Source organism: Nomascus leucogenys, chromosome 9, assembly GCF_006542625.1.
Source record: "Nomascus leucogenys isolate Asia chromosome 9, Asia_NLE_v1, whole genome shotgun sequence".
In the NCBI taxonomy this organism is placed as follows: Eukaryota; Metazoa; Chordata; class Mammalia; order Primates; family Hylobatidae; genus Nomascus; species Nomascus leucogenys.
In genome coordinates this window covers 19,281,111-19,857,826 of record NC_044389.1, presented here as the reverse complement: position 1 = coordinate 19,857,826, position 576,716 = coordinate 19,281,111, and the positions used below count along the sequence as shown (strand labels likewise).

General features: G+C 34.6%; 1 protein-coding gene, 1 long non-coding RNA gene and 1 pseudogene across 4 annotated transcripts; all 3 read right to left on the bottom strand.

Annotated features, from left to right (window-relative positions):
* Positions 1 to 1,002: 1,002 nt before the first annotated feature.
* Positions 1,003 to 1,482, bottom strand: LOC100598794 (annotated as a pseudogene). The gene has a single exon (XR_001114611.2). The product of XR_001114611.2 is annotated as a 60S ribosomal protein L23-like (transcript).
* Positions 1,483 to 28,229: 26,747 nt separating this feature from the next.
* Positions 28,230 to 65,994, bottom strand: LOC115836675. Its single transcript, XR_004031661.1, has 4 exons — positions 65,782 to 65,994; positions 45,271 to 45,390; positions 43,111 to 43,293; positions 28,230 to 28,917 (listed from the first exon to the last, which is right to left on the bottom strand). It is a non-coding gene; the product is annotated as an uncharacterized LOC115836675 (long non-coding RNA).
* Positions 65,995 to 166,483: 100,489 nt separating this feature from the next.
* Positions 166,484 to 560,650, bottom strand: KCNT2 (potassium sodium-activated channel subfamily T member 2). 2 transcript variants are annotated; one of them, XM_030818707.1, is made up of 28 exons: positions 560,305 to 560,650; positions 440,819 to 440,898; positions 438,413 to 438,512; positions 429,242 to 429,290; positions 426,086 to 426,145; positions 415,857 to 415,931; positions 414,547 to 414,630; positions 411,454 to 411,548; positions 375,563 to 375,743; positions 374,081 to 374,245; positions 371,825 to 371,961; positions 369,034 to 369,097; positions 343,672 to 343,780; positions 316,315 to 316,423; positions 289,415 to 289,564; positions 287,678 to 287,907; positions 281,255 to 281,468; positions 279,272 to 279,377; positions 272,953 to 273,125; positions 265,804 to 265,875; positions 262,224 to 262,358; positions 251,601 to 251,712; positions 232,157 to 232,258; positions 228,456 to 228,539; positions 227,040 to 227,168; positions 204,375 to 204,675; positions 175,539 to 175,623; positions 166,484 to 167,938 (listed from the first exon to the last, which is right to left on the bottom strand). In XM_030818707.1, exons 1-28 carry the CDS (start codon positions 560,397 to 560,399, stop codon positions 167,827 to 167,829), a joined length of 3,408 nt encoding a protein of 1,135 aa, XP_030674567.1. In that variant the 5' UTR covers positions 560,400 to 560,650; the 3' UTR covers positions 166,484 to 167,826. The 2 variants fall into 2 exon arrangements, with proteins under 2 accessions (XP_030674567.1, XP_030674568.1); XM_030818708.1 differs by lacking the exons at positions 166,484 to 167,938; positions 175,539 to 175,623; positions 265,804 to 265,875 and having other exon boundaries at positions 204,322 to 204,675.
* Between the last annotated feature and the right edge of the window lie 16,066 nt (positions 560,651 to 576,716).

The window sequence follows — 576,716 nt, the reverse complement described above, 5'->3', positions numbered from 1 at the left end:
TAAACCAGATATTCAAGTGCCAAAGTATCATTTCACAGACTACTTACCAATTGCAGAAGGGAAAATAAAAGCCCCTTTACAACGGATAAATCTGGGGCATACTACCTTAAAAACTGTTAATCAAAGTTAGTACTACTATGCCTGTAATCCCAGTACTTTGGGAGGCCAAGGTAGGTGGATCACTTGAGGTCAGGAGTTTGAGACTGGCCTGGCCAACATGGTGAAACCCTGTCTACTAAAAATACAAAAATTAGGCAAATGTGGTGGTGCACACCTATAGTCCCAGCTACTTGGGAGGCTGAGGCAGGAGCCAAGACAGCGCCACTGCATTCCAGCCTGGGTGACAGAGCAAGACTCTGTGTCAAAAAAAAAAAAAAATTAGTACTACTAATAATGAAACAAATTGATGTTGCATTGAGGATATATCACCTGCATAGTATTCTTGACGAAAAAGTAATTCTAATTGTGAGGAAACATTCAGACACTTTCAAATTAATAATCACTCCAGAAAACAGCTATCAAGGACTCTAAATAATAATAAAAAAAGACTCCTTCCCCAGAAAAGCTGTAGAGCATCTAAGGGAGGCTAAAGAAATTTGATCATTAAATGTGTGACTTTTGGCTCTGGAATTAAAAAGTGTAAAAAAAGATTTGTCCAATGAGACAAATGTTGAAAATATGGACTCTAGGTTAGATTATATAATAATGGCAAAATTATATTTCTTGAATCTGATAAGGGTATATTAGTAATGCAGAAGAAAATGCCCATATGCTTAGGAGATGTATGATGAAGTAACTAGGTTGAAATTACTTCCAAATGGTTATAAAAAGAAAAAAAGGTGCCTGTGTATAAAGAAAAAACAGAGAGAGAGTAAGGAGGAGGAGGAGAACTTAAAGATATAAAACAAATATAGCAAAATATTAACAGTTTGTAAATCTAGTTAAAAAAACTATATGAGTATATCTTTTTTTGTTTGTTTATTTTTTTTTGCAAACAAATACTTTTTAATGGGTTCAGTTTTTTTTTTTTTTTATTTTTTTACAAATATACTGGAGAATCATGCAATGCTGCCAGCATTGGACGCAATCCGGGGCCACAAGTTTGCACACTCCTTTGCTACTGGTCCTGTAATGGTAGAACCTTTCATCTCGCCTTTATGGTTCACTATGACCCCTGCATTATCTTCAAAATAAAGAAACACGCCATCTTTTCTACAGTATGACTTTCGTTGTCGAATGACCACTGCTGGATGTACCTTTTTTTCTGAGCTCTGGTTTGCCTTTCTTGACTGTGGCCATCACCATGTCACCCACACCAGTAGCGGGAAGTCTGTTCAGCCGTCCCTTGATCCCCTTCTCGGAGATGATATACAGGTTTTTGGCTCCTGTGTTGTCAGCACAACTGATCACAGCTCCTACTGGAAGACCCAAGGAAATCCGGAATTTCGCACCAGAGGACCCACCACGTCCTCACTTCGACATCTTGAACGCCGGAAAGAAGAAAAAAGGAAGTTGATTCAAAGGACACTGGGATATCATGAGTATATCTTATACTATTCTTTTAAGCAGAGAAAACATGTTTCAATATGAGTATAATTGTAAACATTTAATGTTTATTTGTGGTTTGCTGAAAGGATTTTTGTAACAAACACAGTTAGGAAACATGAGCTGTAATGATGCTGCTAATTACTAGGGTAACTTTGATGCCTAAACTTTTTCTCGGTTTCTACATTGGTAAATGAATCTCCACAGTCTCTTTATCTCTAAAATTCTATGAACACGAAATATCTAATTCGAACTGATTTATACAAGTACTTGGGGGAAGAGTCAACTAAGGGAAACAAAATGTTTACTGTGATGTAGATACGAACTTAAAATTAACTGAACACAGTATAGAAAAGAGCATAGAAAAAAACCGTTGGAATAGGATCTGTCACGTCAACCATACTTCTGCCTTTGCCCAGCGTTTCCCTATTGTATTTCAGTTTACTCCCCTTTTATCAATAATTCTAATTCAAAAATATTCTAAACAATGAGTGGCAATTTTTATAAAATATTTTTTAATGTAAAATTGCTCTCTTAACACAAAAATGAAATACCAATCATCAGTGTATTATTTATTTACAAGAGCAAACAGACAATTTGATAAATCTGTGTAAAGCATTCAGGTAATCAACAAAGAATTTTGACGTTCATAAAAAAACGCTAAGCTCAACAGACCTTCATGACACTATATAATAGATTGATTTTTAATGTAGTGTAGAGATTAGTCTCAGTGAATAGAGATTACTGACTATAATTAGTTTTGGTGACTTAGAAAAGTATTATCTATGATGATTGATGATACTCCAGCCATGTATGTGAGAGCCAATAATTAAATTAAATTACACTCATGGCATGAAGGAATTTTATGCCATTTTATTTGTGCATTGTAAGATTGTCCTTATCTAAGAATTATTTAGTAATGTTTTGGGCAATCCGATTTTATTTTAATAGATTTATATAGAAGTTTTATTAGTTACTAATTAGTTGGAAAATTTTAAATCTGCTGTGTTATGCTGCTTTATGTGTACATTTTCAATAGACTATTTTAAAACAATGTTCTTATCCAGGGACATTTTAGAAAATAAATTCTATTGCAAACAATCTTGTGGGTTTTTTTGTTTTTTTGTTTGTTTGTTTGTTTTGTTTTCTGACACTGGGATTATGTTATGGCTGTGTTAATTGAATACTAACTGGATCCGTTCAATTAACTTCTTTAGTTATGCTATAGAAACCTTTGCCTAATATAGAAAATCATATAATTTATTATCACAATCTAATATACATTCAAGTTTCTGAAATAATGAGCCCTGCATGCTACTTTTCTAATTTACGTGCAATCAAGTTGCATAACCTCCCTTCATATACTCTATAAAGAATCTATGCACAGGATAGAATGATTGAATGGTGAGAAATATTCTAAAATATAGACATTATCCTGTCTTTTGTTTTCCATATATCTTTTCCTATGCTTTCCTTTCAACCTTAAAAAATGGTATCACACAAATTTGGCATGGCACAAATAGCTCATACCAACCTGACCCCAACAAAAGTTTCCATCTAATCCCAGCATATATGTGACATTCATGTCATACCAGACCATCAGTCTCAATTATTGTATTCATTTTCATGTTCTAATGTCTTTCTTTGTGCTGTTTATTAGTCCTATCAGAGTCATAAGGGTTCTTGTTCACTATGTTTTCAAAGAAAATGGTAAGAATGTACCTTTCTGCTCCTTTTGAAAAGTGATGTGTATATATGTCTTACTTCCATGAGTCAACCATGAGCATAAGTATGTCACTTCTAAGAGGAAGTCATAAGAGCTGATACATGATTTACTGTATTCTCTTCTCCTGCCATGATGATCACAGAAGCATGTATTGAGATGAGTCTTCATGAGCCAAAGATTCTGAGTGTCACAATGTGCAGAGCTCCTGTGTCAGGCTATTGACATGAAATAGAATTCAACTCACTTTGCTCAAATAAATATAATTTAATGAAGGTTCTACTTAGAGAGGTGGGACCCAGACTAAGGGAAGTTACAATAAATATTGAGGCCTCTAGAGACAAGGCCTGTATTAGTTCATTTGTGCTGCTATAACAAAATACCACAGGCTGGGTAATTTCTAAACAATAAAAATTTAGTTCTTACGGTTACAGAGGCTGGGAAGTCTAAGATCAAGGTGCTTGTAGGATTAGTGTCTGGTGGGGGCTGCTTTTTGCTTTCAAATTGACACCATGTTGCTGTGTCCTTTGTAAAGGAAGAACACTCTGCCCTCACATGGCAAAAGCCAAGAGGCTGCTCCTTAGCTCCCTTCAACCTAGAACTCTTTTATAAAGGTGCTAATTTTATTCATGAGGGGAGAGCCCTCATGACTTAATTACCTCCTAAAGGCCACACCTCTTAATACTGTTGCATTGGAGCCTAAGTTTCAGCATTAATTTTGGAGAGGGCACCATCATTAAAACTGTAGCAAGTGCTGAGTAGATAAAAGAAGGAAATAGCATGATAGTAGCTCAGTGATTGCTAAAATTATGGAAAAGGATCCATCCAGCCTAGGTTCGGGGGACATAGCCACTGGCAGAGACAAGACACCAAAGCAGGAAAGATGTTTTGAGAAAATATCTAAGACTCCTTCATCCCACAATCTGTTCTCCTTTATATGCTTTCTATTTTCTACATCCAACCAGAAGCCATCCAGCAAGGAATCTCAGAAGATGCTATTTTTTGTGTTGAGTTTCCTGAAGCCTTAAGCCTCTAACATTTGTGGGTTATATCACATTACAATATAATTTTTTATGATTGATAATAAAATTACTACATGGAATGGGATGCTACTGTAACCAAAACCCAAGATACGTAGCAATGGCTTAATAATTGGCAGGAGATGAGGAAACGCCACCAGAGACTAGAGAGATAACAATCTGCATAACACAGTGTCAAAATATTTGGTAAAATTTTACATCTGGTAACTTTAAAAACAAATTATATACCTAATAAATTTGTAGCTTTAGGGAAAATTGGTGGGAAAAACAATATTGGTTGTGCCTTGTTTTCTATTAGCTGTTAGTTGCGTCCTATAAGGTGACACAAAAGAGGTGTTTAGAAATGAATAACCCAATGTGCAAGCAGGAATGACAAGGAAGAGAGAAAGTTCACCAATTCAGTCTTGTAGCACTGAAAGAAGAAACTTTAAATTCCTATTACTGTAAAAGTACATTGAGAAAAAGCTTTGTGTGGCAAAGGATGATTGAACATCAGCCTTGCATCAAATAACAAATCAAGAATATGACTATCACCGCCATGGTTAAAACCTTTGAGGGGAGTGTCAAAATCGACATATATCTAAAATTAAGTCCTTTGTTTAGACAAAATTGTTCAAGGAGGGAATATGAATGCAACTGTCCCAACTAAGCTACTGATTATTATTTCAGCTTGGTTACTGTAAAATCACCTAGCCTATCCTCAGTTGTGAACCTGAAATATTCTTTCTGCTTTGTTCTGTTATTTGCTTAGGAATCTCATAAACACCTGGGGTAAATGTGGTAACATGTGCCCTTCAGCATTTGCTCCAATCTCCATTTAGTGTACTTTTCTTTTCTGCGGAGACTAGAAAGAAAAAGTCTGCATTTCCAAGATCCCCTTATAGCTAGGGTTCTAAATCCGATTTAGGTTCTGCCAATCAAATACAACCCTGTGAGACTTGTATTTATAACTGAGATAAGCGGAGACAAAAGAAACAGCACAAATACATCAATTTTGCTGAGATGGATCTATCACATAAAATTCTTCTGGAAGCAGTCAGGTTTTTGTTTTGTTTTGAGATATATATTTGATATATATGATATATATATTTGATACATATATATGATATATATATAATATATATATTATATATATTTGATACATATATGTGATATATATATGATATATATATATATCATATATAGATATATATTTGGGTTGCAGCCAAGTGGAGTGATCATGAAACCAGTATTTGGGACAGTGGCTTACTGACTTTCCACCTTCCTGAATAGTGTTCCCTTTGCAGGCCCTTTGAACACATTCGTTCAGGAATTGTTTTTGGAGATCCAGCCTACACATTTCCAGTGACTCTATAAGCATGCAATTACCTTTACTAAAAGCCATTCAACTTCAAATAGATATAATGATTTATGTTCAGCAACTAAGCTTTCACAGATAAATTATCTCTCAAGACCCTCAGTAGGTATCAGAATTACATTCTTCTTTGTAACTTTATAGAATTAGTTTTAAAATTCTTATTTCCTTACTTTTAAACAGATTTTTCCCACTTTCCAACTTTACTTGATTGTGAAATATTTGAGTAAAGGAACTGCTATACTAATCTATTTTTTTAATAACTTGTTCTTATCAAAGTAATAAATTTATATATTTTTAAATGACACGGTATATGAAGTCTCATTAAGTAGTATATACCCAGGAGTTGTTTCTGAGCCTAGTTCTAAAAGATAACTAACATTCTATGCTCTTAGCAATTTTCAGTTTTTATTCAATATTATCTAATGTATATCCATCTATTATACATAACCTACTATTTTTAAATCATTCTTAAATATTATTTCCCTATGTATTCAGTTAAAAACTCCTTTTTAATGCCACACACTGTTTTCGTAAATAAAGCTCATGACCTATTGAAGCAGTGTCATTGTCTGGGGTAAATACCCGAGGTTCCTTGTCTCACACCAAGGAAATCGAGGACACAGACACACAAGAAGTGAGTTTAAGACCAGAGGTTTAATAGGCAAGAGGAAGAAGGAAAACGATAAGTCCTCTCTCCTACAGAGAGAGAGGGGGGCTCTCGAGTGGGTCTTCTGGTTTTGTGGTGAAACGCACAGAATTTCATAGACAAGCTTGAGGAGGTAGTGAGTGATTTACAGATGGCCCCAGAGATTGGTCAGACCAGGTGTGTCATTTGCATAGCATGCAAAGAAGCTGGCCATCACACCCTAATCTTTTATTATGCAGATAGGGTCTCTGCCTGGCTGGTGCCATGTTGCTTACTTTTTTACTGCACAAGTGGCAACAAAGAAAAGGGAAGAAGGAACCTTTACGTTGAATATACCTGGATTCCAGGTATCCCTTTTCAACTGGCACAGCTCCCAGCATTTACCTATGCAAGCTTTTAGTTTGCTTTTCTATGCTTGCAGCTTGATTTTTCAGACTGCTCTTTGTTAGAAAAGAAATAATTTTATTTATTTATTTGTTTATTTATTTATTTATTTATTTATTTTTGTGATGGAGTCTGCTCTGTCACCCAGGCTGGAGTGCAATGGCGCAATCTCAGCTCACTGCAATCTCCGCCTCTGGGGTTCGAGTGATTCTCCTGCCTTCCGCTCCCGAGTAGCTGGGATTACAGGTGCATGCCACCATGCCCGGCTAATTTTTGTGTATTTTTAGTAGAGACGGGGTTTCACCATGTTTGCCAGGCTGATCTCGAACTCTTGACCTCAGGTGATCTGCTCAGCTCGACCTCCCAAAGTGCTAGGATTACAGGCATGAGCCACCGCACCCAGCCAAGAAATGACTCTGGGGGCTGCTTTTTATTAAAAGGAACCTTATTGAGGCCTCTTTTACCCTCACTATCTGCCTAAATAATTTATTTCTATCTCCTGTATCACTATTACATATAAACTGATAAAATGTAGAATATTATCAGGTAGTAATATATCAAGGTAAGGAGATAGCCAAATCCTTTTTAATTTTCTGTCATTCCTATCAATATTAACAAATGTATCAGATAACCCCTCAGTTCTTTAATTTGCTTTTTCTTGGAGCCCCTCTTTTTGAGTACTCTATCCTCCTTTCCATGTGGCCAGGTAGCTCCTGAGGCTTGCACCTAGCTGTTGCCTGGGAACTTTCTATTATTATTATTCTAAATTGGATTCCTTGATTCCACTCACAAGCCTGCATTTTCCTTTTGTCACTCTTCTTTGTTTTGGTGATGCAGTCATTGTACAACATCTTCTTAAGAAACAATGTCTGAGGGTAAATACTTGAGTCCTTGCTCTACCCTTTTGTGACATCATGTGTCAGATCACCATAAGTTGTTCTTTGATAAATATTGTAAAACAATTGAGTAGCTTTTTTTCTCACACATCCTCCAAGTGTCATTATAAGTTTTTATTAAACCTCAGGGCCGCTCAATTTCTCCAAAGAGGAATCTACTCATTTTCTATCGTAAGAAGTTTATAGGCTTACATGCTTGACTCTAATATTTCAGAAGTAGGAAAATGGAAGGGAAGTTGAATTCAGTACGCCAATTTCTCCAACTCTACTCATTTCTGCCCCCACTTCATTTTTTGCTTTTCATTGTACTTGATTGCCTTATTTCTTTTTTATGTTCTGTTTGAAGGTTAGCTAGATTGCAACCTTCTCTGTTCTGCTCAATTAGTTCAGTTTTACCACTTGTTTTTCATCTTCTGAAAATTTATTGAGGTCACTGTATATATTATTATTTCCTTTCTTGTTTTTTCTTCCTTGTGTGTTTATGATTATTTTATTCCTTCACTGAGATTTACTAAGAAGTTTACTGAGATTTATTTGGTAGAAGAGTATGAAACATACAGCTATGTTTAACTAGAAGCCCTAATCTTATTTACCTTTATGTTCTCAATGATCCAAGTTAACGCATAATAATAATTAAATCTTGCGTTAATTTAAAAGTAAGTTTAGGGCCGGGAGCGGTGGCTCACGCTTGTAATCCCAGCACTTTGGGAGGCCGAGGCGGGCGGATCACAAGGTCAGGAGATCGAGACCACGGTGAAACCCCGTCTCTACTAAAAATACAAAAAAAAAAAAAAAATTAGCCGGGCGTGGTGGCGGGCGCCTGTAGTCCCAGCTACTCAGAGAGGCTGAGGCAGGAGAATGGCGTGAACCCGGGGGGTGGAGCTTGCAGTGAGCCTAGATTGCGCCACTGCACTCCAGCCTGGGTGACAGAGCGAGACTCCGTCTCAAAAAAAAAAAAAAAAAGTAAGTTTAGACACTTATAAGCAATAAATACTCAACTTGTATGGCAACAGACATTAAATCATAAATATTTTAAAAGTCACAGTTTATATTATTGGTCAAAGCCCTCAGTTTCTTTGGATCCCAATCGCATATATTAACAATAATAAATTTGGAATAATTGGTTTCTAAGTTAATTTCTGACACCAAGAACAACTAATTTATTTTTTCAATTGCTTGACCTCTAAGCACATTTCAACATCATAGCCTCTTATTGTTTTCAAACAATCTCTTCCTTGATTTCTCTGACACCTCTCCATTTTCATTCTATGTATCTGGCTATTTTCATCTATGTATTCTCCTTTGTACAATTTAGAGGCTTTTTTTCTTAGTATTCTTTACAGACGATTTAGCTTTTCTTTGCTGAGAATGTAATTCTTCCTCCTAGCTGGTTCTGGATTCCATATATTTTGCTTTGCATTCTCTTTCCTGGCAATATGATCCATGTCTATTGCTTTAAATACCATCTCTAGAAAATAACCTCTGAATGTATAGCTCCAGTGAGGCCCAGATATTACCACCAACTTCTTAATTCGTATCTGCATATGGATAAATGAAAGTCACCTGAAGTTGAACAGTCCTAAACAAAGCTCATCATCCATCTTTCACTATGTTTCTCCTTCACTATTCCCATTTTAATGAATGATTTATGGTGAATACAGTTATATAAGATGGTAACTTGTGAATTGTCCCTAATGCTTCCATTCTCTCCCCTAATATACAATTCAACATTGAGATTTTTTTTAATTTGCTTCTAAACTGTCTCTCAAATTTATTAATATTATCTACATTAATACCATTATAACTCTAAGCCAAGCATCACCATATCTTGCCTTGGATGAATATAGAACCCTTCTAATTGTTCTCACTAACACTTTGTTTCTGCTTTCCAGTTAATTTTCCACACGGTAAAAAGAATAACCATTTTAGAAATCACATCTGTTCAGGTTGCCCTTTAAAACCCTTCCATGGATTCCTATTTCTCTTAGGAGAAATAAAAAATATTCTTCATTTGGCATATGAGTCCTGCATGATCCTTCCCCAGCTGTTTGAGCATATTTAGCATAATCATTATAAACAGGAGTTGTCGAACCGGACTGCCTGGGATTAAATCTGAAATAGTTCAGTCATTAGCTATGTGAACTATACAAGATATTTTCTTCTCTGAGCCTCTGTTTTCAGATGGGTTATTAATATTGAGTACCTGCTTCATACAATTGTTTTAAAAATTGAATTAAACACAACATGCAAACTACTTTGATTTATATGCCTTTCACACAAATTAAACATCAATTTATAATATTATTATTATTACCTTTTCATTCTCTTCTCATGATCATCTCCCTCTCCATCTCTGTATTTTAGCCATAATATTGTTTGTTTGTTTTCGTTGTTCAAGTACACGTGCTCAGCCCCACCCCAGTATTTACACATACAGCAGTACTTCCTCTCCATGGAATGTGCTCCACTTTCCCACCCATACCTCCACCACAGCTGATTTAATTCCTTTTAACTCATCCTTTAGGTTTCAGCTTTCCTGAAAAGTGTCCTCTAACATTAAATCAGTTTCCACCATTCTAAGATTACATAGCACCCTGTACTTTCATTCACGGCATATACCAGTTTATAATTAAATATTCCTAATTTAAAAAATATCTTTCTCATCAACTGTACTATATGTTCTGAAAATATAAAACATATATTTATCGTATCATGTTACACTTAGTATCCATTATCATTTTCTCATTTATTTATCAAAAGTGGTTGAAATGTTTCATAATTGTATCAGGAAAAGTATGTTGTCACTAGTTGGAGAAATTTATGCAAAACTTGAAAATGGGCAAAGGGATGTAACATATCCTTTCAATGTCAGTCAAGAGCATTGTTTAACAGGGTAACCCAAAGATTATTACATTCTCTAGGAAAATATAGTTGTGTTAGATTTTTACCCTTTTCTATATAATTATTGTCCAGAACCTGTAAAGTGACAGCTTGCAGATTTCTTACCAGTAAAAAAGAATAAAAGAAGAAACCTGAAGTTTACGATTGTAGTTGTGCTCTAAAATATTAGCCAGCATCACGTTCAACTAAACATTTACAAATATTTCTTATTTTAACATTTTTAAATATCTACAGATAAAAGTTACTCAAATGCTCTTTTAATTAGCTTCACTATCCCTCTGCTCTCTTCAAAAATAAAATAATATTTATTAATTTTATACATTCATTTTATCTTTTATGAATAATATTTTTTAAATTTATATTTGGCATAATCAATGGGTCTACTAGATTAAATCACTGTTGTACTATAATAATTGGTTCAGTGGTTGCCTGAAAACTATTGGTTCTAATGGATTATGTAATAGATTATAAATAAATAGCTTGGCTGGCACATTTTTTTCTGGCAGTTATATTATATTTATTACATATACTGTGATATAAAAACGGATGCATTTTCATCTCAATTTAGGCTAAAGCCCCAACATAATAGAAACCAACTGTTCCCATATTTCAAATTGAGTTATGATTACACTATTCTAAGTAGAGAGGAAAGAAAACTCTCTTTTTTAAAAAAAAAATTAGCGTCTCAAGCAACACAAAGACAATAAAAGTATTGTTATGTAAAGATGAAGAGAAGACTTTTGGTGACAGATCTTAATATACTGAGTTCTATCCACATCCCAAAGGGAAGAGAGCAGGAGGCACTTCCCTCTTCATGTAATGTGAAACCATAGGGGCTTTTCAAAGCCTACTCAGATAACTTCATATGGTTCCCCTGCAGCTTGAGAAAGTACAATATATTGTTGTCTGACTCATATTTTCTTAAAAAAATAAGACTGGATTATTAGTTGTTATCAGGGCAAATCAAGGATAAAGGTGTTTGAGTTGAATCGGCCTTTTGATAAGAACTGACATGAGTCAGTATCTTCACTCTGTTGCTTGTGAGACAAAACGCCTCAAATGATTAGAGATACATGAATTGCAATAGGCATTCTTTCTTATAGTTTCACAGCTAGGTGATATGTTAGAATGAAAGTGAGGCTTAGACTGAATTCTACCACTCACAGAAAATTCATTTGTAAACAGGTCCCAAACAGTCATGGGACCTGTTGTGGTGGCAGTATTAAATTAACCTTTTCATCTAGTAAGACGACAGATCCCTCGAAAACACTGTGGCACAGGAGACTGAATAAAGTCCTGGACAAAGGCCCTCACTCAGGAAGATGTTAGTCTGAGAGCTCTCCAGAGTTTGTTCAAGGGCCAAATCTATGTAAGATTATTAGCTAATAAACACCTCTTGACCATTACTCATTTCAGCAAATACATATATTTCTAAATTCTCTTATACTGGTCATCAAGTCTTCCATTGTTTATTGAGAAAATGATAGTTCAAGAGTTTTTAGTTGAAATCAGCCTATGACTTTAAAATTCTTTCATGAATTTCTTTTTATCTCGGTAAAAATGGGAAAAGTTACTAATTTCAAATGCTAATTCACCACCCCTGTAGTGATCGTTCCTAAGTATTTCAAGTGTTAACCAAGTATTTATAAAATAAAATATTAGTGCATATTCCAAAAGTTTTACTTATGATGCTAATTTTTTTCAATAAATTACTGACAGTATGAGACCTAAAGTTTCATAGGTTGTTCTGGCAAAAGATTGGGTAATCTGTTCGCATAGGACAAGATACAGACCATTGCCAAATGTAACTAGTCAGAATAGAGTTGTTCTTTGTCTCCCTTGCAGAAATCATGAATGAGAGGTTCCCAGTGGTGGGGCAGCGGGCACGGAAGAACCCACACACTCTGAGAGACAGTGTCAGCTTTAAATGTCTGCCCCACAGGAGAGTCCGATGTTCCCTCACAACATCATTAATCAAGTAGGAAGGTTCATGTCACAACCCAACACCCACTGTGTATGGAAAGCTTCTCCTTTGATTGGGAAGATTATTGTGTTTCAACTTTGGATGAAGTTTATAATTTTTAAATTAATATAATGGGTTGAACAAAATAATTACTGAAATGAGACTGTGTATGAAAACTGGAAGTTACTTGAGAATTTTTTATCTTAAAATGACAATGACAGCCATGGGACCTGCCCTAGTTTTCATCCAAGGGAAGAAAATGGCAAAATGAGTCCTACAGCATGGAGTGAATGGACAATGGAGGTTAAAAATAAGATTCTTTCATATTTGTCCTTATTGAGTGACATTGTTTCAGTATGATTATTTCTGTTCCAAATTTTCTCACAGATAAATAACATGGGTGGATCAGGAATCATAGCATTCAGGCTCCACATGCTAGTATTATAAAACAGTCTTTTCTCCTTTTCCTTTCAACATCTAAAAGCTTTTACCTGAAATGTCTGGAATTTCCTAATGCCACAATTCAGAAAAGGTATGTGTCAAATACGTTGTAATTCCATCTTTATTACACTAATGGCTAAAGGAGTAGAGATCGCCTTAAATTACAAGCTGTCAGGCATAGAGTTTCTGGTGACAGTACACTGCCACTGAAGCATCAGCTATCTCACCCAGGGCAAAGGGCAGTGATGGTGTGATAAGTTACCAGCGGGAAATGTAAGCTGTGGTGAGACAGTGTTACCTGAAGCTATGAGTGGTCTTAGAGGTCACATCTAGAGAACACTAGTTGTATTTATGTCCCCTGTTCCAGCTGCTACCGTAAATTCTGAAGGTAGTTTTCTTTCAGGCATAGTTTCTGAGCAAAGCTACTGCTTAGTGTTTTACTCAGTTGAAAGGATGCTGTATTATATCAGACCAAGGTCATATGAATAACTTCTTTGATTTGCACCTCAGTTCATAAAGTGTCAATCTCACATAAGTGTCTGGGGCTCAGGTTTTTTCTTTAGCTGTCTTTACACTTCTCACTCCTGCCATGTCACCATCAGTGTTTTTACCCCCCATGCCCTCATGAAGCCCTGACTTCATTCCAGAGGCATTCCAACAAATGCTGATTTAATCTCTAGCTCCATTCTGGAAGGAAGATAGTAGAAAATATTTTATAAATCTCTAGGTAAATAACTGTTTCTTTCAGATTATTCAGAGTGAAGCACCTTTCAAACAAACTTTTTTTAATCATTTGCATTCTTTCATAGCATAACTGAATTACTATGATAAGGGAGATTCTCTTCCACAAGAGTAAAAAGGGAAAGATAAAGGAAGTGAGAGAAGCTGAAGACACAACTCTACCTCCTTCTACCTCATATGTTTTAGGACACTTCATCTACAATTTTCCAAATTTCAGATTTTAAATAATGTATCAACTGATTGGCTAAATCATTCCACCCTTCAATATGCCTGCCACCAGCTACCTGTTACATACAGGTTTTCTATGGGCTACCATTCTTCTCTAATTATTTTTAAAATGACCATTCACAGTGCTTTTGAATTAGAAGGGTGTATTCCAGAAAAACTCTAATTGGAGAAAGGATTGTAAATTGGGCAGGAATTTGAATAATGTTATAATTTTATACATTATTAATTACCATCTCTACTTGCAGCAGCTTCAAAGTTATGTTATTTACCATCATTATGCTCAATTATCATGTATATTTCTATAGGAAATAACCAAATCTGCCAATAGATTTACAGAAAAATATTTTCAAGAATAAATGATTGACAAATATTAACCTCGTGTGGTCCTTTATAAATTCATATTAGTTTGTATCATCTTCATGATACGTTTGTCTGTATATGTAGAACTACCTACAGTGACCAAATTTCACCATAGGAGTTGCCACTAGACTTTAAAATAGGAATGCACAGTGGTGAGGAGGAACAGTTGATTGGCTATGCTGCCTAAGTATACACACTGCTTCTCGAAAGGAAAATAATTGCATGCTAAGCTTCATGTCAGAACTAAACAATGTCATCACTGATCAAATTCCCTCTGTAAGTACACAACCCCTACTATATAAACTAATTAAATATCATTGTACTCTCTTATTTTGTTATGTGTTATGAATCCAAAACCTTATAATCAGTGAGAGAAGTGCATTTTTGGTTAGGTGAAACAACTTGTAATTAGAGCTAAATAGATGGCATACTGTTATACTCAGAATAAATGTCACTGATAAATGAACTATAAATGCACATGTTTCTTTCGAGATCAATTCAAGAAAGCAGTGGAAAATGTAATTAGACAAAATTCAGTATAGTACCCAAACATTACATCACAAATTAAAATTAATATAGAGCATTGCTTTACTTCAGACCAAAGTGTTGAACAACTTGTCCTGGAGGATACTGCATGTCAGTGAAATCAAAAACAAAAAACTGAATACAAATGGAATGAGCTTTTCTATGATTTGTGTATGCAAGTATACGTGTGGTGAGAAATTATTGAAAAGAAGGATCCGTTACCTCCCTACTTTTCTTTCTAAAAATAATATCTTCATGAAATTCTAAAGATTTTGCACTTAGGAAATACATTGACAAAATGCAACAATAAAATGCTCCATTATAGGAACTGTAATTTTTAGAAAATTGTCTGGCAGGAAAATAATGAACAGGCAAATACTTGCAAAAAATATATAGAGACAATCTTGAGGATTAGTAATCATGTGATTTTTCCATGAAGACTCTGAGTTTCTGAAATGAAAAAGTCTGTATTTGTCATGGAATAAAACAAGTAAGTACTTATATTAAAACTTGAGGGAAAATCACTTTTTCTTATAACAGAGTAAATTGCAATCAATACTCTGCTTGCCTAGTAGTAGAGATATTTTTATCAATTTATCTGCAATTACCAAAGAAATACCATGCTGAGGTAATTACATGCTGTTCCTGCTTTTTGAAAAGTAGCATTCTGTCAAATAGTGCCTGGATATAGCTATTGGTCTTACACAAATTCAAAGGGAACCTGGAGAAACTTACTGAGAGAAACGTATTATGCTTTACAATTTCATTTCAAAGTTATATAGAGTTAAGGACCTAACTGCTAGTTATAAAACAGTTATGTGCATCTATTGCTCTGACTTTTACTGTTTTTGCAATATCCCTGTGCAGAGGGCTATATTTAAAAGATACATTTTTTTTACTTTTATTGTCTAAGATCTTTACACTTTTCTTTGTTAATTATAAGCCTTGTCCTTTAGGTCCATATGTTTTCATAGTTTGTCAGCAAGCACAGAAGAAGATATTATTACGGGTAACATTTATTGGGCATTTACCATATGCCAGGCACTATTTGAAGGGTTTTACATGAATTAGATCATTTGATCTGCACAACAAATCATGAAGATAGATACTTTGTTATCACTACAGTTTTACAAATGAGAAGGAATAAGATACAGAGATGTTTAAATTCATCCTGTTGGTTGCAGAACAGGTGAGAAGCAGAGCCAGGCTTTAAAGCCAGCAATTAGGTCCAATGTTTGATTGTAACACCGTATTTCCTGTGTTATAAAATACCCAGCTAAATAAAAGAAGAATGTTTCTCTGAAGCAGTCATCCCTTCAGGCAAATTCACTAGAAGCTTACAAATGTTAATAATATCTAACATATATAAGTAAAAATTATGACAAAGCAAGAAGGTTTTAAGCAGCTTAGGAGGACAAATAAAAGGGCAGGTGTAAATAAGTAGTTTCTGTACATTTACAATGTACTAAGACAATGCCAAAACCTCATTAATTGAGTGCATATAAGATATTGCTTTAAAACATAATACATCAAGAAATTAACATGTTAGGGATTATTATTCCTTTGATATGCTGACTAAAGGGTGACTAAATAAGGATGACATTATCACAGGCAAACCATTGTTTGTGTAACAACAAAATTTTCTGTTTTCATACTATGGCAGATAACCATTTTTAAGCAGAAATGTCCTATGTTTAATATCATGTTTGAAAAATATTTGCACAAGCTTTAATATGATAGTATTTGGAAATATTGTAGCTCCAGGTGTGAGAGCACCTCTCAATGGTGGGAAGTTGTTGCTATTTTAAAGACAGAAAACTGGCATGTTCTAGTAACAACTGAATTTTTAGTGAGCTAACAATATATTTGTGAATTTTCTGAGCCGTTTGTTTTCTACTGACTCCTCAGTTTTCTCTTTTTTCTTCTATTAGTTATTGCTAGCAAGAAAAGATTAGCAATATTCAGAGTTTTATGCTACTCTTGACTTTCAAAAAAGAAAGCATAATTTAATTCTGGGTCTTTAGGAAAATTAAAGTTAAATTAGTAACATCATATTTATTTCTTCTATATGTTTAAGAATTAATGTATTACTATTCCCTTCCAGGACACAATGGAAATAGTTTATTATGAGTTCAACCAAAGAAGCAGAACCAGTGATAATTTATATCTATCTATCCATCTTCCCTCCCCAGCTATCTGTCTTGTGTACTTCACAAGCCCATCATAGGACACAAAGCAGCAGTCTTACCTAAACAAGTGCATAAGGCCAACTCCCTAGGGGTTTGTGTTTGATGCTGGAGCTTGGAGTTCACAAGATAGGCAGCTGGGGAGGGAAGATAGATATAAAGTAGAGCAAGAGCAATCAGGAACCCATAAAGGCAAGCTAGAGGCTCCAAGAGCAGACTGTTACCTATGTCAATTCTTGTTGCCTCTGACCTTGTTTGTATGGTTATGTTGCAGACGTTAAGGCCCATTGTCACGGAGTTAAGCATCCACGCAAATCCAAGAGTTAAGGAAGCTGAAAGAGGATCCAGTGGAAGGTGGAACAAATGCAGACTGCCACTGCCTCACATCAATGAGGTGAGCCAGCAGTGACAACATTTGTGAGCTGCAAAGTGGTGGCTGCTCACCTTCTCCCTCCAGATCTCCCATAAGGTATTCTGTCATGCTCCACCCTAAGTAGAAAAGCACAGAAAATAAAATTCTGAAAAACTTAAAAAGTAGTTAAGCCCAGCCAAGTTCACCCATTGCCAACTTGGCACCCATATACATCTTCTTAAACCATATTAATCTACAGATACTGAAAACAGCAAAGTCATGCTTCCATGTAACATGTTACAGCTATTTCAGATACAGCTGAAAATACATTAATCTTTTAAAAGAAAGAATATAAAGTCCCTTTTTTGTCTTTGGGTGATATTCATTCTTCTATTCATGCTCCATTATTGATACGGTGTACCTTAAATACTGAGATATAAAGTTAAGCACTATTAACACATCTTATTTTACATGATTAGGGAATGAGGGAAGAAAGAAAATAAAATAAACATTGTGTATGTGATATCACACACACAAAAGAGTCATATTTATATAGAGATAAGAAATACTCATAATTAAATTAGTCCATATATCCGCAACTGGTCTCATCGTTATAGCTGGTATGTTTAAATAGCTTCTTCCACTACCATTTTTAGATCTTTTGCCCCCAGCAAGAACTTCAGTTTGTTGTAGTTTCTTGCCTGACGAAGTTACCTAAATCATTATTCCTGAAGGATCTGCGTGATTATCAGTCCATCCTGAATTGAGCTGTGCTAGTTTTCCACTGATTTCAATCACAAGAAATGAGAATACTAAAAAGCACTCTGGAAGATCTCCTCCATTTCAGGTATATATATCTTTTTATTTTTTAGTAGAAACCCAATTTTACCTGATAGCTGGAAGAATCGCTCCAACTAGCACAGAAACCCCATTTGTTGCCTGTTAATTGAAGACCCTAATTTGGCTTGGTCAAGTCTCAATGTCTAGTTCAATGCAATCATTATTGCATTATCACTTGATAGAAGCATTACTTTCTTTGAAATTAAGATCTCTAAACTCACAGGGCCTAAAATAATGGCAATGAGCGGCAAAAGTTTGCTAGTATATCACCTGAAGAAATAGTGATAGTACATTCTGATATTTTTTTCCCTCCTTTTGATTCCTTGACCCATACATCTGGACTCTAAGCGATATGGCACCACACATGTATGCTGACCATGTGGAATATCCTGGGGATATTACTTCAGCCCTGAAAAGTGTTGCCATATGGCTGACATCATAAATGAGTCTTCAAAAAGCCATTCCACCGTACTGTTATCCATGCTATGAAGGAAACCATGGCAAGATTAGTTAATTTCATGAGCAAGGGCCCTTTGCCACATTTTATTTGCTGTAAAATAAACTCCTTGGTCAACAATGATGGTGTGAGGAATAATGTGATCCTGAATAAGGTATTCTGTAGCACACAGATGGTATTGTTGGCAGATTTGGAACTCAGCAGTTTCTGTGACCAGTAAATATTGGTGAGTAGAAGTCCACACTGCAGATCTGATGTAAATCTTCATCCCTGTCATCATGGCCACATTCTTCAAAAGTCTATGGGTCAATGAAAGGAGTGGCTAGGGAAAGAGGCTAACATCTATAGTACAGGTAATCCTACACATCTGATTATTAAAACCCTCTTCTGTGGAGGTTATCCTTTGACAATCTTTCACGTGAGGTACTAACATTTCCACATCATGTATGGTGAGGTATCTCCACATGCTTCCTGTAATCACAAATTTAATCTCATTCAAAGTTCTTAACCATCTTACCAAACAACTGGCCCCATCCTTTGACTCAATATAAACCTATACCTCTAACTATTTCTTCTTCCAGGCAAAAAATGAATGGTCAGGTGCACTTTTCAAGTTATGCCCACTGGGAAGATTTACCTTCACCACCATCTTTCAGGGATATTTCAAAGACAGGCTGTAGTGCAGCAGTTGTCCTCTTTTGAGAAATACTTGAATATTTTGCAGCATCACTAATAAATCACAGACCCAAATTTTGTCTTCCTCATTCAATTAGTTATAGGGAATTTTCCACGAGATTATAGTTGTGTGCTGGGAGAGATAAGTTAACAAAGTGGAAGTAAGGACCATGGGTACTTGGGCCATTCCTCGGTCAACTCAACTTTCTTGTGCCTTTGGGGTCTATTCAAGCCCCATCTTATCTGTACTACTTCCATTGGATAATGGCCTGCTGTTGTGCATGACTAGTTTTATGACTTGGTAGGTCAGAAAACACCCACTTCATGATGGGTAGTTTAGATCACATAATAACTTGGTGGTCCATGGTCAAGCTTTCAATCTCAACTAAAGCCCCAAGGCAAGCCAAAAAAGCTGTTTCTCAAAAGGAAAATATGTATCCACATGGTTTTGCTCCAAAAGCCTAATGGTATGCATAATAATTCTCCTACAGTGGCCTGCTCAAGGCGCCAATCAGCACACCTATCTGCCACCAACACTTTAAGCACCATCAGATGTGGTGGGTTATAATGTCTCACAGTCACAGCAGATTGGCCTGGACCTGTTACAGAACCTTCTCTTGTTCTGAGCCCATCCATAACTATAGATTTTAGGGGGTAATTTGGTAAATAGGTTGAAGTAGCACACTAAAGTATGAATTTCTATTGATGTCTATAGTCTTCTGTGGCTGTTGAAATAAGTGCCTGGAAACATAACTAATTGAATATTATATAGGTATAATCTGATTCCTAAATAAAATTAATCATATTTGGAGATACTTATAAAGATACTTGGTCAGGGAATTTCAAAATTGTCTATCTACCACTCTTTAAAGATTTGATTATTTTCAAATTAAAAACAAAATGTATTTCAATCAATGCTTCCATTCGTGGTCCACGTGTTGATGTGTACCTGTGAGTCTATTTATGTGGTAATTTCTTCAGTAAAAAATTCTGAAAAAATATTGATGCATTAAGTTTGTAAATTTCAGTAAATTCAGTTCATACTGATCTCTAGAGAAGGAATATTAAGATAGAACACCAAAAAGCTGTATATGAGAATCCACAAAACGTGTTATTTTATTGATAAATACAAATAATTGGGAAAACTGAATGAAATGTTCATTATTTAATTTATAGAAGGAAAGGCCAAAAGAAACTGACTAGTTTGTTGAAGAGGATGCAGAAATTTTGTCTTCTGTGAATCAAAAAGAGAGACAAAAAAAACAAAAAAAAGAAGAAAAAAAGAAAAAAATGAGAGAGACAGAGACGTAGATTCTCAGCACTGAAAATATAATACATAGAATCAAAAAACCCAGAAGACAGGTATGTATTTAGATTTCCTTCAGTTTCATTTTTGTATTCATGTTTATAATCCATAAATAATAAATATTTATAGTAATATTTAAGAGTAGGATGAAACTTGAGTTTGTAGTAAACAGATGATTTCTAATAGAGAAAAATAAAATACGCTCTGCTCTATTTCTTGCTTGTCTTTATCTGTTTCTAACTTGGATAATTCATTCAGCTTCCCTCTATGCTAAATGTACACAAATTAAACTGAAGGTTTATTCAACATGCTGATTACTCAAGTTAACACCTTGTTAAGATACAGTAAATTGACTAATTTATTTGCTATATTTAAGACTAATACCTTATTTTACAGCAGGTTTTATTCTGTGTTTTCCAAAGAGGTGCTGATACAAACCTCTGAGCTACTAATGAAACTGTTAAGAACTCCTCCTCCTTTTGTTAAAGTGCCAATTCCCATTTCTCCCTGCTGTGGCTTTTACTGCTCTTTACATGGAAACTACATAGTGTCTTATCCTTCAGGAAACTATCCACAGTAATTCACGTTGGTGAGCGGGGCTCCTGGTAGGAGTACAGATGATTAACTGCAAGCTCTCCTGCTGTTCTCAGTCAGCAACCAGCTCTATAACTGGCTCAACAGATGTTTCCCTTTTAGAGATTTAAGAACTATAATTGGGTGGAAAAATAGCATGTTTCACTTAACTCAATTTGCTGCTTGCATTCATTTGTTAGAAAACTCATAATTTAAAATCCACATTAATATATTGGCTTGACTAAACGGACTATGAGGTATATAATTCTTCCCATGTGTCAACAAAATATATTGCACAATGGTTGGTACCCATGAAAGGCAGTTTATCTGAAATTCAAGAAATTCTATTTTTGAACTTATATCAAAATAACTTGATAACAAAGGTCTTTATCTAGCCCAAAGTTCTCTCACATCAGGTGACTTGCATATCTAGATTACTGCTATATCGCTATCTTCTAGCCTAGAATATTAAACATACAATAAAGTTTTACATAAAATATTCCACTAAACTTTTAACATTTACTTGGCTATATGATGTGGTATATAAGATAATAATTTCATAAAAAGTATAAAAAATCGAATTGCATAGTTGTTTTATGTATATAATACCTTTATTACATGCTAATATGAATAAGTTCTTTTAATTTGCATTTTTCAGGAGGGTATAAATTGTATTGAAATGAAGCAAACCTAGAGAAAAGTTAATGTTATACATCATAAAAGGAAAAATAATAAATTTTAAGTTTACACACCTGTATAATTAGCACTCACATCAAAAAACAGAATGTTAGCAGCTTCCCAGATGCTCCTACTATTTTCTTCTAGTACTTCCTAAATCAAGGGTAACCACTATCCCATCTTCTAACAGCGTTGGTTAGTTTTACCTGTTTTGAACATAAATATTTTCCATAAACAGAAATACAAATATGCACTTACTTGTGTTGGGGTTTATTCTTTGACCAATGTGTTTGAGATTCACCTATGTTGTTGCATGTGTCATGTAGTTTCTCATTCTCGATATTGTAAAGTAAATGTATTTTTCATTTCTGCTATTGCTGGGTATTTGGATTATTTCCAGGTTGAGGCTATTTTTGTTAGTGCTCTTATGTACATTTGTGTGTGTGTGTATTTGTGTTGGTATATACACAGAAGTGAAATGAATGGATCATAATGTATGTGATTAAGTTTTAGAAGTTGCTGATAGTTCCAAAATGGTTGCATCAATTTCCACTCCCAGGAAAGTATGAGTTAGTTATTCCATAGCCTCTCATATGCATGAAAAAGATACTTGTTTTTGATTTGTTTACTTCAGCTAGATTGGTAGGTATGTAGTGCTGTCACATTGTGAGTTTAAGTTCCACTTCCCCATTGATTAGTTGAGCTAAGCACATTTTCTTTGGTTTAATAGTGGATATCCTCCTTTGTGAAATGTCTGTTAGCCTTTTATCCATTTTCCTTTTCAGTCCTTTTTTTGTTCCTTTTATTTTTAGTTGACACACACTAATCATACATATTTATGAAATTTAAAGCAATATTTCTATACGTGTATACAATGTGTAATAATCAAATCAGAGTAATGGGCATATTCATCAACACATATATTACTTTGTTGTGTGTTGGAAGCATACAAATTCCTCTCTTCCAGCTTTTTGAAAATACACGATAAATTATTGTGAGCTATATTCGCGCTATAAAGCTATAGAGGTCTAGAACTTATTCCTCCTATCTAGCTATAATTTTGTATCAATTAAACAATTTCTCTCTAGCCTCCCCTCTCTACTACCCTCTCATGCCCCCAATAACCACAGTTCTACTCTCTACTTCTATGAGTACAACCTTTTTAGTTTTCACATATGAATTAGCAGATAAAGTGTTTTACTTTCTATGCCTGACTTATCTCATTTAACATCATGTCCTCTAGGCTGATTCATGTGCCACAAAGGACAAAATTTACTTCTTTCTTATGGCTGAATAGCATTCCATTGTGTATATACAACACATTTTCCTTATCCATTCATCTGTGGATGGAAATGTAGGTTGATTCTATATCTTGGCTATTGTGAATAGTATTGCCATAAATATAAGAATGTACATATATCTTCCATGTACTTATTTCCTTACCTTTGGATAAATATCCAGTAGGGGGATTGCTGGATTGCTATTTCTACCTTTAGTTTTTGAGAAACCTACATACTGTTTTTCATAATGGCTGTACTAATTTACATTCCCACCAATGGTGTGTAAGAGTTTCTTTTTCTCTGTATCCTCACTAGCATTTGGGGGATTTCTTGTTGTTGGTTTTTTTGTTTTGTTTTGTCTTTTTGGTGATAGCTAAGGTAAGGTGATATTTTATTTGCATTTCTCTGATGATTAGTGATGTTGAAATTTTAAAATTTACTTGGTCATTTGTATGACTTTTTTGAGAAATGTCTACTCACAGCATTTGCGCATTTTTAAATCAGATTTTTTGCTTCTGGCTGTTGAGTTGTTCCTTGTCTCTCTAGACTATTAGTATTTTGTCCAATGTATAGTTTGCAAATATTTTCTCCCATTCAACAGATTGTCTCTTCACTCTATTGATTGTTTTCTTTATTGTGAAAAAGTTTGTTTAGCTTGGCATAGTCTCATATATCTGTTTTTGCTTTTGTTATCTATGCATTTGAAGTCTTACCCATAAAATCTTTGCCTAGACCAATGTCTTGAAGCATTTTTTTGATGTTTTCTTTTAGTAGTCTGACAGTTTTGTTTCTTTTTTTTTTTTTTTTTTTTTTTTTTTTGAGACGGAGTCTCGCTCTGTCGCCCAGGCTGGAGTGCAGTGGCGCGATCTCGGCTCACTGCAAGCTCCGCCTCGCGGGTTCACGCCATTCTCCTGCCTCAGCCTCTCCGAGTAGATGGGACTACAGGCGCCCGCCACCACGCCTGGCTAATTTTTTGTATTTTTAGTAGAGACGGGGTTTCACCGTGGTCTCGATCTCCTGACCTCGTGATCCACCCGCCTCGGCCTCCCAAAGTGCTGGGATTAAAAGCGTGAGCCACCACGCCCGGCCGTCAGTTTTGTTTCTTACATTTAAGTTTTTAATCAATTTTAAGCTGTTTTTTTTTTTATATAGTGAGAGATGGGGGTCTAGATTCATTCTTCTGCATATGGATATCCAGTTTTTCCAGCAACATTTATTGAAGTCAGTGTCTTTCTTCAATGCATGTTTTTGGTGCCTCTGCAAAAATCAGCTGGTTATAAATATGGGAATTTATTTCTGAGTTCTCTACTCTGTTCCATTGGTCGATGTGTCTGTTTCAATATAATGCCAAAATTTTTTGGTCACTTTAGATTTGTATTATAATTTGAAATCATGTAGTATGACGCCTCTGGTTGTTTTTTTGTTTGTTTGTTTCATTCAGTATTGCTTTAGATATTCAAAGTCTTTTAAAATTCCACACAAATTTTAGAATTCTTTTTCTATTTGTGAATAATGTTATTGGTATTTTGATAAGGATTCCATTGAAGATCACTTTGGGTTTTATGATCATTTTAACATCATTACTTCTTCTAATTCATAAGCATGAGATGACTTTCCATTTTTTGTGTGTCCTCTTCAATTTTTTCATAAGTTTTGTAGAGCAGCAGTCCCCTTTTCGGCACCAGAGAACAGTTTTTTTGTTTTTGTTTTTGTTTTTTTGAGTTGGAGTCTCGCTCTCTTGCCCAGGCTGGAATGGAACCTCCGCCTCTCTCGTTCAAGCGATTCTCCTGCTTCTGCCTCCTGAGCAACTGGGATTATAGGCGCCCACCACCACGCTCAGCTAACTTTTTTCTTTTTTGTATTTTTAGTAGAGGCGGGGTTTCACAATGTTGGCTAGGCTGCTTTTGAGCTGCTGACCTCAAGTGATCTGCCTGCCTCAGCCTCCCAAGAGACTAGTTTTGTTAAAGGCAATTTTTCCGTGGATGGGTGGAGGATGATTTGGGGATGATTCAAGTGCATTACATTTATTGTGCACTTTATTTCTATTATTATTGTATTTTGATACATAACGAAATAATTATACAACAATATTGAAGAATCAATGGGAGCCTCAAGCTTGTTTTCCTGCAAGTAGATGGTCTCATCTGGGGGTTATGGAAGATGGTGACAGGTCATAAAGCATTAGATTCTCATGAGGAGCATGCAACCTAGATCCCTTGCATGCACAGTTCACAATTGGTTTTGCACTCCAATGAGTATCTTTTTTTTTTATTATTATTATACTTTAAGTTCTAGGGTACATGTGCACAACATGCAGGTTTGTTACATATGTATACATGTGCCATGTTGGTGTGCTGCACCCATTAACTCATCATTTACATTAGGTATATCTCCTAATGCTATCCCTCCTCCCTCCCCCAACCCCACAACAGGCCCCAGTGTGTGATGTTTCCTTTCCTGTGTCCATGGGTTCTCATTGTGCAATTCCCACCTGTGAGTGAGAACATGTGGTGTTTGGTTTTTTCGTCCTTGCGACAGTTTGCTGAGAATGATAGTTTCCAGCTTCATCCACGTCCCTACAAAGGACATGAACTCATCATTTTTTATGGCTGCATAGTATTCCATGGTGTATATGTGCAGAATCTAATGCCACTTCTGATCTGATGGGAGGTGGAGCTTAGGCCTCTTTTCCAGTTTGAATGGTTTTGTTTCTTTCACTTGCCTGATTGCTCTGGCTAGGGCTTCCAGTACTGTGTTAAATAAAAGTGGGCATCATAGAATGAATTAGGAAGAAGCACCTTCTCTTCAATTGTTTGGAATAGTTTGAAAAAAATTGATGCTCTTTAAAAGTTTGTAGAATTCAAGTAGTAAATCCTTTCTGTCCTGGGCTTTTCATTTTGAGAGACTTTTTATTACTGATCCAATCTTATTATTTGTTATTTCTCTGTTAGAGTTTTCTACTTCTTCCTAGTTCAATCTTGGTAGGTTACATGTGTTCAGAAATTTATTCATTTCTTACTGGTTTTTCAATTTGATGGTGCATCATTGTTTATAATAGTCTCTAATGACATTTTGTATGTCTGTGATATCAGTTGTCTTCTTTCTCATTTCTAGTTTTATGTTTTGGAGGGTCATCTCTCTTTTTCCTTAGTAAGTCTGGCTATGGTTTCTCAACTTTGTCTTTTCAAAAAACAACTTTTAATTTCATTTTTAAAATATTTTGTTGTCTCTATTTCATTTAGTTCTGCTGTGATAGTTATTATTTTCCCTGCAACTATGTTTGGGTTTGGTTTGTTCTTGCTTTTGTAGTGCCTTGAGGTGCATTCTTAGGCTGTTTATTTGAAATATTTCTACTTTTTTGATCTAGGCATTTATTCCTGTAAATTTCCCTCTTAGTGCTGCTTTTGCTGTATCCCATAGGATTTGGTATAGTTTTAAAATTGATTTTTATTTGTTTCAAAATATTTTATAATTTTAAAAATTTCTCCATAGACACATTGGTAGTTCAAGACCATGATGTTTTATTTCCACATATTTTTACAGTTTTCAAAGTTTTTCTTGCTATTGGTTTTCAGGTTTATTCTGTTGTAGTCTGAGAAAATATTTTATATAATTTCAGGTTTTAAAAATTTGTCAAGGCTTGTTTTGTAGCCCAACATATAGTCTATCCTGGAGAATGTTCCATGTTCTGATGAGAAAAATGTGTATTCTGAAGCTTTTGGATGAAATGTTCTCTAAAAGTCAGTTGGGTCCATTTGGTCTACAGTACAGCCTATGTCTAATTTTTAAAAATTTTCTGTCTGGATGATATATCCATTGCTGAAAGTGAGGTGTTGAAGTCCCCAGCTATTATTGTTTTGGGGTCTCTTTCCCTTTAGCTCTAATATTTGCTATATATATTTAGGTGCTCCAGTATTGAGTGTGCATATATTTACAATTGTTATATCCCCTTGCTGAATGTATTCCTTCATCATTATATAATGACTACCTTTGTTTATTTTTAAGCCTTTTGACTTAAAGCCTATTTTACCTGATATAAAGATAGCTACTTCTGCATCCTTTTTGTTTCCACATGCAAGGAATATAACTTTCCATTCCTTCACTTTCAGTCTATGTGTGTCTCTACAGGTAAATGAGTCATTTGTAGCTAGCATATAGTTGAGTCAAGTTGTCTTATCCATTCACCACTCTGTATCTTTTAAGTGGGTATTTGAACTATTTCCAGGTGTAGGACGTCCTTACACATATCTCACAGGGCTGGTCCAGTGGTGATGAATTCCCTGTTTTTGCTTGTCTGGGAGATATTTTACTTTGTCTTTATTTTGGAAGAATAGCTTTGCTCAAAATAGTATTCTTGACTGAAAGATTTTTTCCGTCTTTCAACACTTCAACTATATTATCCATTTCCTGGACTATAAGATTTATGTTCAGAAATCTGCTGTTTCGTTTATTTGTGATTTGACACTTTTGCTATTTTTAGGCTGAAGTGTAGTGGCACAATCTCTCATCACTGCAACCTCCACCTCCGGGCTCAAGTGATTCTCCTGCCTCAGCCTTCTGAGTAGCTGAGATTACAGGCATGCACCACCACGCCTGGCTAATTCTTGTATTTTTAGTAGAGACAGGGTTTCACCATGTTGGCCAGTCTGATCTTGAACTCCTGACCTCAAGTGATCCGCCCTCCTTGGCCTCTCAAAGTGCTGGGATTACAGGCTTGAGCCACCGTGCCCGGCCAGAAAACACATTCTTACAATGGTTTCAAATGCATGAGAGCAAACAAATAATTTACTTCTTTTTCCCAGGTTATGAGTGTCATTCTTATACTATTTGTTAATTGAAAGTATTTCCAGTGATTCTGCAAGAAATGTGAAAAATAGGGACAGGAGTTTCTGAAAATAATAAATGGAGATTCTTTATATTGCCTCTGTCTTTGAATAAATGATGTATTTAAGGATTAGGAAAGTAGAAAAATTAGCATTCAGGTATCATAGTAAAAGCAGAGAAAAGCTTGACTAAATGAATAATAAACATATGGAACATGTCACCAAGGAGACCAATTAAAAATGTGATAAATCAGAAGTTCTGCCATCATTTCTAGTGCAACAGAAGTAAAAGGAATAAGACAAGAGAACACAAGTAGATACTTTCTTTATTGGCAAAGCAAAGCCATTATTTCTTTTCTTCACATAAAATATTCCAGTTGATATCTCTATTGGTGTAAAATGCTTAACAGCAACCTCACCTTTACATATAATTTTTAAAATTAACAGTTTTCCCATCAGAATTCTATTTTTAAATACTCATGTTTGTATCTTTATTCTCTCATTATCTTTGCCATTCATTTTGCTGACTACAAAAATTCTGAATTTTCTTAAGCTTTGAAGACACATATCTTCTTTTTTGGTATTATTATAATAGATGAATATGTAGCCAATTCTATTTACTGAGATAATCTTTCACACGTGGTAGATACAGGTATCTTTCTTCACTTCCTATATATCTTCACCATTTTCCCAGATACTATTTAAATAACCAAAAATGCAATGTTTGTAATTAAGGCATCCTTGACCTTCCTCTTAAAATGCAAATTTCTCCAAAGACATAATGTATACATAATCAGCTGTATCTTGCAATAAGATTTATTATATTACTTTCCAACAAAACTTAACAGAGAAACTAAAACCTGGGCCAAGTTAACTTTTGATTAGACCAAGGGTGCTGATTTTGCAGAGCACGGAGTTTTGCTCATCTCTAAAGATGTGCAGTCTTCTGGGCAGGCAGAGAACTAGAAGGAAAGGATATGGGCCTGTGGAAACAGAACTGCATGGAAGAAAGATTAGAGATATCAGAAGGGTTATAAAGAAAAATTTTTTAAAAACTGACTTCAAAATGCAAACTTTACATTTGGAGTAGTCAATGTGTTTTACTATTTTAGTTCTATATATCATTAAATGTTTATAAATTTCTGTGAAAATAAACATGTAAATTAGCTCATCAAAATTAAGACTGTATGATTTCATTATTGATATTTTTAAAACACTTGGTAACAAACCACAAAATGGAACTGATATCTGCTCATTCACTCTACTAATAATTACTGAACATTGACTTTGTTCAGTGAACTGTGCTTGCACATAATTTGCAATACAGTAGCTAGTATGAATAATACTTCTTTAGTACTCTACAATGGATTATTACAGATACTTTCATACTTTGACTAGTCTGATCTTATGGTGCTAAATGTTTTGATCTCAGGTTGCAGTACTAAAGGATAAATTTATTCATAAGATAACAATTTAAAAGAAAAGAAATACTGCATCAGAATGTTTTAAAGGAAGTTGCATTTTAAAAACTATAAATGTACTTCATTTAGAGAGGATTCGTAACACATATACTTTGAAGAATTATGTGTTTATATGTTTTCTATTTTTCTTAATCTCTGAATAAAAAATTATGAAGTGACACATTTGAGTATTATGTTTCTTTGAAAAGGGGTGATAGTTCATTGAAATGTTTTCTAAATAATTTCATAGTTTCATATAAAATGTCAGCAGTGGATAAAATCTTTGAGTTCCTGCTCAGGTTAATTATTTTACATTATGTTTAGTTTTCTATTTAACTCCATATGAAATTGAAACTGAATTCTTCTAGAAAATAATTGTAATGCTTAGATGTTATCAAAATGCACAACAGATTGCATCACAGTATAAATTATATTTTTAAAATTAGTATTTTCTGTTAATGTTAGGAGTAAAATACATCACAAACACAACAATGAAAGATAACCAGTTTGCTAAATATTGGAATACAAGCTTCTTTTGGTATATTTATATATAAACAGTGCCTAAAATAGTCCCAATCACTTAATAAAGGTACTTAATAAATCTTTGTTAAGTTAGTTTAGGAACTTATGTAGGCAAAGTGACTGCTTACTTGAGCAGCCAGGTTGATGCAAATCAATAGATTTCTTAGAAACGCTATGTTCAGAGTTGAATGTTCAGCAAATATGTAAATCTAAGTGGTAGCAAAAGAGAGAGGAGAAAAATGAGGCAGGGAAGACAAAGGAGGAGGTTGGAGTAGAAGTCAGTAGCAGGAGAAAGAAGATGGAGAGAGAAGTTAAAGCATTTACTATTTACACTTACCTGTAGTGCCTTCGCCGTTCCTCTCAGTACCCTTAATCTCCTGGTTGGTGCATCTTTCTCCAATTACTACTAAGGGGATCAGAGCTACTACAGAGTTTCAGGGATACGTTTGAACCTGCATTGGCTTATGCTGGAAATCATCAATGCCATACTTAAAATACTCATAATACTTACAAAATGTTCTAGTTACATATTATTCTACAATACCACCCTCAACTGTATGCTATATTGAAAATTACCTAATGAGAACATAGATAACCTTCTATTTGATAATTAAGAATGGTCATTTCACAAAATATTTCTTTATAACCACAAAACAAGCAAACAATAAAAAAAGTCTTTTTTCCTACACCTAATATGCCCGGCATTCCCAAGGAAAAATAAACTCTGTATTTTTATGTATTTTAAGAACTTAATGTTTTAATTTCTCATCAGGGTATTTGGCCCTGCCTATTAGTCTCTTTTCTCAATTTTTCTTTTATACTTCATTATCCTCTTCAAATCCCCATTTCTGGTGAACATTCTGCTAATTATTGAATGATAATTCATAATTCATGAATTTTCTCAAATTTTTATTCTCATAGAGAAATATGTGTTCTCCTCTTTAGCTCCACTCTCAGAAACAATAAAAAGCATAATAACACTCTTTAGTGATCTGTTAATATAGTCAAAGAATTGTGCTAAAAAGAGTCATTATCAATAATTATGTTATTTAATATCAGATAGACGCTAACATTGGCATCTTTTTTAAAAATAATGAAACTGAAGTTTCAAAAGGTTAGGTAACATTGCAGCAGTTAGTTAAATCCATGTAGTTAATATGTAGCAGAACCAGAATTTGCACAATCCTGATTGGAGATCTCTCTGTTACCTAAATTGAAAGGGAATAAATATTATTTCTTTCCATCAGATTTAATTCTCAGCCTGTGCTATAGACACATCTTCCCTTCCTCCATAATTATCCATTGGGGAAATAAATGGAAGAGAATTTGAAGAAGACAATGTGGTCAATTGTTTTATTTCTTAATTTCTCAGCTTCTTTTATTACCTCTACTAATGGCCCTTGGTCTGTCACACTTTATTTTTTAGTTATATTTAACCTGTTTTGTCTTCCACTATTTCATGCACACCCTTTACCTCCAGGTTACATACTTATATAGTTAACTTTATTTCCCTCTAGGCTTAAGCCTTTTTTGTGGGCAGATCCCCTACCATTTCTTTTTTAATTTTATTGCCTGTGTCTTGAGTATCTGCTACAATTGATATAGTTGATCGATTGTATCATAGTTGATACTCAATAAATAGGTGTTTAATGAATAAATCTCAATGTCTCTGTCGTAATAGAAAAGAATCGTCTTCTTCAGGTTTTTTCAAAACTACATGGTAACTCTTGTTTCTTCATTCAACTGGTAGTTAAAGGCTAGTGACACCCAGAGAGTTTTCCTTAGTCATCTATCCTCACTCTGTCATCTTCCTTTGGAAAATCTGTTCCATATTCAACATTCAATTTCTACTTGTAATATGCTAGTTATTTCTGATGAATCTCTCTCTCTTCTGCTCAGGCCTCTATTTTCTGCATTTGTCTTATATATTCAACTTCCATTTATACGTGAGTATCCCATATGCATCAGGTATAAAATTAAGCTTCTCTTCCCCCATAACATAACTTGTCCTATATACGCTGCTCGTGAAAGACACCAGTGATTACCTACTTTCTTAAGCTAGAAGCCTGTGAGTTATATAAGATAGATGTACTTTCTTGTTCACATATAACTTCTCTACACCAAAATATAATTGACTTCTCCTTGCTTGCCATCACTGCTACCACTGTATTAACTTAGTACTTTATCTTTTCTTTCATGTATTAATAATTTTAACTAATATTTCTCTATTTTTCTCAATGCATTATACATGAATTTTCAAAAGTACAGTCCTGATTCTGCAATACTCTTATTTAAAATCCTTTGCTGGTTCACCTTATTTTCAAAACAAAAATCCAAACTACTCTATGTGTTATGTACAAAACATCCTTTATAAGATATACAAGTTTTCAACTTTATTCATAGTGAAATAAATAATATAAAAACTATGTTAACCAAATCGAACAGTTTTTTTATGCATGTGTGCAGTTGAATGCTATTATAGCAATGGCAAAATATGAGTTATTTCTTTTTCTCTCAATTGATATATTTATTCAACTCAGAAATTTTATGTAACTGTGAATTTCCTCATTTTTCTATTCTGTTAGTCAAAAACAGCACATCTAAAATTACAAATGAACTCTTCAATTTCAGAAATATTGTGAATATCATTTGGACAGCAGTCTCTGTTCTGATTATTCTGTTAGAATTCCTTTTCTAGATACATGGTTTTTAACTATATTTTCTATGTACATAAAAAATAGCCGGGGTCCTGCAGATAGAAAGTGAAAAGTCAGTTTTTAACCTGATGTTAAATTGATTTACCATCATTATTAGAAGTACATAAAGATAAAGAAATTTAAAATCTTATTATTTCTTGCTATGATGTTTTCTATTCCTTTTTCCCCCAAATGGCAATGTTGTTGAGTAATTCATTTAAGAATATCGAGATTGTTAAACCCTGTAAGTTTTAATTTTCTAACCTGGTTGTTTTAAGATTAGCTATATGTAACTTATTACTTGAATTTAGGGCACAAGTGTTCACTTTTCAGACTATAGCAGCACAGTTTTTATTTCTGACTTGTAATTTTGATATTAAACTTCATACTTCTAAAAATAATAAATAAATACCACACTTTAATGAAAAACCTGTCTTCAATGAAAATCTAGTTTCTAGTCTCCTGATTAGTCAACCTGAAAAAAATAAAAGCAACTTTTGCAAATGTTCTTTGCTCTAAAATACTTGACATTTTCTACTCCTATTCTTCTCTATTTTTTGTGTGTTGTTCTTCCTACACTTTTTTGGATTTTTTTTCTGGCAATTATTTGCAATTCTGGATTATTTTGATTCAAGATTTAATTTAGCTGGCATTTGTTGAAATTCTGCCAAATAACATGTTAGTCATAAAGGGTAAGCACATGAAATAAGCACAGACTCTATCCTTCACTATTCACACACAAAAAAATTGAGAAAGTCAGCATTTGTTGAGCTCCTACTGTTTGCCATACTGCCTCTGATATTTATGACAGGCATAATCTCTCAGGCTGAAACGACTACCCTTAAGAGAATGTGTTATCACCTATTACTTATAAATAGGAAGAGCTCTAAACATTAGATGTAAGTCTTAAACAGTTGGGCCAAGATCAAAATGCATGAGGATATAATAGCATGCACACTATGTCTACTACTCCATGGTGCTTCAAAAATTATTTTTTTAGTATCAATACATGCTCAATCTTATAAATTTCTTTAATGTAAATTTTAGCTTTAGTTTTAATTGAATATCACAGGACTCTGGATATTTTCAAGTATGTCTTCCTAATATGACCCAAACATGGTCTCTGTTGTTTTTTAAATACCTTTGACATAAAGTAAATTGAAGAATTTGTCTTTGTTGACATCAATTCATCATACTCTGGATTGATGTAGCTTTACACTGTCTTTGAAAGATAGGATTAATACTCTTTGTCTCTTCTGAGAGTTTTGTGGGATTTTTTTTAAACAAAGTTGCTTTGGTTATTTTGTATTTTCACATGAATGTTAAAATCGGTTAGTTAATCCCTACTAAAACTTTTGTGGAAATTTCCATTGGGATCGTATTGAACCTATGGACTAATTTAGGGAACATTGACATTTCAATGATTAATATGTCTTCTGACTCATGAATACGGTATATCTTTCTATGTCTATGTTTCTTTAATTATTTCAGCAATTTTTTATGGTTTCTAGCATACAGATATTTCACAACTTTTTTTCAGATCTACCTCTATGTATTTACCACTTGTTGATGCTATTGTAAATGGTATTTTAAATTGCAGTTTCTTATTTTCATTACTAATATATACATTGATGTATTATTTACATTGATGTATATTCTTTCATATATGCATTACTACTATTCTATTAGATTTTAAGCAGATTCCAGTAAACATTTTAAAAAGACAATTATGCCTTGTGTGGATAAAAATTTACTTCCTCCTTTCCAATTTGGACACTTTTTGTTTCATTTTTCTGCTTTGTTGCACTGTTTGAGCCTCCAGTAAAATGTTTAACAGAAATGATGAGAGCAGACATCCTCCTTGTTTTGTTCCTGATTTAAGGAGAAAGCATTCAGTCTTCCACCATTAAATATGATGAAATCTACAAATCTTCATAGATGGTATTTATCAGCTTGAGGAAGTTCCTTTCTATGCCTAGTTGGCTGAAAACTTTTATTAGGAATTCTAGATTTTGTCAAATGACTTTTTCCATAGCTATTGAGATGATGCTTTTCTAAATAATTTAATATGGTGAACTACATTGCATTTTTTGCATTCCTAAGTAAAACCCACTTTGTCACCACGTATTATTGATTTTGCATATTGATGTATTCTGTTTGTTTTTGTTTTGATTTTTGTAACTTTCATCAGGTGGTATTTTGGTCTGTAGTTTTCTTGAAGTGTTTCTGTCTAGGTTTTGGTGTCAGGTTGATTCCGTACACATAATTCACTTGGAAAGTATTCCTTTCCACTTTTCTGGAAGAGTTTGTTTAGAATTTGTATTATTTTTCTCTCAAATATATTGTAGAAATAACTGGTGATGTAATCTGGACTTAGAATTTTATTTGTAGGAAGGTTTGTTACTACAAATGTAATTCCTTTATATATAGGACTCTACAATTTATTTCTTCTTGGGTAAGCTTTGGTAGTTGGTGTCTTTCAAAAAACTGGTACATTTTGTATAAACTATTAAATACAGTGGTATAAAGTTGTTCATAACATTCTCCTAATATTCTTTTAATATCTAGAGAAACTGTACTAATATCACTTTTTGCTTAGAAACTATACTAATATCACTTTTCCTAATTAATCTGGTTAAATGTTTAAAATCAATTTTATTAATTATTCTCAAAAACAAACTATTGATTTTGATTTTGACCTTTCTTCTTTTTTATTATAGGAATTCAGTGGTATAAAATTTTTCCTATGTACTGCTTTTGCAATATACAATGTATATTTTCAAATGTCATCTTTTCGTTTTCATTTAGGTCAAAATACTTATAATTTTCTTTTGGTTTTCTCACTGGCTCATCAGTTATTTAGAAGTGATTGTTTACTTTGAAACTACGTAGGAGTTTCTCAGAAATCTTTCTGTCTTTAATATCAAATTTTATTCCATTGTGGCCAGAAAATATACTTTGTAGACTTGAATCATTTTGGATTTATTAAAAGTTGTTAGTTGTTATAGTTGATTTATGAAAAGTTGCTAGAATATGATCAGTCTTTGTAAAAGTATTACATGCAGAAACTCTTCCAGAAAATTGACAAAGTATGAATGCTTCCCAAATAATCCCATGTGTTCAACATCAGAAGAACATGTATTCTGCTTTTATTGGGTAGACTACTCTATACATTAAATTAGATCAGGTAGGTTGACCTAATTTCAAATCATCTATATTTTTCAAGTCAACTACTGTATACCTGGGGTGATTTTCTCTCTATTTATTCTATCAATTCTTTTATACAAAGTTGTATTAAAGTCTCCAGCTATCATTATTAATTTGCTATCTTTTCTTAAAATTCTATTAGACTTTATGTATTCTGAAGTTCTGTTATTTTGAAACCGCTTTTAAATACATAAACACCTAACCTTTTAATGCTTTTCAGATGAATATGTACCTTTATTATTATGAGATGGGCCACTTGACCCCTAGCCATATTCTTTGCTCTAAACTGTAATATTTAAAAAAGAATCTTTAGCTTTCTTTTGATAGTATGAGAGTCTTAGCCTGGCATACATTTTTAAAATATTTATATCTTTAGATTTAAAGTATTTTTCTTAAAGGTGGTGTTTATTTTTATTTATTTTTTTAATGCTACTCTCCTCTTTAATTTTTCTATTTGTACATTTTGGCTTTTCAGACCATTTACATAAAATGTGAGTATGGAAATTTTTAGGTTTAAAACTATCAGTTTGCTGTACACTTTGTATTCTCCCATCTATTCTTTATTCTATTTCTTTCAATTTTCTATTATTTTCTATTTCTCTGCCTTTTGGATTTATTTAATTTTATGATTCTATTTTACCTTCTTTGTTGACATATTAGCTATGACTCTTTATTTTGATAGAATACATCTTTAACTTATTACTCTTTATCTTCAAATGATGTTATATTACTTCACTTATACTATAAGCACAGTAAATAATGGACTTCCCTTTTATCCCCAGCTGGGACTTGTAAGTTATTGTTACAACATCTACTTACTTCATACACTTCACTTTCAATTTCGTTCGTTGCTATTATCTATATTTATGTAGTCGACTATATTTTAAATGAATTTAAATAAAAAATAGATATATATTTTTTCTCCACATATTCACATTTACATTTCCAGTACTTTCATTTCTTTGTACAGCTGATGAATTTGAAGTTTTCTTTAAGTATATTAGGAGTTACAGGTCACATATGGTCTCTGTTTTAGATTCTCTTTTTTTTTTTCCTTTATCATCCTTTAAAAGTATAAAAACCAGACTATCTCATGGCTACATAAAAGAGGCTACTGGGCAGATTGTGATACATGATTTGCCAATCCCTGGCATAGATCTGTGTTTATATCAAGTATCACTTTTTCTTCTGCCTGAAAAATATAGCTTAACATTTAGGTGGTGAGAGTATGCAGGTGATTAATTATTTCAACTTTCCATTGCCTTAAACTGTATTTATTATTCCCTTTTTAAACTCACTTTTTTTTTTTTTTGAAGGATGTTTTCACTGGCTATACCATTCTAGGTTGACAGTTTCTTTTTCTGCAGCACTCCAGATCTTTAAATATTTGTATCTACTCTCTTCTTGTTTGCATTGTTTCAAATGAAATATCTGATGTAATCTTAATTTTTTCCTCTGTACATAACATGTTTCTTTCCTTTGGATTTTTAAAAAATACTTCTCTCATCACTAGTTTTGAAATATTTGATTATAATGTATTTTGGTAGTAGTCTTTCATTGGGATTTACTGAGCTTCTCAGATCAGCAGGTATATAATTTTCACCAAATTTGAAAGCTTTTAGCCATTACTATGTCAATTTTTTTTGCACTCCACTTTTTTAGGGACTCCAATTGTAGGTATATTAGGTAACTTGAAGTTGCACCACAGCTCACTGATGCTGTTTATTTTCTTCTCCTCCTTAATGTCTATGTAAAATTATAGATGATTCATGGTGCTATGCCTTCAAGTTTATTATTTTTTCAATTTCTTCGTAGTCATTAACCTATCCAGTTATTTTTCAAATTTGACATTGTAGTTTTCTTCTTTAATAGTTCCATTTGAATCTTTTTAAATATCTTTTCTCTCTCCACTAACTTTTTAAATGCATGGAAAATAGTTTGGTTAATTTTTTTCCTCTCCTCATTATAGGTCACATTTTTCTGTTTCTTTGCATGCCTGCTAATTTTTTCATTGGATTCAAACCTTTGAATTTTACTTTATGGATGATGGAAATCTTTGTGTTTCTATAAATATTCTTAAGCTTTGTTTTGTGATGCAGTTAACTACTTTGAAAGCGTTTTATCCTTTTTTGTCTTGCATTTGAGGTTTGCTAGGTGATTCGGGAGCAGTCCTCATTGTAGGGCTAATTATTCTCCACTGCTAAAGCATTACTTTTCTGTATACTCTACCCAGTGCCCTGTCAATTACGTCATTTTCCATCATGTTTAGTGGAAACAGACACTACTCCACATTCTGTATGAGTGCTGGGTATTCTTCTTCTAATCTTTCATGTTCTTCTCCTGGCCTTGGGTAGTTTCCTCCTACATATTGCTAATCAAGACTCATGGAATATTTAGATTCTCATTTTTTTTTCCTTTATCATCCTTTAAAAGTATAAAAACCTATAGATCTATAGATCCCCAGAATTCTATTTCTGGGCATCTCTTTACTCTATAGTACTCTGTCCTAAAAATTCTAATTTCTTTGTCATTCCTCAACCCTTAGCTTCATCTCTTTAACTCAAGGATTCCATAGTCTCCATCTGGTTCTCTCTATATATACCAAGATCTGGAAAATCTCTCAAGGCAATACACTGGAGTAATTCTAGGACTTGCCTTATTATTTCTCATCTTTCAGGAATCATTGTTATCTATTGCCTGATAATAACTTTCTAAGATCACCATTTTATATATTTGGTTAGTTTTTATTTATTCCTATAGGAGGGTAAATCTGATCCTTGTTAATCCATCTTGGTGAAAAGCATAAGTGCCCTTCAGCTGTTTTCAATCTATTCAACAATACGGTCAGAACTGAATTAAATATGGCTATAGGGACCTGGAATTAAAGTAAATAGAAAAGCAACATTTTAATTCTCTCTTGTTATCTATTTTAGCTACAGATTTACACCAATTTGGACTTTATTTCTCAAGTTAAAGCATTCTAATTGTAATTTGATTTGATTAAGAAGGATAATAATATTGGACATGATAAGTTACAATTAATCTGATTATTTATTTGAATTCCTTCCAAAGGCTCAAGACCATTTCCTAGTAGTCTTGAGCCTTTGGAAGGGATTCAAATAAATAATCTGGCTTTGAGTTGCCTAGATCTTACAGACTAAGTTCTCCCTTCCTGATTTTTGGGTCAAAATACTTCGCATATTTAACTGACCACTTTGTAATAAAAAAATAAACACAATTAATTATTTGCAGGTCTCTTTTTCTATTTCCCTATGGCCCCAGTATAGTGAGTTTAAGGGACTTGGAGCCTGACCAGGGAAAAAGATACAATCGCTATGTGGCAGGAACACACAATGAGCTTTATTTGGGTAAGAATTTGACAGGTTTGCGTGCATGGGAAGACCATAATAGCATACGACCACCAGGGGCTATGACACAGAAGGAGAAGAAGGCAAAGGAACTCACACAGGATAGGGTACCAGTTAGACGGATTGTGTGTCTAGGTGACATCAGTCAGCAACACAGCAGGGGGTCTCTGGGTCAGAGAGCACCAAAGGGCAGCAGCAGCTGGGGCTCCTCCTTAGCTACAGGGTTTATTTTATCAATGGCTGGTGGATGTTAAATGCAGTTTTGTATGGTATACATAGGTGATAGCCTAAGTTGCTTTTTATAATCTGCTTTTTGGAGCTATGTGTAAAACCACTGTGTATAATTTTGGGTTTGATGCTGGAGGCCTTCTGAGCTAATTGGCCCCAGCTTGCTATAAAGAAGTAAACAACAGTGGGTCAATAACACAGAGGGTATCCTTATCTCATGTATATAACAATCCATTCCTTGGTCTCATATTGTTTTACAATCTAATGCTTGCATTTAGAGCCAGTGATGAAATATCTTTAAGACTCAGACCCTTAAAAGGATGTGAATTAGGATTTCAGCGGGTGTTTGCAGCTTGTCTGACCATGTACTAAGGAAAAGCAAAGCAAACAGCTCAGAAAAGAGTTTAATTTGTTCAATCTGTTTGGGCAGTACAGTGCTATTATGGCCCCTTTGCTCTATGTTCCTACCTATCCACATACCGCAAGATGTTTAACTGGAGTACAGACCCCTCATTTGGAAGCCAATAAAAAATCTAGGACTATGGAATTATCTAACATAATGGCCAGTAATGTATGGTAGGATTCAACCAAGAGTTTTAGCACTTGGGCCGTTTGTTTAATTTGTGTGGCTAACACCTTAGACATGGATAACCGTGTTTCTTTAATTGTGTTTGGTATGTTGTTCATACGCTATTCTTACTGTCCCAGAAATGTGTGATCCTAAAGTGGTTAGCACTTTGAATACTATTAGGAAAACTCATTTGCAGCATTGGAGAGTTGTGCTAGTGTGGTTTATAGAGGCAAGAACTTTGGAAGGAGGGGGCATGGTGAGCTTCCACTGCCGAGTAAAAATCTACTGGAATTTTGATCCAAATCAAAATGCAAGAAATATCGTCCAGGGTCTGATAAGGAAAAGCCATTTGGTTCCCTTACAGGCCCAAAATACTTCCTCTCTTCTGTGTCTCTATGAAGGCAAGTTTTTATAGTTTGATGCAATTGCAGACAGTGTTGATAAAGGTTAGGGTAAAATAAGCATGTATGATATGAGCACTTGGGTCTACTAAATTGGTTATGGGCTCAATTTATTATTGTCCAGATATCTGCATGATATCAGTCTTTGTATATTATTGTTGGATGTGGATAGTCATTGGAATAGGCTCATTATGATAAATGAGGTTTGCAGGGGAACCTGGACAGGGGAGAGTATTATTCTATGTTACATAAAATCAGGCGGGCAGAAGCAACCCCAGCATGTGGTTAAATTTGCCATAGTAAATATTTCTGAGTTAACGACTATGTGCAGGTTCGGTGTGGTGGGCAATTGCATGTCCCTCCTTGTTCAGACTGGTATATATTGGTGCTTGAGTTGCCTGCCAACTGCCATTGGTAAATGCCATAAGCCATAAGCACCTTGCAGGTGCTCTTGGTTATTTGAACAATCAACATTACACATTAATATTGCTTGGTATTTTCACTTACTCTATTATTTTACAAGAACATGTATCATAAAAAGAAACATGGGCCTTAAAACAGGGCCTATTGAGAGAACTTGGATGACAATGGCCCCATTAACTCCCCATAATCCTAGCAATATTAAGTTCACCCTTTTATGGCATAAGTACATCATATTTAAATTCACTGCCAATGAGGAGACCACCTGTAGAGACACTGAGACCTCTGCTGGTATATACACCCACAGTAAACACAACCACAATTGCTAGTTTGCACAGAAAAATGCAAGCCAATTTGCATGGGAGCCCTGGCATTACTGCCGACACCAAACGAATATCACTGGGTAATTTCATCTTTTTCTTGTCTCTCGTAGAAAATTCAGCATGTAGAAATTCAACATGATGTAGAAGTAATTGCCCCCCACCCCAGACCAGGTAATACCATTTGGTCGATACCAAGGGTAAAATCAGATCTCCTGCTTCTTGCTGAAGATGACCTCCAACTTTAACCTCTACTATGTTGTTCTTCCTCCTTATCTGGAAAGTTTTTACCTTTGCTAGTGGTAACTACACATCCACTGGAGAATCATGTTAGTCCTGCTAATTTACACCCTACCACTGACAAGACATTTCTGAAAACAGCATGCAATGTGTACACCAGGGGGAGGCAAATAACATGAGTCATTCTGGGGACAATGGAACCATACTGTTGACTATTTGGGTAGGTCAGTCCTAATAACATCACCATAAACATCAACACTTAGGCTAGCACTCCTCCTCCTATTCTACCACCACTAGCAACACTCATTCCAGCTAAACCAGACTCTTGGATATCACTTGTGACTCAGTGACACCGTCTAAGTCCTATCAGCCAATGTTTACTTCAAATCAACAAAATAAAACACACATTATTAACTAGTGCTATCAAACAAACAGAACAATGAATTGCTATCTATCATGTCTCATTTATGGAATGTCCAGAAACTGTGTTCACCCAATATTACAATAAAAATGCTCACACTTGCCACAATCAATCAAAATGCTCTAATTCATAGCCAATACCAACAAATACTACAGGATTAAAGCAATAATGTTATAGCTCTTACCAATCCTTGGGATAATAATAAAAGTAACCCTTGCCAAAAATATACACCCCTTGCTATATACTAAATGTTTGTGACCGCTCTAAAATTTACATGTTGAAATGTTAACCCCTACTGTGATGGTATTAGGAAATGGTACCTACAGTAGGTGATTACGTTAAAAGGCCAGAACCTTCACAGACAGGATTAGCGTCCTTATAAAGAGAGGTCAGAGAGCTCTCTTGCCCCTTTTGCCACATAAGGATACTGTGAGAAGTTGTCAATTTGCAACCTGGAAGAGGACCCTCACCAGAACCCGGCAATACCAGCATCTTGATCTCAGACTTCCTAACCTTCAGAACTGTGAGATATAGATTTCTGTTGCTTATAAGCAGTGCATGAATTCTTTTTTATAGCAGCTAGAGCTGACTAAGACACCCTTACAACTCTTCGTCTCTTTTCCTGTGACAGTTATGTGCCACATAAGGACTTTTAATAAATGACAGACCATATATTCGATGGTGGTCCCATAAGATTAAAATAATACATTTTATTGTACCTTTTCTATGTTTATGTATGCTTAGATAAACAAATACACATGGCTAATTACTGAAATTTACATTAGAGTTGAATGTAATAAATTAATTGCCCTGATCCTTCACTTCTGGATATACAGAGTTTAATTATGGACTTACTCTGCATTTCAAATACTTGGTACCAACAAGATGGAGAACTAAGAAATAGTTAAGAGAAAATGATAAAATATTATTCTACTGAGGAAAATGTTAAGAACCACAATACATCTGAGTAAAAATAATAATAATCTGAAATTCAAATTAAAAGGTCAAAAGTTACATAGAAGTTTGCAGTGCCATACAAGGCATTGAGTGATGTTACATAGCAAATTGTACATGAGATAATAATAGACAGCCAAAATGACAATTGTTCCCTATGCTGCATATCAAAATGCATTATGCTGCCAAGTAGTAAAATCGTGGTCTCAATATATTAAAAATAAAAGCAGCATATGAGATACACTTGCTCTTAGTAGACTGAAAGGTATGGAATATGTAAGACACTGGTGAGTAAAAACTAATTTATCACTTTTCTGGATATCAGTGACATGTGGTTGGAACTCTGGGGAAGGGGTCAGGTGATGAACGTTAAGCTATTTACCTTCAAAATTCTTCTATGAACTGATGACAATTTTGCTTCAAATCTCTTTTTCTGAGAAATTTTTCTTTGCTTCTTACATTTTTCTGCAAAGAGTCCCTGCTGCCTAATCATTTCTACTTTGCTTCTTCGAAAACACCAGTCCATATTTTACTAAGGAATAGTTGAAGTTCCACTTTCTTTTGCCTGTAGGGATATTGATTAGTCCTAAATTATGATTATAGCTTTACTTCCATTTATATCTCCATTCTGTGAGAGGGTCACATGCGCAAAGCGGCCCCCAAACACCACAAGAGCCTAGAAACCAAAGAATGAGACAGAAACACCCAGTTTGCCAGTAAAAAGTATTTTAGTGGTGGAATTTAGAGACAGAAGTGTGGCCTTCAGGGGCAACAAGGCAGGTAGATCTCTACACTGTCACCTCCCAGACTTACATTCCATAGGGAATATATTCCCTATGCTTATTCCATAGGCTTATATTCCATAAGGAAAAGGTATAGTGCTTCAGCAAGACAATTACAGACAACCCTCCAGAACTGGTAAGAATGCTATGTACATCATAGCCTGTAATTTGTGCAATAACATCAACACTGACATTTCTTACACTGAAGTTTTTAAAGTGTAAGAACTGTAAGGACAATAAATAATGTAAGAAAGCCTAGGCAATACCATTCAGGACATAGGCATGGGCAAGGACTTCATGTCTAAAACACCAAAAGCAATGGCAACAAAAGCCAAAATTGACCAATGGGATCTAATTAAACTAAAGAGCTTCTGCAGAGCAAAAGAAACTACTATCAGAATGAACAAGCAACCTACAGAATGGGAGAAAATTTTTGCAATCTACTCGTCTGACAAAGGGCTAATATCGAGAATCTACAATGAACTCAAACAAATTTACAAGAAAAAAAAACCCCTCAAAAAGTGGGTGAAGGATATGAACAGACACTTTTCAAAAGAAGACATTTATGCAGCCACAAAACACATGCAAAAATGCTCATCATCACTGGCCATCAGAGAAATGCAAATCAAAACCACAATGAGATACCATCTCACACCAGTTAGAATGGTGATCATTAAAAAGTCAGGGAACAACAGGTGCTGGAGAGGATGTGGAGAAATAGGAACACTTTTACACTCTTGGTGGGACTGTAAACTAGTTCAACCATTGTGGAAGTCAGTGTGGCGATTCCTCAGGGATCTAGAACTAGAAATACCATTTGACCCAGCCATCCCATTACTGGGTATATACCCAAAGGATTATAAAACATGCTGCTATAAAGACACATGCACACGTATGTTTATCGTGGCACTATTCGCAATAGCAAAGACTTGGAACCAACCCAAATGTCCAACAGTGATAGACTGGATTAAGAAAATGTGGCACATATACACCATGGAAACTATGCAGCCATAAAAAATGATGAGTTCATGTCCTTTGTAGGGACATAGATGAAGCTGGAAACCATCATTCTCAGCAAACTATCGCAAGGACAAAAAACCAAACACTGCATGTTCTCACTCATGGGTGGGAATTGAACAATGAGAACACATGGACACAGGAAGGGGAACATCACACACTGGGGCCTGTTGTGGGGTGGGGAGAGAGGGGAGGGATAGCATTAGGAGATAGACCTAATGTAAATGACAAGTTAATGGGTGCAGCACACCAACATGGCACATGTATACATATGTAACAAACCTGCACGTTGTGCACATGTACCCTAGAACTTAAAGTATAAAAAAAAAAATCAGGAGGCATTCATGGGACTAGAGCTAATCAGAAATCAACATGGCAGATCAAGGTGGAGCCACTTTTGTCTCCACAATTTCTTTAGCTTCAAGAATACATAATATTTATGGGAAAATCATACACACTATTTAGAATCTGGAAAAAATGTTTAGTCCTGCTAAATCACTTACTACCTTTTTGATGTGGCCAAATCATTTAACCTATGACACTTAGATTTTTTGCCTATAAAAACAGAAATAATAAAGACTTGCTTGTAAGATTATTATGAGTCTTGAAAAAAGTATTTGTGAAAACTATCAGGAACACTTTTAGTGTTAATTTTTCTCCTCTTTCACTTCTTAAAAAATAGTAACTTATGCTTGTATTAAAATATCTCATAAACACCATAAATATACATGCCTAATACTTACCCATTTTTTTAATAACTTAGTGGAAATAAATTCTATGAATGGGAAACAATAAGAAACTTCATCTGGCATTTTCTTCTATGTAATCTTCATGCAGTTGAAATGAAAGTATTTTCACATTGTCTGAAATACAATTTGATTAATTAAAGCAATATTTTTACACTGCAGATCATGATCTCTAAAATTAGTGAGATTAATTTTTTTTTTATTTCACAGCTAATATTTACCATTATGCTAGTGATAAGATTGGATTCACAATGTTTTATTACTTGGCTCAGAACCAAAATTAGAGACAAAATCATGCGCATGGCTTCTTATGTGAATCATCTCAGCACGATATTAACATCAATATGAGATGAAAGGCTGATGAAATTCCACAGACCATTGAATCAACAAGCTGTTTCTTATTGAACCATCCTCAATGATTCTACCATGAATGATATGAAAAGCATCATAAAATTATTCCTAACTTCAAGTTTCTTTTCTTTTTGAAATAACAACTATTTATCTCGTAAAAACTGACTCATTTTTGCCATTTATCAAAAACATTAAGAGTAGAAAAATAGTAACTGATTACTTTTTAAAGCAAAGATGAAATAAGTATTAAGTGAAACTTACAAAGTCTGTTTCTGTTAAAGGATTTACACTACTATGTGATGGTCATTGAGAGTCAAATATGAATTCCCTTTTTATATTAGGAATCAGCATCATGTCAGACATAGAAATTTGGTATCATTATTTTATTTTTATGATCAAGTATTATTCTGATTCAACACCGTACCTTTAATTTGGAAGTTGAATATTAACCTAAACGATGTTGTACAGAAACCTGTAAGTGATCTCTATTCTATTTCATTGTTATAAAAGGGAAAAAATTTATCTATAAAGAGCCATCAAGGAAAAAAAATGAAACACTGTGTTCATAAAACAAGCAGTTTGCCCTCACACATGACCTTTCAGGCATGCATCTTGGTCAGGTCTTTTCAAGATGGATCTAACACAGCTTGAGTTTATTGTAGTTGACTGTGGCTTCACTCTCCCTGCACTGATTCCTCACTCCTAGGCTGTCAGCAGACCTCCCGTTATCTTCTAGATTTTGATTCTTTTGCACAAGTCAGACACCAGACTTTTACTTCCAAAATCTGAGGAATACATATCAACACTATTAAATATCTCTCACTCTCCTGGGATTCTATAATGGCACCAATCCTCCCGTGGTCCTGGGTTTGGCATGTGGGAATTGCCATCCTTTTCCCCTCTCCAATGGCTGGGGGTAGGAAAACACCATCATATTCTCTGTTACACAAATATCTGTTTTCAAAGAACTCCTGACTTTGATCAAGCCCTTTCATGGCCCTCCAGCTTTCTCCTATACACAGGCTGGAAGTAGGGGATGGATTGGAGAGTCTAGAACATATTTTTGGCCGCTTTTTAGAGTCTTACCAGGATGCACCAGCATCACTCTTTTGAATGTGTGGCTGTTTAACATCCATTATCATCTATACAGGGACATCAGTTAAAACTCTAAGACAACAGGAAAAGTAAATTTAACATTTTTTTTTCTAAAATTCTATTACATTCTCATATTTTATCTATGTAGGTATTCGTTTGTTTTATAGGACAATACAATAGGGAAGTTCAATAATTGACCTAATAGCTCACATCTAGAAGGAAGATTTTAAGAAATTCTAATGCAAATCTCTAAACCCCACTACTTTCCAAAAGGTGGAATCTTAGTAGGCACATAGTTTATTGGCATAGTTAAGCTGAGGACTCTCCTCAAGTTTAGGGCAATAAACCTGATTTCCAGTTGTAGATACTGGAGAAAATGGGGCCATTACTATACTATTAGGCCCATTAATGATTGGTCCTGGAAGAGAATGAACCTGAGTCCACAAGGTGAAAGACTTCTGGCCTTGTATTAACTGGATAAAGTAAAGCAGTATAAGGCAAATAGCCAATAATGCAGTACCTTATTGGGGGTGGAGGAGAAGCAGTTTGTTATTCTCACAGCACCTTAAGCAAGTGAATTGTATTTGTTTTTCTTTTTCTTTTTGAGACGGAGTCTGTCGCCCAGGCTGGAGTGCAGTGGTGCGATCTCGGCTCACTGCAAGCTCTGCCTCCCGGGTTCACGCTATTCTCCTGCCTCAGCCTCTCGAATAGCTGGGACTACAGGCACCCGCCACCACGCCCCGCTAATTTTTTTTGTATTTTTAGTAGAGGCGGGCTTTTACCATGTTAGTCAGGATGGTCTGGATCTCCTGACCTCGTGATCCGCCCGCCTCGGGCTCCCAAAGCGCTGAGATTACGGGTATGAGCCACCGTTCCCGGCCAAGTCAATTATAGTTCATATGGTTTTTCAGAAATAGCAATATTTCACAGATTTTAACTTTCTCATTTCCTTGAGTATTATCATTGTCAAGGACAAAGATAGGCTGATATATGCATATTCCGCCTTAAAAGAAAAGAGTTTGGAAAAGCCCATTATCATTTGAAGTCTTTATTGAGGAAGCGGGACACTTCCACCAATTCCATGGGTGAGGACTTAACTATGGTTTGAAAGTTTGTGTCTCCCTTCCAAATTCATATGTTCAAATTCTAACCTTTAAATGATATTGTTAGGAGATGGGACTTTTTCAAAGATAACTGAATTACGAAAAAGAGCCCCCATGACTGGGATTTGTGTCCTTATAAAAGAGACTGCAGAGCCAACTAGCTCCTTCCACCATGTAAGGAGATGGGCAGAAAATACAATAAAGTATGGAGAAAGGACACAACACACAAAGGCAGTGGTTGTCCATAATGTAAAATAGGGACAACCATGTTAGAACTAGGGAGGACATCTTTTCAGCTGTATAAAAAAAGAATCTATATAGAAAAGTATACGTTTTGTTTGGAATAACAAGCTAGGAGCATTATTTTAGGAAGTCTGGTTGTATAATAAAGCATTTCTCAAAGCAGAGAAAATAACAAAGTTGACACTGTAAAATTCTGTTTGCATTAAAGATAGACATAAAAAATTCTATACTAGGATGATGAGAGCAAGATTTGAAAGGAATAACAAACTTCTAGAGCTGTGCTTCTTAATATGGAAGTCATTAGCAACATGGCGATTTTATAAAAATTGAAGAGCTTTACTGAGGTATAATTGACATCTAATAAATTGTATATGTTTAAAGCATACAATTTTGATGAATTTTGACACCACAATCAAGATAATGAATGTATACATCACCAGCCCCCACCAAAATTTTCCCACTGTCGCTTCATAAACCCTTCCTTCTACCCCTCGTCATTGCCTTCCATTCCCAAGCAACTACTGAACTGTTTTCTGTCACTAAAGGAAAATATGCATTATTTAGAATTTTATATAAATGAATCACACGATTTTTCCTTTATAAAATGTAGCATTTTTTACTTGATACAACTATTTTGAAATTCATCTATGTTTTTGTTCCTGTCAATAGAACATGCCTTTATATGGCTGAGCCACGCTCCATCATATGAATGTACCACAGTTTGTTTTTCCATACACCTCTTGATGGACTTTTGTATTTTCTTTCTTTCATTTTTTGGCTATTATAATGGACACAGCTATAAACATCTATGTACAAGTCTTATTTTTTAATCGGTTTGTGTAAAAACTTAGTTGTATACTTGCTGGATCATATGATAAGCAAATGTTTAGCTTCTTTAGAAAGTACTGGGCTTTTTAAAGTGGTGGTACCATTTTTCAGTCCCACTACCAAAATACAGGACTTCCAGTTAATCCATACCTTTGTCAACTCATGATATGTAAATCTGATTAATTTCAGCCATTCTGATAGGTTTGTAGTGGTATCTCATTGTGATTTTAATTTTTTTCCCTAATAAATACTGATATTGAGCATCTTTCCCCGTTCTTGCTAGACACCAGTTTATCTTAATTAAAGTGTCTACTCAAATATTTTGCACACTTTAAAGTGGATTGTGTGTTCCATTATTATGGGGTTTTGAGGTTTTGTGAAATATTCTACATTTAAGCCTTTGCAGATGTGTAATTTGCACATCGTTTTTCCTGGTTTGCAGCCTCTCTTTCCATCCTCTTAACACTGACTAAATAAGTCAAATTTGTAAATTTGTTACCTTATAGATCATGGTTGTATTATCACATCTAAGAAATAATTGGCTAATTCAAAATCACAGAAATTTTCTCCTATGTTTTTGTCTAGAGATTTTATAGCCTTAAGTTTTCCATTTAGGTCTACAATCCATTTTTATTTAATTTTTGCTCTTGGTGCTTTGTAATAGATCGAAAGTATACTTTTGCATATGAATATGCAATTGTTGCAGCTCCATTTGTTGAAAAGACTATCCTTTTCTCCACTAAATTGCCTTCCTAATTTTGCAGTAAATCAGTTGATCATATATGTGTGGATTGGTTTCTCTACTCTTTGTTCTATTCCATTGACCTATTTGTCTGCCTTGATTGCTATAGTTTTATGATGTGTTGAATTCACTTAGCGTAAGTCGTCCAATTTTACATCTCTATATAAATTTTAGAACCAGCTTCTCACATTTTTCAAAAACAAAAACACAACACTTACTATCAGGAGCTTTGGCATCTAAACAATATTGAATCTTATAATCTATGAACACAGTGTATCTCTCCATTTATTTAGATCTTTTTAATATTCTCAGCAATATTTTATACTTTTAATTATACAGGTCTTGCAAATATTTTGTAATACTTATCACTAAATGTTTTATATTTTTGATACTACTCTATGGAGACATTGTAAATGGGTGTTTTCTAAGCAGAATATATATAACAGTACTAAATGAGTAAAATGCACATAATACAATGTTTCATCAATTTAGTCTTCTCAAGGGTCTCTTCTATTTGTTAAAAATATATTATTAAAAATATTAAAAGAGTTTCTTGTAATAATTGCCAAAATAACTTGTCATTATTTTCAAGCCACCTGGAAGTTATGATTTACATAAGAATGGCTCTAAATACGTCAATCCCTTGTTCAGTGTTGGTGAAACTCTTTCACATCATGGCCTAATAGAAAGTAATCATGTTTGTATGGCATGCAACCATACAGGAGCAGAGCTGGGAAGATTTATGGGATCGCAGAAAATAGATTCATTACATTTCTATTAAATAATTAAAATAAAATACAGTGGAAAATATTAGAAAACATATTAAATATCAAATTCCCATGACATTTCCAAATAAGAGCTTCTGTTTTCAAGGCAGTTTACAACACAATTTTTTTTCTTTTTTTCTTTTCTTTTTTTTTGGGGGGGCGGGGACAGAGTCTCACTCTGTCACCACGCTGGAGTGCAGTGGTGTGATCTCAGCTACTAGAACCTCCACCTCCCAGTTCAAGTGATTCTCCAGTCTCAGTCTCCCGAGTAGCTGGGACTACAGGCACACACCACCATGCCCATCTAATTTTTTGTATTTTTAGTAGAGACAGGGTTTCGCCATGTTTTCCAGGAAGGTCTCAATCTCTTGACCTTGTGAGCCACCCACCTCAGCCTCCCAAAGTGCTGGGATTACAGGAGTGAGCCACCATGTCTGGCCTACAACACAATATTTTATATCTAATAGTACTGTAGATATTTGCATCACAATTGATAAATTATATATAAATAATTATCTGCCTTTGTGTAAGTTTCATTTTTTATGTGTACCTACTTCTGTGTATTAACTATTAAACTATTATGTGTACCTACTTCTGTGTATTAATTATAACTCTGCTTTAGAGTACTAGAGCCATAAAGAGGGGAAGATTTCTGTAGCACTGAATCTATAAGTAGTTCTCTTTGTGTGGAAAGTCAGAGGTGTATAAAATATAGCCAACTACAGAAAGGAAACATGAGTAATGACAGAGACCTAGAGTAGGCATATTTTAGAAGACCTCATCAGGGTACATTAACTGAGAAAGAACTATATCTTTAGCCATAGTAGTTTAGTTGCCTTAAACAAAAAAAGAAAAATAGCATGAGCAATATAAAGACAGCATGCAAATGACAGAATGCTCAAACAAATGTACACTACTCAATGACCATTTTGTGAGGGCTTCTGTTTTTCCGATTTTCATTTGGGATATAAAATATTTATCTACTATTTTCAAGTAGATTTGTCCAATTTAGCTAACTCTCCTGAAAGTATTTGACTCAGTAATGAAACTAAGAACTTATATTACAAAACTTAAAAACAGATGTATTAAAAATGACTAAATATATAGTAGAATAAAGTGTATATTTAAATAATGAGTTTATAAATTATATTCAGGAAATGTGTGTACTTCCGTGTAAAATTTGTTGATTCACTGGCGTTTTCTTTATTATTTTATAATGAACTATATCTCAACCAGCGGTATACAATTCATTTCTTCCTTCTGTTCTTGTTTTTTTAATAGGCTTTATTTTTTGGAGAAGTTTTAGGTTTATAGAAAAATTGAAGGAAGGAACAGAGACTTCCTCACATACCCTCTACCACTGTATGTGCATAGCTCCTTAACATCCTCCGCCAGAGGGTACATTTGGTAGAATAGATAAACCTACATTGATACATCATTATCGTTCAAAGTCAGTGGTTTACATTAGGGTTCATTTTGGGGTTGCACATTCTATGGATTTGGACAAACATATAATGAACCTGTGTGCACTGTTAAAGTACCATACGGGGTAGCTTCACTGCCCTAAAAATCATCTTTCTCTCCCCAAACTCCTGATATTTGTAATTCTTTCAGATTGGCTTCTTTCACTTAGTAATATTCAGTTAAGTTTCCTACATGTCTTTTCATGGCTTGATAGCTCCATTCTTTTTAATAATGAATGATATTCCACTGTCTGAAGGTACCAGTTTATCTGTCAAGTCTTGGCAATTATGAATAAAGCTACTATAAACATCCATTTATAAAGGAATTTTCAGTTCCCTTTGGTAAATACCAAGGAGGATGATTATATGGTAAAGTTATATTTAGTTGTGTGAGAAATTGCCAAACTGTCTCCCAAAGTGTCTGTGCCATTTTGCTTTCCCACCAGGAAGGAATGAGAGTTTCTGTTGCTCTACATCCTCATTCATTCCAGCACTTCACCCTCATCTTAAAATGTGCCCATTTTCCTGAATCCAGGGGCATTCTAGATCAATCTCTTCAAAGAAAACTGCCAGTCTACTGCTAGGCATGGCTTAAAAAAATAGGAAGAGCAGCAAATTATAACATTGCTCAAAGAGCTTTTCATTTCATCATCTCTCTAATTTTCTGAACTGTGACTCTAAAAATCAGTGTTTGCTTTTTAAATCTTGATAGAATTAAAATTTCTTAAACTTAAGAGCTCAGCTTTTTGCTTCAACTTCTCATGTTTTGCTTTTTTGTTTATTGTTGTTATGGTGATCACACACCAGATCACACACTACTATGTACTCCTTTTAGTAATCTATATCAAAATCCCTACATAAGGAGGACGACAATCAACATATTTATAAGCTCTAACAGCCTTCTTGCAATATGTTATAAATATAGGGACTGTGATGAACAGTGAGAATGTCTCCAGTAAAGATATCAACAATTTTAATGTGACAATATGTAAGTCGTTAGCTATTAAATAAAAACACATTCTATAAGCAAACACAGCACATTTATTTTTGTAAGTTAAAAGTGCTAAAACATATTCTTAATACTTTTCATTAATTATGTGGTTAATTGGAACTTTAAGAAAAATTACATTGAAAAACTGTCTAGTTTCCTTAAAACGCTGATGTTAGAAACAAATAACTCACAAAGGGAATTGTGTGGTTATGTTTGCATTAGACATCTCATCCCAGGGGCATTATAAACATGTTCAACAAGTACCATTTCTGTCATACTAGTGTTACCTTTCACTGTAGTTGAGACATCTGACAAGCAAAACCTCCATGCTAGACTACACAAACTCTCTAGACACCTTAGGCTTTCAACAATCTTAATTCTGCTCGTTGAATTTCAAAAGAGTTCCAATAAATCAGAAAACCCAGTGGGGTTTTCCTTCTCCCTATACATTACACAAACAAGAATCATTATTGCTTAGTTAAAAAGGATTAGTGATTATGCCACCTACCGTTATTTTTGTTATTTTTGTTTGAACAATATTTTTATTCTCAAATGAAATAAATTTGAAAATTCTTATCTTAGCTCTAAGTTGAACCATATCACAACACAAATAATTCAGTTTTTCGTTTGTTCTGATTTAATGCACAAGACAATAGTCTGAAAAAATATGATTTGGTTACACTAGAGATTAAAACTGATGCTTCTTCTTTGATACAATTTAGAGTAATATGACTTTGAATATTATCTATATAACACTTCTCTGTCATCTTTCAGCTGATACACCACTACCAATACCCTCATCCAGCTTACTATCACCTTTTGCTTGGATTAAGAAAATGGCATCGTAATTAGTCTTCCCACAAATTTCCTCGAGTCAATTTTCCATCTAAATGTCTTTCTAAAATCCAAAACTAATATGTCATTCTTCTCCTTGAAACCTCCAATAGCTCCACATTGCTTTTCTAACTGAATTCTTTAAATCTGCCCCTGTGATCTTTATAAAACAGATACAGGTCCTCTTTTTATTGTTAGAGTTGCCTCATTTCTTTCCAGTATGAATTTACATACAGCACGTATTATTCCCCATGCTTGGACAAAGCTCCCCTCCATTCAACATCATGTTTCTACTCATTCCTTAAAACCTCAGTTTAAATGGCCCATGATAAAGAAAATGTTTCCTAACCTTTGAGACTTTCAACTTCCCAGTCATATGATTAAACAATTCATTAATTGCTAATAATTTCAAATAATTGTTAATAACTGTAACACTTATTAATATATAACAAGTTGTATATTTGGCTGGTTGATGTCCATCATACATGCTAAATTTTCTTTGAGGCCAAGTCTATGTCCGTTTCATCATTGCACCATCACTACCCTGCAGAGTAGAAGCTCAATAAATATATCTTGAATCTAAAAATGTATACTGTGCACAAATCCAACCTACAGCCATGGCAATACCAGTACAAAACTAACTTGTAATTACCATTTTTAATGTTCCCACAGAGCTCTGTCACAGAGTAGTTAGCTGGCCCATAATGCATACTTAGTAGTGTTCAAGATACATGCCTTCTACTTCCACCACTATTTGAAAAATAATGCTTCAATAAAATGAGCAAGAGTGACATCAATGAGAGAATAACTTTGAAACCTCTCTAATTTTGCAAAGTTACACAAAGTACTAAGCACCTTATCATTAGTTAAAAGTAATTTGTAATACATGTCATAATATTATGATCGAGGACCAGCAATGTAGATTATAAATGCTATGAAGTGACTTGCAGAGTAAATCTCGTTTTCAAAATATTTAATAAAAACTATTATAAACTCTTTTTTAAACACTTATATTTTGCCCTGAATTCTTTATTGCTGCTAGGTAAGAAGACTAAATAAAAATGACAATATTGCAATTAGCCCGCAAGTTTTATAAATTGAATTTTGTGTATAACTTTGGGAGGTAGCAAATAATATATGACTTTTCTAAGAACCACTGCCCTTAATCTGTTAATACATAAGAGTAAAGGTAAGAGGAAAGAAAGCTAGTAGGTTACAGAGTTCCTCATGAGACTTATAGCAGCAAAAATCAATCCAAGGCAGAACACAAACTACTCGAAGTATTCTAAGAAAAAAAATAATAATATGGAGAACTGGGTGTTACCAAATTGTTGGAAATGCTGAAGTTACCTTAGAATGAATCCCATGATCATGCAAAACTGGCCTACCAGAGATACCTCCGAGGCCATTGAAGGCATCAGTTCATGGACACAAAATGATATCTTCAATCCAGGAAATAAAGAGCATACATGAATATGCCACTGACACTGCATAGCCAACAAACCAAGGCCAGAGGATGAACAGCGGAATACTGCCATATATAAAACTCAAATTTTCACAACTCTGCTTACTAGCAGAAAGAGCCAAAGAGATGGGAAGATGGATTCTGCCTCTCTTCTGCCCATTTAATTGCAAGCAAGGATATCTAAATAATAAATATTTTGCATTTTAAATCTTAAGCATCCACCATAGCTATGAATGGGTGCATATGTATTTAAGTCTACTAAATGGAGAAAATGGCTTTTCTGGAAAACTGACTTCAAATATTAACAATGTAACCCTTTACAGGACACCTTACTTAAGCAACCAGGTGAGGATGGCTATACTTGTATGCTGAAAGTACTATTATTCTTCAGTGGCTTTAGTTCTAAACGTGTGTGTGTGTGTGTGTGTGTGTGTGTGTGTGTGTGTGTTAGGTGAAGGAATAGTAGGTCTTACAAATTTTATTCTATTCACTAATGATCTGACATTCTCCTTTTAAAATGTCATTACTACATTACTATCAATGTTATTAATGCCTTATTTAAAGCTGTACTAGCACCTATTATTCTTACTATTTCTAAAGGTATATTATCCACCAGGATGCACACACATAAACAAAAATACATATATTTTAATTATTTCTAATTTTATCTATCCCCACATTAACTAGTGATCATTACTAATTTCATATAAAAGATGAGGAAACAGAGACAGCAAGCAATTTTCCTGATGACACTAAGGAAAAAGTAAAAAGTGGCCACACAGATTCAAAACTAAATCGATATATCCCTGTTAGGCTAAAATATCACATTCTTATTAACATATAATGCTACTGATACCATACCTAATACTATTAAACATAACATGAAAGAAAATTGAGTTAAAGGATATGGAGATATTTGAGACCTTTATGTATAATACCTAACTAATAAACTTTTCTAAAACTTTTCTGATAGTGAACACAGAAAGGGCTTGTTAGGTTGTGAAGGTTGCAAGTTAGCGTCATAAAGTGTCATCTGCAGACTAACAATATATGCTACAGAATTAAATATCTTTCTTGGAAAGGTAAAGCCAGAATAAAATGTAATACAAAAATATTATCTAAAATGAGTATGAATAAAAAAAGAGTTCTGTATTATTGAATATATCACAATATTTACATGTGCAATTTAAGTTCAACATATTTAACTCCATGGAAAAAATGTTTATTATATAAAGTTTCAGAGAGAAGAGAAAAATGAACTGGGAATTAGCCCTAATTATTTCACTTAAAAATATTTATTAATATATTCCAGATACTTTCTTCAGCACAAACAGATAAAAAAGTGGGCAAAAGTAGACATTGCCCCTACCTTCACAAATGTCATATTGGTAAGAAACTAAGATTTTAATTAAATTATCAGAAATACATAGAAAATTATAATTATGGTAAATGTATAAACATAAGGTACACAATTGTGTGAGGCCATATAAAAGACACCTGACCTCATTTATCCATTTAAGAAGAGTTACTTCAAGAGAGATATTTACTTAAAAATTTACTCAGTGAAGGTTTGGGGAAGCAGAAAAGAAATACCTGGTAAAAGAAATAATAAGGAATTCACAATAAAAATTTTAAGGGCCACTTTAACAATATAAAAAATTATTCTTCTATCTTTCTCTATGTGATACAAATAGCTCCTCAGTTGAAGAATGGAGAGTGATTAAACACACATACACACACACACCCTTAGATGATATGTATATAAATAGTAATACATATATCTGCACATATATATGTATTTAAAATGGAATAATAGTCAAAACATGAGTGTGGGTAAATTGTCATTATTGTTCTATGCTTCCAGATTTCTGAGAAAATGCAATAAGTGGTAGATATTATTTCAAAGTTCAAGAAGCTTGGAGGGAAAAAATTGTGGCTCTGCAGTCTTAATAGTAAACAATAGCTCCAAAAAGTGGCCAAAGAGGATTTTAGTCATAGATATATATATAAATAAATATATATCACATATATAATTAATATGTGATATTAACTATATATGTGGCATATATTTGTTTATTTTTTATTTATTTGTTTTTTAAAAAATTAATGTAATTAATTTAATAACTCAAAATAGGCTGGAGTGCAGTGGCGCACTCTCAGCTCACTGCATCCTCTGCCTCCTGGGTTCACTATTCTCCTGCTTCACACCCCCAAGTAGCTGTGACTACAGGGTCACACCACGCCCGGCTACTTTTTGTATTTTTAGTGGAGACACAGTTTCGCCATATGCCTGGGCTTGTCTTGAACTCCTGAACTCAAGTGACCCTCCTGCCCTGACCTCCCAAAGTGCTCAGATTAAAGGCATGAGCTACTGCACCTGGACAGAGCTTAATATTTTTTAAATATCCATTTTATTGAAAAAAATATTGAGCAATGCTTGGAAAGATAAATTTGGCTACCTATTAAATATTGATTACTTCATGCTTTAATAAATATTTTATGATGCACATGAAGTAATAAACAAAGTTTCTACTTGTTAAAGTCAAATTACTAATTATTGCATTAATATTTTATATATTCCTATAAATTTTTGCCACATTCCCGTGTGTGATTGCCTCTGTTCAGAGCCCAGGTTTAATTAAAGAATTCAAGACTTGTTTATAGGGCTATACAATTTTCAGTTTTATAAACTTCCACTTTTCCAGTGAATGGTTGTGACAGAAAAAAAAATGTATGATAGAGACTTTGCAACCTGAGACACGTGCACAATTTTGAACACCACTAACTTCTTGAGCAAATCATTTATTTTATCTCAGCTACAGTTTTGCATCTGAAGAATAGACATTCTAACACTAAACTTCAGGGTTGTTTGGGGGATAAAGAAGCTTTTAAATTACCTGCCATCCTTGAAGTGCTTACTAAATTTGCCACAACAGATGCAATATGGTGAAAAGAGAATTAGATGGGAGATAATATGATTTTGGCCTAAGTCCTAACAAAACAATCATTAGCTATTTGATTCTTATATATGGCACCTTCTGAGACTCTGTTTCTTATTTACTAAATGGAAAGAATAAAACTTGCCCTGCAGTTTTGTGAACATCAAATGAAATAATATATGAGAAAAAGCAGCAAAACTAAGCGGATGCAGTCAATGCTTTTCACACGTGGTCCTATGAGAGCTATTCTCATGCTGTTGTGTAAGTATGCATTGCTTAGCCAAGGAAATAACCAAAAAGCAATAGGTAAGCTAGGGCTACTTGACAAAACTCCAAGTATTTCGGCACAAAAATCACTTCCACTAATCTCTACTCCCTCACCTAACATAGCTCATGACTTTATCCTTGCTTAAAATCACCCCCCACAGGAAGGAAAGAAGTGGTATCCAGAGAAACTCATGTAGTATTTTGCACTGGGGTCAGTTTTTACTGGTTATTCACTGATGTGAGAGTGTTACGTTCATTTGCTATTCTTATGATTAGGTCCTATTACTTTATCTACTAAAAATGAGAATTTTCATTCTGTCAACAGGATGATGATAATTTCATTTCAATCTTTATTTTTATCAATTTTAAAGGCAAGTGGAATACATGTAAATGTGTTTTACTTTTGAAAACAAAAGACATGAGTACAGTTGATATACTGCATAAAACATTAAAGCTTTGTGTTTATATTATTTAGATATATCACTTTTTAAATGACATTTGAAATCTGTATGAAAACTACAAGAGAAAATGAAGAAAACAAGTGAAAATGACTGCACTGTTCTAAATTGTTGTAATTTAAATAAACAATTTTTCTGATTTTTAAATATTTTATATACCCATTTGATGTAGCATATGATTAAATGATAACAGAACTCTGCTCCATCTTATTTCAAATTACTACTTTGATACATTCACAATTGTGCATTCATGCACACATCACACACAATGTCAAATAACTGTCATTGTCATTACATGTAATATAATCTACTGGCAATGCTGGTCTATTTAAGACTACTTTTTTTAAAAAAAGCATACAGCCCTTGTTTCTTTTTCTCTGAAAATTATAATGTTGCTTGAAATATGGCAGCAATTTCAACTTTGTGTTAAAAATACTCAGGAAGAAAAGAAGAAAGCAGAAGAAAAAAGAAATTTGGAAGGCAAGAGATTTAACGAAAAAGAAACTATAAATTTCTGACTCCATTATACATGCTAAAAATCCCTGTTGTGCATACTTTATACATTGAAATTTATTCATATTCAGGATTCCTAAATGGAAGTAGATATGCATAGTAAAATTTAAGAATAAGATGTTTATTAAAAAATAATCCTCCAGTGACTTGACACAGTTTCACATTTTATCCTTGACCAAAATGAATGAACATCAGTTTTCCTGGGCATTATAATTGATTAATGCTAGGTCAATTGCAGCAAGATACAGAATACATGAAGATGCCATTTCAAATGGCATCAGGATAATTATTAGCAAAGTGTCCTTTTTAATAAATGGTTTATGATATTTATTACCTCATGTTTTGCTAGTATGACTTTTTAAAATATTATTTTATTAAGGATTAGGGAGAAAGCAAAAGACTGAAAAATTGAACTCAAGGGTTTGAAATAAATTTCCTATCTGTCAGAGCTAATACATGAAGAATCAAGTAAAATCTGTTTACACTGCAATATAATTCAAATACATTATTTTAACTGTTTTGTATACTCATATGTACCCGTGTGAATTTGATTTCTTTCCATAAAATTTTAAGCCTAATTTTTTTTAAAGCTACAGGTAAAATTTAATGCACAATTTTTACTGGATACTATATACATACATATGTATCTCTTTTTAATAATATTTTATTGGCCTCTGTGGAATAAATTTTAAATTTAATTAAGTAAAAAGATAAATACTGTCACATTGTAAAAATAATTCCCAAACCTTATAATTACTTATCTATTAAAACAAGAACCATAAAATCTGAAGACTCGACAAATATTTTCTGATAATTTTTCTGTTTTTCTCATGATTCTTGTTACTGAATATAACAAAAACAAAAAAAGCCTCAATAATTTCATAATTTATTAAATGAATTATACCCTCTTGCAAATATCAAATATCAAAGTGATCAGAGTACGAAGTCAGCATTATGAACTATGACTCAGCATTATGAAGAACATTCTCAGTTAACAGAGAGGAAGGAGCAAGTAAGTACACTGGGTGTGGAAAGTGAGGTGAGAGAACTGAGGAAGAAAATGTTGAAGAAAACATGGCTGAAACCTGAATGAATGAAATTGTGATCTTTGCAGCAACATAGATGCAGCTGGAAACCATTATCCTCAGCAAACTAATGTAGAAACAGAAAATCAAATACTGTATGTTCTCACTTGTAAGGGCGAACTACACACTGGGTACACATGGTCATAAAAATGAGAACAACAGAGATTGGAGAATGTAATAGGGGAGAGCGAGAGAGGGGGTTAAGTGTTGAATAAAACTGCCTGTTGGGTACTATGCTCACTACCTGTGTGACAGATTCGTTTGTACTCCAAACCTCAGGATCATGCAATGTATCCTTGTAACACACCTGCATGTGTTCTTCCTGATTCTAAAATTAAAGTTGAAAAAAAATATTTTTAAACCTGAACATTTCAAATCCTGGCAAGGAGGTTGAGGAACTGGAACTTTCATATACTGCTGGGGAGGAATGTAAAGTGGTACAACAGCTTTAGAAAACCATTTTGCAGTTTCATTAAAAGTTAAAAATATGCCTACTCTGATCCAGCCATCTCATTTGTATGCAAACATTTATACAGCTTTGTCATAGCCAAAACCTTGAAACAACTGAAATTTCCAGCACCAGGTGAATGAAAAAGCAAACTGTGTTATGTACATACAAAATATTCCTCAGCAATAAATAGTAATCTTCTCTTGATATGTATTACAGCATGAATGAGTCTCAACATAACTTTGTTGAGAGAAGCCAGATAATTAAGAACATACAGTATGATTTAATTTACAAAAATATCTTGACAATGTGAAATAGTCCACAGTGACAGAAAGTAGATCAGTTATTGAAAGTAGATCAGTTATTATGGGTTGGGATAGGGAAGAATGGAGTGCAAAGAGGCACCAGGAAAGTTTGCCTGTGACGTACACATTCATTATCTTGATCATGATGATGGTTTCCCAGGGATACACATGTGTCGAGTTTTATTAAGTTGTTTGTTTCAATTATGTGCAACCTGTTATATGCCAAGTATACCTCAATTTAACCTTTAAAAAATACTTTAAAAATCAATATCCAAAGCTGCCTTAAACACACACACACACACACACACACACACACACACACACACACACACACATTCACATGTCTGTTGCCCCTGAAATAACATTAGAGGGGAAATTGATAATTGAAAAATAAATTTATTCCATGCCCTAGCTTGTAGACCAAATTGTTGCTCGTGCTGTGACCTTTGAAATCTTCAGTTACTTATTAGTAACTGAATTTTACCTCTGAGTTTCTTCACAGAATTTGCCCAAGAACTCTTATCAATTTCCGAGCAAAAGGTCAGAATGTTCTGCCATGTAATATGGTTTTTCATTATTTCCTTATAAACTATGACATTTTCAAAATGTCAGCATTGGAGAAAGCTTGAGTGCTCTTCCATTCTTTCTTCTTGATACATACTAGGAAACATGTAACATGGAAATCATACAAAATAAGTGTCTGTTGTGATGTGTAATAAGTGGTGATAAATAGCAATAAGAGAGAAGATTTTAAAAAGACACTCATACAGAATTTAAAGTCAGATTGAAGTACCTTTCCAAGATACCTACGAATATAAAATGTAAGAATATTAATCAATCACATTTACAACATTAAAATATCTTCAAATCAATTTTTGTGGTGTCTGAATCCAAATAATAAACCAGTGAAATTAATATGTAGTCTTAAAATGAAGAAAATAGGAGTCAATAAGATAACAGTATAACTTTGGAATAATTAAATAAGAATAGCTAATACTCCCAACATAGTAAAAATGGCTTTAAATGCTTCTTTTAGCAAAATTGAAATTTCATTATCTTAGTAGCTAACTAAAAGTTTTTCACATACTCTATTGATTTTAAAGTACTCTATTCTGATTTTCACTCAGTACAAGGTTTAGAAGTCAAATTATTTTAATTAATTGCATATATACCCCAAAGACAACTAGTAGGATATACTACATACTTTTTCATTGGAAATGGCACTTACATTTTCTAAGACCTCTGGTTTCCAGTAGGCTATAACTCAGGATTTCCTACATTAAATCCTATTCAGTTTAATTTATTTATTATTAACACTGGATTCTTGGAAGCATATGATGAAAACAAAATCACATTTTATTATTGTCAACAGCATTTTCATGCTGGCAGAGTAGGAGAACCTGTGTGAATTTGAAAAAGCTCCCTTTCCCACTTGTCATTTATTTCCCATGGTATTATATCTATAGAAGTACTCATCAGAGGGACACAGTTATTTTTAGAAAAGAGAAAAAAAAAGGCCTGGCTTGGTTTTCAGAAATTTATAGTCCTCATTTTACTGTTTGTCTTTTCTTCTACCAATAACTTTTCTAATTAAGGCAATTGCTGTGATTGCCTATTGAATAAGTGGCATCTGAAGATTAATTGATATTGCTGTTGATTTTTTTAATTTTAAAAATTAGGGTGATTAGTATTTATATATTAATTATAATCATTGTAATTAGCTGTAAAAATAAGCACTCAGGACTCTGCATTGTATTCATACAATACCTGAGCTACATGACGTAAAAAAAGACAAGACATGAAGAGAAAAACAGACTTCACCTTCTATTAATTATTTATTATGAGAGTTGATTCAACTGAGATTTCTAATTTTTATCACAATGGAGGAACTGGAAAAAGACATGCCTCCTTCTATAAACTGCTATGAAACTGGAAAAATTTGAGACAACAAAAATTAAAATGCAGGCATATGATTTTTGAAAAAGGAAAACATATCATTTTATACCTGTTTCTGGACTGGATTCCAGCCTGGGGGCACTTTTCACTGCACGGTGTAGAGAAAATGAATCCAAAAGAGACAACAGTCTCACTACACTGCTGGTGTAAGTTTCAAGCTCGGAGAAGAGTGAGGATTTCAGGGTCTAAAAGGGAAAAAGCTGTCTATACGAGCAATAGCAGACATTTGCATGGAGTCTTTAAATAAAGGCTGGGCTGTAATATGCACAACTAGACTCCATGAACACTAACTGAGAATGGCTGCTGTGGGTTTGGAAGGCAAACATAGGTATGAGAACTTTCTCAGTACAGATACATATAATTGGGAGGCTCTGATAAACCTTGAAAGACTACACTTAAAGAGTAAGGGCAATTCTTAGGACAAAACTAAAACAGATCTGTCCTAATAAAAAATAAAATTAAGCCTGATAGAATCAAGAGGATGCCTCATAATTAAACTGCCTGCCATAACAAATCACCGTACCTTTTACAGAAAAACAATGTAATTCAGATATTGCAAGTGTCACCCATGATGTCCAATATACAATAAAAACTTACAATCTATGTAAAGAAACAGAAAAAGATAGCCCATGATCAAGAAAAAAAAAATCAAAAGAGACACCAAGGTAAAAAGATGTTGGAATTAGCAGGGACAAGGGTTTTTTTTTTTTTTTTTTTTTTTTTAAGTTGCTAAACATATATCAAAGGACTGCAAGGCAGAAAACGGATAAAGTGAATGAAAATGTGGGAAATCTTGAGAAATGGGAAGTTATGAAGAAATGGTTGGAAATTCTGTAACTTACAAGTACATGATCTGAAATGAAAAGTAGCCTGGATTGAAATAACAGCATTAAACGCCTACAAAAGAAAAGATTTATGAACTTGAAGAAAAATTAATAAGCATTATTCAATCTAAAGAATAAATAAAAATATTAAAACTGTATCAAAGACCTCAGACAGCTGAGGGCAGTATGAAGTAATAGTAAAATAGATGACAAAAAAAGGGAAGGATAATAACTTTATTAAATTTCTTTAAGTTGGCTGAGCATGGTGGCTCACGCCTGTAATCCCAGCACTTTGGGAGGCTGGGGTAGAAAGACAACTTGAGATCAGGAGTTTGAAACCAGCCTCGTCAACATGGCAAAACCCCATCTTTACTGAAAATACAAAAAATAGCCAGGCGTGGTGGCATGCGTCTGTAATCCCAGCTATTTGGGAGGCTCAGATAGGAGAATCGTTTGAACTTGGGACGTGGGAGTTGCAGTGAGCTGAGATTGTGCCACCGCCCTCCAGCCTGGGTGAAAGAGTGAGACTCCATCTCAAAAAAAAAAAAAAATTTCTTTAAGTCACATTTTACACGAAATGGGGACACAATAACAACTTAAATAGATTCTAACAATTTGAGGATATCTATTGCAATCTCTTGAAAAGCAAATAAAAAATAATACAAGGGACATAGCTATAGGACAAATAAAAGAAATAAAGTGAAACAATACATTAATGTTAAAGTACTCTACTGATTCAAAAGAAAGCAGGAATAAAATAAAAAATAACACAAAAAAGAGATGAAATACAAAACAAGTAGCAAAAGAATAGGCATAAGTCCAAACACAAGAATAATTGCACTAAACACAAATGGACTAACTATTCAAATTAAAGGAAATTATTGCCATACTGGATTAAAAAAACAACACCCAACTATTTCTGCCTTTAAAAATACACTTTAAAATAAAAGCACAGGCCAGCCATGGTGGCTCATGCCTGTAATCCCAGCACTTTAGGGGGCCAAGGCGGGCGTATCACTTGAGATCGGGAGTTCGAGACCAGCCTGGCCAACGTTGTGAAACCCTCTCTCCACTAAAAATATAAAAGTTATCCAGGCCACCTAGTGCACGCCTATAATCCCAGCTACTCGGGAGGCTGAGGCAGGAGAATTACTTGAACCCGGAGGCAGAGGTTGCGGTGAGCTGAGATTGCACCACTGCACTCCAGCCTGGGTGACAGAGTGAGACTCTGTCTCAAAAAAATAAATAAAATAAAAAATAAAAGCGCAGATTCATTGAAATAAAAGAATGTAAAACAATATACCATCCTAATAGTAAGCATGAGAAAGCTTATATGGCTATATTAAGATCAGGCAACATAAACTTGAAAACAAAAGTTAATAACAGGGACAGACAGAAACATTCCATAATTGTGAAAAAATCATTTGCCAGGAAGTTGTAATAAACATTCACATATATGTATCTAATCACAGAGCTGCAAAATACACAAGGAAAACCTGGCCAAACTAAAGGAAGAAATAATTCACAATCATAGTTAGATATTTTAATACCTCTTAGTAGTTGAAATCAAAGTGACAAAATATCCGTAAGTATACAAATCTGAACAACCTAATTTGAGCTAATTGCTATTTACAAAATTTTATGTCCAACAAGATTGAGAATTGAATCGTCCTATATCTGTCTTTTTAAATTAAATTTGTAAATAAATGCCTTAAAAATAACTTGAATTCCAGTTGATTTACTGGTAAATTATATCAAATTATAGCCAACATTAAGGATTTATATCAAACATTTGAAGAAGAAATAATAGTGATATTAAAGATGTATTTACCTAATCTGTTCTACTTGGCACATCACAATTTTCTCCCATTCAATTTCATACATAATCCTTTCTGACTTCTTCTTGATGTAAAAGGAAATCACAAATCATAAATGCAATTATAAAGACATGTATCTTGTAGCATAAACTGGCTAGTTATTTCCCAACATTTATTTCATCTCGACAAACGGTTAGATCTTCTTGCCCAGGCCTCCTACCCATCAGACGTGATTGTTCTCAACAAGGGAATGAAAATGAAATTGATGTGTGTCACCACCGGGCAAAAGTAATTGAGAACATGTGTATTTTCACCACAGTCTGAATTTCACTTCTCTGCTAGACAGATTTAGAGAACTGAGCCCTTAAGACCTGTGGAACCACAGGCACAAGGAGCCTGGATCCATGATACCTGCATGAAGCAGCCCTAACCGGAAAACACCTGCTCCAATGAGGCATTAGTTTACTAATGACCAGTGACGTGAGTAAGAAATAAACCTTAATTATGGTAAGTTACTGAGATTTTAGGTTTGTTTTTACAGCAGTTAGTCCACCCTAACTAAAAACATCTTCAATTTTTAAATCATCAAGCCAAACAGACACTTAAGAAATATAATATTTCATAATTATTAAATTGCAGAAAGTTTACACACTTAGTATGACCTTCAGCTATTTAGATCAACATTTGGCTTCAGCTTCTCTTATTTCTACTGGTTTCACTTCAGCTAAAACAAACTACTTTACTTGGCATTGGTAAATTCACAGAAATTACCCTTTTATTATCCAGAGGCCACGGGATAGCTATTCACAGAATCACTGATATCTTCTCTTTCATTTAGACTCATGTTTTTCTATGCACACAATAAACCTCTAAGCAGACATGTCATCTTATAGTAACTATTGCTCTTAGAAGAGGAAGTTTATTTCTAAACACAGCTGATTTGATGACTAGTTGAAAGCACATAAACTTGAAGTGATAGGAGACATACCTTAATGAATAGATTTATGTTAATTAAGAGTTAAATAATCAATCAGAGACAGTATAATATGGTAGACAAATACCCTGATCTTGCATTGTGAGAATTAACTTACAATTCTAGCTTTCCTATTAAAACTATTTCCTCAGGCAAGTCTTCCTAATATAGGAGCCTTAAGCTTTTTCACCACATGATAGCAACTAGTAGATAATATTTATTGAGGTCCAGTGCTAGGTAACAAATTAGCCCAAAACTTCAGACTTAAAAGAACAAACATTAATTATCCCAGCGTTTCCATGGAACAGGAACCCATGCCTCACGGCACAGACCTGACATAGAGAACAGCAGGTGCTGTGTAAAGGAAGCCTCATCTAGTTCATTTTTTCCTGTCTCTTCTACAAATTAAATCCTTCAATTTTTGGAGAAAGACAACAAACATCTATGATTTCTTTCAGCAGTGTTTTGTAGTTCTCCTTGTAGAAATCTTTCATGAATCTAAAGTAAAAGGTCAAATTATATATATATTTAAAAAAAATGCAACAAAAACTGTCACCCATATTCCATCACTGAAAGCTCACTACATCTGCAGAAAGTTAACAGGAAAATAAAATCTACTCCTGGAACCGTGGCAGGCATATATGTTGGCCCAGTAGACCAACTAACTGGGGCTGAAGCAGTGTTACTGAGAAGTCCCCCCCCCTAATACTGGAACTTAATCAGAATGAAAGAGAGTGCCATCTGCCTAGGTAACCAGCTAACAAATTGACTACGGCAGGGAATGTGGCAAGAACTTGGAGAGTATGCTCTCTGAGGTGAAGCAGAAAGGAAACCTCTAAAGACGAGGATGGAACAGATATTGAGGAACTCCCCTGACAAAGCTTTTCTCACACTAAAAATAAGGTAATACTTGAGGTATCTGAGGCCTATGTACACTAAAGATAACAACAGCAACAGCAAATTTCAAATCCAGCTCACCGTGTCACTAGATTTACTCTTTCCCCTGGCCTTCACATTAAGGGTTCAGCTGAAGGAAAGGCAGGCCCATTTCCAGATATAAAGCTGCTTATCTTGGCCTCCAATATCCTACACAAAATAGATTTCAACTAAAAAAAAAAAAAAAAAAAAAAAAAAAAAAGGCAGTGTAAAGAAACAAGGCAGGCCGGGCGCGGTGGCTCACGCCTGTAATCCCAGCACTTTGGGAGGCCGAGGCCGGTGGATCAGGAGATCGAGACCATCCTGGCTAACACAGTGAAACCCCGTCTCTACTAAAAATACAAAAAATTAGCCAGGCGAAGTGGCGGGCGCCTGTAGTCCCAGCTACTCGGGAGGCTGAGGCAGGAGAATGGCGTGAACCCCCGGGGGGCGGAGCCTGCAGTGAGCCGAGATCGCGCCACTGCACTCCAGCCTGGGCGACAGCAAGACTCTGTCTCAAAAAAAAAAAAAAAAGAAACAAGGCAATCAAGAGGACAATAGCCATATATGATTCAGATGCTACAATATCAAACATTGATTTTAGGTTAACTATGATTGCTATGTGAAGTGCTCTGGTGGAGAGTATGCATAATCTGGTGGGTTACTTTAGCAGAGAGATGAAAGCTATAAGACATAATCAAATGAAAATGTGAGAAATAAAATATATATAATAGCAGGTAAGAAAAGTCCTTTTTTTTTTTGAGATAGAGTTTCATTATTGTCGCCTAGGCTGGAGTGCAATGGCATGATCTCGGCTCATTGCAACCTCTGCCTCCTTGGTTCAAGCTATTCTCCTGCCTCAGCCTCCCAAATAGCTGGGATTACTGGCATGCACCACCAAGCCCAGCTAATTTTTGTATTATTAGTAGAGATGGGGTTTCACCTTGTTGGCCAGGGTGGTCTCGAACTCCTGACCTCAGGTGATCCACCCACCTCAGCCTCCCAAAGTGCTGGGATTACAGGCATGAGCCACCGTGTCCAGCTGACTGACAGGCTCATTATTGACTCAGCCAAGAAAAGAATCTGTAAACTTGAAGGAGTATTGGAGATATATAGAGATAGATCAACAGAAATTATGCAAACTGAAACACAAAGAGAAAAAGGAGTTCCAGAGAGGGAGAATCTTAAGACCAAATATTCTAGGAGGCGGGAGGTGTAAGCTACCAAGAGGAACAGCCTCATTTCTGTCCTATTCTAATTACCCAAAATAGTCAAAATTTCTGCCCAGGTTCAAGAGAGTGAAGAAAGACACTCTACCTCTTGATGGGGAATAGCCAATGTTATATTACATAACGTATGTGGAATGGGAGTTATTGTTGCAGCCATCTTTGGAAAGTATAATCTGTCACATAAATATTTATTGGATTTCTAGCTTGTGAAATTGCTGGATGCCTTAAGATATGTCGTCCCTGAATCTGCTAACCATCTGGAGTGGAGTTCAGCAACAAAAATTCAAATAGTATAATACAAGGTTGAATGTGCCAGATATCATAAGCAAAGAATATAGAACTATGGAGTTTCAAAAGGAAGTAATCAACATTTCAGTGGAAATAAATCGAAAAATAATGCATGCAGTAGTTGGAATGTGAGATGAACCTTGAAGGTCAGATAAAATTTTTATAGGTGAGAAAACAAGAAGACACATAACAGCCAGTGAATACTCTAAGTTGTGGAAAGAGAGAAGCAAAAACAACAAAAAATGGAGAAGAAGAAATACACACACACACACACACACACACACACACACACACACCCCTCTTTTGGCTTCCTTGTAGAAGACAAGGAAGAACACTGTATATACAGGAAGCTGAAAAGAGAAGTATGTGACTATTTTAGGGCAGTGGGAAGGATGCATTTGTTTGAGAGCAGGCAGTACATCAGGCAGGGATCTGGATGCATTATATAAATTAACTGATATAAATCTTCATAGTATCTCATAGGTTTTAAAACAAATAAGAGAAGTGGGGCTTTCAGAGTTTCAAAAACTTGCTCAGGGAAAAATGAAGAGTCAATCCGTATCCTATTCCCAAGCCCATATATTATACATTTCACCAAACGCTTCTTTTTAAACAAAATCTAGTATTTGATTTGATATTTAGTGGATATTCCTAGAAGGGTGTGGACAAGAAGGTACAATGATTTTAATTGCACTTTGGAAACATTTGAGTGGCTTGAAGAAAGAACCCAGAGAAGGCAGGGAGACCATCCGGTGGTCACTATCATACTCCACTACAAGGAGGGTGAGACCTGAAATTATGTCCAAGCAAAGAAAGTAGAGAACAGGGAGCAGATTTAAAGGGACTTACACAGTTAACATAAGACCCGACAACCGACAGCAGAAATGTTTATGACATATGTGGAGAGTGGAGGGGTTAACAGTTAGACAAAAGATTAGTAAAGATTTAGTCAGGGAAGACACTTGAAGCTATATGTGCTCTCTGAGATATTGATAAAAAAAATTTTAAAAATCAACTGTAAAAATAACCAACAACAACAAACATTACCAAAAGGGAAAATATAAGCATCACGGGAAAGGCATTAGCAAGAGTCTTGCATATGAAGAAACGACTGAAAATTCTCTGAAAGCTCTGTAAGTTTAACTAACAAAAATATATGAGAGGCAGGTGGGGTTTACGATTAATTTGGCATGCAGTTTTATTGTCTGCAAAAAGTTTTGGGTATTTATAAATGAGCCAGGTATAAACCTTCGTCAATGTTCTACTGTTTTCTCATCTAGGCAGTGACTTTTGATAACTGAAATATTAAAAAGTGAACTGATGTCAAAATCCCAGAATTTTACTGGTCTATTTCTCTCAAAAAATAATCTAATATTTTTATGGTAGGCAGACAGTCATTTTTTAATAAAACACCACATCCACTTACTGATGAACAAAATAAATGGGATAACATTTCTCTCAGTTACATTAGCACAGTTTCTTCCCTTGTGAACTACTGATTTATAAAATACTACTATGTTCCAATAGTAATTTTAATTAAAGTCAGTATTATGTATTAGCTTAATTTTAACCTTAAAACTCCCTGAGAGGAAAAAAAGGTATAATATTCTATTCTATTATCTTCACTAAATAATTGTGGAACATGTTACCTAGATGAATTCATTAACTTACCCAAAGTTTTACAGTCATTGTAAAGTCAGCATAGATATTAGAATCCAAGAATCCTGATACCCAGAATTGATACCAGTTCCCCTGAATTAAAATACATATGTTGTCACTAATAAAACATAAGATCACAATTACTTCAGTGATATTCTATTTCATGCCTATTCACAACATATTTACAGATTTTAAAATGTTTTACCCCTGTGAAATGCATGCACTCCAAAAAACTATTTATATGTGTTTATATATATAATTACATGTTTGTATATATGTCCACATAGATTTATTATTTATTTTTCGGTATTTATATGCAGTGAATTAATTCAGTGTATATAAAACAAATCCTAATTATTTATAAATTGTTCTTTAGAAAACCAAATGAAAGTTAAAAATTCAATGTCAAAATTAAGATTACAAATGGGATCTAATTAAACTAAAGAGCTTCTGCACAGCAAAACAAACTATCATCAGAGTGAACAGGCAACCTACAGAATGGAAGAAAAATTTTGCAATCTAATCCGTCTGACTGAGTTCTAATATCCAGAACCTATAAAGAACTTAAATTCACAAGAAACAAACAAACAAAAATCAAAAAGTGGGCGAAGGATATAAACAGACACTTCTCAAAAGAAGATATTTATGCGGCCAACAAACATAAAAAAAAAAAAAGCTCATCATTACTGGTCATTAGAGAAATGCAAATGAAAACCCCAATGAGATACCATCTCAAACCAGTTAGAACGGTGATCATTAAAAAGTCAGGAAACAACACATGCTGGACAGGCTGTGGAGAAATAAGAGTGCTTTTACACTGTTGCTGGGAATGCAAATTAGTTCAACCATTGTGAAAGACAGTGTAGCAGTTCCTCAAGGATCTAGAACTAGAAATACCATTTGATCCAGCAATCCCATTACTGGGTATATACCCAAAGGATTATAAATCATTCTACCATAAAGACACATGCACACATATGTTTATTGCAGCACTATTCACAATAGCAAAGACTTGGAACCACCCCAAATGCCCATCAATGATAGACTGGATAAAGAAAATGTGGCACACATACACTATGAAATATTATGCAGCCATACAAAAGAATGTGTTCATGTCCTTTACAGGGACATGGATGAAGCTGGAAACTATCATTCTCAGCAAACTACACAGGAACAGAAAACCAAAAACCGCATGTTCTCACCCATAAGTGGGAGTTGAACAATGAGAACACATGGACTCAGGGAGGTGAACATCACACACCGGGGCCTGTCAGGGGGTGAGGGGAAAGGGTGGGGAGAGCATTAGGACAAATATCTAATGTATGCAGGGCTTAAAACCTAGATGATGGTTTGATAGGTGCAGCAAATCACCATGGCACATGTATACCTATGTAACAAACCTGCATGTTCTGCACATGTATCCCAGAACTTAAAGTAAAAGAAAAATAAATAAATTTTAAAAATAAAAAATTAAGAATATGCCAATACTAGATATGCTGATTTGTACTATTCTAATCTAATTACATCCAATTTTCTGGGGGTTGGGGGAATGTTCATCTATCTGTAATACAAATAAGAGACTATGACTTTTGACTGACATCTTAAATTTCCTGATAGGATTCACTGAAAAAAAAAAAGAGGATCAGTTCTGTGATAGTCCTGCCAAAATTGCATCAACTTAATATAATCATGAGGAAACACCAGATAAATGCAAATAAAGGGACCTTTGACCAAATGGCCTCTAATCTTCTAAACAGTCAAGTAATGAATGTCAAAGAAAGGCTTCTATTCTTAAGTAAGGAGATTACAGAGTCCAAATGAAATGCAATCTTGGTTTGGATTGGATCTGGAACCAGAGAATCTTTCTTTCTCTTTCTATAAAGAAAAATAGTGAAACAATTACAAAATTGGAATGCCTATAAATTAGGTATTAATAGTGTATTAACATTATTTTTCTGATTTTGAAAATTTAACTGAAGTTATGGAATAGAATTTCTTGACTTTAGTAAATACACATTAAATTATTTAGCGGTATGTCATCACCTCCACAACTTAAACATTACAGAAAAAAGTACACGCACTCACACATACACACAAGCACTCACATGGAGAGAGAAGAGAAATAAAGAGAAAATAATAAAGCAAATACAGTAAAATGCTAACTTTGGGAGAATATCCGTGATTTGCATGGGGATTCTTTGTATTATTTTTCAACTTTTCAGTAATTCTGCGTTTTTTTCAAAATAAAATGTTAAAAAAGAATATGAATTCATGTTGTTTTATTATACTCAAGGTTGAATTTCCTAAAGCCAAGAAAAATGAAATGACACACATTAAAAAGAGAAAAAGGCTGTCCCAACCAAGGAAAAGTAGTTTCTACACAGGATAAAAAAATTACCATAATGTAGCCCCAAAAAGTGAATGCTGAGTGGTTAGAAAGGATAGAAATTGGTCACTCTAGAGGAGAAAGGGCATATGAAAGAGATTCGATTTGAAATGGTTCATAAGTAATAGCCTTGATTAATTTGCATTTAGTTTCTAAATACCACTTTAAAAATTTCTATGACTATTAATGGACATATAAGAATGATGGTAAGTTGTGATCAGACTTTATTTCAAGTTAGATAAATTCTGCAAATTGCCAAGTATCTCTAGCCAAATGTAAAAGTATCACTGTTAGAATTTGTTGAGTTATGTATCTTGGCTCTTCAGGCACAAAACCATACTGAAATACTCAGAAATTTTATATTAGTTACCTCTATAATTAGGAGGAAATAAGTCCTTATTTGAATATCTTCAAAATAATTACACTTATAAATGAATAATATTCCTGTTACTGGTATATGTAATAACAATGTGGCAGAGAAGGGTTCTCAGTAGCCCTTAATTTTTTTGAAAACGCTAAGCCAGTCTCTAATTCTTAAAATAATCCCTTCCCCTTAACTTCAAATCTGAATTATCCCCTTCTTTACATTCCGTAACACTTTGTTTATACTTCTAATATAGGCTATCACACCTCAGTATAAATATGCAGTTTCTTTTCTGCATTGAAATATCTTAAAAATGGGTACTGTTTCCTATTTTTCTATGTATTTCCAGAAGTTAGCAAATATTTTCTATGTTATATAGATTATACACTATCTTCTTATAATAAAGTAGGCCAGAGAAAAAATGTTAGTAAGAAAACCATAACAAAGAGAAGAGAAAACATAATTACTAGTCATTAAGTGTAACTGGATCATTATTCAAATCTTCATCCTCACCGGCTTCATGTTGACCAGACTGAGGAGGAGAAGGAGGAACAAAAGTTGGTGTCTCTGTCTCAGAGGTGGCAGAGGCAGAAGAGGAAAAGAAGATGAAAGGGAAAACAGGAGAGGCAGGCACACTCCATGTAACCCGAAAACATCGTAATTTCTGACATTTTGCTTTCACATTTCTCCAAAAATGTTTCTACACAGTACCCATCCTTATTGCATCATTTTGTTTTGTTTTGTTTTGTTTTGTTTTTTCAGTGCCCATATCATAGAAGGATTCATCTTGTAAAAGACATCAAAAACAGTTGTGAATAATTGGAACCCTTCTGCCAGATTATGTCAATTTTTTTTTTCTGGCACCTCTTCTTTCTCATCATCTGGCACTGGCCTGAAAGCAGTCACCTCCATCGAGTCATCTTCTGTTAATTCCTCCATTGCAGTGTCTATTTGTTCTTAAATTTCTCCAAGATCCATATCTAGAAAGCCTTCAGCATTCCCCCCACCCCCACACACCTTTTTTTTTTTTCTGCCATATCCACAATCTCTTTTATGATTTGCTGGATTGGTTCTGTCCTAAATCCTGGGAAGTCATATCCAACATTTGGACATAGTTTTTTCCTGCAAGAATTTATTATCTTAGGCTTGATAGTTGTCACTTCTCTTTCTCTGACAATGATGGTTTCTTCAATGATGTAACCCTTCCAGGCTTTCATAATGTTCTTTCTATCAAAGTTCTCTTCCATAGCATTAATAACTCTTTCCAAAAAGTACAGTGTGTAATGAGCCTTAATGGTACTGTTGAACTTCTGATCTAGAGGCTGAATTAGAGGTGTTGTGTTTGGGGTCAAGTAGACCACTTTGACACAAACTCATGAGGTTCTGGGTGGCTAGGGGCATTGTCCAACATCAAAGGAACTTTAAAAGGCAACCCTTTACTGGCAAGGTACATCCTGACTTAAGGGATAAAGTGTCATTGAAACCAATGCAGAAAAAAAAAGGATTCTTATTGTTCAGGCCTTCTTGGTATAGAGCCAAAACACTTCCAGCTGGTGTTTATCCTTCCCTTCAAGGTTCAAGGTTTAGCAGCTTTATATCCTGATCATAAGCCCGACTGCATTTTCACAAAATTGTAGGGTTAGCCTATATCCCTTCCTGCCTTAAATACTGATACTTAACTTCTCTTCCTTACTAATAAATGTCCTTGTGGCTTTTGCCCCCAGAACAGTCAACTGTTGTCTGCATTTAAAAACTTTTCAGAAGGATGCCCTTTCTCCTCCATGATTTTCTTAATGGTTTCTGATAACTCTGCTGCCTCTTGGTCAGCAGAAGCTGCTTCTCCTGTTATCTTGACATATTTTAAGCCAAACCTCTTCTAAAGTTATCAAATCATCCTTTGCTGGTGGTAAGTTCTGCAGCTGTAGATCCTTCATCTTCCTTTTGCTTTAAGTTGTCATGTAATTACTTAACTTTTTCTCAAATTATATTAGAGTCTATAGGTATGCCTTTCTTATAGCAGTTCTGCACCCACATAAAAGCTGCATTTTCAGTACAAGACGAGAAGGTATTTCACAAAAAGGGCAAGATTTTTGTGCTTACTGGCATAGCTGCAATGAAAGCTTCATGAATTTCCTTTTCTTCTTTTACAATGGCCCTTATGCTGGATTTATTTATCTTGAAATGGCAGGCAGCTGCTGCTGTAGACCTCAGTCTACAGTACATATCAAACAATTCAACTTTCTTTTGTAATGTCATGACTTGCTTCTTTGAAGCACTTCTAGCCTCACTAGTGGCACTTTGTATGGGCCCCATAATGTTATTCAAGTTTTATATGCACTAAACATGATGAAAAATATGCAAGACACACAAGAGATCACTTTTTACTTGTGCTATGCAATTTACTGAGAGACAAACTTTTCACATGGAGATGATTGGTGTCACACGGTGTTTTATGGGATACTCACAACACTTTAGCTCACTGCAATAGCAACAGGGAGTAGCTACAAAATTGTTAGCCATACAGTATATACTGCAGTCAATTTTATACAGTTATAATTTAATATTGAATCTTTATATTTGTTTACATTTCTCTTGACCGGTGCTAAGTATTATCTTTAGGTGTTTGAGTGTACAAGTTTTGATCAACTTTAACTTTTGAAATATATTTGTGTATATTTTATGGTAGTAAATGATAGACTAGTATCCACATATATTTTATGCATTCATGGCGTCTTTTTCTTAATATTTTTGACACTTCTGGGTTATGTAGTTCATCTGCTAGTTTTTTTCAGTTGTTAAAAAATTCTTTAAAACATTTTCCAATATTTTTGTTGGAAAAAAATATGTATTAGTGGACCCATGCAGTACAAGCTCATATTGTTCAAGGGTCAATTACATGTTACTTCTGGGGAAAAAGCAGAGCAAGATGGTGGAATAGAAGGCTCCACTGATCATCACCCCAACCCCCCACAAGGACAACATGTTAACAAGTATTCACAAGAAAAAACACCTTCGTTGGAACCAAAAATCAGGTAAGCACCCATATTACCTGTTTTTAACTTCACACGATTAAAAGAGGAATTGAAGGGATAGAAAACAAAACAAAAGTCCTGAATCACTGACACCACCCATTCTCTACCCTGGCAGCAGGGAGTGATGAGAGAGCATTGCTGAGCATTGCGGGAGAAGAATTTGGCAATTGAGAGGCATTGAACTCAGTGCTGTCCTGTTAGAGCACAAAGGAAGACAGAACTAAACTCAGCTGATGCCCACCCATGGAAGGAACCAGCCCTAGCCAGAGGGGAATCACGCATCCCAGAGGTCCAAAATTGAGCTCCTGTAAACCTTGCTCCCAAGGGCTATAGCACTCTGTGTTTCCAAGTATATTTGAAAGGCAGTCTAGGACATAAGGACTGCAACACTTAGGGGAGTCCTATCACTGAACTTGGCTCAGAGACAGTGGACTGGGGCAGCATGTGACATTCTGAGACACCACCTGGGGAAGCCAAAGGAGTGCTGGAATCACCCATACCCTAACCCCAGGCTGCACAGCTCAACGCACCAATAGAGACTTCTTCCTTTTGCTGAGGGGAGGGAAGGGAAGAATGGGGAGGACTTGGTCTTGCATCTTGGAGAGCAGCTCAGCCACAGCAGGATAGCGTAACTGTGAGAATCATGAGGCCCCTGTTCCACGCCCTAGCTCCCAGATGACATTTCTAGACACACACTGGGCAGAAGGAAACCCACTGCCTTGAAGGAAAGGACCCAGTCCTGCCAGCATTTATCACCTGTTAACTGAAGAGCCTTTGGTTCTTGAATAATCAGCAGCAATACACAGGTACTACATCAAGAACCTTGGGTGAGCCTCGGAGAAGCTGGCTTCAAGTGAGACTCAGCACATTACTAGCTCTGGTGGTTAAGGGGAGGGTCTCCTTCTGCTTGAGAAAAGTAGAGGAAAAGTAAAGGGGACTGTATCTTTCACCTTAGGTACCAGCACGGCCACAGGCACGTAGAGCACCAAGTGAGCTCGTGAGTTCTCTGATTCCAAGACTTGACACTTGGATGACATTTCTGGACTTAAACTGGGCCAGAGGGGACCCCACTGCCCTGAAGTCCCAGGCCTGGCAGCATTCACAAGAGACTTAAGAGACCTTGGGCCTTAGGGGAACATCAGCAGAAGCCTGGAAATACTCCTTGTGGCTTACGGGGTGAGCCTTCTCTGTCTTTGGAAAGGGAAGAAATGAGTAAGAAGAACTGCATGTTGTGGTTTGAGTGGTGGCTCAGCCACAGTACAGGAAAGTACCAAGTAGACTTCTAAGGTTTTTAAATCTAGTCCTTGACTCCCAGATGGCACTTCTGGACCCATCTAGGGCCTGGGGGACCTAAATTCCCTGAAAGGAAAGACGAAGCCTGGATTGGCTTTGCCACCTGCTTATTGTAGAGCCCCAGGACCTTAAGCAAACATAGGCAGTAGCCAGGGAGCAGTTACAGCAGGCCTTGGGTAAGACCCAGTGCTGTGTTGACTTTACATCTCACCCAGTGCAGTCATAGTGGTGGCCACAGGGATGCTCATGTCACTCCACCTCTTGCTTTAAGTGGCCCAGAACAGAGAATTAAACTGTTTTGGAGAAAGTAAGAGAAGAGGACAAGAGTCACTGCCTAGCAATCCAGAGAATTTTCCTGAATCTTGTTCAAGACTATCAAGGCAGTACCTCTAAAGTCTACAAGAACCACAGTGTTACTGGGCGTGGGGTTCCCCCTAAAGCAGATACAGCTTAGATGACAACTCCCAAGCCCTTTCAAATATCTGGAAAGCCTTCCCAAGAAGTATGGCTACAAAGAAGTCCAGACAGTGAAGACTGTAATACATACCTGACTCTTCAGTGCCCAGATACTGAAGAACATCTACTAGCATCAACACCATCCAGGAAGATAAGACCTCATCAAATGAACTAAATAAGGCACCAGTTACTAATTCTGGAGAAACAGATATATGTGACCTTTCAGATAGAGAATTCAAAATAGCTGTCTTGAGGAAATTCAAAGAAATTAAAGATAACATAAAGAAGGAATTTAGAAGGCCATCAAAGAAATTTAACAAAGAAATTGAAATGATTAAAAATAAGCAGAAATTCTAGAGCTGAAAATGCAATTAGCATACTGAAGAATGCATCATAGTGGCAGGGTCCGACCCACAGACCCAGGCTGTATGTTGGATGAATAACGTACTCAGATACAGATATTCAGTGAAAGAGCAGGCCAGGGGGCTGAGCCACTCACAGAAAGAGTTATGGCAGCTGTGTGCTGACTAGCTGGCCTTGCCAGCATTTATACAGCACAGATTTAATGACAAAGGGTTTTAGTCAACATACCTGTGTGTAATTAACCTCGTCGTGTTTCCCTGGAGAGAACAGTCCTATGAATGATCAAAGCTTGGTCTTAGAATCACATGAGTAAACAAGCTCTTTACATAAACTCCCTTATATTCCTTTGTACCTACTTTAAGCTATTAACTCAAGGTAAGAGGATTAGGCTGTCTTAAGCCAAATCTTTTACTGAAGCTGTGTGAACCTCCAGACCTTTTCTGTTTTTTCGCATCAGGCTTTGTTGATTGAAGAGTATAGAAGTGTGCAGCAATAGGTGGGTCAGGCATGGTGGTCACTGCTGGTATTCCAGCTTTGCATCCTAGAATTAGCAAATAGCATAAGACATATATGAGTATAATCAGCAACATTCTTTTCCAATCAAGGTGTGACCCCCCTCAAGACTGGGGGCCTATCCAGGAGAGATGATCTCGCACACCCTTCCATATGGCTGTTTGTTGGGTGTGTAGATCTATGGTGTGAAGGGATTCTAAAATTTTAAAGTTGCTTGCTTCTGCTGTTAAATTGTCATGAAAGTTTCCCCAGAGGTGTTGTTTCACCTAATCCCAACTCTGTGTTGATTGATTCCATGTTAGAGAAGTGACACAGATATGTTTATGACCCCAGTCGCAGTTTAATTGCTGTCAGAATACCAATGCATTTTGTCACTCCCCCACATATTCCTAGGTATCACTGAGGGCTTGGAGATGTGCAAGGATCTTTTCATCTATACTCTGCTGTAAGAGAAGTTCATCAGAGACATTTCTGGCCAAATTATCCACAAAAGTAGCTGTTTGTACTGATTCAGTAATAGATGCTACAGCAACACTAGCAGTTGCTAGGATGACTATAGTGGAGACTATAAAGCTGTAAGTGTGCCTATGAATCTTTTGGGTCTGACCTGGGGCACGGCACATTCTAAGGTGGCAAGAGCAGAGGAACCTTGCCAATCGTGTGTCAAATTCACTGGTAGGAATGCCTCAGAATGTCTTCTTGATACCATGACACTAGTAATACTTAAATTAGATATATTGTAATTAGTGACGCATGAGGTGAACCAAGCCTGTCCCTGCACCCAGGTCACAAATATGAAGCTTTGGGGTGTAATGGAAATATTAGTTCCCATAAGGAAACATATAGATGGGTAGTGCAAATTAGGCACTGGTCAGTGTGATTATGAATAAAGGTTATAGTATAATTGTGACTGAAATTATGAAAATTATGATATGTCCTATGCCAGGTGTTAACAGAGGTGCTAAGATGTCCCAGGTACCATAAAGTGTCTTGGGGTGGTGTGGACTTTACTTGGGGTCTGGGATATCCCATCCTCCCAACAGCCCAAATCATAGGGGAACAGGACATGGCTTTGAAACTGTGATTGATGCGATTATGGATGAAGACACCAGTAAGGTCACCCTGCAAATGGCCGTGGGGACTCCAGTCTAAGATGTTATAATTGCCTAACTCAAGGCTACAGGCTTGTAGAATAAAATGGGTATAGAAGGAACATACACCAATATAAGAAAAGCCATATACAACAGACCCACAGCTAGTATTATACTGAAGGGAAAAACATGAAAGCCTTTCCTCTAAGATCTGGAACACAACAAGAATGCCCACTGTTACCACTGTTTTTCAACACGGTACTGGAAGTCCTAGCTTGAACTATTAGACAGGAGAAAGATAGAAAAGGCATCCAAATTGGAAAAGAAGAAACCAAATTATCCCTGTGTGAAGGTAATATGAACTTATATTTGGAAAAACCTAAAGACTCCAACACGAAAACTATTGGAACTGATAAACCCAGTAAAGTTGCAGAACACAAAATCAACATATAAAAATCAGTAGCATTTCCGTATGCCAAGAGTGAACAATGTGAAAAAAATTAAAAGTAATCCCATTTACAATAGCCACACATAAAATTAAATACCTATGGATTAACTTAATGAGAGAAGTAAAATACCTCTGTAATGAAAACTATAAAACACTGATTAAAAAAATTGAAAAGGACACAAAACAATGGAAAATTACTCCATGTTCATGAATTGGAATAATCAGTATTATTAAAATGTCCATATTATCCAAAGCAATCTACAGATTCAATGCAATCCCTATCAAAATACCAATGACATTATAGAAATAGAAAAAACAATCCTAATATTTTTATCGAACCACACACACAAAAAAAATAACCAAAGCTATCCTAAGCCAAAAAACACAGAACTGGAGGAATTACATTACTTGAATTCAAATTATACTACAGTGCTATGGTAACCAAAACAGCATGGTACTGCCATAAAAATATACACACGGACCAATGGAAGGGAATAGAGATCCCAGAAATAAATCCACAAACCTACAGTGAACTCATTTTTGACAAAGGTGCCAAGAACAACCACTAGGCAAAAGATAATCTTTTCAATATATGATGCTAGGAAAACTAGATATCCATATGAAGAATAATGAAACTGGACCCCTATCTCTCACCATACATAACAATCCAATCAAAATGGATTAAAGACTTAGACCTAAGGCCTCAAACTATAAAACTACTACAAGAAAACATTGGGGGAATTCTCCAGGACATTGATTTGGGCAAAGACTTATTGAGCCATACCCCACAAGCACAGGCAACCAAAGCAAACTTGGAGAAGTGGGATCACATCAAGTTAAAAAGCTTCTGCACAGTAAAGAATACAATCAACAAAATGAAGACACTACCAACAAAATGGAAGAAAATATTTGACAGGGAATAATAACCAGAATATATAAAGAACTCAAAAAAATGTAAAAAAATTCTAATAATTCAATCAAAATATGGGCAAAAGATTTGAATAGACATTTCTCAAAAGAAGACATACACATGACAAACAGGCATAGGAAAAGGTGCTCAACATTGTTGATCATCAGAGAAATGCACATCAAAAGTACAATAGGATATCATGTCAACACAGTTAAAATGTCTTATATCCAAAAGATAGGCAATGACAAATGCTGGCGAAGATGTGGAGGAAAGGGAACGCTCCTTGTACACTGTTGATGTGAATGTAAATTATTACAACCACTATGGATAACAGTTTGGAGGTTCCTCAAAAAACTAAAAATTGAGATACCACATGATCCAGTCAGCCCACTGTTGCATATATACCCAAAAGAAAGGGAATCATTACAACAAAGAGATATCTGCATTCCTACATCTGTTGAAGTACTGTTTACAATAGCAAATATTTGTAGCAATCTAAGTGTCTATCAACAGATTAATGGATAAAGAAAATGTGGTACATATGCACAAGGGAGTACTATACAGCCATAGAAAAGAATGAGATCTAGTAATTTGCAACAACATGGATGGACTGGAAATCCTTGTGTCGACTGAAATAAGCCAGGCACAGAAAGACACACATTACATGTTCTCACTTATTTGTGGTATTTAAAAATCAAAACAGTTGAATTCATGGACATACAGATTAGAAGGATGGTTACCACAGGCTGGGAAGAGCAGTGGGTGGCTGGGGAGAAATGAGAATGGTTAATGGATACAAAAAAAAAATAGAATAAATAAGACCCACTACTTTATAGCACAACAGAGTGACCATAGTCAATAACTTAATTGTACATTTTAAAATAACTTAAAAAGTGTAATTGAATTGTTTGTAACTCGAAGGATTAATGCTTGAGGGGATGGATACCCCATTCTCCATGATGTGCTTATTTCACATGGCATGCCTGTATCAAAACATCTCATGTACTCCATAGATGCACACACCTACTATATATCCCACAAAAATTAAAAATAAAATCACTGTATGTTATGTCTTTGGAATTTCTATCTATAGTAACACAAAACCAAGATAAATCCTGGAAACAAGATAAGTTAAAAATGATTAACTTAGTTCAATATATTATCAGAACGTTTTGCTATATTCAACATGTTTTCAAAAAATACATTTCAAATGAATTTTTAAAAAGTTAAGATGCAATCATCAGTAATAATTATTCTTTACTCATTTTATTTTAAAACAAAAATCTATTTTAAAGAATAATTATCAAATTTAAACACATTACTCAAATTCAGTAAAATACTTCATGTATATATTCAAATAGGCAAATACCAAGAAAAAATATTGCATATCTTATCTCACACTGTTTTACTATTTCAATTTTAAACACTTACTGAAAAAAATCTCTAAATGTTTATATGGAATGACAAAATTTAAATGCCTTATTTTTCAGCAACTAGTGTTTTTTCAACCAGGGTTCCACCAGACCCTAGTTTCAGCAAGATGTCACTAGTGATTTCATTAGAGAACATGATCAAACAAAAACATACATTTACTTGCCCGTTAATCCTAGTGCTCATAATGATGCACAATGACTGAATAGCCTATTTAGCAATTGTAGTAGAGGATATTAAGCTCCCATTTGGCTGCATATAGGACTGTGTTCTTTGGCTGAGTCCATTTCTCATTTTTGATGCACAATGGAAGAGACTTGATAACTTATGAGTACTTTATTGTACAGAGGAGGCAATGGCTTATGATGCTATTCCATCTTCAGTTAGTTCCCTTGAATTTTCTTGCATACAGTTCACCTAATTACAGAAGAAAACATGCTCTACTCCTGATAGGGTTTGGCTCTGTGTCCCCACCCAAATCTCATCTTGAATTGTACTCCCATAATTCCCACGTGTTCTGGGAGGGACCCAGTAGGAGATAATTGAATCGTGGGGGTGGTTTCCTCCATACTGTTCTCGTGATAGTGAATAAGTCTCATACAATCTGATGGTTCTATAAGGGGTTTCTGCTTTCGCTTCTTTCTCATTCTATCTTGCCACCACCATGTAAGAAGTACCAAATACCACATGTTCTCACACATGATGGGAATTGAACAATAAGAACACTTGGACACGGGGTGGGGAACATCACACACCGGGGCCAGTTGTGGGATGGGGGGAGAGGGGAGGGATAGCATTAGGAGATATACCTAGTGTAAATGACAAGTTAACAGGTGCAGCAGACCAACATGGCACATGTATACGTATGTGACAAACCTGCACGTTGTGCACATGTACCCTAGACTTTAAAGTATAATAATAAAAAATAAAGAAGAAAAAAATAAGTGACTTTTGCCTTCCGCCACGATGTAAGGTCTCCTCGGCCATGTGGAACTGTGAGTCCATTAAACCTATTATTCTTCCCAATCTCAGCTATGCCTTTATGAGCAGCGTGAAAATGGACCAATACAGCTCTTATAATAAAAAAATCAGAGGAAAATTTTAATCCTAAAGAAGGAATTTTTACATATTGTGATCCAGCTGCCATGCCATTTTGCTATTGTTCTGGGTGCTACAAAATATGATTATGTAGATTAGAAGTAAATTGTATTGTGAAGTTCTGTATTTTTAATTTTCTCACTTGTTTGCCCTTCTGACTTATATTCATTAGGGTTTGCATTTTACAAACATGTCTGATGTTTCAATGTGCTTATTTTGAATATAATGTGTAAGATAGAAGATAATTCTAGATCTAAGATGAAAAATAATTTTGGTAATGTTAGTAATTAATAATTACAAATTTCATGTTCTTTTACTGCACTAGTGTAAGAGAAGGACAAGAAACAAGCTTTCTGTTACAAGGAAAATCACTTATTACTGAGTCTTACATGGGTGCTGATCCACGTTGTCCTATTCTATTGTGTGTTGTCTGTGACAAACAACTAAGATATGCAGCAATGACTCCAGCAAAGTTGTAAAGCAAGCTTACTAAAGATCACAGCATTTGAAGAGTAAAGGTGCTAAACATTTTAAGCAAACACTGGAATCTCAAAACAGAGTAAGGCTTTTTTAAACAATTAGACAATTAACAGGTTAAGAAAGCAAGTTATTTTGAAAACGTTATTGCCTGAAAAGCAAAAGCACATAGTTGGTGAGAATCTATTAATGCCAGCATTCTAGATGAAGATGTGCTAGAAAAAAAACCAGAAAAGATTCAACTTTCATAATATTCAGTTAGTCACATGATAATACGTCACATGATGCTGAAAAGGCTTTGTGTAATAAACTGATAAACAATAGCTTCTGTTATCCGAGTTGACAACTTAACAGATTTTTGCCAATAATTGTCACACTGCAACATTTTTAAGATCTGTAAATTATGGAGAAATTTAAGAAACCTTTTCTGCTACAAAAGAAAATGCTACCTAAAAAAAGCAAAGGCCATTTTCTTTGCAATGCTCGTCTCTGATAAAACAGATTTTAAACCAACAAAGATCAAAAGAGACAAAGAAAAGCAAAGGACAAAACACTTAATGTTTTGTCTTTATGTCTGGAAACAAAGCTGTGTCTTAAACTGTGTGGATACCCTTGTGTCCCATAGTTAGACCACCTTGCATCCTATAGATGGTCAAAACTAATGGAAGAAAATGTATTTCTTCAGAAAGTGCTCTGACATAAGTGAATATCTTCTATAAGAAAGACTCTGGACTAAATACTTGAAAGAAAGAATCAATTTAGACAGAGTAGCTGGGCTCAATGAGCTAAATAATCTAGCTAGGAAGAAGTACACTTACATAAGTCCCTTTTATGCAACTGTATGATTAATTTAAAAATGATCTTCAGAATATATGGGATGGCAAATATGATGATGAATGTTCACTAAGAAAGTTGGGAAAGTGAGATATAAGTTGATTTCAGTCTCTATGGACAGATCTTAATTAGGGCGAGGAGACTGGATGGAAGCTTCCAGACACTGGTAAATAACGTGTGCAAATGTGGGAAATTTGTTTGCCTTTGGTATACTGGACAGCACATGAGTAGATGTTTTATAATTTCATTAAATAGTCAACAAATATATGGAGTTATTATTATGCCTCACTTATTGTATGAGGGGTTGTGGATCCAAGAGAACAAAATGGATTTAGTAGGTTTGGGATGTGAGTATTTGATTTAAGAGAAGATTCAAAGTCTATATTCTTTATTACCAACACAAGTTTATTAGAATACTATCATGGTGGGGAAAGAAGTTAAATAATCGCCTTGCAAATTCAAAATGCTAGTTTTTCCCAGAGAACAGGAAGACTTAAATAGCCTTAGTAATCCAAATATTTATTTCATAGTTATACAAATTATGAAAAGTGTTGCTATAACTAGAGCTTTATGCTTATAATATTAGCAAAATTTCAGGAATGCCTGAAAGTACTGAGGCCACACATTCCATTCCACTCCCTGAACATGTGTTCTGGATATTAGCCAATATGTGTGTACATTAAAGGAAATACAACTGAATTCTGTGCTTCTGTTTTTTTTTTCTTCTCCTTCCATAAGTACATACGTTATCATTTGAGTCAGGCACACAGTTAAGAATACTAGTGAAAGATTCATTGACTGCTTTCTCCACTCAAGACTAATGGCCATGAGAGATGGCAAATGTTATAATTGGTTTATAATCTCCGAATGTTCATATTATTTCTTGAATTCAATTTTATATCGGGAAGTGAGACATTTTGTCTGTACTGTAAGTCCGTTTATACAAAATAAATTCAGGTATATTTAACTACAGTAGTCCCATCTTATCCTTAGGAAATATGTTCCAAGACTCCCAGTAGTTGCCTGAAACCACAGATAGTACTGAATCTTATATGCACTATGATTTTTTCTACATACACATACCTGTAATGAAGTTTAATTTATAAACTTGGCACAGTAAGAGATAAACAATAATAACTAATCATAAAATAGAACAATTATAACAATATACTATAATAAAAGTTATGTAAATGTGACCCCTCCTTCTATCTGTTCTCTGCCTCTCTCTAAAAATATCTTATTGTGCTACACTCACCTATTTTTAGAATCAGTTTACCACCAGTGACTAAAACTCCAGAAAGCAAAACTTCTGAGAAGAAGGGCTACTGTATTCACAATTAGTTCCAGGGTCACTTACAGCAAATATTTTTCCACCATTTCCTTAACACTTAGTAACTCTATACAAAAGAATGTATTTTGTACTTGTTTAAAACTAAAAAACTAAGTGGCCCCTATACAATAAAAATGTGTGAAAAACAAACAAAGATGCTAATTCTGTTTTCATCACCTATAAACATGATTCATGTTGTAGTAAGTGCCCAAACATTAGACTGATGACATTGTCTTGTGAAATTTCTTCTCCTGGCTCATCCAGGCTCAAAAGCTCCCCCACTGAATACCTTGTGACCCCCACTCCTGCCCGCAAGAGAACAACCCCCCTTTTTCCTTTACCTACCCAAATCCTATAAAATGGCCCCACCCCTATCTCCCTTCGCTGACTCTTTTCGGACTCTGCCCACCTGCACCCAGGTGATTAAAAGCTTTATTGCTCACACAAAGCCTGTTTGATGGTCTCTTCACATGGACGCGCATGAAATATATATTACACACACACACTCACACACACAAACATATATACACATACATACACATAGATATAGATAGATATAGATTCCACAGCAAGTTAATAATCAGACTTTTCTAAAAAACAGGCTATTAAAAACAAGACGATGGTGGCCAAATTATAAGAGAAATGAATGATGGAAGAAATACTTAAGAATGAGTAATGATACCTGTTTTCCTTTATTAAGTATATTCAATAATTTATGTCTCCTCTCATTTGAACTTATGGAAGTGTTTGCAATTTTGCTGTTTCTAAAAGTAAAACACTTTTTTTATTTTTAAAAGTTACTGACATTTTGGTATTTTTTGCTCATTTTTTTGTTTTTATTTTTGTCTGTTTTTTAGCACTTCTAATTTCCATGATATTATGATCCCAAGATCACAACAATCAATTCACATAATTTTTAGATAATGAAAAATATAAAGGTCAGACCCAGGAACAGAAACCATGAAGGAAAATTTTAATCTATGCATGTTCCTCCATTTTATTCCCCTTCTCATTGGCACAGGGGCTCCTGCTGACAGCCAAATGGCCCAGTGCACACAAGAGAGTGCTCCAGATGATTATATTTCTAATGTCACTAAAATATTTTTCTTCTTACAAGATCCTCTAAGTGCTAATCCTCATAAAACAAAACAAAAGTGATACATTAACTCCATTTTACAGTCTCAGAGAGCATTTTAGTAACTTGACCTAAGTCACAAAATGAATAATTAGGTAGAACAACATTTTAACTCAGGTGTTTCTGACACCAGAGTCCCTGTTCATTATCTACTTTTTTTGTTGCTTTTTTTGGCCTTATTTTGGCAATTTAGCTACATAATTACAATTGATTTTTAAAACTATATGATACATGTTTATGTTGAAACATCAAAAGGCTAACAATGAAAAGTCTGCCTGCCATGCTGTGCCCACCAAGATCGTCTCCTTTCTGGACTCGGTCAATATTATCAGTTACCTGTGCATATTTCCAGAGATATCCTACACTTACAGGGGGAAAATTACATATGTTCTTTATCCTGTTCAATATCAGTTAACTATTATGCATAGAAAAGCACCTCAAAACTCAGTGACTTCAAACAATACACGTTTATTATGACAAGTTTACAGGACATTAGAATGTTTTTGCTCTGGGTCTCACTAGGCTGATCTCAAGTGGGTTCTCGCTCACATATTTGGGTCAGCTGATGGCTTGCCAAGGCCCAGCTGCCTAGAATAGCCTCATTTACATATCTGGTGTTTGGCAGGCTATCAGCCGGGCCCACGGGTGACTAAGCATAGGAATGTTCACATGGCAGTGGCAGGGTTCCAAGAAAGAGAGCAGAAACATGCAAGTCCCTCTGAGGCATGGGCTCAAAAGCAGTAGACTTTCATGTCTGTCATATTCTATTCACCAAAGCAAGCCATCTGGAAGTAGGGATCTACTTCTTTATGGGAGAAGTTTCAAAGTCATATTGCAATAGACAAGAATACAGAAAAGCATGAATGATTGGTGCCACTACTACAATCAACCTATTTATTCACATACTGAATAAAGCATGACATACTTGACACATTCTTCTGCACCTCCCTCCCTTTTAAGGCATTCAATATCATGTAGATCATTTTATCATTTTCTATTAGTTCATAAACAGTTTAATTATGTTTTATAACTGCATAATCTCTATAGTGTACAATCGTCCATCTCTCTCTATACTTTTTGTTTAATAAGCAATATTGTATTTAAGACTATATCTACAAAATAGATTTCTAGTATTTAATTAGCATAGCAAAAGGGTATATGACTTTGTAATTTTTAAGGATATTGAAACATTTTTGTGATATTTTGTACCAATTTATACCTCTAGCAAAAAAGTGAGCATCTTGATTATCCATACCCTTGGTCTATAACATTTAATCTAATTTTTGAATTTTGCAAATATGACAGGTAAATAATAATGTTTCAATTCGATTTGAAGAAATAAATGTGGCTGAACAACTTTTCATGTGTTTAATAACCAACTGTATTTTCATTTATAACCTTTGACTATTCCTTGGTTATTTGTTGCTTAATACCAGTGATTGAATTTGAGTTCTTATAATAAAAATCTGTGTAGTTTTCTCAGATGTTTTAAAATACCTGTGAAGGTGTGTGCCTCGATTCATGCATGTGTATATGACTTAGCCTAATTTGTACACTTAATTTGCTCATTTCTCATTTTTACATTTTATTAGTATATATCAGTCTTTTATTGTCTCCTTACCACTAGAGATACAAATTTTAATATGAACCTATTCCCACATAAGAATCACAGTGTGTACAAAAACAATTAAAATAGAATAATGATTCATACGATAGTTGTACATAACAATATATAGGAGCATGTGGGAAGTTACCTAACCCAAAATTGAGGAAACATGAAAATGTTACTAAAGATGAATATGGACAGTTAAATAAAACTTAACCAGTAAAATAATGGAGGGAGGGCATTCATTCAAATAAGGACAGCACTTGTTGAGTCTCAAAGTCAAGAAAATGTATCTTTAAGAAACTTAAATGAAAATATACTTTTAATTTAAGACGTTTAAGTAGTCTTGGAACTAGAGTTCCGCATCCAACATGAAAGTAGGTTTTGTGAGAAATGAGCTGGAGAGATAAATGAAAGTTTAGAATCCTGGAGTTTACATTAAGATCCCCTAAATGATTCTAAATATCTAAGTGACTGAAAGAGTTACACATTTTAGGAACAAAACGTTAATTCAGTAAAGACTGGAGAATGAATTGGAGCAGCACCAAATTGGTGGCTGTAAAAATGCAGGTACAAAATCATAAAGGACTAAATATGAGGAGCGAGACAAAGGTCAGTGATGACCATGCAAACCAGACAGCACTTTCCTGCAATGCAGGAGTTTAAATGTCTCAAATAGTCTAGAAGTGGCTTTCAAAACAAGAATATGAAACCGCCCCAGGCTAGATGGTATATGGGGTATGTAGTTATACAGACGGTATACAGGCGCACACAAGAAGTTACCTAATCCAAAATTGAGAAACAGGTTAATACCTGGACTGAGGTATTGAGCATCATCCATCATAGAAATCAGCTATCAAAGATGACATGAACCAAAGAAAAAACATTCCATGCTCATGGATCAGAATAAATAGACATAAATTGTTCATACTGCCCAAAGCAACCTACAGAATCACTGCAATTCCTATCGAATTACCATCTTTTTTCATATAACTAGGAAAAACTATTCTAAAATTCATATAGAACTAAAAAAGAGCCCAGATAGCCAAAGCAATCCTAAACAAAAAGAAGCCAGAGCTGTCACATCACCAGACTTCAAACTATACTACAAGGCTACAGTAACCAAGACAACCTGGTACTAGCACAGAAACAGACACATAGACCAATGAAACAGGGTGAAGAACACAAAAATAAAGCCACATACCTACAGCCATCTGAGGTTTGACAAAGTTGAAAAAATAGGAAAAAACACCCTATTCAATAAATTGTGCTGGGAAAACTGGTTAACTGTTTGCAGAAGAATGCATTAACTGAGTTAATGCATTAACTCAAGATGCATTAAAGTCTTAAATGTAAGACCTCAAATTTTAAAAAATCCTAGAAGAAAACCTAGGAAATACTCCTCTGGACATTGGCCTAGACAAATAATTTATGACTAAGTCCTCAAAAGCAAACACACACATAATTGACAAGTGGGACCTAATTAAACTAAAGAGCTTTGCACAGCAAAAGAAAATATCAACAAACAGACAACCTATAGAACGACAAAAAAAATTCACAAACTATGCATCCAACAAAGGACTAATATCCAGAATTTATAAGGGTCTTAAACAAATCAACAAGAAAAAACAAGTAACTGTTAAAAAGCAAGCAAACAACATGAACAGAAACGCCTCAAAAGAAGACATACAAGCAACTAACAAACATATGCAAAAATGCTCAACATCACGAATTATCAGAGAAATGCAAATCAAAATCACAATGAGATACCATCTCACACTAGTCAGAATAACTACTACTAAAAAGTGAAAAAATAATAGGTGTTGGCAAGGGTCAGGAGAAAAGAGAAGGTTTATCTACTGTTCCTGGGACTGTAAATTAGTTCAGCCAGTGTGGAAACCAGTTTGGAGATTTCTCAAAGAACTAAAAATGAGCTACCATTTGACCCAAAAATCTCATTACTCAGTATATACACAAAGGAAAAGAAATCATTCCATCAAACAAACACCCATACTCGTATGTTTATCACAGCACTGTTCACAATAGCAAAGAAATGAAATCAACCTAGATGCCAATCAACAGTGGACTGAATAAAAAAAATGTGGTACATATACACCACGGAATACTATGCAGCTACAAAGTAGAAGGCAATCATGTCATTTGCAGAAATATGGATGTAGCTGGAGGTCACTATCCTAAGTGAATTAACCAGAAAACAGAAAATAAAATATGATTTGTTTTCACTTATAAGTGGGAGCTAAACATTGGGTACACATGGACATAAAGATGGAAAAAATATGCACTGGGGACTCCAAAAGAGGGGAGAGAGGGAATGGAGCAAGGTTGAAAAACTACCTCTTGGGTACTATGTTCATTATTTGGGTGACAGGTTCAATAGAAGCCCAAACCTCAGCATCATGCAGTATTTTCATGTAACAAACTTTCACATGTACCCCCAAATTGAAAATTTTTAAAAAAAGAATCCAACTATGAAGTAGAATATTTAGGGATGGGCTTTTTTTTAATGAAGGTAAGAAGGTATGGAGAACATCATGTATCCAGCTTAAGGATCTATTTTGCTTATCACATAAAGAACTTCACAAAGGTCAAAGCCAAAAGATTTTGCAAATAGAGTACAATGGGAGGTAGGGTCCTGAGAAACTAATCACAGAGCATTTCAGGGATGAGAATTATCGGAGAAAAAAAGGTAATCTGAAGGAAATAACATAATAATGGGCCAACAGCAAAGAAGACAAAAAAGTAAATAATGTGAGATGAATCAGCCTCAAATGTTCAGATAAAATTTGACATCAGTTTGTCAATGGGGATGTGAAGTAAGGCCTCAGTTGGAAGACAGAGGCTTGGAAAAGCCAGCAGGAAATATGGAATTATTTTTTATGTTTTGTTTCGCAGGAGCACATGGGAATTAATGCAGAACACTCTCACCCAGAATCTTTTGTTTCATCAATAATTGCCTCACTTTAATTATTAAAGAAGTAGCTAGCTAGATCATCTCAGATAGCAGTAGATGTTTAAGAAACATTTGATTTTCTATACATGCAAAAATACAACTGCATTTTCCTTTTTTTTTTTTTTTTTTTTTTTGAGGCAGAGTCTCACTCTGTTGTCTAAACTGGAGTGCAGTTGTACGATCATGACTCACTACAGCCTTGAACTCCCAGTCTCAAGTGACCCTCCCACCTCAGCCTCCCAAGCAGGTGGGACTATACACACACCACCACCACTGGCTAGTTTGTTTTTTTGTTGTTGTTTGTTTGTTTGATTTTTTGTAGAGACAAGATCTCAGTATTCTGCCCAGGCTCAAACTTCTGACCTCAAGTAATCCTCCTGCCTTGGCCTCCCAAAGTGCTGGGATTTTAGGCCTGAGTCACCACGCCCAGCCCCACCCATCTGTTATGCTATAAAATTTCTGATCATTCTGTATAATACCAGTATCCATCAGCGTTCAGTTAGATTATACTAGTTATTTTAACAGAAGTAATTTAATGTTTTAAAAAAATGTTTAGTTGATACAAAGTTATTAACTTAGTAACTGAAAAGGCAGAAACAGAAGTTATCATAGTGGGAGCAAATTCGAGAAGCAGCTACCATACTTAGATCTGAACAAGCAGAATGAAAGAGGCTAGAGCTATTAATCTCAGAAGCTTGTCCCCAAGCTTGTCCTAGGGAGCTGAAATGTAGACTTCTGAGAAAAGTAAGCTGCTCAGCTGGCACTGGTGTCTTTGGATTTGAGGAAGGGGCCCTACAGGCCTGGGAATCAAACCTGAGAGTTGAAGTGTCTGAGGAAGCTACCTTGAGAATGGTCTTGTGAGTACTGAATTCAAATGCTGCCATGAGAAGGCACTGTTGCTCTAAAAAAAAAAAAAAGTTTGCCAGCAGGGTGATTCTCATAGGAACACAAAGCCGATAGAAGTAAAATGAAAGAAAATGAGTCCCTAGCCTCCTAATCTCCCTCTACCAGCCTCTATTCGTGGAGTTTAATGGGGAGACTGCTGGCAAAGCATAGATTTGAACTTCAGAATCCTAGACCCAGTATCACAAAGCAGAGTATAGAAAGGTAGGTTAGAATTGAGAGACAATAGTTTAGTAACCAGCACAATATGCATTATTCACAGTATATAAAATATACCTGAATACCTGACCCAGAAAAACCTCTTTTAAGTAATTTTATGTGTGTGATTGTGTGTGTGTACACACACACACACACACACACACACACAGTGAATTTATTATAAAGACTTCCTCTAGGGTGTAGTTAATTAAAAACCTTTGTCCTTTATCTTTGGACCTTTTATTAAATGTTGCACTATTTGGGGATTTATTTTAATTTTGTTTTTCTGGCAATGTTACTTTACCTTTAGTAATCTAATTTAATATTTGAATAAATTGTCTGCTGTCTTACAGTAGCTAAAAACATTACCCATTACAGCGACAAAACCGTATTGGCCTTAGTAAATGAAAAATGCATTAATATCTGGCTTGCAACTCTAGCTGAGCATCCTGCTTCATTATGAGAGAAAGGAATCAGCAAATCTGCCATCTGTCAGCATTTTCCCAAGCACAGACTCTTCTTTCTCTTGCTGCTTCACCTGTGAGCTGAATGCTCATAAACACAGTTTTCTGGGATGGTGGCATTATGTTTTGGCTCCTTTGGCACCAGCATTTGGAAATCCATTTTTCTGACTATCTTAAATCATGCAAATAGTTTTTAAAAAAATCTTTCCTTTTGCACTTTTCATCAAGATCAAATAAGCATCCTTTTTTTGTTTAAATCATATTTCCATTCACCAAATTGAAATAAAATACAAATATTTATGTGCATATAATAAAACCGTTAGTGGAGCCACAAAGGAAAATGTATATACATTTAAGTCATTTGAGCAGTATCATTTCACAGAAGCTCAAGGCTTTACAGGCAAAAAGCAGTCTGAATTCTAATGAAATTTTCCTCAAGGAAAGAAAAAAAAACAAGTGGCTTAAAAGAAGTGAATCATTAGAAGGAATCATGGTATCTTAAAACAAATTTTTGTTTTTATAAACTAAATTACTCTTAAAGCATAAATTACTCAGTAAGTCTTTTCATGGGAAAACTGACCAATAGAAAGGTTGAATAAAATTAAAATACATAGATTTTACTGTAATATTTCATTTTCAGTGAGTATCTATCCTAACAACATTTTAGAACTCAAATATATATTAGTTCACATCATTTCTATTTTTTAAAGTGTTGCAGGTGGCATAGATTGGAGGGTCATATTCATGGAACCTAGATAGTTTGTATTATTTTTTAGTTAGTGTTGTTAATGCCTGTGCAGCTGCATAAATTTTTTTTTCAAATCATATGAATTAAATTTAGTTCCATGACAGGATAATGTAGTAAAAGCATTTGTGATGGTTAATTTTATTAGTCAACTTGACTGGTCTAAGGGATACACAGATAGCTGGTAAAATAATATTTCTGGCTGTGTCTGTGAGGGTGTCTACAGAAGAGATACTAGCATTTGAATCAATAGACTGGGTAAAGAAGATCTGCCCTCACTAAAGTGGGTGGGCATCATCCAATTGTTTGAGGACCTAAATTAAACAAAAAGACAGAGGAAGGGCGAATTCACTCTCTCTCTTTTTGAGATGGATGATTCATTTCCTCCTGCCCTGGGACATAGGGCTCCTGGTTCTTAGGCCTTCAGCACCCAGAACTTACACCAGCAGTTTCTCTGTTTCTCAGACCTTTGGCCTTAAACTGGGAGTTACACAGGCTCCTCTGCTTCTCAGGCCTTCAGACTCAGACTGAATTATACCACCGGTTTCCAAGCATCATCAGTGGGTAGCTGATACATACTTATTTAATATTAACCTTGTATCCTGTGTCTCCATGAGGGAAGAAACGTGTCACTGTAAGTCAGCCGTAACAGTTTTTTATGTCCTTAAAAACTAGGTTGGACGTTATTACAAAGCTGATCAAGAATTTCACATTGAAAAATGGGTCAGAACTTGGGAATCTCTTTCTTTTCAGCCAAAGCTTCTGTGTATACAGAGTATCAAAGGAGAAAGAGGTAATTTATGAAGTTATGATTCATAATGATTATGATAATGATTATGATAAACACAGGTAATCATTGAAGATATCAGAGGTAGCAGCAAGATCACTGCAAGTCTCATAAGCCAATGTGAATAAAACCTAAAGATTCAGTGATGTGCTTGACACAGATTTAAAAATGAGAATTCCCTTTGAGGGGTAAACTGGTAAAATATCACACACATTACATGTGATTAGCCATTTGAAGAGCTAAACCTAAAGACTACATCCATGAATAAAGAGTTTTAGGAAAACACAAAACTTCAGTTAAGGTGACCTGGGTATTATCTCAAATCAAAAGACAGCTATAATGTGATTATAATATATACAGAAACCTAAACTTATTTTGTCCCAGTTTGTAGATAAAAATAATAATTTCAATGTAATTCCAACAAAAAATTCCATATAACTTTTTTAGAGACCTAGAAACATTGATGCAAAATTTCATATGGAAAAATAAAAGACCCAAAATGTCTGAGAAAATTGTGAAGAATGAGTGTAAGGGGGTAACTCATTCTACCAGATATCTTTCTAAATTTGACAGGAATAGACAAAGTAGTAAGAAGTTGATAAAAAAATATAATAAGTAATATGTGACAGAAGTAGTATTAAATATTAGTGAGGAAAAGATGGACTAATCAAATACATATATTTAAATATGTATATTAAATATATACATGTGTATATTTATAAATTACAACCAACTATATGAAAAAGCTACATTATATTACCACCTTAAATGATATACAAAAACAAAATGCAGATGGAAAAATATCGAATGTGAAAAAATCAAACTAAAAGAGTAAGTACGGATAAGTGAAACGACTCAGAATTAGAAAGTCAGATACTGCATGTTCTCACTTATAAGTAGTAGGAGCTGCATAAAGTGTATACACTTACATAGAGTGTGGCATACAACTCATTGGAGACTCTGAAAGGTAGGAGGGCAGGACTGGGTGAGGGATGGGAAATTACTTAATGGGCACAATGTATACTAACTCAGGTAAGTTACACTAAAAGCCCAAACTTCAGCACTCTGCAATATATCTGTGTAACAAAGCTGCCCTTGTACCCCTTGAATTTACACCTCCCCCCAAAAAACAGTAAGCACGGAGACCGTTTTTAAGACAATAAGATCAAACAGGACTTCTGAAGTAGTCTCAAAAAGCATAAACTGTAAAGGAAAAGACTGAAAAGTTTGACCTCATATTAAGGAAAGAATTAATGGTCATATAAAAATTAACCATAGGGACTTTTAGTTTCCAGTTCCCATATAAGGAGCTTGGAAGTCATCACTTTGCTCTAAAAAATAAAAAGATGAACAAACTGAACAAATCAAAAACTCTCTTTAGATCTGTAAGAGAAGTAAGGTCACAGGGCAAACTGGTGTTCCTAAAACTGGAGACACAGACAGGTGGATACAGAGAACTACAAATTATTAGAGAAGAAACTTCAGGAACCAGTATGTGGTAGGAAAATCTGAACTTTAATTGACAGATTACTAGAAGCTAGGTGTGAAGGAGTCTGAGAGTTAAAAACTCCAGGGAGACCCAGTCATAGTGGGGTGCCCCATGCTTTTGTGAGCTTTACCTCCAAGAGCTCAACCAGGTTCTCACACTAAATGTCACAGAAAAATTCCCCCATGCTTCCAGCAAGGGTAGGGGAAAAGGAACTGTACTGAAATACTACAGAATATTCTGTTCTTCTTAACAAGACCTGCCCTCAGGAAAAACTAGTTAACCAGAGCCTAACCTGCCGGGGTTTTAGAGTCTAACTGATCTAGAGAAAGGGACATATCCTACTCTATCCCACTTTAGCCATTCTATCTCACCTAAGTCAGGGATTAAAAAGGTGAGAAACACTTGTGAAGTCCACAGTCCAGAGGCACAGGCTCACTAAAAATTAACTCTATAGTAATAATAATAAAAAGTTTAAGTACAAAGACAACCCAATGACTAGCAGATTGGGAGAGAATATTTGCAACACCTATTGTCAGCAAAGGATTTGTTCCAGAAATGTATAAATAACTCTAACATTAAGAAAAGATAATAATAATAACTCAATAGAAAATATTATCAAGGTATATAAGAATATACCTGATAATAAATATATGGAAAGATTTCCAGCCTCATTAGTAATCAGTAAAATGCAAATTGAAACAATGAAATACCATTTTTTCACCTAGACTGACAAAATTTAATATTATCCATTGTTGTCAAGGATATGGGCAAATAAGGACTTTTGCTGCTGCCACAACAGTATATTGGTTTAACCATTTTAGAGGGCAATTGGACAAAATCTATAAATTAGAATATGCATATACACTACCACATGATAATGCCATTTATACATGTGCACAAGGATGTTTGTTGTAACACTGTTCCTAACAATAAAATTGGTTAAACTGTCTTCCATTATGAGAATAGACAAATTACTGCTAATTTATAAAAAATAATCATACATGTAATATGAGCGAGTGAAATCTCTATATGGTACCATAGATAAATTTCAAAACTAAAACCCTGAAGAAAAGAAACAAGTTGAAAAAGATATACAGAGTAAGATATATATGATCAAATTTGAAGCAAATACAGCTACATACTACACAAATGGAAATAAAAAAAAATTCTGCCCGGGCATGGTGGCTCAAGCCTGTAATCCCAGCACTTTGGGAGGACAAGGCGGGTGGATCACAAGGTCAGGAGTTTGAGACCAGCCTGGCCAAGATGGTGAAACCCCATCTCTACTAAAACTAAAAAAAAAATGGCCAGGTGTGGTGGCGGGAGCCGGTAATCCCAGCTACTCGAGAGGGTGAGGCAGGAGAGTCGCTTGAACCCGGGAGGCAGAGGTTGCAGTAAGCCGAGATCGCGCCACTGCAATCCAGCCTGGACAACAGAGTGAGGCTCCATCTCAAAAAAAAAAAAAAACAAAAAAGAAAAAGAAAAAGAAAAATTCCTCTGAGGAAGGAAGGAGTGAGTAGAGAAATGGGGCAGTTTGGGGGAAAGGCTTTTTTTTTTTTTTTTTTTTTTTTGAAAGTCTGCTTCGCCACTATCTGCCTCCCCCCCCCCCCCCCCCCCTCCCCCCCCCACCCCCCCCCCCCCCTTTGTTTACTCCCTGCCTCCCTCCCCCCCCCCCCCATTGGTAGCGTGGGGGAAAGGCTTTTAATTGTATCTGCTTCATTTGTTTATCTGTCTATTTACTTAAAGGGCTGAGAAGCAAATTTGAAAAATATTAACATATTTTTAATCATGGGGTAGGTAAAATTGTATTCTACGATAGATATCTAGGAGTTCAAAAAATAATGAACAAGCTGCTGGAATATTCTAAGCTAAAAATAAATAAGCATAGCATAGTTGACATAACACAGGATAAATGGACTTATAGTCAGAAGATCCAGGCTTTAGTGTTTTCTTTGCTATTAGCTTCTGCTGTGATCAGAAAAATTATGCATTTCTGCTGTGCTTCAAATGATCACTGAGTGTCAGCTTTGACACTCTAAGAACGCCATCTCTTGTGTCTGTGAAACACAAATGAATATGCTCACAGCAGTGAGAAGTTTAGAGTGGTATTCTCATACCACTCTAAACTTTAAATTTAATTTCTTTTTATTTTATTCTGTACTTTTTCTTTCAAAGTGATGGTTAACATGTTGCATTTTCAATGCTTTAGGAAACCTTTTCAAATACTTTTTTTCTCAATTTTTAGGTTCAGGGGGTACATGTTCGAGTTTGTTACATGAGTAAATTGCGTGTGGAGGGCGTTAGGTGTACAGATTATTTTGTCACCCAGGTAATAAGCGTAGTACCCAATAGGTAATTTTTCAATCTTCACCCTCCTTCCACTCTCTACCCTCAAGTAGGCCACAGTGTCTACTGTCCCCTTCTTTGTGTACATGTGTACTCAATGTTTAGTGACCTATAATGTGGGAAGAATCATCCATTTCATCTCCTTTTCTGGAAGGTTAGAAGATAGAGATTTCTCCTTCTTAGAAGTATTGGACAAATAGATTTGACCCTTCCTTCTCTTCTTGCACACTCCTCACATTGGCAACAGTAACGTGTCCAGTTGTTTGGTTGGAGAGATCGGCAAAAGTTCTGAGTACGCATAGATCAACCAGTCTGAGACATTTCTTTTTAAGGGATAGCCCTTCCCCTGCATCAGTGTTTGACTTGTAGTGTTCATCACCATAGGAGGCTACAAGTTTACAAGCTATACTTCCTGGCACTATCATAGTCCATGTAAGCCTCATTCTCCAAGTAACTAAATCCTGAGGTCTGGACTGGAAAAAGGCAGAGAAACCCTAATTCTGACTCAAATCCAATCCCAAGGTATGTTCCTCATCTAGTTCTAAAGGAAATAAGCCTGATCCTTTTATCCTTATCTGTTCCTGGTTCTATTTCTATGTCAAACTTGGTGGAAAATGTGGGATAATTTTATTCATTTGATTATGATCTTTAGAGATAATACATATGACTTTTCAAATACTTACGATCATTTATATCCAGAAAGTTTGAACTGTCTTTGCCTTCTTTTTTTTTTTTTGCTTTTAAAACATAAATTATATAACTAGGCGTTATCTATTAATTGTTTAATAATTTATTTAAAATTTATCTACTGCTGATAAACTTTAAGCTTTATAAGGGCAGTAAGCTTGTTTTGTTCACCCCTCCATGGCCAGGGCCTGGTGCTATACCTGGGACGTGGATGGTTCTCAGAAAATACCTTAGTAAGTGAAATAAACAATTGTTATCATTCTAGTTCCCGGGAATATTATGCCAAACACTACGGATATGATTCTTGATTTCAAAGAGCTTTGCATTTTCTATTCGTTAACAAAGCCTCTCTCTCAGCGTGACCTGAATGGTAGCAGTTCTCACAGATGAAATGTCCACTGAATAAAAGTGAGAATGTGTTCATGATGTTATCAGAACTGTCTATGAATTGAGGATGTGAAAGCTCTGAAAATTTAAATTTCAACATTTTTACCTTTATTTTCTTCATTATACAGCCAATATGCTCATGTTGTTTCAAGTTATTCTTGCTTTTTTATTTTCTATTTTTACTGTATTGAGAAAGAAATGGTAACATCCACTCTTCAGTATGGAGTTTGGGACTTAAAAGCAGAAATAGTCGTCTTTCACAAGAAAAACTTTCCTATTAAGATAATTTCCTGCCTTCTTCGCTTCATTCCTGACATAAATACTTCCTTCCACACCCACACTGTTTTTCTTTCTAGGAAGAGTTCATTCATTTATGGCAGTGATGGGTCTCGTGAGAGAAAAAAAAAAAAAAAGAAGCAGAGAAAGAAGATGAAGTCACTAACAAGGTGGAGTGGAGATTTGGGTATATAAAATGTTTCTCTGATGGGGTGATATGTCAGCAGAAATATGGAACAAGAGAAGGAGTAAGTTATGCTAAAATCTGGATATATAATGTTCTGAGCACAAGAAACAGAGTACAAAGGCACTGAGGTGAAAATGTTGATCTCTTTCAGGAGCTTCAAGAAGGCCGGTGTGGAATGGGCCACATTAGCTGATGAAATGAAACGCTGCTCATTCTTCTCATCTTCACTCTCTCCTTTGACTTCCACTTCACCCTAGATTATGTTGAAAACCTCTTGAAATAATCTCCCTTCCTTTTTTTAACAAAAGCCTCAGCTGCTGTGAGTAGATCACAATGGATCCTAATCAAGATTTTCAAGCTATAATTGTGCATGACTTTGTGGAGAAATAAGCGACTTATGTTCAACTCAAAAATAATCTTGCATCTTTAAAGGTAAATTGATTGTTTCAAACCACTCAGATATGTGTGCCTTAGCTCCCCTCACTCATTTCCAGGCTTATTAAATAATTTATAAATTTAATAAATTTAATTTTTTTGAAAAAACATACCTGAGATCTTTATATTAAAACAAAAGAGAAATGTTGAACCCTCCCCCTCAATAGTTCACCCAACCAGCAAATCACATTTACTAGGCTATATATCTCTCTTCTTTGGCATCTGACAAACATCCAAACGCTATACTAGGTACAGGCAGAATTAAGACAAGAGGCTCACCTCATAACTTGTGCCAATGTTATTGCAATAACATTCCATTCCCCACTCACACCATTCTCTAAAGTTATTTTTGTTTTGAGAACACTGATTACATCACATCATGATCCTGCATAAAACCCTCTTCAGCCTTACATTATTTATAAGATAATATTCAAACTCTCCAGCACAGCCTAAAAGACCTTTACAAGCTAGCCTGCACTCGACCTCCGGACTTGATTTCTAGCTAATTCTCCTCAACGTTGTTTATGTTCTAGCCCAGTAGTTCTCAACTCAGGCTACACATTGGATTTACCTGGGGAGCTTTTTAAAACTCCAATGCTCAGGCTGCATCCCAGAGAAACTAATCATAAGCCCTGAGGGCACAGGCTGGGCAGTGATATTTATTAAAATTTCTATAAAGGAAACTAATGTGGATGTGGCTAAAAAGTGAAACTACCACTACTGCATGTTGCTGTGTCTCTGGGTAATCTAGCCTAATTCTCAAGCATACTGATTCAAAATCAAATAAAGAGACATTGAATTGGAGGTGAAAATAGCCACATTGCTTCTTACATGATTTCTCAAACATCCTGTGTTCACATTTGCTTTCAGTTTACTTGGAACATTCTTTTGCATTTTCTCAATCTAATATACTCCTATTTATATCTGAAAATGTAGCCTAAGTACTACTCCTCTTGAAATACTTGAAATACTAACAGGAAAGTTAGTAACTTCTGGTTCTAAACACCACAGCATTTTGAATTTATCCCTTTTAAAACTTTGTAGAAAGATTACTTGCTCACCAGTGTACCTTCTGCATAACTGAACACCACATTCTTAAGCACAAGGAACCATATGTTTCTTATGTTCATCTACTCTGATCCTTTTGAAACCTATAAGAAATGAAGTGGAAGGAAAATCAGAGAAATGTGGGGTCCCAAAAGCCAATGAAAAATAATTTTTTTAAAGTACAAAAATAATCAATTTGTTAACTGATACATTAAAAAAGATGAGGACTAAGAATTGAAAATGAGGTTTGGAAATGTAGAGGTTATTTGTGTGTTAGAGAGGCAATATAGTGTAGTGGCCAAAAGTATGGATTTAGGCAATATCTACCTGGATTTTGTTCCCACCTACACTTCTTACTAGCTACCTTGCATGTTGTGGTAAGGATTAGATAGTCTCATGAAGTGCCTTTACAAAGTATCTGGAACATAGTAAGTATTATAAGAGTGTGAACTATTATTTGTAGCATTCTGGCATAAGCAGTTTCACTAAAGTATAGAGAATAAAACCTTATGTGAAATAAGTTTAAAAGATATTTAAAAGAGAGAAAGGAGTATGTATACTATTTTGAGAAATGTTACTACAAAGGGAAGCAGAAAAATGAGCTAATCACTGGAGAGCAATATTAAATGGAGAGGAGTTTTATTTTTAAGATCACGCAACAACAACATGCTTGTATGCTAATGGAATGTTTCAGTAGAGGAAAAGAAAAATTTTCAGTGCAAGAGAAAGCGGAATTACTGAAATACTATCTACAAGGAGTTGGAAAACACATGGGAACTGTTGTACGGGTGGGAAGACTGCACTAAAAGTGCAGTTCAGTGATAAAAGAAAGCAAAGAAGATAACATGATTTCTGTAAATTTGAGGCACTAGGATAGAGAGATAGATAGATAGATGGATAGGTGGACAGATATGGTGGGGCAAGATTGTATAATTTCATTTCCAGTCATTTTATTTTCACAATGAGATAGAAGGCAGAATTATCAGCCAAGAAAAGGGAAATTGATGGCGATTTGAGGAGAGAGCCAGAGATGTGGAATAGCTGCCTAGGGACATGAGAGAATAACTGGCCTAGGGGACTGTATTAGGATTTCTAGGTAGCATTATGAGCTCATCTAATATTCAAGGTTATAAAGGTAAAGTGAAACAAGACAGTATATATGTGTGCTTTTCTCTTGCTTCACTCAGCTGCATGGATGCAGGTATAGAGATATCAAAGAGTTGGGATAAATTAGTGTGTTCTGGATTTGGCAAAAATGTAGAAGAAAAAAAGGAATTGTGAGTGAGCATGGAAGAATGATTATAAAGGTGATCCATTGGCTTTAAGGTGATTTAGAAGTTAGTGAAGAAAATGAGGGAGAGTGTAATGGAGTAGGACCAATGGATTGCAGGTACAGGTGGTACAGAAAGCCAACTAGACACTTGATGGGATTCATGTGATTCTCTTCCTTCTCCCTCACATCACATGCAGCTTAACTGGCTATCTACCATTCACTTTTCTGCTCTTCTTTGCACTGTTGCCTCCTCCAGAAAACTTGCCATGAGCCCCATAGTATAGTTTGACTGTTCATCTAACTTGCTCTTATAACGCTGTATGATTTTTAATTGTGGTCCAATAAAGTCACTGTATCAGAGTCATCATATCAGACTCATCATATCAGGCTTGACTGTAAGAGACTTGAGGGCAGAATCTCTGCTTTTTACCTGGCAAATTATCCGGTAGGATAATTTGCAATTATTTGGTAAGCATTTGCAATTTGGGCAGGTACGTGAGCGAATCAGTAATCAAGCTTCTTTGTCTGATAAACAAAATAATGACCTCCAGAGACACCTAAGTCCTAATTCCCAGAACCAGTGATTATGTTACCTTCCATGGCAAAAGGGACTTTACAGATTTAATTAAAATAGGGTTCTTGAGATAGTGAGATTATCTTGGATTGTATGGGTGGGTTCAATGTAACCATAAGGCTTTATAGGAGGGATACAAAATGAGATGGGAGAATGGAAGCAGAAGTTGGAGTGATTTCCTCTGGAGGAGAAGACCATGAGCCAAGAGATGTGTGTGGCTTCGTGAAACTAGGAAAGTCAAAGAAAAAGATTCTCCTTTGGAGCCTTGAGAAGGGACATAGCTTTGTTGACATGTTGATTTTTAACGTCTTCAGACGCATTTCAAATTTCATTATAATGACAGACAAGTGTGACATGGTGATATCTTCATGCCAGATGTGTTTATAAGATGATGACAAAAGCCCCAGTACTATGGACATGTTTCATTTTAGCTGTAGATAACATTAGATGCACCTCCATTCTTATAAACATTATAGCAATTCTTTATGTGATTTAGTCTTGGAAACTGTTTAGCAAATGACAAGCGGGTAGATTCAAATTTGAGAAAATATTGGCAACCATCTGATAACTTTTTGCACAGTCAGTTGTGAAAGTGACTTACAGTGACAAAATATATTACACATACTAAAATATTTAAGCTTTCTGGACATATCATGAATTGTAAGGCAATGGGTATTTTATTTTTGATGCAGCTAAATATATCTGCAGCTTGATGGCTCTCATAAGTAATAATCTGAATTGCCTATCAGAGGAAAGTGCTGGAGTTATTTACAAAGGAAAAACTAACCCAATAACCCAAGACGTCACCATTTTATGCAGAAATAAAGTGAATCTGGCAGCAAGAATAATGAAATGAGATAAGCTACACACTTGAAATCTTATATGCCACATTAAAAAAAACCTTATAAAAACTCTTTCTGTGGATATATAGGTTTACTGAAATAGAATTTATATAAATTGTGTAGATGATACGCCAAAGAGCTGACTCTGAATTCCTTGTTACATCTCCAATCATGGCTCCCCAAAATGTCTGTATGACTCTCATGTCTTCTAGTATAGGTGCTTCAGGCTAACTACCCCTGAGTTTTTCCTTTCCCTCAATTCCTCCAAAATACAACTGATTTTTTCTCCATAGAATGCCTGTCAGGGGTGCTTAAGTGAACCACCCATCCCAAAAGATGCTCTCCATGTAAGCTTTAATTTTATTCAGTAGATGTCATAATTTTTGTTGTAATTACTGTTATGCTAATACAACAAAAATCTGTTTTCTTCACATTTGACCTACGGCTTCTGTTCATTTTCAAGTTCCCCACATAAGGCTTTATTTAAGTCCTTTCTTTGTGCATATTTACAAGTAATCTTCATTTTCCCATAAGTCCTAATTATTGCTGTATTGAGAAATTATTGCTTAAGGGGAAAGCATAGATGTTCTGGAAAGAACACAGCCTTGGGAGACAATCTCTTCTATTATTTGGTTGTGCATGTCAAGACAAGTTACTTGCCATGCTAAACTTCATATTACTTCTGTGTCAAAGTGGGTTTCAACAATTTCTGTCAGGATAAAGGACAATTCGGTGTTTACAGGAAGTAAATTAGACAAAATACGGGAAAGCATCTAATAAATAAATGTCACATTTGTAATACTGGTATCATGAACACAGAGCAAGCCCTAGCCAAAATACTAAAGAAAATTATACTTATTTTTGGCAACGTCCTATCCAGCAACAGCAGCAACAGCACCTACAAGCATCCATCCCAACCACGTGATTCCTTTAGCCTTGTGGTTCCCAAAGTATGCTTTGGGACCCCTGGAAGTCCTTTGTAGAGGGTCTATGAGGTCAAAAACATTTCCAAAATAATAGTAAAACAATATTTGCTTTTTTCACTCTCATTGTTTACAAGTGTACAGCGGAATTTCCCAGAAGGTACATGATGCCTTTATTGCAACAGAGAAAAGGAAGAAGAAAATATGAAACTGTAGCTGTCTCCTATTAAGCCAGTCTTTAAGAAATTTACAAAATTGTAAAACAATGCCACTCATCTTATGTTTTTTGAAAAATATAGGTATTTGTCATATAAATATGTTATTCATGTTAAAATGTAATGAGTGTATTACAGTTACTTTTAAATGAGTTATTTAATAATATTTTATATTTTTCATTTTTAATTTCTAATACACTAATTGAGATCATTCGAAAACACATAACTTTGAAGGGCCTTCAATAATTTTACTAGTGTAAAGGGGGCCTGAGATAAAAAGGGTTTGGAACTGCTATTGTAGATTTTCTTCTCTTGGTGGCTCACTCATTATAACCTGATTCCATTTGTGTCACTTCTTTACTACTTTCTACTGTAACATGATTAATGTGATTCCCTATGGGTACAGATTCATCTCACCATCCTTTGGGCTAAAATATATTCAACTATGACAGATAGGTGCAAAGTCCTGCCTAACTAGATTTTAAATGCACTGACTTATATTTGCTAATCCCATGAAGGAAGACTGTTTCGAACAGGAAATACAGGGTCTCCTCAGTTGTACAGGACATGAAGGCACTCTTCCCTGGTACCAGTCTGAACCCTGTACCATTTGTCTTCCTCATGTCCTTGGATCCTGTGGACCTTGTCTCAAAGTTTGTCCCTCCCACCAAGTAGGGATTTTAAACACTGAAGCCAGATTTTCTGCTCAGCCACTATTCCTTACCTTTTCCTTTGAATTGAAATCAAAATTAACTCTGTAATTTAGTTAATAATGTACTAATATTAGTTTCTTATTTTTGGCAAATCATGGTAATGAAAGCTTTTAACAATAAGAGAAACTGGGTTAGGATACAAAGAAAACTCTAGTTTTGCAACTTTTCCATAAACCTAAAATTATTCCAAAGTTTAAATTATAAATAAAATTAAATTAGACCATATTATTCCTCTATTTGAGCCCTTCAATGGTTTCCTATTGTTCCTGTATGTTCCTATTGTTCATACAATGAAAACTAAGCTCCTGTCTTAGCTCACAATGTTCCTGGACACCTCTCTGTTCCAGAGGACCTAGGAACATCTCGTATACTCCCCTGCCTTTATTGCTCTCTAGCTTCTCTGGCCTCCATTATCCTACTTGATTATGCCAAAATCATTTCCAGCTAAGGGTCTACAACCTTCAAGATATCTCATGGATGACTACTTTCATCATTTGAATCCCAACTTATTCACCTCTTCGAAATTTTTTTTTCATAACCTTTCTGCCTAAAGTTACCAATTTCCTCTTAAGGCACTCAACGTAACATGACCTTGGTTTGTCTCTACTTTTATGCATGTATGTATTCTATTATAAAATGTATCTCTATGTAAAATCTTTTCTTCTTACTACTAAACATTTATTTTTTATGTCTCTCTTCACTCAAATATAAGCAGGATATAGCCTATTTTACTCAGTTTTATATGTCTAACACCTGAAAGAGAATTGATATATAGTAAAAATGGTATCGTTATTTAATGCTGCATAAAATTCCAAAAGTTAGAGGCACAAAGCAATCTTATGGTTTTGTGGTTCAGCAATTCTAACAGGGCAATAGTAGGGACGATCTCTTCTTATTCCCCAAGGATTGAAGCCTCAGTTGGAATAGATCAAATGACTGGACTGGAATATTCAAGGTGTTTTCTTCACTAACGTCATAATTCAAAAACATCAGTTGGAGACCTCATTTCTTTTCTATGTGTTCCCCTCTAAAGCTTCCTCATAGCGGAGAAGCTTGGTTCCCAGAGAAAGCAAAAGAGGGCTGCCAGTCAGGTAAATAGCTACACCCAGAACTTTCTTCTACTTTATTCTGTTGGTCAAAGAAGTCTTAGGCTAGAGTCAAGGGGATACACCTCCTGATGGAGCTGTGGCAATATTATAGTGAAGAAGAACATGTGTGATGAGAGATGTTATTGCAGCATTTTCAGCAAATACAGTCAGTTTACAGTTGGCCTGCAGCCACAATTCAAATGAGAAATACACTTATAATGTACCCAACATTCCTAAAGTCTCATCCAATTATGGCATCAGATCAAAATCTATTACTTGATGTCTGGGACCTCAGATGAGATAGTTCAAAAACTGAGGGTGAAATATGAAGGATGGCTTCCTCATCTTCACTAACGTAGTGGCAAGTTGGTAGTGGCTATCAGGTAGGATCTCAGTTGGGGTTGCCAGCCAGGAGCTGTGGGGCCACTCCCTTAGGACCACTTGAGAACTCTACACAATTGGCCTTTACAAGGCATAAAGTGGAAGCTTCCAGGCCAAATAAGGGCCATGCTTATATTTAATTGGTCAAAGTAGCCATAGAGCTAACCCAGATTTAAAGAGGTAAAGAATGTGGTGTATAACTACGTGATGTTTCAGAATATGCCAGACCACCTAAATTTGCACTCTGGCTCCACTTAGTAGTATTCTGTAACCTTGTACAATTTACTTAACTCTCTAAGACTTCATCTTCTTTTCTTGATAGAAGATATGCCAAACATTGGTGACATGATGCTTTTTGTATAAAGTAATTCCACTCCCTTAGGAATAGCATAAGTTATCCAGGAGATCATCCATTACATCATTTTAACAGTCTAAAAGTAATATCATATGATAACACAAAGAAGTTCACTATTTAGACAACAACAAACCAAATCTATAGTATTTCTAAAAGTGGTGAGTTAGTTATAAATTATTGCTTAAAGACAACCAGTTTTACGATGAAAAAAAGTACATGTAACCTTTTTATAATTTCGTAAGTTGGAATACCTGAAAGACCATTTTTCTATACCAGGGTTTAAAATATATTAGAATTTTGGAACTACATTTATTGCTAATCAGTGTAGATAAATGTGCATTTTGTAAGGGGTAGACACTGTTTTCGTGAGGAATATGGATTCAAAGCAACAGAAACTAAGTGTGACTCAAAGCAGAAAAGTCTTCAGTGGATATTGAATACTTAATACACACCAGTCACCCATAGAATTCCCAGGAATGTTGCACAGTGAGCATGTGGTATGATTCTACCACAGAACCATGTTGACTGAGTTCTGCTTTGCCAGGACTTGGACCACGGTTTCTGTAACTGCTCTTCGCAGGGCACCACCACTGCTTTTGCTGCATTTAAAGACCTGGTGATGCTGGAGTTGCTCCCTCACCCACGAATTTACTTTCCCTTATTCCTTACTATTTTTTGTCCCTAGAGCCAGGTTCAACGTCTTGAGCAAGTACACTGGATTGGCTAAGCCTAAGCGACACACCCAAGCTCAAATGAAGCTGCAAAAGCAAGTATTTGGTGTTTTCAGCTTCAATGGGCTCTTCCTTCTACCCACATTTATAAGTTTTGAGAGTTCCTAAATATAGATATGGAGTTCAGATTCAAAGTAAACAAAAACAAATAAATGTCAATTACAGGATTACAGAAACATTCATGCTTATCACCATTCCAAAATTTATGGAAAATTAATAGTATAAGTTAACTATAAGTTTATTTTATAGTTTTAAAGTGTACACTGATTGCATTGACACATTGCTGCATTTATTTTCAAGGTAAAAATAAATGTTTTTCACTTTTTTTTTTTTTTGAGATGGAGGCCCCCTCTGTCCCTGTCCCCCAGGCTGGAGTGCAGTGGCGCGATCTCGGCTCACTGCAAGCTCTGCCTCCAGGGTTCACGCTATTCTCCCGCCTCAGCCTCCTGAGTAGCTGGGACTACAGGCGCCTGCCACCAGTTTTAACAAGTGGAGAGTTTAATAGGCAAGAAGGGGCAAGAAGGAAGAGAGAAGGAAGAAGCTCCCCTGTACAAAGGTGTGTGTGTGGGGAGGGTGGGCGGGGGTGTGCTCCAAAGCCAAGAGAGAGAACTCCACCTGCCACAGATACCAGATAGGTATATATACAGAGGCTGGAGGAGGCAGTGTCTGATTTGCATAGGGCTCAGAGGATTGGTTTGACAAGGCATGTTATTCACATAGCCCGTGAAAAAGTTGGCCCTCCCACCTTAGCTCTGTAATATGCTAATGCAGGGCACCATGATATTCTAGAACAATGGTTTCCAGCTTCATCCATGTCCCTGCAAAGGACATGAACTCATCCTTTTTTATGGCTGCATAGTATTCCATGGTATTCCATGGTGTATTGTGCTACATTTTCTTAATCCAGTCTATCATTGATGGACATTCGGGTTGGTTCCTACTGTGTATAACCCTACTGCAAATAATAGAGAGTATAGCAATTTCCATAAGTGTGGTGTGGTAGATAATTTGCATTTAAAATTTTACTTGACAACATATAGAATTCCCCTTTGGGGGTCTATGAAGTGCCTTGGTTTTATTTTCCTAAATAAAGAAACCTCTGGGTTATGAGCACCCTACTCACTTTTATTACCTGTCAGAATTTGCAGGATAATTGCCCAGAACTAGTATATTGATCCAGATTTTTACGTTACCCATCCCTTATTTTTTCTTCCAGGCTGCAGGAGACCACTACTTGATTCACAGGAATAAGCAGGGTTAGTCTAAAACGTAGACAAAAAGCTTGAAAACAATTAATGAGACTAGGACTTAATGACAAATGTATGATAAGCTTTGAAGCACAGTTTTTCTCTCTAGTCCTCATTTTTGGTAAAAACAAATTATGAATAAACTATAGTCTTATACTTGGCCTGATTATTTGCATAAAGTGCAGCAAGAATGGTTATTTCTACATAGGTTTTTTGGATTGGCTTTGATGAAACTGTTCCACAAGGAATTTCAGATAAGACAATTAAAGCCGAGCCCAGCCATGAGTTTATGTGTTCAAATACCTGTGAGCTGGGTGATCCTCTCCTCTTGAGGTCCCAAGATAAACTCAGAACTCCTGGACCTGTTAGAAAGTGACATTCTTTACTGACCACAGGTTAGGAACCCTTTGCAGAGACTCTGTAGACAAGATATGAGGACAGTTCTTCCCAAAGGGCTTTTATTGGCTGTGCATGTCAAGCGTGGTTCCTTAAAGGGAAATACACCCTTTCAGTTAAAGCCTTGATAAAATAACCAGTTTTTCCAATTGTGTACTGTTGACAAAGAAAAATGGACTCTTATTGCACTGATGCAAACAACTATATTGCCAAAGTTAAGAGTACTCACAGATAGTTTCCAAATTCTAGAGGAACCAGAAGGAGAAATAAACATGCTCCAAATTTTGTTTATAGAAGTATACCTTACTCAATTATTAAAGGCCCTGAATAGTTTAAAATAAGTTTCCTTCACTCTGAAAAACAAACCAAGGATCAGCAGTATTCCAAGCAAAAGTTAAAAGGCTTGCTCTAACTTTCTATGTGCAGTCCATTTAGTTAATTCTTGTTTTGCTTGATATTTGTGAACATGTCAGTTCTTCAGGAGTTTCATACAGTCTTTCTCTCTTCCAATGTAATTATGAATAAAATATTTCTGTAGAACTGAGGTGAGGTCATAATTTAAAAATTCCTTTTTGTTTTGTGTGTAGGGTTTAAAATTCACACTTTTTGTTGTATTTTTGTAAATATATTATGGTTTATCTAAAGTAGCTATTAATGTAACAGAAATAAACAGAAAAAATTCTCAATGCTATCTTCAAAATCTGTGTATATTTATGCATCTGTTTCAGACTTTACTGTTTAAATCTGTTGTCTATAATGGGTTTGGTTATACATTCGTGTCAAACTGCAATTTCTAATAGCATGTTTAAATTACTCATTGCACATCTTGTTTTATCTTCAATACGAGGTACAAAACACATATAAAATTTTAAAAAATGAAAACAGAAACTAATGTCATGTATTCAAGATATGCAATAAATACTATGTTGAATAAGAATAAAATAATCTGTTCATAATATATATAATATACTTTAAAGGTTTTTAAAGTTATTTTATGAGGAAACCTGAAGGAAAAAATCTCTAAATAATCTTCATTTCTTTATAAAACAATGACTTTTGGCATTAGTGAAACAGACTTTAAATTCTGAGCAAAAATGCTACAAAGAAAGGGAAGAAAAATGAGCATGAATTTTAAGAGATGGTGATGAATGGTGCACAATTAACATTGAATTATGATGCTATTTGGCTGGGGAACAAATAACAATGTTCTGCCCTGCAAGTTCCTTCAGAGTTCCCTAAGGGAAATTTTTGCACAGAGCATGAAGCAACGAAAATAACACTTTGTCATTAAGTGGGACTTTAGTATCACATCACCAAAGTAGAATTCTAATGAGTTAATCAACCCCAAAATATTTTGTAACCTTTGTTTTCTGAGCATTGTAGTTAATGCTAGGAATAATGAAATCAGAAATCAGCATGACACCTGCCTTCTTGGCTTATAATCTAACGGGAAACACACAAATCAAAAAAATCACTGCAAACCATTAATTAAATAATTCAAGGTATGCCAAGTGATGTGGACAGAGTACATGAGAGTGTCTAATAATGGATCTCATTCACTATGGAGAGCTGAGGGGTATTCCCCTGAGGAGTTGCAATTAAGCTAAGAATTGAAGGGTGAATAGAAATTAGCCCTAGGGTTAGAAAGGAATGAAAAGGCACTGCCTCTTCAAAGGTCTCAGGTGAGAAAAAAGCATGAGACACCAGGTCTTTCATATGTCTAGTGTAAAGACTGAGAGAGTGACGTAAGAAGTTTTCAGAGGAAGGCTAAGGCAAACTCATTCTGACCTGGCAAAGCGCTTTATGGTTTTAACTATTGTCTAAAGGTGTTTGAGATCTATTACTTGGTGTTTGAGATCAATGTAACCTGGATTTTACAAAAATCTCCCTAGATGTAATGAGGAGGATATATTGTTTGAAAAAAATCCATAGAAGAAGGAAGGGTTGGGGGACTATAGCTGTAGTCTAGTTAGATTTAGCTGAATCCTGCAAAACTCCTTACCTAAATTAAATTGTCCAAGAAGCAAAGAAGCCCAAATTGTCAGCCTTCCCTATGATCCTTTGAAGCCCAAACACAAAACAAGTTCACATGGAAGTATTCAGCAGCAGGTTTTGAGAGTGTTTGCTTGTATTATTTAAATTGCCTGCTGTTTTTTGTTCTATAAAATGTGTTCTTGCGAGATTCAAGGATGAATTTGAGTTGGCATGACCTGAAATGCAAGCAGCCTGTCACTCCCTGAAAATCAGAAGTCTACCATCAGGCTATATCAGGATATTTTGGCATAAAATTTACTCCCTAAAATTACACTACTTTGGGGTTTTTCACAAAAAATATTTAATATATTTTGTAAAGTTTTTACATGTTCAACAACTATTTTGAATCTTTTCACCAAAGAAGGATGTTGCCCAGCCATATTCAATATGTCCCAAACTCCATTTATTTGAATAAAAGTGGTGTGTGTGTGTTTGTGTGTGTGTGTGTGTGTGTGTGTGTGTATTGGGAGTGAGAGGTGGACTTGGCCCTAGGAAGAAAATATAAATAAAGAAGTTCTTGACCTTAGAGTCTATTAGCCAACTTTTAAAAAAGTAACCCATGGATTATGAATGCATTGACTGAAAGGATGCTCTTCTTAATATAAATGGGTCCGAGTATGCTATGTCCTGTACCCTAGTAGTCACAGTGAATATTAATTAACTCCAAGATCACTGAGATTCATCTGGCTCAGATCAATCTATGTGTGAAACTATTCAAGCTACTCAATAAAATACCAGGACTGAAGGAGTTCTGATATGGCCCTCCATTCAGACGGTGTCCTCTGAAATCTTAAAATCTCTGGTAAGAACTTTGAGATCAAAAGTCTGAAATGCTGAGTGACCTGAACTGTCTTTCTAATTGTTCCGCCAGGAGTGGAATGGCACTGACTTCCCTGTGTATTCTTTAAATAAATATTCCTTGCTCGGTTTGCTGAAGTTGTTTCTGAGGCTACTCTTACCATCATTCCAAACAAATTATTGACATGATAGTCGTACAGTATTTTGGCAGAGGTCTGATTGTTTGGATTCTGAAAGAATGATACTCTACTTGTAGATGCACATTTGGGAGTCTATATACCAGCAGACACATAAAAATTGTTTTTGAAAAAGAGTAGCAGCAGGTACTGACAGAGATTTAAAAAAACTAAAGGATAGACAGCTCCTCTGGGGCCATGTGAGAAACTTGCCTCTCTGTTATTGCAATTGTGGCTACAGAGACCCATGCTGAGTGCAGCCTCAGGCAGATGTCAGAAGGAGTTACATAGCATCAATCATTGGCCTTTTGGACGAAATGACTATCTGATGCAATTGCTCACTATTCACACTTTCACAGACATTTGGAAGCTGCCTAGGGGGCACTGTTTTTTGCTAGACGTGCTACTGAAGACAACCAAAAATTCTGAGCCCAGAGATTTTGCTGACTATGTATTTTGTTAGAAAACGATGTAAATATAGAAGGAACAGATTTTTTTAAAAAAAATCATTAATTTCATACTAATAGCATGTTTAGTGCTATTAGTGCTATTCAGTGCTATTAGGAATATGGAAAAGAGGTTGTCATGGGAGGTGTACTCAGATTCTGTGAACAGTCACAGCCCTGGGAGATGCATCTCTAGCAATAGAAATTGGGAATCCCCTGTGTGAGTCTTTAATTTTATAAGAATATGAATATAAGATTTTATCACTGTCATTATTATCGATGGCAGTAAGCAAATAACTAATTAAGGGCAGCTGAAAGACTACAAATTTCAAACTAGCCAACAGAAAGCCTCTGGTAAATCAGCCTGATGGGCCAAAGAAAATATAAGGCAGATAACAATTGATTCCATTGACTCTGCAGCTAGAGCCAATTATTTAGACATTCGGCCACCAGGGATCAGACTATTCATTTCCCAGTTTAGTGATGGAGCTTATGGAAATACCATATGCTTTTAAACTTCAACTCAAGCTGTCATATTCATACCGTAAGATGTCCTGATGATGGAAATCCTTCTGACCAGAAAACCCATTGTGCTCCCTCTAGAGTTTAGATGAATAGACACACAGTGACTCAAGAAAAGCAGGAGTGGGTTCAAAACTATACTTTTACTCTTTTTGTAAAACATTTTAAAACCATTTTAGATTTACAGACCAGTTGCAAAGATAGATAGTACAGTGTATTCCCATACACCTTTCACCTAACTTCCCCTAAATGTTAACATCTAACTTTACTATATATGGTATGTTTATACATATTAAGAAATTAATGTTGGTAAATACTAATAACTATATTACATATTTTACTCAGATTTCACTAGTTTTTCCATTAATGCCTAAAATCAAACCAGAATACCACATTGCATTTCGTCAGTATGTCTCCTTAGTCTCCTTGAATTAGTGACTGTACTCATGCTTATTTGTTTTGTTTCCTTTTTATGACTGTATTTCCATGACTTTGTCACCTTTGAAGAAATATTGGTTTCAGTTTGAGTTTGTCTAATGTTTATCATAATTTGATTGGAGTTTTGCATTTGAGAGAAGAAAATCACAGTAGTGTCCTTATTTTATTTATTTATTTATTTTTTGAGTGCAGTGGTGCCATCTGGGCTCACTACAACTTGTGCCTCTCGGGTTCAAGTGATTTTCCTGCTTCAGCCTCCTGAGTAGCTGGGATTACAGGCATGCACCACCACACTCAGCTAATATTGTCTTTTTAGTAGAGATGGGGTTTCTCCATGTGGGTCAGGCTGGTCTCAAACTTCCGACCTCAGGTGATCCGCCAGCCTCAGCCTCCCAAAGTGCTGGGATTATAGGTATGAGCCACCGCGCCTGGCCAGCAGTGTCCTTCTTACCACATGTCAGTGTGACATGCTATCAACCTGACTTATTACTCGTGATGTTAATGTTGATCACTTAGAAGAGGTGGTGGCTGTCTTCTGGGTTTCTCCCCTCTAAAGTTGTTATTGTTCCCTTCCATATTCTATTTGTTAGGAGCATGTCACTAAGTCCATGCCACACTCAATGGGAGGCAAATTAAGTTCCACCTCCTGGATGGAATAATATCAAATAATTTTGGATATATGTTAAAATGAATACAGGAATTATTAAAGATTTGAGGGAAATATGTTGAAATTATACAAATATCTTGTTTCTCCGTAAAATTTTGCTGATTGTTTTTAGCATGTCTTAGTGGATCTTCCCTGCAGCATCAGTTACTACAGTGTTCTAATGGTGATTTTCGATGCCTCATCCTTCCTACATTTATTATTTGACCCCTTCTATTTAAAAGATATGCCCCTTCTCCCCTACTTATATATTCAGAAAATATATTTCTTCATTTATAAATGATAGCTATTTATTTATAAATATTCCATTCCTTGAGTTACAATCTATTACTATTATTATTTATTATGTTATTGGAATAGATCCAGCTTTGCATAGTGGGAACTCATTCAACTTGTTTTCTGTGTCCTTTTGACATCACTCCTTTCTTCCTCTCCTCTTATTTCCTGGCTGTACAAGATGTTAAATGCTCATCTCATATTTTTCATTGTGCCAGCCCTAAAATAAGCCATCTCACCTCATTGCTTTTATTAGAGAAAAATATTTATTTATTTATTTATTTTTGAGACAGAGTCTCGCTCTGTCTCCCAGGCTGGAGTGCAGTGGCACCATCACAGCTCACTGCAACCTCCGCCTCCAAGGTTCAAGCAATTCTACTGCCTCAGGCTCCTGAGTACCTGGGACTACAGGCGCCCACCACCATGCACGGCTAATTTTTGTATTTTTAGTAGAGGTGGGATTTCACCATGTTGCCCAGGCTTGTCTCAAACTCCTGACCTCAAGTGATCTGCTTGCCTCGGCCTCCCAAAGTGTTGAGATTACAGGCGTGAGCCACTGCGCCTGGCCAGATAATGCTATTTAGAAATGAAAGTAAAATGACATTGCCCCACTCTTACAGCTAAAAAATAATTATAAAAATAGTAATGTTTCTGGAACCTATTAGGTAAGTTAGGTCACAGGGCAAACAACTAACACCAACTATCTAGAGAGAGACAGGGTCTGCAGGCAAAAACAGGACCCAAGTATTTGCTTACCTAGGATAGATGCCATTAAAAATTACACATAAGTTGGTAAGCTGATTGAGCTAGAAATAGTTAAACGATAGGTAAAAACTGAGTGTGGGCTATTGTGTGAGTAAATCTTCTGGTAGTTATAGGCATATGGAGATTCACACTCTTTTGTAGACTTTTCCTCCAGGAACATCACCAGGTATCCACAAGGAAATGTGGGGAAATTTCTTAGAAAGGCTTACCTGTGTTGCACGCTGGTAGAGACCTAGAGCCTCTTGGGTATGAGAAGTGAAGGAAGGAAGAAAGCTCTACACCTAGGAAGGAGCAGTAGTGCATACTAGGCTCAACTTTATGTCTGCTTCATATATATAGGAGAGGCAAGAAAATCTGTGAAAGCCACATCTACAAAGCTCAAGTTCCAAGTGCCTGCCTAAGATTGAGGCTTAATCAAAACATGAGTGAACGCTCCCATTCTCCCTTCCACCCACCACACCAACAAGCATGAGGTAAAAATAAAAGTGAAGTAAACCGGGAAGACCTGAAATAGGGGAGGAGGAGGGAACGGAGTAAAGAGAAAGCTCACAGACAAGAAGAGAAAAAAACATTCAGGAATAAAACACTGGGAAATTAGCGCATCATAAATACAAGGCATCACTAGAGTAATTTGAAGTCTCTTGTGTAGTGAGAGCAACTATGGCAACAAGAAAACTCTTCAAAGTCAGCTCAATTCCTAAAGAGATTGAAACAAATTCCTATATTTAAGGGCCTATTAGAAGGGAGAAAGACTCGGACTCACCTTCAGGCATAAGAGATATTTAACTTACTATCAACTATCTCATATAATATGTCTTTCAAAAATAAAAAATCATATGTAAAGATACCAAAAAAAAGGTAATGAACATCCAAGATTAGATGGATATTTTCATTAGAGGTGGAAATTATAAGAAAGAATCTAATGTAAACTGGTGACCTGTGAGATAGGTTAATAAAAATTACACACACACACAGATACATAACTGAAGTGGGAAGAGAGAGTGGTGGGTGGGAAAAATGAGCAAAGTTTCCAATAACTGTGGGGCAATATCAAATGGCCTGATATATGTATAATTGAAATTCCAGAAAGAGGAGATAGAGAAAAGAACAGAAAAACTATTTGAAAAATAATAGCTGAGCGATAGATACAAAATTACAGATCCAAGGAGCTCATTGAACACTAAGAACTATGAATCATAATTTTAAAAATCTTAATACATCATATAAAAACAAAAAAGAAAAGGAAAATCTTGAAGGCAGTCAAATAAAAAAGATGTTAGCTACAGAGAAAAACAAAAGAATTTAGCAGATTTTTTTTTTTGGTCACAATTCATGCAAACAAGGAATAGAGTGACATCTTTAAAATGCTAAAAAAAAAAAAAGCTGAAAAAACAACTGTAAACTCAGAATTCTATATCCCAAAATATCCTACAAAACAGACAGAAAATTAATATTTTCTGATTAAAACAATAACTAAAGATATTTCTTGTTTGCAGACCTACCATAGAAGTGTTAAAGAAAGTTATTTGTAAGACAGACTGTGATATAGATCAGAAACTTGGATCTATAATACAAAATTATAATTCAGAAAATAAATAAAAGTAAAACACAATGTGTTTGTTTTCTCTTTACGCTGAAAGAGACCTGACTTTAAGTGAAAGCTAGTATGTTAATAAAATATGTAATAGTGAAATTCTGACAAAATGACACAAAAGATGGGAGGGAGAAAATGAGTATATTCTGTGATGGTTCCTCATAGTACTTGGGAAGTGGTATAATATTTTTTGACTATAGACTCAGATTACTTAAAAATGAATATTGTAAAGACTCGGAAACTACTAAGTAAAGAAGAGAAATAAATAATAAATCAGTAAATGAGATAAAATAGAATCATAAAAAGACTCAAACTCAGAGAATGCAATGATGGAAAATAAAAGCAAAGAACAAGTGGAACAATAGAAAATCTCTAGAAGATCTTAGATTAAGTCAATCATATCAATAATCACTTTCCATGTGAATGATTTAAGCATATAAGTTAAATGATATAAATCATTAAATTAGATTTTAAAATCTAGACTCAATTTTATACTTTCTACAAGAAACTCACTTCAAATATAAACACTTAAAAGGTTAAAAATGAAAGAATGAAATACATACCATGAAAATACTAACAAAAGAAAGCTGGAATAATTGTATTAATTTCAGAAAAAGTAAGTTTTAGAACAAGGAATATTATCAGGAATAAAGAGGGACATTACATGTGGCAAAGGACATAATTTTACAAGAAGACATAAAACAATCTTAAATAGGTCTGCCGCTAGTAAAAGAACTTCAAATACATGAAACAAAAATAGAACTGAAAGGAGAAATCCACAAATCCACTATAGCAGTTGGAGACTTCAATAGTCTTCCTTTTTTAAATGGTAAGACAAGTCAACCAAAAAAACAGTAAGACTATAGATGACTTGAGCAACACTATCAACTAATGTGGCCCAACTGTTATGTCTAAAATGTTCAAAACCAAACTGCAGAATACACATTCTTTTCAAGTGCACATAAAACATAGACTTATTTCTGGGCCTTGAAACTAACCTTACCAAAATTCAAAAGTAGGAATTAATATTCCGTATTATATATTGTGATATGTATTCTTATATCCTAACAGAATTTAAATGGAAAACAAAAATGGAAAAATAGCTGAGAAATTTCCAAGTATTGGGAATCTAAATAACATATTTCTAAATAACTCATGAGTAAAAGAAAAAGTCTAAAAAGAAACTAGAAGTTATTTTTAACTAAATCATATTTCTGTTATTATTGTCATTAGAAACATGTTATTCTATAAAAAACTAAATATTAAACATATAATCACAAGATGGGCCCTGTGTATATATTTTGAAAACCTTCATAAATCATAATTTGAGCTAAAAAAAAAAACTTGTATCTCAAAGCCTAAAGTATTTGATTTTCCCCTTGGTTAATCAGCCTACACTGGTTTGATTTTAGAAAACGTGCTTCACTTTTGGGGTCTAAATTTCCTTCTTGGCAAACTGAACTTGAGTTACCAAAATTGCCTTCCAGATTGAAGAATCTAGGTTCTATTCATTTTCAGCATACTTTGCACCTACAGTCAGAGAGGCTGGATGTGATCCTCAAGGTGATAAACACACAATCTAAATTAAACGGCCACAGGAAATACATTCTGACGAAGACTGAAATGAAGCCATATTCTTTGCAAACAAAGCCCATAATCAGTAATTAGGAATTTTGCATTGTGGAGGAGATTTAACATGGGATTGATAAAGTTGGGAAGAGGTGGGAATTAGCTACTATGAGAGGTTTCTGAAAAACAAACAAACAAACAAAAATCAGATATTGATTGAGAATAGTTCCTATCACAGCGTAAGGAGTAGACCACAAGCAGTCTAAATTCATAAACATTTGCTTCATACTATTAACACAATGTAAATAACACAAATTTTGATGATCTTTTTATTATTACAGTGTTCATATTTATCACGCTTGTCTTGTATTGATTATTGCCTTGTATTGATTGTTGTCTTGTACTGATTATTGCCTTTATCTTATCTAGCCCTTAGAGTCTAACATTTGTGAAAAGTTTAATGATATAATTTCTTTAACTTTTTAAGAATGTTTAAAAAGTAAGTTCAAAGATAAAAATATTTCTGATTTTTTTTCTTTTTTTTGAGACAGAGTCTCGCTCTGTCGCCCACGCTGGAGTGCAGTGGCGCGATCTCAGCTCACTGCAAGCTCCGCCTCCCGAGTTCACACCATTCTCCTGCCTCAGCCTCCCCAGCAACTGAGACTACAGGTGCCCACCACCACACCCGGCTAATTTTTTTGTATTTTTAGTAGAGACGGGGTTTCACCGTGTTAGCCAGGAAGGTCTTAATTTCCTGACCTCGTGATGATCCGTTGGCCTCGGCCTCCCAAAGTGCTGGGACTACAGGCGTGAGCCACCAGGCCCGGCCGGCAATATTTCTGATTTTTAAAAAGTTCTTATGTATAACTCATGATATATTTACCTTTTTCTTTGCTCAAATATAACTTTTGGTATTAAAAAGTATTATGTACTTTTTAAAGTATTAAATTAGCCCCGAGGAGTACAATAAGATCTTTCAAAATAATTTATAAAATGAAAACATTTGAAATAAGATCTTTCAAAATAATTTATAAAATGAAAACAATTTGTAAAATGAATTTTAAATAATAAAAAGCATATTCTTAAAATTACAGTAAAATTCAATATAAAAAGACAATGGATTATAACATATGTTAGACTAATCATACGAAACTGTATTTAGCTTAAGCCTACCTTTGATTACAGTGGAAAACTATTTTAAATTTAGCCACAAGATGGTGCTGTCACAAAGCAATTTCAAAGATAAACCAATAATAATATAGTCTACATTATTTGTACTTGCATTTCTTTCTAAGTCAAGCCTTTACATTTTAAAATTCTCATTAGTCAGTGTCTTCTTCCAGTTTTTCTTGTATTTCGAGATGTGTTTCAGGTCTGAGTTTTTGAATTTTTTCCCTCCCACCTATTGTTGATTGACTATCCCTCAAAGGAGATCAATTAAATCTATTTTGTTGAAAACTGTATGAGATGTTGGCACAATTATCTTTCAAAAATAAGAAATAATATAATTCTCTTTGTATTTTTGATTGTCATTTATTATTATTTTTTAATTTAACAGAAGAGATATTTCCTTCTCCTGTACCCACAGGGTCAGTTAGTACAACAGTCGCAGAGCAAGCACTCAGGAGAATAACAAGCTCAGTCACAAGCTGAAAGAACATTTTCATTAATTTGGTCGTTCCTTCTCTTGCCTCACCATCTGGGTCTCCATTTGCTGAAAGAGACGTCTAGCTTGCAGAGGCAGCAAACAATTAAGGACCTTTCCAAAATACGCAGAAACTGAGATGAATTCTTAAGAAAGTGTTGTTCCCAGATGACTTGACATCCCTCACACTGCATTCTGTTGTCTGTGTCAAAAGAGCAAGGATACTTATTTAGTATTACCATATTATGAAGCTCAAACAATCCAGATTGTAATGCTGCAGCTTATCTGGAATCTAAGGATAATATTTGAAGGTCCTAGAGACCCCCAATGTGTCATTTAGAGGATAGCAACTTGAGGATTTGTTGAAGCAGATAATAAATTGTACTAGAAATTGCAGAGGATAATGGCCCAAAGATAAGAGATGAGACATTTCTATGCACTGTAAAGATTACTTTATTGCAACTTTAGAGAGGATACTTAAATTTCTCAGAGTGTTTATGAAAAATGACTCCTGCTGTATTTGTTAGTAGAGAGTTTAATCAGGAGACTTCTAGACAAGGGTTGGGCAAACTTTTTTATTGCACCTACTCTCCTATTGTAGCGAAATCAGACACAGACAGTAGGTAAGTAAATGAGCCTGACTGTTTCCACTAAAGTGTAGTTACAAAACTAGGCAGAATTAAATACCTGGGAATAAATTAAACAAAAGAAGTGCAAGGCTTGTACACTGAAAACTACAAAACATTGTTGAAAGAAATTAAAGAAGACCTAAATAAAAATGGAAAGCTATCCCTGGTCCATGGATTAGAAAACTTAATATTGTTAAGATGGCAGTACTCTCCAAAATAACGTATAGATGCAGTGCAATCCCTATCAATAGCCCATCTGCTTTATCTTCAATAATAGACAAGCTAATTCTAAAATGTATGTGGAAATGCGAAGGACCAGAACAGCCAAAACATTTTTGAAAAGGAAGTTGGAGCACTCACAATTCCCAATTTAAAGCTTAATACAAAGCTACAGAATCAAGAGAGTGTGCTCTTGATGTAAATACAGACATATCCAGTCCCTGGGAAGATAAAACTGAGCAAAACGGTCACTATCTCTAGACCTTAGAGCATATTTACATCTTTAATTCCAGATTAACATTAGGAAAATTCATTCCTTTATATACATGATGATCACCAATGATGTACCAAGCACTTTGTGAAGCAGAGAGCTTAAAAAGACAAAGTTTCTACTCTTAAAGAGTTCACAGTCTCTTGGGAAACACAGACAAAATTCAAGCCAACAAATTCACCATGTCAATGTATGAATTCTCTTTGAAAAGTATTATAGTTCAATAACCCTGACAATCTCCCATGACAAACTACCTAGAAATGCTATCTCAAATATCACACACACACATGCATGCGTGCATGCACACACAGACACACAATGCAAATTATATTATTGTATTTCAAAAGAGAGTAGAATGGAAAACATTTTCCCATATTTGGATTCAAATATTCCTGACATTTAAAGTTCAGTGAAACTTTGTATTTCAATGAAAAAGTAGTTTTAAAAATTAAGTTCGTTTAATTTACATAATCTTGGTTGAAACACTTATTCTTACACTTTGTTCAATTATAAAATTAGATTTAGATTAAATAATATTTAATCTAAAAAACGTTGCGTTTATCTTCATTGTCTCATTTTCTCATTTATCATTTATCTCTTTACCGATTTAACAAATACCAAGCAACAACTGTGGGCCAATCATTGCTGCAGGTTCTGAAGACAAAATGTTAAACAAACATAACAAACATACAAACATAATATCTGCTATCGGGGAGTTTTAAACTAACAGCATAAACAGATATTAACCAAATTCAATTAATACACAATTACACCTGAGACACAGGCTCTAACTGAAAGATAACTTGTTGCTATAGAAAGTTACTCTTGACAATAAATAATGTTTTTGGGAAATGCCTTACGTATTTTTACACCTCATGCTTTGTATTTCCAACCTTTACTCAAACTGATACATCTTAAACATTGCAACTTGATGAATTTTATCATCAAACAGAAATTTGGTAAGGTCAATCTTCTGTTCATTTTTAACTTCCTCCTAACCCCAAAAGAGAAAGAGTTCCTGTTAATACATTATAAATCTCCATCAATTTGACCCCAACCCATCTCTACTCCCATGTCTCTTATCACCTCTCATGCATGTTTATTTTTTCTTCAACAAATGGGGATGTTTCATTTGCCATATAGGCTGTGGAGTTTAGTAGCCAATATATGTCTTTGTTCATAATATTTTACTGACTTGAACATTCTTACAATTCGTAGGTACAGATTTTAGTAAGTTTCTCAGACCATCTCAGGGTTAACAAATGTTTGCACATCAGGCATATTTGGTGACTACTGTTAATTAATGGATTTTCTCTCACTCCTCTTGCATAGTACATGTTGAAACTGATCTCCTGCATACAAAATCTAACAAACAACACTTTACTCAGCACATATATAAATTGAGAATATAAAAATTGACCATTTTTCCAAAATAATAATATTTATTGGGTGCCTATTAAATGTATTAACATATATAAATCTCACAACAACCATATGAACTATAAAGCTTTATGCCCATATCATGACGAAGAAATAGAAAAATCAAGTTAAATAACTTGCACATAAATAGTAACTTTCAGAGCCCACACTCTTAATCACTTTACCATAATGCCAACTCAGTCCCATAAGTCAAAATCAAAATAAAATATAACTGTTGCACCTGCAAAGAAATGCAGTTAATTCTTACTAAGAAGAAACCTGTTAGAACATACTTTTACTAATGGGAGAATTCAGCTTTCTACACTGGAAATAGATTTCTCCTTTTTTGCTTCCTAGCTGTTTCTTTGGACACATTTCTTAATTTATGTAGGGCTCAGTTTCCGTGTGTGAAAGATAACAAAACCTACCTCATATGAGCATTCAGAGCCTTAACTAATAGAATAGATGTGAAAGTGCCAATTTAAAATGTCAATAATTTTGTGTAACAAAATGCCTCAGAATACAATGGCTTGAAACAAAATGCATGTATTTTTGCTCCTTGCTGTTGGCCATCTGGGGGTCAGCTGATCTAGGTTGAGCATAGCTGGGCTTGACTCCAAGCTGCAGGTTAGAGCCCAGGATTGGCCTTGTTACTCTCATCCTTATTGACACAGTGGCCTAGTTCGGGCATATTCTTCTTATCATAATAATATAAGAGCAAAAGAGAAAGTCCAACCGGTAAGCACGTCTCATGCTTTCGCTTGCATTTTGTCTGCTTGCTTATATGACATTGGCCAAAGTAAGTCATATAATTAAACATAAAGTCAAAGGTCAGGAAAATACACACTTCCTCTAGTCTGTGTATTTTGGAAGGAATTGCAAATGCACAAGATAAAGGGTATGGATAGAGGAAGGATAAAAATTGGGCCAAAATTCAATATCTGAAAGTAACTGTTAATAACTTTAGGGAAATCTTTATCAAAAAAGATATCCTGACCTTATTTACATAACTCATTCCATCCAAAGATTGAAATTCAGGAATGAGAAAACTGACTTTGTATTTGAAGAAGTCCATTGCAAAAGCAAAAAGTAATATAACATTGTTATTTTTATAATTATTATGATATTATTACACATTTTATAAAGCAAAGTTTTATGAAAAAAAATCCTATAACATGTATTCTCCTTTCATAGAGAATATTTCCTCAAAATCTAACTCATGGAGTCTTTGCACCTTCAAGTCAAGCAATCTATCATCAATAGAAGCCAAAACGATAGCGACGTTACTACTTTTTTCCAGCTTTATTGAGGTAAAATTGACAAATAAAAATTAAATATACTTAAGGTATACAACATGATGTCTCAACATATGTATACTTTGTGAAATAATTGCCACAATCAAGCTAATTAACATATCCATCACCTCACGTAGTTATCTTTGTATGTCTGTGTGTGTGTGTGTGTATGTGGTCAGAAAACGTAAAATCTCCTCTCTTAGCATATTTCAAATATACAATACATTATTATGAAATATAGTTGTTATCCATTGCATTAGTTTCCTAGAACCTATTCGTCTTGTAACTGAGAGTTTGTACCATCTGACCAACATCTTCCCGTTTCCCCCTCCCCTTGACCCCTGCTAACCACCCTTCTGGTCTTTGTTCTATGAGTGGGACTATTTTAGATTTCTCATGTAAGTGAGAAAGAGATCATACTGCATTTGTCTTTGTGTCTGGCTTATTTCATTGAGTATAATGTTCTCTAGTTTCATTCATGTTTTTACAAACGGCAGTATTTATCTCTTTTTTTAAGGCTGAATGATATTTCGTTGTACATATACCACATAAGTCCACATATTGGCTAACGTGAATAATGTTGCAATAAGCATGGGAGTACAAATCTCTCATTGGAATAAGGATTTTATTTCCCTTGGATATTTCCAGAAATGGGATTAATAGTTCATATGATAATTCTATTTTTAATTTTTTGAGTAACTTCTATATGACTTTCCATGATGGCTGTACCAATTTACATTCCCACCAACAGTGTACAAGGGCTCCAATTTCTTCATATCCTCACCAATATTTGTTATCTTTTGCATTTTTGAAAATTGTCATACTAACAAGTATAGGTGATAACTCATTTTTGTTTTGATTTGCATTTCCCTGATGATTTGTGATATTGAGCGTCTTTTAAAATACCCATTTGCCATTGTATGTCTTTGGAAAAATATCCATTCAGGTTATTCAAGTCCTTTGCCTACTTTTAATTAGGTTTTGTTTTGTTTTGCTTTGCTTTGCTATTGAATTGTATAAATTCATAAAGTATACAGTAATCATACAGATGCACAACAATGAACAATTCTGTAGGAAAGCGCTCAGTGAGCCCACCATATTTTTCATTGTCTGTTTTTAAACTGTGTGGTGGTAGGAGGTGCTCTTTACAATTTTCACTTGGCAAACATTTATTTCTTGATTTAACCCACCATCGCTATAACATCACTCACTGACTCACCAAAAATTGAGTAAGTATTCTTACTTGTTTTATTAACATTTCTTTAATGAATGTATAGCTCACATTTGTTTCAATGTTTAAAATTACAAGTATTTTGGTCTTTATTTAGATTTCCACGATGAAAGATGAGAGTAAATGAGTAGGCCGTGTGCGGTGGCTCACGCCTGTAATCCCAGCACTTTGGGAGGCCGAGGCGGGGAAATCAAGACCATCCTGGCTAACACGGTGAAACCCTGTCTCTACTAAAAATATAAAAAATTAGCGAGACATGGTGGCTCATGCCTGTAGTCCCAGCTACTCAAGGCTGAGGCAGGTGAATGGCATGAACCTGGGAGGTGGAGCTTGCAGTGAGCCGAGATCGCGCCACTGCACTCCAGCCTGGGCGACAACGCAAGACTCTGTCTCAAAAGAAAAAAAAAGAAAAAAAAAAGAGAGTAAAAGAGTAATCAGACTAACTACTATGATACAGATAAGCCACAGGGGGTCAGGGAATGGGCTAACAATACATGTGACATCATACAGAAAGCTCTACACACCAAACTGATAGCTGCTAGGACTAGTAAATTTACAGGGGGCATCATACATTCATACAAATAATGTTTATGTAAACTTTCAGCTTTGATAAATGTTAGTTAAAATTTTTTAATTGATTGCTATAATAAATAATGCATAACCACAACAACTTTTCTTTCCTTCTTTCTTTCTCTTTCTTTCTTTCTTTTTTTTTTTTTTTCAGACAGGATCTCTGTCTGTCCCTCAGGCTGGAGTGCAGTGGCAAGACCTCACGAGTTCAAGCGATTCTCATGCCTCAGCCTCCCAAGTAGCTGGGACTACTGGCACATGCCACCATGTCTGGCTAATTTTTACATTTTTATTAGAGATGGGATTTTACCATGTTGGGCAGGTTTTTCTTGAACTCTTGGCTTCAAGTGATCCACCGGCCTTAGCCTCACAAAGTGCTGGGATTACAGGCATGAGCCACTGCGCCTTACCATAAAAATCTTATAACCTTTATCACATTCACAGCACAAAACAAGGGATGTTTTGCTCTTCAATATACAATACTAAAGAGTAGCCAGATTTTAAATTTGGAGAAAATGGACTTTTGGTGCTTATTAATGAAGACATAATCTTATTATAAAGTCATGAAGTTTTGACTGTCATCTCTTTGAAGTCTCACAGGTGACCACTGAAATCCCAATATTTTAAAAACCTGAACTTTGTGTTCTAGTGTCTTAGCATGTTAGACTTAATGACTGTGATGTGAGTTTACAGTATTTTGAAATTTCTGAAAAGACAGCATTTTTCCCCTGAGATTTCTCCCAGTGAAAACAACTAAACCCTAATCTATGCCTTGTTATATGACTGATAATTTCAGTCAATAAGTAACAAATTATATTGTACAGGTGTGTGAAACAAGATGAGTAGCATTGCTCTACCCATTTATAAATGATGTGTTAATAATCACATGGGCAGCTCTGGGGGCCACATATGAAGAAAGATACAATAAATTTTGGAAAAGTCCAGAGATGGCAGTTGCTAAGTACTGAATATTTGTGTCTCCCCTAAGTTTATACATTGCAATCCTAATTTCCAGTGAGACAGTATCTGAGGTAGAGGCTTTGGGATATAATTAGAGTTAGATGAGGCAATAACGGTAAGGACCTCATGATGAGATCAGCACCCTTTTAAGAGCAGAAGAGCTTGCTTTCTCTCTGTCATGTGAAGATACAGGGAGAAGGCAGCCAGACTTGCATTCTCACGTAGTAGAGAGAAAGGGCAAGTTCTCACGAGAAATTGAATCACTCAGAACATTAATTTTGTACTTCCAAGCCTGCAGAACTGTAAGACACAAATTTCTGTTTAAGCTGTGCTATCTGTGGTATTTTGTTATGGCAACCAAAGCAAACTAATACAGAAGGATGTAATTGGATCTTGCTTTTTACAGGTTGAGCCACTCTATGTATTTTGCTTAGAGGCTTTAATCTATTCACATTCAAGGTAATTATTGGTAGGGAAGAACTTATTTTGCCATTTTATTAATTGATTCCTGGCTGTTTTGTGTTCTTCATCTCTTGCTGTCTTCCTTTGTGATTTGATGATTTTCTGTAGCCGCATGTTTTGATTCCTGTCCCATTATCTTATGTGTATCTACTATAAGCTTTTCCTTTGTGATTACCATAAGGTAATAAAGCCTCCTGTTGTTAGTCTATTTTAGGCTAACAATGTAATTTTTATCATATAGAAAATTCTGCACTTTTATTCTCTTTCCCTCATATTTTATGTTTTTAATGTCACAATTTACATTTTTATATTATATATTCACTAACAGTTATTTTTAATATTTTGTCTTTTAACTTTTAATTACAGTTAAAAGTGACTTACACACTGCCATTACAGTATCAGAGTGTTCAGCACTTGACTATATATTTGCTTTACCAGTGAGCTTTATTTTCTCATATGTTTTCATGTTAGTAATTAGCATCCTTTTGCTTCAGCTTGAAGCACCCCCTTTAGCATGTCTTGTAAGGAGATGCAGTGGCGATGAACTTCCTCAACTTTTGTTTGCCTGGGAAATTTTTATCTTCAGTTCTGAAGGACAGATTTGCCAGATAAAGTATTTTCGCCTGCTAGTCTTCTTCCCCTTCCCCTTCCCCTTCCCCTTACTCCTCTTGTCTTCCTCCTCTTCCTCCTCTTCTTCTTCTTCTCTTCTACTTCTTCTTCTTTGAATATACCATCCTATTCTTTCCTGACCTACCACATTTTTTTTTCTATAAAATCAGTTGATAGCCTCTTGGAGGTCCCCTTTTCTGTGAGGAATCTCTTTTCTCATGCTGCTTTCAATATTTTTTTCATTGTCTTTGATTTCTGGCAATTTGATGATGACAGCTGTTGATGAACTCATTTTTGGATTCAACATTATTGGAGACTTTTTAGGATCATGTACCTGGATGTCTATATGTATCCCCAGAATTGGGGAGATTTATCCATTATTTCTTTAAGTAAGTTTTCTGCTCCTTTTTCTCTTTTCCTTCTACAGATCTATTATGTGAAAATTAGTTGTCTTGACAGTGTCCCATATATCCCATAGACTTTCTTCATTTTTTTCTTTCTCTCCTCTTACTAGATATTTTCTAATGACCTGTTTTCAAGGTCACATACTCCTTCTCACATTTGCTGCAGATGTTATATATACATATATATTGTATTTTTTTTATTTAGCTCATCGTCTTCTTCAGCTTCAGAGTTTGTTTTCTTTTTATAATTTTTTAATTCTTCGTTGAACTTCTTATTTTGCTTATACAGTTGACTCTTGAACAACACAAGTTTGAACCTACAGGTCCACTTATACACAGATTAAAAATAAATACAGAGGACTCCTCCTATCCATGGATTCTGACTCCACAACAAATAGTGAATTAAAAATACAGCATTTGTGGGATGCAAAACCGATGTGTATGGAGTGCTGACTTTTCATATTCCTGAGTTTCACAAGGCAAATTGCAGAACATGAGTATGCACAGATTTTTGCATCCACAAGGAGTCCTGGAACCAGTTTCCCATTGATACCAAGGGGCCTCTCTTCATATTGTTTTCTGATATTGTTGATCTTTTAAACCTATATTCTTTCGTAGTTCCACTGGGCTTTTCAACAACAATTATTTTGATTTTTTTGGTCAGAAAATTTCTATTTCTTTGGGGTCAGTTACTAGAAATTTATTTTCTTCCTTATTATTTGGTGTTGTCATTTTTTTCGTGTTGTTGGTGTACGTGTTGCTGGTGGAGTGTGTATGTGTGTGTGAATGTGTGTGTTTCTTGTTACCTTAAATTAATGTCTGTGTATGCAATGGACCATCACCTCTTCTAGACTTTATCAACTAGTTTTAGTGGAGAAAGACCTTCACCTATGTGTGAGTGTAAGGGCTCTCTCTGGCTGTGTAAGGTGAGATGATTCCAGCTCTGGTGAGAGCACTGCCTCTATGCAGCTCTGTCAGCTGAGGTCAGCATTAGTTAATATTGCAGGGGCCCTCAGCAGCTAGCGTTATGGATGTCTGTAAACATAGTAAAGGCTATTGAGGTTTTTGTTGGTGAAGCCTGCCAGTGTCCTCCTGTTCTATTTTTTTTTTTCCTCTTATGGGAGAGGGAATCTCCCTTGGCATCAGGTCCAGGTCATGTACATGCTCTTGGTGATAGCCATGCGTGTTTGATGCATGATGCCTGTGGTGTGGCCATGGAGCTGGAGTGCAGAGCTCAAGTACACACCCAGCTACAGCACCCCTGGAGTCTGGATGGAAGCTAGCTTGTTGTAGGGGTGGCTTCAATTACCAAGGTGGAGGTGATCACAAAGTGCTGTGTAATTAGGATCTGGAGTGCAGGGCAGTATGGAGTAGAGTGGCTCTAAGGTTCAAGGACTACACAGGATCGGGGAGAGTGGTGATCCCAGTGACAACACATTTTTATAACTTTTTATTGCCTAAGTATCCATTTTGACTACAAGCTTAACTTTCTCACATCAGAAGTAGAGTTCTGTCACCATCTACAAGAGTCCAGTTCTACATCACACCCAAAATGGCTCAGGTCATTTGCCAGAGATAAGAAGTTAGAGTCATGTCTCCTGCCTGGCAGATTGGGCTCCTTGCTTTCCCACTGCTATCCTTTAAATGAACCATTCAGTTATTTGCCTTTTAACTTAAAGTGACTCACATCCTGTTTCTTTATTTGTACTGCTAGTTGCCACATGCATCTCTCTCTCTCTGCCAAACTCTTCCTTCATGACACACAAGATCTGAGGATGGATGATTGCCCTCTTGAACTCATTACACTTTCCTTGCCTAGGATGTGTAAGTAGAAATCTTTGGATTTATTTTCTATTCTGGTAGTTATAGAATTTGCACCTTCCATCTGAAGAAATAGGGACTTCCTCAGGCCCCACTTTCCCTGGGATGCCAGGGAGAACATGAGATCAAGCTCAGATCAGACTCTGGTACAATAGGCTTTGGTGAATTCTCACTTTCAGAGCTTTCTTAGTTGCTATCCTATGAGAAAAGATCCACCTACATGACATTCTGCTAACAAATGGTCCATGCCAATGGATGTCTTTTGTTCTAAAACTGGATGTGTGCTTTTAGGATTGTTAATCTCAAGAAATCTACAATGCTTCTTTAAGCATTGGAAATACATATTTAGAGTACAAGGTGAGTTCTAGCTACTCAGGAGGCTGAAGCAAGAGTATCAATTGAACCCAGGAGTTTAAGGCCAGCCTGGGCAACATAGCAAGATCCTATCTCTTAAACACAGACACATATACACACACAGACACACACTTTGAAGATATGTATGTAGGTTTATTTCTTCAGATTTTAGGAGTTTCCATACAAATTAGCACCTAGAATATCATCCTTTATGTAAAGGCAAATTTTCTCTATATGTTTATAATAATCTTATTGCTTCCCATTATGTCTTTTCTATTGAAATTGTTATAATTTGGAAACTAATAAAATTAGGTAAATATTCTGCTTCTGACTAGAGAAGCGATTCAATCAAAAAAAATTCTCTGTGCAATCCTAGCACTTTGGGAGGTCGAGGCAGGCAGATCACGAGGTCAGGAGTTTGAGATGAGCCTGGTCAACATAGTGAAATCCCACCTCCACTAAAAATACAAAAAATTAGCCAGGCATGGTGGTGGGAACCTGTAATCCCAGCTACTTGGTAGGATTAGGAGGAGAATAGCTTGAACCCGGGAGGCGGCGGTTGTAGTCAGCCAAGATTGTGCCACTGCACTCCAGCCTGGGTGAAAGTGTGAGACTCCATCTCAAAAAAAAAAATTCTCTGGACTTTTGTGGGCATTTGTGTTGACTCTATGGAATTTAAAGTGTATGATAATTTATATGAACCAAATTTGACTTAATTTTACTTTTTATATCAAAAGACAAATATACAATTGGAAATTTTTAAATGATTTATTATCTGAAGATATTGGCTGGCTAATGTTTATTATATGGGTACAGTTTTTGGGAATTAGTTGGATGAATGTAATGAAAGTGCATTAAGATAAAAAAATGTTAATTGACCATAGGAAGAGTATTAGTTTCTCTATGGGAATGCAATAATGAATAAGAAACTATTCTTTTGACTTTATACATGTCCCAAGTTTTTTTTAACTCCTCCCTTCAAGAGATGAAGCTTAATTCCCTTCTCCTTGCATGTGGGCTGGAATTGATGACTCATTTCTATCAAATAGAAAAATGCAGAAATAATGCTACGTGACTTTAAAACTAAGACATAAAAGGCATATAACTTCTGTCTTGGCCTCTCTCTTTCTCTCTCTCTGTCTCTCTCTCTTTCTCTCTCTCTGTCTCTCTCTGTTGAATCACTTGCTCTGGGGGAAGCCGGATGTCATGTTGTGAGAGGACCATGTGCTGAAGAACTGAGGACTTTTGGTGACAGCCACCTAAGTGACCTTAGAAGCAGATCTTCCAACCCCAGTCAAACCTTCAGATAATTGCAACCTCAACTAATCTCATGAGGACTATACCCTCACGAAAGACTCAGATAAATTGCTTCTAGATTTCTGACCCTCAGAAACTCTGTATGACAATACATATGTTTGGTTTTAAGCCTGTAAGTTTGCAGGTGACTTGCTACATAGTAATAGGTAATACATTGCTCTTACCTGAAAGATAACTAAAGCCTTGTTGTGGAAGAGGACCAGAGTGAGATGTTTTGAAATACTGCTTCATGCACTGTGTCACAGAAAAATGGAGAAACTGTATAACAGAAATAAAGGATCCATAATAATTCACACAAGGTTTGCCACATTTCAGATAGGTTATAAATTCGCAGGAAAAGACCACACATGCATCCACACAAACATACACACACACAAATACACACTGTAAGACTACAGTAAATTCCCAGTAAACTGAACACTCAGAGCAGGAGCAGCTACATGATAGCCAGGTAATTAATTTTTCTGCTCTATCTAAGCTCAAGAAGAAAAAAAACCACCAAGGTCTTATGGCCATGAATATTGTATTTCTTTTACTTCCTTTTTGTGCATGTGCAAACATTATTATTTAGTATAAAGAGCTCTCCATTGACATGTATATGAGACTTGGAATTTTATGTGATTTAAAACTGAAAGACAAAATTGCTTAGAACACGAGAAGAATGAGTTTGTGTTGTATGCTAAGAGGCTAAGACTACAAATTTTTTTAAATAAAATTTGCCATTGGGAGGAAAATCACTTGTGATATTTGTACTAAACTCAGTATTAGAAATCCCCACATATAAGAAGATTAAATCATCATCGTGCAGCAAACTACAACAATGTTAGTCGGGGACATCTGGGCACTGATTCTGCTCCTCCAGAAAAGGATGTGCCTTGTCATTGCTGAATTTGAGTCAGAACCAGAAGAAATCATTATTAAAGAAAAAAGAAAAGAAAGAAACAGGGAAAGAAAGAAGGAAAGGAGGGAGGGAGGGAGGGTGGAAGGAAGGAAGAAAAGAAACAAAAAAAGAAAGAAAGAAGAAAGAAAGAAAGACGGAAAGAAGGAAGGAGAGAAGAAAGAAAAGAAGGAAGGAAAGAAAGAAAGACAGGAAGAAAGAAAGAAAGAAAGAGAAAAAGAAGAAAGACGGAAAGAAGGAAGGAGAGAAGAAAGAAAAGAAGGAAAGAAAGACAGAAGAAAGAAGAAAGAGAAAGAAAGAAGGAAAGAAAGACAGAAGAAAGAAGAAAGAGAAAGAAAGAAAGAAAGAAAGAAAGAAAGAAAGAAAGAAAGAAAGAAAGCAAGCTTAAATGAGAGCTGACAGCCTATTTAAAATGTTTAGAATTTTGATGAAGTACCCTCATAAACTGGAACTCCAGACCTGCTAAGATAATCATGTGAATGGACAATGTTGCCAGCATCTGCCTACCCCTTTTCAAGGTTTCTGTGGTGCTGAGATAGATGCAACTGCTCCTGCTTATTGTAGCCAGTTTATCATTGCTAAAATTATATACCCTTGGTTAATTAAATTGGGAACATACTATAACCGTTCTGTGTATGTGTGTATTTGTGTATGAGAATGTGAATGTAGTCTTTTTCTGTAAATACCAGACAGAGATGTTCCTGACTCAGGGATATATTTTTCAACCACAGTAAAATTCATTTTGGATCCAATATTTCAATGGTTTTGATTATTAAATATGAAAATAATGGGTTTTTACCACATCCCTCATATCTAATAATGAAAAATAGCAAGTGCTTTATAAACATTTGCTATTGCTTCCCTAAAAACACTTAAATTGAAGAAAGATAAATATATGAAAATAATATATGAATATTCTTCTCTGGATTTTACTAGAAAATTTAGAGCATTTCATTTTTAATATTACATGGAACAGATAATCTATAAATATGGCATATGATGTATTGCTAGACAAGTATATTTACTTTCCTTTAGAAAATATTTTTAGTTCTCAAATTACCCCTAAGAATGCTCTCTAAGGTATAGTGCTTCATACACTTCACTTTGCAACCTCACACTATACTTACAAACATTAAAACATATGTAACTCCTTTAATAGGCTATGTATATTTTTTTCATTTCAGAGCTACTGACATGTTTCTGCAAATTTATAGGAAAAAATGATAAAGATAAATCAATATGTCTAATCGATTTATGGATCAGTGATTCTTCCAGTGTGTACTCTAAAAAATATTTTTAATTGGGTCTATTCTAATATCTAATACTCTTACAATATATTTTTCTGTTCTTTAGTCAATCCTTCTGTATACTTTAGAATCTACAGAAAGGGCTTATTGTTATTAATGAAAATGATTAAATGCATACTAGCCTATGTGATTTGTATATTCTCAGAAATCAAGTTGCTTGTCACCAGGAAGAGCCCAATTAACTCTAGAAGAAAATCTAAGAATGCTCAGCAAAAGGTGGGAGGCTGATTTGAATTTTACTCTGCCAGGAGCACACAAGAGATTCAGTTAGGAGGATTCAATTCACATACTCATTTGTCAGCAAAGGAATGTGTTTTTGTCAGTTAAAATGAACTCTAGACAAAATTAAATGCAATATTTTTGCACTCTGCATGTCTATGAACTGAAGTTCAATGATATCTGTTTTATTACAGGAAATGTCATTGAAAAATAACCCTGAAATATTTCAGAGTGGTTTTAGATAGCTTTCCTCTTAATTTTTTTGGATACTGATGGTAAAATAGAATTATAAGAGCCATGCTTATTTACACTAACTAAATTTTCTCTTTCCTATATTTTTTACCTTTATTATTTTCACCATGCTGACATTAAAGATAGCTAAAAATAAGTAAAGTGATTAATAGCTACACCAGACAGGTGACGCATAGATATGACATAGCCAAAAGAATCACTAGTGTTCGCTTGATTCATTTGACAAAGTTTTATTGAGTATCTACACTGTGCCAGTCATGGTGCTACAAACATAAGACACTGCAGAATGCAAAACAGACAGAAAGCATTGCTCTTTCAGAGATGACATCTGGGGAAAGGCCAATGAGAATCACATAATAAATAAATGAATTATGTAATATGTTAGAAATTTATGGGGAAATTAAGCATTTTGGTTTAAGAGACTAGGAAGCAAGCTAAAGGTGAGACAGGAAATATTTGTACTTAATAATTTCCAGCTGAAAGTATGATTCATACTATCAGAAAACAAAATAAAATATCCTCTAGTAATGGTTATCTTTATAATTTTCTCCTCTGACTGGGGATATGGTAAGAGTAGATGTAGGAGGAGAGAATAGAAGTGAGACTGAATTTATCTCAGACATGCATTAATTTAACAAATAATTATTGATTACCTACTATGAACAAGATACTGGGGATGCAAAGGCAAACAAAATAAACAAAATTCTAAATACATGGAACTTATATTAAGGGGTAGCCAACAAGTAAAAGAGGTAGATACGTGGTATATCAGATGGTAATACATTTGCTACTTGAAATATATCAAGGAAGTGAGATAAAGATGCAGCAGTAAGAGGTAGAGCTGAGAAAGAGTTTGAATTTTTGTATATGGTATTCAAGGAGAGCCTAAAGGAGGTATTAAAAGAACAGAAAGTCATTCAGATATCTGAAGGAAGAATATTCCAAGGAAAGAAAACAGGAAATGCTATGTCCCTGAGGAAGGAACATATCTATGTGATTTTTAAGAAAATAACAATAAGACGAAATTTGGCTAGAGCAGAGTGATCAAGGAGGAAACAGTAGGAAGATTAAGACAGGGAGGTAACGGGAGTCCAGATATGTGGGGCATTACAAACTTAAATTTTATGTGCGTAAGTTGGAAAGCCATTAGAAGGTTTTAAGTGGTGGGATTCAACATATTTTAATAGAATGATTCAGGCATTTGTATTGAGAATATATTATTGGAAGTAGAAGATGAAATACAGAGTGATTAGTTAGGAGGCTAATACAATTATCTCAGATAGGGAAGATGGTGGCTTTGACCAGGGTATGGAAGTGAAAGAATTGGTCAAATGCTGCATATAGGAAGAACAGGATTTGCTGACGATTTTAATACAAAATATGAGAAAAAAATCCAGGAAACAAGGATGACTATGAGGTTCCTAACATATACAATTGACAGTGTGACAGTACTCATTATTAAAAATAGAAGATTGTAGAAGAAGGAGTTTTAAACTTGAAATTTAGGTTCCTATTAGATATTTAATTGGAATTTTCAAGAAAGCAATTAAATACGAATCTAAAGTTTAAGGGGCACATATAAGTTAGCAACATAAATTTAGATTTCATCAACAGTCGATAACATTTAAAGCCAAAAGATAATATGAGACCACAAAATTGGATGTGTGTCCCCGGAGAAGAGAAGACATATAAAGACAAGTCCTATGGAGCCCAATTTTAAAAGATGAGAGAGATGAGGAAGAACCAGCAAAGAAAAAAAAAAGTAAAAGTTTAAAAAAAGATTGGCCACAGAAGTAAATCAAACTGAAAGATTTTTACGTCCATAAGTCAAGAGAATGGGTGTTTCAAAGAAGAAAGTGCACACACTGAAGTTTCTCCATCAGGATTAACAATGACCTCTGTGTAGCTAATTCCAATGGTCAATTATTGGTCCTCATCATATTTGACCTATCACTGGTAAATTATCATGTCATTGATAATTTGCTTTTTTATCCAAGAACCTCCTCAGTCTCATGGGAAGAAGATAAACTTGAGTTAGTAGAGTAAACCTGGACACATGTGAAGGCATAATAATTATTATTTTCTTTTTTAGTACAGGGGCTCAGTTAACTTCACTTTCTTCTGATGTCCTCGGGCTGTAGAATTAATAATAGTGCTTAATTATTATGTGTAAGCATAAATCAATCACAGAAAAGGTGAGAAAACAGTCAGAAAGAACTTACCCACTATCGGAACAAAGAGAAAGTCCCAACAAACTTTCCCACATTAAGTAAGAGAAAGAAGAAAATAAATGAAATGGCTACTATACAAAAGTGAATTGGAAGGAAAAAGAAATAGGAAGCCATGGACTGAAGATGAGGAAGATGAGGCAAAAGCAAAAGGAATATGTGCAGGAGGAAAAAGAGCTAAAGGGAAGTCTAGTATGTGGTCACTGATGAATAAGAATGAGGAAGAGATGATGGGGAAGATGAAGAGAATACAGCCTGCAAAATGATCAAATAATCTAATCTAGAAAAAAAACAAGAGAGGAATCAAATAAGAATAATCTGAAAGGGCTCGTTATAAGAAAGTACTTTAAAGAAAACATTATTCTGTGAGATAAACTTTTTGAAAAATAATGAGTTGTGAAAACAAAAGAATTATAAATTGAGACTGCAGTAGAAGGATGTCAACTAAGAACCAAAAGAAATTACAAATAATAATTAGTGGAACAGAAAAGAAAAGAGAGGCTCAAAGTCTAAATTAGTGACTTAGAGGAAAGTCTAAGAAAATCATTTTGAATTCAGGGAAAAACTGTAAAGAAACTGATTTTATAAGAAAGAAAAAAGAATACCTAATAAAAAAGATGCTGTACATAATTATAATTTACTCCTTAAAGTAGAGAAGAGAAGAAATAAAATTATAAAAATAGAACAGAAATGCATTCATTAGACAATATAATGTTTTTCTAAAAGAAAAAATACAAATCTGCTGATTGAAATGGTATGCACTGTTTCACACACACAAAAAAAGATATAGAAATACCCAGACATATGCTAGTGAAGTTACTAAACTTCAAAGATAAAGGATTCTTGAGACATTTTAGCAGAAATATCATGCTTCTAACAAATAAAGATTAAAAATATCAGGCCAGCCTCAGACTTTCAAACTTTTTGCGTTGACACATCCAGTGCTAGAATGTGATAGAGCAGTTTACACAAAGTTCTGAGAAAAATAAAGAGCAATGCAAGAATGTTTATTATAGAAGCTGTCATTCAAATCTAAAGCCACTAGCAGACATTTTCATACATATCATAAAACCAGTGAGACTCAATGAAGGATCTAGGCACAGAGGTAAAAAAAAAAAAGTCTACATTATACTTATTCCGTGTTTGAAAAATCCAGCCAACCAAATGCTGATTAGAAAAAGCATAGTAGAGTGCTTTTACTCACTGGCAATCAGGATTTATTTCTAAAACCAAAATTAAACTACTGCAGGAAGATAAGTGTTATATACGTTGACAAATTCCAAAATAAAAATGTAAAAGATTAGGAAAGGTGAAAGGGAAAAATATATGCATTTATTTCCATGTCTCTATTAATTAGATATTCTCTATATCTGTATTAATGAGGATTCACACAGCATTGAATTTAGTAAATTAAGAAACAAAAATTTGTGTATGTTATTTAAAGTTATGCTGAAGGAACCAAGAGATTCTAACACATATTAGGAGATCCTACTACATATCAGGAGATTAAGAAGGGAAAATAAATTAAGTATATTCTGTCAACTTGTGACTTCCCCAAACATCTGCCAGAAAAGTAGATATTGATGTTTAGCAACCAATTTTATTTATCGAACTTACTACAGATACTGCTTTGACAGAACTTCAGTAGTGTCTCAGAAAAGAAAAGTCAGATTTAAGGCCTGGACTGGATGATATAGGGTAGTCTTGCAAGGCAGGGAATTATTTGGGGTAAAGTTTTTGATACGAAATTTTGTATTGTTTGCTGGGTGCAGAAAGGTAAGAGTCTTGTGAGTTTGATGAACAGGCTGCTAATTTTGATAAGAAAATTGTTTAGGTTGGTTCACAATCTTATCTTTGAAAAGTAAATATTTCCTGGAGCACTCATATAAGTAATTTTTGCCTAAGGCCTATATTGGCTGACACACAAAAAGAAAAGCATGCTGTGTGCTAGAATTATTTAGTAGAGAAACAGTAAAGTATCTCTGGGTTAGAATTTCTGAGCAGAGGAATAGAAAAATATACTGGTTTTAGTTCTCCATCTCCTCTTTGGTTATCCTTTAGCCTAGAAAGGAGGGGAAATCATTATCACCTGGGGATATAATCAATCCGATCTTCACTGGTTTTAATGTATTATGGTCACATAGAGTTCCTGGTAGTAATTGTTCCAACATCTCTAAGTGTTATGTTAGATTTTCTTTTACTTTTCTTCTTTTGTTTTGAGTACATTTATTAGAACATGTTATGAAATAGCAGCTATGCACTGAATTAAAAAATTTGGAGATCAAACATTTGGGCAGGGAAACAGACTAATACTAAGATATGAACAGTTCTTGCAGTTTGTTTCTAATCCAGATACCAAAATACCAAAATAAATTAAGCAAAAAGAATTTTGATATGAAAAATCTACTGACCCATGTACAGGGCTAAGCCTAATTATTAATTCCATAATTTTATTGTTTGTTTCACAGACCCTTTTTGCAATATTAAACATTCCAGACAAGCCTATAAGGTTTTAAGTACAACATTGTTTTCCTAAAATTGTTAATATTCTACTGTGAATGGCTTGCATTTTATGTAAAATGACTCTATTTTGAACCACCTGTTCTATTACATTAAATTCTTTCAAGCATGAAGTTCTATGGCCTTAATTACATTGTACAATCCTCTTGCTATTTTTTTATATCACAGCATGTAAAACTCTTCCTATGTTTTGGTCTTCTGTAATTTGTGAAATGAAGACACTTAGAGAAGACAAGAGTCCTAATTTCCTCTCTGGTGTTTTAAACTTTGAATTTACACTTTAAGTTTTATCTTCTTGAATCAAATTATACAAATACCTTAAGTTAAATTATTTGATATTTGGTGAGCCAAATGAATCTCCATTACAGTAGAGACTATCTCTAAAGCAGGCATCAGTTCAATAAAATTACACATTACTCCCCAATTTGTAGAAGTAGGTAAAATAAATTCTCCCCCACAAATCTAATACCAGTGTTTAGAGGCAATTCAATTATTTATTTTTGGTACAGTTATTCCTATGAGATTTTCAAATACTGTTTCAATGTTTTGCTATCATATATGAAGAACAGTCCAGTGTCAGTTGTTGAAATTTATACTAGAGGGATCATCATGTAAATCTAATAAAAACTGCTTTTGGTTGTACCTAATTAGTTTGACTTTATTTTAAAGTCTAAACATTGGCCTCTGATCATGCATCTTATGTTCCCTAACTCTTTGTCAAAGTCCATTTCTCTGAAGGTTTGGTTACAAATCTAGTTCATATAAAATGTACCCAGTTGTTTCTGTGGAGAGAGGAAACTCTCTTTTGGGGTATAATTTGATTCAGTGTTCATATTTCTGAGCTATTTATTTTTTGTATCATCTGAAAAGTCACATAGTGGTTGAGTTCATCCATTCAGGAAACCAAGTGAATTTTACAAAGAACTTGGATCAAAGGAAGATGGGCTACATTCAAAGGAAAGTGAGTACAAACCCAATGGTAGGTTTAATTGTATATTTTAGCCAAATTATGAGCAAATTATAGCCAGACTATTTGTCTCATACTAAGGAGTTACTAATGATGCAAAAAAGTAACATCAGGTTTATAACTCTATTAAACAATTATAGTACTTATGTAACAAGTAGTGACTGAGATAAACAAGAATAAAGGACAGAGTAGGATTTGCCCTGATGGTCTCAAGTCACATAATGGAGCCATGGCTCTCAGCTTGGGGAAGAGTGTTGGGAAGATGTCTGGGGCTCCATCTTAAATCCAATCAATTATGTCAAGGTGTGCTAGAGAGGAGTTGTCTTATAACTGGCATTTTCTGTGGTCTGGAAGTGAGCCAATAAAATCTTTTATTTGCCAAACACTTTACATGCATTATCTCTTTGGTTACTCACTACAACTGTGTCGGGGGTCCAAAAGATTATACTTAGACTCAGTGATTTGCTAGAAGGACTCACAAGATTCAGATGCTGTTATACTCATGGTTATGGTTTATTATTGTGAAAGGGTACAAATAGATTAAAATCAGCAAAGGGAAAAGTTACAAGGGACAATGTGCAGAAGAAATAAAGTACAAGTTTCTAAAAGCCCTCTCCCAGTGAAGTCATACAGATGTTTCATTCTTCCATTAATGACGTGTGACTACATAATGTAATGTGTTGTCAAGTAGGGAATCCCACTTGAGGCTTGGTATCTAGAGTTTTCCTGGGGTCAGTCATGTAAGAACACACCACCTGCATGACTGACCTCCACTACTAATACTCTAACACACCAAAACAAAAATAGGAACTCACTATAAATTGTATTAGTTTGCAAAAACTATCTAATCCATCAGGTATAAAGTGGCCCAAGACCTCACTCACACATATAAAATATCTTATCAAGCATAATATTCCAAGGACTCAGTGCTCATCTACCAGAAGCTGGCCAAGGGCTATTCCTAAAGAATGTCCTTCCTTGAAAATGTGCACAATCTGAGCAATACAGACATGCTGAATAATTCCTTTCCTGCATAACTGCCTTATGAGATAGTTATAGCTCTGGAGTTCAACTGTGGATTGAATTCAAGGATTCCTGGAAGTTGAATGGAAAAAATTAATCTCACTGTCTTTAATCACTCACCTCTGATTAAAATGGTGCACTTTTTCAAATTTGAATATGTTCAAAAATTTGATAAACTTGGCTAGGCATCACATCCTTTCAATGTCACATGGGGGCATGTTATACAGGCAAAGGTTCTTAGTTTATATTAGGCTCCCAGGCTTCAATTGTAAAGTTTTTTTTTTTTAAATAATGTATTTTTGGTGAAATGTAAATAATTTCTCTACAGTGGAATAAATTGTCCTACAGATTAATTAACTCGTTAGACAATAACTAGTATTATATCTAACACAGACATTACATTTTTTCATATATTTTCTAGTTTTGCCTATGCTCTTTGAATTAGTTATTAAAATCCTACTGTTTCCCTCATTAATTAATTAGTCCAATAAAATCTTTGTTCATTTTATGTTTGTATGAGAGTCATGATTTTACTTTTGTGAAAATTATCCTCTAACAATTATAAACAAACCAGCTTTATTGCTAGTTCCTATAACTTTGCAAGAAAGAGAAATCAAGCAGATATTTTCTTCTTTCATTTTTCTTTTTTTTCTTTTTACTTTAAGTTGTGGGATACATGTGCAGAACATGCACATTTGTTACATAGGTATACATGTGCCATGGTGGTTTGCGGCACCTATCAACCCATCATCTAGGTTTTAAGCCCCACATTCGTTAGCTATTTGTACTGATGTTCTCCCTCCCCTCTCCTCCCGCCCCCACTGACAGGCCCCAGTGTGTGTTGTTCCCCTTCCTGTGTCCATGTGTTCTCATTGTTCAGCTCCCACCTATGAATGAGAACATGTGATGTTTAGTTTTCTGTTCCTGTGTTAGTTTGCTGAGGATGATGATTCCAGCTTCATCCATGTCCTTGCAAAGGATGTAAACTCATTCTTTTTTTATGGCTGCATAGTGTTCCACGGCATATATGTGCCACATTTTCTTTATCCAGTCTATCATTGATGGGCATTTGGGTTGGCTCCAAGTCTTTGGTATTGTAAATAGTGCTGCAATAAACATACGTGTGCATGTGTCTTTAGAGTAGAATGATTTATAATCCTTTGGGTATGTAAGCAGTAATGAGATTGCTGGGTCAAATGGTATTTCTGGTTCTGGATCCTTGAGGAATCACCACACTGTCCACTACAATGGTTGAACTAATTTACACTCCCACCAACAGTGTAAAAGTGTTCCTATTTCTCCAGAGCCTCTCCAACACCTGTTGTTTCCTGACTTTTTAATAATCGCCATTCTAACTGGTGTGAGATGATATCTCACTGTGGTTTGGATTTGCATTTCTCTAATGACCAGGGATGATGAGCTTTTTTTCGTATGTTTCTTGGCCGCATAAATGTCTTCTTTTAAGAAGTGTCTGCCCAGGCCCGGCACGGTGGCTCAGGCCTGTAACCCCAGAAATTTGGGAGGCCGAAGGGGGTGGATCACTTGAGGTCGAGAGTTTGAGACCAGCCTGACCAACATGGAGAAACCCCATCTCTACTAAAAATAAAAAAAATTAGCCAGGTATGGTGGTACATGCCTGTGACCCCAGCTACTTGGGAGGCTGAGGCAGGAGAATCGCTTGAACCCAGGAGGTAGAGGTTGCTGTGAGCCAAGATTGTGCCATTGCACTCCAGCCTGGGCAACAAAAGTGAAATTCCATCTCAAAAAAAAAAAAAAAAAAAGAAAAAGAAAAAGAAGAAGCAGTGTCTGTTTATATCCTTTGGCCACTTTTTGATAGGGTTTTTTTTCTTGTAAATTTGTTTAAGTTCCTTATAGAGTCTAGATATTAGACCTTTGTCAGATGAGTAGCATGCAAAAAGTTTCTCCCATATTTTCATACTGTATTATGTTTACTTTCATTTACTAGAATAGCATTTATCTCTACATTAAACTCTAGTTATTAGACATACCTCTATATCATCATTTTAAGCACTAAAGTAGTACTGTATTAGTGTATCAATAAAATAATATTTATTATTTCTATACATGTATTTAATTCTTTGTAATCATAGGAATTCTGTGACCTCTTAGAATATGTTGCATGTTTATCTAGCATCCCTCACTTCTGCATATAGCACTTTCCCTCTTTTGAAGGACTTTTTCTTCACTCCAACTTTTCTTTTAATTCCAACTCTGAACAATAAGGGTTTCAGAGGTGAGAACATTATCCAATCCACACACTTCAGTGTTATTCGTAACATGTTTTATACTAGAATTAAGTACAAGGAATTTTTTTCACTGGGAAGAAAGGTGTCTTATAAGGAGTGGTCAGTGAGATAGGAGAGAGACTAGTGTGTTGTCTGAGACAAATGATGAAGGAGAAAATTTTCTGTCAAATGCTGCTTGCTGACAGATCAAGATGAGGGCTGCATACTGACTTTTAATTTATAAATGCAGAGATCAAAGGTATCATGACAAGAGCTATTTTAATGTAGCGGTGGGAGAAAAAGAAGAATAGGTTGAACAGAAAATGGAAGGAGAAGAATTGAGAACAGGAAGTATGGATAACTTTTTCAAAGAGTCTTGTTGTCAGAAAGTGTAGAGAAATTAGACATTAAGTAAGTAATTAAGTTGAGAAGGTTTTTTTTTCAACTTATAAAGGTGTTCTCCTACCTTTATAAATAGCATATTTTATATGCTAATAGGAATAGTTAAGTAGAGAGTAAAAATACCACTGGAGAAATGTTCTTCGGTAGAAGTTAAAAAAAAAAAAGGGAATACAACATAAAAATAAAGGCATGGTCTGAACTGGGAGAAGATATAGTTTATCCATTGCAAAAGAAAAATGGACGGAGTGTACAGATATGTATTATCATAGATATGCACCTGAGATACTTTGAAAGTTATATGTTGTGGGCTTCCCTCAGTTAAATAAGATGCAAGGTCATCAGTTGGGACTGAGGATGAGGGAGAAAGCACTAGAGTATTGAAAACAGACTCTGATATAGTCCTTTAGGAGAATAGGAAATAAAAACCCTAGAGAATTGTAGTATCATTTCTAGGAACATTAAAGAAACACTGGAAATTTGGAATTACAAATTTAGAGTGAAGCCAGTCAACACGTGTTTTACATAGGATAAACTAGTCTCTGCAGCAGTAATAAACAACCTTCTGTTCTCACTAGCCTTAAGTAAACAAGTTGATATCTCACTCATTTTGTATGTCTTTAGGTTGGTGGTATTGGGTGTGGTGGTGGTGGAGTTGTGTGTGTGTGCTCTGTTCCATATGGTCATTCAGGGACCTAGGCTGATGAAGCCTCTTTCTAACTATAAGTCTGGGAAAGAGAGTACTGAGGCTTATGCACAAGATCTTAAATGCTTCATCTAGGAAGTAATACATAGTCACAGAGCATTGACAAAACTAGTCCCTTGTCCTGAATAAACTACAAAGAGGCCGGAAAATATGGGAGAGCACATGAATGGACAATGAGCAGAAAAGCCCTCTGTATCTGTGTGTATCTGTCACCATATAATGCAGTCACAGATAAAGAGTTGAACTGAACTAGTGTGACTAAGGATTTTCAGTTGAGTATAATAAAAAAAAGAAATTAACAAGAAATTTAAAGATACATATAAGAGGGCTATTAAAATGATTAAGTGTAAATATTTAAGCATGGAAAAGAAGAAATAGACATTACAAGGGATGCGAGGGATGGCGAATAGACAGCAGCTATGGGGTTGGGGTGGGGGTGGTCAATCGGTTACTGTGTACATATTTCTAGAGCAAGAAAGCTAGAAAGATTGAGGGTCAATTACAGTGTGGAATCTATGTAAACTATAGAAAAGTTTCTTGTGTCTCGGTGGAAAACTTTGCACCACCTATAACATGCCCTTACAGGTTGTCTGATTCTGGTCCTTTTCATTGTCTTTGACCTATATTGTAACTATTTGTAAAAGTTGTATGCAACTGAGAGATATGTACATTAAGTCTTGTTTGATAGTGATTTGGATGATTTCCTCTCTTCGGTGGAAAAAGTTTTCCTTTTATCCAGTTGCAAATTCATCTCAGCATTCCTTTACTCCAGTTACAACATCTGCCTGGCTTCCTGATAGCATAGAAGTAAAATAAATTCTTTAACACATGTTTATTTTCATATCTCTTTAAAAGTCATGACTTTGTCAGAAAATTATCTTTCAACAGAAATGAGATTCTGAAGGCTTTTTTCACTTATTAATACTGGAAATTTCTAAGATATGATCATAAGAATGAGTGGCTGAGGAGTGGTGGAGGATAAGGTCATTTTAGGAGAGGAGATTATGCAGTCACAGAGTTGGAATGTTCATCTACTGCATATTTAGATCACCAAAAATTAAACAGGAATTTTGTTGAGGAATCCGATGCTAATCCAGAAGCTAAAATATTTAAGAAATGGAGGCAAGGTTTATAAATGACGTGTGGCACAAAACAGGAATAATAGTTGGTGGATTGCATTCATCTGATCGCATGAGATTCAAAATTGGAGGGAGTGATTCAGGAAAGAGGGAGGAAAACATACCTAGAAGCAGCCATGAGTATCAAGGAGAGGACCAACCTCACCTTTAGGCCTACTGGAATAAGAAATATGAGAGAGGAAATGAGACATTATTCAATATTCAGGCTACAGGAAATAAGATTTCCTAAGGAAAGATTTGAGTTTCTTTTAAAGAAAGAAAGTAAGTAAAGAGAATTTGCAGAGAAGTAGAAAATATACAACTTTTTGCTGATACTGGAGAAATCATTGCCAAGGGCATGCACAGTCAAATGGATTCAGAAGTTGAGGGTAATGGGTGGATGCTTATACGCAGAGTCAGACGTAGATTTGAGTGTGGAAACAGAGGACTGACCTGGGATTAAATGTGGTAACTGAGATAAAAAAGAGAAAAGGGCACATGGGATATTCCTGACCCTCAGATTAACTCCTCAACAGACACTCACAGGCAAACACATACCAGTGAATATCAGTATCCCACAAAGAAAGTTAATTTTCAGAGACAGTGGCAAGTTAAGTCCATATTTAGGGGAAAAAATAACAATTCTGGTTGTACATTAGAATGATTTAAAGATCCTTAAATATATATAAACATCCAAGCTCTCCCTTCAGAGATTCTGATTTAATTGATTTAGAATGAGGCCTGAGCATCAATATTTTTCTAACCAGCAACAAGAATGCGATCCACTGGGCTATAGTTACAACTCACATGCCTTATCAAAATATTTAATACCTAAATCATATTAACACTTTATTACTGTTCTCTCTATGCCTGGAATGTGGTTGTATTAGTTCATTTTCACACTGCTATAGAGAAATACCTGAGACTGGGTAATTTATGCAGAAAAATGGTTTAGTGCTGCACTTTAAAACCATCAGATCTCATGAGAACTCACTCACTGTCATGAGAATGGCATGGGGGAAACTGCCGTCATGATCCAATCCATCCCATCAGATCCCTCCCTCAACTGGTGGGGATTACAATTCCAGATGAGATTTGGGTGGATACACGGAGCCAAATTTTTCTCAGCCAAACCATCAATGGCTGGGAATGGTGTCAAGTACTGTGATCTCAGCTGGGATGGGAGGAAATCCAAGGCAGCAGGACCGGGTATCAGCTCTCAATGTCTCAAGTAGGGTTGCTATGGTTACCCTCAAAGGCATCAAATGGATGTCATGATCTGATCTCAAATTTCACTGGCAGTAGTTAAATTAATTCTATTTTATAAAGGAGTAAAACTAGTTGATAGGCAACCCATCAACATTTTCCTTGATTTGTAGAACCTGAGTCATATAACCATGAGAGTTATTGACTTTTATTCCACTCTCATATCTGAAGGAAATTATAGAATCATCAGAGTTCCTTAAATGAAAGAGAGGCCCAGGTCACCTTGAGGAAGGTCATTGCTGTTACACTGGAGATCAGATGGCAAAACGAATTTCCACGCAGAGCCTACATCATTATTAGCCCAGTGGAACATGGGAATAATTGAATGTTTATTATTTCCTACTGTCAGGCTGTCTGGTTAAAGTACTTTTAATTTATTTTACTTGCCATTACTATATTGGTATCCCCCGTTAACAACACTGGCCAAGCAACTTACTTCAAAGTAAAAAAATTAAGATAATCATATTTGTTTCCTTGGGCTGTCACAAAAAGTGACCACAAAAGTGGAGGTTTATGACAAGAGAAGTTTATTCTCATGGCTCTGAAGGCCAGAACTGAGAAATCAAGTTGTCAGAGAGATGCACTCCTTCTGGAGACTCCATGGGAGAATCTGTTCTATGGCTCTCTCCCAGCTTCTGGTGGTTACTGGCAGTCCTTGGCATTTCCTTACTTTTTTTCTGCATAACTGCCTTTATTGTCACATGAGGTTCTCATTGTGTGTCTGTGTCCAAATATGTCTCTTCTTTTTTTTTTTTTTTTGAGACGGAGTCTCACTCTGTTGCCCAGGCTGGAGTGTGGTGGCGCAATCTCGGCTCACTGCAAGCTCCGCCTCCCGGTTCACGCCATTCTCCTGCCTCAGCCTCTCCGAGTAGCTGGGACTACAGGCGCCCGCCACCACGCCCGGCTAATTTTTTGTATTTTTAGCAGAGACGGGGTTTCACTGTCGTCTTGATCTCCTGACCTCGAGATCCGCCCGCCTCGGCCTCCCAAAGTGCTGGGATTACAAGCGTGAGCCACCGCGCCCGGCCCAAATATGTCTCTTCTTAAAAAGACAATAGTCCTATCAGATTTGGGGCCCACCCTAATGCAGTATGACTTCATCTTAACTTGATTACATTACAAATACTCTATTTTCAAACGAGGTCACATTCACAGGTTCTCTGTGGACATGGGTTTGGGAGATATTATTAAATCCAGTACAGTAGTCCAATATCTATAATATTTACTGGTATTATATACTTTGTGGCCCAGAAGCACAGGCTATAGAGAGCTATGGGTTGTATATTGGATATTCAGATATAGGGTCACATTGACAGTAATGTCTTTCAAATTTTGGGTGCTATCTTGGAAAATGTGATGTGTCATGCCAACCAGTAGCCAATATATGATTATATTTCTACTATAGCCAGAAAACTTTGCTTTGAATACCAAGAGATGGCGTTGAAGGTGGTTCTTTTCAGAATTACATGTAATGACACATTTCTGAAAAAATAAAGAGAAAGGATGAGAAAGGTAGAACAGTTTTTCTTTCTATTTTATCTAGGCTTTTCTGATTTAGAGACTTTAGCACCTGAGGGGTGAAACTAGGGAAGAAATGGATATCATCCAGTGATCCCGAATTTGGAGTTGGATGAGTGAATTAGAAAAGTGTGTTCTCTTTGGGCATATAAATTAATTATTGGTGTATCAATTACCTTTTGCTATATAATAAATCAGTTCAAAACTTCACAGCTTAAAACAACAAATGTTTACTTTTTTTTCTGATTATGTAGGACAGTTGGTGGTTATTCTGGTCTCAGCTATCTTAGATAATTTCTGTGGTCACGTGGAAGATTGGTTGATATCCAGTGGTCTATAATGGCCTCAATAACTTGTCTGGTAGGAAGTTTGGTCTCTTTTTTATGTGATCTCAAATTCTCAAGATCAGACAGCCCCGGTCTCACAGAGAGCAAAAAGTATAAGTCACAATAAATAAGACTTTTAACAACCTCTACTTCCATCTTGTTTGCTATTGTCTCATTGGCCAAAACAGTTAACAGAAAGGGGAGACTCAATACAGAGGGAAGCACCAAATTATGTGAATACAAAAAGAATTACTATGGTTCTTTTTGAAAACAAAAACAAAACCAAAAAACTATCACACTTTTTTTAAACTGACAAAAACACATTTTTCTTATACAAAAGAGGAATTTTTAGATAGATATGGGGGCTTACACTTCAAACTTAATAATAAAGAGGCAGGCTTGGAAAACAGGCAAGAATCAATGAGGATCCTGAAGTTTGGTAGGACAATGATCTAGCCAGAATAGTACTACTGTATACTGCATCCACTGCTAGATGTTTTATTTTGTTGAATACCACAAATGGGCATCACTGATGCTTTTGTAAGGCATCACAAATCAATTTGAACCACCTCTTCATCTTCACTTTGTCAGCTCCAGATTAAAACCTTAGATGTAGGTAAGCCTAGATTATTGAAAATGAAAGAGTGAGGATTTTCTATCTTCATTTTCTGTAGTGGAGGCAGGAAATTGCATGCCTCTAATTCTAACAATTTATAGAGAATTACTCTATAAGAGAAAGGGCAGATACTGAAATGCCACTCACACACACTTTCAAAACACACATACATATAATGTGTGTGACAGGGAATAGTGTGTTCATTTGCATTGTATTAAAATGATTCAATCTTTAAGGTCTAGGAATTAATATCTTGAGAATAGTAGCATAAGGTGGACCAAAAAATTGGACCTTTTTTTTTTAATACCACTTTTGCATCATGGAAAGAGATTCCTGACTTCTCAGAAGTTTGCTTTATTAGATTTTCCTTAGCTATGGTTAGCTACACATGTAAATACATTTTTGCAACCCACGATCTTATACAGAAACTGAAGTAGAAAGATAACAAGGCAATTAAATGCGTAGAATAAATGAGATTTGCATCCCCTGCCATTGTCCACTTTGTTCTGCACATGCACATCAGTGATGTCGTTTGTATTAGGACTGAACCAATAGATTTTAATTTCAAATATTTCCCTTTGTACATAATGCCTTCAAAACCACTGGATTAATTTTTCCCTGTTCTCTAAGCTGCAGTTTGTTACTCCAAATTGAAAATACTTTTAAAGTAAAATAATGTTCTTACTTTTTCTCCCCTATTCCTATCCCTCAATGCTTTCTCTCCATGCTGATTGGCACACATACATGTTTGAGAAAAGAAATTAGAAAGTTGCATTTCTTAAATAATATGTGGACACACAGAATATAACTAGTTTATAAGGCCTAATTTCTGAATTATTAGGTATTCTTTGATATCTAGAGTTTATAATGCAATGCTCCGTTGGTAATCAACAAGTATTTCCCAAGATCAATATTCTAGGAGGCTGGGTGCGGTGGCTTAAGCCTATAATTCCGGCACTTTGGGAGGCTGCGGTGGGCAGATCACTTGAGATCAGAAGTTCCAGACAAGCCTATAATCTTATGTGGAGCAGTTTAGCTGTCACTTGTCTTATCTTAGCCCCTTCAGTCTGTTTCCATATAAGCTTCTCTTTTAGCCAAACTCGCCCAACATGGCAAAATCTTGTCTCTACTAAAAATACAAAAAATTAGCTGAGTGTGGTAATCCCAGCAACTCAAGAGACTGAGGCAGGAGAATCACTTGAACTCAGGAGGCAGAGGTTGTAGTGAGCCGAGATCGCAGTACTGCACTCCAGCCTGGGCAACAGAATGAGACTCTGTCCCAAATAAGTAAATAAATAAAATAACCTAGGGCTTTGTGTGGATAGTCATGGTCCCTGACTTCAGGAATTATAGAGTCTATCAAGAAAAACTAGCATTAAACAGATGTAGATGGGTACCAGTTTCTCTATTTCCCCTACCACAATTACTTTAAGTTAGAGCAAAATCAAATTGTCTTAAACATGATGTTGAGTGCTTCACCTGGGAGCTGCTTTTTTCATGTCATCTATTCTTTCTCAGCTGCCTGTTTTGCCTTGAGACACTGACTATTTTATTGCTAAGCATCCCTTTATTCTCCACATATCAATTAGACAGGATTCTATAAATAATAGAATTTATTGAAGGTTTAAGTTGATAACAGGGGAGGAAGCAGGTACCCTGAAGTATACCACAGCACACAAACAAAAACAATTAATCCGCTGGGCACGGTGGCTCACACCTGTAATCCTAGCACTTTGGGAGTCCAAGGCAGGTGGATCACCTGAGGTCAGGAGTTTGAGACCAGCCTGACCAACATGGGGAAACCCTGTCTCTACTAAAAATACAAAATTAGCCAGGCATGGTGGCACATGCTTGTAGTCCCAGCTACTTGGGAGGCTGAGGCAGGAGAATCACTTGAACATAGGAGGCAGAGGTTGCGGTGAGCCGAGATTGCACAATTGCACTCCAGCCTGGGCAAAAAGAGCGAAACTCCCAAACTCCATCTCAAAAACAAACAAACAAACAGTCTTTTTTAATTTTATTTTATTATTATTATTATTATTTTTTTTTACCACCTCCTGGCTCTAAAAGCTTCTCTAGTCAAAGCTCCTCTACAGTTGACTAGGCTCCTCACCTGCCACCTGGGAAATGGTGCTTGGACCTCCCCGTCTCATGATATCTTCTCACTGGACTTAGTTCTCTTTCTACTCTTTAAATCTCTCCTATAATCTTATGTGTAGTTTAGCTGTCACTTGTCTTACCTTAGCCCCTTCGTGCTGTTTCCATATGAGCTTCTCTTTTAGCTAAACTTGCCCAATAGTGTATTTCTAAACAAAACATACATTCTCTCCCTGAGAGAGTCTTTCCAACCAGATTTTAAAATTTTGTTTCTTCTCTATTGATCATATACTACATTATAATACTGTTACTAATAACACAAGTACACATCGGAGCAAGAATCTGTGAAGAGGCATAGGATACTATGAAGGTATATAAAGGAAATATTTAGTGGTATATTATCATTAGTGAAGATATTTGAGACTGTCCTTGAAAAGTACTTATTTATTTCAACAGTGGTTCTTGATAGGTATTTTTGCACAACTGAATGAATAGTTAGAATGACAAGAAGATCATACCTATTTATTAGGCCTGATAATCACTTTGGTTCTTATTCTTTGAGTAATAAAAGGCCTGTGGATGATTTTAACTAGTATACATTTAAATCTTCGAAAAATCTTTCTGAGCATAATTTGGAGAAAAGAATGGAAGCAGGAAACATGGGGTTTGGGAGGTTTATCAGAGAAGTGCAGAATAAGACTAACATCTGAGTTCACTGGTCCAGAAAGGCAATGGTGAGACTGGATCTGTGAGACATTTAGGAAGGAAAATCACAAGAAATGACAACGAATTGATGGATAGAAGGTGAGGTAAAGGAGAAGAGGAAAATTCAAGATGAATCTCAGGTTTGCCCTTTGGGGAATCTTTTTCTCTACTAGGATAAAATAATAACCTTATGTTTATACCCTGTGAGCAGGTGGCAATCCGATTGGTGTGATGAACAATATGTATTGTCAGTGGAATAAAATTGTAAAAATTTTCAGCAGAGACCTATTTTTGAGCCGCTAAGGGCCTCATGACAATTTTTTTTTTTTTTTTAGTTTATGAACACATAAAACCACATAAAGTTGCTACATAATAATTATGGGTGTCCATATCTGGGATATCTGTATCTATAATAATTTTTCTTCTGCAGAAATCATTTCCAATTTCATCACCTAGTTACCATTGTCAGTTGTTTCATGCTCCTAAAAGTCAGTTGGAATCCTTGTTCCAAGAGCAAGCTTAATAACTTGTTTCCTTCAGCAAAGGTTCCTATGCATCATCTTGTTAAAAAATGGACACAGGCACAATTCATTTGTCTTGGCTCTCAGAGCACCATTCCTGCAATGTCACAAGACAGGGGAATTGCTGCTGAGTGACCAGCCACCTTTCCATATGGTCAACATGCCCCACCATTTAGCTCCTGAATGCTTGAGGGTCAAGTAGCCATCTCTGTAGAAGTGAGTGCAATGCGGCATAGCAGGATGCAAGGTGTGACAATTATAACACAGACCCGTCTAGAGAAGTGGTCAATATTTTCACACACATCCGTGTGAAGAGACCACCAAACAGGCTTTGTGTGAGTGATAAAGCTTTCTAATCACCTGGGTGCAGATGGGCTGAGTCCGAAAAGAGAGTCAGTGAAGGGAGATAGTGGTGGGACCATTTTATAGGATTTGGGTAGGTACTGGAAAATTACAGTCAAAGGGGGTTGTTCCCTCATAGGCAGGGGCGGGGGACACAAGGTACTCAGTCGGGGAGCTTCTGAGCCAGGAGAAGGAATTTCACAAGGTAATGCCATCAGTTAAGGCAGGAACCGGCCATTTTCACTACTTTTGTCGTTCTTCAGTTACTTCAGGCCATCTAGATACATACGTGCAAGTTTGGGCCCAGAGGCCTGACAAATATTGTATACGCAAAATAAATTTTTCACCCTTGATCATCGTCTGTATCCTGTAGTTTATTCTATGATGATATTGGAAGAGTTACAGAGAAACAATTGATTTTAGACTCTGATGAAAATTGGCTTCTATCTATGATACGAAAAGATGTTAAATTACTTCACTAAGTTGCTTCAAGGCTATATGGATTTGGTAATTGCTTTGGTGGTTATTAGATATAAAGAAGTAAACAAATGGAGGGTGTTAGAGAATACTGAAAGATGTCAGAGAAGCATGATCCTTTTTATATTGAAAAATTGCTCTGAAAGTTTAAATTATTATGAGTTTAAATGATTATGAGGGCAGATCTTGTCAATATCTTTTAATATTGACTAAGAAAAACTTTAAAAATATTACAGAAACTACTTCAAAATACTAAACCATCATTCATTCATGCAGATTCCTAATAATACATTTTCAATGGTTTCTTACTTTCAGCTAAACTCAAGAAAAAAAAAATGACAGCATAGCCCTCAAATCCCAAAATAATATTTTAACAAAATAAAATTATTTTATTAAGTGATTTTAAATTTTAATAATAAATGTCACAACTATATTGATAACTAGGTAACACATTTTCACCAGACAGATTTCTTATCTTAAAAAATACGTGACCTGAAAATTTTACATTTCAAAATGATCAAAGGACCATCTCCTCTTTGGCTAATTTAGGCTTTTGAGTTTGTAACAGTGACTCAGAAGTAACAGATTACTTTTTTCTTAAATTAGTTTGCAACTTGATTCTAGTACAAGAATGAATCTTAACATCACTAAACTGAGAAATGAGGATTGCCCACATTAACTAACTTGGAGGATGCTGAATGCTTCAAAATAAGAACTTCTGTCCTTTAGTTACTGATAATAAATCAAGCACAGCTACTTAATTATTTTTAGCAACATGTTTGCTAGTGGAAATGTCAGTTATTTTGTAGTTATTTCACAGTATGCTTTTTGCCAGAAACATTAAAAATCAATTATTTTTAATTAAAAAGCAATCATACTTTGTTTTCAAAATCAAATCATTTATAACTTGGCCCAAGAACATTTAAAATTTTATAATAATTATTGTTTTCTCCATATTTTATTTTCAAGTTTGAATTTTTAGTAAAGGTAATAAATACTTTGGATATATTTCTATTGTTCTGATGATTTGTATTTTTATATTGTTTCAATGAATGTACATTTATAAAATCTTTTATCTTAAAATGTTAAATCATTTTCTGCATTAGACATTATTCCATATAAAATGGAATATTTCTTATATTAAACCACTTGAGACTATGTATGGAGTTTAATCTACTACTGCACTGTTGTAGCAGGATGAGCAGCAGAGAAAACTTCCCAGACACCAAGTTGTAGAAGGAAGGGCTTTATTCAGCTGGGAGCATCGGCAAGCTACTGCCTTAAAATCCGAGCTCCTCAAATGCACAATTTCTGTCCTTTTTAAGGGCTCACAACACTAAAGATTTCACATGAAAAGGTCGTGATTGATTTGAGCAAGCAGGTGGTACGTGACAGGGGCTGCATGCACTGGCGGTCAGAGAGAAACAGAACAGGGCAGGGAGTTTCACAATGTTCTTCTATACAATGTCTGGAATCTATGAATAACATCGGTTTCTAAGTTATGAGTTGATTTTTAACTACTGGGTTTTAGGCCAGGCAGGCCCAGGCCTGGTTTCGGGCCTGGTGCTGGGCTGCCTGTCTTTGGTTTTACTTCTTTATTCTTTTCCTAAAACAGGTACTGAGTATAAAACAATATGAGAGGGTCTCTCTTCCCTCATTTCCCTCCTTTGAGACTCTCACTTTTTATTAGTGGGAGTTTTCACTCTTATTTTTGCTGCTTATGTCTTTTTGTGCAATAGATTGATAGTGATTTATATAGTATGCTTGTGCTGAAGCATTTTGGTGAACTAAGGTAGTGACAAAGTTTTTTATCATTTGGAGAAATACAGGTATCAGACAAGGGAGCACTAAGCAGGTTCCTATTACTATTGCTACTTTTATTATAAGAGTTTTAAATCTTCCTGTTGCTGGGAACTAATTTCTAAACATGGCCCCTGGATTGAGTCCGTGCCACACTTGCATGGGTACATGTGCCAGTTTTGTTATATCTTTAACTATATCTTCAACTACTTGCTGTTGATCATCTATGTGTAGACAACAATTAGTAAGGTTAAATTTTTCACAAACTCCTCCTTCAGCTGCTAGCAAGTAGTCAAGAGCTAGTCTATTTTGATAGATAGCATTTCTCATCAGAGTCTCTTACCGGGCAAGAATAGTCAAGACTTGACCGGTTTTATTAGTAATAATATCTAAAACAGCTTTTAACCGTATGATTCGGTTGAGCATGTAGATGGAGGTTCAATATCTTTATGAGCCATCTTGTGCCTAAATGGTGGGTATATAGTATTGTATGATTTTTTTAGGGGGCCGTTTATCATCTTTCTAATCACTTATGGCTATGCTTCGTTTTTCGCAGGAAGCATAGACTGGGAAGCCTAGAAGTTTAACTGTTTTTATGAGCAGTAAGAAGAAAGATGACTTAATGGTGCCAATTACAGAGCTACCTGTCCACTGATCAGGCAGCTTTGCCTAAGCTTTGTGTCCACATATCTAGTATAACCTGGTGGGGGCCGTCCAGTCCTGCTGGAATTCTGGGTGGGCCCAAACAGTCTGCAACTTTGGAAATTTACGGAATGGATTTCTTTCTTTGTAATTGGAACTCCACCATGTAACTGTTTTTGTGGTACCATTATACAGCTTTTGCCTAAAACAACTAAGCCACCCTACAGGATGAATTAATCCTTTTCTTTTCTTTATCTATGCAATACTGTCCAATAATTGAGACTTTTAGAACCTAAAAATTGTCAGGGTGGTTCTTTTGGGCTGGGAATTCATCAGGAACTGGGTCTGTAGGAACTAATTCTCAGGCTTCCTATGGCCATTGATCTCCTGTTACGGTTCCTCCACAAACATAACATGAGGTGACTTGCAGAGACTGAGCTACACGTTCAGCTAATTGCAAAAATGAATTTTTAGTTTTTCCTGGAATCTCAGGTACTGGCACATTTAGTTCATCATAGAAAGTCTGAAATACTGGTTCTGGAGAGCGTTTTTGAACCTCTCCTTTTATTAGGATGCTTACACTAGGAGCTAGTCTTTTTCTATCAATGCCTAATGTTACATATTTTTCTTTGTTGCACTTTGGGTCTGAGGGATTTGTGATTATCAATTCTAAAAGGTTGCAGCTCCAACTCATGCAAGAGGGGCTGACTTTTCCTTTTTGGAGCCAAACAGGATCTTTTTTGTCTTTTTTTTCAAGTAGCCTAAATGACACAAGACCAGTATTGACACATCTCACATAAATATGATTCTTGATATACTTATTTTTTTTACTGTGTAACTTTGTTTTTTTTTTCAATTTGGAGAACCGCATCTTATTCTATGCTGCTTACTATTAATAGCGGCACAAGCATCAAATTTTAAGGTTACATTTTTGGGGACCTCTCTTTTTTCTGTTCTAGCTATTACCTTACTTGTGTCACCTAGAAAAGGACCAGTCCTTAATTTTATTTTAAAAACTGTGATCATGGGAGGCTTAAAATGTGCCATAACATGTATCAGGTTCGTTATTTCCTGGGCTACATACTTTGGATAGAATAGCATTATACAAGCAAGTTTCTTTTAGAGTCTTAGTACACTTATAATAACTATAAAATAATAGGACTGCAGCAATCTTTTGTCTTACCTCAGTGACTTGATGTATATACTGGGAACAGTTCTCAGTCTGAGGAAGGTCAGTTGAAGTCCTTACTGTACAAGTCTAAATTTTAAAGAAAATGAGTCTTGTGATGAGTTTCCTCATGCTTCGGCCATGAGTGGGCCAGTCAGCTTCCGGATGTGACTGGAGCAGGGCTTGTCATCTTCTTCAGAATCATTTCACAGGGGTTGGCGAAGCTGCTCCTATCTATGTACAGCTCCTAGTCTACTGATGTTTAAGGGTGGTCGTGGTGGCTGGGGCTACTAGAGTAAACTGAGTCTAATACTTCTACACAGTTATGTTTAACTGGGCTCTCTGATACCAGGAGCAAGGTGGCGGGGTTTAGGGTGTTGCAAACTTCAGTGGTTGTGTGGAGATTTTCACAGAGCAAGCTTTGGTATCTAGTTAGTCTAGCATTCATTAGCTAATGGTGTCCTTTGGTATTTATTAAAATCACCACAGCATGGAGGGACTTTATGTTTAGGTTTTGTCTAAGAGTTAGCTTATCTGCCTCTTGTGCTAACAGGGCCGTTGCTACCAGGGCCTTTGGACATGGGGCCAGCCTTAGGAAACCCTGCCTAGTTGTTTTGAGAGATAGGCCACTGGCCTTGGCCAGGGCCTTACAGTCTGGGTTAAAACTCCAACTGCCATTTTTTTTTTTCTTTCTGAAACATAAGAGTGTAAAGAGTTTTGTCAGGTCAGGTAGCCTCAGGGCTGGGGCTGACATGAGTTTTTCTTTTTAACTCATGAAAAGCTCATTGCTGTTGGTTGTAATAGATGTAGTTTATCTAATCTACATTTTTATTGACTGTCATCTACTAAAATATTGACTTAAATCTTGTAACTATTTGATTTCAAGCTTTAAATTGATCTGGTATTCTTTGTGGGGCTCCAATTGCATCTAAATAGATGTGAGAGTTGAAAGACCTATAAGGAGCTTCTCTCGTTTTACGATGTCTTATTATTTTTTTTTTTCCTTCCTCTGTTTGATGAAATGCCAGGGTGAAAGGGATAGCCAAATGGACTAAAGCACAAGTGCCACTATAGTTATTTGGCAGAGTGCCTAGTAAAGGTCCACCACAATACTACCACACATCCACTCGGGGATGAACAAGGGCTGACTGATTGATAAGCTCTTGAAAATTCTTAAGCTCACTGCATCCCTTCAGGTCTCCAAGGAATGCTGTCTCCTCCCTGCCGTGAGAGACATGAAGTGAACTTAGTGTAAGGAGACGGAAGCAGGATGGCCCTCGGGGGCTGACCTGCAGGGACTTCGGGATATAGCAGAGAGAGCTTGGCATGACTTATTACTCCAGGCTGTAGAATCCTGGAAAAGAGCTACCATACAGCCCATGCCTGGTTGACTGGAGGACCACCTTAGTGGAAGGGGGACAATCAGGGCCTCTGTTATGCACAAGCATAACAGTTGCTTTTGTTTAACGTGCAGATGGAATATTTGATCTATTTCAACGAGGCATTTGCATCTTGGTATGCTGTCTTAATTGCCAAAGTTTGTTTTAAGTCTTTAACTTTTATGATCCTCTAGTAAAATGAATGTTTCTTTTAGCACCAATTTTTCTTAGTTTTTAGACTAAAGAAAACCAAACAGCTTTTTATATTTAATAATTCTCCTTGTATGATTTTTATACCAGATAAGCTAAATTTTACCTTTATATTACTGTGTTATTAATGTTAAACTTAATTTTAATAAAACCTTGTAGACATATTTATCTAATTTTTCATGTTTGACTATAAGGTAAGATTTTATAGACTTTTTTCAACCTTTTATAATTTTTGTTAAAGAGCAGGTTGATGCTTTAAGAAAAACCTTTTGCATTTTTACTTTAATATCCAGTTTACAGAAAAACTGGATGATACCTTTTTAACTTTAGCTAATATGTTTACACACAGAATTTTATTTATAATTAACGTTTTAAAACTTGCTTAAACTTTTGAAACAATAATTTTTTTAACCTTTTAATGTAGGTAAAAATCCATATTTTTATGCCCTTTTATAATTTTTTTACTAAAGGTGTATTTTACTTTTCTTATACACCTTGCACATAAACTGTTTCTTTAATAGTACTTAGGAGGCCTTATTACTTTTTAAAAATTATACAGTATTTTTTGCATAAAATTTTTTTGTAACATTTTTTCTTTCATGACTTTCACAATTTTTCAACATGTCTTAACTTTTTGACTTATTACAAACTTTTTTTCTTAAACAACTAGTTAATTTATTTCAGGACAAGAATTTACTATAGAACACTTTTTATATATAAATTCTGCCTCCTTTTTCTTTTCTTTTTTTTTTTTTTTTTTTTTTTTTTTTTGAAGATAACTATTCTTTGTGTCTTTGGACTAGACTGTCTAAGGCCACAAGATTAGAAGTTACTATAATACATGTTACACTGTTAACTTTTAGCAAACTTCACTTTTGTTGAAAACTTTTTAAGTTTGGGATTTTAATTATCTTTTGCTATTAATAAGACCTTGTTTAGTCTAAATTAAATTAGAATTGGTATAGATGGCCTCTTTTTCTCTCTGCTGGTCTTTCCTTGCCTCTGCCAGCCACTTATGCTGCTGTTCTCTTAACTACTGTCGGGGGGAAGGGGTTCTAAAATCAGCTGTAATTGTCTATGTATGGAAACTTGTCTGGGTGCCTTGGCTTACAGGTTACCTTGTGTCACACCTTTGAAACGAGGGATGTGTCCAGGCTTCCTTCTGATGGCCAACTACCTTTAATGCTGGCCGTCTATTTCACACAAAGTTCTAAGTTTTCCTGGTGTCACAGTAACACCATAATCTCCTTTAAATTCTTTCTTGAAATTTTTTTTTAACATAGTTCCTAGTGGGGTGGGCTGATTTGTGCCTGACCTATGCTGCTTTTTTTTTTTCCAAGACAAAATACTACACTTACACCACACACACTCACTACAAGACAAAGAATGGGTAAAGAGGGCACACATACTTTAATCGTTTATACTAAACTAAAATCACGAAATTCAAAATCTGAGTACTAAAAAATTCAAGCCAAGTCAAAACTAAAACCAAAGTATCCAGCAATTCAAGTCAAGTCAAAATCAGAACAAAAGTGCCAGTGCAGGCACACCGTGGGTGATCTGGTCACGCTTCTACTCAGATGGAGTGGGGCAAGTTCCAAAGACTAGTCTTACCAAGTCAAGCCAAGTCAAAACCAGAACAAAAGTGCCAATACAGGCACACCGTGGGTGACCAGGCCATGCTTCCACTCAGATGGAGTAGGGCAAGTTCCAAAAACTAGTCTTACCAAGTTTCAGATGTCTGGACTCCAAGTGCCAGTTCCTTCTCAGTGTTCAGCCACTGTGTTAATCCTCTGCAGGGGCCTGCTACACGCTGCTCTGGTGAGGCGTTCCACCAGGACAATTTCCTACCTGGGAGAGCTCTTTGGATCATGTCACTCAGGCTGGCTGGAGTCCCCCGCAGGGATGCTCCACAGGGCAGGCCTAAGCCACCTAAGGGGCTGCCTGGGCCATCCATCAGTTACCTCGTTTCCCGGTCAGGGAACCAAGAAATGTAGCAGGACAAGCCACAGACAAAACCTCTCAGACACCGAGTTGTAGAAGGAAGGGCTTTATTCAGCTGGGAGCATCGGCAAGCTACTGCCTTAAAATCTGAGCTCCCTGAGTGCACAATTTCTGTCCCTTTTAAGGGCTCACAACACTAAAGATTTTACATAAAAGGGTTGTGATTGATTGAGCAATCTAGGGGATATGTGACAGGGGTTTCATGCACTGGTAGAGAGAAACACAGCAGATCAGGGAGTTTCACAATGTCCTTCTATACAATGTCTGGAATCTATGAATAACATCGGTTTCTAAATTATGAGTTGATTTTTAACTACTGGCTTTAGGCCAGGCAGGCCCAGCGTGGTTTTGGGCCTGGCGCTGGGCTGCCTGTCTTTGGTTTTACTTCCCTGTTTTTTTCTTAAAACAGGTACTGAGTATAAAATAATATGAGATGGTCTCTCTCTTCCCTCACTGTAGCTGAACCTGTCCTGCCTAATATATATCACAAAATGTCAGTTTCTTTGTGAAATCTTATGACAGATTGATAGATCTTTTGGTGGCTTTCATTCTGTGGTCTCAATTAAAATTTGGAATCTATTACCTTTTTTAACGTATTTCTTGTATACAATAATAATCAGTAATTAAACGAACTTAAAGCTCTAAAATATTACTTTAGCAATGTATAACTTAATTGTGCCTATATGGCTATGCAGTGTATTTACAAACATCGCCTTCAGTAGCAATCTCATGTCTATTAATAAAAGTGTCTCATAGCTCCTGTTTTTTGAAAGTCGAGAACTTTCAGAGGAAAAAAATATATTCTGATGAACTACTCACGCTTTCTTAGTCTATATGAATAACATACAGATCAGAGAGTGGAAGTCAATAAATTTAGAAATGTTTGTTTTTGGAATTGTATTTAATTTCCAAGTACAAAGATATCTAGCTTGGTGTCACTAGGATGAAATATATTTTGTGTATGGTACAAAAAGAAGAAAATACAAATCTTGGAGTGGAACTATATTATATCTCCTTAGAGTGTGACTAATTATACTGCAATTTGTGAAAGATTTCTATTATTTATTTTTAGAAAAATGGGTCTTTGTTTTGTTTCTACAAACACATGTTCATATTAATAATAAAATACAATTCTGTTGGATAACAATATAAGCATATTGTTTAATTATAAGCAAAATTACTATTTTTAAGAACAATTTGCTATAATTTTAGATTGACCTACCTGATTAAAGTTGGCATATCTATTTCTCCATTCCCACAAATGAGTTCGTCCTATAAACTATAGGACTGAAGACAGTCCTATAAAGAAGACTAGAGAAGATTAAAATGAAATGAAAATGGTCTAATGCTCCACGGGATGAGTGCATCATCTGTCTGCAAAGTTTCCCAGCAGGTGCTATTTAATTTGTTGAATTTGCCCAAAGTCTGTCTCTCAGGTTTGCAGAATTTGATATCACCATTATTTCATTATACCAAGAACTGCTGATTTGTGCATCATGAATCAGTCAGGGTCGTCTTTGGAGAGAGAAACCACAGAGTGATTTGGACAGAGAACATTTTACACAGAGATTTTTTAACTATAACAGAGCAATAGAGAAATATCAGATTGGTTAGTAATAGTAAAGAGAACTTGAAAATAATATAGCAATAGCAGATGTAAGGAGCATGCATTATTTTCAAGGCCAAGATAAAATGCTCCAGGAAGAGATTCCAGGACTGCACTGGAAATCAAGATAGCACAGCTGTGGCACACAGAACAGCAGAGAAGTCACTATGGTGCTGCATTGGCAGAACTTGCTGGAATTCCACCCTCTAGGGTGCCAGAGGAAGCTTTTTATGGGAAAGCATCTCACTGGAAGCACGCCACTAGAAAATCATTTAACAGGGTGCTGAGGGAAGCTTCAGGCCACCAGCTGTGGAGCCCATCTCAGGAGAAGCCATCCATACTAAACTGTCAGCAGTCTGGTGCTGCAGAAGCCGCATCTGCCACAGAAGCCAGTCCTTTTGAAGGAGACAGCAGGCTTTTCTTGGAACTGTTTCATCTGTGCTCATTGATGTTTCTCAATATCAAGATCAGGATATATAGGAAGCCAAGAAAAATCCCACAGAATTCACCACCATGTCTTTCTTCAAGTCCCAATTCCCTAGTCTGTCTTCCTCCTTCTTTCCACTGTTCAGAACCTTCTTAGGTTTGTTTTACATATAATATCTAGGGGGTTTAGCTGTGTTTAGCAGGAGGAAGTAGGGAGAAATGGGTGCATTCTGTTTGCCTGGAACTGGAATTCCATCTTTGCGTTAAAAACTATTTTTTCTTTTCTCTAACCAGTGCTTTTCTGACTCTTAAATTAGTGTATTGTGAATGATTCTGTGTCGTAAAATACTTTTCTCTTCTGACATCTTCACTGAGGTTTATTTTTTTTCTTACCTTCTGTTTTCTTCTTGCTCCCTTTCTTCCTATTGTTCATTTCCTCCCATCTCAACTCTCCTTCCCTCCTCACTTCTCCTTTTCTGACATGGTGCAACTATTCAGAATCTATTACGTTAAGACATGATTCAACAGAAGTTTGTTTATCACTATATTTTCCAATGAGATAACCTCCATAGCTATTTTGGGTTTCAAATATAAAAATAAAAAATGATTTTTATAGTTCCAACACATAATTTATCTAAGCAACTGAAGTTTTGGCAAAAAAAAAAAAATCAAGAGTTTTCATCATTAGAAATAATTTTATTATTTATTTTAAAGCAGTTCAATGTAACTGGTAGCAAAATGGTACAGACAATAAACAGAATCAATTCCCATTGGGCTACAAGGACTATTATTGACTTTATATTTTATTTTCATGTGCAAGTATAATTATTTTAAAAAGGCAACAGTTCATTAAAAGTCTTTTATAAGCATGTTTTTATTCTTCAAATAACAGAAAGACTAATAAATTATCATTATTGTAGCAAGCTGGTATGAACTGTGTCAAATATTAAATTTGGACTAATGTTCATAGTCAAAAATAATTATTTTAAAATTTATGAAACAAAATTTTTAGTTATATAGGAAATATAATCATATCCTAGCTTAAAATCCTAGTCTCAACAACTGTCATAATGCAAAAATACCAAACTTCAGGTCTTGTGGGGAAATAAAAGATTTGTAAAATCTTACATTTATTCCTAAAAATAATGAAGTAAAAAAAGTCAACTTAAAGAAACATCATACTTGACTCTTGATATGCAAATATAAAACAAGTTCATTAAGTTTATTGTTTTCTCTGTTATGTATATTAGTTCCATTCTGCCTTCAGTTTTTAACAATTTATATGTGAATGTGTGTGTCAAATATATTTCACGTTTATAACATATACACATATATGCATACAATCTTTAAGTTTTAAGGCATGCTCCCAATTTTAGGTAACCTGTTATAAATTCTACTTCTCTGATCAAAGTAGATTAAATACAGGGTCTCTGTTTTAGGGGTAATTCTTGGTGTTCTTGTTATTCTAAAATGTGAATAATGTAAAACACCAAAAAGAAAAGAGGACATTTCATAGTCTCCAAGCCAAATTATACAATGACTATAATCTTTGATTTCACATTGCACTTTAGTTTTATTTCTGTAGAATTATTGAGAGTACATTAGAATATCTTTTCTTTAAAAATTTTATTATCCTTTAAGTTGATCTGCTTCATTATGAAAAGAAAGGAAAAAAGTGTCCCTTTCTAGTTTTATGTTTTTTTGTTGTTGCTGAATTAAACTCAATGTCAAATTCAAAAATTAAAAAATACAAAATTAGAATAGTATATATTTAAATTTACCAATGTTTCTTTTATAGGAACATTTTAACACACTTCCACTACCTGGTAAACTATGTACGCATACTCTTGTGCTTTTTTGATCTATTTCTCTAGGGGGGAAATGCAATACAGGTAAAAAATGAAAAACTGGATATCATTAATGGTCAATTTATATTTAAATTTATAACTCAAATTCTGCATGATTTGCATTAATGTTAAAAGCCAAGAACTACCTATTTTTGTTTTATGCTTTTCTCTCATGTTATAGTTCATATATATGATTTCAAAATTAAGTCAAAGTTTTTAATACACCCTTCACTGAGTGTTATTGTTTCATTACCAAAGACATAAGGACTTTTAATGATTTGAAGTGTCTTCAGAGTCCATAAGAGGTATAAATTATCTTCTGTCAATTTTAAAAGAATTTTTCTAATGAAATTTACTATATAGATATACAAAAAATGGTGAAGCTCAAGAGTCTAAGGACAATTATTACTGTGTATTTCAAGATATCCAGTTAATTTTTCAATCCTTGAATTAAATTTAAGTCAACAAATGTGTATTAAGTATTTTCTCTATGCTAGGCATTCGTTTAGGAGAATAATAGATATTTGCTTTATAGTATGCTTTTCTTGGCATAAAATATTTGCTAGACATAAAGTTACCAAAAAGTGCGGGAACCTAGTGTTTCTTTTCATTTATGTTTTAGTTTCTTCAGTGTAATAAAACATGCTATGAACATCTCAAATTCTAAGATAAATATTTGTATATCGTAAGGCAGAGAAAAAAAGTTAAAATGACTTAAAGATTTGTATTCTAAAGCAAACTATGATTTTTACACAAAAGTCAGCCACACAAGTTTGTTGGTTAATCTGTATGTAGAGAAGACTAGACATTTACGATGAGCTCAATTTTGTAAAACAGTAAGTTTAAAGAATATGACACATTTAATTTTTAAGAGGAGCAGCAGCATTCTGTGTCCATTGTGATGCACCAAATATAGTTAGATTTTGTCAACTTCATGAAACCTTAATAATTTTTAAAATTGCTTTCATAGAGTTTGGATTATTATAAAACAAATGTCAGATTTAAATTTTTGTATTTTAATATAGCTTTTCAAATTTATTCCATTGATGTCCTTCAAATATTAACAGGGAGAGTACCAGTAAGTAGTACATTAAGTTTCAAAATGATCTATACTTCTAAGAGAAGAGATTACGTTTTTAAATATGAGAGAATTACATATATTTCCATCTAGCTTCTTTCGTGCCAGCAAAACTTTTGTGGTTTCAAGCAAGGTCCTTGTAGGAAAAAAGTTTCTCATTTTACTTTTATCAAAGTTGAGTTTCCTCCCGAGAATCTTGACCAGTGACATTGCAGATGCTGTTTCTTCGACTGGGCTCACTGTTTGGAAGGTAGGCCAGTGGATCTGGTCGAATTAAGTATCTAATAAAAGAAAACAAAATAAATAACTTTGCAATAGTAAATACAGGCAACATTAATTCACACTGACACTTCATATTTCTACTTTATTTGTTCAGTTTTCAGATTATCTAAACTGTCTGTATACAACATTGGTGGTAGAATGTGTAGTTGGCCTTTACAATTTGGCATGGTTAATATTATCATTTTCATACCTGAGAAGATTATGATGATGAATGCTGATGAATCAAGCACTATTATTTTTCTTCTTCTTCCTCTCTTTCCCTGTGCATGTTGGCTGTCAGTCACCATTATTTTTCAATTATAATCAATTTCAGCACCTTTGTCTCATCAAAGTTTTATGATTTAGTATGCTGTTGATTTATTATCCCTTACTTTGGCCATTTTTCTATGAAGGAGACCTACATTTTAGCCATCATTCTTCCATTACTTAACTGTTCTTTGTCTAATTTTTATCACTTAAAAAATTAGGAGATTGATGTAAGCAATTTCTATAGTCTTTTCAATTTAAATATTTTATGAATTTATAAAATCAACAGTTTAGCAAATGTTATAGTGAATATAATGCATAATATTTAAATTAGCTGGAAAATTATTTATCTAAAATTCAGGTTATGGTATAGTAAGTGATAATACTAAAGTATAGAGAATAATTCTTAATTAATTCTGCTAGTAAATAGAAAAATGTTTATCTGCCAAACTCAAACATTTCATTAACGTGAGAATTTGTTTGCAGAGAGTTGCCTTACTTCAGACTGTCAAATGACGTACAAGCATACCTTTTTTACTGCTTTTGACTTGATGGCACTTTGCTGATATTGAATTATTTATAAATGGAAGGTTTGTGGCAACCCTGAATCAAGCAAGTCCACTGGAGACATTTTTTCCAGCATGTGCTCACTTAGGGTCTCTGTGTCAGATTTGGTAATTTGAACTTTTTCCGTTGTAATTATATCTGTTATAGTGATCTGTGATCAGTAATCTTTGATGTTCTATTGTAATTGTTTTGGGATACCACTATCCGCACCCATATAAGAAGGCAATTTTAACCAATACAATATGTGTGTTCTGATCACTCCACCAACTGGCTATTCCCTCGACTTTTCTCCCTCTTCTCCACCATCTGTATTCCCCAAGACACAAAAATATTGAAGTTAGATCCGTTAATAACCCAAAAATGACTTGTAATTGTTCAAGTGAAAGGAACAGTCTTATGTCTCGCACTTTAAATCAAAAGCTAGAAATGACTATGCTTAGTGAGGAAGGCACATCAAAAGCTTACATAAGTTGGGAGTTAGGTCTTTTGTGCCAGTTAGCCAAGTTGTGAATGCAAAGGAAAAGTTCCTAAGGGAATTAAAAGTGCTACTCCAGTGAATACACAACTGATAAGAAAGGGAAACAGCCTTATTGCTGAGATGGCAAAAGTATGAGTGGTCTGGAAAAAAGATCAAACCAGCTACAACATTCCCTTAATCCAAAGCCAAATCCAGAGCAATGCTCTACCTCTTTTCAATTCTCTGAAAGGTGAGGGAAGTGAAGAAGCTATGGAAGAGGAAGCTAGCAGAGGTTAGCTCATGAAGTTTAAGGAAATAAGTCTCCTCCATAACATAAACGTGCAAGGTGAAGCAGACAGTGCTAATGGAGAAGCTACAGCGAGTTATCCAAAAAATCAAACTATTAATAAGATAATTGATGAAGGTGGCTAAATTAAACAACAGATTTTCAATTTGGAAGACAGCCTTCTATTGGAAAAAGGTGCCATCTAGTACTTTAATAGCTAGAGAGAAGAAGACAAAGCCTAGTTTCAAAGCTTCAGTGACAAGCTGACTCTCTTGGTAGGGGATAATGCATTTGGTGACTTTCAGTTGAAGCCAATGCTCATTTACCATTCTGGAAATCCTAGGACACTTAAGAATTCTGCTAAATCTGCCCTGTCTGTGCTCTAGAAATGGAAAAACAAAGCCTGACTGGCAGCACATCTGTTTAAAGCATAGTTTACTGAAAATGTTAGGCCCATTGTTGAGACTTAATGCTTAAAAAAAAGACTTGCAAAATATCACTGCCCCTTGATAAGGCACCTGGTCACCCAAGAGCTCTGATGGAGATGTACAATGATATTAGTATTGTATCATTCTTGCCAACACAACATCTATTCTGCAGCTCATGGATCAAAGAGTAATTTCAATGTTCATGATTCATGGGATGAGGTAGAAATATCAACATTAACAGAAGTTTTGATGAAGTTGACTCCAACCCTTATTGATGACTTTGAGGGGTTCAAAACTTCAATGGAGGAAGTAACCGCAGTTGTGGTAGAAATAGCAAGATAACTAGAATTAGAAGTGGAGCCCAAAGATGTGACTCAATTGCTGCAATCTCTGACCAAAACTTGAATGAATGAGGAGTTGCTTCTTATTTATGATCAAATAAATTGGTTTCTTGAGATGAAATCTACTCCTGGTGAAGATGCTATGAACATTGTTGAAATGACTGTAAAGAATTTATATTATTACATAAACTGAGTTGACAAAGTAGCAGCAGGGTTTGAAAGGATTGACTCCAGTTTCGAAAGAGGTTCCACTTTGGGTAAAATGCTATCAAAGGGTATTACATGCTACAGATAAATCTTGCATGAAAGGAGTCAATCAATGCAGCATACTACTTCATTGTTGTCTGATTTTAAGAAATTGTCACACCACTCCAACCTTCAGCAACCACTACCCCAATCTGTCAGCAGCCATCAACATTGAGGCAAGACTCTCTACCAGCAAAAAAAGATTATGACTCCCTAAAGGCTCAGATGACTGCTAGCATTTTCTTTTTAGCAATAAACTGTTTTTTAATTAAGTAAATTTTTAGGCATAATGCTTTGCTTTTGCACACTTAGTAGACTAAAGTATAATGCAAACATAAATTTTGTATGCACTGGGAAACCAAAAAATTCAAGTGACTGGCTTGATTGCAATATTCACTCTATTGTGGTAGTCTGGAACCAATCCTGCAATATCTCTGAGATATGCCTGAATATCTTTAGTGACTGCTTCTTGAGCACCTGTAGGAAACTGTGCTAACACCTTAGAATTAAAACAAAATCACAAAACATGACCCCTGTCCGGCAGAAGATTAAAGTATAATTTATGAAGCAGATACAATGGAAGAAAAAAAAAGAAATTGCAACCATCATACAAAGTGAAAAAGAACAACAGAGAGAATTAGGAACTACTTTATTGAGGGGTTGAGTTGAACTTGCCTCACCACGCTTCAGAGAAGATTTAGGAGGAAGGAACAGGAGATGATCCCAAATGTTGTCAATGGAGACCACAGAGGATGGATGTTTCTGATGTGCTTAGAAATGATTTGACTTTAGAAAACTGGTAAATCATGGTAGGTAAAGTCAGAAACAAAGGTAGGAAACAAGTAACGAATGACCTTAAGTTTCAGAATAAGTAGTTTCAATTTGTGTTTTAAAGGCAGTAGGAAGCCACTCAGGGTTTGAAAAGGAGAGAAGGAAAATAAATATATGCAACACAGCATTCTAAGAAAGTCATGTTCCAAGTCCAAATGAAAGAAGTATTTCATACTTCTATAATATTTTTAAGAGGCAATATATAAAATGAACAGGAAAACTAATTAAAAAGTGAGAACGCTAATAAAGTTTGCACTTTTGTCTTAAAGACTGAAGGGAAAAATTAATAAAATATACTCCTTAATGAAAATGAGAAAAGGCAATCAAAAACACTGAGTCTATTTTCTTTGACCAAATGAAAGTTGAGACTAGTGTTCTTGGACCTATTAACTGGATTTTGTCATCTATGCACACTGCTTTATAGTTACTTTAAATATCAATAGCATTGTGGATTGATGAAGAAAACTAATAGTGCACATTACACTTTTTAATACCGTATCATCTAGTGATTTATTATTGTTTGCATCAAATTAACGTTGCTTCTTCATTTAAAACAAACTTCTGAAAGTGAATTTTTAGAAAAACATAAAAGATACCAGTATAATCCATTATCCTCTACATTCATTGATGTAGTAGCAAAAGTTCCTTTTCCTATTATTATCACTACAAAACCTATGAGTCCAATAAAGCAAATTTCTTAAACTGTGTTTTTATATATTACATGTCATGGTAGGCATCTTTGAAATGATAATTTATCATTGCTCTGGTTCCACTGAAATTTTATTATCTCAATGCCACAAATACAGATCACTGCAACGGTGTAAGAAAAGCTTTTTTATTTTTTAAATAGCAGTCAAGTTGATATTTTAGCTTAAAACTGATAAAAAATAAGAGTATCTAAAAGGCAGAAAATTCTCTAAAAATATGTCTACTTTACCTGTGTACATTGTGACACACATATTTTATTCATAAGGAAAAAGATTAAACATTATTTGAAATTATGAACATAAATATTTGACAAAATGACATGTTCTTAGTCTCAAAAGGTTGACAACATTTTCTTTGAACATTCTGTCAAAAATAATTATGGGAAATGATTGTATTAAGCTTAAGAAATATAATTTATTATAAAATACAAATAAGGAAAGCATAATTTTTAAAATTCTATATAATTAAGACAACTATATTTATTTGAAAAAAGGTATAAGAAGGCTGGAATTAATATGGGTAGATTAGATATTTAATAAAAATTATCTATACTTATGGACTTAAAAGAAAAAAGACATGTATAAATGTGGATACCATGAAAAAAGAACAGCTTTATTTTATTATCATAATATACTATGTGAAGGGTCCAGGATGAGTAATTAAAATCCAAGTGCATCATAAATAAGATGTTTTCCTCTAATTGAAGTCCTTTATAAATTCAGCATCACCATCAGATACAATTTTTGACAGTGACTTAAGAATTCTACTAGCTTAAATTGTTATTCGTCTGTTTCCCCAATGCTCCTGTATTCTAACCAGTATTATCAGATGGCAAAATAAAGCAATATTATACTTGATAGTTCTATCTTAGGTGCATTTTAGGAATCTCTTCACACTTATTTGGGGTCAGATTTACTCCTGCTGTTTTATTTTCTTAATAGGTTTTTGAAATGCTTCCTGTTTCTGCCCTAAAACAAAACACTCATCAATAGTACAACAGTAATTCTTCTACTTTTTCTTCTGTATTTATATTTTTGGAAAAAACATTCCCTATTTAGCCTTTTTCAGCTGGAAGATAAAAAATATTTTTTCTATAGAAAACTAGCTTATCTTCAAAGTTCCAATACTATGTATCTAAATGCTTTCTAGACATTTCCTCTTTATACTTTAAATAACATATTTGAATGGATGGATGAAGAAAATTTGTGGTATACATGCAAAGTAGAATACCATTCATCCGTAAAAAAGATGAAATTCTGTCATTTGCAGCAACATAGTCAGTGTTAAATGAAATAAGCCACAGAAAAACAAATATCATGTTTTCATTCAAATGTGTGAGCTAAAATAATTGATCTCATGGAGATAGTAGGTAGAATGTTACCAGAGGCTGGGAAGGGTGATGAGGAGGGGAAGATGGAGAGAGACTGGTTTATTAGTAACCAAAATACAGTTACACAGAAGAAATAAATTCCAGTGCTTCAAAGCACAGTAGGGCAACTATGCTTAACAAGACTTCATTGTATATTTCAAAATAGCTGGAAAAGAACATTGGATATTCCTAACACAAATAAATTATAAATGTTTGGGGTAATGGATATCCCAATTACCCTGATTGATCATTACATATTTTATGCATGTATCAAAATATCACATGTACCTCATAAGATGCACAACTATTATATATCAATAAACTTAATTAATTAGAAAGTCAACATTTATTAAAAATACATATATACATGGACCCATCTCTCTTTTTTTTTTTTTTTACTACCCAACAACCCCTCTTTCCTGCCTGGAAAATTGTCTCCCCATTCTGACTTGTTTTGATGAAACAACGTTTTTATTTTTATTTTTGTAATCACACAGTTTGAAACCCTAAAGCTGTGTTAAACTTCTTTTTCAATTCCCAAATCAATAATCAAGTCTCATTTTCTGCCTTCATAAATCTATTTACACAGGGGCTTGACTTCACAATGCTTTATCTTGATGCTATGACAGATGGTTGTTTCCCTAACACCTGCTTTTTAACTGTTTTCCCTACATTCATACTCACCCCAACCCTAACCCATCCTATCAATCAATTCTATTGTTTTCTGCAGAACTCTTTTAAAAAAATCATACCCTTTCCACTCCAGTCAAAATCTTCCACAAAACTGACAACATATCAAAGAGTCTTCTAAACTTTTGCATATTATTACATTTAGTTCTAAACCTCTTGCATGGATCCGTATTATGCTCGGCATCACAAAATGTTCTCAGTCCTGCTAGTCTCTGACCTTATCTCTTGCTTTCTGGATTACAGACACAAACACATCCTATGGATCTAATATCCAACAAAACATGTGGATCTCTGACATTTGTTTTATGTCAGTAATACAATCTATAGTTAGTTGCCCTGGGTAAACATCACTTGATCTACCCCAGGACAGGTGGTGTATCTCAAGGGAAGATTCTTGTAAGGAATTTCTTTCCTAGGCTTACACCAACAACTGTCAAAGTGCCTTTTCTAAAGTCTTGTTACATGCTTGCTCATATATGTCTAAGTGCTGTCCATCATCTGTAAAGCCAACTTTAAATTCATTTTGTCACCTAAGACCTTTCCAGAGGCAAATATAATTTATTTTTCCAGTATTACATTTACCTTACAACAGAAATGCTAACTATACAAAATTTCTACTCCAGTCAAATTGCCAATGAAACACTTTACGCAATTCTTGTATAGTGCATGTTCCAAGCCATTCTTTCTGTTCTGGAATGTCCTCTCTTCTCCACCATCACAAATTCTATCTACCCTTCAGAGTCTAGTTTAAGTCTTACATTCTTTATAATTTCTCCAACTACTCAATAATGTCTCCCTCTATTAATTCAGAAAAGCACTGTCTATGTCACTCAACTGATGCTTAGTTTATTAGTGACAAAGTCCTATTATGTATTGCTATTAAATTTTTCACGTGTAAATTGTAGCTTTGTTAATTAGAGTGTAAGGGCTTTGAAGTCAGAGAAAATGCCTTAGCCTTTCTATCTCACATCTTTAGGTGAGTGCTACAACTGTACATGTTCAATAATTATTTTTCGAGAAATAAAATTAGTCCCATAGACCTTTTTCTATTAAGTGTTTGACCAATCGTACTTTGGCTTTTGGGAACTTGAAGGTATTTAGAACTAGACAGTGTGGGATATTTCACGTTTTCTGTTGAGTTGTTCTTTTATTCTTCCATGTTTTCCCTAATTTTTTCCAAAATTTTTTTTTTTGCTCACAGAATACAGAATTCATGCTGCTTTTTCTTTATTTTATACTCCTTTTAAACAATCTTTTTTTTATATTACACACAACACATCAAATGCATTTGTTTATTTATAAAATTAAGTATAGGCTATTTAAGCACTTATAAGAAAAATAAGAGGCTTTTATGGCCTAAATAAAAGTACAAAAATAAATAGTAGTTTTCTAAAAATACATGTCTTATGTGAGATATGAGATCAACTTACACAACATCATTCAGCTCTATTCTGGTATCTGGAGATGGGTTAATCAGGATGTAGGAGAGGGTACTTTGATGATCATTCATTTCATCTAGAAGATAAATAAATGCCAAGTTTGTTATACTACTTATAGAAATTACAGGAATTACTAGTGAACATCTTATATTCAAACCATATAACTGTCCACAAGAACTTGGTATAGTTTTGTCCACAGCATGATTGTACACATAAGTTTGGCTATTTTCAAATTACTATCATTGAAAATATCTGACAGGTACTTATTTTTTGTTCCATTAGATGATAAAAATAAAGTATCTAATTCTGTTCAGAATAATCACAGTTGTAGTTTACCCTTTATTACACTGAAAAAGTATTTTTCTTTAATAAATGACTGGATAAGACGTTTACTTGATTATTATGCTTTATCAATTACAAAAAATAATTATGGTTATAGATAACAATCCTAAAAAAGAATATCCACACAGGAAATTATAGGGAAAAATAATATAATTACATTATGTTTAGAAAACATGATAGAAATGTGTCTAAAAAGCTTGAAGACCCTAAATACGTGTTTGGCTTCGCTACATGACACATCTCACGTAACTCATCCTAATGCTTCTGCAGAATGCAAAGAATCCTCTAGAACAGAATTTAACCATGAATTTTAAGGGAAGTGTACTCCTGAATCATTTGTTCTTCCTAAAGCAATATATATATGTGTATATATTTAAAATGAAAAGCTGAACCCTTTTAATTTTATTAATTCACTCTGAAAACATCCTCAGGCTGCAAGTTGAAATGTTGACCCTGCATTACATAGGACATTGAAAAAATAAAAGGCAAACAGCTTCGTGGTCTCAATTTTTTAGATTTCAAGATTATCATAAGATGTAAATATAAAGTTATGTGGATGTATACTTCAATAAACATAATTCCTCCCATGGGTAAAGTTTTCAATCTATGAGAATTCTCTCAAAACTCCTGTTCTTGAGTTATAGTATTCCAGCCACTGCAGCTGCAGACAAGAATGGCTCTTGAAGAAAGAACTAAATTTTTCAGTTTGACCCAAAGTCTAAGAATAAGTTTCATACCAATCTAAGAATTGGTTTCATACCAATACCTATAGTATTTAGTGCATACTCAATAACTGCGTTAAACTAAAATCAAGATATTTTAAGGCCAATGTAGCTGACCCTCATAAACAATTTCCTGCACTGGAATATAAACTACTTTCATAAAATAATGTTGACGACTGTGTTCCTCTAATGAGAAACCTGTCACTTTAATATGAAAGACACTATTTTCAGCTATGGTATTTCAAGCTGATATGGAGATGTGCCCCATTTTTAAAGTGTAAAAACAAAAATCCTTATCTTACAAGGCAGATAAATCACAAAATAATTAAACCATTATAAGTTTGCCAGTAAAATTATTACAATCATTAGCTCACCAAATTCATAATCAAATAAATTAGTATATTCAGTTCCACATCTATGGGATGACACAAGGAATTGTATCATGCCATAGTGTTAGGGTTGCCAGGAAAAATAGAGAATGCCCATGAAATCTGAATTTTAGATAAACAACTACCATTTTTGTTGCTGTTGTTGGAATCTCTCTCTGTCACTCAGGCTGGAGTACAATGGCTTGATCATACAACTAATGATTTTTAGAATAAATGTATCCCAAACATTGCATGTGATATACTAATACTTAAATATTTTTGTTGTTTATCAGAAATTTAAGTTTCACTGGGAATCCTGTATTTTTATTTGCTAAATCTGGTGGTCATATCTAGTGTTAGATGGCTAAGTTAACTGTCTGGAGATTAAAATTCCAATGAATATATATTGATGCTTACTACAAATAAGGTATAATTCCAACTCAAAACATATTTTACTGGCAGGAGATTACTAGGATTATTTCTCCATATGAAAAGAAATTTTGATTCATATGTGCTTTTTGAGAAATGCCCCCTTGTTTGAATTTCTACAACTGTTGTGCAAAGGTACAGATTGATAGTGCACTGTGGGGACTAAACTGTAATAATCTAAAAAGTAAGAGGTGGACTAGAAAATCTACATCTTATTTGACCATATATAACTCCGTTTCTTTTATAAACAATGACATTATTGAACTGTGATACAGGAAAAAACAATTTAACAGATAACTTCTCAGTCAATATCAACACCTAGACTTTATCCTTGATTATTAACAGGATATTATATTTTTGATTCTAGAATCAAGCCAAATTCTATCGGTGACCTGGTTTGCCTGTCAAAAATGTAAAAATTGTGTAGATAATTGAGAAATTTCCAGTGGGGGATATGATTTTTGTGCCAATATTTTTTTTCTGCTTGAGTAGCCTGTATTATTTATCCTACTGAAGATATTTATTTTCCCACAAACCACAGAATTGGAGCAAGCATTTTGTTAATGTTTTCAATTCAATTATTATTGAATTGAAATAATATGGCTTATCAAGACATAGAAAACATCACAGTCAGAAATAATCTCTCTTGGTTTCTTTCCTCACCCCTCACTGACTTTTCCTAAGGGAGGAGGAATGACTTATCTTTTAGAATTTGGTTAAAAGAATTTGCTGACTTCAAAGCTATTCTCTTTTTCTTTCATGTGTGCCTTCCTATAGGGTACATTTTGCCTGCTTGTTCTCTGCCATGCTGCTTTGTGGAGAAGGCCTACAGTTGCCCCTCTTTTTTGTGACTTTGTGTTTAAGAAGCATTTGGAGAAATACCTAATGTAAATGAGGAGTTAATGGGTGCAGCAAACCAACACGGCACATGCATACATATGTAACAAACCTGCACGTTGTGTACATGTACCCGAGAACTTAAAGTATAATAATAATAAAAAAAGAAGAATTAAGAAGTGAGATTTTCTAAAAGCCTATTGCAGTCACACATCAAAACCACATTCAACAATAGTTTTTATTAGCCATAATCCTGGAATATTTTGTCTCCATCGGTCATTCTCTATGGTTATTTTCTAGATATTCTTTCATTCTGGAGGTGAAAATGTGGCAAATTTGTGGGATCTTCAAGATCCTATCAATTATCATTGACTATGGCAAAGATACAAATTAATTAAAATATGGCTCTGCACCAAGAATACCATATTTACTGAATGAAATAAATTTTATTTGGTAAATTAGCTTCATGAACAACAGAATCTATTTCTTACCAAATAAAAATATATATGAAGGGAATTTGCAGTGAATATATTTACTGTGTTCCTGATAACCAAAATATGACATTAACAAAATAAAAAAAGTTATATAGTTTAAATTATTTTCATTAAAAGTAGTTTCATCAGTGACATAATTATTTTAATAAAATTACTCATAAAAACTGAAAATAATATTTTTGAATATTATAAACTTTAAAATAAATTATATGGAGAAAAATTTTAAGATTGCTACTAGTATTTACAAAGAAACTTATTTTGCTATATTAACTAGCATATACAATTATTAAACAAAAATCTTCAAATGGCAAATATTTTGCTTAGTTTGTGTAAATAGATCACATTAGAAAAGAGACAGAATCATATTCCTATGGTTCTTACAAAATAATTGATTAATGAGTCCTATTCCATACACATTTATTTCATATTTTTGTTTTGTTTTAAATTTTCATGTTGAAGTATCTTAAGAGGATTTTTGAAAGAGGATAATAGAATTTTGTGAGAAAGAAATTTAAGTATCTTGTATATTTGTGTAGGTTACCATTAAATAATACTTCTGCTATATACTGAATTGTGTGTTCCCCCACAAATTCCTATGTTGAAAAGCTAACCACCAAGATGACTGTATTTGGAGATAGAGCCTCAAAAACTAATTAAGTTTAAATGGGGTCAACAGGGTTGTCCTCTAATCCAATAGGACTGGTGTCCACATAAGAAGAAGAGATACCAGGAGTAAATACACAGAGACAAGACTGTATGAGGACACAGAAAGAAGGCAGCCATCTGTTAGCCAACATGAGAGGCCTCAGGGGGGCACCTTGATGTTGGACTTCCATCTTCCAGAATTGTGAGAAAATAAACATCTAGTGTTTAAACCATGCACTCTGTGGTATTTTTTTATGGCAGCCCTAGTATACGAATATAACTTCTGAAAACACATAGCCATTGTATCATGTGTAGTCAGAGGAACATTCTATATAATATAAAGATATCACTTAGAACAAAGGCTCTGAAACCAGACTGCTTGCTTTGAAATTATGGATCTGGCAATTGCTTACTCTGAGATCTTAGGCAAATTATTTAATTTCTCTTAATCTCTCTGTGATTAGCATCCTGGCATGAAAAATTAGGATAGCAACAGTGCAATCTCACAGGTTGTTGTTAGAATTAACATTTATTCTATTTACTCTAATAAATAAATAACAAATATAATTTAAAATTAATATGTTCAAATTGATTTATAGTTCTTGTACTTAGTATCTTATTGCTATCAAGTGCAACATAAAGGTTATGTATTATTATAGTAGCAGGCAAAATCAAGCAGAAATTATAAAAAACAATTATATATGTATTGCTATATGAAGGTGTGGGCATGCATAAATAGAGAAAGAGTGTTTTGAACAGATAGAAGGGCAAATGGCATAGCAAGAGATGATTTGGTTTAATTTGCAGAAAGTAGGCACCAGGGAATGGACTAAAGTGAGAGAGGAGAAGATTAATTTGAGATGATGTTGAACAGGCAAGCTGGGACCAGATTCTTGAAGGGCTTTACCCTTGGTCAGCAGTTTGAATTTTATTCAAAGTGCAATGAGAAAACATTGAAAGCTTGTAAGGGTCGAGGGGAAGCCTGGTGGTATGAAACAATTTTACATTAAATGTATAACTTTGATTGCTTTGTGGGAAATTAACTTTGTGTGGGGCAAGTTTAAACTCAGGACTATTAGGTGGTCATTGTGAAACAGAAACCCATGTGAGAGATATTGGTAGCATGAGAACAATAGAAATGGAATAAATTAGTAAAAAGGGTGAGGAAGAGAGATAGAAATGATGTGGGAGACAGAAAGAGGAGAGAGAGAGAGAAAGGAAGACAGAGAAAGAGACTTAGAGAAGGAGAGAGAGAATTTTAAGCTGGGAGATACCACAGTATGTTTGAATGCCAATGGGAGAAAATAAGTAAAAGAAATTGGTGCTATACGAGAAAGAGGGTTTTTGGTTTTTTTTTTTTTTTTTTCAGTTAGTACAAGAAATACCTTATCAGGGAAGATAAACTCAGTCATATAGTACTTACTTCTTCTACATAGTTGGTAATAGCATAATCTAGTGATGATTTCATTTTCCTTCACCTGAACTTATATACACATTATGTGTTATCCACTTATAAAACTGGCTAGTTTTACAGTGCTGACTCAATTTGCTCATGTATTCCAGTTTAGTGCCAAATTATGTTTATGAGTACAACTATTTCGTCTATTGTTACTGAACTGACCAGTATATGTGGAGGGTGTGAAAGGTGCTTAGAGATAAGAATTAAATAATAATAATTCCATTTAATGGACTGCTATTTAAAATTACTTTTATTATCATTCAAAGATTTTTAATCATTTTATAATATACAAGATAAAATTATTAAAAATATTTGAACTCTCTTAATTTATCTCCATATGAATATTCAGTGTATTCAAGATTATATGAAACTATGAGCAAAACGAGTAGAAAGATTTTCAGAACAAGCTACATTTTAACGTGCCATGAGCCACTCCATCACTTACTAGCTTCCTGCAAATAAAATTAGTTACTTGATACTCAATTTTCCTTCAAAATAGAGTATTCAATATTTCTTAAAAATCTATGTCACTATCCTACTCGTGTTTAAAAGAAAACAAACATTTTCTTTTAAAAACCTATGTTACGTTTCATAAATACTGAAAAACCAAAACCACCTTGCAATATTTTTAACATGATAAAGATTCAAAAGAAAGCTAACATGAACAATTAGTCTAAATATATATTATTTCTTCAGTGGTGCAAAGTCCTGTTTTGTTCTGTCAAGATGCTTTCTCCATTGTTCCACATCCCTTACCCCACCATAATCTTCAAGGCTACTGGGTGACCTGGTGAATGGAAGCTCTCAATAAATGGTAGTTTCTTTCAAAATACTGTGATTACAGCTATTTTATATTAAAGAATGTGGGACAAAACTATACAGATTGTCTTCATAGTAAGGAACATAGTGTACATTTATATTTAAATAGAATATTCATTGCATGTCAACTAAAAGGTTTTATATGTGTTCAGGTGAAGTACTTCAAAATTTAGTGATGAATCTAATTGGTAATCTGAAAATGTAAAATGAAGACATTACAGAAAGCCTAAAAGATTTTGGAAACACAAACAGCATATTTATTATATAATTTTATTTTAATAATTGGCCCCACTGATTTAAATTTAAAGTTACTACTACTGAAGTAATAGCTGAGGATTGAAGAAAACAATATTAAACATATATTTAAAAAATCTAAAAATAAGTACATACCAAGCTTTCCAATTTTGCAGCTATCCTGCAGTACTTTCATTTGACTTACAGAACGTTTTTATGATTAGTTGATAATTGTAATTTATCACATGATATTCATTATTTTTGTCTTCAGTTAAGTCATTCAGTAATGATAACAGCATGATTATTTGAATCACAGATAACTCTTTTTTTTTTTTTTTTGAGACGGAGTCTCGCTCTGTCGCCCAGGCTGGAGTGCAGTGGCGCAATCTCGGCTCACTGCAAGCTCCGCCTCCCGGGTTCACGCCATTCTCTTGCCTCAGCCTCTCCGAGTAGCTGGGACTACAGGCGCCCCCAACCGCGCCCGGCTAATTTTTTGTATTTTTAGTAGAGATGGGGTTTCACCGTGGTCTCGATCTCCCGACCTCATGATCCGCCCACTTGATTCTGAGGACACAGCAATGAACAAGACAGGCAAAGTTTTTGCCTTCACAGACCCTTTTAGCAATTTTCTTAGAATAGCTTCACACTGTATAATACAGATCTTCAGAATAAGTGTCAGGAATCTTTACTTATAGGTTTACTATAAGATACTGTAAAATTCCTATATAACTTTAAACATATCATTGAAGTTATTTTAGGATCGCCATCATTGTTTTGATTATCACATAGATACGTTGGGTAAAAACAAAATAAGAAATTAACTAATCCCAAGTGCACATTCAGTGAGTTTTGACAAATGCATAGCGTGGCAACTACTACCATAATTATGATGTCAAACATTTTCATAATGCCAAACAGATCTCTCATGCCCCTTTGTAGTCAATTTTCTCCTCTCAATCCCAACTTCTAGCAATCACTGATTTCAAGAAGCAGTTTTCTAGGAGTAATAAAATGTGTTTCTATTTTTCTCTTAGCTATGTTTTTGTGTTGAATCCATGTTATTGCATGGATCTACTTTGATACTAATACAGCCACTCTAGCTTTCTTTTTTTCATTGCATGAAAAAACATTTTTAAGAAGTGTTTTTCCACAGAGGAGGTGAAGCAAGATGACCAAATGGAAGCTTCCATTGATCATACTTTCTGCAAGAACACCAAATTGAACAACTATCCACACGAAAAAAACACCTTCATAAAAACCAAAGATGAGGTGAGCAATTACAGCATCTGTTTTTAACTTTATGTCACTGAAAGGGGCACTAAGGAGGGTAGGAAAGACTGTCTTGAGTTTCCAACACCAATCCTCCCCTATCTTTTGGCAGTGGCCTCATGGTGCAGGGAGTCTGTTCACTGGAGGAATGGAGAACACAGTGACTGTGAGACTGCATTGGAACTCAGTGCTGCCCTGGAACAGTGGTAAGCAACACTGGGCAGAACTCAGCCAGTGCCCACAGAGGGAACACTTAGACAAGCTCTAGCCAGAGAAGAACTGCCTATTCCAGCAGTCAGAACCTGAGTTACGGCAAGCCTTGTCACTGTGGGCTAAAGTGCTCTGGAGTTCTAAATAAACTTGAAAGGATGTCTAGGCCATAAGGACTGAAATTCCTGGGGAAGTCCTGGAGCTGTGTTGGAATCAAAGACAATGGACTTGATGAGGCACATGACCCAGTGAGATACCAGCTGGGATGGCCAAGGGAGTGCTTGTGCCACCCCTCCCCAAACCCAGGCAATGCAGCTCACAGCTCCAAGAGAGGCTTCTCCCTTCTGCTTGAGGGGAGGAAAGAGTAAAGAGGACTTTGTGCTGCAACTTGGATACCAGCTCAGCCATAGTATGATAGGGCACCAGGCAAAGTCCCGTGGCCCCCATTCTAGGCTCTAGCTCCCAGATGACATTTCTAGACATACCCTCGGCCAGAAGGGAACCTGCTTCTTTAAACAGAAGGATTCAGTCCTGGCAGCATTCATTACCTGCCAACTAAAGAGCCCTTGGGCCCTGAATAATCAGCTGTGATACCCAGGCAGTACTTGCTGTGGGCCTTGAGTGAGACTCAGAGATGTACTGGCATCAGGTATGACCCAGAACATTCCCAGCTGTGGTGGTTACAGCAAGAGATTCCTTATGCTAGAGAAAAAGAGAGGGAAGAGTAAAGGGGACTTTGTCTTGCAGTCCCAGGTACCAGCTTGGTCACAGCGGTACAGAGCACCAAGTGGGCTTTTAGAGTCCCCAATCCTAAGCCTGGGCTCTTGGTCAGCATTTCTGGATCTTCCCTGGGCCAAAGGGGTGCCTACTGTCCTGAGGAGAGAGTTTCATGCCTCACAACATTCACCAAAATCTGACTGAAGAGCATGTGGGCCTTGAATGAACACTGACAGTAGGCAGGTAGTACCCAACATTGGCCTGGAGTGGTGGTGGCCACAGGGAGAGATTTCTTTGCTTATAGGAAGGGGAGGGAGGACAGGGATGGATTTTGTCTGTGGTTTTGGTGCCGAGTCAGCTGCAGTAGGATAGGGAAACAGTTAGAGTCCTAAAGTTTCTGACTCTAGGCCCTGGCTCCTGAACGGCATCTCTGGACTTCCCCAGAATAAGCAGGGAACTTACTACCCTTGGAAAACAGATGGGCTGGCTTTGCCACCTTCTGATTGTAGAGCTCTAGGGCTTTCAGCTAGCATAGGTAGTAGCCAGGCAGTGGTTACCACAAGCCTTGGGCAAGGCCCCATAGTGTGTTGGCTTCAGGCCTGACCCATTGCAGTCCCAGTTGTGGTGGCCAGAGGGGTGCTTGTGTTATCCCTCCCCCAGCTCCAGGCAGCTCAGCACAGAGATAGACTCTGTTTGGGAGAAACTAAAGAAAAAGAACAAGAGTCTCTGCCTGGTAATCCAGAGAATTCTTCAAGATCTTATGCAATACCAACAACGTAATACTTTTACAAGTCTATAAGAGCCACAGCATTACAGGGCTTGGGGTGCCCCCTGAGTAGATATGGCTGCAGTGGCCAAAAACTTTAAACACAAAGTCCAAGTCTCAGGCAGGGTGTGGTGGCTCATGCCTGTAATCCCAGAACTTTGGGAAGCCGAGGTAGGAGGATTGCTTGAGCCCGGGAGTTTGAGACCAGCCTGGGCAACATAGCAAGACCCTTTCTCTAAAAAAGCCAAAGCAAAACGAAAAAATAACAAAGCCCAAGTCTGAACACCTGAAAAGCCTTCCAAGAAAGATGGGTACACACAAGCCCAGATTGCAAAGAATACAATAAATACCTAACTCTTCAATACCCAGACACTGACAAACATCCAAAAGCATCAAGACTACCTTGGAAAACATGTCCTCACCAAATAAAAAATAAGGAATCAGTGACCAATTATGGAGAGACAGATATGTGATTGTTTAGATGGATTATTCAACATAGCTGTTTTGAAGAAACTCAACGAAATTCAAGACAACACAGAGAAGGAATTCAGAATCCTAACAAAAAATCTGACAAAGAAGTTGAACTAATTAAAAAGAAGCAAGCAAAAATTCTAGAGTTGAAAAGTGCAACTGGCATAATGAAGAATGCATCAGTCTCTTAACAGAAGAAGAAATTAGTGAGCTTGAAAACTGGCTATTTGAAAGTACACAGTCAGAGGAGAAAAAAGAAAGTACAATTTTAAAAAATGAAGCATGCCTACAGAATCTAGAAAATGGCACCAAAAGGGCAAATCTAAGAGTTACTGGCTTTAAAGAGGAGGTTGAAAGATAGGGTTAGAAAGTTGATGCACCATGATAAACAGAGAAGTTCTCAAGCCTAGAGAAGTACATCAATATATAAATACAAGATGGTAATAGAACATCAAGCAGATTAATCAAAATAAGACTACTTTAAGACATTTAATAATCAGACTACCAAAGATCAAGAATAAAGAAAAGGATCTGAAAAGTAGCAAGAGAAAAGAAACAACATACAATGGTGCTCTAATATATCTGGGAGCAGAATTCTCAGTGAAAACTTTACAGGCCAGGAGACAGTGGCATGATGCATTTAAAGGGCTGAAGGAAAAATACTTGTATCCTAGAATAGGAATAATACTTGTATCCTTTTATCCTTGTATTTTCAACCCATTGAAAATATTCTTTAAACATAAAGGAGAAATAAAGACTTTCCCAGTCAGACAAATCTGAGAGATTTCATCAACACCAGACCTGCCTATAAGAAATGCTAAAGAGAGTTCTTCAATCTCAAAGAAAAGGATGTTAAAACAATAACAAATCATCTGAAGGTACAAAACTCACTGGTAACAGTAAATACACAAAAAAACAAATATTATTGTAATAGTGGTGTGTAAATTACTTGCATTTTCAGTAGAAAGACTGAAAGATAAACTGATCAAAAATAAGAACTACAATTTTTCCAGTTTTCAGGACATAGTATAATAAGATATAAATACAAACAACAAAAAGTTAAAAAGTGGAGGATAAAGTTAAAGTGTAGAGTTTTGGTTAGTTTTCTCTTTACTTGCTTGTTTGTTTATACAATCAGTGTTATGTTGTCATCAGTTTAATAAAATGGGTTGTAAGATATTTTGCCAGCCTCATGGTATCTCAAATCAAAAAACATACAACAGATACACAATAAATAAAAAGGAGGAAATTAAAGTATACCACCAGAGAAAATCACCTTCACTAACAGAAAGATGAGAAGGAAGGAAAGAAGGAAGAGAAGACCCCAAAACAACTAGCAAAAAAAAAAAAAAAAAAAAAAAAAAAAACAACAACAACAAAATGTCAGGAGTAAGTTGTTACTTATCAATGAAAACATTGAATGTAAATGGACTAAACCCTCCCAATCAAAATACAAGAGCACCTGAATGAATTAGAAAAACAAGACGTAATGATCTCTTGCCTACAAGAAACACACTTCCCCTGTAAAGACACACATAGACTGAAAAAAAGTATGGAAAAAGACATTCCATGCCAATAGAAACCAAAAAAGACTAGGAGTAACTGCTTTTACATCAGATAAAATGGATTTCAAGGCAAAAACTATAAAAAGAGACAAAGGTCAATATATAATGATTAAGGGGTAAATTTAGAAAAAGGATGTAACAATTGAAAATATACATATAACCAACATTGGATTACCCAGATATACAAAGCAAATATTATAAGAACTAAAGAGAGAGATAGACTCCTATACAATAATAACTGGAGACTTCAACAGCCCTCTTTCAATGTGGAACAGATCATCCAGGCAGAAAATCAGCAAGGAAATGTCAGACTTAATCCTTGCTATAGACCAAATATCTATTGAGATATTGGCAAAACATTTTGTATTAGTCGGCTCTCACACTGCTATGAAGAACTGCCTGAGACTGGGTAATTTATAAAGAGAAATTGACTCACAGTTCCACATGGCTAGAGAGGCCTCAGGAAACTTACAATCATGGCAGAAGGGGAAGCAAACATATCCTTCGTCACATGATGGCATGAAGGAGAAGTGCTGAGCAAAAGGCAGAAAAGCCCCTTATAAAACCATCAGATCTTGTGAGAACTCACTATCATAAGAACAGCATAGAAGTAACCACCCCATGATTCAATTACCTCCCACCAGGTCCCTCCCACAACAGGTAGGGATTATGGAAACTACAATTCAAGATGAGACCTGGGTGGGGGCACAGCCAAAATCCATATTACATTTCATCCAATGGTTGCACAATATGCATTCTTCTCCTTAGTATATGGATCATTCTCAAGGACAGGCCAGATGTTAGGCCACAAAACAAGACAATAATTTATTTAAAAAATGATATTATAGCAAGTGTATTCTCTGACCACAATGGAATAAAACTACAAATCAAGAAGAGAACTATGAAAACTATACAAACACATGGAAATTAAACAATATAATCTTGAATGACCAATGCGTCAATGAAGATATTAAGAAGGAAATTGAAAAATTTCTCAAAACAAAAAATAATGGAAACACAACATACCAAAATCTATGGGGTACAATGAAAGCAGTACTTACAGGAAAATTTATAGCTAAAAGTGCCTACATCAGAAAAATAGAAAAACTTCAAATAAAAAACCCTATGATGCATCTTAAAGCACTAGAAAGGCAAGAGCAAGCTAAACCAAAAATAGAAGAAAAAAAGAAACAATAAAGATATGAGCAGAAATAAATGACATTGAAATGAAGAAAAATATACAAAAGATCAACAAAAGAAAAAGTTGTTTTTTGACAAGATAAACAAAATTGACAAACTTTTATCCGACTAAGAAAAAAAGAGGAAAGGCCCATATAAATAAAATAAGAGATGAAAACAAAACATTACTACTGATACTGCAGAAATACAAAGGATCATTTAGAGGCTATGCTACTATGAACAACTATGTGACAATGAATAGGAGCCTGGAAGAAATTGATAAACTCCTAGACACACAAAACCTACCAAGATTGAAACATGAAGAAATCCAAAACCTAAACAGAACAATAACAAATAATGACATGAAAGCCATAATAAGAAATGTCCCAGCAAAGAAAAGCCTCAGACCCTATGGCTACACTCCTGATTTTTACCAAACATCAAAAGAAGGGCTAATAACAATCCTACTCAACCTATTCCAGAAAATAGAAGAGGAGGGAATACTTCCAAAGTCTTTCTAAGAGGCCAGTATTATCCTGATACAAAAACCAAATAAAGATACATCAACAAAGAAACAAACAAACAAAACTACAGGCCAATATCTCTGATGAACATTGATGCAAAAATCCTCAACACAATATTAGCAGACTGAATTCAACAGCACATTAGAAAGATTATTCATCATGACCAAGTTGGATTTATCCCAGGGATGCAGGGATGGTTCAACATGTGCAAATCAATCAATCGTATCAACAGAATGAAGGACAAAAACCAAATGACCATTTCAATTGGTGCTAAAAAAAAGGATTTGGAAAAATTCAAAATCCTTTCATGATAAAAAAAATCTAAAAAAATTGGGTATAGGAGGAACAAACATCCACACAATAAAACCATAAACAACAGATGCACAGTTGGTATCATACTGAGTGGGGACAAACCGAAAGCCTATCCTCTAAGATCTGGAACATGTTAAGGATGCCCACTTTCAACGACATCATTCAACGTAATGCTGGAAGTTCTATATAGAATAGACAGGCAAGAGAGAGAAAGAAAGAAAGGGCATTCAAATTGGAAAAGAAGGAATCAAATTATCCTTGTTTGCAGATGATATACTCTTCTATTTGGAAAAACCTAAGGATTCCACCAAGAGTATTAGAACTGATAAACAAATTCAGTAAAGTTGCAGGGTACAAAATCAACATACAAAAGTCAGTGGCCAGATATGGTGGCTCACGCCTGTAGTCCCAGCGCTTTGGGAGGCCAAGGTGGGAGGATCACCTGAGGTCAGGAGTTTGAGACTAGCCTGGCCAACATAGTGAAACCCTGTCTCTACTAAAAGTGCAAAAAGTAGCTGGGCCTGGTGGTGCATGCCTGTAATTCCAGTTACTCGGGAGGCTGAGGCAGGAGAATCACTTGAACCCAGGAGGCGAAGGTTACTGTGAGCTGACATCATGCCACTGCACTCCAGCCTAGATGACAAGAGTGAGACTCTGTCTCAAAAAAAAAAAAGTAGTATTTTTATATGCAACAGTGAACAATCTGATAAAATCAAGAAGGTAATCCCATTTACAATAGCCACAAATAAAATTAAATACCTAGGAACTAACTTAAAGAAGTGAAAAAGCTTTATGATGTAAACTAAAAACATTGATGAAAGAAATTGAAGAGGACAAAAAAAATTAGAATGATATTTCATATTCACAGATATTTCATGTTCACATATTGTTAAAATGCCCATACTATCCAAAGCAATCTACAGATTCAACGTAATCCCTATCAAAATACCAATGATATTCTTCACACAAATAAAAAAAAGCATTCTAAAATGTATATGGTACCACAAAGACCCAGTATAGCTACCCTGAGCAAAAAATAACAAAACTGGCAGAATCACATTACCTGACTTCATATTATACTACAGAGCTATAGTAACTAAAACAGCATGGTACTGGCATAAAAACACAACATGAACCATGGTACTGGCATGGTACAGCATGGTACAGACACATAGACCAATGGAACAGGTTAGAGAACCCAGAAACAAAACCAGATATCAACAGTGAATTCATTTTCCACAAAGGTGCCAAGAACATACATTGGGGAAAGGAATTTCAATAAATGATACTAGGAAAACTGGATATTTATATGCAGAAGAATGAAGATAGACCATTACCTCTCACCATTTACAAAAATAAATCAAAATTCAAGAGTTAAATTTAAGACTACTAACTATGAAAGTACTAAGAGAAAACATTGGGAAAACTCTTCAGGACGTTGGACTGGGTAATGATTTTTTAATACCCCAGAAGCACAGACAACCAATGCAAAAATTGACAAATTGGATCACATCAAGTTAAAAAGCTTATTCACAGCAAAGGAAACAATCAACAAAGTGAAGTTATAACCCACAATATGGGAGAAACTATCTGCAAACTGTGTATCTGACAAGTGATTAATAACCAGAATATGTAAGGAGCTCAAACAACTTTATGTGAAATAATCTAGTATTCAATTTAAAAATGGGCAAAAGAGATGAATAGACATTGGTGAAAATAAGACATATAAATGAAAAACAGGTATATGTAAAGTTCCTCAACGTCACTGATCATCAGAGAAAGACAAATCAAAACTACAATGATATATCATCTCATCCCAATTAAATGCTTTCATCCAAAACACAGGCAATGACAAATCCTGACGAGGATATGGAGTAAAGGGAACCCTTGTACACTGTTGGTGGGAACGTAAATTAGTACAACCACTATGAAGAGAACAGTTGAGAACTTCCTCAAAAAACTAAAAACATAACTACCGTATGATCCAGCATTCTCACTGCTAGGTATATACACAAAAGAAAGGATATCTGCACTCCCATGTTTATTGCAGCTGTATTCACAATAGCCAAGATTTGGAAGCAACCCTAGGTTCCATCAAGAGATGGATGGATAAAGAAAATATGATACATATCTACAATGGAGTAAAGACGCCTTTCTACTTTTTTTGATTTGCAGTTTCTATGAAGAAGTCTGTTGTCATTTTTCATTTAATCCTCATTCATAAAGTGCTTTTTTCCTCTAGCCCTTCCAAAGTGTGTTCAGCAGTGTGTTTTTTGTTTGTTTATTTTTCTGAGCTGAAAAAAGAATGAAATAGTGTAATTTGAAACAGTGTAATTTGAAACAATGTGATGGAACTGGAGGTCATTATGTTAGGTGAAATAAGCCAGGAACGGAAATAAAAACTTCACATGTCCTCATTTATTTGTGGGAGCTAAACATTAGAACAACTGAACTCAGGGAGACAGAGAGTAAAATGATGGTTACCAGAGGCTGGGAATGGTAGTGGGGATGGGAGAAAGGGGATAGTTATTGGGTACAAAAATATAATTAGATAGAATAAATAAGACCTAGTATTTGATAGCAAAACATGGTGACTACAGTCAATAATAATTTATTGTGCATTTAAAAATAACTAAAAGAGTATAAGTGGATTGGTTATAACACAAAGAAATAATACATGCTTGAGGTGATAGAAACCTTATTAACCCTGTTGTGATTATTATGCATTATTTGCCTTTATCAAAATACCTCATGTACCACGTAAATATATACACCAAGTATGTGCTCACAAAAATTAAAAAAATTTAAAAATATATTTTTCCTTTTAACCAGTTTTGTTTTTAATTTAAATGGGTTTCTTTTAGACAACATATAGGGCATTTTGCTTTCTTTAATGCCACCTGATGACCTCTGCGGTGTAGTCATCAGGTGGCATTAAAGAAAACTGAACTGTGTAGTCCCTTTATATTTAATATGATTGTTAATATATTAGGGTTTAGATGTTTCATTTTGCTAGCTGTGTTTTCTTATTGTTTTAATATCTCTTCCTTCTTTGAAGTGAGTTTTTAAAAAAATTCTTCTGTTAATCATTCCATTTTATTTGCACTATTGGCTATTAGTTATATCATTTTGGTTTAGTTATTTTGTAGTTCCTCTAGGTCATAGGTTGGCAAACTTTTGTTCTGTAAAGAGCCAGATAGTAAATATTTTAAGCTTTGCAGACCATATTATAACTGTTACATCTACTAAATTCTTACATTGTAGATTGAAAGAGGCCATGAACAACACATAAACAAGAAAGGATGGTTGCTTTATTTAGCAAAACTAGTGTGCTATTATTTCTCATGCTATAGAGTTTATAATATACAGCTTTAAGTTATTACTCTCTACTCTGAAATAATATAATACCATTTCATATGTAGTAGAACAACCTTACTACATTATATGTCAGTTTTTCCTTTCCTGTTATTGGAATTATTATAGCCAGACATTGTTGCCTTTATATGTACTAAAAACCACACAATGTTATAAACTTGCTTTCAACAGTAAATTATCTTTTAACAAAATAAAAACATAGCTTTCATGTTTACCTATACATTTACTATTTATTTGATCTAGATCCATTATTCCACCTGGCATCATTTTTCTTCAGTTTTGGGAATGCCTTTTATCATTTTTTGTAGTATAAACAAATTCAGCATTTGTTTGTCTAAAAATATTATTTGCCTTCATTTTAGAAAGGTATCTATATTATATATAATGTTATAGGTGGACTATTTTTTTACTACTCTCAAGATGCCTTTCTATTTTTTTGTTTTGTAAAGTTTCTAACAAGAAGTCTGTTTACAATTTACCTATATTCCTCATTAATAAAGTGGTTTTTTCCTCTAGCCCTTTTGAAACATTTTCAGCAGTTTTGTATATTGTTTCTTGGCATTACTTATTAATATGTATTTATTAGTATTTATATTTTTAAATATTTATATTGCTTGGGTTTCAATGAATTTCTTAAATTTTAGGTAGAGTTCTCATCGAATCTGAAAAAATTTTGGATATTGTTACTTCAAATATCCATTCTCTTCTCTCCTTTTTGGAGTCCAGTTACATGCATGTTACATTAGTTGATATTGTCCCACTGGTAACTAACATTCTATGTGTTCTTCAAAGTTTTATTTTCCCTCCTTCTCTCTATACTGTATTTCAGATAGTCTATTGCTATGGCTTTATGAACATTTATATTTTTTTCTGTGGTAGCTATTCTGATGCTACCCCCATCCAGTATTTAACTTGGAATACTGCATTATGCATTTTTAGAATGTTCAATTTGGTCTCTTCTATCTTCAGTTTATTTCCTTATCATGTTCTTGTTTTCCTCTGCCACCTTGAACATATAGAATATATTATAACTATTTTAAGATCTGTGTTTTCCGAATCTGTTTCTGTTGATTTATTTTTCTACTGGTTATGGGTCATATTTTCTTATTTTGCATCCTAGTCCTTGATTTATAAAGGAAATAATTCATCTATTTCCCTTTCCCTGGGGAACAAAGTTGTATGCTTCCTTTGTCCAAAGTCTGCATAATATTGTTTCACATTTTTTGTATTATTTCAGTTGAGAGCATAAATGATGGTCAAAATCAGAAGTTTCTCCCTGTTGTTTTAGAGCATTTAGAAAGCTCTTTCTTTGTTCTTTTGTTGACTATTTATACTCAACCACTCAACCCATAATAAACTGTAAAAAGTAAAAAGTTCACTCAACCAACTAACTTATTTCAATAGCAAAAAAATTTTCTTTGATTCAAATTGGCCTCATTTTTCCTACACATGTACCAAAACACAGAACTTGAATTTCCAGTTGTAAAGATTAAATATACGTATAAGTGCAATTAAGTATGGTGAGAAATTATGCAAAATATTGGTGTCATTGAAAAATTAATGCTCTAGGAAGGATATGATACAACTCTATAAGGTAAAACTTTATATTTTAATTTAAGGAGATAGGAACAATTTATTGCTCAAATATTTTCATTTGCTACCTATCATTAACTCATCAATTATCCTTTTTGAATGCTTTATTGATTAATCTATTAAGAAAAAAATTAGTTTGTTTACTCCTAATAAAGTTCTATGAACAGAATGAGATTAACATAAATCAAACCCCATGTATTCATTCTTGTGTTTTTGAGGGCCAACCCTGAGAGTTCTGGAAATATAGAAGTGTACAGAATATAATTAATTTTCTGGGGAAAATACACACACACTCATTTATATTAGGAAAAGCTAAATGATATATCTCAAAGAACAATAAAAATCCAGTGCCAATTCCTTCTGAAATAGTAAATTTTTAGTGAAGTCGTTAGTGTGATCTCAAACACTTGTATTATTCCTTCCAATTATTAAATGTTGCAAAAAATTATAAAAGGAATAACTAGCCATAGTTCCTTTTCCCCAGTTGGCAATCTGTTTTAGGATAAATCTGTGAAGAAATCTGTACTAGAGAAAAATATTTGATTTATTCGTTGAAAAATATGAAAACTTATGAGCTGAAAACAGAAGATGATGGTCTTATTATTACTACTACCACCATCACCACTACTATTACTACTGCTGTTAAATCTATCATAGTTTGAGTAACAATAACAATTCTTTCTTGTTAAGTTTGCTTATTTCTTTTGCATAAGAAAGACAATGACTAAAAACTAAGTCACCATGTTAGCTATAAAAGAGTTCTTGGTTACTCTATTCATTATTTTAGGCAAATCATAATTTACTTGACAAAAAATAAGAATTTCTCTTGGATATAATAAAGGACAAGTCTAGACACTGTTAGTTGTCTTGGGTTATTTAAAAGGATTTCTTTTTATTCTTCCCTTGGCTTTTCATCTTTTACTAACAGTATGAAATTTATAACAATACACGTCAAAATCAGCTAGTACCTATTATCAGCAGTCACATCAGGAAGATTTACTTGCCAATAAATACTACTAAAAATACCATTTTATGGGCTAATCATAAGATCCGTCAATAGATAAAAAAGAGTAATTTTCGTGAGTGTGAGAGTCAGTCTAAACAAATTATTGAGGAATAATGCTAGTTATTAACAGAAAAAAATTATTCACATTTGCAATAGAGTTTATAGGTTAAAAAATCTTTTCACTTGCATTCTATTATTTGATAATTATAACTAACACATCATACCCCTGGGAAATACTTTATTATCTTCATTTGATGGTGGACAGTAAGTTCAGAGAGATGTGACTTGCCAAAGAACACACGGCTTGTTCAACTTGGAGGTGAATATATTTTAAAAATTATATTGAAGAAAGTTACAAAAAATTAATAAAAAGCAAGCGGAATTTGTAGATTGTCACTTTAGCTGTTTCCCCAAAGCATATGGGTCCTCATATTTCACCTCCCAATCCCTTGGAGCTCGATGTGTTTCAGAACTAAATTTTTCAGATTTAGAAAATATTACTGAGCATGTAACGCATAATATGTAGCATCCACAGTAGGGTTTGAAGGAGCAGAGAAATTAACGGTTCTGCAGTAAAACATATATGTTCCCAATAAATAGGATAAGTAAAGGATACTAATCATTTCAGGTAGTTTGGATCAGTTTCAATATCCAAACACATTTTAGTGCCAAACTTACTTAAAACCTTGGTTTCAGAAATTATGAATTTTGGAATTACAAGTGAAATATTGTGTACCTGTATTCTAATGCAGAATCTTTTGGGAGCAGGTATATGTGTATCTCAGATAATAAATGCATGAGAATTTGTATGACTTTTGATTATTTCAGCCTAACCTGTATATCAGAAAATATTAATTTTAATAGTGCTATACATTTGCAGATAAGGTCAGAGTTTCAGTTCCTCCTGCATGTTAATCACTCTGGGCAAGGCATTCAATGTCTCATAACTTTGTTTTAATCTCTCAAAAGGCAAACAAAATGTGTCTCCACTATTTCAGAGTTGAGTTTTCACATAGTATTATATAAGCATAAACACAAGTATAAAAATCTTGCCCTTCCTTTTGGAACTTATCTCCATATTTTTCCTCAACAATTACCAATTATTCCATGATCATAAAGCAATAATTTCTATAGTCAAACATCGGATTTTCAAAATTTACTGAAGTCGAGTTTATAAGCCCGGTACCACTGAGCCATTTTTAAAGCCTGGTATATCCTTTTACTTCCCCCCAAAAGCTAACAGTTCTGCCAAATTTTAAACCCTGAAATCAATCATGAAAAAATTAAGCCAAACAAAAATGACATCCACGTAAGCTGTGGTCCATGACAGCATTTTCCAAAAATTATAATTTCACATTATTTAATTTTGGTTTAACAAAGATAATCTGAAAAAACTTAATCCAGAAATTATGACATTGTTGACTGCTCTATGATATTAGTGACAACTTGTATTTTAAAGTGTTTGCTAATTCTTTGAAAAAAAATTAGCAATTTGGTGACTTAAATTTTTAAATATTTTTCAATGTTTCCTAACGAGTTTTTTTGTGTTATTTGAGATACAATTATTTTTCTTTAGACAATATAAAAATAAGATTCCTAATACATCACTTGTAAAGCACCATTTTCCTCAAGTTTGACAGTTTCACAGGTGATTATCATGGAAATATATATATACATATATATATATATCCTTTGATCTGTTATATATATATAAAACAATGTTAGTGTCCGAGGCGTTTGAATCAAAGCAATTCCATCTTGAATAGGGGCTGGGCAAAATAAGGCTGAGACCCGCTGGGCTGCATTCTCAGTTAGGCATTCTAAGTCACAGGAGACAGGAGGTCCGCACAAGATGAAGGTCACAAAGACCTTGTTGATTAAACAGGTTGTAGTAAAGAAGCCGGCTAAAACACACCAAAACCAAGATGGTGATGAGAGTGACCTCTGATAGCCCTCACTGCTACACTCTCACCAGCACCATCACAGTTTACAAATGCCATGGCAACGTCAGGAAGTTACCCCATATGGTCTAAAATGGGAGGAACCCTCAGTTCAGGGAACTGGCCACCCCTTTCCCAGAAAACTCATGAATAATACACCCTTTGTTCAGCATATAATCAAGAAATAACCATAAAAATGGACCACCAGCAGCCCTCAGGGCTGCTTTGCCTGTGGGGTAGCCTTTCTTTATTTCTTTACTTTCTTAATAAACTTACTTTCACTTTGCACTGTGGACTTGCCCTGAATTCTTGCACAAGATCCAATAACCCTCTTTCTGGGTTTGTATCGGGGCCCTTTCTGGTAATATTAGTATACCTAACATATAAGCAATTTCTCAAAGTATTACAGAACGTCTATAAAATTGGCTAGAGAAATAAGTTGTTCACTGAAAAGGGCTTATAACCATATGAAAAGATGCTTAACATCATCATAATAAGAAGGTATACTGAGATATAATTGTTTTTACCTATTATGTTGGTAAAAATATTTGAAGAATATTTAAGAATATTTGAAACATCCCGAAGTCTGACAACAAATTCTAATGACAAAGTTTTGGAAAAACAGACTCTCTCATACTTTGCTAATAGAAATATAAAGCGGTACACACCTAAGTCAGGAAATTTGGCCATTAGCAAAATTATGTATACACTTAATTGTTAATCTAGTAATCTCACTTTCAGAAATTCATCCCAAGGATACACTGGGAAAAACGTGAAAAAATGTAGGCATAAGCCTACTCATTGCAGAGCTATTTGTAATCACAAAAGACTTAAGAGACTAGTACATCTCCACAGTGGGGTGTAGGCAGCTATTAAGAAAAACGACTATTCTATATTCTAATAAGCTAGTGATCTCTAGGATGTACTGTTAAGTGAAAGAAGCAACAGGGGAAAACATGAACCTATGCCACCTTTATGTTTTAAAATTTATATTTAAAAAATAAAGTACAAAGTATATATTAATATATATTAAATATATACATAACTATTAATATAAAAAAGTAAAGATGTTCCAAAACATTGGAAACAAAACTGAAACTAAATTTATATTCAGTTGCTGATATAACCATACCAAGAACAACTTTTACAAGACTTAAAACGGAATATTTTTACTATACATTCCTATTGGGCTATACTCTAGATTGATGAATGCATAAAAGTCATAAAACAAAAGAAATGCATGATTCCTTACCAATTACAATTTTGATATTAGCATATAATGCTATCATTTCTGTTGTTTACAACCACTAATATCAGTTTAAGAGAAAGAAAATATAGATATAGATAGAAAAAATCAAATAAAAATTCTGTAGCCCTGGATTTCAACTGTAAGTATGTAAATTCATGATATTCTCTCTCTCTTATCTGTCTGTCTGTCTGTCTAGAAACAAAGACAAACCAGTAAAAATGAGTATCTCTAAATCCTTTTTTTTTGGAGAGGGAGTCTTGATATTGGCTCACTGAGAGCTCCGCCTCCCAGGTTCACGCCGTTCTCCTGCCTCAGCCTCCCGAGTAGCTGGGACTACAGGCACCCACCACCATGTCCTGCTAATTTTTTGTACTTTTAGTAGAGACGTGGTTTCACCGTGTTACCCAGGATGGCCTCTAAAGCTTGATTATGTTTTGAAATGTTATTTTCCACTACAAAAAAAAAATAGGGATTCCTGAAGAGATGACATATTCCAAGGTAGAAGTGTATAGTCCTACAGAGAGCAAGAAAAGTCTATCAAAGATGATTGATGTTATGAGAAAAGAACTCTAGAGACATTTAAAGAGGAACCCACTGGGCAAATTTAGGACAACCTAATGAATAATACAATAACTGTAATGCATTAAACATATCAAATATGTTTAAATATATGAGTTCATAATAATACAAAAAATCATTAAAAAAACAAAAAGGAAGAATGTAACGGACAAGTTTAGATTAGAAATTTACAGTATGGGAAATGCCACAGGACAAAGACAATTTTGTTACAAAATAAGTTGCAATAAAAAATATGAGATGGGGGATACATATATTAAAAACAACTAAATAAAGTTGTCACCCATCTCAATGCATGGATCTTAATTCTAATTTAGACACACTAAACATTATGACATTCTCTGAGATAATTGAATATTTGAACAGCAAGTTAATATTTGATGACATTAAATAATTATTTTTAATTGTGAAAATGGTCAGTGGTTGTGTTTTTAAAACTAATTGTTGCCAGGTGTGGTGGCTAACACCTGTAATCTCAGCACTTTGGGAGGCTGAGGCAGGTGGATCACCTGAGGTCAGGAGTTCAAGACTAGTCTGACCAACATGGAAAAACCTTGTCTTTACTAAAAGTACAAAAATTACCTAGGCATGGTGGCACACACCTGTAATCCCAGCTATTTGGGAAGCTGAGGCAGGAGAATCACTTGATCCCGGGAATCAGAGGTTGCAGTGATCTGAGATTGCACCATTGCATTCCAGCCTGGGTGACAGAGCTAGACTCAGTCTCAAAAAAAAAAAAAAAAAAAAAGAAAATGAAAGAAAACTAGTTCTTCAATTTAGAGGTAAAAACTAAACTATATAATGTCTGAAATTTACCTAAAAATAATGTAAGAAGTGAGAGAAATGGGTGAAATTTGTGCGAGCACACATGAAGCAAGACAGGCCATTGAGTTCTTTGTTTTGTTTTAAGACAGGGTCTCTGCCGCCCATGCTGGAGTGCAATGGCATGATCATGGCTCACTGCAGTCTCAAACTCCAGGATTCATGCAATCCTCTCACTCAGCCTCCTAAGTAGCTGGGACTACAGGCATGTGCTACCAACCTGGCTAATTTTTTGTTTGTTTTGGTAGAGACAAGATTTCACGTTTGTTGCCTAGCCTAGGCCATGAGTTGATAACTGTTGAAGCAGGATATTGGGTAAATATTGTTTCATTATACTCCTCCTCCTACATTTATGTGTGTTTAAAACTTTCTATATCTCTTAAGTCAAAAGATTTAGGTAGAATTACACAAAAGGACAACTTTTTCTCCAAGAATATAAACATTCTTTAACCTGCCATTCTTGTCATCAATCTCAGCACATGATTTTAACTCCTACTATCATATGAATGATACAAGTAACTACAAGCAACTACAAGTTTACCACATTTAAAAGCATGTATTTTTTCCTCATTTCCAAATACCTAAGCAAGGAGTTCCAAATGTGTTCCATTTCTATATTTCTAACTTTCTCACTAATGGATCAATCTTAATATTTAAGCATGCTCATCTCTCTCTGATCTCCAAAAACAAGTAGTTTCACTTTCTTCTCCACTTTTCATCCAGCTGTTTGCATCCTACTATCATATGAATATGATACAAGTAACTACAAGTTTACCACATTTAAAAGCATGTATTTTTTCCTCATTTCCAAATATCTAAGCAAAGAGTTCCAAGTGTGTTCCATTTCTATATTTCTAACTTTCTCACTAATGGATCAATCTTAATATTTAAGCATGCTCATCTCTCTCTGATCTCCAAAAACAAGTAGTTTCACTTTCTTCTCCACTTTTCATCCAGCTGTTTGCATAGTTTTCATCTCTCTTTCACAATAAAACTTCTTAAAAAAAATCTGCCATGGCAGAGTTGTCACCTGGTATCCATTATTTTCTTCCTTAATATAGATCTGAGCCACCAAAAATAAAACATACATTCTTGACAATGGGGTATAGTGGAAATGGTGTGTGCAACTCCTCGGTAATATCTTCCCATTGAGACAGTAATTTCTTTGCTGGTCCCTCCTTCCTTCCTTCTGGGTGGAATGTGGAAAAAATGATTGGAGTTCCAATAGCTATCATGTACAATGATATGACTTTGGCAATGGAAATATCAGATGGTGGAACAACAAGATAGAAGACTGAATTTCCAGTAACCTGCCATCCCATCTTGGAATATCTCCAATATCATAATTTGGGAAAGAAATAAATACTTCAATTTTGTTTAAAACATGCCTTTTTTTTTTTTTCAACTTGTACTTATAGTCAGTCCCCCTAATCTATACTTACTTATAGTCAGTCCTCTTAATCCTAACTAATATGTGTAAATTTACCATATCCAAATTCTTACTTCAAGCTGTTGGATATGTAGCTTTCAATGACGTGTAACTTTCACACATATCGTTCAACTGATATTGTCGTCTCCAAGGTCACAAATGACATATCACTATACCTTTAATACAATTTGGCACTATTAATCATTCTCTATGTTTCTAGTTTTTCTATTTCTCTAGTTCAACACTTTTTAATTTTTTTTTTCACCTCACAGAACCTACAGAAAATGACTTTTGTTCAGCATATCGAGGTAATAGGCAAAACTGCTTAAGGCTGGAGAAAACCAACTTGAGGTGCCTAGGATCACCCCAGGCCCCACATCTTATGAAGGCAGAAGGGGTCAATGCTATGGTAAAAAATATAACCAATTGATAACATACTATTGTGCTCAGTTCTAGGCACCTCAGCCTCTTATTTCTTGTTTTTTTGTTTTTAAGGCTTTTCCCTAAACATTCCAGAAATGTGAATTTTTTTTTGTTTTTGGACAGAGTCACCTGGGCTGGAGTGCAGTGGCACAATCTCGGCTCACTGCAACCTGTACCTCCCAGGTTCAAGCAATTCTCCTGCCTCAGCCTCCCAAGCAGCTGGGATTACAGGCACCCGCCACTACGTCCAGCTAATTTTTTGTATTTTTAGTAGAGATGGGGTTTCACTATGTTGGCCAGGCTGGTCTCGAACTCCTGACATTGTGATTTGCCCACTAATCCTTCACCTGGGGGTTATTTCATCTACTCCAACAGCTTTAATTAAAATTTATTTACGCTGATGACTCAAGTCTATGTACACAACTCACTTTTCTTTCTCGAGCATTAGACAAAAGAAATTCAGCTGCGTACAGTGCGTCACCCATTAGAAGTCTTCCAGGCACTCAAAAGAAATAAATTATCTTCACCCATATGTGTTCTTCTAAGCTCAGTGAATGCCACCATCATAGATTCAGTTGCTCTTACTAGACCCCTCAAGAGTCATCTTCTGACTCTTCTTTTTCCCTCTCCTTTACATCCTTTATCCAGTAAGTAAATATTGTACTCTGTTTAATTATTTCAGAGCACCCAAATCTACTGAAAAAAAAAAATCAGATTATGATTTGTTGTTAAATCAATCAACATGCAAAACAATAATTGTTTTAAATGATTCATCCTCGATGGAGAAAAAATATCCATTATCTATCCCTAAGGAGGCAAAAGGGGTTTTTTTTTTCTTTTTGTAAATGTGCAAAAAAATCTTACTTTTTTATGTATAAAGTACACACATACGTACAATACTCAAACAGACATGCAGTATAACTATGGCACTAGTCAAATGATAGTTCTGGGCTAAGCATTTTATTATTCATTATCTAATTTGTCTCTCACAACAAACCTGTGATATATGTATTATTATTATTTTCATTTCACGGGTAAGAAAATAAGCTGAGAGGTTAAATAATTTAACAAATCTATTGGCTGACACTAGAATATGAGTTTATAAGTACAGAGGTCTTGTCTGAGGAGGTTGTTTTTCTATTCCCAGTGCCCTGGCACAGAGAGGGCAGTCCAATAGTAAGGGCTGAGTGGATGAATTAACATGAGTTAGAAATAAATGGAAAATACCAGAAGCCCATGATGTATTAGATTCCACATCCTGTTTTCATAATCACTATGCTATTAGAGATATCCAATACAAGGTTTTAGAATGGACTGATGGATCTATGGGCAGATAGATGGATAGAAAGAAGACAGAGAGGAAGAAATAAATAAGAAAAAATAAAAACAAGGTGAATGGAATCTGTTCTTTTTTTCTGTTAAGTGTGCAAATTAAATTAGAAAAGGTAATAAAAATAAACCAGAGAGAATAACTAAATGCAAGATACGTGATAGACGTTTCATTAGCAAAACCAATACGTTTTCTAATGTTTCTCTCATGCAGTCAGCTTATGCACTTTTGAGTTTCTGAGAGTCAAACTTACCTGCCACTCTGCTTCCAGGACCACCCTGGGGTTATAATGTTCAGGAAAAACAGCTGGAACTTGGATAAGTAACCATTCACTGGGACTTGTTATTAAAAGCAAAAATAGCTGAATAATAACTAACAAAAGTACATATATATGGGACTATAATCCTTTAAGAATATAATCACCTTCCATGTCAATTAACTGGCAGATAGCTATTAGTGGATTTCTAAAATGAAGCTCTTACTTTTTCTTTTAATTTGCTTCTTAATGTAAGACATTAAATGTGATTATATTAAAATTATTTGTCACAGATGAATCTGGACTACATTTAAGTAAGTATCATATAATTATGAACTTCAACTATATATGGAGTCCTGACTACAACACATTTTAACTGTATGTCTTTGAGCAAAGTCTTTAACTTCTAAAAGTCAAAATTCTGAAAGGTAAAGTGAGATACCTATCAAATGAGGGTTATAAAGAGTAATGAGAATATACACATAAAGCACCTAGCATAGTTCCTGGAGTAGCACACATAGCATGCTATGCATAGAGTAGTGCTAACTTAATATGTGGGTTTTTTCCTTATTCAAAGAAACAGAGGCAACTTCTCTTAAACTCTAATTCAAAGACTAAAATTTCTTCCTAAGAACATTGCCTCATGTTGAGATTTCAATAATAAACAAGAGAAAAGGGTAAAAATGGAATACCTTCTATTTGATTCTTAACTTGCATGATACTAACACTATCTGAGTTCCTGGTTTACCAGGTTACATATTTATATACATAAAATAAAACACCTTGTTTATCATTTGGTTTTCCTTTGACTGGACTAAATATCTTTTTAAAGTAAAATTCATACACTGATAAATGATACATTTTAAATGTATCATTTGCATTATTTATTTAAGCTGTGTCTATAGTGTCACTATGGCAATTATGGATCGTATATAGGAACTGAACAATTATTGAGACAGATCTGCACTATATGAGATAAAGCAGCATTTGAGCTTCAAAATTAAAGCTTTTGAAGATTTTGTTTCTAAATCACATAAACTAAACAAATTTTATAAGAACATTTTGGTTTACCTGTGGCCAATATAATCAGTTACTTGTCAATGCCTCAAATTCATTTTATCTCAGGCACTAGAGTAAGATGATAACTAGAAGGCTACCTGACTTAGGTTCTTTACTTCTGACATGAAAACACAGGGTCTGGCTCAGAATTTTTGTGAAAATTAAAATTAATTCATGTAATGGGTTTAGCACAGTACCTAGCAGACTCAGCAAACGCTGAAAATTTTTAGCATTTTATCTTATCATCATCATTTAAATTTTCTGTAGGAGATTAGATGTATCACTAGTTTCTATTAATTGACCTGTGAAGCAAAAATTCAATTCTTTATTAAATTAGAATCAACTATATTACTACTAATGGCAAGAAATCACGAGTCCATATATACAGTAGTTTTTAAAGAGCATACCATATCCCACTGTAGAAAGACCCAAGTGTTTCATTCTATTTTTCACAAGTTCAGCAAGCTCTTGTCTTTCTGACCTCCTGTAGAGGTTCAGTCGCTGCTGGGTTATTTTTTCAGCTGTTTTACCAGAGTGTTTTGGGCCTTTTCTGCTCAGTCTTCGGGCCCACTGCATGCTTTTTCTCCGCAGCAAGGGATGGTCCGACTGGTCACTGGATGTTGAGTTGCGGTGGTTGCTGCGGTGGTGCCCTTGTTCTTTGGAATCTTTGGTGTCTTCCCACTCTTCTACACTGATAGATATTTGAGACTTTAAAGGAAATAGATATTGATAATTAGATACTTTAGAAATAAATATGCCCTGAAGTTGAAATAATATTTTATTTGCTAATATACTGTCATAGTTATATTTCTACTCAGGAGAGTTTTCACAGAAAGAGCAAAATCAGTCTTTGATTCTAATTTTCCATTACTAAAAATATTAAAATGTATGTTTCTTTGAACTTACATATAAATCAGGCAAAATAAATATCTGTATCCTCTAGTACAAATTTTTATGAAAGTATTTAATTTTTATGCATAAACTTTACTTAGCATACATAGTTTTTTTATGATATTACTAGCATACAGTTGTTTGAAACATACAAAAACAGACATTTTATAACTTTATTCAAATAAAATCCACATAATGGACTTTTCTAAACCTATTATAAGTATTTCACACTCAATTTAAATAATTAAGATATTATCTTAGGTTTGGAATTAATAAAGTTGTTAAAGGTTTTTAAATTATTGCTCTTTCTAAAGACAGCACTGGCATGAACATTATAATATGTGAATTTTTAAAATTCTCTCATATGCCCCAGAAGAAAACAAAACTCACTTTTTAACTCATGCATTTATTATTAACAATATAAAATGCTTTTCTGACTAAAATATTGAAACATATTTCAGGAAATGTTCTAAGTATTCTGAGTGAAAATATGTTGTAAATATTAATGTTTCACAAACGTACTGTAGAATCACAACTCAAAACAGGCTGTTCTCCATAGGAGGGAAAAACAATGAACAAACTCACAAAGTCTATTATGACTTACTCTTTTACGACTAAATCTGATTTTTAAAGTAAGATGCTCTTCTTTGATTTTAAGCCTTTAATAAGCAAATACTTACTGTTTCAAAATTGTTGCTTTTCATACTAGGAAGTCATATGAAATGCAACACTGATCAAAGAAGAAAGTCTTACTTTCTAAAAACATGCACATGCAAATGAACAATTTCCTGAATACTATTGTACTTAAGAGCAGCATTCATGAATCTGTTAACTGTGTTTCCCTTCTACGGATGGAAGCTCGAACTTCAGTGATAACATGCATGTGTTGCTGGCTTTTAAAGTAATATAATTTAAATTACCAATTTAAGTAACGTCGGGAAGTAGATCCAATAAAATCCTTTAAAAGTGAATATAAATTATACAGTCTCAGTCAATGCTTTATATACAATTCCCAGTGGCAAGCTATGAAATTCTCTCACACTTAACTTCATCCAAAAATTCAAATACTAATCCACATCTGTTTCAAAACAGTACTATATCAGAGGGATATCCAAAAAATCTTCATCTCTTCATTATAAAATAATTGAGATTAAATGATTTTAGAAACCATATTTTATCTACCAGAACTTAATTTCTAAGCATTAAAAGTTTTTAATACCATGGTTTAACAATAATGAACATTTTTATAAAATTTTAACTCTATTCTCACCTACTTGATAATGTACTGAAAATTCACTTCTGTGGAAGTAAAACACATAAACTCTTAAGTAATACGTACCACCAACAAGAATATCAATATGTATTTAGTAATATAGTTGTACTTTGTAGTGACAATGAAAATATGCGATTTCAGTCATATTTAGAGACTTGCTTGCAGAGTTTAATCATAATCTTAAATTTATTTGAAGTGATCTTTTTGTTCCCCTTTCTAGTCATAAGTCCCTATGAGTGATAGTTTGATTTCCTACAAATATGTGGAATAATCTTGCCAAACCAAACATTAAAGATACTATGTTTATCTAATATCACTTATAATTCAAGTCACAATCCATAAATTAATAAAAAATTTTAAAGGGGAGCATAGGGATTCACTTCTTTTCCAAGTAGGAGATGAAACACTGATTTTGTGAATGCTTTTCCTTAGCCATGTGTATCAGGCATCATGTAAAGTATACATCTACAAGATGAACTGAAACCTATGTATACATTAGTTAAGCAATATTTAATAGCCTATTTAGCATTATTTTGAATTCCCCCAAGAGAAACTGTTATAGTTTGTACATAAAAATCCGTAAGAATCTCGTCTTTTTTTTTCAATAATTCCATACAATAAGTAACATTTCTTTACTAACCTCACTTTAACTACAGTAAAAAGAAATGAGAAGAATTTGAGGGTTAATTTTAGGAAATCCAAACCCAAAACACATAAATTGCTCTTTACATGTTTGGAATTTGCATTCCTTTCTCTCTTTCTTCCAACAGGACATAATAAAGAGTACGTTAAGTTTATATGTATAATATACACAAATTTGAGTTCTATTTTGAATGTTTCCTAACTCTGTCCCTACAATAAAACTGCTAGCCCCTATAAAAAAGTGAGGATAATAATAGCCATTTTCTATTTGACAGAAATGTGAAAATTCATATCACATTAATACATAAAGAAAACACCTGTCAACTGTAAACTTTCACATATAACAATAGTATCATTAATATATCCTTGTAAAATCCACAATATCAATAACATTAGCAATAAACATTTATTACTCTATTCCTTGGATATTGAATGTGTGTGTGTGTGTGTTTGGGTGTGTGTGTTTGTGTGTTTTAATAGGAGGTCCATTTATGAATATACTTTCCTGATGTCATTTCTTCTTCTAGTTGTAACTCTCTTGTGTTTTAAACATGACATCATAATCTAGTGGAAATAGTATACTGCTGGATACACAACAGTGCCTTTATAGTAGGACCTTCTCCTGAACTCAGAGTCACGATGATAGAGTGGTTAAAAGCAAGGTTTTAACATCAGATAGACCTGAGTTTAAATAACAATTCTACCACTTACCAGTTTGCCTTCTTGGTTATGTAATCTAAGCTCTTTAAGATTATTTCCATTTCCCTCTCTAAAAAATTGTCATTCTATTATTACATTACTACTTTGCCTACCAAATTTTTCTGAAGACATAAAAGAGATAATGCATAAAAAGGCATAGTAAGATGTCTGTCTTAGAAAACACCCAATAAATATTCATATTTTATGGCTTATGACCTTGCATAAAAGGAAGAAAAATTATATGAAGTAATTATGATGGGTATGTAAAAAGTGAAAAATGGGGATGAAAAAGAGAAGGAGTCATTCATATTTTTGGTGCACTTTTCTCTATCACTAAACGTCTGAATAAATCAAGATGCTAAAAACATATTTTTGGCTGTAAAGATTTCTTGGTTAAAGTTTAGTAAATTTAAACAAGAACAAATTTTAAAGTGAAAGTGAATGTTTTTCATTCTGCACAGTTTCTATGAATTATTTTGTACTTTTCCATGGAATAACTACAGAACTCTGACTTTTTTACTGTCAGGCACATAATATAATCATTAACTTGAAAAATCAAAATTTAATACTAATGTTTGTGAGAATGATGAAAATATATTTGCATATGTAAATGAAATGCTTCTGGTAATATAAACAGTTCAATAAAGAAGTGAAAAATTGATGACTACTCCAACAATTTCCATACAAATTTAAAATATTATCATTTTCTAAAAGTTATATTACTTCCTAAATATTTATATACTTAATATGATTTTTAAGGCTAAAAGTATTTCTTCACATGAATAATAATTAAAAACATTATAAATAAGAAAACGTTTCTTATGCCTAAAATAGGTGATTATATTATTGTTTTTAGGAAAGTAGAAAGTGTCAGATACACTAAATACATCACTCTTTTCCACACTCTTCACACACACATCAAAGTGACTCAATTCAACTTCTTCCTGATTTTTTACTGAACAATTCACATCATAGGTTATTGAGCAATCTATAGAACAATGTAGTATTTTAAATAAATCAATTCACTCAGTAGTCTGAAAATGAGTGTTTGTAATCTGGACTCATGACTCCCTTAAGGATAGTTTTACAGACTTCATAATACTCTAAACTGTGCTATTTAATTTATGATTGAAGTCAGAATTGTTGTTAAAGAAGAAAAGAAAATGAAATTACTAAAATGTGCTAGTTTAACATTTTCTCAAAGAATCCTTATCTGATATTTTGCATTAAATAAAGGTTAAATTATAAGAATTCTTGAGAGATCATCTAAATTTAAATATATAAGCACCAACGCTAGTGACTCTGAGTTCACGGAAAGCTTATTTTTATTTTAAAAAATAATCTAAAGAAAGATGTTTCACCAGTTTCCAAAGCTCAACTTAATATGTACATGTGGTCTGTGATCTATGCAGAGAAAGAAAATGGCTAGTTACACTGTATATTGATGCATTTCCAAATTAATTTCGGAATCAAAAAGACAGAGAATAAACAATCTTATAGTCTAAAAAATGTTGAATTTGAAATCAAGTAAATAAGCTGTATTTTCAACCACCTCAGGAAAATATTTTATGACCTTAAGCAAATCACTGAGATTCTTAGAAAAAATGTAATTTTAGACAGGAAAATACCCTGTCTTCATGACAAGAAAACACAAAATTTATAAGAACCTAGTATTTAAACTCTAAAGTAAATTTAAAGCCAAATATTTATTAAAGAAATTCATGTTCAAATAATAACATTTTTAAAGCCAATAATTTGATGGAATGATGAAAATTATTTTAATCTTTGATTTCCTTTTTCATACATAAAAATAAGTTATTTCATCTGTGTGGTCTCTTAGGTATCTTTCAGTTCCACCTATATATAATCCTTTTTTTTTTTAATTTTACTTTAAGCTCTAGGGTACGTGTGCAGAACGTGCAGGTTTGTTACACAGGTATACATGTGACATGGTGGTTTTGAAAATGTGGTAGATATATACCATGGAATACTATGCAGCCATAAAAAGGATGAGTTTATGTCCTTTGCAGGGACATGGATGAAGCTGGAAACCATCATTCTCAGCAAACTAACACAAGAACAGAAAACCAAACACTGCATGTTCTCACTCATAATCGGGAGTTAAACAATGAGAACACATGGACACAGGGAGGGGAACATCACACACTGGGGCCTGTCATGGGGTGGGGGGCTAGGGGAGGGATAGCATTAGGAGAAATACCTAATGTAGATGACGGGTTGATGGGTGCAGCAAACCACCGATATATAATTCTATGAATATAAAATATACTCGGAGTAGGTAGAACGTCTATTACCTCAGCATTCCAATTCTATAACTTCAAAAGGCAAAATTTATGTGTATGTCCAAGTGAAAAAAAATTAAATTATCTATTAAGAGATAATATTAAATAACCCACAAATTCGTGCTGGTGGTTTTTCACTACTATCAAACGAAGCACCTCTTTCTCCACCCAACCTCATCTACATTTTGCTTATTATCTCTAAAAGAAAAATCAAATATAGTTAGTTATATTTCTGGTTATTTCCATCTCTTTTTTATGATACATTTTTTAATTTACACATTAACTTGCACATTTACACGTCTTTCATGACTTGGTTTTACTGCATTGTGTGTATATAAGTATGTGTGTGTGTTTTTAATTCAATCTCTACTTTCTACTTATACTTTGGTCTCTGTGGAATTTGGAATCTAGCTAATTTATTATCTTGGCCTTCTTTCTCATCCTGCTGGTGATTTTTTTTTCTTGAACTTTCAAAGCTGTCATTTGGAAACAGCTAGTTAATAAGGCTTCAATTTCTTAATGCTTTTCCTATTGCTTTAAGCACAGAAAAATCTTATGTTTTTGTTACTGTTTTATAACACTGAATATTAATATCATGTAACTGCTAACCACTTGATGGCTGCCTGCTCTTAGAACTTACAAAATGTATCTGAGTTAAAAATAACAAATTGAGAGGGGACTTTGTCATTGTTTTTAATGGTTTGTCTTATTATACTAGAATTTGGTGATGTAATTCATAAATGTGAGGATGACAAGCAGAAGGTGTATACATTACTTCCTGATTTTTCATTACTTATTTAGAAATTTAAGTCTTCTCCATCAGCTCAAGATATGGAGACATTCATTTACCATATTCTTCTCATCATAAATAGTCTGCCTCCATTTTTGATGTTAGACTGCTGACTGCTTTCAAGTGCCATCACTCTTCCTTTCCCTTCTGCCCCATAGATGGGGAAGCTGGTAAGTCCCAGTCTATATGTAGGACCTCACTCTAGCCCCAATATATATATTTTTTTAATTTTAAAAATATTTATTTATTTATTTATTTTAAGACAGGGTCTTTCTCTGTTGCCTAGGCTGGAGGGCAGTAGCAGGATCTCTGCTTACTGCAACCTCCACCTCCCAGCTCAAGCAATCCTCCTGCCTCAGACTCCCGAGTAGCTAGGACCACAGGCATGGAGCATCACGCCTGGATATTTTTGTATTTTTGTAGAGCTCACATGTTTCACCATGTTGCCCTGGCTGGTCTAGAACTCCTGAGCTCAAGCTATGCTCCCATGTCGACCTCTCAAAGTGCTGGGATTACAGGCATGAGCCACCATACCCAGCCCAGCCCCAATGCTTAATCGTGATGAAAGCCAAGCCAATTTCTTTTCCTTGCTCTTTCCATCCCAAGCCATTTTTTGACCTGGTTGGAAGCCTGCCTCACTCTCCATGGAAAGCCTCATTATATGAGTTGTAGCCCTTTTCAATACCCTCTTGATGCAGGTGTGCAATCATCAGTCTCAACAGGACCGGATTTGGGATGGTGGTTGGGTATTATCCCATCTATGAAAGGTAGTCTTAACAACTGGCACAGCAAGGGGTATCTAGGCAATGACCACCACCACTGGGGGTCTGTCTTCTTATGTTTTGCCTTGTTAATTTGTTGTATTGTCTGGAGACAATTATGCTGTTTGGGTTTTTTTCTGCTCACTGGCAAGCATACTTTAACCTGTGCAAATTTATGCTGCATTTGCTGAGTCTTTCTAAGTTTCTGTTTAGAATTAAATGATCTTAATGCCTGGAAGCATCAGTAATATTTAGGAATGGGAGTTTGGCAATAGCTCCATGTCATGTGTCTTAGCCCAGACCTATCTTTGTGTCTTATACTGAATCATGTGGTTGGTATCTAGTAAGAAATGTGGCTGACACTAGGCACAGGGGAGTAATTCCTACTGTGTGATCACTGGTTGTATGTCTCAACCATGCATCAGCCCCCATTCTACAGTGCGTCCTAGGAAAAATACCTGTTACTTTGTGCATTATACAGGTCCATTGGGTGGTTGCTTGTATGGAAGAAGAGCAGTTACCATGTGGAATGCTGAGGTTCACACTCCTGAAAGGAGATAGCTCATGTGTCCACCCCAAAAAATGCTTCTGCTGCTGTTGCTGTCTATGCCTCCATAACAACACAGTTCCTGATCCCCACAGTTATAGAGAAAAGCAAACATGGGCCTCTGTGGCATACCCAAGAGGTTAATTCAAACCCAACTTCAATCTAGGGAACTTAAAATCTGATGAAGCAACCATTGCCATCAGGGAGGCCCATAACCCTGATGATACTTACTTGAGACTCTCTGAAGGAGAAGGCTTGTAAATATGAGCAGGATAGAAAACAAAAACAAAACAAACAAGCAAAAAACAGCACCAGCCCCAACAACAAAAACAAAACTGGATATAAGAGGAAGAAACAGAAAACTGGATACACAGGAGAAAACAAAAATGTAAACAGAAGTCTATAATTTGTCCCACTTGGAAATTCTTAAATTACTTGAAGAATTTATAAAGGCAGGTAAGTTTGCTGAATGGTGTTGTGCCTCTACAACATAAGCTCCAAATTAACTTTCATGTTTCCTGAGATGCACCCATCGGCAAAACTTCAGAAACTTAATCAAAGTTGAGGATCGAACTATAGTTATCACTGGAGATGCCACTAAATTTAAACAAAGTACCCTAAATATGGGGATTGCACTAAAATAAAGGTACCTCCCTTTGCTCTTATGGAGGTGATTATCACGTATAAAATACAGGGCAAATAAATACACCTTATCTTAACCATCAGAGTTACTTTCTGGCCTAAATACTCCATGGTCATAACAGATATTGTCTAAAAATATCCCATATAGACATGGATGCTCTGAACCAATTAATAACAAATTAAAGTAAATCTAATCAAATCTTTGACATGTACAAGTAGTTTGACAATATAGAATCACATGCATTTTCTGTCTTCTCAATATAAGTAGTTAATGAGGACTACAATAATTGGAACAAGGAACCCCTTACCTAAGAACTATTTAGAGAAGGGGTAATAGTCACCACTGCCTCTCCATTTAATAGTCAAATTTGGCCTGTTTTAAACCTGAAAAAAAATAAATGGAGGCTGGTAGTAGATCACCCAAAGCTTAATGCTGTGGTTCCACATATTAAGGCCACCATTACTTGGTGACACTACTGACTCCATTTAATCAGCAATTTGTAAATACTTTGTAGTCATAAATTCATAAGGATTTGACAAATATGTTCTATTAAGTGCCTCTTTTGATAGCCTCTTACACTCCTAAAAGGAGATAGCTCATTTGGCTCCCCACAAAAATGCTTCTGCTGCTGTTGCTGCCTATGGCTCTGTAACAACACAGATCCCGATCCCCACAGTTACAGGGAAAGGGTTATAGTTTTTCTTTACCTTCAAAAGAACTCAAACTTCTCACCTGACTACACATAGGATACTTAAAACAGTCCTGCTGTCACAAACAATCCCTCTGCAGGCAGATCTTTACTGCATCTAAGTTTCTGTGGGAAAATAGGTATGACGTTACACTGATGCCATCCTCTTCCAAGGAGATTCCTTTGACACACTCATTCAGGATGAATAAACACTCAAAAGGGAGCTCACAAGAAAGAATAGACCATTGTCTTATACAAACTGCAAGGTTCCCCAGTGTAGTCAAATTTCTGAGCATTATTTGATCAAAGGCTACTTCATCACTGACAGTCTCGAGAAACAATGACCTGTCAGTATCCACAACGTTAAGACAAAACTAACATTTTTAGGCCTTTTGGGGTTCCGGATGGAAGATATTCCTCAATAACAAGTATCACATTTTACTTAAGCCCATTTATGCTCCTACTCGCAAATTGGCCCACACTAAATGAGACCCCTTAAAACAAAAGGCTCTAGAATCTCTCCAAATTGCAATTACAAAAGGCAATCACATTGTTCGCCTCTTCTACTGCCTCCTGCATCAACCATAGTGGTGCTCGTGGGCTTCTGGTAGCAAAAACTATCCTCCTTGGTTACATGCTATATACCATTAGAATGGCAACTGCTGGTTACATACTGAGCTCTACTGAAATCAGATGCCCTGCACTCAGGACTCTGCACTCAGTGGTCCACTATGCCTTTGGTTATGAAAGCATCACCCTGCAAGTCTGACATAGCCACCAAAGACTCTATAGGAAAGGGCCAAACTTGGCCATAAGTCACCTGCAGGAGGAAAAAGTTTCCCCTATCCTCAGCCCCTCGTCATATGCCATGGTACCTGAGCATGTCATTCCTATCCTAAATCCCATGGCTACCAAGGGAGCCCCTTGGGATTAATCAAGTGAACAGTGCATGGATGGTGGTATTGTGTTAAATGTGATGAAGCTCACTGGAGAACTGCTGCTTTTGATCCCTTAAAATGACAGACCTAACAAAGGACAGGACCCAAAGGTTAGCAGGGAATCATTTGAACACTGGACACCCTGGATAATAACAGGTTCCACTTGCACATTTCTACAGACTCTTGGGTCACTGCCTGTGGTTTGGCCATCTGGTCCAGCCAACGGCAGAAACAATTCCTTATCCAAGGTTGCCCTCTGCAAAGTAAAGAACTCTGGGAATCTCTTGCCTCATACATACACAAAATAATAATCAAGGTCACACATGTCTTTACACATACACATACACCTACACATTTAAGACCATAATACGAGGCTCATCAAAACAATTCTTACCACCTTCTATGTTCCAGGTATCACTGAAAGTGACCAAAACATGAATTTCACTTTTCCAAAATACACAACGCTGTGCTTTTGAACAAGGCATTTACGATAACTTTCACCTCCCTACTAACCACGGGCTACAAGCTTCACGGAGCATTTTATTAAATGAAACAAGGCACATTTCAGTCACCCGTCCAACATCACGAGTAAACTGTAACAGTGTCGGACTCCAGTTTTGATGTTTGACTGCTGACAGCTTTCAAGCTCCAATGCAACCTTCTGCCCCATATTTGAGCAAGTTAATAAGAAAGCCTGGGCACTTCCTTTTTCCCTAGCAGGAAGTTTATGCTCCTTATGCATGAGAAACCTAACCCAAAACCCAGCCCCTAACCATGATAAAGGCCAAAACAAAAGTGATCTGCTCCCTCAGACCTACTTAGGAGCCCATCTTGCTCTCCCCACAAAAAAAAAAAAATCATCAAACACTCTTGGGGCATATGTGGCATCCTCAGTTTTAACATCCAAACCAAATTTTGGGTGAATTCTCCACACTGCCTCTGTGGAGTGGTAAAAATTCTCCTCACAACTATATCCAGTTTATGTATACAATCACTAGATCTAGGTAAAAAATAATAATAATAATAAAGAAATAATGCTATGCATGTCTCATCCACTTAGCACCTTATAATCTGTGAAGAAATCAGAGGCATACAATCATAAACAATTACATAATAATTAAGGGTAAAATAATAGGTACCAAAATTAATGACAGAGGTGGTACAAATAAAATTGTGTAAAGATGAAATTAATGTAACAGTGAGCAGATTTGAAAGAATGATTCTATGTTAAGAAAGATATCTGTGACTGACTTTAGTAAATATAGGTTGAGCACTTGTGCAAAGCACATTGGATACAATGATAAAAACATAGGCATAGTTTCCATACTATTTATTTGGTATGGACTATAGTGGCCCAATGGTCTGGTTGCAACATGCGGGTGTGTGTATGTGTGTGTGTGTGTGTGTGTGTGCATGTATGTGTAAAACCTACACACTACAAGGTAGGCCAGAGGGGCTATCACTCAATCACCTTCAGCATATTATAGTCCAGAAGTTTAGAGGTAAGCTCCCAATTTCAAATTTTATATCTCAGTATTTTCAGTTGTGGAGTAGTAAGCAGAAGAGAAATGAGGAATTAAGAATATGGGAATATATACAAAAATTAGCTATCATGGAGGCCAAGGAAGAAGTATTTTTCTTGGAATGAAATGAGGTGTTGGGTATTACAAACTAGCTCTCACTACAGCTTTTTTTTCCCTCTAATCTACATGCCATAAAAAATACCTATTGTTATAAAGGCATCGAAGAAGAGGAGAATTAAGAAAATGTTATTAGTTTATTTAGCAATGCTTATGGCTGGAGTTTCAAATACAGGTCATGCATCTTGCATTCATACAAGTATGCTACAGAGGTTACCAGTGACCTTGAGAAATAAATTTTCCAAATAACAATATTCAATATTTAAGGTTTATAATCCTTCTCTAAAGTACTCATAACTTTTGAGTTGTGGTGTTCAGAAATTTATTTTAAATACTTAATAAAATTGTCTTAATTTTCTCATGTTTCTCCATCATATGATTCTATTTATGTCACTAATACTATTTTTTAGTTGTTTTTCTTATGAAATCAGACTATTTCTGTTTTCTTTCACTGTGCAGTAGTGGAATGTTTTTTATCTTTTCTGAAGGTATAGAATTGCTTTTGTTTTAAAAGTTAATGCAAATTAAAAAAATAATATTATTAGCACCAAAATTATTATTGATGTAAATTTGATAACTACTTTTTTGGATCTCAAGACATGTCTTTACCCATCTACTATTTATTTGGTATGGATTACGGTGGCCCAAGGTCTAAATCAGCCTAGCCCAAATCAAGACTGATTTCATTATAATTAATTTTTCATTTATTAGAAAACTAAAGAATGGTTTCCGTAACCAAAGGGTTCATTTTATGTCTAAATGTCTAGAAATCACATCACCAATATAAAAACGTATGTGCTTTCTACACACAAAAAATTAAGCATGTATGCTTAGATTTGTATATATTATGCATATTTATATATATTTGTAAAGATTATTGCTAGACAGCTGAATCACGTTAGACTCTATAATTGACTTACAAATAAAATCAACAAAGAGAAAAGCATTGTATAAACACACAAATTCAACATACGCATACAGGCAGTCAAATGGTATGCATCATTAGAATCACGGTTTCATTGCCAGCTCTGTTAACTTAGCAGTGCAATTTATAATTTTCCAGAATTACCAAAATATATAGTCTAAAGCAATGGTTTCAACATGCATGTGTGTATATGAGTGTGTGTGTGTATGTGTGTGTGCATGTAAGTGTAGAACCTATACACTATAAGGTAGGCCAATTACTGAAATATATAGACCAAAGCAATGGTTTCAACATGCAGGTGTGTGTATGTATGTGTGTGTATGTGTGTGTGTGCATGTATGTGTAAAACCTACACACTACAAGGTAGGCCAGAGGGGCTGTCACTCAATCACCTTCAGTACATTATAGTCCAGAAGAAAGGACCTAACTATGAAGCTTTCAAAAGCCAGTACAGTGATTCAAATGTGAGTACAGCACCTCCCCAACCATACACAAAAGATTTTAAACACACACACAACCACACACACACACACATGCATAATTCCCTTATCCTTTGCAGCATCTGAGAACCAATGGATAAATGAGCCTGTGGAAAGAAAATTTTTATGTTACATGCAATGCTTTAATTAAAGAAAAGAATACTATAAGACCTGGTAAATACAAGTATTTGTATTCTTATGTAAATAGTCTATCTAAGATAGTACTATGGATCTAAATATACCACTGCTTACAGATCATGACTTCCTTATGAAGACCTAGGGAACTTAAATCAACTTTATAATTTTCTCTTCAGTTTTCATTTTGTAGACTAGCAGCCATTTGACAGGGAGCTGTGATTAAAAGCTTAAGTTACTTTCTGTGGCAATGCTAAGTACAAGAATGATCTTTAGGCAGTTTAAGACGTTAAGTGGACAGAAAGCCGTGACTATGTAGTTAAATTAAGTCAAATAAATTGGATGCATTAAATAGCCTCTTGTTAGTAAGTGTGCCAGTGAAACTCTTAAGTTAAAGTAAGTAAATAATATAAGTAAGAAATGCTTTCCTAGGTTTGAGAATGAATGAGATTAATAATCAGTAGAACTAGAAAATATTAGGAAAAATTATAAAATAAGGTAAGAGAAAGATTTAAGAGTAAAGTTTTTGTTAGAGAGAAAGTGAAACAAAATTACAGATGAGCTCAGACTCATTATGTCTGCGAGTGTGTGTTTGTGTGTGCCTATCTGTGAATTAGGATGCATCGAAGGTTAGTGAACACAGCTATGCTTGACTAATATGAAAGTACTTAATCATGAGAACACTTATTTTATATATTTTATTTATAACTTTAGGTGAATTGACATGAACATTTTCTGAGGTGGCATTGTCCACCCAAAAACAATGCACCAATGAAGAATGATGAAGTAAGATCTATGTCACTCTATGTGCTTTGCCACAGAATTACTTGCTTTTAACACTGAACAACTCACTCCACACATCTCTGCCTTTCTTCTACCTTGTGAAATGATAATATGTTTTTTACTTAATCTTCACTCTGCTACATATAGCCAAAGTTCAGGCACAGCTAGTAAAAGGAGAGGGCAAGATTTAAACTCAGATCATTGTGTTCCAAGCCCAGTGCTAATTGTTCAGGCAACATAATTGGATAAGTGACTTGTCCAGGAATGGGACAGGAGGATAGAGTAGCTTAAAATCCAACAATAAAAATTTTTATTTGAAATAGTAGGCATCAGATATACACTATGGATTCTTTATCATGTGAGTAAAGAAAAATGATCATCAATCTGGCTGCACTATGCAAGATATTGAAGGGAAGAAAGTTTTGGTATATTAAATCCACCAAAATTAATTAAATTGAAGAAAGGCCATGAAGTTTTTATGTCAACCCTCTGAAAAACCTTTTTTTAACTTATGTATTTTAAGTACTTACCTGGATGCATTTGGTGCCTAGTGTTACTCAATAAATGTTTGTAATTCTGGTAGATAACAAGATGGAGAGGATCTTTCAGATAAAGTTTATGTATTTGTGTTTCATGTTAAGGAATTAGAACAGATAGAGCTACAAACCCAACTTTGCCATCTATCAACATAGATGACTTGTTGAAACCACAGGAAGCGATTAACGCCCCAAGGTGATGTGTAGAAAAGACCAAAAAAACTATAAACATCTTTTGTAAACGTGGTTTATTTCACTCAGCGTAATCTTGTCCAGGTTCATCCATGTTGTTCTCCTTCTCTCAAAAAGTCAAATTCATGGAAAAAGAGTAGGAGAGTGGTTACCATTGGCCAGAGGATGGGGGAAATGGGAAGATGATGGTTAAAGATAATCTTCTATTATAAAGTGAATAAGTTCTGGAGACCTAAAGTACAGCACGGTAACTACAGTTAATATATCATATGCTTGAAATTTGCTAAGAGAGATCTTAAGATGTCTCACTATAATATTCTTAAGAATATTTACATACACCATTGTTAAGTAAGATAGCTTCTGAAATAAATCAGTCTGAAATCTATAACCTTTTATGTCTAATTAGAGAATGCACTAAGAATAACATAAGGGTTCTCCTGCATAGTAGGTGAAGGAGGTCTACTCTAAAAAGTTGAAAAGCAAAAGAAAACTAGTTTTCTAATCACTTTAAAAACCATGATAATATATTGAAATACCTTTCATTGTTAACTTTAATTAGCACACAAATATTGAAACAAACACTCCTTAGAATTTAATCTTTACAACGGCAAATTCCAGGAAATTTACTGGGGAAATATAAGTACATTGATTTGAAAAGAAAGCATTTATATGCATTTAAGCTTAATTGATTTATTTCATTTTAACGTCTGAGTATTGAATTCAATATATAATATTATTTTTCTTTAATAGCTCTGAATTAATATATTACACCATTTGAGGAAAGGGAAACAAACAGAAAATACTTACTTGTGATGCTATTTTTCGAGACTGACACAACAGGAGGGAAAAAGAAACACACAAAACACAGTTTAAACAATGACTAAACAATAGATGCATGCAACAATCAGTAACAAGGACAAAATGTAACATATATCCACATAACAAAATCCAATTTCATGCATATTTCTCGTAGGGCTTTTGAACAAAATTAGGTAAAGAATAAGCTACTATTTTTAAAGATTCGGTCTTGTTAGATTGTTTTTGTTTTGCTGAAATTGTCTTCCCATTGTAATAGTAAAGTGTTAATGATTGGCAGACAGGACAATGGTTATTCCACTATGCACATTTTTGGAAGTTACAAGATTTATTCACTATAAAAGTAGCCAAAATTCAGGGTAACACATTCCACAAATATACTGCATACACTATAAATGATGTTGGTACATTAATATGCTTTAAGTATAAAAGTTTGATAGAAAAAGTGGTGCTTGTAGAAGAAAATAAAATAATAGGTAGTAGCTTATAAAGCTACTATAGTCATAACAGAATACTTGATATAATTATTGACATTCAATAATCATTATTGGTGTTAATATTTGTACTATTTTTTAATTTCAGATCTTACAGTAAGATTGATTTTTTTCTCCTACATATATATGTAATTAAGTTAGTTGACAGAAATATTCTGAACTTTCATATTGGCTATGGAATCTAAAATAATTGATTTCCTTAATCGATGTATCATAGCTAAGTACGGATTATAAATAAAAATCACGCTGTCTTATTCTTCAAATTTAAAAAACAACAGTCTATTCCTTTTTGAATAGGTGGAAGTAACATTTTCAAGTATATTATTTGATGTAATATAACTTATAACTCACTTAGTATTAGTATTATAAGTATTATAATAGTATTATCTATAATTGAAAATATAAGAAATGCACAATAAACATTTGATTGTGGGTTTCTTGAAACTATTTCAGGATTCCTTACACATGACACAATGGAATAAATGTTGTTTGAGAGAATAATAGCAAAGAATGGACAGGTAGAATTTTAAAACCATTCAATCCTAAACCTTATTAAAACAATCTTAATGAGATTTTATAATAGGTAAATTTGTATCTTAATAATATATTTTAAATGCTACTTCCCATTGTAATAGTAAAGTGTTAATGATTGGCAGATGGGACAATGTTTATTCCACTATGGACATTTTTGGAAGCTACAAGATTTATTCACTATAAAAGTGGCCAAAATTCAGGGTAACACATTCCACAAATGTACTGCATACGGTATAAATGATGTTGGTACATTAATATGCTTTAAAAGATATTTTTCTGGTTTCTAGTAAAATGTTCACTGGTTATAGTATACTTCAAACAAATGAGACTTGCTGCACACTGGAAAACTGGAGGCAAACATAGGTCTACCTTTTCTTAACTAAAGGACAAATATGCTTAATAATTCAGAATCGTTCCGATTTTGGAAAATTAATACTATGTTATACGCTATATAGTAGATAATACCCCCAGTGGAACCTAGGTAGCCTTTATTTTCAAAAATCAATATTTCTGCAATGAAAAGTATAAATATTCACTCTAAATGGAATAAGTAAACATTATAAATAATCTCATGAAAAATTAAGGTGATGTTTTGCTACTAAATGACTTCAGGGAGCCTTTTGGCATTTTATACTTTTGTATTATGGATTGAGAAGGAAAATACTCATCCTTTTTGTCCACTAAGAGTAATATGTGTCTCTGTCCTTCCTGTTTATGTTTTTTGAACCAGGAGTATCTGATGTTTGTCAAAATTCCCTGAACTAAAAACACATAGATAGTGGCAGAAGTTCTCCTGGCATGGAGGGTATATGACTAATTATGAACGGGCAGTTCCATCTCTACTCTGCTTTCCATAGACTGATTTTCCAGCCACTGTGTGCACCCTCACTTTATTTTCTGCTTGTGTTTGTGTGACTTCTCCTTTCACTAATCTACATCACACGAGAAAAAAATGAGATAGTATTCCAGGCCTTCTATAAATGTTAGTAGTTTTGATTATCAATGTTCTTTACCAACATTTGTCTTTTTAAAAATGTCAGCTAAATATTAGGCAGTGCTTAGTCACCCCCACAGCCAAAGCAGTTATATCAGACATAAAAAATGATAACTTTTGTTTTCTCTACTCAGAACATGGAAAGATGACAAGCTGGAAAATGATGTGGCATGAAAACCTGCATCTGCCTTTAAAAGTTTTTCTTTTTTTAACTTCATGAATAAGCCAGAAAGCAAAGCCTAAAGTCTTTATATTAGTTTATCCTTATATAAAAAGTTGATATTTAATAAATGTTCTTCATAGTACAGAGTAGAATTTAGCACTTAAATGTGTATATACTAAAGAAATAATGAATGGGTCTGATATCACTACATTATGCCTATACATCTATTAGTGTTTTTTACTAGTTATACATGCATGGTTTGAACAGTCAGAAAATGTTATCGCTGGTTTAGAAAAATAGCAGCTTATAGCATAATATCTCTTAATTCCCTCTCATAAGACCCATCTACTTTTGCCTCTTTTAGTTGGATATGTTGTTCTTTCTCTCTCTGTTTCTACAGAATATGCCTGATTATTATTTCATGTTTTTTTCAGTTTCTGCTTTTATCTGTTGACTTCTCACTCTGCAAGAAGAGTCATTAACAGTCTTTTCCATATATTCCACTACCTTTGCCCTCATCACCTCAAAATAGTTCAACATAATTTTTATTGGATCAAAATTCAGGACATACCATGACTAAGTATACGTTACAGATGAGATACATAGGTATGTGTTTAGTATTCATTTCCTGCACACATTCTTTCATTGTTGATAATGATGTTATATTCCTAAGGTCAGTAATTGCTTTACTGTATTAATTGCTTTGATATGTACTTAGATATAAGCAATAATTCACCCTGAACTCTTTGGTAACTTTCTAATATTAATTTAAAACATTGAGATGCATCAGGAAGTCTATAGATTTAATCTTCCTAAAGAATTCTCTCTGAAGCCTTCTGACCTGCTCTAGGTCTCTCTTTATGCTTGGGGGTCTTTACATCACCATCCTGTTGATCCTCTTTACTTCATTCTTGTCACTGGTTTCCATAAAACATCTGGCTTCCTGCAGATCATTATTTCTCCCTCATTTTACTCATTCATTTTGGTGGGAGTAGTTTCCTTAGAAAGCAGACACGGGAAGGATATTTTTGGAGAATATATATACTTGATATCTGATTTATTCTACTCTTACATAAGTTTGCTTTGACTGGATAAAAAAATCTAATTTGAAAATAATACTCTTTCAAAATCTTGAGAGCATTGTTTCATTTTATTTTGGCTTGTGGTATTGCTGTTGAGAAAACCCCAACAGTACCTTGTATGTGACCTATCGGATGTCTCCTGCTCATCTCTGAAAGATTTTAGGATCCTCTCCTTTCCTTCAATGTTTTGAAAGTTAGTGATGTGATTCACTGTTTAATTCACTGTTGTGGACACATGGTAATCCTTACCATTTGGAAACTAACACACTACTGATTTTTCTAGAATTATTACAGTAATATTTCTTCAATTTGTATGCACTTCCTCTTTCTTGAAATCTTGTGATTCAAATCTTAGAACTCCTAGACTAATTCTCTAATTTTTATCTTTTCTTTACTCTTTGTCCATGTTTTGAATTCTTGCTCTAGTTTATCAATGACTTCCTGAACTTCATATTATAAGCTTTTTCACTTCTGTTGGGAATTTTTAGTTGTCTTCTTCTTAGAGTCAATGACTAATAAGTTAACTGAAAGCTCTAGGTGAGATTCTTTTTATTGCTGCGTTTCATGGTGATCTGGCTGGATTACTAAACTTAAAGAATCTCCCACATCTGTATTTTTAGGGCCTTCCACTTGGATTGGTCAGTTTCCCTAGGAAAGAGTCTTTCAGTCTGCTGAAGTGTAAAGCGTACAGAATATATCTTTTAACTTGGCGTTCAGAATTCAGTGTGATACTCCTAGCCCTCAACTCTTTCTGGGGTCCACAGGCCACAGACCACTTCCATAGACTAAACCTTTAATATGTGTTCATATGGAGAGAGTGACAGCAGCAAAGCTTTCTGAATTGTTGAGGAAAATTGAGATCTGACAGCAACCTAAGCAAAAATATAGACTCTCCAATAGTAATTACTGAATGAAGTTTCTACTTCCTGAAATCTAGTGTCTTTCTTTAAATTCAAGTAAGAGAACAGGGCCATTTTGAACACTAATGGTTATTTAAATTTCAAAACTTTGTTTTTGAATCATTTGACATTTGAGAGACATGGTGAACTGTCAGAGCCAATTTTATTTTGTTAGATCCACTAAGCTCTTATTCTGCATTTTTACATAATCTGAAAAAAATAATGTTTTCTTCTTTAAATACAAAAAAAAATCTCAATGTCTTTCTTGGGTTAATATTTAATTGATGTCCCTTCCTACTTTTTTAGTTAAAGATTAATGTAAGAGATATGCACTTTAATGATATTTTTTTCATCTTGCAAAGCTATGAGCAAAGATAGATGTTACTCATCATGGTATCTAAAATCTCCAAATTCAGAAAGCAAATAATATACTCATTCTTTTAACAAATGGCCAAGAAAAACAAATCTTTTGCAAGATGAATTTTATCCTTTCATGTATCAGACCATAATTACTATATAGATCAACATATTGCTATTTTTTACCTTATTTACCAGGAAATTAAAAATAGAAGTCAGGCTCAACTGTAGCACTCAGGGTATGCTAGTACAGTAACATTAACTTCTCAAAATATTTACAACAAAATATTTTGTTGTAAAAAGTGCTTGATGTTTCTATTGCTTATCTTTGTTAGTTGCCTCAATTCTTTCTACAATAGGCAGAATTTAATTTAATAACAATATACGTGTCAGAAGATGGATTGAATTCAGTACAGAAAAACAAGAGGTATTATTTTTATTTAAAACAGTGTCCTTTTATAATCCCAATGATATATATTTTTAATATAATCTAGATATTTGAGAATTTACAAGCATTTTAATGAGGTAATATTTATTTGCTATGGGCAGAGTTGACTAAATGTAGTTAAATACTCCTTGATGACATTTCAAATACTCAGTATCCTTTTCCTATCTGCAATGTCAACAGCACAAAAAAGTATTCTAATAATATATGAACATTATTATAATGCATAATATTGGCATGGACATGGAGTTGACCAAGGCCAGAATTTACTGCATTACAATTCCCAAAGCCTATATGTGAGATTAAAAAAAACATGGCAACACTCTACTGTGTGAAAGTCTTCTTTGTACTTGCTATGGTCAAATGAGAAATGATTTGTATAGACTGAATATTTGTTCTCCATCACCCCACAATGCATACGTGAAAACCTAATCCTCAATGTTGATGATATTTGAAGGTGGGGCTTTGGCAAGGTGATTAGATCATGAGACAGCCTTATAAAAGAGGACCCAGAGAGATCCCCTTCCCTTTCCACCAGGTGAGAATTCAGTGAGAAGATGGCTATCTGAGCTGAGAACCAGGAAGCAGGTCCTCACCAGACATGTAATCAACTGGTGCCCTGATCTTGGACTTCCCAGCTTTCAAAACTGTGAGAATTAAATTTCTGTTGTTTACAAGCCACCCAGTCCATGGTATTTTGTTATAGCTGCCTGAACAGATCATGATCGTGCTTAATTACTTGGGTATGAAAGCACTTGATCTTCTCTTAACCTTTAATTAAATAATATTGTTTTGAATCCAGTATTCTTAAAATTTTAGGCATATCTAGACAAACATCTTACATATTTAACTGTCTGGTTTGTTTTTCCAGTCAGTCATTCCTGATTTTCTCTTGATTTGTCTCATTCTTTTCAGTGTGAACCACAACAACAACAGGAAAAGAAAAACTCAGACTCAGCAGGAGAGACGGCAGCAAAACTCCATTTAAAAAAAATTTTTATTATTTGAGAAGGAGTCTCGCTCTGTCACCCAGGTTGGAGTGCAGTGGTGTGATCTTAGCTCACTGCAACCTCTGCCTCCCAGGTTCAAGCAATTCTTCTGCCTCAGCCTCCCAAGTAGCTGGGACTACAGGTATGCACCACCACACCTGACTAATTTTTGTATTTTTTTTTTTTAGTAGAAATGGGGTTTCACCTTATTGGCCAGTCTGATCTCGAACTCCTGACCTTGTGATCCACCTGCCTAGGCCTCCCAAAGTGCTGGGATTACAGGTGTGAGCCACTGTGCCAGGCCACAAAGCTCCATTTAACACTCCTGAAGCTACAGTGACACCACCAAGAAGCACCTCAGAAAAACTAACCTATTTTCTGCTGGTAACTTACATAAGTGTTAAACTATAAATTTGATCAGCAACAACAAAAATCTACCCCATTATCCTTATGCTTTCTATAAAGTACTTTTCTATATAGGGATTTATTAATTTTGTCACGAGGTGGTTTAATGATCATAGAAATTACTGAAATGTATGTGTCTGATCTGAGCCTCATAGTTGAGGTAATTTTGTATCAGACCAAAAAAATGCTGACCAAAATTTCTTTTTAATTTGTAATAACTTTAAAGTGTCTGAAGAAAAAAAAAATTAAGAATACAAACCATAATTTACATTAAATAATTTTATAGATATTGATAGAATAATGCATTCATCCAAAATCTTTATTTCAAAAAAGATTCTAACCTAAAAGTTGATATTATACTGAGGCTATAAAAATTACTTAGAACAACATGAACCACATGAAGTGATCAAATCAAAATGCAAATATGTTTTCGGCTGCATGAACTTATCAGAGATTCTCCTTCCATACTAACAGGATCAAGTTTGCTGTTAAGTTTACTGAGGTTTACTTTGGGAAGATCTGACGCTACTCTTATACTCAGTTTTCTTTCGGCTTTAGAGTGGTCATCAATCTAGAGATTGAGAAATGTGAATTTTAACACTTACTAAATTATCTTTGCTTTGCTTCCTTCAAAATGCTAATATATGCAGTAGGAGCATACATTAGAAATCTAGGTTTCTCGCCCTGAGAACTTTTCTTATGTGTCAGAACCTCAAGGTTATTTATAATTAATTTGCTTCCTGATAATCTTCCAGAAACAGCTAATCCTAGATCTACAAAAGTCATCTAAAGCCCAACATCCATAAATTTAGAACAGCCCCTTAGCCAACAATATTTTTTGGAAGACTGACATAGTTTAGTAAAACAAATAGTTGAAAAAAAATTTGGTTCTGAGATTTAACCCTACGTATTGAGGTAGCATTCTTTTTCACTTTCTATTGCATTTTTTATAAATCAGTTTATAAGCTTATGAATGATGGCACTCATCAGATTAAACATCAAAACAAGAATATTTTGTTATTTCCAAACCTCAGATGTAGTAAGTTTCTGAGACTCAGTCCTGTAAATTCCAATGGGAACATCTCCAGTAGAAGAACACAACTTCTGATAAAGTCTGGCATAAGTTCTGATCCATAAGTCATCTGCAGTGATTTTCATCTATAATACACACAAATTATTTACTTATTAAATGCATCAGAAATAAAAACCTAGTGGTAACTTTACATTTCTTTCTTTCTTTATTTTTGTTGGGGGCAGGGTCTTACTCTGTCACCCAGGCTACGGCGCAACGGTGCAACCACGGCTCACTGCAGCCTCAACCGATATCCCTGGCTGAAGCATTTTTCACTTCTTAAAGGGATAAATTATTAGTATTTGGAAATCTCCAAGTAATATTTCATGCTTATCCATGTATTAAATTTATTTATCATGCATCACCAAACTTAAGAAATCCAAGTACTCAATTTAGGGCAGTATGACATTATATTAGTTCGATATCAGTAGGCAATAGAGCACCGGTAATTGACTAGGAAATGGAAAGCATATGGAAACTATTTTGCATGCTGCAATAACTGGAGGCTGCCACTGGTATTTAATGTACAGGGTCTGCTGATGTTACCAAATGTAAAGTGCAAAAGACACTCTAGCACCATAATGACTTGTTCCACCCAATGTTCTAATAATGCCCATATTGAGAAAGATGAATAGTAGAATAAGCATAGAGATAGCAGACAGGAAACAAAAATTGTAGTTCCCCTTTGCTTCTTGTAAATCTGAACTGTTACCAAATCATTTCATTCAGCATACTTGGAAAAAGTATACTTATCTATAAAACAAAGGAGTTAAAAAGCATGATCACCGTTTTCGTGGACGGTATAGTATCCTATGGCAGTTTCAAATTGCCAGTTAACAAAAAAAAATTCATTCAGCATTTTTTTTTTTTTTTGAAATGAAGTCTTACTCTGTTGCCTAGGGTGGAGCGCAGTGGTGCGATCTCGGCTCACTGCAAGCTCTGTTCCCTGGGTTCACGCCATTCTCAGCCTCCCGAGTAGCTGGGACTACAGGGGCCTGCCACCACACCCAGCTAATTTTTTGTATTTTTAGTAGAGACGGGGTTTCACTGTGTTAGCCAGGATGGTCTCTAACTCCTGACCTCGTGCTCTGCTGGCCTCAGCCTCCCAAAATGCTGGGATTACAGGTGTGAGCCACCACACCCAGCCAAATTCATTCAACATTTTACACAAAATGGCTATTTATTATGATTATTAAGTAAAAATAATATGTTTTCTCTGAAATTTTTAAAGGAATTTTAAAAACTCAAATGCAACTCTGGATTCACAATACAAAAAATAACATATGACGTAGAAGAATTAGCAAAGTACATGGTAGATAGATTTCAGAACCTTCTATCACAGCAATCTTTTATTCTAGAGATTATTAACTTACAGAACAAAGAAACCCAGATCCTGGTGTAGTGTCCAGTCCCAACAGAAGTCTCGTGATAGAAATCATATAATCCTTTACAAATGACTGCAATATAAACAAACAAACAATATATAAATGTATATTTATATATAATGTGTATGAGATGTGTAGAACAGTTAGAAGTGTGAACATCTGACTTCTAAAAGATTATTTCTCATATCACATTTTTAACCCTCCATACAAAAGTAAATTTAATCTATCTTGTTAGTATCCTAGATAAACATGTATAGTTAAGCTGTTCATAAGGAAACATAGGAAATAATTTTTGTCTAGAAATATCTAACTATGCTTATATTTTATGTGTGTTATTAGGCATGATAAAAACATTTTTTAGAATTTTTAAAACAAAAACTCCAAATGAAATGGTGACTATCATAAAAACTTGAAACAATTAAAATAAATTTTCAATGAAAAATTTCAGTCTTTTTTTAATATTAAGTGTTAGGTAACATGGGCACAGTAAGATGGCGCTGGTTCCAGGTTCTTCACCCCCGGTTCCCGGTTCTCCACCCCGTGAGCCCGCCAAGAGAAGGCCAATCAGGGAAGAACACCTCCTGCCTTTTACTCAAACCCCACCCCTAAGCCAATCACCGATGCCCACGTAGCCCCACTGAGTATAAAAACCCAGCACCTAAGCAGCTCGCCCCTTCTTCCTTCCTTCTCCTCCTCCGTGTGGTGTCGCCTTGGTGCCTCCAATAAAATCTCTTGACCGCAACCAGCGTGTCTTTGGTTTGAGCCCAATGGGGTCCGACTCTTTGAGTCGGTCTGACTCTTTGATTAAGCTCTAAGCTAGTGAAGTAAATTTCTAAACTATATTTATCATTTATTATTGCATATTCTCTTTCCACAACACTTCATGATAAAATAGGGCCTTCTATTTATTTATTTATTTGAGACAGAGTCTTGCTGTGTCATCCAGGCTGGAGTGCAGTGGCATGATCACAGCTTACTGCAGCCTCCGCCTTCCAGGTTCAAGTGATTCTCCTTCCTCAGCCTCCCAAGTAGCTGAGACGACAGGCATGTGCCATGGCACCTAGCTAATTTTTGTATTTTTAATACAGACAGGGTTTCCCATGTTGGCCATGCTAGTCTAGAATTCCTGGCCTCAAGTCATCACCTGCCTTGGCCACCCCAAAATGGTGGGATTACTGGTGTGAGCCAACACACCAGGCCTAAAATGGAACCTTTAAAAAATTAAGGAGGTGGCTCACGCCTGTAATCCCAGCACTTTGGGAGGCCAAGGTGGGCAGATCATGAGGCCAGAAGATCGAGACCATTGTGGCTAACACGGTGAAACCCCGTCTCCACTAAAAATACAAAAAATTAGCTGGGTGTGGTGGCGGGTGCCTGTATTCCCAGCTACTTGGGAGGCTGAGAATGGCGTGAACCCGGAGGGGCAGAGCTTGCAGTGAGCCGAGGTCGGGCCACTGCACTCCAGCCTGGGCAACAGAGCGAGACTCCATCTCAAAAAAAAAAAACAAAAAATAAATAAATAAAATGAAATAAATAAATAGATAAATAGAATCATTGCATTTCCCTGGGGTGACAGTGCATCTCTTATATTATTGGAAAGTTTGAAAGCTAGAATAGTCTGTACAGACACAGACCATTTTGTTAGTAAGCAATTAAAGAAAATGTGACTGAAAATAATTCCCAATCGTTCAAGAACCATTGACAATAGATCAAAAGTCCCACTGAAGAGAAATTATGCTCTGGATTTTACTAATTCAGAAGTCCTCTACTTAAGTGTTTTTCAAAAAAGCCACAAAATAGTTATGAATTAATGCCAGCAATTTTTTAAAATGAAATAGAGTATATTCAGTAAGATAGAAAATAGTACAGCAAATTACGAGCAGAAAGGGTAAGTTGTTGTTAATATTTTGTTTCAGTTATATATACATACACATCTACACATACACAAATGCAGGTATGTATTGAAATGCAAAATATGCTTACTGTGTCAAAATTTAAGACTTTAGGCTGAGCACAGTGGCTCACGCCTGTAATCTCAGCACTTTGGGAGGCCAAGGTTGGCAGATCACCTGAGGTCAGGGGTTCGAGACCAGCCTGACCAACATGGTGAAACTTTGTCTCTATTAAAAATACAAAAATTAGCCAGATGTGATGGTGCACACCTGTAATCTCAGCTATTTGGGTGCCTGAGGCAGGAGAATTGCATGACCCTGGGAGCTGGAGGTTGCAGTGAGCCGAGATCGCACCACTGCCCTCTAAACTGCCCTCTAGACTGGGCGACAGAGCAAGACTCTATCTTAAAATATATATATATATATAGTTCTAGTTCACTCTTCAGAAGTTTCAGAAAATCATGCAATTTCCTGTATCTCTATTTATGACATAAACGTGAGGCAAAAATAAAGAGAAAGAAAAAACTACTGCTTTCCATTTCTATAGAACAGTTTTTAGAACAGTTTTTCTTCTATTTAACTTATACATTCAATTTCCTTACAAGATTTTATTTAAACAGAGGATACTGTGGCTAAAAAAATCTTAAAACTACTGGTGCATAATGGTACCCAAGCACTTGGCTCCTATTGATATAAAATCTTCAGTTTCAACACTGCTCTTCAAATAAACCATCCCCTGCAATTTAATCTCTTTAAGAGATCAGAAGTATGTGTGTTTGGTAACAGTGTTTGGAGTGGGAGCCCTGCCTCCTGTAGTACCCAGATAATATGTCTGGAAACTTTAGGGATAATAGGGGTATTTATTCTACTTTGTTGTGTTTGCTCCAGCTCTCATCTGACATAAGCAGATGGTTCCTGACGTTGCTAGAGGCATAATCATGGGCAAAATTAGCCCAAAGTTCTGCAGAAAAGCTTTAACTTTCTTTGGATTAGTTTGTTCAGTCAAGCAATTATAGAAGACAGTACATAAAAAAGCAAAAAGAATAGGTACAATAAAATGCTGAAATGCTTAATTTAAGGTTAATGTTATCAAATAATTGAAAACTATGAATATGTCTTTCTTCCTGATGGAAATATTTAGAGGTTGTCTGATTACTTGAATCAGAGAAAATGAGATATTACTGCTATTCAGTTTCTGGCAGAGACAAAAAAGATGATATTAGTATGAACAAACATCTCCACAAACCTCTTAGCTATGATAAAATGAAAAAGTTAACTTGGCATTCAGGAACAAACTCAATGGTTTTAGTTGTTGTAGTCTTTTCATATTTTTCTAAAATAGGCAATAATCGGCAGATTCTTAAAATGTCCTTAGTTTATCAGTTTATTGACATCAATATGGTATTTTATTTCAAACCTGGAAAAAATGTATACTATAAGGAATGCTGTTTTTATTAAGTTGGTAATTTTTTTTACCTTTTTTAATCCAGTAATATGCTTGGAGTAACATGCAAAATGTACTAAAATGTATTAAATATATTAAACATTGCAGGGCACTGGCACAAAAGAATGCCTGAAATAATTTCCATAGGTTATTTTTAAAAATAGTATTTTGCTTACAAAATGTTTCATAGGAGCATTTATGTCATTAAGTACATGAAATAAAATACTGAATTACTTCTGGAGCCAATTTTAAGTTAATAGCTGCATGTGAAACACTAGATGTATTATTCATTTAAATAAAATCTAAAACAGAAAACAACCATTTTAGAGAGAATAAAAATAAATATTGTATACCTGATATAGCAGAGTGTCCAACATACTGATGCTAAACACCCTCCCAGCAGCAAAAGGCAGTCGAAACATAAAGGCCAAGTTAGAGCCTCTCTCCCGTTCTTTCTGTTCAGAAATTTGAGATAGAAAAATTTGTGAGCATTCCATATTTTATGCATTTCTGCCTCAGTAAATTGTGTTGACATATGTAAAAAAATTATCATCATATGGTTCTTGGCTATAAATGTGTCATTACTTCACTGATAATTATATTTTTAAATTGCTCTTTCATTTTGCTAACCACATTTTCTCAGTTAAAACACCCAATAGTGAAGAAAGATCAATATTTTTTGTACATTTAAGCATGTATTTACTCTTCATACAAGAAGAGACATCATAATGGAAACAAATAAAAATCATTGAAAAAAATGTGAAAAAAAAACTAACGTCACACGACGTCAAAACACTGTAAAGAAGACCTGATTTTAAATATTCTCATGGGTGAGAACAAAAAAATAGGGAGGTAGGCACCTGTTATGGTCTGAATGTTTGTGTCCCCTCAAAATTCATACATTGAAATCCTAATCCCCAAGGTAACAGTATTAGGAAGTGAAGCCTTTGGGAGGTGATTAGGTCATGGAGGTGGAACCCTCATGAATGCAATTGCCCTTTTAAAAAAGAGAAACTCTTTGCCCCTTCTACCATGTGCCATCTATGAACTAGGAAATGGGCCCTCACCAGACACCAAATCTCCCAGCACCTTGAATGTGGAATTCCCAGCCTTCAGACGGTGAGAAATTAACATCTGGTGTCTATAAGCCACCCAGTCTACAGTATTTTGTTCTAGTAGCCCTAACAGACTAAAACAGGCTTTGTACATCCAGTAGTCTCTAGCTGTCCATCATCTTAGTGTAATTTCTCCACCTAACTGATAAATTGCACCTGGTATATCAGTTTGCAACTAATCTTCTGTATATCACACACACACACACACACACAAGTTGTTTATGTATGTCTGAATGCTTACGAGTTGGGGGGGTGATATGGTGTATGAGGGTTTCTTTTTAAAAATTCTGTTGCAATTTTTTTTCCTTTAATAAATGAAGGTAAGAGAGCAAATGTCAAATTTGTTTAAGTTTAGAAATGTTTCTTGAGAATGTAAGTTAAGCTTCTATTTAACAAATGGTAACCTCAAAAATTCTAGTTTCTTTTGTTGACAAATTCCCTTCACTAGGAAGACTGATACAGCTGAAAATAATAAATCAGAATAAGATACAGAAAATAAGAAATCAACCTTCACTTCTTGAGGCAACAGAAGCAAGCTCCTGTTTCTAATGTAACAAATGTGTGGGTTCTCATGGAAGGGAAGCCTCCCATCTCACGTGTATCTATAGTGTCTATCTGGCTGAGATGACTATCACTATAAGAGCGTCTTCACTTGAAATACATGGAGAAGGTAAGGCAAAGGATAGGAAAGTGGTTCCACATTTTTGTCTGCCTATGAAATCCTAATATATTCTCTAATTTATAAACCTAGGTGTTAAGAGTGCTTAACTTGAACAGCTCAAGTGAGTGGCTTGCAGATGACTGGAATTAGCTGTTCTTATTGTGATATAGGTAGGTTTTCCTGTGAATTTGAGGACAAACCTAGTTCTCGAGGTGTAACAAGTATCCTGGAGAAGACCAAGCCATGATATGTTAAACCCAAGTTAAAGGGAGTAGCCAGAATAAAGTGCTGGAACGCCTGAGAATTTGATGTTATATTTACTCTTCAAAACAAACAAACAAACAAACATTCCTTGGTTCAATTACATTACCATTTCACACACTATATTTTCAAATACAGAACAGTTTTTTAACCTACAGTGCTTATCCTGTAGGAAATGAGCTCTTCCCATCTCCACACCTCTGAATCCTATTGATATCACCTTAAACAGCAACACTAATTAAAATTAATTCCATTCACTATTAAAGTCCCCAAACACCAATGTATTCATTTGTGCATTAAAGTAGTCACTTAATAAATATGCGTTGAGAACGTACTTTGTGTAGGGCATCAATCATCCTCAGTGCTAGGAATACAGAGCTCCTATATAGAACTAACAGTATCTTATCAGTTAATAGAAGTATTATGTGTTGAATATGGGCCAGGAGCTAGTTAAACAATCAGGGATATTTTCCTTGTCTGCAAGAACTTACACTGCTGTGAATGGTACCAATAGCAAAATAGGCAAGAACGCCTGGGTGAATATATGTAATAATCAGGCAGTAATACATACTTAGGAAGGGCACCTAGCTTATTCTTTTAGTAGAAAAGCCAGAGAGCTGAATTAGAGGCGATGTCTAAGTTTAGATCTAAAATTGAGCAGAAATTTTGGAAGAGTGAGTGTTAAGTAGAAAGCTATAAGCAGAATGCCCAGCATATTCTATTGGAAGTAAAAAAAAAAAAAAAAAAAAAAAAAAAAAAAACTCTTGAGAGACTTCAGCAACTACAAACAATCCAATAGCATAGAATTTAAGTATATGGGTTGAATGGAGAGGTGAGAAATGAGACTGGAGCAATAACTTTGGACTAGGTCTTAAAGTACCAGGATATGTTTTAAGATAATGGGGATGCAGTTAAGAATTACACTGAAAAATAATGATATAAATTGAGATTGTCTAAGAAATAACAGGACATAGGGTTACCCTACTTTGAAACCATGTTAAGTATTTTGAATTTCATCTTAAGGGCAATGGGGAAAAACTAAAGTGTTTTTAAGAGGAGGAGTGATACGATCATGTTTTTAGGATGCTCACTTTGATGACAATACGGAAAATGGCTTGTGAATGAGGAGGTGGCATGGGAAAATTGAGCAAGATAAACTATAGTGTTAATGCAGCAATCCTAGTGAAAGATGAATGTACATTCTACTGTGGTATTTGCAGAAACAGATCTTATTCAGAATGCATTTAGACATTAAATTTTAAGAGGTACTAAATTTGGTACTAAATTTAGAATGTGGTACTAAAGTAGAGAGAAGATGAGGATGATACACAGATCTCTAGATAATGAGGCAGATGATTGCACCTTATGTTAAATAGAAAGTATGGAGGAAGATCAGATCACAAGTTGATTTGGACTTGGGTTTTGATGCCACTGGACAGGTCCACCTGTCAAAAATATGGATCATACAGGCAATACAACATACAATGGTTTGGAGCTTGGATTCTGAAAACACATACAATGGTTTCAGTCAAGTGTTTCCGCTTACTAATTGTATGATTTTTTACAAGTTACTTAAGCTCTCTGTTCCTCAGTTTTATAACTGTGAATTGGGATTCATATTGACATCTACATCCCACTGTGATTACAAAAAATAAACATAATAAAACCTCTAAAATTACTGTATATAGTAAGCACTTAAAAAGCTATTTTTATTATCAGTTGTTTGAATATGCTAAATTATATATTACCTCAAGAACTTTGTATTTTTTTATCCTTCCTATAATGCTACCTCCCAGGCTTTTACTGGACTAGGCTGGTGTTATCATTGCAGCTCAAATATTACCTCCCCAAAGAGGTATTTCCTTATCACCTTATTTAAAACCTGTCTTTCTGCAGTTACTCTTGAATATAACCTGTTAAAACTTTCTTAGCTTTTTTGAAACCTATTACACCTTGTTTATGTTTTTAATTTATTAATAATCTACCTCAGCTAGATCCTATGTTCCAAGAGGGCAGAGACCATGATTTTGCTTTCTGTTACTTACACAGTGCCGAACACAATGCCTGGCACACAGTCAGTGACATTTGATTGGAAAAATAAATAAATTTTTTCTACTTATGTTAGCGACCTACATCAAAAGACAATTTATTGCATAGTTTAATGCTTAGAACATTCATATGCCAGAAGCAAGAAACAAACATTCGAGGTTCACTCAATACCTCTATTTTCTCACTTTGGTTCTTTAACAGAGGTTTAAGAATGTAAAGAATTGTAATGTCACAATATGCAAAGCTTTTTCACTTTACTATGCCTAGTTATTGGGTTTTACAATAAATGTTTCTGCTATTGTTGCTAGTATAAACATACACTATGATTCCTTTTCGTTAAACTTATCATATTTCTTTTCTAGTAGAATTCTGAATTCAATTGAAGTTTTACTGGCGATATTTTTTTCCTAACAAATGCTTATATAAGTATCTAAAAGAATGCCAATGACATTTAAATCATTAAAGATTTCAGACACTTTTAAATGTTTGGTCTTACCTACTTTTCCATTTGTTTTATTATCATGAACATGTGCCTTTCTTGGAAGAAGGAATGTGTTTCTGGCAGAAATTTTGTTTCCTGTAATCTGTGTCCATCAATACCATATGGAATGAGATGATAAAATTATTGGATTTAACAGAACAGTGTGGGAGGTAAAAAAAAATCAAGAATTTTATTGGCACAAATTACTGGTTTCTATCCCCTATTTTCTCAACTATAATTCTTTTACATTTCTTCATTCTTTCCTCTGGACCCAATCATAATGCATTTCCTAAATCTAGTGGTTTTTGTCAGCATTCATCCTACTTGAACTTTCTTACAGTGTTTGACAAACTACATTCTAATTCTGGAGCTCTGTCTTTTCACATCACTCTATCTCAGCTTCCAGAATACTCTTGGACCCCTCACTCATTTTCTCTGATTTGTCTTCTTTCTAGACTCTCCTTTATGAACCTCAGGATAAAGTCCTTAGTTAAACTCATCTTCCTTGTGGTTCTTTTTAACCTTCCTTATGGCTCTCTAAGCCTTATATTTCTTAAGGCTTTACAATTATACATTTATGTGCACAACCTTCGATTATATCTATGCATATATATATATATGTGTGTGTGTATATGTATAGGTGTGTATATATATATACACACACATATTTCATCTTGTTCCTGAGCTTCATTTATATATCACCACTTATTTTTTTACTTATGTACTGCAATTTGAATATACTTAAATAAATGTATCATCTATCTCACTAAGGTCAGTTATTTCCCAGAATTCTCTCTTTGGTTTTAATCAATATATTCACCCTAACAGTCCTAGATCAGGTCTTTATTATCTCATGCCTGATTTATTGAAATAACTTACTCTTTCCCTTTTCCCCATAATGTCTCTTTTCAGATAAATACAGAAATTTCACATCAATTTCATAAAAGTACAAGTCTGACGATGTCACCTCCCCCATGTCCTCATTTAAAAACTTGCCATGACTCCCCATTCACTGCATCAAAAACAACAAAGACTCAGCTTTCAGGGCATTCTAAGGTCTAGCTCCCAAACTGCTTTCCAGGATGACTTTTCAGTACTTCCCAGCACAGACTATTAGTAAGTCAGATGATTGACTATTTAGCTAAATACTGAAAATTTCTTCCTCATATTTGGGTTCCAACTCATGTGGGTAACAATTTCATGTAAGAGATTTCAAAACAATCTCTGCAGGTCAAAACTCTGTTTCAAAACCATCTCTGCCGGTCCTCCTCATCCTTCAAAATACGTATCATGCTACCCACCCTATGAAATCCTTTCGTACAAGCACAGTGAAGCTGCCCTTCTGCTTGTGTGAATCACTCTGCATGTATGATTTCCTGTCTTTTTGTTACTAACTTTCCTTACAGAGAGAAAAAAAAAAAGATTTTTATGACACTATTTTCAAAACCTATTGACTTTAAAGTTATGTAAAAAGTAAGATTCCAAGCATCTGATTCCATCCTGATAAGAATACATTACACAATTACTTTCTCTTTTAATTCTGGACAATGAAGAATTTGGATCAATTTTATGAATTGCACTTTAACATGCTGACTTTACATATGAGGAATAAAAATTAGGGATGATTAATACTTAGTATTTCCTATCCAGTTAGATTTTTGTGACACTATCATTAACCTGCCTCTCTGTGTCTCAAAAAACAACATATGGCTAGAAGTTACAAACTGGCAGTAATTAGTTCAAATCTGAACTACAGAGGAGTTCCATTTGGACTGCCTAAATTTATTGAAGTTTAATAAGTTCTATCATTTAACATTTAATATAAAAATCTGCATTTCTGACTTATTTTAAATTTGGAGAATCAGATATCATAGGTCATGGAAGCAACTGGCCAGAATTTTTCACTTCACTAATTTACATTCCTTACTTCCATTAAAAGGCTCTTATTTTACACTTTGGAAGATAAAATATTTAGAAATTAGTCTAGGGATCTACTAACTCAAATTCTGCTTAAAAGTAACTTGGGTGAATAGTAATTATATCAGAAAATAACACAGTAAGTAATCTAAATATACATTTTAAATGTGTCTTAAAAAATAGAGCATTTCTAACTGACTACAAAATATTCCATGGCTTAGGAGACAATTCTAAGCTATACAACTAAGAAATATTACTCAATTTACTTTTATGAATCAAGCACTGACCTAGGTTCTTAGCATACAAAAATAATTAACAAAACTTTCCAGTTCTACAGGAATATATACTTTTACTGAGGACACACTTAAAAATCAAATATTGCAAGGTCATGTATAAAAAGCATTTGACAAACTTCAACATCCTTTTATGATGGAAAACTCTCAATAAATAAGGCATAGAAGAAATGTACCTCAACATAATATACACAATGTATGAAAACTCCACAGCTAATATTACACTCAATGGCAGAAAGTTAAAAGCTTTTCTTCTAAGATCAGGGGCAAAGTCAACGTTGCCCATTCAAACAACTTCTGTTCAACACAGTATTTGAAGTTCTGGCCAGAGCAATTAGACAAGAAAAAGAAGTAAAAGGCATCTAAATAGAAAAAGGAAGAAGTGGCCAGGCGTGATGGCTCACACCTGTAATCCCAGCACTTTGGGAGGCCGAGGCGGGCAGATCATGAGGTCAGGAGATCGAGACCATCCTGGCTAATGCGGTGAAACCCTGTCTCTACTAAAAATACAAAAAATTAGCCGGGCATCATGGCGGGTGACTGTGGTCCCAGTTACTCGGGAGGCTGAGGCAGGAGAATGGCATGAACCCGGGAGGCAGAGCTTGAAGTGAGCCGAGATTGCGCCACTGCACTCCAGCCTGGGCGACAGAGTGAGACTCCGTCTCAAAAAAAAAAAAAAAAAAAAAAAAAAGAAAAAGGAAGAAGTTAAATTGTCTCTGTTCGCAGATGCCATGAACTTATAATATATGAAAACCTTAACTACACCAAAAAGCTGTTAGAAGTGATAAACAAATTCAGCAAATTTGCAGGGTACAAAATCAACACATAAAAGTCAACAGTGTTTCTTTACCCTAAAAACAAACTACCTGAAAAAATAATTAATAAACCAGTCCCATTCACAGGAGCATAAAAAAAAACTTAAGAATAAATGTAATCAAGGAGGTAAAAGATCTTTATACTGTAACTTATAAAACACCAATAAAAGAAACTATAGATGACACAAATAAATCTAAAGCATTATTGTGGTCATAAACTGGAAGAAACAATATTGTTAAAATATCCATACTACTCAAAGTGATATTCACATTTACTGGAATCCTGATTGAAATAGCAGTGTCATTTTTCACAGAATTTTGATAAAACAGTCCTAAAATTTGTATAGAATCACAAAAGACCTCAAACAGCCAAAGCAATCTTTAGAGAAAAAAACAAAACAAAACAAAACAAAAAACAAAGCTGGAGACATCACAGTATCTGACTTCAGAATCTATTACAAAGCTATAGTAATCTAGATAGAATGGCACTGGCATAAAAGCAGACAGGAAGATTGACCAATAGAACAGGATAAAGAGCCCAGAAATAAACCCATGAATTAATGGTCAATTGATTTTTTTTAACAAAGGTGCCAGGCCACACCATGGAGAAAAGATCATCTCTTCACTAAACTGTGCTGGGAAAACTGGATATCTGCAAGCAAAGGCATGAAATTGGATGCTTATCTCATGCTATATGCAAAAATCAACTCAAAGACTTAAATATAAGGCCAGAAATTGTCAAACTATTAGAAGAAAACATAGAGGAAGTATTCCACAACATTGCTCTGGGCAATAACTTATTGTCTAGGACCCCAACAGCACAAGCAGCAAGAATATAAACAAACAAATGGGATTATAACAAACTAAAAGGCTGCTGCACAGTCAAAAAAGAAAAAAACAATTAATGGAATGAACAGACATCCTATAGATTAGGAGAAAATATTGGCAAATAATACATTTGATAAGGGGCTCATATCCAAAATATATAAGGACTCAAACAACTCAACAGCAATAAAACAAATAACTGAGTCACAAAAAAGACAAAGGTCCTACAGAAACACCTCTCAAAAGAACATGTATAGGAAAAGCTGATCAACATCACTGATCATCAGGGAAATTATTAAAGCTACAATAAGATATCACCTCATACCTGTTAGAATGGCTACTATCAAAATGACAAAATATAACTGTTAGCCAGAGGAGTGGAGCAAAGAGAACCCTTTGCACTGTTGGTGGGAATGTAAATTAAGGCAGCCATTATGTTTCGTTTTTTGTTTTTTGAGACTGAATCTCGCTCTGTCGCCAGGCTAGAGTGCAGTGGTGCTATCTCAGTTCATTGCAAGCCCCGAATCCCTGGTTCAAGCGATTCTCCTGTCTCAGCCTCCCAAGTAGCTGGGATTACAGACACACGCCACCATACCCAGCTAATTTTCATATTTTTACTAGAGACAGGGTTTCACCATGTTGGCCAGGATGATCTCGATCTCCTGACCTCGTGATCCACCTGCCTTGGCCTCTCGAAGTGCTGGGATTACAGGCATGAGCCACTGTGCCTGGCCAAGACAGCCATTATGAAAAACAGTATGGAGTTTCCTCAGAAAACTAAAAATAGGCATGCAATACAGTAATCTCACTTCTGGGTATATATTCAAATAAATTGAAAAAGTATGTTGAAGAGATATCTGCACTCCCATGTTCATGGCAGCCTTATTCATAATAGCTAAGATATGGAAGCAACCTAGGTGTCCATCATCAGATCAATGGATAAAGAAAATATGATATATATATACATAATGGAATACTATTTTGTCTAAAAAAAATTATGTCATTAAAATTGAATTCATAGTAGAGAGTAGAATGATGGTTACCAGAGACTGGTGGAAGGGCATAAGGGGATGTTGATCAAAAGAGTGCAACATTTCAGTTAAGAGGAAAAAGCTTAGTGATCTATTGCAAAAAAAATGCTAACTTCAATAAATAATAATGTTTTGTATATTTCAAAATTGCTTGAAGAGTTGATTTTAAATCTTTTCACTACAAAAGTAATAAGTATGTGAGGTCCTGGATTTGTTAATTAGTCTGATCTAATCATAACACATTGTAAATATATATATGTGTATATATGTATATATATGTGTATATATATAAATGTCACACTGTACCCAATTAACAATTATTTGTCAATTAAAAATAAAAACATAGAATAAAAGAATAAAACATTTGTACTTTTTAAAATGATAATTTGGAAAAGTTAAAACCAGTGTTCTTTCTTGTGCTTTTATAAACTATAAAATAAGCTGTTTGTACCTATAATATTTAAAAACACAAATAAAGGTAAATTCTGTATGATTTATTATTGTTCAAAAATTGTAACTCTTAAGTTACAACTATAATTCTAAAAATAACAAAAACAGGCAAAGTCAACAGTAATATTCATGATAAGGTAAAGTCTGAAAATCAAAAAAAATTGTAAAATGCAAGGAAAGAGATGGAGAATTCGACTCAAAATGTCTACAGAAACATTTGGCAATCCCCACTGGGTGAAATTTTTGAACAGAAAAGGTTAGAAAATAGTCTTCATATAAGAATTAAGGAGGATATTCCACTCCTTTTAACTACAGTATAAGTGTAAAAACTAGGTTTTGAGTAAGGCAAAAAAATTTAAAAATAATATTTTTATTGAGCATACAAACTATCATTCAAGAGATTAGCTTTAAGTTAGGAAGTCTTATTTTTATTGAGCATAAAAATCATCATTCAAGAGATTAGTTTTAAGTTAGGAAAGCTATAAATTTAAAGATAATATTTAAATATCTGAGTCCTTAAAAGATAAACAAAGGATGCATAAATTTTTTGTGTACGTTTTATGGCATGGAGGGTTGTCAATGTAAATTATATCATGATTTTGAAAGATTAACAGGAGTGCATATGAACGACTCATTGCTGAGTCTAGACTATTTTGTTGTTTTGATACACCAAAACTCTTCCACATGTTACACTTCTAAAATACTGCTTAAATCAGTTATAATCACATGAGCATATGACGAATTGCATACAATAATGGGTCCCACAGATCAAAATCATTTTCAAAATAAAGAATGAAATTATATATAAATATACTATTATCTGTTTGATGTATTAAAGATAAACTGTCCTAAGTTTAGTTTTATGATTTGATGACAGTTTGAAGCCCCAATAATCAAGTTTAAAAACATTACATAAATAAATAAGAAAATATGATAGTTATAGAAATTACAAAAAATGAAATAGTCAAAGAAGCCAAAGAACAAACTTTTTTCAAAAAGAGTTAACAGTAATTTAAATACGTCCATATTCAATTAATCTGATACAGTTTGATTATGACAATGAATATATTACAAATATGAATAAGTATATGGAGACTATAATTTTAGATTCCTAATATATTACTGGAAGGAATTTGGAAGGACTTTAAATACAAATGATACAAATTCTACATCTTGTGGAGAAATTTATGCACTGAAAATGGTAAACTAATTATTTGAACATTTTCTGAGCCTGTATCCAATTAGTTCAAGCTAAATATAATGACAGCATTCAGCACAGAATCTCTCAAGTAATTCCTCTACAGGTTACAGCAACAAGAAAGATATTTAAAATAAACTCACAAATAAGTGTTCATTTTCCCTATATAATAAATCTAGTACTCTGTTGGCTTTAATGTTTTGAAATGTTTTTTATTTGACTTGGGCTGTGAAGTCAAGGGTTCCTATTTCAGTTCTCTCTGCCTTGAAATGGAAGGCTGACTAATTGTACTGTACTCTCTTTAACTATGAATTCAAAAATGAGTAGTGCCTTGCAGACTAGCAAAATAGAATCAAATAGTGATGGACATACTTATTAATGTAGAGGAAGAAATAATAAGCAAGAAAAAAATCATTGGTTTCATGTCCTTGTCTAATGTGATATTCATTTTAACATTTCAGGAAGAAAGCACACCCAAAAGTAACCTTTGTCATCCTAGATGATACTTTCTTTTTTGTGACTTATAAGCATTTTTGTTTCTTTCATTTATCGAGAAGTGAAATAAATTCTGCAATCTCTCTCTTTCTCTCTCTTTCTGTAGATGTGTGTGTGTGTGTGTGTGTGTATACGTTTATGAAAAGACAATTGTTGGACTTCCTAAGAATAATAAATAGTTAACTACTGTATTATAAATTATTTATTTTCATAAAATAATTAACTATAAAATTGCCACATTCTAATAATTTAATTTTATTAACTTAGTTACATAAATTCATTACTTTTCTGCATTTAATATTTTGATTTTAATGGTTTTAACAATTTGCTGTACATTTTCCTCTTCACAATAGACAGATATACAGCAGGTGTGTGGCACTCTTCCATGGGGAGCTAATTACATTGAATTTGAAGTGAATGTCCTCCCTGGCTATGCACTGCATTGTCTTAGTGGCATAATGTGAAGACTTTGGGCTCATTATGTACAATCACAATCCTATAAATATTATTAATAGACAAATTTATACATTAAGATTGTTATCCATATAAATTGTATTCATAACTTTTCTAGAATAGATTGGACGTTTTTCCTCATTTAAAGAAATAGAAACTAATTAGTCTTCTTTTCAAATTATTTTTGGATGAATATAGAGACAAGGTAAATATTTTCTTAAAAACAGGATAAGAATCTTTCTTAATGAATCAAACTCAGTGTTGGCAGGTAGCACCAAACTCCCACTCAGCTGTTCCAGAACCTAGATTATGAATAAAATGTAGCCTAAGTTGTCTGGACAGAAAAAATTAGTAAGACAATGTGCTTTTGTTTGTTTTCATATATCTGTGTCACCCATCATATTATAAATTCTATGTGGTTTATTCAATGTTGTAATGCCTAGCATTCAGCAAGGCATTTGGCTCATAGTATGTGCTCAGTAAATATTTATTCACTTGAGTTTAAATTGAGAATATGTAAATTTTGCCTTCTTACTATTCTATAGTGAAAATATATTGAAAAATGACATTTTTTACCATATTTCTCCCAGAAGATGTCTCCAATCACTGGTAGAAATTCTTATCGTTTTGTTCTACCACTGACTACAAAAGTAATATATAACTTATAGACATGACTGTTTGCATTCTGACACCAATTCTGTTGCATCAAGTGTGCATCCTACAATTAAGTTCAATTGTGACACTAAGCAGAGTTGGCAAAGACTCCACAAGTTAAGGGGCTCAGTCCCAGAAGACTGCACCAAATTTAAACACCAGCCATAAGTCCTAGGTACCCTCAAGCCAACTGTATTCCTGCCCAGGCAGCTACAAATTTGGGGCTTCCCATAAACCCTCAGATTCAATAATTAGCTAAAATAACTCACAGAACAACAAAAGCACTATGCATATGATTACAATGTTATTATGAAGAATATAAATGAACAGTAGATGAAAAGGCATGTGGAGGAAAGTCTTAAAGGGTCTCCCAATCACAGGAAATTCCGTGACTGTGATATTGGGGTGCCCCATTCTCTCAGGACGTCAACATGTTCACCAACCGGGAAGCAATCCAAGCCTCATTTTTCAGAGTTTTTACTGAGGCTTCATTATGCAGGTAAGATTAATTAAATCATTAGCCAGTGATGAAACCCAACCCCCAGCCCCTCTCCCCTCCTTGGAGTTGAGGGTAAAGGCTAAAAGTGTCAACCTTTTAATCAGAGCTTCCTTTTTCTGGTGCCCACCCCATCTTACAGAGGTGCCCCTCCGTAAGTCCCTTTGTTACCATAGCATCTAGCATGGTTGGAAAGTATGAATAACAAAAGACACTCCTATCACTCAGAAAATTACAAGGAGTTTTGAAGTTCTGAGCCAGAAACCAGGGACAAAGACCAAGTATTTATTTTTATTATACCACCTAGTTATCTCAGATTATCATTATTTTGCTTCTTACATCGGGTGTAATTATCACATGATTGTATATTGTGATTATGACTATCATTTGGGAATGGTGATCATTCAAAAGCAATTTTAAAGAAAGCAATCTTGAAGCAAATTGTGCACAGATACACGCATTAATAAAAGGCTTTGTGAAATACATCAAAGCAAGAGAAAAGAAATAAGCCTTTGGAAGGAAATGAGACAAAAATTTCCCTTTTTTTTTCTATTGTTGTTTTCTTTTCTATTTCTTTTCCTCCATGCCTTCTCCATCTCTATTTAGCTCTTCTACTGTTGCCTGTTATACCTGTTACACCTACTTTGTTGGGAGAAGGTGTCAGTGACATTCAAACATGAAAAGTATCACTGAGAAAACTGTAGTGGTGATGTAAATATCCAAGACAAGGATAACGTAAAAAAAATCAGCAAAAAAAGTGGACAAACAATAAAAGAAAGGTCAGATGAAAAGGAAAATGGGCACAAATGCTGTTACCGAGATGGCAGAATAGAAGGTAACCTGCTCATTTCTCCCCAAAACAACAAAATGCTCAACATTACTAATCATAACAGAAATGTAAATCAAGGCCACAGTGAGACATCATCTCACCCCAGTTAGAATGTCTATTATCAAAATGTCAAAAAGACAAAAAGTAACAAATACTAGCAAGGATGCAGAGAAACGGGAACGCTTATTATAACTGTTGGTTATAAGAATGCAGAGTAGTACAGCAATTATGGACAACAATATGAAGACTCTTCAAAAAACTAATAGAACTGCCACATGATCCAGTAACCCCACTGCTGGGTATACATCCAAAAGAAAGAAAATTAGTATTTCAAAGAGGTATCTGCACTTCCATGTTTATAACAGCATCATTTAGAACAGCCAAGATATGGAATTAACCTAAGTGTTCATCAATAGATGACTGGCTAAAGAAAATGTGATATGTATACACAACAGAATAATATGGATCTGTAAAAATAATGAAATCATGTTATTTGCAGCAACATGGATGGTTTCTCTTAACATAATAGTCATTACGTTAAGAAAAATAAGCCAGGCACAGAAAGACAAATATAGTCTGAAAAACTTTTAGTCTTTGTAAGCTTTCATAAGCATTAAAATCTTCAAACTTTCTCAAACTTGCATAAGCATGTAGCAGGCTACAAAAATTACACAGGCTGCAAGGAGTGTATATTTCTGAAGTGACACAGGCAATGAAACCTTGAGACGAAGCTTGAGTGGAAAGACAGGGGCCACAGAAGACAGTGGAAAAGGGAGCTCCTCAAGATAGCAAGGAATAATCAATGAACTTCACAATATTTTTCATATTGTTATGAACTAGCTATCCTTCCATGTTTTTAGCTCTTTTCATTTCTCATTGAAAGACAGTGTTGTGGTGATGGGATTCAGGACATGCTACTCCAAAATATGTCAGCTTGACACGTGAGAAAAACAGCAGCAGCAGGATGGACTCTCTAACCTTCTCTCACCCCTTCTTCCCTGAAGCAGGCTATAAAACTTAGCTGACCTTCCACAGAAATTAGGTCATAAGATCCTCATTCCAGAGGGCTCCCCCTCTACTCAGAAGAAGGCAATGTCCTCATGTCTGAAGACAAAGAGATGCCAAGAAGATCTGAAAAATAGGCCTTGCTAAGTCACCTCCCTAATTTATTACCATGATACCCCCTTTGTCCAATCATAATTCTGTACAGCTGTCCATGCCTAGGCATACAAATACACAGACTCCATGTTTCTTCGAGTCTTTATTTCTGAAAACATTTGTCACATAAGATTTATGTTCAATACATTTGTTATATTTTTCTCTTGTTAATCTGTCTTTTGTTACAGGGACCTCTGCCATGAACCTTGCAATGGGTGAGAAATTTTTTCTCCCTATTGGAGCTCAGAAACTAATACCCCAAAATGTAGTGCCTTGACATGCTGAACAGAATAAGAAGCCTCTCAAGATCTCTCTGATTCCCCACCATCCTACAACCTCCTCTCAGTCCTTTCTCTCCCAAAGCACAGGATGAAGTTGTTCTCTGAAGTTCCCTTATTGGCCTAAAGTCTGGACCTGCCAAAGAAGAAAACAATTACTCTGGTCTCTTCTTTGAGTTTTCATTAATTGAACTCACGTCACAGGAAGCAGGACTGAAGTCTGTCAACACACCTGAACAGACTTTTGTCACAAACCATTGTCTGTTCTGTGGGCCCAACAGATTTTGTCCCAGGCCACATTATATGTTCCTCAAGTCTATTGAATTTCCCTGAAGATCATTTACTATGCGTCCGCCCAAAATCACTCATACCTCTCATCTCTCTTTCCTCTAGAAAGAAAGTATATAACCATGTGTACCCCACTGCATGGTGGGGCAATCACTTGGTGATTCTCTAGCATGCATGCTAATAAATTTGCATGCCATTTCTGCTATTAATCTGCCTTTTGTGTGTTTCAGCAAACCTTTGGAGGGCAAAGGGAAAATTTTATCTTCACCCCTATATCCCCTAAAGTAGATATTCTTCACTAAGTAGCTACTTTCAGAAAATCTTTACAGAGTATTATTTCTGATACCAATGGAAACCATATATTAATATTTATTAGAATGCAAGGTCTACAAGGAAAACATCAAAGCCTAATCATCACAAAAGTAAAGTAATTGGGAATAATACAGTTTAACATTCCACAGCTATCCCTGTAAATCCTACCACTTCTTAAACATGAATGAAGCCACTTAGTAGCAAAAAAAAGTGTATAAGCCGCCACGATGGTGTTTATTTCTGATTTATTTATTTATTTAGAGGCAGAGTCTCTGTCACCCAAGCTGGAGTGCAATGGCACAATCTTGGCTCACTACACCTTCTACCTCCTGGATTCAAGCGATTCTCATGCCTCAGCCTCCTGAATAGCTGGGACTACAGGTGCACACCGCCACGCCTGGCTAATTTTTGTATTATTAGTAGAGATGGGATTTCACCATGTTGGCCACGCTGGTCTCAAACTCCTAACCTCAAGTGATCCACCTGCCTCGACCTCCCAAAGTGCTGGGATTACAGGTATAAGCCACCATACCCAGCCATGATTTAAAATCTTCATTGTGTTTCTAAAGGTGAAGGTCTCACTTGTGAAGGTGCAAGGGCATCTACTTATAGATAGATGGAAACAATATTCATAATTGTTTGGAAGAATAAAAATCCATGTATCCCTCAGCCAACAGTAACTATAGAAAATGCTACTGATTATTTAAATGTTAGAAATAGAGATCAGTTTTCTAATCCTAAAAATCTCCTTGCACCCAGAATACAAATATGGAAAGATAATTAAATACTGTGTTAGCTGTCATACCAGTAAATATTAGTGATTAAAAAAAAACCTTGATTGGAAGATTTACCATATAATTCACAGAACACTATTTGTTTGATAGGGCTGCCATAACAAAGTAATATCAACTGGATGTTTTAAACAATATAGATTTATTGTCTTACAGTCGTGGAGGCAAGAAGTCTGAAATAAAGATGTTGTCAAGATCGGTTCGTTCTGAGGACTGTAAATGAAAGATCTGTTCCAGGCCTTTCTCCTTGGCTTATGGAAGACTGCCTTCTGTTTCCCTTCACATTGCCTTCCTTTAATGTGTGTCTGTCTCTGTATCTAAATTCACCCTTTTAATAAAAATGTCAGTGAGCCACAAATTAGAAACCACCCTATGATCTCCTTTGAAGTTGACTGCCTTTCTCTAAAGACCACATCTGTAAGGGTTAGGACTCCAGCACAACTTTTTTTTTTTTTTTTTTTGATGGGGCATGAGATTCAACCCACAGGAGTGTAAAAGACTAAAAAGTTTCTACGTTTTTAAATTTTTAAGTTTCTGAAATCCTAACTTTAGCATAATATGGTAACAAGTGGATCAAACAATTTTCCATGGCTTTATAACATTCAAACAATTATTTTAATCCCACTTCCTCCAGCCTTCCTATCCCTGAATAATTTGGAAATATGTTGATATATTGAGTTTCTTTTTTCTTCATGGGAAAATCTAAAAGATATAAGGACAAATACAAATCTTAAAAAAAAAAAAACCTGATGACAAAAGTCCCTTCCCTTTTCGTTGGAGCATTTTCTTTAGAAAACTTGTAATTGTAAATCCTTTCTCTGTCAAAAACTTGTAACTGGAAATCCCTTCTCTGTCCCTGAGATGGATGCAAATCTCTGAAAAGCTGAATAAACCTCTAGCCAGTTTTGCATTCCAGGAATGTTTTTCTTGTGGGCCTTGGGGGTATCTTTTTGAAATGTAAACATCAAGGAGGAAGGCAACTTGTGTCTCTCTCTTTGGGAGTTTAGCCTAGATACTTGGTACTAAATTGTACCTTCTTGCTTGCTGCAAAGGTATTAAGTTTTATTTTTCCTTTGCATAAGGAGATGTATGTAATTGACTGACATATATACCTCATATTTTTCTTTTTTCCCTAATGCAATAAGCACACAACCATGTCAACACAAATGCTCACAAATACTGAAAATACCTTCCACAATTATGACCTTGCTACATCAACTGCCTCATCAACAACTAGAATACACAGAATGAAATGTTTATTAGTGACAATATCAACAAATATAAAATGTATCATTATGCTTTTAGTACCATTTATTTGAGTACTAATTATATGTCAAATGCAGGGCTAAGTGTTTTGCATAGATTATGTGCTGTTATCTTTATAATGACCCTACTATTTAAAACAGCTCCTACCACTATTTTCCCACATAAAAATCCCAAGGCTATGAAATACTTTATCCAGTTTCCGTTCCTCAAAAGCAGTAGTGAATTGGACCAATCTGATTCCAGAGCCTGGCTTCTTCATCACAAGGTGATTCTACCTCACTTGCCATGAAGGAGGCTGTACTACATCTTGCCAGCACGGATTCCTGCTGGATTCCTGATTATTTGGTTTGCTTTCGAAGAGTCTGAGTCAATTTAGCCCTGCTTGCCATCTTTTTTTATGTTGCTAAAGCGATGTGGCATACTGGAAATTTTCTGTCCTGAATATTAATAGCCTTACATTTCCCTTACTGAATTGAACTGGTAGCTGTATAATCTTGGGAGAGGTATCTATCTAGTCTCAAACTCAGTTTCCACATCTGGAAACAGGGCACAACAACAATTCCCCTATGGCCATAAAAAAGCAGGGTAAGGCTCTATAAACATTAAGTGTGTGACCAGCTTTAGAGAAATCAATAGATGAAGGCACAGACACAACCTTACTCAACAAGATGTTTCCCAGGAATTAGGACAGCATCTGGTGTGTCATAATTGGAAATTAAAAGAAATAACTAACCAAAAAATATAAGGCATCATTTTCTCTACCTCTTATATTGTTATAAGAAATGAAAACAGCCTAGATTTAACTATTTATTTATTTTTAAAAATGGGATCTCACTAGGCCACCCAGGCTGGAGTGCACTGCCATGATCATAGCTCACTGCAGCGTCGAACTTTTGGGCTCAAGGGATCTTCCTGTCTCAGCTTCCCAGGTCACTCTGATTATAGGCACGAGCCACCACACCCAGGTTAACACATTTTACATGTATAAGACTGGGTCTTTTTTTTCCTTTCACCTCTAATTCTCTCAGTACACTACTATTTAGCAGTAAGTAAAAGCTGAGTGCAAAAACCATCTACACCCACACTCAGCCTGTATAGTGAAAATGGAAACCAAATCTTTCTGACCATATAACATTACTTTGCAATTCCATTGTCTCTATTAGCATTATCCGGATATCGACCCAATCTCAGTCAAGTCCCTGTTTTGAAATACCATCATTAAATTAAATTCCAGTTCTCAGTATATTTTGACCTTGTTTTCCTCCCTATGAGACCTAGCCAAACTTCTACTGGGGAGGTAGTCTCCCCTACCTAGGTAAGCAATAAACTTAGCTTTACGTCAGGTTGTGTTGGTGACATCTGAGAAGCCAGCATTTTCATGACATAGCAAATAAGTGAGTATACACATTTCTGTTGCATTTAATTCTTTCACAAATCGTGTGTTTAATACTTAATAATAATAGAACGAAATATCTCCATTATATTTACCTGTGATATAAATTGTTCAGATCTGTCAATTCACATTTTTTAAAAAATTATGAACTAGAATTTCATCTCCCAAATAAAAATTCAAAACAGCATTTTAGTTTTACTATCTCATGTCATTTTTATTTATATATTTACAGTTAATTTTTGAATAAAGATGGTTAAGTCTAATTTACTTGATAATGTGGGGTCTTACCTTTTCCAGTTTTGAAAGAGCAAGAGAGTAACAGTCTTTGGCTCTGAATTGCATGAATCTCATGTTGGCTGGGTGAGTTAGCTCTGTGATAATACTGAGACTGGAAAACAACCTACATTTCAAAAGAAGATTTGCATTACACTAACAATCCAATATGGTATTTTTTTATAACAACATATTTACGAGTGATTCCTAGCCTTGGGCATAAAACTATATCCAATTACAACAGCAGGCAGTGCCACATAAAATCTTCTATACAGTGCAGGAAAAATGAAACACTATTTCCCAAAGAATATTTTAACAGACATTTTAGCACAATAAGAAAAATAAATTCAGTAATTTGGCTTTTTTTAGACATTTTCTCTTTACAATTATGGAACAACATAGAAGAAACTCATAAAGCTGATTTAAGAAGTTACAAGGTTACTTTGTGGATGGTATTGAAACAGAAATTTATAAAGATAAATAACCTGATTGGCAAAAGTTTCACGTAATGAGCTTCTTGTCTGTTATGTGAGCTCTTTCATGTCCTATGGCTCCTTATTCTCACAGTGGGCAATTTTTAAATGTCAAATCTTGCTACAACAAACTTCTGAAATTATGAAATAATTTATATAAAATTTCATTGTAATGAATTGGGGCAAAGGCTAAAGCACTGATAGTGTTCCCCAAAAGTATCCTGAAAATTTTTTCACAGGTCCCGTGGCTTCACATTAGCCTTCTTCCCATTTGACACTCTCTCAAATACATACCAAAACGAGCACACATACATACACGCTCACACAAGATTTCTTTCCCCCAGAGAAAAGGGGCAGGATGATACCACAATAAACGCTTTTTATTTTTGCTGTTGTTCATGATCTGATCCTTACCTGGTATCTATGCATCCCTGGTAGCTTTCCTTGTTTAAATATTTTGATATTCTCTGTGGCAGCCACTTCTGTGATAATCACCTTTGTTTTTCATATGATATGTCTTTAAACTAAGTTATGACCACTTAAAATTTCCATCACTAGGTTGAAGTCATCCCATGAACTCAGGGACTAAAACTGACTGCAAATATGCAGAATATAAACAGCCTGTTTGTGTGGCTCAGGAACAAATCAGCTCCTGCTGCTCTCAATGTATGAATTTATGCTCATTCGGTCATGAGGGTGCTGTTACTTCCATGTGCCCTAGTGCTTGATGTGACACACACTTCTTTTAAGATGGAAGCCCTGTCCCCGAACTCCAGCATTACAGATGAGTTTTTACCTTTCCTCAGGTCCAACTCCGGAAGATTGATGGATGATTTGCCAGGAATGCTCCCTCCTGCTGGGAGGAGTGCGCCCACCCTACTGCTCTGCAGCAAGCAGGGCCTTTCTTAGCCTTCAGACTAGGCTTCTCTGATTATCTGCCTCTCAGGTGTGTTTACACGGGGCTTTAGTCACCATTCCGGTTAAGACACTAACAAATTCTTAAGAAGAGGTTTTTTTTTTTTTTTTAGAGTTATCTGTAAAACTTAACACGCCCTCTTGGCCATTAGACCAAATAGACTAACATTGGGCCTTACCTCATCAAGGCCTTTGAGACCTAAGATATCATTGGGTATTTTGTGAAATCTTTTAATAAAATTTGCAAATTATAAGGATATATATATTTTTCTAGGGATAATAAATTGTGGCTGACTAAACAATCCTAGTCCTTAATCTTCATTTTGATAATAAATACTATTGTAGTTATTGATTTAGGTAAATTGTAGTAATTGTTATTAAAATAATATCAGCAAAACAACAACCACGATATAATTTCTTTTGCTGACTTTTAATATTAAAAATACAGTAATTTTATTTGTGCAACTGACAACTTTTTCAATAGTTCTGTGACCTTAAATTTATTACAGAAACTCAAAATATCAGATTCTGCAAAGAAAGGATGTAGCAAAGCATGAAGCTAGTGGCTACATACAAAAGGTTCTGTTTCTTAGTTAAAACGGTTATTACTATTTTCTTAGTTTTTAAAATTTTTCTCATGTTGTTATTTCTGCCTGAAATGCCATTTCTTTTCTGTTTACTTTTCTCCTGAATCCCTATATTACGAAATCACGACCAATATTTAAAGTGGTTCTCAAATCCATTCAAGATGAAACTTAAAAGATTTTTAAAGTCAGAATCATCCTCTCCAGTTTGGCTCCCCAGTATTTGATTTATTGATTACACTACCTGTCGGCCTCTGTAGCTACCTGGTTGGTTTTATTCATGCCTTAGCTCTCCTAATAAATCGTAACATCTAGAAAGCAAGGTTTCCCTCTCAGTGCCTATGACCTTATATTCCTTTAATTAACAAATGTTTGTTAAAGTAAACAATTTCTTAATTCATGTTTGTGCATTTGAGATTAAATCTTGATGAAGAGGGCACTGAATTTAATTAGAATAGTTTATGGAGAAACATTGTATTATCCGTATTTCACATGATTTTCTTTTAGCAGCTCTATTCTCACTCAAAAGTCACCCATGATAGTGCATTCGATAAATAAAAGTTGTTTTCTCAAAAACTCTTTAAAAATTAGAAAAGTGGCCTGACGGAAAAAAAATGTGAATTGACTTTTGGCTGGCAAACTCCATCTGGTAGGCCTGGGAAATGCCACCAACTGCCAAATTTCATACCATCTGGGAGTTTCAAAGTATTTATTTAAGAAATATTTTAAAATAACAATGTCACTAAAGATATTCACCATATATGGTTGTCATAGACAAAATTCCATCATCTGGGGAAATAGAAACCAAAATGAAAAATAGGACAAAAATGAATCAATGAGCACAAAGCCCTATAAATTCATGTAGACAATAAATCCCACATTCATGCATTGAACTTTAAAAAGAAAAATTAACAGATCTAAGGTTCTCCTCTTTGTCTTTTCCTTTTTTTTTCTCTCCGATGGGTAACACACATCCATAAAACAATAATTATAAAGCACTGCTCTAAGAGTTGTCTATGTGTTAACTCATGTAATCTTCACATCAGGTAGGAACCCTCTTGTGTTTCCATCTGTATCCTCTCCTTCCCTAGGAAGAGCTGAGGGTGCGCGTCTCAACCCTGACTCTTATCTTTTCAGTGTCTTTAGATGTGTACTGGTCTGTGCCAAGCTGTGAGGAGAGAGTTCCCTAGGATAAGTCTTGTGGTTGTCCAGTATGTCTCCTGACCATGGTTCTCAAGGGTGGATTTTAAAAGCTCACTTTTGCCTACACCAAAGTCACAACCTCCAGCCTAATATTTTTATCTCCATCTGCCTGACTTCTTTGGATCTCAATAGCTTCTAAATTGTGTTAGAAATTGAAAGGGTCACGTTACCTCTTCAAACTGCAAAAAACTACTCTATGATTTACCTCCAATTATTAGTTTATAGATGAGGAAACTGAGGCCCAAAGAGACAAAACAGTATATGTTCAAGGTAACAGCCTAGTAGGTGGCAGAGCCTGGGTCACACCACAGCATTGGGTTCTGAAGCTTCCCCTCACCATTATAATAAAGAGGAAGATAGACCAGTGTAAGGAGACACAGATGATCCAAATAAAATAAATTATTAACAATATCTAGCAATGGATTCGTGTTTCATATATTAAAAATCAACTCTTTTAAAAATAACATTTTATAAATTACTTCAATTTAGCCTTAATGAATAATTATCAACTTTTTACTATTAGAAAGTTCTGGTCTCCAGGAGATAGATAAACACATAAAGTAAGATTCCTGACTTTAAACACTGTAATATAATAGATGAAACAATAAAAATTCACAAATTATAAGGATATATGTATTTTTCTAGGGGTGATAAATTTTGGCTGACTAAACACTCCTAGATTAAGTAGCATTAAGACAATAGCGAATGGATAAATTTTGAAGAACATTTAGGACAGTGTTGAGATACCAGGCTAGAGATAGAATTTATGAGGAAAATGTAGCTACAAACTAATGAAAATCGAGTTTAACTTTTGGAACATTTTTATTTCTCTTAAAAATATGTATTTTATCTTTGATATAAATCAGTATTCTCACTTTGAATCCAGTTGTGGTTACCTGGATTCTTTGGTTTATTATCCTTTTATAGCACATTTTATCAAATAGAAATATACACATATATGTAGCTAGAAATATTTGGGGTCTTAATAAGAGTGAGTGAAAATATGGTTGAGTGACCCAGTCATTGTATTTGGGTGACTTCTGGAGTTGAAATTAAATAGGACAACATAATTTACATGATGTGCCTCCCATTTCTGTTCTACATAAATGAACCTATAACATTTATGTTATTTTGGACTGAGAAACTGAAAGTATTAGCTAAGCCTGCCACCTAGTGAAAAATCTAGAACTAATACTTGTATAATGAAACACTGGATGTTAACACCCTTTACATCCATAGACTATTACTTGTATTCAGTTATAATATTTTATATTTACAAATTTGGTTGTCTAATAGATTTATTTAGGCTCCTTTGAAACACTAATACCATCCATCTATTTCTGGGTCTTAATATGGGCTAAATACATTTTGCATGTAGAACATTTTAGAATTAAAATGAAATAATAAGTCTCCTTTCCCTAGGCACTAGGAACATAATAGAGCAATACTGTACTTAAAAAAAAAGATACAGTTTTTTCTACTTAAAACTTTTTTACAGTTACTTCATGTTCTGACTCAGTGATGTAAATATAATTGTGGAGATGTGTAAAATATCTATGGAAGAGTTCTCTGCCTGCATTAATTTATTCAATAAATATTTTTACTAACCAATATAAAGATGAAAAGCACACCATATATTCTACTTCACAGGCACAGGCTACTGGGGGAACTCTGAAACTAGCTGTATTTGTGTCATAAAGCAAAACACACAAACATAAGAATATTGGAAAATGTTTACGACACTTTATTCAAAATATTACCTACTGAGCTATGTTACACTATAAATTCTGATTTGCCATGGTAGCGGAAATAATGTTTTTAATTAACGGGGTATACATTAATAGGAGGTATACAGACACACTCAGATACACATAAAACACTAATTGGGATTTTTGGACTGCAACTGACTATCAACACTAAAACAAGTATAAATGTATGTAATCTTTCATAAATAATTTCAAAATACTTCAGTGAGTCTGAGTTAGTAATAAATGACAGTATGATAAATATCAGGAATCCTCTGTATTCAAAAATCTCATCCATGTAAACCATTGCCAATCTAAACTTTAAAAGTGGTTTTCACTATATAAAGGTATCACTCTTGTATTTATACATGTTGAGTATTTTAAATTATTTACTTATATTTATGGTTATATTATTTTGAAATCTGTCATTTTTCCATATGCATGTACATGTTGTTTCCTTAGTAAGATTATGACTACTTGTGGCAGTCTAAAGACAATATTCTTTTCTTTAAGAAAACAAAAACAAATAAACAAAACTTGCCCTTCTATGCTCTTATAGTTGTGGCAATGCAGAAGTCTTTTAACTGGTCTGCTCTCACCCACTCTTTCTTTTCCTGAAACAATTCTCTACATTGCACCGACAGTTATCTTTTAAAATTTCTCTATCCTTCAATGATTTCCTGTTATTCTTAAAATTCAGACCAACTTATGAACATACTTTACAAAGCCATGAAAATATGGCTTCTAAATTCCATTTCAGCCTCCTCGCACCAGTCTTCCTTTGCTCTGCTCCAAGTCCTTGAACAGCCACTATCAGGACTCAGAGCTTCGTATATGCTGCCCCCATATGGAATGTGCTGTACCCATCCTTTTGCCCATTTAGTCTCTCTTCACTTTTCAGGTAAAAGATTATCAATTCCTCAGGAAGACATTCCCTGACCCATGGGACTAGAGCAAATATTCTTGTTATCTGGGTCTATATACAATTCTACATATTTTCCCCAATAATTGCCACAGTTATAATTCTCTAATTAAAATTTTAAGTGACTGGCTTAATACCTTCCCTGTTAGACTATTAGTATTCTAAGGCCACCAGCTATGTCCACCTTGTTCATCACTGCAGCCACAGCATCCTGTATAGTCCTGACACTTACTAGATGCTCAATAAACCTAGGGGCCAAGCATGATACATTAACAAATCACAATTGCTGGCATGGCCACAGAAGTCATCCTGTCCTACTATAGATCTAATGCAGGAGTTGCTCCATTCCAAACAGATAACAATCCATGACCTGTTTCAATGTTTCCATTGACATTGCTCATTATCTTACAAGTGTGGTCAGCTGAAGTTTAGAAAACAAAAGCAAAAACAGCAACCAAAAATCTTTGTATTAAAACAAAATCAACCCAAGGGAACTTCTCAACCAGGTCACGCCTGTACTTTTACCATACAAATTCTGTACCCATTCTGCCCTAAACATTATTCTGTGTGCTCTCCAGAGAGACGTTTTTTTCCCAGCTCCTAGATAAAGTTCTCTTGTCTTTCTTGACACTCTGGTCACAGCTCTGAATCTGCCATTTTTTTTTTTCTAGATGGGCTAGGATGAGGCACTAAATTTCTCTGAATGTTTATTTATTTCTCAGTAAAATGAAAATAATGACAGATGACAGTGACATGCCAAACAGCCACCAAGTAGGATATTTTGGTAGATCAATTTGACAGACTTTTTACTGTGGTTGTTTCTAATCCAAAGCGTATTTTGATTTGCTGGTTTAAACATTGTTTAGATATTAGTACTTGTTCATACAAATATGAAAACATGAAATGTTTTCCAATTGTAATGATTGTCTTGTTAGATAAATCTTTAGAAGGATACATTTAAATTTGAAATTAAGGACTTGCTTTTCTTTCACTGTTTAGCAGCTCTTTGTACTGGGATGGCTTACTTGAGTGTGTTCTCTTAGATGTGTAAATAAAAACCTTTTAGGGAGAGAGGTACAACAGGATCTAACCCAAGGAAGATCTTATCTCCTTATTGTCTTCGGTATGGAGAAATGGTGTCTAGGGAGGTGAAGAGCCAATTGCTTAGGATTCAAGGAGTCTTTTCTGAGTAAAGGAGTGGAGATACACTATTCCTCCAGGGAATCTGGAACCTCTGGACTAGAGGTAGTCCCAGAGAAAGTTTGCTGCTTTAAAGGCCTATTAAGAGCGCCTCCTCCCCGAGAAAAAAAAAAAATTAATTAATTAAAAAAAATAATAAAACTCATCATGAGAGAAGGAATGAATCAGGGTAAGTGATAAATAAAAGGCCTGTCTAGGTCTTTCTAGGACTCTCATGATGTCTATAATTTACTTTTCTAAACACTTCAAAATAAACAATGTGATAGGTGCATGCATTGGTTTAAGTTAAACACCAGGTGCAGCTGGCATTCTATTTCATCACCTAAGGTGGCCCACTTTGGTTTTTAATCTGAATGTTCACACAACATTACTTCTGTTATCTGTATTTCTATCAAAGTCATAGGCCTTACTAATCAATGAATCAGAAATTGGCTCTCAATTGAGAATATTGATGGTGTTCTTTAAGATATAAGGATTGGCTGAAATATTTTAAAGATACTATTCCCACATGCATAATTAATGTATAAGAATTTAGTTCTCTTAGAAATGGGGCCCAAAGCTTTAATCCTAAATAGTCTGATATCCAGCCATTGTGATTGGATTTCTAGTTGTCTGATGCTTACTGATGAGGGTAACTGGATCCTACCTCTGGAATGTTGTCATCTGCCTCTAAGGAATTTCATGCAAGGTGGTGGGTAGAGAACCTAAAAGGAGAGAAAACTGGGAGTAGGAGGAGGAGAGAAAAGGGAGAGAGTTGAGATCAGTGTCAGTGTGTAGTAGATAATCAGTAATTATCCATTGAGGGTTTCAGTGCAGCAGTGATTATCATGATTGATCATAGACCTGAATCTGGGTAAGGAAGGGAAAAAGTCCTCAGGTGACTAGGGTAAGTAAAAAGGTATTAGGATCAGTGGATGACAGGTTCCAGTGTGGTCAAAGGACTATTAAGAGTTGGGAATATTAGAAGAAATTAGATAGAAAATAAGTAGCACTACTCAGAGTGTTGAATGCTAGAAACTGAGAATGTGGAGTGTAAAATTATTCATAGTTCAAGGTTTAGGCTATGACCATGAGAATGGGTGGTGAAGGTCATATATTCAAAGTATCATCTATGTAAGATTGTTGAAATCATCAATAATTATGATCATCAGGGTTGGCAAGAGTCATAGTAAATCAGGAACTAAAATCTCCAAGGAATGCAGAAGAGTGATCTGGAGGATGATAATTAACTACTTCTATAAAATGCAACTCCCAAGTCTGCGTAATTTTGGTCATTTATCCTCATAAGTGATACTTCTTATATCATAGAAACCTATAAATGTCTGTCTTACTTTTTTATCATGTAAAACTAGCCTAGCTTAGCACACACAGATTAGCAGCTTAACATACAACACAAAAAATGTTTCATATAATTTTTTCCTAAAAATACTGTTATATACGTAGAGAAATAATAGTAATGTCATAATAGGGCATAAGAAAGGAAAGAACAGAGGTAATTTCTTTGCAATTTGGGTTTCTAATAGTTCTTTTGAAAAATTCTGCTCAAAACTATTCAGTCTAGATCACTATATATACCATAAAAACTATATAATTTTTAAAATATACTGCTCAAGACAGGTAAGCCTAATAGTTAAGGTATCCAAAGTTATTAATTAATTCATTCATTCATCCATTCATTCATTCAACAAGTGGTAATCACATCTTCAGCTAGGCACTCAGAGTAACATAGCCTTTGCACAATTAGTTGCTATGTGTGTATCTGTCCATAATTACTATGGTGAGTTAATTTGTTTTAAATTACTAACTACAGCCTTTGAACCTCTCAGCAAGATGGGGATTTATTATTACATTGGAATCAAAAAAATTCATCCAGAGAATATATAATAAAAGATCAATAGAAATGTCACAATAGAAATAAAATTCATGGTAAATTGAAAGTTTAAATAACATGTTTAATTAAAAAGACCTAGGATCCTCTTTTATATAATTAGCTTTTGCCAAGCATGGAATCAAAAAGTATGATTTTTACCCTACTCACTGGCTATAAATCTCATCCTTTACTTAATTTTCTACCCTATAATTTTCTTTTATACTCTCTAGAGAAAAAATATGTTTATATATCTGTAATATTTTAAACAAGCTCTATATAGTGTCTTTTAAAAATGTACTGTTTAATACAGCTCACTAGTTAACTACTTGGCTATATTCTAAACGAACTGCTGCATTATAATAACTTTAAAGTGTGTATTTCTTCTTCTGGAACAAGAGGTTCTTATGCAAATTCAGTGTAGATTTTCCAGGTGCTATGACAGATTCTTTAAATAACCGATCTCTAATCTTTACATTAACACTGCAAGGTGGGTTATTTTCTGCAGCACTTTATAGATGAGAAAAACTGAATCTTAATGAGGTTAGGAAGGTCACAAAGTTAGTGACTGTCAGCTGGAGCCTCCAGGATATACGTTGTGACAGATAAAGTTTGCTGCTGTATAGCCCAAGGTCAGTGGCTTTTCCACTGTGCCACATGGAAGTGATAATTATACTGCTAGTAATATTAATAGCTAATATTTATTAAGTAATTAAAAATGACCAGGCATGTGCTAAGTAAGGCACTGCATATTTCTAAATCTTTAATAATATTGTGATTAATACATTGAGATGTAGAGAAGAAAAGTAATTTGCCTAAGATCATACTAAAAACAGGCAACTTAACACAGACACACATCTAAGCTCTCTCCTTTGAATTTTGAACTCAAACTAGAAGGCAAAATAATTAACCTCAATATATGCTTTGCTACAATATGAAAGTATGAAAGTGGAGTGAACATGGATGATGAGAAAGTTGAGATTGTTTCGTTTACCTCTGTAATTTGGTAGCTCACGCATTTTCTTCAGGCTTCTGCAAAACTCATATAACTTAAAACATGGTCTTTTTGATATATAAATTTTCATATGATTTTAGGGAGAATTGTCCCAAGTGAAACAGATGCCTTGAATGACAGACGAGTTTGACTTTATTTATAGCATGGATCTTTCTCTGGTCAGGATTGTTTACTCTTACCCAAAGACAACCATAATGGGGATTCATATCCCTATTAAATTAAATTCAATGAATTAAATTCAATGGGTACATTTAATTAATAAAAGACAGGAAAATAGTGAAAATGATGTCATGACTTTGCTCCTAACATGGGTAAATCACCTGTTCACAGTTGTGCAGTCTTTCAGTCCTAGTTATTCAGTATGTAAATGCAAATATTTGGTCGCTGCTAGGCATAATACAAGAACATGGGCTGCTTGTCAAAACTCATGACTACTAGTACACATGATTTTCAAGAATTTGCTACTGTTAAACTATCTGAGAAAACAGATATATCATTCAATTTATTTTATCAGAAGCATTACTGATTGGCGTTAAAAATTTAACTTTATGCAGTGCCAGTCGTGCTCAATAATCATTTACCTTATGAAAAAATGAATAAATAAACATAAAGTTGGTGTGTCTCATGTTAATTCCTCACACAGAGTCAGTGTCAAATATTTTACCAATGTTTAGCACAAAGCAAGTGGCAAGGTTGGATGATTCAGCCACTTACCTGAAGAGTGTCTGCACGTTCACAATGGTTTTGGCATCTGCCATGTAGTCTTCCTCGGCACTCATGGTGCTCTCTTTATCCACAACCACCATATTAGCAGCAAAGGTCACTCCACACCTGAGTAAGTCATCTAGGCTTTGATAAAAATCAACAGAGAAAAACAAACATTAAATAAATCACAATGCTATATTCAGTGCTAAAGTCTAGCACTATCCCCTGTGCTTATATAAGTTGCCTTTAGAGGTGGCTTTTACAGAGTGTGCACAGGTAGCTATTAATGGGAATTATGATACAATATTATCTACTAATATGAAATAATTTTTATTTTGGGTACTTTACATGTCATTAGATCTCAACTGTTTCAAAATATGTGTGTTAAAATATTTTCTTTAATAATTTTTATTAATTATATACATGAAATATGGAATACATCCATTTTGCAATAAAATAGAGCACGTTAGAAATTTGTTTTTGCAGTTAACATACTACTTCAAAGACACATTTACATTTTTTTGCTTCTAAAGTAATTTTGGTAAGAGAGGTATAAGTAAGTGCTATGTTAATTTAGATGGTCAAGCCTAATGAAAAAACATAAAACTATGAAATGTTTATTTTTAAATGTTTATTATTCCTTTATGTAAGACCTGTGTGCTATAGATTGGTTGTGCACAACCAAGAGCATATAAAATATACAAATTCTGTTGTATGCAAGCCTATTGTTTAGCCAGCCTAAGTTTTTGAGCAAGTGATTGAATAACCTGATTTCTTTGGCTGGATGAAGTAATTGCTAAACTGGGAAACACATACCTGTGAGCTAAAATAGAGTCAGTCTTCTTCCCTATCACTGACAAAAAAAAAAAAAAAATCTTACCTATCATTCTCCCAATGAATTAAAAGAAAATGTTTACCGTTAAAGCTGAAACAGGGAACCGTTATTCTCATTGCCTCTGCTTCATGCAAACTAGAAAAGTAGAACTGAATTGGATAATGGAGACTAAACTTGAATGAGTACAAGAATGTTCTATGTACAGAGTTGATTGAAGACAGATAAGAAAAGATAGGTTAATTGATTTCCGTATCTTCTGATTTATAATAGGATGTTTAAAGGTTAAAGAGCAGTAGCTTCTCTTAGGTTTTTAAATTGAAGAGTGAAGTCCCTGAGGATCTTTTCCAAGTGCATGATTGGTTGAGTTAGCCATGTCACGTTAGAGGGAATTATTTTCCTTTTATGGGAAGGCGGGAGGCAGGATTTCTTACTCTGTTATTAGGCGAGAGGGTATTACCAAAGCCTTGAGTCCAAGATCCCCAGGAGTAGTCCAGAAAAAATATTTCGCTTGAATCAGGAACAATGGTCTGTGGCAGAGATTTTATGGCTAAAACTGTGGAAACAGAATGTTATTCCAAATAAATTTCCTATGATAAGAGGGGCCAGGACCATAACATCCAACCACTATGATGACCTTCAAGTTTAAATGCCTAGGGATACTTGGGTCTTTCTTTTATTCAGGAAATTTATCATAATTTTTCTTAATTTATTAAAGTACATTAAAAAAGAAAGAATTATATGGAAAATGAATGTGTTACGGCCCTTATGGACCATCAAAATGACGCTTAAGTCATATGTCTTCACACCACCTTATAATTTTACATCACTTTCTCATATTTCAGCTTTCACAATCTTTTTTCTTCATTAATAAAATATCTCCATTATAATTACCTATATAGGAAAAGGAAAGGATAGGGCAGTCGAGGATAAGAGTGACTGGATAAGTATATATGCATAGAAGTGAAGATAGGAAAGATGAATATTTAATCATCAATAATTCAATGACGTTGAAGTGAACACTTGACCAAAACTTCACTTTGAGAGTACCTGTGCTAAATAGCTAACTGTTACCTATACCCACATGTATCGGTTAATTCCAGTCTCAAAAATACTAGCTGTTATAGTTTACTTATAACCTTGGCAAATTATCATTATGTATGAATTTAAATCTATATAGAAAATAGATTTGGAATAATATTTCTCAGCAATGTAGAAGCTTTTTAATTTTTTTATGTTTTAAGATTATATTATTCTTTTTCTATTTACTACTGTACTTAATTTTTTTTTAAAGTAGGTTGCCAAGTTATTCTTATAACTCCTGTCCATCATAATTCCTGCAAGGCCATTGTCTTATTTTTCCCTCAGCATGGCTGCTTTACACAGTATGGCCAGCAGATGGCAGCACAAGAAAGTCAATCTAGATGGAAAACAAGTTATAGGGATAATTGGCAAAGCCTCCCTTTCTATCCCTAAGACCCCTCTTTGCAAGGACTAGAATGTGAAATATCTAAGTGTAAAGAAGTGTTCATGAATGTGTTTTAATTCATTCAAAAAGGTATTTTTAAAGAAAGATTTCAAACACAAGCAAAAGAGAATTGTTAGATGAACATAACTGTCCCCAGACCAACAATTATCAATTTGTAGCCAATTCTGTTTCATTTCTGTCCCTAGGAATTTGATCCTTTCAATTATTTATTCTCTCACCATAAATACTTTTACAGAGGAAGAATCCACTTCATAGTTTACATCAGAAAAGGTATATGGGACGTTTATTCTTTAGCTTTTAGATATACTGTTTTTCTAATAAATTTTAACAGAACACTATTACCTCAAAAGATTTCAAAAAAGACGACTGGTTATAAAACATGTGTAGAATTTAAATAGTAATTTTAGTACATCTAACTACAGTTTATTTACTTGGTTAGTATTATCATAACTGATGATGTAAATTATATTAATGTAGAATGGAGGCTAAACATATTTTAGACTGGTTGACCTTTAACGTATCCACAGCACTAAATACTTTCAAAGTTATAAAACTTTGTTTTCTTCAACATCTACAGGATAAAATGTAGGCGTTAAAGTTCTCAATTGGTAAATTTTAGCATTTTATTTTGAAGGCTCTGGCTGACATTTTTTAGAAGTGGAAAAGTAACATATATTTTTTCAAGTATATTAGCTTTTTGATCTTTTATTTTTGTATATATTTTTAGTGTCACCATAAAACATGTATAAGAATTTGTATTTAATTACTAATGTATTAAACACATATGACCTTTTAATTAACAAATATTTTAGAAATTATAAACGCTGATATGTGACCAAAGTAAACTCTAAAGGAACTGCTCCAATTTATAAATCTAAGTTAAAATGAGCATTTCTAAATTATTTCAGTTTCCAGAAGTTATCGTAATGCTATCAATGCATCACAATATTGCAATTTTAGTTTTCTCTACCACTATGTCAATAGTAATAATGTTGTTATAGATGACACAAAACTAAAACAGCATTAGAAACTGAGCAAAACTGACAAAATTGACATGCAGCAAGATTTGTTTTAATTCAACAATAGATTACTACTTAGAAAGTTTAATACAAGATGTATGACACGAGAACATAAGCTCTACATGCAAAATATATCATATTTGCAATACTGACACGGCAAATTACACTCATCATGCAGTAACAAGGCACAGCACATGACAAACCACAGGACACTACACTAGTTAGTGTGCCAAAGATTTTGTCACCTACTTGTCAATAGAGCCCACCATGTAGTAAACCATTGGAAACCAACAGATTGCATCCAGAAAATGCATATCTGGCCTAAGTAGTAGATGGGTTACAAAATGAAACACAATGTCACAACAGTGGCAGCACTTCTAGGGAAAGGAAGTAAGTTGACTTAGTTTGCATTTCCAAAACTCAACACTGCTGACAAAATTAATTTTCAGTGATTTTTTTTTTCTTAACTAGAAAATGTCATTTGCACTTGTTATGAATCATAAAATGCCCTCAGAATTATAAAAACAAGTTGTATTTCAGCTTTCAAAATCAGAAACATTATGGCATAATTCTACAAAAATACAGAATTGATATTCTTAATTATGACTAAGAAATCTTATAAATAAATTTAAAAGTTATCCATGCATAGGAGGCCTTGTAAAATAAAAAACTAATGCATTTTTTTAGATGATCTAAAGCAACGGATACTAATGCCTATTAGTGAGCAACTATTAAGCATGTCTATTAAGAACTACTTTCTCTAAGGGATATATGTATAATCACAACATGCCCTATATAATATATCAGTATGTCAAATAAATATAGTATATATGCTCATGCAAAATATGTATTATATAAAATTATAATGAAAGTAATGCATTTTTTAATTTATTGATATACTCAATATATATTATTGAGGAAACATTTATGACTGAAATCTTTACTTATATACATATTTGAGGAAAGAACCATAAACTGGAAAGCTTCCTTAGAAATTGCTTAATCTATTGTATTCATTTCACAAAGTTATTAATTCCTTCATGTATCTATTCACTCAGCATATATGTATCCAAACATTTTATTTAATAGAAATTTTAATGCATTCAGGCATATGCAAAGAATATCCTGTTAACTTGTTAAGAAATACAGAATTTTAAAAATTCATGTACAAAATCATAAAATTCTATTATATATTTTAATCTGTAAAAACAAACAATATGTTATATTTAGGAGGCAGAATTGAGGAACATTTCACAGAGCTGATATTTAATTTGAATGTTAAAGGATTAGTAGGAGTTTGTTCAGCATATGAGGAGGAGAAGAAAATTCTAGGCCAAGAAAACTATAGTACCTACAAGCCTCCCTGGCTAGATGAACTTTTTGTTCTCTCCCTGACTTATTTCTCTCCTGTTGGTCATCCTTCTAGCTCTTTACACTCCAAAGAAAAAGAATGCTCAATACAGCAAAACATTTAAAGAAAAAAAAACTTGTAAAGAATACCATTATTTTAATTTTGATTAAATTTCTCCTATCATTAATTTTCTTTGTAGTCATTAAAATGACCCAATATTATTACATCTTACGAATGTACCACAATTCATTCTTAAAATCTTAGTTACTTATTTTGTAAGTTATTTTCACTTTTTGCTGTGAAATACTGCAGTTATCAGTTCTTTGCAGTACCTTGCTGTTGTATTTAACACTAGTATTCACATCTTCCGAGGACTTTCTTTTCTTTTTTTTTTTAAGCATTGATTTTTTTTTAATCATTATCCCAAAACATTTATAGAAGGGATATTAGTGGATCACGGCCTATAAACAGTTTTAAAGATCCTGATATATGTTTTCAACAAATATTATAACCAAATATACACTCCAGTAGCAGTCTCTGATAGTGCCTTATGGTAGAGATTTCTAGTTATACTCTTTCTAGGCACTGTCCTGCTTCTTAAAATTAGCAGGGCTATTTTAATTGCTGTTTCAAAACCCTCCACATCTCTCTCACCCTGTCTTGTAACTGGAGAAGCACATAGGAGGATGCAGGTACCACAAGAGTGGGGCAATACTGAGCTGTTGTGGTGATCTGAAAAATCCCTTCGCCTGTGTCTTGAGGTCACTGTGGACAAAGTAAGTCTTGATTTTATGCCAACCCTTCTACTAGAGTTAAAAATGAAGATAAGGCCTTTCTATTTTGTTGCTTTGTCTAGCAGAGAATATAAAAGCTAACTGACCATCAAATTTAATCATTGTTATGCTTTAAGAAACTCATGAATTTCAGTCACATGCAATTCTACCACAAATATGTACTTACAATGGACAAGCAATGTGCCAAATCCTTGGAAATTGCTTTAACATCTGTATTGTGGTAGCATGGTTCATCCTTACATGAATTCAGCTATGTTACAAGGTAAATGAAGTCACCTGAACCCTGCTAAATATATAATCCTGATGAAAGATATCTAAGGTAAGTGGTCTACTATGCCGTATTCTTTGCAAAATTTAATTTTGTATAATAGATAGATTCATCTACTACACCTATTGAAAAAAGGTGGCTTAAAAGGAAATCTGAAACATAAAGAATGAATAAATTCTGCGTTTACATGTATTATGCCAGCTCACCTAAATACATTGTCAACAGTGTTCATGGCACCGATCTGCTTAGTAATTGAGTAACATAAATGATATTATAGGCTCATAATAAAACAATTTTTTAATCATTGGGAAGCAGCTAATTGGCAAGCACAACCTTTACATTGGGAAGCATTATTATTGAAAAACATTAAACAAAAACATAAAACATTCCTAAAACTAGATGTCCTTTTCCTACATTATGTCCCCAAAGTATCGATGAAGAGTTTTATATTTAAAAAATTATGCAGTAGAATAAAATGTATGCATTTTTAAAAATCTGACTGCTAAACAGAGAAGGCTTATTTACGTTAGGAATTACATTAAGGAAAAGTGGTGACAATGATTGACAGATTTAACTATATAGCTCATTACAAACAGATTAATAAGAAATAAATGTCGAAAAATTGTTACTTATACAAAATTTGTAGACCACAGTTGCTTAATATATAAAGAAGTATTTGATAATCAATTAAAAAGGTAAACATGACAAAAAATAGATCCAGGGAAGAATAAATATACATGAATCGAAACAAAACAAAACAACACAGGCTGAAACTAACTGGTAATAAACAAAATAAAAATTCAACAAACACAAAAAGTAACTGATGTTAGTAAACAGAAGAAAAATGAGCACATTCATTAATGAGTCTTAACTGTAATTCTATTAGAAAAGACGATGACTTATGAGCCAAAAGCCTCATATGCTTATAGAAATTCTCATAGCAAAAGTTGCCATCCAAATATTAGTCAGTGACTGTTAGGAAGTAAAAAAGGTTTGTAAATTTGTATGAATTTGTAAAATTCAAGACCATTACTTTGTTCCCATTTAACTAATAACAATAAAAAATTAATTTCTTTATTTCAAGTTCAAGAAATGAGTATAGCATGCTTTTATGAGCACAGTTTATTTTGTTAACATTTCCTAATTCCACTTTTAAGTAGTTTATTCCTTGCTAGACAATATGAAAGTAGTTTAATTTTAGCTACTTAAATAAGTGTCCTTTTTTATTAATTGGGTTTTCATATAAATCCATCCATCAGTTTGAATAGTGACAATGTTATTTTCTTGACTGGCAGAAGAAAAAAATGATGTTTCTTATCTTCCTTTTATGAATCAGATATTGCCCTAGGATTTTATATATATTATCTACATCATCTCACAATAGCTTTTTAAGATAAATGTTTTAACCATTTTACAAATCAGAAAAATGTGGCTTAAAAAGACTCAGTAACATTTAACAGACCTATCAAGAGCATAAATTTAGAACTTATCTCAGATCTGAATAAATCTAAAGTTTGAATTTTAAAAATAAGAACACTGACATCAGGGATTTTATCATTACTTTTAAAATAAGCTGAAGTTTACTTGGCACCATATGTAGAAAGAAGATTGATTTAATAAATGGATAGTGTGAAGAAGACCTTGATAAATATTAAGAGCAAAAGCCTGGATCTTTCACTTCATCCTTATGTAGCTTTGGATAATATATTCTAGCTTTTGACTTGCTTTTCTATCTTTCACATGAGATGATGTTAAAAACGACTAGATGACCTTTAAGGTTGGGGTGGTAATCAAAATATTTAAAATCAGTATGGCACAACAGACCAAACAAAACAGATGGCCAGCCAATCAGAACTGACACCAGCTCTAATGAACCAGTACCAACTGAAAGATGCTTTTCAATATGACTGAGTTTTATTTAATTACCATTTGAGATCTAGAAAGGTTTATATTCGAAAACATTGTGAACACTTATTTTGGCATATTATGTGTATGAATATTATAAATTTAATTTACATTTTAAAATTCCAAGCTTATTACATCTGCTATTATTTATTTCTGTTATATTGAATTAATAGGCGTTTCAACTAATTTTTTAAAATAGCCACGTACTGAATACTATTTTCAGCCGTACTCATGTGAATTTAAAGTAAAGTCAAACCCTCAGAACTAACTAATAATTCTAGAAGTGTGTGCCATCATCATTGTAGGATTTCCTGTAACATGGAAATATTTTAAAGAAGAAATCCTCATTTTTTTTGTAATATTGTAGGATAGATTGCAAAATGCTCTCCATTTCAGAGCAACAGGCATCTCCTTGTTAAAAAAAAAAAAATAAAGAATTGCATAAAACTTCCTGGAACATTGTTAATTGGTGTTTAGTTTTAGTTTCCTCATTCTTATCCAAAGGAACAGAGGACAACAAATAAGAATATTCGACACTACTTTCGGGAAGAACACAGAAAGCTAATAGATTTTACAGCATGAAATTTCAACCTAACCCTTTGAAATAAAGTCAAACCCTACAATAATTATTTAATAACAATATAATGTGGATTGTTGGATTCCCAAATGTAAGCCATTAGGAAGGCAAAGGGGACTTTTAATGCAAAAATAAACCAAAGTTAAAATATATTCTTGTCTTCAAAAAGTATGAGCAAACAACATGTATTTTTTTCATATATCAAAACCCTGTAAGTTGAAAGAAAAATAAAACAGAAATTTCATAGAAAGGTCTAATTCAAGAACTGGCCATGAAAAAGGTCATTTACCTTCTCTGTGTCTCTTTTACATCCTCTTAAAATAAGAGACAGTGTTGTAGCCACCTCACATAGCTTTAGGTTTATTTAAATGTTTACATCGTAATTTGAGATTTTAAACTGCTTGGCACATCTCTCTAAGATTAAATCATCACTGTAATGTGAATATGTGACTTGTGCAACTAAAATGTAAAATAAAGTGTGTAGTGTAATGACTGACGTAGTAAATAGTCATTATAATTATGAACAGAGGATGGAGGTAAATAATATTAACTTTATTGAATAATCTTTATGGTCTTATTCAGATGAATAACTATCTGAAGGGTATACAGCCTTCATTCCTTGAACAATCACAGAATTGATTTTATAATCCTAATATACAAATCAATCAATCATTCAGTAATCAGACATTTTTGTAACCTGTTTATTCAAAACCAAACAGAAAGGGATTGATTTGGTTATAGCTACTCTAAAATCTACATAAAACATACAAGTAAAACACTTCTTAGCTCCTGTCACCTGTGTGATGGTGAAAATGGAGACTTAAGAGATTTGAAATAAGGTTACCTAGCAAGACTGAAGATTGAAAATGAGGAGTCAATCTCTGTTCATAGAGTGAACTCCAGTCCCAAATATGAAGAGACTGATTTTTGGTAGGGAGGTTTACACATCAGGACAAGAAACTTTATCTTGAAATTATGTGAAGAGGAGGAACATACAGTTTTGTCCTTAGTCCTATCAGAAAGATGCTGTAAGCACAGTTCCACTTTTTTCTCAATCCACTTCCTATCTTCCTGTCTGTAACCTGGTACCTGAATTGATCCAGTTTGATCCAAGCCATACAACATATAGCTACTCTAAGGTAATGTTTGCAAATGCCGTTGTCTTAACTTCCACTTTCAGGACAATGGACTCATCATAAGCAAAAGAAGCCAAAAGCTGACACATTTGAACTCACACAGTTAGGCATCTCTCCTGTGGCAGCTAAGCCAGTTCCTTGGAGCTTCCTACCAGAGATGCTTCAGAATTAAGTTTATGTTTGAAAGAAGTGATTTACAACCACTGTATTGCCATAGCCATCCCACAACGCAACTTTGATTGTTCTAAAATTTGTTTTAACAAACTTTTATTTCCTCTGAAATTTGGTCCAAGTTTCTGTTCCCCTTCATTTACCCTAAATATGCCTCAGCTTTCCTTAGATGCCAAAGAAGTATAGAAAAAGACATTGAGTAATCATATCTGAAAATTCTTCAAATGAAAACTCTACAAGTGTGATAAATTTTTGGAGTTGATTATTCTTATAATGATAATTCTAAGAAAGTTGCATCAATAAGTATTTTGATATTGGTATAGTGAGAATAAACAACACTATAAAGTTATAATGTATTGGGGAGATGTCTCTCTTATGAAAAACTTTGATAATTTTGAAATGCAGAGACAAGGCAACATAATTTGGCCTCATTTATTAATAGTTCATCTTGACATTTGCATCACATTGGAATGGATGAGAAGAGTGAGAGAATCCTAAAATATGGTAGTAATCTAAAGACCACCTGCTACTAATTTCCAGTCACAGAGATGGATATTATAATTTTAGAATAAAATGGCTTTGACTGTCTCATTCAGTGACCTATATTTATATTTGCATAAGAATTTTGAATTGCTTAAGTAGTCCTATTTAACAAAAGTAAACCAATCCAATATTTTCAAAATAAATGCACATGGTAAAGCATTACTTCTATTATGTCATAGAATGTATGGTTTAACAGTGGTCCAATCATAATAACCTCTGATGATGCCTTGTGTTATGACATATAAAAATGGATCAGTAAATGCTTCTCTGATAATTAATGGTTCTTTAGAAAGACAAAAAAAAATTGTCCAGTTTTGGCAGAGATTTGTCAGGCTAGTTGATTAATTTAAGGAAAATTGTAGTAATTATTTCAGTGGCCTGTTTCCTGTGGTATTATGAGTAGATGACCACTTGCAAAACAGTTTCAAATAAAATTCTCAGAATATCCCAGTTTTAAGTAGGATTTATGAAACATAATCATATTCAATGATATATTTTGTATCACAGCACAGAATATATCTCCCAATGAATCATGTACCATAATGTATCTGATTTAAAATACTACCAGCATATTACAGGCAATTATTTTTTATATACATTAATATACTATTAAAAACAGTTTATCTTGTTTGTGTATCTTAAAATATACTTACGGGTTATCCAATAGCAGTACTATGGGATTAAGTTCTTTCTTTGGTCTATAATATGCCCTGAGAGGAACAATAAAGTTATATAATCCATTTCCAGCTGTTTCAGCTGCAACTATAATTAGTTTATTTTTGAATCCATAGGCTTTTGCATCCTCATAGTAGTTATGCTGGCAACTCTAGAGAAGAAAAAGTATACATTGGAATGCCATTTTGATACTCCATTAAAATTTGGAGAGAATTTAAGCTATATGAAAATGTAAAATTAATCGAACCACGTAAATCCTTATTTTCTAATAAATTTGAAAATAGTTACATTTTTCTGTGCGTATTTCTGCAATCTGCAGTAAGAAATAAAAGTGTGCATGGACAAGGAAAATGAATTGCAGGTTTGTAGCCTGATGTTGAAAGAGCCAACATTTTGTGTGCGTGCTTGTTCTATCGTAAACTAAATCTTGCTGCTAGAAGACATCCAGGTAAACACTTTTACAAATTAATTTTCTCTGACTTTCATTTCCAGAAATATAGTAATACCATAATTACGTAGCTTCAGGAACATTCCTAGTACCGAATGCTTACAGCGATGAAGAAAAGAAAACAGTGAAAAAACAAAAAACAAAAAACAAAAAACCCCTGTCTGCATGCATAGTTGAGCTGGCAAGATAATGATTCAAATACTCTAAAGCAAAATACCCAATAACACCAACAAAAACAAGAACAAAGCATTACCAAAACTCATCGTTGGGCTAAGGGCATTTTGCTATTTCATGGAGTCTAGAATTTGACAGAATTAGCATTGTTAACCCAATATTATTTTCAGCTAAATTATCTGCATGGAGAACTGTTTTGATGTTCTGCTATTTTACCTTTATATGTCTTTATGTGCATTTCTTATTTATGTGGGTTGAGATTAGTTAATTCTCTGGAACATTTATCACCTCTGGAATATTCTGATCTTTTTTTTTTTTTTTTTTTTTTTTTTTTTTTTTGAGACAGGGCCTCACTCCTGTCGCCCAGGCTGGAGTGCAGTGGCGCAATCATTGCTCACTGAAACCTCAAATTTCCAGTCTCAGGTGATTCTCCCACCTCAGCCTCCCGAGTAGCTGGGACTACAGGTGGGCACCAGCACGTAAGACTAATGTTTTTGTATTTTTGTAGATACGGGGTCCTGGGCTCAAGCAATCCACCCACCTCAGCCTCCCCAAATGCTGGGATTACAGGCATGAGCCACCATGCTCAGACATCTCTGGAATATTCTTTGCCATTATTCTTGAATAAAAAAATTACAAAACACTGGTGAAAACAAGGCACCATGAGTAAACAGAAATAATCGTAACAAGATAACTAGACCAACAAAGACTACGAATTTTGTGATTAAATTCAGAATATAAAATGAGCACATTTAACATGTTTAAAGAACTAAAACAAAGTTTTTAAAGCCTGATAAAAGAACAAGAGGCTATTTAAAATAACATCTAGCAGGTAGATGTTAAAAATAATATCTAAATCTATTTCTCTGTATCTTCTCGAACTAAAGAGTGTAACTCAAAAGATTATTTAAATTACACATAAGATTCAGCCAAAGGGATCACGTGCAGGACAGAATGGAATATAGAAACCAAAATGAAAGGCAGAGAAGAAAAGAAACAGAACCTAGGGTGAAAAAATTAAGCCTGGGAAGCTATCGTGAGAATATCTAACATTTATTTAATCAGAATATCTGAAAAAGAGCTAAGAGAGAATCAGAAAGAAAACTTATTCAAGTAAATATTGATTGAGAGTTTTTGAGATGTGATGAAAAACCAAATGAGAAAATCTGAAAAGCAGTCACAGAGAAAAGAGCCACATCTACAGGAAAAAACAATTGGACTGGTAGCTGACTTTTCAGCTGTTATTTGGAACACAGAAGGCAGTAAGTAAAGTCCTTAAAGTGCTAAAAGAAAAAAAAAAGAAAGTAAAACTAAACTAATAGCCTGGACTTGGACACAAAGTAAACCATCTTTGAAGAATGGGAGAAAATAAGAACATTTAAAGGGAAACCATAATTAAAAGGATTCTCCACCAATAGAATCTCCTTAACAGAATTTCTTTTTTTTTATTTTTTATTATTATACTTTAGGTTTTAGGGTACATGTGCACAATGTGCAGGTTTGTTACATATGTATCCATGTGCCATGTTGTTTTGCTGCACCCATTAACTCGTCATTTAGCATTAGGTATATCTCCTAATGCTGTCCCTCCCCCCTCCCCCCACCCCACAATAGTCCCCGAAGTGTGATGTTCCCCTTCCTGTGTCCATGAGTTCTCATTGTTCAATTCCCACCTATGAGTGAGAACATGCGGTGTTTGGTTTTTTTGTCCTTGCGATAGTTTACTAAGAATGATGTTTTCCAGTTTCATCCATGTCCCTACAAAGGACATGAACTCATCATTTTTTATGGCTGCATAGTATTCCATGGTGTATATGTGCCACATTTTCTTAATCCAGTCTATCGTTGTTGGACATTTGGGTTGGTTCCAAGTCTTTGCTATTGTGAATAGTGCCGCAATAAACATACGTGTGCATGTGTCTTTATAGCAGCATGATTTATAGACCTTTGGGTATATACCCAGTAATGGGATGGCTGGGTCAAATGGTATTTCTAGTTCTAGATCCCTGAGGAATTGCCACACTGACTTCCACACTGATTGAACTAGTTTACAGTCCCACCAACAGTGTAAAAGTGTTCCTATTTCTCCACATCCTCTCCAGCACCTGTTGTTTCCTGACTTTTTAGTGATGGCCATAAAAGAGCCCTCATCGCCAAGTCAATCCTAAGCCAAAAGAACAAAGCTGGAGGCATCACGCTACCTGACTTCAAACTATACTACAAGGCTACAGTAACCAAAACAGCATGGTACTGGTACCACAACAGAGACATAGATCAATGGAACAGAACAGAGCCCTCAGAAATAATGCCGCATATCTACAACTGTCTGATCTTTGACAAACCTGACAAAAACAAGAAATGGGGAAAGGATTCCCTATTTAATAAATGGTGCCGGGAAAACTGGCTAGCCATATTTAGAAAGCTGAAACTGGATCCCTTCCTTTCACCTTATACAAAAATTAATTCAAGATGGATTAAAGACTTAAATGTTAGACCTAAAACCATTAAAACCCTATAAGAAAACCTAGGCAATACCATTCAGGACATAGGCGTGGGCAAGGACTTCATGTCTAAAACACCAAAAGCAATGGCAACAAAAGCCAAAATTGACAAATGGGATCTAATTAAACTAAAGAGCTTCTGCACAGCAAAAGAAACTACCATCAGAGTGAACAGGCAACCTACAGAATGGGAGAAAATTTTTGCAACCTACTCATCTGACAAAGGGCTAATATCCAGAATGTACAATGAACTCAAACAAATTTACAAGAAAAAAACAAACAACCCCATCAAAAAGTGGGTGAAGGACATGAACAGACACTTCTCAAAAGAAGACATTTATGCAGCCAAAAAACACATGAAAAAATGCTCATCATCACTGGCTATCAGAGAAATGCAAATCAAAACCACAATGAGATACCATCTCACACCAGTTAGAATGGCCATCCTTAACAGAATTTCTAAAGGTAGTAATCTAGGAAGCAGGAAAATGAATCCAGAAGGAAATTCTAAGGTATAAGAAAGAATAGAGAACAAAGGAAATGGTAATGAACAAGGGCAACAAGTCTTTATTGAAAGGGTGCTTGGAGAATTATACGCAGAATCTGAAGTAATATAAAGAAATAAAGTCACTCAGAAAGAGATCATGAATGCAACAAGAATAGTGTTGAGCTGATGTTTGGATCATCGAGAATGTCAATATTTATGAGATAAACAAAGGAAAAAATAACTTTCCCTAAGGACATTTAGAAACAGCTCAATTAATAGGCAAACAAAGATCAGAGAACAGAGAATTTAGTGTTCATGAACACTGACCAGGACACCAGCCCCACCGATACTGACACAGAATAAATTGGATAATGCGATCCCAACTCACACACTTCACAGACACAGTACAGTCAGCTGCATAATCCCATACTGTTCCTATAATCCCAAAGTGGGTGCTCATTTACATAGCAGACTGCCTTCTATCAGTCTAATGCTACCTAAATAACCAATAATTCCAGGTATCACTAGCCAATCAGCAACACCCAGAAATTTTGCTTCATTAATATGGTAAAGAGACAGTTCATAGTCCTTTGATATTAAAAGATCCTCTTATTGTGCCTCCATCAATCCTGTTCTCTGAAAGTTTAGCCTTTCAGTTAGATTGGGATCCCTGTTTGGAGATAAATTATTTCCACTTTTTTGTCTCCTAATATTTTTTTCTACTTTAACTGTGCATTTAAAGAAATAAAAACCAGAAGTGAATCCTGGTTTTGTGGTGACTGAAGCACATATTATTTTAAGATTTATCCATAAAGAAAATAACAAAAATATTATAAATAATATTAGTCTTAAAAGGAGTCAATGTGGGGGAAGGGCCTTGAAATTTAGGATTTATTAATGTTACTGAAAATACATAGCTGGCCAGAAATATCAAGTGCTTCATAATATTAAAATAATAAGGACTGCATATATATATATACATATATATACACACACACATGCATATGTATGTATATGTGTATATATATGTATATATGTATTTATGTACATATGTGTATATATACATATATGTATATATATATGTGTGTGTATATATATATTCATCTGGGCCCATTGAGATGGATAATTCTGTTCTTCAAGACCAATACCTATATATATGTTGTATACATATACACATATATATATACACATATACACAACATATATGTGTATATATATATATACAAATACACATATGTGTATTTGTATATATAATATAAATTATATATAATACAATATAATTTATATATAAATACAATTTATATATAAATACAATATAAATTATATATAATTATAATATAAATTATATATAATATAATATAAATTATATATAAATATAATTTAAATTATATATAATATAATATAAATTATATATAAATATAATATAAATTATATATAATATAATATAAATTATATATAAATATAATATAAATTATATATAAATAATAATGTATATATATATATTTGAATGAGACCAATATATATATATATTCGGTCTTGAAGGACAGAATCTCATTTGAATGAAAGCAATATATGTATATTTGGTCTTGAGGGACAGAATCGTGCATCTCAATGGGCCCACATGAATATTTCAGAGTAACGGCAAAGATTCTCAAAGCAACTTCAGGGAAATAAAGGCAGGAATTTTCAAATGTTCTGTAAATCTTCTTCCTCAAGACTATTACTATTTGATAGTAATAGTCAAAATTTATAATATTTATCATATAAAAATAATAGTAAGAATATATTAAGCACCAACTCAGTTATTAAGTTTCTTGCACTTTATTAAACATGCACTAAATTATATATTCCCTGTAAGAGCCTTATGAGGTTCATATTAAAATAATATCCATCTTACAGATGAGGAAATTGAAACTTGGTGACGTTAGTTGCCCAAATTACATGACTTATAAGTGGAGAGCTGAGATTTTAACTGTAACTTCAAAACTTAATGTAAAAGAAAAAATCCCTAGCTAGAATCAGTGGCAGATCTGAATCTCTAGGGGCAGCGAATATAAGGTTCTTCCTTTTATCAGTGTTGTTATTCTTCAAGAGAATAAACTCATACCAGTCAAGCCCAATGGTTGTACTGTGAAAAAAGATAAAAACTCTAGCATTCTTAGAATTTTTATCTTTTGGACAGCTTCTCTTGGACATCCAAGAATGACAGTAAAACTTTGAGAAAGGAAATATTAGGCAAGACTCTAATATGAGCTTTCACTTTAGTCATAAATGAATCTTTGTGTCTAACACATGGACTTACTCTTCCCGTCATGTCAAGCGATTCCATAATGAGATAAAAAGTAATAATGGTAAAATAAATAATGCACATTTGGCCAAAGTGATTTTTGGAGACTTTGGTTGTTGAGGGTTCATAGGGATGAGATTTGGTACCATATTTTCCTCTTTAACAACATGACTAGCAGATCCAGTAGGCTAATTTAGTAGAAGACTAAAGCATTTGGGTAATCATTTGTGCAGTTAAAAAAGTAAAACTGACCACTTTATATAAATTTACATTGGAAAAGATAATACCAATACCCCTTAAACATATTGTAATCAAAATGCTGTACAAATTACTTAAATTATATAATTATAAAATGCCATAATTTTATTTTGTGAACAAAAAAGCAGCAACAAGTACTTACCTTGTCTAATCTTAAGCAGCAAAATGGTACTTTTTCATGAAGGAGATGACAAAAAGTGGGTGAACTTCCTATATATGGAGAATAAGGTGGGTAACCTTTAGCATACCTGTAAAACAATACAAAATATTACCCTTGGATAAGGCAGGCAAATTTGAGAAATTAAGTTACGACCATGTTCCTCTGTTTTAATAACATTATAATCAATACCTCTGTGTTGCAATTATATTTTGATAAAGAGGTAGTTAAGAGGAGAGGTAGGCAAACTGTGGCCCCAGGATCAAATATGGCCCACGACATGGTTTTGCAAGCTGAGGGTTGTTTCTGTATTTTTAAATGGTTGGAAAAAATCAAATTAGTATTTCATGTCATGCAAAAATTATATGAAGTTCAAATTTCAGTATCTATAAATAAAGCTTTTTTTGTAATTCAGCCACACTCATTCATGTATGTATTGTGTATAGGTGTTTTTGTGCTTTGGTAACAGAGTTAGTAGTTGCAACAGGGGTCAAAAAGCCTGAAATATTTACTGGTTGTTCCTATCTAGAAAAAGTTTGTTAACTCACAGCTTTGAAGATTTTCGTTTTTAAAAAATAAATAGTAATGTTAATTTTTACACAATACATTTAAAGCAAAATGCATTACTACGATTTGCTCTATCAATACTCATTAGTCATAACTACATAACCAAAACGGAACAAATAATTGAGGTAATTGGTTAAAAACATAGTTTTTGTTGGAATCATACTTAAAACATTATCAGAGACATTTAGCTTGCTGACTTTTAAAAAACAGCTAACTACGTATTTCGGCTATACTGACTTTCAGAATGAAACTTCTAAAACGTAGCAGCATAAATGAAAATTAGGCAATAAAGTAAAATTTAGTGAAAATAATATTCCCTTAACACTCAGTTTACAGGTAAATAAATTATACGCTAGTTGTTTTTTTTTTTTTTAAGACAGCGTCTCACTCTGTCGCCCTGGCTGGACTGCAGTGGCAGGATCTTGGCTTACTGCAACCTCCACCTCCTGTGTTCAAGTGATTCTCCTGTCTCAGCCTTCCAAGTAGGTAGGATTGCAGGCGCACGCCACCACTTCTAGCTAATTTTTATATTTTTAGTAAAGTTTGAGACCAGCCACACCATGTTGGTCAGGCTTGTCTCAAACTTGTGACCTCAAATGATTCTGCCATCTCGGCCTTCCAAAGTGCTGGGATTACAGGTGTGAGCCACCTTGCCCGGCCGCAAGTTTTCTTTTTTTTTTAATTAAAGTCACTTGTACACAACCAATATAAAGTGGAACTGGCATGGCAAACAATGTCCTTAGTACTCCACAGTCAAGGCTGTGGACTGCTGTGTTTTCTTGAAGAATGACAATTTAATATGTGGAATAAGACATGTAAACAAACTCTACTGCAAGCTACAATGTGATTAACACTATATAGATTGGTGCTCTATTATTATGGAAGCCTAGAAAAGGGAAATGGTACTCCTTTTATTCACACATTTAAAATAATTAATGCATAGTGTATGAAAATGCTGAACACTGAGATAAGGAAAGCTTAATGGAGGGGGCTGTATTTTCATTTCATTGAATAATTGATTGAACTTCAATATGGATGTGCAATAAGGTAAATTCAAAGTATAAAGTACAATATACTATAAAAACCATACAATTATGAAAATGAAGTTTATATCTTGGGAACACTGATTTTTTTTTCTTTGATGATAAAAGATAATTAACAGCAAAATGAGATTGGAAATATATGTTGAAGCCAGAAACTTGAGGGCTTATAATGCTCTGCAGTCAAAAGAGATACTGGCTACTAGCACTGTGTTTTGGTAGAAGCATACAGGAATGATTCTAGGATGTTTAGAACAAAAGATCATTAGCTCCTTACCTATTGGGAAGGTACCTAAAGAAAATACTTAAGGACATTAGCACAAAACCCAGTAATCTTACACCTTAGAGTATCTGAACATACTCTAAGTTTGAAGAAATTTCTTCATCTGGTGTAGTTTCATCTTCTGATTGGTCACTTAGAAGATCACATGTTTGAATCGATGATGTATCTGCAACCTCTAAAACAGGAGCAATGCTAGGTCTTCTTATTTCTTTGCTTCCCTCTGTAGGAAGAGACAGGGTAGGGCCACTTGCTGATCTACAGCTTGTATCTTGCAAGTCTATAGCCACAGTACCTAAAACAATAAAACATGAAAATTTATCAAGGTGTTTGCCATATTGATTACTAGTGTTGAAGGTTAAATGAAATATGAAATATAATGAACATAATAAATATATATAGAGAGAGCATATATTTATGCCTGTGATGTATGTTTAGTTCTGATAGCTAAATATTTCTTTTGCATGCAGGCATTTTCCTGAACAAGAAAATCTCTGTTTGCACAAAAGTGTATTTGCAGAGTGTTGTTCTATAGCACAAAACATAAGATTTGTAAAATCCTGAAGTATATAGAAACTTAAAGTGAAAAAGCATACCCTGATGTTTCAATTTATATATTTATTTAAAATTTATTATTTTGTTGTTGACCATGTCCATTTTGCGAATTTTTCATTATGTCTTTCCCCCCTTTGCTTTTTCTTTTCTTTCTTTCTTTTTTTTTTTTTTTTTAAGACAGAGTCTCGCTCTGTCCTCCAGGCTGGAGTGCAGTGGCACAATCTCGGCTCACTGCAAACCCCTCCTCCTAGGTTCAAGCGCCCCTCTCTTTTCTATTGAGCTATATTTTTGTAATTGATTTGTGACCACTTTTTAAAATATCAGAACTACTAATATGTTATACTTATTGTGTATCAAAATGAATATTTACTGAGTGCCTCATATAGGGAGCACTATTCCAGGTACTCGAGATCTGTAGAGAAGACAAAGTTTCTACAAGATGTATGTAGCAAGAAGACAAATAAATGGATAATTGTAGATAATGATCAGTAGCATGCAGAGAGAGGAATAGAATTTTTATTTGATAGGAAAGAAGGCCACTGTGAAGTTAAGACATTTGATTTTTGACCTGAAATACAACAAGGAACACACAAGTCATGGAAGTACCTGGAGGCAGTTAAGAATGGCAAGCCCAAGCCCAAGTGGCTTAAGGTTATTGAATACTTGAGGCACTCAAGTAATAGAAGGTGGAAGAAGCAATTCCTTTTGTGAATCTTATTGAAATTTAAAAATTAATTTTAATATCCACTTATGAAAAATTGAGGTTCCTCTCCTTCTGGAGAAAATAACGATGAATGACATCATATTTCATAATTACTCATTTCATTTATGCACTCAGTGGCACCTGGTCATCCTTCTAAAAGTTGTTAGTCTTTGCTTTGTCCCATTCTTTGAAACAATTACAGTCATGCATTGCTTAAAAAGGGGGATATGTTCTGAGAAATCTACCATTTGGTGATTTCTTAGATATTCAAACATCATACTTACACAAACCTAGATGAGGTAGCCTACTATCCTAGGCTATATGGTACATAGGCTATATGGTATAGCCTACTGCTATATGGTATAGGTATAGCCTACTGCCCCTAGACTACAAATCTGTACAGCATGTTACTGTACTGAATGGTGTAGTCAATTCTAACACAATGGTAATCTCAATATAGAAAAGGTACAGTAAAAACATGGTATTACGATCTTATGGGACCACCATTGTATATGCCGTGCATCATTGACTGAATTGTCTTTATGCAGCACATGACTATTTAAAATTCTACTTTCCTCAAACCTCTGACCTTCCAACCTTCTTCCTCATTATAATATCATGAACTGAAGAAATTTTTACCTTATCTCAGCCCTTCACTTCCATAGTGATGTTTTAGACCTTGTTATAACCAATAAAAACAATGTTGCACACATTTTTATGCATTCACCCTTTGATCACCACTATTTCTTGTTTGTTCAGGTCACTCTCCCTGATTTCCTAACATTAGCTATGATTTTACCATGCTGGAACTTCAATTCTACTGATGATACAAGAGTTTGTCTCTCTCATTCCCTTGATGCTCTCTCTTCTCTTCTTACCTATCTTAAATTCCATGTTTAAGCGTTATGATTATTTTCTTGCATATACCCCTTGATCCCTTGATACATTTTTGCTTCATTCCATCCTCTTGACAAAATAGAACTCTGCTTAAGTTAAACTCTTCATGTTCCCCATATCTATACCTATGCAACTGAATATACTCGGGCATCATTAATAGTCTCTCCACATTGTCTGTCCTGATTTTTGGAAGTTTCACCATACACATAGATGATCCTTCCAACATTCCAGACTCAACTCCTTGTCCTCTTCTCTAGTAATGGCTTTTTCTATTATCACTCTTCAGTCATTCACTCTCATGGCCACACCTTAGCTTTTGTAATTATTACTTGATGTATATCATCTCTCCTTCTGGCATCTCACTCTTTGACACATGTACCTTGGCTTTCTAGCAATTTCCCTCTTGATTTTCACTGGAATTAGAATCGATTAATCCATTCTCCTTTCAGTCTTTTTAAACCAAAATACATCTTTTCACTTCCTTGCTTAAATTAAGTTCCATGGCCTATAATTATATACCGTCTATTATACAAACCCTCAATCTCTCTGACTTACTTACTTGCTTGTACTTTCAACACAAGCTACAAATCCATTTCTTTTCTCCGTTTTGCAGTCAGACATTTTAAGAACTGTCCAGAGCTACTGCTTCTAATTTATCTTCTACCGTTCTTTCCCAAACGCAGTCCAATCTAGCACTGTCCACCACCACTCCATTGAAACAGCTCTTATGAGGGTGAACAATGATCATTGCATTGCTAAAGTCAATTGACACTTCTCAGTCCTTATGTAATGACCTATCAGTGACATTTGACATGGCTTACCATGGTGTTGTCTTGATGCACTTAGCTCACTTTGATTCCAGGACACCACACTCATTGGGTTTTCCTACTAGCCTGCCAGTAGCTCCTCTTTGGTCTCCTTTGCTGGTTTCTTCTCATGTCCCTAATACGTAATCTTAGTATACTGCAGAGGTCTGTTCTTTGTCTTTTATTTTTTCCTGCCTGTATTCATTTCCTCAATGACTTCATTCAGTCTTATGGCTTTAAATACAGTACATAAGATCAGAAATAAAAAATTTACTTTTTCAGCCTATCTCTCTCTCTCTCTCCTGAAATCTAGACTCTTACATATAACTTCTGTTAGACATTTTCAAGGTGTTCCAAAATACTCTTTATCTTCCCTGTACCCCCAAAAAACCTGCATTTCCCCTAGCCTTTCTTCTCAATTTATGGCCATTCCCTTTCTCCAGTTGCTTAATCCAAAAACCTTATGTTTCTTCACACTTCTCTTTTTCTCACAGTTCAATTTCATTTTTTAAGGAATCCTGATTATCCTCAAAGTACAAACAGAATTTTCTCCTTCTTACCACTTCCACTTGAAAATAGTCTGATCTTTGCTCCAAACCATGTATTCTCAACAGCAGCCTGAGTTGAGCACTCAGCATAGGTGAGATCAGGTCAATGGCTCTGCATAAAGCCTTGCAATAATTCCCACTTCACTGGGAGTAGAAGCTGCAATCCTCATATGGACTTAAATAAGCCCAACAGGATCTGGCCTCTTTCTACCTGTTCCTCCTCGTCTCCTACTACTCTTCTAGCATTCACTGTGTTTGAGGCACAAGGGCCCTTTTACTGTTCCTGGAGAACCCCAGCCAGGCTCTCACTTTAGGGCCTTTGTGCCAGCTGTTATCTCTTTCTCCAGACCTCCACAGGACTAATTCCTCATTGCCTTCAGGTATCTGCTCAAACATCACCTTCTGGTCTACTAACCACTTCATTTAAAATCTGCTTCTCCCAAAATTAATTATCTCCCATACTAGCTCTGTTTTCTTTTAGTTTTTCCTTTATGACTTATAACCCACTAACATATTAAGTAATTTACTTATTTTTTATATGTACTTTGGTTATCGCCTGTCTTCTCCATAATAGAATGTAAACTCTATGAACTAAGGATGTTTGTTTGTTTATTCACTAATGTTATATCAGAAATACTTATGAGAGTTCTTGGTACATATTAGGTGCTCAATAAATACTTTTTTGGGTACATATTAGGCACACAATGCGTACTTTTTGAAGACATTAAAAATGAATATTGCTACTGTAGAATAAAAATATGTAAACGACAAATAGGATTACCTAAGAAAGTCTAGGTAGACCCATGGAATAATGTTTGGAGGGAGTGATATTTAGACTAAGATATAAAGAATTAGAAGTCTTTACTTAGGCAATGTTGGAGTGTGAGGAATAGTTCTGTCAGAGGAAACTTAATGTTTTAAGGCCCATTGGTGAAAAAAAATATATATAATGAAGATTGAAAGAAAGTGAGTATGTTTGGAGCTTAGGAGAGCAGCAAAGGGGAGGTAAAATGTGGAGCTAAAAAATTCAGAAAATATCATTAATAAAAAGCCTATAAAGAAAATGATGAAGTAATTTATTTTCTAAACTAAGATACTGCAGAGTAAAAGGGTGTTCTTTTAATAATTACATCAGGACAATTATATAAACTGGAACAATCCTAAAAAACTGGAACATTCCTAAGAAAACTAGGATTGCCTAATGCAAACAAGAACTTTTGGTTATCCTATTTATAAGTTAAGTTGCACTTTAAAATTTAGACTTTCTTTCCAATGGGTAGTATAAAGCAGGTGATTTGTTTAGGAAAATGATACTATCAAAATAATATTTAAAAATTTTTACTCTTGTGGCAGGATGGCGAATTAAGTGTAGAGTGGCAAGGCTGGAGGCATGGAAAGAAGACAAGGTTGTTGATCCTGCAGTTCAGGGAGAGGAGGATGGAGGCACAGACCATGATGATGTTAGTGGTGGACATGGAAAAAAAACTGAATGATTCTAGGGGCTATTTACTGATCAGATTTAATAGAATTTGGTTAACTATGAGGTATGAGAAGAGCGGGTGGTGAAAAGTCAGAATGGTGACTTTACAAATCAAAGGATAACGTTGTCATCTGCTTTTTAGCAAAAAAAAAAAAAAAAAAAAAAGGAGAAGGAGAAAAATGGTGTTGAATGAGAGTGTAGAGATCAGTTTAATTTGAATATGCTGTGCTAGTTTTTCCCGCAAAATACTCAGATAGAAATAACCAGTAGACAGTTCCTGTTGCTGTGAAGAGATGTTGAGTTAATGCTTTAGATAAAGGAATAATCAGTTTATGGACAATTGAATCCATGAGAACAGATGTGACCACACAAGGAAAATGAATGTGCACAGTGTGCACAATGCAGAAAAAAAGGCATTAGAGTGTTTCAGGAAGAACATGGCCAATATTCTTGTCATATACTGCGAAGACAATCAATTAGATGTAGTGACAAAGAGGGGCATGGTGACCTTGCCTGAATAGTTTCAGTGATATGACTGCAGGTGTCAGATTGAACTGGGTAGAATCATGGACATAGGACAACAGTAAAATCTAAAGCCTGCCACTAAACACAACACTTTGGAGAAATTTGTCTCTGAAGTTGTTATCACAGAAGGTTCAAAGTTACATGTGTATGGTGCACACAGAGATATGAAGAGACACACACACACAGAGACACACAGACACACACACACAGAGGGAGAGAGAGAGAGAGATCAGCCAGTGATTCTGAATAGAAAATGAAGTTAGGTAATGAGGAGGGATTAAAGAGTAAAGTCTCTGAGAAGGAACAAGAGCATGGTTCGTGGAATAAATGAATGTATCAGTATTAGTTAAAAAGGACACATTTTCCTTGTGACAGATACTAAATGTTTGTAAGTTTGTAGATGGTTTGGTAGCCAAACTGTAAGGAAATTCTTATTTGCATGGAGGTATTTTTTCTTTTATCTTTTTTCTTCTGTGTCATAGAAGCCAAGTTCAATGGTGAGAGTGCGTGAGAGATGGAAAGAGAATTTTGAGAAAATGAAGAATATTTGAAATAGCCTCTGTTGATGATAATTACAAAGAGAACTTACAAAAGAAATATAAAAGCCTATGGTGCTTAATACATAATGAGAAATATAAAATGATTGTTGGTTGTGTTTTTGTAATATCTTAGATTGAGGTTTTCTTGGACACAGAGTCTTTTTCTGTTGCCCAGGCTGTTCTCAAACTCCTGGCTCAAGCAATTCTTCCACCTCAGCCTCCGGAATAGGTAGTATTATAGACACATGCCACCACAGTAGGCTAATATCTTACTTTTAAAAAAATTCACAACTTAGAGCTGTTGTCTTGTATACCTAATCATACCTAGTTTGTAAAATGCAGCATGTTTGAAATTTTCTTTAAACTTTTAATAAAAATTGAAACTCACTTGTATTTACCTTTTTTTATTTTAGGAATAAATTAATGATATTTCAAATTTGTTTATACTTACCCATGCTGGCAATTATGCTATGTACAGGTAATCTGGAAGGTCCATGATAAAATGACCTGGACACATTGCTTTTTCTCTGCTGGTCTTGGTTTTTAAATGCTGAATTCTCTTCTTTGGTAATATTAATATAAAAACATATGTCTGTAGAATTCATAATGTATCGAGGACCTGGATTCAGCAAAATGTTTTTATTATCCTCCCTCCTAACACCTATCAAGCAGACGCCAAACCTTAAGTAAAAAAAAAAAATAAGAGTTTGTTAGAAAATTAGTAAATTATTGTAAGGCTGAGGAAAATAAAAGCTTTAAATAATAGCATTTTAAAGCTTTAAATTATCCTAGAAGTTCAAGATCCTCATTTTTACAGGAAAATAAACTATGTGCTTAGTGTGTTGTAAAACCAATTTAGCTGATTATGACCACTATAAATTTACATTTTAATGAAAATGAATGGAAGAACATAAGAAACATGAGTGCATGTATACACTAAGGGTAATATTATTTTGCAAATTTTTACAACAATTTTACTTTGGTCAAAAAACATAAACAGCATTTCTTACTTTGGTCAAAAAAAAAATAAAAAGCTTAAAACTATTGGCCAAAGGAAAGAAACTTACCCATGTCACCTGAAAGAGAACCAGGGTCCCTGAATTTATCATATTTGGTTTACTTTAAATTTTAGAAAAAATATATATTTTTAAATAGTTTTAAATAGGTATGCACTTAGTCAGAAAAAAAAAGTAAAGTAGAATACAGAAGCTCCTTGACTTATGATAGAGTTATGTCCTGATAAACCCAGCATAAGCTGAAAATATTGTTAAATAAAAAATGCTTTTAATACAGCTAGCCTAACGAATATCATAGTTTTAACCTAGCCAACCTTAAACATACTCATAACACTGCCTACAGTTGGGCAAAAATATCTAATACCAAGCCTGTTTTATAATAAAGTGTTAAATATCTTATGTAATTTATTGAATATTCTACTGAAAGTGAAAAATAGAATGATTGTATGGACACTGGAAGCATGGTTTCTACTGAATGGCTACTGTTTTGTACCATCATGGTCAAAAAATAGTAAGTCAAAGCATCATAAGTTGGGGGTTCCTGTACATTACATAATAGATTAGTTAGTAGACTATATAGGTATATTGTAAATCCTCCAAAATGTGTCACATTAAAACATTTAATACAGATAATATGTTATTTTCATTATATACATACATTTTTATTTCTTAAGTAAATCCTTTTTTTTTTTTTTCAGAAAGGAAAAGAAAAAAAAGTTCTATGCTTGAATTGGAAGGTAGTTTTATTTATTTTTTTAACTTATTTCTCAGCCCAAAACAAGGGCCACCATCAGAGATTTTTTTTTTCAAACGTATAGTTTTTAGAAATATTAGTGTTACTTTGTTTTAGTTCCTAATCAACATCTTAAAATTCAGATCTGCGAAGAAGATTTTCATGTGTCTGTAAATTCTTAATGGATTAAAATATTTTAAAAAGACTTTAAAAGTTGCTAAATGAAATATTTCTACTAAATTGTAATTTACTCCTGACTGTCTTATAGAGACCATACAGACACCAGGGTTCAAATGTTTCAACATTGGGGAATATTGTGACAAAAATTCCGGAATGCCTAAACACATGAACACAATACGCATTCTATTTTTGAAAACTATTTCCACATGATATGCTTGACTGATTGATATTTCAATTTTTCTCTGAGGCAGAAACATACTTTTTGTGTGCGTGGAAAGAGGCATATGTAAAACTCTTTCCTTCATATTCAGCAAAAAATGTACTTTCTTCCAAAACAATGTGGTAGACTTCATTCCCGGAGCATCTACCGTACATCTTCTGCCATTGTTCTGGCGATTGCTGGCCTTCTCTGCAACACAGGCACACACACATACACACACACAAAAAGAAAACACAGTGAATGTGGTTAAAAAACAGTTGTTATAGAACAGTTTCTCAACTGTGTAAGAACTGGCAAGCACAATCCAAAGAAGCATCTGAGTAATGCTTTGAAGTCTGAAGATGACATTGTATGCAAGAGTTTCTACAAAAATTTTGAAATTAATTTTTTATATATATATATATATATGCTTGAGAAATGGCAGTTTTCTAGAAAGTGGGAGTTTTTCAAGATCCAGCTAATGAAAAGCTTTACTCTCATAATGAATCAATGAGATATAGGATTTTAGTCTTTCTTTATATATATATATATATATATATATATATATCCTATCATGCATATCTTCTAAAATTTGTTTTACAGTCTCCATAATACGGCCAATATTATCTTACCTATGATACCTGCGTGGCTGCTGTAGGTATTTTATTTTGCTTTATACTTAAAATTACAAATTTATCTCAATTTATCAATTTGATTTTATAGAAAATATACCTTTAGTTTTTGTTCACATCATAGCAATAACTTTCTTCCAATTGTATAGCAGTCACGAAAAGACACTTTTCTGTGCTAAATGTAAGGGTCTCTCCAACTAACTGAATATTTTTGTAACCACAAAATTCATGTTGGAATCCTAATCCCGTTATGATGGTATTTGGGAGTGCAGCCTTTGAGAGGCAATCAGGTTATGAGAGTGGAGCCCTCAGGAATGGAATTAGTGCCTTTCAAAAAGATGCTAAAGAGCTATCTTCCTGCCGTGTGAAAATACAAGTCAGCAGTTAAAAACTCAGAAGGGGGCCCTCACCAGCACTGGATCATGTTGGCACCTAGATCTTGGATTTCCAGCCTCCAGAACTGTAAGAAATGAATTTCTGTTGTTTATAAAATGCCCAAGCTGTGGTAATTTGTAATAACAGCCTGAACTGACTAAATTTCCAAAAGACATCCCACAAAAGTATTTTTACAAAGAAGATAAGTTTACCACAAAAAGTGCAATGTCTTTTGTTCTGGAATGTTCTGCACTGCCCGCCTAACTCAGTGGCCTTAGAAATATATTAAAAATTCAATTTATGAGAAATTCATAATGAATATATAAATAGGTTATTTCTCATTTTATATAATAAATTCATTTACCTTTGCTGAATAACGCTTATGGACTCCACAAAAAAAGCACATTTTAGAAGCAAAATGATAAATATATAAAAAGCACAATAATTTATCATAATCTCTAATAGATTCTTAATGGATCAAAACAGATCACAAGACATTACAACCATGTTTAGGACTTTAAAAAGCCATTTTAAACTGAGTATTGTCTAAAGGGTTATTAGGAAGGTAACATCTATCGATGTTTTCAAATTGTCAATAAGCTTTAAAAAATATCTATATTTTCTAAGTATGCCTCATTTCTGCCTCATTCCTTCTTAAGTATGCTTAAAGAGTTAAGAGCCTGGGCCCTGGAGTTTGATTGTCTAATCTGAGTCCCAACTCTATAATCGTTTTTTGTTTTGTTTTGTTTTGTTTTTTATTTATATTTTTTTTAAGATGGAGTCTTGCTTTGTCGCCCAGGCTAGAGAGCAATGGCACGATCTCAGCTCACTGCAACCTCTGCCTCCTGGGTTCAAGCGATTCTCCTGCCTCAGCTTCCCGAGTAGCTGGGATTACAGGCACCTGCCACCATGCCCGGCTAATTTTTGTATTTTTAGTAGAGATGGGGTTTCACCATGCTGGCCAGACTGGTCTTGAACTCCCGACCTCAGGCGAGCTGCCCGCCTTGGCCTCCCAAAGTGCTGGGATTATAGGTGTGAGCCACCGTCCCTGGCCAAACTCTACATCTTTTGTGAGTTATGTAACTTTTCAGTGATTCTTTATCTCTTCAGTGAAAAACAGTATCAGCTTCACTGGGTTAGATAAAATGAGGTAACACAAATAAATCACTTGGGAGATGTTGGGATCAGAGAAAACACACAGTAAATGTAAGCTGCCAATATTACTCTGATGTTACATCTTCCTCATTGCTAAATTCCAGAGCTATTTTAAATAAACCTAGTCGACTTACTAAACAATAATGCTTTTAAAACCTGTGCCCATTCTTCCATAATGTTAATGTATTTTTGAAATAGGAAAACAACAACAAAAAACAGTTTTGATTTTTGATTGCATATGACTACATCTAGCTACTACTTCCTAAGAATGATTGTCCCTGGTGGAAACAACGTTCCCTTTGGCAGATAAAAATAAAGTTATTTTTGTTATGTACCACATTACTATTGAGCAAGATGGTACTTGGCAAAAACAGAATCTATCTGAAAGGCTGAAAATGTATGAGATGGTGCTTGTAATTCATCAGTATTTGTTTGAGATCCAAAAGCCAGCATGAGGTCAACTAATTGTCATGCAAGGGTACTAAAAGCTATTCAAGAGAATTAGAAATCTAATTCCAGAAGCTGACAGGGGAGTACAATGTGGTAACTTGGAAGGGAACAGAAATGGATGGAATTGGACAAGGACAGTTCAGATAAATTTTCTTAAGCAATTTGCTTATTGCCTTGCTATTTTATACTGGCACATTGCCCCTCAGGCAACATCATTTTTTAGGATGTCATTTCGTTGGAATTTTTTTTTCTTTATGATTTCTTCAAAACCTCTAATAGTTAACCTGGAATCTCTAAATTAATCTAATTGTCAATATACAAATTTTGTTATTTTCATCGCATGTTATTTGCTTGAGAAATGCTAGACATCAATATTACATCTAATGCTGGTGTGTATATCCAATCTCCACTCATTAACTAATACACAAAATATTTATTGAGCACCCGTGAAATGTCAGGAAAGGCTTTAGATTCAAAGGTTATGGCAGTTAACAAAAAAGGTAAAAATGTCTTGTCTCATAGAGCCACTAGTGGGAGAAGGCCAACAATAAACAAGAAAAAGCAAATTTTGTTGTGTTTAGAGGTGATAATTGTGGGGAGAAAAATAAAGCAGAAAGGGAGCTAATATTTTAGCAGGTAGAATAAAATGTAAATAATGTGACTAGGGAAAAGATGATATTTGAGTAAAAATCTTGAAGAAGGCAAGAGAGGTCTGGGAGAAGACCATTACAGGCAGAAGTAGCTACAAGCACTTCCCTGAGACAGAGTTAATGCTTGATGTGGCTAAGGAAGAGCAGGGAAGCGAGTTTAGCTGGAATTCAAGGAGAGGAAGAAAATGGGGCCACAGAGATAACTAGCTGGGAGGAGGGATCATGTAGGACTTTACAAATAATTGTACTATGGCTTTGACCTTTCATTGGGATGACTTGGCAATCATTGGAGATTTTTGAAGACTAGTACAAAAGGTCTGATTCATATTTTATAAAATCCCTCTGGTCATTTTGTTGAAAACAGATTGAAGAAGGGACAATGACCAGTGAGGGGGTTATTGCAATGATCCACCTAGATGATAATGGTTTGGATCATGTTAGATTCTGGGTATGTTCTGAAGGCAGACTTGAAAAATTTGCTAATGGAAGAGAAAAATATATAACAACCTTAAATATTCTTAGCCACAAGAAACGTGGATAGGTAAACAAACAAATAAATATCCATATAGATAACAGGGAAAATGCAAGTCCCAGTGCTTACAAGACATCATGGGGAAATCTTAAATATAAAATGTTAGATAAAATAATAGTCTGCAGATTCAGCTTTATAGCAAACTAAGTCCTAGAAAAAGAGAGGAGATGTGAAACAGACATGGTGTATGTGAGGTTTCACAAACATTTGGAATGTTTATTTTTTTTAATCTGGAATACTAGGTACATGGGTGTTCACGATAATATTCTTACACCTTTTGAATGTCTGAAATATTTTCTAATAAATAAAAAATAAAATGCATGGCAAAAAGGCAAAAAAACTCCACCATGATTGGTACTAATAATTTAAGCTTTTTGTTTGTATATTTTTCACTGCTTCCTTGCTGTGTTTCAGGGCAGCATTTGGTCTACATTATATGAGCTTCCCCTATCCCCTACTTACTAATATTTTATGACTAATATTTTCTCTAGGCAGAAAGTAATCATTTTTCCATTTCTATGATGAATGTATTGAATTTAACTTTTTTGAATATCCACCCAGTTACTCAATGTATTGAATAATCTATCATTTTACTCACTAACTTAAAATAACTCCTTTATCAAACACCAAATTCCTAATTATCTGTGCCTCTATTAGAGGCACATATAATTTCTAGCCTGTTAATTGATTCTTCTCTATGTATTCACTAATAGCACACTATTTCAATGATTGTAACTGCACATGATTTTTAAGTATATAAGATAATCCCCTCATTATTATTGTCCTTGAAAATTTTCCTTGCTTGTCCGATTGCTTCATTTTATCATATAAACTTAAAATCAGCTTAACTATTTTAAAAAAGAATGTGTTGATATGATTGTTGGGATGCAATTAAAATAATAAATTTGGATGAAATTGACATCTTTATGTTAGCAACATATTATATCTTCATTTGCATGCTAATTACTCTTTATTTCTGCCACAACATCTCACCCAACACCAATCACAGCAGAATGTAGCAGTGGAACCACTGAGCCCTGTTGTTTACCTGTTTTCTGGAGGATTTCTGGTGACTAGAACATGTTCTAAGACATAGCAGATGTTCAAAAATATTTATTTAATGAAATAATTTTATTGTGCTGGTAATCTATGAGATATATGCTTTTACCCCCATTTCGCAGATAAAAGAAACTGAGGTTCAATGGCTTTGATGATGTTGCCAGCATGGGTAGATAAAATAATTCAACCCAGACACTCTGGCTAAAAAGTCAGCACTTTGTTCAGGAACGTCAGTTCTGAGGAGCTCCAATATTCAGTGTAAATGTTGCTGCTGTTTTGTTTCCATTCTTCAGGCTACTAGGATATTAAATGCCAAGTTTTTGTACCTTTATTAGTAACGCAGGACATTTTACGTCCTATAGATCTGTCCAAAAATCATTAATTTGTCTTCAGCTTACAGTTCTATCCCAATTTTCTATTTTTCTTATATCTTACTTTTTATATCTGGGTAGACTTAATTCAAGATTGATTTTGAATGAAGGAGAAATAATTACATAAATAAATAGTGCATTTCCAAACTTCTTATAGCAGCAAATCCTTTAATTCTATCACCCAGGTGTGACTTGTACTCACCTATTTGTTTATTCCTTCCTCCATCATCGATTCTTATACCTTTAAAACAGTCCTATCTCACTTCCTTGTTTCCAGTGAATGCTTTCACAAATCCTTTTATAGTAATGTAATAAGAGTAAATTTCAAAATCTCAAATTATTTCATGTCACTCTGCCATTGAAAATGCTAAAGGGCTTCCTTCTTTCATTTGATAAAGTTAAACTTTGAAAAATTGTCATTACAAAGCCCTGCTCACCTGTTCTATGACTGTCTTTCAGGTTTCATCTGTTACTTCCGTCTGCTTTCTCTTATGCACATCAGCCATTAGAAGTCTTTAATTTGTCCTGAACGAGACACTGTCTCTTATGTCTAGGATTTTCCACAATACTTTTCTCTCTACCTCCTATGGCGTATCCATTCTTGACCCTCAGCTTAATCATTACTTCCTCAGTTTTGCTGTAGTGTACTTCTCCTTTCATAACACTGTAACATTAAATTGTGTTAAGTAATTCTTAATATCTTGCTTTCCTGTGAAATAAGCTTTATGAGAAAAGGGATCATGTATTGTTTACCACTATATCCCCGAGACGTGACACCGGTTCTGACACAGAGGAAGAGCTTAATATATGTTTTGTTAAATGAACAAAGAATAACCTAACAATGTTCTTCATGCTCAATTACTAAATGTTCTGCTTTTCTAATTATATAATTCCTTTTGCCTTCACCAGAATAATTTTTAGGTCTAATGAATTACTTTCTCTATGATAAATGTGTCATTAGAATTAAAAAAAAAAACACTGAGTTTCATAATCACTAATGGACATGAAGTGAATTTAATATTATATCAATTTAGTGTTATAATTAGATAAAAATAGCAGCAGTAAAAACACAAGAAATATGGACAAAAAGCATAGAATGGGAAGCTCATTGAAAATTATGAAAAACCATTTAATAAAGATTTGAGATGTGTCTACAGCAATTAAATGAACATTTAGGGGAAATAAGAGGCTTGTGTATTTACTAACTGTTAACCTTGAGGTACACTCCAACCTCTAAAATAGTATAATGTGTTATCTACTTCATCCTCTTGTGAGACTGTTCTACTATATTGACTGGTAATTGAATAGTAAAGAATCCTTCCTAGCCAAGTTTATGTCCACATTTGTTTTCAAAATCATTGCTAGCTACAGCTGCTTTTAATGATCTTGGATTTTAAAAAAAGGAAAAAAATAATAGAATATTGAGATGAAACATTATATTAAAAAAAAATGGAGTACAGAATAATAGTATATGTTTAATATTTGAAAGAATCCCGGCTAGGCACGGTGGCTCACGCCTGTAATCCCAACACTTTGGGAGGCCAAGGAGGGTTGATCACCTGAGGTCAGGGGTTTGAGACCATCCTGATCAACATGGAGAAACCCTGTCTCTACGAAAAATACAAAAAAAAAAAAAAAAAAAAAAAAAAAAAGCTGGGCGTGGTGGTGCATGCCTGTAATCCCAGCTACTCCAGCCTGGGCAACAAAGGAAAGAAGAGAAAGAAAGAATCCCTTAGGTCTCTAGTCCCTCTGAATAAAGGGGCATGCTGTAGAGTTCATGCACCCAATACCCAATACCAGTCATGAGAGCCTTAGAAAATTTTTGATGAGACATTTTGGAAGGAAAAGAAGCTTGCGTCTGTTATTCTTGACATTTTTATGCCCTCAACAAATGTCTTAATGGAAAAAAATTAAAAGGAAAGGATATTGGAAGACAAGATGATTGCTTGGGAAAAAGGAAAAAAGCAGTCTAGTGAAGTAAATAAATTACAAACTCCATGACTTTGTAGCCTTCAGCCATGCAATTTCAGATCTCCCATTCCTATCATGTAATAATATTTTAGGCAGATCCCATTTCTTTAAAATCATATGGAGCTCCATTTAAATCCAACCCAGGCCTATCAAATTTGAAGCTCCAATCTTACCAGCTCAGGCTTGTTCTCTCTGGGCTATCGCTGCTCTCTAGGCTAATTCTAACTGTCAGCATTGTTCTCTTTGAAGATGGTAACCACGTGATGCCTATCTTATAGAGACATGAAAATGTTTTTTGGGGAGTGAGAGGTGGGCCTCTGTATGACACCAATGGTAAGCAAGAAACTGCATTCCACTCTTCCTTATTTCCTAACGGTACACCCTACAGACTCTAGCTTCTTGAGCTGCCTCACTTTGTGGAGTGGATGGGGTACTAGAAAGACAGGTCAAACCTTTTTAAACTATCGGTTGTGCTTCAGGAAACTCACGCGCAAGAGTGTGGGCTGCTCCACAGCAGTTTCTACTCCCTCACTTGTCATCTCCCTGACTTGCCATCTCCTTCTCTTTTTTCCCTTGTGTTCAAATAATCTCAGGAAACTACATAAGCAGATGTCTAACTGGCAAATGAGATGTTAGTTCCTACTGCAGGCAGACATCCTATTTTCCATGAGTAATAAGTAATTTTTTTGGACCTCACCTCACTGGGCTGGGAGTGGATGCATAACCACTGTGCTCCTCTATCTGTCACCCTCTCTGATCATCTCTTTTTATAGAAGGGTAAGAAGATTAGCAAATAAAATACTTCACTCATTTTTGTCCTCAGTTTTGGGTTATAATCACCAAACCTGGGGCAACATGAAGGTTCCTCTCAGCATAGTAAGTATTGGTTAGAAAAAAACAAACCACAAAAAAGGTATGTTTGTTCCCTTCTGTTTATTGTTTCCAAGGTAAAGATACTATTTGTTCCATTAACTTTTGGATTGTGTGTAAATCAATTTGGACAATTTTTTAAAACAAGAGTTGCATATTTCTCACTTACCCATGATTGCATTTTCAAGGCAAATGGGTATTTCTTGGCAGAAAGAATTAACTCACATATTAGTCTACTGCACTTTAAAATAATCAACCAAGTGGAATAAGGGCTGTTAGCTAATAAGTAGTTGGATCTGCTCTTTGCAGAAATGTATTTCAATACAGACCTCTGATGAAGTAAAAGAACCTTATATAGTTTTGTTTTTAAGAGTTTCCCCACATCAGTTTTTCCAAAGGGAGAAATAAAGGATTTAATTGGAATTTCCTGTCCTAGATAGAATATATTGAAGTCTTAATATGTTGCATACTCTGTTCTTATTTCAGGATACGCTGTACTACCCTGCTCAGTAAAGTAGTCCCATTTTAATGAAATAGCACAAAATCTTATTATACTGATGACTTCTTATGTTTTTATGAACCTGTATATTTTTGTGAAATTCATTTAGAAAGTAGAATTTATTTTTTTTGATTTTCATATTTTCTTTATGTATATAAGAATGCCATCACGATAGAGGTAAACTAAAGAACACCCTTTGTGTTATGAAGCACTGCCTTTAAAGTTGTAAAATATAATCATTAGTAGGAGTCTACCTCTTTCACAGCATTGTTTTAAGCACCTCTACATTGTAATCCTTTGATTTAGTTTGCTAGTACATTTTGTCCTCTTTGATCTTAAATAATGTAGCTAAACAGATGATAAATAATTTACTTCAGATTCACCAAAATTGACACAGATTGTCATATTAGTTACTTTTATATATTTATATTTATTATCAAACTAAGTTATCTTTGCATCAATGGGAATAAAGAGCACCTTGTCACAAGATAACTTTGATATATAATTCATTCTCCACTATGTAGTAAAAGTGTTTACATATATATAACTACAGAAATTTTTGCATATACGTAACTATAGAAATATTTTGACATTTTTGGGAAAGAATTTCATTCCTGTTTGTACTTGAATAAGATTAATGAGTTAAATATAAATTTCTTTATGATATTCTATTTTGAAGAAGATAAGAAAATATATTAACTCACTATATTGATTGCAAGGAGATTTTAAAGGTCTAAAATAAGTCACCAAAAGGTTTAAATCTGACTAAAATTAATGCACTTTATTTAATTCTATAATCTATGGAAATAATGTCCATTTGGTTGCAATCAGTTTGTTGTTTGTATACTTCCCAGGGTGTTTTTTTTGGCACTCATGAATTACATTATTTCACAATTATTGCAAACTTTATTTAAAAATTAAAATATTTAAATGATGTTACAATTTTGCTTTTACTATCAATGTTAGGAATCTACAGTTTAGCCACTGTAGGTGAAATAAGTAATTCTGACAAATCATAGCCTGTTTCATTGGAAAGACAAATATAATTGATGGTATGGGGGTATGTGGGGGTACACAGAAGCTTCCAAAACAGGTGAGTTTACAAAATAAACAGCTAGCACATAACTTTGTATTATATGAACATTTATTCTTGTAAGTCTGAAGATAGAACTGACTGTACAGATGCAGAATATCTAGAAAGAAAAGTACTTGAGAACTCCAGATAGAAGTAATTAAAAAAAAAAGACACCTCGGTCTACTAGGAAGATGCTTATGAATTCCAATTCTTGAATAGCGGAACTGCGCCAACATTGTAGGTCACCAAGCATCAAATTAGAAATCTGAGTTCTAAGATTAAAAGTTGCAGACACAATATAAAGCATGGTAATCAATTTTCTACCACCAGAGGGAACTGGAAAGCTGTTTGCCATTTTCAGGATAAGAAAAATGGCCGTCAAAAGTGGAGAGAATAGGAAAATGCTAAATGGTTTCCAAGCATTATTGACAGTGATCATAAACAATGAACACCATTTTGAAAGGCATCTACTTCAATGAGAAATAAAAAAAGGTGCAAAAGTTAGATTTTAAAGGTTGACTGTGCATGAAAGCAGCTTAAATTCACTGCCCTTAACGTTGGTTTCTCCTTCAATAACTCCAACGGGTTTTTTGAAGTGTTCATTTAATTCCTGTTATCACCACACACAAAAAATACCCTAAAATTGTGTTAAGACTTTTCATCTACTTTTTAAACTGTCAGGTGAAAAAATAAATTCACTTGTAATACTGGAGCTGCATTCTCAGCTCTTTAACTCCATTATTCAATAAGTTATATCTCACTGATTTTAAACTGTTCTACTTCAGCATTAATAAAATTTTATAGCTACATTGTACTTTCCCCTCTCTCTCACAGATCACAGCCTGCTTGCTTAGTGAATACCATATGCCTAGCTTCTGTTCAAGTGCTTCGTGCCATTGTGCATTTACATTACATTGGTGTATCTGTACCTTTAGTTTAAAACATTGTAGTGAATTTTCTAGGCAAGGTATATTCCATAAATATTAATACTTAGACATGTAGGAACTTAGGAAGCTCCCATTTCTGTTATTTATATTTTATCATTTGTCCTTTAAAATTATTATAACTAGGACGTTTTTGCTGTCTCTCCTTGTTGTCATTTGATTTTTTGTCAAGTAGTTAATCTTACCATAACTAAAAAGAATCTTTATTAGTAAAATAAATCCATTAGGAGAAATTTGTAATATATTCCAAATACCTATAAAAGCAGTGTTAAATTGTATCCTGCCTGCACTTAGTCTGAGTAATTGTCTATTAATCAGACTATTGGTCTGATTTGTGATCACAATGTATTCAAGCTTATATTTCCCGAAGTCCTAACACGGTACCTTACATGGTATGGATGCATATGATGATTATTTATAAAATGACTAAATAAATGACCAAACCATAATAATGTTTTAACTCTTCATTAAATGCTATTTTCTCATTCATAGCTTAAATTTTGACCAAAAAAAAAAAAAACTGAAAACACTGTTTCCAAATCCTGAGCTTACTTCAAAGAGTTTTAAGGTATCTCTTAATAATATGTTACCACATTTACTACCCTATTATTGTAGGTACTACCTATTGACCTCCTCCTGCAAGATATAAAAGAATTTTTTCACAGTGGATTTCCCCACAGTTGCTTATATAATCATATTGCTATTTTTAATTTCTATTTTGCAATGTTCTGACTCTAGTGTCTACAGAGCAAATTTAGTAAAGTAAACACATGAATCAGGTCAGATATAGGACAATAAGGAGTGTTCAAACTTGTGGTGAATTGGTTGTTGGATGTCTACTGAACTGCAAATTCGAAGAAAACAATTCAAAAGGAAAAAAAAATGTTGACACCATGTTGGCGGCCAAATAAAACCTATGTACTGGTAGAATTTGTTTCATAGGCAATCTCTGATTTACCAGGTGCTTTTTAACTTACCATACTTAAAATTATGTTTCACTAACTATAGACAGAGTCTTGATTTCTATTTTGGAACCTGGGGATGGTATTAGCTACCCTCTTCATTTCCATATCTTTTCATTTTTATTTCAATATTTATTTGTTAAATCTTGAACATCGTTGAAGTTGTAAATATTTGTATTTTGCTTATTAGCTATAAGTCTATGACTTCAGGTTTAAAGTAGAGAGCCTGTGAGAAGTGATTACATTATTATGTTGATTGCAATAGAGTTCACTGAGAGTCAAATGGAGGGCTTCAATTATATGACCTTATCTGCAGTTCCCTGAGTTATCCAGAAAGAATGTTCAAATAATTTATCTTTACTTACTGACTACTTATTGCTCTATATAATGGCATGTTTTAATTTGCTTTATCATAAACTCTTTAGTGGAGTTTATGATTTTGTTTTCCAGCTGGGAGAAAAAACAGATGCATTCCATTCTATATGTTGTTTTTAATTTATTCCAATTTCTTGTGAAGACTGAGTGCCTGACTTTTCTAATTTGGACCCTTTTCAGTGGTAAATTTTAGGAATCATTGGTTCTAGCTGTGGTGCAGACATATGGCCTGGGTTCCATCAGTCAGATACAAATGTAGGCGTTTGTTTTGGAATTGAGCTAAGGGAGGAAACAGGCAGGGTGGGAGGCATCCATTTTGTTGCAGTGGATGGCTAGTAGAGGTAGCATTGTTCTGGGGGCTTTTAGAGGCCAAAGCTCCTTTATCTGGTTAGTTGCTTGGTGTGGTAGTGGGAATTTTTTATGCAAGTTTAACATAGAGAGTAACTTTATTGCTTTCCCAATGACTCTGTGACTCTCTATATTCCTTTATATTTCTCTTTATACTTAAAACTAGGCAATGGGTAGTCTTGTCTAAAGTTTAAAAACTCTAATCAATACTGAAATTTTTTTTCCTCTTTCCTTTTCAGAAAATTTTCTTCATCATTAGTGTTTTATAATTTGGCAATGCTAAGTATCTAAGAGTGGTTCTTTTTTATTTGTTATGACTCACACTAAGGAGACCCTAACAATTTACAGACTTGAGTCTCTCCTCTTCTCTTATAATTTCTAACTATCATTTTCTCTATCCTCTCTTAGTGGAACTGCTACCAAAGCAAATATCATCTCTTCTAGATTGATCTCCTGTGCTTCTAGTCTTTTTGTTTGTATATTCCAACTCCGCATTTTTATCTAAAATCCTCAATATTTCTATGAGATTGTCTTCCAAAACAATTTTTTTTTTAATTTCAGCAATCACTCTTTTAATTTCAACAGGTCTTTCCTCTCCATTTCTCCACCACAACTCCTGTTCTGTTTGAATCTTGCTGGGAATAATAATTATCATTATTTTATTCTGGATTTGTGTATTTATTTGTTATGGCCCTTTTATCCCCTTAATACTGAAGAGAAAATCAGCACCTCCAGAATCATATTCAACAGAAATTTAAGTTAAATATTTAAGCCTGTACAAAAACAAAATCCATAAGATTTTATTCCTTCGAACAATCGTCATCACCCTTTATAATACTTCAATATAGTCTTCTAAATTATTGTTTATACTACTCTGCTTTTCAAATACATACTTGAATCTCTTTTTAATGTACTTTGTTTTCACTTACTGAAACTCTCCTTGTTTCCAAAATATATATTTGACTCTCCTTTTAAATATTATAGTTTTGATTTTTTAAAAAATCTATGTTTACTAATGAGTGTAAATAACACCCAACCTTTGCTATAGACCCAAAACAATTTCCGTACAACAGAACAGAAGTAGTTGCTCTCCTTTGGCTGGATATATTTCTCTCATCTCATCCTGCATGCTGATATTCAGCAAATAACAAAAGCCATATTTCAAATTTTGAGTACAAGATATAAGGATATTGAATGGATTTCTTTGTCTATGAATATGATTTGTTAAATGGTAGGTTTTTACCTTATAGAAAGCAAGAAGAAATTAGACTACTCAGTCTGGGGCCTCTCAAATACCAGATTATAGAGAACTGGAACCCAGCTCCAAATTATCTGCTAAGGGGGACTTCATTTTCTTTAAATTATTCTAAAAGTTTTATTTTTTCCGAATGATAAGTGTCTGGCTAGACTTAACTGCAGGGAAATAGTACTGTGATTAATGAAAGAGGTGTATGTCATCATTCAATACACATAATTTGAATTAATATTTGCCCTCTTTTTCTAGGCACCTTGTACCCCGAAGCTTCACCGGGGACAGGCCTTTTGTCTTACTATATCACCCTTTAAAGAAGTCTGGGCTGTGATTTCCAACAGAAAATATTGCTTTGTTTACTTTCCATCTCCCAGAAATTCATTCAATTCTCACTCTTTCTACTTATTTTTCATCGATAAAAGCTTATAATTTATTAAAAATTTCTTTTTCATTGTATCAATGGAGTCTCATGAGAGAGAGCAGATAAATGCATATGGTTCATAAACTACTTGGAACCAGGGCATAGACCCAAAGAATATATCATCTCAATCTTTAGTGCATCTTTCATTTCATTTATTTAACTAATATTTATTGAAGATGCATGTTGTGAAAAACATTACGGAAGGTTTAAAGATAAGCAAGATGTGTTCTCTACATTGAATGAAATTACAACCTCATAAGTAAAGAAAAAAATGTATAATACCTGCTCTGGCAGAATGTAGTAAAATCTATGCAAGTTCATAGAAGGAAGAACTCACACTAAATTAGGGAGATTAAAAATATTCATGAAGAGATAGAATTTTTGATTTAACAAAACCTTCTGGGAAGGCAGAGGAAATAGCATTAAAAAAAAAAGATGTAGAAGGCGGAAACCACAAAGTATATTTAGGATCATGTAATTTGGAGTACATGCTATATATAAGAGAATCATGAGAGATAAGGATACAGAAATAAATTAGTACTAGAGCATAGACAGCCTTAAGGAAATAAAGCAGATATATTTAGATCTAATTTAATAACGAATGCTGAGCTATTAAATGCTTTCCAAGCATGGGACTGCCAGACAAGGGTCAACATCCAGATTCCTCAAAATATGTTTAACAGAATACTTGTACCTGTTGACCTTTTAACGAGTCTGCTTAGGGAAACATTTCTCAGTCAAATAGATTTTGGGATACATCTAACAAAATGCCTTTCCATATAGATTTTCAATACACATTGCTTTATATTTTTTAAAAAGTAAGTTTAAGAACTTACTTTTTTATTATTTACTATGACTATTATTTTCCTTTCCTGGGATTACCTCCACTCAGATCTCCAGCCTTGTAGTAGGTTTTTTTTTGTTCTTGTTTGTTTGTTGCCACAGGAGAAATGGAGAAAGGACAACTGGGGATTACATATCACCTTTCTTAATTCCCATGATTAAAGAAGCAGGCTTCTGTGGAAATGGCAGAATTATTTGCACAGTGGCAACAATAGCAGTTGGTAAATGTGTTTCAGTAGAACCCATGGTGTCCCCACCTCCAGGGTGTTCTTCAGCCAAGTGTGTCCCCCAACAATTCATATGTTGAAGCCCTATCTCCCACCCAGTATGTGAGAATATGACTGTATTTAGAAATGGGCCCTTTGAGACGTGATTAAATTGAGACTGTTGAGATGGGCCCTATTACAGTCTGACTGGTGTCTTCCTAAGAAGAGGAAATTTGGACACACAAAAGACATCAGAAACGTGGGCGCAACAGAGGAAACCCCATGTGAGGACACAGCGAGAATACAGCCATCTGCAAGCCAAGGAGAGAGGACTCGGGAGAAACCAAACATTGATCTAGGACTCCTAGCCTCCAGAACTGTGAAAAAATAAACCTCTGTTGTTTAAGCCACCCAGTCTGTGGTAGTTTTCTATGGCAGCACTAGAAAACTAATACTATGGCCATGAAGATCCATGTAAATTAGAGCAGAATAGTGCAAGGTGGGAGAGTTTTAGAAGAGCAAGTATTAACCATTATGTAGTATTCTGATGAAGTGAAATTCATATCCTACAGAGGAAAGAAAGGGAATGATATGGAATAGAAATAAGAAAAAGGCCTTTCCATGTTTGGAAATCCACGCAGCAGGAAGTTCCACATTTCTTCCCAGGAGGTAGTTAGCTGAACAGCAGCCTATGGAGGGGATATGCAGTGGCATGAAGTAGGTTAAAAGAATTGGTTGAGTTAGCCAGATAAGAATCACCACAAGCATCCTGCCCCCTCCCCCAACACACACACACACACACACACACACACACACACACACACACACCACAAGCATCCCGCCCCACCCCCCCCCACACACACACACAGAGGAAGATGAGAGTTTGCCATAGATAGTGTCTGTAAATAACTTTCTCATACATCCATTGATGAGATAATGGATATGCCCCAAAGGTTACCTGAGGGAGCCTAAGGAGACACCAGAATGATGCAACTAGACAGCCAATCAGAGATGACTGAGAAGTAGTTGGATCCCAGGAGCCCATTCATAAAAAAGCTCTGTGAAGTAGGAAGTAGGGCAGATGTGTGTCCTCAGAACAAGCAGTAGGCATTGGACTTATGGCTCACCAGGAAGCTTGCCAGCAGATGACATTAGCTGTTGTCAGCAGCTAGATAATGAGTAGCTACACTGTCTACCTGAGAAGTTTATGAGACCAGAATGAGTCATGGACCCATTACACACCCATTGATAAAGGGTGTTTCCCCACCTTGCTGCAGTCAGAAAGTCACCAGATAGCTGGTGGTATGGGGTTGTAGGAGTGGGAAGGAGACGTGGGGTTTGGAAAAGAAGTCTGTTAATACTTTCAAATCTGACTGCAACCACTCAAAAACATACTTTAATCTATTCATGAAAATAGAGGCTCAGATTTAAGAAAGTTATATTAAATAAAGTTCAAGTTTTATATGCCAACTAACAATTAGCAAATTTATAGCAATTAAATACATTAAGACTTTAAATTGTGTGTGTCTGTGTGTGTGTGTGTGTGTGTGTGTGTGTGTGTTTCACTCTAAAGGGAAGTCAAAATGCCTCTCATCCTCACTGGTACCCTATTTTATCTACCTAAGGAGGAGGGTGAGGTGAACTAGATTTGCCAGGTTACAAAATATAGTTCTCTGTCACAGTTTTTGAGTGTGAAACTTCCAAGGCAACTAAGAATAGTTCATTTAAGCATGCTTCCCCACCTTTCTTTTTTTTTTTTTTTTTTTTTTTTTGCTTTCTTGCAGTCAGTGTGGTAATTATAATCCCTATTATTTTTAAGAAACTTTCCCCTCCTCCCGCATAACAGCTGATTCCCTGGGGCTTCTGTGAGGAGTTTAGGATTAAAGGCAAACAAAGTCTTCCTGTCTTCCTGTCATTACCTCCTTCCTTGCTTTCCTCCTGCCTTGTGGTCTTTCTCAGTCCTTCTTTTCTGGTGATGATAAATGACAATAGATTTTTATTTTCCCTTATCACAGTGTTTCAAATTGGAGACTGTGGATGCCGGAGCATAACAGACAAGGAAGATCTCATGGCTAATTTGCATCTGAGTTCATTAGCCTAATGGTCAGAGAAACATTGAAGGCTTCTGTCTGGTGTAGTTCAGATCCTTAAAAGTTCTGCTTGGAATTTGGGTTCAAGGCAGTAAGAGAACAAAGCATTGCTTTACCTGACATTTGCTGGCCTTTCTTTTCTTCCAAATACATATTTTCATAAAGGTTTTGCTGGGGGAAGTCCTCCAGTCAAAATACTATCTTCAAATATTTAAAACCCCCTCAAGTTAAGCTAAAATGTTTTAAAATAAATTTTTAATTCCTCAGTCATTCTTTGTTAAAGACTTGAAATTTTAAAGAGTTTCAGGCAGTCATTTTATAGGATGCTCTCAGTATTTCACATGATTAGACACGTTGGCGGAATACCAAAGTAACTTCTTAGTGCATCATATGAAAGGCAGCAGGAAAACATCTTTATTGATTATGGTTACCCTTATCCCTTGGTTAAGATGGTCCCTCACAGATTTCTCCATGATAAAGTTACAAATTTTCCCTTCATAGTTATTAACTATTTTAGGGAGCCATGTCAAAAGCACACAATTACACTTGTTCTCCTCAAACTTTCACCCCTAATATTAGTACTCATTGAGGAATCACAATTATTACTGTAATGTTTGCCTAATGGTGACTTCATATTTTTCTCTTTCCTTCTACATTTATTAATTAGAATTCTTCCGTAAGAAAGAGCTATGCCTTATCCCCTATTTACTTATTTATATTAGTATGGACTACTGGATATTTATTTTATTTTATGGGTTAAAATCTAATATTATTATTTATTTTGTGGCCCAAAAGATTCCATCTTAGCCCATTAGGACCTCCTTCATGTTGTTTCTTTTGACCAGCCCCCATATAATTCTGAGCAATTTCCTTACTTTCTGCCACCATAACATTTTTCAGGCTTATCTGAAATTTTCCCTGCCCCATTCCTGGAATCAACCAATACTCCAAGGAGCCCTGGATATTTATATTGGAGGATGATGTTTACCAGTCAAGATCTGAGCCTTAAGTGTTGCTAGGATTTGAATATGTTCCCTAAAGTTCATGTGTTGGAAACGCAATGTCCAATGCAACAGTGTTGGGAGGTGGGGCCTAATAAGGCCTTATTAGTTCATAGGGCTCTGCCTCACAGAATGGATTAACATCCTATGGCTGGAGAATGGGTTTGTTATAAACATGAGTTCATCCTCCTCATTAGCTCCCTTTTACACATACTCTCTTGCCCTTCTGCCTTCTGCCATGGGATGACACAGCAATAAGGCCCTCAGAAGATTCTGGCCCTGAATTTTGGACTTCCTAAGAAAATAAATCTGTCTTTATAAATTACCCATTCTCAGGTATTCTGTTGTAGCAACACAAATTTACTAAGACATGTTTGCTCATTGCTACTGAGATGTCATTGCCTCTATTCTGTCTCAGAGACATAGCCAGGAATTGTAAGTATATATACTAGCAGACATACATGAGATGCACATCTGTATTTCTGTATCTATCTTTCTTGTATACATCGAAAATCATGAGTTTATACTGATCCCGATCTCATCCACAAGAACTGTCACAAATTGGAGGAGGTTAAGGAGAAATAACAACTAAAGGCAATGCAGGATCTCAGAGTTGTGGAACAGAAAATAGACATTAATGAAAAAAATAAAATTCAAATAAGGCCTATAATTTAGTCAATAGTATTGTACCAATGTTAACCCCTTCTTTTCATAATTGCACTATGATTATAAAAGATAAATTTTAAGGGAAGTTTATGTATGGGAAGCATATGTGTGAACTCTGCTGGTTTTCCAACTTTTGTGTAAGTTTAAAATTGGTTCAAATTAAAAGGTTTTTAAAATGTCATTAAAATATGTTTAACCTAATATTTCCAAACTCCCTCGAATATGTAATTTTATTTTTCAGGAAAGGTATTAACACCCATCCAAAAACATTAATTTTGCCTTGGAACACAAATTTGGCAACCATATGAAATTACAGAATCACTTTTTATACACGGCATACACATAAATTAATTACATTGCATTTTGGCTTAATGTGTTTCTACTGTGGCTGCAGATTTTGCAAAATTATTAAGCAGTCTCTGGTGAAATAGTTATCTGAGGAATCCTAAAATTCCCTTAAGCTTAAATGCTCATGATAGAAAACTGAACAAAACCACCTTTCTACAATTTTACACTTAGCAACTGAATACAGGCATAATGTAATCTTGAAAGCTAAGCAAACAAATGTAAATCAGGTATTCTGTTTTTCTTTTCTATTTTTAAAGATACCAATTACTTTGAACACAACAGATAAACTTAAGAGCTAATGTTTATAAGAATTTTCATTTCACAAAGAGCATTGCAGCAATATCTAGATCTGCTGTTTGAACTTGTTTGTGAAAATAACATACTTTCCCAATAAGTTAATGAAGAACTTGTGAAATAACCACCTCTGAGGAGTATATTTACAATATTGCAACTTTTTAAATTTAATTCTGCAGCGATGTAAAAGAAAATTTGCTTCCCCTTTTAGTATATTTATAAAATATAGCACTGGAATTCTTAAATCTTTTCATCCATTCAGAGTACTTCAAATATACATTCGTATCGTAGACCAACTGATTAGTATTTGAAACCTTCTCTTTCTTTGGTCTCATAAATCAAAACAACGTTATTTCAAAATATCCTTGTAATAATGTGTTATCAGTATTTGAATCTAATAGCAACTATTATTTGCTTATACTAATAGAAGTTAACAATTATTTTCTCTGATACCTATATTTTTAATCTTTATGTCTTCTGATTCATTTTCAAATAAATTTATCTTATTTAAGGCCTCTTCAATAATTCTTTCTTCAATTCTTTATATGGTTCATTTCCTCCACATATACTTTCAAATGGTCACTAAAAACATACACCTTCTAAGCAGACATAAGAATTTTATACTTCCTGTAACTCATGGTGGCTTTCTTCTATAAAAATCTTCTATGACTGAATAATATATCACTTGAAAATAAAAAGGTTCAACATTATGGTTATTTAAGTCACCTTTTTCTCAAAATACATTTAATCCTAATTTCTGTAATATTTAAGGCACTGAATCAAAAGATTGGCCATAGTTAAAATCATGCCATCGCTGTTCTTGCATCCTGTTATCTATTCGTTAATGTCATTGTTCCAAAAAATATCTAAATAAAATTATGAACATTTATTCTCTTATAGTCATGAAATTGTGATGTTTTGGTATAGGCCTAGGAATATTCTGATTTAGATATAAAATACAAACATGCAAAGCATGGGACTTTTTTTTCTACTCCATCACAAATACAACATGTGGTTCTGGGTATCCTGTTTTGTCTTCTCCTGTCTCTCTCAAACTGCCAATTTTGACACCAAATTAAAAGATTGATTTTTACTTGTACAGATTCTGACTGATATAGATTAACAAAGCCAATGAGACAACTAAAGACCAATTACTATGGTTGGGCGTGGCTACATAATTTTCAAAGTAATCCTGTGAGTTGACTTCATCCAGTTTCAAGGCTTTAAATGGTGTTTACATGGTCATGACCGCCAAATTTGTATGTTCATCAACATTCTTATAATGGCCTAGGAGACGCTACATGAACTGGCCCGTTGTTTCTTTTCAGATCTCAACTTTTACTACCTTTCTCTTCCTTCACTCTCCTCTATTTATGCATGTCTTCTTCCTTTCTTTCTTTCTTTCTTTCTTTCTTTCTTTCTTTCTTTCTTTCTTTCTTTTTCTTTCTTTCTTTCTTTCTTTCTTTCTATTTATTTATTTTGAGTCAGAGTTTCACTCTTGTTGCCCAGGCTGGAGTGCAATGGCGCGATCTCGGCTCACTGCAGCCTCTGCCTCCCGGGTTCAAGTGATTCTCCTGCCTCAGCCTCCTGAGTAGCTGGGATTACAAGCATGCACCACCATGCCAGGCTAATTTTGTATTTTTAGTAGAAATGGGGCTTCTCCATGTTGATCAGGCCAGGCTCAAATGCCCGAACCCACGTGATTTGCCTGCCTCGGCCTCCCAAAGTGCTGGGATTACAGGCATTAGCCACCACACTCGGCTTACGCTTGTCTTCTTGATGTTCCTCAAGTCATCAGATGTGCTTGCATCTCAGAGTCACTGCTTTTCCTTTTGCCTGGAAAACTCATATCTCAGATATGTGCATAATTATTACTTTAATTTGCTCAGGTCATTGATCAAATACCAACTCCTTGACGAAGTCATACAATGACTGTATTATTTAAATTGAACCCACTGCTACATCCTTGTGCTCTTCATTGCCCTTGCCTACTTAATTTTTCTCCATAGCACTACTGCCGGCAGAAATATTTGTATTTTACTTGTTTATTATTGTTTATTTTGTCTCTCCAATTAGAATAAAAGCTCCCCAAGAGCAGAGATTTTTCTGTTGGTTTTTTAAGAACACCTGAAATCATGCTGTCACACAGCAAATATTCAATAACTAATTGCTAAATAAGTGAATAAATAAATGGATTAGATAAAAATTATTATCTCAACTTTCCATATAATATGATTGAAAATTAAGTGGAGCAGGTTGGTTCAATGTTAATTGGGTTTCGCAGTTACTGAGTCAACCATTTCTGTCTGCCAAAACCAGTGTTCTTTCCTCTATGCCACATTTCCTTCCTGAGTTTACAGCATGCCTACTACAAAACAGGAAGAATTTTGTTTGTGATTAGGATTTGTGATTCCTGAAGAGTATAATTTCAGCTGCTGCTTTACTGAGATAAATTTCTTTATCATAGATTTTATAATAATAATAATATGACTGGTTTTGGTTTGTGACAGGAAACATTAAAATTCAGGTAAAGAACTATAAAAAATAATCATGTAGTAACTACACCGTAGGTACACATAATATTTACTTTAGCAGAATGATTGCATCACCAGATTTGAGCTCTCTCTTTAATGACTGTCAATGACCTTCGTGGTACTTCACATGTAAAACTTAGGTGATCTCAGTTATTTGTATGATTCAACATATTCCCTTCTAAGATCCTTTGATTTACTATTTCCTTCCTATGATATTTAATCTAATGATTTTTAAAAAGTAAACATCCAATTCTAAATAAATGTATGCATATGTTTGTATGTAAATACATGTGTAGATGTATATATACTTTATAATTTACAAATATTTACATAACTAACAGATACAACTAGAATCAAGCCCACATTTGAATATGTGAAATACACTTACATCCTTTATGCAAAATATGAAAGCATAGTTTCTTTGCTATGTATAATTTTTAATGATAATCACAAATCTGTGACAAAATGACAGAAACTGTATTGACTACTCCAAAATGTTTTATAAACCACTCGTCCCTTGCCTTTCTCTATTAAAAAGCTACAAATCTAAAATACTTAATGTTTCAGGATGCTTGAGATATGTCTGGAAACACATTAAAAGGCAATGAGTAGGACTCATGGAAAGCCTTAAATATAGCCTCAGCTGGCAATAATCTGCCCCTTTGACATTCTTCCATCTTCCTACCTAGAAGACTAGCCTGAAGCAGAGAATGCATTTTATGATTACAATAAGAGAATCCTGAAGGGTAAAGACTATAGGGTAAAGATGTTGTAATAAGAAAATAGAACAACGTGCTCTGATGATGTCGTTGAGTCAGATAGCCTGCTCTGGATGCTGAACCCGTAGTTTTTAAGGTGTAAACTAAACATCACCGCTACTTTCAGTGAGATATTACGTTACATGGGGCAGAACACATTTTTAACTAATGCAATATTCCTTATTACACAGAAATAAAATTAGTGTAAATCACCACTTGCCTCACCCATTACTTCCTAAGGAATAAATGATTTTCTCTTTATCATGCAGAAACATTCCAGTCTCTGGATCCCATCCTTTACTCCCTCATTGTGTTTTCAATCTCTTTTTTTTTAGTGGTACTTAAAATTTAAACATTAAAAGCAAACAAAAATAGATAAATACTTGTGTACAGAGAAAAAGCTTTCCTTAACATTTCTGTGCAATAGGACTTTCATTATTTTTCTTTCTTCGATTAATGAACAAACCTAATGAAGTAGCAATCTCCAACCACACTTCATTTCTTATCATTCCTTAATTTGTTCATATTTTCTCACAATAAGAAAACCCCTATTGTCGAAATTGTTTTTTCAGAAGTCCTCAGAGAACAGCCTCCAAAATGCTTGCTCAGTCTTAATCTGGAATCGTCTGTATCGTTAACAGTCCAGTTCCTTTTAGAAATCCTATCTCAGGTTTATTTTATTATGCTATACTATATTTGCTTTCCTTTTCTTCACTCTATTTCCTAGAATTAATAAATTCCTAGAAAATAGTCCGAAGTTGTCATTTCTCCCAAATCCCTACTACTTCCTCCTTCACATTTGTGAGCCTGACTGGCACGATCCACCACCTCAGGAACCAAGCGTGCTGCAATTCCTACCACATTATGTCTTCATTAGAAAGCAAATACATCCAATATCTAACCATTTTTCCTTCTGCCAACTATGTACTTCACTATTTTCTACTGTCCAGTGTCAATAAGTGAGGAGATTTTCTTTTTCCCCCCTCTCTTTTCTACACTCATGTCTAATCAGTGGCAAACTTCTGTGAATTCTAACTAAGCAGTATTTTTCTTATCAATTCTCTCTTTTTCTTACCCCTCGATTACTGAGGTGAAAAAGATTACCTCGCAGATGGCACTAATTAAGTATTATGAAAACAAATTGAAAGACAAAGAAAATGAGTTGCTAAATTTTTAAAATTCTGATAAAGCTGAAATGTAATCAGGATGGGCCAGTTGAATGTTAACAAACTGGACTGATAATCCAGCATTTCCCTGTGGAAATCATTATAGTCCATGCTCAAAGGCGATTTTTTCTAAAGAATAAATTTATGTTCATTGAGAATAAACTTATTTTTGATAAGATTGCCAAATAAATAAAAATGCTAATTTAATCAACAATAAGACATACCACTGCCAAGAGCACTAAACACTCAAATGTAAATAAAGTGAGCAGGTCTGAAAAATGAGGGAAAAAATTGAGAAGCATTAAAATACAGAATAAACTCTCTAAAAATATAAAGAACACAGTTCTTTGAAGTCATGTAAGTTATTTTATGACTGACAGATCAGCTAAAACTGGAATTAACATAATAACAAATAGAAAAAGAAAATGCTATATTGTAAGAGTTTTAATCAGCCTTGGGAATTGTATTAGTCAGAGTACTGGCTAAGTTGCTGGAGAGACCACTTCATACCCACTAGGATGGTTATGATAAAAAAAAAAAGCGGATAATTACGAATATTGCTGATGATGTAAAGAAAGTAGCATCCTGATATATTGATGATGATAATCAAAGTGCTACTGGAAAAATATTCTGACAGTTCCTAAAGAAGCTAAACAGAGTGACCATATGACCCAGCAATTCTACTCCTAGATATAGACGCAAGAAAATGAAAGCCTATGTCACACAAAAACCTTTTCACAAATGTTAACAGCAGCATTGTGAAAAATATTAGAAGCAACCCAAATACCCACCAACTGATGAGTGGAAAAATAAAATGTGATATATCCATGCAATGGACTATTATTCAGTTGTAAAAAGGAATAAAGTGCTGGTGCATATTACAATATGAATGAACTTTGAAAAACATTATGTACAATGTTCAACATTTGGGTGACCAGTACACTAGAAGCCCAATCTCTACCATTATGCAATGAACCCAGGTAGCCAACACGCACACATATCCCCTGAATCTAAAGCAAAACCAAATTATTTAAGATTCTTTATGTTCATTTATTTACTGTATTACCAAATATACTAAAATGATTTCAGCTGAGCATAATGGCTCAGGTCTGTAATCCCAGCACTTTGGAACGCCAAGGCAGATGGATCACTTGAGCCCAGGAGTTCGAGACTAGCCTGGGCAGCATGGCAAAATCCCATCACTACAAAAAAAAAAAAAAAAGCCGGGCATGGTGGTTCATGACTACAGTCCCAGCTACTGTGGAGGCTGCAGTAAATCTATAAAAACAGAAGTCGATTGTGGTTGCCTAGGGCTGCAAGAATTGGGGGGTGGAAATGTAAGGTGATGCCAAAGGGTAGATAATTTCTTTATGGGGTTCTGGAATCATTTAGTGGTGATGGTTGGATAATTCTATTAATATACTTTTAACATACTGAATTGTACACTTTAAATGGTTGGATTGTACAGTATGTAAGTTTTATTTCAATAAATCTACTATAAGAAGTTATTATGGTGGATGATAGCATTTACTGTGACACAGTTGTAAAATAATTTTGCAAGTCACTCTTATTTAAATGAAATCCCTAATTATATAACAATGTTTTCAACAACATTGCTTTCTTTTTTAATAAGGCAAAATTCATTACAGTATATTGGGAAAAGTTTTATTCTAAGGATCACGAAAATCTTTTTTTAACTTATGTGAAGTATAATTCTTTTTCACCAGGCAATACTGTTTGTCAATAAATAATATTTACTAGGAGATGCACAATGTAATTTAACTTCAGTCATGAGTAATGAGCTGTGTTATATAGTGTTTATGGGACTTATTTTATCATTCATGTATACAACAATGAAGTTGCCTAGATAGTCATCATTATAGTTGTATGAGTCTGTACAAAGATGTTACGGAAAAATAATGAAGACACTTGATGAGTTCTATGAATGTTCACTTAATTGGTGTTAAAATAATTTTTGGCACTTTATTTAATTGCATCAAAATGAAAAACACTTTCTGCAAAGAAAATAAATGTCATTCCTAATCCTGTTACATCCTTCCTATTGCACAGATTAAAGGCTTGTAAGTGTATAGAATAAAAATATTCCTATTCACAACTTTGAGAAAATTGCTCCTAAGAAACTCTGACCATCCCAATTAGGCAATCAGAAGTAAGACAGTAAAATCTAATTTATCTACCACTGAGTATTTACTAATTTTAAATTAACAACTTATCCATCTATAAATAAATCTCAAAAAAGAATTTTCCTTTTTCTGGATTTATTCGATTTGACACTTTACTTAAACAATTGTCAATTAACTTACTTAATATGAGTAATCGTAACCCCTAGCATAAGTGGAATTTACTTAGAAAATCAACATTTTGTCTGAAATATAAGATTAGAAATATGACAAGGTATGAAATGAAGTACATTTGTCTCTTTAAATAAGAGCAATGACTATGTTCACTAGTTATATTTTCTCTGATCATCCTAGTCAAAAACAACTTCTGTATTTCATAAAACTCTATCAAAATAAACAAATAAGAATAAAAAAGGTTTTAATGGTACAACTTTCTCCAACCTTGAAATGCATATAAAAAGTGATTTATACTGCATTAGCTAATTTTATACAACTACTTTGTTATTATTCTATTATAAAATTGCCATTTTGACATCAATTGTGTACATTAAGCTTTCTGATAAAACTTACCTCAGGAATAGAAAAATTTGACTTTAAGTTCTTATACTAATAACTGTCAGAATCCTTTAATTAAATGTTTCATTTGCTGCAGAAGTATTCATCTTTAAAATAAAAATAATGTCCTAATCCTAGGCCTAACAAATGATGCAGGCACTTAGAATTTATTAATAAGTTGCAACAAACTATCTCAAGACTACTGAGAAAAGACAGCAAATCACTGTCACTTTTTGTATGTCTTGGATTCCTTAAAATGTCTTTATTTATCTATCAGATAAAGATAACTCACACAAATTCAAATATAGGTACATATCTAGCTGTATACGTAGGCCTTCTATATTTTTAAATCACATAACTGCTCTTATTGTTTTTTATATAATTTAAAAGGTTATCTTAAAGAAAAAATATACTTACTGCCCTCTAGAGGTATGAACCAGTAGTGTAATAAGTGTAGATGTTGCTGGGCATATACAGTTTAAAGCTAACATGGCGTATTTAAACTCTTCTTCACAAACAACATGATCTGTTTGAAATAAAATAGGTAAATTAGAATAATTTACCTTTGTAGAGTAATAAAATATAAAAAATAAAACCAAATAAATAAAATGGTAAAAGTCTCAATATAAACATACTTGTTTTAGAGATGTTTTTACAAGTGCAATTTTATCCCCAGGAAATACATCTCCTAAGACAGAGTACTGGAGTATGGGTTAAGTGATTAGCTTGGGGGTCACTCTGTCTCAACAAATTTAACAACCTTTGCTAAAATGCTTAACCCTGTCTTAACAAAATTGGCAACTTTTGGTAAAATGCTTAATCTTCCTATGCCTAGCAGGTGGGTTTGAGGTGTGGTCTAAAATATATCAAATACTTTATAAAGTCTCCTTTTATTCTGATAATTCTATAGTATAAAATACAACAGTACTGATTTAGGAGAGTATTGATATATAAAATTCATAATGACACAGCATAAATTTTAGAAAGTAATTATTAAAAGATTTAGCAGATAATATGTGCCTAGCATAGAATATATTTGATACTATGAAAATAACTGTAATATCAAGCAAGAGAATTTGCTAAAATAAATTGAAATTGAAATTGTCCTTTAACTCCAAATTCCTAAAAGTCATAAACCCGAAAGATGATAGGATCCAACCAGAAAACATAATAAATGGCTCCTGAAATTCAATGACATAAAAATAATAGTGCTAGAAATGAGAGCACATGGGAAGGTGCAGGCCACATCTAAAGAGAATGATGCTACTCAGGCCAAGCATTGTTATGCAGGAATCAGGGCCCAGATGCCAGATATTCTATTTTCCACAGAAGTCGTGTTTTTAAAAAGTGATTAAATAGTGTTTATTTTGGAAAAAACAAAAACCTGTTTTCCCAAATAAACAAGTATAGCTGGTATTAAAAATAAAAAGGTTTAAAGTTCTAAGAAAATACATATTCTTAGGCAGAAAAGTAGCACTTTTAGCAAAATTAAGAAATAGAAGATCAAATTTGTCAGTGAGCTAGATCTATATAATGAACACATAACACCATACAATTTATGAAGAAAGAAGAAAAGGTTACATGGGAAATGGTTTAGCAAATGCTCTGGACAAACATTGACTTTCGTTCTGTCCTGTTTTTATAATATGATTTAGTACATGAGATAGCATACTACTTTTTATTTTGCTTTCATTTTTTATTGTTTCTCTTTCACATTTTATGGAAGAAAATATATACTATGGATATACGTCAGGATTTACTCAAAAATACAAAAATATCAAGTTTCTCCTAATAATCTCTCTCCCCACACACACTTGTCAATATATTATAATTGGCTTAAAATGTTTTTGAAATACATAACCAGATTATTTATTGCTTTGCAGGAAAGGCAAGCAGATTCTAGATACAATTTGGAATGCAGAGAAATGTACATAAGATTTACAAAAGAAGAGTGTCTTTAAACCATCATTTCAATATCATCTCAAAATAATTTTGAGTGTATATGCCCAATCTGTGAAAACAGAGTGACAAAACTGCAAAACCCGGAATGTTATTACTGTAGAATCATATGATATCAATACATAGGGGACCCATAAATTTCAAATAAAAAATTAGAACAGATGATCTGAGAAAAATATGTACATTTATTACAACACAGAATTTTTAAAATTTCAAACAGTAACAGAAAATTTGGAAGATATGATTACCATATATGCAATGTAGCATGCAATTATTAACTTTCCCTTACTATAGTGCACAAACCATATTTCTTTCAGTAGGGGAACATGAGAAAATGTGATGGATGTGTGATACTTTGAAAATATCTCATTGTATTTTCTTTCAATAGTTGAAAAAGTAAAAAAATAATTAGGTCTCCTCTCTTTTCTTCAATAAATGTGTGCATCTGAGTTTGGGGGGCAATGGCTGTGGGAAGATTTTGCTGCAGTGGCTAATGTTTCAAAAACTGTGCTAATCAGAGAAAATTAGAAGGAAGCAAAAGACTCCTAAATTTCAGGTAGTCATTTTTGTGTTCGCATGTGTCTTTTTTCTACATTTGGTAAAAGTTTTACAGTGTCTATCAGCTCTTTCAACAAAAAGTATATGTACTACCATCAATGGTGGCAATTTTACACATAAACACAAAGTATGTATGCACTGTTCCTTTCTACACTGAATTATCTAGGGGTGCAACTGCGGTGTAAATTAAGAGAAAATTTACTTTATTATGTTTAGCATTGTATGTGAGTCATTAATAAAAATTAATATATGTTACGTATCAGTCAAAAGCTAGCACCTTGTCATTGGTAAAAGTGTCTTTTTTTTCCACTGTCTTCTTGTTTATTCATGCTTGAGTGTTTACATATTAAAAAAACAAGCTTTTTATTATTATTTCCAGTTTTTCTCTTTCATATTTGAATTAGATTATACTAATTTTTTATACTTTATGTGTATAGATAGTTATATTTACTCTGAATTTCATTTCAAAATAGTGTAGGAAGTGTTGCAAAATATTTATTATAAAAAGAGTACTGGATCAGAGAAAATAACCATTTTTAGATAAATAAGTTAATATATAATTATCATGAAAGCCTTTGTTAGATAAAATGTAAATTCAGTACTCTTTTCATTAAAAAAGCTATTTAATTTCTATGAATGAAAAATACAAGGAAAAAGATATGCTATAATATTCAACTGGATAATAATCTTTATTTGCATGTATCACAGAGAGCTAAAACTCAATCTGAAAAATAGAACTGCTTTTATATCTAGACTTGTCCTCTTAGGTCCAAATCCATCCTTCCTCTTGGGACATTTTTTAGAACTAACCACTAATCCTCAGCCTGAATTAAAATACTAAACATATTCCTTCATACTAATTGCCCCTCATTTCCCAATACATTATAATAGCCAAAGTTTATGGATTATACAATCAAATTCTCCTCTCTTTTTTTCCCCATTGTCATTCTCACTACTTATTACAGGTTTCTAATACATCCATAATTCTTAAGGTTCAGATATCAAATTTCAGAATTAAAAAAAATTCGGATTTTAGAAAGGCAATATGTTTCATCTACCAGACACTATATAACATATCCAAGGAACAACCTATTCCTAAAAATATCATTGTTTCTGCAGCTAAATGTGTGACTATTTATACTAAGTAGAAAAAAATAAAGGGTTAAATAGCTTCCTGGCAGTTTAGTGCAGGAACTACCATCAAATAATTTCAGATAATTTTGTGTTTTACCACCAAGACTACAAAAATATTTCCATGTTTCAGAGATTCCTGGTTTTGGAATTACAGCTAAGGGATTGTGAACTGTTATTCAAACTCTGATGTTCTTTCCTCTAAGCTAACAACTTCCTAATTGGTTTTCATGTTTTCCAGCTCTTCAGCATTCCACCTTGTAAGACTTGATTACATAAATTGGGTCACTCTTGACACATTAAACTAAAATAAAACCATCCCTATAAATTTTATTAAACCAATTAAAAAAGAAAGGAGGAGAAATGAAATAAAACAAGTTTGCAGCACCATTCAGCATTAATCATTAGGTCAGCTTACTTTCTGACCCACTTCCTCATAGTTGTTTCCCTATTGCCCACAAACCATATAAACACTGTCACAAGACTATAGCTTCCCTTAAGTGTTCTATAGATTACAACTTAAGCATTGTAAGATGTCAACTTTTCCATTTGAGATATTCTTTAAGATTCTGCATACTGGTGAAACTGCTGACATCAGCTGGTCTGAAGGACCCCCACTGATGCTAGCCACTCTTTATAACCCCAAGAAAAGCTGATTCACCAAAGAAGGCTGTTTCCACATTTTGATTACTTCATGCCCCTTACTCCATCCAGTCAATGATCCCAATATCCCCTTGGCCTCCACCATCTCCTTAAAAACTCTATCTCATAACTCCTCAGGGAGATGAATTTGAGGGACTCTTTCTGTCTCCTTGCGTGGCTCTCCTGTAATCATTAAACTTTTCTTTGCTGCAAACCCTCTTGTCTCAGTGTATTGGTATGTTACTGTGTAGTGGGCATATGAAACCTTTGGTCCTGTAACAAATTCAGAGTCGAGAGGCCAAGAGGAAAAAACATTCAGGGCACATTAGAACCAGTTCCAAGAATTAAACTGCCACAAGCACAGCTGCTAAAACAGCCTGCTGTAACCCTAAGACAAATTTTAGCTAATAGCTGCCATGATTCTAAAACTAGTTTTACCTACCACCTTTACTCACCAAAGAATGACAGTTCCCAAAATCTTCTTCAGTGCCAATGACCATTCTTTCAAAATAATATAGAACATTTCTTTTAAAAATAAGGCCTCCAAACTTCTATTTATTCTTCAGACATACCAAAGACCACTCCAGCCTGTGTGTATGCCCTGAACTGCAATTACGTTGATTCTCAAATAAAATTTTAAATTTGCAACTTTTTTTGACTTTGACAATTTATTACCATTCTACCCTTCTAAACTATGCTATCCAATACACTAACCACCAGTCACATGTGGTTATTTAAATTTAAATACATTAAAAGTAAATACAAATAAAATTTCAATTCCTCCATCATACTGGTCACCTCCTAATAGCTCAATAAACACTTGTGGCTACTAGCTACAGTATGGGATAGTGCATACATAGACATTTCCATTATTACAAATAATTCTGTTGAACAGTGCTGTTTGATCTGCCAAATGGTTTAGAGGCTTTTTGTAAATTCTAAAACATACAGGATATATATATATATGTATATATATATAATGTATCTATACAGATATATCATATATATCTATGTGTCATATATAGACATATCACATATCTATATCTCTCTCTATATATATTATATATATATATATATATATATATATCTCCTTAAAATGTGATTCATAGACAGTCAGAATTTGGGTAATCATACTAACACCTTTTCCATGCCCCTTCTCAGTCATATTGCTGCTAAATTTTTCTATCTGAAATAAGAGGATAGACGGCAGAACATATTGATACAAATGCAGTTGGGTGGGTAGATTTGTTGGTGGAAGTTTATAAAAGTTCTGTTTCTTTCTTCCTATGATTTTTTTTTTTAGTGAAATAAGTGGAAATGATGATTAAGGAAGAGCCTGGAGTTTACAGGTCGCAGATTGTCTTTTGCTTGTTTATTTTGTTTCCTTTAGCTACACTTCAAATGCATGGAAGTTTACACCAAGAAGATAGAGAGTGAGAATTAAGGCTGGCTTCCGACAAACAAGTCCAACTAATGGAGAGGGTCAAGTCATTGACGGTGAATTGAAGACGCAGATTATTAATAATGTGCCATGACATTCAAGCAGGCTAAGACGGGAAGACGAGACCTATGGGTGTAAATGGCAGTGAAGATTTGGTAGGGACAATGAATTGTAGGTCTTGTATGGTCAAAAGATAGTTGAAGTTCTTCATTGGAGGGAGTGAACTACAAAGATAGGAAGTGGTGGTCAGACAAGGACACACTAGGATTGGAGATGACAGAGGAGTCACGTTTATTGGTAATGATATGATCTAAGTTACAACTCTAGAATGGTTGCTGAGCTAGGATGAGCTGAGCAAGAACACTGAAAGAATGGAAATTACAGAAACATTATTCTAGAACATCAAAAGAATTCTTTTCATGGGCATAAAGATCATCAGATAGTATGACCAAGCAGTGTTGGTGAGAGTGACAGTGAGCTGGGAGAGAGAGTACATTTTCAGATTTATCAGATACATTTTTTTTGGTGGGAGGGAGAATTTCAAGTCAAAAACTGCCAATTTTTATCAAATAATTTTCTAATTAAAAATAGAAGAGAAAGTCATAAAATTTAGATAATATAGAAATAGATAATGTAGAAATACATCAATAACAGTAACCGCTATTTTCCCCTACTACCCATTTTCCCCTTTGTATGCAAAAACCACCTAACTATGGAGAGATGTTTAGAAGAGGTGGTTGAAAAGGGCAAGTATACTAATGTTTGTTCACAGCACCTTGCTGATTTTAGTCAGCAATACATAGAGAGCTGATCTGAGGTAAGAACTGATCACTTTGCAAGCACAAAGAGAAGGGAATAGAACTCTCTTAAGTAGTACATTGTTTGCTTGTGATCAAAAATCTAATAAAAAGTATAAAAATGAACATTTGAGGAATTGAAAAAGTGAACTGTATCCTAAATAGCAGGAGATGACATTCCCTTTCAGAGCCTTTATCAGAGGCCTCCAATTTAGACTTCCCAGCCAGACCAATAAAGACAGACCTGTGACAAAATCAGATTAAAGTGCAGTGCTGCCTTCACGTTGAAACTTGTTTCAGATGATGCCAAGGTATCCACCATTACAAGAAAGATGGCGATATGGACAGGGCAACAAAATCCAGTAAGTCAGGTTTAACAAGGTTCTTAGAAAAGAACTTTGAACACAGTTACTAACACATAGAAAGGCTTAGAAGAAATCCACTCGAATTTCAACTTCAAGAGTGGCCACAGAGAACAGTGAGCCATGCATATGAATGGACAAAGGAATTACTCTCTAAAGAGCAGAATCAAGGTTTAATTAAGGAATTTTATATGTTGCTTTGGAGGTTTCTCAATTCATGTACCACAGGACATACTATGGACCAATGACTCCTGTGCATTTCCTTCTTCTGTTTTCCAAAATCCATTATTTTATTACAACTTTCTTCCTCTACTATTGTGTATCTATATGGGGTAGTGGTCCTCGGACCACTTAGCAAATTTATTAATGTGCATATTGCTAGATTATCTAGCCACATCTGGATCCGACTTTGCATTTTCCAGATATCCTGAACTTTGAGCTGGATGTGGCATTTGATGAAACTTGGAGTATTTGTCTTAGGGAATAGATGAGTGTTTTCTCATTTATTCCCTATGTCAAATACTCCAAGTTTTAGTGGCGCTATATGAATGCCATTTACAGTAGCCAGGAAATGGCTAATAGACATTCTAAAAAGAAAGAGAAAATGGATACTAGGGGAGAGAGTAGTTTTAGCCATGGTTCAAGCCTTTAGGCACCCAAGTAACCATGTACAGCATCATGTATTATATATATTTATATAGATAAACAACATTATATATGTAAGTAATATAACAGCAATATAATATATATAATAATTTAATATATAATACAATATGTAATATAATATCTAATAAATTAATATATAATATGTAAACAACGTTGTATATATAATTATATATTTTATATATATATATAAAATATATATAATGTTATGCATGGTTACTTGGGATCCTAAAGACTAGAACCATGGCTAAAACTACTACCTCCCCCAGTATTCATTTTCTCTTTCTTTCTTTTTAGTAATAGACACTCTTCTTTCCCCTCACCCCACTTTCATATTTTACCTGGATTCATGGCTGTTCTGGTAGAAATTACATATCTCAGTTTCCCTTTTAGATAGATATGGCCACATTACTAGGGTTTGTCTGATGGGACAACGTGCAGAAATGTATAAACTCTGGATTAATTTTTGTATACAAAATCACTTTCCCTAAACTCTTTTCTTCTTTTTGGTGAGACAACATATGTAGCAAAAGCACAGCTTTGATTATGCAAAGAAGGACAACTCTTTATCAAATATAAATCTGTCATTTTTTTCCTTCTAGCTTCTAATTCCCCTCCTTTGTTGAAGAAAATGTTTCCTATTCAAAAATTATATGTGGCAGGGTGTGGTGGTTCATGCCTGTAATCCCAGAACTTTGGGAGCTCGAGGCGGGCACATCATCTGAGGTCAGGAGTTTGAGACCAACCTGGCCAACATGGCAAAACCCAGTCTCTACCAAAAATACAAAAAATTAGCCAGGCGTGGTGGTGCATGCCTGTAATCCTAGCTACTCGGGAGGCTGAGACAGGAGAATTGCTTGAACTCAGGAGGTAGTGGCTGCAGTGAGCCAAGACTGTGCCACTGCACTCCAGCCTAGGTAATAGAGTGAGACTTTCTCTCTCTCTCTCTCTCTGTATATATGGAGAGAGAGAAGAAAATACAAGATACATGTATATGCATCTTATCTTGTATTTTCTTCTCATCCATTTAAAGTTTCTGTTTATTGTGACTTAGATCTTTCTTCACTATCGCTTGATAAGACATAAGCACACGAGATCAAGTGGTCAAGTGGTATCACCAGTGAGTGTGCCAGGCCATGGGCAAATTTCTTAATCTATAGGCCTAACAGGCCTTATCTCTAAAATGTGAATTACAGTAGTGTTTACCTCATAGAATTGTCTGAGGAAAAAAATAGAAAGTATAAAATGCTAATCAGAATATTATGGATCATCACAATCCTGTGTTATTAAAATAAAAAGATAGATTTCAATAAACTATCTTGAAACAAATGCCAACAGTATACTTTTAAAATGTAAGTGGCAAAACAATATAACATAATTCCATTGTTATGCAATTAAAACATGGTCTCACTTTTGTAAAAATGCTGAATTCTGCAAGAATGCTCATGTGTATGCCTGTATGTGTGTCTGGATATGCACAGAAAATAGTGTGTAAAGATAAGCATCAAACTGTCAATAGAAACTGCCTCAACAGGTGGGAAAGGGTTTTAGAAGCATATGACTTTTAAAATAGTAGTATTATGTGAGATTCTTGATTTCTTCTTTGTTATTCTAATGTCTGTCATTTTCAGTTTAAAAGCTTCTAAAATAAAAATTACAATTGAGATGCGAATTTATTGATAGATACGAATCAAAATTGTCTTCAAGTCCCTTTACTTTATGAAAAATAAAATTGATAGTTACTTTAAAACAAGTCAGAATATTTTCTTAAAAGTCTACATCACCTTATATTCTGAGCTCTTGTGTGATTTAAAGTACTAGAAACCTCTTCCACGCAGTTGCTAGGTAACAGCTCTTTGGAAAACAGTAAATAGTGGAAAGTGCAGTAAACCAATCTAGTGCTGGTTTTAATTTACAGAAATCAAATATCCTTTGGAAAATGGCTTTTAAACAGAAAAACGAACCAGGGTGAATTTTAAAATCTAAATGTTAGTCATTTTTATTTTACGGGGAAAAAGTTTATTAAATAGAACAACTGGTTAAATTGCATTATAAAATCTTTCCCATATCCTTTGCTTATTAGATTCTGTTTGCAAGCAAGAGTGGGTTTATTGCTACAAAAAATCGTATCTTTTTCTTATACGAGAATAGATAGTCTTGCAATCGAGTGAGTTTTATTTTGATCCTGTTACTTTAATCAATAAAATAACCACTCGTGTGTGTGCGTGCGCGCGCGCGCATATGAACACGTCAGAAACTGCCAATTCAAAGATTGTGAGGCATTCAACCACTAAATGGCTAAGAACAGATTTAGGTAAATCCTTAAAAGTCACTTAGTTTCACCAGATCTAACTATAAGAATGCTTATTAAATGCATAGAATCTAACCCAATTTGAGATTTGCAATTTTCTGTAAAACAGATTTATTTCATTTCAATAATACAAGTAAAAACCATGCTTCTGTTTTTCCAATTGCTTCAATACTTATTTTAGTACAATAAATATAACCTTTTTGGATGTTTCAGGCTATTAAATACTCAAAAGGGGGGTCAAATTTCCTCCACCCTAGTGCAAAACAGTTTTAATTTCATTAATCTCCTTTTCTTTTATACCTCTCAGAAATACATAGCAGTCTTAATATTTTTGAAAAATTATTTTCTTCCAATTTCTTTAGGTTCTAACCAAGAGTATCCTTTATCAGCTTCTGATAGTATAGAAGCTACTTACTGAATCTTTTTAGTAATAAAATAATAATACTAAATAATATTTCTGCTTTTCATGCTGTGATATATATATATTATTAAACCTCACAAAAGTTCTATGATATATATTGTGTTAAGTAGTTTTCAGATAAGCAATCAGATATTCAGAACAGCGAAGTAACTTGGCTAAATTTATTACTTATTAAATTCAAACTATCTACAAAGAACTCTACAAAAGCTATACAACTCTAAAATTGATTAACCACACTTAAAATAGGTATCATAATGCAGCAGTGTTTCCCTCTGTAGAAACCACTTAAAGATTACCACTTGCTACCAGATGAACAAATGGCTGGAGCAGCCATTACACTGAACTGATGACTGAGAAAATACAACCAGCAAGCTCCCCAAACACCTGTCATGTAACAGTGAAGTTTGAGTGAACGTAGGCAAATTTGCCTTTGAGATCAGTTTCATTCCTTTTCAACCACAAAACACAATATTGTAGCTGAACTAAAATAATTTGAGTGACTGACTCAAAAATATTTTGGAAGATTTCTAGATTTATTAGTAGCAAATAAATACAGCAATAAATGGTAAAAAGAAAGTAAATGCATATGTATTAAGAGGATATACGGACACCTTGCATGCTCTGAGGGAATGAAAAAAGCATCACTTAAGGAAATAACGTTTAACCAAATTAATTAATTAATTAATTTATTTATTTTTGAGATGGAGTCTCCCTCTGTCGCCCAGGCTGGAATGCAGTGGTGCGATCGTGGCTCACTGCAAGCTCCACCTCCCAGGTTCACGCCATTCTCCTGCCTCAGCCTCCCGAGTAGCTGGGACTACAGGGGCCCGCCACCACACCTGGCTATTTTTTTTTTTTTTTTTTTTTTTTTTTTTTTTAGTAGAGATGGGGTTTCACTGTGTTAGCCAGGATGATCTCTATCTCCTGACCTTGTGATCTGCCCGCCTTGGCCTCCCAAAGTGCTGGGATTACAGACGTGAGCCACTGCGCCTGGCCTGTTTAACCAAATATTTTAAGGATAGTTAAGAAAAGTTGTTTGAAAGGCGAATAAAGTATGCAGAATTTCTTAAAAATAAAATTGGAGAGGTAGGAAGAACGGAAATGTTTACAGAAATATATTAACAAAGAAAGAAATCTAAAGATTAAGGAAGGAAAAATATTGCTGAGGTTGCTGATAGGGTATGAGGTAATTGGGCACTCAGCAAAGATACGGAAAGGAAATCCTTCAATTATAATAGGAAAAAGCAGGAAGCAATAAGTGAACATAAATTAACATTTGAAAAATAAGTTGCAAAATTTAAGGAAATTTTCATATATTGGCTTCCCATATCTCTGTGTATTAGAAAATGAGATAAATTTGAAATAATAATTACAAGAGCAAGAGAATAATTTGATTAAAAGAAAAAAAACAAAAAACCACAACGTTAAGGGCGCTTTGAGCTGCCTGAACATGAGTTTATGGTAACACAAATCTAACCCACTGGGTATTATTGTTTTTCCAGGAGTGCAAGTCAAGGAGTGAAAAAAAAGGATCAGTGTACATAGAATTTTGTTTGTTTGCATGTGTATTTATTTTTTATCAAAAGCTATGGGAAAAAAATGAAAAACAAAGGAAGTCAGAACACTGACATGTGGCTGACTGAATGAAGTGGCAGACTACAGAGTTCAGGTTCCTTAAAGAGAAAAAGAGAAGAAACGGAATTGAGGCACAGGAAGACTCTAGACTGATCATGATATGGAATAATGGTTCTCAAGCTATTTGTGATGAGGGGCCAGTTTTCTTTTTCTTTTTAATTGTAAAATAAAAAGAAAGAACGGGTCGTAACCCATTGCAAGCACACAGGCAGCTTATGCCATATGTGATTCACCTATGATTTTGATATAGCCCAAACTAATCTATATGCTTAGTAGTCTATATGCTTTCCAAAGAGACAGTCCACTAATTATGCATTTGGATGTCATGGCAATGTCAAATCGCTATCAAAATTTCTAAAATGCTGCTATATTTATCATGTTGTAGCTTGATAAAAATCTGTGAAATGAAACTGGTCTTTGGACTACGCTTTGAATAACACTGCATTAGATGAGTTGAGGTGGAAGGAGAGTGTTTTATAGCACTGGGAGATTGAATAAGCAAAATGGAAAGATTGAATTTGGATACTTTAGGGGCTGAATAGTATAAATAAGACTGGAATCATAGGGAGTGATGACAGGGTCCAAGTATATCTTCTATTATACATCATTTTTACTGTAACCCTCAGGAAATTCATGTCTTTAAATCAAAAAAAGAAACTTTTGAATCAGGCATTCTATGAAGACTAAAATGTAACCCCGGCACTTGCAGAAATGCTATATAAAGTAGGAAAATGTATTCAATGTTGCCCTGTGCTTGATTTAAAGAATCATTGGATTTGGAGTCACATGGCATGAGTCTGAATCCCTTGTCTGTAAGTCTTCAGCCAGCTATACCTTGTATCAAATTAGATAAAAAATGCATAGTTATTTTTATAAATCACAAAAAGCTGTAATTCTTATGTAGTTAACAATACTATATTTTATACTTGAAATGTGCTGAAAGTAGACCTTTAATATTCTAACCACACACATTAAAAAGGGAACTATGTGAGGTGATGGATGTGCTAACTAACTTGATTGTGTAAATAAGTTCATAATGCATATGTATATCAAATCATCACATTGTACACCTTAAATTATACAATTTTATTTATCAAATATACCACAATAAAGCTGTAAGAAACTAAAGCTGTTAACTTCAATTGAAGTGACTGAGGAAAGCATACAGTAAGCTATAAAGCCCCATAACAACTAAAGTTTTGTTTGATAAAAATAAATAATACATAGAAATGTGCATTTATGTGAGCCCCTCAATTCTCTTCCCTTACCAATGAGGAAAGATGCTACAATTTGCCTGATCCTCCCAGACAAACAAAAACCCACAGCCAAATTTATGATTGTCACATATAATCTCACACCTGTAATCTTAGCACTTTCGGAGGCCAAGGTGGGCGGATCACTTGAGGTCAGGAGTTCGAAACCAGCTTGGCCATCATGGTGAAAGCCCACCTCTACTAAAAATAAAAATAAAAAATTAGCTGGGCATGGTGGTGCACGCCTGTAATACCAGCTACTTGGGAGGCTGAGGCAGGAGAGTCACTCGAACCCAGGAGGCGGAGGTTGTAGTGAGCTGAGATCGTGCCACACTCCAGCCTGCAGCCTGGGTGACAGAGTGAGATTCCATCTCCAAAAAAAAAAAAAAAAAAATCTGTTAAAACCGTTTGGCAACCGTTACTCTAGACAAAATTATAAAAAAATAAATAAATACAATAAAATACATAAAATCATCCCTTGAATTAGGCATTTAGAACCCACTTTTTGGCCACTGGTTATCTTTTAGAAGTCTCCCATAACAACATAATCTTCATTCCCTCTTCCTCCAAAATGTCTATTCTTATAGAATAAGAGATTGAGAGATATTCAGACAGACAGACAAATAGGTGGATGCTACTATCAACTAGATATTCACCTAATAATCCAAATAAAGTAACATATAAAAAAGATGGAAATTTCAGTTTCGAGAGGAATATGCACTTTAAAAGGAATTCTTAATGCAAAGTGAGCTTTATTTTATGAGACAATTGAGCCAAATGTTTTGTCTTGTTGGAGTCCTTACCTACTCTGAATTGCCCTTCTTCAACATCACCAACTTCAACCACCCCAAAACAGCCCACGCAACTCTTCAATATGATACTCACATCAGCAGATCCAAAAATAAAATCATTTTGACATTCTAATCATGTACTTTCCATACACTATTTTTGACCTGTACAGCATACTACTGTACCAAATACTGTAGGCAATTGTGACAAAGTGCTGAGCATTTGTGTAACTAAACATTGCTAAACACAGAAAAAGGTACAGTGAAAAGATGGTGTTAAACTCTATGGAACCACCACTGTATATGCAGTATATTGTTGACTGAGACGTCGTTATGCAGCACATGACTGCATATAAAAAGCCAAATTGCTACTAATTTCAGAATATAAAAAATCCCTATAACTCATTTAAAAATCGCCAAACAGCAAATAAGGGCACAGGGATAAATTTTATACACAAATGCAAAAATTAAACAAAAAACACAAGAATGTACAACTCTGTGTAATAAATAAAGATTTAAAATTTAAATGAAGAATTAAAGGCAATACCACATATCTCTTAAAAGCACACATTCTGGAGACAGAGAATGTGGATTCAAGTCCTGTCTCAACCAGTTAGTATGGCACCATTTCTGCATTAAAAAAAAAAAATATATATATATAATATATATTTGGATCTGTTTCCTCATCTGTAAAATTGAAATAATAATATAATCTGTCTGTGGTAGCCAGCCTCCAGGATTGTCCCAAATAACTCTTACATGCTGGTATTCATGCCTGTGCTGTTCCCTCCTACACAGCAGAATAGGGATGAACCGTATAACCATTAGGATATTGCAGAATAACAAAGTGTGACATCTAAGGCTATGCCATTAAAGGCATTGTGGCTTTGCCTTGCTCTCTCTTGGATCATCTGCCCTGGGAAAAGCAAGCTGCCACATCATGAGGATGCTCGAGCAGCCCAGAGGAAAGGTCCACATGTAAGAAACCAAGATCTCCTACCAACAGCCAGCACCAACTTGGGAGCCATGTAAGTAAACCACTTTGAAAACAGATATTCTATGCAAGTCAAGCCTTCAAATACCTGTAGTTATTTGATAACTGCAACTACCCTAAATAACCTACATCTTCATTGTAACATCATAAATATCCAGATTATTACTTCTCCCAAATTCCTGACCCACAGAAACTGAGATAATAAATTTACATTGTTGTTTATACCACAAAGTTTTGGGGTAGTTATGTAGCAATATATAACCAATATACTAGCTTATGAAATTGTAATGAGAACTGAGTTAACCTATAAGTAGTGCCTTAGAACAGTAGCCCTTGCACAGGAAGCACTACATGTGTTGACTACCACTATTATTATAATAGTTATTGTAGTTCTTATGTTATTTTGCTTTCTACCAAAGGGCAAAAGTTAATATTGCCCATTTCTTCAAGGGTTATATATTTCTGGAGAGCAAATTGGCATTGTGTACTAAAAACCATAAAAGTACAAATACCATTTAACCTAGAAATCCCACTAATCATATTCATCTTGATAATATTTACGAATAGCTACCACTTTTTAAATTGCTTTATTTCTCATTCCTTATTTGAAGCAGAGTTAGCATTCTCAAGAAGGATTCAGCTATTGGCAGATTTATCAATTTAGTCTTTATGATTGATTATACAGAATAGTTTGATGGCTTAAATGAGAATTTGTCATGAATGAAAGTGGCTTTATGAAAATATTAAGTGAGATTGATCATGGGTTATAAAATGTAGCAATAGACTAATACATATTCATAAGTTTATATATATTTTGCTAATAGTAACAATGATATTTTACTTCATGTAAACACAGTATTGTAGTCTACATAAACATAACTTATAGTTATAATTAGGTGAATAACAATTTCACTGCTTAGATATAACCATGCACAATTTTTATCATGGAATTAATTATGCTTATTTGGATCTTGTTAGAAAAATGAGAATATGCAAAAATCTAGAAGTAAATTAAAAATAATAATCATCCACAAACCCATCTTCTACCTACTACTATATATTTCTTTATAAAGTGAATTATATATATATACACACTCTATATATAGTATACATATAGAGTATATATATACTATATATAGTGTGTGTGTATATATATATAGATATACTATATATTTCTTTATAAAGTGAATTATAAAGTTCTTCCTAATTTTTTAGGAAGAACTTGTTTTCCAACCCCATTTCCTACTATCCTCTATCTTGGTGCATATTAAGTGTTTTCAGTTCCTGTTAATTCACTATACCATTTTCTACCTTGGTTTCTTACTGTATGGCAACATTCAGGAATCACTCATATCTGCATTCATTTAAATATAACTAACCCATTCCTGTGTCAGGGTATAACTTCCATGTCCCTTTGCCAAAATTCATCTATCATGTCTGTATGTCCACCCTATTTTAAGCCTTCCTTGATGCTTGCATTTTTTTCCCTTAATAGCCATCTAAGTACTTTCTTGCTCAAACCATCTTTCCCAGTAGAACGTAAGCTTCAAGAGGGCATGAGAGCTTCAGTCACATGATACTAAGAATCCTTTTAATGTTTGGCATTCTGTGTATGTAATGGTATTGCTTTCCAATCTTCATTTTGCTGATGATTAGTGATACTGACAATCTTTTCATATGCTTAATGGTCATTGATATATCCTTGTGTGTGTATAAAATGTCCGTTCGATTCTTCTACCTATTTTTATTGGTTTGTTTGGACTCTTAAAATTGAATTGTAGGAGTTCTTTATATATGTTTGGACTCAAACTTTACTCAGATATGTTCATTGTGAATATTTTCATCCCAGTCTGGGGCTCGCCATTCTTTGAAATTGTCTTGTGAAGAGTGGAAGGTTTAATTTTGATGAAAGCCAATTTTTCTTTTTTTTTTTCTCTAATGGTTTGTGGTTTTTGTGTGTCTCAGCTAAGAAATATTTGCTACTCAAGTCTGTGAAAACATTCCTCCATGTTTTATTGTAGATATGTTGTAGTCTCACTTTTTATATTTAAGTGTGTAATTTATTTCAAGTTAATATTCACTGTGTGGTGTGAGGTAAGGCTCAAGATATATATTTTTTCCAGAAGGATATAAAGTAGATCCTGAACTATCTATTGAAGATTATCGCCTCTCCAAGGTAATTAACTTGGCATCGTTGATGAAAATATACAAGTTGATCTACTTCTGGGTTGTATTCTGTTCCATTGATCTATTTGTCTATCATTATGATAATTCCATGCTATCTTTAATACTTCAGTATTACAGTAAAGCTTCAAAACACAGGTACTACAGAAATTCTGACATGAATCTTTTTTTTCATAGTTGTTATGACTATTATCTTTACATTTTTATATTATTTAAAATAAGATTATTAATATTTCAAAGTGCCAGCTATAATTTCAGTTGAAATATGTATTGAATCTATAGGTTAATTTGGATATAATTGACACGTTAAAATATTGAATCTTTTAACCCTTAAAATAAGCTACATTCTCAGCTTATTTAGGTCTTTAAAAATTTCTCTCAGCAATGTTTATAGTTTCTTTATATGAGACGCACATATTTTATTAAATTCTCCCATATCTATTTCATACTTTTGATGAATTTTAAAGGTTATATTTAATTTAAATTCCTAAATTATCTTTACGAGCATAGAAAAATAAAATTGATTTCCGTATAAGGAAGATCATTTTGATGTTCCTCATTCATTAGTTCTACTAGCTTTATTATAGATTCATTACCATTTTTAAAGATATGTTCACTTAGTCTATGAATAAAGCTAGTTTTACTATTTCCTTTCTAACATGTACATTAACATTTATTTAATTTGCCTTATTGCACAGGTTAGGACCTTCAGTACAGTGTGAATAGAAGTAGAGCCCAAAGCTTTGACGTCTCAATATTAGAGTTTAGTACTCAGCCTATAAGCATCAAGTATAATAAAAATATGATGTTGCTTTACTTCTATTTCCAGTATGCACAAATTTTTGTTAAAAACATTACTGATTTTTAAAATGCTGTTATTGCATCTGTTGATACGATCATATAGCTTATTTTCCCCTTTAATGTATTAATATGGTGAACTGCTCTGATTTTAAACGTTATATGACTATTGTAGCCTTGGGATAAACCCAACGAGGTAACAGTATGTTCTTTCTGTATATTACTGAATTGGATTTGCTACTGATTTGTTGGAAGATTTTTGCATCTGTGTTCATAAAACGTATCAGTTTGCAATTTTCTTTTCTCATGATGTCTTTGGCTTTGGCCTAATCAAATAATGCCGGCCTTACAAAATCACTATACATTTTTTTTCTCCTCTCCTTTATTTTCTGGATATAAGCTTGTACAGAACAGATTTTATTTCTACCTTAATCACTGTCAGAATTTCCCATTTATTGATATGTCTAGTCATTTCAATTGGATACTGGCCAATGTGAATGTTACTTTATACAATGTTTAAAATGAGGTGCTTCATTTTGGTAGAATTAGTTTGATACCTTGAAGGCCTGCTGGATTTTTAAGCTTTCAAGGGCAGTGTTAGTAGACAAAATTCTAAGATGTCAAACCTCAAATGAGGTTATAGATCAAGTGGATATCTTCATTGCATACTGGTGAGACCTTGACGAGGGGAGCTACATAACCCATTCCTGGAATCCTGACCCACAGAAACACAGATAATAGGTTTCTGTCACTGTAAATTGAAAAGTTAGTGGTAAGCTTTTTATTGCTGAAAACTAATACTGATCTATTTAGAGTACCCTTTACTCTGGGGCTAAGTCAATCTTACTAGAAAACTATGCATCTGATAAGATTTCAAATGCCCTGCTGATCGCCAAGGTCATTCTACTATGTCTGCTGAGAGTGTGAATATCTCCCCACCCTGTTTGAGCACTGAGAATTGTTCTGCTTATGATTCTTTAGTTGTTTTTAGCCTGGCTTTTAGAGTTTCATTTTGTACATGTGTGACCTAACACTCAGAAAAAAATTACAAAGCGCTGTTTTTAGATTTCTGGTGCTCTTTTTCTGTGTCACTCTCTCCTCTAGAATTTTTTTTCCCACAACATGATGGAACATCACTTGTGTACTTGCAAACTATTTCATATATTTTGGCACATTTTTTTATTTTACTAGGTTATATTATCACTTTTCTAAGTGGATCTTTTAAATAGTATATTCTGTATAGTACAATAATTAGATGTTATGTGTCAAGCACTGTGCAATCACTGGACGTATAAGGCACTTAAACTCATATTCTGGTGTTAAATAGACATTGAAATAACTGAATCAATTAGTTCAGTACTATAACAGAATTTATATTAAGTGTGAAGATATATGAAAAAGTGAGAGTAGCAAAGATAAAATGATTTTCTCAATCTCCCTTGGTTGCTGCAGTCAGCTAATTTTTAAGTCTACAGAAAATACATGAAATGTTTTACCTATATGTTCTCACTCCTCATTTCTATTATGATAGCTCTCTCCATATCTCTCACCTGGACAACTATAATAGCTTCCTAAATAATCACTCCTATGAGGTTTTTTTTGTCCTCCTCACTGCACTCAACATTTCTCCAGAGTTATTTTTTTATCTAGTTAAAATTTTATGCCTTTACCTAATACTTGCATTATTCTCACACTACTTCTCCAACAAAATCTTAGTAAAATTTAATTCACAATCACATGTACACACGTGGATGCATACACATGTATTTGTGTATGTGTATGTGCACAATATGAAGTTCCAAGGCAAGGTGATTTGAGGCAATGATAGTTTTAACACTCTATTATAAGAATTGTCATCTCCACTTGCTGGCCATCCTACTGTTAAGATCTTATTCATTCTTTTGTTGTTGTTTTTTTTTTTAAAAAAAAAAAAAAAAAAACATATGTTAGGAGACTCTTTTCAAAGCAAGACCAATTACTTCTGGGATGGGGAAACTAAATCATGAAAGCCTTAACTATCCATTGTAGGTGTATGAGATTGACTAAATTCATCAAGCAATATACAGTGAGACTAGAGCATAACTGGAATCATTGGTTTGATATACATGGAGGTTGTGAAGGGCAGGAAAGGGGGGTTGTAAGGCTCCAACTAAAGCTCTATGTAGTAAGGATAAGCTCATTCGAGTGGTATTCTTGGGAAGTATATAAAAGTGCATTGACTTTTTTACAGGGTGACAGGTATATGCAATGAGAAAAGCTATACATCTTGTTCATCATTATGTCACTAGCGCATAGAACAATGAATTGATCATAGTACAAATCTAGAAAATGTTATGAAAAAGTATTTAAGAATTAAAGGGAGCATACCTGGTCTTTTTCATAAGACATTTATATCAAGGAACTACTTGGCAGACTAAATACCATAGGCATAGGATATGATAGAATATGTCTGGCACTTTCTAAAAAAATAAGTATTATTTTCATCTGGTACTCAGAACCAAGAAATTGGGTGTTTGAAAATATGCAACTATAAAAAACATTAATGGAGATAAATAAAAGATTATTTTAGTTAATTAAGTCATAAGTGGCCCACAAGAAAATGTTTTGAAATACCTAATATCCAGTGTCAACTTAATCAAATGTCAAGGAAAATAAATAGGAAAGATGGCTTAAACATCCTTTGCAATATTTAAATTTTTAAATTTTCATTTAAAAATAATCAACACCAATGTTAATTTCTTGTTTTGATTAAATGGATAATGGTTATATATATACCACATTAACATTAGGAGAAGCTGTGGGATGTAGAGGGTATATAGAACTCTTTGTACTATCTATACTGCTTTTCCATAAATGTAAAACTATTGCATAAAAATTTTTACAAAGAATTAAAAAACAGAAATGTAGTAAAAATAAAATTTTGATTTAATACTGAATTTTAAAATACAGATTTAAGGAAAATCTGAGAGACAATTTATAACATTTGTATATAAACTGGATCCATAAAATTATTACTGACCATTTTAGGGGTAAAAATTTTAGCATTGTTATGTAGCAGAATTTCCTTACGCTTAAGAGAGCTCCACTGAAATAAAAATATGTGTGTATTTGGGTATGCGTACAAAGAGATTAGTCAAAAGTGGCAAAATGTTAACAGTTTTTGAACGTAGATGGAGAGAATATGGTTTTTTTTAATTGTGTAACTGTTTTAAACAGTGTAAGTTTGATTTTTTGAAAGTAAAAAATGGTGAGGAATGGCATAAAAAATTAAAGATTCTCCAGACAGTGCTGGGCTTGAACATGGCCTTATGTTAAGTAGTTTCTGATGATCTCCACAATAATAAAAAAAAAATCAAAGAGAAAAGATTTCCATCCAAAAAAAACGAGAATTTTCAAAGGCTTAATGTTTTATATTTTGAAAATATAACATCTCTAAGCATTATGTTCTTAAGTAGGTTGTAAAAATGAAGTTTAAAATGATGTCTATGTGGGTGTTATATGGGAAATGAAGAAATCATTCAGCATGAAAAACTCACACTTTACCATTTGGTGAAAGTCAAGCCTGCACATCCATATGTTATTTAGAAACAGCTAAGATGATTTCCAATATTTATATTGCTTGGAAATATTTTCCCACTCTCTTTCTTGGGTAGGAAAAAGTGATGCATTGGAATATCTAGTGATTTAGTACAAAATAGATGATGGCTAAGCTGAGCAAAACCTTCATTGTCTGGGCAAATCATTTCTCCAAGATATGTGCATGTATGTGTGCGCACTTTAAATATTATTATTTTTATAATGGGAATCACACTCTATGAAAGATACATGTTTAAACAATATTGTCTGTGACACTGCTAAAAATACATTTACTTTTGCTAGGACTTTTAACTTCTTATTGTAATTAAAATTTTTTTTTAATTGTTAGAACTAATTCCTACTGTTCTGGTATAATGATGCATTCTTCTAGGCATCATTGAATTCGCATACTTGAATTGCGAAGTACAAAGTATTTCATTCAGTCAACACTTTACTGTTGAGATATGGTTCTACTTTTCGTGAACAAATTACAATCAAATTCTGTTATATATGAAATACCATAACCAAAGCATAGAAAATATCTCAAGGGTAGCCTCTGGACTAAAAAAAAAGCATGGAAAGTAGATAATTCACACTTTAATTCACTCCTTTGTTTTTACACACTTTACTCCTACTTGTGGGTGAAAATTTGCCAATTCGATTTTTATTTCTTCTCATATCTGTTCAAATGAAGTGGGAGATTTTCATAGGACTCAACAGTTGAAAGAAAATTGGATGAGTAAGCTAAGAGAACTGAATATTCACAGACAACATAACACTTTATTGGGAAGATAGAGATATTGTGTTTATCTAAATTTAGCTATTAATTTACTCTTAAACCATGAATTCACCTCCCACTGATTTTCTGAGTAACTTCATCTGACTAGGAGACAAACAGCAAACTTCATTCAGCTGAAATTTATTAAGTGGAGAGTACAGTTTATTTTCAAAGTTCATTCAAGGTTTTTCAATGAAGAAGTTATCCTCCTACTAAAGTACATGTTTTTTCTTTTTTGTTTTGGGGTGTGTGCATGTGTATGTGTGTGTGTGCATTTAATGATTTAGGAAATGCACAGCAGAGAAGAAAATATGAAGTTGATTTCAGTCTGATTAAATGTTGAGCTACAGAAACATGTCTGATAACTAAACTGCCATAATATTGTGCCCTTTAATCGTGGTTTGCAACCGAGGAGGCGAATTTATGAAGGGCTCCACAACATGGAAGCATAAGGTTTCCCCAGGTGATTGTAGATCCCATATTTGACCCTAGAGAAGCTTTACTAGAATTGCTACACCCACAAGAGCTTGACAGAGAATACAAGATGTTACAAAAACACATTTTTGTATTAGTCATGTCTATGGCACGCTGTCATTGCCTCTGTCATATGTTTCAGTACCAATTGCCACTTCTAACAAAAATATTATATTGGTAAAAAAATGTCTCTCCCTGGGCGCGATGGCTCACGCCTGTAATCCCAGCACTTTGGGAGGCCGAGGCGGGCGGATCACGAGGTCAGGAGATCGAGACCACGGTGAAACCCCGTCTCTACTAAAAATACAAAAAATTAGCTGGGCGTGGTGGTGGGCGCCTGTAGTCCCAGCTACTCGGGAGGCTGAGGCAGGAGAACGGCGTGAACCCGGGAGGCAGAGCTTGCAGTGAGCCGAGATTGCGCCACTGCACTCCAGCCTGGGCGACAGCGAGATTCCGTCTCAAAAAAAAAATGTCTCTTACTGGAAAAAAAAAGATTTGACATAACCAAAGCCACACTAACATCTGAATTTTGAACCATAAAAGGTGACACAAATTATTCACAAGAAAGAATCTTTAAAAAATAATGATATTGTGAAAGGGTATTGGAATTTGTATCCTGGTAAAAGAAAACGAGTTTAGGCTGACAATGGAGGTATGAAGATGGAGCTGCCTCCTCTGATACACAAACAGCAATCACTGTTGCAAATGTTCTGGAGTACATGAAGTGCAGAAGTAAGCTTATAGATACAACATGTGAATACCCAGAAAAAGATGAAAAGGGACTCTTTTGAAATAGCCTAAGTGAGAGATGATAACGGCGTAGACTAGGATTGTGATGTCACCGTGGATTAGGTAGTATAACCGATAGGACAAGATGTGGGATTGGATGCAGAGAAGGAAAGCATGACTCACAGGTTTTTGATTGAGTTCTAAACAGATGGTGCTGGGAATAATGGGTGAGAAACAGGTTTTAGGTCCGAGAAAAATCAATAACTATTTTTAGACATCTTAATTTTAAGAGGGCTGTTAGAAATCTAATAAGAGATATTGACCATGCAGTTGAAGATTCAAAACTGAAGCTCATAGTGGATACTGAAGAAGAGTTTAAATTTTGCAAATTATATAAATAGATGAGATCCTCTAAGAAAAAGGTGAATAGAAAGAAAAAACTCTTTTTAATTTTCCTTGTAGAGAATTTGATCATACATGGACAATGACAATTTTATTTCTTGTGTTCTGATGCTTATATCTTTTACTTTTTTCCAGCTTCACTGCCATTTTTATGATTTCCAGAAAAATACTGGATAAAAGTTGATTTAGTAGACACCTATGTTTGTACCTAAATGACAGCTTTTTAATATGTGATTATTGAATATAATTTTTTATTGGTTATTTTGAAGATAACTTGTCTTAGGTTAAGAAGTTCTTTGGTCCTAGCTTTCCAACAGTTTTTTTTTTTTTTTTTAGGTTTTAATTGTGAACGAATGTTGAAGTCTATCTCAAATACTTTACTACATTCATTAAAATTATGATATGGTTATTCTCTTTTAACATAATGATCTATTTCTGGAATAATCTCAACTTGGTGATTATATATTCTTTTATAAATATATTACTCGGTTTGTTTTGCTAAAATATTTTATATAATTTTTCCACTCTGTTAACCAATTAAGTTAGACTCTAAATGTCATTTCCAAAACTATCCTTAATTAGTTTTGTATCAAGGCTATTTTATTCCCATTAAATGAGTTGGGAAGATACCTTATATTTTCTATTCTCTGAGAAAATGTGTGTAAGCTGAGAATTATATCTTTTGAAATCTCTCTTATAAACTGTTTGTAAAATATTATGGGAGAGCCCAGTTAGTTTTCCTCTAAACAAGTACAATATAAATTTGTTATGAAGATTATGAATAGGCACTCAAGATATAAATTATACCAATTGCTTAAATAGTTATCACTTACTGGTGGCTTAAAAATTAAAAAGATACTTGCAAGTATCCTTTTTAGTATTATAATGACATAAGGGGGTTGTTTGTCATATCATCCCCAGTTTACAACTTGAAAAACTCGAGCTTAAAGACTTGAAGAAGCCTGAGGTCATGCAGTCAGTACACAGGACAGCAACTACATCACCATGTAATGTCTCACTCTAGAATTCGCAGTTTCAATCACGTTATTTTGACAAATTTATTATAAAAAGGACAATTTGCTGAAAGTAAACTTTGCTTACTTTTTAAACATAAATTATAATCATGATTATATTTCCACAATTTAGGGTAAACCGAAGGAGCTATTTAAATAAATGGAAATGCAAATGCCTCATTTCATATCTTGTGAATATTGGAATCTACATATTTAATACCTATGAGAGTACAAGGGCAAGAATATAATAAATATTGTCAAGTAAATATGATTTTAAATTAAAGTAATTATTATTTTATCACCAACAGTATTAGTTATCTACTGCCACATGACTAGTAACCTCCAAACTTCAGTGACTTAACCACCATTTTATTTCTCAAAACTCTGTGGGTCTGCATAATTCCTTGGGTTGGCTGGTAAGTTGGGAGCTGGACAGGTGAAGTGCTGGTATGGATGAGCCTCACTTTCCAAGTGATTTTTCATCCTTGGAGAGGCTAAACTGGGTTTCTTTATATGTAGTCTCTGAGCAGTGTTCCAAAACAGCAAAAGTAGAACAAGTATGGCCTTTTAAGTCTTAGCTTCTGTTGTTACACAGTGTAAGTTTCGTTACCTTATATTGGTCAAAGCAAATCACAAAGCAAACCTTATATACAAAGATGGGGAAATAGATTTCACCTCTTCATGGTAAAAAGCTGCAAAATCACATGGCAACAGGGCACAGATATATACAGCATGGTTTCTTGAGGGCCGTTATTTAAAGAGTCTCTTACACAAACTGACAGCTTGATACACTGCCTTTTGAAAGGAAAAGTCCATAATTTTTTAACCTCATGCTGAGATATAAAATATATGATATTGTTTTGAGAGCTTCATACATCACTCCAAACTCTTTTTGTGGTATTTTAATGAAACTAGGATGCCTTCATCTTTACACAATATAAAAAGAGATCCTCTGAAATGTTGTAATCTCAGTCAAAAAAGAATGTAGGTGCTAATAAAAAGAATTTCATCAGGTGTCAAAATGAGAAATATTGAGATAAATGGTTGGGATAGAATTTTTAAATAATCTATTCATTTTGATGGTATTATTAAAATAATGACAAAATGAGAATTAGAAAATAGATTAATGCGAATAGTCTATTTTTTTTTAGCAGTAGACTGTTTCAGCAAATTTCATCTCTCTGTGGAAACATACCAATGGCGTGCTAAAGGGAGAAAGAACTGAAGTTTGCTCTGAATTTTAGTTTAAACACACTCAAAATCACAAGTTGTCTTTCGAAAATACATATTGTTTTCAGGTCTTGATACAATATCCACTTATAGAACACTTAATATGTTTCAGACATTATTTATTAAATCCTTGCTATTAACCCTGATAAAACAGAGACATAATCCCTATGGTCTTTTAGTAGACAGGAAATAAGGCTCAAAATATTAATCTGCCTACCTGTCTTAAGTGGTGGCACTCAAATTTAAAGTCATCATTTTAAGATTTTACTTAGTGTTAATGTCATTACTGCCATTCAAAAATTTTGTCATAGCAAGTCATCACCATATATATTTAAAATTTTTCAAAAATATTTCTTTTCTTAAACAATAATAAAAATAAGATAGCCTAGTTACAAAGGTCTTTTTAATAAACAATTGGCATTTGATGAATGCTAATGATATATGTAACAGGTTGTAGATGGAGTACTTTACATATATTTTTCCATTTAATTTCACAAAGCCTTCTACAAAAGAGGCACTGTTATTTTCAAATTTCAGTTAAGAAATAGTCTTAGAGAGGCCCTAGCACCTATCATACTGTATAAATCAGAATCTCTATGATCAGTACTTTAGAAATTCTTCCAAAAACATAATAATGTGCAACCAGAGTTGGAAGCTATTACTTTAAATTGTTTGCTATACGTTGTTAGGGAAAAAAATGATGACATAAATTTGGGGAAGGCTAGAGCAAACTGAATAGCAACCATTTCATAATTTTCTTATCAGTACATCAAAATTCCCTAGTATTTACAATTTTTCATTTCAGAATCATACACTAATAGGTAAGAATTTTAAGATATGTAAACACATTTTCTGAAGGAAATACATTTTGCTGACACATTGCTAAAATGAATTACATTTTAATGACTTTTGGAGCTTTAGACTTTTAAGATAAAATACAATGTAAAACATGGGGTATTTGTGATTGGGGGGAAACATGCACATGAATTACTGCTTAAATCAACATTAGCTTTTTTTTTACAGAAGCATTTAAGAAAAAAAAAGCAAGTACAATTTTGCTGTTCAATTTTCTAGCAATTCAAAGTATAGTCTCATGTGATCTATCATTTTCAAAGCAGTATCTTCAAAAAAGTTCACATGCATCTTTTTCTTGAATTCTTTTCAAAGTCTACCCCCTAAATTAACTCTATTTAAATATACCTGAATACATTTCAATGTATTAGTCTATTGCATGGTAAGCCTATGTGTGTATTAAACAATTATCTATAGCCAAGTATTACCCATCTATGTGTAAACCTACGTATAAATGAGTAGATATGGCAGTTGAAATTTGTGTCTATATTATGCATAAATCTACTACTGCTAATATATTTAGGCTTATTAAGGTATCCAGTATGTTAAGGTACTAAAATCACCAAGTAATATAAAAAAATTAAGACTCAAGCAAAAGTATTATTTTGTCACATATTAAAGTGGATAAATCCTCTCATATCAAATAAATTAGTTTTAATAAGCATTTTCAGTTCTTTAGAATCTTGAATATTTTAAGTTGCCACTTAGTTCAGAGACTTCACTCTTAAGCCACTATAGGAGTTTCAGGAAATTCAATGGATCTCATGCAAGATAAAAACTTACCAGCAAATTTGATGTGAAATTTATTTTCAGGCTTTAATATCTGGACATACAAAGGACAATTTGGAGCAAAATCTTTCACAGCCCATGCTCTCAAAATTGTTTGGTGATCCTGAAGTGATCAAAATAAAAATATCATAGCATAAGTTAAAATTTTTATAACATATAAAGTAAAAATAAGCAATCAGTTTGCTTGGTCACATCTGTAGTTAAAACTTTAACATAAAAATTACTGTGAGGACTTGTTAAGGATACCTATTATTTCCACAGAAGAAGGTAGTGATAGCTAATTCAATCATAGATAATTACTAGCACTTAGAATATTAGAAAAGATTAAGAGAAAAAATAGCTAGACAGACTTAAAAATAATTTTCCTAGAAAATTCCTGCAGTCAGAAGCTTTCAGACATGTAGAAAAACTAATAGTTTGTAATAGGAATTTCCAAGGAGAAATAAAAAATGTACATATAATAGTAACATGCTTAGAAAATTACTTTTTAATATAATAGTAAAGGTAAAATAATTTTGACCTGTGTGTGTGTGTGTGTGTGTGTGTGTGTGTACCTGTGTGGTATGTCTGAAGACATAAAAAACTCTTAGATATAATAAAATACATCAAAAAAAGTTTTTAAAAAGACACTTAAAGTAAGAAAGGGAATCAAAACCATGCTTAACACGAACTCCTTTACATAGTAGTCACCCCATAAATTCAATGAATTGAAAAAATCAAGGAAGATTATTAGATAAATGCGCCACACAGTTAGCTAATACATTTTTGGAAAGGAAGCACAAAGGTGCTCTAGGGTAGCACTGTTCATGTAACAGCCACCAGGCACATAATTCTATTTAAATTTGAAGTAACTAAACTTAAAAAAAGTTAAGAATGTAATTACTCAATCACACTAGCCACATTTCAAGTGCTCATAGATGCACATGGCTAGTGGCTGCCGTATTAGAAAGCGGAGGTATAGAAATTTTTCGCCATCACAGAAAGTTCTATCTGACAGCACTATTAGTGAAAGGAAAGGAAGATCCAAAATACAGATAGGCACGAGGGACTCTTTATCCAAATGCAGATAGAAGAAGTTGTTATTTATGGTTGGAAACTGCTATAGACAGAATGATCGTGTCCTCCCCAGATTTACATGTTGAAATCCTACCCCGCATTGTGAAGATACTAGGAGATGAGGCCTCTGGTAGGCCTCATCGTGAGGGCAGTCATCATGAATGGGATTAATACCCACATAAAAAACACCCAAGAGAGAGCTTCCTCACTTCTTCAGCCATGTAAGGATGTTGCAAGAAGATAACCATCTAGGAACCAGGAAGCCAGTCTTTATCAGACATTGAGTTGGCTGGCTCCTTGATCATGGACTTTCCAGCCTCCAGAATTGTGAGCAATACATTTCTGTTGTCTATAATCGACCCAGCCTATGCTATTTTGTTATAGCAACCCAAAACAAGATAGTAACTTTAAGTTACATGAAAGTTGATGAATGGTAGTCCAGTATGGTTTACATGTACCATATGTAACTTACAGGCAAATATTCAAATATCAGAATGAGTCTAATAATTCTACTAAGATTCATCAAGTGAATACTTGTTAATCCATTTTACATGCTTTTAAATCTGAGGTTTGAGGGTTATAGATAACTTAATGGAGGATTACTGTTATTTCTCTTTCACTAGAAGTACACAATTTTAAAGGAAAGGGAAAAAATAGAAAGTAAACCACTATATAAGTAAAAGGATGCCAAGTTATAATTTTTATTTTATTTTATTTCATTATGTTTAGTGTTGTGTTGAAGATAATAGGCCATTCTAGGGGTTTTAATCCTGCTGTATCCCTCAGTATCTAATTAGACTTGGACAAGTTAAATTTCCTCATTAGTAAAATGCAGATATTCTGTATCTTACAGGATTTCTAAGGTGAAATAGACAACACACAAACACCTTTTAATAGAGGTTGGCAGTCAGTTATTGAAAAAACATAAGTTGTTTTTCTTATTATGTGTATCATCTTAGTAATAGTGAAGTAGTATCATTAAGGATAAAAGATAAAGAACAAAAATGAATTTCTCAGGAAAAATTTAAAGTGAGACTTATCTGCTGACACCAGCAAGAAATGTAACATTAATAATAAAAGAAGAAATAGAGGAGGCCAGGAGATCTATCAATATGAAAGAATAAGCTCCTAATAAATTGTCCTTGCATATGACAACTATTAAAAAATCTACAGAACAAGCATATAAAGGCCCTAGTAAATGAACTAAAGTAGGCCGATTTTAGAGGAAAATCAAAACTTGGAGAAAGTATCTTGCATGTTACAACTTCCCTGTTTTTGCTGCTGTGACCTGAGGGCACAAGTTGGCTAAGACTTACCACAACAGCACAAGTTGGCTAAGACTCCATAGAAAACCTGCCAGAACAACAAGAGAATGGAGCCTGGAACAACCAGAGCCACCAGAGACAGGAAAAGGGAGAGGCAGCAAAGAGAAACCACAAATTCCATGAATGAGTGTAAACATCCTTGGCTGACCTCTGAACCAAGAATGCATGGGGAAGCATAAAAACAATCTGAGCTGACATTTGTGAAGCACTACCAACCTCATTGGTGATGGAGTTTGCTTTATTTTGAGTTTAAGCAACTTAGCCTCTGCTAAAATGAGAGCACTAACATTATTTGGAAGAATACAGGAGAATCCAAGCCTCCGCAACATAACACAATATCCAAAATACAATGCAGTATTATTCAATTTATGAATTTCCAGAAAAATGTGACCCATTTGCACGGGAAACAAAGAAAATGATAACCAATAGATGGTAGCTACTAGACAGTCTGAGATGTTAGAATTAGCAGAGAAGGATTTAAAGCTGCTACTAGAACTATGATCAGTAATGTAATGAAAAACATGCTTGTAATAAAAAAAAGAAAATTTCAGCAGAGTAATAGAAAGTATTTTTAGATTAAAAAGCTGAAGTTTATGAAAAAACATATTCACTATATGGGCTTTGAAACAGATTGGGAATGACAGAAGAAAGGAGTCAGTGAACTTGAACATAGATCAATAGAATTTACCCAATTTGAAAAACAAAGAGAAAAGGTACAGAAAAGGGAACAGAGTACAGGAACTTGTGTAACACGGTAAAAAGGTCTTACATAATATAATTGAATTCCCAAAAAGAAAACAAAAGAGAAAAACTAGCAGAAAATGATTTTAAGAAATAATGACTAGAAACTTTTTAATTTTGTAGAAGACATACACTTATAAGTTCAAGAAAATTAGCAAAATCTAAACTATATAAACAAAAAGATAACCATGCCTAGCCACATTGTATTCAAACTGTTAAAAAACAAAAATAAAGACAAAATCTTGACAGCACCTAAAGAAAGAGTCATATGGCCAAGGACTGTCATCAAAAATCCTGAAAGCCAGGCAACCCTGGAAAAAATTCTAAAGTTCAGAATGAAGGAAAAAAACTATGAAACCAGAACTTTATATCTAGCAAATACTCTCTCAAAGAGGAAGGTGAAATAAAGGACTTTTTAAAATAAAGAAATCTAAGGAAATGTACTGCCATTGGAATCATACTACAAGAAAAGTTTAAGAAAACTATACAAGCTCAAGAACAATGATACCAGGGAGAAAGAACTTCAGAAATAAAACAAGAGTAACAAATGTTTAATAATGTTTTAATGACTATAAAAAACCATTTCCTCTTAACTTCTATAAAATACATAATCTGAATAAAGCAAAATTTATAATATTGTTTAGTGTAGTTTCTAATCTATGGATAAATTAGTATATCTAACAACAATAACATAAGAGAGTAGAAAAGGAATAAATGCAAGTTTATAATTTTAACAAGTGGTATAACAATGATATAAAGCTGACTATGAAGCAGTAAGAATGTGTATTGTAATCCCTAGAGCACTCACGAAAAAAAATTCAAAAGGCACATCTAAAAAGCCAATAGGTATATTACATTCAGTGCTTTACAAAATCAAATAATTAAAAATTTGGGAAAGGAAAAACAGAGGAACCAAAATCAGCGGAAACAAACAGAAAACAATTTAGATAGAGCTATGTCTAACCATATTAATAATGACATTAAATGCCAATAGACTAAACATGTTGAAACACAAAGATGTAGACAGCAAGAAAACAACTCAATTTAAAATTGGGCAAGAGATCAGAACAGACATCTGACCAAAGAACATATACAGATTAGAAGAATGAAAATGCAGTCAACACATGTCATTAGAGAGTTGCAAATTAAAACAGTAAGACATCACTAAACACTTTTCATAATAGCTAAAATCTAAAATGCTGAAAACACCAAATACTACAGAGGACACAGATCAATAGGAAGGTGCATTCATTGCTGGGAGGGAATGCAAAATGATACATCAAATTTGGAATACAGTTTGACAATTTCTTACAAAATTAAGTATACCCTAACCAAATAATCCAGCAATTGGGCTCCTTAGTATTTACCTAAGCGAACAGAAGATGTAGGTCTCCACAAAAACATGCATGTACATGCTTAAAACAACTTAATTTATAATTACAAACACTTGGAGGTAACCAAGATATACTTCAATAGATGAATGGATAAACCGTGCTACATCCATACAATGGAATATTCAGCAATGCAAAGAAATGCACTATCAATCCAAGAAAAGACATGCAAAACCTCAAATGCATATTGCTAAGTGAAAAAAGACAATCTGAAAAGGCTACATACTGCATGATTACAACTATATGTCATTGTAGAAATGCAAAATTATGGAGATAGTACAGAGGTCAGTGGTTGCCAGGTTGGGGAAAAGAAAGGACAGAAGGATGTATAGGTAGAGCAGAGAATATTTTTAAGACCCTAAAACTATTTCTTACGATATTATAATGGTGAATGCATGTAATATTACATTTATCAAAATCCACAGAATATACAATACAAAGAGTGAACCCTAATGTCAACTATGGGTTTTAGTTAAATCATTTATCAATATTGGTTCATCAGTTTCAACAAATGTACCACAATAATGGAAGATGTTAAAAATAGGAAAATGGGGGGTGTAGGGGGGAAGGAGTGTAGGGGGTGAGATACGGACATTCTGTATATTTTTTGTTCCATTTTCTCCGTAAACCTAAAATGGCTTAACAATAACAACAAAAAGTGTAGTTTATTTTTTAAAAAGTAAGTGAGAAAAGCATGATCTGTAGAGTCACAAACCTTGGGCTCTAATCTTCACTTCAGAGCTTACAAAATGCATGAGTAAAGGGAAGTTACTACAGATCTGATTCTTCTTACAGAAGTTTTGATTATTGTATAATGGATGTGTGTGACTTACTTTTCTTATTTATCTTAACCCTTGGCAACAGTTGACTTGTAGACCACTGGCTCCCTAAAACATCCTCGTTTGGCTTATCTGACACCATGCACTTGGTTATCCTTTGACATTCTTATCCCAAACTGAACTCATCTTGCTACTGGTAGTCCTCCCTTTTCCCAAAAGAAAATACTACCAGATACTAAATCATCAGCTTCTCTGTCTCACTTACCTTACATTTAGTGAGTTCTCAAATCTTGTTGATCATGCCTCTAAAGATTGCTCTAATAGATTCCACTTTTCTCCAGCACCAGTGCCACAGCCTAATCTAAAAACTTGTCACTTCTGGCTTGGAGTAAGGGCAACAGCTCCCCAGTCAGCTATCTCAAGCTTTATAACATTTTTTCATTAATTCTATAATCTTATCAGATGCAGTTTTTTCCAACTAAAATTCTTTTTTTTTTTTAACTTTTAACTAAAAAGTAAACTTTAATGTCGAAAGTGCAAACTTGGGGAAGACAGAAAAGATCACACACAAGGCTGTCACTTCACACTTGGAAGGTTGCACAGCAGCCGGGCAGAGGCGCTCCTCACTTCCCAGATAGGGCGGCGACCAGGCAGAGGCGCTCCTCGCTTCCCAGTCAGTTGAGCGGCCGGGCAGAGACGCTCCTCACTTCCCAGAGAGTTGGGCGGTGGCCGGGCAGAGACGCTCCTCACTTCCCAGAGAGTTGGGCGGTGGCCGGGCAGAGGCGCTCCTCACTTCCCAGAGAGTTGGGCGGTGGCCGGGCAGAGGCGCTCCTCACTTCCCAGACAGTTGGGGGGCCGGGCAGAGGCGCTCCTCACTTCCCAGATAGGGCGGCGACCGGGCAGAGGCGCTCCTCGCTTCCCAGTCAGTTGAGCGGCCGGGCAGAGACGCTCCTCACTTCCCAGTCAGTTGGGCGGCCGGGCAGAGACGCTCCTCACTTCCCAGTCAGTTGGGTGGCCGGGCAGAGACGCTCCTCACTTCCCAGAGAATTGGGCGGTGGCCGGGCAGAGGCGCTCCTCACTTCCCAGACAGTTGGGGGGCCGGGCAGAGGCGCTCCTTACTTCCCAGATAGGGCGGCGACCGGGCAGAGGCGCTCCTCGCTTCCCAGTCAGTTGGGCGGCCAGGCAGAGGCGCTCCTCACTTCCCAGAGAGTTGGGCGGTGGCCGGGCGGAGGCGCTCCTCACTTCCCAGAGAGTTGGGCGGTGGCCGGGCAGAGGCGCTCCTCACTTCCCAGAGAGTTGGGCGGTGGCCGGGCGGAGGCGCTCCTCACTTCCCAGACGGGTGGGTGGCCGGGCAGAGGCGCTCCTCACTTCCCAGACGGGTGGGTGGCCCGGCAGAGGCGCTCCTCACTTCCCAGACGGGGTGGCCGGGCAGAAACGCTCCTCACTTCCCAGAGAGTTGGGCGGTGGCCGGGCAGAGGCGCTCCTCACTTCCCAGAGAGTTGGGCGGTGGCCGGGCGGAGGCGCTCCTCACTTCCCAGACGGGTGGGTGGCCGGGCAGAGGCGCTCCTCACTTCCCAGACGGGTGGGTGGCCCGGCAGAGGCGCTCCTCACTTCCCAGACGGGTGGGTGGCCCGGCAGAGGCGCTCCTCACTTCCCAGACGGGGTGGCCGGGCAGAAACGCTCCTCACTTCCCAGAGAGTTGGGCGGTGGCCGGGCAGAGAGCTCCTCACTTCCCAGACAGTTGGCGGCCGGGCAGAGAGCTCCTCACTTCCCAGAGAGTTGGGCGGTGGCAGGGCAGAGACACTCCTCACTTCCCAGATTGGGCGGTGGCTGGGCAGAGGAGCTCCTCACTTCCCAGACGGTTGGGTTCACTTCCCAGACGGTTGGGTGGCCGGGCAGAGACACTCCTCACTTCCTAGATTGGGCGGTGGCTGGGCAGAGACGCTCCTCACTTCCCAGAGGGGGTGGCCGGGCAGAGGCTAAAATTCTTATTGTTGTACATGGCTACTTAAAATCCTACAGTGGTTTTGTTTCTTTTGGCATCAAATTCAAACTTCTTAACAAAGCTTACAACAACCTTTATTAAACTTTTCCCAAACTATTTCCTCAGTCTTTGCATTCTTCTCTCTAGTGATAATGCACATTCTCCACTCATAACCAGCATTTCTCACCTAGGACCATTTGCCAAGAACATTCTTTACGGGCTCAGCCCCACTCATGCCTCTCATCCCTGCTAAAAAGTCACTTATCTAGGAAGCCTTTTCTTCTGACTACTGCTAACTTAGGATAGATGATACTACTTGATCCCACTGTATTCTGTAAACAATTAACCCCATTTAATTTTTAGCATTTTTAAAATCTGGTCCTCAGTAAACTACAAGCTTGATGAAGGCAAGGGCCATGTCTACATTTTGCTCACCCTAGCTTATCCCCAGAAACTAGCATTCATTTGCATATCACAGGTGAATAAGAAAAACAATATTTACTTCTTATTGATAGTGTGAACATTAAATGTGATAATATAAAGAGAATTAGGCATATAGAAAGCATTTAGCAAATATTTCAATTCAATGGATGAATACATGGGATAAAGTACCTATTCTGAAACCTTCCTTGTTTTATTCATATTTTATGCCCTCACAAAACAGAACAAACATCAATAATTTTGAGTGGATCATTAAGTGAGGAAAAAGGAAAAGAGCTGTATAAGATGGCATAAATATCATATGAGAAATAGAAAAGAAAAATTTTCCTAATACAGATAATTAAACTAGCAAAGAAACAAGATTTCACTTCATTTTTTTTTCTAAAAGCAGAAGATTGATTTTTTAAAACTTTTCTTGGGGACAAATTCATCCTTAAGTAAAGTGCTCCATATTTCGAATCATAGAGTAAAATGTTTATTGTGATAACCTTAGAATAAAAATGCTGTAATAATAAAGGTAGGTAACTTGGGACACTATCACATCATACGAGTGTCTGCTGCTACTGTGAAACAGAACATTTTACCCAAAGTCAGTTTGCCTAAAAATTAAATTGGTGAAGAATGTCTCCATAAAATTCAACTTAATAAATTGTACTACCTAAAAGGTATTTGTTGTTCTGAGGACTTAAAATAAATCACTTTACCTATGGCAGGAATTATTTTACTGAAATCCAAATAACCCATTAAAGAACTCAGATATTTTAGATGAAATTTTATACATGAATTATTTACCTATCCATAAATTTATAATTTTTATTAGACTCTCAAACGGAGTCTGTCACCTACAAGTGATAAAACGTTGGTTTGATCAAAGGTATCACTTTCAATTTTTAATTTATAAAATACATCTGCAGCACTTGAAAATTGATCTATTTACCCTGCATCTTTTGAGTATATCTTGCTAACTTATTCATTGGACACTTTATTTTTTAAGATTACTAGTATATAAAGTGAAACTGAATTGTAAAACTTAAAATAATACATGTAGATAGATTTGCCCAAAATTTATGCGCAATTGAGCAAACTAATCACAAACGCTTATAAAATAAAGAGTAAAAAAAGTCTTATAGCAATCTGGAGAACAAACCTATCTTGAAAACATTCGAATGTATTGTTGTATAAACAATTCTTGCCAAATGTAATCCTTGCCCAGAGAACAATTTCTTCACAGATGGCCCTATGAAGGCCTCACAGTAGATTGGACTCAAAAGCACCTTGAGGTCAGGGTCTATTTTGTTCATAATTAGAACATCCAGGTCTAATATGTAGACTGTCAAAAAGTATAAGGTTAGATTACATACACATGTATCTGATAATATCAAAAACTGAAGGTAATTCTGATACAGAGGATTCATAGTATCTATCATCTATAACTAATTGACCTAACTTCATGACTGAATTAAGAAAATGATACATTTCATTGTGAGTAATTGTAATTGATGTCTTTAGAGAAGTATGCTTCAAATTTGATACATACTTATTTTAAACACAAAAATAATTCAGAAGTGCTCTTAAATAAAAATACTTTAAAAGAAAATAGCCAAAATCACTAAAAAATACTCCACCCTTAAAATATGTGGCTGCATTTTACAACAGAATAGCTGGCTATTAGAAAGTAGAAAATCAGGCCAACTAGTTGTAGTCTAATTAAATTATATTACTCACCCAAACCTATAGGCTCGACAGTGGCCTAGCCTTCATGAACAATCTATACCAAAGTAAAAAAAAAAAAAAAAAAAAAAAAAAAAAAAAAAAATTAAAAGAAGACTTGGTCTAGCACTTTGGGCCTCAGCATTCAAACTTTTATGGCTGTAAATATAATTTTGTCCTCCTGCCAAGTTTCAGCAGAAGGGATTTAACAGTATATCTGGGACTGAAACATTACCTTGGGTTCTAGTTTTAGGAAAAAATGTCCTTGCTTTTTCAATGATCTCTCAGGGACTGTAATTCTGCTTTTGATTCCCACTCTTGTGGCTGAAAATTTACCACTCCTTACAGATACTTAATGATAAAAACCTGCTTGCCTGTCGGTATCTCCATATATATTATCAAAATCTTACCAGAAATTTTGGGACTGAGCAGCAAGTCAACATTATTGCCAGTTCAAAAGCTTACTTTTTGCCTTTCCTTATAGAGTAGCTAAATTCATTTTGTACTCTTTCTGAAAGCTGAAACACTCTATCGTTTACTAGTCCTTGGTCTGAGTTGGAGTAATTCATCCAGAACCATACACTCCTTAAATTGTATGTTTTACTTACTTAAATCCTCTCCCAGGTTTTGAAGGAAACTTCCCTCAACACCAAATCCAATTCCAGATCTTAATCCTCTTGAATTTTCCCTGATCTAGTTACTCAGTTTAACATAGTCATGACCACACTATCCAAAAACCTCTTGAAACTCACTGGTATACAAATGTCAAATGAATAATAAAGTGATTCGTAAAGAGGTCAGGTTATCTTGATGGCATGTAACTTAAGTCCAGTGATGCACATCTGTCAAAAATTTACCAAAAATTATTTCTGAGTATACTAAAAACTCAGTTATATTAGGGATTTCAAGGTATCTTTTCAAGTTTAAAATTCTGTGATTTTTGAGAATGGTAAGGAAAATATTTTTGAAAACAAGTCACTAACCATTGGGTTGACTAAAGAGCTAAATAAAATTGCAAAATCTCCCAAAAGAATCTAAGGTACATTTCATTAGGGAATGACATAGAACAGATGATTATGTGCCTGTTTCAGTGCCTGAAGTGGATCTTCTTAAAACAAAACATACTTGAAAAAAAACAGTGAAAAAGCTTCCATAGCAAACATTTTATTTCAGCTCTTTTCTCATGCTGTCTGAAGGGTACATGAAGGGAAATCACTGAGTGCTTGGTGATTGTTTGCTTTCTTTTCTAAGATACCATATGTTCAAAAATGCATGTAATAATCAAGAATAAATATGTCTTTGACATTTAAGAAGAAAGTCAGCAGCATGAGCCAGGAATAAAAACAATTTTTTTTCTGAGAGTTACAACTTAAAGCCTTGGGAGTCAAATACCTAACATGCCTCAAAGTTTCTCCCCTCAGCGTGAATAAACATTAGACAGGTTTCCTCCTGACTGTAGGCCTCTGACCTCTCTTTACTTACAACATTTATTTTAGAAAATTTTCCATTATAAATTCTTTCTCTGCTCCTTTGGGATGTGAATCTTCCCTCTACCACTTGCTAGTGTTTCTCGAGGGCCTGGAGCCTCCCTCTGCCCGGATAATCTTAACTGTTACGCTAAGCAAATGGAAACAAGAAAAATCAACTTCCACAAGCTCTTTTCACTACATGGGGCCACAAACATACCTTCATCTCTATCTATATATACTGTTTTCCCTTTTGTTAAAATGGATGAAAGTTTTACACCCTTATCCAAGAAAAACCTTCCACTCCTGCATAAGATCACATCCTATTATTTTCTTTCATGATCAATTTTGCCATCTTTGGTAGATATTTATCATATTTACTGGCCAAAATCTTTCCCACTAAAAAAAATAAAAAAAGGAAAAGAAGGAAACAAAGCTTTCATTGATCAAACATTACCCTTCAGTTACTGCCTGATTTCATTGCACTCATGTACAGAAAACACTTTCAAAGTCCATAATTATTGCCTCCAATTCCTCTTTGCTATTAATTTTAAACCTTTCTAATACAAAAATTTAAAGATATAAATTTCTCTTCAGACGCTGGTAAAGCTGCATTCCATACAATTTAATGTGTTGCATTTTCATCATAATTCTTCTTATTTTCTCTTTTATCCATGGGTTACTTATGGATGTTTTGCTTTATTTCCAAATATTTGGGTATTTTTCAGCTGTGGTTTTATTATTGATGCCTCATTTAATTCAATTACAATCAGAGAACATATTCTGTAGGTTTTAAATTCTCTGCCATATCTTTTCTGGTCCAGAATATGATGTATCTCTGTGAATGTTTCACATGTGCTTGAAAACTGGAATTCCATTTTTTAGTGTAATATTCCATACGTCAATTAGATCAAGCTGGTGATAGTGTGTTCAAGTTTGTTATAAATCTACTGATTCCCGCCTTTTTATATTGATTGCTAAGACAGAAGTGTTGAAAATTATAAGACTAACTGTAGCTTTTTACTCCTCCTTTCAGTTATGCCATTTTATACTTCATGTATTTTGAGGGTTTTTTTTTTTTTTTAAAGCACACATACACATTTAGTAGTGCTATATTTTTTAAATGCATTGATCCTTTACTCAATACAAAATATTCCTCTTCATCTTTGGTATGAGTTCTTGTCCATGGGTTTTTTTTGCTTAATATAGCCACTTCCACTTATATATGATCAGTATTTGTGCAGTGTATCGTTTTCATCTTCTTATTTTTCTATTTATCCCATCTATTCTTTGTTCCCTTTTACTGCCACCTTTTGCCTTAAATACATTTATTGTTCCATTTAATCATATAGGTTTTTAAAATCTTTATTAAGGGCCACCCTAAGGTTTACAACATACACCAGTATTTATTACACCCATCTTTCAAATAATACATAAAGAATCTCACTACAGTGTATTTTGTTTTCTTTCAGTCATTATGCTAGAATGTCATTCATTTTACTTATGTTTGTTATAAATCTCACAATAATTGTCATTATTTTTGTTTTAAACAATAAATAATATTTTTAAAATTTCAAGTTAAATATATTTACCAACATAGTTATCATTTCTGGCTTCCTTAATTTTTTCATGTGAATCCAGAGTGTCATAAGACATCATTTCTATTTGCTAAAGAACTTTCTTCAACTTTTTTATAATGTAGGTCTGTTGGCAGTATAAACCAAATTTCCTTATCTATTCATCTGTTAATGGACACTGTTTATTTTGATTTCTTGGCTATTGTAAATAATACTGCAATGAACATAGGAGTACAGACATCTCTTTGGCATGTTGATTTCAATCCCTTTGGATGTATAACAGGAAGTGGGATTTCTGAGTCATATGGCAATTCTATTTTAGGTTTTTGAAAAACCTCCATATTGTTTTTCATAGCTGCTTCACTATTTTATATATCCACAACCAGTGCACAAGGTTTTGAATTTCTCCACATCACCATCAACTCTTTTATCTTTATTTTGATAATAACAATCCTAAGAGATATAAGATGATATCTTTTTGCTGTTTTGATTTGCATTTCCCTGATAATTAATGATGTTGATCATCTGTTCAAACATGATACTTGTTGGCCACTTGTTTGTCTTCTTTAGAGATATTTCCATTCAAGTCATTTGCCTATTTTTTAATCAGCTTATTTCCTTTTGTGTGTGTGTGTTTGGTTTTGTTTTTTGCTATTAAGCTATGGAAGTTCCTTATATAGTTTTGAAATTAATCCCTTAGTAGACATATGGTTTGCAAATATTTTTTCCCATTCTTCAGGTTGTCTTTTCACTTTGATTTTGTCCTTTGCTATGCATACTTTTTTTTTTTTTTTGAGACGGAGTCTCGCTCTGTCACCCAGGCTGGAGTGCAGTGGCGTGATCTCAGCTCACTGCAAGCTCCGCCTCCCGGATTCACGCCATTCTGCTGCCTCAGCCTCTCCGAGTAGCTGGGACTACAGGCGCCCGCTACCACGCCCGGCTAAAATTTTTTTTGTATTTTTAGTAGAGACGGGGTTTCACCGTGGTCCCGATCTCCTGGCCTCGTGATCCGCCCGCCTCGGTCTCCCAAAGTGCTGGGATTACAAGCGTGAGCCACCGCGCCCGGCCTGTTTTCTTTTTAATTTGATATAATACCATTTGTCTATTTTTTATTTTGTTGCTTGTGCTTTGGTGTTATTATAACCAAGAAATCAATACCAAGACCAAAGTCAAGCTTTTCCTCTGTTTCAATTGTACCATTTCAGATCTAAGTTAAAGTCTTTAAGTTGATTTTTGTGCAGGATGTAAGATATCAATGTTTTTTCTTTCTTTCTTTTCCTTCCTTTCCTTCTTTCTTTCTTTCTTTTCTCCTTCTCTCCTTTCCTCCCTCTCTTCCTTCCTTTCCCTCCCTCCCTTCCTTCCTCCCTTCCTTCCTCATTGTTCCTTCCCTCCCTCCCTTCCCATCTTCCTCCCTCCCTCTATTCCTTCCTTCCTTCATTCCTTTTTTCCTTCTGTTGAAGAAACTATCCTTTCCACATTGTGTATTCTTGACAACCTTGTCAAAGATCAGTTGACTATATATGCATAGGTTTCTTTTTAGGCTCTTTATTAGTCTATATGCACGTTTTTATGGTGGTACCATAAGATTTCAATAATATAGCTTTGAAATATATTTTAAAATCACGAAGTTTGATACCTCCTGCTTTCTTCTTTGTTCTTAGGATTGTTTTGGCTATTCTGGATCTTTTGTGGTGCTATATTAATTTCAGGATTGATTTAACTATTCCAGTTAAAAAAAATGGCCAGTGAGATTCTGATGGAAATAGTGAACACAGGATGTCTTTCCATTTTCCGTTTATTTATGTCTTCTTCAATTTCTTGTAACAATGTTTTGTTGTTTTCAGTGTACCAGTCTTTCACCTCCTTGATTAAGCTTAATTCTAAGTATTTTATTCTTTTTGAGGGCTATTGTAAAAGGAGTTTTTTCTGAATTTCTTTTCAGATGGTTCATTGTTAGTATATAGGAATGCAAGTACTTTTATTAAATTGATTTATTAGTTCTAACAGTTTTTTTCTGGAATCTTTATAGTTTTCTACTTAAAATAGTTCCCCCTTATCCACAGGGGTGTGGGATATATTCTAAGACCTTCAGTGGATGCCTGAAATTGTGGATATTACCAATCCCTGTATATACTATGTGTTTTACTATAGATACACTCCTATGGAAAATTTTGTCATGATTTTTCTGAGTATATTGAGATGGGAATATATTTTTAAGTTCTTTATTCTGTTAATGTGGTTTATCACAGTTATTAATTTTAGCATGTCAAACCATTTTTGCATTCCAGGGATAAATTATACTTGACTATGATGTACGAGCTCTCTAATATTATGTATGAGCTCTCTAATATGCTGTTGTGCTGATGTGTTCTATAAATAATAAGCTTTATGATTATCTTAGGTTAATCTTAAACAGTTTTTAATTAATGATTCAATTTACAATGCTTGCCTTTCCTAACATTTCATATGCTCTCTCCCCAGTGTGCTCTTTTTAATACTTTTCACTAACATTGTACACATTTATTTAATGTCAATTCTTACTAGTACATAAGATGTCATTTAGGACTTAATGTCACTTCTACTAGTAGATAAGCTCCAGGAGAATGGAAATGTTTTACTGTTTTGTTAGTAACTGTATGTTCAGCTGGTACATCCATGTTTGGGGTACAGAATACTCAATAAATATTTGTTGAATGAATACAGGAAAAGAAGGAATAGTTTTTAAAAATGGAGATAATGTTATACTAGGGTACTTTTTCTTCCTTGTATAAAATACAATGCTCAATTCGGAGTGGGTTGCAACAGATTACATCAATTAGCCTCCTAGAAATTTGAAGCCAGATAGACTAAGGCCTGTAAACATATGACAAGACAATAGGATAGTGAGTGGTAAATAGAAGCTCTACAAATAACAGTTAGCAACCCCCTAGCCCCCAGCACACACAAATGTACAGTACGGTAATCAACACATAAAATATATAGCTGATTTTGAAGATTTTGAGTAAAGCAACACAAAAAGGAAAAAGAAAACGTAATCAAAACGATCACTGGGTCTTCAATAAACAGTATGTTCATAGTCATGCAATTTTATTGGGTTCGACACTTAGATAATCAATAAATCATGGCAGACGTCCTCATTTTGTTCAGAGAACAAAAGGTAAATGGTATCAGTCTTCAAATGCACAAATGTAACTTCAAAAATGAAAATTGGGAAATGTAAAATTGAGATTGAAAGCCAAAGGAAAAAAGAGGTCAGAAAATGTCAGATTCTTAAAGGGCAAGGATATAAAATAGATTAATAATTTAATGGATACAAAGTTAATACATTCTTTTAAGGAATAAACTAGGATGGAAAGGAGTAGAACAGAGAGCTGATACCAGAAACCATGTATACATGTCATTATTATTATAATATTTAAACAGTAGTACCACTTTTATTTTCAAATGTGTATGCCATTTGAATAGTAAGCTAAGCCATTATCAACATGGGGACAAGTTTGTTGTAAAGGCAGAGGTTTGGGATTTGGACTAAACTGGGTAAAATTTAGACTCTGTCACTCTCGGAAATCTATTGAACATCTCTGGGACTTGGTTTTCTCATCTATGATATGAACAAATTGTGGTATTAAATACATAAAATGCGCAAAGTGCTTGATCACATGAAAGTGACTTACTAAATGTCAAATGTTTGGACCCTTTTTTTCCATTTTTTATTAATTGGACTTGAAGAAAAATGAGCTAAAATATGTATACCAATAGTAGAAATGTTGACTAAAGCTACAATACTATAAAATTGCAAGATTTTTGCAAATAATTAGCATTATGATGTTACAAATCTTTAAATGTTACCATTGTATAAAAAAAAAACTGGGCATCTTCTTTAAAAAGTATATGTCGTGCTTTATTGTTTTAAAATAACATTAATCTAGAATAGTCAGAAAGCATTTTGATAACAGTGAAATTACACTTAATAATTTCTCTAAATAATTTTGGCCATTCAAAGAAAAACGAAAAATTTACTGAGTCAGCTGTTATGGCACTTTCAAATTCATGATTACCTACTGTTTTTCTAATAAAGAATACAAAATATTATATAGACACACATTTATTTTTTGTAAAATATTGCTAATTTCACAGGAGAGTATTTGTAATGCTTATTAATTTTGCCTCTTAATGTTATTCAGAAATGTCCTCCTCCAATCAGAAAAGTATACACAGACCAATTCTAGGATTGGCAGTGTTTGCCTAGTTATTACATTGTTGTCATTAAAACAACAAAATAACTTATTCAGTTAATTTTATAAATTCAGCAATAATAATTCAATATGTACTTTTAAAAAATAGTGTGCAATCAATGTTTTTCAAAAGCCGTACCATGCCAAGGAACAGCATATATATAAAAAAAAGTTTCATAATGCATCAGATTGATTTAGAACAACATTGAGTAAAATTGCTTCAAAGTTATACCTAATATTAACAATTCAATTATACAGATTTTAAAAATATATTTTTACATGTAACAGATTATTCTAATTCAAAATACTATAAAAAACTACATTATACTCTGTACATTACAATTCTAAGACTTGCAGTATTTTCTAATAGTCAGAAAATACTGCAAGATTAATCAATTAAAAGTAATTTTTGGAAATGCTCTATCCAGAAATAACCATTTTAATATGTATTCTAAATGTGTCTTCCTTAAGAAATCATAAGCATTTCACCAATTAATTTCACATTGTTGTTCTTGGAATTGAGGCTATGGGAAGAAAAAGAATTTTGCTTAATCTTATCAACCTAACAAATATTTCTCCAAGATTCCATGCAATTGACCTGATATTTTGTATTACTTTTTCAAATGAAGTAAAAGTTTTTGTTGTTGTTGTTGTTTGTTGTTTTCTCCTTAACTGTGTTGGTAAAATGTAAAATGTGCCTGTTTATTCTCACTACTTACTAGTGGTTTAAGTACAATTTTCAATCATGTTGAAGAGTATGTAGCCTAGGAATAAGCTTTGATTGTTATACCTTGTAAGATGGCAAGAGAATTTCCCCCAAATAATTCTCCATGATTTTTCCATATGGTTCAACTATTGAGTGAGTTTAAGAAAAGGGAGGTCTGACAGTCTTTAGACAAGTTGGAGTATTTTACATCAGGTAAGAACATACCATGATTCCAGGCCTTCTGGCCCTCCCAAGACACTGGCTGTGTACTGGAAGCACATAAAATGACAGTGACACTGGCTTGATCATATTAAGGGCAAACGTCAAAACAGTTAATTTTCTTCTAAATGAATATCCAAGAAAAGTTTACTGCATGTGAAATGATTAAATTGTAGCAGGACTGTTATTCACCAAGGAGGAATTGCTTATTCTCTTCAAGAACAACTTACTTGGGAAGAGGCAACTAAAAGAAATGATCTGGACCAAGCTCTCATGTATTCACAATACAGTCCCTACAAAATGATACAAACAAAACAAGCAGACTCGACATTTTGAAAACTGGAGAAAACATGCATTTATTAACTTTTGGGGAATCAAACAGCAAAGATTTCTACTATCCTGACTGAGTTTACATCAAATGCTGGAGGAGGAGGAGTGTCCTTTGAGAGAACTGTTTAATCAACCTCTGTGTAAGACATAATGTAGTGTTTGCATCAGCAACTATGCCAGATCCTTCCTAAGAAGCAATACATTACATGGGAGAATGTTAATTACCAAGCAAGGTGGTGTCCTGTATGCTAACATTGTTAGCTATTTAGCATAATGCATAATTAGTCTACATCTTTATTTGAATCATTGTGCTCACCTATATATAAATATATATATATATATATATATATATATAAATGGTTAAAAAAAGAGGTGAATGATACACCCTATTGTTATGTCCAGATATGAGCATATTAGGAATAGTTTGCTTTCTATTTTATAACCAAGTCCCTCAAAGTTTCTGTCTCTCTAAGGGCTGTAGATGCTTCCGTGAGTCCCTGTACATCCAAACACAAAACAATTAAAAGAGATTCCAGTCTTTGCCAAAGGAGCAGAGATACTGTGCCACTCATGAACATGAGTTTTTCTTCCTTACCCTTTCTATCAAGACCTAAAACTCCACCCAGTTACCAGGACTCAATGACACTCTCTTGTCCCTTTCTTCAAGATGTCCCAATTCTGATACTGACTTCCCTGCTGGGTTTTTAAGAATTTACTTGCTTTCCTTATATAATAGTCCCCCCATCCACAGTTTTGCCTTCCCACAGTTTCAGTTACCCAAGATTAACTTTGACCCAATAATATTAAAAGGAAAATTCTAGAAATAAACAATTTATAAGTTTTAAGTTACATGCCATTCTAAGTAGCATAAAATCTCACTCCATCCAACCCTGTCCCACCCAGGACATGAATCATCCTTTTTTCCAGTATATTCACACTATATATGCTTCCCATCCATTAGTCACTTAGTAGCTGTCTTGGTTATCACATTGGCTCTTGAAGTATTGCACTGCTTGGGTTCAAGTGGCCCTTATTTTACTTAGTGGCCCAAAAAGTGCAAGAGTAGCAATGCTGCCAATTTGGATATGCCAAAAAGAAGGCATCAAGTGCCTCCTTGAAGTGAAAAGATGAAAGTTCTCAAGTTAATAAGGAAAGAAAAATATCTTATGCTGAGGTTGCTAAGATCTATAGTAAGACCGAATATTCTATCCATGAAATTGTGAAGAAGAAAAAAGAAATTAGTGCTTACTATACATAGGGTTTGGTACTATCGGCAATTATAGGCATCAGCTGGGGATGTTGGAAAGTATTCCCCGTGGATAAGGGGGATACTACTGTACCTACTGAACCCTTGCTACTCTGCTAAACTTTTCACAGCTATATATGCTACTTGTTTCACTAAACAGTTTTTCCAAAAGTATAACAGCTGTTGAGTTCTACCTGTTTTATGAAGCTTCACTTGGCATGCCTTATTTCTTCTCCTGATTCATAAGTAAAAGGAAGACAGAATAATTTAGTCAGAAGTTTAGACGAAAGTTGAATTAAAAAATATATAAGTATCCATCCCCTCAATCATTTATCCTTTGTGTTACACATAATCCAATTATACTCTTAGTTATTTTTAAATGTACAATTGAGTTATTATTGACTATAGTCACTCTATTGTGCTATCAAATAGTAGGTCTTATTCATTCTATTTTATTTTGTACCCATTAACCATCCCAATCTCCCCGTCACCACTCCCCCACTACCCTTCCCAGCCTCTGGTTACCATCCTTCTACTCTCTATGTCCATTAGTTCAATTGCTTTGATTTTTAGATCCCATGCAATATTTGCCTTCCTGTGTCTGACTTATTTCACTTAACGTAAGTAAATGCATCTATTATATACCCACAGAAATTTTTTTAAAACAATATTAATTATCTATAGCAGAGGTCAGCAAACTATGAGGGCCTAGCGACCAAATCCAGGCTGCCACTTTTTCTTGTAAATAAATTTTTATTGAAAGACAAAAAAGTACATATATAAAAATCACAGGCAGTTCAACTGCAAATTTACCCACGTTTATACTGACATCTCAAGGGTTACGTGAAGCTGACATGACAAGAAACCTGCTTACCTCCTCACAACTAATGGCACATTTTTCAAATCAATGATTTTTTTCCTAGACCAAGACATATTCTAAATCACACTTAATTAAAAATGCTATCAAACCTATACATGTACATAGTCCAAAAAGACAAGTTCCATAACATATAAGTGCAGCCTTCTCTCTCCTTCCTACTCTCACACATATTTCCACTCCGCAGAGGCAGTCCCTTTACAGCCCTAAAACTGGATATTCTCTTAACCTCCTTCCATATTTCTAACTATGATTTTATCACTATTTCCTGCTTTTCAATTTAAATTATTATCTACTAGCTTTCTACTATGGAACAAAAGAGTATAACTTTCTTCTCATCCCTCATTCTGAATTTTCCTTTTCCCATCCTTTGAATATACAAGTCATGATTCACTTAGCGATGGGGATATATTCTGAGAAACCCATCATTAGACGATTTTGTCATTGGGCATAGATTGTATTTACACAAACCTAAATGGTACAGCCTAGTATGTACTAGGCTATAGGGCATAACCTATTGATCTTAGTCAACATCATCACAAACACATAAGCTCTGCAATGCTAAGTTACAACAGCTATGATGTCACTAGGCAATAGGAATTTTTCAGCTCCATTATAATCCTATGGGACTACCATTGTATATTCAGTGTGTCACTGAAATGTTATGTGGTGCATGACTGTAGTTCGATAATTTTTGTTAAACCAATCTTCAGTGTTCACATTATTCTGGCTGCTTTTCATAGAACAGTATGTTGAGTGCTATAATTATATTTCCAAACTTGAATGATCTATTTTCCTTTCTAATTGTCTCTTTTGACATTTGTTAGTTTTCTAACCACTCGTTACTAATTCAGAATCTGTCTGTTTGGGCTACCATAAAAAAATACCCCAGATTTAGCCAGGCATGGTGGCTCACACCTGTAATCCCAGCACTTTGGGAGGCCAAGGCAGGCAGATCACCAGAGGTCTGGAGTTTGAGACCAGCCTGACCAACATAGAGAAACTCCATCTCTACTAAAAATACAAAAAATAAAAATAAATAGATACATAAATAAATAATTAGCCAGGCATGGTACCCAGAAGGCGGAGGTTGCAGTGAGCCGAGATCGAGTCATTCCACTCCAGCCGGGGCAAGAAAAGCAAAACTCAAGTCTCAAAAACAACAACAACAACAACCCAGATTTGATGACTTAAACAAAAGACATTTATTTTCTCACAGTTCTGGCAACTGGAAGTTCTAGGACAAGGCCCCAGCAGAGTTGGTTTCCTCTGAGGCCTGCGACATTGGCCTCTTCACCTGGTTACCTTATATGCACACCCACCCCTGGTATCTCTGTATAGCCTATCATCTTATTCTCCTCTTACAAGGACATCAGCCATATTAGATTAGAGCCCACCCTAATGGCTTCATTTTAACTTAATTACCTATTTAAAAACCCTATATCCAAATACAGTAAAATTGTGAAGAACTAGGAGTTAGGGCTCCAACAAATGAAAATAAAAGGGGAGACAAAATGCAATCCAAAACCCCTGCCCAGAAGTGGAAAGCTCTTCTCAATACACTCAACTGCATCAGGTAACACCAGTTTAGTCTCCTCCCCAGAGGTGGCCTTCCTGAAGTTCTCCACTCCCCACAATGGTCTGACTGCTGGCACTGAGAGCCTGCTGTTTAGGGTCCACTTCCACCATGACTATGGAAATTTCCATTCTCTCCTCTGTGCTGGAATCCCCTGAGGCTACTTCTCCTTCACTCACTCCTTGTTTTTGGTAAACACATCTTCCAGCAGCTTCCAGAGTTGTGCATTCTTTAAAATCTTTAGTTTATATAAATAACTTCTTTCTACCTCCTTACTAGACCAGACTTTTGCCAGGATACAAAATTCTAAGTGAAAAAATACTTCCCTTCAGAATTTTGAAAGCATTGTCCCACTCTCTTCTGCCATTACTGATGAGACGTCTGAAGACATTCCAATTTTCCACCCTTAATTTTGAATATTTTCTTCTTTTTCTCCTGTTGTTCCTCTTCTTCATACGTCTTTCCCTTTTTCCTTTGGCTTCTTCTTTTGTTTTCCTTCTCCCTGACCAGCACAGATCTTTTCTAGTCCTTATTGTATAATGAGTGGGCCCTCTCAATTTGACAATTTTTGTGTGGAAAATTTGAGTGTATTATGTCTTTCATAATATTCTACCCTAGTGTTTTATAAAATCCCTTTCTTAAATTCCTATTATATTGATATTGCTTCTCTCTAACTACCATAATTTTCTCAACTTTTTAATTCTTCTTTTACACTATTTGGTTTTATTGTTCATTTTATTATTCTTCATTCTTCAATGTTCTTAGGTTTATCTTCCAGGCTTTTTATTAAATTATTCATTTGTTATGCTAGATTTAACTTCCAGGAGCTCTTTCAGGTTCACTGAATGTCTTGTTTTGTTTTGCGATCTAGTCTACTATCCTTATTTTATGTATGTACCATATATTCTCGTATTACTAGGAATATTTATTAAATATATATTTTAAGATTGATTTCTATTTCCAGAACTATATGGTATTGTTTGTTTCCTCTGAGTTTCTCTTTTTGTGTATGGTTTTTGTTTGTTTGTTTGTTTATTCCTTCTTGTTCTTGTTAGAAATGTCCTCAAATCCCTATGTCTTGTGTCTGGTGTCTGAATACAAGTAGGAGTTAAGCACTCAAAAGAGGTTAGGATTTGAGTGGAGGCAGAAAGCTTTTTTCACATAGATTTTATTTTAGAGTGATCAATGTTTAATACTGCACTGGGGAACACCAGGTTTCATATCTCTGCACACACAGACACACAGACACACACAGGCACACACACTTTTGATTGAATGATATAAGGCATTTTATCTTGTGTTGAACTATTTCCCCTGAGGAAACTCCTCCAATCTTGTGTCAATGTCAATAGAGATACGGACCAGGCTGTAATAGTTCTCAGAGTCATTTGGGAAAATCATATCACATTCAGTGATATGATTACTCTTAATTCCGTTAATTTTAGCATGGCACCTAGACTCTTAACTGGAGCTGGTGTTTCTGAGTAGAGAGTATCTCTGGATCAAATTCTCCAAATAGCAAACTCCTTTACCAGGATTAGGAAAGTAACTAGCAATGGATATGTACAGGGGTTCAGAGAACCTACTTTTCTTATAGACTTCTAACCAGTATTCATGTATTTAGTCATATATATAACCCTACATTCAGAGACATCTGGTACCTCTATTTTCTGAGACTGTTGAGGTTCCGTTGCAAAAAGCAGCTTGCTTCTAATTTGTTTCCTGTCTCAACTTAAATTTTAACTTCCTTCACTGTTGCCACTCATCCACCTGCTTTGTAGCTTGCAAAATTATTATTAATATAAAATTAGTATTGTCGCATCTACCAAATCTGTTGTCCCTATAGGTGTAAATCTTCTTACTCATTTCTTCCAATTTAGTAGTGTCAGGAAAAAAAAGAGAATGCATTTGATTAACTAAAAGCTTCCAAATTCACATTATAAAGGGTACTCTAGAAGATATTATGTATTTATTTCCTAATGCTTACACCTGTCTTGCTACACAAAGCTAGTACACATACTGAAAAACTGAAAGTAATTTAAAGCCAAATTACCACTCAAGGGGGCACAACACTCACAATTACATAAGTCAACCAATTATAGAAGCACTTGATTATCTTCAGTTCAAATTCATTTCTTCAATAAACATGTTTGGAGTACCTACTATGTTGAACCAATTAAGAAAGGATTAAAGAAATGCTTAAATGAACTGATGAATCAGTCTGATCTGAATTAAGGTAGTAATTGTGAAGAAAGTGGGGAGCAGATACTTTTTCTCATATATATATATTTCAAAAAATATTTTAAAAGTTTTCCAATCATTTTTTGGTCTACACTCTTCTATTAGTTTCCTAGGGCTGCCAAACAAAGTACCACAACCTGAATGGCTTAAACAATAGAAGTTTATTGTCTCACAGTTCTACAGACTGGAATTTGGAAATCAAGTTGTTGGCAGGGTTGGATCTTCCTGAGAGCTGTGAGGGAAGGATCTGTTCCAGACCTCTCTCCTTGGCATGTATATTGCCATCTTCGTGTTTACATGGTGTTTTCCCTGTATACGTGTCTGCCTCCAAATTTTCTCTTTCTATAAGGACACTGGTCACATTGGATTAGTGCCTACCCTAATGGTCTCATTGTAAATTTATTACTTCTTTCAACACCTTATCACCACGTAAGTTCACATGCTGAGGTACTAAGAGTTGGGACTTCAACGCAGGAATTTTGTAGGCCCACAATTCAGCTAATAGCAGCCCACTCCAAACGAAAGACGAGAAAATCAGTTTAAACATTTTAGATACGGATAAGTAGTTTAGGTAAATTACAGTGAGGACAACACAGAGCCTGCCCATTCAGGACTTACAGTCCTAGATTAATGTAAAAGAGTATGCCTATTAAGTGCTCTAGAAGATAATAAAATATATACCTGAAAGATCTATGCACATTTTGCCTTTTCCCATTCTCTACAGAAACCACCAATTGTTCTCATTTGTCCACACACCGCAGATAATGGCTAGAGATGGAGTCATTGGCTTAGAAACACAGGAGGTAGTAGAATTTACTGAACATAAAATAATGAAGCACTTAAAAAAAATAAAATAAAATTTTTAAATATAGTTGGTACCAGTATTTGCTTTATACAATTTAATTTAGTTATAAGTTTGATAGAACTGTGGACCTAAAAAATACATCATAAATATCATACAAGCCAAAGGTTACCAAAGTGAAATGTGTTTCAGAATTACCTGGGGAGCTTTTAAAAATATAGAGATTGTTGATTACCACCCCAAATATCTTGAATAGAAGGTTCGCAAACGCATAGTTTTAAGAAACTCTCCAATTGGTTCTAATGCCTGATCCATCTGCTTTGTCTTAAGGTTGAAGAAATTGAGGTCACTTTAACAAAACTACATCTCATAAGACATATTTAACAAAAAATGGTCTAGTTCTGTTTATATATGATTCATTTTGATCAACAGATTATGAGAGTATTCATAGAAACTATTTGAAAAACACTTTTGTTAATACAATCAATGATACAACTGTTCTTATGGAACAGATAGCTCAGTAATATTTGTTTCCTTTTAGTAAAACTTTAAGGTCACCAATACTTAATGTTGGCAGATTTTTAAAAACTCACATTAAAAAAAATCTTCTAAAATGGAAAGCACAACTTACTAAAAAAGATTTTAGAAACTTACAGATGATGTCCTATCCACTTCACAACGGCTACTGAGAATAAAACAGGCCTCAGCGTCATCCATCCTACATACAGACGGAAAAACAAAATAATCACACACTGAAATATCTACGTGTTTTCTGAAAAATAGAATTTCAGTCTTTAGTCCATATATTGCACAAAATGTACATGTAGATCATGTGTATCCTTAAGCTTAAATGAAAGTTGAATTTCAAGCAGATCATGACTATATCTGATTTTGAACAAAAAAAAATTTGCTATTGGGTTGTCTATTATAACTTAATGTTTTATGACAAAAGTTAATAAAAGCCAAACATTATTTCTTTGTATGATTAAATATATTTTATATGCATGCTTTGAGTAAATTAAGGGGCTATATTGGTCTTTATTTTATGATTAATAGTATTTTAACTGTAATGTCTGAATCAAACTAAGAGGGGTGGAACACAGCTTCTCTGTATTCATAAGTAAAACTCTACTCTGTATTTATACTTCCTAGAGATCATTCACCATCTTTTTCCAAGCCCCTTCCCCTCATGCTAGGGTTCAATATTTCTTAGGTTTAGTGATAAAGACACAGTATATTTTAGTGTTTGATACATGATGTTCTAAGAGCACAAGAATGTTTATTTTCAAAATGAGGAATGATTTATCTCTGTGGTTCACTGTGGTAAAGTAAATATTTTCCAAAAAGAAAATGTTTTCTATGGAGAGGAAATATAAAAGCCTTTGAAATAAGACCAAACCAAACAGTTCTGGGAAAATGTTGCACCATGGTTATTAAGATCATATGAGTGTTGGATAACTTTCTTAAAAACACCATTTTCAATTAAGCCATTCAAAACTCATGCAACTAACCTAGGAAACTTGTTTGGAGAATCCTACTCCATGCTCTATGCATGAGGAATTGCACTGAAAAATGTATTAGTTTATATTAAATCTCAAATATTTTATAGGAAGCTAAGATTGGAAACGAACATAAAAATGGATACTGCGTCACTCTAACTTATTTTTTTAAGTAGCTTTTAGAGTATGACCAGACAGCTACCTCTCTCTCTCCTTCATTCCCCTCCCTTTTCTTTTATCACTTAGAGGAATTCTTCTTGTAAATGTGGTCGCTTTTACCAAGACATCATTTTAAGACTATTAGTAATAAGTTAGTTATATTAATCCTAAATAGTATGTAGCTTAGGTACTAATAGCTAATACCAATACTCAGATAAATTTGTTAGATGGAAAGAAGCCTCCATGTATTACACAAATTCATATTGAACATAATATGAATATTACTCATGTTTATTGTGTGAAGAACTTAACTGTCATATAATAAATTAAGAATATTGATTATCTACACCAATGAATACAATGATCTAGATTATAGTAGTATCTAAGCATCTATTTCTCTAGCACACCCAAATAATGAGTATAGATAGCAAACAGTAAACACCTAAAGCCAGGGTTTACCTGAGGTGCTGGGAAAATCTGATGACTTAAAGAACTGTCACATGTACAATGACCACAAATATAAAGTATTTAATCCAACAAAAAGATGAAAATACTCACAAAGAAATGTAACTTTCCAATTAGATAACACTCATTATATCCTGCTAGTTTCTCATGCTGTTTTTGTTTCAGAAGTTGAATCATTAAAAAAAAAATCCATTGAATCGACTTTATTATATATAAATCAAAGGTAACATCAGAGTTCTTGACTAGGTATCTAGTCATCGTTTGAAGGATTATGCAGCACAAAGGAGTCCGGAAGTCTGTTCCACAAAACAGTTGACTTTTCTTCTGTTCTTTTCCAACACCCACTAGACAGACACACACACACACACACACAAACACGCACTTGCACACAGTGAAGGCAGGCACAATCACACACCCACTCATGCACACTCAGGTTATCCAGGAAAAAAAAAAAGTATAAAGCACTTATGCTATTCAATTCAGTGGGGAGACTTTTAAATCTAGAAGAGCATGTAGGACAACTCAAGGGTAAACATGAAGATATGTTTAAAACTTTAAAAACAGCAGAAAATATTGAGCAAAACCACTTTTGTTGAAGATACCTTCTGGCATCTGAAACTAAGGAGATTGTTTTGCAGAAACTCTGTTTCTGTGGTGTCCACACTATGCTCAATAATACTCATACTCTGCTCATATGATATAACTTGCTAACTTTTGACAAATGTTTAAGACTATGTCACCTTTAAGACAAATTGCCTGGTACATGCACAAAAAGAAGAGGGTAGCTAAGTAAGTCCTGTCATCTTTCTGATTCCTCTAGTCCACAGCAACCATTTTGTCTCTGACCCCAGGCAACACAAGTGCTATGTGTCCAATACGTAGTGCAAGCTCTTTAAAATGTAAACCCTAACTCACACTGCACTGGTATGTCACATCATATTTAGCCCACATTTTTTATATGTGGGATAAAAACAGTATTCGGGGATTTGGAGACTACTCTAACAGTGAGTCTAGATACCTCAGTGAATCTCTGACAGCTTAAGATAATTATTCTGGGCCACTTTTTTCATTGTGCTGTGCGGTCACAGTCTTCTGAACAGTTTTGCCTTGAGATGAGGCTGAAAAAGAGGAGTAAACACACTGATTTTATGATATATTTTTGACCTTTTAGTTCAGCCAGCAGAGGGACTAAGGCAAGAGTCTATCCTCAAACATACTTAATCACATCTTGCAACACTGAAAGTTGCTAAAATTTGGAGGAAAGAGAAAATATTAAGTCACTCAAAACTGTAAGCTGCAAGATGAAAGGTAGGGATACCTACTTTGCTCTCAATAGGTCTTGATCTTTAAGGGCTGAACCTTGAAGGTAGATAACTCGTTGGGACCACATTGGAATCTGCAGTACCCTTCGAACCTGTACATCCATTTCAGTAGGACACAAAATCACCACATAATAATCCTATTCAAAACAAAATGGGCAATGGAATAGAAGCAATAATGTTTTATGTTATACTACATAGAAAAATAAAATATCTAAGAAAAATTTCAAATATGATAAAACTGAAATGAACTTTTGCTAATAAAATTTCACATTTAAAACCTGGGCATATATTAAATAGCATTACACTATAATAAATACAACTGGGACATACACAAAACTCATAAATCAATAAATTCATCTCAACTTATTTCAGTCTTACTAAGACCGTAAGGGAAGGTAATCAGTGGTTATACCTGGCACACACTTTCAGCTTGTGAAGGTTTTAGTTTTATCTACAGACTGATCCTAAAATATACATTGAACACCAGGCAGAAGCATTTAAGTATCAATTCAAACTTCATTACTTTTAGGATCAAAATTGTGATAGTGATTTATATCATTTAGCTATATAATTATCAAACAATAATTTTGAACAGTTTCTGATGGATATTTGAATGAATAAGGATTCATAAAAACATTGAAAATACTGACAAAGTAAATCATAAGAACATGATATCAAAATATTACAAAATATATGGTCCTTTGGAGAAAATTACATCTGAGTGGTGAAACGGTTTAAACCAATGATCTATAGAAATTAAAATTCTCTGGTAAACATTCACCATTCTACTGCTGTAAAATATATCTACTAGGAATTTCTGGAATTTAAATAATTCTCTACATTGATACTAGATAAAGTTAATGACTATATGATACGGTTTGGATTTGTGTCCCTGCCCAAACCTCCTGTTAAATTGTAATTCCAAATGTTAAGAGAGGGGCCTGGTGGGAGGTGACCGAATCATGGTGGCAGATTTCCCCCTTGCTGTTCTCCTGATAGTGAGTGTGTATCACCCCCCTCTTCCTCCTGCTCTGGCCATGTAAAGACACATCTGCCTCCCATTCGCATTACACATGACCATAAGCTTCCTTAGGCCTCCCCAGCCATGTTTTCAGTATAGCCTGTGGAACCGTAAGCCAATTAAATCTCTTTTCTTTATACATTACGGTCTCTCAGGTAATTCTTTATAGCAGTGTGACAACAGGCTAATACACCATGGGATCAATATTTTCCCACAAATGAATTTTCTTTATGGGTTATAATAAGTAAGGTTGAAATTAATTAAATATAAATAATTAAAAAAACAAATAAGTATGGAATTGCTATTGAAAATGCAAGTTAACATATGAAAACAAAAGAATAAGAACAAAATGATTCTGCCATTTAAGATAGAACAAAATGATTCTATCATTTAAGAATCAATTATAAATTAGGTATTTTAAAACACAAAAATATAGTATTTATAAAGGTCTCCAAAATATTCACAAATCAATATTTCTATGTTTTGTAAGGAAAGGATAATTAGAAATACTAAGCATTGTCTTGAAGTCTACAGTTATTCAACTTCTTGACAAAAATTTGTTGAGTAAATACAAGACCTTCAATAGACTAAGCGCAGTAAGCAGGAAAGGAGATTAATGCCTTGGCCCATAGGAGAAAGTGGAAATATTCAAGAATTTTATCTGCATAGACAGAAAAAAAAGTTTCTTCTTAATTCGTATTCTCAATTCATCTAGTTATTGTCCAATTTTTGGTCATGTATTGCTATACATATAGGACCTATTTATACTTCAGGTAACAAAAGAAAAAAGTGAAAGTCCCAGACTTTCACATTTCCGTTAGCAATCCTTGATAAAATTCTGCAGTATTTAACTGAGCAGATGATATTGAAATGGTTTCTTTCTTGTTTTATTATATTTTATCTTAAAATTCACTGTTTCATAAAAATATCATTTATGCTCTACCCAAGGGAGAAAAAGCAATCTTTTAATTCAAAGAAAAATTTTCTTTGTAGCATTAAGATTATTCCATCTGTCTTTCAGTGTAGATACAGAAGGAAACTTAAAATACTGAGTATTCCTCCAGCATTTTTTTTCTATGTTCCTGGTTATATTTGTGGTTCTTCATTTACTCCTTCTATATTTGGTTGTATAAATAAAAATCCTCCACAAAGCAGGCTGCACCATCAGTTAATTGACTTTGACAATATGTTAGTAGGTATGATCCAGTATAGTACATAATATAAGCCAAATGTACCTGGAGCCTAGGATGAGCATAGAATTCATTTAAAAAATCCATAAGTAAATCAATCTTCAGTGAGCTGACACACAGGACGACATGCTTTTCAGTTTGAGCTCTATGTCGGCTATAGTTTCCACCTGACTTTTGTCTCTCCATCCACAAATAAGCCAGCTGTTCAAACTGTAATATATTTTCCATGTGTGAATGAAAAACACAGTAAGGAAATAAATAAATCAATGCAATACATCTGTTGTTTATTAGGTACTTTCAATTTCCTAGATGGAACTCATTGAGATTGTAATTGTCAGTGTTCCCCTTCAACAACAGACTTTTCATATAATTTCTACAGAGCCTGCAAATGTCTCCTGGGGCTTCAGGTCTCTAAGGAAACATATTAACATGATTTTGCTATCACATAATAACAGGCCACTAAGAGGTTTGTACCTCTGCTTTATGTCCAGTAGAGCTGAGTGAAAGAGAAAAGCCTCATTGTTATTTTCTCACATTCTCTGTCAAGTTCTAACCACATCTCATGCAATAGGAGTTACTCTTACCACAACACACAAGGCCACATTCTAGCTGTACAGCAGCCATTAACGGAGGAAAGTGAGAGGTGCAAGGGAGGGATGTCAGGAAGAAAGACATGCATGAATTTATCGGAGAAGGAAGGCCATTTTTGTAGGTATTCTATTCAGATACATTTGCGGCCAAAGTTTTGTAATGGAATATGCAAGTTTGATTTGCATTTCCCTATAGCCTGCTTCTGATCTGCCCACACATGGGCAGCCAGGGCTTATTATAGGAAAGAGTTAGAGATTGCATCTACTTATTTTTAATTCCATTTATATATCCATTCCTTTGCAACCTCCCTACTCACTCCCCAAAGTGCCACATAATATTTACATACCATGTTCAGACTTTTATTTTTTTTTTTTTGTAGAGATGGGGTTTTACCTTATAGCCCAAGCTCATCTTCAACTTCTTGGCTCAAGCCATCCACCTGCCTCAGCCTCTCCCAAAATACTGGTATTATAGGCATGAGCCCTGCACCTGGCCCAGATTTTATTTGACAAACATAAGTAATAGATTTTTCTTCATTGCAGTGTATGACTTTGTGGTTTATTTTGAAGAATCAAGAGAAATCAACCCTTCACAAATTTGTTTCTTTGATCTATCATCCTATAATTAAAAACTATATTACTCTATATTTAATATAATTAAGTACCCTATATTTAAAAACAAAAAACATCTTGAAGGATTGAAATAAGATGAGTGCTGTCAGTCATGACTGGAAGGAAAAAAAAGCAACTCGGTGTTTCTAATAAAATGTAAAATGACATTTCTGCAGTAATTTATGTAATTGATTAAATGTAATGATAGTGTGTGTTAGTAAATTATTGTTAGATAAATAAGCCACTTTCCATTTCTCATTAAATGTGGAGGATTCAATTTCATGTCTCTGTACATTTCTATACAATGTAAGATGGTTTTGTTTACCTGTATGGGTAGAACCACAAGAGCAACACAAATCATAGCAACGACAAAAAGCTTGGAGGACCATGTTTCAGGAGTGACATCCCCGAAGCCCACAGTAGAAAAAGTCACAATGCAGAAATAAAGGGAGTCAAAGAGATTCAGCTTCTTTCCTATTCGTTCCAGATGTTGGATCCCACAAATGCTAAAGAAACAAATATGCATTAAAATTAAATCTTTCAAACTGGACACATAATTTCTCATCATTATTCTTTTGAAAGCCAAAGCACATTTCATAAAGCCATTTAATAGTCAGCCTCTTATATTTTACAATATATTTTTCTAAGAAAGATATAATTAGGAAGTTCTTGTCCTACATTGACCAGACATGATCTTATTTTGATTAATAGCCAAAAATGGTAGTTAAAATATCACACAGTATATCTGAGTAACATGCAAAATGAACAGACGATTTCATGGGTGATACGCATAGACATTGAATGAACGTCAACACCAGAAATCGCTACCTCTAATCCCTATCAAAATACCAAGTCTTTTCTTTTTCTTTTTTTATAATTTTTTTGAGACTCTTTTTCTTTTTTTATAATTTAGGAAGAAGAGAAAGACAGTAAAAGGCTTGAGGAGTTAACAATTGCCAAATGCTATGGTTTGAATGTTGTCCCTTCCAAAACTCATGTTAAAATTTAATTGCCGTTGTACCATACTAAAAGGTGAGACCATTAAGAGGTGTTTAGGTCATAAGGGCTCCACCAACATGAATGAGCTAATGTTGGTATCCTGGGAATGGGATCCCTCACGTCTCTGTCTCTGTCTCTATCTCTCTCTCTCTCTCTCTCTCTCCCTCTCTCGCTCTGTCTCATGTGTGCTTTCTCTCTCTTTGCCTTTCTACAATATTATGAGATAGCAAGAAGGCCCTCACCAGTTGCCAGCACCTTGATCTTGGATTCCCAGCCTCCAAACCCAATATAAGCCGATACATTTCCATTTATTATAAATTACCCAGTTTCAGGTATTATGGCAGCACAAAATGGACTAAGACACAAAACAATTCTTAAAACAAGTCCTTAAATGAATCATTCATTTGTACAAAGCTATTGATGAGGTGACAGTAAGAGAGCAGCATAAGAGTTGTTACATGTCCTCAAATTAGAAATGTGTTAAAATAACATTAGAAATAATGCTGCTATTAGCAAAAAAAAACAAAGTGAGACTATGAATAATAAAATATGTTGTGCAATGTTGGAGGAAGATGTAAGATTTGCAACACAGCAATCAGTGTATAATTGCTATGGTATGAATGCTTGTGTCCCCTCCAAAATTCATGTTGAAACTTAAATTCAGAATGCAACATTATTAAGAGGTGGGCTTTAGGTGGTGATTAAATCTGGAGCTCTCAATAATGGAATTAGCAATCTTATAAAAGTGTTGGAGGGAACTAGACAGCCCTCTTTTTGCTCTTATGCCTTCTGCCATGTGAAGACACAGCCACAATGCGTCATCTTGGTGAGAAAGAAGGCTCTCACCAGATACCAAATCTGTGAGCCCTTGATCATGAACTCCCCTTCTTCTAGAACTGTGAGAAATATGTTTCTGTTGTTCATAAATTACCCAGTCTCAAGTATTTTGTTACAGCAGCACAAATGAACTAACACAGAAATTGACACTGAGAAATAGGGTGTTGCTATAACAAATACCTAAAAATGTGGAAGCAGCTTTGGAATTGGGTAATGGGTAGAGGCAGGAAAAGTTTTAGGGTACATGCCAGAAAAAAGCCTAGATTTTCAGTGTTTAAGGGCAATTTTGGTGAAGGCTCAGAAGAGGAGAGTAGAGAGAGCCTAACTCTTCTTATAGATTATTTAAACAGTCATGACCAGAATATTGGGGGAAATACCGACAGTAAAGGCCTTTCTGATGAGTTCTTAGACAGAAATGAAGACTATCTAATTGGAAACTGGAGGAAAAGGCATCCTTAGCACAAAGTGGGAAAACTTGGTAATTATGTCTGTGTTCTAATATTTTGTGGAAGGTACAATTTAAAGGTGGTGAACTAGAATATGTAGCAGAAGAAATCTCTAAGCAAAGTGTTCAGGGCGATGTATTGTGTTTCTTGACTGCTTTTAGTAAAATGTCAGAAGAGAGAAATGGATTAAAAATGAAATTTATAATCAAAACGGAAGCAAAACCTAAAAATCTGGAAAATACTCAGCCTGGTCAGATTGTAAATAAAAATTGTGCTCCAGAGAAAACACCAACAGTTTGTCCAAGCAACCATGTGATAAGGAGACTCTTGTAAGATAAAAGGAAGCCAGGTGGTCTTCATCAAGACAATGGAAGAATAATCCCGAAGGCATTTTGGAGCTCTTCCAAACTGTCACCCTCATCACAGGACCTGAGTGTGAAAGCTTTGAGGGCAGAACAGTTTCAACAGACGAAACCAGGGCATGTTTGGGGCCTCAAGAGTCAGCTTTCTTCATTCTGGTGCAGTGCTCTTTGGCCACCCCAAGTGCTGGTCAAGCAGGTGCAGGAGTGACTCAGGATGCTGCTCTGAAGTCAGAGGTGGTAAACCTTGGTGGCATCCATGTGGTGCTAATTTTGCAGGTGCGCAAAGAGCACAAGCTGTGAAGGCATGGTGACCTTTCCTCTAGATTTCGAAGGATGCCTTGGAGAGCCTTGGGGCCAAGAAAGAGAACTACCACCGGGGTATGGCAGCACAGAGAGTCCCCACTAGAGCAATGCCTGGTGGAGCCATAGGGGTGGAGCCATCCCTGAAATCCCATAGCTGTAGTCACCAGCACGAAATGCCAGTGTGGGAGAGCTGGAGACGCTAGACCCCAACTCTATAAGTGCTGCTGTGTGGTCTTTGCCAAACAAAGCTTAGAAGACGGGGCTTCTCATGGCCTGGTCGGGGCCAACTCCTCCCCAGTGTGACCAGAAGTCAAGACACGGAGTCAAAAATTATTCTCAAACCTCAGGATTTAATGTTTTTTCCTTGTTGGATTTCAAACTTAATTGGGACCTATTACCCATTTCTTCTTGCCTATTTCTCTCCTTTGGAATAAGAATATCTATCCCATGCCTGTCTCACCATTGTATTTTGGAAGCACAAAACTTGTTTAATTTCACAGGCTCACAGCTGAAGAGTAATTTGCCTCAGGATGAATCATGCCTTGAGTCTCACCCATATCTAATTTAAGTGATATTTAGATGAGACTTTGGACTTAGAGTTGGTGTTGGAACAACTTAAGACTTTAGGGGCTACTGGGATGAAATAAAATGTATTTTGTATGTGAGCAGGACATGCATTTTGATGGGCCAGGAGCAGAAGGCTATGGTGTGAATGTTTGTGTCCCCTCCAAAATTCACACTGACACTTAAACCCCACAAGGCAACATTATTAAGAAGTGGGGCCTTTAGGAGGTGATTAAAAGTCATGAGGGTAGAGCACTCATGAATGGAATTAGCAACCTTATAAAATTGTGGGTCAGAACCAGCTAGGCCATTTTTGCCCTTCTGCCTTGGGAGGATGCAATAGTAAGGCCCCATCTTGAAAGCAGAGAGAAGGCACTCAACAGATGTTAAATTTCCAGCATCTTGATCTTGGCCTTCACAGCCTTCAGGATTGTGAGAAGGGAATTTCTATTGTTTATATACTACCCAGCCTCAGGAATTTTGTTGTAGCAGCACAGACTAATATAATCATGTAATACTACTCAGTAAATAAATAAATAAATAAATAAAAATTAAAAGAAGCCAAGTTCTGGATAAACTGAAAAAACATGTTGAGTGAAAGAAGTCAGATATAAAAGACCACATGTTGTATGATTCTGTTTATATGAAATATCCAGAGAAGAGCCAGCAAATTAGTGGTTGCCTGCGACTGATTGTTGGGAATGTGGTGGTGAAAATGTTCTAAAACTGAATTGAGGTGATGGTATATATCTCTTTATGCATATAACTTTGAATATACATGAGAAAATTATTGAATTTACACTTAAAATGAGTAAATTTTATGACACATATATCCCTATAAAGCTATTTTAAAAATCAGTGTATATTTGTGAACACTCACTATGGCTTCTGGGCACAACAAGCACATGGCTCAATTATGACAACCATGAAGAAATAAATATTCAATGTTTACTTTCCAGAAGTTTCTTTTCCGGCCTTTTAAGATAATCTCCTTATTTGTTTAAGTTATGTAGCATACATATTCTATTGTCTTTATGCATACATATATTTTGGTACAGTCAAGAATAAGCTTATGAATGGTTAGGTAGCTGGGTAGGTACATAGGTAGATGGATCAAGAGACAGAAGAGAGAAAGGAAGATCCATGTCATCATTTTAATTGTTTACAACAGTTGTGTGAGTTTGCTTTTTTCCTTTTTCTTTTTTCACTTCAGGTCTCCAAAATGGCCCAGCAAAATCGCCCTCGTTTTATGCTTACAAATTTTGTGTGAGCTGCCAGACTGTAAGCATACTTAAACCAATGAGTTGATTCATAACAGTTTATTGGCTCAGCTGCCCCTATGGAATATTGCCAAACTAATTACGTGAATATTCAGATGTAGTCTAGTATTACCAAAAATGGAATTGTACAATAGTTCTGTGAAGTCAAGTTTTAAAATTTTATTTAAAATAACATATGTTTGAGAGTGTAAACAATTTTTGCTTAACTTCTTTATACTTCACTAGAAAACAGAGAAGAAAGGAAGATAACATATATTTTTAATGATTCAAATATTGAGTGCTTAATGTTGCTTGAGTCTGCATTAAAAGCCAATCTCTGATTATAGTTAAAATTTATATTTCCTAATTCAAATATATATTTTCTAGACCTAAACTACCAGAAAAGTCTCCTACTGTGCTTCCAGGTCTTTTGTTTGTCCTTTTAACATAATGTACTCATAAGGGCAGTATTCATATTCTTTAAACACAGCTCAACCTCTGGTTCAAAAAGCTGCGGGATTCTCACTGTTTAAAGAAACCTCTATAAACTGTAGTTTGATAGATTATTATAATAGCTGCCAACAAATCAAGTCTTCATATGTTCAACAAACCCTTCTTTTGCAATATAATATTCCTGTACCACCCATCAAGATACGAAGTCTATGTCTTCAGGTCCTTGAGTCTGAACTGGACTAATGACTTGCTTTGACCAATAAATATGACAGAAGTGACATTATGTTGTTGCAGATGCTAAGCCTTAAGAGACATTGCAGCTCTTTTTTTCTCATTTTCTTGATACCCTGAGACCACCACACTGTGAAGATGGTGGTACGGTCTACTAGAGGATGAGAGGCCATGTGGAAGAGAACTAAGATGTCCTACTTGGTTCTCTTCCAATTGCCAGACATGATAGTAGGGCCATCTTACATCCTCCATTTCTCCTCAGGCCATCAGATTACTGAAGTTGAAAGAGTAATTACAGATGAGACTGGCAGAAAATCTGCCCTGGAAATCAACCACAGAATTTTGAGAAATAACCAACTGGCTATTTTAAGCCACTAAGTTTAGGGGTGCTTTGTTATTTAGCAATAGATACTATATAGATATAGATATAGATATAGATATAGATATAGATATAGATAGATATAGATATACACACACACATATCAATATGGACTACAGCATCTGGATCTAATTTGTTTCTTTCTTAAACTTTTGTCTCATTTATCTTACCTTCACTATTTGGACTGTTTACTTAACATAATATCATTTGAAATAGTCAAGTACTAAAAGCAAGTAAAATAGGCTTTACTTTTCCTAGTAACTAGTATTTATAACTCCAGCCTTTGTTTCAGGTAGTAATATTTAAATATAATAAATGAAAAATTGGAGAATTTGAAATGCATTTGATTTACTTATTGAAATTCATTCTACATAAATAATGTACAAGTAAGTAATAAACTAAAAACTTGTCTTTTATAAAACAAATTGCATATTCCATATAAGATATATTTATTTTAATCACATTTCATTCTGAAATGTCTATGTCAATAACGTATTTCAAAAGTTTTTATGATTAACTTTGCTACCATGTTGACTTACAAATCAAATGCTTGACTCATAATCCTATTATGTCACAGTGAATACTGCATATTCTAATATAAAGTTCAGTCAATCAGTTTAGTACATACTAAAGCATTCAGACAACTGTCTAGGCTATGTTTTATGGAAGAAACAAATTACTCAATATTAGAGACAGAATTGCCTGTAATAGGTATACAATCTGGACTCCATTGTCACTTTCACATTAAGTTTTGCAACTGCTTCCCTTTTTGTTATCTTGTTTTTATGTAAAAAGTCACCTCCTCAAAGAGTTGAAATTGTTTAGAGGGGAATTTTGTAGTAATTTGCACTAGCTTATCACATCCTAAAGGTAGAATGTTCACACTATTTAAGAAAAAGCTGTCTTCAAGCCTCATAAAATCCTAAAAATTTCATTTAAAAAGTATTTTTAAAATTACTTCTTCCGAGTTTTTTTTTTTGAAGTGGAGTCTCGCTCTGTCACCAAGGCTGGAGTGCAGTGGCACGATCTCGGCTCACTGCAAGCTCCGCCTCCCAGGTTCACGCCATTCTCCTGCCTCAGCCTCTCCAAGTAGCTGGGACTACAGGCGCCCGCCACCACGCCCGCCTAATTTTTTTGTATTTTTAGTAGAGACAGGGTTTCACCGTGGTCTCGCGTGGTCTCGATCTCCTGACCTCGTGATCCGCCCGCCTCGGCCTCCCAAAGTGCTGGGATTACAAGCGTGAGCCACCGCACCTGGCTTTCTTCCGAGTTTTTATTTTACAAAATGATACTAAGACATGGAGAAGTTTGATTTAAAAACGGAGAATAGACTGTTCTGTTTCACATTATATAGTCATAGCATCATTTTCTGATACCCATTATAGAGTACCTATATACAACATGTGGAAAACATTGTTTAATTGCGTATTATTTTGGTTACCATCAACACAACTGGAGAAGTTTCAAAAATAATAAATATAAAGACTTATTTTACTGCTCTGTGGTAATCATTCAAGTAAAATATATCCTTATATATAAACTATCTCTTCAAAAAGTAATTCAGCTAATTGTAGGAAGGAAGAGAAGAAAGTGTGCCTTCAGGACAGGTAGATATACAGACAGTTGATTGTTACTTATATGTTATATAAGAATTAAGGCAAAGACAGTTTTAGAATTGAAAACTTACTGGATTTGCATTATGCACAAATGTTAATATTTCACTAATACATATTAGTTATTTTACCTAGATCTGTGACTCCTAAGACATGCTACATAAAGCTTTGAAGCAATACAGTGATAATCAGGCATTATAATATAGATTGTCATCTTGTTTCATTCACACATGTCTTTGGAGCTATTATTAAATGAAAACTGTCTCCTCTCTTTCATCATAATTAATGAATTTTGGTGAGTTCTTATTTTGTGTCTATACCCGGAAATAATTTTAATGATAGGCAGAGATTTTCTGATAAATTAAATACAAAATGTACTCAAATACAGCACATTCATAAGCATAATATTCCATTTTGCCTTATCATAAAAGAAATGCATCTTTTCAGTCAGTTAAAACCAAGTTAAGCAATTTAAATTATATATTAAATTAAAAGTGGCAAAAGAATTTAATAATGTCTCATTAAAGCATAAATAACCATAGTTGGTGGATTTTAGTAAATACTTTGGTGTGTTTATATTTTCCAGTAATCAAATTTAATATTGTTTTGTGACTGGGAACCATATATATATATATATATATATATATATATATATATATATAAGCTTTCTTAAAATACTTGGTTTTGGTAGTTATCTAATTGTAACACATTTTTTGTTTATTATCCTATATCCCCTGCCTAAACATTTTAAATTAAAAAATTTATTGCAATATAAAATATAAAAAATAAACCAATATCACACCATGTTCTATTTATAATTTTTGCTTAGTTAATATATATCAAAGTTACTTCAATTAATTTATAGTCATTTACTTTCAAATGAAAAATTGCAAATGAATATCTTTTTATTATAATTTCTCTATTGCAAAAATACCTATAAATTTTAAATAATAATAAAATCATTTATATACAGTAACAGGTGCTATAAAATTTTACTTAAGTATTTCGTAATGGAAAAAAGCTACCTAACATTATAAAAGTTAGTCACATTTATTCATACAAATAAATTTATTAATGGTTTACTAGCCAAGCATTGTACTGCATGTTACAGATGCAGGTATCAATAGGACAAAGGTCTTTCACCCAGTCTGGTAAGAAAAAGAGCCTCTAAAGTCTAAAGTGAATGATTATGACCTCACTTTACTATTACTAATAATATCATAAATTAATAAATATTTTTTACTTGCTGAGTGCTAACCTAGGTAAGTTACTCAAACTTCATGCTCCTCAAATGAAAAGCAAATATATTAATAATAATATTAACTTCTCATTGGCTATAATGAGAAATAAATGAGCTAATGCTCTGTGAAATGTCTGGGATAGAATAATGTTCAGTGAATTCAGTAGTAATTTTGTTATTTATTTATAGTCCCAGAATGAGAGAAATAGAATAATAAAAATGAATCAAATATATACATAAAAGTCTTATAAAGCTTTTGTTTCTGTTTTACAAAAAAAAAATAAAATATTACTGCTAACCATAGAGTCAGGGATTATAGAGAGAGAAAGTGGTGATAAGAAAATAGTGTTTATCCCTCTTTCCTAAGGATTCACTAACAAGTTTATTAGCAGTAGACACCACCCATGGATTAATGAGTAGCTATAATCTTGTCCTTTCTCAATGCTGCAAGTCCCAAGGGTTATGGAAGTGGAAATATGGGCGATCATAGAAGGCTCCAAAAAAGAAGAGTTAGGCAATTTGCAAAGTAAACCCATAATCTTTAACTATTTGCAAAGAATAGTCATGTTGAGATTAGTTGACCTTTGGAGGGTTGACTGCCATCATTTACAGAAACTGACAACGAATTCTTGGAAAAGCAGTAAGGGAAAAAAGATTAAGCACTATTTCAGTGCCAGTATGTCAACATCAGGCTAGTGACTTGTTTTAAAGGATTACTTATCACTGAGATTAATTGAATGAAAGGATTTCATTTGTGATTATATAAAAGACAGTGTATCTGTATATCCCATATGTATATATTTATACAATTCACTAAGTTATGTAACTAATATCATGATATGTTAACATTTAACACCTAAATTTTAAAATAGTAATATTTTGAAAAAAAATTCAATAGAATTTTCTCTTTTTATATTACTTAAAACATATATTCATACTCACTATTAAGATTTAAATGGATATTTAATTTTATGTAACTTAACGGATTTTATATTTTGTGAATGTTAAGTTTACCTATTTTTTTAAAGTTTATGCACTTTAGGAAGCAGATAAATCCTGCCATTCACATATTTATCTTTTTGCATAATTGTGGTCAATATTCACAATATTGAGCTTAAACTGGACTTGGGCTTTCAAAACTAATTCACATAGTAATTTCTGCCTTACTGTGATTTAGTTTTATATGAATGTCCACTAAGGTTAATATCTGTTTTAAAGAACACTGTCGCAGAATAAAAATCCCTTAAGAATTTTATAAGCTGGTATTCTAGTATTTTTTTCTAAAATTCAGGTAAATACATGTTTAAATTATGCATACTATAGAACAAAATGACAAATGGCTAAATCGGTCCTTAAACACCTTTCAGAACTTGATTACAACCAATGTACAACAGAAAAATACAGAAATTTCCTGGGAAATTTCACAAACTTTAATAATTCCAGAATTATATGAATAGAAGATTGAATATATGACTAAAACAATGTGAAACAAATATGCCCCTTGACAAGTATATTGTTTTATGTGGTTTTCAACCAATAGTTATCGATTTTCCGAATATGACCTACAGATAGTAGGGGATAAAGGCAATGGTTAATAATGACATAAAGTAAGAAATACTACAGAAAATTTTGCAGGTAGAAGATATGAAAATATTTCTCTTTTGGGCATGCTGAATTTAACATTCCTATTAGATATCCTCCATCCATTTGGATTTTGTATTTTATTAATATATACCTGTAGCAAGCCATTTCTTACACTCCTTGGTTTGCATCCTACTTAAACCTGTTTACAGTTCTAATCTTTTCAGTTCCAAAGCAATAGTAATATGGACTTGTTATTAAAAGATATATAATAACACATGGACACTGGGAAGGGAACATCACACACCAAGGCCTGTCAGCGGGTGTGGGGCAAGGGGAGGGAGTGCATTACGACAAATACCTAATGCATGCGGGGCTTAAAACCTAGATGATGGGTTGATAGGTGCAGCAAACCACCATGGCACATGTATAGCTATGTAACAAACCTGCACATTCTGCACATGTATCCCAGAATGTAAAGTAAAATAAACTAAAGACATTCAATAAGGATACAAAGAAAGTCTTATATTATCCTACCCCTGTCTACCCTTGAGGTAATGTTTAGTGTCTTTTTATTTGTTTAATATTTTGTTTGGTTTTAATTTTTAATTTAAACGCACTTACGATTTTATCCTGGCAATTTATTACCACAGGATTTTTAAACCCATCATTTTAAAGTGAACTTTGTCTTCAGTTCTATATTTCATTGTATGTATATGTTCCTTGAAAATCCAATTTGGCAGTAAATATTAAGCAGATACAAGATTCTGCAGTCAAATACATTTGGCAATTCTGGGTTAAGCATAGTTTTTTATCAAATGACATTTCAGATTTTTTTATTGCACTAATATTTATTCTGTATCTCTGAGAATTGATTAATTTTATAGGATTTGCCAAATAAATCTGCCAAATATTTTGGTTTATACAGAATATTTCAAAGAGTTAGGGTTTTATGGAATAAACCTTGAGAATGTGAGCCTATAGTTTGTGCTTTGTCTTAGTATTTTAGAATCACAGTTTACCTTAATCATAAAATGACTTGGGTAACTTTTATCTTTGTCTATGATGTGGTTTACACAGCCCTGGAGTAACTGTTCCATAAAGGAATTTAATAATGAAACTGTCAGTCCCTAAGTTTTTTTGTTTTTCATGGATATCAAAATATATAACTTAAAATACAACATTTTAAAAATTCTCCATCTCTACCCTTCATCTCAATTTGACTCTACTTAAAAACCCATAAGTATGCATTTTGGCATGACCTACAATTCCTTCCACAGATCCAAAAAAATCAGTATGCCTCACTAAGCATCTCTTTTACTGAGTTCCTACAAATCTGAACCTTGAGAACTTCTGACAAAGTACAGTTTATACATACAGACCCACAGCAGCCAAACAAAGTACTAGATAAGCACAGAAGCTCACTCATCCTGCTCAGAAAGAAGCTGGGAGAAGACAGATTTTTTTCCTAAGTACTGCAATTATTTTGAAATGTGGCTCACCAAATTGAGCATGCCATATGGAAAGGAAGACTCAAAACTATAACTCATTAAAAAAATTAACATTCCACCTTTTTGTTAACTGAAATAGTGTTAAATCTTATTAAGAATAATTTTAGTTAAAGAAACTATTTAAACACCTATAAAACATCTTAACCACATTAACTGAAAAGTATTAGGTCCCATTTTGGAGTATCTAGATTCATGGCATATATCATAACTGGCCTTTCATTTCAGATTACCCTTAGAAATAAAAAAATATATATATTTAAAAAGTATTCACTTATTAAGTCTCATTTTAACAAAATATTCCTCCATTTTGAATAGCTATCTTAATTTATATACTTTTAAATCTACTTTTTTTTTCCTTTTTTTCCTTTCACCTAATGAAAGAAGAATCACCAAGGTATAAGATAGAAATTATCCAAGGCTGTACCAAACAGAGTGCTAAGTGTTCTTTCTTATATTAAATATCTCAATATTGTCCGCATTGTCCATTGCCAGTCCTGTAGAATATACTTCTTTAATCAAAATTATGTTAAATTACAATTTATTACGTTTTATCTTCTTTCATCATTAATGATTTAAAAAAATAAAAGCATCTGCTAAACAATCTTTGTAGATTTTTTATAGACTCAGCCTGTGGGTTATTACTATTATGTATACAAATTAAAGTGGGAGGGTTCTGTTATTAGTAGGAAAGATGGAGCTTTTAATCATGTAGTGTGTTGAATCCTTAGGTCATATGCTGTACAAAGTATCTATTCATATCCATTCATAAATATTTATTAAGAAATACGTGCTGTGCCTTAACGTAAAATGTATTTCCCACTGTGAATTGTGAAGGAAGTAGACAAAGAGACAAAACAATAGAATAAGAAGGATGATTAAAGTAGATCAAACCAGGTGATAAGGAGACAAAAGCATTATGGTCAAAGGCAATCGCATAGTACGGTCAATAATCAAGAAAATTCATCACTTTTGTCTGGAAACTCCCATTCTATGAAACTCCAACATTAAGCAGTTAAACGCTTATTGGGAAAAAACAGTTACGCTGTATCAACTACGGAAAAGCTATTATAAAATTATTTTCTTGTTTTTAGAACAAAATCATATAAGACAGTAAATAAAGGCAACCTGGTACTTAATCACTTTACCTTTCTACTAATAAATGAGACCACTTTCAATTTACTACTTCTTGCTTCTTGGAAAACTTATAGGATTTTCCTCTCCTGAAAAATGTGAGATATAAGTGCTTATACTTTTATATTTGCTCTGTTGCAGATCATATGCATTTGAAAAAGTTTTGTTTTCCATTCACCTATTTATTGAGTACTACTAAGTGTCAGGCACAGTACTTAGTACTGGCAAAGATGCTGGGTTGTAAAAACCAGCATGACTGCTTCCTTGATGGAACTTAAGAGTTTAGTGGAAGAGACAGAAAATAATGACTAATGTACATGTATACAACTACAGAAAGAAGAGGCCCCAGAATTATGACTTCCGTTCATTGTGGAATTTGGCCTAAGCAGGTGGTTCGGACTTCAATGCAAGAGTCATGGTTAAAATAAAAATGATGTCAAGCTTTCAGCCTTTATTCGGTAGAGAAGGTTAAGCATTCTAGGTAGAAGGGAGGTTAGCATGATGGAGGAAGTAAAAACAAAACAACAACAACAGGACTCCGAAGCAGAGAAAAAATAAACAAAAATGTGAGATGAGAATAAAAACATAGGGAGAATACTGTTCATGTAAGAAATTTAGAACAAATTAACATGCTTTGCCTATACCCCAAGACACATGGAATATTTTACCAAGTATTAAGTATGTGGTAACACAATCATATTTGTATATCACAAAGGTCATTTTGTTGTCATGAGACAAATGGTTTGGAATAGAGCCAGAGGGAATACAGGTAAGCCACATATATATATAGCTGTTGCTATAAAGAGGTTATGATCATTTAGATAAATAAGGTGGTGACTAAGAAGTGCAGAAGTGGATAGATTTGCAGGGTGTTTAGGAGGTAAAATCTATGGGATTTGTTGATTGTGTATTCTGTAACAAAGCAGGAAGTGTTAAGAATGCCTCCTACGTATCTGGATTGCTCAAAAGAATGAGCAGTAATTGCTATCTCAGAGATGGGGACATTTTGGGAAGAAATACAAATTTCTTTTGGACATATTTAGTTTGAGGAGTCTAAGAGGAAATGTAACAAAAACAGTTGCATTTAAAAGTTGTAATGAAAGCCATAGAAACTGACCTAAGACTATTTATTTGGTCATTATTTTCAAGTTATTTTGGGGGCATATTTGTAACCACGAATGTAAAGAGGGAAAGTTGAGGCTTCAGCTTGATTCTCCTTGCCCTCCACAGCCTTGCAGCTAAACATTATAGATTGAGAGCAAATCTTAGATGAAACTCCCTCACATAAAATAGTTATTAATCCCTATTTTGTAAAATCAAAGAGGATTACATATCGAAAAATACATGGGAACAAACACATGGGAAAAAAAAAAACCGGTTCCTACCACAAAAGTATGAAAATGCACTAAAGGCAGGTTCAATAATCAGCTTGTGGAATCAGGTGACCGAAGTTGCTGTTAAATGGAAACAGGTTTGAAAAGGTTCCCTAAAGGGTTAAGCTACTGTGCTCTCCGTGTTCTTATAATCCAATTACACAAGGGCAGAGGCAGACAAACAATATTTTCTTGCCAACCTCATGTCTTGAAAAATATTTCTAATTCATCTTATGTTAATTTGAAAGGATTTGGACACAGAACTGTTGACACTTGAAACTGGCAATAGTTGGTACCGGTTCCTGATTAGAGTCCTTCACAAGCTCATTAGCCATCCCTAGACATTAATTTGTATGGACACATATCATAACACACTATCCATACTGCTATATTTATAGAATTACAGATAATATAACTAAAATGTAAGATATATTCCTAAAAGAAAAATATAGGAAGAAATAATAAAATTTAAAAAGGGCCTAGAAATGATCCCTGAGGTACTACATCATTTAATGATGGCTTACAGAAGAAATGAGCTTGCAAAAAGCACGAGAGAAAGAGAGTATGTGTGTATGTGTGTGTGTGTGTGTGTGTGTACCTATGGAGTGTATGTGTGGGTCTATAGGTATGTATCACACGTCCACATGCATGTTCATAGCCTCCATGCACGTGTAAACATTTCTTCATATAAACTTTTCTGACTTTACTATTAGAAAGAACTTACACTGGTTTTCTGAAGCCCACTGTGATATCAGAAATCCCTTTCTAAATATACCTTTACTCCCTTCCCAGTAATACAATAATACAAAAGGTCAATCGTTCTGAGAATTATGTTTCCCTTTTTCCTTTTTTTAAGGCTTAACTTTCAAAAACAAACAAGCATAATGCCTGTTATGCTTTCCTTTGAATTTATATTTCATCTTCCTCTCATTAGTTTACTTTAAAAAAAGGGTATTCTTGATAGGAAAAGTTTCAACATCATGACCAGTTAAAAACAAATTCTACTGGTTATAAAGAAGATATAATAAAATTTTTCATTAAAAATTAAACTGTAAAATGCATTACTCTGGTGTAATATGACCATAAACAAAAGCATTTCGAGTAGGGCAAATATGAGTAGACGAGGCCAGTGAAGAAAGCAGGGACAAATTATAAATTATTTCATATTACAACACTAAGATATTTGCATTACCCTGAAGACTCTAAAAGCACAAATGAAGAATTTTAAGCAAGAGAATGAAATCATTTGGGTAGTATTTGAGGTCATCAATAAATCAGTATCTACTGATATTGTGAGCGGTTCCTACTGCCCCAAACAGCAAATATGTTTACACTAAACTATTAGTCTCAGGCTGAAAATCACTTTAAGACTGCCCATGAAAATCACCCAAGTGAATTTATAGCTCTGACCAGAGCAAATAATAGATACAGAAATGCTACTAAATTCAGTCTAAAAGGGTTTTCTATGTTGTGAGCCCTTTATTCCCTACAACCTACTTTTCTTTTTGCTTAAATTTATTTTACTTATCTCATTCAGTCCTTAAAAGTAACGTATATATCCAAGAAATAACATAGAAATATTAGCTTACACACTATTAATTTCCATTATACGTTTAAAGATATGTTCACAGAGTTGATAAAAATAAAATAATATAAGTATACATCCCATCTTCTTTACTATCAAGAAGTTAGTAAGATGAACACTCAATTTAAATGTCCTTGCACATGTGAAATATGAAATAGGACAATATAAATATCAGCTAATTTAAACTGATGTGTACACATTTATTGCATTTCCACAAGAATATCTTGCTAGCTTCTGCCAGATAACAACACCAAGTGGTCTCTAGTCAACATTTTCTGGAAATTAAATAAGGCACAAAATAAGCTTTGTTTTATTCTATCAGAAATCGTCCAAATTTAACCATTAAAAATAAAAGAGAAAGTACAGCTTAACATGTCTCTTCACATTGTAAGCAATGAGAATTACTCTCACAGTAAAACTGACTTTTATTTTTATGTAACTACTTATTTGAATTCAATTCTTAACGTGTAATATTAAAATATCATGTTCATCAACAGAGAAACTTTGTCATAATGACAGCCCTTTCAGTTTCATAATAATCTCTGCTTAAAATCAACTGAAAAATTTCTCCCTTCTAAGAGATGGTTAATGAACTTATATCCATTTCATGGAGTATAATATTCACAGATAATTCTGTAATATACAAACATAACCATATGTGAGTAACAACACTGTTGAAAGGAAGCTGAGCAGTCCATTTGAGCATTCAGCTAACCTTTCTATCAATGGTATATTTAATTGCTTATAAGCTAGTATCAAATACATCAAATACATCAGTATCTATACAGAATGTCCTCTTAGACCAAAAAAAAAAAAATTACTGCAAATTACAACTGTTTTCCTGATCAATGATATTTGTTCAAAGAGCAGTGTCAGAAGGTCAATGACACATTCTAAACTAAAGAAAGTTACTGGAAAACATAGTCTGTGTTAGCATTAACCTAATGGACATTGCTCCTATGACTTTAATTTTTAGAAAATTTGTAAGAAACTTAGCATATCAGATTCTTTAAACTCGAGGAGATTAAGGTAGGCAATAATATTGCAATTAAGATGCTACCATTCAATAAAAGCTTTTATTCTGTATTCTTTTCCAAGATACATGACAAAAAAATTAAGCAAAAGATAAATTTCTTTAAATCCAACATGTACAATAAATGTACTATTCTCTATACTTTTTCACTCCATGAGACTCATTCAACTAAAAATACCATTTAATGGTCATTATTCTAATTGTCTTTATCCTCATTCTTAGCAATTATCAATGTCATAGAATAACAAAGCCATGATGACACTGATGAAAGGTATGGAGCAAGCTATGGAACCACAGCTTACTGGTTGGGAACAACTGTTTGATCTAGTTCCACTCGTTTCTCTAAAGAAGCAGCATCTTAGGGCAGTAAGGGTAAAAATCTTGACCAAGGTTCACTCTACTCATAAGAGGTAGCCCTAGAAATACAATAAAGCTTTTCATCAATTACTCCCAACTTTATGGAAGTTAAATAAGCCTTCTCTGTGAAATCTTTGAAATTAGACATATCTTCATTTTTGAGATAAATCAAATAGGAAGAGAGCCGGTTACCTACAAGTACTTTGTTTATTCAGGGGCTGTATTCTAATTCCTTCTCAGTATCAAAAGGAAACCACATTTAAAACCTAGTGAACTAAACCACTAATAGTTATTAAGCTACTAATTAACTAAGACAAATGTTCCAAATAAGATTTAATTTAACCAAGCTATGTTGCCTTTCCTAAGTGAAAAATTTGTCTACAGTGTCTTTCTTCCACTTATGTAATGTAAAAGAACTCACTTAATATCACTCTTTTTACTACCACCTGTCTTTACCCATTAGAAATGTGGATCTCTAAAGTTTTGATCCCTGTTTTAAATATTTGTCACAAGGTTCAAAACATGGCTAATATGAAAAGAATAATATAGTTCATTAATTGGCCTTCATAGTTAATCACTTTGGATGAAATTGAACTTAAAGTAAAATCACTGTTTCACTGTTTCATTTTTTCTTTCTCTTTCTTTCCATCTTCAATGAACTATTTTGCCTCACATGTATGATAAAAACTCAGTTTCATTTCCAGAACATATTTTATATTAGCAAAAGTAAAAATTGTGATACAAGCAAATGACTGAAGATAACAGAAAACACTTATTACAGAGCAGTTGGTGGTAGATGGTGTAGCAATATTTTTAAGACCCTGAACTAAGTTGTCAAGAAAGACTTTTTTAAGTATTTGACATATAAGCCAAGACCTAAAGGAGGCCAAAAGCTAAGTAAAGAACACACAAGGAATCGGAAACACTTAGTTCAAAACCCACACATCAGGAATCATCATAATATCATCAAGGAACAAAAAGAAAGCTGTGGTGAGGAAGCCTATTGAAAGAGAGAAAGTACAATATAAGTTGGGGTCAAAGAAGTAAGCATTATAAGGGAGCAATATGATGCAGACAGACCAGATCATCCAGGCAAGATAATGGAGCATAAAAGGACTAGTGACAGTGCAGAGATGGATGGAAAGATTTGGGAGGTAGAGCCAATAGGGCTTGTCAATTGATTGAATACTCAGTGTGAAGAAAGGGGAGGAGTCCAAATATGCCAAGTTTTTTCACTTCTTTTAAGGGATAGGGTGAATAATGGAGTAACTGACAGAGAAGTTAGATGAAAAAGGTTGTCTGGAAAGACAGAAGAATCAACAACGTTGTTTTGGACTGCTGCAGTTATCAGCTTCTAGATGATCTTGAAATCCGTCTACCTCTATGAGCATCTAGACAGATGGAGAAGTCAGGACACTGAGAGCAGGAAGAGCCTTGAAAACTTTCTCTCTAACTCTTACCAAAGGTCTGGAAAGAGAATGACTTTAGGAAAAGTTAATGAAAGTGTAAATTATTCTTCCACTGCTCTACGTTTTCTAATGGATCTCCTAGGATAAAGTTGAATCTTGGAAAAACACCATAATTTTTACCGCAACATGTCATCCCTTGAAAAAAGAATTGCTTTCAAACTACTGATAAGGCTTCAATGCACGAAAAAGAAGGCAGAGCATGGTCAGAGAAACCCAGGCTCATTTCTCATATCCAACTTACTTAAAAACTCACTTAACTCCCTCTGACCTTATTTGTCTCCTCTATAGACAAGAGATAATAAGTATCTCAGTGTCATAGAGCTATTACAGGAATTAAAAGAGAAAATGCAAGCAAAACTCTAAGGCAATAGGCAGGGAGCCAACGCTATTTGCACATTATAAAACTTTTTATTAAAAATTGTATTATTATATATAACATTTCTGTATTATTTTGCCTACATAATGAAATTCCTGACTTCTGCAAGAGGGAAAATATTAATTTCATTGAGAAACATGTGCTTTTTCTCTCTCTAACTATGTATTTACTCTCTCTAATGAGAGCTAAGTAAAATTGCATACCTGCCCTCCACTGTGTGGCCTGGAAGCTTTTTATAATATTTATACAATGTTTATACTTAATCCCTACTCTGTTGACTTGTAGTTTTTTCTGTTTCTGTTATAATAATCCAATTTCATGTCTATTTTAAAAGCTGCCTCAAATCCTATTGTTGAAGTTTATATAATATTCTTCTCTCTCTGTCTGACAAATGAGTAGATTGAGGCTCAGGAAGCCTGTTATTCAACTAAAGTCACACAGCAAGAAAGAGGTACACCAAGATATCTTCAAATCTAATGACTTTTTTTTTTGTTTTCTACCTAATGACACTCTAGATAGCTGTATATAAATATGCCTCTATGAAAAATAAAACCTAAGAACAATCTTCTTTTAAACTAAAAATATTTCCCCTAAATTGAGGCAATAAAAATACTACTTCATGTTTGAATAGCACTTTATAAATTACAAAATGCTTTTATATAAATGAGCTGGATCTTTGCGGTTATTCAGCACTGGGCCCTATTTGAATTTATAATCATAAAACAGGAAAAATTTAGAGAAAGGCAAACAAACAAACAAAAAAATCCTGGGGAGAACAGTTAAAGCATTTGGGGAATATTTGGCTTGTAGAAAAGAAGACCGAGTACTCTCAATTGTCAATATTAAAGATAATTATAAAGCAGAGAATTGAAAGTGGTTTTCCACCTTCACAGTAGGCACACTAGAGGGAACAAGCTCATATGAAATTCTAATGAGATATTTAGAACATCCTAAAATCAATTTGCTAGCAAACCAGGAACCTAAAAATAAATACCCAAAACTTATACATAAAGACCTAACAAAGACCTATAATAAATGTAATTCAATGGGCTAACAGACAGGCTCAATAAAAAGAGTATTAAGTTTCCCAATGAACCTGTATTATTAGGGAAAATCAGAAATATTCTATATAATATTTGCAAAGCAAGATGTTAGTGGAAGATAATGTAACCCTGGTATATTAACCTGGGTAGGAGATATTATCAGTTTAAGCAATGCATGTAGAAAAAGAAGACATTGCTAAAATAAGTATCTTGACACATTCTGAATCAAAATACTTTAAAATATCCTGGGAAAGATCATGGACAAGAAAAAGGCTATTTCATCATATATGATGAAATAATTTAGACAATGTACTAATATGAAATCATGAGAAGAAAAGCAATGCATCACAATCATTATAAGGACTCTATACTCAGCTGAAATGTAAAAATGTCTACACAATTTCAGGAGTTAGGTAATAGAAAAGGCACTAATAAAGAAAAAAGAATAAAAAATGAAGAATTTTAAAAGAAAAATCGAGTTTATGATGTTTTAAAAAGAAAGATGTATGAATTCCGCATAAGTTTGGTTGCTTGAGGGTAGGAAAATGCTTTTATAATAATAAAAATGTACTATAAAAGCTCTGACGTTGACTATGGTTTAAAATAGACAACCATCTGGGTAGGATGGTATAGAAAGGGCTGTGTTTGAAGAAGTGGAAAATAAAAAATATTCTCAAATCCATTTTAGTAATATGGTTCTTTATAAAAATCATCTGCTACAATTAGATTTTTATCAAATTCTCATTGCATTTTCACTCATTTTTGCTTTGTATATTTAATGGCCAAGTGTTTTGGATACCATAGGTGAAGACCCTATCTACTAATACATTGTGTCATTCATCCCTACATAATGCCTCCCACTGCCCGGTTAAGGTTTTTGTTTTATTTTACTTTTAATCAGAGATTCCACTTTGTCATTGCCTAGGTACTCTCTTCTAATCCTGTGATTTTAGTGATCATTTATATGTTGATGATTACCAAATTTACACACTAATCCTAATCCCTCTACTGAACTCCAGGATCCTATAGCTAAATGGCTATTTAACATCTCCCCTTGGATTTCTAAAAGTTATGTAGAATATAATGAACTCCTTATTTCCTTTCCTTTTCAGATTCCTTTCCAGATTTTCTCATCCTTGTATGTATGTGGCACCATCATTGACAGTTTTCCAGAATACAAACCTCAAAGTTATTCTTTTTTTTTGTCCTCACACCTTATATCCAGTTTGTAATCAAAAGTGTGTCACTTCTGTCTTTAAAGCAGATTGCAAATCCAATCACTGCCTACTTCCTTGCTACCATTCTAGGTCAAGATTTCATAACCTCTTTCCTTGAGTCCCACAGTAACCTCCCAGCCAGTATTTCTGCTACGCTCTTGTCTCCCCACAGCCTGTTCTCCACATAGTATCCACAGCATTTTTATTAAAACGTCTATCTGAGTATGTTCTTCAAATAAGTAAATAAAGCGTCTGTCCCAGAGCTCTGCACTAACTCCTCCTCTGCCTAGCATACTTTAACTAGACATATGCATGGTTTATTTGAATACTTCATTTATTTCCCTATTCAAATTCCACTTCTGTAGAGAGCAGTTCCCTGAACACCCTACCTAAAAAAGGAGCCCATCTGCCTCCATCCTTGCCATAGATTTATTTTCTCATTTTTTATTAGCTGACACAATATAATGTCAGCTAATGATTATTGTCATTATCCCTAAGTTAAAAAAGATTTTGATCATTTTAATTACTGCTCCAGCTCTAGCAACCTAAAAGAAATTCAAAATTATGCTTACTGAATTAATAAACATTCGTATTGTTAGTGCTCTATCCCTCTTAATCCCTCTTTCTTTCTTTTTTTTTTTTTTTTGAGACTCCATCTCACTCTGTTGCCCAGGCTGGAGTACAGACACAATCTCGGCTCACTGCAACCTCTGAATCCCAGGTTCAGGCAATTCTTATGCCCCAGCCTCCAGAGTAGCTGGAACTACAGACGTGTGCTACCACACCCAACAAATTTTTTTGTTTTGTTTTGTTTTGTTTTTTAGTAGGATGGAGTTTTACCATGTTGCCCAGGCTGGTCTCAAATTCCTGAGCTCCGCTTGCCTTGACCTCCCAAAGTGCTAGCTAGGATTACAGGCATGAGCCACCGTGCCAGGCCAGTCCTCTTTCTTTTCATTTGCACTTTTTTGTTATCCCTTTGCAAAGTTTCCTTACCACCTTAAATATACTAAAATATACTTCTTAAAAGTAACATTAATATACTTCTTATAAGGAGCATGAATTTTTTACTCAATAAGACACTCTCTTTTCTTCAATAGAAAAATTTAGTTCCTTCATGTTTAGGGGAATTAAGGAACTAATCTGTATTTGTTATTTAAATATCATTTGTGTTTACTGTTTTTTCTTTTACTTTGTTGTTACTCATTTTCCCCTCTTTTGGGGAGACTGACCAAGGAGATATGGTCCTTTCTGTGCCATACATTATAAATATTCCCAAATAAAATTTTGGAATGCTATTACACTTTTCCTAGCTTTCCTTCTCCCCTCTCCTAGGTTTGCTCAGATAATTTAGTTCTTTTTTTCAAGACAATTATTAGAATTGGGTAATAGACAAGTATTCCCACACAGTATTTGTATTATCCAATAAAATAATATCCTCTTAAGTTTAAATTCACACAGACTTAAGAGATCCCTCTATAACTTCCCTTGTTTTCTATAAAGACGCTTGTACATCCTTTAGTCATGCTTTCTATCTGCAAGGTTTTTAAAAGGCACATAAAGCTCTTCATGTTTCCAGTAATATCACTAATCCCAGCCACTATCACATTACCACTTCATTGCTATAAACTGCCTATGAAATGAATCCAAAGAAACTCTGAGAACTAATAACCCACCTTTATATGAAATATATTGATGATTATTGCCACATACCTCTCATTCTCTTTAGTCACCATCAAAGTCTAAAATTACAGATTATAACCCAGATCATTATCCCTATTCTATAGCTCACTGAGCTCCCTATTTCACTAACTCTCCTATATGGTCTCAGTCTCCATTCATGTAGATGATTCCCTCAACAACCTGTGTACAGGCAATCTTGTATATGCACTCAGCTCCATATCAGCTTTTTACGGCTCAGCTATGTTTTGGAAACTATGTCTGCAAACTGAAATTTCCTGTCTCTCTTGTTATTTGACTTCAGGTTAGATTCTTTCAGCATAGAGGCACTACTGGCAGCCTGGAATACAGAAGGAAGAGTGTTAGTCTGGATTCTCCATAGAAATAGAGCCAATATGTTATATAAAGAGAAGTATTATAAGTAATTGACTCACTAAACGATGAAGGCTGATGGTGTGAGAGACCCAGGGAAAGCCAGTGTTGAAGTCTGAAGTCCGTTAGTGGAGGGTCTGGGGAGGGTGGGTTTTTAAAATTGCATTTATACCTTCAACTGATGAGGTCCACCCACATTATGGAGGGCAGTATGCCTTACTCTACTAATTAAAATGTTTGTCTCATCAAACCCACCCTAACAGAAACACTCAGAATGTTTCATCAACTATCTGGGAACCCTGTTGCCCAGTGAGGCTGACATAAAACTAATGATCACCGTAAATGAGAAGCTGTTTTTGCCTGTTATTTTTGTTTTGTTTTGTTTTTGGTTTATTTTTCTTTTTTCAGTTTGTGTTACTGTTTTTGTTGTTTTATCTTCTTTTGGCCTTTTAAGTAACAGCACCAATAGCTGGTGTGTGTGGAAGCCTGGCTTTTGTGGAGTGTGTCAGCAGAAGGCACGCCAGAGACTGCACTAGAACGATATTCTTAGGATCTGACTCCAATCACAGTAGTGGATTTTCCATAGCCTCAACACTATGGCACTTGAGGACTTTGGCTCAGGTGGTCGCAGCAACATTGAGGGATGCTTTTTGACTCCTTGAATCTCCAAAGTCAGTGATTGTGTGGCTTCTAAATTCTTGTAAGGTAGCGCCATGATACTTACAACTTCATCATTTCACTGTAATTCCTCCAGTTCAGAAGTGGAACAATCTCACATTCTTATTTTTGTTCCTTGAGTACTTCCATAATGTTGCCACCAATTCCCCCTTCCAATAGACAGTAATTTTTGTTTTCTTGACTGGATACTGACTGAAACAGTCTGACTTCTCAGATTATTGTTGTAATGTTTTCACATTAATCTTTCCTTCCTCCACTTCTTGGTCATTCAACCTCTATAGTCATATCTTAGATCATGCCACATCCAATGGGGGGATAATTCACGTGTCACCACAAATGTTACTCCTTAGAGCCTTCTTTCACCAAACTATCTGAAATTTACCTCCCTATCTTTCCCTGTAGTTTTTATCAGTACTCAACATAGAAAAGATAAACATTAATTATTCGTCTCCCATCTGCGCCCACCCCCGAATGTAATATAAGCTATCTGAAAGCATTATCTTTGTCTACTTGCTCATTTCTCTATCTTTAGCCCTCTAGAAGTTCTGAAATAGATTAGTTTCTCAATAAATGTTGATTAAATAAATGCATTGCATAATTAACAGCCAATTTCATATTTTGTCATCTTTCCATTTTTTAATTATTCTTCCCTGTGTATTTTTCTCAGATGGAATGTGTACTCTTTTAATCCTTATATTTCCTGAAATAATTTTCTTACACCTAGAGAAGTGGGTATGGGATTCTTGATTTCAGGCTTTTCTCTCTGATGTCTATACATATTTTTCAACCATCTTGGAATTTCCAGTATAGCAGAAACAACGGTTGTTGCAAATGCATTAATTTTATTTTTTTTATAATTTAAACTATTATTTTAGGTACTGAGGGTACATGTGCAGATTTGTTACACAGATATAGTGCATGATGCTAAGGTTTGGGGTACAAATGATCCCATCATCCAGATAGTGAGCATAGTACCTAACAGGTAGTTTTTCAGTCCTTGCCCTCCTTCCCCTCTTCCTCCTCTAGTAGTCCCCAGTGCTTATTGATGCCATCTTTATGTATCCAGTGTTTACCTCTCACTTATAAGTGAGAACATGCAGTATTTGGTTTTCTGTTCCAGCATTAATTCACTTAGGTTGATGGCCTTCAGCTGCATCTGTGTTGCTGCAAAAGACATGACTGTGTAGTATTTCATGGTGTATCTGTACCATATTTTCTTTATCCAATCTACCACAGATGGGCACCCATCTGTGCCCATTTTGTAGAATGATTTATTTTCTCTTGAGTATATACCCAGTAATGGAAGTGCTGAGTTGAATCATTTTTCATGAAAACTGTACTAGTTTTTGATTGCTGCAGAAAAAAAATTACCACAAAGAGCATTTAAAAAATTTACCACAAATAGCATTTAAAATAACACAAATTTATTTTCTCACAATTCTAGAGTCCAGAAGTCTAGGTAGTCTCAGCCGGTTTCTTCTCTATGAGTTTCCCAAGGCAGAAATCAAGGTGTTGACCAGCCCAGGCTCACTACTAGAAGCTCTAGGGGAGAAACTTCTTCCAAGTCCACTCATGTTGTGTGCAGTTCAGTTCTATGTGATTGTTGGACTGAAGTATTGTTTCCTCCCCGGTTCTTGACCAGGAGTCAATTTCACCTTCTAGCGGACTCTTGCATTCCCTGGCATGTGGTCTTCTTCAGTTTCAAAGCTGGAAATGGCTGGTTGGGTCTTTCCCATACTTCATCTCTCTTTCCCTTCTGTCTCATCTCTCCTTATAGTACATTTATTTGATGCCAGCCCCACAGTTTTCTTCTTGTAAGAGATCATATGATTTCAGACAAGATCACCTGGATAACCCAGGATAATCCCCTTAGTTTAATGTCTGTAACCCTAATTACATCTTTGAAGTCCCTTTTACCTTCTAATGTAACATATTCACAAGTTACACATATTAGAACATGGACATCTTTGAAGGCCAAGCTGCCTACCTTTTGTAAATAGGCAGTACATAATTTACAAGTCAATTGGTCATTAATCTTTTGTTTTCCTACTGGAAGCTTGAACAAGTTTCTCTTTGTCTTTAGAGTGAAATAATTTTAGCACTATTTGCTGAGATGGTTGTTTTTTTCTAATATTTTAATCTCTAGACTCACATCTTTCCTCAAAACAGCATACCTTCTTTTCCTACTATTCGTTTATTATCTTTCTTCTATCTTTTGTTTTTTTCTCTTATGAACATCTACGGTATTGATTAGTTAGTCCAGATATATCCTCCAAGTCCATTCCCTAATGTGTTCTATTTCCATGAGCAAGTCTATTTAATTAGAGACCTATCTAGATTATTATTTGTTTTTCCCTTCTTTGATTATTGGCCCTCTTAGATGATTATTTTCTTTTATCTGCTTGTTGAGCAAGTGGTGGCAATTCTCAGGAAAGCAGAGATGTCTCTGCTCCTGGGGGCCAGCAGTACACTGGCTGTGAAACCCTGGCTGAGGCATCAGCAAGAAACCTTTCTGACCCTGTTCGCAAATTTCCCACTTTCAGTAGATGGAGAGGCCTTAGCCAAGCTCTTTAGTTCATCCTTAACTCTTTGGAGGCCAGGCAGATTGGTAAAATTCACTCCAGCAGATGTCCACCTACACTGGATCTCCAAGTTTAAACAATTATCTGGTTCCGATTCATTCAGTCCTCACTCTACTGCCTTTATTCTAGTCTCAGGCTTTCCAGTTTCCCCAACGGCAAAAAATATCCCAACCGCTTCCTTCTTGGCACTTTTCTTGCCTGCCTCAGGAGGCATGAACAGGTAGAAGCTGGTATTGGAAGTGGAGGAGGAAAAAGATGTGTTAAGCAGACTTCCTCTGGGAGTCTTTCTTGCACTTTGCCAAGTTTTCATGTTTTTTTTTTCTACTACACTTTAAGTATGGCACTCCTTTTCTTTTTGAATTAAGTATGTTTAAAGATCCATTTTGTCTCCATTATTGGTTTACTGACAAAATCCTTTTGTTTTATTTTATTTTATTGCATTCGTAATGATTGCTTCCAGAACTTAACATTTTATGTATAGTATAAAAATTAAAACAATACAATTTTATTTGCTCCATTCTGTCTTTTGTGCTACCATTATATTTTACTTCTATATATGTCTTCTTTCTCTGATTAACAAAATGTACCTTTCTTGACTACTTCCAGATTTTGTCTTCTCGTTTTTAGGTGTCAAAGTGCCCTTAACAATTCCTAAGTTTTAAGTTCTTATTTACGCCCCATTGTGTCTTGTAGTTATTTGTTAATAGGGGAATAAAGTAATAGATGCAATTAAATTGTGCGTTATCTGCAGTCCATTTTGACTTTGTTCATACCACTAGTGTTATACAGGATTCTCCCAAAACATCATAAGATTCTTAAGATCATGTACTAAGAAAGTTCATCTCTGTAAGCATAATTATAATCTGATCTATACCAAGCATTTAATAGGCATCAATAAATGACACAGGCATATCAGAAATATATTCTAGAAAAGTTACCTAAAGGCCCTCGAGACAGTAGGCATGATATGGTTAAACCAAAGAATACATATTAATGTATGAATGTGGATGTCAATGCATAAAGGTACAACAATTGGTCTTAATACAAGTTTCCTGAGAGGAATTCTTTGTATTTTCCAGTCAAAACAATTTAATTCTCAGCTGAGATCCCAATCAAAAAGTGAGCTATTTTCCAAACAAAATAATTTTTTACACCCAAACTTTGTATTCCATATTTATTCAACACACATTATTATGTACTTTCTCAAGGCTGTCTGAAGATAAAACTGATTTAAAAGGAGTAGACAATTGTTAATGGGTGCAGCACACCAACATGGCACATGTATACATATGTAACAAACCTGCACGTTGTGCACATGTACCCTAAAACTTAAAGTATAATAATAAAATTTAAAAAAAAGAAAAAACAAAACAAAAACAAACAAAAAAGGAGTAGACAATTTAGAAAATAACAGTGGAGTCCATTTTCAGGCAAGCATAACCCTCCTACCCACAAAAAAAACACTGTTCTGACACTAAAAATTAAATAATAATAATAATAATTTATTGGTTCACATAATGAATTGTGTTCTCTAGTACTTACTTTTTATATATTAACTCAGTCTTTTCACAACAATTCTATACAGTATTATTATCTACATATTACGGACAGTAAACTGAACTTAGAGCAGTTAAATGACATGAAGTTATACTTACTGAATTAATGAAAAAGGCAGAATATGAGCCCTGGACTGCGTGGCTCCAGAGTTTGTTATGCTTACCATTATTCCAAATGGCAAGCACATCTTAAAGCTTACTAAAAAAAAAAAAAAAAAAAAAAAAAGCAACTCCCTGAAGTCACTCTGGTGTGACAACAACTATCATTAAGAGGATAATTAAGGAAGTTAATAAGAGGTGAAAGAAAATAAGGTAAACGTATTAAGAATGACCTAGATAGCATGCACTTGGTAAATGGAAAGGGTTCAGCACAAACTAAACCAGAATGGAGACCATTTATTATTGATCGTTAAGCTATCTATTTTTAGTCAAGGCTTCTTACCTATCTTCCATAAGAAGGAGTCAGCAGTTAACTTAGTGAACAGCCTGCCCTGACCTAGAAGTGATTGCACTCAATTGCTGCTTGAGAGTACAGGTGAGCGAGCCCCCACCAGGTAAGTCATGGCCTCAAAATGCACCATTCACAATGATAGATTTGAGCTCTTTGCAGTGATAAAAACCAGAATTAGAAGATAAGGCTCTGGGAATAGGAACATTTGAGTTTTTAAAGGCAAAGCTCCCAGTGCATATAACGCATGAGACTAAAAACATCCAGAATGAGACTTACAATTTTACATTTCATCTCAGCCCCAACCTGCAACTGGGTCAAACCTACATACTACAATGTCATATATGATTTTGTTAATATATACAAAATAAATATATAGGTGCATAATGTTCTCATTCCTGAATGGGTGACTGCTTAACTAAAAAGTAATATTATAAAAAGAAAATAACATAAAATAAAAATTATATTAGGTGAGAATATATTTCAAATATAAAAGAATTTAAATAAATTATGATTTGTAAGACTTCAATATTAATTCTTGTAGAAAAATGCATTTATTTTAAAAAGTATTTCAAGATAATCTCATGAAGAATGTTGCATTTGAGTTAAGAATCTACTGTGGAGTTTGCTTCTTTACAAGACATTCTTAAGTGTTACCTTTGACACAAACCCATACAAAATAATTTTGTTGTTACATAATTCTAAAACAAAATTTGATTAGGAAGTTGAATAGAAACTCTTATGTTACCCTCTTAAAATACCTAAAAGTCATAATTAATCTACTTACTTAAAGAGGCCCTATATATAATTACAAAGGCACATTAATCGCAAATTATTTATTCTGTGCTTCTTAAAATGTGCCTCTTTTAAAATGTTAACTATACATTTGGCAGTACAAATTTTTCAAGCTTTGGCATGTTTTATAAGGAAAACATTAATTTGAATGAAAAGAAATATTGAGATTGCAAACTTTTTTACCACCTGGTAAATGTAAATTTGTACAACAAAATGTTATCAGAGAAAAAAAGTCACATGGTGAGAATAAATAATGCTTAATATCTCATATACTCCCTATGAATCTCATTGCTGTGTACAGTTACTTGAAAAATTTAGTTAGCAATGGCATCCTGTCCTGAAAGCATCTAACACTTTCATCCATGCCTATAATTCAAACATTAGCATTCAAATCAGCCCACAACTTGCACTTTGGTATTTATTGAGTGAATACCAATTAAATTGTCCCAAATAATCATTTTCATTTCCCATAGATTGTATACCTAATATCTAACAGTCCCATGGAACATATGATCATTTGAGATGTCGGGATTCTACATTTTCTAGGGGATTTTTTTTTTTTTTTGAGGTAATGATAAAACCAGTTTTTCTATTGTCAAAAGAAATGTCTCACTCTCCTGAGCACGGTCTTTGTGTCTATGCAAAAAACATTAGTAAATCATGTCATTAGCCATAAATTTGGGGTCAATATACTTTGACATTTAATAATTTATAAAAGCTGACCATGCCGTACCCTGTGCCCTAATGTACAAACATGGATTTTCTTTATTTCAAAATAATGGAAGATCAACAGATTTTCAGGAGAGGATCAGGATTCAGATCAGATGAAAGTAAAATAGAAATTTCAAGAAAAAAAATCAAAGAAAGAAATAGAAAAAAGAAGTTAAACATTCTAAACAATAATGGGAAGAGAAAAATATGATGACACTTATGATAATGCTCTGAGTATTTAACCAATTTGTTTGTATGCTCCATACAGTTGCTAGTTCTGTATCCATGGCACCAGCTCAAACTGGGCCTGTTCTGTCAATAACAAAATATCAAGTTATCTTTTAGGTATAACAGAGCCAAAAACTGTAAGTCATATAGTCAGGGCACGTGCCCTAGAAAAAGCTGTGACCTCTAACAACATCTGGAACCAAAAGACTGGGACAAAATTAGAATCTGAATGCTGGAAACTTTCAGAAGTGAGGGATTCCTTACTTGGAAGATGCAGGGCTAAACTTTGCCTCAACATAGCTTACTGTAAATGACCACATTTGAAGCCCTCTAATCAAACTCTGTCAAGTAAACATTCCTAAATGCTTTATCTTGCCCTCTAACCCCGTAAAACTTGCTTCAGGCTCCAAATCCTGGAAACTGATTTGAACCTGTCACTCTCTTTGATGGCCAATTTTGCAATAAAGCCTTCTTTTCTCAAAAGCCAGTGCCATAGTTATTGTCTTCTCTGTGCATCGGGCAGCAAGCCCATTTGCTTTCTAACAGTTTCAGTAATTTTATTACATTGTTCTGCTCCCACAAATTCTTAAAAAAAAGCAAAAAATGGAAATTTTTCAAGGCATAAATTTGGGGGTTATATGGAGACAAAATTGGCCAAAATTTGGTTTATCATTTTTATAAGGTATGTGTGTGTAATTTATAAAAATTATATCCAAGGGTATTTTTTAAATTAAAAAGTTGCAAAAGTTTTACTACTCAGTCATATCTTTTTGCCAGAAGCCATTTTCACAGACTTATACTCTGGCTTATAATTGTAAAAAGTCCATCTTATGACCTCACACAAAACTTAACTGAAAATAAGAGTTTTAAAATAATGTTCTTAAAATATATGGTTTGAAATGCTTAACTTATAATAAATATCTTTAAGTATCTCCACTTGATAAGGGTATTGTTATTCCAGAATGTTATTTTCTATCAGTGGTAAATATTAGCTAAACATCTAGTATTTTCCAACTACCATAAGAGATGCTGGGCATAAAATGGTTAAGAAAGGCAAATTGAGTCTTTGCTCTCATGAATTATAAAAGTCTAGAAGAAACACTGAAAATTAAAGAACCATTATATATTTCATAGTTTTTAGAATGCTGAAGAAGCATAAACCTTGACCATATCCCATAATTTAGACAGACTACAAGAAAGTGTCATAGAGAAGCTATAATCTAAAAATTGAGACTTGAATGATGAGTAGGAGAAAGTGGGAAAGTAGAACTTAATATGAGACTCATTTGAATAAGGATTAAATTAATTATGCAGATTATACTGAATATTACATATAATTATATTTTGCATTTTGTATTAAATTTTATTGCCTCCTTTTACATTTTTCACTTTTTGTGATTTTGTCTTGTTTGTTTTCAAAAATTATACATAGCCATTATGAAAGTTTAAACCATAGCAGGAAGAACAAGGAAGAAAGTTGTTAGCCAATTGCTACATCTTCAGACAAAAGCACTTTCAGTAATTCATTTATAATGTAAGAAAAACTAACGTGAAAAAAAACAAGAAACTAGGGATCAAATATCATGACAGTGGCAATTAACACCATTAGACCATGTGGTAATTCTTCATCCAAACTACAGTACTTATCTTCTCACTGTCCACTTCCCAAGTAGCTATTTGCCTTTAGACTTCAACCAGTAAATAGAGTTCAAGAACTTAAGCATCCAGTGTTTAAATAGGTTTTAATCAATGCATAGGAACATTCCAAGTACTTTTGAATTAAGCATGTTAATCATGTTTAACATGATCATATTTTTAAACAACAAATGAGTTTATTTTGTCTTGAAATAAGACGGAGAAGGTGAATTGATTCAATTATTATTATGACATTGAACTAAAACAGGAAATTATAACATTGAACTAAAACAGGAAATCAATTAACATAATATAGTTCCTTATGTTAGAACCCCATGAAATAATATGAAAATATATAAACACATGTAAATTTAAAAATATTAAAGTTTGAAGTAAAGTAGTTGCAAAATAAATCTATCAGTGTAAAATTAGAAACACCAAATTCATTATAAATGATAGTGCTTATTATTGGTTAGAATATGTTGATAATTAAGCTAAAGTCATGCATTTAATTCCCGGATGTTCCAGTTTACTCTGCTTTGTTTTAGAGATGCAGAATGAATCACAATTCCCAGCTGTCTTGGAAGTGTGTATTATTGATGACAAGGGGTACACTGCCAATATGTGGACAGATTAGTCCAATTCCATCACAATGACAGAAAAAAACAATTCTGAGCACATTTCCCATAGAGAGTGGGTCAGCACAGCAGCTTAATTTTTATTTCAGTTTTTGGCACTAAACATGTGTCTCTTGTAGACAGATGCGTATTGATAGTTCTTTGTAATGGTGAAGGGAAGATTTTTTTTAAAACCACGTAACAGCTTTCTAAAACAGGTAATTTTAAGACTGTGAGATTCCTTCACAATATAGCCAATTTATCCAAATCTTTCAGACTCAAATTACAATGTACATACTAAAAGTTCTGATTTAGCAATGTTAATTTCTGACATGTCTTGTGGTTCAATATTCAGAAAGTGGTAAAATAAATGATGGAATCTATTCATATGAGAAATATTTCTCGATAGTCCAAAAAAAAGTTCACTTTTATCTTTACAGAACAGTTACTTCCCTCTCTGTGGCCTAAAATTATTCCCCTATTTACCATGCCCCTGGTTTTTACCTCTCATGTTACACTAAGATCAAATTTTAAAAGTACTTTAAATGAAGTAAAACTGGAGCCATGGGCATGTCGCAATGCTGTGTGTCATTGAAAGCATTAAATGTACCAAGAGAGCGATGGTACCATTATCTTTAACTTAGTGGAGATAATGAGATACTCAAGTGTTAGAAATAGGTAGGAAATACTGACAACTTGAATACAGTGGTGAAAGATGTTTTCTTATATTTCCTGTTAATATATTTTAGACATAGTGGTTCCCTCTTATAGTTTTATTAAAAGGATACTATGTTTAGATATTTTTAAGTAATTTAGTTTTTGTGGACTCACATGATAATTTAATCATCTTTTATAAAAAAGGCATTTGAAATGGAAAAAAAAACTAAAACTTTTGAGATGTTCACATTATATGCCATGCCATTTGCTTAACACTTTATATCTAATTTAATCCTCACTTCAAAACAACCTTATAGAGTGATTAATATCCTCATTTAATGATGTGTAAAAAAGTTGTTCAAGGGCTCTAAACTAGGATAACTCTTAAGTTTTAAACAACTAATGTACATGTGGACTTTTATCACTTAGTACCAAGAAACTTCTTTTTATTCCAGTCTCCAGTTTTTTTTTTTCTTTTTTGTGTGATAGTACGATATTCAGCTGGATATACTACTACCCAGCTAGACAACGTTTTTGCAGGCCCCCTTTCAGCCATGTGTGGATATATAACCAAATTCTAGCATAAAGTACAAGTTGTGTCTGATTTTTCTAACTACAGGCTGGACTTAGGACGTACTTGCAAGAACAGGGCAGCCATCTTGAACCATAGATAGAAACCATGTTTTGAAAATGAGAGAAACAAGATATAAGGAAAATTATTCCCCAGCAGTATCAAGCTGGGGAAACAGTCTTAGACAGACTGCCTAGACATTTCTATTTGTTTAAGTTGCTGTATTTTTGTGGATATTTCTATTTTACATTGTGTATGGTGTGACACTTTGTTAAAACAGCCTGCATGACATACTACGACTAACATATAACTAATATATAACATTGTTTATATGTTTCTTGGTAATTATACCTTTGATGTTGAACTTGAACAAAACTTATTCGATCTTATGATGGTGATCATAAGTTATGACGTCAGTTTGCTTACAAGGCAGAGAAGAATACACAAAGAAATCAAACCTGTTTATCCATTTGAGTTGTTGTAATTTAAGAACATATTACGATACATGTGATTAAAAACAATAAAATTGTATGTAGTTAAACGTAATGTTATGTAATTATTGCACATTAAGAGACATATCCACTACTGGTGACAGTTGTAATATTAGATAACATCTCAAAACCACTACTCAGTTATTTAAAACACACACACAAGACACGCAAAACAACAAAACAACTATTATACCAAATAAAACAATGAAATAGAAATAATTTCAATAATGAATACATTATATAGTGGAAATTTCATATAAATAATGAATAACCCTTTCTCTAGCACTGCTGCATCCTTTGGCATAAGAAAATGGTGAAATTTGTCTAGGTGCCACCTAGACTACCCAAAAAATAGAAGTACTAGGCAGAAAGTAGGAGCGCATAGAATGCCCACTACAGATGAAGATTTATTGTGATGAAGATGACTCCAGAACAAAAGTACTGCTAAATGTCATCATGTAAAAATAACTTGTCCTTTTTTTCACACTAACATCTCAATTATCCTTTGTCTAAATTTGCTTTAAGAGACTCCCACATTATATTTAGTAATCATTAATTTTAGTATTTGTAATTTTCCAACAATTGAAAAATTAGCATATGCATACCATACATACATAATTTTTTAAAAAATTGTAAGTACTTTCCCTGAAGTTAGATGAGAAAACACTCCTAAGTTGCCCAAATAATGTTATTACATTGAAATTCAGAATTTTTAGTGACTTTAGAAGGGAAATAATTGCAATTAATGTTTCATATTAATGCAGTTAGGTAATTACTAGGTGAATCATAAAGACAGTTTGTGAAAGGTAAAAAGACACTAAGCGATAAGATGGCTATATCATTCTTAGAGGCTATTTTATATTTAAAAGCATTAAGTATGCTAAAATAGGTCTACTGTTTTTAAATGATAAAAGTATGCAATAAAACATATTTGAAAACCATTTCGTAGAGTTACTAACCACATACTATTGATACAAAAACTTGTCATACTTATATATCTATATTTACATGCATACATGTATAGCTATATTTATACCTAGCTCAGTTGTACTACTGTATGGTGCATTTTTTCTTTTTTAGTACTTCCTAATTAGCTTTTTCTCTTTCTCAGTAGGGTCAGACCCAGGTCACAGCACAATTACACATATCTAAGATTCCTGCAACACAAACATGTTATTCTACCTCATTTTTTGATGTTCACATTTTTTCTCTCATTAAGGCTCTGCATGAATCCATATGTCGAGTGTCACATTTCATACTGGACTACTCTATAATTGTCAAAGTGTGACCTCCCAGAAAGGGAAATTACTGTCTTTATAATAAAGCATATTTTATATGTTTTTATAATGAAGTGCCAGGTCTTGCCTCGCACTGTCCATAAATCTGCCCTGGCTTTCTGCCTGATTGCACACTAAGAATCACGCAGAGAAGGCAGAGGCAGAAGCAGTGATTGGTGGGGACAGTTTTCTCAATAGTGTTTCTGCTTTGAAGAATGTGGAAAGCTGAGGGCACTTCTGTATCAGTAGTTTGAAGGAAAAAATTCTTGTTTGACAACTATGGCATGCAATATAAATTCTCATAGTCTGGCTGTTTACAGCAGTTGGTAAAATGTCAGAGTAGCGGTACATATCAATAGCAAATGATGTATGGGCTTTCTTGTTTTGTAAGACTGAAGAAAGAGTGTTACTTTTTCTTCTGTAGGCGATCTGTTACATTTTTTGGTGACTATTTATTTATTTATTGAAAGCTATTAATGAAAGTTGTTTATAATATGGTTTCCTTTAGAAATTATAATTAAATGAAACATAACACAAATTCTGATATGTACAATCTTACCAGGTGAAGATAAGGCATAGTAATGTAGATATTAAAATCAAAACTTGATTAAACATTGCAGACTGTGTCCGCTGAATGGCTCTGTGTAGATCATTCTAAAATAATACAGAAAAAAATTTGTAAATTTTGATAAATACTAAATATGCATGAGTTTCATTACATTTATTAATATACATTTCATGTCAACTCTCCTGTACATATACATACAATACATGTATTTCAAATGGAAATATAAGCATATTTCCATTTTTGCCTAGATCTAAGTGCAACTTACTAAAGCTTGCATAGTATAAAGATATTGGTATAGGAAGATGACGAAAGCACTAAATTTCAGTTTACTTGCATTACAGACATCTGAACAGGTGTTGCACTTACTCCCCCAAACCCCTACATGTTAAGCGTGATCTCTTATGGGAAATCCTAATTTCAAAAGATCAGAAAATAGTATGTTTAATTAAGGAAGAGGGAATAGATGAGTGAAACTACAAACAAAGCTCATTATCAGGAAAATTAACATCAATTAGCCCAGACAGTTTATCTTGAAAAGAAAAAAAAATAAAATACCCAATAAACAATTTTTTTCTAAGTTTAATTTCTTTAGCATTATGATAAGTGTCAATTCAAGATATACTATACTTTTTTATCTTTCCAATAGCAAACAGTAAAAAATAATTTTTAGTGTTGTTTAAGGTGCAAAAGTGAACACTCACATACACCACCCCTCAGGTAGAATGTTATAAATTTCTAGAAGGCAATTTGGTAATATAAGTCATAACTCAGAAATACATCCTATTTCAAGCATTAAATCATTACGTATTTACTCAAAAATATAATTTCAAAAACTTAACCACATGAAAGTCGTATGAAATGGGCACCAATATTTATGTTAATCTTTATTATAAAATTAAAATACTTAGTAAATGAAATAATGAATGTTCATAAATGTTAAAATAACTTAAATATGCAATACAAAAAATTGTTACATAAATTGATATCTACATAAATTTAGCCAACTCCATTCAAACTGATTTGAAAAATAATTTTTAATAACATAAGAACTAGTCCACTACATACCAGTATATGACAAAAAATTCCAATTATACATTCAAACATACAGTCTTATTCCATGTATGATATGTGTGCATATTTTTGCATACAAAATATTAGAAGGATATAAATTATTACTAGTGTTTAGTCTATGTGGTAGATTGACGGATTTTTGTAATTTGTATCATTTTTATCTCAATTTTAAATAATAAACTTTTAGTCTTACATCAGTATAGCATGAGATAACTAACTTCACCAATAAAAATATCTAAATGAGCCATTATTTGTTTACCACTCATTTTGTCTACCACTCATTTAACCGGAACTGTTATGAAGACAAATAACGAAGTTGATTGATTTGGATTTCATCTCTCACCCTTTAGCTTCTAATGGCAGAGTTGTTAATGAACAGAAAAGCAAATACAAGTTTAGCATCTGGCGAAAAGAGATGTGGAAATAAAATGGAAAATGAATCTTAAATTAATATTGCAAAACAGGCTTTTTACTGTCAATATTTGTCTAATGTATCCTGTCTTGTTTGAGTTATTTTTTTCCAACAACTAATAACACAGAAATTGACGAATAAGTTTTTTTTTCTGGTGTATTTTTATTCATTAGCAATTTAGGCAATCTATATTTAGTCAAACAGTATTTCATCGGGGCAATTAAGACAGCCCAATGTTTCTGCAAATCATTTCACAGGCCACACTCTCCCACCCTTTGGCCATATATTTTCATAGGACTCCAGTGGTTACTTGATATAAATGTTTAGAAACATTCATTTAGTTGTGAATACTAAAATGTTATCCAAATACTCCTTTTGGCCAAAACTTTAGTCATAATGTCAGTTTAAAATCCATTTAAATGGAAAATAAGTTTGCCTCCAAACAAGTATAATTTTCAATGCAGTAAAATTAATAATATTGAGCCCTTACTTTGTTGTGCCAGATAAAATACTATACACACATATTATGCATATGTATGTGTGTACGTTTTGTATATATGTATGTATATATAATTTCATTTGATTATCACAGCAAACTTGTAGGTGCTTTTCTTTGCAGATGAAGATAATAGCAGAGAAGTTAGATCATTTGCCCATCACATTGTTCAGTATATAGTGAACATGTATTAACATTTGTGGTATGAATGACTCAATGGCAATGCATTACAGCTAGCTTTGAAGTACTAAAGCCTGTGGTAAAAATGTTTTGGTCATAGTTATAAACCATGCCACCAAGCAGGGTTAGCCTTGGGCAAAATGCAACTGTGGCACAGCTCTGAGTTCTCCATCTTTTATTCTGCCTCTTGCTTCCTTGTCTCCTAATGTCCCACTCACAACCCCGCTCAAGCAAATCCAGAAGGATGACTCCAAATGAGGGGCTTCTGGCTCCCAAATAGAATCTTAGGAAACCCCACAGATGTTCACTGAATATGAGACTATCTACAATTAAGAGCAGTTTGACTAAAGCACTTACCTGAGCCCTCAAAAGCCAGGAGTCCCATTATACATCAACAAACTGCCTTGGGAGGGAAGGATATTTGTACTCTGAAGATTGGCTAAGTGGTTGAACCAGTCCAAACACCAATAAGGTTTTTAGTGACATTGAGAAATTCTAAACCATTTTTGTTTACCAGTCATAGGACCCTACAAAGGTAGCAACTTGGCAATATGGACATTTAACAAGTTTTCATTCTGATTAAGATAGAGCAGACTGTTCATTTAAGGTCTGTTAACTTTCAAATTTACACTATGTATCACTTTATTTAACAGTATTTTACCAAAATGACTCATTAAAAAAAACATTTAAATGAAACAATTTACTATGACCCTAAATTAATTTAAAAGATGTTTAAAAATGAAACACTTGGAAATTTAATTACAGCTTAATTAATTCCAATAGTATGAGTTATACATTATGGGAGAATGCAAATGAGAAAGTTCAAGACTAGATCCCAAATTCTCTCTCTCTGTTTAATCTAAACATTGAAAATAAGAAATGGTTTAAAAATCTTTTCATATTTGCACTTCACTTCTATACTTACAATCATATTTTCCAAGGCATGTTTGGCAAGCCAACAGTTCAGAAAGACTGGGACAAATAGATTCCTTAAGGAAGGCCAGAATATCTGGAAAACAAACCAAAACTAGACTTTTATCTCAAAGCAATAAATCATACCCAGTATACTAAAAAGAAATAGAAAAAAAGTTGTTAAAGACAGTGTAATAATTTAAATATGACAAATAATGTAAACTCACTATTAATAAAATGCAAGGAATTGATATGTTCTTTCATTCATTGTCTAAATCTTTCTTAGGGAAATTATTGCAGAAGCAAAAAGAAAATGATAAGCTTTCACCAGATGGCAGATATCTATGCTAATTCTATCATTAAATCTTTTATTGTGATGGTTTGTAATAGACACTGGCTTTCTTTTCTCTGTAACTTGAGGTATTAAGTAGGAACAAAGAGGAAAGGCACTCTCTTTTTATAATACTGCCTCTTACCCTCCTTATAAAATTACTCTCTTGTAATGTTATAAAAATATGTTAAACCACTTTAAGTGACATTGGGGAGCTATGTTCAATCAGAATTATATTTAGTTAACCTGTCATTTAATCTAGTTCCAGTTGCTTCTCTAGATAAATCACTCAAATTAAAATAATTATCAGAAGAGAGCAACAGCTCCAGGTAATATCTACTTATTTTCAAAATCCTCCAAATAAAACTCAAATAAAGCGTTACAAAGGATAATCCCAACAGACATTATTATAACTTTATTAAATTGTGATTAAAATATAGTTTTGCAAAAGGAAAGTGTTGAGTGACATATTTATGGGACTGTAGTTGAAAAGGATCATCATGGAACTGATAACACAGAGCAGTTTGAAAAGAAGCAAAATGTTAGGTGTCTGACCTTTTGGCAATCTCCTTACTAAAAACAGAACTAGACTTAATAAATCTTGTGGTTAAACCACAGATAAATATTTTCAACATATGAGAAAATTTTGTAAATATGTTTCCAATTGGCTTATTTTTTTAAAAAATCCACAATATAAACAATAAGTGGATAAGTAATTTCTAGTAATTTTAAACAACAATGACATTTGTCAAATGGCATCCCCAGAGCATATATCTCTTTAAAATATTTTACTTTGCTATTGTGCTAAATCATTAGTTTCCATTTAGTTACACAACACGATCCAACCAATTTTATCTTGTTCCTTAGTATCATGATTCTAACCAAAGTCTAAATCCATTTATCTTAGCTATCATATTTAACAGTATCTAGGTTTAAAGATTTTACTTAAGTCTAATTACAAAAGTGTTTTTTAAGGTTCTTTTAGGACTTACTGAGATAATGAAGGGAACCGCATTAATTATTTCCAAGATGAAGGGTATTCGCAAAATCTGTTCCCAGATGTTTCCCTTCCAAGAAAGAATGAATAAAAACGAAAGTCAATTATACTGCATCCTATTAAGGGGGCAAAAAGACAGCACTTAGAATTTCTCTAGCAATAAGGATGCTTCCATTAACAGAATACTGAATATTATATAGAGATGTAGCAATGACTTTTAGAGATTATTTTTCTTAGTGTAATTGTGCTCTCTCAATTTTGTAAGTTTAAGAAGTAAAACAAATGTTTGTAGAAACCACGAATATTGCACATAACATTTTTTATCAAGTAATATGTCATGGAAGAAAAGTTACTAGTAAAAATAAAACATTAACAAAACCTACCGTCAATTAAAAAGTGACAATTTGAAGTTTTACTTACTATAATAATGATATTCACTAACCATCAAGTATATTAGTTTGTGAAACATACCCTTGTTAACAATCATTGGTATTAAAATTGTTTTCACTTTAATACAATTTAAAGGAAGGACTTTTTCAATCATTTAGACTCTAATCTCCCTAACCTCATAATACAAACATATTAAACAGGACTGAGTATATAATTTGCAGGACCCAGTGCAAAATGAAAAATATGAGGCCTCCTAATAAGAAATTAACAATTTCAAGAAGGTAACATTAGAACATTCAACTAATCACCAGGACCTTCTGGTTGTGGAACCCTGTGCTGACCCTGCTATTATGCACAGAATACATGTCCATGAAGCTGACCCTAACATTAAGAGGTCACCACTGAAACTTTCTTGATTGGTGTCTGACGATAATGAGCACAGACTTTCCTAAAGCAGTTTATTCTTCTATGAAGAGATCTATGTATTAGAAAGGCAATTTGAAATCTGCTATCCCTGTAATCTCCAATTATCCATTATAACACTGACTATAAAACTGGGACTCTTTCTTAATTTTCCTTCAGGCTCCAAAGGCTTAAAAACTACATTGATGGAATATACTTGCACATCCCAAAGTAAAGTTGTAGAGCAGGTATTGACTCTATATACTAAGAAATTAAGTAATAGGTTTTGTGAGCATAGTTTATCACCCTCATCCAGGCTACATAAAAACAGTAAAGGAGTGAGAAGTTAGAAGAAAGGGAAGCAATGAGAATGCCTCCTTAGAGAGATGTTACAGGTGCTGTGGTGCATCTCATCACCTCAAGTTAAGTGAAAAGGGCTCTAGGGAACCAAACCACTTAACTTGGCTCCAACATGGAGACTGTATTTGGCTACTGCCCAAAACTTTTTAAAATGAAGAGATCAAAGAAAAAGATGACTGGATAAGAGTAGGACACAATCCCTCCAATTTTAAGGCAAAAGTGCCTATTTTCTGGGAACCAGATATAAACCCTAAAGAATGGAACCTATAGTTATTTAAAAATGGTTTACACTCAATAAGACTGTGTAGCTGAAAGTGAAATGGGACTTCAACAGATGGTGGGCCTGAGAAGCCCAAGGTCTGTGTCAGAGCCCTAGTGGCTAGCCTGACACACTGAGGCCTCCAGGAAATGCAAAGGCTCCAGATAGGCCACAAAAGCTTTACATGGGAGAAAGGGCCAGAGCTTGTGTCTGCCATGAGGAACAACCAAACACCAGACAATAACTGTGCCAGTCAGGCAACTTCAACCCAGAAACTGACTGCACTTCATTCCCTGTTTTTCCTCAGCCTTAAAGGGCATCAGATAAGAGAGGAAGCAGAAACAGCAGACAGGCCTCCCATGATAATTCCCTGTGCCATGTAGGTCTGAGTTGAGGACAGGGAGAAGCCATCTTAGAGGAGAATTTTAAATGTTTGCATATATCGATCCTAATTTCTTTCTTTCTTTCTTTCTTTTTGAGATGGAGTCTTGCTCTGTCACCCAGGCTGGAGTGCAGTGGAGCGATCTCGGCCCACTGCAAGCTCTGCCTCCCAGGTTCACGCCATTCTCCTGCCTCAGCCTCCCAAGTAGCTGGGACTACAGGTGCCCACCACCACGCCTGGCTAGTCTTTTTTTTTAATTTTTTTTCTGTATTTTTATTAGAGACGGGGTTTCACTCTGTTAGCCAGAATGGTCTCGATCTCCTGACCTCATGATCCGCCCGTCTCGGCCTCCCAAAGTGCTGGGATTACAGGCGTGAGCCACCGCGCCCTGCCCCTAATTTCTTTTTTTTTAAGTTTAAAAAATTCTTTTATTATTATTATTATTATTATTATTATTATAATACTTTAAGTTTTAGGGTACATGTAAATACTAAACTGCGATTTGCCGTATGAATGAAAAGACCAGAAAAGCTATAGAACCTCTCTGAGATGTCATCTGATTAGCATGGATCAGACAGAGGATGCATGGTTTTGACGAAGTGTAGAAAAACTGGTCTTTTCCTACTACCACTGAATCAGGACTATTTAACAAGAGTTACAACTAGTCATAGTTATGTCATGTTTTTTTTTTAATTGTGCAGGTGAATAATATCATTTCTTTCATCAGTTTTTACATGGCATCATTTCCAGAATGTTATCCTTTGCCTTTCTCTTCCATTATTGTATTTTCACTTTTCATTTTACATTTTTCTTTGGTATCAATGATTGTCCACAAGAAGAGATTGCTCTGAGTAGCAAGAAAGGAGGGTTATGGGACCAGTTGCTACTAGTGATATGGAAGGCTATTTCTGTTAATGCCCAGCAAAATTTGTGTGAACTGTGGCACATTGTATAATTCAGTTCACATAAACAAAAATCTTTTATCTCTCATGTCTCTCTTCTCTTCATTTCCATTTATAACACATTAGCCTTTTATGATTTTTATTTAATTATCTGTCTAGGTTGGATTTGTTTCCAATTTTTCTTCCACATTAAAGCCAGAAGAATCTTTCTAAAATGCCAAATTCCCATTGCCAACATAATAAAATCCAAACTCATCACTGTATTATATGAAATTTCACAATTTGAACTCTGGCTACTAGCTTGGCTTGTAATTTTGATATTTCTATTCCTATCCTGAACTCAACCAAAGATTCATCCACACTGAATTTTATATCCATTTCTGAACAAGCTAGGCTACTTTATGCTTGTAGACCTTTGCCACATCTGTCCCTCTGGCTGGAATATTACACCTCCACACCTTCAATACTAATCTCCTTGGCAAGCATTTGTAACATTTCAGTGAACTAATTTTTTAAAATGCTTATTGGGGCTCAATTAATATCATGAATGAGTAAATGATACTCCCAGCTATTTCATACATACTCTTCCCCTTCTTTGATATAGTTATTTTATTTTTGGAGCTTAAATATTTACATTTCTTTCCATTGGATCCAAATGATCTCATTTGAAAGAATGATATTGTTTAAAACCTTTATACTTAAAGTAATCATGTAGAAATGATTAAACTTGTAACTGCAGAGCCAATTGAAATTTTCTGGAGGAACGTATTCAAGAGTTCTTGTATATATACCCATGTTAAGTAATTTCATCCATGTTTCAGCTTCAACTTATAATCACTAATAAGCTAATGACTTCCAATATTGTATCAATAGCTCGAATCAATATTTTATCTCTTGAGATTCTGACTCGGATCAACTGCGTAAACCACTGCTTCACATCAATGCCTCAAAAGCACTTTATATATGGTATGTCTAAAGCAAAATTTATGATTTGTTTCCTGACTTATCTCCCAGTAACACAAACCAAAAATCTTAGAGAAACTTTTTACATTTTTCTTTCACATTATACTATACTTATAATTATACTATAATTTATCAATAAGACCTACTAATTTGTAAATAGATCTTGAGATTTTCTAGTTTTTATTTCAGCTCATTTCTCACTTTTTGACTTGTTAAGCCTAATTAGCCACCATCCCATCATTCTTGCCCCATTCCAATTCACCTACTGCACTATTACCAATCCCCTGCACCTTCACGCCAGACCAGGCCTACTCTTCAGAGCTATTCAGATACTTACACAACAAAGACAAAAATGTGATTATATCATACAAGGCACTATTTCATTTGTCTCTTGTTGACTTCTCTAACCTTATTTTAAAGATCATTCCTTCCATCGACGGAATATATAAAGTATATTCACTGCTTAGAACATGCCTTAAGTATACTTTTGCATATAACTCTTCAAGAGGCTTGGAAAAGCTTTACCTTTCTTTACAACTTCACTTTGCCAAGTTAACTCATATCTGCCTTTCAGCTCTCAACCGCAATCTGGGTTTTTAGAGACTTTCCTTGCCCCTTCATCACGTACCCTCTAGGCAGGATCTGACCCCCACATTAGGTTTCTTGATCCTCCATCAATTTCTTTCACATTATTTTTCTTCAGTTTGTATTTATATACTTAATACATTACAAAACTTTAAACTCTGTGAGGTCAAGATCAGGATCAGTGTATTTCAGGATTGCATGCTCTGCTCCTAGTGCAGTGCTTGACCATCTGAATCTCCTAAATAAAAACTGTTGGTACATTACGTCAACCATGAGTTGTTGATTCACACCACATGTATGCATATATGTGTGTGTTTGTGTGAGTTTTGTGACACATGTGTGTTTGTGTGAGTTTTGTGACACATGAATGAACTTCCCACAGAGGCCTAATTTTCATGGTCTAAAATTGTACAGTGGGGCAATGTATTTATTGCTAAAAATAAATGCATCTCTTTTCAGTTATATGCGTTGAGTTTAATTCTAAGATTTCAGGTTGTCTTCTGCACTATGAGATACATCCATAAATTATCTTTCTTAAAAATAGCTAATGGAACATAAATATAGAAAGGATCCACAAGTTTCATTGGCCAAAAAGGAGCCCCAATAAGCCTAAATCACAAAAACCTAAGGATAATGCTAGTATGGTGAAAAAAAGCATGCTTTCATACAATGTCACTATGTAAGAAAACTAAGAAATAAAATTGAAAGGCAAGCACAATGCCTTTCAAAATTATATTAAATACATTTTTCATTTAATCTTATTTTCATGAAAGAGATTAGAAGCATTATTCTTCTTCCAAAAAGTAACTTCTTTAGTTTCTAAGTAGTAGCTGTATCTGTGGCCAGTCCTCTCTATTTTCCTCTTATTACTGACAGAATTCAATAAAATATAAGGAAATCTCAATCAAATTAGTCTACATTTAGCACAGACACATCATTTTTAACCAATTATAATGCAGGAAAATATGCGATTTTCTAAAATGCATTGCACTTTTATTTTTATCATAAAGAAACATGGAACCTTGGAACTACTATCTGTGCAACCCTAAAGAGCACTTTAAAAATTATATTAGTTATAGCAGTTTATTTGTTGCAAGCCCAGATTTGGCCAAGGAACATTTTGTAAATACTTTTTATTCTTAAATGTTAAGAATACCTGTATTTTAAAATATTTAATAAAAGGTTTGGTAATTTGTCTTCTTTGGATGAATTTAAAATAGTGTTGTAACGCTATGGCAGTCTTTGTATTTCTACATATAAACCCAACAATATTTAGATTTACCATTTTCAGGACAAGATAAGCAGAATCAACAGTATCTGGTATTCAGGAGTCCTGGACTAAATTCTTTGTTCTTTTCCAGAAATAAACCAGTGTGGTGTTAAACTTTCAAAATTGTTGCTTTTTGTAATGTGATTATGGAAAAAAAGAATTGCAGATTTAACAATGGGGTTCTAGGTATGATGAATTTTTGTGTGTGGAGGTTTGGAAATTGTGCCAGAGTTTGTTTTTGTTTCCTTTTGATTTAATGAATGTGTGTGCATAAATAGAACTTTATTTTGAAAGCAGTTGATAAAGAATTAGAGGGCATTTATGACGACAAAAGAATAAGAACTTAAGTGTTGGGTGATTACCATGTTTGTTTTGCCAACTAGCTATAAACATGAATGGAATGATGATTTAAGCGTAGACCTGCACTTCTGTATGACAGAAGATGAAATAAGTTCATGTCATGGATGCTAATTCATTATCTGCTAAATTCAACATGTACTTTAATAGTTCTAGCTAATTTTGCTTTAACTTAGTCTGGTTTTCAAAACCTACAGTCTCAATGAAAGTTTAAACTATTTTAGTTGCTAATGATTTAGTTATGCTTATTTTAGAATGTCTAATTTCAAGAATTATAAAGTGCTTGCATAATGCTGTATTAAATGTATTTTCAAATATTTAAGGTATACACGTATAAGCATATATAATATCTCTCTATAAATATACATATATAAACAAATACAAGAAAGTTATATATGGATTTGCTATTAATATTACTATTTCAGAATTATAAGTATCAAAGAATAATATCAGCAGTGGAAACAATTGCTGGTGCAATACAATATCCATTTCTGTGTGTCTGTATATTACTTTTCTTTAAAAAAATCTAACTTAGCCAGGCATGGTGGCTCATGCCTATAATCCCAGCACTTTGAGAGGCTGAGGAAGCAGGCAGATCACTTGAACCAAGGAGTTCCAAACCAGCCTAAGCAACATAGCAAAACCCTATCTCTTAAAAAAAAAAAATACAAATATTAGCCAGGTGTGGTGGTGCACACCTGCAGTCCCAAGCCACTCAGGAGGGTGAGGCGAGCGGATCTATACCTCCTAGGAGGTAAAGGCAATCACGCCACTGCACTCCAGCCTGAGCAACAGAGTGAGAACCCTGTTTCAAAAAAAAAAAAAATCTAACCTGAAGGAAGGAGTATGTTTTAAATTCTGCTTCCAAAACATGCCTTATTTAGAGACCATAAGTGACTACCAATTACTTGATTCACCCATTCTAAAAAAATTATCAAACACTCTGTTGAAGGGACCAAAGAGATTCACAGATTGGACTATACTGATGAGAGGAAAAAGAAGATAATTAACAGCAACCTATCCTTCTACTGTCACATAACTCCTATTTATCCTATCTGTTTTCTTTATAACATACTGGACTTAACTGCTGTCTACATTTCCTCCATCGAAGCCATTAATGTTTATGAGGGTTGAAATGGAAATATTATATATCATCTAGCTCTGCATGCTAGGTCTTACAATTTTCTGCTCTAATTTTATAAATTATAAGCAATAATTGATTATAAATATCATCATATGATTGCACGGAAAAATTATCTTGAATCGATATGTGTTTTTAAATGGCTTTTAAAATTAGTGCTAAGAGTTCTATTAGCAAAACACCAATCTTAATTTCATATTACATTTTAGCAAGAAGTTGGAGCAAATACATCTTCAAATGCAGATTAATATTTTGGCCATGTTACAGTTTTGTATATACTCCTGTACCAGTGGAAGGGATAGGATTAATTTACCCCAAAACACACATGCCTAAATTTTAAGCATACCATTATTTATATATTACATTCAGCATTTATCATATATATGTATGCATATATATTAATGAACATTAAAGATAAGATCTGGGATATTACTTTATTTGATTTTTTATTTTGTTTTATTTTTCTAGTTACCCAATATCCAGATTTGTCAATCAGGTCATATTTATAGTGCACCTATTTTGACAAGGAGATATACTAATAAACCCTTAGAAGACCCTTCTGCATTATCTTCATCTATATTGCTTATTATTTGATTTAGTACTTTCTAGGTAATTTAGGGATATGTGGCTCCTATATGAAAGCTCTTTCATTTCTCTTCTCTAGCTCTAATTTACTTATTGATCCACCACTTTCCACCTTCTGCACTCCCAAAAGACAATGGAGACTTTCCGAAAGTAATCATTAAACCTCAGGTTTCTATTCCAGTTTACTTACTTCTTACTTATTATAAACTTTCCTATAATATTTCACTCCTGCCTTGTACTTTCTCTCTTTTTTAAACAATGAAGATTTTTTTTATCATGAAGCAGTCATCCTTGCTTCATCCTACTGCTTTGAGTAAGCACCTGCCCCAGTCAAACAACATTCTCCATTTAACAATTTTGACACTCAATTGTATTCCATTATAACTGACCTATTGTAGGCAAATAGCAAATGATCTCCTAATTTGTAAACTCAATAGCCTTCTTATACTTGACATAGCACATGTGCTTTTATATAATACTTTTTGTTCCTCAGACATTTCTAACATCCTCTGTCTTCTCATAAATTTTAATCCACCTATATTTTTTAAAGCTGTCATTCTTTTGTTTCCATACTTTCTTATTCATCAATCTGACATTCTTAGAAATTAGTGGTTTTTTTTAAGATGGCAATAATGAGAATTAAAAAGAAAAAAAAAGTGAGCCCGAAAAAAGGGTGAGCTTGTAAAAACTTCTTGCTCTAAATTTAGAACTAAATAATAGTCTGAAGAATGTTATCTTCAAAACTCTTATGTTTTAAAAAGTGAGAGAGGGACTGATGCAGTGGCTCATGCCTGTAACCCCAGCCCTTTGGGAGGCTGAGATTGGTGACCCAGGGAGGTTGGGACTAGCCTGGACAACATGGCAAAATCCTGTCTCTACAAAGACACACAAAAAAATTAGCCAGGTGGCAGTGTGCACCAATAGTCTCAGCTAGTCAAGAGAGTAGGAGTAGGGAGAATTGCTTGAACCCAGGCGGAGTCGAAGCTGCAGTGAGCCATAATCGTGCTACTGCTCTCCAGCCTGGGTGACAGTGTGAGACCCTTCCCCCCGCCAAAAAAAAAAGTGAAAAAGAAATTGATGTGCTAGATATGAGTTCCCCAAAAACATAACCTTTAGTACACTTGATAGAGTAGATGAAAAGGCTATTAACAAAAATTAGTAATGATTATGACAATCATTCCAATGACTTTCTAACTTTTCTAACTTCTCTGTCTTCCCTGATTGTTCTATTATTCCTCCAAAACCCTGAATTTAAGCATCTCCATATCAACATAAGCCTTAGTTTCCACCCTGGTGATTAACCAATGCATGATAGATTCTCATGGCTTCCTTTACTAACAAGTCTTAATAGTGAAAATGACTGTCAAGTCTTAATAAATCTCTCTCTCAAAAGTTCCAGATTCTCATTCTCAATTGCATAACTTATTTATCCGTGTGTTCACCAGTACCTGAAATTCATCACCTCCAAAACTAATTCCATTATTTAATCTATATGGATCCCAATCTGACATTTTTCTTGATACAATTGTTTCTTAGTTTTACTGTGGTATTTCCAGTCCTTCAAACTCAGAAGCTATTAGAATGCTATGAATTTCCTTCTCTTCTCCTGTCTCAACCCATCAGTTGATGATTTCTTTAGCTTCTACCTTCGTAATTAATCTTTCATTAAAGCTGGCAAATCTTTTCATCCAGCCAAAATCTTACTGTCAGTTTCCTTTCATACTGCAACATATCTTAACTGAGCACATGAACTTCACCATAATGTCTATTTGACCTGAACTGCATAGAGATTCTGAACTAATATTCCTAAAACTGAATTTCAATTACAGAATCTTGTGTTAGTCATCATCCATCAACTTAAAAATATATGCTGCTATACAATGCCCCCATGTTCTAAACAAATATATTTATTATTCCTCCAATTTTGCATGCAAAGTCCTTCCTTTATGCCTTTGCTAATTTTATCAATCTCTATTGTGCTGTCTTTTCATCTTGCCTTATTGAAATCACTAAGGTTCAAGTACTAGTGTTTCCTTTTCATTCTATGATATGAGCTCTCTCTATAAAACCCCACAGTACTTTCTTTGACCTCACTGGAAGTATCCTTTATATGCTGCTTGTATTATTATTATCTGTATGATGTTCTGCTGTAACCTCCCCTTTCTTGATTGTGAACTCATTGAGAAAAGAATCATGTGAAGTATAGAGCTCTCCATTAAATAGGAGCTCAATAAATATTTGTTAAATCATGTTAGCCAAACAAAGCTTTATCAAAAAATAAGATAATTTATTAAAATAATTCCTAGCAGACATGTTTTTGATTTCTCAATATTATGTGTAGAAATCAGAAAAAAAATGTTGAATACAACAAAGCTGAACCGTTCCATTTGCTTGCCTCACTACATGCATGCATATAATCGGTAAGTAAACCCATAGGAACTAGCGAAGTCATCAAGGAAAACATTACCGTATTCATAAAGCTTTTTATCAGCCACTGGAGAGGCTCAAAACAAAGTGGCTCAAGAAGAGTCAGCCTTACCCTCCAGTGCAAACTATAAATAGAGGAATACTGAGTAAATACTACCGATGTGTTCTATCAGCGGGAAATTGCCAATTAAAATAACTTACCTTATAACTAAGATAACCAAGTAATATTGTTTCAAACAGACTTATCAATGCCACTGAAACCTGAAAGATAAATTGTAACTTAATGAGAAAATGCAATACAATTAAATTATATATATTCTTGGCTATACTACTAACTTTAGTTAAATATATGTGCATGTATACATATATGGGTGTATAATAGGACTTACTAGGTGGCACTTTAACTTCTATACACAGATGACAGGCTGCTGGCCAGAGTTTGCTGTCTCCTGTACTACAACTTAGTTTTCATACATTCTAATACTCCTTAGTAAACCATTTTTAGTTATTATTCAAAAAGTAAATGTGCTATTAAAATAGTCAGACTGGCTGAAGTTTACATGATATATAAAGAACAGGTTCTTTAATGTGTGTGTTTCATTTAAAAAAATTTTTTTTTAATAGAAATGGGGTCTTGCAATGTTGTGCAGGCTGGTCTCAAGCCCTGGGCTCAAGCAATCCACACAACTCAGCATTCCTAAGTGCTGAGATTACAGGTGCGAGCCACCGTACCCAGCTATGTGTGTGTTTTTCTAATACATAAAATCACACATAACTGTCCACCACAGATAGCCACTCTATCCCGGGAAGCACGCACCTGTACCAAAATCAGTATTTCTCTTCAGAAAATACAGAAAATGAAATAACACATGCTTCAAGTTTAATAGTATATTCAGTCTTATCACCCATGTCAAACAAAATAAAAAGGGTACATCTTTGAATACTAAATAAAATAGACCATACCACCACTTCAAAATACTTTCAGATTTTATTTGAATGAATTTCATAACCAATTCCCCTTGTGCAGATAGAATTGTTAGTCCTATCTTCCTATGTATGCTTCTATCTTTTTCTATATTCTCTATTGTATACACCATCTCTACTGTTAACTACCAAAAATATATTACTGTGCCACAAAAAGTAACTAGAAAACAATAATACAATTATTCTGTGTTAAATGCTCTACAACCTTAGGATAGATAAATAGAATCAAATGAGCAAATATAAACAAAAACTGACTCAGGTAAATACATATGTTTGTAGATTTTTGACGTTTAAGACTCTTTGAATGAGAACGGCAGATAACCTGGAGATTACATTTTTTCTTCTGTTGGGATAAAAATCTTTTAATTTAAAAGAATATTAAAACACGAGCACAATAAGAAAACAGATAAAATGCATAGCAGTGTAAGTAAAATATGTTCAGAAGTATGTACAGTAGCCAGGCATTATTATGATAGAAAATGCAAATCTCTTTCGTTTTCTCCATAAATCCTCTAAATCATGATTACTCATGCTTTTTTTGTAGAAGTACATAGCATTAGATGATCTCCAGAGCATTTTTAATACGTTACTCAAAGTGCTATTTAAAAATGAACCATGGCCAGGCGCCGTGGCTCACGTCTGTAATCCCAGCACTTTTAGAGGCCGAGGTGGGCGGATCACAAGGTCAGTTGATGGAGACCATCTTGGCTAACACAGTGAAACCCCGTCTCTACTAAAAATACAAAAAAATTAGCCGGGTGTGGTGGCGGGCGCCTGTAGTCCCAGCTACTCCAAAGGCTGAGGCAGGAGAATGGCGTGATCCCGGGAAGCAGAGCTTGCAGTGAGCCGAGATCGCGCCACTGCACTCCAGCCTGGGTGACACAGTGAGACTCCGTCTCAAAAAAAAAAAAAAAAAAAAAAAAAAAGAGCATCGTTATTATTTTAAAATATCACTATTTTAAAAAGCAATTTGAATAGATCAAAATATATTTGAAGATAATATATGGCTATTCATAAAACAATTTATTTTAAATGTGCACATAATTGAAGGATAGCTCAGAGATTAAAATACTACATTTTAATGAACATTTCAACATTTTCAGAGTTATTTATAAATTAATATGATATTGCAACAAAAGTCAGAGTAAGGAAATGTAAAAAACAACTTGACTTTAACAAAACTTAAAACACCGAAGCATAGTAAAAACTTGATTTCATGGTTATGATCACAATGCACACACACTTAAAGTAATTCATTATCACATACAAATATACAGACTTCACAATCATCGTGACTTTGAAAGGCATGTAGAATGAGTGTAGAATGAAAGATAGTGAAGACTTGGAAGAGTGAGAAGGTAGGAAGGGGGTGGATGATGAGAAATTGCCTGATAAGTGTAACATACATTATTTGAGTGATGGATATAGTGAAAGACTGGACTTTACCACTACTCTAAATAGCTAAGTAATAACATTGCACTTGTACCCCATAAATGTATATAACTTTATGAATAAATAAATAAACTATTTTGAAGATTGCTCCTAAGCAGTGAGTCTTAAAGTCTTTCTCTTTCCTCCAGACTCCACTGTCTTCCAACCTCCAATTCTTTTTGATGTTGGTGATTCTATTCTTCCGATTAATTTGTAATTTTTAAAAGCAACAGAAAATAAAAAGGATCTGTAGGAAGTAAACAGAAGTAGAGGAGATAGAAACTTACAAAAAGTTTGCTGGGCATGAAATTCAGTAGAAAACAAAACAAAACAAAACAAACAAGTAACGGAGACTCTAGGGAACACCTCAGCAATATAAATCAGACATGTTGTGCTCTTTCATATTTTCTTAGCCTTTCTTAAAGACTCCTTTTATGCTATGGCACACTTTTGGCTTTATTTACATGATTAATTGCTTAGGAACTAAGCTCTTACTATTGGTGATATGAGTCATTGTTTCCTTTGTTCATTCATTAAATAATTATTTATTGATATTCTACCATATTCCGGACACTAAGAATACAAGGTAAAAAGCAAACACAGTTATGGGCTTTGATTAACTTTAAAGGAATCATATAACAGGAATACTTAATGTAGTTGGGGAAAACTTGTGGAGCCTAAAAGCAGTAGTTTACTTTGGTTTTCTCCAAACTCTCACAAGCTCTTTAAAATCTAATTCTGATCATGACGAAATCCTCAAGTGGTAGAATGCAGGGCTCAGACAAACAAGAAAAAAATGAAAATGTTAGTTCAAGATGTGCATGAAGATTAATCAAGCAGAAAGACAAACTCATTTTGAACATCAAAAGCTCTCCAATAGTACTTCTGTGTGAAATGTGAATAAACCCAGCGATATAGGGATAAAACAAAATTGTACATAACCTGTAAGCCCCACAAAGGTAGACTTCTGTTCACCCAAAAGATATGAGACCTATAAAAAGAATAATAATAAGTTAGTTTTTTAAAATGTGAAAAATCTATTCACTTTTAAAGTTCAGTTAAAGTTGGAAATATTAAAATAATGCTAGCATAAAAAAGACAAAATATCAAAATTAACATTTGAAAAAATATTGTTGCCTTAGTTTTCTTTTTGCTAATATTCATTTCTATTCCAATAAAAACTTTCTGAATTTCATTTTTTGTTACTGTTAATAAAATACGTGACATTATTTAAAGAATGACATGGCTGGGCAGAATAACCTTAAACCCTTTACTGGATAATTCTATACTGCAAAGTCATTTAATAGTCGTCTATAAACTCTAAGATTTTCTTACTTGTAACAGGACATATATATGTCCTGTATAAATACAACAGTATAAATAATCAGAAAAAAGTCAGTAACAGAGTATACAACACAATAATATTTCAGACTTGAAGTTTTATAAAATATTTAACATACCATGCAAAACAGTGTGACTGGGGTTAACATATTGGGCAAGACAAGGAGTAATCATCTTTAGTCGCTAAAAATAATATATTTTCTGATGATAAAAAGGCTTATGCTCTGGCAAGAACATCATAACACTTAATATCCCTCTAATTCTAATTTTCCACAATTTATAACCTAGCGGTGTCTACATCATTTAGTACACAGTTGATTCCAACGGGAGTTACTCACAGCAATATACCCTATTCAGGAAAAGATGAAAATAACTACATTTTCCTGAAGAGAGGCAGGTGAATGGTAGTTTTTCCCATCTCAGTAAATGGTGCCAAATCTCATTTTATCTGGCTACTCAAAACTTGAGCATCCTTTTAGATACTTTCTTCTCCTGCATCTGTAAATACTAAATTCACTAGCCACCAAACCTTTTCAGTCACTGCAACCAACTATCTGCAGAATTCATCTGCTTCTTTTTGTGTCTACTACCACAATCACCTTATTCTAAGCCACCATTTTTCACAATTGGATGCTTGCAAAAACCTACCAGTGGGAACACTGCACCTTCTTTTGCCTTCTACCATTTTTCTTCCAAGTCGCAAATACACAGATTCTTTCAAAATGCGTTTTAGATCACATTACCCTATTCCATATTGTGTATTGCCTTTGCACTTTCGTTAGAATAAAGATCAAAACAGTTGACATGGCACTCTTAGACTTATTCAAGTGGACTCACTCCTTCCTTCTACAAGCCCTTTTTACATTCTCTCCTCTCATCCTAGAAGTCTCAGCTCAACCCTCTGTGTTTCAGGGAAACCCTCTCTGAGGATTCCACTTGATCAACTTTGTCAACTAATCCCTTGGGCCGTGTCACCCATCACACCTTTCCTGCCACTCATCTCGTGGAAACTTTATATTTACTTGTATATATGTTTCTTTAATGGCTGTCTCCTCTCAATTACAAGTTCTGTAAGATAAAATAACTATCTAATTTACTCACCATTATAAACCCAATGCCTTGCTAAGTACATGCATATATTAAACTAGGCAACCAATGATCAATGATAAATGGTGCCAATTAAGGCAAAGTTATAACTTATGGATTCATTATCACTGTCTTTTCTAAAACACTTTTATATTCTGAGTAACATTTGAGAAATCAGACTACAACAAAGTGTGTCAGAGTGAAGAGGGATTGATGCCCAGTTTTGTTAAGTGGAAAAATTATGTGCCACAAAAGTTACTATATTGTCAAGTAGATAGCAATCTCTGGAAAAAAATATAAATTAAGTTGCTGAACAGAAGTGCGTATTTTCAAAGAAAATTTGTAATTAACATAGACTTATTAAAATCTGCTTGACTTTCATAATCGCCATTCTGACTGGCGTGAGATGGTATCTCATTGTGATTTTGATTTGCATTTTTCCATTGATCAGTGATGTTGAGCTTTTTTTCATATGTTCATTGGCTGCATAAATGTCTTTTTTTTTGAGAATTGTATGTCCATAAACTTTGCCCAGTTTTTGATGGGGTTGTTTTTTTCATGTAAATTTGTTTTAGTTCCTTGTAAATTATGGATATTAGACCTTTGTCAGATGGGTAGATTGAAAAAATTTCCTCCTATTCTGTAGGTTGCCTGATATTTACTCTGATTATGGTTTCTTTTGATGTGCACAAGCTCTTTAGTTTACTAAGATCCTGTTTGTCAATTTTGGCTTTTGTTGCAATTGCTTTAGGCGTTTTTGTCATGAAGTCTTTGCTCATGCCTATGTCCTGAATGGTATTGACTAGGTTTTCTTCTAGGGCTTTTCTGGTTTTGGGCTTTACATTTAAGTCTTTAACCTATCTTGAGTTAATTTTTGTATAAGGTGTAAGGAAGGGGTCCAGTTTCAGTTTTCTGCATATGGCTAGCCAGTTTTCCCAGCACCATTTATTGAATAGAAGATCCTTTTTAAAAAGTCAAGAAACAACAGATGCTGGAGAATTAGGAACGCTTTTATACTGTTGGTGAGAATGTAAATTAGTTCAACCATTGTCGAAAACAGTAGGGCGATTCCTCCTCAAGGAGCTAGAACCGGAAATACCATTTAATCCAGCAATCCCATTACTGAGTACATAACCAAAGGAGTATAAATCATTCTACTCTAAAGACACATGCACACTTATGTTTATTGCAGCACTATTTACAATGGCAAAGTCATGGAACCAACCAGAATGCCTATCAATGATAGACTGGATAAAAAAATGTGGTACATATACATCATGGAATATTATGCAGTCATAAAAAGGAATGAGATCAGGTCCTTTTCAGGGACATGGATGAAGGTGGAAGGCATCATCCTCAGCAAACTAACATGGGAGTAGAAAACCAAACACCACATGTTCTCACTCATAAGTAGACGTTGAACAATGAGATCACATGGACACAGGGAGGGGAACAACATATACCAGGGCCTGTTGGGGACTGGGGGGTGAGGGGAAGGAACTTAGAAAAAGTAATAATAAAGTTAGTTTAAGACTTTTACACTGCGAGTATAGCAGATTTGGTGAAATTAATACTTTTCTACAGGGTCCAAATGAAATAATTTTCTAATGTGTATATCTGAAATTTGTAGTACAATCAACTTCATATTTTTAAAACTCCAAAAAAAAATCTGTTTACCTCAAACTAATGGCATTTTCTTTGGTCTGTGATATTGGTAGGCAATTGAAATGTCATAAAGAATTTAAATAAGAGTTTTAAAAAAAGGCATACTTATTTTCCAGGCTCGACTATGTCTTGTGAAATAGGCTTCAGAATCAATAAAAAAAAAAAAAAATTGTACAAATCTCATATATAAATTTCAAAGAGATCTCCAATGGAAAGACATACTTTTATCAGTTTCTTTAACATTAAATTGGATAAATACATAGAAGGAAATGTATACATTTTGGTAAAAACCAGTGTTCAAGCCCTCCTTTGTAAAATGAATTTATCATGAAAAAAAGAATGTGGGATCTAATCTGCCCATTCCGAGATAACCTCCAAAATGAGAAGTGAAACCAAAACTGACAGCCAAATTATAATTTCAAGTGAAAATTTAATCTCATTGATAAAAAAACACTAGGAAGAAAGAAAACATGCACAATAATATTTATTTCAGTATTATTTATAGCAGGAGAATAACTGGAATCTACCTGAATACCTAACAAGAAGAGAATTTAAGTAGCAGATGCATCATCATCATCAAGTAAAACAACAAAAACATTACAAATGAGGAAAAAGTCATTAAAATATTACCTTAGGTCATACCAGTATGTGTATGTTACCTACATGTCTGTGTGTAGAGATAATTTGCAAATGAAGTCTTTAAAAATGCTAAAAGTATTTATTCTAGGTGTTGTGATCTCAGATAATGTTTACTTCCTTGCCATATATATCTATATTGTAATAAGCATGAAACATTTTTAAATAATAAACAAATTTCCTTTTTCAAAAATATAAAAAATTAAATAAAAAAATGCAAACCAAAACCCAAATATATATCATTTAGTTATTCTGAATTAGACTATCCTGTTGACAAAATTCATGTATGAAGCATTATTATGAAAACTAAAGGAACCATACCAAACAATGGAAGGAAAAGCAAAAGTTAAATATAGGAACTTAATAATGTAGCCTCAGTCACTTTTCCCAGAACACTTATGAACCATCTTAAAAGTAGGAAAATAGAGGGTAGAAGTGTGAGAGCAGCTTTGGCAGAGGAGGTGGGAGTCAGGAGGTGAATATGTTTAGCAGAAGAACAAAGCATTTGAAAGTAATAGGGTTAACATGCAGGACATAATTCATATGAAAGAATATGTTGCTCACAAACCCAAGATGAACTCAAAGACTGATAGCTCAAAAACAAACTAATATAAGCTTGTAATGTATTAACAAATAATAAATAAAACGGGAGGGTAAATTATACAACTCCCCTGACCATAATATACACTAAAATCTGGATACTAGATATGATACTAAGCCCACATTTCAAGACAAACATAAAATATTTAATACACATCCAAAAACTAGGTGACCAAAATATGAAAGCATATGAGTCTTGCCAATATGTTAGAAAGACTTTTCAGTATTTGAATCCTTTCAAAACACTGGAAACATTTAATCCCAGTTTCGACAACCAACTATCAAGGATGTTACAGAGAAGACTGATGACTAACTCTTTGAAAGAATGGACATTAAGGGCCCTTCCACCAGACATAACATTGGCTGTGACAGAGTTGGCTTTAATTAACATTCATTCTCCCCCTTCCATGGCATAGAGTCGAGTGCAAAAAAGTCACTCTTCAGTCAACTACATTTCTCAGTCTTTGTGTCAAGGTATGATAATATAACTGGTTCTCATGTGGGACCTGAGTATGAAGTACAAGCAAAAGTAATGCTTGTCATTTGTTGGCCAATAATTTTTAAAAACATATATGCCTTCTCCAAGCTCTCTTTCTCATTTTGAAATCAGGATGCAAAGATTCTGGTCTTAGGACAATACATAATCACAAAATGCAGGGGGCTTGTACATATATATAATACCTACCATGTTATGGAGTATGTGTGTGTGTGTGTGTATGTGTGTGTCTGTGTCTGTGTGTGTATGTTTGTGTATGTGAATCATTATATGGAGAAAAGGTTCACAATGACCAAAAACACCAGTATTAGACTCCAGTAAACAAAAATATGCTTTTAAATTTTTGAGATTTGTTAGAGAACTTTGTCCTACTTCAATCTAAAAAATAATCAATATACAAAAAAGAAGAAAAGGTCTACATTAAAATATTCATTCCTATTGATCATCAAATATTTAAGAGCTATTGTCAAAATTCTATTTCTTCCTTTAATAGTCGTTACCCTGAGGAAAAAATAATATTTAAAATTTGAATTTCACTTAAACACACAGTTTGCTATATTAGGCGTTGATTTTAAATGGAATCCAAATACCATAAAATAGAAGCCTGTTCATGTGCTTCTTACCTGTGTCTCTATCACTTGATGTTAAAAACTAATAATCATTTCGACAATTTTTAAAGTAGATACAGATGCATGAGTTTGGACACAGTGATGAACTGTAAGCATCAGCAGGCAATGAGTTAATTCTGACGGCTCATCTTTCAGTGTAATTTATAAACTACATGCTGCAGGTGTGCTTCCTTTCCTAACATCTTTAAATCATTTACTACACATTGTGTGTACATCACAGTTTGCCATTCACACATCATATATTGACAGTAAAATTCTTTTCATATTATTCAGTTTTCCCATATTATAATGTTTTCATATCAGTTTTGATTGCTGAAAGGGATTTAAAAATAAAGCAAAGCAGCACAAAATATCTGCAGACTTACCATGTCAGAAGCTCTAATTAAATAAATCTCTTTGCTTAATTAGCCTCATTATTTTAAAATAGAGCCTGCACCCATAAAGGCGACTTCTGTTTTTCATTAACCAATACTGCACTGACAATGGGAACTAAACAGAACATTGTATTCAAAATGGAACCATAGATATTTTTTAATTACTGTAATCTGATTTTTCAAATGTATATCCTCTACAATTGTGGCCAAATATTCTTAGTGATATTACATAGAAGTTAATTGTAGGAAACTTTGTTCCTCTTAATGTTTTCAAATAATATAATTTTACTCTGCTAACACCCACCAAATGCCCTTTTACCCTTAGAAGGATTCCATCATGCCTCATTTTATGATTTTCAGGTCTTGCTAGCGTACTTTTTATTTATAAATCACCACATTTTAAAAATAATTCTGATATGATTGTAGAATAATTTGTTACATGAACCATTTTAATAACACTGACATCTCCAGACAGTAGTCCTCAATCATTTTTATTGTGCAACACACTATCAATAAAATTGCTGAGCATCATTTCATTAATTCAGCAGCATTCACTGACCTACCAAGTCCTGTGCTTAGTGTGAGAGCTACAGAGGAAAACACTGCATGGTTCTTGCCCTTGGTGAGCATGTAGAAAGGACTGATGAGTGAATGGTAAAATCAAGGGCAATGCTTTGGCTGTTGTGAGAGAAGTATGTGGGAGAGTACCCAGAAGATACTCCTAAGCCAGAGTGGAACTGGGCTACAGGGCACAATACCCATAAGGATTTTAGATTAACTGATATCCAAAAGGTTGTTTTCCTGAAGGCCCTGGAGTCCAGAAGCAAGTCAAAAAAGTGTGGGTTGTGAGGAGCAGGAAACCTAATTTCCCAGGAGAGGGAGAAGAATGTTCAAAGGCCCAGAGGAAGGGAGATCAAAGGTGCATAAGCTACTTCAAGTAGTTCAGCATAGCTGGAGTAGGTGGCTGATGAGGTGGAGTAGCCAAAGTTAGATTACTAAGGAACTTCTTTTACTCATGTATCCATTCATTCATTTAACAAATAACTATTGTTTGCCACTTCATGCCAAGCTCTGGGGATTCAGGCAATGATCCCTGCTGTCATGGAATATCCTCTCTAGTATTCATGGAATACCACAGAAAACAAAATAAATGACTAAAATTAGGTAGAATATGTAAAAGAGAAACAGGCTCTACAGAAAAAAAAAGAAAAAGAAAAAGAAGAAAACTACTAACGGAGTCTTATGAGGAGATTACAATGTTAAATAGGAAGCTTCATGTTATCTGAGGAAGTGTGCCTTATGTTATCTGAAGGAAGAGAATCCTGGGCACAAAGAAACGCCCCTATGAAGGACCTAAGCTGGGTGTGTCTGGTATGATCAAGAACAGAGAGAGGCCAGTGTGGCTCGACCAGATAGAATGGGTGTGGGATGAGTAGTGGGTTGTGAAGATATAAGGCCGTGGTAAGTACTTTGGCAATCAGAGCAGAGTCATATCAAGATGTGACTTATATTTTACAGAAATAGCTTCTACATTAAGAATCTATCAAAAGGGAACAAAGGTAGAATTAGCAGGATTAATTAATTAGGAGGCTATTGCAGCACTCCAGGTGTGAGAAGGTGGCTTGTACAAGCATGGTGGCATTGAGAAGTGATTGTGTGCCAGGTTTATCTTGAAAGTAGAAATGAGAGAATTTTCTAGGGCATTTGTATATGCTGCAGAAAAGTAAAGCATTGACTCTAAAGCTTTTGGTCCAAGCAACTTTTAGGATGTAATTGTTATCCGCTGGAATGCGGAAGGCTGTGAGTAGAGCAGGGTTTGGGGGAAGGATAGAGTTTTCGTTCATTGAGATGTGGAAAAGCACTGAAAAAGCTAATTGGAACACGGTGAGTCTGAAATGTCTGGACATCAAAGTTCTAAAGTTAAATATGCAGTTGGAATTTGGGGGAATGGGAACACACTGGTTTCCTGTGGTCACTGCTTAAACAGAGATAAAAAGCATGATAAGATTAGTCCTGAGGGTCTCAAAGCAGAGTGGCAAATATGAGAAAACCTCTGTTTCTTCATATATAAAGTGAGAATAATAAGATGAAGTATATACTGAAAAAAATAACACATATAAGAAAACTAGTCTAATGACAGAAATAGCAGGAACTCCAAAATAAACAACCTTTTCACAGATTAAAAGTTCCCTAAGGGTACTGAATGTTCCTATGCATCTCTACATCTTTGCAAATAGCAAAGTGACTGGTACATGCTAAGTAATAAAAATACAGTGAAATATTCATAATTATATTTCATTAAATAGTTTTATAAAGAATTATAGATTATTAAATAAAACTTCACTTATTAATCTTTAACATTAAATAAACACAGATACCTTTAAATAAATACAAACCTTTAAACAAATACAGAATCATTTTTACTACCTAAACAATCTGAGGGGTAACTAATTCATTTAAATGCATATTATGAGCTCACTTTCCATTTTACTTTGATCATTTCATTTTTTAATTTTCTTAAGGCAGACTTGCATATGAAGAAATAATTGTATAGATGTTAGTCATCAAATTTAAGTTTTCGGCTTTGAAAATCATTGTAAATTTAGTAGGCTTGACAAGGGTCCAGGATGATGATTAGATAAATATTATGCATACAATTACACACCAGTACCTTTCCCTACTGTTTCTAGCAAAAGGCAGAGCCTAAAAAGGAAAATCCACAAATGACTAGAAATATAATTTAATAAGAGCAACACGATTATGAGCACAAAATAAGTCAAGTTAATACTTCAATGTCATTTAACTCAAATAAGATAAAGAACTGCACAGGTTAAAACTGAGTCTTGAGATAGTTATCCTTCCCAATATATGATGGAATGTTTCCATTGAAGGTTTAACTACTTATTATTATGAAAATATAAAACTGTCATGCAGAAGAGTAAATCTTTTGGGAGTATCCGAAAATCAAGAACAAAAATACATTCGGATCTTTAAAGAGACTTACCCACTTTAAAACAAAAACTACCTAATGCACTTTGGCTAGCAATACAATTTTATGCCTAACAGTCCAATATTAGCATCAGACAAACAGAAAAATAATAAAAGATACTTACAAAGAACCTACAAGAATTATGTAGTGCCTGTAAATCAGATCAATTTTATTTGTGACAAACACCTAAAATAACCTTAGAAATTAAGCTCTATACAACAAGCTTTAAATTTAAAATGTGATACAACTCAAAATAATCAAAATAATATTGTTGAAGTTCAGAAAAAGGTACCTTACCATTCATTTCCTTGTGAAGGGTTTTCTAGTAGTACTCGGATTATGTATAATAAGCAGCTTAGTAATTTGAGAGAAAAATTAAACAGGCGTATCCTTAGACCTTTAAACAAATGATAAAAGTTTGATTTTCATTTGAACTTAGTTCACAAAAGACTAAAAAGAATTGTCAAAAATATCAACTTTAAATACAGCACTTAAATTGTGTTTAGAAGCTACACTACTATAATTGTCTAAACTCTCTGAAGTTCTTGGTGGCTGAATTATAATTACCTGAATATTGAAACAAAAAGTGAGTTTGATAGAATACTTGAACTGCAAAGGAGAGTGCATATTTTATAAAAAGAGTAAATCTACATTTGAACATTCAGAAGCCACAAAATTTATGTCCAATCAAGGTTGATTAAAGTATGTTTATAAGTTTAAGCATTTTATATATCCAAAAATTTTGGGGTAAAGTTAAACTGGCTAGAAAATCTAGCTGCTTACAAATTCACAAGCCAAGTTATAAAACTTATACCTTAACAGAATCTTGTAGATTTGATTATAAAGAAATTAATTATATTTGTATAGTTCTATGTTGTATATTTAATATTAACTATATAATTATAATGCTATATTATATATAATTATTCATTATATAATAATATATATTATATAAGTATAGAGAAATCTTACTAGCATTCCCTGAGAAACACACACAAGATCAATCTCTCCATTTCTCTCACATACACACACAATCAATAAATTAAATTCTATTTTTAACTATTTAAAATACCCATGAAATCTTAAACTTTTGTGGGAATTAAAGCTGCCATGTATGTATCTTCTAAACTGTGTAGGTCACAATTATGCAGCCTGTAATATTCAATGATGATGAAGAGTATTTAAGATTAAGCAAAATATGCATAAAGTCTGATTAATATGAGCATTATCTTTCCTGTAATTACCTTGTGATATCTGATTCATGCATTATGAATAAAATTTTGATAAAGGCCTTCCTATAATTATTACTTAATAAAATCTAGAAATGAAATGTCACTTTTTTTGTCCTACTCTGCTATTGTGAGTGTACTTGTGGTAACAGTTCTTACCAGTGAAAAGGTTAATGCTTATCATTTGTGAAATTTTCCCTAGGTTTTCCAATTAAAATGCTGAATACATTTTATGGGTTCACTTCCTTAAAACATCTTTCAAATTATTAATGGAATTGTGCTGGTTTTATAGAAATAGGCCTCCTCAAATAACTGCTTAGTTGCAGCTGACTATGGGTGAAGTATTCAAACAATGCATCCACCTTTTTTGGCCTGGAAAGATAGGACTGTTAGTACTGAAATAAGGGAAACTATTCAGATGATGTGACCCCTTTAGGTAATATCTATTTATGGGGCTTCCTTAGATATTCTGAACAACCATGTTAGAAAAGCAGAAGTTACTAACAGTCTTAACCTTGAGGCCAGCCTGTCATTAAGACTATCTGAGCAGTATGACTTAGATACTGAAATATTCTCTATCATCAGTATTTGGATAACTGCCCACAAGTCAAGCTTCTCTCTTTGAATCCTACCTACAGAGGCACAACTTAATTTCAACAAGAGGATTTGGAGGTCAAAATTCACAGAGCTTAACGTCTATACCAACTAATGCAGGCCTCTCCATTCCTTGTGACATTTTAAGCAATGACCATGAAAAAAAATTGCATATTGGCTTATTACATATGGCTTTTTAAACATATATGGCCTTATGGGAAGCAACAAGCATCAGCGGCACTCCTAACCTTGAAGAGGCTCAGGAGGACAGTGACTATGCCAATTTTGTATTCTTGAAGTTCTACTTTATTACTTTCTTACATTTGTCTGATGCTAAGAATCACTGGGATGTTAAACTCTGAGATCTACCCTACACTTCCTGGCTCAAAATCTCTAGGCTACGAAAGATAGGAATCTGTATATTTCAGTGCAGCCTAGATGTTTCTTATTATTTGGAATGATTAGGAAATATTAAACATTCCCTTCCCTAAATCAGACAATTGTTTCCCATTGTGGTCTGTCAGAGCTTTTTGAAAATACAATATTTAGAGTTAAAACGGAAGGACCCTCATTTAAATTCTTTTCCTCAATGTTTATACTAATCCAGATAGTCCACTCAGAAGTCTACTTATTAACATGGCATTTGGAGAATTGAAGATGTTCAAGAGGCATTAATATCACTATATGTAGTGCCTATACTTTTCTAAAATGTTACCACCTGCTGGAAAAAATAACCAATTTTATTACTCTACCACCTGCTGGAAAAAATAACCAATTTTATTCCTCTGTCTAAAAAGTATTTTGCAAAAGATCACACAGTTGAAATATTTTGAAGTAAATATATGTACGAACAGAGAGGGGAATGAAATGAATAACTTACTCGATCTCTGGTTTTTTATGAAAAATAATTTTAGTCTTTCTTTAAATGTATTTTCATTCATATAGAATTCAACTTGTACCCTGCAAACAGAAAATAAAAACATGTAAATGTATGTAAGCAATCATATCTTTATTTTCATGAAGATCAACAAATATAAATTGATCTGTAGTTTTCTAATTAACTTAAAGAATAATATATTTATTATTATATTATATAATAAATTATTTGATTTAATGCATTATATATTTTAGTAAATTCCCTGCCATGGAGAATGAGAACAGAGTAAAGTACTGATTTATAGAGAAGCAGTTATTTTCTACTTTTAAAGATAGAATCATTTTAAATATTATACATAGTCAATTCAATTATTTGTATTAATGAATGCAATGAGTAGCATGGATTATTCAAAATAGCAATAATGCAAAAGTCTTTAATATGTGTTTGAAATGGGTTTGAATCAGTGCTTTCCCCATTTTTTTCCCTGCTGTAAGAATTAACTGACCGCTTGAAAAATTCACTTTGGGCACCACCACGCCAGATCTACTTATTCAGAATTTTAAAGGGCAGGGCCTAATAATCAATTCTTCACTACACCTAGAGCCTATTTACGACACCATACTCTATAACACTTTACCTTCCTACTTACGGATCAACCAAGAAGTAGTAGAGGCAAATAGAACTGTTAAAGTTACCACAGATAGATTATAAAGCAAACAACTCAATTAATAGACTGTGTATTATATATTTGATCCACTATACAATAATATCAACAGTCTAAAATAATAGCAGTACTTTAATAAATACTCTAAATTCTAGCAAACAGTTTCCCTTTGATAAGGCACAATTAATATTTTCAAAATACTAAGTGAAAAGAGAAATCTTGTTCAGTGCAAGGTAACTTGTAAATAATACTCAATTTCCTTAATCGGTCTCAAATATATTTATTATGAGTTAGAATTTCAAAAACAGCTAAGAATGGGTTTTAATGTTTACACAAAAACAAATATTTAATTTCATTTTTCCTAATATGGTAACATTTTGAAAATGTAATTCACGTAAGACAGATAAGGTTTGGGGGTCTTTTTTTCGGGGGGGGGGGAGATTTTTTATTTTGTTTTTTTTTGCAAGAGTAGATACCTTAGAGAAAATTGGGAGAAAAAAAACAACTGACATTACAAAGCTGCTCATTCATTTGAGAAATATTTCACTGCTATATTATCTCATAAACTCTCTACTACCCTGCTTATTCAAGGAAAACCACGAATAGTTTAAAAGCAATTTCTTGTGTCACAAAAGCAACAGGGCATTTTTTTTTAAATTTTATTATACTTTAAGTTCTGAGATAGATGTGCAGAAAGTGCAGGTTTGTTACATAGGTATGCACGTGCCATGTGTATGGTTTGCTGCATCCGTCAATCTGTCATCTACGTTAGGTATTTCTCCTAATGCTATCCCTTCCCCAGGCCCCAGTGTGTGATATTCCCCTCAACAGGGCATTTTTAAAACTAATTACGAATCAAAATGTATGTGTTGCATCTTCTAAAATACTTGAATGTTCTTTTATATCTTCTCTCTAAAGAATATATTTCTATTTTTATTTCCTTGTTATCATATTCTCACTTTGTTTTTTCTTCACCTTATATATTAAATGAAATTGTTTTAAAATAAGCAAGATTCCCTTTAGTTGATAACTTCTCCGGTCTAGAAGCTGGAGAAGTTCTTTAGAAGTTCTAAAGAAGCCACTAAAATGGCAATGATATCTTTTAGCAGATTATTTCCATCTGCACGCCCATGTACATGCGCACACCCTACAAATCGACATACATATACATACTACAAAAGTCCATGCACACACATACAGAAACGAAACTTCATCGGTGTCTTGGAAATGCATTATTGGATCTGTTTCCCTTTTTTATCAAATGAGAAGTCAGTTCATTTTAAATATAGTAACTGTAAATAGTGAGATAAAGCTAAATTAGTTGAAATTTGTTATGGTACATAAGCAAATTTGAGAGGACATACGGCTGTTACAAAAATAATTCAGCAAAGGCCACGCAGATTTGCTTCCTAGAATTACCAAATTTATAAGAATGAGTCCATTTTTCAGATAATATTGGAGTTCAGTACTGGATACGAAACAGAGGAGCCTTTTTTTGTTGGTTTTTTGAGACGGAGTCTCGCTCTGTCGCCCAGGCTGGAGCTCAGTGGCGCGATCTCGGCTCACCGCAAGCTCCGCCTCCCGGGTTCACGCCATTCTTCTCCCCAGCCTCTCCAGTAGCTGGGACCACAGGCGCCCGCCACCACGCCGTGTTAGTCAGGGTGATCTGAATTTCCTGACCTCGTGATCCGCCCGCCTCAGCCTCCCAAACTGCTGGGATTACAGGCGCAGAGAAGCATTTTTTAACTAAAATGAGATCATCTAAAGCCTTAACAAAAATAATGAGGAATCTGGAAAACATATCACATATGGAAAGGTAGAAGAAACTAGAAAGAATTCATAATTATGAAGAGTTAGGAGTCACGGTTGTCTTTAAATATTTCAGTTACCAACATTATTAAAATGGAATGACATATAATGTGATTCTCTATTAAACAGAACTAATATTCAATACACAAATTATGAATGAGAATTATCCAACTGTGAAATGGCCATCAACGTGGAGAGCTCTCCAATACCTATAAATGTGCCAAAGGCTGGACAACAGCATGCGAGCCACTGGCTGTTTTTCCTGAGAGCAAAGGCAATTTTGCATGGTGTGAAGTCTCTCATTAAATAATTTACTAATCCCAATGTAATTATCAAATTATGTGAAGTAAAACTCTTAATGAATCTGGCGATCTCGCTGAGTCAATATAATCATTGAGAAACATGGATTATGCTAAAACATGAAATTATACAACTTTAAAAAAAAATAGTAGTAGACTATGTTAGTGTAATCTTTCGTGTACTCTTACACTAAGTTAGTGTACTCTTTCTGGACCTTCCCCACAATCACAGAGTTTTGATTTATGGCAAATCTGCTCTCATCACTTTTTAAGATGTCATTTTTGTCAGAGGCTTATACAAAAGCTAAAATTTAAGGTAATTCTGTTACATTTATTCAAATACAATAATAGCAATTTTATTTTATTTAAAAAGATACTGGAATTCCAATCATTATTAGGTGGTATCTTCTATTGAAATATGTTCTTGCTATTTAATAGTTATTTTTATGTTGATCAACAACATTTTATCCGGGTAGATGTTATATATTCTTTGTGACACTTATTTCTGGCTATTTTATAATTTTGGTTGCTTTTTAAAACTGTTTTGTTCCAATCTTTAACTTTTTGGTTTTGATATTGGAAATGGCTACCATGTTGACCTCTCTTACATGTGATTTTTTTTCACATTTATTACTTGGGTTTGCTAGACAGACAGTTATGAACATGTTCTTTAATATTTCTACAGTAAGAACTCACTTAATGTCATCCATAGCTTCTTTGTGACTTTAGGAGAAATGATAGGTAGGCCGGGCACGGTGGCTCACACCTGTAATCCCAGCACTTTGGGAGGCCGAGGCGGGCGGATCACAAGGTCAGGAGATCGAGACCATCCTGGCTAACATGGTGAAACCCTGGCTCTACTAAAATACAAAACATTAGGCGGGCATGGTGGTGGGCACCTACTCGGGAGGCTGCGGAAGGAGAATGGTGTGAACCTGAGAGGCGGAGGTTGCAGTGAGTGGAGATCATGCCACTGCACTGCAGCCTGGGCGACAGAGCAAGACTCCATCTCAAAAAAAAAAAAAAAAAAAAGAAAAGAAAAGAAATGATAGATAACAAATCCAAATTTACCATAGGCTAATTGCTGTAAACAAGAGTTAGGTTTCTACTGGCCACAAAAATGTCACCAAACTTCTAAATAAAGACCAAAATACTTTTGATATTAAAGGTTGAAATACATATGAGCTATACATACATTCAAGAAAGATTAGTGAAAACAAGCAAGGTTATTTACCCACTTGTTCCAGTTCAGGGTGGTAGGTGGCCAGAGCCCATCCTAGCAGCTCAAGGGACCAGGCAGGACCCCACCTGGACAGGACGCCATCACATTGCAAGACACACTCAAACATCAATACTCATGCTACGATCATTTAGACACACGAATTCTCCTAACTTGCACATGTTTGGCATATGGGAGGAAACTGCAGTAACTGAAGAAAACCCACGCAGACATGGACAGAATGTGCAAACTCCACACAGACAGTCACCCCAATCAGGAATAGATTTTTTTTCTCAACAATGTTATAACAAAACAATGTTGAATGAAATGGCATTATTTGAGGAACTACTGTGTTTACATTTCATTGTTTATGCCTTACTACATTGACTAGCACTTTTGAGGGGGAAAAAAGGTCAAATAATTGTGGTGTCCCTTTCTTATAAGAGGATGCCTCTAGTGTTTTAGCAGTAATTAATTACACTTGGCCCTTTGTATCCGTTAAGTTCCACATCTATGTATTCAACTAGTTGAGGACAGGAAATATTTGGGAAGAACAAAAAACAACATCTGTACTAAACATGTACAGACTTGTTTTTCTTGTCATTATTCCCTAGGCAATACAATATAACAACAATTTACATAACTTTCATGTTTTATTAGGTATTTAGTAGTACTTAGGTACTACTAAGTGCTATTTCCCTCCTAATTTTCCTAATGATACAGACCTGTTTTTCTTGCCATTATTCCTTAGGCAATGCAGTATAGCAACTATTTACATAACTTTTGTATTTTATTAGGTATTATAAGTAATCTAGAGATAATTTAAAGTATAATGGAGGCTGTACATAGATTATTATGCAAATCTTATGCCATTTTATATGAGGCACTTGAGCATTGTGGATTTTGGTATCCACAGAAGTCCTGGAACCAATCCCCATGACTACCGAGGAACAATTGTATTTTGCTGATCTTGGGATTGCTTAAATATTTACACTTTACTAAAAATTATATCAGTAATGGATGAGTATTGATGGTTATTAAAAAAACCTATATTGAATCTATCAAGTTAATAGTATATTGTTGCTTTTCTTTTCATGTACTGATTTGGTGAATTACTTCAACAGTTTTCCTATGATGCAATTGTTTTTGTCTATCCTGGAATAAGTTGTCTTTGTGATGGTAAACTATTTAGGTAATTTACTATTGGATTCATTCTCCTATACTTTTTCAGGAGTTTTTCTTCTACAGTCATAATGATGTGATGTCTTTTTTAGATTATTCTGTTATCTTCGAATATGAATTGAAAAACTCCAGATTTTTCTATGGTCTGAAACAATTTAGATACTGCAGAGATGTTTTTTGCAACTGTCATCAATTTTTCCTAATGATATCAACTACCTTAATGTTGATTTTAATTTGATACTTTTTTTTTCATTTTCCTTTTATTCTTTTGTTCTGGTACTTGAGTTCAATGTAAAATTTACCTGGAATCTTGTTAAAATGCAATTTCCCTGATTCACTCTTAAAATTCTTATTCAATAAATTTAAATTAGGCCTCATCATTTTAATAACACAAAAAATAATTCTGAGACAGGCTGTCAATGCACCATTCTTTCAGAAACACTAGTTTGCTTTTTTCTAGGGCCGGTGCCTTGACACCTATTTAGGATGTCAAACTTTTGTGGACAGTCCCTTTTAAATCTTACAGTAGACATAGATCATTATCAGAGGAAGGTTCTTCCTCTGTGTCTACTTCTTACTACCAAGTACTGTTTCCCTCCCTCTTTCTTCTGATTCTGCAACATTGGTCATGGAGTCCATATATAAGATGTTTATTACTGTACTCATCTCAAACAAGGGATTATCTGCCTGGACCTTCTGGTCTCAGCAGGCAGATTCAATGGATGCACAGAAGTCCTGTTCTCTATTTATTTGATGTTCATTGTCCTTTGGAAAATGTACATCTGAATGGCAAGTTAATATACATAGCTCCCAGTACAACTTGCATTTCTAAGAACTTTTCACCTGGAGTTATTTCTGTGCTTCTAGATTGTGGCATCCTGCTAATTCCATGTTTGGTGATCTGACTTTGATCAGTAAGGAGAAAGTATACTGCCAAGGTTCTCTCACTCTGTTTTCACTACTAACAAAAATAAAAATTATACCTTTCCAAATGTATCACATTATTTTCAGTTTACTCCTACTTTCTCTAAGGTCATTGTGATGGAATGAATTATGTTCCCCTAAAAGAAAATGTCCTAGCTCTCATGACCACAGAATTCAAGCTTATTTGGGAATGAGGTTATTGCAGACATAATTAGTTAAATTAATATGAGGGTATACTATAATAGGATGAGCCCTTAATCGAATATGACAGATGTCTTTATAAGAAAAGAAAAACTTGCACACAGACACATATGCAGAAGGAAGATGGTCATATGAAGACAAAGGCAGAGATTGAGTTATACTTTCAAAACTCAAGGAACACCTGGGACTACTAGAACCTGGAAAAGGCAAGGAAAGATCCTCTCCTAGAGCCTTAGTAAAGCGCATGGCCCTGCCTACACCCTATGTTCAAATTTTCAGCCTCCATTACTGTCAGTCAATAAACTTCTAATGTTTTCAAGCACCAAGATTGTGGCAGTCCTAAATACAGTCTTTTTCTATAATGGAGACAATACCAGTTCTCAGTCACACCACATTTATTCATTAGAATGTAAACTCCATGAGGGCAAGGGCCATATTGAGTTTTGTCCATGCTTATATCATTAGCATTCCACATATTAGTTAGGACCTACTGGACATTAAAGATTAAGAGATAAATTCCTGAATGAAGGCATAATGTAGTAGCCAATTTTTTCTTTGGTACAAACCATGAGGACTCTGAACTAATAGTATGGTAGGAGAGATAAAATAATCTTATTTTTCTTCCTTATGTTATAACATCTGAGGATGCAAAACTTGGGTTTATGGTGAGGTGAATCCTTGGGAACTCTTTCTTATTCCAACTTAATCTACCTTATGATTAATGTCATTTCCCCACAGATTTTGTAAATAGGTTATGAATTTAGATTTTATTTATTTGTACCTTTAGCTATCTATGATTTTAATAAATGTTTATAAAGAAAGTATACTATTATTAATTTATTTGATTTTTGCTTTAGTAACGTAGATATCAACTTTATAGAAAAGGAAACTTTGGGCCAGACGTGGTGGCTCATGCCTGTAATCCCAGCACTTTGGGAGGCCGTGGCAGGTGGATCACCTGAGGTCAGGAGTTCTAGACCAGCCTGGCTAAAATGGTGAAACCCCATTTATACTAAAAATACAAAAATTAGCTGGGTGTGGTGGCACATGCCTGTAATCCCAGCTACTTGGGAGGCTGAGGCGGAAGAATCACTTGAACCTGGGAGGTGGAGGTTGCAGTGAGCTGAGATTGCACAACCGCACTCCAGCCTGGGTGATAGTGTGAGACTCCACCAAAAAAAAGGTAGGAAAGAAGAAAGGGAGGGAGGGAGGGAGACAGAGGGAGAGAGAAAGAAAGAAGGAGAAAGAAAGAAAGAAGAGAGAGAAAGAAAGAGAAAGAAAGAGAAAAAGAAAGAAGAAAGAAAGAAAGAAAGGAAAAAAGGGAAAGAAAGAAAATGAAACACTGATTCAAATAATTTTAGTGACTGGACCAAATTCATACAGCTAGGATGGAAAGTGGGACATGTTTGTTAAGGTCTGCCCTGTGATTGTTGACTCTAAACCAGATTCCTATCCATTTCCAAATATTCATACTTAATTTCTGATAACCAACAAATGAAGGCTTGTCAAACACACAAAAACAAACATAGACAAATAGGAATTAATTAAATGAAAACTCTTCTGTACATCAAAGGAAACAGAGTAAACAGACAATATACAGAATGCCAGAAAATATTTGCAAACTATGCATCCAACAAAGAGCTAATATCCAGAATCTATAAGGAACTCAAACAACTCAACAAGAAAAAAATATAAACTCTTTAAAAAGTGTGCAAAGGCCTCGGGAGCCAAGATGGCCAAATAGGAACAGCTCCAGTCTACAGCTCCCAGCCTGAGCGACACAGAAGACGGGTGATTTCTGTGTTTCTGTTTGAGGTACTGGTTTCATCTCACTAGGGAGTGCCAAACAGTGGGTGCAGGACAGTCGGTGAAGCGCACTGTGTGCCAGCCAAAGCAGGGCGAGGCATTGCCTCACTCGGGAAGCGCAAGGGGTCAGGGAGTTCCCTTTCCTAGTCAAAAAAAGGGGTAACAGATGGCACCTGGAAAATCGGGTCAGTTCCACCCTAATACCGTGCTTTTCCAACGGGCGTGGAAAATGGCACACTAGGAGATTGTGTCCCGCACCTGGCTCAGAGGGTCCTATGCCCACGGAGTCTCGCTGATTGCTAGCACAGCAGTCTGAGATCAAACTGCAAGGTGGCAGCGAGGCTGGGGGAGGGGCACCCGCCATTGCCCAGGCTTGCTTAGGTAAACAAAGCAGCCAGGAAGCTCGAACTGGGTGGAGCCCACCACAGCTCAAGGAGGCCTGCCTGCCTCTGTAGGCTCCACCTCTGGGGGCAGGGCACAGAAAAACAAAAATTTAGCAGGAACCTCTGCAGACTTAAAAGTCCCTGTCTGACTGACAGCTTTGAAGAGAGTAGTGGTTCTCCCAGCACGCTAGAGATCTGAGAATGGACAGACTGCCTCCTAAAGTGGGTTCCTCGCCCCTGAGCAGCCTAACTGGGAGGCACCCCCCTGTAGGGACAGACTGACACCTCACTCAGCCAGGTACTCCTCTGAGACAAAACTTCCAGAGGAACTATCAGACAGCTGAATTTGTGGTCTCATGAAAATCCGCTGTTCTGCAGCCACCGCTGCTGACACCCAGCCAAACAGGGTCTGGAGTGGACCTCTAGCAAACTCCAACAGACCTGCAGCTGAGAGTCCTGTCTGGTAGAAGGAAAACTAACAAACAGAAAGGACATCCACACCAAAAACCCATCTGTACATCACCATCATCAAAGACCAAAAGTAGATAAAACCACAAAGATGGGGAAAAAACAGAGCAGAAAAACTGGAAACTCTAAAAAGCAGAGCACTTCTCCTCCTCCAAAGGAATGCAGTTCCTCACCAGCAACGGAACAAAGCTGGACGGAGGATGACTTTGACGAGTTGAGAGAAGGCTTCAGATGATCAAAATACTCCGAGCTATGGGAGGAAATTCAAAACAATAGCAAAGAAGTTAAAAACTTTGAAAAAAAATTAGACGAATGGATACCTAGAATAACCAATGGAGAGAAGGGCTTAAAGGAGCTGATGGAGCTGAAAGCCAAGTATCGAGAACTACGCGAAGATTGCAGAAGCCTCGGTAGCAGATGCAATCAACTGGAAGAAAGGGTATCGCTGATGGAAGATGAAATGAATGAAATGAAGCGAGAAGAGAAGTTTAGAGAAAAAGGAATAAAAAAAAATGAACAAAGCCTCCAAGAAATTTGGGACTATTTGAAAAGATCAAACCTACGTCTGATTGGTGTACCTGAAAATGACAGGGAGAATGGAATCAAGTTGGAAAACACTCTGCAAGATATTATCCAGGAGAACTTCCCCAATCTAGCAAGGCAGGCCAACATTCAGATTCAAGAAATACAGAGAACGCCACAAAGATACTCCTCGAGAAGAGCAACTCCAAGACACATAATTGTCAGATTCACCAAAGTTGAAATGAAGGAAAAAATGTTAAGGGCAGCCAGACAGAAAGGTCGGGTTACCCACAAAGGGAAGCCCATCAGACTAACAGCTGATCTCTCCGCAGAAACTCTACAAGCCAGAAGAGAGTGGGGGCCGATATTCAACATTCCTAAAGAAAAGAATTTTCAACCCAGAATTTCATATCCAGCCAAACTAAGCTTCATAAGTGAAGGAGAAATAAAATACTTTACAGACAAGCAAACGCTGAGTGATTTTGTCACCACCAGGCCTGCCCTAAGAGAGCTCCTGAAGGAAGCACTAAATATGGAAAGGATATCACCACTGATGCCACAGAAATACAAACTACCATCAGAGAATACTATAAGCACCTCTATGCAAATAAACTAGAAAATATAGGAGAAATGGATAAATTCCTCGACACATACACCCTCCCAAGACTAAATCAGGAAGAAGTTGAATGCCTGAATAGAGCAATAACAGGCTCTGAAATTGAGCCAATAATTAATAGCCTACCAACCAAAAAAGTCCAGGACCAGATGGATTAAAGCCGAATTATACCAGAGGTACAAAGAGGAACTGGTACCATTCCTTCTGAAACTATTCCAATCAATAGATAAAGAGGAAATCCTCCCTAACTCATTTTATGAGGCCAGCATCATCCTGATACCAAAGCCTGGCAGAGACACAATAAAAAAAGAGAATTTTAGACTAATATCCCTGATGAACATCGATGCAAAAATCCTCAATAAAATACTGGCAAACCAACTCCAGCAGCATATCAAAAAGCTTATCCACCACGATCAAGCTGGCTTCATCCCTGGAATGCCAGGCTGGTTCAACATACGCAAATCAATAAATGTAATCCAGCATATAAACAGAACCAAAGACAAAAACCACATGATTATCTCAATAGATGCAGAAAAGGCCTTTGACAAAATTCAACAACCCTTCATGCTAAAAACTCTCAATAAATTAGGTATTGATGGGACGTATCTCAAAATAATAAGAGCTATCTATGACAAACCCACAGCCAATATCATACTGAATGGGCAAAAACTGGAAGCATTCCCTTTGAAAACTGGCACAAGACAGGGATGCCCTCTCTCACCACTCCTATTCAACATAGTGCTGGAAGTTCTGGCCAGAGCAATCAGGCAGGAGAAGGAAATAAAGGAGATTCAATTAGGAAAAGAGGAAGTCAAATTGTCCCTGTTTGCAGATGACATGATTGTATATCTTGAAAACCCCATCGTCTCAGCCCAAAATCTCCTTAAGCTGATTAGCAACTTCAGCAAAGTCTCAGGATACACAATCAATGTACAAAAATCACAAGCATTCTTGTACGCCAATCACAGACAAACAGAGAGCCAAATCATGAGTGAACTCCCATTCACAATTGCTTCAAAGAGAATAAAATACCTAGGAATCCAACTTACAAGGAATGTGAAGGACCTCTTCAAGGAGAACTACAAACCACTGCTCAATGAAATAAAAGAAGATACAAACAAATGGAAGAACATTCCATGCTCATGGGTTGGAAGAATCAATATTGTGAAAATGGCCATACTGCCCAAGGTAATTTATAGATTCAATGCCATCCTCATCAAGCTACCAATGACTTTCTTCACAGAATTGGAAAAAACTACTTTAAAGTTCATATGGAACCAAAAAAGAGCCCGCATCACCAAGTCAATCCTAAGCCAAAAGAACAAAGCTGGAGGCATCATGCTACCTCACTTCCAACTATACTACAAGGCTACAGTAACCAAAACAGCATGGTACTGGTACCACAACAGAGACATAGATCAATGGAACAGAACAGAGTCCTCAGAAATGATGCTGCATATCTACAACTATCTGATCTTTGACAAACCTGACAAAAACAAGAAATGGGGAAAGGATTCCCTATTTAATAAATGGTGCTGGGAAAACTGGCTAGCCATATGTAGAAAGCTGAAACTGGATCCCTTCCTTACACCTTATACAAAAATTAATTCAAGATGGATTAAAAACTTAAATGTTAGACCTAAAACCATTAAAATCCTACAAGAAAACCTAGGTAATACCATTCAGGACATAGGCGTGGGCAAGGACTTCATGTCTAAAACACCAAAAGCAATGGCAACAAAAGCCAAAATTGACAAATGGGATCTAATTAAACTAAAGAGCTTCTGCACAGCAAAAGAAACCACCGTCAGAGTGAACAGGCAACCTACAGAATGGGAGAAAATTTTTGCAACCTACTCATCTGACAAAGGGCTAATATCCAGAATCTACAATGAACTCAAACAAATTTACAAGAAAAAAACAAACAACCCCATCAAAAAGTGGGCGAAGGATGTGAACAGACACTTCTCAAAAGAAGACATTTATGCAGCCAAAAAACACATGAAAAATGCTCATCATCACTGGCCATCAGAGAAATGCAAATCAAAACCACAGTGAGATACCATCTCACACCAGTTAGAATGGCCATCATTAAAAAATCAGGAAACAACAGGTGCTGGAGAGGATGTGGAGAAATAGGAACATTTTTACACTGTTGGTGGGACTGTAAACTAGTTCAACCATTGTGGAAGTCATTGTGGCAATTCCTCAGGGATCTAGAACTAGAAATACCATTTGACCCAGCCATCCCATTACTGGGTATATACCCAAAGGACTATAAATCATGCTGCTATAAAGACACATGCACACGTATGTTTATTGCGGCACTATTCACAATAGCAAAGACTTGGAACCAACCCAAATGACCAACAATGATAGACTGGATTAAGAAAATGTGGCACATATACACCATGGAATACTATGCAGCCATAAAAAATGATGACTTCATGTCCTTTGTAGGGACATGGATGAAACTGAAAAACATCATTCTCAGTAAACTATCGCAAGGACAAAAAACCAAACACCGCATGTTCTCACTCATAGGTGGGAATTGAACAATGAGAACTCATGGACACAGGAAGGGGAACATCACACTCTGGGGACTGTTGTGGGGTGGGGGGAGGGGGGAGGGACAGCATTAGGAAATATACCTAATGCTAAATGACGAGTTAATGGGTGCAGCAAAACAACATGGCACATGGATACATATGTAACAAACCTGCACATTGTGCACATGTACCCTAAAACCTAAAGTATAATAATAAAAAATAAAAAATAAAAAAAGTGTGCAAAGGATATGAAGAGACATTTTTCAAAAAAAGGCATACAAACGTATGCAGCCACAAACATACGCAGCCACAAACATACGCCACCGTGCTCAACAATGCTAATCATCAGAGAAATGCAAATTAAAATCACAATGAGATACCACCTTACACCAGTAAGAATGGCTACTATAAAAAGTCACGAAACAACAGATGTTGGAAAGTTTGCAGAGAAATGGTTGCACTTATACACCACTGACAATCTCTATGGTAAACAGCATGGAGATTTTGTGAAGAACTGAAAACCAAACTACCATTCAGTTCAGCAATCCAACTTCTGGGTATGTACCCAAAGGGAAAGAAATGATTCATTATATCAAAAATATACAAGTACTTGTATTTTCATTGCAGCACTACTACCAATAGCAAAGATATAGAATCAACCTAAGTGTCCACTTAATGGATGGTTGGATAAAGAAAATGTGGGGTAGATATAGATACACACACAAACACACATATACACACAGTGGAATATTATTTGGGTATAAAAAAAGAAAAATAATGAAATAATATCTTTTTCAGCAACATGAATGGAACTGTAGGCCATTATTCTAAGCAAAATAACCTAGAAACAGAAAGTCAAATACTGCATATCCTCACTTACAAGTGGGAGCTAAACAATGAGTGCGCATGGACATACAGAATGAAAAACAAGAAATCGAAGACTTCAAAAGGTGGGAAGGTGGGATGGAGGTAAGGATTGAAAAATTATCTAATGGGTACAGTGTTCACTATTCAGATGATGGGTACACAAAAAGCCCAGATTTCACTACTACACGGTATACCCATGCAAGAAAACTACACTTGTTCCCCTTAAATGTATAAAAATAAAAATAAATTAAAAATAAAAACGAAGGCTTGTAAAAAATAAATAAGCAAGTAAGCCTCCTATCCATTTTTCATTTTAAAAAGGTATTTTTGGGCCAGGCGTGATGGCTCATGCTTGTAATCCCAGCACTTTGGGAGACCGAGATGGGCACATTGCCTGAGCTCAGGAGTTTGAGACCAGCCTGGGCAGCACGGTGAAATCTCATCTCTACTAAAATACAAAAAACTAGCCGGGCATGGTGGTGGGTGCCTGTAGTCCCAGGCTCAGGAAGCAGAGGCAGGAGAATTGCTTGAACCCTGGAGTCAGAGGTTGCAGTGAGTTGAGATTGCACCACCGCACTACAGCCCAGGTGACAGAGCGAGACTCCATCTCAAAAAATAAATTTTAAAAAAAAGATAGTTCATGCTCAAGTGCTTCCAGTGAGTTTCCACCTGGTTTCCAACCTCTACTCTATGTACACAGAGAAACGCAATTTAAATGTTGTGCAATTTTTCCTAAGATATTTCCCAACTTCTTTTTGCCTCTAATTCTTTTCATAATTACTCAAGCCTAACATACTCAACACCTTTAGTCAGCAACATCTTATAAGGAAGGAAAGATTAATTTTGATGACATTTAGTAGCACTGTCTGCATTTTAAAAATACAATTCAAAATAATGTCAGTTTTGGAAAGGGAACTGAGCTACACACACACATAGAGACATACATGTATATGCACATATATGTATGTGTTTATATATGTTACATATACATATACAATGTCATGTGGTGTAATGGTAATGAGGAAATAAGATGGGATAAATAACAGCTATCAATTTCTTTTATTAGAAATATTATCAATAGTCCCTCAATAACTGCATTGACTCTCCTTATCAGCCCTTAGTAATCACAACTTGCAGGTAACTGGAAATAGTCTTGTGGTTTCCATGGTAAAACACATTACGAAATCAGCCAAGAGTACTTTTCTATTAAAGTACTCTTTAATGCAAAGAAGTATTTCTTTTCAGTTAGAAAACTCACATCCTTATGTTCAATGTTCATTTGCTGGGCCAACTCTCTGTACTTCCCCATTTTATTTAAAATAATTAAATCCAAGCAACCCCAATTTGATTTAAATCTAAGCTTGAGAAGCAAAATAAAAAGAAATCTAGAATAATTATAAAGGTATATTTTGTCATTCGTAAATTGCAAAGAGATTCCGCCTCTTCATGCCCCCTGCCCAACTGTATGAGGTGGGCAGGCCTAAGCCAAGCCATTAAAAAGAAAAAGAATGCAAAGAATAAAAATGCAAAGAATAGAAATGCAAAGAAAAAAATGCAAAGAATAAAAATACAAAGAATAAAACGTTTATTCATTTATATTCTATTAAATTTGTAATAAAGAGCAGGAAAAATATACAGAATTTAGGCCTGTAATAAATTATGTTTGGTAAGGTTTAACATATCCTTACCACTACCGCCTCAGAAAAGGAAAAAAAAAAAAAAGAGCAGATGCTCCTAAATTATTTCCACGTTTTTCTTCTTACCCCACCTACACACCTTCCCATTATTTATAAACACACAAAAGGCCTCAAAGGTAATATACATACATACATAAGTACATATACATATGTAAACAAACATACACATGTGTATGATTACATACATTATAGATATATAAAGCTGTTCATCACAAAACTACTTATAAGCTTATAATATGACTACAGGCACCCACAACCCCACCATAAACCTAATAGCTTGCCAATCAAAACTCTTCATAACTACAACACATAAACCCTCTTCTCCTTTTCTCTATACATAAAAGTATAGAAAATACCATGTAATCTCTAACTCAAATGGGAATATTTCACTAGCCATTGTAAAATCTCGAAGGGAAATATAAAGATGCTGTGACAGTCTAGGATTACCAGGAATGGAACAGTTAAATATTATAACAAAGTCCAATATGGGGAGAAATATATGTGCTTGTGGAGAGGGAACCAATAGGTCTCAAAGAGTATGGCTATGTTCAACAGATGAGACTTATTTGTATGAAACTGGAAATTACATGAACACAGTAATATGCAGTGAAGGAAGCACTTTCTTTTTCTTTAACTTAACACTTCCCACCAAAAACATACGATTTTAAATCAACCCTCCAAATCATCTCTGCCATTTTGCACTTAACTGGGAGAAGTCACAATTCAGTAATGAGCACAGCTCACTGGAACACATGTATGTCTTTAGGATTTCTCTTAGTATGTAATGCACTTGCTTAAGTTACGACTTTTAATAGGCAAATTGTATTGCCTATTAAAGTCAAGGTGACACAATTTGAAGGAAGAAGGGAAAATGGTCACAAATATAATTTCACTTAATAAAAACTTACGACAATACAAATGGGTTTTCTAGGGAAATATGTTGTGGAAAATATGTTTCCACAACACTTGTATGTTACTTTGTTTATTCCGTAGTATAGTGTAAGAGCTAAAGAAGATGAGCATGAGCTTTGGATATGCATTTGATTACCAGGTCTCATAACTATTCTCTGTAAAATGCAGGTATTACTTCCATTTCACAGGATTGCTATAGAAATGTAAAAAACATAGCATATATGTGAAATATACAACAGAACGATGACAACTCATAACTTTTATAGTGTGTTGATAATACAAAACGTTCCTAAAATAAACGTATAATTGGAAAAACAAAAACTGTGGTTCATCTATTTCAATTTGATGTGGTTGGTTCCTACAATAATCATTTACTTGGGAAAAATAGTCATATAATACAATAAAGAACGTCATTATTTACTTCAGAAAATGCCTACAGATCAATTTATTGGAGACGATAAATAATCTGCTCACCTGGGCAAACAGATCACTTATCAAACAGTAGCTTACTCATTAAGACTTCCTTCAAAGCCCTCACTTTGTCAAGAACTTTTACCATTCTAAATCAGTTTTCCACCTTAAAAGGTCTGCCGAATACCACAAGAGCCTTGATCCTCAAGCCTCATAAATAATTCAGTTATAACACTCTCCTGAAATACTGTTAAAGCTTACTCACTAAATGAAGATAGTTTGAGCAAACATAATTTAATTCATTAACAGGCTTTCTAGTGACATTTCAATTATTTGTTGTTTACAGTATAAAGGGAGCTTTCCCACACCTGCTGTTCCATAATGTAATTATTTTTAGTCAAAGTAGATGAGGCCTATGTCATCATTTTTAATGACTGCATATCATTTCTCTATAATAGTATTCACCATTTAATCACAAATGCCCTACTAATGGATCCTTAAGTTTTATTTGGTCTCATAAATAATGATTAAAACATCTATATTTTACAAAAAAGAGATGAGTAAATAATAAATTTATTTTCTATAATTTTATTAGATAATGTGAAATCTAAATGTTATTTTTAAATATATGCCTATGTCAAAGAATATATCAGTAATCTAAAAATCTGGTGATCATATTCTCCCAATTTTAAATAAGCCTCTTTGATGAAACCATCTCAATACAATTTCCCTAAACTAAGAAATTGATAACGATATAGTTAAAATTTGAAAATGTTACACTTGAGAAAAATTCACTGTCAGTTCTATCAGAAAAATTATCCAGAACTTGAAAATAGATGAAGGCAATTACTAGATGGTCTTTCAGTGCAGTGCTGGACGTGGCTTTCTATTTTCTGTGGTATTTTACAAATGTGAAGGAAAAGACATTAATGTATAGCGTTTTGTCTAATGGGCATCCAAAGGATTTCTGCCTAATTTAAAAAGATAATTTCAAAGGTTATGGTTTATGGGCCTGTAGAAATAGGGGTTGGTGTGGGGTGGCGACTGTATTTGTGGAAGTGCAAGTGGAGGGGTAACTCAGCAATTTTATTCTATCATTGCCTAGAATTACTTAGCATAACCAAAGCCCCTGGACCAGTTTTAATGCATTACTGTTTCCCTCATTAATTAATGAGGTGTATAAAATTTCTGACATGTTCTCATGTTATATTTATATAAAGGATATGTTTTTAACCTTTTGAAATTTATGCTATAACAGCCCTTCCTCAAATGAATAAGAATTTCTTACTAATGGTCAATATAATTTAAGTTGATGTAACTGCTTTGGAAAACAAATGTTATTTATAATACTATAAAATAATCTATAGATTCCATAAGCTTCCAATCAAAACTACATAGACTATTTTGTGGAATTTGATAATCTGATTCTGTAATGAGTAAAAGATCAAACTATACAGGATGTTTCAGAAGAAGAATAAAGAGTAGAGGTTTTCTCTACTTGATATTAAGACTTATTAGGATGGTGCAATAATTAAGGCATTATGGAAGCGGTACAGAGAAGGATAAATTGATTCGCGAAATTTAAAAAGATTCAATAAATTGACTCATGCCTATAATAAGTATTAATACATAACAGAGGTGGTATGGCTGAACAGTAGTAAAAAAGAAGCAGCATTAAATTAACAAATCTTTTTAAATGGTTCACTAAGTAGCAAAAAAAAAAAAACAGTAAAGAAAGAAACAGAAAAGAAATTGGATCTTTATCTCACAGTATATAGATTAAATCACCTCCTGAAATATTAAAAAATTTTAACCTTTTATGAAAAAATAATGGTTAATATTTTTGAACTTTGAACAGTGAAAGTGTACTTTAGAAACAAAACAAAAACAAAAACATAAAGTATGTATAAAATTTCTGCCCTAGGAAGATAAGAGTATAAACCAAGAAATGACTTCACTAATGGGCTCAGAAAATTCTATAAGCTCAAATTTATAAAAGGCATTAATTATTTGAAATCTTAAAGAAAGTGAAATAAGTTCATAACTGGGGGAAGATATTTGAATAAAATATCTGGTGAAGATTTAAAATTAAGAATACAAAAAGAATTATTAACAAATTGTTAATTACAAACATGTAGCCAAAAGATGCCAACTAGCGTTTCACAGAAGAGAAACAATATTGGCTAATAAACTTAGTGAGAAATGTTAAACCTCATTAGCACTCAGGAAATATACATAAGACTATAGTGAAGTAACATTTTATATCCATTTAATTGGAAAAATCAAAAGGTTTAATAAAGCCAAAAGTTGCAGATATGTGAATCAAAGGTTTTCTTATCAGTGGATTCAGCTGCTGCAATCATTTTTGTAAACAATTTGGCATTGTCTAGTCAAATTAGATATTTATGTATTTACAACCCAACAACTCCATGCCTAGATAAATGCATTAGAGAAACTTAAAACACTTGCACTGGGATGCATGTACAAGAAAGTTCAAAGGACCAGGCACAGTTGCTAACGCCTGTAATCCCAGCATTTTAAGAGGTTGAGGGGGGCGGATCACCTGAGGTCAGCAGTTCGAGAACAGCCTGCCCAATATGGTGAAACCTCGTCTCTACTAAAAATACAAAAATTAACTGGGCGTTGTGGCGCGTGCCTGTAATCCTAGCTACTCAGGAGGCTGAGGCAGGAGAATCGCTTGAACTCAACAGGCAGAAGTTGCAGTGAGCCAAGACTGCCCTCCAGCCTGGGCAAAAAAAAAGCAAAACTCCAAAAAAAAAAAAAAAAAAAAAGAAGGTTCAAGGAAGCACTGTTCATGAGAGCAAATTTAAATATGAAACAGACGAAGCTTAAATATCCACTGACAGGGATAACTTGTGGCATATTAATACAATGGAAAATTGCAGTGAAAGTTCATAATCTATGGTTATATGCAATAATATGAATAAATCTTAGTTACCTAATGTTGAATAAAAGATGCAAGTCTAAGACTATATGTCAGTGTTCAGTTTTATAAAGTTCAAAAAAAATTTAAAAATTAAACAATAACTTATTTACAGATGCATACATATCAGTTAAGCTATACTTTTTAAAGGAAAAGTATGAAAAGCCAAAAAAAGGATAGACACTACCTCTGTGAGGAAGGCCAGAGAAGACAGTATAGCAGTCCAGAGTTAGACTTCATTTATTTATAAGGTATTGGTTCTTCAAGTGTCATAGGTGTCTGTATTTTTTTAATAAGTTAATTAATTAAGTAATGAAGTAATAAATGAATGAAATAAATTAAAGTCTATCCATATGACAATGATGAGAGTGTGCCACAAACTAAGAATTGCAACTAAACTAAATCTGAACTTCTAGAGATTAAAAGCAATTGCAAATGTATTTATTAAAAATGGGCAGGAGGACTCCATAGGACTATCTGAGAAGAAATGTCCATGTTCTGCCAATAAGTAAATTAATCAAATATTTAGCACTAGTAGGAATTTGATAGGGAACCGTATAGAATATGATTGGCAAGGTTGGATGAGAAGACACATAGAAGATATTTTCTTACTTAAGCAGCAGCAAGAATAAAGAGAAAAATATGTAAATATATGTATATATAGTACACTCAGGGAAGTAAAAGGAATTAAAATGGCTAGAACAAAGGGAGCAAATCAGATAAATGCAAGATATGAATGTAGGAAGTTAAAAAGAAGCCCATGTAAGTTAAAAGAACTTGAAAAGAAGCTAAGAAATATATTAATAAATAGTGACAATAACTTATCAAGAGGAACTATTTACTAATAAGCCCTGGGCACTATGCAGAGCACATAGCCATAATACCTTATTTAATCCCCACCTCCATTATATAGATTAGGGGACTGAGGCATTTGCCCAAACTCCTACAAATCATAAGCAATGGAACTGCTCCAGGCAGTCTAAGCCTGGAGCCCACACAATTTACCCTAACTTATATTATACACATCAAATTTACTTTATATTTGTTATTACATATTTTTTCTGATTATAACACACACTTAAACAGATTATAAAATGTATTACCATAGCTAAACAGACATTTTAGAAACTTTCTGGATACAATTCATTTGCACAAGAAACAATGGCTAACAATTTAAGTTTCAACTAATTTAGTAGTTAAATATGATTTCATAAGACTTTATCATGTGTTAACTATCATAGAAGTGGATGTGATCGACATGGAAATGTGGCACCCAGATTCTCCTTCATCAGTAACAGCTGGATATTCTCCAGCTGCCGGCTGCTTCAATGTCTGCCTTAGCTGCAAATAGCCACCTTGTGTGAGGTCACACCTCTCCCAGGACAGCCTACAACACAAAGCTTGTATCAGTGTCCACTTCTAGAGAATCCAACCAGAGGCATTAGCAATTACCTTTTATTAGATGCCTATTAATTTCATAGTAACTCTACCTGATCCAAAACCAAGCAACTAGTTATGGTTAAACTGGCAAATGTAAGAGGAAATTGTTTTACAACAAAGAAAGTTTTAAAAGTAATTCAGGATTCTGCATCTGGCAATATAGTAGACCAGATGTCCCATGAAACTCTTCCCCCCACCCCAAAGGAAGCATCTAAAAAAGTTGAATAAATTATTACACATACATAGACACACACACACACACACACACTTTTTAAAACACGCATGGTTTAGCAAAAAAGTAAGGGAAGTCCTTAGAAGCCAGAAAAGAAAATGAGAATCCAGAGAAGTAAGCTATTACTGAAGCTACTCTTCACCCTGGTGCTACCTGTTAATTTTTGCTGATAAGGAATTTCTGTTTTGACAGGCCAGAAATCTTTCAAAGAATTCTCCTACAAAAAGCTCCACAGAAATTCCCCACAGAAATCTCCCACAAAAACCAGGGTCCCTAAAGGCAACATCATCAGTGCATGAACTAAGAAAAATCTTTCTTACAGCAGAAATAGATGTTACAGGCACTTAGCTGTCTTGTCATAGTTCGGAGCAGTATGGAAGGGGAGACAGAGAGACATAATGAGACTTATAATTAGTTTGCTAGGGCTGCTATAACAAAATGACATAGATTCTGGGAGCTTAAAGATAGATGTATTTTCTCATTGTTCTGGAGGCCAGAAGTCCAAGATCAAGGTTTAGTAGGGCTGATTTTTCTTGAGGCACCTCTCCTTGGTCTGCAGATGACTGCTTACTCACTGTGTCTTCATATCATATTTCCTCTGTGCGTACGGGTCCCTGGCATCTCTACATGTGTTCAAAATTACTCTTCTTACAAGAACACAAGTCAGATTGGAATAAGGTCCACCCTAACAACCTCATATTAACATAATAACCTCTTTCAAGACCCTCTCTCTAAATACAGTCATATTCGGAGGTACTAGGGGTTAGTGCTTCAACATATAAATGTCAGTGGGTGGAGAGAGACACCATTCAGGCTACAACACTTGTTAGCAATAGGTCTGAAATCACTGACTCTAATTTCTCATCTCTTATACTTCTTTAACCTATTCTACCTCCACCAAATCAGCAATTTTTCAAAGTCACCAGTGACCTCTACACATAGCAAAATGCAGATATTGGTGATCAGTGCTCATCGTACTTATTCTGTCAGCATTAGGCACAGTTCATCATGTTTGAATCACCTTCTTTACTTGACTTCCAGGACACTCCAGACACTCCATTTTCTTGATTTTCTTCCTACCTTCCAGGGTACTCCTTCTGAGTAACCTCAGCTGGTTCTTTCTTGTCTATTCTTAAAATAGTCCTCTTTTTCAGCTACACTCAAAATGTAATCCAAGTATATGTCCAGGATTGCCAAATTTATATTTCCAGCTCAATCCGTTTCCCCAAACTCATATATCCATTAAACTGTCTACTCAATATTTCTACTTGGATCTGTATCAGACATCTGCAACCCAGCATATCCAAACTTAAATTCCTTGTTCTCTTCCCTGAAACCTCCTTTCCACGTTAGCTGATGTCAAATCTATTCTTCTCATAGTTCAGCCAAAATCATGTCGTTATACCTGAATCCTCTTTTTACTTGAGTGCATATTAATATTATTGTCTAAAGTTCTTCAAGTAGTAAAAATGTTTTACCAGAATAAGAGAGAAAAAAGAAAAAAATGCTTGCAATGAACATGTTCAGTTGACACTAGCAACAGTGACCTAAGAGATTTAAACTTGACTTCAGATTAAAATTTATTCTCAACCAAGACACAGTGAAACAAATCAAAACAAAACTTTAGGTAAAAAATGGAAATATTGAACCCAAACTGAACTCCATCCATTTATCAATCTACAAAAATAGCAACAAAATATTTCACATCATTGAAAGTACTGTGATGTGCAAAGTCTTCTATTCTAAGGCATGACCTTTAATTAGATATTACTGCAAAAACTGCCAGATTGGATCCCTAGGGTGAGTGATGTATAGTGACACAGAAGGAAGTATTGGAAAGGAAATAACCACCCACTCTCTTCTTCCCATCACCTTATTGTGTCTGAAAAAGGAGGTACTCTGATCTACCTGCTAATTTCCCCATGCCTATCCTTTCTTCTCCCAATTAATTCTAATTATGGCATTCAGGATTCCATAAAAATTTAGAATTAGTTTTAAGTCACAATGAAGTTTGTCATCACAAAGCTTCTTAAAGTTTGATTAAACCTCAAGCTCCACTGATGAGATACTTAGCAGTTTTTGCTTATAACTGTATGCTCAGCACCTAATTCATAGTGAATGCTCACTAATATATACTGAATTAAAAGTTACTCTGCAGTGGTTACTTCTAACACCCTGTTAGCATCCAAAGTTGACAACTATCAGCATGCAGAGGCTGGCAATCTGTGGATTCTGCCATCTGGCATCTATGCTGAGAAACAGAAACTCCCAAATAACCTTGCTCCAAAAAGGAACACATTTGTTAATTTTAAAATGCATGCTTCTGATTTGCTAGGGATAATATGAATAATCTAGCATACTATGATATCTCTTGATATTTCCTCAACCAGACTTAATTATCGTACAATTTTTCAACAAGTATTCACTTGGACTTTTAAGAAAAAAAACGAACAACTCTCACATTAACTAACCTCTCTTTTGCCTGGCCTCCAGGCCTTGTCTTTCTTCCTTCAGCTCTCACTTTTGATGCTTCCTGAACCTTCTTCCTCCCTAGTCTTAGTGAAGTGACACACATGTGTTCTTGCTCAGTACCCTCTACTCCTTTCACAATAGTACTTATTATAATGTGTTGAAACTGTTTTTTAATTATCTATATCCTCCACATGGACCTTAGAGACCAAACAACTGGTTCTACATAGAACACAGAAGTATGAAAAGAGGAAATAAAAGTAAATTCTAAAAATATTTCTGTACGTTGATATTTTGTATATTTCCATGTTGAAGGTGTATACTCCCCTAGAGCAAAGTAGAAGCCTTTACGCTTAGTGCTTTGCAAGAATAATGAACAAAAATAGACTGAAATAGCCAGGAAGCTACCAGATGGAATGCATCATTAATAACATCTAAATATGAGCCTCATCAAGAGTTGATTTGAGGGCATGTTTCTTGCTATGTGTCCCTCCAAAGCTGCCAGTAATGGCTTTACTTAGATCTAAAATTGTGAGGGCAGGAATTATTTCTATTTTGATCATTTTTCTCGTGTTTTCAGAACCCAACACAGGGCCAGATACACATATTAAGTACTCAATACATTTGCTGAGTGTTGAATGAATTTTGCTATATAAAAGTTTGCTGTTTTCTCTTGTTCTTATTTACATTTTTATCTGTAAAAATCATGTTGACAATTATAAATATCTTCTGACCATTTTTTCTAATTTTCAGTCATACCTTCTTTTTATGTACTAATATTAGGGCTTATTTGGAATCCCCACCCAGCAATCTTCTTCAGCCTTCCCCTCAGTAGTCCACCAAATGAATCAGTAGTAGTATCACTATGTTCTTCTATGTGGGGAAAACACCACTGAAAAACATATTTTTCTTACTGATACTTTCAGAATAGCTAATGTACTTCACAAAAATTATAGTTAAAATGTTGGAAAAATGTGTACTATGTGAACATTTACTTAAACACTTAAATAAATATGTGTTGTATTTTCCTATAAACTTACATATTTAAATGTGTTGCATTTGTATTTACATATGTGCAGTATTTATATACCAATGTACATATTTAAATCACCTGTATATTGCTTTTCTATATCTATATAAAAATATAAGATAGTTGATTTATTTCTATTTTTGGATGCTTCTCATATACTTGTTAATGAATCATTAAAACCATAACTTTATTAATTCTGCTAAACATGTCTTTTAGAATCGTGAAACTATTTGTACCTTAACATGGAGGTACCTCTCAGACCAAGCAAGTCTGAATTTTAGATCATTAATTTTTAGGGAGAAACAGAAATAATTACAGCTCATTTCAAATAACAAATGAAACAAACCCACAACAGATGAGTTCTAGACATTCTAGACATTCAACCTCTTGACATAATCCATCTCTCTACTTTAGGAAAACTGTAAAATATGTTTTAAAATACCAAAAGGATATCTGGGAAACTTTTAGGTCCTGGCTCACTGTGATTTCCGATAATGATGGAAAAGGACTATGAGGATTCTGTCATAAGCGATTTCCAGCATTTCTGTGATAAGGATAACTTTACCAGCAGCCATGGTTATGGGAACAACTACAACATGGTCCCATCCATGACCCTGAGGCTTGCAAATAGAACTGAGAAGACTGTCACCTCACATTGTTACCACTATCAATAAGTCTTTCAGCTCCAGATATAAGGCTGTCAGGTTTCCATTAACAGTCATTCCTACATTTAACTACATAAAATAGATGTAGTCATTTAACTACATAATTTTATGTAGTTATTTAACTACATATGTTATGTAGTCATTTAATACATAATTAACTACATAGTTACGTAGTCATTTAACTACATAGTTAAACTACATACATTTAACTACATAGTTAAGTAGTCATTTAACTACATAATTTTATGTAGTCATTTAACTACATAAAATAGAAGATAAACTCTGAAGACTATTAATAGCATGCAAACTTGCTTACAACCTTAGTACTTATGAAAATATGCATATTTCATTTGTACTTTCATAGAAATTGGCAAGCATTGACTTAACATTAACAAGGAAGATGTGTTCTTTAGAACTAGGAAAAAGTTGATATGAAATTAAAGCCTAACTGTAGAAGAACTTTGTGAAAATGACTGAGAATTATTGTAAAGCAACTTTACTTTAACAATAGATTACATTTACCTCATTAAAAAAACAACAACAATAAGAGTCAGATTCTGACTAGAAGCAGCTAGTGTGTGCCCCTCTTATGGAGAAAAGTGAAGGGGCAAATAAATACAGCACCTTCAACTAAACATCCAGGTACAGGCATTGGGATCCATCAAGAAAACAACTCAACCCAAGGAGATTAGAGAAAAGCAAGACAGGATGACTGCCCACCCTGGAGCAACACAGAGCCAGGGTAGCCTCCCCAACCCAGGGAAGTGGTGAGTAAGTGAGTGAGTGACCCCAGGGACCCATACTTCTCCCACAGATTTTTGCAACCCTTAGATCAGGAGATCCCCTGGTGAACCCCTACACCAGGGCCTTTAGTCTGGCATGCAGAGCATCCGGTCAGGCCCATGCAAAGCCCCAGGAGCATTAGATACCCAGACTTCCCAGCAAAGGCAGTTGCAACTCCAGCAAGGTACATACCTTGGGAAAGGAGCTAAATCCAGGGGCTGAGCAGCATTGGTCTGCAGGCCCTGCTTTCATGGCACCTCCCAGGATAAGACCCATTGGCTTGGAACTCCAGCAAGTCATGAGTAGCATTGTCACACCACCTTGAGATGGAGCTCCCAGAGGGAGGGACAGGCCACCATCTTTGCTGTTGTATTACCTTAATCATTGTTGCCTTAGGGCTCTGGGGAATCAGGGGCAATTAGGGACTGCGGTGGTCCCCCAGCACAGCACAGCAGCTCTACAAAGTGACAGCTGGACTGCTTTTTCACACGAGTCCCTGATCCCATTTTTCTTCCCTGGGCGGAATCTCTCCACCAGGATCTACAACACCCCTGTTGGTGTTTTCCAGCTGGCAGCAGTCCCAAACCTCCCAGAGACTGAGCTCCAGAGGGAGGGGTGTACTACTATCTTTGCTATTTTGCCACCTTAGCCATTCTTGCCTTTGGGCTTTGGAATGTCTGAGGGGACTGCGGGCTGGAGCAGACCACCAACACAGCAGAGCTGCTCTGTGAAAAAGCAGGCTGACTGCCTTTTAATGTAGGTCCCTGATCTTATCCTCCTTACTGGGTGGGACCTGTCAAGCAGGGTACCTACCCACCCCTGTCAGTGTGTTCGGGCTGGCAACAGGGACAGAGCTTTTCAGGGACAGAGCTCCCAGAGAGATCTGCAGGCCGCCCGCCATCTTTGCTGTTTTGCTGCCTTCACTGTTGATACCTTCAGGTACTGAAAAATCCAAGGTGACTAGAGACTGGAGCAGACCCCCAGCATACTACAGCACCCTTATGGAAAAGTAGCCAGACTGTTTGTTATGTTGGTCCCTGATCTCGTACCTCCTCATTGGGTGGGTCCTCCCAGCCTGGGTCTCCAACCACCCCCCAGCTGGGACTATCGAGCCAGTAGCAGCTCTGCAACTCCCTGGGACAGAGCTCCCAATGGGAGTGGGGATTGTCATATTTGCTTACAGGCTTCACGCTTGCTGTCTCCACACTCCGGGGAGTCCACGGCGACCAGAGGCTGGTCCAGACCCCCAGAACAGAGCACCCACCTCACAGAAAAGTGGTCAGATGGTACTCCATGCAGGTCCCAGTACTCTCTTCTCCCTACTGGGCAGGGCCACCTGACATATGACTCCAGTAGTACCATGCTGCCCCTACTTTACCACTTTAATCAGAGGGAGCCCAGCAGTTAAAGCAATATCCACACACAGAGATGAGAATGAACCAATGCAAAAACTTGAGCAACTCAAGTGGCCAGAGTGTCTTTTCGCCTCCAAACAGCTGCACTAGTCTCTGACAAGGGTTCTTAACCAACCTGAATTGGTTGAAATGACAGAAATAGAATTCAGAATATGGATAAGAATGAAGATCATCAAGATTCAGGAGAACAGCAAAGTGCAATCCAAGGAAACTAAGAATCAATAAAATGATAAATAGCTTACAGATGAAATAGCCAGTGTAAAAGAGAACCTAACTGATCTGAAAAGGCTGAAAAACACACTACAAGAAATTCACAATGCAATCGCAAGTATTAACAGCAGAGTAGAACAAGCTGAGAAAAAAATCTCAGAACTTGAAGACTGTCTCTCCGAAATAAGACACTCAGACAAAAATAAAGAAAAAAACAATACAAAGAAACAAAACCTCCAAGAAATACGGGATTATGTAAAGAGGCTAAAAAGATGAGTCACTGGCATCCCTGAAAGGCACAGGAGAAAGCAAACAACTTGGAAAACATATTTCAGGATACCGTCCATGAAAAGTTTCCTACCTTGCTACAGAGGCTAACAGTCATATTCAGGAAATACAGAGAACCCCTGCAAGATTAAACACAAGCAGATTATCCCTAAGACACACAATCATCAGATTTTCCAAGGTCAAAGTGAAAGAATGTTAAAGGCAGCTAGAGAGAAAGGGCAGGTCACATACACAGGAAACCCCATGAGGCTAACAATGGACCTCTCTGCAGAAACCCTACTAACCAGAAGACATTGGCAGCCTGCATGCAACATTCTTAAGGAAATAAAAAATCTTCAATCAAGATTTTTATATCCAGTGAAACTAAGCTTTCTCAGAAAAGAAGAAATATGATCCTTTCCAGATCAAATGCTAAGGGAGTTTGTTACCATCAAGCCCACCTTAGAACCGACATTGAAAAAAGCACTAAATATGGAAAGCCAAAACCATTACCAGCCAACAAAAACAAAGCTAAGTACATAGACCAGTGAAACTATAAAACAACCACACAAAAAAGCCAGCATAATAACTGGTTAAAAACACATGAGAGGATCAAATCCACATGCATCAATACTAACCCTGAATGGAAACAGGCTAAATCTCTTACCATTTAAAAAGTACAAAGTGGCAAGCTGGATTAAAAAAAAAAAAAAGCAAGATCCAGTGGTATGCTGTGACCCATCTCATATGCAATGACACTGATAGGATCAAAACACAGGGATGGAGGAAAATATATCAAGCAAATAGAAATCAGAAAAAAGCAGAGGTTGCAATGCTGATTTCAGATAAAACAGATTTTAAACTAACAAAGAACAAAAATGATGGAAAAAAAAGGGCATTACATAATGGTAAAGGGTTCAATTCAAGAAGAAGACCTAACTATCCTAAATACATATGCAACCAACACAGGAGCAACCAGGTTTATAAAGCAAGTTCTTAAACTTACAAAGAAACCTACAAAGAAACTTAGACTTCCACAACATAATAGCGGGAGACATCAACGCTCCAATGACAGTCTTAGAGAGATCAGTGAGGAAGAAAATTAACAAGGACATTCAGGACCTGAACGCAACATTGGACCATATGGATATGATAGACCTCTACAGAACTCTCTACCCAAAAACAACAGAGTATACATTCTTCTCATTGCCACAAGGCACATAGCTTAAAATTGACCATACAATCCAACACAAAATAAACCTCAGCAAATCTGAAAGAACCGAAATCATACCAAACACACTCTCAGACCACGGCACAATAAAAATTAAAATAATCAAGAATAAAGAAAAAAATCACTCAAAGCCATGCAATTACATGGAAATTAAATAACCTGCTCCTCAATGACTTTGGAGTAAATAATGAAATTAAGGCAGAAATCAAGAAGTTTTTTGAAACTCGTGAGAACAAAGATACAACATACCAGAATCTCTGGGACACAGCTAAGGCAGGGTTAAGAGGAAATTTATAGCATTAAACGTAACATCAAAAGTTAGAAAGATCTCAAATTAACAACTTAACATCACAACTAGAAAAACTAGAGCAGCAAAAGCAAACCAACCCCAAAGCTAGCAGAAGACAAGAAGTAATCAAAATCAGAGCTGAACTGAAAGAGATTGAGACAAGAAAAACAAATAAAAAAATCACTGAATATGGGGGTTAATTTTTTTTTAAAAAAAATAATAAGTTAGATAGGCTAGTAGCTAGACTAACATAGAAAAGAGATAAGATCCAAATAAACACAATCAGAAACAACAAAGGAGATATTACCACTGTCCCCACAGAAATACAAATAACCATCAGAGACTACTATGAACACCTCTATGCACACAAACTAGAAAACTAGATGAGATGGATAAATTCCTGAACACATACACCCTCCCAAGACTGAACCAGGAAGAAATTGATTCCCTGAACAGATCAAAAATGAGCTCCGAAATTAAATCAGTAATAAACAGCCTACCAATACACAAAAAAAGCCCACGACCAGAAAGATTCACAGCTGAATTCTACCAGATGTACAAGGAAGATCTAGTACCGTTCCTATTGAAACTATTCCAAAAAATTGAAGAGAAGTGATTCCTCCTTAGCTCATTCTATGAGGCCAGCATCATAGAAATGATACCAAAACCTGGCAGAGGCACAACAACAACAAAAAGAAAACTTCAGGCCAATATCCTCAATGAACAGGTATGCAAAAATTGTCAACAAAATACTGGCAAACCAAATCCAGCAGCACATCAATGAGCTAATCCACCACAATCAAGCAGGCTTTATCCCTGGGATTCAAGGTTGGTTTAACGTATGTAAATCAATAAATGTCATACATCACATAAACTGAACTAAAGATAGAAACCACATGATCATCTCAATAGATGCAGAAAAGGCTTTTGCCAAAACTCAACATCCCTTGATTTTAAAAACTCTCAAAAACGAGGTATTGAAAAACCATATCACAAAATAATAAGAGCTGTACATGACAAGCTCACAGCCAATATCATACTGAATAGGCAAAAGCTGGAAGTATTATCCTTGAAAACCGGCACAAGAGAAAGACGTCCTCTATCACCACTCCTATTCAACATAATATTGAAAGTCCTGGCCAGCGCAATCAGGCCCAAGAAAGAAATAAAGGGCATCTAAATAGGAAGACAGGAAGTCAAACTATCCCTGTTTGTAGATGACATGATTCTCTATCTAAAAAATTCCATGGTCTCAACCCAAAGCATGGTACTGGCATGAAAACAGACACATAGACCAATGAAACATGGTAGAGAACCCAGAAATAATGGCGCACACCTACAACCATCTGATCTTTGACAAAGCTGACAAAAGCATGCAATGGGGAAAGGACTCCCTATTCAATAAATGGCACTGGGATAACTGGCTAGCCATATGCAGAAGATTGAAACTGGACACATTTCTTACACCATATGCAAAAATCAACTCAAGATGGATCAAAGAGTTAAATGTAAAACCCAAAACTATAAAAGCCCTAAAAGACAACCTAGGTAATACCATTTAGGACATAGGAATGGACAAAGATTTCATGACAAAGACACCAAAAGCAATCACAACAAAAGCAAAAATTGACAAATTGGATCTAATTAAACTTAAGAGCTTCTGCTCAGCAAAATAAACTATCAACAGAGTAAACAGACATTCTACAGAATGGGAGAAAATATTTGCAAACTGTGCATCTGAAAAAGTCTAATATCTATAGGGAACATAATAAATTTACTAGAAAAAAGAAAACAACCCCATTAAAAAGTAGGCAAATGACATAAATATCAACTTTTCAAAAGAAGATATGCATGCAACCATCAATCATATAAAAAATAGCTCAACATCACTGATCATTAGAGAAAAGCAAATCAAAACCACAATGATATACCATCTCACACCAGTAAGAATGGCTATTATTTTTAAGAAGTCAAAAAATAACAGATGCTGGTGAGGTTGTGGAGAAAAGAGAATGCTTATACATTGATGGTGGGAGTGTAAGTTAGTTTAACTATTGTGGAAAGCAGTGTGTTGATTCCTCAAAGAGCTAAAAACAGTACTACCATTTGACCCAACAATCCCATTACTGGGTGTATACCCTAAAGGAATATAAATCATTCTACCTTGGCGATACATGCACCCACATATTCTTTGCAGCAATATTCACAATAGCAAAGACATGGAATCAACATAAATGTCCATCAATGGTAGACTGAAAAAAGAAAATGGTGGTATATATACATCATGGAATACTACTCAGCCATAAAAAAAGAATGAGATGATGTCCTTTGGAGGAACATGAATGGAGCTGGATGACATCATCCTTAGCAAACCAACATAGAAACAGAAAACCAAAAACTATATGTTCTCACAAGTGGGAGCTCAATGATGAGAACACATGGACACAAAGAGGGAAACAATAGACACTAGGGCCTACTTGAAGGTGAAGGTTGGGAGGAGGGAGAGGATCAGAAAAAAACAACTATTGGGTACTAGCCTTAGTACCTGGGTGACAAAATAATCTGTACAACAAACCCCTATGACACAAGTTTACCTATATAACACAGTGAACATGTACCCCTGAACCTAAAATAAAAGTTTTTAAAAAGCACATTAAATTATAAAATAAAGATGAATGTCAGGAATTCATAAATAGATTCATAAATAATTGATTAAATTCCAGTAATACTTGTAGTTTTGTCTAACAATATATCACAGAATATAATAATCTCTGTAACTTATATTTAAACAATGTGCTTATGCAGAGTCAGTATACTGGGCAACTCCATTCCAAACCTGCTTTCATTTTCTGCATGCATATTTACAAATTTTGTCCTTTTTGTATCCTAGATTGCTTGTAAACTTCTGATTGAGATGAATTTAGTTTAGGTGTCCATAAATGAGCTATAGGCCAAATACAAACTAGATATAAATGATGGAAGATGACACATATGTGAAAAGTATTACTACTAGAGGTTCCAGCAGTTTTTGATGAAGAACAGATGTACATTTACCAAAACGATGTTCTAATGCAAATAAGTCAGTGAAATCTGTGGAAATCAAGTCATTAAACCTTACGTTTTTATGCTTTAACTCTTAAAATAATTTTCAGATGCCTGAACTGTTTTATTCATTGGGTTTAATATGACTTCATACTCCTTAGTTTGCAATTGAGAAAAATAAGCTACTCATACTGGTGAGAGGTGAAGCCAGCTGGACTTCCTGGGTTGAGTGGGGACTTAGACAACTTTTCTGTCTAGCTAGAGGATTGTAAACGCACCAATCAGCATGTTGTGTCTAGCTAAAGGATTGTAAATGCACCAATCAGCACTCTGTAAAATGGACCCATCAGCAGTCTGTAAAATGGACCAATAAGTGCTCTGTAAAATGGACCAATCAGCAGGATGTGGGCAGGGCCAAATAAAGGAATAAAAGCTGGCCACCCAAGCCAGTGTGGCAACCCACTTGGGTCCCCTTCCATACTGTGAAAGTTTTGTTCTTTTGCTCTTTACAATAAATCTTGCCACTGTTCACTCTTTGGGTCCACACTACCTTTTTGAGCTGTAACACTCACTGGGAAGGCCTGCGGCTTCACTCCTGAAGTCAGTGAGACCAAGAAACCACCAGGAGGAACAAACAACTCTGGACGCACCACCTTTAAGAGCTATAACACACACTACGAAGGTCTGCGGCTTCACTCCTGAAGTCAGCGAGACCACGAACCCACCAGAAGGAAGAAACTCCGGACACATCTGAACATCTGAAGGAACAAACTCTGGACACACCATCTTTAAGAACAGTTAACACTCACCATGAGGGTCCACGGCTTCATTCTTGAAGTCAGCGAGACCAAGAACCCACTGGAAGGAACCAATTACGGACACACTAGCTTAAATTAAGAAGGAATTTAAAGCCTCTCAAAAATGAAAAGTGTAGACTGGTGACGCCTACAGACATGGATTGAAACAGGAGCCCATCTATTCACCGATACTTTATTTTTCTCCATCTCCAGTTACAATTCCCTTTGTTCATTCAGAAGCAGATTTTCCTTCATGGTGGCAAGATGTCTGCAACTGCTCCAGAAATTGTATTTATTCTTGTTGAGTCCAGAAAGAAAGAGAGCCTAGACCAGAATTTCAAGAAAAACTTCTATTGGGTCTCAAAGCATCTGATAGAGCCATGCATCTACCTTTAAATTAAAAACTGAGGTCAGTGGATAAAGTTCCTTAATTGACTTAGCCTGGTAACATTTGTGAAAATAAGTAATTCAAATTAAAGCTGTTGGAACTTTCAATTATTTTGAGTCTTAAAGAAAATGTGATTGTTTCTCTAATTATAGATTAACTTTTTCCTTACCTACTTTGTTTTGTAAAATGTTGTAAAAGATTAAATGACACCAGAGATAAGCTCCCTTCCCTCTTATTTGTCCACCCTCATTATAGGTTAACTTCCTTCTTTTTTCTCTTGCACCTGACTCAGATCAGATAGCACAGACTCTATGATTATCAAGTTGCTCAAGATGAACTGTTAAGTATACCATTCCCAAAAAGGAACAAGCTGCAACTAATCAAATTGTAATTCATAAACCAGCTTTATATGAAAAATGTTGTAATCCTACTAAATTTCTTTGTTTCTACCTATAAAGGTAAAATCCTAGTTCTCCACTTCAGAACACTGACCCCATTCATTTGGAGTCTGTGTTTCCTGGGCAGCCATCCTTAAATTTCACACTTGAGTAAATTCTTTAGAACTGGATTCTGATCGTTTTGATTATTTCAGGTTCACACATTCTTACTGGGAGTTTGAATGAGAATGGGGTGGAGAAGGGTACTAAGGACCACGGACTGAGAATAAGGGGGGGAAAAAAGTGGTTTTCCAGAGAGGAATCAGGAATTGTTACCAAAAATGAGAGAATGGATGTCCAGTGGTATAAAATAACATGTCCACTAAGGAGGATGGCAAGTAAATAATTACCACTAATGCCATATTACATAATAATTTTCCATATTTCATTAAATACAATGAGTGAGGTTATCAAAATCATGCCATATCATTTAATGTCCATGTTTCAAATGTAAATACAAGAAATATTACATAATATGATGTAAAACAGTGAAGTTCACACTAAAGTCATATATAATAAGATATATTTTGTGTTAAGCAAAATCTTCATTTTCCTATATCCCAGATATCATTATCAAAAAATGATATTGGTAGTGGTGTTATTAAATTTAATATTTGGGTTATCTACCTATTGTAGTTCCAAGCTATCAAATTTTCATTTTACTTCTATTTCTAGCAACAAATAGGAAAGTCAATCAATTTAGATCTAATTTCATGTTCCATAAACTGTCTTCTAGCTTAAAAATATTAATTTAATAAATCACTAGGTTTCAACTTTTATAAATACAATGAGTATTTTATTATAGAATCTTCAATTACTCATCTATTTTATATTGCTATGGTTGAAGTAGAGAAAAGGAAGAAATTTGGTGATTTGTTGTATTTTGGAGATCTTTGCAAAGAACAAGTCAAATTTGACTTTGAGATTCTAGCTCAAGCATCAGATTAGATGTCAATGTCATTTACAAGGATAGCTAATACCACAAAAAAGGTAGCTATTCAGTGGTTTTTGATTGTCAAAGAAAGTGAGCGAACAGGTAGAAAATGACCACAATGGTAGTATTTTCACAGTTATTTGTAGATTTATGTAAAGCAAAAAAAAAAAAAAAAAATCAGTTGTCTGCACAGCAAATTCCCAGATAGAGTTGACCCAGGCCCCGCTCTGTCTTCTTGTTTCAGCTCTCATATTGTAAACAAGTGTCCTTTTCATGGTCTTAATAGTGCCACTTTTTTTTAAATTTTGCATTTTTATGCTTTTTGTTCGTAATTTCCCTGTTTAAGAGCTCTTATGTGTAATGTTGAGTTTCTGCTACTGTTATTAAGTGCAAGAAGACTGTGATATACCTTACAGAGAAATATGTGTGTTAGATGAGCTTTCTTCAGTCATGAGTTACAGGGCTGCTGTCTGTGAGTTCAATGTTCATCCAGATAATCACCAATCTGTATATGGGCCTGCTCTAGAAAGTGCTAAACTAACATTTATTGTGCATAATGAGGCTATAGAAAAGATGGGAAGGTAGATAAATTTGTGAATTCATGAGGTGGTAACTGATTTTAAAACAAAAAAAGCACAGTAGGTAGTACTGTTATGAGGCTGAAAGCCAAAAAAGTTTACATTACTGTTTACAGCCATATTGCCCAGAATCAAGAAATTTGAAAACTTTCTTGGCTAGTGTTTTATTATAATGAAATGAAATACTGCATATATTTAATTATGTGATATAATTAAACATTTTAAAAGGTGTCTTTAAACAGACATATACATAAAACAAGGTTATGTATTGAACACTTGACAAAAAATGTGACCAAAGGTTTATAGGATCCTATTCCTATACTTACCTAGAAGTAGTAGTTTAGTATTCACTAATGCAGAGTTGATGGCAACTTTATAGAACATAAATAGCACAAATAATGAGAACTGACTCTGTGTGTGTGTGTGTGTGTGGGTGTGTGTGTGAATCAACACACTGAGGGGTACGCAAAAAAGTGCTAGACACAGTCCCCGACTTTGTGTTAACATTCGAGGAACAGACAAGAACGCATTGGATCATCCAAATAAAACTACAAGGTAGGCTCTTAAGGCTCAGCGTGAGTGAAACTTTACACATATAATTATATAAAAATTGTTCATGTATAATTTAAATATGCTATGATATATATAAACATACACACAATTTCAATGCTTATATTTTATAAATTATAATATATAAATCATATAAAATATAAATGCACACATACACAGTCCATTCAAATGTTATGTTACATTATTGTATACATAAATTATACATATACAATTTACATACATAATTACCTGCTCTGAGTCTTAGAACCTTACCATGTAGGTTTTTTGTTTGTTTTTTTTTTTTTTTTTAAGATGGAGTCTTGCTTTGTTGCCAGGCTGGAGTGCAGTGGCATGATCTCGGCTCACTAAAACCTCCGCCTCCAGGGTTCAAGCGATTCTCCTGCCTCAGCCTTCCAAGTAGCTGGGATTACAGGCACGCGCTGCCACACCCAGCTAACTTTTGTATTTTTAGTAGAGATAGGGTTTCACCATGTTGGCCAGGATGGTCTCGATCTCCTGACCTCGTGATCCGCCCACCTCGGCCTCCTAAAGTGCTGGGATTACAGGCGTGAGCCACCGCACCCAGCCACCCTGTAGTTTTATTTGGATAAGCCAATGTTTTCTTGTCTGTTCCTTAAATGTTAACAACACAAAGTCAGGGACTGTGTCTAGCACTTTTTTGCATACTCCTCAGTGTGTTCATTCTGTAACAGTGGTCCCTAACCCCCGTGCCCCAGACTAGTACCAGTCTGTGACCTGTTAGGCCCACAGCAGGAGTCGAACAAGCATTACCACCTGAGCTCCACCTCCTGCAGCGACATTAGTTTCTCACAGGATCGCAAACTCTATTGTGAACTGTGCATGTAAGGGATCTATGTTGTGTGCTCCTTGTGAGAATCTAACTAATGTCTGATGATCTGAAGCAGAACAGTTTCATGCCAAAACCACGCCCCCACCGGTCTGTGGGCAAACTGTCTTCCAAGGAACAAGTCACTGGTGCCAAAAAGGTTGGGGACCACTGTTCTATAGGATATCTCAAACCTCCTTGTAGAAGAAGCAAAAGAGCGTTTGAAATGGCAAGTTATCTCTTTTATTCATTTTAATGTAAAAAGATGGACCTCATAGAACTTATGGGAGCTGTTAATAAGCTTCAGTAATTTGTCTTCTGTTTGTCCAATATAAGGTATTAGTAACACAAAGGTTGAAGCACAGACATAAAAATGCATCATACGAGCATGAAGTTAGGTTAAATTACCTGAAATATGTTCAAAAGCATTCACGTGTGAGTAATGACACTTTATTAGCAAAACAAGGTAACGTAAAATGAATGATATTAATAATCTAACAAATTTTTTGAAAATGAGGCCATTATCTTTACAGTTTCAAGTACTTTAAAAGCTGCTTGAATTTCTTTCATGGGGAACAATGTTAATAGGAAACCATTATTCTGCTTGTGAATCAGCATGTGCTCTTGAAAGTTGCATATATTTCTAGCATATGAAGGATATATGCTTAATTACTCAGAAACTTTCATTTAAATAAAAATATGAAGTTGCCATTTGAAAAGTTCCAATTTGTTTAAATAATTTAATGTGAAGCAAACTTGCTGGTGCACAAGAAGGAGCATAATTCCTATGAACAGAGATACACCCCTTTCACACACAGTGACAGAGCAAGAATTGAACATAGGTCTGGTCTTGTATCATGGCTCTTGCTAATGTACCAAATTTCTTCTGCCATTTTTCCTTAATCCTAAATTGTCAACTTTCTAGCCTCAAATTACTTTCAGTTAACTATCTCTAATAAGCGTTTTTGATAAAACAGAATAATGGTCAGTAATGGAATGACAGCTATGTCACCAATCTAACAATCTCCACAATCAGTGCTATAGAACAATGACCCATGTCTATTACACATGCTTCCAGATCACAAATTAAAATCTTATGTTTTTTCTGTCAAAATATCCTGTTTCATTTTCCATTTTCTAATTTGTTTAGTTCACTCATGCTGTGATCATTGGCAATCCACAGAAAGATGAAGCATTTTGATTTTATATGAGCATTCTCAAGAAAGTTAGAATCAGATGTAGAATTATTGTGAACAAATACTTTACTCTTGATATTACAAACCTGGGTAGCCCCAAGTATTTCCACAGATTGAGAAATAGTCTTTTGATACACTAGTTTTATTATTCTATGTTTTCCTCTGAAAAACAGAAAATTCTATGCTGCCATTTCCACTGAAAAAATAAATTATGTGATTCCTTTCCTCGCTTCTCTTAGAATTGTTCAAGCTAGAATCAAGTAGAAATGGCATGCACTAACTTCTTATTTTGCGGTAATATCTAAGCCAAAGAAGGTGTTATTGACTAAAGGGCTATTAAGAAATGAAATAAATCTTTACTCATGGGTTCGTACCCATTTACTTTAGCATGGTCCATTTTAAAAAGAAGCCTTTTAGTTTTAAGTGTTGATTGTAAAAAAACAGAATCATTAATGGAGTAGAGATTTCCTTCTTGCTGGCTTATGACTGTGAGTAATAAAAATTGGTTAACACTTCCCTCACCCGTTAGGTAGAATTATTCCCTTGATTGGTGACATCAATGTATTTGTAACAACTCCATCTGCAATGCTGGCAGCCTGGCCTAAAATGTACGCATAAAAGGAACAGAAGCAGGCATTTTGAGAGAAAGCTATTCTAATCATTCAAGGGCAAAGTCAGACATGATACGACTGTGCATTAGATTGCCCCATACCTTTCATGCTTATGATTATGCTATACATATTTAACTCCTGAATATGAATCTTAAAATAAATAATGTGATGGAATAACTTTTTAGAAAAAATGCTGATTGTAACATATTCAAAATATCTTCAATTTAAATAGCAATGATAGAGAAAAGATTTTATATCAAATGAGAGCAATGTAACGGCTAAAGTCAGTGTATAATGTATGTACTCAACTTTCCAAAGTAACTTAAAAATAAATGCAAAACTGAATATTACTAATGCTTAAGAGAGTTTTCTGAAATGTGTATCTCTTGTTGATCATTAAAAGAAATATATTTAAACCACGTAATGTAAGTTCATTGAAACTACAGATTATGAAAAGTACTCTATTTTGGATGAATAAATAAGAGCAAATAATTATAGCCTTATCCATGTCAGCAAAAACATCCAAACATTGTTCTCATCATTTCGACCCCTTGATGTTACAGCTTACCCTACAGTACCTTTTTCTTGAATCAGATATTGACGGTTGAAGTCGTGGAAAAGGCACAAATGTGGATCCGCAAGGAACTAGCTGTGGAGACATTATGATCTTCTGCTCAGATACTTGTTCAAGAGAAAGAAATTTATTTACAGCCACAAACTCCTTTCATCCAGTAGCATGATCAAAGAAATGGAGGCTTGTGTTTTTATCATTATTTTTTAAGGATTTTATAGGATGTAAACATTTCAGCTTCAGCAGCTGATTCTAATTTCTTTAATGGTATCTTTGATTCAGCATTGCTTGGCAGACTATTAAGGAAATGTTGATGATGCAGGAAGACCAGTGTACTGGTTAACATGATTATTTTACAGAACACTGTGCATTCATTAATAGCAAATAAATTGTCATAATATTCCTCTCGGATTCTTTCTAAAAATCTTTTACATTTATTTGGTCTCAAGATGTTCGGTGCTCAAAATATAGAACATACCACTTGTTTCAGAAAATATAACCTATTATCTTTTCTCTGGTAAACAAAATCAGATGTTAATTTTAACATCCATCTCCCATGAAATGGAGATCATGTCTACCAAACACACAGGCCTGATGACTCAGAAAAATATGCAGCAATCATATTTCATACTAGCAAGGAGTATGAAATGTCAAATTTCAAGAAGACACTATTTTGTGACACACATCCTACAAAATGACTGATACATTTAGAAACACAATAAATATGAAGTTTATTGTGGCCATAAGAGGAATGGCAGAATGCACAAAGAAAATATATATATGTATAAATTCATTAAAATGTAGCAGTATAGAAAATGTACGAATCCCATTAAAAGGCATACAAAATGTTAGGAGATTTAAAATTTAGATGATGATAATTTTGCAAAGTAGAATATAAATATTTTTTGAAGTCTTAATCATGAGACTTGTTTTGATTGAAAAATCAAAGCAATAAAAGACAATTAGTTAAATATTTTAACCAACTGTTCAGTAAAAGACAATTAGTTAAATATTTTTGGTATATCAACAGTATGAAATAGTATTGTAATCACAAATAATGATAGACGGCTATTCATAAAGTACTATTAAGGGGAAAACCGATATATAAACAAAAAATAGGTTACCAAAAACCATTGTGATTTGATCTTGTTTAGGTAAAGCAGATACATGTAAATATAGAAAAAATGGTAAATATTTACACTAAGTTATTAGCATTGCTGAAATAATGTTGTGTTTTTTTGAAGTTTCTAGTATTTGTCACTAATCAGTATTTTCCATTTTCTTATACTGATCACATACTGCTTATGTAATATAAATAAAGTGCTAACAAAATAAGAAACATCGTTTATACTTAATAACATCTCTATCACAAGATTTAACCATGATTTTACTTCCCAAAATGTTTATCCCTTCAAAACCACTTTTTGAATGCTATATATGAAGACTCAAATAGCTGCACTCTGATGACATTAGCTCATTTAACAATAGGCCATAGTGGGAATCACATCATATCCTTTTCCTAACTACTATTTAATTATTACTTCGGCCCCTGACTATTTCCCAGGATTATTTGTTAGTTTCAGATAAAAACTTAAAAGGATGAATCAGAAGCCAAAGCTTTACTGTAAATAGTAATTTTACACAACATAAGTTCTTGAACTTATCACTGCCCAGAGAGGAAGAACCATGTCCTCTAATATTCTCGTAACTTTTATTCTGCTGAGAAGTCTGTGGGGAGTTGCTTTTCCCATTTCTTCAAGTGTAGGCTTTGCCATCTACAGCTCTGGAGACATTTTCTAAAACTCAACTGAGCTAGACCCATCCATGTCTTCCGGCCTCATCAGTGAAAATATATTCTTGCCATTCTCATAGCAGAATCCCCTCACAGACTTCCAAAAGGACAAGTTACCACCTGAGTATTATAACATCAAGAAAAATGGCATGGAATAAAAGAAGATGAACTTTGTAGCCACACTGACTTGCATTTAGATCCAGCTATGGGCTGGCTTGCAAGAGGACTTGGAATGCACCACGTTAACTGTTCTGCGACTCTACTTCCTTGAGGTAAAATGGAGGTAATGACTCCTACTTTCTATTATTAATGAGAATAAAATAAGAATGTATATTAAATACTTAATATATAGAACTCACAGGTCAAAGCTTCTCCATATTTTTGTCTCACATCTTTATGGTATTCTTATGATAACCATTATTATCATACAAACACAAATAATTTTTAAAAAATCACCCCAAAACAGACTTTCAGTAAGTATACACAATATTATTGCTGAGAAATGTAGATTTGTGATAAGTTTGCTGAAATAAGAGCTAAGTGATTATTTCAGCAGAGTCTCTAGTCAGTCTGTACTAGAGTCTCTCCATGAAGTAATTACAGATGTCTTTATTTCAGCAATTTAATGTAATTACACTAAAATGTCTGCTGGTAGAAGTGAAGAACTGACGACTGAAGCAGCATTTCCTAGCATGTGGAAGTTACAGAAAGTGGTAATTTGGAGTACCTCGGTATTCTAAATAGGTTTATCTGTGAGTCAGCTCTCTTACTCCCATTATCTATAGCTACCAAAACACACAAATTTGTAGTTTAGTTTCCTTTGCTCAATACTATAGTAAAGTGTTGGGGTTTTTTTTAGCAACAAAGTCTTTATTTTATCAGTCTTTTTCCATCTTAGGAAAGAGATGCCTTATCACATGTTCGTATTTATTTATTTCACAATGAATAAAATGAGGATCAACAGAAATAATATTCTGATTTAAAACTTAAGTCTATGAGATATCTTTTCAAAGCATCAGTTTGGCATAACAGCACATGCTGCCAGGAACAATTCATTCTGATTCTGAATAGTTCATAAACACCAGCATTAGCCAAGCAAAAAACAGGGAAAAAGTAGGTGATATTTACAATTTCCATGTAATTTATTTGGACCTGATTTTGAGTTTCCAGAACTAACATCAATAGAAGCATTCAACAGCTAAGTTCATTTTTAACCTTAATATCCTGGAACTCTAACATTTCCAAGCTCCCACTTGGGTCATAAGTCTTATTAACACGAAAGGGAAAAAAATATCGCTATAAACAAGAGAAAAGTTACATATTATCCTTGAGATTATGTGTTTCTTACTCCAGCTTTGCATTTTCACACCTAGTTTAATTCTATGTGTATTATATTTATTAAATAAAATAAAATGAAAATAAAAGAGAGTAGAAAAATTGTGACTTTACTGCAATCTCCAATAATGTATCACCAGGAATGAACTCTAGCGTGTTTAATGATTCTCTGTTGCTGAGCCAAAATAAGTGACTTCTGCTCTCTATGCGATCTTTTCCACATGTGAAAGGATGCCTAATTGATAATGTTCTACTTTATTAATATACTTTGATTAATATTCAAGCTCATAACCTCTTCTTATAAACCAAGGCGTAAATCATACAACCTATAATGTAAGGCACTGCAATGAAACAAAGGAGCTCAGGCTGCTAACTTCTCCATATCATCTTGGGTATATAATTTCCACTCATGTAAATTTGGGGCATTCAAAATTTACCCCTTCTAAAGAAAAGCAGTAGCAATTCAAAAGCAAAGAAAATTCTCAAATAATCAGCACATGCAGAGATCTCTATCTGGCCAAATCTAATTTTACTCTTTTTGTGGGCAACCAAGGATAATATAAATGATGTATGAAATAAAATTTGCACTTTTACTTTAGTGATGCAAGATGATTATTAAGAATATCATAATTCAACATAGGTATTACTTGCACCTACTAATATCTTTTAAAGCACAGGCTTCCTAGTGACTCTGACAGAATGACTAAGAGAAAGCTATTGATGTAGTGAAGCTCTCTTCCAATATGCAATAATTATTGGCCTTCTTAGGACTGCATATGTAAGAAGAAAATTATCCCTTACAAAAGGGGTAATTACAATTACAAAAGGAGATCCTTGTTCTTATTTCTCTGTGGAGAGGTCTATATGTCTCATAATGATGAGGATCATTTAAAAAGACAAATCTGATGATTCCAGAGAAGCAACTATAAATACGAACTAGTTGTACTGGCATTAATTGGCAGCACTCTTACAAACCAAAATGCATTTGGAAACTTCAAGTTCTTCAATCATCTGGAGTCCTTCGTCTCCCAAGAGATATGAACTAGCTTTCTCCCATGTTAGATTTGAGGAAATCTGACTAGCTTTCTCCTAGGTTAGAAATTGAAGAATTCTTTACATAATCCATGTGGAAAAATAATCCTCAGCTTGGGTGCAGAAGTATTTATTTATTCACTCAGTAATTCTTATGTCTTCTATTGTGGTTGGCATCATATATAAAGCTAGGAACAGAAAATAGGTTTTGTTTTCATAGAGATCTTACCATAGCCAGAAGAAGCAAAAAATAAATAAATAAAAAAAATGTTTACTTACACATTGGAATAAGTGCTCTGAGTGGAAAATCCATGACACTAAAGAATGGGTATGTTGAGTGGGTGATAGGTAACTAGGGCCTCTCCACTAGTACCATAAAGCCTGGGCTGAGGGGCTTCTCTTCTTGTAGATGGTCAGCTCCAAAGGTAATCTGATTAATTTAAAATTGGCTTTTATTCACAATTTGAAGATAATGCATGATACCTGCCATCAGGGTCCAGTATTCTTGCATTCAGTGCACAAAAACTTGGAAGGTAATAGATTGGTGGGGAAAAAAAAAGGAAGAATTTTTTTACCTAAGATATATTAATGCACTACCTCGGAAACCACATATTCGAAGACTGTTCCCATAGCTGATGATTATCCATATTTTAATGTTGAGTGCATTTGAAAAATAACTATTTTCAGTATATTTATGCTTTGAGAGAAAATCTTAAATAGCAGTATTGTTCCATGGAGTAAACTGATTTCCTACTAGACTCTGTGGAAAATTGTTTTTGCATTGAAACTAGACAATGGGCCAGGTGCATTACCTTAAACTTGCTCATTTTGAAATCTTACTCCAGGCAATAAATACCTACAAGCCACAAAATTATTATTAACATAGTATTTGCTAGAGTTGGGGAGACTAATTATTTGAGCTGAAACAGAAATGCTTATGTCTTGAAATTATTCTCAGATGAAGAATAAGAAGAAAACACGAAGTCCAAGAAAGCTGTCGTGAACTAATTTACTATTAAGTGGAACAAATGTATTAAAAGAAGGCGTTCATCTTTAGCCTTTAAAATCATAAAAGAACAAAAAAAAGGAAGCCTGCTTCTTAAAAATTTGATTAAAAGGTAAAATCAAGAAATAAAATAAATTCAAAAACTGTGAAAAACAATTTATATATTTTTGATATACATTAGATAGATCATAAAATCCACCCAAGAAAAAGCAGGTCACTTTGTGGAACTTTGTGGAAATGACCCAACTTCACTGATACCTTTCTGCTGAATCATCTCAGTGAAAGGAAACAAAAACAGAAGAATTCTCAGCATCCTCAATTCTAGAGGAGATTTCTAATATAATTTTCCTAGTAGAGACTAGCCACAGCCTGGACTGCATAATAACTATCCTTTAAAATCACCCACTTCTGTTTTCTTTACTTACTTGGCTCCATGTTATCAAGGTATAATTCTGATTATAATTTCCCTTTTCATGCATATTATTTAATGTGAACAAAGTCACTACCCTAACATTAAGGTTTGTTTCTCAGTCATACTTTAGTTTGCTAAGTATGGGTCAGTTGCTCTGAAATTACACAACTCTGGATGTTCTCACAAAATCAGAGGCCCAACATTCTAGGAGGAGTGTAAGACTGTACCATGGCCCTCATCAAGTAAGGCCATTATGATGTATTCACCATGTGGTCAACACCATCTCATTTTGTCTTTGATTTAGCTTTATCGTTAAAATGTCAAAGAATTAAATTTCTATTTTTCAGCTGTTACACATTGTAAAAGTGTTTGTCATAAGCAATATTCATTTAAAGATAGTATCAGTAACACATTGGAAATTGGAGAGCCAAGATGCCTGGATCTGCTAATGATAATTCCAATTAATAATGACAATTGAAAATCGCTCTAACAAATACTTGAGAAAACATAGTAAAATGTATTCTAGTTTAGGCTGTTTAAAAAGTTTCTCTAAAACATTTTTTAGAATCATGCTTATTTTCTTTGCACATTTTTATAACCTTGGTTTTACCAAGGTTATAAAATGACTATATGAAATGTCGGGTTGTTAGGTGCTAAATGAGGTCTGAGGAGAGTTGGTAGGGTGGTGGGTAGCTGGTAAAACACTTGAGGAATCGTAGACAGTTTCATCACAGCTTTTACTCTCTCTCTGGGCATGAGCTGGCCTGTACGCAATCTGTGGGTGCAAGCCACAAGCTGTATGTACAGTGTCAGCATAGTAATTATATCTTTTACAGACAATAGTGGCTCCGAGCCAAGCATGAGCTCACATGGGTGATCATCTAATGTGCCTCACATGGCATTGGATACATACCATGCAGAGTTGTGTGCCTGCACTCCAAACCTGCTGAGTCACACTGTGTCAGAAAGCCGCCTCGGCCTGCTCCTGACTAAAGTGCAACCATCTCCCTTACACTGCACCCCCTAAGCCGAGGGCATCCTCTAGGCAGGGACACATGCCCACAGGGCAGAACCCTGGATCCAGAGGCCACAGCAGTAATATAGGGAGCAAAAACTCCAGGTTATGGCAGGCAACCACTCCATGTGACATTACCCCAAGGTTGCTTTATGCATTAAGCCAGGTTTCTATTTCCCTATCTTTACGGGCATTGGGCCAGGCAATAACAGGCTACTGTTCAGCCCCATACCTGGTGGAGAAAGACATCTTTCCTACCATAGGTCTTGCCACATGGCCTGGCCCCACATGGGCCGGTGACCAAGTAGTCACTTTTGTAACTTATAGGTAGTTAACCACAAAGTTAAGCCTTGATAAACTGCCCAGCTAACAGTGCAGATTATCATAGGTGTCACTTTCTTGGTGATCACCATTCATATTGCTTTGAGTTCAGCCCATTGACCACACTGTCCACATCCAGTTTCAAACAATATGGTGTCATTACTAGGTGGGACTGCAACAGTGGTCCAGGCAGCAGTAGCACCTCAGCTAGACCCATGTCTAGGGGTGCCTCAGGCCCCATGGCCTTATCTTGCACTAGGACTACAGGTTCCAAGATCTCTTGCAACTCTGCTGCTAAGGGGCTTATACTCAGCATACTCCACTGGTCTAAGCTGGTGCCCCACTTTGCTAAAATGGATGTCTATGCCATTCCAGTCTGGGGGGTTGTTACCCATGGAAGCACCCATCTCGCCAATGGGTAAGTCATCGATACGACAACTGCAGCCTATCCTGTCACACTCTCACTAACCTGAAGGGCAGCATATGCAGTTACTAGCTGCTTTCCCAGTCCAGGGGATTTTTATCCATGAATGCACCCATCCCGCTATTGAGTAATTCATTGCATGATGACTGTAACCCATCCTGCCACACTCTCATGAGCCTGAAGGGCAGCATATGCAGTTACTAACTCCCTCTATATCAATGAATTCTAGAGCTCAGCTTCTTTCCATAGTTGGGACCAATAGCCTACTGGTGTTCCCAAGCGCTCCATGCACTGCTGTAGGCCTCAGCCAAAACTACCTGTGGATACATGCACATCCAGCTCAAATGGGCACCCCTGGTTAATTATCCATAGGTGCTGTGCCTGCTGAATAGTCCACTTGGCTGCTAGAAAGGTTGTCTCAGCCTCATCATCTTAATTCTAGGCAAGGGGAGCATTGCCACTTCAAAATCTACAAGAGAATCGGTGGCTAACATAATATCAACAACAAGACCACAGCATATGGTGAGGCTATGCATGTAGACCTGTGGCAACACTATGAAAGTCCATTGTCTCTCTCCCATGAAGGCAGACTGTTACCTGGTTCTCTGGAAAAGAATGCATTAGTCATGTCCACTACATAGTGGTACGGTCCCAGTTCTCTTAAGCAGTGTATCAAGTCCATAATAGACAGCACAGCTGCCAAGCCATGTAAAATATCCACCCCCAGAATGTATCTGCACTATTGTCTACCAGCGCCAGCACTCGTGGTATGTTGGTGGTGGACCAGTGGATTGTAAACCTCACATGTGACCTCCAGTTGTGGTGTCTCCCCACGCCAGGAACCTTGGCCAGTTCCTTCATCAAACAGAAAAGGCTTTACACCCCTACCTGGTTGCAGCACATAGCCTTTGAGCTGAAGTGGCCAGGCAGGACTGGGTCATGCAGCAATGTCCTTCCCCCACTTGGGCATTTTCTAGAATTGCTGCCCTGGAGACAACTGTCTCCACAAAGTTAAGAGTACTTCATTGGGCTGCTTATCGATTTTCTCTCAGTCCGAAATCAAATGTATCCATATCTGTGAGCGTGTCACTCGTTGGGGCATTCTTATCTCTCATGGGGGTGGGGGAGCCTGCAATTGGAGCACCTTCTGCTTCTTTACGGTGTGAACCCAGGTCTGCATTCACAGCAGCCTGTAGTTCCTTTTCCAAGTTCTGTAGCTGGGCCTCCAGGTGCCCTGCCTGCGCCTGAAGGTCCCCATTCACGGCAGCTTCTAACTCCTTTCCTGAGCTGTGTAGCCAGGTTTCCATGTGCCCCACCTACTCCTGAAGGGCCCTCAACTCTGCTGGATCTCTCAGGGACTGGGTGTGTACTTCTCGTAGTGCAGTTAAAAACGCCCATCCAACTCTGCCGGCAAAGACTCATTCCTTCTCGGTGTTCTGTGCTTCCAGCTGCTTCAGTGCCTTCTCCACGCAAACGGGGGACCCATCTACTGCCACCCAGGTTCCCACTGAAGGCCATCGGAGCAATATAGCTGCCACCAGGCACCACAACCCATGTTGTGGCAACCTGGTAAACCTGAAATCAGCATGGACCGAAGGCTCACCCAGCTGGTGATCCTGTTCATGAAATTAATTGTTAGGTTCTAACTGAGGTCTAAGGGGAGTCAGTGAAGTGGTGGGTAGCTGGAAAAACACTAGAAGAATCATAGACAGTTTTGACATAGCTTTTACTCTCTCTGTGTGTGCAAGCTGGCCTGGACGCAAGTCGAGGGTGCGAGCCACAAGCTGTATGTACAGCATTAGCAATGTAATTATACTTTTTACAGACAATAGTGGCTACGAATCAAGCATGAGCTCAGGTGGGTGATCACCTAATGTGCCTAACGTGGTGTGGTTATATAATGTGCCTCATGTAGCATGGTTACATAACGTGTGGAGTTGTGTGCCTTCGCTCCAAAACTGCTGAGTCAGGCTGCACTGGAAAGCCACTTCAGCCTACTCCTGACTAAAGCATAGCCATCTCCCTTACACAGGTCATACTGAAATTCTGTTTTACTAAATTATAACTCAATTTTCCATAAATGATCTGACTCTCCTACACTAATTATTCTTAAAATGTTCTAACTTCTGCTTATTATCCTAGCATCACTCAATTGAAAATTAACTTTGAAATGTGCCAAGATTAGAGCTTAAGAAATGAAATATTCACTTCCATGAAATGTATCTTTTTGAATTTTTTAAAAATAACGTTACCCTCCTCTTTTTGTTATGTTATGGTTTTATATTTTGTCTAAACAATGGCACTTCATGCAGTTTAATCAAGTGTTATTAAATACCTTCTTGAAGACAGAAATCAGAAATGAACATAAAAAATAAAAAATGAATACATTTTAATGAAATTATTCATGATAAACGAAGTTCTTTCTGTTTTAAAAATAAATGAGTACTATTTTACTGAAATTTACATAAGAATATAAGAAAATATTTTACTTTTGGAAAACAAAGCATACGGATGGATGCCATACGTTAATTAATTCAATAAATATTTAAGTACTTCGTGTGTGTTTGCATTGCATGGGCTGCTGGGAATACAGTACCCTCACAGGCTTTCTTAAATCATTATTATGTATACATTAAGTGAGATTATGGGTATACTTCAATCAGTTTATGATGTTTGAGTATAGATTGCCAACATTTCTATAAATTTCCAAATATTAGTATATTACACTTTATGCACAATTTTAAAAATAAGCCCAAATAATGTTTTTAACAATGATGATGTTTCCAAGTTAGGGCAGCATCATCCCACATGTTGCCAGCTGTTTTCAATTTAATGGTACACAGTATTTAGTTTTTATTTCAATTAAACTACTTGTCTAAAAAAGTGGCATTTCCCTCACTTATCTTGAAAGTCATTAAATAATAATTGCAACTCTTATCAATCTCATAAAATGCAATGGCATAATCTCAATATTAGATTTTGCTTTAAATTTTGGAAACAGATATGAAATAATTTTCTCTGATGTCTAAAAGTAATTCAGCAAATCTTTTAGTTACTAGCCACTAAACAATAATTAAATATAATACATTTAAGTAAAAGTGTATTATATATATAAATTATATCTATTATATTAAAATGAGTTATGATATTAGTTACAGTGGCATGCTGTTAGTTGTTATTACTTTAACAACTCTGTTCAAAAAATTGGATAAATTTCTTATATACTCTGAAATAATTTATTGAAATAAATTAGTGTATATCCAACAAAGGCATGATCAAATATGAAGAATTATAAAGTGTTAAAATGTGTTGCCTTAGTTGAATTCCACTTTTAAGGGTAGCTCAATTTTCCATACTACCTACATTATGAATATAGTTCTATGCTGTTGTTGAGTAAAAGGATCACTCTTAGTAGTTTTTAAGTCCAGAAAAAAGAATATGCACTTTTACATATTTTATAATCTCCATATATGAACACTTCCTTCTTTCTCTAACCACTGTCAAAAATAATCTCTTAATACTGATGCGTCATCAAATGTTCCGGAAATCCAAGAATTCCAAAGGAAATTGACCAAAGTTGCAAAGTTAAAACTTAAATTATAAATATAACTTCAAATCAGGGACCATGTTTGGGGAAAAAAGAAACTAATCTGTATATCAAACTTTATTTGCCAATGTTCCAATCCAATTCTCCTCAAAAGGAAGCTAGATGGAGCAAAATCACTCAGCTGACAATTATGCAATGCAAAATAAATATGAATTCAATTTTCCTGTTTGTGTCTTTGAGACTATAGCAGCACTGAATACCAACCAACCAAGAAACAACAACAAAACTTTAAATACATAAACATGAGCACAGTACTGTGCTAAAGTGAAAGCAGCATAATGTGGCTGAATAATAGTTGTTCAGTTCTGCACAGAATCATACAAACCTATATATAAAAATTATATCTGAACTCTTAGCAAGTACGTAACCTTGAAAATATGTCTAATCCCCTCTCTTTCTCATTATTTCAGCTATGAAATAGAAATTAAAGGTATCTATTTAGGCCTGGTGCTGTGGCTCACGCCTGTAATCCCAGCACTTTGGGAGGCCGAGATGGGCGGATCACAAGGTCAGGAGATCGAGACCATCCTGGCTAACATGGTGAAACCCTGTCTCTACTAAAAATACAAAAAATTAGCCAGGCGTGGTGGTGGGTGCTTGTAGTCCCAGCTACTCTGGAGGCTGAGGCAGGAGAATGGCGTGAACCCAGGAGGCGGAGCTTGCAGTGAGCCGAGATCGCGCCACTGCACTCCAGCCTGGGTGACAGAGCGAGACTCCGCCTCAAAATAAATAAATAAATAAAAATCTATTTATATTCGTTAAGTAGGTGACTGTACTGAGATTTAAAAAAAGCATCTAATATCTAATTATCATTCCAAAATTATTATATCTCTTAATTCGTAAGTAATAAATAGAATATACAAAACCAAAGAAGCCTGTAAATATGTTTTAAATCAATATGTTGAATACATTTGAAAAAAATAGACATAAAATGAATTACATTATATAACCTAACTTTATAACTTGCTACAGACTGAGGTCAGGAAATCCAGGGATCTAATCCTGCCCATTGCCTCTTTTTTTACATCCTATAAACTAAGATTTTTTTTTCTATTTTTAAATGTCTCAAAACAAATCTAATGAAGAATAATATTTCATGGCATGTTAAAGTTACTTGAAAATCAAATGTCAGTGTCCATATACAAAGTCTTATTGGTGCACAAACATACTCATTGCATATTGTCAGAGAATGCTTTTAAGTTACAACAGCATAAATGAGTATATTTTAGTAAGAGACTTTATGGCCCCAGAGACTAAAACATTTACTATCTGGTGTTTACACAGAAAAACTTTGCTGATCTTTTTTCTAACAAGCAAGATATTTTATATTCTACTAATGTGTTACACTTGAGTGTCACTTTTAAAAGACTCAGGTTTTTATTGCACAGGATTTATTATTAATTATCTGATAATAATTCTATACTCTTAACCACTAGGACATGAGATATGCCATAAAGATGAAAATTGATTAGAGTACAAAGTTGGGAGATATAATGTCCAATGCACCATTAAATATTGATTATTAATATATTTAAATATACCACCTATTCAATTATTAAATAAATATGTTTTTTGATATGAGGTAGTCAAACACTTTAAGAACAATTATTCCCTTTTCCAGATAAAATACAAGGTGTCTAGCACCCAAAAAAGTAAATATACAACATAATTTACAAAATGAAATATACAAGAGCATTTCTAATTTTAAAAATCATTATTTAAGAGATTTAGATAAAAGTTATATATAAAACATAATTTACAAAAGCAAGAGTTATGTAAAAATATTTATAATTTAAAAAATAATGATGTGAAAGGATTAAATAACCAACTCATTTACACTAACCCCAAATCCGCCTAAAGTCTAGTAAGAGAATATAGTTTCTAAAATGAGCTTTTGTCTCATTAGAATTTGTTAATTACTTTTTAAGAACTGACCCAAATATGCATTACCTTTCCATAAACATAGTCAGAAAATTATATCAAGTCTTTTCAGGACAAGAATATGGGGCAACCTGGTGACACTGCATCTATGGACACAAAACTTCAGAGCGTATTAATTTGAAGTAAAAGCTTACATATTTTTATAGAGCACTAAATTTCCAAAAGATAGCTTACTGGATAAGGAGATGGAGCTATAAGTCTAGTATATCTGAAAGTGGCTGGAGGAAAAGAGATCACAGGACAACTTTTTATAGTACACCTTTCTTGTATAATTCTCCTTCTGAGTTCATCCACCTGCTCACCCTCAAAGAAGTAGGCATTAGAAGCCCATAACTCACTGGAGAAATAATAATTAACATATAAATGGATTGAGGAGCTTGGGAGGTGTTTTTAAGTCCATCATTTCATTTTCCAACCAATCAACAAAAGTACATAGATTTATTGAATGCCTATTAGGGGTAAGGTGCCAAACTTGACCATGGGAAAATGGCAATAAATAAGATACCTGCTCCTCCTCAGGAAGACAAGAAACAAGTGGTTCTGTTAAAGGATGATCAGTATTGAAGAACTGTCAGTCTATGTGTTATGAAGTAAGAGTGAAGGAAATACAAAAAAGGAGGATTTAACTCTGTCAAATCTCTTACTGAGAAAATGACCAAGATACAGAATTCTGAAGGATACAAGTCAACTACAGAAAACGCTGGTGGAACATTAAGGAATAATGTTCAGAGTAGTGTTAGCAACATAAATAAATATGGTGAGACATTTTATATAAAGTTATAAATTATGAATTATTTAGCAAATGTATAAGCAAAATATTAATTTAAAATATAGTTGTGGTCTTGAAAGCTATTGAACTATAATTCTTAAACAGAATTTACTAGAGTTAAGCTTTATGCATGAGAAATTTTGCTAAATCATTAGTTTGTAGCTTTCAAACAATTATATTTGATATGAACATAATTATCCCATCTGTCTTTCGGCAATATCTTAGAGAATTAACATTTTAACACACTGCAGTTGTGAGGATTCTTAAATCAGAATACTAAAGTTTAATCTCAGTAAAATGTCTTGGGTACATCTCATGAGGTATTAATCTGAAGTCTCTTGCTATATAACAATAGAAACATAAATTTTGTCAGAGTGGGTAGCAATAAATCACGCTTACTTCCATCTTATTACTCTCAAATCTGTGAAAGTAGATGTAGAGGAAAAGAAAATCCTGGGAAATAAAATAAGTCCAGACAAAACCAAACTTAATTAAAAAGTCATAAAGTATAATCTGTAACTCTTATTTTTATCTTTGAAGAATCATACCGTGTTGGGAAAATGGATGTCCACGATAATTTTCTATAATTTTCTGGATGGTTCTTAATGAATAAGGTATGTAATATTTCATGTTTTAAAAATTAAACCATTACACACTTATCAGATGGCCAAAATAAAAAATAATGACAACCCTATATGCTGTGAGGATATAGAAAACCTGGATCCTTTATACATTGTTGGTTAGAATGTAGGCGGTACAGCCACTCTGGAAAAAACAGTTTGGCTGCTTCTTCAGTTAAACATGGAACTGCCACATAATCCAGAAATCGTACTCAGGCATTTATGCCACAGAAATACAATTGTGTATTTACACAAAAACCCTGCACATAAATGTTTATAGCAGCTTTACTTGTAATAGCTCAAAACTGGAAACAGCCCAGGTGTGCTTCCATGGGTGAATAGTTAAACTGTAGTACATCTACACCATGGAATACCACTCAGCGATAAAAAGGAACAAATCACTCACACACAGCAACAACTCAAGTGACTCTCCAAAGCAACCTAAATATCTATGAAAAGTCACTATAGCAATAAGTTATGGCATTCACATGCAAAAGATCACATCACAAATTTTAAAATCACAAGAAAACTTGATGCACTGTTGTAGACATATCTCTGACTTCCTGAAAAGTGAAAAAAGAAATATACAAAACAGACTACATAGCCACCATCATTTGTACAAAGAAATATATATATATGTGTGTGTGTATATATATATTTAATTATAGATGTATAGAATATGATTTGAGGCATATATTGGAAAAAGAAAACCTACCTAAATTGATGGTCTTTAGAAATGTAAACTGGAAGAAGCCAGAGATACAAATGAATGTTTATTCTTGTTTACACTAGTCTTAAAATTTTAAACCACATGACTGTATTACCTATTCAAAAATAAATATTTTTAAAATGATAATATGTACTTCAACTTCTAATAATGCTCTTCTGAAAACAGGAATTGTTTTACTTGTAAATGGGATTGCGTTTAGAAAGATGAAAGGGCAACATGGGAAAATTTAGACTTGGAATTTGAAATTGAGTTGCTGGATGTTAGAAATGCTTGGATGGTTTGGTCACTTTCTTTGGTATGATTCCATATTCTCACTGAGCAGGCTTTTCATCATAATTTGTTTTCAGACAAAAAGTTCACTGAAAAAAGAATGCCCTGAGCAGCACAAAGGCACATTGACGAGCTTGCACTTTCATGTCTTGTTATACATGATCACATTTGTTTTATAGTACAAATGATGTCTCCTGTGAGATTAAGCAATGTGATTTTACTCAGGATGTGAGCAGTTGAGAAAAAACTTTGAAATAATGACTGCTTTCACAAAAATAAAAAGTTTGGATTTAAAACTAATGTTTATGAAATGTTTTTCTGGACTGGAAAAAAAGGGGGAAAAACATTAATCCTCATTCTTAGCAAAATATTTTTAAAAAGTTCTAGCCCAGTGGACCTTTCAAAAGCTTAACATTCAGATAATATACAATTTGATTCAAATATATTTATATTTTCTTCATACATGCTAAAAGTTACTAGTGGAACCTCTCATAATTGCTATAAATTATGAGAGTTTTCCCACAGGTCTAATCCCGCCAAAATTTTAAAATTGTCCAGGTTCAGATTTATATTTCCATAAGAGGTAAGCAGGATATAGTTATAACATAATTATAAAATTAAAAAGAGAACAAGAGAAGAATAAGACCACCTTTGCTTAGCTCCTTTCTTCATCACCACCATGAAGTAGATCACCAGAGTAGAGGAGAAGATAAAATGCATTCACAGAGACATACCAATAGTTTAGGGGAGACTGAGCAGAAGACATGACCTTGAGGAAACAGGCTCAGGCTGGAGAGGTTGCTAAGCAAATCCAAATAGGAACCTGCAAGCAAGTCCCCAAACTGTGCTCCACTTGGCCTTTTCCTTTAATAGCTTTTTTGCCATATAATTTATATAGCATACAATTTACCTATTGAAAGTGAATAATTCAATAGGTTTCAGTGCATTAACAGAGTCATGCAATCATCACCAAAGCAAATTTTAGGATATTTTCAGCACCCCAAAAGAAAGAGTGCACCCATTTGCCCAGTGAGCTCTCCATCCCACCCAACCCCCAGCTCCAGCAACTATTAATATAATTTGTGTTTTCATAGATTAGCCTATTCTAAATATTTCATATAAATGAAATTATGCAATATATTATCTTTTTATGTCTGACTCTTCTCATTGAGCCTAATGTTTTCAAACTTCATCCATATTGTACCTTGTATCATACTTGATTTATTTTTATTACTGAATAATATTCCTTTGTATGGATATACCACATTTCTACTTTTGGGCTATTATGGGTAACACTGCTGTAAATATTAAGGTACAAGCCTTCTGTGAATGTATGTTTCCATTTCTCTTGAGTATATACCCAATAGTATTCTGGGCCATATAGTAAATCTATGTTTAACCTTTGAGAATTGCCAGATCACTTTCCAAAGCAGTTTCATCAGTTTATATTTGCACCAAACAATTTTATGAGAGTTGTAACTTCTTCGAATCCTCACCAACATTTGTCTATTCCATTCCATGCTAAATATTATTCTTCTATTCTGTGAATTATCTTTATAATTTCTTGATGATGTACTTTGAAGCACAAAAGTTTTTAATTTTAAAGAAGTCAAATGTGTCTATTTTTGTCTTTTGTCACGCATACATTTGGTGTTACATCATTTGTCTGTAGCACAGTGGAAACTATATATCTTCTGAAAGATGGAGTGCAATTAGCTACTCTTCTTATCTTTGCAGCATATGGGCCTCCTAGTGATAGCAGCCAGCAATTTGACATTTATACTATCAACAGATGGACACCTTCCCCTTCCCATAACACTGAGTGCTTTCTAAGTCACCTCTGCTTATACCCTGTAGCACCTGACATCACAGCTCAGAACATGCTTTAGTCTTGTAAACAGACGATTAGTGCTAATTCCTCAAAAGCAATAGTAGTATTAGGAAAAACCTAAGCATCAGATTCTAAAGAGTGATTTGAAATCTCCCAGTTGTTACAAAACCTATTCTACTGTGGTGAAACAGAAGTAAAGAAAAAATCTAAACACACAGATAAATAAACTTCCCTTAAAAAAAGAACAAGTAAAATCAGAAAGTCAAAAAACTCATTGAAGATATTATTGAAGGAAATTGGACTGAAATCAAGAAAACCTGAATCATCAGCAACTTAAGGCACAATGTACATCACAGAACATTGCAAAACTAACACATATTCTGGTAAAGATACTAAACTGCATAGAAAAAGAATGTAATAAATATTTGGTAAGGTACAAGGACAGCATATGTAAATTAGAGTAATCTGAGATGTTTCCATGGAAAAAAAAAATCAATGCCTGAAAATACAGGAATTATCTACGGGATTATGCAACAAACAGTAACAAAAGAACTATATACCCAAGGTATTTGGACTTCTAGTAAAAAGACAACATATTTTCTTAAGCATGCAAGAAGTTAAACAATACTCATCACACTTCCTTGTGGAGAAAATAAAAATATGTAATTAAATATTTGAATTTAAGAAGTGGGTCAAAATTAAAAACTCAGGATGCTCAGGATGGGAGATACTGTTGCTAAGTACCATTAGTGATACAATTATACCCCTAAATAGGAATAAACTTAAACAACTTTTGAAATTATGATTTTGGAATCAAATGTGAATATTAAAAACCTTGCCATTATTTAAAAAACAAAATTGGGAGGTGGCGGTGTGAGTCAGTGTGGATACTTACTTTCTCATCCTTCATTGGACAGACAATGGATGTCTAAAGTTGAAGCATTCAATTTCACAATGTTCTCATTATAGATGACTTGTAAAATCTAATAGCTTTTCTTGTAAAGAAACATTTACTTCAAGTTCAACAATACTTTCAATTTCACTTAAGTTTCTTTGTTTCTATCAACTTAAATAATATATTTCATTTAAAAAAATTTTTGTATAGAATGATTTCATATCTGTAGTTTCTTTCTTACCCTTTCACTATCCATTCATCTGTCCATTCATCATCCATCCATATTTCTCTTTATATCTACATATATATATGTAGAAATGTCTGAAATTATCACATCAATAATATTTTTGAGTGATTGAGTTTCCTTATTTATATTTTTCTGTATTTTTTATTTTTTAAATGGACATTTATAATTTGAACAAAAACAATACATCTTCTTTCAGAAAATTGTTAGTAAGAATCAATCATTTCATAAAGTTATAGATCAGAAACAAACTCCAGTATGGTAACATCCAGAAAAAAGGTATTTCAGATGTAAATTGGCTAGGGATACTCTAAAATGCAATTCTGATTTGGTACATCTATAGTGGGTCCACAGATTTAGCATTTCTAAGTGTCTAGAGCCATATATTGAGCAATAGAAATTTTAAGAAATTTTATGGAGCTACTCGTTAAATAAGTAGAACATTATAAGCATAAAATGATGATGTGAGGGAGAATTTAAGAAAATAATAATAACTAAAAAATAAAAATAGTAAAAAAAAAATTTCTTTGCATTGTACTTCTGTGCTGAGTAGGTAAAGGGTGATCTGTTTTTATAGTTCTTTAAAATATTCCTTTAGCTGCTATATTCTGATAAAACAAAATTTCTCTTTGAATTTAAGAAGTAAATCCAAAAATTTCTGTTGCTCAATAAAATGTATAATTTTGGCAGTTTATTTTCTTCCGTTTTTCTCTGTTGTGACCCTGTTTTGTTTGTTTGTTTGTTTGTTTACACACGGACTCTAAGTATTCCAAAGTGAATTATGATGTGGAAAACTTCGTACAGGAAAAGTAACACAGAATTATTTTACAGATAATGGGTCCCCCCCCGCACTACAGAGTGAGAAGAAGCTACAGAGTAAAAACACATATAATTTTATTGTGTTATGTATTGCATTATTATGTATTTTGTTTCTTCATGTATGTGACACTCATTGTTTCACAAACATCTCTGTGATACACAGTATCACATTTCATCTCTGGTAGGCTTGTGACTTAAGTTAAATTCTTCCAAAATTCTAGCAATATATAGAAATCCTAGAACAATGTTTCTCAACCAGCATCAGAATCTGTTGGAGTGTTTATTAAACATGGACAAGAAATAACTCTGATACCAGCCTTCAAAAGTGCATTTTCAACAAGTAACCAAGGTGATTCTTATAATGCACACTAAATTTTATGAGCCATGTGGGTCTTTTATTCAGATACATTTGAGTATTTCTTTTTTACTGCTAGCTGAAAGCAGTTTTATTGAATAGAGTCTGAGTATAATGATGGAGGTTAAACTAAACAGCAAGCTATAAAACACACAACCTTTTGCAAGAAGGAAAGGGTTCAGTAGGAAATCTCATGGGCTCTAAGTTTCGGATGCCTTAAGCAGAAATAGGCTGAGAAAGAAACAGAGGCCCGAGTGGCAAGGAAATGGAGATGAGAAGGCCCCAAAGACAGACATCATGTGCTTGACAAATGATTTAAGATCTATTCCTTTCTCTGGCCCCATATCAGAATGATATACCAGTTTACCAAACTTCTAATACATTTTAGCCCACCACTGGAGAGTTAAAAAAAATTTTGATACCTTACATTTGTTGAGTGTTCAATAGAAATCAACAGCTTGTCTCCAATTCAATCCCACTCCCATATGCTTATTATCAGTTTAAAGGATAAAAAAGCATTGCTCAAATAGACGAAATTTCAAAATGTGAGTGCACTTTCCCAGCACGAGTGAGAGGAAAAAAAATTTAAACCCAAAGATCCTGGCAAATTTATTTGAAAAATCAAACATTTGGATTGTCTAGATTCTTCTTAACTGTTTTGCTTCAAGCACCATGTGTAAGAAAATACACAGAATGAAGATTTCTTATTTTAACCAAGGCACATTTTATGATCACTCTGTCAGAAAAATGTAAATTTTTAGATTGCATTTAAGTAATATCTGTTGTATATGCTATTATAATAAATGATTATCACAATCAAGAAAATAGCTTTAGACTTGTAGTCTTTAATATGTCTCTTATGTTAACATACAGGAAACCATTTAGGATGTTAAACCTAAAGAATATTTTTATTTTATCCATGTACAAATGGCTTAAAAATAAGCACAGGACCACTTGCAGAGGTTCTAAAATAAATCAGCCAGCAGACACCAGAAAACTGCACATGCTCTGTTTCTTACTTCTATTCCCTTTCTGCTCAATTATCATGGGAACCTCTGTCTCCATCAGGCAGATGCTTCTATTCTCTGAACCAAAGGCTGTGGGGGCAGTAGAAGGGTAAAAAATGATACCAGGAAGCTCTGAGAGAGATTGCTAAGCAAATTCAGATGGACCCCATGGAAAATTTAAAGGCAATGTTGGGAGATTATGTTCCTGATATTTTTCTACACACAGAAAAACAAACTTCACATTCATATATTTATGATTCATTATTGGAGATATTTGCAGAATATGTGCCAGACCATGCTGTCTCAGTTCACAGTTCATAGTGCATGCTTTTACATCACTGCCTCTAGGGAAGTCAATGAAGGAAGGGAATAAATTCATCTTTACCTCCAGGAGATAAGTGAAGCTCAGAAGTTCCCTGGACTTGGCTCTTCTATGCCTACCACTTTGAGATTGATGATGATTAACTCATGCTTAAATATCCTCTGGGATCATTAAATATGTCTTAAATCTGTGACTTCTGTTGAATTCTTTTCATCGGATTGTAACACAAAGGCACTAAGTAGTATAGCTGTATTTGTTTTGGTTTGAAGGGTAAACATAAATTTTATATTTGGAATTGCTTGTGTAAAGAGTAGGGCTAGATGGAATAGAAGAACCAGTGGCAGGTAGATGTGGGGATTCTGAGGATGTTAAATATGAGAGAACTTTTGTAAAGGGGGATTCTTTGGTGGAGAAAGAGAAATACCAAAATAAACTTTGATTACTTTGCTATTTCATTGAGATCTTGGTGACTGCAGTTTTTGTATGCTAGGGACACATGAGTAGGGTGATATACAGTCAAAATGTGAATACCCTTAGATGCTACTTTCTTCTATTCCTTAGAGAGACATCTTCTAAATAATCCATGAAAGATGTGCATCTGGCACTTGCAGTGGTGGTCAGTGATAGAGAATCCATCTCATTAGGATAAAGTCCACTCTGAAATATGGAACGACTCTTTTTTGATGTGTTTTTCTGCAGTTTCTTACAACTTAGTGTGACCTGAAAAAAATGTCTCCTTTCTCAATTGCATTCACTTATAGAATATCCACTGTGGGCTCATTTAGTTTTACCACACTCTCTATGCTTATGTTTCCTCTTTTATAATGAAAAGAAACATTCACTCTTTCACCTGCCCTGGTTGGTATCCTTGAATTGTTGTGCCTATAACTAAACACAAAATGTGAGATTTATTGTAAGGAGTATATAATGGAAAAGGAATCTGGTCACTATATTAAAAATAATGTGATTTTCTGATGTGTTAGAAATGTTTATAAATATAGTGAACCTCAAACTCTTGTCAATTCTGTTCTCCTTCCTATTCTCTTCTTTCAAGTCATCACATAGTTACCTACAAAATTCCAACCCCTTTTCTTGAAACTAAATAAAATAAATAGAAAAAATGAGAAAAAAGGTAAATATTTTTATGCCAATGGGAAATAATAAACCACACTCTAATTCTAAAATAACACTCTCCAATTCTCTTGATACATGTGCCCATACCTACATTATTTTTGTTTTTAAAGAAAGGAATTACTGATTGTTTTATTTTTAAAATCATGAGTTTCTTCCCTTTCTAGGAGTCTTTATAATAGTGCCTGAAAATTAAACATTCCTGTTTTACTTTTACCCTAGAATAATATATCTGGCAAAAATATCCTTCAAGCATGCAGGAGAAATAAAGACCTTTCAGACAACCAAAAGCTGAGGGATTTCATTAACACCAGACCTCTCCTACAAGAAAAGCTAAAGGGAGTTCTTCAGTCTGAAAGGAAAGGATGTTAATGATCAAGAAAAGATCATTTGAAGGTAAAAAACTCACTGGAAATAGTAAGCACACAGAAAACAGAATAATGTTAACAATGTAATTGTGGTGTGTAACTATGCTTGACTTAGGCAGAAAGACTAATTGATGAACCAATCAAAAATAATAACTACAACAACTTTTGAAGACATAGTACAATAAGATATAAAAAGAAAAATAAAAAGGTAAAAAGCAGGGAAATGTAGTTAAAGTGTAGAGTTTTTAATAGTTTTTTTCATGTGTCTTTGTTTATTCAATGAGTGTTAAGTTGTCAGCAGTTTAAAATATTGGGTTTCAGATAGCATTTGCAACCCTCTTGCTCACCTCAAATCAGAAAACATACAATGGATATGCAAAAAATAAAAGGCAAGAAATTAAAGCATACCATGAGAGAAAATCAACTTCACTAACAGAAAGACAGGAAAAGAGGAGAGAAGAAAGAAAAGAACACAAAACAACCACAAAACAAAGAACAAAATGGCAGGAATAACTCCCTACTTATCAATAATAACAAAATGTAAATGGACTAAACTCTCCAGTCAAAAGACACAGAGTGCCTGAATAGATGAAAAAATAAGACCCAATGATCTACTGCTTAAAAAAAATCACTTCCTCTATAATGAAAATAATAAGATAGAAAAATATATCCCATATCAAGAGAAACCAAAAAAAAGCAAAAGTAGCTATACTTATATGAGACAAAATAGATCTCAAGACAAAAACTATAAGAGAAAAAGAAGCTCATTATATAATGGATCAATTTAGCAAGAAGATATAATGATTGTAAATATAATGCACCCAACACTGGAAGACCCCGATATGTAAGGCAAAATATTACTAGAGCTAAAGGGAGGGACAGACCTCAATACACTAATAGCTGATTAAACACACCACTTTCAGCATAGGACAGACCTCCCAGAAAGAAAATCAATAAAGAAACATGGGACTTAATGTGCACTATAGAACAAATGAACATAATAGATATTTACAGAACACTTCATCCAATGGCTTCACAATATGCATTCTTTTCCTCAGCACATGGGTCATTCTCAAGGATAGACCATATGTCACAAAACAATTCTTAAAACATTCAAAAAAATGAAATAATATCACTCATTGAGTCTGACAAGGGAATAAAACTATAAATCAATAACAATAGCAATTATGAAAGGTGTAAAAACACACAGATATTAAGCAGTATGTGCATGAATGACCATGGGTCAATGAAGAAATTAAGAGGAAATTGAAAAATTTCTTGAAACAAATGATAATGGAAGAACAACATACCAAAACCTATAAGATACAGCAAAAGCAGTAGTAAGAGGTAAATTTATAGTTATAAGTGCCTACTTCAAGAAACATTAGAAATATTTATAAATATAATGAATGTGAAACTCTTGCCAAACATCAAATAAATAGCAATAAATAACTTAATAATGCATCTTAAAGAGCTATAAAAGCAAGAGCCAAACAAACTCCAAATTAGTAGACCATAAGAAATAATAAAGATCAGAGCAGAAATAAATGAATTTGAAATGAAGAAAACAATACAAAAGATGAATGAATAAAACGTTGGTTTCTTGAAAAAATAAACAAAAGTGACCAGTGCCAAACCAACTAAGAAAAAAGAGAGAAAAACTAAATAAATCAAAGCGGAGATGAAAAAGGAGATAGTACAACTGATACCACAGAAATTCAAAGGATCATTAGCAAGTACTATGATCAACTATATGTCAACAAGTTGGAAAATCTGGAGGAAATGGATAATTTCCTAGACACACAGGGAGTACCAAGATTGAACTGAGAAGAAATCCAAAACCTGAACAAACCAATAACAAGAAATGATATTGAAGCCATAATAACAAGAAAATCGTTTAACCCCATGGCTTCACTGCTGAATTCTACCAAACATTTAAAGAACTAATACCAATCCTACTCAAACTGTTCTGAAAAGTAGAGAGAAAGGAATACTTCCAATATCATTCTACAAGACCAATATTGCCCTGTTATCAAAACTGGAGAAGAACCAACAAAAAAAGAAAACTACAAGCCAATATCTCTGATGAATATTGATAAAAAAAAGTCCTGCACAAAATACTAGCAAACCAAATTCAACATTATATTGGAAAGATCATTTATCATGACCAACTGGGATATATCCCAGGGATGCAAAGTTGGGTCAACATATGCAAATCAATCAATGCGATACATCATATCAACAGAAGGAAGAATAAAAAACATATGATTATTTAAATTGATACTGAAGTAGCACTGGATAAAGTTCAACATACCTTCATGATAAAAACTCTTAAACTTGGGACACAGGGAACAAACTTCAACATAATAAAAGCTATATATGGCAGACTCACAGATAATATCATACTGCATGGGAAAAAACTGGCAACCTTTCCTCTCAGGTTTGGAGCATAAAAAGAATGTCCACTTTCTCCACTGTTATTCATCATTGTAATGGGAGCACTAGCTACAGCAATCAGAAAGGAGAAAGAAATAAAGGGCATCCAAATTGGAAAGGAAGAAGTCACATTATCCTTATTTGCAGATGATATTTATATTTAGAATAATATTACATTTGGAATAACCTAAAAGACTACACAGAAAACTATTAGAACTGTTGAGCAAATTCAGTAAAGTTGCAGGATACAAAATCAACATACAAAAATCAGTAGCATTTCTATAGGCCAACAGTTAAAAATCTAAAAAAGAAATCAGAAAGCAATTCCATTTACAATAGTCACAAATATAATTCAATACCTAGGAATTAATGTAACCAAAGAAGTGAAAGATGTCTATAATGAAAACTATAAAATACTAATGTAAGAAATTAAAGAGGACATGAAAATAATGAAAAAATATTCCATGTTCACGGGTTGGAAGAATCAACATTGTTAAAATGTCCATACGACCCAAAGCAATCTACTTATTCAATGCCATCCCAATCAAAATACCAATGACATTCTTCACAGAAATAAAAAAAAATATAAAATTTGTATGGAATCACAAAAGACCCAGATAGCAAAGGCTATCCTGAGCAAAAATAACAAACCTGGAAGAATCACATGACCTGAGTTCAAATTATACTGCAAAGCTGTAGTAACCAAAACAGCATGGTAGGTATTGGCATAAAAACAGACACACAGACCAATGCAAAACAATAAAGAACCCAAAAACAAATCCACATCCCTATGGTGATCTCATTTTTGACAAACATGCCAAAACTATTCATTGGGAAAAGGACAGTCTCTTCTATAAATAGTGCTGGGAAAACTGGATATCCATATGCACAATAGTGAAATTTGACCCCTATCTCTCACCTTATACAAAAATCAAATCAAAATGAATTAAAGACTGAAATCTAAGACCTCAAGCTGTGAAACTACTACAAGAAGACACTGGGGAAACTCTCCAGAACATTGACCTGGGCAAAAATTTCTTGAGTAATAACCCACAAGCACAGGCAACCAAGAAAAAATGGACAAATGAGATCACATCAAGTTAAAAACCTTCTGCTCTGCAAAAGAAGCAGTCAACAAAGTGAAGACACAACACACAGAATGGGAGAAAGTATTTGCTAATTACCCATTTCACAAGAGATTAATAACCAAAATATAAAGAGGTCAGACAACTCAACAGGAAAACGATCTAATAATTCAATTAAAATTGGGTGAAAGATTTGAATACATGTTTTTCAAAAGAAGACATACGAATGTCAAACAGGTATATGAAAAGGTACTCAACATCATTGATCATCCAAAAAATGCAAATCAAAACTGTAATGAGATAACCTCTCACCCGAGTTAAAATGGCTTTTTTCCAAAAGTCAGGCAATAGCAAATGCTAGTGAGGATGTGAAGAATTGTTGGTGGGAATATAAATTAGATCAACCAGTATAGAGAACAGTTTGGTAGTTCCTCAAAAAACTAAAACTAGAGCCACCATACAGTCCAACAATCCCACTGCTGGGTATACACCCAAAAGAAAGGGAATCAGTATATCGGAGGTATCTGCACTCTCTTGTTTGTTGCAGCACTGTTCACAATAGCCAAGATTTGGAAGCAACCTAAGTGTCCATCGACAGGTGAATGAGTAAAGAAAATGTGGTATTTACACACAACGGAGTACTATTTAACCATAAAAAGGAATATGATTTTGTCATTTGCAACAACATGGATGGAACTGGAGGTCATTATGTTAAGTGAAATAAGCCAGGCACCGAAAGACAAACATTACATGCTCTCATTTATTTGTGGGACCTGACAATCAAAGCAATTGAACTCATGGAGAAAAAGAATGGAAGCATGGTTACTGGATGCTGGGGTGAGGGGTATTGGGAGAGGAGGGTGGAAGTAGGGATGATTAATAAGTACCGAAAATATAGAGTTAGGAAAAATGAGTAAGACTTAGTATTTGACAGCACAAGAGGGGGACTATAGTCAATAATAATTGAATCATATATTTTATAATGACAGTATAATTTAATTGTTCAGAACAAAAAGAATAAATGCTTGAGGGTATAGATACCCTATTTTCCATGATGTGATTATTATGCATTATGTACCTGTACCAAAATATCTCATATACCCCAGAAATAAATACACCTACCATGTACCCACAAAAATTAGAAATTTGTTTTAATAAAACATTCCTTGTTTTAGAATGACATAAAGGGACAGTATAAAATTTAACTTTTATAGAATTCTCATAGTATTTGGATTTTTATCATAATTTTGAGTGAGGATTTAAAAAACATAGCAAATGCCATCATATCATTTCTTGAGGAATCTAATGGTCTCAGTGAACACTGTAGCTTAGTCTTAATTAATAGTCAGGATGTCGTTTTTCATGGCCCCTGTGAATATTCTCCTCATACAGTTTATGACTCAACAAGATCTCGTGTAGAAAAAAAAAATGGTGGGCTGACAATAGAATAATAGTCTGGCCCATCATGCACACAAGATTTATTAATTAATAGAAATGTTACTCTATTTTACTTACCACTGAGTGGTAAGTATGTAAAAATAAAAGTATAGGATTATTAAAGAGGCTAAATTTTAAAAAAACTTCAATTTTTTGAAGTCTTGTTTGTGAATAAGCTAATGTAATTTCCATGATCAAGTAGGTCAATAAACCAACTTTTCAGTTATTTACATTCTTTTAAATTAAAAAGAAATTTACTATTTTAAGGTGCATCTTTTGTTCCAAATGAAATCAAACTTTCTTATCAAAGAATGCCTTTCAGAAATACTAAGAAAAAGCAATGAGATCTCATTGTCCTTATGTAGCAAAATGTGAGAAGTTGCACAACCTGACCGAGAATGTTCTGTAATATTTTATTTCACTGTTGTCATCAAAATGTTACAAATCAGCATCATGCGAAAGTGGATGAGGTACACTTTCCAGAAAGCACTTTTTAATTGTAAGCCGATATTAAGATAGAGTGAGTTGGCCGGGCGCGGTGGCTCACGCTTGTAATCCCAGCACTTTGGGAGGCCGAGGCGGGCGGATCATGAGATCAGGAGATTGAGACCACGGTGAAACCCCGTCTCTACTAAAAAAATACAAAAAAAAAAAAATTAGCCGGCCGTGGTGGCGGGTGCCTCTAGTCCCAGCTACTCGGTGAGGCTGAGGCAAGAGAATGGCATGAACCCGGGAGGCGGAGCCTGCAGTGAGCCGAGATCGCGCCACTGCACTCCAGCCTGGGTGACAGAGCGAGACTCCTTCACAAAAAAAAAAAAAAAAAAAGATATAGTGAGTTATTGATTCTTATTTCTAATTAGCAAATGACACAGTATAATGAAACAAAAAAAAAATCTTCAGTAGAGGCAGTTTATACACTGTTGAAAAAATTGTGCATGTAACTCTCATATGTCACATGAAAATATGCACATTCAAATCATAAATGGAAAGTAGAATCAAATAATTAAATCTAGAAAAATCTATATCATTAATCAATAAGGTCATAAAGTAAGGATATATCTGACAATTTTATAATAATTTGAAAATATAGAATAACGTGTGTGTGTGTATGTGTGTGTGTGTAGTTTTTTGTTTCTTTTGTTGTTTTTGTTAATTTGGGGAGTGTTTTTTACTTGTTTTTGTTTTGGCTTGCAGCATTTGAAGTAAAATGGGAGGAATAATATTTTCACAACCAGTGCAACAAGGCAATTATTATGTAATTTACAAGAATGTCTAATGTCTTCGGAAACCTGGCCAGTAATTTGCCGGGAAAACAAAACAAAAAGCAAATAGGCTGTAATGCCGGGAAAACAAAACAAAAAGCAAATAGGCTGTGAGCTTAGGGTAAGAAGACAAAATGCTGACTTAAATAAGTTTATGACTCATCACTTATCCTTGCCTTTTCTAAGTGTTTTCCTGAAGGGATTCTATTTATTACTCTTTTTATAAAGTTGATACATCTTTTCTCAGAGTTAAAACATTTCTTATTGTTTTGCAGAAATGTAGTAAACCTGAAAAATACACATTAAATCAAATGTGTGAGCTTTTGAATTTTTATTATGTATAAAAATTTGATTATAAATCTTTAATTACATCACACAAGTTTATATAAACTTTTATGAAGAGGTGTAATATCTTTGTAAACAAGTAATATCTTAATAAAACAAGTAATAGCATAAGAGGCACATTGATTTGAAATACAAGTAAGGTATGCATAAGTAAGTCACACCTAAATTTTTTTTAAAAGGTATGTAAACAGTAGCTGTTTTACTTGGAAACAAAAAAAAAAAATCTCTGAATATAGTCCTATATTGATCTCATCTAAGGCACAGCTTTTTAAGATCACTTGAAAACAACACATCTTTTCCACAAGTGTTTCATATGTAATCTATTTACTTCAATATAAGTCATAGTAAATAAATGGAATGCTCTTTCTCTTATTAACTTATATTTTTATTTTATTCCATATTTTATGCATAACCTGGCAGTAATTTAAAAAATAAAAAACAGCATATTTCCCATGTTACAATGGGATACATGGTATTTTATGCCTGCACAGAAACTTATCCCATGAATACATATATTTCATGAATTAATAGGCCATTCCTCCAATTTTGAATATTTAGATTGTTTCCAGTTTTATGCTGTTATAAATGAACTATGAATATCATTTCAGATGCATTCTTAGGGTAGATTCCCAGAAGTGGAGTTACTTGGTCAAAGAGTAGAACATTTCAATGCTCTTGATAAATATTGACAAATCATTTTGCAAAGGGTTGCACAAATTTACCTTCCCATTAGCAAAGTAAGAAAGTTTCTATTTCAGCAAAGTAAGGAAGTTTCTATTTTACTATATCCTCTTTAACACTAAACAGCTTAATTGTAAAAAGCACAACTAAATATGGCATTTCATTTTAATGTGCATTTCTCTGTTTTTTAGTGATGTAATCTTTCTGTGGTTAGAATATATTTCGATTGTATCTTTTCTCGATTTTCTATTTAGTTCTTTGCAAAATATTCTCTGCAACTTTTTTATAATACAGCAATCAATCCATTGTTGTATTTTCCCAGTGTATTATCCGTCTTTTAATTTTCTGTGTGTATGTATGTGTGTGCACACAGGACACGTTAAATAAGACATTTCATTCTTTTTCTTAGAAAGACTGCTTCTACAGTCTTATTTTTAACCTTAGGAAGGTTTTCTCCTTTCAGATGTTATTTGATAAATATTCTAAATATTCGATTAATTATTTTTCTTTTTAAATAATTTAATTTGCCATGTTATTCTTTTACATTCATTCATCTAAAAAGATGAGTAAAGTGCTTGCTTTGCATCCAGAGGAACTACACTAAACTTAGCATAAGGCAATAGTGAACAAAACCTGATGCAGGCCCTGTGCTTGTGTAGCTTAAAATTTGCTGCAGGAGGCAGCCCTTAATAAAAGGAATGTTATGCAAAAGATGATGAAACCTAAATTAGGTAAAGGGAATAGTGAAGCAGAAAAATAATCTTTCACTCAAACAATGTGGTATTAAAGAAATTAAAATGATTTTGGTGTTGTAAGGACAAATGCAAATTAAAAACAAGATGATTAATTTTCCACGTTGAAAATATGGAGACTTCTCTCTCCTCCTTTTTCTTAATTTACTTTTTAAAAATTAGAATTGTAAAGTACATCGTCTTCTCTTTGAAATGTATATAAGTCCTTTGGAAAGCTAGATAGGCTTTTTGTCAACTTTATGACCCATTAATATCTTTCTTAAGGACCTGAATGCCATCTCTTTGAAATGTAAAGAACAAAGGGGTAACATCCCTACCTATCTCACTCTCTGTGGGAAAATCGGAGCCTAACTTTAGTGGGCACCTTGTTCCAAGTGGCAAAATGACTTCTTGTAATAATGATACGATTTTTTTTTTCCCTTCTGGATAAAAACAATTAGTCATCACACATGGTCACCCAAACTACCAGGTAAAGCTACTTGTGACAAATGGCGCTGCCTTGTCCTCTTCCTTAAGGACCGGTTATTGTGTATCTTTAAAACATTTATATAAAGTCCCGTGCCTAGCTGGCTTCAAAATTTCCTTCCATCTTTGTAGTACCTTAATAGATTGCCTGTGATGTGTATCACATTCCAGTTTAATACTTATTCAGTAATGAAGTTTTCCTTTTTCTACTGCCTTTTGGTGAGAATTTCTAGGTAGGAAGATTTTGTTTTTCCATGTGAAAAGAGGGGAAATATGCTTAGTTTTATACTATAAAATAATATTTTAAGTGACCTAATGATGAATTATATATTTCAAAATTACTAAAAGAGTAGTTTTGAAATGTTCTTATAATTTAAAATGTATAGGCCATAATAGATACGTTAATTAGCTTGATTTAATCATTCCACAACTTATACATATATCAGGACATCACATTATATCCCATAAATATATATTATTACTATCTGTCAGTTAAGTTTAAAGAGAAAAAAAATGTCAAAGTTTTAGGAAAAAAAAAAGATCTCTCTAACTATGAAGGCGAAAAGAGATTAGAGGAATGGACTGGTCTTTCCTAACTAATAAAGAGTTCAGGTGAGAAATAGTAGGAATTTGGAATAGGGTGGGAGTGATAAAAAAGAGAAGTATATGTATTTATGATATCTCATATATAAGATCAATAGGATCTGGGGGTGCATTGGATATCACAATGACAGGCATAAAGATGACTCCTAAGTTGTTTATATTGTAAACCAAAAAGTATCTGAGACAAGTTTCAATCAATTTAGAAGTTTATTTTGCCAAGGTTAAAGAAATGCTCACGTTGCAGTGAGCTGAGATCCGCCACTGCACTCCAGCCTGGCGACAGAGCGAGACTTCATCTCAAAAAAAAAAAAAAAAGAAGAAAGAAAGAATAGAAGAATAGAAATGCTCATTATACAGCCTCAGGATAATATTTGACAACATGTGTCCAAAGTGGTTGGGATACAGCTTGGTTTTATACATTTTAGGCAGACAAGAGATAACACATTAATCAATACATGTAAGATGTACATTGGCTCCCTTCAGAAAGGCGGAACAACTCCAGGGAGTAAAGGAGGAGTCTCCAGGTCATAGAGGGATTAAAAGATTTGGCAACTGGTTGAAAGAGTTTATCTAAAGACCTGGAATCCATAGAAGGGAGTGTCTGGGTTAAGATCAGGGGATGAGGAGACCAGGGTTCTTAATATGCAGATGAGTCTTATCAAACTTCAGAGAAAATAGACTGCAAATGTTTCTTATTGACTTGAAAAAGTCGCCAGGCCCTTGGTTAATTCTCTCCTGGATCAGAGAAAAGACTTGGAAAGGGAATGGAATTCTCAACAAAATGTAGATTTTTCCCACAAGAGACAGCTTTTCAAGGCCATTTCAAAATATGACAAAGAAATATATTTTGGAATAAAATATTTTGATTTATTTCAGGACCTGCTATCTGTCATGACACTATACTAGTGTCAGTCTGGAATGTGGTACCTTATTGCTACAAAAAGTCTTAAGATCTCTGTTTTAATGTTAATGCTGGTCAGTTGTGCCTGCATTCAAAAGGAAGGAGGGTATGTTGAGGCATGTCTGTCCACCTCATTACCATCATGGCCTGAACTAGTTTTGCAGGCTAACTTTGAAATGCTCTTGGCCAAGAGGAGGGGTCCATTCAGATGATTGGAGAACTTAGAATTTTATTTTTTAGTTTACAGTAACATGGTAGATAGTATTCCAAGAAATTTGGACATGAAGGAGAAGCAAATATGGAGGAGAGTCATGTGCTAGGTTTGGGAAATTTGAATACTGAATTTGAGGGAACTGGGGGAAAAAAACAAACAAAAATAATAAATAGGTCATTATATTGTTGATTTTGAATTGATTACTACAGTAAGGTTCTGATTTCTTTCTTCTCTTTTTTTTTTCCTGAATTGCTAATTACTCCCAAGGCAATTCTATTTTAGCTCAATATCTTTAACAATCAATGTCCCCTCTTGACAAAAGTAAACAAGGAAACCAAAGGAAATACCTGAGTACCCAATAAAACACTATTTTCTTTCACACCAGGTATTTTCTTTTCAATTTAGCTAAACTCTACCATCTAAATATAGTGCAGAATCTTTGCTTTAAACTCATCCTAGTTGACCATTGACCTGTGTAGAGAATTAACATAAAGGAGTAAATACTTTATTATTTAGAGACTGTCCCAAAATTTGAGGTTTCTAACATCCAGGACTTGAGCACTACATGTAAGAATAGTAATTACTCTATGCCTTCAACCTTCAGTCTTTCCCCAAAATTGCCAAAAATGTAGGAACCTTACTCTAGGTCCTAATCCCTAGCCCTGCCAGTTGCCAGGAGAGGAAATCAGGCCTTAGAAGTATGAAGGAAAGATAGAGTATTTTGTTGTTGTTTTGGTTATTCTCTTTTAGGGGTTAGAATTTTTGTTCCAACACTTTTCTCCCATTCCTTTTCCAATCACTAGTAATGAAGAAATACCATGACTGCTTTAGTATAATTTTCACAATATGTTGGGGAGTGACTGTGTTATTAAAACCATCTGTTTGGGTTGCCACCTGGAAATGCAGTCTGTCATTTCAAAGAAGTGGTCTTCATTTTTATCATTTTATCTCCAATAACAAAAAAAAAAAAGAAAAAAAAAAAAACTTTTCAAACTCTTCCAAAAACAGAAGAGCAAATACTTCTAAATTCATCTTATGAAACCAACATTACCTTCATACCAAAAATAGATAAGGACCCTACAAGAAAAGAAAATTTTAGCATAATATGTATGGTTAATATAAATCCTCAACAAAATACTAGCAAGCCAAATTCAATAGCACATTGATAAGACCACTTACCATAACCAAGCAGTATTTATCCATTTAATGCAACAATTATTCAACATATGCAAATCAAAAACTGTGATACATCATATCAACAAAATGAAAGAAAAAATCATGATTACCTCAATACATACAGAAAAAAATTTGAAAGAATTCAACATCCTTTCATAATAAAAGTATCAAGAAAGTACATGTAGAATAAACCTTAACACAATAAAGGCCATGTATTACAAGCCCACATCACACATTATACTCAATGAGGCAAAGTTGAAAGTTTTTTGTCTCAAATCAGGAGCAAAATAGCAATGACCATTCTTGCCACTTATATTCAACATAGTACTGTAAGTTCTAGCCAAAGCAATTAGGCAAGAAAAAGAATTAAAGTCATCCATATTAGAGAGAAAGAAGTTAAACTATGTTTGCAGAGAACATGATCTTATATATAGAAAACACAAAAGACCCCACCAAAAAACTTCTGAAAGAACTCAGAACTAATAAAGGAATTCAGTGGAGCTGCAGGATACAAAATCACAAACTAAAATTAGTAGGATTTCTAGACACTAACAAGAAATTATCTGAAAAAAAATCTTAGTCCTGTTTATAATAGCTATAAAAATACTTAGGAAAAAAATTAACCAAGGAAGTAAAAGACCTGTATCTTGCAAATTATAAAACACTGATGAAAGAAATTGAAGAAACAAATAAACAGAAAAATATTGCATGTTCATGGATTATAATAATTAATATTGCTAAAATGTCCACACTACCCAGTGATCTACAGATTCAATGAGATCCATATTAAAATTCTAATGACATTATTCACAGAAATGGAAAAATCAGTTACAAAATTTGAATGAAGCCACAAAAGACCACAAATAGTCAACTCAATCTTCAGCAAAAAGAAAAAAAGTCAAAGGTACCACACTATCTGGCTTCAAATATACCACAAAGCTATAGTAATCAAAACAGCATAGTACTGGTACAAAAACAGATACAAAGATCAGTGGAACAGAATAGACAGCCCAGAAATAAATAGATATTTTAAAAGTCAATTGATTTTCAGCAAAGAAGACAAGAACACACAATGGAGAAAGGACAATCTCTTCAATAAATGGTGTTGGGACAACTTGCAGAAGAATGAATTAAATTCTTATACACAAAATTCAACACAAATTAACTAAAGACCTAAATATAGACCTGAAACTGTAAAAGTAATAGATGAAAACATAGGAGAAAAGCTCCATGGCCTTCGTTTGGGCAATAATTTTTTGGATATTACCCCTTATGCATAGGCAACAAAACCAAAAAATAAACAAATAGGGTTACATAAAACGTCCCAAGAAAACAATCACAGAGTGAAAGTAAAAGACAATCTACACAATAGGAGAAAATATTTGCAAACCATATATCTGATAAAGGATTAACATACAAAATAAATAGAAAAACAAATCAATAGCAAAAAAAAAAAACAATTTACAAATGGGTTTCTCAAAGAAAAACATACAAATGGCCAATAGATATATGAAAAAATCCTCAACATCACTAATCATTAGAGAAATGCAAATTAAAACCACAATGAGATATCACCTCATGCAGATTAGAATGGTTATTAGCAAAAAGACAAAAGATAAGTGTTGGCTAGAATGTGGAGAAAGGGGAACATTTGCATACTGTTGGTGGAAATGTGAATTAGTAGAGCCATTATGGAAAACTATCTAGAGATACTTCAAAAAAATAAAAAAATAGAACTGCCATGCCTTCCCATTACTGGGTATATATCCAAAGGAAAATAAAATCAACCTGTTGAAAAAATACCTGCACTACTATGTTCATGCAGCATTATTCACAATAGCCAAGATATGGAATCCACCTAGGTGTCCACCAATGGATGAAAACTTTTTTAAATGTTGTACATATACAAATCATTATACATATACATATATATGTTGTATATATTATCATCATTTAAAAAATGAAATACTATAATTTGGGACAACATGCATGAACCTAGAGGACATGCTGTTAAGTGAAATAAGCCAAACACAGAAAGACAAATATTGCATGATCTCATTTATTATAAGTGGAATCTACAAAATTTAAACCCATGGAAGTAGAGAATAGAATAGTGGTTACTAGGGGATGTGGATGGGGAGGAGGCTGGAGAGATGTTGGTTAAATGATACAAAATTTATATTAGATATGAGGAATAAGTTCAAGAGATTTAATGTACAATATGGTAATTGTAGTTAATAATAATGTATTATATTCTTGAAAATCACTGAGAGTATCTTCTACACCAATCACAGACAAACAGAGAGCTAAATCATGAGTGAACTCCCATTCACAATTGCTTCAAAGAGAATAAAATACCTAGGAATCCAACTTACAAGGGATGCGAAGGACCTCTTCAAGGAGAACTATAAACCACTGCTCAATGAAATAAAAGAGGATACAAACAAATGGAAGAACATTCCATGCTCATGGGTTGCAAGAATCAATATCGTGAAAATGGCCATACTGCCCAAGGTAATTTATAGATTCAATGCCATCCCCATCAAGCTACCAATGACTTTCTTCACAGAATTGGAAAAAACTACTTTAAAGTTCATATGGAACCAACAAAGAGCCCGCATCACCAAGTCAATCCTAAGCCAAAAGAACAAAGCTGGAGGCATCACGCTACCTGACTTCAAACTATACTACAAGGCTACAGTAACCAGAACAGCATGGTACTGGTACCACAACAGAGACATAGATCAATGGAACAGAACAGAGCCCTCAGAAATGATGCCGCATATCTACAACTATCTGATCTTTGACAAACCTGACAAAAACAAGCAATGGGGAAAGGATTCCCTATTTAATAAATGATGCTGGGAAAACTGGCTAGCCATATGTAGAAAGCTGAAACTGGATCCCTTCCTTATACCTTATACAAAAATTAATTCAAGATGGATTAAAGACTTAAATGTTAGACCTAAAACCATTAAAATCCTGAATGGCAATACCATTCAGGACATAGGCGTGGGCAAGGACTTCATGTCTAAAACACCAAAAGCAATGGCAACAAAAGCCAAAATTGACAAATGGGATCTAATTAAACTAAAGAGCTTCTGCACGGCAAAAGAAACTACCATCAGAGTGAACAGGCAACCTACAGAATGGGAGAAAATTTTTGCAACCTACTCATCTGACAAAGGGCTAATACCCAGAATGTACAATGAACTCAAACAAATTTACAAGAAAAAAACAAACAACCCCATCAAAAAGTGGGCAAAGGACATGAACAGACACTTCTCAAAAGAAGACATTTATGCAGCCAAAAAACACATGAAGAAATGCTCATCATCCCTGGCCATCAGAGAAATGCAAATCAAAACCACAGTGAGATACCATCTCACACCAGTTAGAATGGCCATCATTAAAAAATCAGGAAACAACAGGTGCTGGAGAGGATATGGAGAAATAGGAACACTTTTACACTGTTGGTGGGACTGTAAACTAGTTCAACCGTTGTGGAAGTCAGTGTGGCGATTCCTCAGGGATCTAGAACTAGAAATACCATTTGACCCAGCCATCCCATTACTGGGGATATACCCAAAGGACTATAAATCATGCTGCTATAAAGACACATGCACACGTATGTTTATTGCAGCACTATTCACAATAGCAAAGAGTTGGAACCAACCCAAATGTCCAACAATGATAGACTGGATTAAGAAAATGTGGCACATATACACCATGGAATACTATGCAGCCATAAAAAATGATGACTTCATGTCCTTTGTAGGGACATGGATGAAACTGGAAAACATCATTCTCAGTAAACTATCGCAAGGACAAAAAACCAAACACCGCATGTTTTCACTCACAGGTGGGAATTGAACAATGAGAACTCATGGACACAGGAAGGGGAACATCACATTCCGGGGACTGTTGTGGGGTTGGGGGAGGGGGGAGGGACAGCATTAGGAGATATACCTAATGTTAAATGACGAGTTAATGGGTGCAGGAAATCAACATGGCACATGGATACATATGTAACAAACCTGCACATTGTGCACATGTACCCTAAAACCTAAAGTATAATAAAAAAAAAAAAAAAGAAAATCACTGAGAGTAGATTTTAAGCTTTCTCACTATAAAAATAAGTATCTGAGATGAGATTATATATGCTAATTAACTGTATTTAGCAATTCTATAATGTATACATATTGTAAACTATAAATATATACAATTTTTATTTGTCAATTTTAAAAATGAATTTGTAAAAAAGAAATAAGCAGAGAGTGAAGGAAAAAATTACTTGACACAGGAGATCACTAAAGATCCTTTATTGCCAAGGAGAGTGAGACTATTTCTGGGTCAAATTTTATCAGATTCAAACAATGAAAAAATGACCTTCCTGGCAGGAAATTTGCTTACAAAAAGTAACAAAGTAGCAAAGGGCACAGTGACCTGAATAGAGCAGTTTGAGTGATTACCTAGGCAATTTGGTGTCATAATTGGTGGTCTTTGAATGATAAGTTGCAAAGTTTAGATTGTGTCCTTTCGGTCATGAAGAAGGAATGGGGATACATAATAAAAATTGTTTCAATAAGAAATGACATATTCAAAGATATGTTTATGAGTAGGAACATGGCAATTGTGTGCAAGATTAATCAAATGGGTTGGAAAAGGAAAGTAACATCTTGGGAGGCCCTCTCCATAGGTCAGGTGTGAAGTAATAAAAGGTAGATTAAGGTGGTGGGAGAGAAAATGGACAAAAAGGAAAATTTTATGAAAACTAAATGGAAGTTTGCCCATAGTTTCACAATGAATAAACTGTTTTTATAGTTTTACCATGCTAGTACCAAGTAACAAGTTATTTAAAGGACATTTCTTCAGAAATAAGAAGGAAATTTTTGTATATCATTACCATAGCAAAATGTGGCAAATGAATGCCTTATAAAGATGTCAAGTTAATATGGGTACCTTCCAGGAGAAAAGTATAGAAGGCATATAAATAAATTATTAGATTTAGTACTTTATTCTATTACAAGATTGTTTTTTAAGCCAAGATAAAAATCTTGCTAGGTTTTTTATCATATACTTCAAATGTTTCATATAATACCTTGCGAAATCAATCAACGAATACAAACAAGATCCATAAACACAAATATGTACTAAAATGCATCAGTAAATACAGAAATAAATGCAAGAATCATATGATGTCAGTTGAAAGTTATTAATCTATACAGTTCTTAATCAAAAACTTTACTTGATGCATATTAATTACAAAATTAAATATGAATTCCTTAATTACCATGGTCCATTATAGAACAGTTCACTCTATATTTCAGCCATATCTCTCACTCCTCCTCTACTTGAATGTTAATGTTTTAAATAATCTAGACTAGACTATGTAGCATTTCTTGAACACAACTCACTTTCCTATGCCCTCTTCCATCTACTAGACCAGCGTAACCTCATCAAAATCTCCTTATCTGTCAAGGGCAAAGATCAAATGTCCACTCCTCTCTGAAGTCTAACCTTCTGATCACATTGCATTTAAGTCCCTGCATGATAAGGTTGAATAGCAAGTGCTGTTGTCAGCATAAATCTAGTATCTTCTATTTTTTCTTTCATAATTTTTAGAAACAGGATGGATAACTGATGGTTGGGATTCATCAGGAAGTACAAAAGATGAGGTCCAGAGAAGGCATATTATTTATTATCTGGAAGAACAGCTCTTACTTTTGTCATGAGCAATTCACATGGGACTATGTTCATTTAGATGTTATTAAAAGAACTTAAGGGAGTTCTCCTGTGTGATGGCTTCTGTCACATCCCTGAAGTGAAAAGTTAGATCTTCTGTGGAGAAAGAGATAAAGGTGGTGAAGGACGGCTGAGGAGAGAGGAGAGCATTTCAAAGGGGCTTATGTAGGAAATAGGATATGGAAAACAGCAGCAGAATTGTTGGACAGCATTTACATCTCTAACTATCCCTCAGTACTGGACTCTTTCTTTATCCAATACTTTGATTGCATTCAGGATAACACTCTGCCTTTAGCATTAGGTTTCAATTTATGTGCTTGTGGTCTTTTTCACAATTCTTAGCAGCTCTAATATTGCAGCATAGAAGGCATCACCTCTAAGGAAGCAATGAAACAAAACCAAAAAATCCTGAGACTTGATCTCAACTGGGTTAAGTATCTTTTGTCTGCTCTCTTAATACCCAGTAAATCTCCATCTGCATTTACCACACATTAAAGTGTATTATTTATGTCAACGGTCCCCAACCTTTTTGGCACCAGAGACTAGTTTCATGAAAGGCAAATGGTGGTAGAGATGGTTTTGGGATGAAACTGTTCCATCCCAGAACATCAGGCATCAGATTCTCATAAGGAGCTCGCAACCTAGATCCCTTGTATGTGCAGTTCACATAGGGTTCGCCCTCCTATAAAAATCTAATGCCACATGGCCGGGACGGTGGCTCACATCTGTAATCCCAGCACTTTGGGAGGCCGAGGCGGGCGGATCACAAGGTAAGGAGATTGACCATCCTGGCTAACACGGTGAAACCCCGTCTCTACTAAACAAAATACAAAAAATTAGCCGGGCGTGGTGGCGGGCGTCTGTAGTCCCAGCTACTCGGGAGCCTGAGGCAGGAGAATGGCGTGAACTCGGGAAGCGGAGCTTGCAGTGAGCAGAGATCCCGCCACTGCAATCCAGCCTGGGCGACAGGGCGAGACTCCGTCTCAAAAATAAAAAAAATAAAAAAAATAAAAAAATAAAAAAAAACTCTAACGCCACCACAGATCTGACGGGAGGCGGAGCTCATGTGGTAATGCTCGCTTTCTGGCAACTCACCTCCTGCTGTGTGGCCCTGTTCCTAACAGGCCACGGACCAGTATTGATCAGTGGTCCTGAGACTGGGGACTCCTGGTTTATGTTATATAATGAGCTTTTTTTTTTTTCCTCTCCAGGTTCCAACATAATTGAAGCAAATAGTAAATACTGGTTGAATGCATGCCAGAAAGACACTATGCTTGGCACACAGACAAAAAATTTCATAGCTCTTGGTTCAAAGAACTCTGTACAGTAAAATCTATTGTTGTGCTCTCTTGTGATAACTTTTTGTTCCTTTAAAGAAGCAATAATCCAGGACAATGGATGAGGCAGGAGTCTCTCATCATTGCTGTGAGTGTGAATCATTGCTATTACAAATTTATTCCTAAAGGATTTCCAACCTTTTCTTGATATCTTAAATATCAATTTCTACATTCTCCTACTTTTTCTAAGATTTTCTTTTAATTTAGCCTCTTAATCTGTTGAAAAATTTTAAGTTGATTTGATTTTTATGTTGTTATACTTTTTAATTTATTTCTTTCAAGTTAATTGATTACTTCTAATTGCAAGTTCTTGTGTTAACTTCCTATCATTTCAGGATCATATTGTTTTATTAATTTCTAAATTTATTTTGAATAAAATATTTTTTTAAAAACACATTGTCTTTTTAAAATATGACTTAATATTTGGCAGTGTCTGTTCCTATTTTTAAAAATGACCTCATATTCTCAACATTTATGTTTCAGATTAATTTGATAGTGTTATGTTGATTTTCAATAAAAGAAATACTTTAACTTTTATTGGGATTGTAATAAAGCTGTGAATTTATCTGATATTTGGTCACAACATTAGGATAAAGCTATCATTTCATTTGTTTCAGTCTCTATTTGATATGTACCAATTAAATTTTATAGATGTCTTCAGGATCATTTGGAACAACTTACTGCTATAGCTATTTATGGCAAAACAGTGCTGAGGGAGTTCAGACTTCTGGAGAGAGCTAAAAAAACCCTCTGAATTCATTTTGTTAATGAAATTAATTCAAAAGGATAACAGGAAAGGCAGGGCTGAAGGAAGAGAATGGCAGCCCTCAGACTGCAAGTCCCTATTCATACTTAAGCAACTGGAGTTTATGTTCACCCAAATTGGCCAGATTGGGAAGAAAGCTAAAAGACTAAGATTACATATGCTGCTAGAAATTTCTATTAAAAATAAAGGCATGCTTTTGTTTTGATTATGAGGTAGACAAACAACTTCTAGGGGTGAAGAAAGTTGTAGAGATTGGGGGAAATCTTCAACCAAGTTAACCAAAGTCACTCAAGGGTTACAGGAAACTTCTGCTATGCTAAGAAGTTCTAACCAACAAAAAGCCTCCTGAGTCCAGGAAGCTTGAGCTAGAGTAAAAAAAAAAAAAAAAAAAAAAATTTAAAGGCCTTTGAGTATGGAGGCTTTGTGTAATGATAGGCAAGGACATTTGAGACAACACTTCATTCCACTAAAAGCAACCAAAAACAGTAACAACAGCAAGAATAACCTGCTTTTTGGGTGAAATGCATTAAGTATGAAATAATCCCAATTTGAGGAATTGTTGGAATCTGATATTCTTATTGTTTAAATTTTTTAAAATATGTGTTGGTAGATTTTCACAGTGCATTTGATTACGTAATTTTAATTTTGCCTGAGTAAACCTGTCTTTAAAACAATTGGAAAAAACTGTATCACAATATAAAGAAAAGAATCTGAAAATGTGCAAAGGGAGAGAGTTAGACATACTTGTGGGAACCTCATCCCAACACTTTCATATCACATATTGGTGTTATACTCTGACACAATACCAAGTAAACGGAAAAGCTTTAAACTATGAGTAGAGAATCCTACTCTAATCCTACTCAAAATAGGATTCTCTAAACAAGAAAATACTTTATACAGGTTATAAACTGGCAAATGCAATGATACTCAAAGAGTCTACAGCAGATTAGGGTGCTATACAGAATATACAAGCCTTCATTAAAAGAACATAATGGGGATGCCTAGGATTCTCACTTCTTAGGTGAGTAACTACTGTCCTTTTCGGAAACAGCTAGATAGATTCTTACTCGCTACTGGATCTTGATGAAGATTAAAGGTCTGACCACAGAACACAGAGAGTCCATCTTAATAAACAATTAAAAAAGAGTTGCCTATAACTAACTAGCTGCATCTGACCTATTCCACTAAAAAATCAAGTCTTTATTTCCTCTAACATAAGTGCCATTAAGGCACAAGTAAGTTACATGAACAGACAGCTCACTCTCCTGGCCTACTCCTACCACACTGTTCTAATATGTCCCATATGGCAGACTACCTATATTAGTTCATCTTCCCCTCCCCACTAAGAAGTAAGCCCCATAAAGGCAGAAATTTTTACTTATTTTGTATGACTTCAACACATTGAGTAGTATCTCATAGTACCTGAGACATGCTCAACACATATTTGTTGAAATAATAGATGTTTTAAGAATAGATATTTTTGCAAAGATATGGATGGCATATTGTATTAAACAGAAAATAGAGGAATAAGTTCAATTAGAAAAAAATGCTTAGGGGTCCATTTACAGTATCTGTTGGAAGAATTTAGGCAGCATGGGACAAGAACTGAAAAATTCCCCAAACTTCTTTTGCCCAAGATATTCTAAAGGAGAAAGAACGAGAGAGGTAAGGCTATCTTCAGAAAATATCCCAGAATATAATAGCATTGAAATCCAATTGAAACAGAGGGCTGAAAGAAACGTGAGAATGAATAAAGTAAGTCCTTTCATGTGCAATTTTTGATCTCCAAGGGACTGAAGTTAAGTTAGTTTGTCAATACAAGTCAAAATTGTTCTTAAAAGACATCTGGATTCCTGGTCATTAACCATATTGATTAGTTTACCTCTATTGTGGAACACTTGTCTATAAACAAGGTAATTGTGATCAACAGATCAATCATGCCCTAATGCATATCAAACCAGAGTCCAAATGGTACAAATTCAGGGGAAGGTATAGGGCTTCTGAGGTCTATGTTTCCAGAGATCCAGCAGGTTCATTATTCCCCTAGACATGCAGAAATCCTTCCACAGAAAGGGTCAGCTCAGCAGAGAATGAGGTGTATTCATGGAGAAGTGATGTGAGTTCTTGAGATTTCATGAAACAGAAATATCAATTATTTCATTTCAGCAGTAGAAATGGTATATATATTTGGTAATGTGCTTCCATTCTGAAAATATGACCTTGATTGTGCAGGTGTTAAAATCTGCTTAAAGGAACTTTTAAAAGAAGCAGGACCTGAAAGGCAATCTCTCAATACCATGAAAGAAATGGTTCTATGTACACCTTTGTCCTCTTGTCTCACATAAGGCTCAGATTCTACTGAGAAATGCTCATGAGCACATGCTGTTCACCATTTCATCTCTTCCAAATGATAGCAAACCTTGGCTATAAAATAAGAGAGTAAGGTACTGACATATTCTGAGAATTCATCCAACCTTCTCACCAAAATTAAACCTTGCCAGTTCAAGTTTTGGATCCAATATGAAGATCCACTAGAGAATTGGAACTTCTCTCAGTGCAGGGAAAGCTCCACCTGGCATAGCATCCTCCAGCTCGAGAGTAGTAGCCTAAACTTGGGTAGTAGTAGATGTTGGTGTGATGACCTAGTCACTGTAAATAGTGAGTGAGGATCTCGCTCAGCATCTAGGAAAGAAGGCAGACTTTGATAACAACACACAAAAAGGAATCTTAGATGTCTTAATCTTGGCTTTCTAGGAGATAGAGTGCAATGAAGTGAATCAGAGAAGGCTAAGGAAAAAGTATTCAAAAGAGAGAACTGCGTACGTTTTGCCATTTTGTCAGCAATTCCTATTCACTATCACCACTTTGGGTGGGATTACTTGTAGGTCATCATTATTATGGAATGCAAAGGCTTTCTAAGGGTGATGGATACTATTATTGAAAAGCTGCTATATTTTATTGAGTACTATGATGCATTTAGATAGTAGGTTAATGTAGACTTTCAATAAAATCTGGTGAAGAGGAGAAGAATATTTACTGAGGAACTTTGTAGAATGAATTAACACATAGGAACCAACAACAGAAGAGTTGCTGCAAAGGCTTTTATGGAGTAAGAATGTCTAATATATAATTTCCAGTTGTTTCTTGATGCATGATGACACTTACCTGCTTCTCAGAAAACTTTAATGAGTTCTACTCCATATACATGGGGAAGAAAATAGAAAGGGACTCTAGTGTCTCAGGTTTAAATAGATGCTAGGATAAAATAAGCTATTGTTAATGATGGCAGGCCTTGTCTCTTTGGGATTTTAAAAAATTTGGATGGTTTTGAATTGGCACACAACAGATACTTGGCCATGTCTTTCCTAATGAGAGAGACAGAAAACATCTGCTTATCCTTCACAGAAATTTAGTGTATTATATTTAACTTCAAAGAATGGTCTTAACAATCTACACAGAAAAATATGAGAGTTATGGCTATTTTTAAGATTTAAGGATAAAATAAAAACATACTAAAAAAGAGAGAATTGTGAGAGACGTATTTAAAATTCTGTGAAAGCACAAATATAACTCATAAAGATATTTGTGTGTGTGTGTTTATTCACTTCATGGCTTTCTTGATCTAAAATCAAGTGCACCTTCTGTGATGGGAATTTGCAGACACTGTTCTTTTGATATGCTTATTTATCCAGCACTACATTTAATTGCTGAATCATGTTTTTTTTTTTTAAAGTTCATGATGCGAAGTCTTGATTTCTAATCACGCCAGGAGAAAATGATCTTAACAACTTTGATGAGCTACTCTGTAGAACTCAGTTAGATTGAAGATTTGTTACATGATCTTCATATTTTCTTTAAGCTGTTTTTCCAGTATCCTTCAAAGTGTTTCAAACACTAAATAACTAATAAATAAAATATGAAAGAAGAGAAAGGAGGAAGAAAGAGACGGAAGGAGGAAGAGGAGGGAGGGAGAAAGAGGAAGGAAGGAAGGGAGCTGAATGAGCTACCTCAGAAAACTGGCTGAAATGTTCATGAGTTCAATAATTTTATTTTTCACAATATGCTTAATGGAAGAGATTTAAAATGTTTTTTCCAAATGGCAGTTATGTTTTTTTAACTTTATCTTGGTATGTTACTCTTGTTTATTTTCTCAGTCACTTAGAGGACTGCAAATAAGTTAATAGCATTAATTAACTTATAATAGTGTCAGATACTTAGTTTCTTGAAGGGGAAGAGAGAGAGAAAGAGAATGAGAGAGATTTCAAGGATGTGGAAAAATCATCTAAGTATACAAAACCGGGGTGATAAAGGAACAATACAGTATAGTGGACCAAGGTCTGAATCTCAGCTTCAACAGAGTTACATGGTCTTAATTAAATCATTTACTTTTTCTGAGAATCAATTATTAATAATATTATTTATTCTGGAGAAAGGAGAAAATAATATCTAATTTTTGGGTAGGCTCTTATGAAACATAAATAAGAGTAAACATGAAAAGCTTCCTGGTAATAAAAACCAACGAATGAAATTTTTTCTTATTGTATGTTAATCAACTTAAGAGTCTATCTTCATACCAAATAATCTATACATTTGTAAAGTGTTTTACTAATCATTTTCAAATACATTGTCAGTGTGACTATCACAGCAATCCTACAAGAGAGTGAAAGAGAGTGAAAGTTCTGTCTCATTTTAGAAAGGAATCACTTAGAGTCATAGCTGTTAAACAACTAACCAGGAAGTAGGTAGCAAGGGAAGACTAAAAAACTTGGAATCCAGGTTTGCTCTCATGCATTTCATTACTTTTTACACTTTACAACAAAATTCCTGTTTCATTACAAACCTCAAGCAGAATACGTTAAATATTCCAAATTTCGAATTGTTTTTCTAAGGGAAATAATTTCTTGATGAGGCCTTTTCAATAATAACACAACTTTTTTACAGAGATCAAAAATATTTTATGATTTAAAGAGACATATTTATGTTTAAAATTATAGAGAATCTAAAACTTTGGAGCTATTATAGATACATTATATATATGATTTATGTACAATTTTACTTGCATTATTCTATTATGATTGAATATTACAATCTCAAAGACATACATAAGAAGGATTTTTTCTTTTTTCTTAAAAACTAATACCAGATAAAGCAGAGTTTTGAGTCTCTCTCTCTGTCTTTCCGAGGTATTTCTCCCTGTTTTCAACAAGTAACATGGTGCCTTCAGTTCAAAGATTCCAGAAAGACTCATAATTAATTGAGTATATTATTTAGTAATTTATATACTAAATTTCATGGTGTCTATAATTAAGCAATTTTTCAAAATTATAAAAGTATAAAGAAAGTATGAAGGGAGAGTGTTAGAAGTGAAAGCTTGCCATTTTCCCAAAGAAAGTAATGGGGTGAATGGTATGAATTAATTAATCATACAAGGTGAAATTTTCAAGATCTATGATCTGCATTGTTTTAACTCCCTAACAATGACTGACTGATCTCTATATACAATTCTTGAACACTCTCTTAACTACCCCCTTTTAAATTCGGAATTCTTTGTATTTAGCATCATTCACTTGAATAAATCAATGGTATCTACATTTTTTTTTCATTTCATTTAACATGTCTCTTTTGAGAAAATGGACATAATGACATACTACAGTTTTATGTTGAATGAGTCATAAGTAAAATGTCCATAGCGCTAAACTATGTCCCTTGACTCTAGCAGAGCTGTGAACCCACCTAACGTCTAATGGGAAAACATTTCAACCATTGTTCCAATTATAAGAGGTTTGTCAGTTCAGCTGACTTCTGTAATGTAGACATTCATCGTGCAAACCAACAGATTACTTGGACACGTGAGAGATCTAATACATATTTACAATAATATAAATATAGATATAGTAAATATCATATATATTTTATATATTTATATATACATAAAATCTAAGAATCATTAGCTCCAACTGTCTTCTCAGTTTAAATTGAGGAAGAGGGTGGAGTGCGGTGGTTCATGCCTGTAATCCCAGCACTTTGGGAGGCTAAGGCTGGCGGATCACCTGAGATGGGGAATTCCAGACCAGCCTGGCCAACATGGTGAAACCTGGTCTCTACTAAAAATACCAAAATTAGCTGGGTGTGGAGGCACATGCCTGTAATCCCAGCTACTTGGGAGGCTGAGGCACAAGAATTGCTTTAACCTGGGAGGCAGAGGTTGCAGTGAGTCATGGTCATGCCACCGCACTCTAGCCCAAGCAACACAGTGAGACCCTGTCTAAAAAAAAAAAAAAAAAAATTGGGGAAGAGATCATAACTAACATCTAATGACTAATCTAATCACTATAAAATACTAGGCAGTGTGTTAGGTTATATATACATATGTGTGTGTGTATATATATATCCTTAAAGAATCCTAACATCAATGCTAAATAGGTATGATTATACTCATTTTACAATGGTAGGAATTAAAGCTCCCAAGATTAATTAACTCAAGGCTAGTAAGCATAAAAAGAGCAATATAAACACAGATATATCAGAATCAAAAGCCAGTTTTTTTTCCATTACTACCATTATATAAAGAGAAAACTGAGATCCAGAGAAATTAAACTAATTATCCAAAAAGACAAGCAGTATTGTCACTAGAATTTGAATAAATGTTTTTCTATTTGAATCTAATGTCTCCTGAAGGACCTAAAGTAGCTAGAAAAACATTCCATGCCAAACTTGTCAGGAATACCATAGCATACTTCAGAGTAAAGTAGATACTGTCCTACATAAATTATATAAAAATTTTGCACATTATTCTTAGTGTGTGATTCTAAAAACAGCTGTAAGTTCTCTTAACTAAAGTATGAATAAACATATGTATTTCATAATTATAAAGTAAATGGAAAATACTGCCAATATGTTCCTCAGTATCTAGGATCATTTCTTCTTATTTGTACAAACTTATTCTTTTGAAATAATAGTATCTCTGGCTATATTTAAATATGTATGTTTATAGTATGCAGTTAATTAAAGCTTTCTATGTCACTAGGCAGTGTTGGTTTTGAAGTTCATTTTTAAAGACCACTAAATGTGCATTCATAGAACAATCAATCCAATCAGTGATATTACTATTTCCTCTTCTTTCTTGCCTATACTTATTTAAGTGATGAATTCAATTAAGTTAGTTAAATTCCTCTTTCCCAGCAAAACATTTTCGTGGAAAAGTGATCGATTTTTCCGTATTTGCATAAACAATTCCCAAGTAGGAGCTTATGATGATACATTGAATAGAAAATAAAATTTCAAAGAAATTTTGTTTTCTTTTTAATTGTGCCAACAGATTACTATTACTTTATTAACTGTTTATAAAAATATGGTATTCTGTAAGAATGTGCAATATAATCAGTTAAAAGCCAACATCTAGCCTATAGCTTCTGCTGCTAGCCATGATAGAGTAATAGGTACCAGATTTACTACCCCATCCCACTCCACTCCCAAAACAACAACAACAACAAAAATGACAACATACGCACACACAAAAATATTTTAAGGTAATGAACATGAGACAACAAAGGATGACAATTCCTGAGAGGCGAGAAACAAATGAGGTGAACCTACAACTGCCTCAGTTTATTCTTACTGTTTTGAGAAAATTTCCCACAGTCAGGAAAAACAGATGAAGCCTGGCAGACTGAATGGAGAAGGCACAGAGATGAGTGTCTGAAAAGACAAAAACAGCAAGCATTCACACAACACAGAATCAGGGAGAAGAAAGCGGCACAGATAATAAATTCCAGAGATCAGTAGATATTCTCCCTTAAGCACTCAGCTGACCCTTGGTTAACATATGTATGTTAGGAAACTATTCAAGGCTGAGGAAAGAACCAATGGCAATTGTGCCCGGCCCTAACACAAATCCAGGAATTGTGCTTGAACTAACCTAGAAAACCTCAAGATTCCGAGAGCACTGGTTAGGGTCCTCACAAGGGTCTTGCCTCAGTGGTGGGGAATAAGTCCTAGACTGAGCATTGCTCTGGTACTGCCTAACTTAAGAGCAAGACCCAAAAGGATCAAATTGTCTCCAAATATCCTAAAACAAAGCTCAAGAACATTTATGGAAATCCAAAATATCTGCCAAAAAAGTGGAATTCATAATACTCACAACCCAATAAAAATTATTAGAAATGCAAAGAAGCAAAAAAATATAATACACTAACATTTTAAACTCTTTCTCTGTTTCTCATGTAGGTTATTTAAAAATGTGTAATTTTTTTTATTAGGAAAACCAGGCAACGAGAAAGGAAATCTGCACTGCTTTTAGCACATTATGGGATTTTACTTAATGCTATACTTTCTGCTGTAGTAGCTCATTGATACAGTACAGTGCTCAAAGAAAAGTGCTATTGATATTTTTTAAGTATTTTCATTTGGAATCAAAATTTGGAAACCCGCAGTCTTACCACACTCCATAGTTAGGAGAAAAACCAATCAGTTGTAACCGATCCAGAACGGACAGGATGTTAGACAGCACAGAAAGACAACAAGAAGCACCTCAGTACCTGGAAAGACAAGTCACTCAGGGAACTGGGAGCCTTGAGAGTGGAGAAAGGATTGGTGCAAAAAACAGAATGGCTGCAAAGTCTCTTAGAACCAACACCTCCTTCTTCACCACACAGAATTATGCAAATATCACTCCCTGACCTCACAGAGCACTGGAGGATGAAACAGACTAGCTGTAGACCAGAGTGGGCCAGGAAGGAAAGAAATTAGGAAGGGGAGTTGGCCCTTCTGCTTATGTTAAAGTCTACCTACTGCAGGGGCTATGTTAAAGTCCACACATTGCAACTTAACGTATGAAGGATTCTTATACAATTAAGCCTCTAGAAGATGGAACATTAGAGAATTCAAATCTAGAGGGACTGACCAGAGAGACTAAAAATATTGGCATTCGGGATTTGGATTGGAGGAGAGGGAGTGACAAGGAAATAATCAGCTACTCCCCATGTCACTCACAGTAAAATCCTCAGGCAACAAATCCTGTCGATTCATAAAGAGCTTCCAATTATTTTTTTGTATTAGAGTGAAATGAAATAGTATTCAATTAACATTTTTTAGAATTTATTATAAGGACTTTATTTTTTAGACCACTTTTATGTTCACAGCAAAATGGAGAGGAAAGTACAGAGATTTTTCATATAATCCCTAGCTCTACACAAGTGTAGTTTCCCTCATTATCGGTATCCCTCTCCATGAAGGTACAGTTGTTATGATGGATAAGCCTACCTTGACACATCACAATCACCCAAAGCCCACAGTTTACATTAGGGTTCACTTGTGGTACTGCACAACGTATGGGTTTGGACAAAGGTACAATGACATGTTACCCATGTCATATAGATTATTTTCTTTTTTCCCCCATTTTGTATACACTATGCTTAGCAAAATAACGCGGGGACAGAAAACCAAATACAGCATGTCCTCACATATAAGTGGGAGCTAAATGATGACAACAGATGGACACAAAGAGGGGAACAACAAACCCTGGGGCCTACTTGAGGATGGAGGGTCGGGTGAGAGAGAGGATCAGAAAAAAATAACCATTGAGTACTAGGCTTAGTACCTGGGTGATGAAATAATCTGTACGGCAAACCCCCATGACACAAGTTTATCTATGTAACAAACATGCACATGTACCCCAAACCTAAAATAAAAGTGAAAAAAAAGGTAGAAATTCTTTTTTTTTGAGATGGAGTCTCGCTTTGTCATCCAGGTTGGAGTGCAATGATGCAATCTCGGCTCACTGCAACCTCCTCCTCCCGGGTTCAAGTGATTCTCCTGCCTCAGCCTCCCCAGTAGCTGAGATTACAGGCATGTGCCACCACACCTGGCTAATTTTTGTATTTTTAGTAGAGAAAGGGTTTCACCATGTTGGCCAGGCTGGTCTGGAACTCCTGACCTCATGTGATCCACCCACCTCTCCCTCCAAAAGTGCGGGGATTATGAGCATGAGCCACCACACTCGGCCCAGTTAAATTTTTAAAAAGACCTACACTAAGGTACAGCATTATAAAATATCAGAAAAGTGGTGATACAGCTTTCATTGGTGATACAGCTTTCATTGGCTGGAAGCAAGTCTCATTTGAATGTTCATGGTCCTCTCAACAGAAATATGGAAAGATAAAAGAATGGAAAAATGGCTTCCACATTCTGACAGAAAATAATTTTCCAACCTAGAAATGTTTCCATTCATGTGGAAAGGTAGAATAAAAAGATTTTCAGACATGCACAAGCTCAAAACTTTTCCTCCTGAAACCATTTCTAGGGAAGCTTCTGGAAAATGTGCTTCACCAATACAAAAGAATAAGCAAATCCAGGAAATAGGACACTCAAGAAAAGAAAGTGAAGAGCATCCCTAAGATAATGGATTTATTATGAATGGAAGTCCTAGCTCCAGAAATACTAAATGGAAGAAATGATAGAATGGAAGCCCCAGCTCAACAGAGAAAAAAGTGATAAACAATCCCAGAGAGCTGTGGGTACAGAATGAAGCTTGAAGATGGTTCAGTGGGAGGGGAGGGAGTTCCTGAGTAACTCCACAGAAGAGAACCACGGAGGATCTGAGGCTGTTTCTTTCTACAGCATAACCTGGACCTTCCCCACAGGTACACTGCCTGATGTGTTTGATTACCCTGAGAAAGGCTTTATAGTTCTACCACAGTGCTTGGTGAAACACTATCAATAGGTAACTAGAAAATTTAGCAGACAACCAAAGGAAAATGCGTAAATACTTAGAAACAAAGACAGTTGAATAAGAAAATGATAATCATAATACTCATTACTCAGTTCTGAGCAAAATTTAAATAGTTATATAATATGCATACATGGTATTCCTCTAAACAAAAATAATTACTATATTGGAAGAATGGGGAGTGGAAGATGTGTGTTGTGACGGTAGACTGCTAAATCCTTATATTTCATAGTAGGAAGTCAATGAATACGCCCTCAAATTGAGAAACTGTGAAACTGACTATAGAGAATAAAAGCAGGGAAAAAAACTCAAAACGCTTCTAAGTGTTTCTTTCTGAAAAGTACATCATGGAAAAGCTGACAAGGTGAAGGCAGGGGCCAGATGGTTTTTGTTACTGTTGTTTTACTTGTTCTTGTTTTCTTGTAAGCTTTCTAATAATAGCTGATTTTTGAGCTATGTACAAGCATTATTTTGGCAAGAACATTTTTTAAAGAACAGGTAATTTCTTCTCAAGAAATCATCTTGACTATAGCGGCTACAGCTATTTACAAAATGTACACTTTTTTCAGAAAATTAAACATTGAAATATTAGTATATATGTGATATAGTCATTCTTTTAGCATTTTTACCTTTCTGTATCACATAGGCTTAGAATAAGATCACATAAATTCTAATCTGTGAAAATCACACAAATGCTAATCTGAAGAAAATATAGGTCAGATTGTAGTGTTTCACTTTTTTTATTGTCATAGAAAAATTATTCTTACATGATACTTGAGGAGTAGGAAATAGGAAATATTTATTCTTAGTAGTTCATTTTGTAACCTCCAAATTCCATATGCCTATAAATATCTAGATCTGGACCAGTTTAGTAAAAAAAGTTCTATTTTTATATATGTGAAATACACATGTATAGTCCAAACTAAGCAAAAACAAAACGTTAAATTTAATAAAGGGTTTTACTTGCTCTTTACTGAAAATGAATGCCACCGGGTGAATATTGTCCCATTTTTTTCTGTCCCTTATTCCCTGAGGCTATTCCAAAATTTCAACGTAATGAAGTTAACACAATAAAAAGTCCTCTCAGTGGCCGACTCACTCTAGAGACATTCCACAAGTATCCTAAGGAGATGGGGGCAAAGATGGAGGGGAAACTGTTATTAGTAAGAACATATTTTCTTTCATTTATTTATAAAAGCTTTCCAAAAAGAGAAAGAAATCCCACTCAAGCATAAATTAACTTCAGTTCAGTTTAAAAGTATTTGCTAAAAGCCGTCATAAAAATATATCAAATTCACTTTCTTCCATTACTTATGTTTTGAATACTAAGTCTTTCATTTTGTTGTTCTCCTATTTAAATCATAGTAGCCGGGTGCGGTGGCTCACGCCTGTAATCCCAGCACTTTGGGAGGCTGAGGCGGGCGGATCACGAAGTCACAAGATCGAGACCATCCTGGCTAACATAGTGAAACCCCGTCTCTACTAAAAATACAAAAAAATTAGCCGGGCATGGTAGCAGGCGCCTGTAGTCCCAGCTACTTGGGAGGCTGAGGCAGGAGAATGGCGTGAACCTGGGAGGCGGAGCTTGTAGTGAGCCGAGATCGCGCCGCTGCACTCCAGCCTGGGCAAGAGCAAGGCTCTGTCTCAAAAAAAAAAAAAAAATTAATTAATTAATTAAATTATAGTAGATGTGTACAACATGAATAGACAGATGATAGCTGGATAATAGGCATTACAAATGCCTCAGTGTTCACATTTTCAGGAAAATTATGTCTTTCATAAGAAAATTCTGTGGGAGAACCAACAATATTGCCAGTTCTTCAGGTAGACTTTAAAAAGTCTTATCATATATTTCAAAACCAACATGTATGTATTTAATATTTACTTATCAACTTCTCTCCATATGCCAGTACAATACCAAATTTTTTAGGGAAATCAACAAAGACCCTCAGCTCCACCTTCCCTTACTACATCTTAGTATCCCCTTCCAGCAAGCCTAATGGCCAAGAAAAATAGGGTTCAAGTTCCTGGCTCTGCCACTTTCTAGCTTTGTAATCACCAACAGGTTACTTAGCTTCTCTATGCCTGTTTCTTCAGCTATACAATGGGGATAATATGCTTTCTCGTTGGGCATGTAAAGTACTTGGAAGAATGCTAGTAAAAAGTAATGTTATATGCATGTTCTCTTAAGGAGCTAAAGATCCATGAATAGATGTCAACTTGACATGTGCAAAAAAATGCAATGTCTAATTTGAGCACCTTTGGTATTTTTGATGAATACCAAAGGTGTTCAAATTAGGCACTGCAATTTTATGCAAGCGGGGAAAATAAACTTGCAAAGGTGGAGCTGAGATTTTTAGAAGTTTTGGAGGGTTGGTTAGAATGATAGCGGGCAAGTTGTGTGAGCTGCCTTATAAGGTCAAGTTCCCAGTTTCTTCAGTCCTGGCCACTACCTTAGTGCCTCCACAAACACCCAAGATATAGCAGCATTGACTAGGCTTGGTTCAAACACTGAGTCCTTTGAATTATTCTCTCACCACCAATTCATTTCCATTTCAGTGATGCATCAGTCAAGGATACAGATGAACCATGTCACTTGCTTCAGCTTGTCCAAACTAAATAAAGTATAACAAATAGAGTACAATAAAGGTTTGAAAAGCATAAAATACAGAAGATAATATGGACTACATAGGATTATAAAATATAATTATACAGGATTATAAAATACAGAGATTTGCATAGGGAAAAAGCCTTCCTAAAATGCTGAGATAAAGATTATGCAAGTGATAACTGGTCAACAAATAGGTGAATATCATGTGACGTGTAGAGGTGGGGCGGGATGTCTTCAGAGGTTGTTATTCATTCCAGACAGAGGAATTGTCCAATGGCAGCCAGAAGGAAGACCTGAGGCAGAAAAATTAAAACACTTCTCAACAGTTCAGATGAGAAAGGCAGGCACATTCATTAGAAGAGTAATAATTAAAATGGAGTCATGAAGACAACAACTTGAGCCATCTATGAATTGAATCAATGAGATCTGTAGTGAACCAAGCTTTAAAAAGAATTTAATAATCCAGCCTTGGGTGCTGGTTGCATGTTGGTACCATATCTAAACACAGAAAGTACCAGAGGGTAAATAGTTTCAAAGAGATGACAAAATTAATTTTGGATACCGTGGATTGAAATGTCTGCTGAACATGAAAAGACACCCGGTGGAAAGTAGTCTGTATAGTTTTAGAACTCTGCACAGAGAAGCAAGACAAATATCATGATTTGGAAATCATCAACATATAATTACATTTATTGAAATTTAAACGAAGTAAACTAGAAATGAAAAGAGCAAAGCACCAAGGAAGAATCCTTGATAAAACATAATTTTTAGTGCTAAATAAAAGAAGGGAAGCCTGTAAAGGAGAACTAAGATAAGATGAGTAGGACATAAAACAAAGAAGAATGATATCATAGAAATCAAGAGAAGGAAGTTTCAAGAAAGAGGAGGAGAATCAGAAAAAAAAGATTGTTCATTGGATCTGGCATGAAAAAGATCATCAGAAATTTTAAGAGAAACATAAGTAGAGCCATAGGGCAGAAGAAAGAATGCACAAGATAGAAGAGTAAATAAGAGCGAGGAAAGAAAAGTTCAGGTTAAAAATGGGAGGAAAGCTTGGAAATATGTAGGGTACTGAAGGTCTTGATGATATGTAAAAATGAATCAGTTTGGTGTTAGTAAGGAAGTGTGAAGACTGAAAGGACAAGTTAGAGTTACATGGTGGGATGTTGTCACATAAGTTTCCAGAAGTAGAGCAATCTTGGTCATACTCAGGTCCAGCCTAACAAGAGGGTGCTGGGCAGAATTGGACATAAAAGTCACCAAACTAAAGGAACTATAAAGACAGAGTCTGGAACAGGGTATTACCTGGGCAAAGAATGCGAAAACAATGATACTAGCATCTGGGATTAAAAGAAATAAAATTAAAATAAAATAAAATGAAATAAAATAAAATAAAAAAGAATAGAAGCTCCCGCCCAAACCCTCCATAATTGTGGAGGAATCACCAAAGGTTGACAAAACACAGTGACAAGAAAAAAGCAAAGGCTGTAATAAATAACATACGCCTCAAATAAGGGGAAATGTAATGGTGTATAATTTGTAAGAAGAGGGGTAACACATTTCCAAGCCTGTGATATATGGGGAGCAGTATGAAAATGAGAAGCTTTTATTAAAAAGATTCTAATGTTACAGTTTGGTTCCTATTCAAATTAACAAATGGATGAACTCTCCTTGAAAAAACTGAAGGTGCTGGAAAATTTATTTGTAAGTGTGCACGCATTCCAAGAGGCTTAGAAGAAAGGATTAGCAGAGACGGGCATGCCTGGACCATTAAATCAACAGAGTATGACGATGAGAAAGAAAGAGTACAGATGAATGAACATATTCTCAGAAAATTATATTGTCAAACATTGTAGTAACTAGAAATAATGTTGTCAAGAGAAAATTCCTGTTAACTTTTACATCAGATTTTATTTTAATAGTAAATATATAAGCTTTGCTAGAAAAAGAAACTTGGGACTCAGGGGGAAGTTAATTAGCTTGAAGATTCCAAATGGAATTTGGGTTAAATTTTACCCAAGTACAAATATGATTCATGATTTATCACCCAGTCTAATATTCAGGAGACTTTGCCCAGGGTTCCAAACAAAACATTTTGTTTGTTTGTTTGTTTGGGGGTGGGGTTTGCAAAGATGAACTCCGAATGGAGAGGGTGCTTCCAGGAGGCGTGGGCCCCATGAAGAAGAGTCAGCACACATGTGTTCTACTCAGAACAAGGACCATTCACAGGCAGAAGAGGCTTATCATTCAGTATTTGCCTTATTATTTTCAAGTATGAGTACAATACGATGTAGAAGAGACTTGGAGTCTAGTTGGAGAAACTGGAAATATTTAAAAAATGACAGCTCAAGAGAGTAGTTATAAAAATGAAATAAAATAATAAGCACAAAAACTTAGACTAGGAAGAAAGCTCAGTAGTGAGGAAGAGGCAAGAGGAAGATCAGAAAATTAGAAATTAGCTATAACCTTGAGATACTATGCAATCCTGTTCTGTGTCAAACACTTTACACAAATTATCTCTTCAAAGAGAGGATGGGACTTGACTTACACAGTAAATAAACTGTGAAGAGAGGAAAAGAAACGTTTCCTCTAAAGATTTTCTACACATATATTTAATTTATATTTTGATTATTGGACCACACATATTTATCTAAACAATTAATACTAATGAATTATCTTTGTCATTCCACTCAGTCGATAATTCAATTGCCCAAATAAATGGAATGGATGGCCAATTTAGTGGAAATAACTGAACCATTTATTACAGCCAAGAGGAAGCTAACTAATTAAAAAAAAAACTTATTATAGAGATCACAAAATGAATTTGATGACTCACAAATAACAGAGCAAGAAAGAGAATGGGATTATTTTAGAGTATTTTTTTCTTGTAATCAAAAAAGAAAAGGCCACTCACTCACTCATCCATTAGGTTTACCAGTGTAATTCCTTGGACATAGTCTTAGCAATTCATAGATTGAAAATGGAATAGCTCATCTAGAAGTACAGGATTTAAAACTTTAGATACACTTATACTTTCAAGTACTTTAGTTTTTATAGCCCATCAGTTACATTTTATAGGGGCAATAAACATAAATGAAACTTTTTTTTATTAAATGCACATAAATCTCAACTCTATTGAACTCTTAATTATATAATTAGCAGGCCAAGCATGATGACTCATGCCTGTAATCCCAGAACTTTGGGAGGCCAAAGTGGCAGATGTCTTGAGCTCCTTTAACTCAGGAGTTTGAAACCAGCCCGCACAACATGGCAAAACCCCATCTCTATTTTAAAAAATACAAAAAATTATCCAGGCATAGTGGCGAGTGCCTGTGGTCCCAGCTACTCAGGAGGCTGAGACAGGAGGATCACTTCAGCCCCGGTGGCACAGATTGCATTGAGCTGAGATTCTGCTGCTACACTCCAACCTGGGTAATAGAGTGAGACTCTGTTTCAAAATAAGGAAATTAATTAATTAATTAATATGCATAGAATTAGCAGATTAATCAAGTCCTTCACTTCTTTTCTTGCTACTAAATTCCCCATTTTGTTGTTTTATTTAAAATCTCATGGGGTTTTTAAACTCTTGATTTCAATTTTAAAACTATCAGTAATATTATTAAGAATCAATCATTTTGGGGCAAATTTGTTTGACACTAGTCAATTGATAATCTAGACATCCCCTGCTGCTAAAAGAACAAGAATTCTTACATGCATTATTATTCGTTTCTGTTATCATTAATAAGAGTACCTGATTTATCATTGAGTCACTTTCTTACTCTGCTATTGGAAAAGCCACTATCAAACCACCTTTTCTACTATGAAACATGAGTTTTCAGGAAGACAAGTAGAAAGAAATAGTCAGAGGCAAATAATTTAGAGGATAGTAACATTAAAATCAAGAGGATTAAAAAAAACAACAACAACTGTAAGTGGTACAATTTACAATCTCTTCCACCATATCTTACTATTACAAACTATATATTCTTCATGTTCCTCCCCTGAGCTCTTATTTTATTGATAAAACGTGTCCACATTGAATAATAATCACAGTATCTAATAAGTGCTAATAGGAGAACAGAACTCTTGTTTTCCACAAGAATGAGAGAAAAAATATTTGACTTGAAGCTTGACTCTCTAAAACTCAATTAGCATAATATCATTCAAATGGACTGAGTTTATGAAACATGAACAGCAATAAACTTCTGCTGTCATGATTCTACTTTCCTCAAAGCAACTTAATGAAATATAGAAAATATTCAAATCATGGAAAAAATTTGAATAAAATTTTAACAAGAACTGGCACTTTATACACTTTATGTGTTTTCAAAAAAATTTTTTCTAAATCCTAAAATATCAAATAACAACATATTGATGACTTCTAAAGACTAAGAAGGTATCATTTAGCAGTAATTATTACCCAGCACTGAGCTAAGAAATTTTCATAAATTATGTATTACCTACCAACAGCAGTAAAATCATTATCCTCATTTTGCAGATGAGAGCACTGACAACTAGAGAGATTACATAATTGCCCAAGACCATACAGTTACTAAATGCTGGAAGAGGGACCAAACTCATCAGAAAGAGTTGGTTAAGATTTTATGCCCTCAACAGCTCTAATATACTGACATTAAAGAAGCATACGACCTTTACCTTATATTATTTAATTGCTACCATAATAATCATATCAGAATTCGCAAAATATTATCATTTATTAACATTCCATATAATTATTCAGATTGCTGTGTATCATGCCTTAATTTCAGTCTTGATTTAGATATAAAGCTATAAGATTTAGCTTTGTAGGCTTTGATTACAATAATTTATAGACATTTTTATGTAAGTACTCAACAGACAAAAAATTACTTTCGATTTAAACTTAAATCTTCTGTTTTAATGAAAAGAAGTATCAAAAATAACCCATAGAGTATGTAACCCAAACTCTTTGATATTTGCTTTTAGAATTAAATTGACTACGCAATGGCATGGGTAGGGGTAACATGATGAAAAGTAAAATAAAAGTCCACTGCAAAATTAAGACAGTTCAAATTATCCTGCTTATATACTGACATGCTCCACTGCTCCCAAATATCTAATTAATTTGAGAGAAAAATTCATTCATCTTTTCAAAAATGGTAGCACTCGCTGGGTCAATGCCTGCCTGGTTCTTGCCTTGATAAGATAGTGTGGAAAAATTACAATAATCATAATCAATACTTTAAAACACCTTTTCTATCAGCGGAGGCAAAGAAAGGGGCAAATTCTCTTTTATTATTAACCTGAACTGCTATTTCAAGAGGGAGTGGCTTTTGAATATCTTAAATCTTGCAGTTCAACTTCTGCAGGTTATTTGAACATCGTATTAGTAGCATTGGCAGTACATCAACATTTGACTTGTAATATCTGACTGAAAAGTGATATTCTGTAGCACTGAATGTGGATTAAATAGATGGAAAAAAAAAAAACAGAAAAACAAACGTTTAAAGAAAGCAAAAGCTGTTGCCCCAATGCCTCAGGTACAGTACACGACAAATGTGATGATTTACTTAAAATAATGAAAACATGAATATTATCTATTTTTATCATTAGCTTCTCCAAGAAGGCAATGTCAAAGTGTGATTTATTAATCTGTTTCCTTTACTTTCCTTACTAACACATAGCAAAACAAAGATTTTGTTAGCAAAACAAAAACTGTCTTATTGCAAACATTCTGTTGAGATTTTTAAAAAGCAGTCACTTTTATTGTTATTCTTAATACATAAGCTGTGTAAATGTCTGTGTTTGCCTTTGTTTTGCCAATGACACAAATCTACAATGATACAATAGTATACCCAGAAAGTAAAAAGGATTAACATAGTGTTTTCTAATCAGTCATGTTAGAGATTTATATTTTACAATGATTTATAGAAGTTGTATAGTTATGGGCAGCAATTAATTTTTACCAAAGAACAATAATACATAGACTACTAATTGTGTATAAGAAAGAAATCATATTTCTAGGGTATGATATGGAAGTATGCATTAAACACCATAAAATATAAATACTCATACTCTTATTCCTCAACAGGGTAATTTCATATTTAAGAATTTATTTTAGTAAAATCATCAGTGAAGCCCCCAAAAAGCCTATAAATATTTAAAGACAAGAATGTAAAATATCAACATGAAAGCAACCTAAATATCTAACAACACCTAATTAAATAAACACGATATATTCATATTATAGAATATTATACTATCAAAAGTAATCCTGTTTAGGAATCTACTTAGAAATACACGTCACAAAACAATGGATTTAAGTAGGTTTATGTAACAATATGTTAAGTGAAAACATCAGTTGATACAACAATATCTTCTATGGTATAACTCCACTTGTATAAACATAATCCTTAAGGTCACTATATATAAAAAAAGTGTGTGTGTATGTGTGCACGTGCGAATAGTCAAAGTATATTACATGTTCTTCTTTTAAAAATTCTATACATTAAAATGTACCAACTTTACATTTTTTAATGTTCTTGAAAGAATTTAACATAGTATTTGTAGTCTAGAGGTGTTGGCATTAAACGTCAAAAATGTATTTTTAAAATAAAATAATAAAATTATTTGAATAGTTTATTAGCAAATAAATTTCCTAAGTTTAAGCATAACATTTTTCCTCGTATTTCCATTCTGAAACCGTCTCTCTTTGGGGAGTTTACCAAACCAAAAACCAATCCCTCTGAGACCAGCCCCTTCATAATCAATCTAATAAATTGCTCCCTTTCTTATAAAAGTATACAACATGAGTATGTGTATTTGTGACATTTATTCATTAACTCTGATTATATGTGACTACTGTTCCACATTCTTGATATTCTTGGCTCTCTGTAGGTGTTTTAAATACACTGATTTGTCCCTTTCATTCATTCTGTCAGTTTTTGAACCTACAGTCTATCATACTCATCCCATTTCATTAAAATGGTTTTTTAATTTATGCATATAGATTTCTAAATCAATTTTTACTAAGCATTACCTACAGTGTACTCCTAAACCTTCTAAATGCTACTGTTTAAACAAAGTGACTCTGACTTTCCTCTTGCTTTTTTCATTCCAACACCAGAGAATATATTTTTGTAGTCATTGTTGTTTTAAAAATAGTGTGTAGAGTACAATATACAATATACAGGTTTTAGCTACACTAAAAGCCAAGACTTTACCACTACATAGTGTATCCCCATAACAAAACTGCACTTGTATCCCTTAAATTTATACAAATAAAAAAAAATGCAAAGTAAACACACTGTGACCCTCTAGTCTGGGAAATCACCAAAATGTTAAAACAGACATTGAAAGGAATAAAGCCAAGTATGCTACTTGTCAATCTTTACTTTTCCCACACTTTTGACCGAGCATAGCTCTTCTTCACACAAGGCATTTAAAATATGCCAAATGAGCAAAAATACAAAAAGGTGAGTGTAAAAAGAACTGTATAGAAATCCCACATCTGCCACAAGTGATCAACAGATGCCAGCCACTGACAGATAATATTTGTTAACAAGCAGGACAGATTCTAATTATGAGATGGCTTGTTATAAGAAAGAGAAATAGTATAATGGTCACTGCAATGGAGGACGGGTTTCAGGTGACAGCCCCAAGCCCGCACTCTTCCTCCAGAGCCTTGCTTTCCTGTTTCCTCCCAGACCCTGGCACTAGCCTCATTCTCTTCTTCACTGCCCTTCCAGATAATGAAGGACATGCTCCTCCAGGTGAAAATGACTTTTTGGTGAGGAGGTTGGGGTGGGCAAGGGCTCCATCACTCACAAAATCCTGAAGGTTGATGTACTTTAAAATTTTAAGTAAAACAAAGATATTTTCACGTTACTTGGCAGTAAAATTGAGTTCACCTCAACCACATCTTATAGGTATATTCTCTTCCTTATTGATATGGTTGAGATGTTACACCATCTCAAATCTCATGTTGAAAAGAGATCTCAGGCCGAGTGCAGTGGCTCATGCCTGTAATCTCAGTACTTTGGGAGGAGGAGGTGGGTGGATCACTTGAGGCCAGGAGTTCAAGACCAGCCTGGGCAACATGGTGAAACCCTGTCTCTACAAAAAGATACAAAAATTAGCCAGGTGTAGTGGCATGCACCTGTACTCCCAGCTACTCGAGAGGCTGAGGCATGAGAATCACACAAACACACAAAAAAAGAGAGAAAGAGAATGATCCCCAATGTTGAAGGTGGGGCTAAGGGGAGGTGTTTGGGTCATGAGGGCAGATCCTTCATGAATGATGTGATGCAGTCCTCACTGCAATGAGTGAGTTCTCACTCTGAGTTCACAAGAGAGTTGGTTGTTTGAAGAAGCCTGGCACCTCCTTTCTCTCTTGCTCCCTCTCTTGCCGTGTGACATGCGAGCTCCCCCCTTACAACTTCCACAATAAGTGGAAGCTTCCTGAGGCCCTCACCAGAAAAATGATGCTGGTGCCATGCTTGTATAGCCTGAAGAACTGTGAGCCAAAATTAATCTCTTTATAAATTACCCAACCTGAGGTAACCGTTTAGAGCAATGCAAACAGACTAACACACTTGTCATATACCACCAAAAACACCAAGACTTCCTCAGCACCTATATGATGAAATGATGGCTTTGTTAAAAGAAGCTTTGCATTCTGAAGACTCATTAATCAACATATTACAGGGCAATGTGGACTGACCTACAATATTCCAAGAATGCAAAGCTCCAATGCTCTCATAGTACAATCCTTTATACCAAATTCTAACTTATATAATAGTTATTTTGTATGTCTTATCTCTCCAGCACAATATAAGGGTCAAGGATACTGTAAGCGTGGGATCATATCCTTCAAGTACTTCTTATGCATTATCCCACCTCATAAGGTAGCAAGATTAAGTTAAATTTGAACATAATTTGGGATGCACAGAGGAGCTGACCCTGGCTTCATTATAAAAGTTTACTAGAATGAGATATTACATGAAATATGTTGTAGGAAAAATGGAATCAGTAAGTCAGAGCAACTTGATAATAAAAATTTTAATTAGTGTTTATAGGCACACATTTAATTATATGTTTCTGTAAGTACTAGAATTTCTTTCGTATCTTCCATGTGGTAGTAAAGCTTCAAGTGTAAAAAGATGTATTACAAAATTCTTTCTGGCACTACAAAGAAGAGGGAAGTAAATCAAAAGTGCTCTTCACACCTATGTTTGTTGCAGCACAAGATTTGGAAGCAACCTGTGTCCATCAACAGATGAATGGATAAAGAAAATGTGGTGTACTATTCAGCCATAAAAAAGAATGAGATTCTGTCATTTGCAATAACATGGATGAAAATGGAGGTAATTATGTTAAATAAAATAAGTCAGACATGACATGTTTTCACTTATTTGTGGGATCTAAAAATCAAAACAATTGAAGTCATGGAGACAGAAAGTAGAAGAATGTTTAATAAAGGCTGGGAGGATAGTGTGGGCTGTTGGAAGAGGAGGTGGGGATGGTTAATGGGTACCAAAGATAAAAAAAGAAATATATATATATATAATCTTATTCATTCTAACTGTATATTTATATATTTATATTTATAGCACATATATTAATGTATAACTTTCTAACTATATATAAATATATTAATATATAACTATGTAAATATATAAATGTATTTATTTAGTTATTTTATAGTTAGAAAGTTATATATTAATATATGTGCTATCAAATGCTTTCTAACCATATAGTTAGAAATACGTATATATGTGTATATACATACATATATGTATCTGATTATATATGTATGTATATGCACATATATAAATATATATACATATATATATAATCAGAAAGAATGAATAAGACCTAGTATTTGATAACACTAGAGGGAGTCTATAGTCAATAATAATTTAAATGTACTTTTACTTTTATGTATTTTAATTTTTTATTTCTATAAAATAAAAAATAATTTCTATTAAATTTAATAAAAAATTTTAAAGAAAATTTAATAAATTAATTTAATAAAATAATTTTTTATTTCCATAAAATGTGGGGGGAACAGGTAGTATTTGGTTACATGAGTAAGTTCTTTAGTGGTGATTTGTAAGATTTTGGTGCACCCATCACCCAAGTAGTATACACTGAACACATTGTAGTCTTTTATCCCTCACCCCCCTCCTACCCTTTCCTGCCTAGTCCCCAAAGTCCATTGTATCATTCTTATGCCTTTGCACCCTCATAGCTTAGCTTCCACTTATGAGTGAGATCATATGATGTTTGGTTTTCCATTCCGGAGTTACTTCACTTAGAATAATATTCTCCAATTCCATCCAGGTTGCTGCAAATGCCATTAATTCATTCCTTTTTATGGCTGAGTAGTATTCCATCATATGTATATATGTGTGTATATATATGCATATGTATATATGTGTGCATATATATGCATATGTATATATGGGTGTATATATATATTTTTTATTTTTTTCTTTATCCACTCATTGATTGAAGGGCATTTGGACTGATTCCAAATTTTTTCAATTGTGAATTGCGCTTCTATGAACATGCATGTGCAAGTATCGTTTTGTATAATGACTTCTCTTCCTCTGGGTAGATACCCAGTAGTGGGATTGGTTTCAAAAATAACTAAAAGAGTACAACTGGATTTTTTGTAACACAAAGGATAAATGCTTGGGGGGATGGATATCCCATTTTCCATGATGTGATTATCACACATTGCATGCCTTTATCCAAACATCTCATGTACGCCCAAAATATATACACCTACCATGTACCCACAAAAATTAAAAATTTAAAAAACTAGTCACTCCATGTAACAAAAAAAACCCACAAAAGATGTGACTTTGTACACATATAATAATAGGAATGTACATATTTTTGAATAGCGTACCTTCTATTTGAATTCTTAGAACATGTTGTTTAGATAATGGTCACAGATGTATTTCACATACTTTTTATTCTTCAAGAAAATCATTCTTTATTCATACTAACACTGCAAAACTAAACAGACCCTAAACTATTATAAGCACGGTTTCTCAATAAGGAAAAGAAAAAGATTTTTACAGAAGACCAACACACACACACACACAAGAATTCAATACTGTTCATCTCAATTCTGTATTACTACCACTACCTATGTGAGTATCAGATGGAGTTGATCATTTACAACACCTCCACATGTCCCTTGGACAATGGCACTGCTGGCTGTCAAGCAGATTGATGGTTTTCACTGAGCAGTTCCCTATGTAAATTTCAGAATTCACTTTAACAGTCATTTGAACTGTCGCAGTATGAATTATGGACTGAAGCACATTCTGCTTTGCTATTTCCACAGAAAAGCTCCTTGTGAATATTAAATTAGATGTGGAAAAGACATTTTCAAGTCAAATACCTTAAACTACAATACCTAGGCTTAGAATGAACATTAAAAACTATTTTGTTTCTAAGCGGGATCAGAATTTTAATTCAAATGACTCATTTTTATTATAATAATGTACATATGTATATATGTGGTGGCCTATATATTCATAGCTGTGACTTATTTCTTTTTCTTTTGGCAATATCTTCTTTATACTGCAGAACTAAAATTCTTGGAGCCTTTGTACGGACTACTTCTGTTAAATAATGTAGGAGGATCCAAAACGAATTAAAGACATGGCTTTACCTCTAGAAAGTTATGTTATACCTTCAAAAATATAAGCATAATTATAAAACAAAATAATGGCACGTAGAATATATAGAGTTATCAGAGTGTTTTCAAAATGTCATTAATAACTCTGGCACTGCATCCAATTTAGAGTCTGGTAATGAAAAAGGGGGTGACATGATACCAGACAGCCTCAGATCATGGTATGACACAAGCAAAGGCACTAAAGCAGACATCAGCTTGTGAAAAGAGGGATGATTTCTGTGAATAAATACACAGATCAAATTTCAAAAAGCATTTTAGGAAGAAAAGTCAATTAACAAAGAGCTTTGAATGTTGGGTCAGCAGTTTAAATTTCAAATAATAGCATTAATGACATACCATAGGTTTTTAAATGTGAATATGATACGGTAAAATCATGTTTAAGAAGACTATGATGAAAATGCATAGGTTGACTGAGGCTCGAGTTAAGCATTGAAGATTATTGGAGATAGGGGCATAAAACAGAAGCTATGCTGGCAAGTGCTGTAGTAATTTAAATAAGATAGGATGAAACTGTACCAAGAAACAATAGGCGGAGCTCAATACCTAATTGAGGAGGGAATTTGAAAAAATAGTACAAATCTAGTGTAAGTTTTTGAAATGGAGAATTGAAATAATTATATTGATATTAATGAATTAATTGATATTAATGAATTAATATTAATTCACTATAATTGAAATAATTATAGTGATAATAATGGTGATAGACAAATTAAAAAGCTGCACTACTTTGAGGTTATTCATATAATATGAATTACTTAGCAACCAGAAGTTGGTTATAATAGTCATGTGCTTTATATATATCTCTATCTATGTACATATAAATAGTCATCCCTTGTTATCTAGAGGGGATTGGTTCCAGGACCTCTGGGGATACTAAAATCCACAAATGCTCAAGTCTCTGATATAAATGACATAACGTTTGCACATAACTTAATCATACCCCCCCCATCAAGTATAAATCCAGATTACTTATAATAACTAGTACAATGTAAATGCCACATAAATAATTGTAATACTGTACTGGCTTTTCATTTGTATTTTTTGTAGTAGGCTTTTAATTTTTATTTTATTTCAATAGTTTTGGGGGCACAGGTGGGTTTTGGTTATGTGGATAAGTGTTTTAGTGGTGATTTCTGAGATTTTAGTGCACCCATCACCTGAGCAGTGTATGCTGTACACAATATATTGTCTTTTATCCCTCACACTTCCTCCCAACCTTCCTCCCAAGTCTCCAAAGTCCATTATATCACTCTTATGCCTTTGCATCCTCATAGATTAGCTTCCACTTACAAGTGAGAACACATGATGTTTGGTTTTCCATTCCTGAGTTACTTCACTTAGAATAATGGCCTCCAGCTCCATCCAAGTTGCTCCAAAAGACATTATTTTGTTCCTTGTTATGGCTGAGTTGTATTCCATGGTGAATATATATATATATATATCACATTTTCTTTATCCAGTTGTTGGTTGATGGGCACTTAGATCAGTTCCATATATTTGCAATTACAAGTAATGCTGCTATAAATATGCATGTGCATGTGTCGTTTTCACACACATAGTGACTTCTTTTCCTTTGAGTAGGTACCCAGTCGTGGGATTGCTAGATGAAATGGTAGTACAACTTTTAATTTTTCAAGGAATCTCCACACTGTTTTCCACAGTGGTTGTACTAATTTACGTTTCCACCAGCAATGTAAAAGTGTTCCCTTTTCACCACACCCACGCCAACATTTATTGTTTTTTGACTTCATAATCATGGCCATTCTTGTGGGAGTGAGGTGATATCACATTGTGGTTTTAATTTGCATTTCCCTGATAATTAGTAATGTTGAGCATTTTTTCATGTTTGCTGGCTATTTGTGCATCCTGTTTTGAGACTTGTCTATTCATGTCCTTTGCCTACTTTTTGATGGGATTATTTGTTTTTTAAAAATAATTTCCCTCCATGATTGGTTAAATCCACAGAAGCAAAACCCATGGATATGAGAAGGCTGGCTGTATACGGCTATATTAATAACCAAATTCAGGATTCTTACAAAGCCTTTATTTTTTAATTATTTATTTTGTTTGTTTGAGACAGGATGTCATGCTGGCATGCAATCATGTGATCACGGTTCACTGCAGCCTCGACCTCCCAGCTGAAGCGATCCTCCTACCTCAGCCTCCAGAGTAGCTGGGATTACAGCACACACCAACACACCTGGCTAATTTTTTGTACTTTTTGTAGTGATGGAGTTTTGCCCTTTTTCCCAGGCTGATCTAGAACCTGGGCTCAAGAAATCAGCCTGCCTTGGCTTCCCAGAGTGCTGAGATTATAGGCATGAGCCACCCCACCAAGTCTTTACAAAGTCTTAATAGAACATTAAATTGTATATTTACTTTGGGCACTTGTGGAAAAAGAAAATAAGTAATTAGTCCAATATAGGTAAAGAGGAGAGAGTAAACATAATTCAGGTTTGTGTTTTGGTTAGAATTCTAGTATGTTCTCCATCAAAGGACAGCCATTCTATTATAGTATCTATTGACTACATTTACATATCAGGTTCTCAACAAAGAATGTAACTTCAATCTCTTTGCATCCTTTGTTATTAATCAAAGCCACCTACACCAAAAAAAAAGGTTTTTAAGGAAGATTACATGAAAGACTAAGCAGTGTACACTGTACACAATACAATATATCAATAATATAATCAATCTGTAACCTCACATAATTTTTTTTTCCTATAGGATGTACCCGAAATACAGTACTGGGTGTGTCCTGTAGATCTACTTTAAGAGAACAATTCTCTCTAGTTATATCAGCACCAGGGAGTAAGAATGTTATGAGTCTTACGAAACTTGCTATTTTATGATAGGAGAGTGGATAAGAATACTGTACACTAATCAAAGATCCACAGGATAAATTTCCTTTAAATTTGAGCCCCAAGGAAAGCTGTGTTTCTTCTGAACTACTCATTCATTTCTCGTCTTATGCAACTGATCATGCCCTTATCTTTGCTCTGGCTAATTTTGCAACCCATCTCCAGTAAATACATACAAATTGATGGAAGTCATACCATGTACCTACATACTCCTAACTTGGTTTTTTCCTTATTATCTTTTCATTCTGTTGTACTTTCTATTTATTCTATGCTATTGCATGAATTTCTGTGAACCACTACAAATCTTTAGAACAGGCAAAACATACTAATAAGTAGGCCCAAGTGTTAAGCCCTAAATCAAGTAACTTCACCTTATGATATCTAAATTTCATAACATCCCTGCATAGTGTTTTCATTATCCCAGTACAGTATTGAGAAAAAAATCAATTTCACACTGATACAAATACTTCAGGAGATAGAAGCATAAACAGGAAATCTTAAAGTCCTACTGAGAAAAATGTTAAAAAATAAAAACAGCTATAAAAAATAATAATTGTGGATTAACTAAAGTAGCAAATAAATGGATGACCCTGGCCAAAGCATTCAAAGTGGACATTTTAAAATGTCTTAGTAAGTTAACAATTTGATCTTACATGATGCCTTTTTGATTGATATATGCTCATGATTCATTTATTATTCACTTGCTTTTTCATATTATCCATTCTGCTGTTTTTATTTTGTTCCTGGGATACTGTTTTTATTTTGTTCCTGGGATACTAACTACCTTTACCCTATTTCAGTGAATCAATCAATAATAATCTATACCCCGATACACACACAAATAAAACCATTGCCTTAGTTTGTTTTGCTAATTTTCCATTTCATTCTACTTTCTCCAGACTGTCAAAAGAACCATGCTCTACATCTAGAGGCAAAAGGGGTTTTTCTTTCAGAAAGTATGACCAACTTCAAAAATTCCCTAACACTTAATCAAGTCACTATAACACTGGCCTACAGGGATGCAACAGCTGTATGATTTTTCTGACTTCAAAAGCCTTTAAATTTGTTTGAATGTTGTTCTTCCTATTATTTAAATAGCATTAAATCACATTTGTGTATGTTGTAAACATAGTGAATAGGCATAATAATTAGATCCTAGTTACCTCTTACAGGTTATGTGACTTTGAACAAGTGATATATTTCTGTACCTTGGTTGATTCATTTGTAAAATGGGAAAAATAACAGAATTTCTCAGAAGTGGTATAAAGATTAAATAAGGTAATACATGTAACATGCTTAGAAAAATGTTTGACACATGCTAAGTAGTTGGTAAATGTTCTCTGATGTTATGATAAATACTATATTAAATATTATCATACATTTTCACCTTATCTTCTGCATTTTTATTGGAAACGGATGAAATAGCACATAAACTCTTTTGAGCAGAGAAAGGTAAGAAATAGAAACAAAATATTGACAGCTTCCATCTATAATTTTCCAATGTAATCACCACATGGTGTGGCAGTGACAGAAGTCATTACCATCACTCCTTAATGGAACCTGTGCAGCTTGCTGATCACCCTATCTGATCCTTAGGGGACAGAGTAGTATTTCAGTTTTTGACAGACTTGAGACAGCAGGCTGTCCGTTATTAAACTAGACATCTGGCCCCTGTTGTTAACAACTAGTTGTTTATAATATGTGGACAATCTACAAGTTTTCCCACAGGGAGTTAAATGAGGTCGAAATGTGTTAATCCACTTTTATCCCTATTCACACAGTGATTTACAAGATGGCTAAGTGTGCCCTTGTAATAACAATTCATCATTATGATTCTGTGTAAGTCCAGTGCAAGAAAGCCAAGAACAACCAGTTCACTGTTTCTTAGATTTACTGTTTTCTGGCTTTATATGCAAAGTCCATTTCTTACCCATATTTACATACTGTGAAAATTGGAAGTAATACAACTCTGAATTCAAGGAATGCATACACAGAGGGGTATGATTCTCACCCTTTAAAGCTGTGGCATAAAATTGCAGTAGTGCTAAGACTACTAAAGCACTGATTGGAAGAGAGGTACACTTAAGACTCTAAAGAGGAAAGAGGTCAAAGGGTTGGAGATGTGCTGCCAGGCGATTGTCCAATTGTCCCCTACACATCAGCCATGCTTGACAATTGGGTTCTGTTTCTGTTTTCCTTCACTGCTTCTATTTTTCAGAAAAGACTAAGATAAATACGTTCAATCTAAGGCAAAATTGTGGAGAGAAGTCTCACTGTCCTTAGTCTCCCTCTTTTGCTGATTATCTTCTGCCTCACATCCAAGAGCACATTTTTCTCTATTTCTTTCAGGCAACTAGGGCTTTCCAGGTTCTCAACTCTTTACCTCCAAACTCCAAAGCCATCTCCACTTCCCAGTCAAGAGAGACAAATAAGTCTAATATCACTGAACTGATTTATTTCATTTACGTTAATGATTTATTTTTTCAAGTATATGCAGTGGTTCCTCCTTAATCTGAAATTATACTACATCTAAGACTTTATGTATGAGTCAGCTTGTTCTAGTTGTACCTAGTTATTTAGGAGTCAGGGTCAGAAATTTCTAATTCACTCCTCTGCTTTTATACGACCAGCTACAGAGAATCCAATGTCATTTCACAGTGTTTTCTGGCCTCCATGGAGCCTAGTTTTCTATTCATCTGCTGCAAGCATGTACATGATCACTCTTCTCCATGAGAGGTACGCAATGAAATATCCCAGTGGCTTAGGGTCCTCCAATACCCAATTTGCTGGGACAAATTGTGAGGCCAAATACACATAAACAAAGCTGTAAGCTGGAGAGATGGAGGTGGTTGGCTGCAAGGCATGCAAAGGAACCTCAGCTCCTAAGAGCACAAAGTTTTTGTTTTTATTACATGAGCGTTTAATTAAGAAAACTACAGTGACAAAACACATAACATCAGAAAAGTTGTCACTATCAGTGATTGCTTTAGGCAACAAAAAACTAATGATGCAGTTTGGTTGACGAAGTAAAACATGGTTATGATGTGTGGTGAATTTCTTGGTTTCTATGTTATGGAGCACAACAGTAGAAATACATGTATATTAGATATCCATACTTGATATGGATCACACTGCATGTTTGACAGATTAACAGTGCTCTATATTTTATTTAATTGCAAGAGTAAAACAGCCTCTATGCTCAATATTGACAATTTGTTTATTCATAAAGTTTGGTCATTTGCTGATACCTTTAAAATTTCACATACCACCAGCACTTCTACTTCTAAAGAAGTTTCTGGCCTTGCTTATCCATCTCTACTCTACATAGGCAGAAATCTCAAGATGAGAAGGGACTTAAAGTCCCCCACCTTCACTTGTATGCTACCATCTACAACCTCACCCAACCAATTTTGACTTTGTACTGAGTATGAAATTGTGTCAGTGCTCCAGGCCCACCCTTCTCTTCTAAAAGTGATTTTCTCCGTAGCTATGGATAGCTTCAGTAACAAGCCACATGTAAAGCCTAGTTTGGTCTCTTGAACTCCAGACCCATACTTCCACATGCCTCTGACTCTCCTCAGTTCCTTGAAAATGCCTTGCTCTCTCCTGACAGTGGCCTTTTAGGCAAGCTGCTCCTTAGCCTGAAATATTCTTTTCCCTTTTAATCTACCAACATCTTCTCATCCTTAGACCTCGATTTCAACACAGATTTCTTTGAAAACTTTCCCCCAGACCACTGTTTCATCTGCCAGACTAGGCTCATCTTCAATCATGCTCTCTCATAACATTGTGCAATTCTCCTTTATAGCCTAGCACAACTGTAATTAAGTTTGTGTATGTATTTTTAAATCTAATAGCGGTTTCCACTACTGTAAAATCATTTACGTCTGAACTAGGTCTATTTTGCTCACAATTTTATCCCTAGAGTTTAGTGTGCTTCTTGATAATTAGTAGGGTGTTTAATGTCTGTGAAAGAATGATGCCAATGCTATTAAATGTTTCTGCAGGCTATCATTTAAATTTTGAAATGATAAAGACCAATATATCCACAACTGTCAGAAGTTTCTGTAAGGAGATGTTATTTAGCAAAAACAGAATTGGCTCTACTGATACAGTGACTATTTTAATCCACTTATTATGATGGTGTTTCACCAATTTTATAGCCATCTTACCAATTCTCTGACCCTTTATGTTAGCCTACTTCTTTTTTTTAGAATTGCCACATAAGATTACAAAACAATGTAAAAGATAAATTGCCCCATACTGCATTTTTGTTCCTAAATATTTTATCTAAAAGTCTTATTTCTTTGGTAATATGTCTGACATTCATATCCATCCTAATTTCAAAAAGAAGTTGAGCAGATGACTACAATATATTGTTACCAATGTGGACACAGTTTATCCTATTTACTATCTCACAATGTTTAGATAGATGTCTGTTACTTAAATTACAACTCAATTGCTAATGATTAAGATCCTGTGAAAAGGATTTTTTTTCTATGACCCATTAAAAAAATCCCATATCCAATCAAGGATTGTGAAAGATTAAAAATAACTGTCTTTCTGGATAATTATTTATTGTTTTGATTGCTTTTGCAGAGAAAATTTTAATTCCAAATTTAAAACTCAGAAAAAGACATCTTGATGAAGGATACTGCTCAACATTAAATATTGCTCAGAGAAAGGCCAAGTGAGCTTAATTTCAAATTATAAGTATATAAAGCAACTGGTTACCGTTTCACTGTAAAAAATATTGCTTTTTGCTTTATTTTCTAAAGATAACAGACAAGCATGGTACATAATAAATAATATGACATAGGCAATACATAAATACTCTAATAAAAACAGATGAACCATCAATGACAAAAGGATCAATTGCTATGATCTTAATGTTGGTGTCCCCACGAAATTCAGATATCGGAACATAATACCGAATGTGACAGTATTCAGTGTAGCCCCGGGGAAATGATTAAGTCACTCACAGAAGTACTACTAATATGTAACCAAATACAGAAAGTGAGTATATGATAGCTGTTAAATTAAATCAAACTTTAAAAATAAAGTATCAGTAATTCGAAAAGTCACATTTCAATTTTATTTATAAGAATTGGTTAAAAGAAAAGAACCTTGTGTGTTTTATATAAAATATTGATGTCTGAATTCTTAGTAGTGATTGAAAAACAATAATTATTAAATAATACATTTTTCTCTGCATTTTACGTTTTACACTATATATATTCAAAGTCTATTTTTTTTTTTTTTTTTTGAGACAGAGTCTTGCTGTCACCCAGGCTGGAGTGCAGTGGCGTGATCTCGGCTCACTGCAGGCTCCACCCCCCGGAGTTCACGCCATTCTGCCTCAGCCTCCCCAGTAGCTGGGACTACAGGCGCCCGCCACCTCGCCTGGCTAATTTTTTGTATTTTTTAGTAGAGACAGGGTTTCACTGTGTTAGCCAGGATGGTCTCTATCTCCTGACCTTGTGATCCGCCCGCCTCGGCCTCCCAAAGTGCTGGAATTACAGGCGTGAGCCACCGCGCCTGGCCCAAAGTCTATTTTTTTATACCATTACCTGTTTAAGTTTCTAATTTTCTATTGCCTTATTTGTGGATATTTTTCTTAATAAAGTCGATATTGATAAGAAACAGGATTGTCTAAGCTCTCTTTCTAAAGTAAATGCTTAAATCCTTTTTGTAGATATTGTATATGCATAGCTGATGCCACTATCTGATTAAAGAGTAAAAATAATGTGTCATTCATTTTAATGGCACTCAAAAATTTAAAATTGTCTTTACTAACCTGAACTTAAAATTTAGAATAAATATTTTATAATAAATGGCTGCTTTTCAAAACAGTATATAATTTATTATGGGAGATAAAATTGGTAATTTATAAAATGTTTAATATGTCAATACAAAACCCATTCTCACAATTGAATTTGATTATGTAAAGCAATATATTTTGCAGTGTATATCTAAAATTACACATATTCCAAATGCTGTTGAAATATTTCCCTATTTTTATAAATACCTCTTAAACTGTTAATGGATTGACTTGTACTGTGTTCAAATCCTTTAATGTTTTAACAACTACAATGCATTAGTTGACTTCCTTGAATTACTTCTAAAGGCCACCTATAAAATACAAAAGGTATACATGAAATTATTGGATTTGAAACAAATGACCTGATTTTTGAAAACTAGAATGGTCTTAATTAAATAAATGACCTTCTCTTCTATGGCTACAACTGAGGATTTTCCAATAACAGTAATTGGAATTATGACAATTTATTCACATTAAGTGTGTTGTGTTCCAAAGTTTAAAATTACTAAATCATGATGAAACAGGAGAAGGCTTGTATAACTGGTTGATGACTTTTAAAACTTGTAACTTATCAATCTTTAACTGCAGGAGATTATTCTAAATCTTTACTGCTTTGTGAATCATAGAAATATTAAAACAGAAAACAGGCTTGGAGCAGTGGCTCACACCTATAATCCCAGCACTTTGGGAGTCCGAGGCAGGAAGATGGCTTGGTGCCAGAAGTTGAATATTGAATGTTGAATGCCTTGAGCCATCTCTAATATGTCATTTCAACTACTTTATTTTCAAGCAAATGCTGAATATCCTTTCTACAAATGGTGCAGAATCTTCTTGACAGTCTTAAAATGGAAATTCTATAAGGACATCATCATAACATAAGCAATACTGTCAATATTCTGGGGTGAATTAACCTCTTATCATATCTGTGACCCCCTCCAGACCGAGCACTATTTCATATTCCTTTCCGTATTTGTCCCAAAACCTAACCTAATGGGGCCCTGAGACGTAGCAAACATTCAAATATTAGCTGAACGAATGAATGGCCATTAAAGACATATTATACAAACCACTTGAATTAGATTTTTGTTTTTTACTCAGGATGTCAAACAAGTAAGTGTGCATCATATATACAAAAGACATCCCTACACATAAGCAATATTCTCATTTAGCAACTCAAACTTATTTCATAGCCTCACAGAAGTAGTGTTATCCATGTGCTAAATTCTCTGCACTGCTGTGTCTAACCCTATTCCCATATGTCCTACTCAGAAAAGGATATCAGAGTGCAAATGAGTGAGAAGCAATTATCTAAGGACGGCATTAAGATAATACAAACACATATATACTCATTACATATATTATAATGTATATTATTCATCACATATATTTGTAATATATGATGCATTACATAATATACAATTTTTAGCACACAATATACCATATTTTATAATACATATATTACAAAAGCAATGCATATCTGTTACATATACACTATATACATTACATGTACATTATGCCAGTGTATGTGTATGTGTTTTTACCTACACAAAAGGTGGCACAATATAAATTTAGATGACCTACTTATCCAAAGTTGATTCACAGAAAATCTATGATATGGAATACACATTTCCTATATCCTAATAGGCCCATCAATATTACATCTTTAACAACACCCATTTGAGCATCTATCATATGCTTCATTTATTTTCATATGCCAGTTAACTATGACCTAAGATGGAGTTTGAAATTCTTACAGTAAGGAACAAGGTAGAAAGTGTTTATGTTCCTACATTTGGAACACGGTTCCCCCATCATTACAAGGATGTGGCTCTCTAGATCCAGAAAACAGCTATCTTGATTCAGATTCTCCCAGAAGGTAAGCTTGAGATAAGATTGCAGCAAAAGCAGTTTATTTGGGAATTGATCACAGATAAAACACCAGTAGGGGAGAAGAGAGACAGAAGCCAATAAAGCTTTCAGTATTAAGCCAGTTATCACTGCGGGCAAGTGGAGCTCAGTCCCTTTGGACACAGTGTAGAATATGCTTCAGAATTATCCAAGCTAAGGAGCAAGGAAGCAAAAGTATTGATTCAGAAACAGCCTATTTACTCAGTGACACTCCAGCTTGTTCTCCAAGCAGGACTTGGATGCACCTGAGGTTGGTGGTGGGGAGAAAACCTCATGCAGGAGGTGTTCAAAGAAAGTTGCTTTGAGAATATGGGCAGAGCACTAAATGTATCTGTTGCTGGAAGTGATCTACCTACTCCTACATGAAAGAGGGCTTCCTCCTCAACTCTATAGGAATTGAGTCCAAGAAGATAACTGAGTAGAATAAGATTGCTATTCAGGCGTAATTGCAAAGAGGAATTTGTCACCATATTATAGACAAGGAAGATGACTTTACCTACTACCACATATTAGCTTAGGAGTCTGAAAAGGAAAAAAAAAGGATTGCAAATGGCAAATCAGAAGTGAAGAAGGGACTAATATTTAATGAGCACCTAAACTGTGCTAGGTGCTGCAAATTATTCTTATAAGTTCAAATAAATTAAGTGAAAAGAACTTAAGAATTTCTTGAGGGATTTGAATAACAATAAACTGAACTGAAGAGCCATCTTTACACTGATAAGATATAATATCCAAGACAAGTATTTAATTTACCAAAATTTCGTTTCCTTGTGCCTAACATAATTGCCTGCTATTCAGAGTTCATCTGAGGATTAACTAAGAAAGAACATATCGCACAGTTAAAAGAACTTGGGAGTACTTAGTTCCAACTAAATGTTAGTTCTGTGCCTCTCCATCCTTCCTCTTGTCACAGTTTTATAAGGTAGATAGTATAATTCCCATTATAAAAAATAAGATTGCTGAATCTCATAATGGCTGAATGACTTTCCCAAGGCCACTCAGCTAGTGAAGGAAACAGCGAAGGACTGAAGTCTGGGTTTCTCTGACTCCAAGTATCTTGCCTTCAAAGATTAACAACAAATGGAACCAAAACCAAAGAATAGTTTTCCATGAAGCCACAACAGTAGCCAAATCCTTAAAAATGGTTGAATGATTGTTTTAAATGTTTAATAACTTATTTTAGTAGTAAATGTGACCTGCTTTTTAAGTTAAAGTTGGGCTAGCATAACCTTTTAATATAACATAAAATTTTAACCATTCTGCAAAACTTTTTTAATATGGCAGTGATCCATTTAGGCAGTGTTCAACTAACCAAAATTCTTAATTACTAAAATATTTCTGCAGCATCCTTTGAAAAATGAGGGCAACCACATGAAAATTAACATATTAGATATGATATTTAAAACAAACAAACAAACAACAATACCATCACTATAACCAAAGTATGTGCTTTATGTGTTTAATCTATCTCACACTTTCTACAAAGAGGATTTCTATTCTATATAATGATCTGACGTCCTGAACTAAATATACATTCAGTCACTAGGAACACCATGCTACACTTACTAAGCCATTTAACCAGGCAAATGCAGTTTATCTAAATGTCAATTTGTATTACAAATTCACTTAAAAATTATTTTCCTTATCTTCAGTTTACTCAAACACTCTACAAGAATACTGAGAAATTGGTATTACTTCTTTAAATTTTTAGCCAATATGTGTGGTTTTGCCTAAAAAAGAGATTGAATCAAAATATCCTCTACAAAGCATCCATCTCCTTTCAAATTACTAATATGAGACCAAACAAGATGCCCATAACTGATACTCAAGATAAAATCCTCAGTGTGTAGAGACAGGAGTTGCTATTGGGAGCTGAAAAGGTGAAGAAAAGAAACAGAGTGTATTGGTCAGTGGTGAATGAGGAGGGGATTTTGGATTGGACCAATAATGGATCTTTTATATAATTAAAATAGCACATCAATACCAAACTAAACTTCAATGAAACATTTCAATTGAGTTGAGAACCTAGTTAGTATACATGTATTATTTTAAAACAAAGAAATGTGGCATGTGATATATGGGATGACTATTCCAGAAAATACTAAATTCACTGAAATACAAAATGTGCTTGAGACAGAAATAGACAGAGGAATTTCAGAAGTTTGTGCAAAGCAGTAATGCTATAAATAAAACACATGAACAATATTTTGCTAACAATAAATATTCTAGTTTTGAAACTTAATTTTAATTTGGAGACATATATTCTGTTTCAGTTAAAAAATATACTAGTTATGAAAAGGTTGTATCATATTATACAAACATCATTATTCATAATGGTCAGAGTTACCGGTTCAGAGTGAGTATACTGTATTAAAAAGGTTGTTATTTTCACTAACTACCTGTTACATATTTAAATCAATTGTCTACTTAAAACTCCAAAATGTTTAAACAGCATAAAATTTCCAGTGCCAAGTAGATACCTACTTAAGACAACACAGACAAGGAGTAAGTAAATAGACTCAGGAGATTTTAAGTTTCTAATGTGCTTTTCCAAACAACTTGCATGCAATTTTGAGTTTGATTAACCACACCTAAGGAAAAAAATGCAAATTTTTTGGAACTGACATTGCATACCATTTGGGTGTATTGTACCTCTGATACCAGCCTTATACACATCCTAGAAAAGCACAGATAGACAAAAGAATAAGCACCAAATGAATGCAATAAATACCTTGCAAGAATAAGAAAAGTGTAAAGAAAAAGAGTTCCTTATCTATAGCAACAGTTCTATAGAGTCAAAATGGAGAGACAAATCAGAGTCTCTTTTACTCCCTCCCCCAGCCTAGTCTCCCTCTCTGGCTCCGTTTTCCTTTTCTCCCTCCTTTCCCCACTTCGGCCCTCCCATTTCCGTCTCTTTTTCAGCAATATTTACAGAACAATCCTCCACCACACCACTTACCTGTCGTCGTTTTGCCATCCTTGGTCCCCTAGCAGCAAATCTCGAAACCTGTACCTGGGAGGCAGAGGGGGCACTTCGCTCTCCAAATCAACCATCCTTCCTCAAAGAGTGGGAAACATTAAACAACAAATGGAGGAGAGGAGGGAGAAAGAAAGAAAATATTGCGGAGTAAAGGAAGAGGACTAACAAGACGCTGTGGCCAAGAGAGGGATGGGAGAAGGGGAAGGGGACAGGGAGGGGGAGGGGTTCGGCTTGGAGCCGGAAGCTAAGGCTTGAAAGGGGGCTGGCTCCTCTTTCCCGAGGGTGTAATGGGGATGATGCAAACCCAACCCAGGAGCAAAAGTCTGGCTCTGACAAGAATCAACGCTGCCAAGGAACCGCCCCCAGGCTCGGCACCGCCTCTGGTCCCCAGGACTAGGGGGAGGCGGGTATAAAAAGTTACTTCGCCGAAAAAGACGCGCGGTGCCTAGAAAGAGGGGAGAGGGGTGGGAGTGAGCGCCGCTTGACGGTGAAGCACTTTCCTTAAAGGCAGTTGCCACATCCTCCCAGAGGGCAGCCGCCCGGCTACCGTTCCCTCGGGCGGGCTTGCATCCGGCACAGCCCTGAGCTGGCGGGAGTCGGGGGCGGTGGGTTTCGGCCCCAGACGTGGCCAACCCGGCTCTCCCCGCAATCTCCCTGCGGAGCTGGAGCTGGAGGCCCAGCCAATGAGACTCCCCCTCATTAGCATAGCACAGTGACGGCACGGGGGTGCCTTAGGGACAACCAATGGGGGCGAGCTAATTAGCGGATTGCGGGGCTCCAGACCCTTCTCTGAGAGGAGGGGGGCCAGGGTGCTTGGAGTGTTCCAATATGCCACCAGCTCCCTCGCTTTGATCGCCTTCAGTCCAGGTGGGCGGGATGAAAAAAATTGCACGTTTCTGGAAAGGGAATCCCCACTCTCAGCCCCAGGAAAATCCCATTTTTTTCTCACATTCTCAAAGAAGGGAGGTGTTTCCCTGAACTCGGGGAAAAATGAAGGGCCACCTTAGGCCGCTGAAGAGAAGCATTTAGATGACAGGGAAAGCACATGGAAACGCACTGAGGATTTTACAGTAGTGAGTTTCTATTACTGCTGTCGCTGCTACTAGCAGCGTTGTGGGCTTCCAGGTGGCCTGGCCTCAGCCTTCGGTCCCCTCCTATTAGTGATTCACACGGAGGAAGAAGTGAGCCCGAGAGACCAGGGTCTGTTTTTCAGTAAGAACCACTGCTTATATGAACCCTGCTACACAAGCTCTGGTTCTATTTGCGCTTACCGTTCTTTCCTTCAAAAACTGATTGATTGCATCAGAGTATATACAGACCGAATACTGACCACCTGACAGCCTGGGCCGGAAGATACCCATATGGCTTCTCCTGCCCTTACTTCAGAACCTCTCTGTGTGGAGGAACAAGCTTGTTCCTTGATAAATGGATACAATGTGAGAGACAATAATCAAAGAAAATATAGAGGGATTTGGAAATACCTGTGAGATACACACACTTCTTCGAGGTGGGGGTCAAGGAAGACATTGAAAATGAACCAAGCCTTCTATATTCATTCGCAGCCTACTTTAGGGAAAAGAACAAACGTGAAGCAAGCAGAGAGAATAGTATGAGTAGAGGCATAGGGATTTTTTAGAATATTTGGCTTATCCAGAAAATAGTGATTAATTTGGCATGATTAATGCTCAGCAGAGGTCATGTAGCAGAGGGTTTATTTAAGAAGCTAGATATGAAGGAAGAAATTACCAAAACTTGTAACATCAAATGAAGTATGATGACTACCAAAACCTGAAGAATAGCAGTTGAAATAGAAGTCATACTGTTTGTCTCTGTCTTCAAAATCCTACTCATTCTTCCAGACCCATCTCAAATTACATATCCTCCATTAGATTTCTTGGTTTTCCCAGCTGCTTATGATGCCTTCTTCCTTTGAACCCCTTTGTTTGAACACTTCATAACCCATGTGAGTATTTTGCCTGGAATGCTTACTATAACCTGACCTGCTATACGATTATCTGTGCATTTTTCTTACATCTCTTCCCCTCTCCCTGTGGCTTAGCTTCCTCTAGCACAGGACCTTCAGAATAGCCACATTTCAACAAATAGGTGTGGAGTTGCATTAAAAGCTATTAAACCTAGGAAATTAAGCATGTTTTTTCCCATCCATGCTTGCGCTCCTGTGGTATGTGTTTGTTTATGAAATCATAATTTAGCATGAACTTTTGTAATTACTTTGCTAAATAAGAAAGTAATATTGCTACATTATTAGTTTATACAGATAGAGAGGGATAGAGAGACAGATCTGGTTTATATTTTAGACCTTATCATCTCCTATTAAAACGGTTCTATTAATTTTATTTTTAATGTTCCAAGTTAATATTTATAGTTATAGTCTAACTGTATTATTTGGATGACAGAAAATCTGAAATATTTACATATCATTAACAGACTAAAAATCAAGACACTAAAAAAAGAAAAAAAATAGCAATCGATTGTTAGTCCTGGGATGCTGGAGGTTAGAGGGTAAAGCAACGTTTTACTTAAAAGAAAGCTATGTGCCTCTATTTTACCTTTTGTGAAAATCTTAGTAATTTGGTTTCCAAATACTCATATAACAATTTAGGAGAGAACAAATAGTACATTAAAAATAAATAAATAAATAAGAAAAAACCTACTCAGCTAATACTGTGTGCCATTAAGGATACAAACGATATAAAGTAATGTGTTCAGCCCAACCAATTGGAAACTACTGCATTGACGATATTTTGATTCTCTGGTGTGTCTTGAAATTGTCCAAGTGAATTTTTTTTACTATAAACTTAAGAAAATTAGAAGAATAATGTAATATAGGAAATGCTATTGATATGGTTTGGCTCTGTGTCCCCACCCAAATCTCATCTTGAATTGTACTCCTATAATTCCCATGTGTTGTGGGAGGGACCCGATGGGAGACAATTTGAATCATGGCAGTAATATACCCCATACTGTTCTCGTGATAGTGAATAAGTCTCGTGAGATCTGATAGTTTTATCAAGGGTTTCCGCTTTTGCATGCTCCTCATTTTCTCTTGCCACCACCACGTAAGAAGGACCTGTAGCCTCTCGTCATGATTCCGAGGCCTCCTCAGCCATGTGGAACAACTGTAAGTCCAGTTAAACCTCTTTTTCTTCCCAGTCTCGGGCATGTCTTTATCAGCAGTGTGAAAATAGACTAATATAGTAAATTGGTACCAGTAGAGTGGGCATTGCTGAAAAGATACCCAAAAATATGGAAGCAACTTTGGAACTGGGTATCAGTCAGAGATTGGAACACTTTGGAGAGCTCAGAAAAAGACAGGAAAAGGTGGAAAAGTTTGGAATCTCCTAGAGGCTTGTTAAATGGCTTTGACAGAATTGCTGATAATTATATGAACAATAAAGTCCAAGCTGAAGTGGTCTCAGATGGAGATGAGGAACTTGTTGGGAACTGGAGTAAAGGTAACTCTTGTTATGTTTTAGTAAAAAGACTGGCGGCATTTTGCGCCCCTCTGGAGATTTGTGGAACATTGAACTTAAGAGAGATGATTTTAGGGTATCTGGCAGAAGAAATTTCTAATTAGCAAAGCATTTGAAGTGTGACTTGGGTGCTGTTAAAGGCATTCAATTTTAAAAAGGAAACAGAGTATAAAAGTTCAGAAAATTTGCAGCCTGACAATGCAGTAGAAAAGAAAAACCCGTTTTTTGAGGAGAAGTTCAAGCTGGCTGCAGGAATTTGCATAAGTAACAAGGAGTCAAATGTTAATCCCCAAGACAAAGGGAAAAATGTCTCCAGGACATGTCATAGGTCTCCATGGCAGCCCCACCCATCACAGACCTGGAAGCCTAGGAAGGAAAAATGGTTTCATAGGCCGGGCCCAGGTTCCCCATGCTGTGTGCAGCCTAGGGACTTGGTGCCCTGCATCCCAGCTGCTCCAGCCGTTGCCAAAAGGGGCCAAGGTACAGCTCAGCTGATGGTTTCAGAGGGTACAAACCCCAGCCTTGGCAGCTTCCACATGGTATTGAGCCTGCAGGTACACAGAGATGAAGAATTGAGTTTTGGAAACCTCCACCTAGATTTCAGAAGATGTATGAACATGCCTGGATGCCTAGGCAAAAGTTTGCTGCATGGGTGGGGCCCTCATGGAGAATCTCTGCTGGAGCAGTGTGAAAGGGAAATGTGGGGTCAGAGTCCCACACAGAGTCCCTGCTGGGGCACTACCTAGTGAAGCTGTGAGAAGAGGGCCACCGTCCTCCAGACCCTAGAGTGGTAGATCAACCAACAGCTCACATTGTGTACCTGGAAAAGCCACAGACACTCAACACCAGCCCATGAAAGTAGCCAAGAGGGGAGTTATACCTTGCAAAGCCACAGTGGCACAGCTGCCCAAAACTATGGGAACCTATGTCTTACATCAGTGTGACCTGCATATAAGACATGGAGTCAAAGGAGATCATTTTGAAGCTTTAGAGTTTGACTATCCTGCTGGATTTCAGACTTGCTGTAACCCCTTTGTTTTAGCCAATTTCTCCCATTTAGAAATGGGTGTATTTACCCAATACATGTACCCCATTGCATCTAGGAAGTAATTAGCTTGCTTTTGATTTTACAGGCTCATAGGTGGAAGGGACTTGCCTTGTCTCAGATGAGACCTTGGACTGTGGGCTTTTGGGCTAATGCTGAAATGAGTTAAGACTTTGGGGGACTGTTGGGAAAGCGTGATTGGTTTTGAAATATGAGGACATAAGATTTGGAGGGGCCAGGGGTGGAATGATGTGGTTTGGCTCTGGGTCCCCACCCAAATCTCATCTTGAATTGTACTCCTATAATTCCCACGTGTTGTGAGAGGGACTTAGTAAGAGATAATTTAAAGCCTAGGGGCAGTTTACCCCATACTGTTCTCATGGTAGAAAATAAGTATCATGAGATGTGATGGTTTTATCAGGGGTTTCCCCTTTTGCATCCTCCTCATTTTCTCTTGCCACTGTCATGTAAGTGCCATGTAAGTGCCATGTAAGTGACTTTCACCTCCCTCCATGATTCTGAGGCCACCCCAGCCATGTGGAATGTAAGTCCAATTAAACCTCTTTTTCTTCCCAGTCTCAGGTATGTCTTTATCAACAGCATGAAAACAGACTAATACAGCTATTCTGGCATTTTTTTAAATATAGCAATATTTGGGCATCGAAACACATTTATAATTGGAAGATCATTTTGTTCCTTTTTTATTTTTTTTTTTAGTCTTCCGTAGGTGCACTTTTTCTTCTTTGTCGTTAATTTTGACTTCTGGTTCTCCCATCTGTCTTTCTACTCTTTCATTCGTTTTTTTCTTGTCATGTCATGTCATTTCCTGCTGTTAAAATGTATTTTCCTTTTTCACTCTTTTTACCTTTGTTTCCTTTTTTCACTGTGCTCTTTTAACTGCCTACCTCATACAGCCTTTTCCTTTCTCTGTGTTTAAATGTTTTTATTCTACTATGACTTGAGATTTGATTTTTGGAAACAATTTTAAACTTAGTTCTGAACAGTGCAATTTTGTATCTTACTCACCGATGTTCTTAAATCTTCTAATCAACATCTAGTATAAGTTAGAGCAATAGAGGAGATTGCCCTACACTAAGAAAAAAGAACTTTCTAAAATTTCCTGAATGATTATGCCAGTGGGGTAGAGTAAGTATTAAAAAAATGAAGATTAAGGAGAATGGCTTCCTGGTTTTAGAAATTTTATTCTTTTTATTTTCTAGAAAACATATGTGATACCTTCTCATTTCTCTTTCTTTTTTAATAGAAACATTCATGTTTTAAAAATCTCTGGTTTCCAATACACTGATAGATTATACTGATGTTTTAACACAAAAAGAAAAGATTCATTCCCAAGGGTGAAGAATGATTTAATTAACATTTTTAACACCTTATTGATAACTAAGTTGTGATGAACTCATAAATGAGTAATGAACACAGTTGCATTCATAGAATAGGATGGGGATTTTTACCCAAAACTCAAAATATGTGTCTATCACATATGTCATTTTTATGATAAAATTCCTAAAGTTGTCAATGATTATGTCTACATAGCCCTGTAACTACTATTTGAAAATAAAATTTAAAAAGATAAGAAACTTACTATATCTTAGGCTACCCACTTATAGATACTTTGTCTTTGTAGGCAGAAGATGTGATAATCCACATCCCTTCAAATAGCATCATTAAGCTACATCATATCTCTATGAAGGCGGTTGTATGTTCTACTATGGGTTTCTTTTTGTTGGTTTATTTGTTGTGTTTTTGTTTTTTTTTTTTTGCCAAGTCTGTTTTATACCAATCTACTATTTTTTATCAATAAAAATGTATTAAGTGGTTACTATGAATTGAACTTTTTGTAGTCTAATGAGTGAGGGTAAGTAAGTGCTGAGAGACAGAGAATCCAGCAGTTAAACTAGAATGTAATAAGCCTCAATAGTGGTTAGTACAGGCTGCTGTGCTGCTAATGAGCACATAAAGACACATGATTCCAGTTTTGGAAAATCAGGGAAGGCTTTCTGTAGAGGCTGACATCTACACTGAGGAATAAAATATTGGGTGAGTAAGGTGGAGGCAAAAGTAGCAGCAAGTAAAGTATACAGGCAAAAATGACAGCAATGAGAAAGCATGGGTGGATCCAGCAAATGCAAAAGCTTCATAGACTTTGAGCAGGGGCATGAGTTTGGGTGAGGAGGAGTCAAAGAGGGAGGGTGACAAAAATGCAAGATTGGCACCTTCATTTATTAACAACCATATCAGAAGAGCCTTGTGTACTATACCAACAAAGTTGGGTTTTATTTTGAAGACAATGATGAATCTTTTAAGGATTTTAAGCAGGCAAGTGACAAAGCCCTATTCATGCTTTGGAAAGATCACTGTGGTAGCAGTGCAGATAAGTGATTGGTGGGGAGGACAAGAATGTGAGAAAGGAGACCATTGATGAGCTATACAGTATTTTAGTAGAGATATGTCAATTGTCTCAAATGACGCAGTGGTGACAATGCACATGAAAGCAAACAACAGATTTATAAGAAATTAAAATGACAGAATTGATGGGATAGTAATGGAGAGATTGTAAAACTTAATGGAGAGTGAAGAATCAATGATAATTCCTAGGCTTCTGGGATTAGTAAGTAGGTGGAGGGTATTACTGTTGGATGAGAGGGGAATACAGAAGTAGGTTTGAGTGAGAAAATGATTTTGCTTTGGGTCAAATGGAGAATTCCAGAAGGTTTGAATATATGGGTCTGAATATCAAGAGCAAATACTTTTCAGATATACAAAACTGGGAAGGATCAACATGTAGGTGGCTCTTGAAATTGAGGAAGGATAAATGCACCTGGTTCTTACACCATGAAAGAAGAGGCAGGTAGAGACTGAGCCCAAAGACCACTAGGGAGAAGGATGAATGGAGAGGTGGGAGCAAAACCGACGGGAATTCAACTTCTCCCACCAGAGCAGAGAGACACGTGTTTCTCTATTTTCTTGATTAGTTTTATTCTGTGACCCTTGATTCAAGCTAAAATAGATTCTTTCTACAGAAATAAAAATGTAACAAAACGTGTCCTATATTCTAAGCATGTCCAGCTACATGAGCAGAATCATTTTATTTCAGCAACACTGAAAAGAGGAAGGAGTAGAGATAAAATGAAAAAGGCACAATATCACATTTAATTCACAAATTTTACCCAATTAGCACAGGTAAATAATACAAAGAAAAGCCATTTAGAGATTTATGTATAAAGAGATTCCAATACATAATATAATTTATCCAATACTTCTAGTATTTTTTTTTTGTCAACCATTCTAAAAATACAACTTGTGGCCAAGGTTAAATGTGTATGCAAACCTTATGATGAAAACCTGTAAGGAGACAGTTAATGTTTTATTGTGTTCATAGTAATATCCTCTGATCTTCCTGGTATTTCTTTCCCTCTTCTCATATATCTCTCTAAAGATACATGCTGTTCAACACTACTCTTAATGATAACACATAACACCTTCATTTATCTGTTTTTAAATCTCCTTCCCATTGACTGAATTTTGGGGGCAGAGAGAACATAGAACCAAAGAAGGAATTATTTAGTGGCAAATGTGATTCAATAACATTGAAGTATGTTCTCCTACAACAATCAAGAAGATCACATCCTCATTACTCTTCTACTTACAGAACATTATCTTTGAGAGAAAAAAGTCTCCATCAAGTTTGGAAAACTCCAGGTTTTTTCTTAATATTGAATATTCCCATATTTATGTTGCTAGTGTCCCAAATTCTGCCATGGATAGATTGAAGGGTGCACCTCTCTTCATGACCATCCTTCAGCTTGACTATTGGCATATCTGTACCTGCTTAGAAATGGCTACTACAGTACCTGGCAATTAGTGGATGATCAATAACTGTCTAATGAATGAATGAGAAATTAAATACAGCTGGTCTTTCATATCCATGAGTTGCACATCCATGGATTCCTCATCTGAGGATTCAATCTACCATGGATCAAAAATATTCCAAAAATAACAAAATGAAAATAAAAAGCAACATAAATAAAAACACAAGATATCAACTATTTCTGTAGCATTTACATTGTATTACTTATAATATAGATTGTAAGTAATCTAGAGATGATGTAAGTGCACGGAAGATTGTGCGTAGGTCACATGCAAATACCATGCTATTTTATATAAGTTGCTTGAAAATTCACACATTTTGGATTTGAAATTGGAGGATCAGAGACTATCTCTAGGTAGACAATGTCAGAATTGAGTTAAATGTTGGTATCTGTATGGGCTCCTGAAACCAATTCCCCATAAATACTAAGGGAATGCGAATGAACTAAGTCAGACCTTTGTTACTATTAAAGGATGAAAACATAATGTTGCTAATAATATTGATAAAACATTAGTAGCTACAGTGTGAATAACTATTATGTGCCAGGTAGTATTATAGGAGCTTTACAACAACTCTGAAAAATATATAACATTGTCCTAATTTGAAAGATGAGAGAATTTAGGCTCAGAAAATACCACCCAGCTAGAAGACGCTAAGCCAAGATTTAAATAATTTTCTGACTCCAAAGTGCGTGTTCTTCTCAATATACTTAGGAAAGAAGCTTTTTATTTAATAACTAGCAGATTTTGGTGCTTACCAATAGGTAATATAAATTATAAAATAAAATTATAAAATTGCTTTATCACTATCTTATTCATCTACTTTACTCCAGCCTCAATTATCTTCATTCATATTGTGATATATAAGAAATACATATGTGGTCTCAGTCCCTGGTTCCTGGCATACAGCTCCTAAAACTCTTGAAATGTCTGAAGTAAGAAAAGTGTCCTTTGTATGCTAATTACTGGTGGCTGGGACCCTTAGATAGTTTCAGGATGAGGGCTGGTCACGGGAAAGATCAAGCCAGGATTAGACAGTTGGAACTTTTATCCTAATCTCCAACCTCCAGAGACAGGAGCAAGACTGAAGATTGAGTTGATCACCAATGGTCAGTAATGTAATCAATCATGCCTATGTAATGAAACCTGCATAAAAACCCCATAGGACAGGTTTTGTAGAGCTTCTGGATTGCTAAAAACATGGAAATGCCTGGAAGGTGGCATGCCAGGGAGGGCATGGAAGCTTCATGCCCCTTCTCATGTACCTTGCCCTATACATCTCTTCCATTTGGTTGTTCATCTGTATCTTTTGTAATTTCTTTTCAGTAGACCAGTAAACACAAGTAAACTGTTTCCCTGAGTACTGTGAGCTATCCTAGCAAATTAGCCAAACTTGAGGAGGTGGTCATGGTAACCCTATGTCCACAAAAAAAAAAAAAATTACCTGGGCATGTGAGTGCTCACCTGTAGTCCCAGCTATTTGGGAAGCTGAGGTGGGAGGATGGTTTGAGCCTGAAACGCGGGGATTGCAGTGAGCCAAGGTAGCGCCCCTGCACCCCAGCCTGGGCTATGGAGCCAGACCTTGTCTCAAACAAAAAGATAATCACATAAATTTTAAAATTCCAATCTGGGAAAATTGTATTGCACGTGTAGACACTGTTTTTAAATGTGTGTATATGCATGTGTGTGCATGCGACATACTTAACTAAGGTATGCAAATTTTTAAAACACTGTCAGAGCCTTATATTGAGGTCTGTTAGGTCCTCTCCCATACAGGGTTTGATTTGAGAAGTAGGATAATGCTTGTAAAAAAGAAGAAACATACTTAGTATATCTTAGTATTGAAAGTTTTACTGACGTGAAATATTATCTTTTATTTTTACTAATTCTATGTATTGAGAAGTTTAATTGACAAAGAGGAAAACTTTAAACGTCATTGCTGAATTATGTCTAAAACATATCAACAACTTAAATATACAGTTACTATCTATTCATTCCAATATTAAACATGACTTCAGATTCATTGGTTTAAAATCTATCATAATTTGAAAATATTTTATACTTGTAGGGTAGATATTTTCTTCATTTAGAAGATGATTAAACAAAGACCAAAAAAGCCAAAGTAAATCACTTAGTGAATATTTTACTATAATTAATATGAAAATTAAATTTTCCTGATTATTATGCAATGCTCCTTAGCTACAAGCTAACAGTAGTTTTCATTGCAAATGCTGTGATAGTACAGACACAGCACGTGACAATAAGTCAAAGAAAAAAATGTTGCTCATTGGCGGGAAATTAGGAAACTCATACTTTTTAGTACAGAAGAGTATTACATATATCAAGAGTGTCAGTGTGCTATATATAAACACATAAGTGGTTTAATATTCATATATTTTCTTTTCCCACAAAGATATGTTGTAAATATTAATAATATTGTCATCATATACCAAATCTGTATTCTTATTTATTTTTAGGTAACTCACCGCTTCCAAGTGTTAAATGGTAGCTATGTTTCCATTAACACTTTGATTTGTGCAGTTTCAGTGTACAAATTAAATATGTGAGTGTTTACTGTAAATTTTTTATTGTCTAAAAATAAGAATGAAACAGAAAAACACAAATAGTGATACTATTGTCAAGACATCGAATACACATACTTACAGATTGAGAAAAAGGAGGAAGTCAGTAGGTAAGGCCATAAGCAGCAACTGTTTACCTGTATCTGAACATTCTGTATTCAGTGCTCAAGAAAAGAACAAAATTATAGAACATGAGATGCTATAGGTATATAATTGAATAGGTTTATATGTAAAAGATTATATATTATTAGTGATTTTACACATTTTTAGCTATCTGAGATTGGACATTCAACATGCATGTTTATTATCTGAGAGTAGTGAGTCAGCATGCATCTCTTTCTCAATGTAAATGCTACCTTTGCACCCCCAGATCACTCCAGCCTGACGAGTACAAAAATCGTATCCTATCTTTTACACATACAAACACACCCACACATAAAATCTTAGAAAAGCTTCTTCAGCAGTTCCATCATTTGGGCTGTGAATTCCAGAATCGGCGTAGCTTAGTCTAAAGCCTACCCCTTACCCTTTACCTTCCTCCACATCTGGGCTCATTGCCTCCCCAGTCCACTCTTCCCCACTGCCTCACTTTAATCAACTACCTGAGAAGCAATATTGTTTGGCAATATACAACTTTTGAATCTGGACTATTTGGATTTAAAGCCTGAAACTGGCATTTACCAGCTGCTTGACCTTGGACAATTTACTCACTGTGCTTCATTTTCCCCATCTGCAAAATGGAGTAGAGTGTTTGTTTGGGGGAATAAAATACATTAATACATATAAATAATTTATTATGGTGCTCACCACATAGTCTGCTATTGTTATTATATGTATTTTTCAAAATATAGGTATCAACATTTTTAGAATTATTTTTCTTAATATAAACTCATCTTCAATGTTTAGCAACTAATGAATTTAATTATGCTTTTCAAGTTTTACTCCTCAGGTTGAACAGTTTTGATTATATCCAAAAAGATAAGCTAAAGTATGTATCCTCAGAGCAACTGAAACAACATAAATGTACTAAAGTTAAACAGAAAAAAAATCTGGCTGTTTAGTGATTCTTCTGGACTCCCCTGGAAATAATAAATATGGATAATCAGAAAACCTTAAATATTCTGTAGTTAGAAGCCAGAGCATGTAGGCATTTAAAATTAAAACAAGCATCTTGAATTACATTCACATGCATAGCAAAAAAATATATGCACCATATTGAGTTCAGATGCAACAAGCTGAACATGTGCTACAGAGCTAAATGAGTAATGCAATTTTTACACTGGGTCCACGCAAGCTTTACGGTTGCAAAAAATAAGGATATGGCAAAAAGCAATCTGGAAATGTCATAACCAAATCAATAATTAAGAGAAAAATTCACCACCTCCCACTCAAATATCAATGCAAAGTATATTAAAATACCAATTAATATGCAGAAAGAGAAGATATGATATTTCAGAATATTAGGACTATTAACATTTTTGACAAGGCATTCACCCAGATTAAGAAGTAGAAATAAAAAACAACTCTAATCTGTGCTTTACACTTACTATTTCCTTTCTTTTTGCCTGCAAGCCTACAAGCTCACTTGTACTTAAGCCCTGGGAAAATCCCCAGGTTGTGCAGTGTGGTACAGAAATACTGAATGCCATTAGATGTTAATGACCTGACAGCCAAAATGAATTTTCAACTAATTTCCTGAATCAGGAATAGGCTGTTTTCCTAGGAGTTGACTATCAAATTATCTAAGGCCATGATTTTTTGATGGCTTATCTGTTTTATTCAGGCAACTCTTCAAAAATGTTTTCTTTATAGTTTAATTAAACTAGAACATGAGTCAAATGAGGCTAAGATTGTGAATACAGGAAATCAAAGAGCTTTGTTTTTAAATGTCCCACCTATTTTTTGTTCTTAATTCCCTTCACTGCTAAAACTCTTGCTAAGGATAAGTTCCTAATAAAGCCAACCACAGGTGAAGGACAGATTCCAAGTGCATAGGTGAAGCTCAATCATGATTAGAAAGAGTAATCCAGAAGCCAGGTTATTCATGCTAAAGCCATGTGTGAACTAATAAGCAGCAATTCATCAAATAGGGGAGAAAATATAAATGCTCAAATCATAACCCAAAAGGAAAAAAAGATATCTTTTTTGTTTAGTAGAGATAGTGCAGAAACTAAACTGTGAAAGAAGAGCCAAGTTAAGAAGTCAAGTCAAATGTGAAGTGGGGATGCCCAATATAAGGAGAAGATTCTATCGGTTAGTTAGAGCAAGAGGAGTCATAAGAAGAAGAACATCAAAGAACATCCAGGTCAATATGACTTATCCAAATTAGCAGATTGTAAATTCTTAAACAAGGAGGTTTTGCCACTATTCATAAGGGCCAAGGACCAAAATGTCCCAGTATATCCCTTAGGGTGTTCTGAATTATAAGTAGCAGATATATGATCTGCAATGTCATTTTAAAAATTAAATAAATTTATTATCTCACATATGGGGAAATTCAGACATAGGTCAGCTTTAGCAAAAGCTTAACATAGTGACCTACAGGTGCCACAAAGGACTTAGTTCTTCTGTATGCCATTGCCATTCCTTCTACATCCCTCCCTGTGATTTCAAGGTAGCTGTCAGAAGCTCTGAAGACTAGTTTATTCCCTTCCAACAGAAATAAGAGAATAACTTTAAATCTAGGATTCCCAACAAAACCTAGAGCTACCAGAACAGATACCCCAAATCTTTGGTTTTCCAATCTGCAACTAAAGAATAAAGATTGCTAAAATAGTCTAGTCTGTCTTTGTCCAGTTTTTTTCAGAACAAAACAAAGTAGAATAGACTTCAGAGTCTCTGCATATACTGTACTCAAAATAGAAATGTAAAGCCTATTCTGAGATCATACTGCAATCAGGATATTATAATATTTGTCCCAATTAATTACATTGACTTATTAATAAATTTTCACCTACCAATATCCTGTTCCTATATATAAAAGTCCTATGTTCTTAATTAGATCATGGTGGCATTCTACCACCCCTTTCTATATACTTGCATGGGCATATGATCCAATGTGGTTCAAAGAGTATGGGCAATGGTGACGACGAATCTTTCATGTATGGGTATCAGGAGACAAAAATTCTTGTTCTGCTAGATTTCTAACTAGGGGCTATGTCTGTCCATATTGTGAATGGTCCGAAAATACCTAAACTTTGCAGCAGCACAAGATTTATTTTTAAGCTTCTGGATCTGGCTGTGACTAAAGCAAGCACCACTCCTCGAGTACCCAGTCATAGGAATCAATAAGTTATCTTTTTGCTTAAGAGAGCTGAATTTCTATCACTCACACCTGAAAAAATTCCTGGTAAAATACATCAATCTCTTCAATAGTGCTATGAATAATTATCAGTCATCATTGGCCCAATGCCAGAATCTTTTCCTAGTAAAACTAGGTAGTGAAATAACTTTCAATTTTTCTCAACAAATTTTACTGCTTTTTGGATGCTAATTTTCAAATAATTGGCAAGGACTAACATTCCATGTTCAGGTCCCAAATTTTGTTCTGCAGTGATTACACGCCCACCACAAAGCATCAGTCCATCTAATCCCACAGAAAAATTAATTTCACAATAATAGCAGACTTTCAAAGATAAGCAATTAAAAATATTTTAAACAGGCTTGAACGGTGGCTCATGCCTGTAATTCCAGCACTTTGGGAAGCAGAAGTTGGTGGATCACTTGAGGTCAGGAGTTCGAGACCATCCTGGCCAACATGGCGAAAACTTGTCTCTGCTAGAAATACAAAAATTAGCCGATGTGGTGGTGCATGCCTGTAATCTCAGCTACTAGGGGGCTGAGGTAGGAGAATGGCTTGAATCCAGGAGGCAGAGGTTGCAGTGAACTGAGATCACACCACTGCACTCCAGCCTGAGCAACAGGGTGAGACTCTGTTTTGAACAAAGAAAAAAATTTTACCCAATGTTTTACCTAATTTTAATATATTACTTTTACATCATTTTTAACTGCATGAATTGAGCATTCTTCACTTTTGCAATTTTATTCATCTCCTTCTGTATTGCCAACTGAAACAACCACCAAGTATAAAAGAAATATGGACTGCTGTGTCATCATTGGGACCAGGAGACAACCACATTTTAAATCACAAACTCCAAATAAAAAAAAAAAAATTTATCGGGACCAAAATGGGAAAGTGTCAAGAGTAAGTGCAAACCCTTAGCGATATTTTAAATAGTGCAGAGGTTCTTCAAAATAGATAGCACAGCTCTGAAAGGATCAAAGATATCTTACATGGAAGACGTGAATAGGATACAGTGTTTGTAAAGCAAGATTGAGGAGTGTAGAAAGGCTGAATAAGAAGCCACATATATATGCCATCTTTTCAGAAATCAGTCAAGATGAGAGTACATACACCCCAATCACCTTGGTAACAGCTAATCAAAGCCAGCAGAAAATAAATTAATAGATTCTAAAAATGTCACAGACACCTGGAACACAGGACTTTACTGTAGAAATGAAAACTCCAAAGATTTTCTGCTCAGCAGACATGAGAAAGGTAAATAAGGGTGGAGATTATAACCAAGGAGATGACAAAACAAAGATGATGAGGATATGCCCTAAGTGTTCACTGCTTTAGCTCATATCTCTCACCTTTAATTTTATTTCAGCAGATATTTAAACCAGATATGTGCATTCCATTCAGAATAAGTAAGAATCAGAAAGAAACAAGCGTGGATGACATACTCGTAGATTAAAAACTAAGCAAGTAAGAAAAAAGCAATATAAGAAATAAAGGAGAGTTAAAAATACCACTAAAACAAATTGCCAAAAACCAAAATATAGTTTCTAATCAAATCTTCTTGAGTTCAAAAGACTTAAAGAAAACATAAACCAATTATAAGACCAGAAATGAAATAAGTTCACAGAGCTCAGAAAAAGATAAAAGACAGAAACAAAACACATACAGAAATAAAAGCAACATTAGCAGCATTGTGTGCACATACACATACATAAACCCCCCACCGTGGACACGCTCACACACACACACACACACACACACATTTATCCCTGTTCTATATTTTAGGACATGAAAGAAAAACTTGAGAGAATCAACGTGGAATTCTTAAAAATGATAAATAAAACAGATTAGAAATCTAATTAAAGACATAAAAGACAAAGAAAATACAATATACGCATAATTGCTGTTACTGAATATGAGAAAAAACAATTATGTAATCAATATATAATAGAAAATATATTTTAAAATATATTTTAAAAATTCAAAAATTTACTGGTTTTTTCTGAAAAGAAGAGAATCCTTCATTTATAGGTTAAGACAGCATATTGTATTCTAAGAAAACAATCTAGAACAATAAAACTAAG

Excerpts from the sequence above, each read along its gene's own strand:
- KCNT2 (XM_030818707.1), bottom strand. The coding sequence starts at position 560,399 with ATGGTTGATTTGGAGAGCGAAGTGCCCCCTCTGCCTCCCAGGTACAGG. Across the intron at positions 375,744-411,453 it reads CTATGCCTTATCTTCACCTG|CATTTGTGGGATCCAACATC; the intron begins GTAAGATTGTAC and ends TTGTTTCTTTAG. Across the intron at positions 273,126-279,271 it reads GCTGCTTAAGATTAGACAAG|AGTTGCCAGCATAACTACTA; the intron begins GTAAGTACTTGT and ends TTTCTTCTCTAG.